At 43.0% G+C, this 576,716-nt stretch overlaps 2 protein-coding genes across 3 annotated transcripts; one reads left to right on the top strand and one right to left on the bottom strand.

The window, feature by feature from the left end:
• The first annotated feature begins 105,564 nt into the window (after positions 1–105,564).
• On the top strand, positions 105,565–260,607 carry FGF14 (fibroblast growth factor 14). 2 transcript variants are annotated; one of them, XM_054973962.1, is made up of 5 exons: positions 105,565–105,757; positions 146,537–146,647; positions 153,100–153,203; positions 251,102–251,300; positions 260,471–260,607. In XM_054973962.1, exons 1-5 carry the CDS (start codon positions 105,565–105,567, stop codon positions 260,605–260,607), a joined length of 744 nt encoding a protein of 247 aa, XP_054829937.1. The 2 variants fall into 2 exon arrangements, with proteins under 2 accessions (XP_054829937.1, XP_054829938.1); XM_054973963.1 differs by lacking the exon at positions 105,565–105,757 and adding an exon at positions 142,076–142,088.
• Positions 260,608–272,009: 11,402 nt separating this feature from the next.
• Positions 272,010–560,995, bottom strand: ITGBL1 (integrin subunit beta like 1). The gene is made up of 11 exons (XM_054973911.1): positions 560,795–560,995; positions 557,987–558,198; positions 414,220–414,366; positions 412,592–412,714; positions 408,681–408,821; positions 403,486–403,626; positions 397,202–397,348; positions 296,883–296,999; positions 289,906–290,052; positions 280,979–281,092; positions 272,010–273,818 (listed from the first exon to the last, which is right to left on the bottom strand). The coding sequence occupies exons 1-11, from the start codon at positions 560,893–560,895 to the stop codon at positions 273,727–273,729; spliced, it is 1,482 nt and encodes a 493-aa protein (XP_054829886.1). The 5' UTR covers positions 560,896–560,995; the 3' UTR covers positions 272,010–273,726.
• Between the last annotated feature and the right edge of the window lie 15,721 nt (positions 560,996–576,716).

The raw sequence follows: 576,716 nt of genomic DNA, 5'->3' as shown, positions 1-576,716 counted from the left end.
TCTGTGTTGTTCTGCTTGTGTCAGTAAAGCTTGAACCTATCCTTTTGTAAACTATGAAGACCAACCTACACAACTTTGACACCAGTGAAGCATGTTTGCTGTGCAGGGTATGAATAAATATAAATGTGAATGACTCTCAGTTACTATAAATGTAACTGTTTAATCTGAACAGGTTTTTAAGCGTCCATATCAACATAATATATTTCAGCAAATGAATGAGTATCACTCCAGTTTCTCTGCTTATGTAGTCCTGGCAGAAGAATATGATCTAAACAGGCAGGGCAAGCTATTACAAGACCCTATAGAAGGAAAATATTGTAGGACGTTACATTCCCTTCCCAGTTTGTTCATTGCTGGAGTGGCATGGGAAGCTTCCAGCTAAGTAACAATAACATTGCAGTAAATGTAAGCAGGGCTTTTTTTCAGCTGGAACGCGGGGAATGGAGTTCTGGAACCTCTTGAAAATGGTCACATGGCTGGTGGCCCCGCCCCCTGATCTCCAGACAGAGGGGCGTTTAGATTGCCCTCTGCGCTGCTGAGCGGTGTAGAGGGCAATCTCAACTCCCCTCTGTCTGGAGATCAGGGGGTGGGGCCACCAGCCATGTGACCATTTTCACCAAGGGCAACCTACTGAGTTCCACCACCTCTTTTTCCACAAAAAAGCCCTGAATGTAAGTAACCAACAGCCCTCTGAAAAATACAGATATAGAGATTCTATCTTAGGTTGGAATTTGGCCGTTTTCACGTCTTACTGGCCGTGCAAAGTCGTGCAAAACTCCCAGAACGACGGCAGCGTCTTGGCGTGATTTCCGGTCATGACTCCAGTTTGTGGCACGAAATCGCACCAGGAAGACACCATTGTTCTGGGAGTTTTGCATGATTTTGTGCGGCCGATAAGACGTGTGAAAACGACCATTGACAATAGCTTCTTTTTCAAAGTATTGGAAGTGTTGCGATAGAAGAATATTTTATTATAGTATGTGCACCAATTTGTTGGACAAATAGGTTATTCAAATTTTGAAAGTCAACAGGACTCCTTATATTACTTGTATCTACAATTTAGGAGTGGAAACCTTTATTTTCTATCACCAACAAGCTGTTGGTGGAGGGACTAGATTAATCCTTCAGATCCTTTAACTTTGTGGTGTTTAGCAGCTTTGTATCACTGCAAAACCAAGTATAAAAACTGATGAGTTTGCCTCAGAGGAAGTGTGTGTGAGCCTGTTCCTCTAAATATATTGTGTTCTCCAAAGGAAAAAACAGTGGGGAGATCACTCAATGCTGTCATATTACACAAATTGTTTAAAGCCAATTTTTATCTTTTTGTTTGTTCAGAAAGATGGATGAGAGAAAGTAGTGAGTTGGGTTCACCTTGTGGTTTTGCACACGGTGCTTACAAAAAACAAGCTTTGCCTCTGGTGACTTCAGTCGACGTCGGTTCAGTTCTCTTCCTTTCTATGAGATACAAAATGCAGAAAGAAGCTTTATCCCAAAACTTATAGCACTCCCAAGTTAAGGATTCTAGAAAATCTCTGTTTCAGATGGTATGGCCGGCATTTGACCCTGTCAGATGCATAATCACAGATGAAAAGATGGCAGGCACTCGACAGGGAAGCGTATAATTCCATTCTGTGACTGCAAAAAGGATGGAATACCAAAATGAAAAGCACCCATACTAATATTCACTAGTGTATGCAGCCTCGATAGAATTGCGTTTGAAATCTCTCTCTGCAGAATAATAAATGAGGTAGTCAGCTCAGCAGCATAGCTCTGCTCAGCAGTTGAAATTTGCATTCACTTGTTATTCCTACTTTCTGCACGTTTCTATACTGTTCTGTTCTCTGTTTGGTGTCTTGAGTGTTAGTATGAATTCTTACAGTCAAATTATTTTAAGGACCCTATGTGGGAATAATCAATATTATCGTCTGTCTCTTTTTGTGTATTTCTAGGCTGCATTCTCATCCTGCAAGATCAGGAAATGGGGTGCGAAATAATGAAAAACAAAGGAAAACATTTTAACATATCACCATTAACACCATTAGCATGAGCCCATTTGTGGGGAGGGCGGGGTATAAATAAAATAAAATAAATAAATTTAATCAGGAAGATATTTGTAGGTCAGACATGCATCTGTGTAAATAAGCCACGCCTGAGAAAAAGTTCTTTGTTCCGCCATTTCTGCTTGTTTTCTAGAAAGAACTTCTGGGTCAGGTTGCAGTACTTGGTGGTGATGGTGACTCACTCAAAAATCTAAGGGATAGTTCACAACAATGGGAAAAGGTCCCAGGCAAGCTGGAAGAGAACAAGGAGATCTGGAATACTGAAAAGAGAGAGCGCTTTTTAGACCAGGATATAAAATATATGCATGCAATCAGAATGATTTCAAGCACATAAATAGCACCAAATACTAGAATGCACCTAATGTAAATATTCCAAATGCCCACAAATACTGTGCAATCCATACTTTCAAGAGAAAATTGGGAATTTGCAAGAGAAAGCAGTGAGCAAAGCAGAGGATTATATTATCTGGGTAAGATTCTGCACGAGGAATTACTACAAGGGGTTTCAACCATCTGGGCAGCTGGTAGTAAGTGGATCTTGGACCTGCACAAAGCAGGAAGATCTGAGTTCTAAGAGTGGTGTTAGGTTCAAGCAGGGATCCTAGCAAATACCCAGTAAAACATCCAGAGATCCATGTTGAAATCTAGGGAAAAACATATTCAGAATAGGCAGCAGAGCACCAGTACCTCAAGATGTGGCCCTTGAGCATTGAGGGATCGTTGCAACTTCAGATACAGGGGATAAGGAAGGACTAATAGAAAATGAAGCATTTGATTTGGGAATGGGATGGGAATTCTGATTATATCAAAAACTGGTGTTCTGATTGGATGGTGGTGTGGTGAATGAAGTTCCATGTCATAAGAAAGCTTCCAAACAAGGAAAGAAGTGAGAGTTGGGGAGGGAGGAGGGATCTGGTGTAGCTGATTGGGATGTCATATGAGATTAGAAAATCATATATCTCTGCTTGCCAATTTGCCATTGTCATTTGCCAGCAACTGGCAGGCAAACAGGTAAAATACCAGGAGATTGCCTGCTACTGGAGGGCACCTGGGATCCCTACAGATGAAGCCATGTTGGTATACTTATCTAGTGTAATGAAGACTGGCTTAGCCAGCAATATTACTATGAACTCTATTATCACCCAGCCATTTGCCAAAAGTCAAAATTCAAGTGTAAACCATACTCTTTAGAACTGTGGCTAAGAGTGAAAATGCCCGAGATATACTAACTTTATACTTTATGTCAATAGACAGCCTTAGGATGTTGGTTAGATGCCAGAATGATAGCAGGATAGACTTATTTTATTTACTTATAAAAATGTATATCCTGCAAGAAATCTCACAGCCAAATGGCTTGTGATGCAGCTTCTATATAAAAGTAAAACAACAATAAATTATCATGAATAACAAAGAGTATCTTGCTGCATCAAAGCACATAAAATGCCATCGATCAATTTAAAATGGCAGAGGGGGGGGGGAAACAACCAATACAGAATTACTTAGGAGCAACAACACAAACAAACACAAAAATCAAGCAAGTCAACCAAAAGGCTGAGGAAACAACATTTTAACTTGGTGCTTAAAATGAAACAGCCTGAATGCCTGATGAGATGAACAGCAGCAGGAATGGAGTTGGATGAGTTCATGCATGTTGGATATGCACTTCCATGCAGTTTCGTACAGGAGAATCCAGTTGCAAATCATTGCTAAAGTGCATTGAAGTTCCATTATCCAACACGTGTGAAAGCAGCTCAGAGTCACGATGCCACTGCAGAGAAGGCTGTGTTCCTAGAGACACCCCTACTTTCAAACCAGGGCAACAAGCAGAACAGGACATCTGCAGACGTGCCTGGATGGTCTGGTTCTTATGGCAGCAAACAAGCCTTTAAATATCCCAACCAGACAATGCAGAGCATTAAAGATGAATAAACAGCACTTTGAATTGTGCCTGGAAGCAAATCGGCTGCCCGTGCAGGTCTTTCATGAATGGTGAATAATGTTCCCATTAGCTTGTGCCAGCCAATCCTCTTGCATGCAGTTTGAACCAGCTGAAGCTTCTGAAAAGTCTTCTAAGGCTGCTGCACATGTTGCAGTAGATCATGTTGCAGTAGTCCAGTCTGGGTATGATCAAACCATGCTCAGATAACGCCTCTCAAGGAAAAGCTGCAGCCAGCGCATTGACTAAAACTGGCCAAAGGCACACCGGAGACCAGAGTCTCCATTTGTAAATACAGACCCACTAGTACTGCTAAGAGGCACATGTGCTGTTTTAGGACGAGCAAAATACCAACCAGAGCATGTCAGCTACTTGATCACTGATTGGCAGGACTGAAGAAGTGCTTTGGACTGGGATTGCATTTCTTGGCTCTATCCAGCCTATTGCCAAACCTTATTTCAGAATCTCTGCTGATTATGATGGAAAGAAGAAATAGAAGAAATGTCATCTGCATATTTATGAAACCCTATTCCAGGTCCCCAGCTGACCTCTTCCAATTGTAAATGTTAAACAACGTGGTGGAAAGATGGTTGCCCTCCAGTACCACCATCTGACACAAACCTGCCAGTTAGGATCATGACTACAAGCAGGGCTCATTTTGAGGGGGAACACGCAGGAACATCGTCCCGGTAGTTCTCCAAAGAGGTCACATGTCAGGTGGCCCTGCCTACCTGATTTTTGGCCATTTTGGACACGTTTTGGCCTGGATTGGGCCCCAAATTGCCAGGATTGGCTGCCTAAAGCAGCCAGGATTGGGCCTCTGATGGGTGATGGATCACTCTCCCACTCAGCAGCTGCCCAATTCTGACCATTTTGGGGCCCTTTTCAGCCATTTTCAGCCCCTTTTTGCCATTTTGGGCCCAATTTCGGCCCTGAATGGCCAGGATTGGGTCCAAAACAGCCAGGATAGGTGAGGTCAGGGGGTGTGGCATATGCAAATCAGTCATGCTAATGACACACTTCCAGTGATGGCAAGGGGCGTGGCATATGCTAATGAGTTATGCTAATGAGTTATGCTAATGAGTTCCTGCAGCTCTTTTTCTACGAAATGACCTCATGCATCTGACAAAGAGAACTGTGATTCTCGAAAGCTTATGCTACAATAAAGTTGGTTAGTTGGACTCTTTTTGATTTTGCTACTACAGACTAACACGGCTAACTCCTCTGCAACTACAAGAGTGTTGTGCTCCTGATTTCCAACTCTTTCAGCGGGTTCAGAAGGATACAATGATGGAAAGTCACCATGAGGACTAGAAAACAGTCAAAAGTCCAGTAGCACCTTTAAGACTAACCAACTTTATTGAGGCATAAGCTTTCGACAACCACAGCTCTCTTCATCCATGCATCTGACGAAGAGAGCAGTGGTTCTCGAAAGCTTATGCCTCAATAGAGTTGGTTACTCTTAAAGGTGCTACTGGACTTTTGACTATTTTGCAACTACAGCCTAACATGGCTAACTCCTCTGGCTCTATGACCATGAGGTCTAGGAGTAACATCTTCCCTGTCTCCCTCCTGGTGAAGACTTGTGTCAAGATGATCAGCAGTTTCCTATCCAAAACTAGGTCAGTAACTGGACTGAAATGGATAAAGATGAGCAGCTGTGTTAGTCTATCTGTAGCAGTTGAAAAGAACAAGAGCCCAGTAGCACCTATAAGACTAACAAAATTTGTGGTAGTGTATGAGCTTTTGTGAGTCACAGCTCAGTTCTTCAGTTACCAGGTATCTGAAGAAGTGAGCTGTGAGATTCATGAAAGTTCATACCCTATCACAAATTTTGTTAGTCTTATAGGTGCTACTGTTGCTCTTTTCTACTGGACTGAAATGGTAATTCTTGATCATTCTGATTGGTTTTGAGAAACAAAAGTATCAAATGTAATTCTGGGGTATAGCAGAACTCTGCTGAATGGTTCTGGGCAAATACTTTTCTAAGTTTCTACAGCAGCATTTTGGACTTCTCATCAATGGCTAATGTTTTGAGTTCTTTTGTTCCACTGGTATAGATGTGCCTTAGAAACCTCATTAGCCCAGAGCAAGTTTTAAACATTAAACTCTTGCTTAAAATGCCTTAAAATAATATTTGTGTAATCTTTAAGGGCTTAGCCAACTCTCCATTTTGCTAATGTACATGTCCTTCAATGGAAATGGCTTTCGCCTAACCCAGGCATGGCTTTGGCTCTTAATATTTAATGTGTCTTCAGTCTTTTATGTAGGTCAAGAGAAGAAATTAAATAATGATGCTGCACCACTTACACTGGCACCCTCCAGGTGCCTGCCGCTTGCCCTGAATCATTCATCAAAGGACAACTGCGCTGTCCAGCCCACATTATGCACTCTGAAAAGGCGCATACGCATCAATGATGGTGCACCCAGGAGAACGCTTAATTGTCCCGACAAGTCTCTTTTTTCACAGATGAACAAAATTGTGCTTGAGACATCTAAAAATACTGTTAAGTGATGCAGCTTTTGGCTTCTTCTGTCTACTGTTTTTCTTTTTGAGTTCTTCTGCCTAGAGGAGACAGCTGTTTGCTATGAAAACAAATCCATCTCCTTTCCCTTTCCTTCCTTGCCTCCTGCTTTGGAGATGCAGTGGGATGCTCACAGTTGGTTGTCAATGTTCATTCACAGTTTTAGCATTTCCTAGTTTTGTCTTCAAGGGGGAGGGGCACATTTTAAAGCCGCTCTCTTTTCATAAACCCCTTTCTTTCACCATTGCCGCTCAGTTCACAGAAGCCTGATTTTCTAGTGCCTTAAATTACCCAAGATAAAATTATGATCTTTTAGAACTAAGGGTATATAGAACATCGCCTAGGAGAAAAAGGAGAGAGAATACAGGTCACTAGTTAATATTGTACATTGTTAATATAAATGCAGCCTGTGGTTGGGACAATGGTGAATAGACAGCAAAATAAAGGAAAAAGAGTCTCCTCAAATCATTCAACAAGATTCTGAAAAGATAAATAGAGATGTGTGGGCATATGTATTGGTGGGCAGAGAGAACTTCAGCTTGGGCCTTTCCCTGTTGCCCCTGTGGCATCCTGACCCTCTTGGAAGCGTTAACGTCCCCCCCCCAAACTGTGTGAGGAGAGAGAGAATGGTCATGGCAAAGAGCCCTGGTATGTGTGTGAATATAGAGCTGACGAGGGCAAGGAGATGGGAACTGGCCAGCCAAAAAGTCCAGCTAGCAGAGACAAGTGATCACCAAGCTATGGCTAGAGCCACAGAGCCAGGGCTGACTAGTATAGGGCGGATTCAGGAACCAGATGATGCCATGAGGTTATCAGCTGACAACTAGATGGGCAGAACGAGGGCTGGTTAGTGTGGGGAGCAGCCCTGGTAAGAGAAAGCCGTGTAAAAGGGGGAGAGAAGAAAAAAGCAAGGATATATGGTTAAAAATGGAATTCCATAATCATATGGAATGAGTTATATCCCCAGAGACATTTGATTAGTGCTGAGTTCATTGTTTTTAGGCACAAAGCTACTCAATCTATATAGTGCTGCACCCTTTTCCCAAAAAGCCCAGGGCATGTACCTGGTTCTTTCACTGTTTGATCTTTATGACAACCCTGACATAGGTGAGATTAAAATAGAGTGGCTTAAGGTCAACCAGTGTGCTTCATGGTCTCCCAGATCATGGTCCCCTTTGCTAATTGTAACACTAAACTAGCCTTACATTTTTATTCACCATTTGATGACTGATTTGATTTTTACTACTTCTCCTGCAATGTTATTCATATAAACATATTCATAATACAATATACAGACCTCAGATACACTCTCAGTGAGACCCTCGTACCTGATGGTGATCAGCCAACTCCTTAATGTTAGATTCCTGTTTGCTGTATGTCACTTTTTAAAGTGGCTGGTAGAGAATCTGGGATTTTATTTGCAGGGCAGTGTGAACAGTAAAAAACTACTGTCTTCTGTAGGCCGTGGTAACCAGGTTCCCACTGGGGTGGGACATCCCCCACCTCTGGCTCGTTTCCCACTGCTGCTCCTGCAGCTAGTAGGAGCAGGGAATCAAAATTTGCTGTTAGGCGTTGGTGTGACATCACTTCCAGGGAAAGCCAAGAAGAGACATCAGTTTGCTCTAGGAATCGCCAGACATTCTATGGTTTTACCTTAGAGTTTCTGGACATTCCTGGAGATGTGTGACATTTCTGCATTTCCCTGACAGTGTTTTCTGACGGTGCCCCCTTGCTTCCCCCAGACTCCCACCAGTTGCTGGTTGGCAGTTAATTGCCAGTAGGCTGGCAGCTCTAGTGTAGCCTATTAGAAGCCATTGCAATTGGGGAGAAATGACTGCTTAAAATCCTGAATGCCCCCCAAATATTCTGAATGCCCCATAAGTTTTGCAGATGACCCAGGGGGCATCATATGGACCTGAAGAATCACTGTCCTTTCCTCTACTCCAGTCTTCAACAGATGAAGATACGCACAAATACATGTGGATCCACCACCACCCCGTACCCAAGTACATATTTCGTTATTCTTTCTCGTTGTTTTACTATATTGTTATGATTTTAGCTTTTGATTGTTTTAAGTTCAGATATTGTTTTAATTCAGTGTAAGCTGTCTTGAAGGCTTTTAGCCGAAAGCTGAGAAAGTAAGGACGCGCTGTGCTTTGTCCCTAATTCCTTGCAATGCACATACAAACCAGTGACAGGCTGGGAGTTTCTTTCATGTTTGTCTCCAGAAAGGTCAGAGCAGCGGAAGAGGGATTTTTGCTGGCTCTTTCACAGAAAACCAGCATAAATGGGAAATGTGGACGTAATCAGATACAGAACGGGGTCTTCTATATCTCATCCATTCCATGTGCCTTTGGCTTTGAGTAACTCCCCAACCAGGCCAATGTAAGACATTGGCCACGAAGAAAATAGTACCAGAGGAGTTAGCCGTGTTAGTCTGTAGTAGCAAAATCAAAAAGAGTCCAGTAGCACCTTTAAGACTAACCAATTTTATTGTAGCATAAGCTTTCGAGAATCACGTTCTCTCCGTCAGATGCATGGAGGGCAGAAGGAAAATAGTACTATCCTTGTTTCCCCCTCTCAACATGAAGGGAGGAAGCAAAATTAGTTTTAGGGAGAGTGAGAGATGCTGACAAAAATGCATTGGAAATGGTAGGCATCCTTGTATGGATTTTAATTTGTGTTAGTGATGGGGAGCTAGAACTCTAGAGGGCTAGCTGGTCTGGGCTGAGGCATACAAGTACAAGGATGTGCCCTTGAATTATATAGCACCAGAGATGGTTCAGTTACAGGACAATCCTAAGAGTTCTTTCCTGGGAGTAAAACCCAGTAGGATTCTGGGTAAGATTCTGCGTAGAAGTGTTTAGGATTTCTCTGTAAGTCTGATTATGCTGTGTGGTGACACATGGTAGATACATAGGGTACATTTTACTTATCGTCAGAGAGTAGTGGTTGGCTTAAAAATGCAATTTGTGTATGTTGCCTTAAATATCTTGAACAACAGAGAAGGGGGTTGTGTGAATTGAAGATTTTTGCAAGCCTGTAATTTTACTGAAAGGACTGTTATTACTTCATAAACTGCAAGAATAAAACTCAAACAGGGCTGTGTATAGAATCCAAAAGGTTAAATTACAGACTCTGCAGTATATTGGCACGGGACTTTCTATTTTTTTTTTAAATGCTGACAGTGGATAAAGCCATCATATGGCTTTAGTTTTGTCTGTGATGAACCTAAATATTGATATATATTTTTTGTTACAGTTTCAGGAGATTAAGGAATTTTCTATGTAATCCTCTATACTGGCTAACCATTTTTTTTAAATTTCTAGTCCAACTTTTTTCTAAAAGAACAGGGAAGGTTACAGTGGCTGAAAAAAATTATTAAACAAAAAGCCACAGCACCAAAATCTGTTAATATAAGTAGCATCAAATTCCTACGCTCTAACTTTCCATATTTAGTAGGACAGTCCCTATTTTCTGATCCTACCACTGTCCATTTTTTTTTACCTATTTAGGATACCTTTTAAAAAATTTGTTAGTGGGAGTTGCTAGTATTTTCATCTCTCAGCGTCCAGCTGCTCCCCCAGGATCTGTAGTTAAATCTCAGAAAGGGGAATGGTTAACTTAAATCATTCCCATAGCTCATGTCCACATAAATACATAAGCATTAAGTTACCTAAGCACTAACGTACAGCTTCCCATTTAACACACTGCAGCTGCTGGGATATATTTTGAACTGTGGGATAACATATTCAAAATAATAGTGTTTTTATATCTTTAACCTTCAGAACAAACAAGACAATGCGGGGCAGGGTATGGCAGAGAAATGGACAAAACATACAGTTGTGTTCCATTTTCTGTAGTGGAAGGAAACAATTGGGGAGTAGGTCAATGATCCTTTGTATGAGAAATTGGGTGTTATGGGTATAAATATTTCATATTTTTATTTGTGAAATACTGGAGGGTATGCCAATCAAATTAAGATTTTTTAAAAAAAGATTTGCTAAATGTGCCATTTTATATCTACTTGGGCATTTTACAAGAAAGCTCCCAAGGAAAGATTTTGGTTCCGGGGAAGGGATCCACTAACGTCCTTACAGATAATTAGACATGATGACCTCTTCCAAATGTGATTGTTGTTAAGCACTCGGTGTGGGATTGCTCTTGAAAAGTTGTCAGAAAATGAAAATTGATTCAGAATTCAACTGGCAGATTACTTACTGGCATGTGTGAACAACTATGATCCTGTACCAATGTTTTGATATAATTGTGCTGGCCCCTAGAGTGCTGGATTTGACTTTTAAAGTCCTAAATGCCCATTCTGAGACCAGGGTATCTCAAGAACCATCTTTTTTTATATGGAACCCGCCCCATACATTTTAATTATCAAAAATTCTGTGTTTTTTCACCAGAGGTGGTTGCCACATGGTTACATGTGAGAAACACTGTGGTGTAGTGGATAGAGTGACTGAGTGGGTGACCCAAGTTCAATTCCTTGCTCTGCTATGGAAGCTCACTGGGTGGCCTTGGACCAGTCACACTCTCACTTTCAGCCTGACCTACCTCACAGGGTTGCTGTGAGGATAAAATTAAGGAGAGGGGAAATATGCAAGGTGCTTTGGGTCCCCATTGGGGAGAAAGGCAGGATATAAATGAAGTAAAATAAATAAAATAAAATAAATTACACAGGGGAAGTGACAGCGGCATGAAGTCTGTGGAATTTTCTCCCCCATGAGGCTTGTCCAGGTTTGCTTTTGGGAAGCTTATCAATACATTCTTGTGTCAGGGGTTTGCTTTTTGATACAGCGAATCCTTGGATTTTTGTAGTGGTATTATTGTGCCACCTTTTCATTTTGGTCCGCTCTGTGCTCTTACTGCTTTGTGCTGGTTCATACATTCGCTGCTCATCATCAGGAACGGAGTAATCAAGTGATGAGGAGTTAAGCAACGAGCAAGCAAGTGCGAAACATCTCATAGTGGTAGCCAGTTTGGGGGCAGGAGAGGAAGTACACTACACCCTGACAAAAAGGCTATTTGGAATCTCCACAAAGAAGTATGTGTGTCTATTTCGTCAAGATGCAACCAACTTACGGCAACCCCAGCAAAGAACTTTCAAGACAAGGGAGAAGCAGAGGTGGTTTCCCATTGCTGTCCTCTACGTGGTCATCCTTGGTGGTCCCTCGTTCATGTACCACTCCTGCCTAGCTTCTGAGATCTGAAAAGGTCAGACTATACCATGTGGCCTTCCCTCCTCACAAAGAAGTATGTCCTCCTAAATAACTAGGCTGCATGGCTGTAGCAAAAACAGTGAGTTTCCCTTCGTCTATTTATTGTACGACATCATCAAAATTATATTTTATGCTTGCTGTTCATTTTGTCAGAACTGCCATAACAAGCAGGAGACCCTGCTGTGGTACTGAATTAATATAACTTCTTAAAAAAATTCACAGAACAATTATCACTTTTATTTGTTGATGTTTTCTAGGGTGGAGACTTGAAAAGTACAGTAGGAAATTTGATAACTGTCAAAACACAAGCCACTTCTAAGAATCAATTATTTTTGTGCTAGATTCATGGTACAATATTTTAGATGTTTTGTTGTTTTTAATCCTTGAAAACATTTTTTTTCTTTTTGGGGCTTCAGACCAAAAAACTGTGTAACCAAAAAAGTTGAAAGAAAAAATGTATACGTTCAAGTGCCAAGATCAATGCCAATCCCCCTAAAAGTACCAAAATCTTTAATAAAATTCCAAGATTTAAAACTGTATGATTAAAACAATATCACTGTGGTTCCCCCATTCATACACACTTTCCACTAGAAATTCTTGAACAATTGTACCCATACACATGGGGATGTCATACATGTATAGACATCTTTAAAATGATCAGGTATTGTTACGTATAGCATTATATACATGTACTTAAATACATTTCGGCTGTGAGACTCTCCTCAGTGGTTTTTATTTGTTTTATAGATCCAGAGGAGTTAGCCATGTTAGTCTGTAGTAGCAAAATAGTAAAGAGTCCAGTAGCACGATGTATTGTCGAAGGCTTTCACGGCTGGAGAACGATGTTTGTTGTGGGTTTTCCGGGCTGTATTGCCGTGGTCTTGGCTGCCAAGACCACGGCAATACAGCCCGGAAAACCCACAACAACCATAGTCCAGTAGCACCTTTAAGACTAACCAACTTTATTGTAGCATAAGCTTTCGAGAGCACAGCTCTCTTCGTCAGATGCATGGAGGGTATGAAGAAACTGGCCAGAGATATATAGGCGGTGAGGGGAGGGGGGAGGGTGCAGGGAGTAAGGGCCATGTAAATGTAAATAAGTTACAAGAAGTCATGAAAGAGGTGGAATGCACAATCCAGGCTGGGTGTGACCTCTCTCCTCCATGGCAGAATCTGAATAGAATGCCTGAAGGCAGTTACTTTTGCTAATGAGAGCAGAACCACAAGTGACAAAAGGCACAGATTGGACACTTGTCTGCTTCCCTCAAGTTTTGATGGGAAATGTAGGCATCCTGGTCTCGTAGCTTGGCTCTCCGACTGCTGTCCAATGGACTTTTCAACTGTCACTTGTCCAACATTCCGCCAAGCTGCCTACATTTCCCATCAAAACTTGAGGGAAGCAGACAAGCGTCCAATCTGTGCCTTTTGTCACTTGTGGTTCTGCTCTGAGATAGCCATTCATAGTCTCTATTCAATCCAAGTTTGACTGAGTCAAACTTACATATGAATTCCAATTCAGCAGCTTCCCTTTGGATTTTGCTTTTGAAATGTTTCTATTGAACTATGGTGATCTTTAAGTCCTTGATGGAATGTCCTGGTAGATTTGTTTTATACACACCATATATTATTGAATGCCTGACCAAGCACTAAATAAACACAAAAAAGATGTGGATATTCATGGAGTGAGTAAGTCCCACTTCCCCATTTTAAATAGAACAGAACTACCAAAGACACATTAGTGTAGATGATAATTTTTCTATGTATTGTCGAAGGCTTTCACGGCCGGAGAACGATGGCTGTTGTGGGTTTTCCGGGCTGTATTGCCGTGGTCTTGGCATTGTAGTTCCTGACGTTTCGCCAGCAGCTGTGGCTGGCATCTTCAGAGGTGTAGCACCAAAAGACAGAGATCTCTCAGATAATTTTTCTGTTGTCCAGATGTCTAAGCTCTCTATAAGCCAGGTCAGGATAAATGATACCAAGACGGCAACAGTACAGAATGTATTGCAACAATTAAAGCACCCAGAGACAGTGTCCTTTTTAAGCTGGTACATTGTGTTGTAAGCACAATTTTATGAGACAGGTTCTGGTGAATTTCTGCAGAATGACATCTTTAAAAGAACAAGCTCAGCTACTAAAAGAGGAATAAAGGAAGGGACAGTTGGTTCTTGGGGAAGCTAAACTACTATTAATTACTAAATAAACGCCAGGATTCCCATGTCTCAATTCACAATCAATATATGCTGTTTCTTCAGGAAACCTCTCAAAAACCCAGCCGCCTCCAGAACTGAATAGTGTACTGCTAACTTTCTCCCTTTTGCAGTTTCAGCTTGCTGTCATTAAGGCTTGGGTATTTTCTATAATCTACACGGGACAGGGCCCTGCAATTCATTCCTTTGAAACAGATTTCATATTAGTTTCTGATCTTGCTCAAGGATGCAATTAAGATCTAACTCAGAAAGTGACACCTTTGATGTGTCATTGAGCACAGCCATTTCTCTTTAAGCACTGTTTCAAGTTTGAAGACTTTTTTTTGAAGTCTGTACTTTTTCTTCCTTCTAGTTGAAAACTGTGATATCCTTCCATATTCCAAACTTGCAGTGAGAGTCTGTCTTCTGATAATACACTAAAGTAGGACAATTAGCATCTCCAAGGTATTTTCGGTGATGAAGCCATAATGTGCTAGTTGGTAAGAAGGGCAGGAATATCAGAAACCAGTCTAAAGGACTTTTTATTTATTTACTTGCAACACTTTAAACCTGCTTTTCTCCAAAAAAGGCCTCAAAGCTGATTACAAAGTCATTTAAAACCATAATAAAACACTGATGGAAATTATAACAAAAGTGATATCTGATTATAAAATACCAGAGTGCCCAAGTTCACATAAATGCCTAGCTGAGTTTGGACAGGATTTGGTGCAGGGGCCTTCTAAGATCTTTGGGAAGTCTGTTCCATCATGTGGGAACCATTGCTGAAAAGGCCATGGGACGAGCCAGCACTCCTCTAACCTACCTGCCAGACAGAACCTGTAACAAACATTGATCCGCAGCTGTCACAGCACTGACTATCAGGAGAGGTAGTTTTGTGGATCTGTGGGTCTGAGGGCATGAAAGGCTTTATAGGTAATAGCTAGTGCCTTAAATTGAACTGATAGGTCACCAACAAAGCATTTTCTAACCAGGTGTAATATATACTCTGTGGTGTGTGCCAATACAATGAGTGATTTGCCACATTTCAAAGTAGAGTGCATTACAATTGTCTGACCTGAAGATTACTGTGGCATGGGTCAGTCTAGCCAAATTAACTGAGTCAAGGTAGGCAGGGTGCCAATGTCTATGCTCGATTGTGATGGAAGAAGGAATTCTTAGCAGTTAAATTAACCTGATTTTTCAATAACAATACTTGATCCAATATAACATTCAGAATCCTCATCAGGTCAGAAAGTTAGTTGAAATTCGCGGAATATGGGGAATACAATACCCTCGAATACCTCCATCCTTTACTCTTACAGCCCTTCACCCCAAAGGATGTAGTCTAAAAGTCAGCTATTTTGAAAAATAATAAATAATAATAATAACATTCGATTTATATACCGCCCTTCAGGACAACTTAATGCCCACTCAGAGCGGTTTACAAAGTGTTATTATTACCCCACAACAATCACCCTGTGAGGTGGGTGGGGCTGAGAGAGCTCCAGAAAGCCGTGACTAGCCCAAGGTCACCCAGCTGGCTTCGTGGAGGAGTGGGGATTCAAACCCGGCTCTCCAGATTAGAGTCCCGTTCTCTTAACCACTACACCAAACAAGTGGTGACAAAGCCATGGTGTGAGGTATCATAGGTATCAACAAATGCATTTTTTTCTGAGCATGCTGATCTATATTAAAATATCAAATGCTGGAGATAAGATTGTTTTTCCTCCAGAGAACTGAAGGTGGTTATTAGTAGCATTGTAAGCCCTAGTATGCATATTCATTCCACTAAAGTGTCTTTTTGAAGGTTTTTGTAGAATCTGCCAAAGATGGTTGCAGCTGTACTGGCATGTGTGAAGATGGTATTGTGGGCAAATAACTCACTTGCACAAGTGAGTGCAAATAACACTTGCTGGGCACTGAATGCGGGATGGCAGGAGGTGTAACACCTGTCCCAAGCACAGCCCTAATGATTCCCTGCCACCTGGAGGGAAACCTGCTATCAATCCCCAAGCCGGGTACATACCCTTCTGCTTCCCCCAAATCCCTTAAGGGAAGCCTGAAAGGGGTTAGGTGCCCAGCTGGTGCAAACTCAATGTCAGTTCCTGGCAGGTAGATCCCTCAGCCCCTCTCCAGTGAACACACATTGGTTCCAGTAGAAAAGCTTTATTTAGGATTTGACAGTTCAGGTCTGCACTCCATCACGGAGCTTGGTAGAAGTGATAAGGCAAGGTAAGCAATTCTATGTTATACTTGGTTTTCCCGTGCTCAAATAACTGTTAAGGTTTTGGCGCGCAGTATACACGGGTCCTGTGAGAACCTTTTTAGTTATGGCTAGACATTCAGTATACAATCATACATTCCCAGCATCTGGGTGAAGTAGCAAGAGCTGGCATCTGGACGCTCCACGGTCAGTGCTAGCTTAGAGGAGCATATTTCTATAAGACAACAGGAGAGGCCCACTCTGGGTCTCAAAAGTAACACTTGTACTAAGGAGAGAATACATCAGGTTAATAATGAGCATTGTGGTTACAACATACAGACAATCACGGCATGACACTCACCCTATTGGATCTGGCCCAGTGCCCTGAAACTGCCAAAAAGTTGTGATAAGCACCCCAGCAGATACTGGCATCCACAGAGTGGGGTAGTGGGTGACTGTATCGTTGCCAACATCACACAGAATGGCGATGAGACCCAGGACACGCTGCGTGGCAGCAATAAGGCTACGCCTCCCCCCGCCCCCCAATACCCAGTGGCCTGACAGGGCACCTAGTGGAGTGCGAGAGGCTGGAAGCCTCCCTGCCCTGCATGACGGTAGCCACAATGTCTCCAAAAAAGCCTTTCACCTCACCTCTCCACCCAGCTGCAACCTGGCCCGCTGGTAAGTCAGGCGAGCCCCTTCAATGGGACAAAGGGGTGTCTCCATTGCAGAAAATCGCTCCACTACTGTAATATTTTCTTATACATTTTCTTACTAATTTTCTTATAAATCTGAATTTCTTCTTTAAAAGAAGAAATTCAGACTTATTTATTCTTAAAAGAAGAAATTTAAATTAATCACTGCTAGAACTGATTTGTAAAAAAAAGTATCAATATTTGAAGAATGGGATTAAATGCCAAATATTTTTGTAGATCCAGAGGAGTTAGTCTGTAGTTGCAAAATAGTCAAAAGTCCAGTAGCACCTTTAAGAATAACCAACTTTATTGAGGCATACGCTTTCGAGAATCACTGCTGTCTTCGTCAGATGTGTGCTGACGAAGAGAGCTGTGATTCTCGAAAGCTTATGCCTCAATAAAGTTGGTTAGTCTACTGGACTTTTTACTATTTTAAATATTTTTGTATAGCAAAACCTCAATATGAAAAACTGTTTTCTATTCTAAAACCTAATTAATACCACAATACAATTACCTACTGGCAGTAGCTCTAACTGAATAGCCTCAGTACAATGTTTATTGAGAAATAAACAGAAGAACCTTCAAGTTTCTTCTGTGAGAATTTCTTAGAGGCCTGTTCTCAACTTTAGGCACGAGTTTCCTTTTAATCTTCCATAGACTGTGAATTTTCTGGCAGCTTCTCTGAGGAAAATCCTTAGCCCATCAAGATGGATGATCTTTCCTCTTTTTTGCTTTCCGTAATGAAGAGCAGCCAATAAGAACAGCCTAATTGTTGGCTATAGGATTAGTTTTTGAGAATGTATTCCAATGTGTTGACTTGGTCCAGTTGCTGTGCAGGAAATATTTTTGTATGCAGTACAAAAGAGGGGGAGTATTTGGCTTGGAGGCCAACGTTGAGCAGCAATGCGGGAGGAGAGTAAGTAGTTACTGGAGACAGGTGCTGAATGGTGAAAGCAGGGCAACCAATTATGGGGCCACAAAAACGGAATCATAACTGCCTGCCTCCGTTACGGAAACGGTGATGCCAGAAATCGCGCAAAAGGAGCCGCCCAGCATTACCTAAGTGGGGCGCTATTTTTAAGATGAGGCGAAATAGCCATGGAGAACCACAAACCATTTCCTGCTCAGTTATTTAAATACAATCTAACTGAGAATGTGAGAGGATGAAAGCAGCATTTCAACCTTCTGTACAAAAGTCTTGAGAACAACAGCTTGGTGTAGTGGTTAAGAGCGCAGGACTCTAATCTGGAGAGCCGGGTTTGATTCCCCACTCCTCCACTTGAAGCCAACTGGGTGACCTTGGGTCAGTCACAGCTTCTAGGAGTTCTCTCAGCCCCACCCACCTCACAGGGTGTTTTGTTGTGGGGATAATAATGACATACTTTGTAAACTGCTCTGAATGGGCATTAAGTTGTCCTGAAGGGCAGTATATAAATTGAATATTATCATTATTATTAAACATCAAAAGAAACCTATAAAGGTGACCATTTCGTTGCAAACCTAAAAACCTCTCTGTCTGTGCCAATTCATGTTACAGTCTATACAGCTTCCATCTGGGCTCTCCACTCTGTTTTGGAGAGATGCGAGTTGCAGTTCTGTTCCTGCATCTGCAGTGCTTGATTCCGATTGTGACTGTGGCAAACAGGGAGATGGGTTTCGGCCAGGGGAGCCAGTCCTCCCTCCCCCAGTGAGTGTGCAGGTATTCTCTGCCCTTGCTCTCAACGTGATGACATCACTTCTGGCTCACGGAAGTGATGTCACTGTGCTACCGGCGACATCCCAGTATCCCCAGTGAGAGCCTCTCCAGGTCAAGCCTCCTGCTGATTGCCAGCCTTGGCAATCAAGAATTCACAAAAAGAAGGCACGCCTGGTTAAGTCAAATGAAACAAACAAGCAGAGAATGTCACTTTAAGAGAGTTGAATTTATAACTTTGAAACATTTTGAGTGATTATTGTATGCCTACCCTGGTGGAGGTTTCCTCTCTGCCTATACTCTATATGCCTACCTATACTCTATCTGTATATTTGTAAATAAAACAAATACTTGGTTGTTGGGGGTTTTCCGGGCTGTATTGCTGTGGTCTTGGCAAGACCACGGCAATACAGCCCGGAAAACCCCCAACAACCATCGTTCTCCGGCCGTGAAAGCCTTCGACAATACATAAAACAAATACTGTTCTTCACAAATTACGACACCAAAGTGATTTGCTCCAAAAGGAACCAGCCCAGCTAAGTAGCCCTTCTTGAGGTGTAGTGAAGTGAGGCACATGTAACACACTTGTAGGACAATTGTTTGGTGAGGTTAAAGCAGATACATTCAGGGGGGGGGGGAAACTGTGCTATTTCTGGGAAGGGTTCAGAAGTTCAGTTAATTCTGTTATTTTTAGCATCGTGGTGTGAACAGTTCTGCTCTTGATGAAGATTAATGATGACTAAACGTTAATGTGTTTCTCCTATACTTAAGAGCAGAATTAAATGCCATATGTTGTTAAACAGCTATTTCTATAGTTAATAAGCACTCTAAGTGTTGCCTTAAGATGCATTTATTAGTACTGACCCATTTGCTTTGTGTTTCTTATTTTATTTCTACATTACTTGGAGAAATTAAAAATAATTTATTATTTTAAAAAGCTGCACATGAATTAAACAAGTCCTCCTCTGCAGGCTTACAGTTTAAAAATCAACAAACCGGTTGTTTTATTTCCTTTCACTCTTTAAGTGGATTATGTTTGTTTCTAAAGGGTGGGGGGGCAGATCTATGAGAAACTCTAATTCCTTTACTTTTCATTTAACATCATGAAAGGACTTTTTGGGTCCCTTGCTATGATCATCCTGATTATGGAAACAAACCAGAACCCAGGCTTGTCTGCAGCTTTAGGTATTACAGTCCTTATTCGAGGTGGTAAGAACTCATAAAATTTTATCCAGGTGATAAGAGCTCACAAAAATGTGTCAAGCTCTCCAGCAACCAGCTTTCTCTTTGGCTGCTCAGCTCCAGATATTCACTCCACCCTATTGGGCTGAACCAACTAGCTCATTGGGGTTATACTATCACTGTGGAAAAGCCTAACAAGATCCTTTGTTGCAACTGCTATACCAGCCCCATGTTTGTGGACAGATCATGGAGGACACAATGTGGCCCAAGAATGAAGAAGGGGCCTTTGAAAGCCAGTATGGAGTAGTTGTTGGACTAGGATTTGGGAGACTCGGGCTAAAATCCCCACTCTCCTGTGAAAGCTTGCTGAGGCGTCCTTTGGCCAGTTACATGTTGTCAGCCTAACCTAATCTCACAGGGTTGTTGTGAGAATAAAATGGAGGGTAGGAGAAAGATGTAAGCCGCTGGGAAGAAAAGGCAGCTACAAATAAAGTAACTAACAGTGCAATCCTAAGAAGAATTGCTCCCGTCTAAGGATTGCAGTTTTAGGATTGCATTGTAATTAACTAAGGCCCTGTTCACGCTGCTTACCTGCTGCCGGAACGTCGTGAAATATCACGCAAAAAACGCAGAAGATAGCGTCTTCTCGCGAGAGTTTTGTGCGATGTTGCACAAAACTTGCGAGAAGATGCTACCTTCCACGTTTTTTGCGCGATATTTCGCAACGTTCCGGCAGCAGGTAAGCAGCGTGAACAGGGCCTAAGTAAAGATCTTTATAGCGAATTTGGCTATGAATTGTGTTTGTCCATCAGCAAAAGATTGCCTTCTGACTTATAGGAAAATGTCAGATGCTCAAGTTGGAAGTCCTCCCTTGTAGGAAGAAGTCTGCTTCTAATTCTACAGCTGAACCATCTTAGTGCATTTGGGCTGTGATAAAACAATTGTCCAGAATACCCTAAATCCAGTCATTCCCTTGATTCAGGCAATGATTCACGAAACACCTGAGGGGCAAGAACTATTTCGTGCAACGTAAGACCTCCAATATGAACGAGAGTTTAGTCCTTGATTCCAATGAAATGAAAATTAAATAGCAAAGTTTGTTTGGATTTGATTTACCTAATTATGCATTCCCTCTTTGAGTTTCAGAGTGGAGGTAAATGTGGGAATTCAATTTAAGCTGACATGAAGACAGAAATCAACAGGGCTCAGAATAAGGAAGTGTATTAGATAGCTGGACTTCATTCTGTGTTATTTATTATACCTGAATTGGCAATAAATCAGCATGGATTTACTAAGAGCACTATCAGAGTATCTTCTTTCTTTTGTTCTGGAAGAGCCTCCTGGCTTATCAAGGGCTAAGCAGATGACTCTTGCTGAGAATAGGCCATGTGGCAATGCCAGTCATGTTATATTAAGTTTTATGACAGATACAAGAGAAAGTCTGTTTGTCAGAGGGAAGTGAGGAAATCTCTTTGCTGCATATCTCTTGTTTATAACAAAGGGTCTCTGAATCTGTTTTATGCAATAAAACAGTAGTAAATCCTTACCATACATGGACGACTGTCCCAGGACTTTGGAACTCCTTGCTTCTCCCAGAGATGCTGATGAATTAATCAGGGTTTTTTTTCAGAGGCAGGGGCCCCCACATGAGGGGAAAGATACACTTTACTGGGGCCTGGAGGCCCAGAGGGGTCCAGCTAGGGTTGCCTGGTCCCCTTACCCTACTGGCCGGGGGCAGGGGGAATCCAGTGCTTACTTTAATGTTGCTCCCGGCAAGTTCCTCATGTGTGTGCAAGGTTGGGGAGCATGTGCTTTGCAGCGGGCTGATTTGGGCCCTAAGTGGGCCTGATTCCACCAATTTGGGGCCAAATCGGCCTGCTGCAAAGTGTGGGAGCACTCTCAGTGCGGCATAATGACATCAGTGACATTGTCGCTGTGGCCTCAAGAGTGCACCTGGGAGACCTATTCCCCATCTTTTCCCCCACTGGCCAGGTAAGTGGGGGTAGGGGTGGGAGTGGGGGATCCCCTGCCCCCACCAGGGGAACAAGATCCCTCAGTTCAGCCCTGGCTGCAATCCCTATTATCATGGGGGGAAATTGAGGATAAACTATAGATGATGCCTTAGGACATTTATAGAAACTTATTTCCTTGTATCTATGTATCTGTTGTCCAGATCTTGTGAAATTTGCTGGAGCCAATCAGAAGCGGTGTTAGAGCAGAAGTCTCAGCAGCATTCGGAACTGCTGGATCTCTTGGGCTAATCACATCAAGAAATAACAGGCCCAGAGTTTCTTGTGCATAGGCAGGAAGGAGACCTGGGGGAAAGGGTAGAGCACCATAAGACAGACGGAACAAGTACTGCTTTCCTTCTGGTAGGATTTGCAGGCTTGAAATTAGAATTACCAGGTCCCTCTCTCCGCCCAGTGGGAGGGTTGGGACCTGGCACTTAATTTGTGCCGGTTCCTTGGACATCCTTGCGCACTCCAAAGCTGGCATGATGTCACTTCTAAATGTAATGTCATCATGCTGGCTGTGTGGTGCCATCACTTCCGTAAGTGATGTCATCATGCTGGCCGTGAGAGCGCTCCTGTGCTTGGCACGGGGCTGATTTGGCCCATTTGGGGTCCAAGTCAGCCCCAAACAAAACGCGGGAAAGGTCCTGCAGCCAGTGCAATGCCACCACAGAAGTGACGCCGCTGCACTGGTTGGGAGCATGCATGCAGGGCGTGCTCCTGAGGTGCTTGCCGGTGGTGGAGAAGCTGTGGGAGATTGCCCTCTCCTGCCAATCACCAGGCAATCGGCAGACAAGAGGGCAAATCCCTGGGAGTTTGCCAGGCACCTGGGAACCCTACCTGAAATACATGTAAGTGTCTAATTCTCACAGTCACAAACACACATGCATCATGCTGCCATGTCTTGTGGTGGTTATAAATACAAATCAGGCAGCCAGAAAAGTAAGGAAGTAAAAGAAAGGTAACAAAGAAGCTACAGGTCACCCATCTATCCTTCAGTTTTTCAAACCAGACAAGGCCTTTTTGATGTCAGGAAACAGTACAATAACTAGGGAAGCAACTGAACAAAATCCAGATGAAAATGATTTCAATATAGAGACTGAGTCTGTGGCAACCAATTTTCACTGAAGTGTGCATAGCCCTATACAGGGCTTTTTTTCTGGGAAAAGAGGTGGTGGAACTCAGTGGTGGAACTCAAGACCACACAATGATGTCACTTTGGGTCAGCTGGAACAAGGGGGGAGTTTTTTAAAGTTTAAATTGCCCTCAGTGAAAATGGTCACATGGCCGGTGGCCCTGCCCCCTGATCTCCAGACAGAGGGGAGTTTAGATTGCCCTCCACGCCGCTCGGCAGCATGGAGGGCAATCTAAACTCACCTCTATCTGGAGATGAGGGGGCGGGGCCACTGGCCATGTGACCATTTTTAAGAGGTGCCGGAACTCCGTTCCACCGCGTTCTTGCTGAAAAAAATCCCTGGCCCTATGGATTCTTTACATGCTGTCAGTGACTGGAAGAAGCTGAAAGAAATTTCAGCAAGTTAGCACTCATCAGAATTGTAGATGTTCTTCAACAGGGCAAGAACAGTTATCCCACCTCGCCATCTTGTCTATTGAGTCTAAACCTGCAAGAGAAATTTAAGGACTAGTTCTTATTTTTGCAATGAGAAAGCCAGAAAAATGAAGTTTTAAGTTAACTGACCTAATCTTTGCAGCAAAGTTGGTCCATTATAATTTTTTTAAGGCATTGATAGGATAACCCCTTTTTAGTGACTAAAAATAGTTAGCAAACTTGTAGCACTCTCAGGCTGTGCGTTATTAAAGAAAAGTTTCAAATGCAGGCATTTTTCAGAAATGTAGAATATGTAAAAGTAATTTCATAACTAAAACAAAAACTTTTTCATAGTTCATGAAACTATTTGTATGGGATGAGGGACTGTGGTGTTGGTATATGTGGGAGGGCATTTTATACTGGTTCGCACTGGTTCCAAAAAATAGTGCTTGAGTCCTGGTCAGATGTGGGGGGAGTGAGATGAAACAGTGCCTGAATTTCTAAGAAATCAAATCTAATAGAGATCTAACCCTGAGTCAAGATTAATTTTATAGGAGGTTCCTCTTCTGTCAAGATTCTTGATCAGTGAGGCTGTTGACTTGTCAGAGGGAGAGAACAGATGATACACCCTCCTGTGCCACTCATTCCTAATCACCTTTATAAGATCCGTGAAATTAATCCATTCATTGTGTACAGATTAGATTATTAGATCATCCCCAAAGCCAACCTACTACTCTACAACCTCCACAGCAGGGTTGCCAGATCCCTCTACCTTTAAACCAGGGGGGACAGACAGAGGAGGGGACTCTGATTGTTCTGTGTTTGGGGCTGATTCCTAAAGAATTGGTCCCGCTGAGAATTCATTGCTTCCCTTTTGAACTGGAAGTGATGTCATTGGAAGCCCTGAGGAGTGTGCACACACCATTTTGCCACATGCTCCAGTTTGCCTCCCCACACCTTTCCCCCTTCCCCCTGCTGCTGGCCCGGTGAAGGGTGGCAGGGGTCAGCAGCTGGGGGTGAGGGATTCTCCATCTCCACCAGGAGGCTAGCAATCCTACACCACAGCAGTTTAGACCTCTTGATGCTAGAACTCAGTCTGGTCATACAAAAACATTCCACCTCATTCCAGGAGGTTGGACTAGGTTACCTTCAAATAATTTTGCTCCTACAATAATGTAAATCTCTATGGGTATCATATAGACAGATGCTTAGGCCTCGCTGACTACATTTTTCACAAGGTTACTGAATGGTTTGGGTACTTTACCAATCTACTTCAATTAATTATGTATTTTAACAATTTACTAAAGTGCTAATGTACCTAAATACAATTTCTTATATACAAAATATCGTCCAATAAATATATAACAATCAATCCATACTCATGTATAATACAAAAATATCCTATACTAGTAAACTCTCGTTAACAATGAACAACCAGAATTTGCAGTCATATATAACAATACACATATACACTATAAATAATCTCACTTGTCAATATAATGCCAAAACGCCACAATTCAAGAGTTTATAGAGTCTATATCCTAGAGTCTATATCCTGGAGAAAATTAGACCACAATTCTCAACCACTCCCTTCCAATCCAATCCATATTAAATGTGCCCAGTGTCGTAGCTCAGGAAAGAGTGTCAGCAGTTCCGCCCGACTAACGGCTAGCTTCATTTGTTTCGCAACGGATGCTTCCTCAGGGGCGACACTGAGGCCCATAAAATGAAAACAAAACTCCAGCATAGATTGGCTGTCCATCCCTATCGAAAGAAGACAGACCGCAGTTGTGAAGATGGTGTGAAGAAAAATGTAAATAGGAATTGCGGTCTGTCTTCTTTCGATGTATCAGCTGGAAACACAACATATACTAAACCGAGATAACAACCTTCTTTACACTGAGATCTTGTATTACCAGCAGTACATTGATGATGTGGTGGCGATTCTATCTAAAAATTCTAGTTTTTTCCTTTTCTTTTTTCGATGTTGCTGTTTTATTATTACAGAAAAATTCTTCTTAGTAAAATTTATTAAATTCTAGTTACAATATCCTTGGTACCTACCTGGTACTTATATGCTTGTCACATTCTTACCTAAGCAGAATTGTTATGGGGTGGAAATACATAAGATTGAGGTCTTAGGCTGGAATTAGACTTTGTGAAGCAAATGAGCTGTGAGAATATGTGTTTACTAAGGTTCCTTTTCACTCAGTCTTTCTAAACTGTTTTGCTGCTGGTTGCTAGTGGATTTTTTGTACCATTTCAGACACAAACTGGTTTGGCTACCGGTTGCTAATGGTTTTTTTAAAAAAACCTTTTCACATGAAGCTGCTTGTGGGTCTTGTTTGCAACATGGGGTTGAGCCAGTTTTTTGAAAAAAAACTCCAGTTGTCAAGTATTCTGTGCGCTTCATTGCAGTCCACTGTTTGAAATGTCTGCAGCTCTTCTGCCAGTGCTGCTTTTTAAATTTCTCCACCCGTTTCCAGTGCATTCATGAACAGATAGTGATTTGCACTCGAGTGCTACAGCAATGAACATTGCTATTGCACGTATAGTATGGTATCACCATCTTTGTGCATTGCTGCTATAGCACTATAGTGCTAAATTTCAAACTGTTAAAAAAAAACCTGCATAGCACTGCTAGAAAAAGTGGCACTGTTTGAAATGGCCACAGCAGTTCACATACAGTTCATAAATGGATGTAAATACTGTTTGAAACTGCCATCCCCACATTGCTTACATGGAATTGAGGCAGCACCGGATAACAATCAGGTTAGATAGGCTGTGTGAAAAGGACCTGAGAGCGGAACTACAAGTGACAAAAGGCACAGGTTGGACACTTGTCAGCTTCCCTCAAGTTTTGATGGGAAATGTAGGCATCCTAGTCTTGCAGCTTGGCTCTCTGACTGCTGTCCAATGGACTTTTCAACTGTCTCTTGTCCAACATTCCGCCAAGCTGCCTACATTTCCCATCAAAACTTGAGGGAAGGTGACAAGTGTCCAACCTGTGCCTTTTATCACTTGTAGTTCCGCTCTGAGTCTCTGCATGTTTGCTTGGAAGCAAGTTCCATGGAACTGGGGTGAGGCTGTAGCTCAGTGGTAGAGCACCTGTTTGGCTTGCGGAAGGCCTAGATTCAATCTTCAGCATCTCCACTGGAAAGGGCCAGGTAGTGGGTGATGTGAAAGACCTAATCTGAGACCCTGGAGAGCCACTGCCAGACTGAGTAGGCAATAACGCACCAAAAGTCTGATTCCGTATAAGGCAGCTTTATGCATGCCCATACTCCAAATACATACTCCTAGGTAAGCATTCATAGAACTGTAGCTTTAAATTTTGGTTCTCTGTTCATTCTGATAATTAGAGTACTTGTACATGTAACCGATTCAGTAACCGTTTTATGACAGAATTAGGTCAGTTATACGATACTGAAATTGACTGGATGAGCTTGATCCTGTGCTTACTCAGAAATAACCCCACTAAGATAAAAGAAGTTGATTCCCAAAAAGTTGATTCCCGGCCTTAATTGTGTCTGCTATTCTTAGATAATTACTAAGCAATCCACAAGCAATTTGCACCATCTGTGATTTTATGGGGTGGGGACAACCCTTCCCCCTCCCTTTTTTGGTAAAGTTCAAGGTTAGCCAACTTCTCCTCATCAATAAAAAGGAGCGATTTGTTCCTGGTTAATTATTTAAAACCACAGGGAAAAGTTGACTTTTGCCTGAGAAATAAAAACCTTGACCTTTGTTTACACCTCTAATGATAAGTGCAGCTGCCATGCTGTGAGAGGTGAGGAGGTGCCACAGGTGCTTTCCTTATAATGGGAAGTAGTGAAGAGGGAATGAAAGGAGAGGCAGCTGGGAACAATTATGCCTTTCTTTCTAAAGAAAGAAGAAAAAGCACCTGGGTTGTGGGCTGCGCTCTGTGGAGAGGTGAACAGATTCAACTTTCAATGCAGCGAGCAATTGAATTGAGACAGTAGGTGAAGGTACCGCTTGCTGGATTACTATTGTTGCAGTGAAGCAGCTGCAGGCATATCAACACTACAAATATGTAGTGATTTCATGGTAGTTTGACTTTTCTGGCTTGCCCCAAAGAATCCTGGGAATTGTGGTCTGGTGAGCGTGCTGACAATGCTGTAAGGGACCCCTGTGGTTTTGCTATCAGTTGCACTTTGCTTTCTGTATGTTAGCCTGATTTCAGTCTCACTCTCTCTCCTCTTATAGGAGAGAGAGGTGTGCACTGACTATGTTGAGAATAACTGGGGGATAGTGTGTGGTGGCCCATCTTTGATCTTGGGCAACTGACAAGCCACTGGCACTGTGGATTCCCTGGTACATTTTAATTTTGAAATGTACTTTTTGAAGATACAACCTTGTGCATTCAAGTAGCAAGCTATTGGTTCTGTTCAAGAAGATTCTGAAAGTTATTTCTCTCTTTGAGAAGAGAGTGTTTAGGGGGCACTGAATGCAAAGAAGAAACTCATCTCTGACATATGTATCTTCTTGCCCTTTGGCAGTCTCCCAGTGCTTTCCCCCATGTAGATGCTATTTACAGTCTCCATCCACTAAGCATGCCATTAAGAGAACATTAGAAAGGGTAAGGCCCAAGAAAATATGTGTTTTGAATCAAAATTTGTAGTATCAGGATGCAAGAATGATACCTTTCTTTAAAAAACACTATGAAAATATGGTGTGGTTGGGTGTACTTACAGGTTGCTCCAGTTGGCCAACTGACACCACTGTTTGGGAATGAGGTGTTGGGCTTTCCAAGGCCATCCATCACAAAGATGCACTTAATAGCAGCATGTTCCTCACAAAGTTGGGCCACGGGCCAGTTTGAGTGAATCACTGTGATGGATTGTGGCCTTTAAGTGTAAATTCAGGACACATACTGTGTTATCCTATGCTAGTCTGCTCAGGAGTACATCTCATTATCTTCAAGGGGCTTACACCCAAGATAGAGTCCATAAGATGGTGGCAGTAGGATCTTAGAGCTTCAACCACTCGGACACCCTTGCAAAAAGTCGAACCGTTTCATGCACCAGATCAGCCCTCCCAGTGTCAGCCATGATGTGATTCAAACAGATCACAGGTGCATCATGTAAGTTGCTTGGCTAGCAAATTTGCTCTAGCTCACTCAAGCAGAAGAGCCAGGCTACATGCTAAAACTCTTTCCAGATACATGTTATCTAGGTACACGTGGTAGATATCTGTGTTGTACTAAGTTGGACTGAATGCTATATTTTTTTAGTCCTTCCTTAGGAGCTCCTTCTACATAGTGTAACCTTCTCATGCATGTGCCAGCATACTAAACATTTCTCTTAGATGCACTACATGGAGAGGGTTGTTTTTTTTAAAAAAAATGGGAACTATTTAGAAACAAGAACCCACCTACAATATGGTGCGCTCCAGAATACTGTGTAGGACAGTTCATATGGATGTTATTTGGAGGGCTTTGGTATCCAGTTTGGAGCCAGTTTGGTGTGGTGGTTAAGAGAGGCAGAACTCTTAATTTGAAGAGCCAGGTTTGATTCCCCACTCCTCCATTTGAAGCCAGCTGGATGACCTTGGGTCAGTCACAGCTCTCTCAGAGCTCTCTCAGCTCCACCCATCTCACAGGGTAATTGTTGTGAGCATAATAATAATACGCACTTTATAAACTGTTCTGAGTGTGGCGTTAAGATGTCCCGAAGGACGGTATATATATATGTTGTTATGTTATTATTATCTTTGGCCATGCAGCATCAGCAGTGCGATATCATTCCCAGCTGGTGCCTTGTTACGTGGGATGTCCCTTCCATGTAAAAATTACTTGCTTAACCTTTCACAAGGGTGGTGTTTGCTGGGCTTTCCCATTTTTGTTGAATGTTGTAAAGGAGAGAAAACTACATGATTACAGAGAGCGAGGAAAGGGTTCCCCAGACAAAAAAAGTAATAAGCACTAAGGCCCTTGCACAGAGTATGTGCCGCACCATTGAGTCTTGAAACATGAGAACGTTTTTCATTTTAAAGACAAGTTTTTGCTTTTACTCCACTGAGTGACCTTAATTAAAGATGAATGCAACCTTCCAATATAATCTGCTTAACAACTCTTTTTAGAAGTAGTTCAGAGTTGTTACACTCTACTGGACTTGAAAGTAATTTTATACTTGCATTTTCTAAATTATAAAGACACTCCGTTCTTAGGAAATGTGACTGTCTGGAACTTACTAGGTTGTTTCTCTGTGTACTCAAAATTTAAGGCTGGCTTGTTCAAAATGGACTAGGGTTTTTCAAAGTTTGAAATGTGTTTTTGGTTGGACTTTCCCCCAAGACTTGTTTCATTGTTTGACTAGATACCTCCCTGCTTTCAGCAAGTATATCTAACCCTTTGCACTGTATTTGATCCATAATTTTCTAATCTTGAGTTTTGTCTGATATATGTTGTGTGGAAACATCTTTCCTTACACTAAATCTCCTTAGTTTGAGTGTCTACTGGGGCAAGAACATGGCTGCTGTGATATTGTGAAGCCTACAGTCCTGGATTTGAAATGATGAAGATTCCAAGGCCAGCTTCTGTCTGTGGAATCAGGTGGTATCGTTTACTTCATTTGTAGCCTGCCTTTCTCACAGACTCAAGGCAGGTTCCGCAGTTAAAACAATGTGAGGAGATCTGTATCATACATACAATCAGCAGTACAATATAATGGGATTATAAAATTAGACAGTGACCACTAAAAATTGTCTATTACATAACAATAAACTATATAATACATTCAAATAGTGAAACAAAACTGGACCACAAAATTAGAGAACAGAACAACAGCAAAATGTATCTGACAATCAAAGCAATGGCATACCATATAGAGATGAGCACGAACCACGGAAAACCGAACCATGCGGTTCGTGGTTCATCAAATTTCACGAACCACGAACTTTCACGAACCTGCCCCTGGTTCGCAAACTGGTTCGTTTGGTTCGTGAAAACATCACATACAGGTCAGAAAATCATCATTTCTGGGTCAGCAAAAGGTCACTTCTGGGCCAGCAGAAGTTCACTTCCAGGTCATCAGAAGGTCTGCAGGAAGTCCATCCCCTGTTGCCTAGGAAACTGATTGATTGGCACCAGGCTGTCTGCAGTGACGAACCAAAAAATGAACCAAATGAACCAGCCTAAAAGTTCATGGTGGTTCGTCAGAAATGAGATCTGATGAACCGTGGTTCACGAACCACAAACCGGCCTGGTTCGTGCTTAATTTTGGTTCGTATTTCGGTTCGTGCCCATCTCTAATGCCATATACCCAAATGCAGGTATTCATCTCTCTCGCTCCTGTTCCTGCTACCTCCATAACCAAGTTACAGCATTTATATCTAAGTATATGTGAAGAATTCTGTTTAAGTTGATTGATTTTTTTTGAAAAAAAATTGTATTATGGTTTAAAGAAATAGGCCCCAATTCAGTTAGAGTCAACCAAGCGCCATTGAAAACTAAACCTCATAGAAATCTATAGAACAAGATTGTTACCACTAACTTACGTTTATTTTATTTAGTTCATTTATACCCTACCTTTATTCTCAGTGGAGACCCAAAGAAGCTTACATTGTTCTCGCCTCTTCTGTTTTATCCTCATAACAACCAGGAGTGTGACTGGCTGAAGGTCACCCAGCAAATTTCCATGGCAGAGTGCGGATTTGATCTTGAGTCTTCTAGATTCTAGTCCAGCATACAAATTACTATACCACACTGGATCTAAGAAAGTATCTGTTTCCTTCAGGAACAACTTGTCCCTACCCACCTATAGAGAGAAAGAACTTACAACGAATTCTCGATCTGATTTTTTCATACTACCCTGAACGGACTTTGTTGGCCGTCTGTTTAATCTTATTTATTATGGATTGTGGATGTTTGTAAAACACTTAGATATTTATTGCGTAGAACTGTATTTATATAGTATTTATATGAAATAGCACTCAGCGCTTTGCACTTATTAATTTATAAAATTCCTTATATTCTATTACCAGTTAGAATTGCTCTTTACATCTTCTCCTGGTTGTGGGTTTCCACTTTCGGTTTTGGTCTGACTGACCAGCAGAGCATCTTTGTCAGTTGTCTAAGAAAGGTATGGCAGAGTGAGTATTCAAACCTGGAGCTGCCCGGATTCTAGTCCGGTTTAAGGGACTGTAATTTACCAGGTGATGTTATTTGCCTCCATGCCATAAAGAGCTTCAGGTACCCTTTTCTATACATTAAGTCTCTATTAAAGGGAAAGGGGATTTTTTTTCTTCAGGCCGGTTGGCAAGTCTAGTTGTAACAATAATGTACCTATTGATTAAAGTAACCTCTTACATTGAATTCACATGTGCCACTTAAGATACATCCCTTCTGCAGTCAGTGTGCAGATGTGAAACAACAAGAAGATAGTTGTAGCTGTTTGTATCAGATTTCTTAAATCCATGGAAAACAATGTAGGAAGGTTGTTTTACAACTGCATCTTGTTCTTTCTGTGCTGCGTGGTTTGAGTCTTTTGCTTCCGCACAAGTATGTCAAGACGTGATATAGAAATGAGTATCAGCTAACTGCTGTTTTGGTTTGATTTGACTATCTTAGCTTTTTTAAATGTAAAATGAGATGAAAAACATCAATGCATAGATCTCTCAATTACAATTACAGTGACAAAGACAATTACAGTGTCATGATGCAGCAATAAGATTCCCTACTTGGACTGAATACAGCTGTATTTATGTGAAACATAGTTCATACCCTGGTTAATATGGTTCCCAGAACGTCTTATCTTATATATTTAGCTACCTTTTGCAAATAGACTGTGTAGTGAATCACACAGTGCTTCATAATGCTTTTAATGAAAAAAAATCATGAATTGATTCACTCTCAGATGCAAAAAAAAAAATCTTAGAAGAATCACTCTACAAAATATTGGAGTTGCCATACTGCCCTCTAGAGTACTGTGTGTATAATACACACAAGCTCTTCACTATCCACTGTTGCTCTCCTTAATATTTTTCTCCAGACCCTTTTGTATCACTAATTTTTCATCGTTCACCAGCTCTGCAAGGAAGAGGCTTGGTTGTACTACAAACTGCTACAATGCAAGTGAAAGCAATATAATAATGCTTTTAGTTTATTAATGTTCTATTAACTTTTATAGGTAAGGAGAACAGATTTACTGTCATCAGGGAACATCGGTTTAGAGAACCTGAGTAAACTGGAATTGATATGTTGCACTGCCCCCACCTCAGAAAATGATTTCTTTATTGCAAAAGCTGCCTGCTGCAGTTCTGGGTTCAAAATTCTTGTGAATGGATTTCACAGACAGAGTTTCAAAATTACTACTGTGGAGCACTTTTAATATTAACTAAACTGTATTTTGGGATTTGTGCTATACTGTATGTAGTTTGCATTACCACAGATATGAATTGAGATCCTGGATACTGAAACATGTTTTGATTTGGAAATTTTTCACTAGGATTACTGTTCTTTGATCTAAGATATTGAGCATTCTAGATTTCTCCTTACTGCTGTTGCTAAATCTGTGAAGAAAAAGGTACCAAGGCGTGCCATTCAGTAACACCAGTTGTACAGGTAACTGAGGGGAAAAAAAGAACACTTTTATTTAGTGCATCTTTATCCCAGCCTCCATACAAGGAATTCTGCATGTTCTCGCTTCTTCATTTTAACTTCACATCCATCCTGTGAGGTAGGTTAGGTTGAAAGGGAGTGACTGACTCCAGCTCACCCAGTGGATCTTTCCTAGAGTCAATACACTAAGCACTTCACTGTACTGGCTCATTCACACTATGCATATGTTTGTAGACTTTCTATTATTATTTCACAAGTAGTGAATTGCATTTCATGTTGGGTGGTGGGTAACATAGAGCAAGGGAAGAGACTTTCCGCCCTTTTTTTGACCTCACTTCTGTGCACTCATTCTGCCTGTCTTTCGTTGCCTTCATGAAGATGATTCACACAGGAGGCCAGTGAGGGAACCTCTGTCTGAGTTGGCACAACACAAACAACAGATCAGAAACCTGTGATAAATCATTGTGGGTGAAGGGGGACAAGGCAGAAGTACAAAATATGCTTCTGCTTTTTCATTGTGATACAGTCATTGTGGGTCCAGCAACATCTTAAGAAAACTGCTCGTAGGCGCACCTGATCTACTCACCTAACACTGCAGTTCCATCACAATCTTGCCAATCTTGTTGCTGTGCCTTTGTAGCATTATAGTTCACTTTTTCCTACAGATGACATTGAATTTCAAAAGCTGTCTGATTAATATACTTATCTCAATTTTGTTTTGTGAGAAATTAACAAACCTGTGAGTCTTTCCATTTTCACACCTGTTTCTACTTGCTCACATTGATTTTTTTCCTGTTACAGTAGCACATTTTCAAACTTTTTAAAACATCAGTTGCCTATCAATGGTGTAAAAGAAACCAAAGAATCGCCAATAAAAATGAGATAAACTGAAACAGTATGGTATTAAAAAGAAACTGAAATTGTCGTATCAATTTAACCCTACTTTATGTCAACAGGAGACTTGTTCTAGGAAAAGAAATGAGAAGAATTGCGCCCCTTGTGAATTAAGAAGAAGAATGGAAGGGAAGGCCCCATACAGCTCCGAGTACGTGTCTGGGCAAGAAGATACACATGTCATCCAATCTACTTGCAGACCACAGCCCTGAGGGCCATATGTCCTTTCATATTTGCATGACTATGCAGGATTCTGTAGCCTGAAGGAATCGTGCACACAGCTGGTTCCTTTAGAATCCTGTGAACAGAACTATTGTGAAAGCAGCTGCAGTTTCCATGTCTAGTCTAGCAGTCGAAACACACGAAATGAAATACCTAGGTTCAACTCGTGTTCTCTTACCTAAAGGTTTGTCAGGAAGTGTAGGCGTCCTGGCAGCTTAAAGTTTAGCATTTACAGAGCAGCAGGGAGAAGTGCAGGTGTCCTTGCAGCTTAAAGTTTAGCATTTACAGAGCAGCAGAGAGGGATGTGCGGGGGTCCTTGCAGCTTAAAGTCTCCCGGTGCAGCCAGGCGTCACTCTGCAGGGCCAGGCCGGGTGAGGGGAAGGGAAAATGCCGTGATGCACCTTGAGAGTGGGAGGAAAGGCGCCCCACGCCTGCACTTCCCTCCTCGCTGCTCTGTAAATGCTAAACTTTAAGCTGCAAGGACGCCTGCACTGTAAGTGCTATACTTTAATCTGCAAGGACGCCTGCACTGTAAATGATAAACTTTAAGCTGCAAGGACGCCTGCACTGTAAATGATAAACTTTAAGATGCAAGGACTCCTACACTTCCCAGCAAACCTTTAGGTAAGAGAACACGAGTAGAATCTATGTATTTTGTCTCGTGTGTTTTGAGCCTAGGAGACAGCTTTATGTAATACTTCACTCAGCAGTGGTTAGCATCTAAAGAGCTACTTAGGGGAGACCAAGGTGTTCCGTGTCTCCCTCCTGTCTTCTGTAAGGTGTGGCAATAGCAACTCTGTGATGCGATGCCATGACATTATGTGTTTTTTTCCAGGCCTCTCAATGTCAGCCAATTATATGGTGCAGGAATTGGAAAACAGAATGTGATGATGTCACAACATGGATGTGTTCCTAAATATTACTGAGCGGGGAGAAGGCACGGGACTTGACGTGGGCATTCCTGCAATATATACTTCTGCCCTCAGTTTGTCTTGTGTCATAGGAAATGTCCATTCCAAAGACAGAAATCCAAAGGATCTTTGTGAATGTACAGCTAGGTGGTTGGTGTTAACAATCACTGGGCAGTACTTTTATGCATGTATACAGATATGTAAATGATTTGGGGCAGTTACTGGAAAATTCATCTTCTGCAAAAACTGTAAGTTAGCAGTGCTATTTGAGAACCGTTTGTATGAGCTCCTTATTTCAATTTGTGATACTGAAAAGATGCTTCTTTTAATCTGTGGAAAGAGATTTAGAAATAATCATCTTCCAAAATGTTAATTTGTGGCTGATCTGATTAGAATACAGTGGTACAAGGTGACAATTATCTAACTCCTGCTGCTATAATGAAAATGTTCATAGAGAGGCCAGTCAGACTTTGTTTTCTTCCCTCACCAGTTGTTTAATTTTGGTGTCCAAAATCATTAGAACAAATTGAGCTCAGCAGGGTGATGATTTCAGAATAAATTTATGATCCCGCACCATGTCTCATTGCATTAGCTGTGGGGTATCTTGTCACAAAGTAATATCCAGTGTCACAGAGCAGGGCGAAATGAAAAAATTTGTCACACTCAGTCATGCTCCAAGTTTCTGGTGGGGGCTCTGGGAAAATGGTGTCGATGTCATACTAACAGCTCACAGATCCCTCAAGTATGTCTAAAAATTATTAGGCAGAGAGATTTGTGTTCAGTTGTTCAGGCATTCAGATACCCAAAGACAAATTAAAGGTAAGCCTTTACCGTGCCATTCTTCTACTCTTCCACTTCAGTGTGTTTCCTAAGCCACTTCATAGGGGCTGCCATCTTTGTTTATATATGGCAGCCATTTTAATGATTACCTATGTATATTAAAACCAGAACATGGTGGGACAGCAGATTTGAGAAACAAATCTAGGAGAACCTTATTAGTGTGAACAGGTTCAGAGTTAGCACTGGGAGCTGTGTATTATTTTAGCCAAAGTGTGTCAGAAGGGTGGCAGTCTTATACGGGCTGTTGCTTACCAGCCTAGGGCAGAGCTTGCCATCTGGAATGCAAGATTTCCCCCTGATAAAATGAGGGCAAGATTGTTTTGCCTGCAGGCCATATTCACAAATTCACACTTGAAAATTGATTATGGAATGTTATGAAGTTCATTTTACACTTACTATTTTTATTTAAAGAGTCTGGCTTTGTTGTGATGCACTGCTGCGAACTGAATATTTGAGAGAACCAAGTTATATTTATTGGTTTCTTACTTAAATTTGTGTATGTCAAATTACATTAGCTGAGGCTGGATTGCATTTTAAAACACCTTGCTCTTTAGACATCCCCTTCTCCTCATCTCTTACTACTCTCTGATCCTTTTTTAAGATCTATTTTTTTATACTCAGTAAATTTTTAAAAAATCAAAACAGCAAAAGTCCCATCCAAATATCCTGCCTTGGATCCTATGGTCCATCAGCACAGATTGTTCATTAGAGGTCTGTAGAAAGGCACATAGTTTTCCTGGGAGGGTTGCATCCCTGGGTTTGCATCCTGTGCTTTTAAACAGGACATCTAACAGAGGAGTTGAGGGAGGGAGTCAAGTGGGAGAAAGGCCGTGCGGGCGCCTGCCGTGGCTCTTCTCCCAGATCCCGGCGACGGGCCCGGGAAAGGCCATGCGGGTACCTGCCATGGCTCTTCCCCCAGAGCCCAGCGAGGGGCCTGGGAAAGGCCGTACAGGTGCCTGCTGTGGCTCCTCCTCCAGCACCTGGTGCCTGCCATGCACTGGGGCTTCTCAGCTGTGCGCTGAGTTGTGACAATTCATGTGCCATAGCGCAGGAGCGCACGTTGGTGGGAACCCTGCTGAGTGCACGGATGAGCAGGTTGTGCCAGGAGGAAGGGTTTAGATAGACACTGGGGAACTTTCTGCGACAAGCTGAACCTATACGAAAGAGGCAGGTTTTACTTGAATCTTGTGCGTTCATCACAAGAGCTAGAAAAAGTACAGAAGAGGGCAATCAAGGTGATTAGAGGGATAGATCACCTTTCCTATGAGGAAAGACTGAAGAATCTGGGACTTTTTCAGTTGAGAAATGAGACAACTACAGGGGACATAACAAGAGGTTTATAAAATTATTTACAGGGAATAGTCCAGGTGAGCCTGATCTCATCAGATCTCAGAATCTAAGTAGAGTCGGCCTTGGTTAGTAACTAGATGGGAGACCTCCAACAAAGACCAGGGTTGTAGAGGCAGACAATGGCAAACCACCTCTGTTAGTCTCTTGCCATGAAAACTCCTCCGGGGTTGCCATAAATCAGATATGATTTGAGGGCTCTCCACCACCACACAGGGTAGACAGAGTGGACAGAGATAACTGTTTTTTCTTCCTCTCCCACAATACTAGAACTCAAGGGCATCCAATAAAGCTGATGGGCAGCAGATTCACAATGGACAAAAGGAAATACTTCTTTACGTAAAGTGAGGAATTCATGGCCACAGGCATAGATGGCTGTAAAAGGGGATTAGACAGATTTGTGGAGGAGAGGTCTATCAATGGCTACTAGCCATGCTGACTAAAAGGAACCTCTATATTCAGAGGCAATGAACCTCTGAATACCAGTGCCAGGAGGCAACCTCAAGGGCAGGCCTTGGCCCTTATGCCCTGTTGTTGGCCATCAAGAGTAAATGATTGAGATCAGATGCAGGACAAAATGAACTGCTGGTCTGATTTGGCAGGATTCTTCATGTTGTTATATTCTTAGTAGCAGTGTGTGTAATGGATAAGCTTTTTTGCAGAGGAGGGCAGGGTGATTATCGCTGATTCTGCTTTCATGCTGCAAACTCCCCGTTTGCTCCTACCCCTATAACACTATTCTGTTCTCGGGGAGGGGCCAATACATGGAAACATGCTTTGGGGGACAGCAGTGAGGGAGGCAGGCAGGGAACTGTGCTTGTGCTGCTTAGGACCCAAGCACTGTCTTTGTACTCTTGTTCCATTTTCTTATTGTATGCCTAACATGAGATAAGGTAGTCATTTGATTAAATTCCTTTGTGACTATCACAATAGCTACAAATTTGCATCTCTTTGGCTACTGCATGCCTCGGATCATTTCCCCCTCTCTGTGTCAGATAGCTTGTTGAGATGCATAAGAGGGGAGGAAGATGGACAAAACTCAGTTCCGGTCCAGTGGCACCTTAAAGACCAACATGATTTCCTGGGAGCTTTTGAGAGTCAAGCTCCCTTTGTCCAGTGGACAAAGCGAGGACTTGATGAAATTCTGCAAACAGGACCCTTTCCCCATAACACGTGAATATCGTTTGAAGCACCTATGGAAGCTAAAGATATAGAAAGTGTTGTGCCAAAGTTGGCTCCCCTGTGCGTTTGCCAATCACCGCACAGAGGCTGGAGTAGGCAGAACGACATGAAAACTTTATTGCAACAAAGGAGAGGAACAGATCTCAAAAGCAAGCCACCATGCTCCTCTGACTGGGGTCAGAATACTCAGTGCTTTTATAATGCTACTACAGCAAGGCACACATGTCTTCTTTGGCTGCTCCGAACTCATGACTTCCCCTTCAGCAATGCATACCACCCCGTGTGCAACCTGTGGATTTTGTCGTGTCTTGTTGCAAAGTCTATTGCCGTCATACACCGTTAGCTAAAGCAAGGCTGTTTGTTACTACATATTACTGTTAGCTATGTTGCAAGGCAAAGCTGGTTGCTATCATATACTGTTAGTTATCGCTACGCAGGGTGACTGCTGCTACACAGTATCGACTAGTGGGTGATGGGCTGTTAGGTCTATCAAAAGGCAGGCAGGTAGTTTCTCCCAGATGAAAACAGATGATTTCTTAGCCTCTGCATTGATTTCACATGGTAGACATGACTATGGAGAACACACACTGTAGCTGCCCAGCCAGTAGTATCATAAAGTCATAAAGATGACTGACAGCAAATAGGTTGGGCAGGCAGGCTCAATATATGAAGAAGTGCATCTTTCCTTACTTGCGGAGTACAAGGTGAGGCTACCCTTCAGGAAGCAGCAGGTACAAAGTATTGTGTGTCTGTGTTCTGCATTCAGTTTCAGTCACAGGCGTGCCTGCTGCGTTTCCTGGCTGCTATTTCTAAGTGATGTCCAAGGACAGCACTGCTGCAGGTGCTGCAGTACTCAGCCTGCACCGAGTACAATAATGGCTCACGCAGACATTAGCCAATTATGTGACTGGCCCACACACGTGTAACACTGCAGGGATCAAACCCTTTCTCCCAGGATCTGCTTGGCAGTGGTTGCCAGAACTTCAGCATGCTGCCCTCTCCATGAAATGTTAGTATAAACAATTTTAAAATACCAGTCTATTTTTTAAAATGCCATGGGAAAGGTAGACATTCCTGTTTCAGAGGTTGTGCATTTATAAGGCAACTGTTACAGAAATTAGATAGATTAAAGGTCACCGCCCTTTCGTTTCTGGAATACCGTTTAGGGAGAATTGCTGGGAGCATTCCCCCATCATGTTTCAGGCCACATGTGATATTTCCATAGAATTACCTATATTTCTAGCTTTATGCACACAGAATAACTATTAGGGTTGCCAGCCACTGGGTGGCAAATTGCAGGAGTCGGAGTACATGGAGGGGCACTTCTGGTGAAAACCTGGAAGTGAGGTCATGCCTCTCTAGATTTATGTTACTTCTGGGTTTCCCCAGGACTAGGGGCGGGGGATCTCCTGCCCTTGGTGAGAAACTTTGCTCATCAGAAAACAAACTGGTAACATGCTGGGGGTGGGCTGTGTGCAAGTGATTCAAATATTTTTCATTAGAAGTAGTTGTCATTTTAAAAAAAGGTGGTGATGCCTGTCCTGTATTCTAGGTTTGCATGCACAAATCCCTTTGATTAGAAACAGGGTCCTATTTAACCTGCATTGATGACATCACTGTTGTAATCTATATATTAAAATATTCCCCACCTTTCCTTTTATTCAAGCCCATGGTAACATACAACAATTTGACCAAAGGCATTTAATTTAAAAAACAACCACAACTGGTTAATATAAACAACTAAAACAGAATCCCAATCATAAAGGTCCCAAACGCGTAAACAAAAAAAGAACTGCCCCAATGTCCTCTAAAAAAGAGAGTTGCCTTATGCTTCTTTCAAAGAACGGGCAGTGTCAGAGTCGTACTCCTTTTTTCCTGATAGACCATTCCACAAGGTGGAACCGACAACAGAAAAAAGAGTAAGAGCCGGCAGTGATAAACCACCTTGAGAGCAGGAACAGCAGGCAGCAGGTGTTCTGAGGAGCACAGTGGGACACACGGGTTCACATAAGGATCCTCTCTTCCTATTTTGACATGTACAAAATAATCACAAATGGATCTTTTGCAATTTAATCTTGAATATGTCTCTTTAGGCCTTTGAAGCATGCAGAGAAAACTTATCATCTGATAAAATCATTCCCTTATGTGTACAGAGAGAGAAAGAGAGAGCCTCACCAGACACACAAAGAATGAGCTTGTCATGAATTCACTGTAGGGATGCCAATCCACTGCCTGGCACCCCTGGGAGGGTGGGGTGGGCGGGAGACAGTCGCACTGGTGTTCCATCGGTATGCAGTGTCACTTCTGGCAAAAAATTGGAAGAGACATTATGACATTGCAGGAGGGGCACTCTAGGATTTATCAAAACTTTAGTGATAAACCATAGAGTTCTTGTCAAATCCTAGAACATCATTCCCAATGTCAGGACATCATTTATTATTTTTCCCTGGAAGTGATGTTGCATAACAGCTCAGTGCAAGCGTACCCACCCCATTTCCCCCTAGCTAGCCTTTGAGGTGCTGGCAGGCAACGTACATTGGGGATTGCCTTGAGGTGTCCTACCATAGTGGGAAACTTGGCACCACTGATGCACTTTAAAAATCAGGCCTGGATTTAGGCCTTAAATGTTGCTGAATCTCATGATAACTTTCTATCAAAAGTCAATTTTGTCATAAAAATCTGGCTAAGGTAATGAACTCTGTAGTTAAATCCAATTTTCCTCTTCTTTTCATTGATTCAGCTGAGAGCTTCTCTGTTTAAATACCATCACCACTTGAATTCAACATTGTTAACAAGAGAGGCTGATTCCTCATTGTCTTGCGGGTTGTACAGGCACTGAAAAGAGTGTTGAGTGGCTGTACATTGACAAATATATCACTGAAATGCTGCCAGTGAAATTTTCTCTAGATGTTAGCTGGATAAAAATGCAACGTGGGTTATAGTGGCAAGCAAATGGACCTTCCACGTTCATAGGCAGAATGCCATCTCTGGAGGCTACAGTGGGAGGTGGGAGGAGACAGCAATCTTGTGAATACTTACCTGGTAGTAAGCACAGCTAAACATAGCTGGACTTACATTGTCGATGTACATAGGATTGTCCTCTGAATTCTGTAAAAACTGTCAGGTGTATGCTGTCTGCCCTTGGTGACTGGTTAGTTTTTTATTTGTCACTTAGTCCTGTCTATAAATGAATGCTGCCCCAACTCCCCCACTCCTGACAGGTGGGGTGGGGGAGTTGTTGGCCTGCGTAAGGAGTTAGTGGGCATTGTGGCACCAGTATGTGTAGGTGCATAACATGAGGGGCAGGCCAGGTGCAGGCTTATTTAAAGCACCAAGACTTTTCCCTCTACCTTTCTGACCAACCTCCATCACTTGTAATATGTGTGGCTTGAATTTTTAAAATATATAATAGACATTTTCATATACAGCTTTTTTATGGAATGCGTGTAGTCACGTCTCAAACTAGCATCTAGTGTCTATAATTTTAAGATGCACCCTTCCCCTGCTAACTCAAAGAAAATAGTTATCGTTCTGAACAGTGGTAGTCAAGGACTCCATCGTTTCCAAAAAAGGTGATTGATTAATAATCTGATTTTGTGCCAGTGAAAAATGAGAATCTGAGGTAGAGAGATGATAATTAAATGGAATACGGCATGCCAAGTTATACCATGAGACCCTTGCCTACAATTAAAAATACATTGCCATCTCTGCTTCTTCTCATCCTATCATATCGTACCTCTGAGGGAAGGTTTCAGACAGGCACGGCATGATACATTTGGCTACAGATGGGATTTATTGTTCTCTGGAGGAGGCAAAAATGATTTTAAACATGAAACAGACGCTGTGCCAAAAAAGTGTGTTGCAATCTTTGTGAAGAGATAATTGACCAACCCCAGGTTTTGGCTTCCCTGTGCAATATCTTGCTTGGCTGATCATGATGAAGGGTAACTTCAGCAGTGCAAAACAGCCTCTTGCTCATACTTACTGCTCTGTAGCTACATCATATGTGAGTATGCGTAGGTGTGTACATCAAGAGGTCCCACTAATGAGGGCTTACCCCTGTGCCATCACTGTTTTGCCATTCATACTCCACTGCTTTCTGGCCCTTAGAGGATTGGTTGGCAGGAGGCAGAGAAAAATGCTTCCCCAATATTAATTAATTAGATTTTAAAAACCAAACATGTACATGCAATCTGTTTTATTTCTGAGATAAAGGCGTACACAGCTATCAATCAGCCTATCTAATTCTCTATCTGGAACAAAGTTATCCTTCCCTTCCTCCTAGAAACTCAAAGCAGTGGTAGATGGTTCTCTGTTCTTCATTTTATCCTCACAACTAAATTATGAGGTAGACTATGCCAAGGGACAATGTTATGTAGTGGTTAGAGTGTTAGATTAGGGTCTGGGAGGCCCTGCTTCAAATCCCTGCTCTGCCATGGAAGCTTGTTGGATGATCCTGGGCCAGTCACACACTCTCAGCCTAACCTACTTCACAGGAATAAAATGGGGGTGAGGAGGATGATAAAAAATTATTTGGGTCTTCATTGAGGAGACAAGCAGGGTAGATGAAGAAAAACAAATAAATGGATGAGTGACGATCTGAACCCAGATCCTAGTCCAACCACAACACTGGCTCTTGTATTAATAACTGGCCGATTCATTTATTTTCTAGAAAGTTTTATACTTTTTAAAAAGTCATAATACTGTCTTGTCACTTTGTGTTTGTGTGTAGGAGGGGAATAAGAATAGCCGTTTTACTAGTTGAGTCCCCAAACAAAAAAAAAAACCTCTAACCCACAATTCTGTGTGAAAGTTTTTCCTAAATCCCCGTTGGTGTCCTCCTCACATCCGTGTATGACATTATTCTGCAATAACCTCTGGTTTGTTTATATATTTAAGAGCCACTGGGACCCCTTTTCCAAGGTGGAAAGCAAGGTAAAAGTTACTTCACCTGTGCCTTGTGAGGCCAAACAATCTTGATTCACCTCTCTTCCATACAGAAACCAGTGATCATTTAAACCAATGGTTTTAAATCTTTCCACAACCATATGAGCCCCTGCCATGTGAGTCCCTTCTTTTTAATTTTTACTTCTGTATAATACTAACCTTGAAGCTGTATTTTTATCCAGACTGTTTCCTCCATCTCTCTCTTAAATGATCGTGGTATCCTAGGTTTTATCTGGGCATGGAGCAGGGGTCACTGGGGATGTTTGTGTGTGTGTTTGTGGGGGGAATAGTTGTGAATTTCCTGCACTGTGCAGGGGGTTGGACTAGATGACCCTTGCGGTGCCTTCTAACCCTATGATTCTATCTTTCTTAGATGGTCACAGTCCATTTGTGAGTCACTAGGTTCAAGAACAAATTCTGTAAACAACCAGACAGTATCCTGTAGTGGATGAAATCAAAATCAGTGACCTATGTATGATCCAGATAACCAACAACCTTATGTCCCTGGAACACTCTGATTTATGTGAGTTAAGCTAAGTTAAAGTTAAGGCACTAAACCAATTTAGAGACATCAGTACTGATGTTTTGTTTTAGTGGCATGAGTTGAATCAGCTGATTTTCAGATCACTTGAACAAACACGAACCCCTGATACTTGATGTGTGCTCTAAATTCAATGTCATGTCAGATCTGAGTTCCAGAAGACTCATTCACTTGCAATGTGGCTTTCCATGTGCAGAATCAGTTTTGATGCCATTAGCCTACCTAAAATAGGGTTCCGGAAAAGATAACTGATACGGACGGCTCCTCCTGGCACTTGCTTCCACCCATATGGAAAGAAGGTGACATTTAGTGCCTGAAAAGCTCTTGTTCCCCTTTGAATCCTTTTGATCAATACAGGGAAGCAATGGATGTGATTCCATGCATGTGCAGTTCAGTTCCTAAATTTGCTAGTTTTATCAGATGTTCTATCCAGGCATAATCCTGTAAATTTGCCCTTACAGTTCATATTTTATAAATCCAATTGGCAATTCAAGGATGTGTGGACGCACCTAAGACATTCTTTTTTTTCCTCTCAGAATTTTGCAGATGCTATATCCAAGCAGACCCTGTCCTGGATGGCTCAGGCTAGTCCAAACTCATCAGATCTTGGAAGCTGAGCAAGGTTGGCTCCAGTTAGTACTTGGAAGGGAGACCCCTGAGAAAGTCCAGAGTTGCCACACAGAGACAGGCAATGGCAAACCACCTATGAATGTCTCTTGCCTTGAAAATCATGTCTCTTTCTCTGACACCAACATGTGACTCCTTTACCTTCTTACTCTGCCCAATCATGTGAAATATCCACCACAAGTCACATTACCTCCTTGATAAGCACTGAGACCCAATTTAAATGTAACATTGAATAGGAGGAATAACATCTCACTTAAATTAGGCTCTCATATAGGGATGCCAGGTCTGCACCTGTGCTCTCTGGAAGCAGTCTGGAGGCAGGCACTGCAAGGGGAAAACACTGCAGATGCTTCGATGTCACTTCCAGATGCACCCCCACAACTGTCTAGGAATCCACTAAACTCTATGGTAAATACAATTGTGGTTTGGCCAGTTCCTAAAGTGTTGCAAGGGTACAGTGACATCATCTCCAGGTCTTTACCCGGAAGAGACATCAGACATCAGCATCTATGTCCCCCCGATTTGCCTTCTGCTGCTCACCTTACCAAAAGTGGGTAACAGTAAGTAGAGCTGCCCTCTGCAGTCACCCGGCTATCCTATTGTCAAGTAATGGTAGCATGTCAGCAACCTGGAGTCTGGTTTTTACACCAGTTTACTGACGTTGCAAATATAGCAGCTTTGCATGTTTAGAGACCCAGTTTAACTGTGATTCTGGGCATGGACAATGTCTCTTAGATATGTACTTTTTTCTTCTCCAGCATACTGTTTAAATCAGATCTTCCATCAGTGTGGGGAAAGTATTATCGAGTAGGTTGGTACAGAAAACAATTGCCTTTGTCATATAAGAGCAATATTTAGTGGCACGCACACTGCTGCAGGTGCATCTGAATTGGTTTAAATTTCAGATCCCTGGTTCCCTATAACTACTCTGTCAATAATTGTCTTATGATATTTACTTAATTGGCATGGACAACTGCATTAACTGGGTTACCATAGTAACAAACACATTTTTACCAAGGATTCTTATAAATGTCCTGAGGAGTAAAAGAACTAAAATGTGGTGTTGCTAGATAACTTCATCCTCTTCATACTCTATCTCATTTCCAACACTCCTCCCCACATGTAATTGTCTGTCCCCTTTTTTAATCCCAAACTTTGATTTACTAGAATCAGGAAGGCTTTAACAGTATATATTATCAAACAATCCAAATATCATTGTGAAGGCTAAAATACATAAAACCAATTTAAATGCTTTAAAGAAAGTAGGGTGCGGTATTTATTGCTTTCTTGTGTGAATTTCAGCATTTTCATTTAAATATTAGTAACAAAATGTTTTTGTTACAGTTATTTTTTTCCCCATGTCTGATCAGAATTACAGCAATTCCCATTTTTAAACAATGTTTCACCTATTAAAAATGCTATGGATCAACACTGATCTGGAAAGCCATAGCCAACTTCAAATACAGACAGCAAAACTCTGAAGATCTTCCAGTCTCCACTAAATCAGCAGCCCAAGAGCACTGTTGGTCAAGGTTGAACAAAATTGGGGACATGGAATTGAACAAATTAGGCCCATGGGACCCAAGAGCTTTAACTGGGATAAGACGAGAGAAGCTGCTTAAGCAGGACTGGGACTCCCTTCAAAAGATGCAGCACAAAAATGCTGTGGTGGTCATACATGGTTGCACATTGCAATGCATTGCCGACAGTCCAGATGAAGGGCCGCTTCCTCAGGATACCATCGGATCAACGCCTCTGTGGCTGCCCTTTGGCTGAAGTTGACTTGCTGCCCCATACCTTCTTTCACTGCCCAAAGCACAAACTAACCATGAGAGAGATTCTTCAAAAAATGGCTACTGAGGCATTCGAACATTCCCGAGTCCCGACTCCTCAAAATTTAGACTATTATTGAGTAGCCTTTGTAAAAGCTGCATTGTACACATGGCAACCTTTTAACTGTTATTTTTAGTTCTTAAATTTCGTTAGAGTGTATGGCCTATGGCCTGTTAAACTGAATACACTGGATTGATAAATTTGCACTTCTGAGCAGCATTATATCTTTTGAAGTTGATTGAAGTCAGTGGGCTTACAAGTGTATAATTCTGTTTAGGATTGCACTCTTAAGTTTCCTCTGTAACAATTCAGTTGAAAAAGCAAATGATATTGTTCAGGGAATTTGCTGAGATAAGGATACCTCTAAGGGTTTACTGGCATTGACCATAATCCACACTTTAAAATATACTTGGTCCATAGTTTCTTTGGCGTCTGCGTATGTGTGTATTTGCCGAGATAGAAATACTTATACCTGTAAAATTGGCACTTGTGAGCTAACCATTATTTTTTAAAATAGCTGTAAAATACTTTCCAATTCCCCCCAAGTACAAATGTTTGCAAAATTAGAGTGCTATTAAGATACAAAATAAAAGAGGATATTTAATTGAAAATGGTACCCAGCCATGAATATTAAATTGTACAAACACTGTAAAATGTTGATTTTATACACTACCAGACAACAAAATATAATGGGATGAAAATGACAAAATACTTCCTATTTTGAAGAAACTTGATTGCCTTTACAGTCACATGCCAGAAAGCCTGGGGCTCGATTCTTAATTTTGCTGAACTAATCAGATAAGTTTAGCTCACAGAATGTCCCTGGTGATACTCATGCTGTTTATAATAAGATGATGACAGTTTCGTTGAACAAGTTCCCTTTAAGTGTCTGTGCATGTTGAAAAACATTCTGTGGAGCAGACTATACAATTTTGCATATAGTATAGTTTTGCCATGAAAATCCCACTGGGGGGGGGGGGGTCGCCATGTCTGCTATGACTTGATGGCACTGTCCACTATCGTGTTATGTATAAAAAACCAAAAAATCCATGTATTCTATGTGATCTTCCTTAGCTTGGATTCACCGGACAAAATGGCTTAGTGTGGACTTTGATATGACTTGAAAAATCTATTAGTAGAATTGCAATATTTCTTTCTGGAGATAATAATGTTCTTGTGATAGACAGAAGTACCTTTCCTGGTTGATAGCACTCAAGCATCCAGTCTTCTTCCATCAGTAGTAGCTTGCAGGATTTCATCTTCCTCTGCAATAGGGAAGGTTGAAGTATAAGACCATGTCATACAGTATTTGAAAAATTGGACCAGCTTGTCATGTCAATATGATCTTTATGCCACCAAATCCCTAAGCCCTGTTAAGAATTCAAGACAAGTCAAAGTGCACTTCATATATCCCACCTGAGGCGGTAAGAAATCTTTTAGATGATTTCTAGAGCAAGTATCAACCTTTGTTGTGTGCTGATAGTTGCAACAACGTGACCACCATTGGAACAAGGAGGGGGAATTGTTGGAGGAGCGTCACGCTGGCTGCATGGCATCTTGGCTGTGGTTTTCATCTCCTTACTCCTTGTGGCTTTGAGGCCTGGGTGTGACCAGACGCTCCTTGAACAGAGAGGAAAAACTGTTGAGGAAACGTCTTACCCAGTGCTTTGGCTCTTCAGCCAGGACTCACAGTTTGTGGAACTATGATAGCCGGTCTAGTGGAGCATGACTTGCTCAGGATGTATTTGGTTTTGTTTGTTTGTGTTGATTATTTGAAATATATTGTGACAGCTGCTTTGGATGCCTTGGGAGAAGAGTGGCATAGAAAGGCCCAAGTAAATAAATGAATAAAACTTAATGACTACTGTCATGATCTGGCTGTGCCAGGAAGGCCTAGCAAGGCCTCAGAAGCCTGTTAGCAATGAGAGTAGGCCTGCCTACGATTCCCAGGAGCCCCTGGGCTGTTTTGGCATCCTTTTTGGCCAATCAGAACACAGGGGGCTGGTGCTATATACGTGTGGGAAGAAAAAGGCCTGTGTTCTTTCTCCCAGGGAGCAGGCCAGAGGAGGTTTCTGCTACGGAGAGAGGCCCTCATCCAGATAGGGTGAGAAGACAGGCCTGGCAGACAGAGGGACAGTGAGTTCAGTCACGCTAGGGCCTTTTGTTTATTTTACTTTCACCCTTCTATTGCTAAGGCACCTTGTTTGCTTGCTTGTTTGTTATTTGATTAACTGACCTCCTTGTAAATAAACTCTTTTGTTTGTTGTTACTCTGCCCGGTCCTCAGACCGTTTTAGTGGCCAAGCTACGGAGATCAGAAGGGTTGGGAGGGTACTCTGGGCCTTCCCAAGGGACCCTAAATCTTAAAGTGGTGGAAGCTTACGGTGGCTCACCCTACCTGAGGCATGACAACTACATGTCAGAGATGCTCACTAAGTAAATAATTCCTTTACTGTGCCACAGAGCCATACCAGGCTCTGTAAAATTTTGCCTCATACAGCTATGAAAGGGCTTAGAGGATGGTCAGAAAACTGCCTGTCCTACAGGTATGAGGACTGCAGGCATGAGCGAAGCTGAGCTTTCCCACCATATCTCCTCCTAAAGCATGCCTTTGGTTACTTTGGAAATTTACATGGGCCATTTTCACACTGTCTATAAATCACGGAGACTCACGGAAGGCTGCTTTCTTGCGCGATTTTTGACGCCATCTGTTTACAAAATGCCACAAACAGTGATTTACGGTGTTTTGTAATCGGATGGTGTTAAAAATCACGGAGGAAGCCAGCAGCCTTCTGTGAGTCTTGTGCGATTTATAGACAGTGTGAAAACGGCCATGTTAATAATGTATATGTTAATTGCAGCAGAAAGTTGATAGCTTTAAAAGATTTACCCTCAATGCATAATTTGGAAGATGACTAAGATTATCACAATACAGATTGGGAAGATACAGTTGTACTGTTTAGAAGAAAATGGTAGCCATATCTTGGTTATGCAACAGTCAAGTCAACAATGATAGTTAAAAAGGATATTCTTACTTTATCTTTAATGTTTTGAATTAATTTCATAATCTTGGATACTTTGGGTTGTTTTTCTTCTTTCTATGGAATTTATTGATTGGAGCTATTATTGTAGAACAGAACTTTCTTTTTTGAGGTGTTCTAGTTTGCAAACATTTTAAACTGATTTTTTTTAAAAAGATGGTAGCTTGGATGGGTAAATGAGCCATTGCAAAACAAATAGCACAAATATCGCCTCTTCTCTCAGTTGTGATGCCTTGATGCAACTAGCACCGATGGCTTGAAAAGTAGAATAGACATATTCAAGGAGAATCAGTTGCGTCTGAACGGAACCTCAAGAGTCAGAGGGAACAAACCTTTGAATGCCAGTGCGAGAAGTGGCATCTGGGGAATGCCTCAGCCTCTGTGTCTGCTTGTTAGTTCTCCAATGCAACGTAGACATTGTGCGGAATAGATTGCTGGACTACGTGGACCACTGGTGTGGTCTAGCATGGCATATCATTATGTTCTCATGCTTTTCAATGAAACCGGCTTATATATTTAGCTATGAATTATAAAGTACGGATTAGTCAAGTATGTGATTCAATGCTGCAGCTATGACACATACACATTCTGATTTGTCCCAGATAGGTGTGATTCAGATCTAGATCCAAGCCATATTTTGGCAATACACAAATAACTCTAGTGCTCACACTTTCCCTTGTCCTTTTACATGGTCTCATTCAATCAGCAGCTTTTACTTCAATACAAATTTTAGTTTGCTGTTGTTTATGAACTGGAAAAGTGTTGATTCTGCTGTCCTTGCTCTCAGGAGGATTGCAGATGGGTTACCACAAACCATGGATTGGATGTAACAGCAATGTGGCACTCTTGGTTATGGCAATAGCCGCTTGGCTGGGGGCCAGGATTTGCCTCCCTAAAGGAGGGGGAGGCAGTGGGGGCTTTCTTAAGCATCCAGGGAATGCTGGAAGGGGGCAGAGACAGAGGTCATATAAGGCCGCTCCACCCCCTAGCGCTCCAGTTGCACAGGAAGCAGTTTATTGAATCTGAGTGAATGGTGGAGGAGGGAACATGTGCATATTTAAATATGAACCCAGCTATAGAGTACAAAATAGATTTGCCCGTCCTCCAAGGAGCTCAGAGTAGCATACATGTTCCCTCCTCTTCCATCTAATTTCTTACTTCACAACAATCTTGTGAAGTAAGTTAGACACACACACACACACACTATTGCCCTAAGATCACCAGTGAGCTTCATTGCAAAGTAAAGATTTAAACTCTTAAACACTTCACCATACTTGCCCACAAGATAAAAGCAACAGGTCCACTATAGTAGAATCACAGGGCTACAAATTAAATGCATGCATTAAAGATATAGATACTACTGATTGTATACAACATGCATAGAGGCTGTAGTCCTCCCTTGCACACTACACTGAAATAAATGTTGCTGGAACAGCAGCAGCGCATGGACAATTTCCCTGTGCTTTTCTTTGCCAAGGTCAACTCTCCTTTGATCTAACCTATGCTTTTCTTTTACCTAATGCTAGAGGGCTGCCTAGCTCTCTGAAGCAGGAAAAAAAAAGGAAACAGCCACTGAAATAATGGTAAAAACTAAGCCATAATCTCTCTTTGATTTATTAACACCCCAGTCAATGGTTCCCTTGGGATGTGAAATACTGTATTCTTCTTAATGTTCTCTGGCAGATGTTTGGTGAGCACACACGGAGGCACTCCAATTTACATTTGTTTTATCACTGAGCCCAATTTATCAAAATGTGTTGCTATTGCAAGTTTGAGGGAGGGGAAATTAACAGCGATAAATGTGTACATGAATATTCATTGCCGAATGAATAAGCTTGGTGTTTACTATGGCAACCTCAGCATTTCTCTGCATCTTTATTTGATGCCTAATGGTATTGTTTTTTGTCTGAATATGTGCATGTCAACAAGTGTACTGTACTTCATGAAAACCTATAGTATTTTTCTTTATCTCTGTATTACACCCAGTGAATAAAAATATAATGCATAATACATCCAAGACCACACAGCATCATAGATAATGTAATGTCTATTAGGGTTGCATCTTCACTCCAGCAGTCTCTTTGCTGTAGCGGTAGCAAAAATGGGAAGATGTGTAGTGACATCTGTGGTGTCATTTCAGGTTGTACGCAGGAGATCTGGAGAAATCTTAAAGTGCTGTGATGACATTTCCAGGTAGAGCCAGAAGTGACATTGTAATGTTCCAGAACATCACTTCCCACTCCCCATTTTTTTCCTCCCACTTAGGCAAAGAGTTGTGGCAGGAGTTGGGGCTGGGAGATGACCCACCATGGTGGGCAGTCTGGTAAGTTTAGTTCCTATAAACTGAATGATAATCTATGCTGTGTGCCTTCTACAGGTTGCCTGGGAGAAAATGGCCTTTCCTCACTCCCCCTCCCCCCCATTAGTAACTTCACAGGAGAGGCTAACGAATGTTGTACAGGCTGAAGCACATACTGGTCTGTACCCTACCACTCCAGTAAGCAGATTTTGCAGCTTCTCCTCCTTCTCCAAAGGAGACTTTGTTTGACAGGTGGTGTTCTGTAACCACTTAAGCTGGAGGAAGCCGCTTTATCCTGGAGGATGTTCCTCCAGCCTATGACAGGACACCATCCAATACCTCCAAACCGTGTCTTAGTATGTGCCAATGATATGGTAACAATTCATTCTGGATCAAAATGGCACCTGCAATGTTCCTCGCACATTTCAGAGTGGGTTCATCTCAGCCGTCTCCCTCTACAGCCACTATATTCCAGTTTCCCCCAGTTCTACATATAGGGTTGCCAGGCCCCCTCGATCTCCCAGCGGGAGATTGAGACCTGGCTCGTGCTCCTGCAAGCGTGATGACGTCACTGCTGGGAAGTGACGTCACCACACAGCCTGTTTGGGCGCGGATCGGGCCTGTTGTGGGCCTCTGTGGAGCACAGAAGCGTTCCTGCGCTCCGCAGGGGCCCACAACGGGCCCAACCTGTGCCCAAACGGGCCTGATCCACACCCATATTGGCACGGATTGGGTCCGTTTCGGCGCGTATTGGGCCCATTTTAGGCCCCTGTGGAGTGCAGCAATGCTCCCTCGCTGCACAGGGGCCTAAAACGGGCCCAATCCGCGCTGAAACCGACCCGATCCGTGCCAAAATGGGTGCGGATCAGGCCCGTTTGGGCGCGGATTGTGGAGGGCAGGAATGCTCCTGCACTCCACGGGCCCTGATCCAGGCCAAAACAGGCCTGATCCTGGCGGTTGCTGTGCGCGGGGGCGTGCAGCACCGCAGGGGGGTGCGCGTGGAAGGTGCGCGCCCCCCTGCTGGCCAGGTAGGGAGGGGCGGGGTGGCAGGGTGGGCGCGGGGGGATCCCCCGCCCCCACTGGGGGTCTGGCAGCCCTATCTACATACCATAAATAAAATAGAATCATCGGAGACAAGACATGGTGAAACTCACAGACATTGTGTTCTAAAGACATTATGGATAATGTAGCCATTGTAGCAGAATCAAGTCATCCCACTGACCTCACATGCCTCTCTGCACTATTGCTACCATGGTCATTTCTAAAGCTTTAACATTGCCCCCCTCCCAATTAAGTAATTGTAGAACAGTTGTACAATATTTACATTCTGGATCTGGAGTGTACTGCATATAACTTTAGTTTTGGTTTTTGGCATCTCTCTATTGTCTGTGTCTCGTATGACATGCAAAGTGTAGTCAAAACAAAAGTGGAAACTGCCTCCCTCCCTATGAGGCCAACAGATGGCGCTGTGTTCAAATAGCAGTGAAGAAAGATTTTTTTTTGTAATTTTTTAGCCTGTCGCTATTTAACCAGCAAGCTGTTTGCAGTTTTGTGTTGGGTGGAGGTTATTAGTTATAAAAGAGAAAACAATGTGCAAACATGAAGTAGATACTTGTTTCCTTTACTTTAACATGTATGAAATCTCTGGAGTCATACAGTACAATGGTGGTTGTTTTAATTGCTGAGTATGTAAAGCAATGATTTATATGTATTGTTGTATATTATTAGTTCTTTTGTTAGTTGTTCATGTGGCAGCCTGTTTAGTGCAACTAAAAAGTAACTCAAACAATGTGTTAGTGTCCACTGAGCCGATGTCATTGTATGCCAGGACAAGTTACATAAGATTCTGATGTAGCCCTTGAACCAAATCCATCCTTATTCACTGTTTGGCCTCCTGTTCATCTGTATTACCCCATCTTTGATGTTTAATCTCTTGAAATGCTACAAACCTATTCTGTACATAGAAACCAATTTTGACTTGAGCAGCAATGTGGAATTGTGGTATATCCGAAGAGAAGATGCTCTGGAGGACAGGATGTTCAGGAGACTGATAATAGGATACAGAAACTTTTTGGTTTGGTTTTGTGCTCCTGGCATTGTAGACTAAAATAAGAGTAAATGAGGAAAACATAGCCATGGAGGCTGTTTGGAATGTGTATAACATGCTAAGAATTTCCGTTTTGTACTGTAATGCAAACCCCATCAAAGTTCTGGATGCTGGGACAACTCTATAATGAAGCTGCCTGAGGTGTTTGCCTCAGATAGCAGACAGTGGTGGCAGCACCCCACCTGCTGCCCGCTGCCCACCTGTCTCCTACTTGGCCACCTCCCCCAGCTGGGAACTGGAGAAGCTCGTCTTCTTTACTTCCTCACTTCCCCCAGACTTCTTTTAAAGCAGCATAGCAAGCCCTGTGTTTCTCACAAGGTTCCATCTTTTGAGAATTTGGTCACTTTCTGGTTGCCTGTCGCTTAGGGTAGCCCAATGGTAGCTGAACTCTCACAAGAGGAAGTAATCTTGTGAAAGGTCAGGCAGCCCTGTAGGGCATGCATAGCTTGGCATGCTGTTTTTAAAGAGAAAGGAGAAAAGCAAATATGTAAAGAGGATTATCCCCTCTGGTTCTTGAGCAGGGACAGTGGCAGCAGCAATAAGGCATAGGGAGCAGAGCGAGGCAGTGGCAGTATAAAAGTCCACTTGTCTACTATTGCTGCAACATCTCTGCTCTGAGCATCACTTCTGTTTCCCAGATGACATAACAATGTGATGTGTAGATTCACAATTTGTGCTCTAAAAATCCTTAGGCAGACCCATAACTGCCTGTGAATGTATCATGCTTTGATTGTTCTTTCTGTAATGGTTCACCTCTCTCTGAAGTGCTTTACTAGACCTGCTTGTTTTATCTGTTAAGAACTGTGCCCCATTTTTCTCCCCTCTTACAAAGCAGTGTTCCATACAGCAAGCCTTCTAACAAAACCTGCAGAGCAGAATTGGCTCCGCACACACTGAATAATGCTCTTTCAATCCACTTTTAACATTTCAGTGTCCGTTTGTGAGTGAAGTTTGCCATTTCACACGGTAAAATCCATTTACAAACAGCATTGAAGGTGGTTTGAAATGCATTATTCTGCGTGTGTGAAAGTGAAACTATACTGCCAGTTCTCTGTCTATTCTCTTGATGCATAGTTGTGTATTTGTGTTCCTATTTCCTTATCTACCAAGTTTATACAAAAATATTTGTGGAAGCTACATTCCAAAAGGAAGAGTACTCCTATTTGAGACTATGATGGACTCCCCCCACTCTGAAGCAGTTTTTTCTGCCAAAATCTAAATTTTCTTGCTTTGGTTAGTAGCCTTAGTGATTTTAAAGTTGTAAAGTTCCTTTTGTCCCACCTTGATAAGTGGTTATATTTTACGCTTTTTAGCTCAGCCCAGAAACTTGATAGGGAGAAAAATAGGAGTCTTCTTCCTCTTTATATGAAATGGCACTAGAGGCTGAATAACTCTAAAAAGAAACAGCAACTTTATTGAACAGGCAGGGAATATGGGCAGTCAGGGAATGAAATTGCTGCGGTAACATTTGTTGGTAGAATTGAATACTTTAAAAGTAACAGGCAAAAGCTTAATTTCTTATTCTTAGCTCTTGATAGTGAGAGTTGTTTGCTTTACTCCTTTGGTTACAATAACAATGTTTCTTTACAGAGTTCCCTTTTTAAATTTAGGTTTCAAGATGTTAGTTCAACACAATTTTCTCTTTAAAACAGACCCGGGGTCTACCTTGGAACCAGAAACCCCTTTCCAGACACTGAGCAGGAATTATCCTTCATAAGGATAAAAAACCTTCAAAGAGCTGTCTGGCAGTGCAGGGGAAATGGTGGCTCATGGAGAAAGTGTACAGAAAAATCCGGTTTGGCTGCTCCATTGGCAATGCTGATTCCTCTGCATTTGAAACAGCAGTGAATGCAAAATGGATCCTTGCCATATGAAAGCAGCCACAAATTCCCAAGGTTATGTCATTTGCAAAATAAAATTTATATTTTGACCTTTGGTTATGGATTTTGAACATAGAACTGAGAGCTAAACTACATGAGAAGCCTGACATATATAGGGTTCCTGTAAGTTTACCTGGGAAGTCTTTTCGGGTCAGCAGCAGCAGAGCTGGAAGGAAGGGAGGGAAAGAGTCAGTAAGGGGAGCCCAAAGCTGATAGGCAGCTAGCAGTGACAGAAGGAGCTGCTGAGACTTCCCTCTCTGTGAGAAGGGACGATAGCAAAGGCGGTGGCAGCCTCAGCACCTCCTGCCGCTGCTAGCTGCCTATCAGCTTTGGGCTTGCCTCACTGACTCTTTCCCTCCCGTCCTTCTGGCCTTGCTGCTGCTTTTGGCCCGACTACACTTCTCAGGTAAACTTGTGGGAACACGACACATGTTGGGTGTCTCATGAAATGGCTGCTCTCCTGTTGGGGCTGCAAGCAACAGTCTTGCAAGTACATTAGCTTAATCACAGTCCTGCCAAGCACAAAGTAGCCATTGCTCAAAGACTGAATTGCTCACAGGTGATCAGAACCAACACAGCACATTTCAAAGCCTTGGTCTCTCAAATAAAGTAAAACCACAGTAAGTGCAGTGTTCAGATCATTTGTACCAAAATGCAAACCCACTGTGGGCTCTTCCTGAGACAGAAGTAGCTCAAAAGCAGTTGATTGGCCCTTCTAATATAGGAGGAGGGAAAAGAAATGCCTTGAGGTTTTGCTAAGCCATTTTCAAGCTGATATAAGAAGCTTGTTCACAAGTTACAGTGAACACATGTACAATATGTGAACAGTGTACACCTGGTTTTTATAATTTGTGCACTGGGTAATTCTCACATTACATGTACAGCTTCATGTGTGATATAATTCCCACATTCATCCAAGCACTGGTCTCTGCGTTCAATTGTAAAGTGAATGTGCTTTGTTTCACCCTTATAAACAGATGTACATACATACATGCAGTGGGAGGCACATGCATGGCATCACTTCTAGGAAGTTACATCATTGCGCAAGGCTGAGGAGCATGCATGCGCACTTTGAAGCAGGCCAATTTAGACCCCAAATGGGCCCCATTTGACCTGTTGGGGGTCCAAATCAGCCCTCTGCGAAGTGCAGGAGTGCTCTCAGGGTGGTGTGATGACATCAGTGATGTTGTCATGCCAGCCCCGTGAGTGCGCCTGACAGGCCCGTTCCCTGCCTTTCCCCCCTCTGGCCAGGTAAGCAGTGGCTGGGGGATGAAAGGTGGGACCAGGGGATCCCCTCCCCCACCAGGGGAATTGGATCTCTATGCAGGTTGTGTATACATTCGCTGTAACATGTGAAACTGGCTAATGTTTAAGGGGGGGAGGGGTAAAAGTCCCTGTTGGATGTTGGGATTTTTGTTTGTCCCAAATGAGAGGAGTGCTTATATACATGGCAGGAGATTGACACAAGGCTATGAAAATAGGAAGAAAGGGTAGAAATCATGACCTAGTGCCTGAAATTTCTGGTAGAGTATAACACTGATTTATAGAACAAACTTCCTGTGCAAAATGGAGCATGGAAAAGCAGTTAACCTCACTCTCCTCCCTTTTGCAGCTGTACTGGGTCATTTTTTAAAAAGGTGGGAACATTCTTATTATTCTCTGCTGCAAAGAAGCAATGGAAAACGTGCTGTATTCCCACGTTAGCCCTCAAAACCTTTTTTCATACGTGGCTCTATTCTTTGATTAGCAGACAAGTGCTAATTTTTAGGGTTTATATATAAGTTGCTTGATTATTAGCCAGACAGAACTGGTCTTCTTTTTCCTGTTCACAGCCTGTCCACTGACTTGCTGTATGGTCTCTGATTTGTGACGAGGAACGTACACAAATGCAATATTGAAAATGGTGGTTGCTTACTGCCATTCTTTCCCCATGTAGGTCAAAAGCCATTAGATCTCTTCCTTGCAACTGTCACTTTCAATCAAATAATTATAATTATTTATACATATAATTATAATTATCGCCTGCTAAATGCTAAAAATCACATGCTCTGTTTTTCAATGACCGAGAGAGGAGAAAAGAGGAAGTGTTGCCACATAGCTAGAGAATCCTCCTTTAAACTAGATTTTTGACCACTCACTTCCTAGTAGGTAGAGCTATAACGCTTGCTGTATGGAATCTTGTTTTCTAGGATGGAAGAAGGAGAAGGACCCCAACAAACACAAACAATGGTATGTAATTTTTCCCATTTTATTAATTTTTCTCTTGATTAATGTTTTAATCCCTCTTTTTTTCTTTAGCCTCATGATGATGTGTTGAATACCTTCACAATTTCATTTTTCCCAACTTCTGTTTTCTGTAACTGATACTGTCTATTTTATGGTAACCATAAAATGATAATTCAGTAAAGCATTTGTGGAAATGTTGAGAATGAAAAGTGTCAGCCAACCAAAAACATGCTGCCTATGGCCTTTGGTTACTATTATGCTGGGATTAATTTAAGACAAAGAACTAAAGGATAGTTTACGTATCCTATTATCAGTGATGTGAGCCATCCAGTCCTTTGACAGAGCTTTAAAGTCTCTTCTGTTGTACTTGTGAAGTTTAGGTGCATATTCATAGAACCTTAGCATAGATTACTTTTAAGTTTTTATATGCCTTGATGTTATTGTGATCCAAGAGAGTTAAAGAGTGGTGGCAATACAGTCTTTTCCCCATGCTTTAAATGTACATTTAAGGATGAGTAGATAATTTTTGCTAACGATTATGACTATGCACTCAGCATCTAGCATTTATTCTGGATCAGTTGATATGTGCTTCAATGGTCTTATACAAGAATGAAGTTATATTCGAGATTAATAAATGAGGAACACCAGGGTTTTATGAACACACCATTAGAAATGTATTCAATATGGTGATCTTCCAGTAATGTCCATGAAAAGTGATGTCTGTTCCAAGAGTCTTTGTCTTATGCAGTCACATAGCTGGCATTTTCATTAAAACACTCTAATGCACCAAGTTATAAAATAAAAAAGGCAGCATATTCCGTGTTACCTTCAAGTGAAGTTCATTGAACTGTGATTTACTTGGCAGAATGTTTGAACTATAAAATGTGTATCTTTGGTAAGACAGTCATTTCCTAGAGTATATGCAGTCTACAGTTTCAAGATTCTGAGAAGAAATAAAGGTACTTGACGCATAAACAGCCCTGTCTTTGGAATCCAGCATGCTCCATGATTTTGAGTTTCATTCCATCCTGTTATGATCGGTTGTGACCAGTACAGTGTTAGCAGAAAAGGTAATGATACTCCCTTGAAAACAGGCTGTGCCTTTTCATGTTCTCTTTTTTTTGTTCCATCCTAAAAATGTAATGTTGAAGAACATTCTGGTTGTGCTTTCCGTGTTTGAAAGGAAAAACCAAGATTGGAACAGATAATCCAATGCATGAAAATTTAAGGTTTGGGCCTGAGATTGGGCTTGGATCCTATGACACTATTCCTTCCACACTGCTCTCCAGCCACTGCAGAAACTGTCCTCCACTGCAGTGCTTTCTTCCTGAGCTGCTAGCACTTCCACTTGTGCAAGATCAATGTTTTTCAGGGAGACCTGCACAAATGGAAATGCTAGTGGCCGAAGACGTGAGTACCATAGCAAAGGACAGCCTCCATGGTGGCAGGAAAGAAAAACAAGGGGAGCATTTCAAATTACTGTTTACTGCGAAATTCACTTTATTATGATGAGCTGGTCACAGTTGATCAGTTTAACTTCCTATGGAGTTGTTGTGAATATCAAATAAAGGTTGATACCTTAGTACACCATTCTTGGAGGAAAGGTGGGGTACAAATTTATTTTATCTAGTTATTTGTGGCAATGATGGATATCTGAAATATAGCATTGCTCCCTCGGTGACTCCATGCTCTTCCACTGAAACGCTTTATCAAAAGCAAAGATAAATGAACATGTAGTGGGCCAGCATCTGAATAAAGTAGATTTATATCTGTACTTCCTTCATAAGGCTTTCAGAAAAACCTGGAATTATTTCTAGCATCGAACTCTTTCTGTCTTTTTTGTATGGTGAATGTTTCCTCCCAAATGTGATCTGAAGTTTAGCATATCCTACAGATCCACTGTGGTGTGTTCCAAACCGGAAAGTATTCGATATCTGTGCTGTGTGCAAGAGAGGAAGGGGCAAGTGAGCTAAGTGTTACCTGGCTTATTCTCATCATGAACAATCTGGATCATGACATGTGAAATCAATCATTTGGAATTCATATTAACCCCTTTCAAAGGATCCATCCACACATCCTGGGAGCTCAGCAATTATGCATATCAGAACAGGCTTCTTCCACTCCAAAAGAGGCATCTTTTACATTCTCAGGGGTGTGTTTTACTTAGTAACTGGTTACAGTGTCAGACTAGGACCTTGGAAAACCAGGTTCGAATCCCCTCTCTGCCATGGAAACTTGCTGGGTGACCTTGGGCCCGTCACACAGTCTCAGCCTAACCTACCTCACAGGGTTGTGGGGATAAAATGGAGGATAGGATAATTATGTAAGCCACTTTGGGCCCCCTGAGGAGAAAGGTAAGATATAAATAGTGTAAATAATAACAGAAATTAAAAACTGATTACTTAAGCCACCATTGACCTTAAGAGGTGTTTCTTGCTGTTCTCGTCATATATGATTCTTTTAGGTGGGTGGGTTTCCCCCTTTTGAATTCTAATGAGATTTCAGTTTGCCCATTTCTTCACCTGCAATTCATACTTCTACCCTTCACTGTGACTGTGCTGCGTGTCTGTACTGTGAAAGTGCATATAGTTCTAATTCTGGCTTGCACGCTCATTTCACAATATTGTCCATCTGTCTATGAACATTTGTGACTACTTCATTTGTAGGTGTCTCGAGAGAAAGATACTTGTCTCCTTCAATGCCACTGAGGGCAGATGTACATGTACGTAGCTGAATCTGAAGACGTTTTGTGCTCCGAGTTGCAACCTCTGTCAGGCTTTGCTGTAGCACTTTCCACTAGACTTCAGAACTTGGACTTTCCCAGACTGGACATTTCCTCTCACTGGCAGGATGATGTATGAAAAGAATCTATCCATTTTTATCCCTCCCTTCCTTCAAGGGACTCAAGGCAACATCTGGGGCTCTCTTTTCCTCCATTTTTATCTTCACAACAACCTTGTGATTTGGGTTCAGCTGAGAAAGAATGGCTGGCTCAGGGGCACCAAGTATGCTTCATGGCTGAGCAGAGATTTGAGCCTGGGTCTCAGCACTCTCACAAGGACACCAAACAGTCATGTTTCAGGGCATCTGCTTCAGTTCACTCTGAATTTTTCCTTCACTCTGTATGGAGATGAGATGTAGGCTCACATTGTGCTTGTAAAGCTTGCACGCACGCACGCACGCACACACAACCCTGATGGCTGATTTAGAAAAGATGGACACTAGCAGAGAAGAATTCACTTTTCACTTCTAAATTAACACTAATGCAATGTTTTGGGGTTTTTAAACATTAAAATTAGATTCACAATGCAAGCAAAAATGCAGTGAACAAATATCTCAAATCTTTGCCTATGAAAAAGAGGAAATGAGTAATGATTGGAATGTGAAGGAAAATGTAGAGTGCAGCAATGGGCCTGAGAGATGTAGTAGGGGGGGATTATGAGGGAGTGGAGGTAAGGGTTGCATTTTGCAGGTGGAGAGGCAGTTGCTACACATGGGAAAACTGTGTCTGACTCATGTTCAAGTGAAAAAACTGAGAAACCAGGTTTTATGGGAAATTGGGCTGCAACTTGTAAAGATTTGTACTGTGCCTGCTGCTCTATTTAGACCCTAAAGCTAAAGCTTTGGAAAATCTTACTGCTTTGAAGAGTTTTTTTTTAATTTCCTTGCTTTAGTTGTAAATTTGTGTGAGGGCACAGTAACCAACTATGCTTGGCTTTTGCCAACTCGCTTGACTTTTGCATAATCGTATTGCTAGATGAAAATTCCTCAGAAAAGTAAATCACTATTGAAAGGAGGAGATTTTTTAAAAAAATATTTAATTTCACAAATATTAGAAGGGCTGGTATATCTTATGTCGCTCATGGGCTGCTAAATTAGTTGAAAAATAATAATCAAGACTTAATGCTTGCAGTTGCACTTCATTGTGACTTTTCTATTGTTCCAGGTTCTGCCTGTCCATCATATTTCTCTCTGGTTATAATTGAGGTGGGACAGCAAGGAGGGATGGTGAATGGCTCTTAATTCAGTGTAATCTATCTTTTTAAAAATGCTAACAACTAGGGTTGCCAAACTGAGTCTATTAATCAGTGAGAGAGCTTGGGATGGGGGCAAGAGGGCATGACTTTGACATTGCTATATCACCTCCAGGTACAACCCAGAAGTGACAAAGGGTAGCTGTAGGAATCACTTGAAACTCTATGGCTTGCTGGAGGGAAACCTCCTCCCCCCACAGCGGGAGGCCTGGCAAGCCTCCCACTGTGGGGTGTGTATGTGTGTGTGGAAATTTTCTATCATAAAAATTTTGCTATTTTTAAACAACTTTGTTTTATTGTCTGTTTTATGATTCGTGAACATTCAAGTAAAAAAGTGGACATCCCGGGAACAGGAAGGAACAATCCCCTTTTTAAAAGGTTAACTGCATGTCTCCCTTTAAAAAAATAACATTGAATTAATTGAACACCTGACCATAGTTGACAATTTGGTAATTTGGATAGTCAAAGATCAGATTCGATGGATTTTACCAAAGGATTATGGCAGTATGTAAAATATTTATCTGCTCTAAAGTCAGATGTTCTGCCACTGAGCTCTGGCCTCATTCTGACCACCTTGAGTGTATGTTGAGTTAAATGGAATTGCTAACATTTTTTCCCCTTAGAAAATAAGGCTGTTTCAACTGTTTGTATTTCACAGTAGCTCTTCTACTGATTCAACAAAACTTCCAATGCCAGATGGTGGTTGGAAACTTGTATACACTAAAATTCATATTCAACGATATGAACTGTGTTGCTATGGCAATGGTGGGGGGAGCTAAATACCTCAATGTATATTATGTTGTAGTTTACTATAAATATAGGCTGCAATCATTAAAAAAAACTGCTCTGTGATCTCACAACATTTCCCAATCCCAACGGGCATGTCCTCCACGCTCTGTCTTCGTCAGAAACTACATCACTGTTTTTCCTTCTGTTCATCTGGATAGCCCAGGGATGATTGCTGGACTTAGATATAGACATAGATTAACGTTGCCATTCAGGTGCTAGAAGAATGACCTTTTAGCAGAGGAAGCCAGCAGCTCCTCAAGATACACAGACTACTTGAGAGAGCTCTCTCTGTTAAGGATGCTACAAATGTCCGTGATTTTTCTGCTCTACGCACAGATTTTCTGTGGCAGATAAATATCCTAGTTAGGCACCATATTTGAGAATATTATAGTCAGATCTGCAGGAGGAAATGGTGACTGGAAGCATAAGCCAATGATTCATAGCTTCAAAATGCTGTTATCTTTTATTTCAAATTGAAAATTATATATACGTAAAACCACATTTCTACATAGTGAGGAGGGATCCAGGGTGGCCTGGGCAAAATCAGTTTCCTTTGCAATCAGACGGAATTTCAGAGGGGTTTTGTTCTCATCATAAATTATCAGAACCATCCTGTGATCTGATTTTTGTTTGTTTGCTTGTTTAATTGTATTATTTGGGAAACTTGTGTTTCAGTATTTTTCTATTATCTGCTTTGGGTCTGTTCAGAGAGAAATAAATAAATTAATTAGGGATGCTCAGTGAACTTTAGTATTGGATAGGAGTATTGATGGGAATCTGTTCCATCTCATTTTTTAAAAAAATTAAGTTGTTCCTTCAATGCTGCAGTAAGCCACTATATTTACTCCTGCTCTCTGTTCATGTTACTTTGTAGTTTGATATCTACAGGCCCATTGTTCCCTTGAGGGGGTAGGGGGGAGCACTGCATGTTTAGGCTGAAAAATGTTGAAATCTGAATCAGGTCCTGTGGTGCTTAGGGAAATAAATTCTCTGCGGTTGCCATCTGGTTGCAGGGAATATAGTTTAGGTTGGAAAAATTCTGACTAGACTTGTGGACAAACATCTCATGTAGTCTGGCCCTTAAAAGGACTGTTCAGTATCAATGTAGGCAGACGTACATAGGAGGCTGCCTGCCTCTACATCAGTAGCTGAACCTGGGTGTGACTGCTCAACTGTAGCTCACTCACCTTGTGTGGTAGTAGCTTATGAAAACCAGCATAAACTCTCTTCTTTACTTTCCTGTCTGGAACAGCATTTTTTTTAAAACTGTATTTGTATGATAGATCATATTAATTCAGGCATATTCCTCCTGAATCCCGTCATTCTGTATTTCATACTCAGGTAGCCATTGCTCTAAGCCAGGATTTGGGTTGGCACTCATATACTGAAGATGATTCATTCTTTAACACATTATTTTCTGATCTTTTAAACAGAGAACCTTAAAGAGAATTCACCTCTTCTGGATGCAGCCATACTGCTGGTTCCATCAGTTACCATTCTGAAAATGCTGAAGTGTTTTAAATAAAGTTACAGTATGTGTTTGATAAAAAGAAATATGTTAAAGAAAAACTATTAATTGAATACAGTTGTTTCATTGCGAGAGAAAAGGAATGAGAACATTTTTAAATAGTTTCTTTGTTGACATGAATACCATCCAGAAAATGTCTATAACATTCAAATGAACATAAGCATTGTGCATGACAGATAGCAACGTATGTGTATATCATGAAATTATACACACACATTGAATCATATTTCATTATAATGTGAAACTTGGTTCCTATCCCAAAACAAATCTCTGAAGGAAGCAATGTAGTTTATGTGCCAATTATAGATTGTTTTACTTTCTAAGCTAAATATTAAAATATTGAATATACTTTCCAGTAAAATAATGTTCCCAAATAAACTAAAACCATGATTAGCAGGGAAATAATTCACCAGAAATAATGGCAAACTACGGTATTGAGCTGTGTGGGTTGTTCTTTAAGTGTATAACATTAAATTTTCAGTATTTGTTTAATTAGCTCTTTCCCTGACTATTCAAACAAATCATATAATGTTTAAGGCATTTAAGGATATAGCACTTTCACTGGCCCTCAAGTTTAAAGTTATCTTATGGTAATGACATTTTTATTCCTTATAACATTATGAATTATTAAGGGATGGTGTTGAAGGTTTGAGCTTCAGCATTGTTATAGCCGCTCCTCTGTATTAATTTTTAACCTGCAAAAATGATTGTGCTGTGTAGTGTCTTGCTGTGAAAAGATCCGTAAGCTCTTAATGCATTCTGCGTAACCTACAATAACAGAAAGAAATGGGTAGTATGCCTTTTCATTGCAACTAAGTATTCAAACCCTCTTCAAGCTGTTAAGGATAAATACTTGCAAGGAAGATAATATGCTGAAATAAAGGCTTCTCTGATTTCAAAAATGAAAGGCTATGGCAATTTCTGCCTATTTTTCCGTTCCTGCTGGAAAACCCCCTCATATCATTCCTTGGGGTCCCCTGTCCCCCAGAAACAGCGCTTTCATGGAGATAAGTGGACTGCAGTGGGTGGGGAGAGGCAGGAACATTCTGTTCTGCCACCAGGAAATTTACAACACACTCCTGAATCTAAGCCAAAATCTATACAACTTCATCAAGTGGGTCCGACTCTGAGCCCAGTTATTACATCCCCACACAGGTTGTAGGAATGAAGTTTTCATTTACAAGACTCCTTAGCCATTTAAAACGGATAACTCCCTATGAGGGTGTGTAAGTGTTAAAAGAAAGAATACATCTGACAAAAACCATCGTCAAAAGTCTTTGGAAGAGGAGGTGGTGATTGCTACCAGTTCTTCCTTCTTATTACAGAGCCTCTTGTGCTGTTCCTTAGTGTTCGCTGATTCCCAAGAACAAAATTTTGGGGAATTAGTGGGCTACAGCAGGTGTGGGGAGTGGGAAAGGCCCAATCAGTGACGTTTACCAATGGCTAGATATATACCAGAGTCTATGATCTGAAATTCATGTTCAGTGGAAATTTTAACTCCCCCATCCCAAAACAGCAAACCTCTGTACTGTCATGAACTCCTTTTTAAAGTTCCCTCAGTTCATGAATGGTTTGTCATGAGATACGAAGAGCTGTTGTCTGATAAATGTATGTCCAATGCTTCTTGGCACATAGAACTAGTACTGCCTTTTAGATCCAAGGCAATATTTCTTAAACACTTGCAGTTGATTAAGCATGGTTGTAAAAGCTTTTATGTTCTCATTGTCAGCCTCAATATTCCCTATTTTAATCCTTGCCTTGTATAAAGTCATTTTTACTTCACAGGTTTATTGTGCTTGTTCTTAAGAAGCTTACTAAAGGTAAATGTACACAGAAACTGTATTAAAATTAAAAACGAGCATAAAAAGCTGTCATTTTAGGAGCAGAACAGCCTGTTATAGGGCTGCCAGACCCCCGGTGGGGGCAGGGGATCCCCCGCCCCCACCCTCCCACCCCCGCCCCTACCAACCTGGTCAGCGGGGGGGCGTGCACCTTCCATGCGAGCCCCCTGCGGTGCTGCACGCCCCCGCACACAGCAGCCACCAGGATCAGGCCTGTTTTGGCCTGGATCGGGCCCCTGTGGAGCGCGGGAGCGTTCCTGCACTCCGTAGAGGCCCACAACGGACCCAATCCATGTCAAAACGGGCCCGATCCACGCCAAAATGGGCGTGGATTGGGCCCGTTTTGGCGTGGATTGGGCCCGTTGTGGGCCCCTGCGGAGCGCAGGAACGCTCCCACGCTCTACAGGGGGCCACAACAGGCCTGATCCACGCCAAAATGGGCCCGATCCGCACCCAGTTTGGCACGGATCGGGCCCATTTTAGCACGGATTGGGCCCGTTGTGGGCCCCTGCAGAGCGCAGGAATGCTCCCGCGCTCCACAGGGACCTAAAACGGGCCCGATCCACACCAAAACGGGCTGCGTGGTGACGTCACAGCACACGCACACACACCCCCCCTCAGGTAAGAGCCAGGTCCAATCACCTGCTGGGAGATCGAGTGGGCCTGGCAACCCTAGTCTGTTATGGGAAAAAACTTGTGGAGACACTACTTATGTTCTTGTGTAGATGGCCTTATTATTGGGTCATGCTCTATAAGCCACAAATGGCTCTTGGTGACAGCTCTTTCCCTAGTTTCCCTTTTTCAAGCAGCACCTTAGGAATCCTGAAACGTCAATGCTGTGGGTCAGGGGAACAAAATGGGAGGAGGCATGGGGGTGGGCTGCAGCGAGGAGGGGGACGCATAAGAAATGACCCCCACCTTTTGATTATGCCAGTGAAACCTTGGTCTGCTTAATTCCTCCACTGGCAAAGAAAGAAGATGGAGATGATTTTTCCCCTTTCAGGGCAATCCATGAAAAATTGCTCAATGTGGATATTGCTCAATATGGAAATCTTAACAAAATTGATTTCAACATCTTCTCTTTCAACACAATCCTTACTGAGGTTTGTTGAAGGAGATGTATCATTTGACAGTCTTCCATAGTTGAATTGCTGTACTGCTGTGAACTGTAAAATAAAATGTGCTTCTCTTGTTTGGATCAGAGCAGCCTAAGATACCATATCCCCGTGGGTATCATTCTGGCAGCAGGGGGCTAGTTAAACATGCTCTGACTGACATGTTGTTTGTTGTTTTTCCAGATCCCAGAGTTGATTCTGAGTATATTCTGTGCAGCTCATTTTAAGGTCAGACTTCAGTGTATGTCATCCTCACAGGGAGTCTGAAAACAGAAGTAACATAAGCTGTTCACATTTCAAGTGGAATAGCTTTTCCTTATTAATTCTGGAAGAAAATAAAATGAAAATCAAGTTAGTGTCTGATGGAGAGGAGAGAATTAAATTAACTCTGGCTGAGAATTGATTTCTTTTTATTCTCCTTTTTCTTTCTCATATATATACACAGGTGCAAACATTCAATTTCCCCCCCAAACAACCTCTTTCTCCTTTGTTGACACGTCTAGGAATTTAAGCCAGCTCTTCAAGTCGGAAGAACAAATTTCATTATCTAGTTTGGCTAAATATATGAATATTTAAAAATGAATATTTAAAAATAGAACTATCCAGATTCCAAGTAATCATGCATCATTTTAATTATGTGGCTAGGAAATTAAATACAATAGTTACTTACTGCCTTTTACTATCTAAGAGGTGATGACCTTGCTTTAAATGTGTAAACATCTGTGATTGTTTTTGAAGAATGAATTATCTTAAAAGTATATAAGTTAGCAGGTTCTGTTGCATTGGATGAAGTAAGTTCTGGTGGTGGTGAAAAGTGCTGTGAGGTCAGTTTTAAAGGCAAGAGACTAACATAGGTGGTGTGCCATTGCCTGCATCTGCATAGCAACCCTGGTCTTTGGAGGTCTCCCATCCAATTACTAACCAAGACCAACCCTGCTTATCTTCTAAGATCTGAGAAGAAGGAGTGAAGTAAGCTCTACTCCACCTATGTTCATGTCACAAATATATACATTTCTCTTTAAGGCGCTGCAGGACTCCATTGCTTTCAGTTCCAAAAAGATTACTTATTGCAAATAATTCAGAATACAGTGAATTAAAAGTGCTTTCTGTCAATACCCTTTATTAATTTTGTTTACTATTTATTGATCATAGGAAAGTCAGGCCATGGAAGGTTTCAGGTAGAGGGATTTTCTCAGCTTTACATCTGAAATCTTTTAAGAAGAGATGTGTGAGATTTAGTTTCATCTGCCCACCCACATAGAAGTCTTCTATACTTAATTAAGGCCACTCCATGGAATATTGAAGGAAGTTTATTGGATTTTAGCTCCAATGGCTGGAGCCTCATGCTAGTGGCTGGACCTAAGCTCAAAACTGACACTAACTCATCTAGAGCAGTAGCTGCTTCTGGACAAGCAAGTTCTGTCGCAGGAGCATGCTGAATAGCTTTCTTCAAGGAATTTGGGTTTCTAGCGGTGAAGAAAAGTTAGTTCAACCCTCCACACAGTTTTAGCTACAGGAATTCAATCAATAATTAAGATGTTTTAAAATCAAAAAGGGGCTGCGATTTACATACAGAAGGTCCCAGGATTGATGCCTTGCATCTCCAGTTAAAAATGTCAGGTAGCAGGGGATGTGAAAGACCTTTGCCTGAGACACTGGAGAGCTGCAACCAGTCCTGACCTTGATAGACTGATGATCTGACTCAGTCTAAGGTGATGCCATGTGTGTTCAAGTTTAGCTTGAGAATCTAGAGTCTGTTCCTATATTTGGGAGCGAGGACAAATTTACAGGGCAAAGGAACGCTCTTCCCTGACCTGCTTCTTCATCCTGTGGGACTGATCTAGTCCAAACTTCAGACTCCAAGGTATGTGAAATAGTAATCTATTTGAGTGGCTAAAGGGTGGTCTGAAGACAGATAGAATCTTGATAACCGCTGTCTGTTTAAATTAACCTATAGACCTCAATTATCTAATGCAGCAGATAATGGACTGTTGATGTATACAGCAAATCTTTTTGCCAATGGCTCATCATTAATACTAACATATTTAAAAGGCTGATTTGCTTTAAACAAAAGGTTTTTATATCTGTACAGTGTTAATTGACGGCTCTGGTATGTTGTTTACCAAAGAACTGATTCTTAAAATCTTGTGTTTCTCCATTTTGACATGTCAGAACTGTGAACCAAAGATGACAGGAAAAGAAATGAAATATACAGGAAAAGACATTATAGCATCCTTTTCATCACTTGCATAAGATAAATGACTGCAGTTGCAATTTGTAAAATTAAATTATGCCCACTGAAAATTTAGCAGCATTCTAACATCAGGTATATTTGAATATTCATAGCATGCTAGGATCAGCAGATTACAACTGCTCTGCATAATCTTTTAATTAGCACTCCCTTTACCTACAGGAAGGTATGTGGAAAAATTATACAACCTAACAGTGCAGTCCTAAACAGAGTTAACCCTTCTAAGTCCATTGACCTCAAAGGATGTAGAAATGTGTAACTCTTACAATTACACTGTTAATGCAATGAAAGGCCCTTTTCACACTTAACCACCATTTATGAGGATTTGCTGTGATCGCAATGGTTTCAGCATAGCACCCCACATTCCACACTGTCTGACGCAGTTTCGATTTGACATCTTGTTTTTCATTTTACTAGCTTTGAAGCCTCAGTGCAGCTTCAGGCTTTCAGGGCTTTGCAATTCATGTCATGCTTTTTTTTAAACTTAGAGCAGGTATACTAACATTGCAATGTTGGAACCCATCCTCCCCATATTTGCTGATTGGGCTGTCCCCTGCCCACTGGAGAGGCAATTGGTGGCAGAGTTCTAGGGAGAAACATGTACTTTTCCTGCTTGTTCCACTCATTTTTTTTAAAAAGCTAAGCCAAGAAAGAGTTAAAATGCTGCTGCTTCATCCCCTCTTAGCAGCTTCTCTGCTTTGTTTCCAAAGGGCTGTGCAAAATGCACAATCAGTACTCCATCCTTGATTACCTTGCAAGTATGAAACTCCTGCAAAAATGGGAAGCAGGACAGATACTGAAATGCTTCAAAGTCCCAGTGCAAAAAAGGACCAAAGTACACAATCCACTTGTAGTTAGTATTGTTCACATACAACATTTCTGATTACCTTATTCACGGTGAGAAAAGTACATTAATTGTTATTAAGCTCCCCAGCAACTGGCCTCTTCCTCAGCTGCTTGGCTATAGATAGTACTCTTCCTCATGGGGGTTACACTGACCCACTTTCCTACTGCAGTCCCACCCACTTTGCCTCCTACAGTATTTATGAGGATCCCCTGAGGGCTAGATTTATTCCTCACTCAGTTAATAAATAGAGCCTCAAATTTCTAGATATCTATGGGGCAAGAGATCCTCATGGCCATCTTGACTAATTTGCAAATTTCTTAAATTATCTCTCGCTTTCAGATTCTTACCCAGAGGGGCTTCTGATCACTGCCTGTCTCTAGTTTAACTGTGTGTGTGTTATATGTCGTCAAGTCGCCTTCAACCTATGGTGACTCTTATGAATGAAAAATATTCCATAGCCCAGGTGAGTCTGATCTTTTCAGATCTTGAAAAGATCAGACTCACCTGGGCTATGGAATATTTTTCATCTTAGAAGCTAAGCAGGATCAGTCTTAGCTAGTAATTGGATGGGAGACCTTCAATAAAGACCAGGGTTGCAGAGACATGCAATGGCAAACCACCTAGTGTAACTACAACATTGTAAATCTTCTTTTCAACCTGTGGTACTCTTTTATGTATGGAAATACCTCATTGCAGCTGTAAATTCATCCTTTAATTCTTTAGCCAAATTTACACTTGATTCTGGAACAGGTGCTCTTGGACTCCTAAATTGTGGGGTTCACAGGTAACAAATGTCAAAACTTTCCTCTCTGTATAATGGCTCCTCCATACAAGGCCAAACTGAAGCAGAAATGGAATTACCACAGAGAAACAAAATGAAAAAAGGAAGCAAAAATGTTTTCGGCAAAATGAAAACAAATTGCAGTAATGCCTACTTGTACACTGTAAATACAGAAACAGCAGCTCCTGACTTCCGGTTTGGGATCCATGGAGGTCTGAAGCAGCTCCAGTTGCGGAGCTGACCGGACTGCCGTTTTAAGCGGCCGGCGGGGTGAAAATAGCCCGCGGCCGACTGCTCTCAGGCGGAGAGCAGGCAAAGAACGCTCAAGACCCTAGGGTGAGTTAGATCTCGGACGAGGGGGGGCTCTGCGCAACGGGTCCCCTCCCGATCCTTGAGGTCCCACCCTGCGACGGGTCGGCTACAATCTCTGTGGCAGTTTTGGGGCCAATTCGGCTGGCATAAGGCCTACATACCCAAGCTTCGATTGGGGGAAGAAGTGGAGAGGAGAAGTTAAAATCAAAACAGCGATTACAACCCGAGAAAAGTGAAGGAGAAGGTAAAGATCACTATCTTCTGATACGGGACAGATTGATAAAAACAGAGAGGAAAAAAAGTAGATTTTTAAACTGCAACAGATTAATGAAAAGGAGGGGAAGATTCGGCAAGAGTTGTATTTGAAAAGAGACTAAGTTTAAAGAAGTTATTAAAGAAATTGGACTATTGTTTTGAATACCTGTGGTTATGGAGCTGTGAGAAAAAGACACCATCGCGAGATCTGCTGTGGGAAGACGGGAGACAGGAAGTGCGTAACAACAATAGAGTGGCTGGAGAGAAGCGGCCCTTGCTGGAGGGCAGGAAGAAGGGAATCGCCATTTTTGAAAGGGGAAGGGTCGCGGCTTCAGCGGAAAAGGAAGTAGGCCATTTTGGATTACAAAATTATAGAGAGACCATAGAGAAAAGACGCCCGACATTTTGGACTCCTTAAAAACTAATTTATGCAAGAAGATTGGGACATTTGAAATAAAAAAGGTACTAAATCTAACGCCAGGGAGTTAAGGAAGAGAGCGGACTCGTGGGAGCGAGCTAAAGCAAGCCCCACGATGTCGAAAAAAGAGTGGCAATCGGCAATAGAAAACCTGGATAAAAAACTTTTAGAGGTGATTAAAGAATTTAAGGACATGAAATTGGAGTTGATCAAAGAGGTTAAACAGACAGTAAAGTCGGAGCTGTCAGAAGTAAAATCGGAGTTGTCAGAAGTGAAGAAGGGTATGGAAACAATACAAAATGAATTACAAGGAACGCAGCAGAGAGTTAAAACAGTAGAAGGAGCGATGGAGAACTTAGCAGACACGCAACAAACAGAGATGAGACTGATGAGGGGAAGGATGGCGGTTGCGGAAAGTAGACACATGGAGAAGCAGCTCAGATTTCGCGGTCTGCCGGAGATAGAAGGAAAGACAGCGCAAGAACAGATGACTGAGGTGTTAGCTGAATACCTGGGGAAGGAGGAGGAGGAAGTTGTGGCTATCCTTGATGTGGCATATCGCGTGAATTCGAGAATTGCAACCCAGAGGAAAGTACCAAGAGATGTGATTGTGCAATTTACAACACGAAACATGAAAGAGAAGATTGTGACTAAACAGTTTCAAGATCCATTGGAGATCGATGGCAAGACAATTATCATAATGAAGGAATTACCCAGATCAGTGTTACTAGATCGGAAAAAATATAAAGCGCTAATCCAGATGTTGAAGGACATGAAAATCAGGTACAGATAGGAGCTTCCAGAAGGTTTGTCCTTTGAATTTGGAGGTGCCAAAAAGCGCATTAGATCTGAGCGGGAGATGGAGCGATTTATAAGGGACAATGAAAAAGACTTACCAACAAGATTATGAGTATGGAGTGTAAAGTATTATCTTGGAACATAAATGGACTAAACTCACCGAATAAGAGGAAAAATATCTTCCACTGGCTATTAAAACAAAAATGTGACATTGTTTGCTTGCAAGAGACTCATATTCGAAAGCAGGATGTAAAATATTTAAAATTGGGAAAATTGGGCAAGGAATTTGTAGCGGCCTCAAGCAAGAAAAAAAGAGGAGTGGTGTTGTATGTAAAAGAGGAGCTACAGCCAAAATTTGTAATGAAAGATGTGGAAGCCAGATTTGTAGCAGTGGAATGTACTTGGAATTTAAAGAGAGTGTTGGTAGTCGGAGTTTATGCACCTAATGGTGCAAAAGAAAGCTTCTTTGAGGATTTGAAGAAGCATTTAGACGATCTTTCATATGACCAGATAATTCTTGCTGGAGACTTCAATGGAGTGACAGACTTGGAATTAGATAAAAAGACAATAACAGCACAAAAGAAAAGAGGATTATTACCAAAGCTCTTTTTTGAGTTGACTCAACAAGAGACTCTCGAAGATGTATGGAGGAGAGAATATCCTAAAAGCAGACAGTTTACTTTTTATTCTGCAAGGCACTCTACATTATCAAGAATTGACATGATCTGGGCCTCAAAAGACTTAGCGTTATGGACTAAGGAGGTAGAAATAATGCCGATGGTAGGCTCAGATCATAACCCAATTATGTGGAAATTAGGGAAAAGGAGAAAAAGGAAAGCATGGAGAATAAATGAGGACTTGCTACAAGAAGGAGAGAACATGGAGATATTGAGAAGAGAGACAAAGTTCTTCATACAATAGAACGTGAATAAAGAAGTACCAACTGACAAAGTTTGGGATGCTTATAAGGCGGTTATAAGGGGCATACTAATGGACTTAAATGGTAGAGCAAGAAAGAAGAAAGAGGAGAAAAGACAAGAGATTGAGGGGAAAATAAAAGCCAAAGAAACACAGCTAAAAAAGAGACCAGGGAAAAAGAAATTATACCAGGAAATTAAAATACTTCAAGAACAGCTAACAGCAATGAGTAATAAAGAATTGGAGTGGAACCTTAAAAGATTGAATCAGAAAGCATTTGAAGGTGCAAATAAACCTGGGAAGTACCTGGCATGGCAATTAAAGAAGAGAAGGGAAAAGAAAATAATAAACAAAATTTGTGAAGACAACAAAACGTATTTGGAACAGACTACCATTAGTAGAGCCTTTTATAAATTCTACGCTAAGTTGTACAATAAGAAAGAAGCAAATAAAGAATCAATAGCGTCATATTTGGAGAAAACAAAACTTCCAGAAATCTCGGAAGTTTGGAGAAATAAATTGAACAGTGAAGTAACGGACGAGGAAATAAGTAAGGCAATACAATCTGCAAATCTAGGAAAGGCGCCAGGGCCAGATGGACTTACGGCTAAATTTTATAAGACAATGGCCAAGGAACTGGCACCATTCCTAAAAGAGGTGATCAATGGAGTTCTAAGGGATCAAAGGATTCCAGACACCTGGAGTGAAGCGAACATATCATTGATCCCAAAAGAGGGCCAAGACTTGACTAACGTGAAAAATTATAGACCTATATCGTTACTTAATAATGACTATAAAATTTTTGCGAAGATATTGGCGGAGAGACTGAAGGGGTGGATCTCGGAGGTTATAGAAGAGGAACAAGCAGGTTTTTTGCCAGACAGACAAATAAGAGACAATTTAAGGACAGTGATTAATGCTATTGAATATTATGATAAGCGTTGTGACAAAGAGGTTGGTTTCTTCTTTGTTGACGCTGAAAAGGCGTTTGACAATTTAAACTGGGACTTTATGTTTGCCACTATGGAAAAGCTACAATTGGGAGAAAGATTCATCAGAGCAATTAAGGAAATCTACAGAGACCAGACTGCAGCAATTGTGGTGAATGATGAAGTGACCAAGAAATTGACTATAAGTAAAGGAACAAGACAGGTTGCCCGTTGTCTCCACTGTTGTTCATTCTAGTATTGGAGATCCTGATGATACAAATACGACAAGATGAAGAAATTCGAGGAATAAAAATAAAGGACTATTCATACAAGGTCAGAGCATTTGCGGATGATATAATGCTAATTGTAGAGGACCCATTGGAGAACATGCCAAAAGTGATAGATAAGATTAAGGAGTTTGGAGACTTGGCAGGTTTCTATATCAATAAAAAGAAGTCAAAGATACTATGCAAAAATATGACTAAGCAGAAACAACAATTGTTAATGGAAATAACGGACTGTGAAGTAACAAGTAAGGTGAAATATTTGGGAATTGAACTGACTGCAAAGAATATAGATTTGTTTAAAAACAATTATGAGAAACTATGGACTCAGATAGAGAGAGACTTGATTAAATGGAACAGGTTGAATCTGTCATGGTTGGGTAGGATTGCAGCAGTTAAGATGAATGTGTTACCAAGAGTAATGTTTTTGCTACAGACAATACCAATCATCAGAGACTCTAAACAATTTGAAAAATGGCAGAGGAAAATATCAGATTTTGTATGGGCAGGCAAGAAGCCTCGAGTGAAAATGAAAGTTTTACAAGACGCAAAAGAAAGAGGCGGAATGCAACTGCCCAACCTGAGACTTTACCACGACGCAATCTGCCTAGTGTGGCTGAAAGAGTGGATGACGCTAAAGAACAAGAAATTACTAGCCCTAGAGGGACATAAAAAATATTTGGATGGCATGCATACCTATGGCATGATAAAGTAAAGGTGAACTCGATGTTCCTGCACCATTATATACGGAGAAGTTTATATACAATCTGGAAGAAGTACAGAATTTATCTACAAGAAGGAACTCCTTTGTGGGTAGTTCCATATGAGGTGATAGATCCGAGAGCTGTCGATAATGAGCAACAATGTTTAACTTATAAAGAAATAACTAGAACTGAAGCATCCAAACTCAGAATGAAGACGCAGGAGGAACTATCACCTTATTATGACTGGTTCCAGTATAGACAGATCAGAGACTTATATAATTCGGACTCTGTAAAGGGAGGTATACGAATAGAGAACTCGGAACTAGAGCAGACCCTTTTTAAAGAGGACAAGAAAAGAATATCTAAGGTATATCAAGTACTGTTGAAATGGTATACTGAGGATGAGATAGTAAAAACACAAATGGTGAAATGGGCTATAAATTTTAATAAAGAAATAACAATGGAGGCATGGGAATACTTGTGGAAGACTACAATGAAGACAACGACATGTACTAGCATTAAAGAGAACATTTACAAAATGATCTATCGTTGGTACATGACACCAAAGAAGATTGCGCTAGGGAATTTGAACACTTCTAATAAATGCTGGAAATGTAGGAAGCATGAGGGCTCCCTCTATCATATGTAGTGGTCGTGTGAGGTAGCTAGGCAGTACTGGGGGGAAATAATAAGAGAAATGAGTGAAATTTTACAATTTCAAATTAATAAGAACCCAGAACTCCTGCTACTAAACTTGGGAATGGAGGGAATTCCAGCCCATCATAGGACGTTGATATTTTATATGACAGCAGCAGCCAGACTTTTGTATGCGCAAAAATGGAAAGTACAAGAAGTGCCAACTATTGAAGATTGGATCTACAAATTGCTGTACATGGCAGAAATGGACAAGATGACAAGAAAACTGAGAAATCTGGACTCAGGGCAGTTTAACACAGACTGGGAGAAGCTGAAACAATATTTGGAGAAGAAATGGGAGGTGGGAGGAGAACTGTGGCAGTTTGAGAACTACTGAAGTATAATAAAATGCAGAGGGGGGTGACTTTACCGGGGGGGAGAAGAGACAAACATGAATTTCTAGGCAGTTAGATTAATAGATTGACATATATTTGGATACATACAGATTAATAAACAGAATATCGATAGAAAATAATTAACCATAAGGGCTAAGGATTGATTAACTAATAATGTTTTCTTTTTGGTAACTGGTATAATGCACCAAACTGAATATGTTTATTTGAAGATATATATGAGTCAAATTGATTGATTATGTGATGATAGTTATATAGAATTATTATTGAAGGGAAATAGAAATATTAAAGTAATTAAATATAACTAAAATAGAAAGATGAAGATAGAATGAGTAACATATAGAACATAAGTCAAATTGTTTGATTTAAATGAATATATGATTTACATGGTTCATGATTTATAGAAATATTTGAAATCGGAATTATGGAAAATGGGATAAATTGTTTATCCAATATGGAAATAATGACTCATAGTTTGGGTATAGAGTATTAAGATATAGCTAAGAATGTATTGCTTAGAATAAATGGGAGTATATATTTGTTAGAGGAATCTAAAAGGAGTAAGGGAAAAGGGACAAAGGGTTGGAAAACTGTTGGAAGTCAACAAAAAAAAGGGGGGGAAGGGAGGGGGTTAGAAATGGAAAATGGGAGAATTGATTGTATAAATAATTGATCCTAACCCAATAAAAAATTTTCTAAAAAAAAAAACAGAAACAGCAGCTCCTCTGCTATAAAGACTAGTGCCACCAGATACCTTCAATTTCACGCCTGAGGGTAATGGTAAATAGCCATTCACTGAGCTGTAGCCTGTCCTTGTGCGAACTCATGTCATCACACACAGCATGGAGAACAAGAGAGAAAGCAGTTCTGCAATATTTTTGGTGGTACTCGCACAACACCATAACTTGGATTTGATTCAAATAATTTGATCTTTTTCTTGATCTTTTTGTTTCCAGTTTGTTTGACCTCTTTTTCCAATATATCTGTGAACAAATACATTCATCATCTTTATTTATCAACATTGTTTAGGGTTAGCGGCTTCCCAGAATTACAGCAGATCTCCATATGAGATCTGGAGAAAACGGCTGCTTTAGAGGGTGGACTCTATGGCATTATGTCCTGCTGAGATCTCTACACTTCGCAAACCCTTCCCTCTCCAGGCTCTATTTCCAAAATCTCCAGGAATTTCCCAACCCAGGAGTTGGCAGCCCTAACATCATTTGAATCTCATTGAGATTCCAAGTGGAAGGGTCAGCTTTCCAGGAACGATTCTCAGTCTGCCTGCTTTGATTTGGCTGTGTGCTCTGGAATTCAGTTCCAGATCTGCCAGAAAATGCAAGACCTCCTTGCTTCCCAATCCTGGATAACCTCATAATAGTGAATTTACTTTGCATCTCCAGAAAATTTTCAAGAGAAGCACTCAATGTACCAAATAAGCCTCTGCACTCTCCCAGGACTATAAGTACAGTGCATAGTAGGTCATGCTGTGGATACAAAAGGCTAAGCCATAAATATACTAAAATCTGATCTCAAATGCTGAATGTGGTTTTGTTAAATATTACTTTGCTTCCCAGGCTGTATAAACTTCAGCCTTTGGAGGATCAGTTAATAGAAAGAAAAGCAGATTCCTGCAAATAAATGTAGATACAGTGTGACTTGGGAACAATGTGGTGCAGTTAGAGATGTGAAAAACAAAAAAGACTAATCCTAATAAAGCAAGCAGGCAAATAAACACACAAAAAATAATACCCTGAAGTACAAAGGAAGGAATATGGCAAGATGTAGTTTAACTATTGAATAATTGATATACTGCATAAAATAATAATTAATGGACAGTTTAATTTGTGTGTTATGTGCCATCAAGTCGTCTCCGATTTATGGCAACCCTATGAATGAAAGACCTTCAAAACGTCCTATCTTTAACAGACTTGCAAACTGGAGTACGTGGCTTCTTTTATTGAGTCAAGCCATCTCGTTTAGGTCTTCCTCTTTTCCTACTATCTTCCACAGTTTAATACAAACAGGAATTTGATTAATAAAACTGTAGAAATGGACAGGGCCAATGGGTGGGTGTTCAGAGGGTTATTTGGCCTTGGTCTTATGCTTCAAAGAAGGCCTTGAATTGAGATACTTCTTAATCTTTTGGCACTTGATAAGTTTCACAACTTTTTTTTAGAGCCAGTTTGGTGTAGAGGTTAAGAGCGCGGGACTGTAATCTGGAGAGCTGGGTTTGATTCCCCACTCCTCCACTTGAAGCCAGCTGGGTGACCTTGGGCTAGTCACGGCTCTCTGGAGCTCTCTCAGCCCCACCCACCTCACAGGGTGTTTTGTTGTGGGGATAATAATGGTACACTTTGTAAACCGCTCTGAGTGGCCATTAAGTTGTCATGAATGGTGGTATATAAATCTAATGTTGTTGTTATTTATGCACATCATGTATTGTCATTTTTAAAAATTATGGTTAGTGGCCTCTCTGGTCCTCTGAGAGGGTTTGGGGATAAATGGAAGGTATAAGTCCTTCTTCTCCAACCTGCATGTCCCGGATCAAAATCAGGGCCCACGTGGCTGATAATGCTCTTTTGAAAGAGTTGGGAAGATCCAGTTATGGGTCTTCCCATGTTTTATCTGTTTTTTCCCTTTTCATTTATTTATTAGCTGCCTCTGCCTCTTCATACAGCTGCTCAAAGTGGCTTGCAACAGATTTTAAAACAGTAAAAAGAGAATCATTTAAAATAAACCACACAACAACACTGAATCATAAAGCCACCATAAAAAGAAAAATAATAGCAAAATAAAATTTAAAAGACTAAAGCAAAAACAGTCAGCATAAAATATATAAAACCAGATGTGTCAAATAAAACAACTACAGATAAGATACAGGGCTGTTAAAGATAGGCGATGAAATGCCAGGAGAAAACAACTACTCTAAAATCCTTGACAAATTGTCTTCAGTTGGAGAGTAAAACGATAATAAAGTAGGTGCCAGATGAACTCCTGAGACAGAACATCCCATAGATGGGTGGCGCTACCACCAATGCCCTCTCACTAGGTGCTACCCACCTCGCCTCCAAAGGTAGCATCGAGCTTGAGTTGAAAGCCTTAACTGGTGGCAAGGTGGTATGAAAGAAGCTGGTTCTTTAGGTGTTCTGGCTCAAAACTGTTTAAAGCTTTGTAACGAAGAATTTAAGGCTTTATAACAAAGCAGAAGCACTTCAGACTATGCTTGGAACCAAATAGGCAGCTATTGGAGATCTTGCTCTGTATTACCAAAACCAAGACTTTTTGCACAAATTGAAGCCTCCCAAGAATCTTCAAAGAATAAATTACAGTAATCCATCATGAATGTGATCAGATCATGGATCACCATGGCCAAATCTCACTTCTCAGGGAAGAACTGCAACTGGCATACGGAATAAAGTTGCCATACAGCATTATGTACCATGCAGGAAATCTGAGCTTACATTCATAGACCTGGATTGAATTGCACCTTCATGCTGCGTATCTGCTCGATCAGGGGCTGCGCAACCCACTTCAGAACAGGCTGGCTCCTTAATCCCTTGTTTGCGGTATCATTAACAACAGTTCCTTTTTTGTCTGGATTGAGTTTACATTTATTGGCCCTCATCCAGCCCATTCTCCAGAGACTTGTTCAGAAATTCAATTGGCCATTCTGATTCAGCTGTTAAGGAGAAATAGAGCTGGGCATCATCAGTTTATCGATGGTACCTTATTTCAAATCCCCCGTTTCTCCCAATGGTTTCATGTTGATGAATAGCATGGAGCACAGGCAACAACCCTGTGGGATCCCATAGCAAACATTCCAGGGTTCCAAGCAGTTGTTCCCCAGCACCCACTTCTAGAATTAATGTGAGCTGGAGTAAAACCACCAGAGGCCCCCCGCCACACCCACACATCTTGGCCAGTCTGTCCAGAGGGATCCCAAGGTTGATAGTACTCAAAACAACTGAGAGATCCTGGGAGATCAACAGGGTTCCTCTTCCCCTGTCAGCTTCCCAATGAAGATCATCAGTCAGAGCAACTGAGGCCACTTTGCACTCAAACAGGTCTGAATTTGGATTAAAATGAGTCTAGATGGGTCAAAACTGTATGAAGTTGTGTAGCTATCAGTGTTTTGACCCTGGGAAGTTTGATGCACAAATGTCACAGTTGGATAGGGACACTGTTGTGGTCAAAAGGATTTCTGGTCCCAGCTCATTCATCTACCTCATGTTCCTCTTTCTTTCTGCAGACAGGCTGCAGTGATGGCTAAGGGCCTCTAGTACTATCAAGTTCTGGCCATGTTCTAAAGGCACAAAATTTGGTGGTGGTGGTGGTGTGTGTGTAAGGGAAATTATTGTACTGTTGCACTGTCATTATTTAATTCAGTACCTTTGGATAAGCATTTCATGGAGTATATTCCACTAACCTTATTTCTCTGGTAGTTCCAAATTATTTGGTTAGCATTCACTTCTATGTTCATATAAAGTGAAGTTGTAACCCAGTGCTTTTCAAATCTCATACCATATAAAGATAACTTTTAAAGACAAAAATCATTTCACTTTTTGGCAGTTTTTTTCCTTAGTGCTTAGAAAGAATTTTGAATTAGCTATTAGAAAATAATTACAGTGGCAGCAAAGGGAAAAGATAAAAGGCTTTGATTTTACAAAGCAACTTTATTATTGTAAATTGCCTGGCTTCCTGCCTTTGTTCCCTCAAGGATTTTCAGGCACAGAAGCCACATTCTTTATCTGGAATCTTCCAGATCCCCAAAGACAGAAGAAGGGAGTCTTTATACACAACAATATTTTTCAATGATGGCTATAAAGAACATTTCTTCACTTCTGCCTTCCACACTGGCTTAAGTCTTTTCTTGATTTGCATAATTAGATTATAAAAAATAAATGAGTTAGGGCTAACTTGTGTGACAAATTGCTTAGCCAGCCTGCCTCCAATGTAAGATTTTTTTGTTAAGCGAAGATTAGGTATTACTTGGGCTATTTTTAGAACAGGGCTTTTGTTTTGTTGCAGTATTTTTTAAATTGTGAATGTCAAACTCTTTTTTTAGTATGGTATTATAAAAATAGTTGACATTAAACAATGTGGCTAATCCTTTCAAAACATGTTGACATGGCTAGCCCCTCAGGAAATCAGGTAAGCTCTTAGACAGCTGAAAAGGTTCAGAAAGGGTGAAAGGACAAAGATGCTAAGTCATGAAGAATGAAACAGTCACAGCATCATCTTTAAATGGTTTAGCAGTTCTCTTTGGGATGAATTAGATGTAACAGGGCAGTCATGTTTTGTATTTTTTGCCATGGATAACAGGAAGGGGGAGGATGTACAATCAAAAATATGTGTGCAAGAGCAGGAAGTTGAGTTCCATCTCTTTTCCCTACCTTACCATATTCTGTTACTTCAGGCACATTTTTGTTTGCTTGGCTTTGAAACCAGAAACACTGGTAGGAGGGTTTGATTCTCTTCAGCTGCATACCCCTGCTCCTCTCCTAATACCAGCTGGGTTAAGGCAGGGGATGGGCATTGCCATCTTTTCCACTCCTAATACCAGCAGGGTTAATGCAGGGAGTGGGCATTGCCACCTGCTCTACTCCTTATACCAGCTGGGTTAAGTTGGGGGTGGGCATTGCTACCTGCTACGCCACTGATACCAGCTGCCATGCTGGGATCTTCTACATCCTTTATTAGCCCAACTTTCAGAGTTTTCTGATGATTTTAAGGTACAGTTTCTTCTTGACAACCCAGATGTGGAAATAACTGAAATAGTAGCAAAGTTTCTCTACAGCGCTATGGCTATACGCCCTGACAAGTAATATTCTATATTGGTTTTGCTACACTGTTTTCCTGTTCCTATCTGTAATTTTAATCTTACTCTGTATGGACTCGTTTCTGGATTTAAAATTTTATATATATACCAATAAAGGCTTGCTTGGCTTGGACTAATACCAGCTGGGTTAAGGCAGGGGAGGGCATTGCCACCTGCTTCACTCCTAATACCAGCTGGGTTAAGGTGGGGGTTGGGCATTGCCACCTGCAATGCTCCGCTCCTAATACCAGCTCCGCTCCTAATACCAGCAATGCTCTGCTCCTAATACCAGCTGGGTTAAGGTGGGGGTGGGCATTGCCATCTGCTCCGCTCCTAATACCAACTGGGTTAAGGTGGGAAGTGGGGAATTGCCACCTCCGCTACTAATACCAGCTGTGTTAAGGTGGGGGTGGGCATTGCCATCTGCTCATCTTCTAACTCCAGTTGGGTTAAGGCAGGAGGAGAGCATTGCCACCTGCTCCGCTCTTAATACCACCTGGGTTATGTTGGGGGTGGGTATTGCCTCCTGCTCCGCTCCTGATCCCAGCTGGGTTAAGGGGGGGCATTGCTACCTGCTCCACTCCTAATACCAGCTGGGTTATGGCAGGGGGTGGGCATTGCCACCTGCTCCACTGCTAATACCAACTAGGTTAAGGCAAGAGGGTAGACATAGCCACTTGCTCCACTCCTAATACCAGCTGGGTTAAGGTGGGAGGTGAGAAATTGCCACCTGCTCTGCTCCTACTACCTGCTGGGTTAAGGTGGGGGTGGGCATTGCCACCTGCTCCTCTCCTTATATCACCTGGGTGAAGGCAGGAACAGGCATTGCCTCTTGCTCCCATCCTGCTCCTGGCCTGGGCTTCCCACCATGGCACGTTTTCTGGAGGGACATGGTACGTTGCTTAGGCTTCCCTCCATCACAGTGCCCTCTGGTGGTGCACCAGGGTATAAAGTGAGTTGTTTGAAACACTCTTACTCTATTATATAGTAAGATGATCTTGGTCCATTGGGCTGTGTATGTGTTAATCCAGAGCTAAAACCAGGAGCAGATTGCCATAATAATGGAGGATCGCTTGCATTAAAATGGTTATCCATAGAGGGCTATTACTAATTGCCCGTTTCATTGAAATAACCAAAGATTAGGAAAGTGGGCGACAGTGACAAAATGTCAGAGCCACGGTCGTTATGGTAAATAACTGAGTGCCAGAGAATGAAATCTGAAGTGCTTTATTACAGAAGACATTTTTATTATTGTAAGGATTTTTTTAAGTTCAGTTATTATATTTTGCAAAAGGATGCATGTGATGACGATGGTGAGAGGAAGATTTGACTTTCGAATGCTCACACCCTGGAAATCTAGTTGGGCTCTAAGGTGCTACTGGACCTGAATCTTGCTGTTTTATGTCAATGCACTTTCCTCTGTAAAGATCTCTTTTGCTTGCCTCTGCTAGCCTCTGTTGATCTCAAATACAAGCAGCCCCATCCTAAGTAGCATTACACTCTTCCAACTGCACTGATTTCAGTGAACTTAGAGGATGTAACTCTGTTTAGGATTGCACTGATGTAGGTCAGACAGATGGGTGCATGGGGGAAATATGTGCCGACTCATTTTCCAAATGTTGTGGCTGAGGAAGAAATGTATCTGCTTGACTTGGTTTGGTATTGTATTACTTGCGCAGTGGTGCTATTGTTAGGCAGTGGAGAAAACTGATATTTAAAACAAGACTCGCTGTAGTTGGAATAGCATTTTGATGTAAGGTTACATTAAGCTGCTTTGCACATAAAAGAAACAGAGAAAAGAGGTGACTGCCCTGTTAGAACAGCACGTATTGAAGTATTCATGAGCTTTCAGGTTGTGCCAGGAATGCTGTGCTTCTTGTAGCAAATGTTGAGTGCCATGATTTTGCATCAACATCCTGAGGGGTGGACAGGCCATTTAACTTAAAGGGAAGTTTCCCAGTGGGCTACAGTCCTAGAGGGCCACTGGTGGCCAGGAGGAAGCATAACCAAGCTCTTCCAACTCTGTCAGAACCTCAGGGGCTAGCCACTGGCAGTTCATCGGCACTGGCAGTTCGTATCAGTTCACCAGTTGCTGCTTCCTCCTGAAAACTAGCAGCAGCATGGGAAAAGATAACTGGTGAACAAGCACCAACTATCATTGCTAATGAGTAATCCAATATCTACCACTCTGTGGCCTGCTGAGCTGTGTGACCTTTGCAGTGGAAGCTTGTAGCACCGCAGGGGCTATTCAGTGTATTCCACAGCTATTTTCACTTCCCAGTTCGCTCCTGATTTTAAGTCAGTATTCCAGTATTAAAACTAAAAAAGATGTTAGTGGAAGAACATTCCAGTAGGTGCAAAGCAGTACATTGCCTATATGTACAGGAATTCTCTAACTGGAGACAGAAGAAATTTAAGAAAAGCCGTTCCAGACTTTCTCTGCCCTTCATTAATGGAATTATGGCTAGACTACTGCTCCAAGGAAACAATCTGGCTTCTGTTGTGCATTATCTAAAATTAATTTCCAGTTTTGCTAAGATAAAGGCTATGTATGTGTGTGCTGTGAAATTGCAATTGACTTATAGTGACCCCAGCAAGGGGCTTTCAAGGCAAAAGATAAAAACTACTTACTTAAAAAAACTTATTTTAATCTCTGCTTCATGAAGTATTCTTGTGCTTTATTAGCATATTTGAGCAAATTCTTATTTCTGTGTCTCTGAAAAAAGAATGCCCATTGCTAGCGTGATGGATCCAACAATCTTCCAAGGAATCTTCCTCCAGCCTAAGGAACCTTCCTCCAATTTAAGTGGCTCTTCTGTTGGAAGAAGCTGGAGGAAGGCTTCTTTGTTGTTTCCAATAAAGGCCTTGTTTGCAGTTGTAGTTAGATTTATTCAGTGTCTTGGGTGGGGGGAGCAAAGCCTCAATTGGCTGTGTTGATGTGGAAAGTCATGCATTAGAATCATTTACTGGTCCCAGATGTTGTTTTTAGAACAGATTCTTACACCACTGTAAGCAGCAAACATAAGAAAATAGCTGAACATTTGGAGACTTTTTTTTTTGGAGTTTTTGAGAGGATAACTTGGGTAACAGTGTCCACTGCTGGCAAGTCAGGTAATTGCACTGCAAATAGTAGAACAAGATTGTTTGGCTATCCTGCTAAGGATAACTAGCTGCTTTCTAAATTAGACATGGTGGATTATGATGTAAATCTTCGAGAATCATCCCAGTTACACTTTTGTCTAATAATAATGCAAGTAAAAAATCAAATTAGTTACCTTGTAGAGGTCCAATAACTCTAGATTTGCTCTGTCTGGTTTAAGATCCCAGGAGGGTTTTTCTTTTTCTTTTTTAAGAGCACAAAATAATTTATTATTGTCCAGGATTATTAGATTTTCTTATATCTAAGCCATAAAGGCCTCACACAGACAGGATCTTTCCTATCCTGTCTAAAGTGCGAAGCGAGTTGGATTTGACATTCAGCTTTTTAACGAGATTTTTGTGTATGCCATTTGAACTTCCCATATAGTAAAATGTCAAAAGACTCCTTTATCAGGCTTAAGAATTCAAGCAAAAATTGTCTTCTGGATCAAGCCAAAAGAACATCTGGTCCAATATTCTGACTCCCATAAAGAGAGTTTCCTCTGGGGAACACAAAAACAGACCATGATGGTGGTGGCTTGGGATCCCCTGCTCCCACCCTTCCCCCCTGCACCCACTTACTTGGCCAGTGGGGGGGGCACGCTCCCCAGGGCACACCCCATGGTGGTGCAGCACATCCCTGGGCAGTGTGGTGCGCTCCCACACATACAGCGGCCCAAATCACACCCCACAGCGCTCTGCAGTAGGCCTGATTCAGCCGAATCATGCCCCTTGGTGAGCACGGGAGTGCCCTTTGACCGGTGGGGCCGCCCTTTGACCTATGTGATGACATCACTTCCTGGAAGTGATGTCATCACGCAAGTTGGGAGTGCGTGCTCACGAAGAAAGAGTCTGGAGATGCAGCAGGGTAAGTGCAAGGCTTCCAATCTCCCGCTGGGAGAGTCAAGGAACCTGGCAACCCTAGTGGCAGCCTATCTCTTTTTCTTCATCCTTAACACAGAATTTCAATGTAGCTGTCGTAGCTAATATGTACTGATTCGTTTGCAATACTTCCTTTTCTTTTTCCTAAGTCTCATGCCAATTAGTTTGGTTGGATGATTCAGAACAGTAGTATTTGAAGGGAGGCAATCTTGCCATTAACAGAGGTTTGGCTCCAGTGGCGATTTCCTTCCATAGAGTGTTGCTCTTAGGGGGGACAGCGGACCTCCAGGAACAGCAGTATATGGTACGAGATGGGGGACTACAACTGGATGAAGAAATTGTCAAAAATACCCTCCTTTCTATCCACCTAGTATCTGAACCGTTTATATACTTCTATTCTGCCCCCATCAGTCTTTCTTCTATAAACAGCCCACGACCTTCTATACTTTTTCCTATTCTTGGCTGTCTAGCAATGGCCACTGAGGACATCTGTTTCTTAAAGCTACAAGTGTGTTGTCTAGCTTTTTGAGGGGTTAGCCCCCCATGTTTGTTTGTTTAATTTCAGATTTTTCTGCTAACCTGGATGGGAAGGTCAGAAGGAAGCAAGAAAAGGGGAAATGCTGTGGGGGCTTTCATGAAGGAAAAGAGGAAATAGTGAGGGAGGGGAAATTAGATGCCCCCCACAAATTCTTTTGGTTCCCCCTCTTGTACATTATATTTAGGACTGCACTAAATCCAATTTTATGTTAGGCTTAACAAAGACATCATTGAATCAGTTGCAAAGGAGCAAATACCATATAGTGCACACCAGGATTCTTTCCTTTTGTTTTCAAGAGGGCAGGTAGCTGAGTGAGTCCGGGTCAGAGGGAAGCCTAGGAAGGTGCAGGGGGCAAGACCACATGGGAGAAAATAATATAGACCTTGCTTCCCATATCATCATGTTTTCCTGCCATCATTCATTCCTTTGATTCAACAGAGCCTCTAGATGTATGCATGCTCTTAATATGTGTGAAATAATGAAGTGGAGTTTAACTTGGCAAACTGGCACCATTCTGTGCATCCTTCCCACATTGCTGAATAAGCCTTGAATGACAGCCAGACCTTAGCTCAGGAATGAAAGCATGAATCCATTTCAGCATTTTTGCGTACTTTTTTTTTCTTTCTAGGGAATAAAACAACAGAAAAATCATTTAAAGGCCATTTCAGACATTAGTTTTCCCTTTCTGCAGAACTCTGTTAGCTCTATATTATAAATCTCTCCTCCTCCCCCCCCCCCCCCGCTCCCCATGCATTCTAGCTAGGAAATTGGATATTTCCCAGGGTGGAGTTGGGGAGTTGAGCAGAGGTGACTGGCTAACACTTTTCCAGGCAGAGTTGATTAACATGCATATCCTTGGCTGTTAAAAAAGGTAACAGTTTTAGTTCTGTGTGACCTGAATTCATGAAACAGCCTAGAATGAATTCAGCTTTATGTTGTGGGATGCCGAAATGTATTCAGTCACAGCCCTCTGAATGCAAACATATGGAGAGTCCAACTTGTGCAGACAGCTTTCTTTTTAATTCTGTTATCCAGAATAATTTTCACATTAAATAACAACTCTATGAAAATAAATGCCCTCCATTATATAGAGAGGGCATTAGATGGAGGCAATTTAGACACCAAAATAAGCAGTGAAATACAAGATTGACAAATGCCTGGTTAGAATGGCCAGCCTGGTAGCTGTGGCTATACCCTCATCGAGAGACAATAGCCAGTCCCACAAGCCATTTGTTACCCAGACACGAACATTAAGGACTATCACTAAGCTAGTGTATGCAAGTGTTGAACACCTACTATCAATATTGTTTAGACAAACAGGTTTATTATACCACGTTTTAGTTTAGTTTTAGAGAATTGTACCTCTCTCCTCCAAGGGATCGTCTATGGAAGAATGTGTTATTTTTCTATTGAAAATTGCCACTCTCAAGTTGCTTTTACTGCAGTTGGAGAAATTTTAATACAGCTGCTCTATAAGGTATGTTGTGTGTGGGAGTGATTGCACACACACTATTGAGAAGATCTGAAGGTAGACCACTGAAGCATTTTTCTGTATTCCCCCGCCCCCAGTGTACAGTACCTCCAGTACAGTGGTTGCAAGGAAAATATTTGACTGTAGCAAGCAGCACTGGAGAAACCGATAGCTGGAGGAAACAGAAATCAAAGACTTTTCAAAGTCAATAAGCCACCAGTGTGATTAGTGTGAAAATTTCAGAAAGATCTGTCAATATAATCCTCTTGTGGCAAGGTCTGTGTTACTGCAGATTAGAAACCATCCATGTCAGTTACATTATCTGCATACTCATGGTTTCTTCTCTCTTTCCCTGTTCCTCTGATCTCCTTGAACTCTAAGGCAGCCAGCCAGGTTATAGAATAATAGCCAAAGATTCAAAATTTTTGAATGCTACTAAATGTCAGGGCTTTTTAAAAAAAATCATTTTTAGTAAAACAGTGCTAGCAACAACATCTTTTCATTAAATTAATTTATTAGTTAATATCCAAATGCACATTCCTAAGGTAAATGTTTTTAATAGTCTGCTGTGAGTTCAGATATGTTAAGGATGGTTTCAACTACTCATATTATGCTACAGCCTAGACATTCTAACATAAGCTACAAGATACACAGCTGCAAGCAGCTTACTTTTCTGTTGTGCGTTTCCTTTGTTTGTGTATTTTGTTTTTTTAAGGTTTGTATCTATGTTGTTATGTGCTTCAAGAGGGTTCTTTCTCTCTGAAGAGCTGTTTTATTTATTTATGTCATTTATAGTCCGCCTTTCTCACTGAGACTCAAGGTGGATTACATAGCGTGAGATTAGTACAATCAGTATCGGGAACATTTCCATACAGTATCAAGGACATTTCTATACAGTGTTAAGGACATTTCCACAACAATGTCATAGGATTTTACAAAGACGTAGCATTAGTAAGGATTCGATACAGAGTTGAAGAATTGCTGAAACAGAACATAATCAATTCTAGGACTGACAGTAGATAAACATGAAGTACAGGTAGTATAAGAGTACATATTTGAGCAACAGATAATATGCAAGGCAACATAGCAGTGAAGTCTATGGTCCATAACTCATTATTGAAGCATTTGAGACCCCTCCCTATAATAATTTCCTCCGATCTGAGTAAAAATCCATTTTGAATACTTTGGTTTTGCATTGTTTGCGGAAAGCCAGGAGAGTGGGGGCTCTCCTGACCTCCTCAGGCAGACCGTTCCATAGGGTGGGGGCCACCACAGAGAAAGCCCATGTGCAGGCTGCTGTTGCTTTCGTCCATGTGAAGCTGCCATGGAGGGGCATAAGGAGTGAGACGATCTCGTAGGTATGCTGGGCCAAGGCCATGAAGAGCTTTGTATGTAATAACCAATACCTTGAACGGAGCAAAGTAACTGATAGGAAGCCAATGGAGTGACTGTAGGATGGGAGTGATGTTCATGCTCCTGCTCACTCCTGCTAACAGTCGAGCTGCAGCATTTTGTTAAAGAGTCATGATGTGTGCTTTTGCCATTGTGGTTAACTGCAGTGAGGGTTTTTTAAAAAAAATTGTGATATGTAATTCTTTCCAGGGGTCGTTTCGTAGAAAAAGAGCTGCAGGAACTCATTAGCATAAACCATTAGCATATGCCACACCCCTTGACACCACCAGAAATGTGTCATTAGCATAACTGATTTGCATATGCCACACACCCCTGACATCACCTATCCTGGCTGTTTTGGACCCAATCCTGGCCATTCAGGGCTGAAATTGGGCCCAAAATGGCAAAAGGGGGCTGAAAATGGCTTAAAAAGGTCCCAAAGTGGTCAGAATTGGGCCGCTGCTGAGCAGGAGAGTGATCCACCACCCATCAGAGGCCCGATTCTGGCTGTTTTGGGACCAATCCTTGCTGTTTTAGGCCCGATCCTGGCCATTTTGGGCCCAATCCAGGCCCAAACAGGCCCAAAATGGCCAAAAATCAGGTGGGCAGGGCCACCTGACATGTGACCTCTTTGGAGAACTACCGGAACTGTGTTCCTGTGTGTTCCCCCTCAAAATGAGCCTTGACTCTTTCTATGAAGTGAGCAAGTTTAATGTAGTACTGCAATTTGTTTGTTATGACGTTTTTCTTTTGTGGAGAGTTAAGTTGCACACATACATGGGGAGCTTTGTCACAACAGTCCATGTTGTAAAATTCATGATGAAGGCATAATTTGCATTGCAGACTTCCTGGGTCATAGCTGATGCCATTTGTCACTGTCTTAAACCAGTTTACCAGAATGTTAAAATAGAATATTCTACAAAGCTTCTGAAATGTTCGAGTATCAACAAGTAAAGAGGAAGAAGGTATGGAGTGGTGATAAATTGGACAAAGTAAGAAACAACTACTCTCTTCCCACCACAAGCAAAAGTGGTAATACGTGCTTTTCCCCAGCAATTGTCCTTTAGGAATCCACAAAAGACAACCAGTGTCAGCCAACATTCTGCTTTGTACTAAGGGAGCAATGACTGAGTTTTCCTCTAAGCACAGCCCATTTAGGACCGGTCCAGTAAATCCATCCCAGAAATCCAATAAACAGCTGGAAAAAATGCTGAAACAAAGCATAAGGTGATTGATATGACAAAGCATCAAGCTGGCACCAAACTCACATCCAAGCATTCAAACACCTTTGCATTCAAGCAGCCTCATATTCACAATTGCACTCACCCAAACGGCTGGCTAGGCCTCTTGGTGCTGATTAGTCAGGAGAGAGCTTCAAGGGCGATCTCTGCCTTAGTTCAGGTAGCTCTAGATTTTATAGTTCATTCTTTCTTTCCACCTTTGCTTTTCTGTCAGGGAATGGCATCGTACGATCACACCAGGATCTAGGGGTCTTCTGCTCTAGATGGACATCCTGGCTTCTATTGACTCCGGCCATGGTTTGTTGGGGTGGTCTTGCCTCAGCATCCTGTGGACTGATGAGGTCTGGAACTTTGTTGACATGTATCTTTGTCTATAGCCGTCATGACTTCCATTTTTTCTCTGAGAGGGAGCTGACAACAGTATTTTTCAGTTACAACAGTGAAGGTCACCTGGGAAACCTTCCAGCTGGTGGTAGAGACGCAGTCCTCTGCCAAGGGCAAGGGATCCCCCACTCCCAGCCTCCACCCCCCACCCTCGCTTACCTGACTGGTGGGGGGGGGAAAACGCCTCCTGGGGCATGCTCCCGGGCAGCACAGCATGCTTCTGCATGTTGCAGCGGCCCGATTTGGGCTGAATTTGGCCCAAATCGGATCTGATTTGGCTGGATTTGGGCCTGATTTAGCTCGAATCAGGTCTGAATCAGCCTGAATTGGGCTGCTATGGAATGCGGGAGTGCTCCTACACTCTGCAGCAGCCTGATTGGCAGCTGCATTGGCCTGGTTTCCGGCTGCATGGGCCCAGATTCAGGCCAAATTGGGCCCAAATCGGCTGGAACCAGGCTGCTGCAGAGCACAGAATCAGTCCTGTGCTCCACAGCAGCCGAATTCAGCCTGCTGGGGAGCACAGAAGGGCTCCCAGGGTGGCCTGTGACCCGTGCGATGACATCATTTCCCAGAAGTGACATCATCACACAAGCTGGGAGCGCATGACAGGGGTAACTCTAAGATGAGTGCCAGGCTTCCGATCTCCGGGGGGGGGGGAGGGGGGGTCAGGGGACCTGGCAACTTTAACTGGTGATCTTGTTATTCCTGTTGTCCCATGTCTTCAGCCCATGCGTATGGTATCATTTATACTCCTCTGCATATTTTGTGTTTACATCAGGACAAGTCAGCTTACAAAGAGTTATATGAAGTTGTTTCTTAAGATGATTATACATTTTTTCTGTCCTATCAACTTCAATAGGAAGCTGACAGGAACAGCCAGCCTGTTGACTTCTGCTTTTACATGCTCTGTGCTTGTTTGGCCTAAAAAAACACTTAACATTTGTTGGCTAAAAGTCATGGAACCTCAGGGCCTAAAATACTGTATTTCACATTGCCTCTATCCCTTTGCAATCTACAAAGCAGGCCAACTACCTGTTGTGGGGAGAGCAGCAAAGCCTTAATCTATGCCTCTGTCCCTTCCTAATCTGTGGATCCATGCCTCCCCACTCATTAGTGCAAACAAATAATTTCCCTTGATGGTCCACTACAAGGCAAGTGCACTATTCATTAACAGGAAGGAATTTCCTAGGCTGTTTTTTAAAAATCTTCCATTCAGTCTGCTCAGTCCTGCCTACCAGCCAGTAAGAAGAAGCAAAGATTTGTTTCTCCATAGCGGGTTCAGTCTCAGATAATGAAATGGCTCATCTGAACAGGATCCATACTTGGAATCCATGGAATCAGAAAGCCCTGCCAAAGCCAATGAAAGAGCAGGCAGACAGAGAAAACATAAGCTGGGCAATTGGAAAGTTCGTCTGGTTGGACAGTGTAACACGTTCCACACTGTTCATCCTGCTGCCTGGACATGTTGAAGGGAGGGTGTGATGGACAGAGCCAGATCCATCCCCTTTCTATCCTGCTTGTCTAGGGAGAAAGCCAGCAATGGACAATCAGGGCCCTTGGAACACTCAGAGGGAAAGGGGAGGGTGAGCAACAGAGGGAAAAAAGAGATTTTACCTGATGTTTGAATCATATACCTTCATTATCATCATCATTATCCAGTTTTTTGCCTGCCCTCTCCACAAACGGTCTCAGGGCGAGTTACATCAGATATAAATACAATATAAAATCACAATAAAACCAGGTAATCATAATTAGAGATGGGCATGAACAGCAATACAAACACCCCCCCCCCACGAACAGCCCAATCTGCTGTTCGAGAACAAGCTATTTGTGAGGCCCCATTCTAAATGAACAGGTGGTCGTTGCAAGCCTCATTCGTTGCTGTTTGTCAAGCCAGACAGTCTGGCACCTGCAATCAATTCCCTTGGCAACGTAGGCAGGGATTGTCTGAACTCTGTCTGAACTCCTGCTGTTGCCATGGAAACCCCAATCTAAGCCCAATTTAGCTTGATAGGCAGGTCTTCCTTCCAAGTGTGGAGCTCCAAATTTGTTACAAGAGAGCAAAGACCATGGGGGAGGGGAGGGGCTCCCAGCTCTGGCTAGTCTTTGCAGACAGTGGAGAGGGAGAGACAGCTGCTGTTGGCATTTTGGTCGAGAGACAGGGACAGTGCATTAGAGCTTGAATTTTCTTTGTGTGTGGTGGGATATGGATCTACTCCTTCAGGTTCCAGGGCTGCTGCCAGACTCTGGGGCCAAGCTATTATTTACTATTGGTACCTTTCCTGCTGCCTGCTCAGGTCAGGTTTCTGGGAGTGGTGCAGTAGGGATCTTGACCAAACTTGGATGATGGCTGGAGGAGAGCCTGCTGGCCCCCACAAGCAGCCAACCACGAACATGTTCATGAACAGGGCCATGTTCGTGGTTGTTTGTGAGTCCCTGTTTGTGGATGGCAATGAACAACGAACATCATGTTCATTTTTTTTCTGTCCGTGCCCATCTCTAATCATAATACACATAAAATGTACAGCTTGCAATCTCCAAGATGGCGGTCCTCATCCTTCATTACCATCCCTGTTAATAGTGAAAAGGAAAGGGAAGGAGGCAATGTTCAAAACTTTATCTCCATATTTTAATCTCTCATGTGAATAAAGTTTGAACATCCACAGTTCCCTTCTCTTCACTGTAAAACAAACCTTTCCCTTCTTTTAAATCTGTGTTCTCCCCCTTGATACCAAGCATGGACACGGTTATAATTCGGTTTTACCAAAGCTGGGAAAAGGGTACCTCAGAAACACCATCACAGTTTATCTCAGGGGTGGCTAGCTTTAAATACTGCCATGCATTGGCAGGCTACTAAATAAACATTTATTTGACCTCTTTCTCAGCTATTCTTGGAGGTGTGACAGGACATGTGGTGTAGGCAATCATCTTCAATCAACCCCCTAAATCAATACATGTTACCATCAAGAAGGCTGTGGTACCATGCTGAGTGGAGGCTTTTCCTGTCAAAAATATATTAGTGCCCACTCTTGCCACCACATTATTCAAGGGGTACTATGAACTTCACCAACCCCTCTGACTTCAGAGCTGGAGGTAAGGGATTAAATGACACCTGGGCCCTCCTTTTCCTCTCTGCTCCTGCTTACCTATCACCCAAGTGGAAAATATAACATGCCCTCTTTGCTTTCCAAGTCTTTTTTGAAACCAAGTGCAGCAACCGGTACATGCCTCAAACTTTTGCAGAATTTATAAAGGGTTGAAGGCCAGAGCACCATCAGGAATCGCTGCCCCTTTGCTGCATGCCAGGGAGCCATCATAGGCTTTGGTGGTGGTACTATCTGTGGAAAAAATCAAGTATTTGAGCATTATGAAAAGAACACTGTGATTACTAAGAGCCAGCATGGTTTCCTCAATAACAAGTCATGCCAGACTAATCTTATCTCCTTTTTTGAAAGAGTTACCACTTGGATGGATCAGAGGAATGCTGTGGACATAGTTTATCTCAATTTTAGTAAGGCTTTTTGATAAGGCTCTGCATTTTTGGTAAAATGTAGTTTGGATGCTATTACTGTTAGGTGGATTTGCATTTCGTTGACAGGTCATACTCAAAGAGTGTTTGTAAATGGTTCATCATCATCTTGGAGAGGAGTGACAAGCAGAGCATCTCAGGGATCTGTCCTGAGGCCTGCGTTGTTCAACATCTTTATAAATGACTAGGATAAGGGAATAGAGGAGATGCTCATTAAATCTGGAGACACTACTAAATTGGGACCTAATGCAATATAAGATAGAATTAAGATTCAGAATGATCCTGACAGGCTGGAAAACTGGGATAAAACTAACAACATGAATTTCAACAGAGATAAATGTAAAGTTCTGCATTTGGGTAGAAAAAAAGTCAAATGCATAATTATAGCTTGGGTGGGACTTGTCCTGACAGTAGTACATGTAAAAAGGATCTAGTGGTCTTAGTAGACCATACATTGAACAGGGATCAGTAGTGTGATGCAGCAGCTAGAAAAACAAATGTGATTTTGGGCTGCAGACATATAGTGTCCAGATCACACAAAGTAATGGTATCACTTACACTCTACTCTTATTAGACCTCATTTGGAGTATTATGTTCAATTTTGGGCACCAGCAAGTTGGAACATGTCCAAAAGAGGATTACAAAGATGGCAAAGGGTCTGGAGACCAAGTCCCAGGAGAAAAGGTTGGAGATGAGTCTCTTTTGCCTGGAGAGGAGACAACTGAGAGCTGATATGATAGCTTTCTTCAAATATTTCAAGGCTGTCACATAGAGGATAGGGCAGTTTCAGTTGCTCCAGAGGGTCAGAGTAGAACCAACAAGGTTAAAATTAAACCAAATGAGTTTTTGGCTGAACATTAGGAAGAGCTTCCTGATGGTTAGAGCAGTTCCTTAGTGGAATAGGTTTCCTTGGGAACTGGTAGGCTCTCCTTCTTTGGAGGTTTTTAAGAAGAGACTAAATGTCCATGGATCACCACCAGTGCTGATTAAGAACATAAGAACATAAGCAAAGCCATGTTGGATCAGGCCAGTGGCCCATCCAGTCCAACATTCTGTCACACACAGTGGCTAGAAATCCAGTGCCATCTAAAGGACTGTCAGTGAGGCCAGGACACCAGAAGCCCTCCCACTGCCTTCCTTCCAGCACCAAGACAACAGAGCACCACCTCCCCACAAAGAGAATACCATCTATCTCCTGTGGCTAATAGCCACTGATGGACCTCTGCTCCATATATTTGTCCAGTCCCCTCTTGAAGCTGGCAATGCTTGTAGCTGCCACCACCTCCTGTGGCAACGAATTCCATGTGTTTATCACCCTTTGTGATTCTACAACGTGGTATGAATTTAGGCTGACTGTTAGAGGGAGGGCAGGACAGGATGAGCTAGCCCAGTACACAGTTCTCATAGACCTTTCCTATGTTCCCAGGGTAATGTCAATCACTACTTTTTCTCCAGGCCAAATTGGCCAAGGATTCCTGGAAGTTCTTGCCTTCCTCTGGGCAGGAAGAGGGGGGAGTAGCTGCATAGTGCAAGCAATTGGACTAGATGACCCTTAGGATCCCTTCCAGTTCTATGATTCTATGATCTGGCAGTATAGCTCACATTTGAAACCATAGCTGGGCAGGCAGAAAATCAAGCACCCGGGCAAGGGAACTGAAACCAAACAGTGAGACACAAGATCAGAAGTCAGATCTGAACATTTCCAGTCATTATTAAATGTGGGAAATTATTGCAGATGGATTGCAAGAAGGGGATCTACACAGACTTGTAGGAGAGTTGATTTGTCTTCCATGCCAGCCTTTCTCACTCTTTAACTTACATTTGCTTTACCTGCCTCCCACCCCCCTGCTCAGGCTCTGGTATTCCCCATCAACTATTCAACTCTCCTGCCCCTGATTTTCCTGTCTGTCCTGCCTGCTCTTTCATCTACCCATGCTTTCCCATGCCTGGCACTAACAGATAGACATGATTTTAATTGAGTGTCCTATCCATAAGCAGAAATTACTTTGGCTGTAAACATAAAAAATTTCATGATCAGATTGCAAGGCCTCCTTCCTCATTTTTGTTTTCAAGTTTTATTTTAGACTTTCTCAAAAAAGTTTGGGGAAGACCCCAACTTTTAAAAAGACAGCATACAGATTAAATGGAAAGTCTTATCTTTGGTATATCTTTGATAGTGTATCAAGTGAAGTTTTTTTAAAAACTAGTAAGCAATGTACATACAGTGCATTGATGATTTCTCATGTGGTGTAGAAGGTCTCCAAAGACATCTACTCATATGTGTACCTGATTTTTCCAAATTTGTATCAAACCTAAGGTATGAATTAATATTTGAGAAAATGTTCATTCTACAAAGCATATGTAGGTTTCACCATCTGTCTATAATGCTTTTGGTATCTCTTCCAAAAATATTATGATCTGTAGCCTACATATATTGATCTGCATCTGTTGATCTTTACTTATTTTGATTACTGTTATTTATTTATACAGAATTCCTTGATATTTCAAAAATATCTAATATTTTAGTGTCCATAAATTAGGATTTTAAGATTGCCATCATGTTCCTTTGCTGCAGTCTCTTTCATGCATTTGCACTGGTAATTTCTGATTAAAAGGAAAAAAATCTTCAGTATATTTAGCCCTTGTCATGGTACACAGGCAAAACACATAATTACACGGTTCAGTCTAAGATGACAACTTTTGATAGTTTAACAATAACTTAGCAGGAGGCTTTCTCCTAGATTTACAGTCGTGTGTATCAGCAGCTAAAAGGAATTTCAAGTGTATTATTGCACAATTCAGGTTTCAGTATTATTCTGACCCACAGAATGCTCAAATGCATATGCTGAGGCATTGCTGATCTTCAGTTTCACAGTTGTAGAGGGGTTTATTTCTGTGAAACTCAAACGTTCTAAAATTATTGATACAGGTTCTCCTGACTCTATATAATACTTTATCAAGAATAAACAATGGTTGCATTCTTCCAAGTTCTATGAGCAGATTTATCAATAGCAGTGCTGCCCTGTTCAGAGTTGCATCCTTCTAAGTGCACTGAAGGCAGTGAGCTTAGAAGGATGTAACTGCTAGTTACTGTCTGAGTCGCAGGAGATACTGTGATGAGTTTGGTCTCTGTTACTATGAATGAACCTATTCCTGAGCAATTAATGCGAGAAAAGGGAATTTTTTAAAAATTGAACTTTCTTTTATGGTTGTAAATCATTCTTCCCTTCCTGTGGAAGGTGACCCTTTTTACATAGTGGGAGGAACAGAAAACAATTTGTAGCAAGATTGAATTTAGACAGGGAATTTGTTAGCAGAAGGAATTAATATTTCTGTAATAAATCAGAAATCTGATCCATAAATCAAACAGGGTTATTTTGGTGATGGACGGGCGGTTAGGGTGGTGGATTTCAGCATCACATAGAGAGAGGGAAGCAGAGTTCCGCTCCAGGGATCTATTGAGAAGGAACCCAGGAAGTAGGAGAGATTGGGGTGTGGGGTGTGTGTGATATCTAGTTTTTCTCACTGGGGTTCTAAATCTGTGCTTAGGTTTTACCTTGGTGGATTGCTCACATAAGACAGAATGTTCCTCTGTTACAAGGGGGGGGGAATCCTCCACACTGCAAACTGTGAGTGACAGAAGAAAGCATTATCACCAAGCCTTTCCTTGATGTTTTGTTTATGAGCCGAACATTTGTTTGAAAGAAGTGCATTCAGTCTCAGGAGCTCATACCTACAGTCTAGCCAGACACAGGTGCGACAGACTGCATGTTTTAAAAAGTCTGGAAGTGCTGCACAAAGAGCTGCAGGACTGTTAAGGGTTAATCTCTCACACAGAGCTTTGAATGACAGGCTACACCAAGGGATCTGATTGGGTAGCATGAGTGAAAAGAGGAAGGCCTTTTTCAGTCCTAGCAGAGAGGAATCCAGTGTGAAGAGTTGGGAGACAGAACCCTAACGGAGAGCAGTTTTAACATTGTCAGGAGACCTGGGGAAAGTTGGCAAGGAGCTTGAGAAGTAGGAGCAGACTCCCAAATGGGCCAAAGAAAGGGGATAGATCTTCTAAGGAGAGGAGATTTTCCCTACCCAGTCAAACAGGGAGGTAGTTCTGGAGAGTGAAGAGATCCCTGGTCGGGTGTGGTTGGAAACTGCCTGAGGAGACCTTCAGATTCAGTTAACGACTGAAGGAAAGGGAAAGGGATCGGAGTACTAGAAAGTGGGTACCAGCATTCCTAACTCCAAAAGAGAAAGAGAATACTGGAAGAAAGTATACTTGAGTGCTTGGGGAGAAACAAGGGAACCAAAGCCTTTAAGTATCTGTGAAGATCAGAAGAACTGATGTCTATGCATGTTCTGATTTTACCTGGTGTGTGCGTGTGCGCGCGCGTGTGTGTGTGCGGAAATACTTCAGAAATTTTCAACCCCTGATTCCATCTGATCTTTCCTCTCTAAAGTAAATAAACAAATTAATTATTTTGAGGATTTTAAAAACACCTCTGGTGCCATTTCTGTTGTTTAAGGACGAGAGAACATCAGGCTTAATCAAAGTAAGAGAATGATGGACGAGCTACTGCTGGAAAGGTACAGAGTAGTCATGGAGGTGAGAAATTGGAACCTGAGGGAAAGAAGAGTTGGAAGACTGAGAGAAAGAGGACTACTAAGAAAGGAGGGAATGTCTCAGATAGGCTTTGGGATATGTGAGACAGGGCAAGAAATGGACCAGGCAGATAACTGGTGAGGTACAGACATTAGATGCCAGGTTGGCAGTGGAGCAGAGATGCCAAGGAGGAAGAGGGGTGTGTTTGTACATGCAACTGAATATTCATCTACATTAACATCCAAAGCTTTGTCAGTAGGTTGCTATTGTAATATTTAATGTGAAATATTACTAATTAGCAATTTGAGTAATGACTGCAATAAATTATCTTGGTTTACTTAGTGAGCATGATTCAGCATAATATATGCTTTAGTTAGCACATAGCCTTGAAACACATTTTAATTGATGGTGAATAGTCTCCTCAAAAGTTAGAACTGCAGATTCAGAAGCTGTGTGTGAAGAACAGCTACTTCCATTTATTTTCAGGACATGGGAATATTTCTGTAAGTCACATTCTTATGTCATTTCTGTATCTGTATTTACTCGTTTAATAGTGTAAATCTGTTGAAGTCAATGGATGTAGAAGGGTGTAACTCTGCTTAACACTTAAAAAGGATTAGTGTACATAATTAATTATGTGAAAATCTAGATACCCTGAAGTCATGCCTGGATTCTATTCATTCTAGCATCTCTTTTAATGGTAGTCACAGCTGATTTGTTTTTAGATACTAGAGTGATTTCTATGTTATCAGAGGATGTGAAGATTCATGCCAATGACAACTAATATTTGTTAGGTTTTCTTTGTTGAATCTAATATCAAAGCTTTCTAGGGTTACTGTTTTATTATTTTTATAGCATTTTGTCCAAAACATGGGAAATTGCTCTACAGTGCCAATATTCATAAAATGAGACATATCAACGATTACATGATTGTACATTTTTGAGATTCTCCTAGTATAATCCCTAAGAATGAACTGGTGGGAAATGACACATTACTGAGAATCTAAAGGAGTGTTTTCCTCTCTGAAGGTTTCTTGTTCCATACAGATTGTCTTTAATCAGAAACAGACAAGCCTTTTAAAGCAGAGTGTTTTCACTTGTCCTAAATCTGTAATCATAGCTAGTTGCTTGTCATATAGGCAATCATTGTCTCCACTTTAGGAAAACCCATCTGCTTTCAAAACCCTTGCTCTGGCTTGAAGTGCATATATTTCATCCCAGATTTAAGACAGCAGATGGCTCTCTTGAGTTTCCCTGCAGCACCCAATGCTGTAAACAACTATCCTGCATTTCCAAATTGCAAGCAGAGAGAGAGTTTGTTTTTGTTCTCCATGGTAAAACAAAAAATCACATCTCCTTGACCATCTTGTGGTGTTCTCTTTCGTTCCTTTCTGCCCTGTGACATCCTTTCTTGCCATTCACTGCATCCCAATCAGATAGGAAGTTAAAACGGATATATACGATCTGAAGTATGGGTTGAGGCTGTATGGAATACAGAATAAATGTGAAAATTCATGTCAGTGGCAACTACATCAATATCGATTGCAAAAAATATTTTTTAACTTTGCTGAACAGAATATGTAACCTGTTTATGTTATTTTACAGCATCATGCAGAACAGAACCCAATCTGTTTATCTGTCACAATGGCTGTTCTAAAGCACATTAGGAATCCTTGGGATTTGCTCTTATTTTCTGACTTGTACATCAAATTTCTCTAATAAAGACAACACTGGTAGATAAATGCTGTTTTTGAAAAGATTGTTTCCCCCCTGAAGTCAATGGGCTTAGAAAGTGTAACTCTGTTCAGGACTGCTTTGTAAATTTGGCTTCGTTGTGCCTGTTGAAATCATTTATATGGCTTTAAAACTTCTATGGATAAAGTGCTTTTCAGCAGTTATCTCAGCATTTATACCCATAGTTCGTTTATTTGATTATTCTTATCTCCACTGACACATTTGTCATTGTTTTACCATTTCTTACCCCATGGGATCTATTGGCTGGGTTGAGCAATATGGGCTGCTGTGTAGAGCTGTTTCTGTTTTTACTGAACTGTATGTATTACTGTAATTTTAATGTGAGTATATTATGTGATGTCATCCACTTTCAGCCCGTTTGTGGGGAAAGCAGGGTATAAATTTAATAAATCAATCAAATCAATCAATTTACTTTAATAGTTGAACAACTGATAGAAATTTATTCAAAGTTATAGAGTCCTTGCCTGAGGTGGGTTTTTTTATGTGGGATAATTAAGTATAAGATGATAGATAATATCTTTATTTTCTTCTGAATAGCATTGTTTAGACTACATTTATCTTTCCTAACGTGAAAAAAAACAGAATTCTTCCTTTGTAGAGTTTTCCATTTCATTTTGGCATCTCATGCTGTGCTTACTGTTTAGACCTTTAGTTCGTACTGTCCAAGGTCCTGGACAGAGAATAGATTTTGCAGAGCAGTGTAAGAGAGAAACTTTCCAGAATAACACTTTTCATAGAAAGCACTCCCTGTGTAAAGCCTACTGGTGCAGAAAACATTAAGCCTTGAAAAGGAATGCACTTTGGTACAGGTTGAAGAAGGTCATTGAATTATTAAAATACAGATTGAACAACTACTGCTTAATGCCTGTCAATTGTATTGTGAATTCTAGCAAATGTGAGGAATTCCTTGTCCTGTGAGAGTATCCAGGATAAACATATGTCCCTGAACTTATTCAGGATTATTCAGAATTTATTCAGGACCATATTTGCCAGCTCTAGCTGAAAAGATGCTTCCCATCTCAGTCTAACTATTTAAAACAAATAGAGAATGGAATCTAAAACATCTTCCATGTAAATGTTATACTTCATGAATTAAAGAACTTAAGAGGATACTGGTTGCTATTTTTAGAACCACAAAAGAGTGAGCTAAACCGTGGAACTTGTTGAAGTTCATATTTAGAAAATTCCAGTGGATGTGCTGTAACTTCAGAAACCAATGTAAGTGCTGCTTTTTAAACTAAAGTGCCAAGACCACGGCAATACAGCACGGAAAACCCACAACTACCATCGTTCTCCGGCCGTGAAAGCCTTCGACAATACATTAAAGTTTAAAAAGTTTGAGAACCAGTTTGGTGTAGTGGTTAAGAGCACAGGACTCTAATCTGGAGAACCAGGTTTGATTCCCCACTCCTCCACTTGAAACCAGCTGGGTGACCTTGGGTAAGTCACAGCTTCCAGGAGCTCTCTCAGCCCCACCCACCTCACAGGGTGTTTTGTTGTGGGGATAATAATAACATACTTTGTAATCCGCTCTGAGTGGGCATGAAGTTGTCCTGAAAAGTGGTATATAAAACGAATGTTATTATTATTATTATCAATAGCTCTCCTGTTCCACCAGTTATCAAATGCTTTGAATAAACTCTCACAATCTAGACACATTGAGCTTTAGCTCTGTGAACATTTCCAGTGGACATTTTCACACATACGGTTTAAATATTTTTTAAAAAACTAAGCAAAGAGTGAGTTTGCATGGCTGATTGGAAAACCTTGGGATCAGCCCAGATAGGAAGTCCAAATAAGGGATTTGAGTCCCACACCTATGGTTTGTGTGTGTGTGTTAAGCAAAACAGAACTGTATTGCACATTTTCAGTGACAATTCAGGCTGCTTTTGTAGGGTATGAGCCACCCCACCATCTTTTTTCAGTAATACACAGGCAGGGTGTAACTAGAGTGTGAGCTAATCATATTTACCACTTGAATACTTGGCAAATTAATCAGACAATGTGGAATCCCCTCACCCAAGCTCAAGAATCACTAGCTAGAGCCCAATTCCAATCAGACAAGGCAATGTAAAACCTGTTTAAGCCACCACCACTCTTACCATTGAATCTACAATCGTATTCCTTACTCTTTGTTTGGTTTTGAAAAGCATGGAGTCTGTCCTGGTTCCCTCCAAAATACTCTATATCTTTTCTTCTTGAGAGCTTGGGGCTTTGTTGTGTCTACCTATGCATGTTGTGTCTCAAATGAAAGTGTGTGTGCTTGCGGTTTTTTTTTTCTTCAACTCCATCTGCACTTACTTGCCAGGCGATAATTTTTACAACACACTTTTTTTTTTAATCTCCTACCGAATCACTCCCCCCCCCCCCCTTGCCCCGGAGTATTTGCTTTTTCCACCCTCATCCCCGTTCCAAAGAGAGACAAGCGAGCCTGCGGAGATCACGCGCCCAGGTTGCCCTATATGGTCTCCGGGGTAGACCCCAGAAGCCACGGGAGGCAGTCTGCCTGGAACCGAGTGCGTCTCTCTCCTCGCTTTCCTTCCCGGTTGGCTCTCCTAGGTCGGGAATTCTCATTCACCGAAAGGCAAGCGGGTCCAGTAGAATGAATACGGAGAGAATGAGAGGGCGAGGCTGCCGCCGAGATGGAGCGGCGGTGCTTCAGCTTGGACGAGTTGCCTTGCTCCGTCTCCAGTTGCTCTGCCGCTGACCCAGGCTAGCCGAGATGGCTTCTGGCCAACTCGTGTGTGGGGGTGCCCGTACCCGGAGCTGTTGTCTTCCTTGGGCTGACTCGGAGGAGTCAGTCTGCTGTCGCCAACTCACACATACACAGTCCATTTTTATCCTAACCCCCCTTTCTCCAGCTCAGAGCAGCCCTCATAGGTCTCCATTTTATCTTAACAATAACCCTGTGAGGTAGCTTAGGCCGAGAAAGAGTATGACTGGTAGCGAGTCACTCAGAAAGCCGGGGGGGGGGCGGGACTTGAACCCAGGTTCTGCTCCCAACAACACACTGGCCAGGAAAGGGAGAGAAATAGGGCTGAAGAGATCAGCAACAACGGCCCCCCAGAGTCCTGCGACTGTAAAATGAGCTGAGCTTTGGGCCGCCGCAAGGAAGTGCCGCCACCTTTAATGCGCGCTAAGTCTCTCTCCGACGCTGTTTGTTCCTCCCCGCCTAGAAGGTGAACTTGGGTGATGCTTCCTCCGCTAAGCCTCCTTAGCGTGGGGGCAAGGAAGATTGGAGCGGGAATGCGAGAGACATTGGGGAGGGGTGGTGGTGGAACAAATAAAACAACCGGTCTGAGGCTTTCCTTTCAGTAGGAGGCTTGTAGTCAGAAAAGGGAGCCCCGGAGCCGACACTTTCTGGGGCAGAGAGACACATTCAGATGACAACTTCTTTCCTCGCTCACATCCATAGTCTCTCACTTTCTGGAACAGCGTTTCCTTCCCTCGCGCCCTCGCCCCCTATGGCGCGCATCACCCTACGCGCTCTCGCGCATAGTTTCTAGCTCCCTCGCGCACTCATTCCCCCTTCCCCAAACACGCACCCCACGTGCACGCCGCACACACAAAAGCCCCCCTGGAAGTCGGGGGGCGGCTCTCTCTCCTCTCAGCGGCAGGCAATTTCCTCCAGCAAATTGCGGCGCTCTTTCTTTTCCTCCCAGCCCACCTCTCTCTTCGCCTTGCCTCCTTCCCTCCCTTTCCCCGTGGATTATTATTATTTTGTCTCTCCTTTCTCCCCCTCCCCAACCCCACCCCAAGGACAAATCCCCTCCCTCACTTGTCTCGGGGAAGGGAGGGTGGCGTGTGTGTGTGTGTGTAGGGGGGTGTCGGCTAGGGTGGGACCGAAGGGCCGTGATTAAGGCTCCCTCTCCGGAGCCGAAGCGCGCGCTCTCCAGATGCGGCTCTCCGAGTCACTTGGCGGCAGCCCTGGCCCCTGACGAGAAGGACGCGGTGGCCGGAGCGGCAGCGGTGGCAACAGCAGCAGCCATGGCATGAGCCGGGGAGGGAGGCGCGGAGGAAGCGCGAAGAGAAACCGCAGCCGCTGGCGGGGCCGCTTGTTGCCGCTGAGCGCACGGCCCGAAGTCGGGGGAGCTCCATGTGGTGACGGCGGAGACTTTTTTTGGCGTGGCCGTTCGGCCATGGGCGCCCGCCTAGGCTGAGCTTCGCCCCGCCGCGCACGTCTCCGCTCGCGCTTGGCAGGAGCGCACGACAGAGCCGGCCATGGCTGCGGCCATCGCCAGCGGTTTGATCCGGCAGAAGCGCCAGGCGCGCGAGCAGCACTGGGACCGGCCCTCGGCCAGCAGGAGGCGCAACAGCCCCAGCAAGAACCGCGGGCTTTGCAATGGCAACCTGGTGGATATCTTCTCCAAGGTTCGCATCTTTGGCCTCAAGAAGAGAAGGTTGCGGCGCCAAGGTGTGTGTGTTTGCCTGGGTTTGGGGTGTCTGTCTCGGGGGGCCTCTGAGAGACAATCTGGAGCCGGCAGACTTGGCCGGTAGGGACGATGATTGACCAAAAATTAATCCAAAGCCCTTGCAAGGGGAGAAATCCTGGCTAGGACTGGTAGGACATTGCGATGCCTGTTTTGCGGGAGGGAAACTGGCACAGCCAGAGTGGGTTGGTTTCTCTGAAATACCAGCTCGCCCCAAATCACTAATGCGAACCTACTCACACAACTGGCAGATTGACTTGCTCATTGCCGCCAAATGCAATGGCCACTGGATTTGAAAGGGAGCTGGACAAATGTATGGGGAGCAGATCCATCAGAGGTAATAACTGAATGGGACCTCCCCATTCAGAAGCAGAATGCCTTTGTTAGATACTGAGGTATCAGACAGCAAGTGAGGGCTGTTGTATAAGGCCACAGATTATTAGCTTCCCTGTAGAATTAAACTATGTTGGAATGGGATGCTGGTCTAGGTGAATCCCTGGTCTTTTTCGCATGCATTCTTATAGTGGGTAGAAGAAGCACCACTGTTTAACCACCCTGTTTTGTTAACAAAGTAGTCTTTTAAATGGTATGTATGTGTATGTATTGGAGGTGGGGGGGGGCAACTAATCACACCACATGAAACTCGGCAGGTTGGGTCAGTTTGTCCTTCTTATGTCCATTTTACAGAAGGGAGACAGTTTGCTCAAGACCATTCACAGTGCTAGTTTCATTTACAAGTATTTTAAAACTTGATACACAATCCCTGAGCACATTCAGGATGAACAGTTATCCTTTAATCCTCCCCCCTTACACTTTCAGCCACACTCACAATTGCTGGTGTTAACAAGCAATTGGGGAAACGGTCAGATTCTTTCCCTCCCATTATTCCAGTGGAATAATGCCTGAGTTCATGATTTGTTTGCATAGAGGTTATTTCAGATTAATCAGTACTGGGTGTGATAGTGTGTGTGTGTGGCATCATTGATGCAACTTCATTTTCATTCAGACCCAAGTGTCTCAGAGTGCAATCCTAAATTGAGTTGCATCTTTCTAAATCCATTGAAGTCACTGGATTTAGAAGGGTGTAACTCTTCTTAGGATGGAACTGTTAACCACTGTTCCCACAGATACTTCAGTTAAACTATGTGGGTTGTGAATGGTCTGTAAGCACAACAGAATCTGTTGCCCTTCAGAACTGCTAACTAGATTCTCCCTTCTCTCCCCTCCAATTCTCTCGAACTAAGGAGCTCCTGATTTAGATACTTTCATCCCTGCTCTCTAGAGCACAGGGTTGTAGATGCTAATAGGCAAGAGCAGCCCTGGGAGAAAAATAAGCTGTAACAGTAGTCTGTGAATCCCTTGACATGCTCTTTGTCATTCACTATTTCGTCTCCCTTTGAATATTGCCATTTTTTAAAAAAAGACTACACAGGAACTCCAATAGATTATCAATGCCGCTTCCAGAGACTCTTCTTATTTGCAGTAATCAGTCGCTGTTGAAAGCCAGTGAAGCACAGGAAGGATAAATTTATGAAGTGTGAAAGATAATTTACGAAGTGCATCAAGCAAAGGAAATAATTTTTGCTAGTGTCGATTATGTAAATGGAGAGAAGTTGTATTTACAACAAAGGAGCCCAGATAATTATCACCAGAGGACAAATTAAGACAAATCGGGCAACTTCCTGGAAGGTTTAATGAAGGCATAATTGAAAGAGTTTCCTGTGAATAAATGGTAAAATTATGTATATAAATATTGTGTTTTGAAGACAGCAGTAACTGTACAAGTGAGCCTCATCTTTTCTGATCCTTTTTGTTGTCTGAGGATTAGAATGGATAACATAATATAGGTAGTTCAGTACTCTGTTCCTTTAAGATTTCACATCTGTACAGGTGGAGAATCCCAGGGGTATGAATGTGAGGGAACCCCGGTTCCCCTTTTCTCTCATCACACCCTGTTTTTGCAATCAGGTTCATTCTGTTTATGTTGCCTTGTAACAGTTATCTTCCTTTCTTCTCGTCCACCCTTTGGAACGCTCTCCCCCATGCTTTCCTTAACACCACCTCTTTGATAGCACCAATTGTGCCCTATTTCTTTCTCTATCCAGACAATCAAGCATTATGTGCTTCCTTCAGTTCGTTTCTTCCGACTGCACTCTATGACCATCAGTAATGCGACTCTTGCCAAGCAAAGCCCTTTTATGTAATAGCAGTCTAAGGATTCTTTACTGTATTTGAACAAGTTAATACACCAGATGTACCATGCATTTGTGCATTTACATTTCTGTTATCCTCCTCCCCCCCCTCCCCTGCTGTATGCATAGTATAATGTATACTCATGGAGAAAAAAATGGTGGTTCTCGCCTGTTCCAGGTGGATTTGATCACAGCAAAACAGACCGTAAAATTAGTGTCATAGCAAAGCTGTACCATCTTTTGCCTCTGAGAATATCCTTCATCTGGTGATATTTTGAATTTTTGTTTAGTGTGGCAGAGAGATCATCATCTGTACTTTAACAGGAACTAGGGTCTCTCCAAAACCTGCATTCCCCCTCTTTCAAAAGAATTAATTCTATCCTTCATACTTGTAAGGTCCTTTTATTAACAAAGTACATCAGGGAGCAATACTGAAATGATTGTTTTGGCCAAGAAAGCTGTGGTCTTCTTTCTAAGATGCAACCTAACGCAAAACTTGCAAAGTTACCGATGACTTATGGAAAAAGATAGCTTTGAGATGTATTGAACTGTTTATGTAAAGTATGAAGATACTTTTTAAATGAAGCAATGTCATAGCTAAATGAATTACCTGACAACATCAACTAGTGACTCTAATAATGGTACTAATGATATTGGTCGCCACAGACTATTAATCTTTTTTTTCTTTTTGGAAGTGCAGACAGTACAGTGATGTTTATGGCTGTTAAATGCTGTGATTGGCTAACAGCAGCCTCAGCGAGGCAATATTAATGACTCCATTTGTTATCCTGATTCCTTTGCCTTATATACAGTTAAGGTACTTTATGGCTCTCAGAACTCTGTTGTTTTTATTTTCAGTGTTATGAGAAAAGGTGTTTTCTGATTTGTTGATTTTAGAGTTCCTTGTGTCATTTTTCTATCAAATATGTAGTTACATAAATTATATATACCTGCCTTTTGAAAGGCCTGTTGGGCTAGCATATCCAATTAAAATGAGAAGAAATTCTACAGTTCAGTAATCCCCTCCCCTAGTGGATTACATTATTGTAAATATGGTCAAACAACCACGAAGTAGTACTAATGTTTCATCTGTTCCAGTTCTTAGACATGTCTGCAATGAAGGATAAAGTATTCCAAGGGTCTGTACAATTTTTAATTCTTACAATTATGTAGTGAAAAATCATATAGATAATTAGCAAATCACTTAAATTAGTGATCTCTTTATACCTTGTTAAAATATAAGTGTTGGTATATGATGAAAGGTAGTTTTCGACCAGTTATTTAAAGACTAAGAAGGTTCCATAAAGAAGGGAGAAGCCATTCAAGCATGCTTAGATTCATTCTCCATTAGGAAAATGTTCTTTTGGTTCTATGTTATCCTTTCATTGTATGGAAAAGATACACATATCTAATCCAGATTAGTGTAAGAGATAATTAAATTATTAATTACAAAATAATATTCAGTGTTCAGTTCTTTCTTTTTGGAACCTCATTTTTAAAATACAAATATTTTAAGTCTATAGAATTCCTTTTTAGAAGAATGCACCTGTTTTCAGGTAAGGGAAGAATATCTGTCAGTTATTAAGTCTAGCTGACTTAGTTCACTGTCAGATATATAAAAACAATATTGTCATTATCTTAATACAGTAAAATGGCATGGGAATCTCCCAGTCCCTTTTTGTGTGTAAATTTATTTAAAACATATGTTTTAAAAAAGGTATAGTGTATGTTACATAAAATACAAAACAGTTTTGGAATCTTGTCTTTGAATATACCTTCTATACCGTATTTAAATAAGTATATGTAGATATAATTTTCAGATTGTAATCTTCATATTTTAATTTTTAATTTGTACGAATACAATAAATACTTGTTTATGGTTGCTTGTGAGTTTTCTCTGGTATCACTAAATTATCATTATAGGCTAGTTGTTCATCCAAGATGGAAGGCTCTGAGAGAAATTTTATTGGTCTACTAGAATCAGGAAGTGTTTATGGAGGGCAATGAAGAGAGCAAACGAATAACTAAAAACTAAAACTTTTTAATATACTGAGCTTTTTGCATGTAGGGATAATCCTGCGAGCAACCCTGATGCCACTAGAAAGAAAACTGAAAACTGAAATTATATTTGTATTTAAGGTGTATTCAACTGAAATTTGCAATTTTATTGTTTTTATTCCATCTTTTCATCAAATCCAGGTGCATTAATAAGAATTGCTGTCATTTATTGATACATATAAAACTTCAATTCTCATTGTACTTCTCTTTAGTGATAGTTAGGATACAGTCTTAAAGTGCATTTACTTCTAAGATAGATGTATTGATATCAGTTAGCTTTACTGCTGAGAAAACATTTTCACAATTGGGGTGTAAAATGATTTTCAATTGTGTTTACATTATTTATTTATATCCTGCTTTTCTCCATAATCGGGACTCCAAGTGGCTTCTCACATTGTTCTCTCCTCCACTTCATCCTCACAAATATAATCTTGTGCAGTACATTAGGCTGGAAGATTGTGATGGGCCCAAGGTGACCCAATAAACTTCCGTGGTAGAGCTATTTAAAAACCGGTTGTCCCAGGTCCTAATCCCAACCCTCTCTATGCCATGTCAGGTCTCAAATGTCCCTCTCTTCGATTTGTTAATTTATATGTGAATGTTCATACATGCTTCTTTTGAAAGTTAGATTATAGTGTAGTAGCTGGAAAAGGGTAAACATCAATTTACATTATCATCTTAAACAGAATTACACCCGTTGTAAGTCCATCAACTACTGGATGGTTTCTCTGCATTGTTTATGTCATGTCAATTTGATCTTCAGAATTGCTTCAGCTCTAATATTGGATTTCTGCTTGTTTTCAGATTTTCATTGTATTGTTTATTGAATGTATTGCTTATTGAATGTCCCAGCCATTGATTGTATTGACTTACACTGCCTTGAGTTTCACTGAGAAAGGCGGACTATAAAATAGCGTAAATAAAAATGGGCTTTGAAAGTGTAACTCTGCTTAAGATGGCACTAGGGTTCCAGGTCCAGGTTGGGATATTGCTGGAGATTTGGGGGGAAGGAGCCTGAAGAGGGTGGGTTTGGGGGAGTTGAGGGGCCTCAGTGGGGTATAATGCCATAGAGTTTGCCCTTCATAGCAGCTGTTTTCTCCAGGGAAACTGATCTCTGTTGCCTGGAGATCAGTTATAATTCCAGGAAATTTCCAGCTCCCACCTGGAGGCTGGCAACCCTAGATGGCACTGTTAATTACTTAAATTTTGGGAAAGATCGAAATAGGATAAAAAATAAGCATGTGACATGCAAGTGCAATAGAAATATTTTAATAAACGAATTAATACATTAAACAAGTTAGAGGACTGATAAAGTTTCACTAGTTGCAGTGTGTAATATTTTCCTAAACTGAGCAATCGAGCTATATTATGATCTTTTTTAATGCAGCGAAAGAATCTTTAAAAATTTCGTGCACTTCTGTGCTGTTTATGTTTCAGATGAAATTTCTAGGCACTGATCCAGAGATTCCTACGTGTAGCAGTAAATTTTATTCACATTGTTGCACATAAGATTTTTTCCCGAGAAAAGATAGCTGGGACTGTTAGTTGAAGGTGTGGGCCATGCCCAGAGAGCCCAACCCTTCCAACCAAGAGCTGATTCTTGTTGCCACCCATTTGAAAATATACACATAATGTAGTCCCATGTGCAGCCCCTATTCGATTCTTTTTTTACTGATCTGAGTGCATGTACTTATGCAAAGTCATTGGTAGTCTAAGATAAACAAACAAGAAGACTTTTGTGAAGCTTCCCTCCCCTGTTAGTTGGAGACAGTTCTTCCTCACCATGGGCCACTAAACAAGTGGGTTATTTACAAACCTGATATTATATATGTAAATTGTATAGTTAACTATACATGTCAATATTGAGCCAGCGTATTTAGCATTTTCCAATTTTATATTCATGTATAATTTTTGTGAAAAGAAGTGGGATTTCTGTAAAAATTGCTTGTAGGGAAGCATGTGTTCTTCAATAATTGCTTTCTGTAGCGTACATTATGTATTTCATGCATTATAATTTTATTTATTTAGCATCCTGCTGGTTGCAATGTGGTTTTGTTTTGCCAGAAACCTTTACATATTGTAAAAAACATGACTATAGTTATATACATTTTTACTAACATTTTATAACATGCTCATGGAGGTGCAGTGGGTTATGTAAAGAGTATGAGTAGTCATACAGAATAACAATACAATCCTAAACAGGTTCTGAAGAAGGGAGCTTTGACTTTTGAAAGCTTACACCCTGAAAATCTTGTTGGTCTCTTAAGGTGCCACTGGACTCAAATGCTACAGACAGATACAGTTACTCTCAGAAGATATCTACTGAAGTCAGTTGGCTTAGAAGAATAGCGTTGTAAGTGCACAAATTTCAGCAGGGCGGGGGAATTCAGTGAGTTGGATCTAGCCATCTTTTCTTGCTCAGTCTTGCCCAATTCTCCCTAACACAGCCTTCATTTCATGTGGTTTATGTTTATCAAGTCCCTAGCATAGCCTTTTGGGTTAGTCAAAGAGGATCTCTCCTCCCTTCTTCACCACCAGAAAAGCTGGTTGGTTCCATCCAACCCAGTGGTTTTCTGATTTTGGTCCAGGGTATCCTGGCATCCCCAAAATATTTTTCAAGGAGTTTTCAATGAGGAGATATGCAATGGTGAACAGGATTCCCTGAAAGACATTTTGCTACTTTATTTTACTAAAGAAATGTTGGGTATGTAAAATCTCTCACACTCTTGGCTGAAGCAAAGCAACAGTGAATCCAATGTGACTCACCAGTCACATGGACACATGAAGTTGCATTATACTAAAGAAGACCATTGGTCCATCAAGGTCATTATTGTCAACTCACACCGACAGTAGCATTCCGGGGTCTCAGAGGGAGGCCTTTCACATCATCGACCACCTGACCCTTTTAACTGGAGATGCAGGGGATTGAATCTGGGACCTTCTGCATGCCAAGCAGATGCTGTACCCGAGCCATGTCCCCTCACATGAACTAAATGTACATTCTAATCATGCTCCAGATGCCACTTTAATATGTTGAGTTCTGCATACTTGTTACTGACAAGCAGAGAGGTTTTTCGCATTTTAATACTATTTTATTCCCCCACTGTCATCTGTATTCTATTTTCCTCATTTTATGACTCTGGAAACTTGTACTTTGCCAAGGCAGCTCTGTCACTGGGTCATTTTATTCAGGTGGAGTTGACTATGAATTCATGCATATGGGCATCTAAGGTCATAGCAGAGATATTAAGAGAATTTGGTTCTCAAAGCAGATAGGAGGGGAGGTATTTGCAATACTTTTTGAATAATAGCCGTGTCATCGATCTGACGGAATAACACGTCTAAATATAGACCTTAGAAAATGAATAAAATTATTGCTTGATTTTCAGATTGAATGTACTAGTACCTCTTTCTACTACCTATGGTGGTTATGCAGCCCATGGTTCTGCATGATTAAGCCCCATCTGAAGTTGACAGGGCTTAAATGCACGCAACTGTGGGCAGCTAATCTCTGTACAGTACTGTAAATACTACACAGGTTCCTATATGTGGGATTAAGGCACACAGACTTAATCCTGCTATAATCAGACACATCAAAGTATTATGCATGGCAGTTGGCTTCTGGGCTAATGGATAAAAGATATGCATTTCCATCTGTCCTGTGAGATTGGTGGGAAGGTCTGGAGTGCTCATGGGGATCACATCAAATGATTTAACGTCTTAATGGATGAATCCTCATCTACATATGTGATTCCAGAACACTCTGGTTCTGAACTTAATGGACTGAGATGACCATATTTTACTGTTTATCCATATATGTTTGTCTGTATGTTTTCTCACTTGTTAATAACAACAACAACAACATTCGATTTATATACCACCCTTCAGGATGACTTAACACCCACTCAGAGCCAAACTACAAGTGACGTCTTACACAGGTTGGACACTAGTCGGCTTCCCTCAAGTTTTGATGGGAAATGTAGGCATCCTGGTCTTGCAGCTGTAATGGAGAGCCAAGTTGTAAAACCAGGGTGCCTACATTTCCCATCAAAACTTGAGGGAAGCTGACAAGTGTCCTACCTGTGTAAGGCGTCACTTGTAGTTTGGCTCTCAGAGTGGTTTACAAAGTATGTTACTATTATCCCCACAACAAAACACCCTGTGAGGTAGGTGAGGCTGAGAGAGCTCCAGAGAGCCGTGACTAGCCCAAGGTCACCCAGCTGGCTTCAAGTGGAGGAGTGAGGAATCAAACCCAGTTCTCCAGATTAGAGTCCTGCGCTCTTAGCCACTACACCAAACTGGCTTAATAGTTCGTAGATGACCTGTGACAGAGAAAACACAATATAAGACAGCTGAAATGCTGGGAATAAAAATCCATTTTAAAGGCTATGATATATTTTTTAGATTTAGTCTTTTTGTCTTGATAATTCAAGATAATTCAAATTCCCACTTTGACTCTTTTGGCTGTAGTCTCTTGTCAGAGGGTTTGTTCTAGTGTTTGGAATCTAGGCACTGAATCCTATGGATTCATTCCACTAATGGTAACACCTTCTTCCAGCACAAGGTCTCTTATTTTGATGGAAGAGACTCTTCCAAGAGTGGAAGAGTCTCTAGTATCAGGACTGCAGCTTGTGCCAGAGAAAGGTCCTACCATTAGTGGAACAAATGCATAGGATATAACCTCTAGATTCTTTCAACTTTATGACATATTTCAGAGGACTTGTTCTTTGAAGAGCTTTTTATTGTTGATGGAATATTTTCTTGTTTTTGTACCAAATTGTTGATGATTAAGACTGATTCCCATACGACTGTTTTTCTCCTATATGCAACCATCCTGAGTCATTTATGGCTCACCCACATGAAAAAACACCAGTGGGCATCAGACTTTACTCAGGTGCAGCTTACAGCAACCAACTATGTTTCTCTTGGCTGCAGTAGCGGCGGGAGGGGGAGAGAACACTGCCACAGTCCCAGCAAAAGCAGCCGACTGCTGTTCGAAGCATTTTTATGTTGCCTCCTTCAGTATGGCAATTCTTCATTTTGATGATAGGGATGAGTTTAGCCAAGAATGGCTTGTGCAGCTACTGTACAGGATAGACCGTTCAGTGTAAACTGCCTATGCATGTATACCCTGTGAAAATATAGGTGTCACTGTTTCTAAATGTTGTGTAACATAAAACTCTTATCACTGACTTCACTTTGAAATTGGTTGGAACAAGCTGGGAGCCTGTGAGGAATGGTAAGATAGATGAACAACTTGGAAATCCTTCACACATGTGCACCCCAAAAATTCCCATCCAGGATTTTATACATTCTCAGGACTTTTCTCTCCATTCTTCTATGTACACTTGAGTGAGTGAGTGATCTATCTGAAGCAGACAAACTGTGCGCGCGCCTGAGAGAGTAAGTTTATGTATATGTGACTGAGCCTATGAAAAGACTTTAAGAACTGAGAACTATCTTTGAAACCATCAATCTTAAGTAATAGTGTTAAATTGATACGCTTCTTATAAAAATAAAAGTTTATTTTGTTTGTTTTTTCATCCCAGAGTATCTGTCATTCCTATATATCCCATTCCTGTCCTCAGGGCCACATAATCCCGTGAAGGAGCCTGATGCTTGATTAAAAGGGAAATTTAAATTAATTATTTTGGAATATAATTCCTGGTGGCAGCAATCTACCCAGAGGGTGTAAGAAGAGGGTTAAAGGCAAAATCTAACTGAAAAATAAAGAGGGCAGGAATTATATTCCAAAATAGTTAATTTAAATTTCCCTTTTAATAACGTGCCCAAGCGTCAGGCTCCTTCGTGGGACTATGTGGCCCTGAGGAAAGGAATGGGATATAGGAATGACAGATACTCTGAGATGGAAAAAAAAACCAAAATAAACTTTTAATTTTACAAGAAGCATATTGGTTTCACACTATGACCCTTCCGTTGGAAACATTCTCAACATTCATACATTCTATGCTTCCTGGGGCATATTGTTACTAGAACTGCTCTATTTGAATGGGGAATTAGCTAGCAGTCTGGAACTAAATTTAGTGCGGCTCTTTTAACCAATATGTACCGGGGTCCCTCTCCAGATGCTCATGCAATAAAGAGGCAGACTAAATAAAGATACAATGTATTTTATTAAGTAATGTGGCGTATGCCTGAACTAGCACACACATACAAGGTTACGCACAAGAGCTAGGAAAACAGAGTAGGAAAATAGAGACGGTTGCATTAGCGGGATAGCCCACTTGAGAGCGATGAAGTTGGGTATACTCACAATCCTGACGCGGAGCAAAGACGTAGCAGCAAGATGAGGTAGTCTAATGCCTGCACTAGATCCGAAATAGAGTGACAGCAAGGAGTCTGGATAGGAATGGCACACGCACCATGTGGCCTGGGAGACCAGCTTAAATACCCCAAAACGTACCCTGGGGCTGGTGCAGTTTCTAGTGGTTCTCACGGGCGAAACAAAGGTTTTAATGGTTCTACAACTACCCTAGATGGGCCACTTTAGGAATCTGATTATATTATTGTGACACCTTGGGAAGAGGGGACAAAGGAGGGAGGGGGAGATCCGGGCGTGTTGAATGGATGTTCCAGCGGACAGGGCTTGTCCCGATGTCATCAGCTCTGGAATGCAGAGGCTGCTTTGAGATGCATTCTCTAAGTGCTTGGGATGGTCAGCACTTAGCTTCTTCTCCGGGGTGGCTATTAAGATATGCAGAGCAGGGTGAGGCTCACTGCTGCGGACGTGATCTGCTCGCTTCTCTGGAATGGCTTCTCTCAGCAGGCTGCTTCTCTGGGTCTTCTGGCTGCCTGGGAACATGGCTGCTGGCTGGGATGGCTGGGGCTTGCTAGCAGGCTGCCCGATAGTGAGGGCAAGCTGGGTGATCAGCCCGTGGGAGTCTCTAGATGGGAACTGGTCAGGCTCGCTGGAGGTTTCCCTGGCTGGCACATGGCTGTTAACAGTGCGGCTTGGGCCCGGTTGAGGCAGGCTTCCATGGAGGCAGGGAAACAGCATGTACAACACAGTCCGATAGCAAGCAGGCAGGAAACTGACACGTGAAGCAGAGTCCAAACAGGCAGGGAAGTCAGGATACTGGCATGGGCAGTGCTGCCCAGAAAGAGAGTCCCTATTGTAGTTTTAGTCCATAGCTTTTAGTCCCTAGCAGAGGCAGGAATAGGCATAGTCCGTGGTGGGTAAACATGCAGGAGATGGACATGTGTGTTAAAGTGCACACGTGCAAGGCAGTCTTTGGTGTAGCAGTGAAACAGCAACGCAGGAAACTCAAACACAGTTCATGGCAGACCTTGATGCAGGAGAGGGGGGCTCCTTGGCAACAATATTCAGTTCTTTTTGTTGTCTCCTTTTCTTGTGGTTAATTTATGAAATCAGAATTTTCTGCAGTCTGAGAAACACTTTAAATATGTAGAAATTTCTGCTTTCTTTCTTGGTGGGCTGCTCTTGCTGATTCTGTAACTGGCAAAAGTCACCCACTTTACTATTAGCAGTAGTGATGATTTCTCATGAGCTCATAGGATTGCTTTATAAGTACCAAATGTTACATCAGAATCCACCTAGCTGACTTTTAAGTGTGCTAAGACTATTTTGAGCTCTGAATTGGCCATTGAGGGTTGGCTCAGTCTGATTATTCTCTTGAAGCAACCTAAAGAGGTTGCATGTCTCCAGTAGTTTTGGTCTAGATCAGTGGTCTTCAACCTGTCCAGACCTTGAATGTAATTTTAATGCCCAGATGGCAACATAGGATTTATTAAGCTTAATCATGTGAGAAGAAGTTATGGGATATCAGGGTCATATGACAGAAGAGGATCAAAATTGAAACCTCACTGGTGGGAAGAGAGGCTTCCCGTTGCAAGCACACGGAGGACATTGGTGGACCAACTGGAGGAACAGATGGTCTGATTGGGGAAAAAGAGAGACAACAAGGGAGTGTTCTTGCTGCGAAGGGTGTATAGGTATGTGTGTGCCTTAACCTGTTTGTGATAAGCAGGAATCCTCTTTTCTGCTGAGTGATCTTGTCTATCCTGCTGTTCCTCTACACATGCATTTAGCACCCTTGCTGTTTATGCATGCACACTAGCAGTAAAAAAATATAATTGTAGGAGATAATAATCCAGCAGGTGAATTCTGTGACCCACCCAAGGTTCTATCCCATGGGCTGAATACTAATGGTTTAGTGTGGCAGAGAGGAGAGAAAAGAAATCAAGGAAAGAGGAAAGAGTCTTTGGAATGAATCTTGAGTTTCAACTAAAGGAAGCGTAGAAGCCAACAGAAAACGATCAGTCAGTATCTGAGAAGGAATGGCTGGACAGAAACTTAGAGAAAGTAATTTGCTTTTGACATAATTGTCAGAAGGCTCATGAAAGGCTGTATTTGCACCTTGTGTTTGCTGGTTTCCTGATGCCCTCGTGTCTTCTTTGGCATTTTTACTCTTCCTTCTTTATGAGTTCATGTCTAGACATCACTGTTCCTTGCATAAAGGTGACACCATCTGTACATATTTTGAGTTCCAGAAGCACTTTATTTGGGATGGTAGAGGAAAACTCTAGCTGAAGTTGCATCTTCTAATTTGCCGTTCTTTATCATACTTCTGAACTTATAAAATACATAGTTATCAAATGCTTTTTCATATATTTTCTACCAGAAATGGAGGGGCATTATCGGTGATCATCTCAAGTTAAATTTTAATGGCTTGAATTCTGTGAACTGTTAGCAGAAGGGCTTCACAGGATGGATTTCTCCCCCTTCTTCTTCTTGTACATCCTAAAAACTGGCTCATAAGAGTTGGGGAACCCTCAGGAACATAATGGGATGATGTTAGGGAGGCTGAAGCACAAAGGGATAGTTGGCAGGAAATAGCCCCTAATCTTGGGTAAGCTCTAGCTCATTTGCAGAAGAAGAGATGATTGTGATCTCATCTGATCTTCCCTCAGACTGCAACCTGTCATTCTTTATCCCATTTTCCTCAATCCACACAAGCAAATTTGGGATGAAGCACAACATAGAGAAGAAAGATGGGGGAGAAATTTGTTCTATGACCTTCTTCCGTTCACTGCTCATGGAATACAAACTAATGAGTTGGATCCAGGCAGCTTTTTCATTCGCTGTTCCTGAATTCTCTTTGTTACTGCAGCCCCCCATCACACGTCACTTTTGTCCATGCATGTCCTATGATCTTTAGCATTACTTCCCTTTTTCAGGAAAACTGACAGGATCCAACTCAATACACTTGCAAGATATGGTGATGAGTTTGGTTAATTTAAAAAAATATATTCTCACCACCCTTTAATTACCCCATAATTTTGTTTATTGGTTTTAAAACACACACAAATTATTCCCTATGTCATTGTTAATTGTGAAGAAATGCAATTTATACATTGCATAATATGCTTCTGCTATAATGACACTTCAGTATAGAATCAGTCTCTTTTCTATGCAGTGCCATGAGAAGAATGACCTGTTCAAACTAAAGTTTGCCATGCTTTAAGTCAAAGGGGCTTAAACTAGTTATGTCTAACTTATTTTCATTGTCTTAGATGGGTAGCCATGTTGGTCTGCAGTGGATGAGAATGGTTTAAGTCTAATAGCCTCTTAAAGACCAACATGATTTTCCAGGTTATAAGTTTTCTACTGAAATCCTAAGCAGACTTCAATGGGCTTAGACTGAAGTAAGTCTGCTTAGGATTTCACTGTAAGAGAGCTAAGCAAGCTCAGCTACTCTCAAAAGTTTATACCTGGGAAACTCTTGTTGGTCTTTAAGGAACTTGAACCTTGTTTTCAATGGGATCTTTTCTTGAGCCTTTTATACAACATATAGACCCTAGTCCAGTAGTGTTTGCGTGCTCTAAAATCTAGCTCAGGGTCTGTACGTTTTGTGAATGGTACAAGAACATGACTGAGAGTTGTTTAACAGTGACCTAGTGCATGTGTAAACCTTATTAATTTTGTTTACTAGTTCCCATCAGGTAGCTGTTGCTTTTTGGGACATCATAATTCAGTTTTCAAGCTTCCACCACCAATTCTTTCATGGCAGAGAGCATCAAAATTATCAGTGTGTCCATTAGTGTGTGGGTACATGGCTTAAATTCCAAACATTCAGTGTTCATTTATTTTAAAAAATAAACTAAGGCTGCTGTGTTGGAAGAAGGGAACATGTATATATGGGACATGTGTGAAGAATATTTCCAGAACTTTGAGGAGCAAAATTGAGATAAAATGGAAATGAAAACTGCCCTCAATCAAGCTATGGAGTAATGTGGTGAAACATTAGGTTTATAGGAAGAGTGAGTTGAATCCTTTATATAGTAATTGCTTGTCTAGGAGCTTAACCAATAGACTTAGAAAAGTGTAACCCTGTTTTCAGGTTGCACTGCAAATAACCAAATTAGATTTGGTCTGAGTCGGGATATGACAGGGTCATAGGGTTGCCAGTCTCCCGGTAGTGGCTGGAGATCTCCCGGAATTACAACTGGTCTCCAGGCCACAGAGACCAGTTCACCTGGAGAAAATGGCTACTTTTGGGGGTGGACTGTATGGAATTATGCCATGCCAAGGTCCTTTCTCTCCTCAAACCCCATTTTTTCCAGGTTTCTCCAGGTTTCACCCCCCAAATCTCCAGGAATTTCTCAACTTGGAGCTGGCAACCCTACAGGGTCATGCTCTTACTTTATTTTCCTTTTTTAAAAAACAAATACTTGTATTAAGAAATTAGCCTTGGGCTGATGTCAAATCATCTCAACTTCAAGGGAGCACCAGAGCAATCAGACCATAGAAGAGGGATTTGTCAAGTGAAAAAGGAGTGACTAGGTACAGAATCATCAACATTTTGTATCGTTTTAAAAAGAAAGCTGTAACAGATATGCATATACCAAGAGGAAATTGGAATATAAATATTTAAATAAATAAAATACAAAGTTTTGTTATCTTTTAATTTATTTGGAAGAACTGTCACCCCTTTTATACCATGTAAAATCACATCCTATCCAGTTGCTGCTGAAAAATGCCATCCCCTGATGACTTGTCTCTTTTTCTTGTACCATGATACATTTACCCTGTGTTAGAGAGTGTCGGCATATTATGCATTTCTGCTCAATCACTGGCTGCCATTGGTGGGGACAAGAAAATCCAGAATATGATGACAAATTATCCTATAAGTTCAGCAGAGAGGGGGATAACATGACATAGGATTGTTGTTTTCAGTGGCAGCCATGGTTTCCCCTAGGGTTGCCAGCTCCAAGTTGGGAAATTCCTGGAGATTTGAAGGGTGAAACCTGGAGAAAGTGGGGTTTGGGGAGAGAAAGGACCTTGGCATGGCATAATTCCATACAGTCCACCCCCCAAAGTAGCAATTTTCTCCAGGTGAACTGATCTCTGTGGCATGGAGACCAGTTGTAATTCCAGGAGATCTCCGGCCACTACCTGGAGGCTGGCAACCCTAGTTTCCCCCCAGCGTTTGCTAAGTGAGCTTGCTTATGTGCTCCTAAGAAAGCAAGGTAGGATAGAAGGGGGAAGCCAGTGGAAAGTATTTTTTTAGTCAAAATTGATGATTAGTGCAGTTTTTCTAAAATGACTAATACTGGTGGGGGGGAAGCTGAAATTCCAATTCATGGCATCCCTTTGACAGTTGAAGCTGCAGTTTCAGATGTGAATGGCTAATGCTTTATTATAACTGTCTTTTCTTTTGACACATACTTACTTTTAATATATAATTTTCCCTCCACCTACCCAACTTTCTTTTAACAACTGCAATTTCTGATCACAGTGCAGAAAATTCTGTATTTTATTAACAAACTCTAGAATTCCCTTTGGAATGTGTAGAACTCAGGGCAGTTCATGAATTTTGCATTTAAATTGTAACAAAGAGCTACAGATGTAATCCTGTACTTTTACTCAACCTAATTTTTTAAAACCCTGACCTGGATGGCAAACCAGTTCTCAGAAGCTAGGATTGCCAGATCAGGGTTGGGAAATTCCTGGAGATTTGGGGGGGGGGGAGGTGGCGCCTAAAGAGGTGGGGTTTGGGAAAGGGAGGGGCCTAAGTGGAGTATAATGCCATAGAGTCCACCCTGCAAAGCAGCCATTTTCTCCAGGAAAACTGATCTCTGTCACCTGGGGATCAATTTTAATTCCAGGAGATCTCCAGCCACCACCTGCAGGCTGACAACCCTAGAAGCTATGTAGGGTCAGCCCTGGTTAGTACATAGATAGGAGACCACCAAGGAAGTCTAGTGTCACTTTGCAGAGGCAGGCAATGGCAAACCACTTCTGTCCATTTCTTGCCTTGAAAACCCTATGGGATTGCTGTAAGTCAGCAGTAACTTGACAGCACTTTAAAAATGGGTTTACTATAAAACTATCTTACTTTAAGATAACAACCCCTAAACTCATTTCAGTGTTTGATTTACTCACACATTGAAGAGACAATTCTGTTGGTCAATTGAGGCAAAAAAAAGCAAAATGAAACAGGAATCTTGTGCCTAAATAATGATATTGTATTCCAGTATAAGCTTTTGTGGGCTAGAGCCCACCTGTTCAGATGCAATGAGTAGATCCTCACTATGCTGCCATTTTATGTAAAGTATGAGAAGAAAAAACAGGGTCAAGGGTCCATGAGATACAGGAAGTACACAGCGATATTTAATTATACCAAGTTAAATAAAGTCAAGAAAACTTCAGAGGTTAAAATAAATTGAAAGAGAGGCCACAAGTCCTGAGAAAATCACTCTTGAGTCTATTGGCTCCCCATTCTTTAATCGTTAATGTTGTTGTCGTCGTCGTCATCACTGTCATTACAACTTTACTAAACACAAAGGCAGGTGGCTGTCTCAAGGAGCTGCAGCCTAAACCTTGGTGATGAAGAGAAGCAAGTATAAATTGGAAGACAGTGAAAAATGCAACACATTTTGATGGGGTTGGTTGTTGAAGAAGAGCTTCCTCCAGAAAGTGAGATTTGAAAAGAGATTTTTAAAGATGAGAGAAAATGCCACATCAGGCAGTTCTTTAGGTCTCAAGTAAACAATAGCAAGATTATATCTGATGGGCGGACTTTTTCTTTATTCCAAAGGGATCTGTGGGGCCCGTGTGGTTGAAATGTCTTACAATTCAAAATTCACATTAATAGAAATGTTCAGGATAGCAATCCTGAAATAACTTTGTGTTCATAGCTTTGTGTTCTTTTGTATGTCATTCTTCTCTTCCATCCCTTCCTTGCATCTCAGTGACAGGCTGTGTGCTATGTAAGATGGAAAGATACCCTGACTGAGCTGCTCACATTTTTTCTCAAGTCACAATCCAAACATGAAAACAAACATTCCTTTCCTTTAACTCTGCTTATAAAAGAAACACCTAGTATTTATCTAATTTTTTTTTAAGAGAAGTGCTTTTCTCCCCATGGCAGAATTTTACGTTTAAAATTAAAACGTAACATTTATGTACCCTTGGCATTATAACATGCCATATGCCTTTGACCTCTATGCCACCCCCATCGGATTTTTTTTGCCTGAAGCATAGCACAATGGATTAATGTAAAGATCTGTAATTTGGCCTCTACCCGTTTCCAAACTATGGTTTCTCTTATCTATTTTGCTGAATCTCCCTCCTGATCTTATAGAGTTATGTCTCAAATTTTGCTTTTAAAAAACTTCTATTGAATTTCTTTCACATTACATAGATATAAATTAGTGACTGAAATGTTCTGTCATCAACTAAATATATCCGCAGAGATAATTCAGACAACTCTTCATGGGTGTAACTGAATGTAACTTTTTAAAGGCATATGGATATGGAGGCTTGCAACTTTGCTCCAGTTATGCACATTTAGGGCTGCTCCACATTCTTTCTATTACAAGGGCTCCTCAGCTGTACCTGTGATCATGTAGGGAACGAATCATTATGTAGTGAAATAGGCTACACAAGGGGAAAAGACACAGCAACTCCTGTGATGACTGATGGAAAAATTATGTTGTCTGTGTCGTCCATTTTATTTATGTAGGATATATTTTTATGCTACCTCTCAACTAGGGTTGCCAGGTTCAGGTTGGGAAATTCCTGGAGATTTGGGGGGGTGGAACCTGGAAAGGGCAGGGTTTGGGGAGGGGAGAGATCTCAGTGAGGTATAATGCCACAGAGTTCACTCTTCAGAGCAGCCATTTTCTCCAGAGGAACTGGTCTCTGTTGCCTGGAGATCAAGTATAATTCTGGGAGATCTCCAGCAATCACCTGGAGGCTGGCATCCCTACTCTCAACAGAAAGGCATGAGTCAAGATCAGAAATATAGTTTAGACAGTCAATGAATGCATCATATAAAATGAATATAGGAAACAATTTAAAGACAACACAACTCAAGAAAACAAGGCAGTCACAATCGGAATGGCGAGGGGGAAGTTTCTCTACCTCTCTCTGAAAAACTCGGGAAAAATTAAAATATCTTAATCTGCTAAAAGGTGAACAGATGTGGGATGAGTTCCATAGACATGGTGCCAAAACAGAAAAGCTCCTGTCTCTGGTGGCAACCCACCATACTTGGTAAAGCCACACAGAGTAGAGGTTACGTTGAGAATCTTAATAACAGAAAAGGTATGTGTAGGAATAGGTGGTCCTTCAGGTAACACAGTCTGAGATCATTTAAGGTTTTATAGATAAGCGTTGGCACTCTGACCTGTGCCTGGAAACAAACTGGAAGCCTGTGCAGTTATTTTGTGAACTGCTGAGTACTCCATTCAGCAGTTTTTACTGTCTTCTTCTAGGCCAACTAAAATTTCCAAACATTTTGTAAAATCACTATTCTGGATATGGTCAGAACATGGATAACCATAGCCAGATCTTGCTTTTCTGACATGGGATGCAGCTGGTTACATGACCCAGATCAAAACTGAATATTCAAACATAGATATGGATCTCATAGCAGCCAGGGAGCCCCCAGCTTAGGGCATGGGATATAGAGGTGTGCACTGGGGAAATATTCGGTTTTCCCGCTTTGGGTTTACCCAAAGCGGGAAAAAGATTCGGAATAACCCCAAACCCCAGAAGCGGGAAGCCATTTCGGATTTGGGTTATCGGAATCACTTCAGTATGCTTCGTAATGATTCGGAGCATACCAAATTGAGCCCCCCTGAGCCCCCCTTCCCCCAACCCCACTTACATTTCCCAAAGGCAGGAACCGGCTTCTCCGCCACCCGCGTCACTTCCTCTACCTCCGCAGTGGCCATCTGGGCAGCAGGGAAGGCCAGAGCAGGCACCTCCACTGCCGCAGCAGCCAGCAGGGAAGGACGCTACCCACAGTGGCCAGCTGGGCAGCAAGGAAGGCCGCAGCTGGCACCTCTGCTGTGGTGGCGGCCAGTAGGGTGGTGGGGAAGGCCGGTGCATCTGCCAGCCGTGCCACCGTTTCCACCTCTGCAGTGGCCAGCTGGGTGGCAGGGAAGGCCAGAGCAGGCACCTCCACCGCCGCTGTGACCAACAGGGTGGCAGGGAAGGCCGTAGCCAGCACCGCCACCACCCGCACCACCGATTCTGCCACTGCCAGGGTGTCTCAGGTAAGTGGGGCAGTGGTGGAAGGGAGCCCTTTAAAAAAGTCCCAAAGCTTCCCAAAGCAATCCGAATCACTTCAGGAAGCTTTGATTCGGTATTTCTGAATTGGGGCCATCATACTGGCTCTGATTCAGAAACCGAATCTTTACGAATTGAGCCTGGTTCAGTTTTTTTTCCCAAACTGGGAACCCGAAGCGCACACCCTTAATGGGGTAGCTACCCCTGTTGCCTGTTGCCTAAGATCATCCTTAGTAATGTAACTTGGTTTTTGATCTTGCTTCAGACTAAATGATTGATTTAGTTTAAACCATTTATATAAACCTGCCTTTCTCTCAGAAAACTAAGACTTAAGGCAGCTAACAGCTATAGGATAAGACATGTGGGGGACCCGCAAGGCATCTTATTCCTCCCCCTATGTTCTCATTCCCATCCCTAGCCACCCCATAACCTCTCCTCTTTTCCTGCTTCCTTCTCTCTTTCCCATCCACCTTTGTTTGCCTCTCTGTCTTGACCTTTCCCCATCCCCTCCAGCAGCCTCTCCCCTACGGCCCACTTGCATGTTGCTGGCTGAGCCCTCCCCTCCCCGCCTTTACTGATAGAAACCAAGCCTGGAATACCTACTAAACTGTTTTGGGTTGCCTAGCAACAGCCACTGAGGACAGCTGGTTAAAGCTACAGATGTTCCTTTTATCGTTTTGGATTTCTTTTTAATTCTCCTCCATTTTTTTTGTTAGATTTCAGATTTTTCTGTGGCATTTTTCTGTGGCATTTTTCAGGTGTTTAAGAAGATCTGTCTTGTCCATTCATGGCTCTAATTTGCAGATTTAAATATCCACAGATCAAGGCCACTTGGCTATTAGTATATAAGATAACAGGATTCTAAAATAAAATGAGAAAATTAAAACAACCAGCAGAAAAACTTGAGAAACAAAGTGTCTACCAGCTGCCTGCAGCTACCTACAACCTCTGTCATTTATAATGAATTACTTGATTTTGTCTCCTAGAATGACAAATATACTTCAAAATGCCGTTGTGATTCTTAGCTCATTTTAGATCAGTGTCCTCCTGGGGTGCTTGCATGTTTAAATAGTTGAATAAAATGGAAAGGCAAACATTCATTTTTTATGATATCATTGACCTGGAGTCTTTATGAGAGGGTATGCTATTTTGTTAAACTGTGGAAGCATGTTGCAGATGACTGCTGATAGCAATTCAGACCTTTGTTGGTATCTATTAGTGCTCTAATTACATATAATTTCTTCCCAGGGGCCATGTATGCACTTGATTAAAATACAATATAAATTGTTCCCTAAGTTTGGTTCTTTAGTTGATGACATAAATGCAGAATTCATGCCTTTCCTTGGTTATGATGTTGACATGGTGAGCTTGTCTGTCACTAACTTTGCTTCTTTTTTTTAACAATAAACTGCAGCGACTGAAGCAAACTAGCAGATAAGGTTTAACACTAGTAATGTGGTTGAGCTGAAAACACCAAAGATTAGCCGAATGGGTCTAATGTTTTTTAGACATTGCAAAATGGCAGGTGTCCAGTTCACACAGAACAAGGAATGTTCTTCCCTATTTTTCAGTGTAAAGTGAATTGTCGAAAATTTAATTTGCTGCATCGTGATTAAGGAAACTTTATCTCATAAGCCTGTGATGAAGTGAAATATCAGAGGGGATTTCAGTACTTTTTTGTTTTCCATATTTTAATATTGCAGATTGCATGTAGATACTTCAGTGGCTCATATTCTAATGGACAAGGCCATCCATAGAGAGTTATGTCTTATTATGAGCTTGACTGGCTTGATATTTTTGATTGAGCTTATCACTGTGGTTTTGCATGACTTAGCACTTGACAAAATAGCTTAACGGTCTTTAATGGCAGGAGACCTCTCTGCAGCCTTTGGAATGTCATGCTCTTCAGACATGTTGGGAGGGACAAGGAAATCCTTGAAGAAGGATAAATTTAGGCAGGCATGGAAAGTATACTTACGTGGATTCAACAAAATGGAATGTATAAATTTAAAGGCAACAGAATAAATTCATGTCTTAATTCGAGATGGGCATGAACTGAAATACGAACCAAAATTAAGCATGAACCAGGCTGGTTCGTGGTTTGCGAACCAGTGGTTTGTCAGATCCCATTTCTGACAAACTGCCATGAACTTTAGGCTGGTTCATTTGGTTCGTTTTTTGGTTCGTCACTGCAGAAAGCCTGGTGCCAATCAATCAGTTTCCTAGGCAACAGGGGATGGACTTCCTGCAGACCTTCTGCTGACTCGGAAGTGACCTTCTGCAGACCTTCTGCAGGTTCGTGAAAGTTCGTGGTTTGTGAAATTTGACGAACCACAAACCACATGGTTCAGGTTTTTCCTGGTCCGTGCCCATCTCTAGTCCTAATGTCTCCACTGGAAAGGCCATGTGTCCCTTTAATACAATACATTTATTTCCCATCTAATGTAGGTTGTAAGCCCTTCCTGCCAGGAACACCCTCACCTCTATATCCTGTAAAATACCTAGCACAATTAAATGCTCAATAGTAGACTTGATAGTAGTAGGACTTAAAAGCAGAATTTACATTGGTGTGTGTGTGTGAGGCTGAGAATAACGTTGAATGAAGAAGTCTTTAAACTATGCAAGTTATTTATTTGAAGTTTAGTAATAACTAGAATGTTACTGCATCTATAGGTAAAACTCTGTACAGCAGCTAACTGTGTGGGAGGAATTCTAAGGAAGGATGGTATGTGTGTTAGAAAATGCGACGAAGGCCAGGCAGTAATTTTTTACACTATGCTGAGTCAGTAGTGTTCAAGTACACATGTCAGCGTGTTACTGTACTGATTGGTTCAGAGATAACTACTAAATCCTGCCCTAGCAGATTTAGCCTACCAATGGACTCTTATCCATACGTGACTGAGAACTCAGTGCTTAAAGTCTGAGCCATAAAGCTTTACTAAACAGAATTCTCTCTTGCCACCACAGTGATGACAGTCGACATAATAATACTTCTGAAAATTAATTTTTAATTTCCTTTCCCTACTTCTCACAATTCAGCATTCACATATAGATCCCCATTTCTACCAAGTACAATTCTTTTTGTAGAGTCCTCAAGCCATGTACAACAACAGCAAGGTGGAATTGATGGTCCCCACTTTTGACATCTGTGCAACGATTTGGCTCATGCATACAAGTTGTATATGTTGGTTCTATGCATGGAAGTTAGGAATGAGGACCCTAGCTGGGTCCCTCTTCCCCTCCATGTGTTTATATATTTATTTATTAAGCTTATTTATGCCTCCTTTTCTCACTAAGACTCAGGGCAGATTACTGAGTACAGAAGGGAAAAAATGTAATCATTCAGTATAGGACATCCAATGAATAATGCATTAGGACTAGGAGTACAAAACTGGATGACAATGTTAGCAGCAATGAAATCATATAATGTAAGATATCCAATGAACAGTGTAACAGGACCAGGAATACAAAATTAAATAGCAATGTGTTCAGCAAACTGCTCAGTGCAAGAAATGCAGAAGGTGGGATTACAAAGGTACAAGACACTGCAGTACCTAGTTCCCATTCTCATATGAAGGTGCCCTTCTGGACCATTCTATCCAGCTACGCTTCTAATTCCATTACAAGAATGCCCTCCTGAACATTTCTGTTTTGCACATTTTGTGGAATGATAATACTGTGAGAGCCATCTGGACCATCTCGCCCAGGCTGTACCACAAGGTGGAGGCCACCACAGAAAATGTGTGTGAGTGATGGGCTTGCCAGGTCCCCCTGGCAACCAGTAGGAGGTGGGGGAGTGGCAGGTACTTACCAGGCTTCCTGAAGCATGCAAGTGTGCCTATATCTAACCCTATAGATATAAGCAAACCACTTGAAGTGGTTTGCCATTGCCTGTCTCTGCAACCCTGGTCTTTGTTGGAGTTCTCCCATCCAATTACTAACCAAGGCTGACCTTGCTTAGCTTCTGAGATCTGACAAGATCAGGTTCTATTGGGCTATCCAGGTCAGGATGTAGAAAACCATAATTAAATCCTAGAATGGGAGAGCAGCCAGGAGTTTGGCTTCTACATACACCTCCCTCTTCAGTTTACATTCTGTCACTTAATTAGCACATCTGTGCATATCAGACCCCCCCCCCACATACTTCATATAATCAGTGGTTTTCAAGGGCATATTCTACATCCACTTGTCTGTCAAGGAAACTCTGTTCGTCTGTTCAGAATCCTCTTCCATGCACTAAAAGAGGCTTCTGGGTCATATTCCAGGACACACATTCTGTTTTACATATGGTATTGGCCAGGAGTCCCCAACGTAGTGCCTGCTGAAACCTTTCCTGGTGCCCACTAGGTGTTTTTAGAAAATGGATAGGGCCACATGGGGCTCTTAGCAGAGCTTCTGATTGGCTGTGCAGATTAAAATAACATGGTAGCAGTAGCTGCTACCAGTGTTTTATTCTCTCTCATTCCTGTATCCAGTATATTTACCCCTCTTTTCCTCTGTGGGCTTCTTCTGTGTGGCTGGCTCCTCCTCCTGTGGAAGCTATTTTGTAGATGGCTTCATGTCCTGTTGAAGCCAGTTTGTTGTTATGCCCATCACCCTGTAGCAGAATTCCAAAGATGCCCAAAGGCTCAAAAAGGTTGGAGACCCCGGGTATAGGTTCAGAATAATGAGCCAGACCAGTATCCTGTATGTGGGGGAGAATGTATTCTAGAACACGTGCAACACGCCCCTGTTATGGTTGTATTTAAGTGCAGGTAGGCTGGAGTTTTCCCTGCAAGTAATTATCTTTTGCCCTTATTGCTTATGCTGAGTGAACAACCCTGACAAATTTCTAAGGAACCATTACCTTTCTCTGGAACACAGTTCAAAAAGCACATTATATAACACTTTATCCTGCTTACCTCCTTAGTGAGTCCTCACCCATATTGCCAGTATGTCTTTCATGCCCATAAACAAACCCATATTCTCTATTCATGCACATATTTATCTAACAATAGCATAGGGTTTGAAGTAGGGTTGCCAGGTTCCCTTACCCTCCTGGTGGGGGTGGAGAGATACCCAGCACTCACCTTGTTCTTTGTCTTCCTGAGCTCTGGAAGCACGGGAGCGCTCCTGGGGAAGCGTGATGACGTCACTTCTGGAGCCCAAATCGGCTCACTGCGGGATGCATGAGCTCTCCTGGGGCAGTGCCCAAGAGGCCTATCCCCCTACATTTTCCCCCTCTGGCTAGGTGAGTGGTGGCAGGGGATGGAAGCAGGGATCTGGTATCCCTAGTACTGTTCTTGTACTTTTCTTAGAATGAAGCAGATTTGAGCAAAAAAAGAAGGAATCCTGATGGATTCTGTAGTTGTTGATGGTTGGAGCTGGGCCATGGGGAGATGAGAGGATCTCTCTGTTCTCTCAACCCTATCACTAAGAGAAATTGTATGCATTTTTAAGAGCTATACCAGCAAGGATGAAGAGCTTTCTCCCTTCTATAGCTTTTCGGCTGTATGTTCTCCCCACCCCTCTTTGAGGGAGTGCTTTTTCTTCTGCTGTTCTCCTGCCTTTAAGGATGAAGATTTTCTCTTTCTTCCCATCTAGGACATCAGATAGTGTTGTATCAGAAATATTCAAATAGTTTTGTTCATAACTTTGGCCTGTGCAGACCTGATACTCTCTTTGTGTTCAGCCCTTTATTTTGAAAAGGTCAACCTATTCGTATTTTATTGTGCATGTTTTTTAAAAGGACACAAACAGCAAAAAGGTTATAAAATCATAGAATTGTCAGTTTTGTTAGGACTTGGCAGTCATCTGATTCATCTCCTTACATTAAAACCGGAATTCTAAATAAGATCTCCAAATCTCTAAGGGATTAGCCTATATTAACGTTGTTAAACGTAGCCTTATCCAATCTTCCATTGAACAGCCTCCAGAAATGGGAGAAATCCTTTTTGGCATTCTTAAGCAGAGTTGCACCCTTTCAAATCCACTGAGTTCAGTGGGTTTAGAAGGATGTAATTCGGTCAAGAATTGCACTGTAATTGATTTAATCAATGCTATTGAAAACAAATTTAATATTTTGAGCGTTTATTTGTGTAACCTATGCTTACAGTGCAACATTGCTTAAAGTTTCCCTTGCCCTAAGATTTCTGGCAAACATTCCAAGTTGATTGTTGAAGGGTAGCCATGTTAGTCTGTTGTATCAAAATAAAACAAAATCTAGTTTTTGTTTCATTTTAAATTGAAACTTAGAAGTTCAATAATCAATATCTTACCGGGGCTTTTAAAATATCGTAAAAGGAAATGTGATTTTTAGCAGAGAAAAGAGAAAATCTTAAATTTCCAATAGCAGCTTTAAATATGTAGGGAGGATAGGAAAGATGCACTGTTAAAGATGAATCAGTTCCTTAAGTGCAGCAATGTATTAATGTTAGTTGGCTTTCAATATCTTTCTGTTGGGGATTCCTCTTGATTCACCTCTCTCTCACTGCAACAAACTCAGTTCTTGTACTAGTTAGCTCAGATAAAGATCCACTCCTACAACAAGCCAAAAAGCTAGTCATCCATGTGAACAGATACAAAACAAATCTGGAATGAAATTTAATTTGGTTGATTTACAATTCCACGCTTCACTGATTGTAAAATAGTGATGTTTGGATGTATCAAAATCTTCTTTAGAATTAATCCAGAGTAGCTGGATTCAGACAGCCTATGGATGCCTAGAAAATTGATCTGGCCTTGGTCCAAACGGATTCTGTTGGATTCTGTTTTATCGAGATGAATTCACTATCCTCTTGGTGAACCATTCAATCCATTGCAGGATTAGACCTTCCCTATTGCCCTTCATCATCACTTTCTCAGTATGGGTGGGTGGTATGACTCAGTTTCCTACAATGAAGCCTACACTGGTGCCTGAAGAATTCAGGTATGCAGGAAACAATGCCAACTAAATTTCCATGATTCTCAGCATTCCTGGAGATAACCGAACATGTGGATATGACAAGAACATCCAGATTCATGCATAGCTGTAGGATTCATAGCAGTGCTACATAGTGTCCCTAGCACTTCCATTATTGTCACCCAACCACTGAGACACAGCAAAAAATGGAGAGGAAGGGAATGGTGGAAGGTCCCCACGGCTCACACATGCAGGCAATAGCAGGGACTTGTTGTGACCCCAGGTTGTGGCTGATGCTAAAGTGATTGCAGGGTATCATAGCCCGGAACCTTCAAATGCATTTGAAAACTGTTTTGCACATGTTGAGGTCTGATCCAAAATTGATCAGTGGAAGATCTCCCCCCCCCCTCTTAAGATCTGCTGACAAAACACCCTGCTATGGATTTTTCTCCAAATTGCCTCCCTTGCACATAAATAGCTTCAACTTGAATATGCAGAATAGGTTTCATATCTATTCTGTTAATCTTTTTATCCTTGGACAGGCCTCTTATGCCTGTGTTCTTGCTAGACTATTAGGTATAGTGTTTTAAAACCACTCAATAACATGACATTTAAGTAAAAACTCTTCGTTTTTTTGGTTTTTTTACATTATTAAATTTACAGAGAATCTGAGTAAAAAAATGGACATGTGGCACATAGGAAAAAATAATTGGCCTTCCTCAATTGGAAATAGATTTGAATGATAAAATCATATAGTCTTTGTTGACAGATCTCTCAAAATCAAAGCTGCTAAGTGAGCAGCTGCCCACAAATTTAACGTTATTTTATTATTTGAGTAAAAACAGTTCCCATTAGTAATATGACCATCGTGGTAAGAGAAGTGTGTCTCTTTTCCCCTTGCATGTGATAGTATGCACCCTGGCTGCAGTCCTATGCTCACTTATTTTGAGAAAGCTCAGTTGAACACAATGAGACTTCTGAGCAAACATACATAGGACTGAGTGGTGCCAGCACATCACTCATCCCTCTTACAATATATAAGTGAAAACACAACACAGCCCTTTTGACTGTGCTTGGCAAGGCTTTATAATTTATTTTTAAATGATTGCTTTTCACATAGTGCTAGCAGCAGGAGATGAAGAAGGGTAGGTGCGCATTGCCAAAATATGCTGTAAGACAGACTGGGAAAGCCTTGCATTTTGGCAGAGTTCACAACTTAAAATCAAATGCTGACCCTATTTGCCATATAATGCCTGTGTGTGACATAAATTGCAAATTCCTGTTTAAATCAGTCTGGAAGAAATTATAATTTCCTGCTTTGTCAGATCGTTGACAGTGCAATTCCCCACCCCACCCCTGCATGCAGGTGCTCCTTCTGCCTGTCAATATAAGCAAATATAAAATTCTGTACAAGTAATGTGAGTGGTTCCTTTCCCTATTTTGTGCAATTGACTTATTAACAAGAAACAGGACCACATACAGTGTACTACGTTTCGTGAATATGCCAGCAGCATTTTAGAGTGATGCTTTTGCATATCTAAATAGAAAGAATATACCACTTCATTTCATATGCTTTTATGCATTCTGGCAAGGAGTAAATGAAGTTAATAACAAGTTAAGGAACCTTGCCACTCTGTATTATCGAAGAAGCTTCCTGTACATAACAATAGAAAATTGGCTAGGGTTCAAAATTTTATACTTAGCATTGCAAATTAAGCTTCTGTCCTTTCCCTACTGAGCTGCTCACTGGTAATCTGGGATACTCTATTTTTCTGTGGAATTTTTCCAGGTGCTTTACAAATTAAAATTCTGAAGGGACTTCTGAAAAGCCATAGCCAAAATGATTTACATTGGCCCATGATACAGGTAGAGTTGCCAGGTGTAAAAACCTTTGGCAATGTTCTGTACAGATTTTCCTACTTGCAAGCAGCCCACACCTGAATCTCAGGGATAAAGCCATGATTTATGGGAAGCTTAGGTCAAGCTGGCATGGAGATGAATGATAGATAAAAATGGTGACTGTCACTGTCATATAGAAAGAGTGAACCAGTTGAATTACTTTTCCTTAGCCAGCTATTGATGCTCTTGCATATGGAGATATTGTTTCTCATTTGACTGTCCTTTCTATTTTCAGACCCTTTGTTAATGAAGATTTGTAACCTACAAAAGTTCACTGATTCATAGATCCTTCTGAGTTTAGTAACCATACTGATGTAGATTGGCTAAGTTCTGTGCATGTTATAAACAGGTTGACAAATGGGTCTGTCGCTCTGTTATGTCTCTGTTCTTTCTAGATATGGCTAAATTAAAATGGATTACATGATTTAATGTTCGTGGAGGGTTTGTTCATGCATGACAGTTTTGGAATTACGGCATTCAATGACTGATGGAGGTGTTCAGCTACTTGTTGATTATGCCCTTGGTGGAAAACTATATGATATTAGATCCTCCAGTGAGCAGCGGGGGTGGGGGGGAATTACCCAGACAGAGGTTGGAACTGTGAAGTTTTCATTTTATAGGCTTAATGCGTACAAGTTATAGCAGCAAGGGAGATGAGCAGCAGAGAGTTATTCATTCTGAAGTGTTTGCACATGGATTGAGAATATGCGTTTTACCATGTAAAATATGGCCTTTAAAAAATTGCTTGGAAATTTAGTTGTCGCCGCAAGACCTCCTGCTTACGCTTAGCTATGTTGTATAAATATAAAATCAAACATTTTCTAAAGGTCCTGTTGGCTTTACATTCCACAATTTCATGTGTTTATTATTGTATTGTCTTGAGTCTATAAGTGGAGGAAGGTTAGTTAAAAATGCAATAGTAGCACAATACACCATTTTTAAATGAAAAAAGAGACAACTGCAAATAACTGATGTGATAACTCAAACCCTTTTTAGAACAGTGGGGTGCTATGAGAACAGCCCTATTTCTGAATGAATAACAAGGCTCCTACAGTGTCAAGACTGGGATAGTTTGTCCCCTAGGCAGTGGGAAGGGGCAATGGAGCAAATGCATCAGACACATTCTCCTCTTCCTTGCAGGCTCTTGCTGCATGCTGGCTTGCTTTGCCCCCTCTCTATACTGAATCAGGTGAAATTAGCTGTTTGCCTTAATGGAGGCAAGAAGGAATTTTTTGGCTTCCTTCAAATTGGCACAAAAGAAGATGTTTCTTCATTCCACATAAGTCTCCAGGGTTTGGGTATTCAAAATTAGTCCTGAAGGTGGGAAGTTGACATGGTATACCATGATCTCATGAGATCATTGAAACTAAGCAGGATCTGTACTTGGATGGGAGACCAACAAGGAAGACTCTGCAGAGGAAGGCAATGGCAAACTACAGCTGCTTCCTATTTGCATTGAAAATAGGGTTCCTAGGTGCCCACCAGTGACAAGCAATCTCCCAGAAATTCCTACCTCTGCACACCAATCGCTAGCAATTGGTGGAAGGATGCAGGCCCCCAGAGTTTGCCCACCATTGGCAGGCAGACTAGGGCCCTTGCATGCCTGCTGATGACATCACTTCCGGAGTGACCAGGAGCAACAGCATCACATCAGGGCCAGAACCGGCACAAAAAATAACAATGACATTGCTTCTGGTCACACCTGAAGTAATGTCATTGGGGCACAACATGGGAGTTGCATGCTTCCACATTGCACATGAGGAGGGAACCAAAAAGTACCTGCACATGAGGAGAGGACCAGTAAATTCCCATGCCCCCCCACCTCCCACTGGTTTGCCAGTGGGTACTCAACAACCTCCTACTTGAAAGCCTCTTGTTGGGATCACTGTAAGTCAGTTACAACTTGACAGCACATCTTTGTAACTAGTTAGGCCATAACTAGGGATGGCAGGAATAGTGGAGGTAGTTACAACATAAGCAGGGATGATTGGCAAGCATTCCAAGAGGACTCTAAGACTGAAAGCAAGCCCATTGGTTTGTGTGGCTGGAGAGGCACTCCCTGGGTGTTGTAACAGCATCCAAGTCCTCAGTTGCTTTAATGGTTTGTAGAAGGTTGAGGCTTCACAACTTTTGGTAGATTCTCTTATGCGGACTAGGATAAAGTAAGACCTCAGTTACAGGCTACCTGTTAGCAGCAGCCCACACAAAAATTTACGATGGTGTTTGATGATACAGATCAGATAAACCCTTAGTTAAACTAGATAAACCCTAGTGTAACCCATACATTGGTTGAATCTTGTGTTTCTTTTGGTATTAATGAAATATTAGCTTCATTCCACGTTTCCGGCAGATCATCTCCTTTTAAAATTGCATTCATCACTTTTTGCAGCAACTCTTTTAAATCTTCTGCCATTACTTTATAAAATTTAGCTGTAAGGCCATCTGGTCCTGGCGCCTTTCCCATCTTTGTAGCTTGTATCGCTTCCACAATTTCTAACGTTGCTATTTCAGCATTTAATTTGTCTCTCAATTTCTTGGGCACCGTTGGTAAAGTCAACTTTTGAAAATAATCCTCTATTGAATTCTTATCAATTAGTTTCTTCTGATACAACTTTGCATAATATTTAAAAAAAGCCCTCTCTATTGAATTTTGATCAAACAGTTCTTTCCCGTCTTCCACGATCTTACTAATTATTTGTTTCTCTCTTTTCTTCTTTAACTGCCACGCTAAATATTTCCCTGGTTTGTTAGCTCCTTCAAATGATTTTTGTTTCAGCCTTTTCAACTCCCATTCCACCTCCTTATTTTCCATTGCTCTTATTTGTTCCTGCAATATTTTAATTTCCTGTTGTATTTTCTTTTTACCCGGTCTTTTCTTTAATTGCTGCTCTTTAAATTTGATTTTTTTCTTGAATTTCTTTCAACCTCGACTCTTTGTTTTTCTTATCTTTGGCATTTAAGTCCATAAGACCTCCCCGAATCACAGCTTTATATGCATCCCATACTTTATAAATTGCCACTCCTTGATCCACATTGTACTGTATAAAGCTTTTAGTCTCTTTCTTAAGAACATCCACATTAACATGACTACTTAACAAATCCTCATTTATTCTCCATCTCCTTTTTTCCCCTCTCGTTCCAGATTTCCAGAACACAGGATTATGGTCTGAGTTAATTTTTGGCAAGATATCCATTTCTTTTGTACATACAGCAAGCTCTTTTGATACCCAAATCATGTCAATTCTTGAAAAAGATTGATGTCTTGCTGAAAAAAAAGTATATTGCTTAGCACTCGGATTCTGTTTCCTCCATACATCCTCTAAACCTTCCTGTCTTGGAAATTCAAAAAAGGATTTTGGGAGCTTACCTCCTTTGTTTCTTATCAAATTTGTTGTTTTATCAACTTGTGGATCTACCACTCCATTAAAATCCCCCGTCACAATAACTTGATCATATGTCATCTGTCCAAGTCAATCCTTAATTTCATCAAAAAATTGTTCTTTTGCCCCGTTTGGCACATATATTCCCACAATCAGGGCTTTTTTGTCATTACAATCAAATTCCACAGCCAAATATCTCCCCTCCTTATCATTAAAAATCCATTTTGGTTGCAATTCTTCTTTAATATATAACACAATCCTTCTTTTCTTTTGCTTACTTGTTGCCACAAATTGCTTCCCTAATTTTTTATTTTGTAAATATTTTACATCCTGTTCTCATATATGGGTTTCTTGTAGACAAATCACATTACATTTTTGTTTGGCCAACCAATGAAATATTGCTTTTCTCTTTGAAGGTGAATTAAGTCCATTTACATTCCATGATATTAATTTGTATTCCATAATTACAGTCTAGTTGATTTTGGTAAGTCCTTTTCAAATTCTGTCAAAAACACATCCATTGCATGTCTTGATTTGATGACTCGCCTCGCTGATTGAAACTCAAAGCTCAACCCTTCTGGAATTTCCCATCTGTATCTTATATTCATTGTTTTTAATTTTTGAGTCAGGTCTCTATTTTTTTCGGCCTTGCAACACCGATCTCGGTAACTCCTTCATAATTCAAACACGCTTCCCTTCAAGTACCAATGGGGATTCATAATGCTTTCTGATAATCTCCTCCCTCATTCTCTTGGTGGTTAACTGGACAATAACATCTCTTGGCAAGTTTTTTTGCTCTGCATACTTGGGATTAACTCTGTAAGTAATGTCTAGGTTGGCAGCCACCTCTTCCTGCTCTTTGCTTAAAAATTCCGCAATTATTTCAGTGACTTGTTTCAATGCAGATCCAGCCATTACCTCTGGAATACCTCGAAAATGAAGCTGTTTTTCCATAGCTCTGCATTCCATTACAACAACTCTATCACTCACTCCCGCTGCCTCTGCTCTTATACTTTCCGTTTTCTCCTCCACCTCTTCCACTTTTTGTTTTGTAGTTTGGAGCTCTGTTCTTATTTCATCAATACTCTTTGCCAGTTCTGCAACCTCTGATTTTATTGCCTCTTTAATCTCTTTAACTAAATTCAATTGCGAGTCTTTCACTTGCTTCTGTAATTCCTGGACCATTTCTTGTGTTTTTTGTATAGTCTCATTTGTTTCCTTATTGCCTTCTGTTATTTTTTTGTCTAAACTTTCAATCGCTGCCTGCCACTCTTTGTCCTTCTTCCCCGCCATTGGACTTGCCTTGGGACCCCACAAATCGGCTCTCTTTCTCAGCTCCGTCTTTTCTATTTTATTTTACTTAATTAATTAAGTCCAATAATATAAATGGGAAAGCGGAAAAATAATTTAATCTTTTGCAAACCTTCAAAATGTTGGGCGTTTTTTCTCAGTGGTACTCTCTATGGTTGCCCTCAACTTTTCCCTTGTCCAAAATGGCATATTCCGCTTCTTCTTTAAAATGTCAGGTACACTTTCTCTATACTGAAGCCTTCTGAAGCCTTCTGCCCTTCCCACACTCAAAATGGTTAACTTCCGCTTCCTCTTCTGGTCTCTTGTTCTGCTTTGTTTTTTTTCCTCTGTTCCTGCCGTCTTCCTGCCCTTCTAGCCACCACTCACTTGTATTACAGGCAATTACAGGCAGTTCACTTCTCATGATGTTTCAGCCTCTTCCCACACTCTCCCTCTCGCGTTGTTATTTCCCAAACCGCAGGTATGCAAAACAAAAGTTCTTTTTGCTCTTTTTAAGCTCTTTAAGTCATTAAAATCACTTTCTTCACTCCCCGCCACTTTTTAATGCCTTTTGCTTTAGGAATTTGTCTCTTTACTTTAAAACGTTTCAGTCTTTGAACAGAAATTAAGTCCGTTAGGGGAGATAGTGATCTTTACTCTCTCTCACTCTCCTAGGGTTGTACTCACTGTCTCTTTGGCTCCCTTCTGGTTAAAATCTGTTTCTGAAGCTTGGGTACGAAGATCCTATGCCATTTAAATGACTCCAAAGGTTGCTGCAGAGATATTAGCCACCCCTCTGGGAGGGGATCTTCAAAGCAGATGGAGAATCCTTGATTCAGAACCCCCCCCCTCTGCCGAGATCACACCCTCTTAGGGCTATCGAGCGTCCTTGCCCAATTTCTACCTGAAATTGGGGGGCTGTGGGTGATCAAAGCACCCCACTAGCCCCAAAACAGCAACCCGGATGGCTCAGCTCCCTGAGTCACTTCAGATCTCCATAATCCCCAGCCGGAAGTTCCCCCCTCTTCTATCCTTTTGAGAGAGACTGGATCTTTTTATTTACAGTGACACAGCGAGTAGTTATCTTATTCTTAATATTAATCTTCAAAACATAGCAAGATAGCCCAAGTAAGAAAGAAAAAAAACCACAGCAAGATAGCCCATGTATCTGGAGATGACTCTCATCAGAATTATTTTTGAAGTATATAGTTTACTTCTCACTCAGTATGTTGTATCCTTTGGTTCTTGGGAAAGAAAAAAAATCCCTTTGACCTTCAGCTGTATTTCATGAGAGACAGAAAGCTGGTGGGCATACGAAGGAAATAAGCATAGTCAGAAAAATGGGAGATTAAAGCTAGACTGGAAGATCTGTCCTCCTGACACCAGAACTCAATAATACTATTGCCCTCAAGTTGCTGTGTATGATGTGGCACATATGCAAGAACCAACTAACTTGTGTACATGCCAATAATGTCATGGACAATGCAAATTGGATGGTTATGTGGAGCTGAATCCAGAAAATAATACCAGTATTTCTCCATTCATATGCATTTCATTTGGGGGCGGGTAAAGCATCCAGGAACCTGCTCTTCTACATCAGACTTGATCTCTGTGTGCAGTCTCCTTTCTCACCCTCTACCCTCCAAATTCACATTAGCAAGCAATCTCTAGTATTATTGTGAGAGTTACAGTTTACTGAGTCAGTTGCTGAGAGAGGTGCAAGATCACAACAATCTTACTGAGGTATAATGCTAGAATAACTTGGGAGGGTGAGAGGATTACAAAGGATTTTGCTTCAAGTTACATATATTCACTGTTGTAACAATCCTGTACAGAATATAATTTAACATTCTCATTGGGGCTGGAGCTTGATGAGAATACGGTATCTTGCTCAGTGCTGTGTTGCAAATGCAACTCTGAGCCACTATAGTCCAGGGACAGATAGACCAGTAAGGCCCCTGGTAAATCCTGCTGGACAAATGGTTTGGGGGGATGCACTCAATTGCTGAGCTTGTCCTCCTGACTCCAAGGTCAAGGTGTGCGAAGTGGATCAGAGCCTTTACTGCTGTGAGCTGAAAGCCCCTGTTCCATGCAAGTCAGATGGCCCTGACCTCCACATACCCGCTCCTTCCCTCCCTCCTTTGTCAGGGGAAGGGGCAGGCCTTCTTCCACCAATCCTTTCCCCCTTCATTGGGGAGGTGGGTCCCATTACAGACCTTATTTTTCCTCCCATGTATGTTTATGCTGTATTCAGTGTGAAATTTTTAGTAAATAAAACTCAAGTCTCCAGCATCTAGAATTGCTAGCTCCACTATAGGGGATTCCTTACCACCAGTTCTTCTTTTCTGCTGCCTCTCTGAGCAGCTGTGAGAGAATTCTTTCAAAAGGCTGTTGGGCTGTCAGTGTGACATCACTTCCAGGGAAAACCCATAAGTGACATCGTGCCTCTGTAAGAATCTTGGAAGCTCTGTGGTAAAACTCTATGGCAAAACTATAGAGTTTTCAGTGATTCCCAGGGAGGGTTCTCTCTGGGAATTGGCAAAACTTTATGGTTTTACTACAGAGTTTTCAGCAATTCCTAGGGAGGCACGATGTCACTTCCAGGTTTTCCTGGGAAATGATATCACAGTATGGTTGATAGCTGCCCCTCCATGGCTGTCGTCACACGGCCATACATTTCGCACCAAACTAGTGACATCTCCCGCCGAATGCCCACCTTATTCCATTCCAGTTGCGAGATCGTCATTCTCCTTCCCAAATGGGTCACTATTCATTTTCTATTCATTTTCTTAATTTCATCTGCTTCCATGTGAATGCCCAGGATCGTCTCTGAACGCTTTGCAATGCCAAAGCGCTCGCTTCCCCGCTCATCCTATGTTTTCAATTGATTTTCCTGCCCCTCACTCCCAGAAGCCCTTTCGCGATTGGCAATCGTGCACCTAATTAATTTTTTTTTAAAAAAATAAGCCATATTGTGCTATTGTGATCTTCTGTAATGCTAGAATAAATGCCCGAAGGCACTTTTCCCATCCTAATTCAAAATGCAAAGTAAACGTATATTCTCTTATTGTATGACCTGCTTTGCCCCCTCTTGTTTCTTGGTTGTTCTAATTTGGAAAAAAAAATTGGCTCGACCAATATTGCCAGTTCATGGGCAGGAAAACTCGTCTGCCTATCACACTCGAGTTTGGGGTTGGACTAGCACAATGTTGCTATTGCGAAATTGCGATATAGCGAAAATATACAGATTTTTTTTTTTAAAAAAAAGGGGGGGGAATTTATTTTTTCCCCATGTCCGGAGACACTTTCGTTTGACGTCAGGGAGCGCTTCTGCTTGAACAACTGGAAGTGCAAGCATACGTGATGTGATGGGTGAATCCGTTCTGATGCCGATAGCAATGAAGATGCTATTTGGTGCAAAACTGACGGAATAAATGGTCGTGGGACGACAGCCCATGTCTCCCACTGATTGCCAGGCCAGGCCAAGCAACCATTCCAGCATCTATGTCCAACAATCTAGCTACACCAAAATCCTACACAATTGTCACATGCAAATATATGCCATGCATCGTTTAGGAAGATTCCAGCACAAACAAGGGGAAAAAACCATTCAAGCTTTAACCAGCAACTTAAATTGACTTCAGCTTGCCAAAATTGTTAATTATAAGATTCGGATTCCTGTGGTGTAGCTTTCTGAGATAAAATTAAAATAATAAATGACAAGGCTGAATTTGTATGCACAGTTTTGGGGGAGTAAACCCTGTTTTCTCATATGGGGCTTGTTTTGCTTCCGGGGTGGCGTGATGACATCACTGGTCATTGTGCAGGGGCCAGGAGTGCTCCCATGTTTCGCAGTGGGCCAATTTGGGCCTTGGGAGCATGCTCAGGAGTTATATTCTCCTGCCTTTGCCTGCCACTGGCCAGGTGAGGGGGGGTGGAGCGTGGGAGCGGGGATCTCCAGTCCCCACTGGGAGACCTGAGATCCCTAAACCCTGATATGTATTAATTACTCACTCAATGTTTAGGAGTGTCTGTAGAGCACAGTGGCCTTTTCGCAAATAACATTCCAAACTACCAGGAAGTTAAAACAGTTAAATCAATGCTCAGTAAAATTAAAATAATGTATGTGTATGTGCCGTCAAGTTACAATCGACCTATGGCAATCCCAGCAAGGGGCTGGCAAGGCAAGTGAAAAGCAGAAGTGATTTGCGAGTGCATTTATTTGCAGAGTCTTCCTTGGTGGTCACCCATGCAAGTACTGACCCTGCTTAGCTTCTGAGATCTGACAAGGTCAGGCTGTTCTGTGCCATCACCCCTCCCAAAATTAAAATAATACCATTATTTATTTAATTAGTTATTTAAATACAGTATTGGGACTAAATGTAATATATGTTTATGATCTTCTATTTCTACCTTCTCTTCATAAATGATTCATACAGCTGTTTAAAAAAATCAGATCGAGGCATTTCTAAAAATACAAGATACACTAAAAATACAAACATTAAACTGGGGGCCAGTTTTCACTCAGTTGGCCCCTAGCATAACCATTACTTCTGCATCACACCAGGATGTCATTCCTGGTGTGATGTGGGCACATGTGGGGAGCATGTGGGAGCTTGTTTTGCCCCTACCACTGCATTCCCTCACTTTTCCTTCCCCCACTGACCAGGCAAGAGGTGGCAGGGGGTGGAGGCAGGGGACAAAGTTCCCTATCCCAAAAGGGGGTTTGGCAAGCCTTTATAGTACTTTTAGTAAAACAGTCTATGTAACATTGGTAGTTGTTAACAAATATGTTTAACAAATTATATTTTTATTAATAATGTGAACGTTGACAGGATTTTTGATTGATCTGTATTTCACAAGATTATGTTAATTAAAGTGGAACATTTAGATAAAGGATCTTTGCCAAGTTTAGAAGTTTTGAAAGCACTGTATTGTGTTTCTGCACAAGAATGCCATCTTGAACTAAACTGTAATTTGATAGTAAAGATCAACCAGTATTCAGGGGTATAGTTACAAAAATAATTAAGATTTTAGGAAGAGGGTAAGAAGGAGAAGGTAGGTGCTGTGTAGATTTGCTATAGCTGAAGGAACAGCATTAGAGTAAGAGTCCTTGAATTGTTGCTCAAGAAGAAAAAAAGGAAAAAGAAAAGGAGAAAGGGTGGTAGGGAGAAACCTTGAGCAGATAAACTGAAACAACCTAATTAAAGATCCAGAGGAGTTAGCCGTGTTAGTCTGTAGTAGCAAAATCAGAAAGAGTCCAGTAGCACCTTTAAGACTAACCAATTTTATTGTAGCATAAGCTTTCGAGAATCAAGTTCTCTTCATCAGATGCATGATACAAACTGGTCAAATACAGAAGAGGAGGGTGGAGATGGGAGAGAAGGGGGCATATATCAGAAGGGGACAGGATGCAATTAGCGGGGAGGCAACCAAAACATTCCTTTGCTAGTAAACGTAAACATCTCCTTTTGGTGTGGAGTCAGTTTGCCGTGTTGGTTTGCAGCAGTAAAAGCATCCCATTCCCATGTAGTATAAGCCTTCGATAACCACAGCTCTCCCTGCCAGATGCATCTGACAAAGAGAACTGTGGTCCCCGAAAGTCCACACCAGGCGTCACTGGGCTCCCCCAGACCACGCCGCTTAAAGAGGTTTATAAAGTCTCAGATTTGCCTTTCATGTGGAAGAGCATTTCTATCTTGGTGCTGTTTGGCATTTCCCAACATTTTGGTCCCTTTCTTTTCCAACAGCCCCATTCTTTCATTACTGAATTTGTAAGCAGTGGGATAGATTCTGCCCCGTCCTACCACTCCACTGAGCAAAGTCTAGTAAGAAGCCTTCCTCCGACATAATGTTACCCAATGAGGAGGTCTCTGCAAGTTGGAGGAATTAGCGTGCTGCAAGGAGAGGCAGTGAGAGGCAGGTAAGTTAGCGAGATCTCCACCTATGTGTACGAGGGTCCCTTCTTCTAGATAACTCTTTAATAAACAGACAATGTTCAACCAAAAGGGCTTTTTTATTTATAAAATAATAAAGGTCAATAGCATAAAATACACATAGCAAACACACACACACTGCACTCACATACAGAGCTAACTAGAAAAATAGTGAGGAAAGTGTGAATAGAAGTTCAAGGGTTGGGTGATATTTACCAATTCCAAGAGAGCTTGGAGAGCGAAGGTTTCGTGGAGAAGCAGCATGAATGGTCAGTATCTCATGAATGGGGGAAGAGTGGGGAGAGATTCCAGAACACATAGTGAACACATGGCAGGACAGTCAGATGTACTGCAAAACATGCTCTGAGGCAAGACTGAGAGTCTCTGCCCTAAAACAAAAGCTTGATGTTTGTCTCCAGAGGTTAGACAATAGGACTGGGAAGGCTTGATTGTGCCTTCCTGAGAGGAATTAAGGTGTAAAAAGATGATTGATGACTCCTGATGGCTGGATGTGTAAGGCTTATCAGTCTCTGAGTGACTCAGATAAGGAGATGAGATCAGGAAAGATTGGGAGAGTGAATGATGAAATTAACTCGAGCTTCTGGAGACCCTTTTGTTCTACAGTTCTGCCCATCTCTGGGGGTGTGGGCTAAAAGCTGGTTTCACCTGGCATCTCACATGCTAGTAATTTTTCCATCGCCTGGCTGGGATCTGGCTTCCATTTTTCTGCCTGGCTTAGGCAGTATTTCTGTGTTTTAAGATACATACGGATAGAGGCTTATGATATAGCCACATTCATAAGTACCTTCAAATCGTGAGAGCAGGTCTGACCACTGACAGTAAATGGCCCTGCCGTTGGAGGAAAGAGGCATTTATGTTGTAAGAAGGTTTCTTAGGCTGGGGTAAGGCTCAAGTTTTGCTTAGAGAAGTAGTAGGATCCATCCCAGTGTGTACCCTGGTGACAATCATCATCATAGGACCAAATGCAAAATGATTAACTATGTAACCCCTCACAATCTTACCAATAAACATTTCCATTTTTATAAATAGGTATCAGTTTCTCTTTCTGTGAGGAAAACATGGTGGTTGTACCTTAAGTGGCTAATATTTGTCAATATGGGATGAGCAAAATATATAAGCACCAACATTTTGAGCACTAAATACACATTTGCACGAAAGTAGGCTAAGCATATAATTGACTGATCCTGCTCCCTCTAACAAATGTTTCAGAAAAGTCGGATATTGAAGGTTTATTGGTTAAAGACCATGTGGGCCTGATTCACTTATCTTTTTTGTATTGGGGCAATGTTAGAAGGTTGGTCACTGGCAATCTCTTCTGAGCTCGACATTGGCTTATTTTGTTGCTCTTTCTCATCTTGTGGAAATGACATAAACTAGAATAATAATGATAACTCATTTAGAAATTTGTTTACTCTCTGTCCCTATTTGGAGACAGACGTTAAGGGTAGCTATTATGCTGCCATGATCATTTCCTTCTCAAACAAGAGATGGAGTTATCTCATGAAATGGCCTTGAGGCTAGTGACAAAATATGTTTGTCTTTCAGATCCCCAGCTCAAGGGTATAGTGACCAGGTTATATTGCAGGCAAGGCTACTACTTGCAAATGCACCCCGATGGAAGTCTCGATGGAACCAAGGATGACAGCAGCAATTCTAGTAAGTGATTGCTCTAGGAAACTGTCTTCACCTCACAAATACATTATGGATTTAACAATTCCAAGCTGTACATGCAAACATAATCTCTAATAGCTTTTGCTGATTTCTGATGTATCTTTTAGTTAAAGGGGGGGGGTTATAAAGTAAAACACCAGTATATATTTTAAAGAGCTAACTCACATTTATGGAAAAGATGAAGAATCTGATTTTGTGAAAGTAATAGAATGACTCAAGGGAAGTCTTATTTTGGGTAGAACTGATTTCCAAATGCATCCAGAATAATTGGTGATTTTTCAAATAACTTCTGGATTCAGCAGATCCTAGCTATATCAGGTGAAAGAGAGCTCTGCTAAACTCTTGTTAAGCATAGCCGCATAGCCGCTTTTAATTTTTATGGTAATTAGAAATGCTTATAAAAACATTGCAGTGTTACAAAGGTCTAGTTTTAATATATGTTATGTCTACTGCTGAATATAATCAGCCAGATTTTGGAAATAGATTTATAGATAGGATTGCCAGCCAGGCAGTACCTGGTAGTGCCTGGCAATCGGTAGGAGTGTTGTGGAAGGGCAGTGTTGCTGGACAGGTGTTTTTTTAAAAATGCAGCCAAACATACTTACTGGAAGTTCTTACCAGAAGTGACAAAGGGTAGCTCTAGGAGTTGTCGGGAATGCTATGGTAAAACTGTAGAGTTTCCTGTGATTCCTTTGTCACTTCTGGTAAGTACATTTTTTTAAAAGTCTTCTGCTGCCTTTCCAAGCCACTGTGGGCAATGGGGCCTGCGACACAGGATCTCTTCACTAGGGGCTTGGCACCCCAATTTGTGTATTTGTACCTGTGGAACTGGCAGCACGATACTGATACTGATTCACTGAAATTTTCTGCTTTCCTGGAGAATTTGGGAATGGGGAGATGCTTGTCCTTGGAAGAGCTTTGCAGTCCTATAGCTTAGATCATACTCAAGGAAGGTACCTGGCCTACAGTAACAGAGAGCTGTTCTGTCACTGAGCAAGAACTGAGCTAGCCACTTTTAATAGCCATGAGCACCCTTTCTATAACTTTTATTGCCTTCAAATCCCTATTTTTGGGCTTTCCAGAGGCATTTGGCTGGTCACTTTTTAAAAAAAGAGTATTCTAGAACATTGTTCTCATCTAGCAAGGCTCTTCTATTGTTGTATGGGTGGAGCTTGATAGGTTATCATAAGCGGGCAAACACCCAGTGGTTCTGTGCTTTCCCTACTCCCACTCCAAGCAGCAGTGGGAGAAAAAGGGGGAAAGGGAGTTCTGGCCTAGTCACTAGAACATCATTTTCAGGTAGCATAGAGTTTCTGGAAATTCCGAGAGTTACCATTGTCACTTATGGGTTGTACCTGGAAGTGACAATAGTAACTCTAGGAATCACCAGACACTCTATGGTAAAACTATAGATTTTTTTTTTACCATAGAGTTGTGGAGATTCCTAGAGCTACTAATTGTCATTTTCAAGTTGTACCTAGATAAGATGTGTCTGCCCTCCACCATGTTGTTGGTCATTGATGATAGTCAGATCCCTGATTTCAAAAGCCAGAGGGCTTCTCTGAGGCTAATTCTGTTGCCTTGGTTTCAGTACACTATAAATTCCACATACCTGATGCTGAGGAGATTTCCACATCCATGAGCTTTAGGCAAGTCTCAAGAACGAATCCTCCATTTGAAGTTTTGCACCTCCAGTGAAAAGCCTTTAGCCTGACAACAGGTTTTTGTCTTTAAGACCCTTGATATGTTGATGATGGTGCAAAAAGCAGAAGAATGATGAATAAATTCAAATGAATCCTGTGCCCCAAACATTTTCAGTGTGTGCATGTATTGTTTTGCAAAATTCCAGGGTCTTCTCAAGTTCTGCTTTTAATTCTTCTTGAGAAATCCTTCCTTTATTTTAACCATCTGCTCTAATTTTGATATCCACCTCAAAATTAGCTCTTGATGGAGCCAAACAATGCCCCCCCCCAATTCTCTGTGCCAGATATTTGCATTATTTTTGATGCTATACAGTGCACCTTTTTCACCTTCACTCTCTCTCACTCTCATTTGACCATAGTGCTGATTAATCCAATTGACTGTGTCAAGCCATGTGATTTAATTTATAAGCATTGTGACATTGTCACAGCATCATGAAGAAAATCAAGTGGGTTACCACAGCTGATCAGATTAAATGGTAGTAAGGGTGGACAGAGAAGAATGAAAATGGTGCAAACACACTGAAACAGTATGAAGAGGATCTGTAGCAGATGTCAAAAAGGCCTGAAAATAGGAGGCACTCTGAAATACTAATGAAAATGAAGCAGAAATGAGGCAAGTAGTTTCTGATGAGTCTAGATGGCTGGATTCTAGAATCCACAAAGGTTAACAGTACATGCAGGTCTTTGCCACCTTCCCCCTTCTCCATCAGCTCTCTTTAAAAACCGGAGGGAATTGATAAAAAAAGAAGAGGGAAGCTCGTCTTATTTCACCTCATTGCAGTCCCAAGCCTTATGACCTATGTAATTTTGGTCACAAGGCTTGGCTGATCCCCACCATCAAAAAGGAACTACTGGGGAAGGGAGGACAGAGCCACATCTGCAAGTACATTCTGGTTGTGGTTCATAGGATCCAATCCAGAATGCTTCAAAATGTAGGATGTCTTTAAAATAAGGCGTGTTGGGAAACAGTAGTTCCTACACTTTTTATAGTTCCTGCAGTTTTTCCCTCTTGTGTTCCCTGAAAGAGTTGCTACCATATTAAGAGAAATACCATATTTTTCTATAAAGAGATGACCTGCTGTAATTACTAGAGATGGGCATGAACCTAAATACGACCCAAAAAATCCCACGAACCAGGTTGGTTCGGGGTTCGCGAATGAGGGTTCGTGGAAGCTCCTTTCCATGCTGGTTCATTGGATCGTATTTACAGGGGCTGTTTAAATGGCCATTTTCCCGGGAAATGGCCATTTAAACTGCCCCTTTAAGGGCCTTGCTATGGCAGGTCCCTTTAAACTATCAGCTGGCAGGCGGCAGGGGGGATGCCCATGGCAGGGCCCTTTAAACTGGCCAAACCCCAGCCCCCTACCCCCCCCCAGCCCCACACTTACATTATCCTGCAGTGCAGTGTCCTTCCTCTCCTCCCAGGAGTGGCAGGAAGGCAGTTTTCGGCCTCTTCTGCCATCCTGGGGGCCTGCAGGGCGACGGAAGAGGCTGAAAACGACCTTCTTGCCCTTCAAATGGCTGCTGCTGCAGCCATTTGAGGGGCAGGGAAGCCGAAAATGGCCTTCTTACCCCTCAAATAGCCACCATGGCAGCCATTTGAGGGACAGGGAGGCTGTTTTTGGCTTCCCTGCCCCTCAAAAGGCCACCACAGCATCCATTTGAAGGGCAGGAAGGCCGTTTTCAGCCTCTTCTGTCTCCCTGCAGGCCCCCAGGGTGGCGGAAGAGGCCGAAAAAGGCTTTCCTGCCCCTCCTGGGAGGAGAGGAAGGACTGCGCAGCAGGATAAGGTAAGTGTGGGGCTGGGACTGGGGTAGAGGGGCTGGGGTTTGGGCAGTTTAAAGGGCCCTGCCACCGCAGGTCCCTTTAAACTATCAGCTGGCAGGAGGGAATCCCCCTACTGCCTGCCAGCTGATAGTTTAAAGGGACCTGCCGCTTGCAAGGCAGGAAAGGGCCCTTTAAACTGTTAAATGCCCCTTCCCGTGCTGCTATTAAGGCCAGAAAGGGGCATTTAAACCCCACGAACCACGAACTGGTTCATAACTGGTCCAGTTCCATGGTTCTTTTTTGTTGTTGTTGTGTTCCGTGCCCATGTCTAGTAATTAATGAGGTATAAATTCTGCATCTGCCTTCCGAACCATTCTGTCCCAAGCAAATGGGTCAGAGCTGTACAACTGAGCCTCATTTACCACAAAATATAATAAATATAATTCACTACAGCTTCTTCTTGCTTCAAGGTTGCTCTAGCATCAAAAGCTTGAAGCTGGTTGGTCTCTCCTTATGAGAAGTTGGGGAGCCCCACTCATGTTCCATCAAAGCCCTTTGGATGGTGCTCTGTGTTGCAAGGAATATTTCCCCAATTCCAGACAAGAATTGTTAATGCTTCCCATTTCGTTCTCTGGAATAATTGCCTGCCTGTATTTGCCTTGTGCTCGCTCAGTCTGGGATGTGAATACACATGAAGAAGAACAATCCATTAGCTTGGCAAATGGATAGACTAAAGGTAAAAAGTGTACTCAGAGTCACCTTTTCAGGGTTTGATGCTTTCTTCCCTTTTGTGTCGCCACTACTAAGATACAGCAGGGCTTTGTGGCCTGGCAATCTGAAGTGAGTGAGAGAGGGTACATTCTTGCCTCCACATGCACAAGTAAGCAGATGCATGGGCCTCTTGTCACATAGTGACACAGATGAGTCGCTAAAAGTTCATAAGCATGTTGGAGTCACATACCAAGCCTGAGTAGTGTAATATTTTACTATGCTTTTGAGGACTGCATTAGAGACAGTGTTTGCTAGTGGTGCTTATGTGATAGTTCTCTGAATGTATTTAGTTCTTCTCAAGGAAATGCAGCCTGTTAATACAGGTCCTGATACAGATGTAAGGCTGACTAATCCAAAAGTGAAAGCCAAGTAATTCTACGAGTAATATTAAGATCAGCCAAAATAATATGTTAATGTTCTTTCAGTTAAGCTTAATAAAACATATATTTTTAAATATATATATATATATATATATATTTTGCTATAGACCAACACAGCTGTCTACTTTTTAAGGTTTATTAATGTTTAACAATTTATTTTGTTGAGGTTCGACAGTCAGCTTCTTTGTATATCAGTGTCATAAATCTAATTTCATAGTGTCAAACAAAAAAACAAAACTGTCAAACAAACAAACTGTCAAACAAACAAACAAACAAGAAACCAAAACAACCTCCCCCCCACTCCCCCACCCCACCCCCACTTACCTAACCGGCAGGGGCACGCGCACCTTCCCTGCTGGTTCCCCCATGATGCTGCGTGCTCCTGTGTGCAGCAGCCACTGGGATCGGTCCCATTTTGGCCCGGATCGGGGCTGCTGTGGAGCACGGGAGTGCTCCTGTGCTCCACAGCGCCTGAAACCGGGCCTGATCCGTGGCAAAACGGGCTCGTTTTCAGGCACTGTGGAGTGCAGTGCAGGAGCGCTCCTGCCCTCTGCAGCGCCTCAAAAATGGGCCCATTTCAGCATGGATCGGGCCCGTTTTGAGCCCCCACAGACTGTGGACGTGCTCCTAGGGGCTGCACGGTGACGTCACTTCTGAAGTGACGTCATTGTGCCTGTGGGGGCCTGTGCACTTTGCGTGCACGCACCCCCCTCCCCCAAGGTAAGTGCCAGGCCCCTATGCCCCTCCTGGAGGTTGAGGGGGCTGGCACCCCTACACTCCCCTACAAAGGTATACCTTTTCTTACTGTCTTCTTGCTTCCCCCGCCCAAGAGTTAATGATAACCCCTAATTTTCTCCCGATTCTTTCCTGTGACTGTTACTGTCATAGGTCTGTTCGCTATTTCTCTTTGTCATATATCATGAGTTCTGTTTATCATGATAAGCAACAATGAGGAAATTGTATACATTTCATTTTGGTCTGAATGTTGATATATGTTGTGGTTGTGATTTCAAATCTAATTTTCTATGGCTGCCTTCTTCAGATGAGCAGTAGTATATTGCATTAACTGCATAATCTCTAGGCATGGTATTAATTACACATGGTATTAATTGTAAATGCCCAAGGTGGCAGCTACGCTCCATGGTTGTCTTCATGCAATGAACTGATAATAATTACGAGGTCCACAAGCATATCAGAGTTTTTTTCCACTTCACCACAAGCCTATGAGGAAAGCAACTGGGATTGTAGTGGCATGGGGAAACTCACCTTCACAGAGGTCTGATGCATTAGATAAATGCCCTATGAATTCAGCTGCCTTGGAGAGCAATTAAAGCAGCTACTTTGATGCTCTGGTGGAGTAAAGATGGATGCTCCACTTGAGTTTCTATGAATCCTTATTGTTGTAGGTTTAGGAAGGTTTGATGAACAATATTCATTAGGAAAGGGTTTAATTTTGCTAACGTGCCTTATTATGATCGTATATTTTCACTTTTGCTAAAACAGTCCTTGTATTTTGCTGAAAAGGGAAGGGGGTTGCCAGGGTAGAACCAGCCCCCCCCCCACTTTCTGAGGTAATAGAAACTGCTTCTACTACTGCTGCTGTTACAGTTTTTAATTTGGTGGTTGAACTTCACTGCATTCAGTCTACAGTCCTAAAAATATATCCACTATATATTTAAATCTCTGTATTGGTTATATTTTTTAGCAAATAGATTACATGTAAATACTATAAGTTATATTTGTATGTCATCAAAAACGTTTGAATACCAGTGATCTTTTTCTTTGCTTACTTGTGACAGACCTTCTTTATTTTTACAGCATTGTTCAACCTTATACCAGTTGGACTTCGAGTTGTTGCCATCCAGGGTGTAAAAACAGGATTGTATATAGCCCTAAATGGAGAAGGGTTCCTTTATACATCAGTAAGTAATGTGCCACAACTGTTGGCTAAAACTCTTCCATAATAGGTGGATCAAATTCATTTAAAATTATATAAAGATTAGAGGCTGAAGAATCATAGTTTTAGCTATCTGTTGATTGAACAAATTCTAAATACTGTACCTATTGGATTTAATAGGTGCAGCTTTCCTATATAGGTTTTGAAGCTGTTGCTATGAAACCAATCCAGGCTTCAAGCAGGCCCCCTTTCCATGTTATGTTCATAGCTTGGGAACTGCTGCAGTTCAGCTCTTTTCTACATTATGACAGTAAAGTCATAAGCTGAATGGAAGGAGACGATGCTGTAATTCTTTTTGCACCCATATTGCTCTTGCTAGAAATGGGGACACTGTAGATGTAGGAAGTGGTCACAGCATGAGATACTTCCTTGTGGCCTGTGTTCTCCTTGCCCTGTTGGGGCATGGAAATGAAACTGTGCTTCAGTGGCTCCTATCCTATCAACACGATGTGAAAAGCAGCTACTTAGACTGGTGCAACCTTGAATTGGACTGCAATACTAATCACCTCCATGAAACGATTTGCTAATAATTAGTGAAAAAGTTTCAAGGAAATTGACTGAGTAAGAATGTAAGGTATTGAGATTATAGACAGGTAGTCTCAGAATCAAGCATTGCTGATATCCTGTTTCTATGTGCAGAGCTATATTATAAGTTCTCTCAATCAGATAATTTGCAAGTTATTCAAAACACTGAAGTAATTAGAGAGGTAGATAACTAAGAATGTTGTTTAGATAGAGTTAATATGGGCTCCAAAACGAATATAAAGTAAATTCAGATAATGATGTATTTGATGGGTAATGCTGAGTGTACATTATTCCACATTATTTTAACTATATAATAACATAATGGTTTTCCCTGTGGATGTCATTATCATGATTAAAGGCAAAAAGACCTTTAAAAATGGGCAAGATCATCCACTCAAACAGATGCACATTGAAGTCTTATTGATTTGAATAGGAAAGATTTAATTGCCCATGTAACTCTTTCCACTAGAATTAATGAAAATTGAAAATGCTGGCTCATTAGTAATTTTTAGGGAAAGAAATCACTAAAACCACTAAATATGAAGTTTGCGGAATATATTATTATGGTTAAGAAATAAATTGAAAAAATAAATTAAAAGGAGATCTGGTTTGGACCACATAAGAATGCTGGCAGATTAAAAAATAAGAATGTTTGTGTCTGTTTGTTATATGAATCTGTGTGTTATTCCTGTGAATATTTTTGTATCATTATGCTGAATCTTATTTTTTTGAGATGGACAGTGGTTATACAGTTATGGAAAATATTCAGAAGCCTGTTAATGTCTTAAAAAGCAGAAGAAGTAATAAGACAGAAAAAAGTGTTTCTGGCAGTTATCTTCTGGGCTGTGATCCAGGCAATGATGAGCACATTTGATTCCCATTTATTTCGGTGGAAGGGACTTGAATATGTACTTAACTCTCCCACTGAAATGAAAAGTGCTTAACGTTATATCAACAATAGTCTAGTCAAAGTAAAGCTCTTGTAGGACTGGAGTCTTCTGCTGGATGGGCCATACATAATGTACATGACACTTTTTTGTGTGTCCTTATCTAGCTGGGGTTATATGCACAGACTATTTCTTGCTGCATGTATCCCTAGTTGGATGTCTTTAAGAATATTCTGTTAGAAGTGCTTGATATTTCATTATGATGCATTTACACATGTCTTTCCCAAAAGACACCTTGGCTTTACCAATTTATTAATTTATTCCGTTTGAAGAAATGTTAGTCATATTATCAAGCTCTCGGTACCTTGAAGGAAGGGGAAAAATCTTCTGTTTGTTTTAAATAGATGGCAGCGCTTTGAAAGTTAATTAGAAGGAAATGTTCTAATAACTGAAATGTCATCAAGATAAAAATGTGTATCACACAGCACCTCTCTCTCATACGTTGAAGCGTGGCATATGGAAGGTCTACATTCTTTAGAAAAAACATTGGAAATACTGTGTCATAGAATTTTTGCACTGTAAATGTGTACAGCTTCTCAAGGCTGAAGAAGACCTGGGCCATCGTCACACGGGCATCTCTTCCGTTAAATTTACAGCATATAGCGTCCTACCTGTTATCGGCACAGTAACGTTTCTTTGGGTCACCTAATGGCTCTTTGCGCCACCAGCTGTCCACACCGAAGCACTCTGTTCTGTTCTCTCTAACCATGCAGAAGCAGCTCCTCCCCCCCTTTTTTTTTATTCTGGCGTTTAATTCCTATATAACGGAATAACAGCATATAAACATTCCATTAGAGCAAAACATTATGACCCTTTTGTTTTTCCAACTTTGAAATTATATAAATAGCCCTTTGCCCGCAGAAAACTCCCTGTCTGACGTGATCCCCATCGCTGAAGACTCTGCCATGGCGATTGAGTCATTTTTACTTCAGCAGAAAGTTTGCATTGTGTTATGTCGTTATGGCGTTATAAGGACATAATAAAATTTAAAAAAGGGGGAGTCGCAGGAAGAAATGGATTCTGGGATTGAAGGGAGTGCATAGGACGTTGCGAGGCGAAATACATCGATGTGAGGCATTCACACTGAGGCACAAAATAGCGTGACTATCAAGCACAAAGCAGAAGAGAGAAAATCGCTACAGTGTTGGAATAAGGTGGGTGTTTGCCGAGAAATAGCGCCATTTTAGCGCTAAATAAAAGCCCGTGTGACGACGGCCCTGATCTGTTGCTGTAACTATTGGTTTTTCTATTTCTTTATATTGTGTATACATGTTTGTAGGAATGTGTATGTATGCCTGTAAGCAGTTTGGAGGCAATATAAAGGGTAGAAGAGGTAGCAGTATGTACTATCTCAGCTTTCTACCATTTGCAAAACAAGAAATTTCAAATATTTTTTGTCCCTGGAGTGGAGACCCTCCCGGGGTGGGTGGGGGTTGGAAGAGAGGGAAAGGACAACATAGACACACTGGGGTGGGCAGAATAAGGCTGCAATGTTACTGATTACAGGTTCCTTAGATCTTGGCACATCATGGCTGGGGACAATAAGCTCAGTTGACAGCCCAACTGCTGACAGCACCTCCAGTGGGCACACTTGATGGTTAGTCCTTCTGAAATCATTGCAAGTGCTGATACCATGAGGTCATATTGAAATATACAATTTGAGTGTGTGTGCGTGCTTTGTATTTAAAAGCTGTTAGTGTGCTCCTTAGTCCTCCTCCTTAGGGAGAGTGGTTCAGTCTGTCATACTACTAACTTAAGGAAAAATGCATATTGTTATGAGAAAGAACGGTGTGGCATAGTTAACAGTCATAAAAATAAGACACCATAGCAGATCCTGCAGGTGACACTTGTCAAAGCCTACTTTTCAAGTTGCTTTTTGTTTTTCTTTATAAGAGGCTGGCCATTCAACAAAGGACCAAAAAGTTATGTATAGGTTTGGGGGTGGGGTTTAATATGTAGAAAGTATAGCTGAATTGGCAGCTGAAATGCATTCCTTCCCTACTATAGTATATACTGAAATGTTCCTACCTAATCTTATGTGTCCATAGTGATCCAATACTTCAAGTGAGTCATATAACAGGCACTAGAGAATCCACAACGGTCATTGAAAGTCTGTCCTTGATCTGAAAGGATGTGAAGCATACCAAAGACATGGAACCTAGAAATAATGGGCTTCAAGAATAAGTTGAACAAATGGGAACATTTGTTGTTTTTCTTTTTAGTGCCTGTACTTGCTTTTATCTGTCTGCAGTTCAAAAAGGAAATTTACTGGGCTGGATCTATCAATCACTGTTTCTACACAGGTCCTGTTTGTTTCAGGGTGGTGAGATTTGAAAGAGCACCTGAGACGGAATCAGCTTCAGATGCTGAGATTTCCAGTCACTGAGCTATGATTGACATGTTTCCTCCCCCACCCCCCATGTGGCTAGCCTGAAATGGCAGTTGGGGATGGGATGTTGGGGAAGCTGTCAGTTGGAGTTGGAGAGTAAACAAGAGAGTGGAAGGGAGTTGGAGCCTGGCTTTAGACCAGAGAGGGTCAGCCAGAGAATCCTCTGTGAGAGGAAATAATGTTTGTGAAACACTTTTAGTCTAAGGACTAAAGTGGGGAAAACCAGCACTAACTCCTACTTAGACTCAAGAGATCTGGGAGTGATAGAGGGTCAAGGAAGTGGGTAGAGAGGAGTCTCCCCTTCAGTGCCAGGAACAAGGTTATAGCTCATAACTATAATGCCTGCCCAGTATCTAGGAAGGGTTTGTCTCAGTGGAGCACCCTAAGGTCTGGAGAGGAGGGAAAGCCGTGCTGTGTTTGTGTTTGAGTATATAAAGTGTAACATCTGTGAAGCAGTGTCAACCTCTGAACGAAGCCAGCAACCTAGTGTTATTCCAAGTGTTTTGTGCCTCACACCAGTCAAGTTCCTGTACAAAAACCTTTCTGTTCATCTTCGTTCTTCTGTGCCTCCACACATGGGGACTGCGCAGGCGCAGGCCAGCCGCCGGAGAATTTTCTAGAGCTTCCATGGCTCCGAAGGGGCCGTTTGTCGCGCGCCTCAGCGACCGTTTTCCCGCCCAAACGGTCACGTGATCCTCCAGCGACCAACGGCCCCTTCCCTCAGTTCTCTTCTTGCCGCCGCTTGGAGAGAACGTGTGAGCTTCGCTCTGTGCTTGTGCTTCGTGCTTTTCTGACTGATTAATCTTGGCTTTTGGACTTCGGCCTTCGGATCTCGACTATTCTATCGGATCTCCCTCTGGACTTTGACGAAACACTCGGTAATTTGACTCGGACTGTTTTTTGACCCTTCTTTCGCGTGCCCCTGAAGATGGCCTCAACGGCTCTCTTCAAGCATTGCCTCCAATGCCACACCAAGATGGCCAAAACCAATGGCCATGAACTGTGCCTGTTTTGTTTGGGGGAGACCCATAACGTGTCGGCCTGCAAGATCTGCCAGGGCTTCACCAACAAGGCCCGGCAGGATCGGAGGGCCCGACTGAATTCATCTCTGTGGCAGTCGGTCATGTCCGAGGGGACCCCGTTACCTAAGGCCGGCCCTAACCCCTCTGCCGAAAGGTGCTCAAGAGCTGGCTCTGTGGCCTCCGCGAGGTCGGGGTCGAAATTGCGTCCCCCGAGTACCTCGGCGTCGAGAGCGGCCTCCCCAGCGCAGGGACCGGTGCGGCCGCCCCGTAGCGCATCTTCCACCAGGTCGGATCCGAGACCGACATCGGAACCGAGGATCCTGGTACCGAGTCCTCGGTCGGAACCGACGACCGGGTCGATCCCTGTTAAGTCTAAGAGATCGAAACCGAGGTCCCCTTCGAAGGCGAGGAGCGCGTCGGTTCCGAGGTCTTCTTCGGAACCGGCAAAGAAGAAGAAGAAGACCAAACATCATCGGTCGCCGCATCCCGCTCCCCAGGAGGAGGTCATCGTGCTTCCTCACACGCCTTCCCCTCATCTGGGTTCCCCCGAACCAGAGGAACTCTCCGTGCCGGTGCCGGATCCGATGGCCTTCGAGACGGTGCCCGCAGAGTTCTCGTCGGGGCCGGAGCCGAGCCCGCGTCGTCGGAGCCGACCATCTCCTGCCCTTCGGTCGCCGAGATTGGAACCGAGCCCGTCTCCTCGTCGGGTCCGTCCATCTCCTGCCCGTCCATCTCCACCTGCTGCCGGTCGTGAGCGACGTCGGTCCGGGGACAGTGTCCGGTCTGTCCGGTCCGCTGCGTCCCGACATCGTCAAGCCTCCTTCCTTCCCTCGCCATACCATTGCCAGTGGGAAGGGGCACCTGCCGGTTTATCTGTGTCTGAACCGAGGCCTTCGACGTCGGAACCGAGGCCTTCGACGTCGAAGCAAGCGTGGTTTCCCCCTCCGACCCAGGGTGAGGAATCCCAGCTCGGTTCCAAGGAGGGCGATGTGGAGAGCCTCGGCGACTACCAATCGGAGTCCTGGTCCGAGCCATCGCCGGCTGACGATCTGGTACCATCTGCGGGCTCCCCATTCGAGGACCTCCGCATCTACTCCGACCAGATGGCAAGGATGGCTCAGGCCCTCGAGATGGACATCTCTTCGGCAGTCCCCCAGACCAAGGACAAGCTCCTCAAGCGGATCTACGGGGATAATCCGGCGTCTATTGGCTTCCCCATGCTCGAGGGTATTGAGGAGATCGTGGAGAAGGTGTGGAAGGTGCCCTGTGACCAGCCTCCAACATCTAAGAGGATTGAGCAGCTTTACAAGATCAAGCAGGGCACCTGGCCGGCATTGGTGAAGCACCCTCCACCTTCCTCCTTGGTCACGGAGGAATTCAACCCCCGACGGTCGGGTCACTCCTCGGTGCCTGCTGATAAAGAGGGCAAGAAGCTGGATGCCATGGGCAGGCGCCAGTACATTGTCGCTTCGCTGGGTCTGAGGATCGCCAACTACCAGACCATCATGGCTGGTTACCAGCTCTACCTCTGGGAGAAGTTGGCATCCTACACTCGAGACCTCCCACCTGAGCAGAAGGCTGTCGTGTCCCTGTTGCAGACAGAGGCTGTCCGGCTGTCTAAACAGCAAATGAATGCTGGGAGCCACGCTGCCGACACTGCTGCTCGGGGAATGGCTTCGGCGGTGGTCCTCAGGCGCCACTCCTGGTTGCGGTCTACGGCCCTGTCCCAGGAGGTGCGTTCCAGGGTGGAGAGCATGCCCTTTGAAGGGGACTCGCTGTTCTCCAAATCGACCGACGAGACCCTGAAAAAGAAAAAAGAGGACAGGCAGACGGCGCGGTCCTTGGGGCTGGCTCCTGCGGACAAGCCCTCCTCCAGGCCATGGTACGCTCCCCGGTCCGGCCCTTACCACTACCAGGGCAGATACCAACAGCAGCAGCCGGGCTACCAACAGTATCCTGCCTACCAGCAGCAGCCTTACCCTCCCGCACAACAGCAGAGGAGGCGTCGGCCCTTCAAGCCTCGTCCGGCACAGCAACCGGCCCAGCAGAGAGATCAGCAGGGCGCTGGGAGGCAGTACTGACGGGTCACGCCAGCCGTATCCCCGAACTTTTCGGACAGACTGAGTCCACTCCTCTCTGAGTGGGAGTCAATAACATCTGACTCATGGGTCTTAACAATTGTTGAACTGGGATACGGGCTGGAGTTCGTTGAGCTGCCTAGATGCAGTTCACCCCTGACGGCTGTCAATAACACTATGGCCGAGCTGGATGCGGAGATCGTGTCGCTCTTGGCCAAGGGTGCTGTGGAGGAATTGCCCTATGAGGACTCTGTAAAGGGTTTCTTCTCTAGGTTCTTCCTGGTCCCTAAGAAGGATGGGGGCTTACGTCCCATTTTAGATCTGAGGGACCTTAATGCCTTCCTCAAGGTGACCAAATTCAAAATGGTTACGTTGGCGGCTGTGATCGCCTTGCTGAAACAGGGGGATTGGTTTGCGGTTCTTGACTTAAAGGACGCATATTTTCACGTGGGGATACGGGAGGAGCACAGGAAATACCTGAGCTTCGTTTACCGGCAAAGGGTTTTCCGGTATAAGGTGCTCCCCTTTGGCCTGTCCACTGCCCCACGAGTGTTCACGAAATGTGTGGCCCCTGTGGGAAGAAGGCTGTACCATCTTTCCGTACCTCGATGACTGGCTCATCGTGGCTGACTCAGAGTCTAGGCTGGTGCAGGACATTGACTTGGTACTTAGCACTTGCCAACGCCTGGGGCTCCTGGTGAACTTTGAGAAATCCAAACTGGTGCCCAGCTGCAAAGTGTCCTACATTGGTGCACTTTTAGACTCTGTGGAGGGTAAGGCTCTGCTCCCTTTGGAGAGGGCTCGTTCCCTAAGGGGTCTAGTGTCCATGTTTAAAAGGAACCGATTCCAGTCTGTGCGCACTATCCAGTGCTTACTAGGGCATATGGCAGCGGCCACCTCTGTGGTGCCTTTTGCTAGGCTGCGTATGCGCCCGCTCCAGAACTGGTTTGTGCGGAGGTACGATGCTCTGCTGCACCCTCCGTCCCTCAAATTCTCTGTCCCAAGGGTCATCCTCTCCTCCTTGGACTGGTGGCTGTCTGATGTCAACTTGTTTAGAGGGACCCCCTTTGGGTATCAGCACCATGACGTCACGGTTACCACTGATGCCTCTCTGTTGGGATGGGGGGCTTACTGTGGTGATGTGTCTGTGCAGGATGTCTGGTCTGAGAGGGAAAAGACCCTCCATATCAATGTGCTTGAACTAAGGGCCATTCGTTTCGCACTTGTATCTCTTACAGCACTGCTGAGAAATCGTCAGGTGTTGGTGCAGACGGACAACACGACTGCCATGTACTACGTGAATCAGCAGGGGGGCACAGTGTCCATGGCCCTGTGCCGGGAAGCCACGCTCACTTGGCAGTGGGCTATCAGGAACGGTGTGTCGCTCCGTGCTATACACGTGGCTGGGTCAGACAATGCCCGGGCAGATGCCCTCAGCAGGGTCCCTTTGCTGGACCACGAGTGGGAACTGAACGTAGAGTGCATTGGGCCGATCTTTCAGATGTGGGGTCATCCAGTGATAGACGTGTTCGCCACTGCGGCAACCACCAAGGCCCACACGTTCTGTTCCAGGGCAGGGAGCGACCCCCTCTCTATTGGGGATGCCTTCCAGTTTACGTGGATGCAGGGCTTGCACTACATGTTTCCTCCGTTCCCCTTGATCCCCAGGGTCCTGTGCAAGATAGAGGAAGACAGGACGGACTGCATCCTGGTGGCCCCCTTTTGGCCACGTCAGGTTTGGTTCCCAAAGCTCCTACAGATCTCCCAACAGACATATGTGAGTCTGCCCCCTCGGCAAGACCTTCTCCTGAACGGGAGCCTAGTCCACCACGATCCCGGGAAGCTGCACCTGACGGCTTGGCGGATCGTTCCTCCCCTGTAGGATTTACTGACGAGGTACAAAGGGTCCTCCTGAACGCTCGTCGGCCATCCACTAGGCGCGCTTATGCGGCCAAGTGGCGCAGGTTTGAGCTTTGGGCACTTGCCAGAGGAGTGGTGCCCGAAAGCAGTCCCTTGGGGGTTGTGTTCGAGTATTTGTGCCACTTGCGTGGCCTGGGCTTGAAGGTTTCCTCCCTCAAGGTCCACCTGGCAGCGATATCAGCTGCTCACGCCCGAATTGAGGGTGCTACGGTGTTTTCTCACCCACAATCCCGCCAGTTCCTTAAAGGCATGTATAATCTTTACCCGCCTGTGTCGGCACCAGTGCCTCAGTGGTCGCTGTCCTTGGTACTCTCACGTCTCATGTTGCCTCCATTTGAGCCTATGGCTACCTGCCCCTTGGATATGCTATCCTACAAGGTAGCATTCTTGGTGGCCGTGACGTCGGCCAGACGGGTCAGTGAGCTGTCTGCACTGCGGTCTGACCCTCCCTTTCTTGTGTTTCATCCCAACAAGGTGGTCCTGCGTCCCTGCCTCGGGTTCCTGCCCAAGGTGGTGTCCGCCTTCCACCTCTCGCAGGATATCTCACTGCCTGCATTCTTTCCTCAACCTTCCTCTAAGGGGGAAAAGGCCCATCATTCCCTAGACTTGAAGAGGGCCCTAGCCTATTACCTGGATAGGACGAAGGGATTCCGCTCCTGTCCTTACCTGTTTGTATGTTTTGGGGCCAAGGACAAGGGTAACAGGGCTTCCTCACAGACCCTGTCTAGGTGGATTGTGACGGCCATTAGCAAGGCCTATTCCCTGGCAGGGGTGGCTTGCCCGCTTCATGTTAGAGCCCACTCCACGTGGTCCCAAGCATCCTCTTCGGCACTCCTCAGGGGGGTGCCCCTGCTTAACATTTGTAAAGCAGCCACATGGTCCTCTGCAGACACCTTTGTCAGGCATTACGCCGTTGATGTCAATGCGGAGCAGGATGTATCTGTGGCCAAGGCTGTCTTACACTCCCTTTTTTCCTGAGGGGGTTTTGGGATGACTTTCTTGGCGTACCTGCTGGGTACCCTTGAGTGAAAGAGTGTATATATGTACCTTGGGGTGTATATATGTAAATATTGAGTATTTATGTGTCCTTACACAGTTTTTTACATAGATGTATATATGCATATCTATTTGTTGTTGTTCTTGTTTGTTCAATAAAATTGTGTTGGACTTCACCCCCGCCTTCCTTATTGTGTGAAGCTTGGTACACTCCCATGTGTGGAGGCACAGAAGAACGAAGATGAAAACAGGTTAACATACCTGTAACTTATGTTCATCGAGTTCTTCTGTGCTGACACACAACCCTCCCTCCTACCCCGCTGTGAACTCCAATGCACGTTAATGTGATGGCTGTAACGGAAATTGGTGTTTTTAAGGTGTTATGGCTGAAGTGTGTTGGTCAAGCGGCAGCAAGGGAGAACTGAGGGAAGGGGCCGTTGGTCACTGGAGGATCACGTGACCGTTTGGGCGGGAAAACGGTCGCTGAGGCGCGCGACAAACGGCCCCTTCGGAGCCATGGAAGCTCTAGAAAATTCTCCAGCGGCTGGCCTGCGCCTGCGCAGTCCCCATGTGTGTCAGCACAGAAGAACTCGATGAACATAAGTTACAGGTATGTTAACCCTGTTTTTCTTCAGTTCAAACGCCTGCCTGCCTGCCTTTTGACTTTAACCTACTGTAAATAAACCTTCTGTTACCTTTTGAACCTCCCCAAGCCTTGTGTGCCAGTTTCTGCTGAAGGGAAGCGCAAACCCCTGATCTGTTCCCTACTAAGACTTGGCTGAGTAACCATTTTTTAATAATCCTTAAGGGTGGGACAAGAAAGAAAGTTGAAGCTTAACATCCACAATGCTATCGGAGGCTTCCCAGCCCAGTATACAGCTTCATAGGCTTAAAAAGGAGACGTTTTACCTCAGGGTAGGGGAATGTCAGCCTAAGCCTGAGTTGCACGTGGGTTTGTGGCAGCACCAAATCCATAGAACTAAGAAACTGTGACATATTGCTTTCTGAGAAGAAAAAATTTAATTACTCTGAATACATGAATATAGTTAATAGTCTTGTCCGTAAGGTTTCTACATCTTTGGCAGAGCCTTGAATTTACTTTTATTTTATTTGCACTTTTTATTTATATATGATTTTCATTTATTGTTGAAAGTGACTTAACAAAGATTAAGGTTAGTGAGTTGTATCATTACATGGTAGAATTGTATATCATCTTGGAAGTCTTTGGGTGGAACAGTGGCTTGCAAATACAGTGACTGCATAAATCAATGAATGAATGAAAAAACTATAAAACTAGTTCCAAGGAACTTTTCTTTTTAGATTTGTCAGTACCGTGCTATGTGACAAATTCAAAGATACTTTCAGGTCAGTATCCATGTTGGTGTTTAGTAAAAAAGCAAGATCCGGGTCCAGTAGCACCTTAAAGGGAGGGAAGATGGCATAATGTAGTCTGATCTTGTCAGATCTCAGAAGCTAAGCGGGGTCAGTACTTGGATGGGAGACCACCCAGGAAGACTCTGCAGAAGAAAGTAATGGCAAACCACCTCTGCTTCGTGCTTGCCTTGAAAGCCCTAGCAGGGTTTGCCACGAGTCAGTTGTGACTAGGGGTGTGCGATTTGGGAATCAGATTCAGGAAAAATACCTGAATGTGGCCGGAATTGTAAAGATTTGTCTTTCCGAATTGGGGAAATACTGAAGTTTTGCTCCGTAAATACCAAAGCAAAGCTTTCTGAAGTGATTCTGATTGCTTCGGAAAGCTTCGGGGGCAGTCGGCAGCACTGTGCTGGCTGTTTGCATTTGCAAACAACCAGCAAAGTTCTGCTGCTTTCAAGCTTCCTGCACTTTTTTACCAGAGGGGAGGGCTAGAAGGAGTGAGTGACTCATTCCTTCTGCCCCCTCCCATCTCATAAAAAAAGGCAGGAAGTGTGAAAGCAGAAGTTTTCATGCTGTTTGCCTAGTTGCTTGCGTACAGCAAGAAAAGTGCTTTCAGAGATTTCCGCCTATTTTCCTGAATGGGAGGGGTAAGGAGGGATGACTAAGAGGACAAGGGGGAGGAGGGGGGAGATCAGAGAAGGGAGGGGTGAGTTAGGAGTGTCCAATCCTGCAGCAGCATTCTCCTTCCAGCCAATGGGATTCTCTGGAAGGAGAGTGTCTTTCTTGAAATGCTGCAGAGTTTTAAATTGGAGGCTTGCCTTAAGCAAGCTGCCATTTTTCCTTGGCTTAGAGAGAGACATGAGAGACTACCTGGATTCTCTGTCTCTGTGGTGGCCGGGGATTTGACTGGCCTTCTGATGGACTCGTCCAGACTGGTAGGAGAGTCAGTCACTGATTCACTGGGTTTTCTCTTTGGGGGGAAAACCCAGACTCACTGGGTTTTTTCTTTCCCCATAGGGAATAATGGACATTAGAGGAGGATAGGGGCACCTTTTTGCCACTAAATGCCACCCCAAGCCATCTAGAAAGACCCCTTTTCCCATAGGGAATAATGGAGAGTGGAGGCAGATGGAGGTACCTTCTTTGGGGGGCCATAATGTGGCCCTCCGAAATCCAATTGTTCTGAAACTTGGGGGGCCATTAGAGGAGAGTTAGGAGAATGTCTCCAGCAAGTTTGGTATGTTTCAGAAAGAAAATGCCCTCCTGGCCCCTGGAAAGCCGGGAGCATGGTCCCCATTGAAAATAATGGCCAAATCTTTCCTAATCATACCCAAAGCAGCCCAAATTGTGATATATGAAGTGGCTAGCCGCTTCAGAAATTGCTTTATTGCAAATCTTTTTCCTGCTTCGGAAATACTGAAGCGGGAAACCCAAATATTACTGGCTTTGCACAACCCTAGTTGTGAATTGACAGCACTTTACACACACACAGCACCTTAAAAACCAACTAGATTTCTAGGGTATGAGCTTTCAAGATTCAGAGCTCCCTTCATCAGAAGCTCATACCCTGGAAATCAAGTTCAAAGATGACTCTCGTTATGTTTTAAAAAAAATTTCATTGATATCAGGTATTCAAAGAAAAAGGTTTTTAAAAACCCACTGGGATGCTACAAACCCATTGCCTGTGCCTAAAGATCTCTTTGAATATGAACCTATGTACAAAAATACACAGAATGTCGACTTCCGGTTTGGGATTCATGGAAGTCTAACGCAGCTCCATTCGCGGAGCTGACCGGACTGCCGTTTTAACCGGCCGGAGGGGTGAAAATAGCCCGCGGCCGACTGCTCTCAGGCGGGGAGCAGGCAAAGAACACTCAAGACCCTAGGGTGAGCTAGATCTCGGACGAGGGGGGGCTCTACCCAACGAGTCTCCCCCCGATCCTTGAGGTCCCACCTTGCGACGGGTCGGCTATAATCTCTGCGGCAGTTTTGGGGCCAATTCGGCTGGCATAAGACCTACATACCCAAGCTTCGATTGGGGAAGGAAGTTGAGAGGAGAACTTAAGATCGAAACAGCGATTACAACCCGAGAAAAGTGAAGAGAAGGTAAAGATCGCTATCTTTTGAAACGGGACAGATTGATAAGAACAGAGAGGAAAGGAAGTAGATTTTTAAACTGCAACAGACTAGCGAAAAGGAGGTGAAGACTCGGCAGGAGTTGTATTTTAAAAGAGACTAAGTTTAAAGAAGTTATTACAGAAATCGGACTATTGTTTTGAATACCTGTGGTTTTGGAGCTGTGGGAAAAAGACACCATCGCGAGACCTGCTGTGGGAAGACGGGAGACAGGAAGTGCGTAACAACAATAGAGTGGCTGGAGAGAAGCGGCCCTTGCCGAAGGACAGGAAGTAGGGAATCGCCATTTTTGAAAGGGGAAGGGTCGCGGCTTCAGCGGAAGAGGAAGTAGGCCATTTTGGATTACAGCAACATAGAGAAACCATAGAGAAAAGACGCCCGACATTTTGGACATTTTAAAATTCTAATTTTGGCAAAGACTGGGACATTTGAAAAAAGGAAAACGTTTAATTATACGCCACGGAGTTAAGGAAGAGAGCAGATTCGTGGGAGCGAGCTAAAGCAAGCCCCACGATGTCAAAAAAAGAGTGGCAATCGGCAATAGAAAATCTGGACAAAAATCTGGACAAAAAACTTGTAGACATGATTAAAGAACTTAAGGACACGAAATTGGAGCTTATTAAAGAGGTTAAAGAGGTTACACAGACAGTAAAGTCGGAGCTGTCAGAACTGAAAAAAGGTATGGAAACGATTAGTAGTGAATTACAAGGAACGCAGCAGAGAGTTAAAACAGTAGAAGACGCGATGGAGAATTTAATAGACACGCAACAAACAGAGATGAGATTGGTGAAGGGGAGGATGTCAGTTGCAGAAACTAAACACATGGAGAAGCAGCTTCGTTTTCGTGGTCTGCCAGAAGTGGAAGGGAAGTCAGCGCAAGAACAGATGACTGAGGTGTTGGCTGAATACCTGGGGAAGGAGGAGGAGGAAGTTGTGGCTATCCTAGATGTGGCGTACCGTGTGAACTCGAGAATTGCAACCCAGAGGAAATTACCAAGGGATGTGATTGTGCAGTTTACAACCAGAAACATGAAAGAGAGGATTGTGACAAAACAGTTTCAAGATCCATTGGAGATTGATGGCAAGACGATTATTATAATGAAGGAATTGCCCAGATCAGTGTTATTGGACCGGAAAAAATATAAAGTGCTAATTCAGACTTTGAAGGACATGAATATCAGGTACAGATGGGAGTTACCGGAAGGAGTGTCCTTTGAGTTTGGAGGGGCAAAAAAACGCATTAGATCTGAGCGAGAGATGGAGCGATTTATTAAGGACAATGAAAAAGACTTACCAACAAAACTATGAATATGGAGTGTAAAGTATTATCTTGGAATGTAAATGGACTAAACTCACCGAATAAGAGGAAAAATATTTTTCATTGGCTACTAAAACAAAAATGTGATATTGTTTGTTTGCAAGAGACCCATATTAGAAAACAGGATGTAAAATATTTAAAATCTGGAAAATTGGGCAAAGAATTTGTAGCGGCCTCTAACAAGAAAAAAAGAGGAGTGGTGTTGTATATAAAAGAGGAGCTGCAGCCAAAATTTGTTATGAGAGATGTAGAAGCTAGATTTGTAGCAGTGGAATGCAATTGGAATTTAAAGAGAGTGTTGGTAGTCGGACTTTATGCACCTAACGGTGCAAAGGAAAGCTTCTTTGAGGATTTAAGGAAGCATTTAGACGATCTTGTATATGATCAGATAATTCTTGCTGGAGACTTCAATGGAGTGACAGACTTGGAACTAGACAAAAAGACTACAACAGCACAAAAGAAAAGAGGACTATTGCCAAAGCTCTTTTTTGAGTTGATTCAACAAGAGACTCTCGAAGATGTATGGAGGAGAGAATACCCTAAAACTAGACAGTTTACTTTTTATTCTGCAAGGCATTTTACACTATCAAGAATCGACATGATCTGGGCCTCAAAAGACTTAGCGTTATGGACTAAGGAGGTAGAAATAATGCCGATGGTAGGCTCAGATCACAACCCAATTATGTGGAAATTTGGAAAAAGGAGAAAAAGGAAAGCCTGGAGAATAAATGAGGACTTGTTACAGGAAAGAGAGAATATGGAAATACTGAGAAGAGAGACAAAGTTTTTCATACAGTACAACGTGAATAAAGAAGTACCAACCAATAAAGTTTGGGATGCGTACAAGGCGGTTGTAAGGGGCATACTAATGGACTTAAATGGTAGAGCAAGAAAAAAGAAAGAGGAGAAAAGACAAGAGATTGAGGAGAAAATAAAAGCCAAAGAAGTACAGTTAAAAAAGAGACCAGGGAAAAAGAAAATATACCAGGAAATCAAAATTCTTCAAGAACAGCTAACAGCAATGAGTAATAAAGAATTGGAGTGGAACCTTAAAAGACTGAATCAAAAAGTGTTTGAGGGTGCTAATAAACCTGGGAAATATTTGGCATGGCAACTGAAGAAGAAAAGGGAAAAGAAAATAATAAATAAAATCTGTGAAGAAGATAAAACGTACTTGGAGCAGACTACCATTAGTAGAGCCTTTTATAAATTCTATGCTAAGCTGTATAATAAAAAAGAAGTAAACAAAGAATCAATAGCATCATATCTGGAGAAAACCAAACTTCCAGAAATCTCGGAAGCTTGGAGAAATAAGTTGAACAGTGAAGTAACTGATGAGGAAATAAGCAAGGCAATACAATCCGCAAATCTAGGAAAGGCGCCAGGGCCAGATGGACTTACGGCTAAATTTTATAAGACAATGGCCAATGAACTGGCACCATTCCTAAAAGAGGTGATGAATGGAGTTTTTAGGGATCAAAGGATTCCAGATACTTGGAGTGAAGCGAATATATCACTGATCCCAAAAGAGGGCCAAGACCTGACCAACGTGAAAAATTACAGACCTATATCACTACTTAACAATGACTATAAAATTTTTGCGAAGATATTGGCGGAGAGATTGAAGGGGTGGCTCTCGGAAGTCATAGAAGAGGAACAAGCAGGCTTTTTGCCAGACAGACAAATAAGAGACAATTTAAGGACAGTGATCAATGCTATTGAATACTATGACAAGCGTTGTGACAAAGAGGTTGGTTTCTTCTTTGTAGACGCTGAAAAAGCGTTTGACAATTTAAACTGGGACTTTATGTTTGCCACTATGGAAAAGCTACAACTGGGAGAAAGATTTGTCAGAGCAATCAAGGAAATTTATAGAGACCAGACTGCAGCAATTGTAGTGAATGATGAACTGACCAAGAAATTGATGATTAGTAAAGGAACAAGACAAGGTTGCCCGTTATCTCCATTGTTGTTCATTTTAGTATTGGAGATTCTGATGATACAAATCCGACAAGATGAGGAAATACGAGGAATAAAAATAAAGGACTATTCATATAAGGTCAGAGCATTTGCAGATGACATAATGTTAATTGTAGAAGACCCACTGGAGAACATGCCAAAAGTGATAGACAAGATCAAGGAGTTTGGAGACTTGGCAGGTTTCTTTATTAACAAAAAGAAGTCAAAGATATTATGCAAAAACATGACTAAGCAGAAACAACAATTGTTAATGGAAACAACGGATTGTGAAGTAACTAGTAAGGTGAAATACTTGGGAGTTGAGCTGACTGCAAAAAATATAGATTTGTTCAAGAATAATTATGAAAAACTATGGACTCAGATAGAGAGAGACTTGATCAAATGGAATAGATTGAACTTGTCATGGTTGGGCAGGATTGCAGCAGTTAAGATGAATGTGTTATCAAGAGTAATGTTTTTGCTACAGACAATACCAATCATCAGAGACTCTAAACAATTTGAAAAATGGCAGAGGAAAATATCAGATTTTGTTTGGGCAGGCAAGAAGCCTCGAGTGAAAGTAAAAGTTTTACAAGATGCAAAGGAAAGAGGCGGAATGCAACTGCCCAACCTGAGACTTTATCATGATGCAATCTGCCTAGTTTGGTTAAAAGAGTGGATGACATTAAAGAATAAGAAACTATTAGCCCTAGAGGGATATAAAAAATTTTTTGGATGGCACGCATACCTATGGCATGACAAAGTAAAGGTCAACTCGATGTTCCTGCATCATTTTGTAAGGAGAAGTTTATATACAATCTGGAAGAAGTATAGAATTTACTTACAAGAAGGAACCCCCCTGTGGGTGGTTCCATATGAGGTGATAGATCCGAGAGCTGTTGATAATGAACAACAATGTTTAACGTACAAAGAAATAACTAAAATTGAAGTATCTAAACTTAGAATAAAGACGCAAGAGGAACTATCACCTAACTATGATTGGTTCCAGTATAGACAGATTAGAGACTTATATAACTCGGACTCTGCAAAGGGGGGCATACGAACAGAGAACTCGGAACTAGAGCAGACCCTTCTTAAAGAAGACAAGAAAAGAATATCCAAGGTATACCAAGGACTGTTGAAATGGTATACTGAGGATGAGATAGTTAAAACACAGATGGTGAAATGGGCTATAAATTTTAATAAAGAAATAACAATGGAGGCATGGGAATACTTGTGGAAAACTACAATGAAGACAACGACATGTACTAATATTAAAGAGAACATTTACAAAATGATCTATCGTTGGTACATGACACCAAAGAAGATTGCGCTAGGGAATTTGAACACTTCTAATAAATGCTGGAAATGTAAGAAGCATGAGGGCTCCCTCTATCATATGTGGTGGTCATGTGAGGTAGCCAGGCAGTACTGGGGTGAAATAATAAGAGAAATGAGTGAAATTTTACAATTTCAAATAAATAAGAACCCAGAACTCCTGCTACTAAACTTGGGAATGGAGGGAATTCCAGCCCATCATAGGACGTTAATATTTTATATGACAGCAGCAGCTAGACTTTTGTATGCGCAGAAATGGAAAGTACAAGAAGTGCCAACTATTGAAGATTGGATCTACAAATTGCTGTATATGGCAGAGATGGACAAGATGACAAGAAAACTGAGAGATCTGGACTCAGGGCAGTTTAACACAGACTGGGAGAAGCTGAAACAATATCTGGAGAAGAAATGGGAGGTGGGAGGAAAACTGTGGCAGTTTGAGAACTACTGAAGTATAATAAAAGTATAAAAAAGAGGGGTGACTTTACCGGGGGAGGAAGAGAAATGTGAATTCATAAGCAGTTAGATTAATAGATTGATATATATATAGAGATATGTATAGGTTAACTGATAGAACATTGATAGAGAATAATTAATGATAAGGTTTAAACATGAGGATTGAGTAACTAACAATATTTTCTTTCTTTGATAAGATTTATATGCACCAAACTGAATGTACAGAAGAGTCAAATTGATTGATTATGTGATGAGCTATATAGAATTACCATAAAAAGATGAAATGAGTAATATATAGAGAACAAATCAAATTGTTTGATTTGTTTGATTTAAATGTGGGAAATTTTTATGGTTTATGATATATAGGTTTATGATATATAGAAATATTTAAAATTGGAAAATGGGATAAATTGTTTATCTAAAGACGTACAGTTTGGGTGTATAATAAGAAAAGTAGTTAAAGATGTACTGCTTAATATAATGGAGAATGTATATCTGTTTTAGACAGAGGAATTTAATAGAAGTAAGGGAAAAGGGACAAAGGGTGGGAAAGCTGTTGGAAGTCAACAAAAGGGGGGGAAAGGGAGGGGGTTAGAAATGAAAAATTTGGGGAAAATTGAATGTAATGTAAAAATAAAAATATTCTAACCCAATAAAAAATTTTTCAAAAAAAAAAATACACAGAATGTCAAATATTTAAAAATCAATTTTAATCAATAAATTCATACAAATGTAAATATTACATTTCACCAATAAAGTCTGAATACTATATTTGAAGAGCCATTCTTGTTCTAGTGAAATGAAAACTATTTTTTCCCTAAAATATTGGTAGATCTGCATTAAATAACTACGTTTGCTGTAAAACAGTTAATGTAAAAAAGAAGAAAAATTCAAAAATAATTTTATTGTCAGTCATGTATCTTAGAACTGAAGGATGGATGAGCTGGTGTGGCGGGGGGCAAATCTCTTTGTCTATTTAGGATAATGTATATCATGCAATTATTCCTAGCAGCAGTTGCAGAAACAGCTAATCTGTAAAATGCAGGCGTAATTTGGATTCTGCACACTGGCTGGGCCACTTGACTCTTTGGAGATACGTGACAGATATAGGACTAGAAGTGTTGACATAGTTTGAGAGCAGCAATTTTCACATCATTTTCAACTAAGACCAGAAGTGAAAAGGCTTTAATTCCAGTGGTCAATCTTATCCTCCAAAATTGTTGCACCAAAAAACTTTAGGTGCACATTATCTGTGCATAACCAGTCTATAACTGACATTATTTGAATTTAGCCTAGCAAGTACATATTCTTCTGCTTGCCTGTAATATTTCAGCATTTTGTTGTAGTTTTATTAGTTTATCTAGAAAAAATCTCACCTTTTGTGATGCCATACATTTGTGTTTCAAATATTAGATAAAGGAAAGGGTTTTTTAGTGCAGTACTGTGTATTACCCTGTACCTGTTAAGGAGCAAGAGCATGAACTCACTTGCCTTAGGCAAACCATCATATCTTAAACACACGCACACGCGCACACACACACCATCATCTAGATTAGCTCAGAAATGAGGGGATTTTGCCCTTCCTATTCAGCAACACATCTATGCACGAGGAGGAAAAAAAGGTGAGTGTCAGGTCCCCTCTCCCACTGGAAGGGTAAAGGGACCTAGCTACCCTACCCCACCTAGAGGTTGGCAACCCTAGTGTCACTCTAAATCTGAGATATGCATTTGCATGTGTGATGCAAAATATGTATGTTGCCCTTTTAAATCAAAATGGCAGTAGCATGTATTGAGATGATCATCATTTCAGATGGGTAGCCGTGTTGGTCTGTAATAGAAGCGAGGATTTAGTTTTCAATTTGTCCTCAAGACCACTCACGCAGATTGAAAAGGGCGTATTAAACAAAGGACTTGGGTTTGTCCCTACACCCTTTTATAACCCTTTTGATACAAGATTAGATGTATACAAGCTCGTTAGGCTCATAAAACTGAAGAAGTTTTTTGGCCATGCTCCCAATACGGTCCCTGAAACATATATTAGGCATAAATCCACTTTCTGTCCTTCTGTTTCTGACCCCTCCATTGATTGTTTTGAGAGGGTGGTATTAAGGGACATTGAAAATTTAGAGAAGGAGACAAGATTTCGTAGGTATAATTTGGACAGGGAGGAATGGGCGGCTCTTAATTCATTGAAAACGGATCCAAACATCATTATTAAATCAGCCGATAAGGGCGGGGGTGTAGTTATACAGGATACCATCCACTATATCCAGGAGGCGAACAGACAGCTTTCGATCCCCTCAGACTATAGGAAAATTAAAGGGAACCCACTGCCACAGATTCAAAGAGTCATAAAAATTGTTCTAGATGAGGCCTTAATGATGAATGAAATAGATCAGAAAACCTATGAGGGTTTGCAGAACAGGAATCCCTGCACTCCTGTGTTTTATATGCTCCCGAAGATACATAAAGAGGGCAGACCACCGCCGGGACGCCCAATCATTTCGGGCAGCAATTCCGTACTGGAACCACTTTCCATTTTTTTGGACCACTTTTTACAGCCACTTGTGGTCCAGACTGAGGCATATTTACGGGATACGATGCACTTTATTTCTTCGGTGGAGCAATTGGAGCTCCCCAGCACCGCTTTTTTGATGACACTGGACGTGGTCTCATTATATACCTCAATCCCCCACGACGGGGCGAGGGCTGTGGTAGAAACATCTTTACTAACTAGATCTAATCAAAGCCCCTCTACTCCATTTCTTCTTAACATCTTAGATATTATATTAGAGCGGAATTATTTCAAGTTTGATGGGGTTTTCTATTATCAAACTAAAGGGGTGGCGATGGGGTGTGCTGCCGCTCCCAGCATCGCCAACCTCTTTATGGCCCAACTGGAGAGAGATTACATTTTGAACAGGGACAACAACCCTCTTAAGGACTATATTGTATATTATTGTCATTATATTGATGACATCATGGCCATTATTAAGACTCGGGAGATTGGAGAGCAGTTTGGCAGATGGGTAAATACCATCAGCCCTGATATCAAGTTTACCTGGCAGGGTAGCAGCGCATGCATTAACTACTTGGACGTTAGTGTCTATAAAATTAACGATAGGAAACTTGGCGTGTGGCCCTTTAAGAAAGGCACAGATAGGTGCTCATACCTCCATTTTTCCTCCTTCCACCCGCAACGCTTGAAATACAATATCCCAGTGGGCCAGTTCCTGAGGCCGAAGCGAAATTCCTCCAATACAGGGGACTTTAGGACCAGCTGCACCCAATTAGAACGGGCATTTTCTAGCAGGGGTTACCCATTGCCAGCGATCAGCTCGGCAAAAAATCGAGCTATGGGCACGCCACGGGAACAATTACTTGTTCCAAAATCCCGCGTAGGCAATAACCGTTTAAAGTGGGCTCTTAATTACACAACTTTGGCTACCCCAATTTCCCGCATTATTCGGAAGCATTGGCATTTAATAGATAATATCCCTGGGTGTGAAGTCAGTCCAGCTATCGGCCTCCGTAGAACTAAATCTCTCAAGGATATACTAACACGGTCTGAATTTGAACGTTACGATCCTTCTCAGAATCATGGTGGAACGGCTCCCAAGGGACATTTTAGATGCGGGGATTGTAATGTCTGCCCATACATGGTTAAATTTGAGGAAATAATTAGGGATAGACAGGAATATTGCCGCGGCTTTACCACATGCAGGTCTTCATACGTGGTTTATGTCACCCAATGCAGCTGCCCACTGTTACGTGGGCAGCACTACGCGTCCGCTCAAAATCAGAGTCCAGGAGCATGTGTCCAGGATAAGGAACCAAGTCAGGGAGGCACCTCTGGTCTTGCATTATTTGAATTATCATCATAGCTTGGGGGACCTTAGGGTTACAGTGGCCGACATGATTAAAGAACCATTCACTGAAGATAGTCCTAGGAGACTATTGCAATTGGAAACGAGGTGGATTTTCAAATTGCGGAGCCTGGCCCCGGGCGGGCTTAATAATGAAATTGATTATTCCTGCTTTTTGGGGTAACATTGAAATTTGCCGGTATTGTTACCACTTTCCCCAGTAATCCTTCCACTTCTCCTTGCACATTAGTATAAGCCCAACTAGGTAACCAGTTCAGATACATAGATATGATGGGTTTACTTGTTAGCTGTGTGTAAGTTTTACTATCTGTAAGTTTTTACTATCTGATGGCTGTATGATTGTTGTAAGTTTTGTGGTTCCTGATGACAGGACCTATTAATCAATTCATTTGTTAATTATGTATTTAGGAGGTTCCCTCTTCCTGTATGTTTCATGTCCATGCTATTGTTCATTGCTGTGATGTATTGAAGTATTGAAGTTGGGATGAACATATGTACTGTCACATTGGTGTATCTATTCATATGGTGACCAGTAAGTATGTATTGTGATAAATTGTTGTTGAATGTTTTAAGGAAATTTCACAATTTTAAGAAGAGATTATATTTTTGTTACAGTCCAGAATTAACTGTGCCCAGGAAGAAGTATCATCTATACGAAACGGGAATTGTATAAGATGCTCGCATAATCCTGTCGGCACGTTTGGATTTTACTACAATTTGGACTGGGGTCATCTCTTATCCCATATTGTGACTCTATGTTCAGCCCCTGTGTGGGTTTTCATGTTATTCCCTTTTTGGACATCATTATTCCATGATTAATTGGACACGAGAAACATAAGTTCTTATTGTATTTATTATATTTATTGTTCTGTATCTTTGCACTTTGCACATTGGCACTTTTGCACTATAAAATGAAAATGAATTGTTAGTAACTGTTTATTCCCGGAATCGTTGTTTGTTTGCGCTCTTACTATCCGGGTGTTTCCCTTGTGTTGTTCATCATTTCCTTCTTGTAGCTGTAAAGGTGTTCTGGGAAAGCACATGGTCTCACAAGATGGCAGTTCTGTTATGGTAGCCAGAATTCTAAAAGGATGAGGTATTAGTTACAAGAAGAGGCACAAGAAGTAACATCCTTTGCTATGCATACTGAAATAATGGTAATCTAATCTCATGCTTCAGAAGTAAGCTGATTGCCAAAGGCGTTGAGAGGGAATGCTTTCCCTGTTAAATAGCATTTCATATTTCAAAAGGTACATTATAGATTTTGTTTTTCTCCCTTTGAAGCCCTGAGCAAGAATCTGTACATACCTTGATGGATCAGTGGCTTGATCTGGTCTGGCAAATTTTTGAATCCTACTCTTCCCCTTTGGTATTTCATGCAACCTGTATTGAACTTTTGGCCTTTTTTGGACCAGTTACATAAGCACACCCAAGCACGCTTCACAAATGTAATTTGTTCTCTATTGCTTTGTGGTTTCCATTGAATATACATCTAACATTTAGGTGTATATTCAACCGAAACATTTGGATAGCTTTCTGTGTGGCAGTCCTTATGAAAAAAATTGAATTTTGGTGGGTCTATGGAAATATTAGACAACAGGCATCACTGTTTAATTTTAAGCTTCTTGTGTGCATTTATAAAGATTTTTTTAAAAATACAAAACATCCTTTTGTTATCTTGGAAGACACCAGCTGCAATCCTAAGGGCACTTTCCTGGCAGTAAACTCTATTGAATAATATGGAGCTTACTTCTGCATAGACCTGTTTAGGATTACTTCCTCAGGGTGTTATTACATAAACAGGAAAGAGCTGGTTTAGCACATTACCCACATGGAAAAGATGGGAGTGAGAAGAGAAGTGAAAGAAAGTTGTGGTTCCTTTTCAAACTTTACACCTGCAGTACAAAAAGAGGAAGTTTTGGGGAGGTGTTCATGCTGCTTCTATTTCTAGAACTTGTACGTCTTCTCCATGCAAAGTTACTTTTTCAAAAATTAGCATCAGGAAAGTGAAGCTTAGATCTTCTCTCATCCATATTCCACTAATGTCAAGCTGCTCTGAAAAGAGCTTCCCATTCTCATATCATCACAATTTTTTTTAAAGGTGGGTTTCTGAATAGTGTCAGCTTTCTTCCTAAATCAATTAATATATACACAAATGTCCCATTTTTAACCACTTACAGTGTTCTAAGCAGAATTTACATCCTTCTTAGACTTTTAATTTAGAAGGATGCTCATTCCACATAAGATTGCACTATTTCATTTGTCATGTTGGTCTGCAAACAAACAGTAAGATCCAGGTACAATAGCACCTTAAGGACCAGTTAGCTTTCTATGGTATGAGCTTTCTAGAGTCAAAGCATTGTAATTGTTTTACTTAATTTATAAATAATTTTCAGATTACGCATCAACTCTTCAATCTGTGTGGCCTTCCCACCCCTGGAATTCTGAGAACAAAGCCTATGGTTTTGTAAGGATCTAATTAACTGTAGACAGTTTACTGAGAATACACAAATCCATCTGATATAATAGGAAATGTCAGTAGCTGTGGTGATCAAGTGTTTATCAGCCAGTTCTCCAAAGCTGTCTATCAGGTTTCCCCAGATCCCCATCCACTATGTGGTATCCAGCTGCTTGTGATTCAGTCGTTGATGACCAGCTGGAAAAGACTGAAGCCATATTTTCTAGGTCATTGCTGAGAAGCAGGCTTCATCCTTCTTGCTGGTGCTCAAGCTGTGTTGATTTCCTATAATCTGCTCTCCATGTTCCTGCTTAGCCAGCCACTTTGGGCCTAATCGTGCACATGTTGCTCTCTGAAGTTCATTCTGTTCACATCCTGATATCTCACATGCAATACTTACTCAAGCAATCAGAGTGAATGTTTAGGAGTCTCTTCTTAAAAATCAAACTTTAGGATTGCACTATGACTGTAAAACTCCAGCACCTAAATAGAGTTACACCTTTCCCGGTCCTTTGAAAGCAATGGGTACAGAAGGGTGTGACACTGTTTAGGCTTGCAGGATTGTGTATGATTCTAGGAGCAATTACCAATCCAGGGAAGGAGGTGATAACTACTGTAAACACATCAGATGAAATAAGTAACAGCCTTGTTACAAATATACAATATTGGCAAGTTATATACAATGATGCAATATTATCTTTGGATGAAGTTCTAAAGCTGTTTGCAAATAATTCCATTTACATGATAAATATCTACCCTATCAAAACAATGTTACTCAAAGTATTTTCAAGAAATATGTAGTGATTCATTATCGTCAATAATTATATACAACATGGGGGCATTTTCATAATAAACAGACATTAATAAACAAAATAGAAAATCTTCCTCAAAGTGCTTAGTATTTTTGTGTGAATGACAATAATACTACAGGCAAGTGGATGCAATCTAGAAAATAAGAAAAATAACACAGTCACTTCGACTAATCAGCTTTGCGTAACAGCTTTTCTGCCAGTTGTGACTAGTCAAAGACACAACTGCAGTGTTTAAAGGAAATATCTTTATCCAAGGGCCAAAGCAGATCATGTGATGGAGCCATCATTCATGTGTTCTCTGCTCATGCCATTCACTTACAAAGCGTTGAGATTTTTCTTGAATAGCAAAAAAGTGCACTACTCCTTGAAATTAAACCTTACCCACTCCAGTGTCACTTCTCTCAGTCTGTGGCTGTGCCACCATTTATCTATTCCTCGCTCACTTCCCGTAACAAAATAGAAAGAAGTGGCCATAGCAACACACTGAAGTATATAAAACTCAGGATCAGGTTTCTTATGTATATTTTTTAAATGACTTGTCTGGTTCTTGGTAGAACAGTAACCGAGTTAGAACCAGCAAGTATAGTCTTTATATATCAGAGGGATAAATATTAGAAAGAAAGGTTAAAATTCAAGCTGGGGGTGGGGGTGGGGAGTTATTAATAGAGGTAAGCAGGCATGGTGGGAAAAATTAGCCCAAATTCAATGAGAGGTAGAAAGAAAATTGCATGTTCCCGAGAAGCGCCTGCAGCACTTACGTTGTCACAACCAGAACTTTAGAACAGGATGGACAGCCTATCTAAAGAAGGCCAGCTAACACTAAAGAGCCATGTCATGTTGAAATGTCAGCCTAGAAAGTGTTGTGGATCCAACTCCTATCCTCCCACACCATTGAACAAAGTGTGAAGCCTTCCTCCAATTTAGGTGACTTTTCTTCCAATTTAGGCTGGAGTAAGGTTACTTGGCAGATGATTAGATTCACGCCAGTAACAGCTAGATTGGACTGAGAGACCAACTACTACCAGTTACACAGAAGCCAGCTGCTACTGCGTTATCAAGAGACAGCAGAGAAGACGGGCAAAATGGTATTTAGGAAAGAGGGATCCTAAAGGTCAGAGATCTTCAGGTAATCCTGTGATTAGCTGAAACAAAACAAATTATTAAAATATTTATTTTATATTCCACTCTCCTCGCAAGCAGGCTCAGAGCAAATGAGAAAATAGAAAGACATAAAATAATAAAAACCGGCAGCATAAAATATAAAAGCAAACAACAATACAATACTAAAAACAGCAATGCACGTATTGCACCACTCGTTCAGCCCAAACAAGCCCGTGGGATAGGGTGACTGGTTACAAATGGATAGAGAGTCTGGGGGGTACACACAAACACCCATAGCAGGAGGCTGGTTTGAACAGTTTGGACGGCTTGCCTGCCTCAATCACCATATGCCTTACAGAACATCTCTGTCTTGCATGCCCAGTGGAAAGATAGCAAATCCAAATGAGCCTGGGTTGCTGCAGACAGAGAGGGTTTTTTTTAATTGGCAAATGGGGCACAAAAGGCTTTTTTTTCTAGAGAGCAGAAAATACACAGTCTTCTCTTTATTAGAACAACATGACAGAAATATTTTGAGTCAAGCCTTTGGTTAGCTTCATTTCAGTAGATGTTAATTCAGAAAATATGCTAAGATATGCTGAAGGCAACAGAAGGCTAAGTGAATTCAAGAAAAAATCATAAATATGATAATCATCTTTTCATGATCTATTATTTTGCTGCACTGGGCCTCAGAAGCTTATTTTGGTCTCTTAAATCCGAAAGGTCCTGCACTTTTAACTAGATTACAAAGTTAAGAAGAATACAGAACTAGGGTGGCCAATACCCCAGTGGAGGCAAGTGATCCCCCTCCTCCCCTGCCACCACTCACCTAGCCGGGGGGGGGGGAGGCATGGGAATGGGCCTCCTGGGTGCTGCTCCTTGCATGGTGCAACACCATCATTCCCAGGCCCAGTTGAGGGCGCAAATCAGCCCACAGTGAATCCCAGGAGCACTCCCAGGGCCTGTGCGATGATGTCACTCCCAGAAGTGATGTCACTGTGCTGAGAGCATGTGTGCAGTTTGCATGCACGTGAGGACACCCTACAGATAAGTGCTGGGTCCCCCCTCCCCCTGGGAATGTAAGGGGACCTGGCAGCCCTATAGAGAACTGATGTGTGGCTTGATATGTTTTTCAGATAACCTGTGCTTGCACAATAAGAATGATAGATTTACAGTGCAATTCTAAACAGGTTTACTCAGAATCCTCCTGGTCTATTCAATGGGGTTTATTCCCAGAAAAGAGTTCTTAGTGTTGCACTGTTGATTACCTGTATGAGCCAATATCAGCCCCATGAAATTTCCGTGTTGCATCTTAAATAGAACAGGGAAAATGAAACTTTAGTAAACAATAGGATGCTTTTAATTTTTTCATTAGGATGGCTGGTTTGCAACTGAGAAAGCTCTCTGGGGCAAATCCACACGCCCTTGGTGCATCCCAGCGTTGCGCTAAATGCTCACTAAACACCCGGAAGTATAGCATCTTTCTAGCGCGATTTCAGAAATCACGCTAGAAAGACGCTATACTTCTGGGTGTTTAGCGAGCATTTAGTGCAATGCCGGGACGTGCCAAGGGCGTGTGGATTTGCCCCTGGTCTCTTTAACAGCCAAGCAGCTACTCCTTCTATCTCAAACCTCTCCTGGTTCTCTTACCAATGTTCCCCTCCTGCCTGCTGCTTGGCAAGTTGTGTTGTTCCAGTAGATACAAGTGATGGGTAATTGCGGTGGGGCTGTTAAAAAAAAAAGGTTGCAAACCATAATGGGAAAGTAAACAAGCACAGGTTTTCAGCAAACCCAAACCTGTGTTATGCTCCTCCTTTGCAGGTGCAGATGTCTTGAAGAGGAAAAAAGCACTTTCCAGGTTGTGCCCTGACACACCTATTTGTCATGGAATTGTTTCCTTTTGTAAGCCTGTCCTAATAAGTGGATATTTGTTTTCAATTAAAAGAGGGTGGGAGAGTTTAATGTCACTTATGCAAAACAAATGCAATTGGCACACACAAAAAATATAATCCATTGTGAGGTCTGTTTGTTTTCATCTGGACCTTTTTGGCTGGAATCTAATTTTAATGTGACCGAAGTCCCTTAAGCTAGTTATGTGCTGTCACATCAAGATTCAGGCAGCTGGCCAAAATCAGGGCTCTGAGAAAAAAAAAGAGAACCGAGAGGGGTGGGGGGTGGGGCTTGCTTCAGAAAAGATTGAAAGCGATGACCAGATTGTAAATTTGTTTACACTTTGTCCTTCATGGTGGCATTAAATAACAGGCCATATTATTTCTACACATTTGCCTTGTGGGAAACACTATAGGCCACATGGGAGCCTAAACTTTATTTGCTAAAGTGTGTATGGTCTGGTCCTGCTGAGGTCCCTCCCCTCTCCAACCCAGCCCTCTCCATGCTCCACCTCCCAAATCCTCAGGAATTTTCCAAACTGGATCTGGCAGCCCTAGCTTTTAGACGTTTCTGCTTCCATGTGGAACTTGCCTTTGGGAAGACCTTTGCAGTAGGAGTCTTGATGTATAGATAGACATTTTGGACCCACCTCATTAATTTTCCTCACAGCAACTTTGTAAGGTTATTATAATCCTCATATTACTGACTGGAAGAGGGGAAAGCAAGCTGAACGCAAGAGATGGTGTCTTTTGTAACACACACACAATACACCCCCCGCCACCCTGAGTGAGTTCATTGCTGAGCTGATTCGGACATCAAGTTAAAATCGCTAACGGTTATTATCTGTGAAGGCAGCAGTTCTATCATCTGTGTAGATACTTTCTCTAGAAAACCTTCACACTTCAAAAAATAGGGAAACACACATTACTGTGCCTACATAAGCAAGGAAGCACACAGTATTCTAAATGAAGCGGAGTTAAGGCAATATTTCTCCATTTATTATTTTTTTAAACGGACAAGTAAAGTTTTAACATTGGTTGTTGGGGGTTTTCCGGGCTGTCTTGCCGTGGTCTTGGCATTGTAGTTCCTGACGTTTCGCCAGCAGCTGTGGCTGGCATCTTCAGAGGTGTAGCACCAAAAGACAGAGATCTCTCAGTGTCACAGTGTGGAAAAGATGTAGGTCATTTGTATCTACTCAGGAGGGGTGAGGTTGAGCTGAGTCATTCTGTAAGAGTTTCCCAGGGTGTGGAATGCTAATGGCGGGAGGCTTCACTGTATCCTGAGGCGGTTCTTTTGCATATGGATTGGTGCTTGATGTGCTAATCTTCTCTGCAGGGCTATTGTCGGGTGTGGAGTGTTTTGTTGGCCTGGTGTTTTTCAGAACTGGAGCCCATGCTCTGTTCATTCTTAAGGTTTCTTCTTTCCTGTTGAAGTTTTGCTTATGCTTGTGAATTTCAATGGCTTCCCTGTGCAGTCTGACAAAGTAGTTGGAAGTGTTGTCCAGTATTTTGGTGTCCTGGAATAAGATACTGTGCCCTGTTTGAGTTAGGCTATGTTCAGCCACTGCTGATTTTTCAGGCTGTCCAAGTCTGCAGTGTCTTTCATGTTCTTTTATTCTTGTCTGGATGCTACGCTTTGTGGTCCCGATGTAAACTTGTCCACAGCTGCAGGGTATACGGTATACTCCTGCAGAGGTGAGGGGATCTCTGCTGTCTTTTGCTGATCGTAGCATCTGTTGTATTTTTCGGGTGGGTCTGAATACTGCTTGAAGGTTATGCTTTTTCATAAGCTTTCCCATCTGATCAGTAATTCCTTTGATATATGGCAAAAACACTTTTCCTGTGGGAGACTGTTTTTCTTTGGTTGTTTGATTCATCCTGGGTTTGATTGCTCTTCGGATTTCATTTCTGGAGTAGCCATTTGCCTGAAGTGCGTGGTTTAGATGATTAATTTCCTCATTGAGAAAGCGCGGCTCACATATCCGTCTTGCACGATCCACTAATGTTTTCATTATGCCTCTTTTCTGTCGGGGGTGGTGATTGGAGTTTTTGTGTAAGTACCGATCAGTGTGAGTTGGTTTCCTGTAGACCTTGTGACCTAACTGAAAGTTTGCTTTGCGGATGACCAAGGTATCCAGGAATGAGAGTTTTCCCTCACTTTCTTTCTCCATTGTGAATTGTATGTTCAGGTGGATGTTGTTGAGATGATTCAAAAACTCCATCAATTCTTCCTCCCCATGGCTCCAAATGATGAATGTATCATCCACAAACCGGAACCATACACTGGGTTTGTGGGGTGCTGATTCTAGAGCTGTTTTTTCAAAATGTTCCATGTAGAAGTTTGCTATAACTGGGCTGAGTGGGCTCCCCATGGCCACCCCATCCATCTGTTCATAGAATTCGTTGTCCCATTGGAAGTAACTGGTTGTCAGACAATGATGGAATAAGGCTGTTACATCCTCTGGGAAAATCTGATTAATCAGTGCAATAGTGTCTTTTACTGGAACCTTGGTAAACAGGGATACAACATCAAAACTGACAAGTATGTCTTGTGGATTGAGTTTCAGAGAACTGATTTTGTTGATGAAATCTGCTGAATCTTTGATGTAAGACGAGGTTTTCCCGATGTGGTCCTGCAGGAGATCTGCCAGATGTCTAGCTAATTCATATGTCGGTGAACCAATGGCACTCACAATGGGTCGGAGTGGGACTGAATCTTTATGTATTTTGGGGAGTCCATATAGTCTAGGTGGCTGTGCTTCTGTCTTGCATAGTTTGCTGTGCGTGTCGGGATGTAGTGAGGAATTCTTGATCAGCGCATTTGTTAGCCTGGTGATTTTGCAAGTGGGATCTCGTTTTAGTTTTTTGTAGGTGGAGGGGTCCAGGAGTTCCTTAATCTTCTTTTTGTATTCCTCCGTTTTCATGATCACTGTAGCATTGCCTTTATCAGCTGGTAGAATGATGATGTCTGGATCTGCATTGAGGGTCTTGATGGCATTTCTCTCCTTGCGTGTTATATTGCTGGTGGGAAGCTTTGCCTTTCGTAGAATCCTGGCTGTCTCTCCTCTTATTTCCTCAGCTTCCTCTTCAGGTAGATGACGGATGGCAGCTTCTACATTTGCAATGATGTCTTCCACAGGAATTCTGGTGGGGGTGACTGCAAAGTTTCCTCCCTTTGCCAAGATGGAGGTTTCTTCTGGTGAGAGTTGACGGTCTGTCAGATTGATGACAATGCGTGCATTGTCGAGCATTGGGCTTGTCTGTCTTTTTTCCTGTAGTTTGTTAAACTTCTGCTTCTGTGTTTACCAACCACACATCCAGACAGAAGCAGAAGTTTAACAAACTACAGGAAAAAAGACAGACAAGCCCAATGCTCGACAATGCACGCATTGTCATCAATCTGACAGACCGTCCAACTCTCACCAGAAGAAACCTCCATCTTGGCAAAGGGAGGAAACTTTGCAGTCACCCCCACCAGAATTCCTGTGGAAGACATCATTGCAAATGTAGAAGCTGCCATCCGTCATCTACCTGAAGAGGAAGCTGAGGAAATAAGAGGAGAGACAGCCAGGATTCTACGAAAGGCAAAGCTTCCCACCAGCAATATAACACGCAAGGAGAGAAATGCCATCAAGACCCTCAATGCAGATCCAGACATCATCATTCTACCAGCTGATAAAGGCAATGCTACAGTGATCATGAAAACGGAGGAATACAAAAAGAAGATTAAGGAACTCCTGGACCCCTCCACCTACAAAAAACTAAAACGAGATCCCACTTGCAAAATCACCAGGCTAACAAATGCGCTGATCAAGAATTCCTCACTACATCCCGACACGCACAGCAAACTATGCAAGACAGAAGCACAGCCACCTAGACTATATGGACTCCCCAAAATACATAAAGATTCAGTCCCACTCCGACCCATTGTGAGTGCCATTGGTTCACCGACATATGAATTAGCTAGACATCTGGCAGATCTCCTGCAGGACCACATCGGGAAAACCTCGTCTTACATCAAAGATTCAGCAGATTTCATCAACAAAATCAGTTCTCTGAAACTCAATCCACAAGACATACTTGTCAGTTTTGATGTTGTATCCCTGTTTACCAAGGTTCCAGTAAAAGACACTATTGCACTGATTAATCAGATTTTCCCAGAGGATGTAACAGCCTTATTCCATCATTGTCTGACAACCAGTTACTTCCAATGGGACAACGAATTCTATGAACAGATGGATGGGGTGGCCATGGGGAGCCCACTCAGCCCAGTTATAGCAAACTTCTACATGGAACATTTTGAAAAAACAGCTCTAGAATCAGCACCCCACAAACCCAGTGTATGGTTCCGGTTTGTGGATGATACATTCATCATTTGGAGCCATGGGGAGGAAGAATTGATGGAGTTTTTGAATCATCTCAACAACATCCACCTTAACATACAATTCACAATGGAGAAAGAAAGTGAGGGAAAACTCTCATTCCTGGATACCTTGGTCATCCGCAAAGCAAACTTTCAGTTAGGTCACAAGGTCTACAGGAAACCAACTCACACTGATCGGTACTTACACAAAAACTCCAATCACCACCCCCGACAGAAAAGAGGCATAATGAAAACATTAGTGGATCGTGCAAGACGGATATGTGAGCCGTGCTTTCTCAATGAGGAAATTAATCATCTAAACCACGCACTTCAGGCAAATGGCTACTCCAGAAATGAAATCCGAAGAGCAATCAAACCCAGGATGAATCAAACAACCAAAGAAAAACAGTCTCCCACAGGAAAAGTGTTTTTGCCATATATCAAAGGAATTACTGATCAGATGGGAAAGCTTATGAAAAAGCATAACCTTCAAGCAGTATTCAGACCCACCCGAAAAATACAACAGATGCTACGATCAGCAAAAGACAGCAGAGATCCCCTCACCTCTGCAGGAGTATACCGTATACCCTGCAGCTGTGGACAAGTTTACATCGGGACCACAAAGCGTAGCATCCAGACAAGAATAAAAGAACATGAAAGACACTGCAGACTTGGACAGCCTGAAAAATCAGCAGTGGCTGAACATAGCCTAACTCAAACAGGGCACAGTATCTTATTCCAGGACACCAAAATACTGGACAACACTTCCAACTACTTTGTCAGACTGCACAGGGAAGCCATTGAAATTCACAAGCATAAGCAAAACTTCAACAGGAAAGAAGAAACCTTAAGAATGAACAGAGCATGGGCTCCAGTTCTGAAAAACACCAGGCCAACAAAACACTCCACACCCGACAATAGCCCTGCAGAGAAGATTAGCACATCAAGCACCAATCCATATGCAAAAGAACCGCCTCAGGATACAGTGAAGCCTCCCGCCATTAGCATTCCACACCCTGGGAAACTCTTACAGAATGACTCAGCTCAACCTCACCCCTCCTGAGTAGATACAAATGACCTACATCTTTTCCACACTGTGACACTGAGAGATCTCTGTCTTTTGGTGCTACACCTCTGAAGATGCCAGCCACAGCTGCTGGCGAAACGTCAGGAACTACAATGCCAAGACCACGGCAAGACAGCCCGGAAAACCCCCAACAACCATCGTTCTCCGGCCGTGAAAGCCTTCGACAATACAAAGTTTTAACATTTTTTAAAAAAACTTTGAGGCTAAGCTATTGATTTCAAGGGAATTCATTTCCTAGTTTATTTAGGAAGATTACAGTCAAACAGCCCAACTGAACTCCTAGTTCAGTTGTGCAGAACACTGTTGCAGCTAAAATCTAATCCTACACTTTATTTGCTAGTCTTTATATTTTTAAGATCGTCACATAGGGTTACCAACCTCCAGGTGGTGGTTGAAGATCTGGAATACAACAGATCTGTCATGGTCAAAGAGATCAGTTCCCGTGGAGAAAATGGCTGCTCTGGAGGGTGAACCCCATAGCATTATACCCTGTTGAGGTCTCTTTCTTCCTCCAACCGCCACCCCCCAAATCTCCAGGAATTTTCCAACTTGGAACTGACAACCGTAGGATCTTCAGCTCTTGTGACCACAGGGACTCAGACAGGTGACTCCCTTACCATCCATTCCCATCTTTGAGCTAACTTTGCCATTAGAGCTGTACAACTCTAATGGCTGTACAGCCTTTGGCTGGTATAAGGATTATGTTTGCAGGAAAAGGAAGAGGGTCCTGGGATTAGGTTTTAGCATCCAATCCAACAAGCTGCTGTGCTGTCACATCCTTTGCTAGCATTGCCTTCTTGTGTGTAGACACTCATAATGAGCCAATTCTAAATGACAATAGCTAGAGATAGGAGCGAGTTCTCACAGCTTGGAGCTGTAGTAATTTCCAAGTGTTATTCTGCTTCTGTCCCCTATTAACCCTCTTTATATGGTTTGTAATCAATGTGCACTAGATCTATCTTTGCTTTTCCTTCTCTGCTCTGCACTTTCAGAGTACATTGTTGATATGAATGGTACTGCTGCTCAAAATAGGTAGATTACTACAGGTGTCAAAATGAAGCACTTTGTGCAACACCAGCTTTGGTTTCGCAAGCAACACTGATTCCAGGTGCAGTAGAATCCTCCCATGGTCACCTCTACCCCATGCATTCCTTTAATCAAAAATCTAGTAGCAGTTGTAGTCTAGACTGGTACTAATTAGTAAATTAAACTCTAGCAATGGGAAAACAATAATTTCAAGTAAATTAATATATAATCTCACCTGGAAACACTGCTGAGAACCAAAGTTACTAGAAATTCAAATAACCATATAATTCAGTTCTTTATGTAACATATATTATTTGGATTACCAAATATATCTAGATATCTGCTATATGCAGAAGAATTTGCAAACCAGTTCCTCATTAGGGCTAAAACACAGACACTGGGGAGTTAACCCCTCCCCCACTCAAATAATAGAATCAGCTAGGGTGTCATGGCCCAGTCTGGGCTCAGTGATAGCGAGGACTCCTCAGGAGAAGAGGAGCTCTGTGTAGCCAGCCCTGACTCAGCAGAGGCCAATCAGAGTTCACAGCCAGCAGCTGAGACGGAACCACCAGTATTCCCAAGCCCTAAACCCACAGGAGAAGCCCAGCCAGGGACTTCCAACACCACAGGAGAAGCCCAGCCAGGGACTTCCAACACCACAGGAGAAGCCCAGCTGGGGGCTACCACTCCTCCTGGTTCATCCACGTCCAGAGAGCGCCGCAGGCAAAGGCAGAGATTGGAGCTACAGGAAAGACGGCGCAGCGCTCGCTCGCTGAGCTGATGCCAGCTGCTGGAGAGTGATGATGAGTAACATCAGGGTGAAGCCCCAGCAGCTGGCTGCAAACCACGCCTGGCTATAAAAGTCAGCCTGGAGGAAGCACCAGGCATGGAAGCAAAGTGTTACAGTACCTGCAACCACTCCTTGTACCTCGCTCATGCTTGCCTCTAGACCTGACACCATTGGTAACTGACCTCGGACTGTACTTGACCTAGCTTTTGGATTCTGGACTCACTTCCTGGTGCTTACCTCAGGCTCTGACTACTGACTGGACTTGGCTTTTGACTCTTGAACTCACTCTGGGCTTTGTGTTGGTGCTTGGACTTGGACCACCCTGCTTGGGCTGGCCCAGCCCATGACATAGGGTTTCCAGGTCCCCCAGGGCTCAATGCAGGGGTCGTGGGGGGTTATGACAGAAGCACTTACTTTGCTTCTACATTGCCCTAAGAATGATGTCATTTCCAGTGCGACGCAGAAGAGGCGGCTCACACTCAAGGCTGACTTGATAAAAAGTGGCCCTCATGTGGGGACGATCAAATCAGCTCCTGGCGCCACTCCATGCTTCTGCATCACACAGAGATTGACATCAATCCCAACACAATGCAGAAGCATTCCGGAATGCACGGGAGTGTGTTTTGGGGGTTTCTTGGCTTGTTTCTCTCTTTACTTTCCCCCCCAGCCAGGTGAGAGAGGGGGCAGAGGCTGGGAGCAGGGTATGCCCTGCCACCACCAGGGGGTTGATAACCTTAGAAGCAGCACCTGCAGCTTTAACAAATGCCCTCAGTGGCACAAAAATATTACCAGCTGAAGCCTTGGTTTCCCTCAGTAAAAGGCAGGAAGACAGGGCAGGGCTCTTTCAAGAAGGTCTTTGGCCTTTGAGAGAGGACTCAAATGGGCCAGGCTCAGCAGTAACCACTGGCAACTTGCTACCAGCTGACTTGTATGATTCACTCAGGCCCAGCTGCTTGCAACTATTCAACAACAACCACCTCACAAAAGCCAGTATAGTGTAGTAGAGTTTCAGAGTAGGAACCAGGAAACTCAGATTCTAATCACTACTTTGCTGTGAAAGCTAACTGGGAGACCTTGGGTCCCAGGTTACCATTTTCGTGTTGGTGGCACTCACTTGGGCAGTGGAAGAAAAAGTTGCAGTGAAATGGGGGGGGGGGGTGATTGCAAGCATCCTGATGTGCTGATGTCACTTCCTGTGCAACAAGAAGTGACATCAGGGTGTCACCAGCAGAGCTGTTGCAGCTGGTAAACTCTATGACTAAACCATAGTTTTAGCCAGATGCTAAAGCATTGCCAGGGACAGGTTGATGTCACTTTCAGTCAAACAGGGTTCCTCCTGCTGGTGCTAGCCTTGTTCTGTCAACCTTACTTGAGGCAGTTACACATTCTGAGCCTAACTAACCTCACAGGGTTGTTGTGAGGATAAAATGGAGGAGAGGAGAAACTGCTTTGGGTCACCATTATGGAGAAAGACAGCATAAATGAAGTAAATGAATAATAAATATAGGTAAAGAAACAGGAATGAGAGAATGGGAATGAGGAAGCAGGGAAAGGTGAGAATATGGGGGTTGCCAGGAGGACAAAAAGAGGAAATAGTGCAGCGAAGGGGATACAGGAAAAATGAGATGCCTCCTGAAAGTATCTGTGTGTTTCCCACTGTGGAACTGGTAGGGTTGCCAGGTCCCTATATCTGCCCAGTGAGGGGAGGGGGGACCTGGTACTTACCTTGTGCTTCATGGATGTTGCTTTTTGCACTCTCGAGGCTTGACAATGATGTCACTTCCAGGAAGTGATATCTTCATGCTGGATACAGGTGTGCTCTCGCACTTTGCAGGGGGCAAGTTCAGCTCATTTGGAGTGAAAATTTGCCCCAGCAAAGTGTGGGAGTACACCCATGACTGGCACGACAACATCACTTCAGGAAGTGACGTTGTTGCACCCTACCAGGAACGTGCCCGGTATGTGTTTTCCTAGTTTCCCTGCCAATTGCAGGCAATCTCTGGGAGGGGAGGCTTGCCACCTCTTGCTGATTGCCAGTGATTGACAGGCAAAGGGGCAAATCCCCAGGAGATTGCCTACCGCGAGTGGGCAACTGGGAAGCCTAGCAACCTGGCCTAGGCCTGTGGCAAAGATCATTTAACTGGGCCACAGTTTTCCTGGGTAGAGGCTGCCTGGAGAGGGAAGGAGAGAAAGCTGGAGACGGGGGTCCTGTTAAAGGTAGATTGACTGGTGGATGGGAAGCAGGAAAATGGTAGAGGCTATTGGGGCTTTCAGGGAAAGGAAAGAGGCAATAGTAGGGAAGGGGAACAAAGATGCCCCACAAGTCCTTGCTGGTCACCTGAGTATAATAATATGAATCTTGATCTTAAGGAAAGGGTGGAGTAAAAATGCTGGTAATCATTTTGAATAATAAAGGTGATTTGGCCTAATTTTATTCTATTGCTACTATAGTTCGCCCCTTTCCCCTTAGGTAATTAGAAAAATAGATTTCCCATAAAGCACACACTTTCTCACACAGGTGCTTCATTAGTTTTCCAGGAAGTTCTTTTAGTTGGCAGGAAAATATGGAAACATTAAATAAAGAGGTTTTTTTTTTTTAAAGTATCTTTTTCTTTAAATGTAAGTATCTCAATTCAGGGCAGTGAAGAAACTTTCAAACAATCAAAGAGGATTAGTTTTCATGGTTGAAAGGGTTCTTGTTAATAAAAAGGGCACACCATTGCTCAATCTTTCTCTTGATGAATTGGGATTAGCAGTTCTCTTTTGTCTTCTTTTGCCTGAGGTAAACCATCATATTGTCACATTTGGGGCTGAATCCAAATGGCTCCGTATTAATCATCCACATCTTTTAATATTGAAATAATAATGTATTATCAGTTTGAAAGATGAGGCATTGGATAAATATGACGCTTAAACAAAAGGCTACATCCTGACTCTCAGCCTCCAGACCCTGAAACCAGGGACAGCACCTTTCACACCAGGGACAGCAGCTGAGACGATGCTGTTTCAAATCGGGGACATAATGAGCAACATTAGAAATTTGACTTCATGTACTGGATTTTTAAAAATGGCCGCAGCAGCAAATTAGGTGCTCTAGTCCACCATTGGAGTTTAACCAGGATCTTTACACTTATGGACAAAAACTGGATACATAGTTTATGAAACATAGGAGACCACTGCTCCCGTCCCCTAATCTGTAGACTCTAGGTTATGTATTTCATTGCTGAGTGGTGTTTGGCATACGTTCTGAGGCTTTATAACATGAGCTCCTGTTCATGCTGCAGCCTGAGGAATATACACAACAGATAAATGATGTGCATTCATTTCTCATCCTGCTCAGCAATGGAGCATTGTAGGGTTGCCTGACGATTGGTGGAGGGGTTGGGGATGGGGATGCGGATGTGGGGGCTGTGGCACAATAATGATGATATCACTTCTGAGAAAAACCTAGAAATGATGGTGGTAGCTCTAGAAATTGCAGTAAACTCTATGATTTTACCATAGTGTCCTAGAGGTCGTACTGTTGCTTCTGAGTTTTCCTCAGAAGTGACATCATCATGCTTCAGCTGCCGGCCGTTTCCACACGCCGAAATATTTTGCTAATTTTGCACTATGATTCCATTAGCTGTGATCCCACTATCATGATGCATTGTCTTGACTTGTTCCACTTCATTGTGCTTCCAAAAGATCACATTCCACAGAAAAAGCGCAATAGTAGGCAGTAGATTTGCTCGAGTCACAGTTGAGGAAAGCACAGGCACCAAGATTTGCACTATTGTGCTCTCATTCTAAATTAAACAAAAACAAAAACAAAAGGGGGTGTTCATTCATTTGCAAAGTGCATCTTTAACAGTACACATTAAACGGGGTGTGTGCAGGGCATTTGAAAGCAGCTGCATGGCTGGCCACTCTTTCCAGCCATAGGATGGGGAGGAGGGCGTTCCTCCTCCCCCCTCCCATGGCTGGGAAGAGCAGCACGGGGCGTTTGACAACAGTGATGTAGCTAGTTAATGATTTGAAACTTGTAAAAGGCACTTCTAGCCACATCTGCCACCTGCTTATCCAGCAGTAGGCCCAGATCCAGGAGCACTCCCAATAGACATGGGCACGAACAGAAAAAAAACCCGAACTTGGTGTTTGTTGTTCATTGCCATCCATGAACAATGAACATTGACGAACATGACCTGTTCACGAACATGTTCGTTGTTTGTGGGGGCCAGCAGGTTCTCCTCCAGCCATCAAGATCCCGACCACACTACTCCCAGAAACCCTACCTGAGCAGGCAGCAGGAAACGTACCAATAATAAATAATAGCTTGGCCCCAGAGCCTGGCAGCAGCCCTGGAACCTGAAGGGGTAGATCCCTACTGCACCACTCCCAGAAACCTTACCTAAGCAGGCAGCAGGAAAAGTACCAGTGATAAATAATAGCTTGGCCCAGAGCTTGGCAGCAGCCCTGGAACTTGAAGAGGAAGAGCCCTGTCCCACCACACACAAAGAAAATTCAAGCTCCGATGCACTCTCCCTGTCTCTCTCTCAAAATGCCAACAGAAACTGTCTCTCCCTCACTGTCTGCAAAAGCAGAGCTGGGAGCCCCCCTCCCCCCTGGTCTTTGCTCCCTTGTAACAAATTTGGAGCTCCACACTTGAAAGGAAGACCTGCCTATCAAGCTAAATTGGGCTTAGATTGGGGTTTCCAGGGCAATAGCAGGAGTTCAGACAGAGTTCAGGCAGTCCCTGCCTACCTTGCCAAGGGAATTGATTGCAGGTGCCAGACTGTCTGGCTTGACGAACAGCAACGAACGAGGCTTGCAACGACCACTTGTTCATTTAGAATGGGGCCTCATGAACAGCTTGTTCGCGAACAGCTGATTGGGCTGTTCGTGACTTTTTTTAGTTCGTATTGCTGTTCATGCCCATCTCTACTCCCAACTACAGACCTGTTCCTTCAAAGAGAATACATGCTCATTCAGAGCAGGTCACACCTTGAATCTGTGTTCTGGTCTCCTGCTCACCAATAATATTTCTTGTCTTATCGGGATTAAATTTCATTTTGTTAGCCCACATCCACTCCAAAATTGCCACCAAGCACTGATTCAGGGTTTCTACAGCATCCCTGAGGTCCATGGGAAATGTGAAATGTAGCTGAGTGACTTCAGCATATTGGTGGCAGCCCAGCCCAAATCTCCAGATGTCCTCACCCAATTGTTTCATGTAGATGCCAAAAAGCATGGGGACATGCCAGAGAATTGTGGGACCCCAGAGGCTAGAGGGTAAAACAGGAATTCCCCAGCACCACCTTCTGGAATCACAGCAAAACAGTACCTCTCAGTCTCCACCCCAAAAGAAGGATACCATGGCTGATGACATTGAAAGCTGCTGAGAGATTCAGGAGAATCATCAAATTGTACTCCCTCTGTCCATCTCCTGGCTGCCTTCATCCATCAGGGCAGCCAAGGCTGTTTCAGGCCCATAACCAGGCCTTAAACTAGTTCAGTTAATGGCCACTTTATGTCCAACTGCCTGCTAATGTTAACTACTGTAAGAATATGTTCTTGAAACTGAATTTGCTAGGAGCTTTCAATTTGATGCATGTTTGAGGAGACAGATGAGGAGTAAGATGACCTTCCATATCAAATATGAAGTCTTTGAATAGTGTTAGTCATACTTTTGAATCCAAACAAATCGCTGGACCTCTTCCAACACTTCATGTCCATAATTTCTCTAGTCATTATGTCACTGTTTATTAGGATGACAGATTGGTATTTTCTCACAACCAACCCATGCACAGTGCCCACATCTAAAAATTACTATCCCATTTACAGCAACATGGGTTCAGTGCAAGATTATCATTGCTGAAATCCTTAGCTTTATCCTATTGTTAAAAGTGCTCAAGATGGACTCCCAGTAAGCAGTCAGCAATGTGAGATTCAGGAAATCAAAAGGCCATTGAGGATGTACAGAGGTCATTGGATTTTGTTACAGAAATAAAGCATGGTATACATTTTCTTAATAAATAAAATAATGACACATGGTACACTGGCTGGGAATTTATCTATGGTTCTTCCCCTCAGCAAGCAATATCAATGCAGCAGTAGTGTTATTCTAGACTTGGAGTTGATCCATGATACACAAATGCTCCTGCCTGACCACTTCAAAACTAAATAGGATATCTATAGATGACACGCACATTGGCAGAATTTTTTGTTTTGAAGTGGAACGTGAAGTCTGATTGGCCTCTAAGCCTCTTCAGATGGAATAACCAAAGCACAAGTTAAATCATCAGTAATGGGAGCATCTTCAATTTATTTGTTAGATTTCTACCTTGTTTTCCACCACATGTTCCCTCAAGGAGGCTTTACAGCATTTTAAGGTCATCTGGACAATTACTGCAATAGCATTCAGATTCCAGCAACTGCTATCAATTCATCAAAGATTTTATGTTGAAGCTCTTCTAGAAGGCCAGCCTCAGATTTTGGAGGGCCTGGGGTAAGATTCCCTGCTGTGGTTCCCAACCTTGCAAAGCATGCTGCCTCCATGTACATGGACATATATACATGCATATGCAGCCTACATGAGGAGGGAGCAGAGTGTGATACTTCTACCTCCTACCTGTGTCTCTGGGGCTGATGGATAATCAGATATAGTCAGATATGTACACTGCAGGAAATCTCATTTATAAGGCAACATCACAGTGGCCTCTCATTTCGTAAGAGACAGCAAAGCATGGCTCTCTGCTGCCTTCAGGTACCTTTCATAGAAGTCCTTGTAACTTCACTCTTTGGGTGGACCTCTCATCATGGTGGAAGTGGAAGGACCAAGCAGTTGTAATTCTGGGCCCTCTGCCAAACCATGAACTTTAGTCATGTTCAGTCATGTTAATCCTTGATGCCAAATCTGCCTTTCCGTGACCATACTTTTTCCCTTTTGCCTTTACCAACCCTTGAGCAGGAGTTCCGTCCTCATGCACCTGCTAGGGCACTGACTATTTGTCAGGCTATGGATGACAGGCTATGGCAGATAGATCCCTGTACCATTGCAACAAGAAATCCAGGCTCTTGGTTAAATGGCTTTATTCAGAAATCAGATCCTTTCCACAGATATGTCCATAGAATTACTCAGAAGTTAGGTAAGCATCTAAGCAGTAAGAGCAGGTTGATAGGAATAGTAACCTGTGGGAAAATCCTTCCTCTTAACACACAGGTATGCTCCTTCCCCCTCCCAACAGTAAACAGGACTTTTGGCGCGAACTCGTCCTGATGTCTCACAAATATGTCTCACATATTTGTACTATCAAGTCGAGACACTGAGAAAGCAAGAGATCAAAGTTAAAAGCAAGATCAAAGCAAGATCAAAGCAGTGCATGGGAGTGAGCAGTATACAATGTCAGAAGCACTGAAAGTTTCTACGGTCCATTAGATAAGGCACCTGCAGCTTCAATAAGCCTGTGAAAGGAAACAGTTATGGCACTGGCAATATAACATCAAGTTATAGCATGAAATATTGGTTCAGAAACAACAGGTCAGCAAACAAGTCAGCATTGAGTAGTGGCATGGATGGGGCACAGACATGACAATTATGCAATTGAATGGGACGAACTACAGTGGGAATCAACTCACCATATGTATGAACTGTACAGATTCAAGTCCTTTCATCAAGTGCACGTACCCTGAAGGATTCAATTCCTTTCATCAAGTGCACAGGTACCCTGTGTCACTGGGGCTGATGGATAGTCAAATATGTATAGTGCAGGAAGTTTCAGCCAGAAAGATAGACTGTAATCTGCCAGGTTTGGGAAGTCATGTGATAATGGAGGACCAATACAATGCAACTTTATGACCTTTAAAAGGCCTGAGAGCCTAACACTCTCCCATTGAACTCATTCAGCAGTTTCATGTAGATGTCAAATAGCATGGGGACATGATGGAGACTTGTGGCACCCCAGAGGCTAGAGGGTCAAGCAACAGTCACCCAGCACCACCTTCTCAAATTACCGGAACCACTGCAAAACAGTACCTCCCAGTCCCTCCCAACTCCAAAAGCTGATGCAGAAGGATACCATGATTGATAGTTCTGAAAGCCTCTGAGAGGTTCAGCAGAATCATCAGAGCTGCATTCCATCTGTTCATCTCTTGGCACAGGTCACCCAGCAGGGAGAATCACTTGTCCCCTTCTCTTGGCATCTTATATAAGGGGTGAACACTTTTTTTTTGCTTCATTTGGCATTCCCTCAGTGATCCCTCCTTCGTGCCCAATGCTTTCATTGTTTTAAATGTTTTAATTATTGTTTTCATACCTTTGTATGTTTTAGCTCTGCTTTTAATTGTTTGAATGATATATTTTTGTTGGTTTTAATGGTTTTAATATGATTTTATTATGTATGTTTTAATTTCTTAGCTGCCTTGGTGGCCCTTATGAGGGCAGAAATTTTGTTGAATTAAATGAAGAAATGGGGAATTGCAAGGACTTGCGGGGGAGAATCTCATTTTCCCCTCCCCCACCATGTCCTCTTTTCCTTCCCCCAATAGCCTCTCCCCCTTTTCCTGCTTCCTTCTCTCCTTCCCACTCCTCTTTGTCTGTCCCCCTGCTTCACCTCCCTCACCCCGGCAGCCTTTCCCCTATGGCCCAGTTGCATGGTGCTGGCTGAGCTGGGCCCTGTTGCATGCTTGTGAACCTGCTAGGACTTGCAGAGGTTACTTCACTTTTCCCTCTATCCCCTTCCCCACTCTATTTCCTCTTTCCCTCCTCCTGGCAACCTCCATATGTTCACCTTTCCCTACATCCTCCTTTCCTTCAAACCCACTAAACAACTTAACTTTTATCTGCCTCCCCCCATCTTCACTTATATTTCTTAATTTACTTCATTTATATACTACCTTTCTCCCCAGTGGGGACCCAAAGTAGCTTACATCATTTTCCTTACCTTCATACTATTCCCACAACAACCCTTAAGGCTGAGAGTGTGTGACTAAATCAAAGTCACCCAGTGATCTAACAAAACAGAGATAGAAGTCTAACAGTAAATAAGAGGGGCAATTCGAATCTGGGTCTCCCACATCCTGCTCTGAAACTCTAACCACTACACTACACTGGCTGGGTGGGTGGGTGGGGGCTGCGGTTCAACAGTAGCAAACAGTCAGGCCTAGGTGAGTCATGCAAGTAGGGTTGCCAGGTCCCTTGGAGCCCAAATCGGGCGGCAGGGGATGCACGCATTGGGAGTACTCACCTCTCTTACATGCACTCCAGAGCAATCATATCTATGATATTTATCCCATCTGTTTGATCCCTAAGGCACCTTCTTGTTTACAGCTTTATGATTCTGTACAATGGTATTTTGAATTTTAGTCCCCAAATACCCAAGTGTTAACCATGGACAGTCCAGCTATTGACACAAACTAGGCAACTGACTGGGGTGCCATATTTCCAGGGGCACACCTCAGGTGTGTACATTTCTTGGGTGAGAGATGCTGCCTTCGCTTCTATGTTTAAACACTTTTTCAATATCTGATTGTTCAGGAACTGGAAATTCTAATCTAGGTAGTGATAGTGTTCAGACCTCAAGGCATAGTACTTAGCCCTGTAACACAACTGCGTGCTATTCAACTGACTGGAATTTTTTAAAAAAATAAAAACAATACCTTGGTGATTCTTGATCATTTGTTGTGCTATTCTTGTGTGTGCTCAGTGTATGATAAGGTACAAAAATTATAACAAAATATTAATTCACCTAAGAAAGCAAAAAAACTGCGCTGGCTGTAGTCCTGACTTAAGCTTACAAGACTTCCTCTTATTAATTAACCTCTCTTTTTAGGTCATCACATTCAAGTAATTGCTCCCAAAGTAGCTGCTTAACTCCAGCTTTATTTGTACATTGCTTTCCCCCCTTCCTGTAATTAATTCCATGGGCCCATGGTTCTACTTCCTTAGTACTAGTAGAACTTCCTAATGCTTTCATTCCAACTAGGTTAAAGAAACCATTCTGTGAGCATGAACCAGTTAATGCAAGGGCTGCATGGATTTGTACTCCACATTTATTTCTTATTTATTTCTAAAATTTAAAGTTTCCCCCAAATCCACTCAATTCACAAGTGTGATTTTAAAAATCAGGGGTTATTCAATGATGAGGTGGTTGTTTGGCTAGTCGTCTGTAACTCCTCACTTTGAAACTAAGTAGGAAAAGACCCATGATTTAAGTCATCTTTGCGTGCTTAAAGACAATATTTCTGTCTCCCCATCTTCTCTTTTTTACGTTCTCCAGAATTTTTTCCCCCAGACGATAGACAGTGCTCTGGGCATTTGTCTTAGGAGTCATTTCCAATTAATAAGGAGAGCAAACAGAATTGGCAGAAGGAAAGCCTTGAAGTCTATATGACAGTTCAGAAGCAGAATAACAGCCTTCTTAGTGTTGCTCTCAGTGCATTCTAGAGCTTTTGGGTAAAAAAACAAGTTAAGGAATACACTCTCTTGCAGTTGACTGAACACCAGATGCCAATGTTTAAAGGCAAGGTCATGCACAATTTAAAAAAAAAAATCTTCTCAGTGAACTGAACTGTACCAAACTAGATTATAAAATAATGCAATCACAGTTAACAAAAAGAGATTAATATACATAAACTCATTTCTGAACATCATTCTGGTGATTATTCTCTTCCATATGGTTATGAATGTGTCATTATTTAGTTCCAGACTGTTTTCTCCCTTTGGCACTATTGAGTTGCTGGGAGGAAAAAAACCAGTATCCAGAGAGAGTGAAACAGAGAGAAGATGAAGCTTTGCCCTCTGTTGGTACTCCTTTTTATTTAGCCCTCAAGCCACAGACTTTGTGGTGAAGATAATTATGGGATAAAAAAATTGCTAGTGTGATCATACAGTTCTGCTATAAATAAATTAAGCCTTGATTCTCCTCTGAAAACCTGAGGTATTCATTCCATCCTGTTCCTAGTACATTTTATAAAAACATTTGGCTGCCAAATTAATAACAACAGACAGAAAATATTGCACACCAGAGAAGCACCTGTATATTTATAATTATGTAATCTTGACAGAAACGATAATTCATCCAGATTGCTGTGATTGCTGTACCTAACTGGACATGCGCTTATGGGACATGCGCTTTATTCAATAGATTCAAAATAAATCAGATCCCTTGCTGAATATTTATTTATTTAATTTCATTTGTACCCACATTTCTTACCAATGGGGACCCAAAGTGGCTCACTTTCTTCTCCCCTCCTCCATTTTATCCTCACAACAACACTATGAGGTAGGTTAGGCTGAGAATGTGTGACTGGTTCTAGGTCACTCAGCAAGCTTTCATGGTGAAGTGGGGATTTGAACCTGGGTCTCCCGTGTCCTAGTCTAACCTGGACATGATGTCAGTTCATCAACCAGCATCATAGAGGTTCCAGAACATTCACTGACATTCTGACATCACATTGTGGGTTCCACCACATCATTTCCACCCTCCATTGTTTCTCCAGCTGGCCAGAATGCAAGGGCAGGTGAGAGGAAAATGCTCATTTGAACTCAGCATGTCAGTATAAACCAAAGGAAAGTGCCTGGGAGGTATGATTGTGCTGTACATGTTGAATATATATTTGAATGTACAATCACTGAGCTAGCAAAATAACACTGGGATACAATAAAACAATATAACACGAGAATAGACTTTGTCAGGAATCAGTATTGTAAATAGAGCTGTCGCACAAGTGACAAAATGCATAGAGGCTCAATCTGTCTGCAGGCAGTTCAGATTACAAACTCTACCATCCCATTCCGTTCTCCTATCTGACAAAGAATATCTGAAAGCATTTCAAACTCAATAGTAACATGTCTATAGCCATAAGTATTTTCTCATCAGATTGGCAAAAAGCCCTAATAGCAAACCCAAGTCTTTCAGAAGTTGCTTCACTAAGGAAGTTTGCAACAGTTATCAAACAAATGTAGCATTTAAAATTCTACTGACAAAACCATGACCAGCTGCATTATTCATTTATTTATTTACTTAATTTATACCCCACCTTTCCCTTAATGACAACCAAAAGCAGCTTACATCATTATCCTGTCTTTCTTTTTATCTTCACAGCTAGATTTGCCAGCACTGCCTTGGCAAACAGTGGGGCATTTTAATGGCTGGGGAGGGTGGTGTTGGTGAACATGATGTCACCTCTTGGTGATGCTCTAGTAATTTTCCATAATCTCTATGGTAAATACTATGTAGGCCATTTTCTGGCCATTCTCACCCCCACACTATTCTGTTTCTCAAGGGCAGAGGATTGAGGCTGTGAGCAGGCAAATGGCAAACCTACCCCTTTGAGGTAGGTTTGGTTAAGAGTGTGTGACTGGCCCATACTTCCATGACAGAGTGGGTATTTGAACATACAGGTCTATCAGATGTTTATATCCTAACGCAGTGGTTGTGTGTTTGCATATGTTATACATGTCATAGTGTAACCAAGCAATAAGGTGCAGGTGACCATGTTTATACTATTAGATCTAGATCATTAGGAAGAAGAAAATCAAGGCTATTGATGTTATTATGCACCATGACTTGATGTAAAGTTCAATTTTTATTACATTCTCCTGTCCTTGTGCTTGTTTCCTTAATCTGTGTTTCTGTGTTTTAAAAAGCTAATTTGTTTCCTGCCAGTGTCAGAAAGGCTTTTCCTTGCACATTAATTGGAACAGAAGCTGTATTTCATTGAAGTCTTGATAATACATCAAAGCAGGGGGTGGAGGGGATCACTAAGATGGGGGTGGAGCTGATTCTTCTTCCTCGTGCACACACTCCACCTACATACACACCCCAGTGGCCCCGATGAAGTTGAAAGTCAGAAGCAGTGAGGTCCCAATGAAGCCAAAATATGTCCCAAATAGAGCATTTTTGCTATGTTTGGAACTGATTTGACCTTGCTGGGACCCTGTAGCTTCCAGTTTTCAACCAGAAGTGCATCATCAGGCCATTGCAGCATGTGCCATTTTTCCACACACTCTGGTGGCTCCTAACCTGCCTCCCCATTCTTCCCCCCCCCCAGCCAGGTGAGCAGGCCCTGGGGGCAAAAGGCAGGGGCAACGGATCTCTGTTCCCACTCAGGGGGGCTGGCATCCCTATGATACATAAATAAATACAGTAACTTCTAATGCATCACTACTTTCATGTTTAATTTCTTTTAATTATCAAATTGTTGCAAACCTTAATTTTATTACAGTTATTGCTCCTGTTTTCTTTGTCCTGTTAATCATTCATTCCTGTGGGATTCAATGGGAAACATGTTTCCACCTGTACCCTCCCCCATCAGATTCTCAAGGATCATAAACCCCATCATCTTGCCTGCCACAGTTCAGAGAGGCGAGAAAAGTAACCTTCTCTCTCTGTGGTCATTTGATTTCATCTTTGTTCTCTAGACTTGTTGACTTCAGGAGCTGGGCTGAGAAAAGAATGCTGAAATCAATAAACCAAGTGCAGTAATGTAAAGTCTGGGTTAATAAAAAGGGTTAACATTCTTTACCCGGGTGCTTGTACTCCATTTTTGTATTAAAAGTGACACCTCATTCCCAGTTTGTTTATCCGTAAACAGGCAGGTAAATGCATAACATATTCAATGAGGATAAGCCGTTTTATTCTGAACCAAACCAATACCATAGTCCCAATGGAAATCCTTACAGAGTCTGTTTATTACCCCACATTCTCTGGAGGCTCAGGGCAGCATACTTGCCCCCTCCCTTTGCCTTTGCAAAAGCCCTCTGAGGTATGTTAGGATGTGTGAGATAGTGACTGGCTCAAGGAAACCCAGAGTTTCATGGCAGATCAGAGGTTTTCAGTCCAGATCCTACACAATTCCCTTTCCTGGTTAGTCACCATCAAGATAACAGTCTGGTTACCCTTGTGTTTAACAATCATATTAGATATATTAAATGTACTTTAAACATTTAAGTGATTCAATTAGAATTCTGATTAATTAATTTGTGGGTCACATTTCTGTTTACAAATATTACACTAATTGTACAAAATATTTAAGTGAATTGTAAATCATTCCCTTTCACCTGCGGCTGAAGTCTTTTTTGTTTCATTTGGTGTTCCCTCAATAATCCCTCCTCCCTACCCTGTGTATTTAATTGATATTTATCTCTCTCTCTCAATCTGTGTATGTGTGCATAGTTATATTTTTAATTAATTTTATTCTGTGTTTTTATAGAGCTTTGGTTTTAGATGTTAGCCACCTTGTTCATGGTGACCCTGATTGGGTTGAAAGGCTTGATATAAAGCTTCCCTATCAATAAATAAATATTGTACAGAACAATGAACTCAGTTCACGTATGAAACGATGTACGTTCACAAGATAATCCTACGTAGTCTACCAACCAACCCACAAATATAGATTATTTCAGTTTTTAAATATATATTTTAAGAAATTTCCTTTTCTTCACATTATTGTTGTTGTTGTTGTTGCAAAATGTGTTTGCAAATTTATCAATTCTTTTGCAGCAGCCAGTATGACAGGGAAGATGCAGTTCTGTTTTACTGAAGAGTATATTTTATCAAAAAACATCCCTCTTTTTTTATTAGTGCTGAAGAGGTACCTCTGGAGGTATTACAGAGCAAAGTGTCGGAAACATATTTTTGTGTGAGTTGTTTTTTTAAAAATCTGTGTATAATTTTCAGAGCTTCAAAGGTGGTTATCCTACTCAAGCTTGAAAAGACCAGTTCATGGCAAACAATAATACCAAGAAATCACTTTTAAAAATCTACTGCTTTTTTATGTAATCCACTAAGATTTTAAAATCAGAAACCGTCTTTGGGTTTTCAGCTACAAACACTAAAGTTCAGTAAGCTCAGTACACAGGGTGGCAATCCTAAGTACATGTACCAGGAAGTGAGTCTTATTAAAACCATGGGAATGACTTCTGAGGATTGCACTGTGAAGCACTTATGAACAAATACCAGGAAACAGACAGTTGAAAACAGAGAGAAATGTAGTATTCTCTATAAGAACCCTTTATGGGAAGGGGCTGTGGTTCAGTGGAAGAGCATCTGCTTAGCATGCAGAAGGTCCCAGGTTTAATTCAGTTAAAAGGACCGGGCAAAAGGTGATGTGAAAGACCCTGGAGAGCTGCTGCAGTCTGCATTGACAATACAGACCCTGATGGTCCAAGAGTCTGATTCAGTATAAAGCATCTACATGTGAGTTTATGTGTGCTTCTACACTTGCAGTCTTTACTATTTAAACAATCTCCAATTCTGTCTCCAATTTTCAGGATAATAGCAAGCAATCTAAGTATTGTCGAAGGCTTTCATGGCCGGAGAACGATGGTTGTTGTGGGTTTTCCGGGCTGTATTGCCGTGGTCTTGGCATTGTAGTTCCTGACGTTTCGCCAGCAGCTGTGGCTGGCATCTTCAGAGGTGTAGCACCAAAAGACAGAGATCTCTCAGTGTCACAGTGACACTGAGAGATCTGTGAGACTGTGACACTGAGAGATCTGTCTTTTGGTGCTACACCTCTGAAGATGCCAGCCACAGCTGCTGGTGAAACGTCAGGAACTACAATGCCAAGACCATGGCAATACAGCCCGGAAAACCCACAACAACCAAGCAATCTAAGATTAGATCATTCAGTGGGCTGAACATAGTCCATGTAATTTTATTAGAATTATGCTTTTTGTCCAAGGAACTTAGACTAAATGGGATTTCCATGTTCAGCTTCAGACCTGCTGACCTTCAGAGATGGAAGTACATTAGGTTCTCTCAAACAAAACCTGTAGCCATATAATTCATCCAGTCACTAGGTTTACATGGATTGTTAGTAAGAGATCAGCATTTTGACCTTATAGTCATTCAGTGTTGTAAACTGGGAGCATGCATGGCAAAAGCAGTTGATATGTTCTGCAAAAACTTATTCCTTCTACTCCTTCATGCATTTTTGTCTTTATTTTTCCAGTATGCTGTTTCCCTTCTTTTTTAACAAAAAAGAGTATCTTCAGTGCATGATCCCAGCCAGTCAGGAGAACATATAATGAAGACGTTGGTGTCAAAGTGCTATGTAGTGAATCAGATTTCACCATTTGATGACATCAGTAAGGGGAAAACTAAGTTCTCTTATATTGCTATATCTCTGAACTGGGGCAGGGGGATTATACCTGCAAGCAACCAGCCTGATGATTACTGTGCTGCAATAGCACTTTGCAGCAGCGCGTTACTTTGAAATGAATATGTGTTTGCCTCAGAGTTATAGATAACTGGATCAGGGTGAAGGAGTTTTGGCCCAGTTGTCTCATCTAAAGGGTTGTCTTCCTTCTCTCCCCACCCCACCCCGACATGTACCCTTTTGCAGAATGCTGTAAAATCATAGCATAGGGTTACATATCACTGGGCTATATCATCAAAAATGTACTTCTCTATATAGGCTCAAAATAAAGTATAAGTAATAAACATTTTAAATAAATAAATTTTAAATGAAATAATAAACATTGAAATTCCAAAGGAAATTGCAGAACAGAGAGAAAGCTTAATTCACTGGGCATATAATCTACAACAGTAGTTGCCAGCCTCTGGAGGTTCTGAAAGCCCCGCCTGCTGTATCATGGACCCCACAAAGCCACCATTTTTGCTGCTCTTTGAAAGGATCTGTTGCTTGTGCACATAAGCAGAGCTCTTTGTACACACTCTTAAGAGGAGCAAAAGGATAGTGAAGCAAAGTCACTTGGGGGTGGCGAAGATGCCTCTTCAGCACAGACAGCTACAGAAGCTTTCCCTTGCTTTCTGTCTTCCCCAGCCCAACTGTCTCAAAATACTAGAACTTGAGACCATCCGGTGAAGTAGATGGACAGAAGTACTTCTTGACATAATGAGCGGTTTAAATGTGGTATTCGCTGCCAGAGGATGTAGTGATGGCCACAGGCATAGATGGCTTTAAAAGGGGATTAGACAGATTCATGAAGGATAGGACTATCCGCAGCTACTAGCTGTGGTGAGTGACTAAAGGGAACCTCCACATTCAGAGGCAGTAAACCTCTGAATACCCATGGCCAGGAGGCAACTTCTGGGGAGAGCCTCTGTGCCTGGTTGCTGGTCCTCCAGAGTAACAGTGGCCACTGTGTAAGATGGGATGATGGACTAGATGGACCTCTTGTCTGATCCAGCAGGGCTGTTCTCTTACATTCTTAACTGTTCCTGCCCATCATCCTCCAATCTCTGAGCATGCTTTCAGTGTGGAGTTCCCATCCCCACTGGTAACACCATAACTCTGGCTCCTCCTCCCCCTGTAACTCTGATATCACATGGCTTCCTATCATGCGGTTGCAACCCAGTAGGTTGTGTGCCACCTCCTGCATGATAAATGTGGGTCTCAGATCTGGAATGGAGAACTTGTTTATTTTATTTGAAATTTACCCAACTTAGGGTCCCCAAGTCAGTGAACAATAAAAACACATTTAAAGATTTAAAACATATAAATATAACAATATTTAAAACAAACCATGAAGACATAAGCACATGAATGGGAAGAAGGATAAATAAGAATCAATGAGAAAATGTCAGACAAAACCAAAAAAAAAAGGTTTTCATCTGCTAGTGGAAGACAATGATAGAAAGGGACAGGCAAATCTTCCTGGAGAGGGAATCCCATAATTTTGGTGCCACAACCCAGAATGCCCTTTCTTGTGTTGCTACCTATCCTCAGGTGGCAGGAACACTCGAAGTAGGGCCTCCGAAGATGACGATAGTGGTTGGGTACATTTGTATGGGAGTAGGCTCTCCTCACTTATAAGACATGTAAGATATACATCAGGTCTTCTTACTTAAGTAAGATATGATTTTTTTAAAAAAAGATCTGGAAATAGGATTTTTATGACTCATCCAAAACTTTAAAAAAATCCTACCAAGTATGTAAGCCACAAATGAACTGCATTATGAAGATGCTGATTTGGTTTTTGGTCAGTAGCTCATATCACTCATTCTGACACTATAAAGATTTCCTGCTAAAAATACAGAAAAGGACTGAGGTGGAATGTTGGGTAGAATATATCACTCTTATTCTACTTTGCAATGAATAGAAGAAACAAATACAGCAATGTATATTCAACTCAGTCATACCACAAATGTATTTCCTCTGTATAACATGGGCAATTTTATTTCCAGATTGCCAACACAATATAACAGTAAATAGGATGGGGGGGGATGATTTAATCCACAAATTCAGGTTACAGAAGTGGCAGCATAAGAGTTATTACGGAACTAATCTAAAAATCAATGTTAGTTCTGTGTACATATGAAAATCGCTGTGCTGCAAATAGCACTTTGTATAAGGAAAAGCTCTTTTGAGCTAGAATCTTCATGATAGTAATCATTATTAAGCAAGCTTAGGAAATGTTGACTGTGCCCAGGAATTTTGTCCTTTTTTCCTGTACTTTAACTGGAGATGTATTAAATTGTTTGAAATGGTTGCTGGAATTGCTCAGTTTCAGATGGGTAGTTGTATTGGTCTGCAGTAGAAGAGCAAGATTCAAGTCTGGTAACACCTTAAAGACCATCAAGATTTCCACAGCATAAGCTTTTGAGAGTGTTGAATAAGAGCAATGAGGTGTAGGGAGTGTGAAAACCCATCATCATTACTTGATGTGTGCACGCTCATTTCAAGCAGCTGAAGGCAGAATTGGGTGCGTTAACTCACCAAGCAGAATCTGCAAACTAGATGTCAAAATGATTTCCTCATCTCCTCCTAGTTGTTTTATCTGGTCAATACATCTGTTTCCTATGGAGCAACTCAAATCCCATGCTGTTGATTCTATTTTCTTACTCTGTGTAATCCACCTTGAGTCCTGGTGAGAAAGGCAGTTCATGTAGAATTGAAAGTGTGCGGTAATGCCTAATTAAACCTCACAAACTATGTGTAGAGAAGGGGAAGGCACCACAATGTTCAGCAGTGGTCAGGTATGGAGCTTTCCTCTCTGCATGGTGCTTTGACCATGGTCAAATCCACATTCACCCATTACCCGCATGTGTATCGGATATCTTCCGTTTGCCTCCAATCCGTGATTTTTTCCTCTTCGTTCACATTCCTGCTTCCAATCCATCTTTCTCGCGCATCCCTCCGGGCACACGGCCGCTCGAAAACCGCTTTTTGGGGCGGGACCTTTTTTCCCACCCATTTTTTTCATTTTTTTGAGCACACTTTTCCGTTATTTTGATTTTGCCTTATAAAGAAACATCATTGAAGATAATGATGTCTCTCTTTCCTCCACTGACAGCACTGATGGCTCTCTCCCGTTTCTTTTTTGGAAATTTGGAAGCATGTGGGAAGCTTTCGTGGGCATTTCCTATGCAGGACAGTTCAGTGCCTGAATTTTACTGAAGTTTCACTTCCTTGGAGTGTCACTATTTTGATACGTCGTAATTTCGATATTACAGTAATATAAAATTAAAAAAATAAAAAACAGTTAAAAAGGAAGTTTCGCGAGTCCGTTCTGAGGATGGAGTCACCGCAAAATGATTTTTCAAACTACCAGATTTGATTCAGAAACAGCATAATCAATAAATCCAATGCTACGAAGTCAAAAACAGTCTTTTGCAGACTACAGAGCACTTGCAAGTTGAATCAGCCAATAGGAACTCTCGGAACGGCCGGAGAGACAGGAAGGGGGGTGTTTTTTTAAAAAAACCACATAAATTGCGCATTGGCCCATTCACGACCACCGTGAAACTCCCGTTGAAAACCTGAGACCACTTATTCGGGAGAAATGCGAATGAAATGCGTCTGTTTAATGAGGTAATGTGACTGGTGTCAGGGCTTGCCGCAGCTGCTGCTGGGTGTGGCACTGGGCGGTCTGCTCCTGACATCACAGGGGGGCCAGGGACTCTGCAGGACCCTGCTCTGTGGAAGGAGGGGCGGTATACCTCACCCAGACTCCCTCTCAGTCCACTCGCTGGCCTGCTCAACCTGGCCTGCTTACCCTCTGTGTCCTCCTTCATCTCCTCCTTCCAGAACTCTCCTCCAAGCCTCCACCCTTGCATCCTACTGCTCTCCCTCCACATCATCACTCCTCACTCAAACCCACCACCTCAGAGCTCTTCCTAGCCACCTTATATAGGGCTTCCTTTCCCCGCCCCGCCCTCCTTCTAGGCTTGTGCCTTCTCCTGACTTGGCCCTGCTGTGCCTTCCCTCAGGTGTTTCCCTCCTACCACTAATCCCTTCTTGGCTTCCTTGCCTTGCTGGCAGGGTGGGGTTGAATGCGAGCCATCCCCAGCTGAGGTCTCCTTGGCCTTGCTCACGAGGAGCTGCCCCAGCCGGCTTCCATGCTGCTGAGCCTGCCTGGCCTTGCTTGCGAGGAGCTGTCCTGGCCAGCTTCTGTGCTGCCTGTTCATTGATGCCGGGCGGGGCTACCCATCTCCTCCCCCAGAATGCCTGTGGCAGCTCCACCTGGAGGGGCTTGGCTCCTAGCACCTCCTGAGCCAGGCTGCTGTCCTCTAGCCAGGGTGTGGCTCTGGGCTGTGGTGGCTGCTTCTCCTCCTTGGAAGGTAAGGGCTCTGTTTGGGCTGTTGCTGTGTCCCTATTCCCCTTGCCTTGGCCCTTTTCCTCTAGCTTTCTTAGCCCCCTCTCTTCCCCATGGGGGGTGGGACTAGCTGGCTTCTCCCTGCTCCCTCCAGCCTTCTGAGGCTTTGGCCTTTTGCCCCTTCCCCCTGGAGTAGGCAGGTTCTGGCTCTGTTTGCCAGACAGAGCGGTTGAACTGCTGTCTCCCGGCTGCCCCCTGCCGTTGTCTGTCAGCAAGTCCGGGGGCTGGGCTGCTGACCCCGGACAACTGGCACTCGGGATTGCGTGGGGAATGCGGGGAACATGCGACTTAGAATGAGTAATGTGGATTTGACCCATCCCTTAGACCTAGTAGGAGCAGATTTAAAGCTAAAATCCTACACACAAATAATTGGAAGTATTGAACACAGTATTGAACATAGAAGAACTTACTTCTAAGTAAACATGCATAGGATTGTGCTGCAAATATATGCAAATTTGCAAGTATGAGCAGTTGATCATTGAAGAATTCAGCTTCTTGTGGCCTAGAATGTGAGTACCTTTGTTGCCAAATTCTGACTTCAGTCACAAATTATCCACAGCATTGGATACAATCAATCGTCTATGAAAGATGAAAATGAATACAGGGTGATCAACTGCGATATGAAATAGGTTTAACAATTACTAGTTATCACTTCAAGCTTAACATTTGCACTATCTTCTTTGCCTGAGCCTATCAAAATGGGCCCCTATAAAATAATAAAAGACAAGAAGACAAAATGATCTCTCTTTTTAAAAAATAGTTGAAAATGTTTCTGGTGTGCTTTTACAACTCCTAGAGCTACAAAATGGTAATGTTGAAGCTGTAAGTGTGTGAAAGTGCTCTAGGAAAGTGTACTACATTTTAGAGCTCTCTAAAGAATGTCAGACCAATCTTGTCCTCTTGCCTTTGTTTCCTCAGTAAAACTGCAGGGAATTGGTGTTGCAGAGCCTTTTAACACAGCATTTGACTGAGGAAGCCATCATAAGCAATCCTGTGATAAGACAACTGTATAGTGACTCATAAAAAACACTGGCTTGTCCTTAGGGCAGCCAAGAAATGGTGAGGGGGAGAGTAAGTGTAAACAAAATCCCAGGGTTTCTGGACGAGGGTTTTGTATAGCAACATTCCTAAGTTCTTTTTATCATTTATCTGCACTTTAAATTAACCACTTTTGCAAGCAGTTTATAAACTATATAGATTATTCTCACTGGAATTATTTGCATAGAATCCATATTGACAAAGAAATTCATAAGGAGGTTTTTATATACCATTTATATCCAAGAATCTCTTTATTGTACTCCATCGTAACCAAGAGTTAGGTAGGGCTACGCAAATGAGAATGGGGCTATACAAATAGCCAGAATTAGCCGGTAGTCCAGTGAGGGCAGCTTGTTTGGAAGACTGTTGAATTATTTGAAAAGCAGAAGAGAGGAGGCTTATTCTAGGTATGGTATTATGGTCTTACCTTGCATTCCTCCTGTTGGCTCTGGTATTAATAAGAACTTTCTGTTCTACAAACCAGTGACCATCCGATTTACAATGAGGTGCATCTGCCATATTTACTGCTGTGAAGAATTTTACCCTGCCCTTGTTTGTAGTGTGTGGTGTTTTGAGTGTGGATATTCTTTTTTTTTAATAAAATTTTTATTGGATGGGTTCACATACATTTCAAAAACATTTTCCAACAATATACCCCTTTTCTTAATATATGTTATCCCACCACCCTCCCCTTTTCCCTTGTTGACTCCCAACAGCACTCTGACACCTTTTCCCCTAATAACTAACTCTAGTCTAAATTGCTTTTCCCCTATTGTTTAAGGCAAATTTTTATCTTATATTTCTAAATCTCTCAGTAGTTATCAAGAGACCACAACTGATCTTTCACGTCCCATTTCTTTTCTAAATATTTTTTAAGTTTACCCCAATCTTCCACAAATTCCCTTGGATTTCGTTCTTTCAATTTCCTTGTTAATTTGTCCATTTCCGCCATGTGCAACAATTGATGAATCCAATCTTGAATTTCTGGTAGCTCCTCCTGTCTCCAGTGTTGAGCATACAGTAGTCTTGCAGCCACCGTCATGTAATAAACCAGGACTCTATCCTTAACATTAACATTTTCCATATTTAACCCCAATAATAACAGTTCTGGGCTTTTTGCTATATTGCTTTTCAAAATTGATGACATTTCAGCAAAAATCTTAGACCAAAATAGCTTAGGTTTTTCACAAGTCCACCACATATGATACATTGAACCTTCATGTTTTTTACATTTCCAGCGTTTGTTTGACATTTGATTGTTAGCATTTGCTAGTTTTTTTGGTGTTAAATACCATCTGTACATCATCTTATAGCCGTTCTCTTTTAGACTAGTAGCTGTCGATATTTTCATTGTGTTTCTCCAAAGATATTCCCAAGTGTCCATTGTAATTTCTCTATTAAAATTCATTGCCCATTTTACCATTTGAACTTTAACTGTTTCATCCTCCGTGTACCATTTCAACAAAAGTTTATATATCTTAGAGATAATTTTTAGGCCATCACCTAACAGAAGTTCTTCTAGGTCCCCATGCTCCTGTCTAAAACCTTTCTTTTATCAGTTTCAAATAGATCTTTAATTTGCCTAAATTGTAACCATCCATATTGAAATGGTAACTCTATATTGCCTTTAATCCTAGGTTCGTTTTTGTCCCACTTCAACAGTTCTTTGTAGGTTATCCATTCTTCTCCTTTGTATTCCAGACTTGGGTTCACAACTTCAGCTGGTACTATCCACAATGGTCTTTCTTCACTTAAAAATAGCTTATATTTTTGCCGTACCACAAAGAGATTCTTTCTAACATAATGATGAAGAAACAGAGTCCATTTTGTATTTATCATACCACAAATATGCATGCCATCCAAACAGCTTATTGTGTCCCTCTAGAGCCAATAATTTATGATTAGACAATTTTAGCCATTCTCTCAGCCAAGTTAGGCATATTGCCTCATGATATATTCTCAAATTTGGTAATTGCAAGCCCCCCCTTTCTTTGGCATCACATAACACCTTCATTTTTATTCTTGGTTCCTTCCCTTCCCACACAAATTCTGCAATTTTTCTCTGCCATTTATCAAACTGCTTTTTGTCTTTTACGATTGGAATCGTTTGTAATAAAAACATCACTCTAGGTAATACATTCATTTTAATTACTGAAATGTGACCTAACAGAGACAGATTTAGCTTATTCCATTTAATCATATCTTTTTCTATCTGAGCCCATAGTTTTTCGTAGTTGTTCTTAAACAAATCTATGTTCTTAACTGTTAACTCAATTCCTAAGTATTTCGTTTTCTGAACCACTTTGCAATTTGTTATTCTCGTCAAGTCCTGTTGTTTCTCCTTTCTCATGTTTTTACAAAGCAATTTGGACATAGCTTTATTTATAAAAAATCCTGCCAAGTCTCCAAACTCCTTAATTTTGTCCAATAATATTGGTAATCTCTGAGTTGGTTCTTCTACTAAAAACATCACGTCATCCGCAAAAGCTCTAAACTTATATGAGAAACCTTTGATCTTTATTCCTTTAATGTCTTCATCCTCTCTTATTTGCCTCAATAGGACTTCCAATACCATCACAAATAATAAGGGCGAAAGTGGGCATCCTTGTCCCGTACCTTTTCTTACCTCGAATCTTGCTGTTACGTTATATAAACATAGTGTCGCTCTTTGGTTCTTGTAAATAGCCTTCACTGCCTCTATGAAGTCTTTCCCCAAGTCCATCTTTTCCATTGTTACAAACATAAAGTCCCAATTTAAGTTGTCAAAGGCTTTTTCTGCATCCGCAAAGAAAAAGCCTATCTCCTTATCAGGGTGCTTGTCATAATATTCCACGGCATTTAACACCACTCTCAAATTGTCTCTGATTTGTCTATTTGGTAAAAGTCCGGCTTGCTGTTCTCCAGTCCAATCCATTAGTAGTTTCTTGAGCCTTTCTGCTAATATCTTGGCGAAAATTTTATAGTCATTATTTAATAAAGATATTGGCCTATAGTTCTTTACATCCGTTAAATCTTGTGACTCCTTTGGTATCAATGAAATAGTGGCTTCGTTCCAAGTGTCTGGAAAGCCTTCTCTTTGAGTGTGGATATTCTTGTTCCCTCTCAGGTTCCACTTTCTTGGGGAAAAAAATCAGAATTCCTGCGTATATACCATGCAGGATCAAACTTGCACAGACTTCCTTGGCATCAAGAACAGGAGGTGTGGACCATCATATAAAATATCAGTAAAACAAAATGAGAAAATAAACTATTCATAATCCACTGTCAGTCCCTGGACATCAGTTGAGCAGGGTCAACAGTATGAATGGCAGCAGAGTTATTTGTTACTGTTGCCACAACAGAAGTACAATATGGCATAACTCATGTTCTATAATGTCATGAATGGTAACATATTAGGATGGGCTTGCCCTATTTAGGCTGCCCGTTTTGCAGCTGTACTATGCTTGTGCAAGCAACTGTGTGTCCTTTGCTTTCAGAGCAACTTTATCTATCCATAGATTGTAGACCTCAGAGTCAAGATTTCAGGCATGAATGCTGCCATTTCATTTGGCAAAGTACAACGTCTCCCTCTATCCTAAGGAGCCTTGCTCCAACTCAAGTGGTTCTTCCATCGGAGGAAGAACCACTTAGATTGGAGGAAGATTCCGTAGATGTCTGCATTTATTGAAGCAGATAAAAAATTTCATGTTGTGTTCATGGTTTACGATTGTTTAAAAAATATGTGCACTTTTAGCATTTATAGTCTTGCTTCATAAGCAAAATTGTTTTGTTTCTCTTCTGTGCTTCTTGTAATGCAACATTTTTGTTGGTATAATGTGCTATGCCAAGCTTCAGGAGCACTAGGTTTACTGAAATATTGCTCCTGCTGTTTTTCTGACATACTGTCCCATGGGGAAAATGAGCAACTCAGACAGTCATGTCCCTTGATAGCTTTGTATCAGTGCAATTAATTCTCATCTTAAATCCCTTCACATACTGTCAACATAGAAATAGTGAAGGGGAAACCACATCAGGCACGCCAAAGGGTTAGAGAGAGCTCAGATAGCATTTTTCAGTTATCATTTTGTTAAATTGAAACCAGCACCTCTATTTTTTTACTTTAATAATAACCCACAAACAAAAAATCTGGACCGAAATATACCCTGCAATCAACCGCCATTCATATTCATGATGGGATCCTAAACAATATAGCAGTACATTATGAATCCTGAATGAGGAAAAAACACAATTCTTACTGCATCTGAAAGATTACATGAATAAATCTAGCAAAGGATCAGTGATGAGGAAGTTATCTGTATTTTTTTCTTATATGTAAGACTTCCAGCCATTTAGTTCAAGATAATTAAAATATGTGTTACCTTTAACCAGTGCTTCTTTGGGGACACCAGGTAAATAACCCACTATACTTAGTATCCCTTCCCTCCCATGCCTCCAAAGAAATAACACAAGTGAGCCTTAGCTTTCTTTGGCAAACACCATGTGTAGTTTGGTAATCCTGTCTACCAAGCTGCCATGGGAATCTCATCTCAGTCTCTCTTGATGAATTTTTGATTATGTAAATATTTCTTCCTGAGGGATATTTGAGCACGTGGTACCATTAAGAGAACCAATATGACGTACCATCTCTGGATTGGGCAATTCCTGGAGATTTGGGGGTGAAGTCTTGAGATAGTGGGGTTTGAGGAAGGGAGGAGCCTTAGCAGGATATAATGTCATAAAATCCATCCTCTAAAGCAGCATTTTCTCCAGGGGAACTGATCTCTGTTGGCTGGCGATCAGTTGTAATTTCAGGAGATCTCCAGCTGCCACCTGGAGGCTGGCAATCCCTGAGTATAGGATACCTGCTTAAAGTCCCACACAGCTATAACTGGGTGCCCCTGCTCTTTCTCAACCTAATCTATAACACATGGTTGTTATGAGAATAAAATGGATGAGGGGTGAACAATGGACACCACCCTTAGCTCTATGGAAGAATTACGGAATAAAAAAAGAAAAGCATAACTCTTTCTTAGTAGTGCTATGTATCATGTTCCTGGTTCTGATGGTCAAGTTTCAAAGAATACAACAGGACCACTCTCAAGGCTCACCGTATGCATATAAAATATGCTTGAGGGTGTCTGGTATTTATAGGAAAATTTAGAACGACTTCTACTCCATAGTTTCTCTTTCAGTGAAGAGATTACAACCGCCTGTATTCAGTGTAGAGTTCTTCAGTGCAGGCAGGGTAATCTATTCTCTAGAGCAGGGGTCCCCAACCCTTTTGAGTCTGCAGGCACATTTGGAATTCTGACTCAGTGTGCTAGGTACGGTCACAAAATGGCTGCCAGAAAATGGCTTCTGCAGGAGGTGGAACCAGCCATAAAATGGCTGCTGCAGGAGGTGGAGCCAGCCATAAAATGGCTGCTACAGCTTTCCTTTAGTCACATAGTGAAGATCATTGTGTTGTGGAGGCAGCTTCTGCCATAGCAGTATTTTTAAAAATCTGCACAGCCAATCACATCTCTAATAGCCAATCAAAAGCCATACCTGGCAAAAGTACCACTTTCTAAAAACACTTGGTGGGCACCATGAAAGGTATTTGTGGGCACAGTTGCACCTTCTCAAGAGCTAGAGCTATTAATGTGGGGCCTGATTTATATTTGTATATTTGTTTTTTATGCTACACGATGGAATCCAAATCTGCTTTGCTTTTTAGGGTTCCTTTAAATAATAAGAGTGAAATGACAAGACAGAGAATGAAGGACAATTTCATATTACTGCAAAATAGCAGTAAGAAGGTTATTTTCAAGACAGATGAATGATGTTAAGGAAATTTTTTTGTTCTGCAAAATAACTGAATAACTGTGAAAACCCAACAGTGGTTTGCATTGCTGACATTTTGATTTAAACCTATTTTCAACAATTACATGTTATAGCTCTTTGGACTGAGTGTGTAACTCATGTTTAATTATATTATTATTCACCACATATGACTTAATAGTAATATGGCCAGGGCTTTTTTTCCAGGAAAAGAGGTGGCGGAACTCAGCGGGTTGCCCTTGGAGAAAATGGTCACATGGCTGGTGGCCCCGCTCCCTGATCTCCAGACAGAGGGGAGTTGAGATTGCCCTCCCGGAGGGCAATCTCAACTCCCCTCTGTCTGGAGATCAGGGGGCGGGGCCACCAGCCATGTGACCATTTTCAAGAGGTTCCGGAACTCCGTTCCCCCACGTTCCCCCTGAAAAAAAGCCCTGCATATGGCCATTTCTTGAACAGAACAACATCACATTAGTTCCTGCTTGAGAAAAGCTTTGTGCAGGGTATATTTGTGAAGGCATACTGTGTTATATGTTGAAATGTTTACTGATTATGATTTCTTGATGATGATGATGATGATTACATCAAACCATCAATTTACACATATGAAGAATGCAAGGATAAAAAATAACATGTGGGAGGCTTGCCCCAAGGAACTTACTAAGTTATCGTTTACATCAATTTTTTTTGCCTTTATCTTCCAGCTGTTTTTTGTAAACCAGTCATTCCTAGTGAAGCATAAAGACCTCTCAGATTATGTCTGTTGTTTCCCGAGTGCAATATATTTTGTTTTGAATTTCATAATAAAAGGATTTTAGAATAAACGGAGGTCTTGTAGAGAGGCCCCCCCCCATTCCTTTCTCATAATATCTGGTTAAAATTCATTTATGGGAGGGGGGTGACTTTTTTTTTTTAGTAAATATGCAATTGATTATTTGGTTCTCTCCCCCATGTTTTCAGTTGTTCCTTGCATTATCTTTATCTGCATCATTATATGAACTTTACAAGCAATGGTCTGCCTGTTGAACAATTTGTTCTTTCCCCTTCTAATATTACTGCAAGGCGGCCCTTTCTCTATTGAGTGAGCTTCACGTAAACCCTGCAGAGTGAGATAGTAGTTCAAGGAAGCATCACATCAATGTCCCATAGAGACGTTGATGTGAATTTTCTGCCCTTTAGTCTTTCAAGCTCCATATAAACTAAATTTTGAGAGATACAATCACAGATAGATGTGAGAGAACACCAAGAATTCTGAATGAACATTTCTGAATGGAAACATCAAAAGAAAAGATGAAATCCTGTTTTCCATACATTCAGTCTTGAAATATTTAAATAAATTGGTATAATTTAACGCTTGTAAATTGTTTCAGTAATTCTGTTTGAGGATGTAAAGAAGTTCCAATAACTGACAGCCTTGATCTCCTTTTGATTGTACTGGTGAATAACATAACTGATTGAATTAAAAATATCATTCTTGTTTAATTTTTATCTTATATTTCATGAACATGCCATTTATATTCTATGAAGAAAATGTGTTCTGATCCTTAAGATTTGCTCTGGTGTGATTTATTGGAAAATATATCCTTTTAATGTCAACATTAGGCAGGCGAAGCAGGGGGTTGCTTAACAAATCATTCATACAAAACAGGAAAATAAAGGCCAGCACTTTCAGACTAGATCTACTGTGAGAAGCTTACTTATATGCAACCCTCAATAATAATATGGCTTTAGTGCATTGCTAAATCCATTTGAAGACAATATGGTTGTCCTTCCGGTGGTTTTTGAACTTCACTAATGAGGTTTTCTTTTTTAAACCAGATTTTAAAACCAGACTTTTAATATGTTGTTTTGAATGTAATGTCCATTTCAACATATTCTTGGGTATTCTAAAATAATATCTTTACATCTGTCATAAATGTCTTCTGTTCTATGGATTCACTTGGTTCTCTGTTGCTCTAATTGTATGACTATATCTAAATTGAGGATTCTTTCTAACTATGGCTCTAGCTTCTTTTTGTACACAACCTTAATGACATATTTATTTCCTTTAAATATCTTCCTTTCCCACTGAGTTCCACTCATTCTTGTTATAATTCACACAGACAAAACTGGTACCGAATTGTGGGCAAATAGATTGGTCTCTTTGGGATTGTGACAGATTGGTCTGTAAGTGGTCCATTGGAGGATTAATTTAGATGATATTTCACTTACAGAAGTATAATTGTATGACCCAAGTGCCTTTGGTCATAAAAACATTCCTCTGAGAAACTGCAGTATGATTCAGTACAATGCCCCCTAAGAAAATATATGATGTTTAGATATTCCTAAAAATACCATAAAAATAATGGCATATATAAGGCCTCTCTCTTTTCTTAGTGAATTCAAGTCATTAATAAGGAAATGTGTCCATCCTTTTCTGGTTTAGTTGTAGTGGTTTTTATGGCATTTGTAAGAACATCACCTCGTTACTGTTTTTTTGGATGATGCACAATTAATAGGGTGAAAAACTATTGTCTTCAAGCTTAGTTTGGGGTTTCTTGGCAAGGTCCGCGTAGCCAGTGTTGTAAACAGGCTGCTGGTCTGCATGAACCGTTGGACTGATCCAGCAGAGTTCTTTTCATGATCTTATGTTTGAATTTCCTGTGATCCAAAGGATATTTACAGTGCAATTCTAAACAGAGTTGCACCCTTCTAAGCCCATTGATTTAACTGGGCTTGGAAGGGTTTTCTCTGTTCAGGAATGCAGTTAATTGGGTGGTTCCCCAGCAGTGTTCTTAACAGCTCTGCTTCCAAAATTAGTGTGGAGTAACAGTGACATCCAGTGGCTGGCTATTTTAAACAATGTAAAATTACTCTATTAGCAATGATAGCCCAAGTGTCCATTCTGAAAAGGATCTGTTAATTTTAGACAAGATCTTCGTTTGCCATATTTCCCCCAAAGCAGTTATTGAGCTGTAGGAAATATAAAGAAATGTCATTTTCTGTATGACTTTATTTTATGAATATGCTCATTGTTTTTAAACCCAAGTAAGACATTACTGTATAAGCTAGGTGTAACCTTTTTTTTAAAAAAGCTGATCTGGCTGAAGTCCATTCCATGCTCAGGGAAAGGAAACTCTGAAAAAAATATATTTCAAAGCCGTAATTAGCAAACATAAAATTAGAACCATATACACAATACATAAATTCATTCTTCCTTGTTGTCTTGTTATTAATATTTGGAACCACTAACATATAAAAAGCAAACTTCATTTTTTTTTAATGTCAAGAGAGGCATCTCCAGCTATTGTAGTAGAAAACACTGTTCTTAGTGTTGAGATTGTTCTTCAAGCTCTATAAAGTCCAGAGAATCTGAGCCTTATTTTATGAGTGAGCAGTAAAGGTATACCATCCATTAACCCACACTTCCAAACCTGAAATCAAAATCTTGACATTACCAGTTTTTAAAATCCTCAGATAAACTATGATGCAGGGTTCCTGTCTTGGTTCTCTTGTAAAGTCTGGAACCTGTTGGATTCAGTATTACTTTCTTGCAAGCTAATGGGAAATTCTGCAGAAGAGTCTGCCAGCGTGTAGTCCCTGCACCCTTCCTCAGAGACTGTGAATAGATGCAGCTCTTCATCTTCAGATTTCACATGCAGGGAAGAGGATGTATTAAAGCAACCTGAGAAAAGAGGCAAAACTGAAACTATGCATAAATTCTGATTGAGTCCTGAGAGGGTATAGGAGGACTTAGAATGACAGATGACCATGCTATCTGTTCCTCCCCAGTGTTTTCTGTATACAAATGTTAACTAGTGAAGATGTGCCCATGCAGAAACAGTTATTATATGAGAACCGTAACATTTGTATATTTGCTCATAATGTTTTATATTACTTTACCCTCTTTGAACAGTTGCATTTTTTCTCTTTTTCTCAAGTTATTGCTTTTCTAGCCTTTGGTATAACTTGCCCTAACATTTAATTTACTTCATGAAGTAAATCCTTCCTTTGGAAATGGTTGTCTTTCTATGCCTTTCTATCTTTCCATTGCCTTATTTTTATATTTCTTGAGAAGTGATAAAGATAGACAATGATTTTGATTTTAGGTATGGTTTGGATAGTTTTGCCTGCCATTAGTCATCTCTGTGACTTCATGTGTCATTTTAACCTTAAAGACAATCATTTTTCTCATAGGGCTGCCATTCTGAAGAACTATAGTATGAGCGATGCATACTGAACTGCTTCCCTAGAAATAACCAGGGTTCCTCATCTGAATGGATTGTTTTATACTTTTGTTAGTGTGTTGGCCATCTGATATTACATTGGCTGCACCTGTTTTGTGTTGTTTTTCTTTTAGTTAAGGTTCCAGCTAGGCCCCAAGCTGAGGCTCCTTGTTGGTATATCCTTATAACAGAGACATAATTTCCTTAAGATGATAGGAGTCTTTAGCTTCATGCTGAGAGACTTTAGCTTCATATTAGGACTGTCATGTACAACCATGAAGTGTCATGGTTTAGTGTATAATTCATTCATGTGCCGTGTATTGGGAAATTTGTGCTGATATGTATCTGATACGACAAAAAGCTTAACCAAGCTGCTGCCATAATGAGGCCATAACTAGAGATGGGCACGAACAGCAATACAAACAAAAAAAAGCCACAAACACCCAATCTGCTGTTCGCGAACAAGCTGTTCATGAGGCCCCATTCTAAACAAACAGGTGGTCCTTGAAAGCCTCATTTGCTGCTGTTCATCAAGCCAGACAGTCTGGCACCTGCAATCAGTTCCCTTGGCAACTCAGGCAGGGATTGTCTGAACTCTGTCTGAACTCCTGCTGTTGCCCTGGAAACCTAATCTAAACCCAATTTAGCTAGATAGGCAGGTCTTCCTTTCAAGTGTGGAGCTCCAAATTTGTTACAACAAAGGAGCAAAGAGCAGGAGGGAGGGGGGCTCCCAGCTCTGATTTTGCAGACAGTGGAGAGATAGTTGCTGTTGGCATTTTGACAGAGAGAGTGCATTAGAGCTTGAATTTTCTTTGTGTGTAGTGGGATAGGGATTTACCTCTTCAAGTTCCAGGGCTGCTGCCAGGCTCTGGGCCAAGCTATTATTTATTATTGGTACCTTTCCTGCTGCCTGCTCAGGTCAGGTTTCTGGGAGTGGTGCGGTAGGGATCTTGACTTGGATGATGGCTGGAGGAGAGTCTGCTGGCCCCCACAAACAGCCAACCATGAACATGTTCATGAACAGGGCCATGTTCGTGGTTGTTCGTGAGTCCCTGTTCGTGGATGGCAATAAACAATGAACATGTTCATTTTTTTTCTGTTCATGCCCATCTCTAGCCATAACTCCTTCTGATTCTTCTAAATGGTTGTACTCAACATGTGTTATTATTTGCCGTATCCGACCAGGATGAGCAATCTGTTCATTTATACACTGTGTTCATCATTATCCATCTTTATCTTTATTGTTTTAAAGCTTCTTAAAACAAGGCTTTGCTCAGAAATTATGATTAAGAACTAACCTTACTTGGAGGCTTACAATCTAAACATGTTCATGGATAATTTTTTTCCCAGTGTTCCAAGTAGGAAATATTAATCAGGAAGCAAATAAATCCTGCCCAGTTTTTACCTCATAATGGTTTAAAATTCTGAGAGGATACATCCATAAACCTTCTATTTGTCTTTCAGTGCTAATCACAGGCTGCTTGGCTTCTTTACTCATAGCTATAAACACACTTTCTCATTTATTTATTTTCTAATAATAACATTCGATTTATATACCGCCCTTCAGGACAACTTAATGCCCACTCAGAGCGGTTTACAAAGTGTTATTATTACCCCACAACAATCACCCTGTGAGGTGGGTGGGGCTAAGAGAGCTCAAGAGAACTGTGACTCGCCCAAGGTCACCCAGCTGGCTTTGTGGAGGAGTGGCGAATCAAACCCGGCTCTCCAGATTAGAGTCCCGTGCTCTTAACCACTACACCAAACTGGCTTAATAGTTCGTAGATGACCTGTGACAGAGAAAACACAATATAAGACAGCTGAAATGCTGGGAATAAAAATCCATTTTAAAGGCTATGATATATTTTTTAGATTTAGTCTTTTTGTCTTGATAATTCAAGATAATTCAAATTCCCACTTTGACTCTTTTGGCTGTAGTCTCTTGTCAGAGGGTTTGTTCTAGTGTTTGGAATCTAGGCACTGAATCCTATGGATTCATTCCACTAATGGTAACACCTTCTTCCAGCACAAGGTCTCTTATTTTGATGGAAGAGACTCTTCCAAGAGTGGAAGAGTCTCTAGTATCAGGACTGCAGCTTGTGCCAGAGAAAGGTCCTACCATTAGTGGAACAAATGCATAGGATATAACCTCTAGATTCTTTCAACTTTATGACAGAGGAGTTAGCCGTGTTAGTCTGTAATAGCAAAATCAAAAAGAGTCCAGTAGCACCTTTAAGACTAACCAATTTTATTGTAGCATAAGCTTTTGAGAATCAAGTTCTCTTCATCAGATGCATGGTACAGAAACTGGTCAAATATAGAAGAGGAGGGGGGAGGAGAGGAGGAGAGAGAAGATGCAATGTTTTGGTTGCACCCTCCCTCTCCCCCCCTAACTGCATCTTCTCTCTCCTCCTCTCCTCCCCCCTCCTCTTCTATATTTGACCAGTTTCTGTACCATGCATCTGATGAAGAGAACTTGATTCTTGAAAGCTTATGCTACAATAAAATTGGTTAGTCTTAAAGGTGCTACTGGACTCTTTTTGATTTTAACAAGTTTTAAACATTCTCTCCCATATGAAAGCTGGCAAGGATAGAATATACAGTACAGCATTTAATTGCAGAGCGTTAGAAATTTCTCAGAGATCTGAGAAACATGCAAACAAAACGTTTGACTGAAATCATCTTTGTAAGGTCATATATGGTGTGTACTCTGATGACTAATTTCACTTTTAATATTGGATTTTTTCAATAATTTGACATTATAGAATTTTATCCCTTTAATTTTGCAAACATCAATACATTTCTAGTTATTGGGAATTTTCCCTCCCACATTTTGAGGACTGTTTCAAATGGTTGACATGGAAACCATTACACCCCTCCATTTTGCTGCATATTTTTCGAAACTTCCATTCTTTGCATTCACTCAATTGTTGGACTGTTTGGAGGCAAAGTGTTTCATGTTCCTGTGTTCTGTCACAGGTGAACTTGGTCTGCCCCTTCTGGTGGTCTGCTGTTGTACCGTAAGCATCATGTTGAAAGTTTGAGGCAGATTGAAGATTTTGTAACTCACTAAAAATGTATGTTTCTATCAAGTGGGGAATCATCATAGGAATTTCAATCACCCCATAAATCACTGAAGCTCAAAAAAACCCCAGCGAATGTTTCTTATATTCTTCCAACTTAGTGCAGATAATTAAAAATTACTGAGTTAGATAAGCTTCTGTGGAGACATACCTGAAAGCATACTTTTAATTTATTTTCCAGAACAAAAGTAGAAAATAGATGCTGGCTCAGTCGCTTTAGTACCTTACCATTGATGGAGACATCTGGTTGATGACATTGCTCACTCTAAAGACTACTTGGAGGTTTCTTTAAAAAAACACAACCTATAGCCACTGTATGCACAGAGCCACTAAAATACTTCACAACCTATGAAGCATAGCAGCTATATGCACACAGCTGCTAAATTCAAGACATAATTTATTATTTGACACATTCTCATTAAAGTATTATTTAATGTTCAATTTTCCCAGTCAAGTAAATGGTTTTTCAGTTTCCCAACTTCCTTTATCCACAATGAGCTATTATCTTTGTTATCCAAATATTCACCTTAGGTAATAAACCATTCCATAACTTTTGTAGCTGCTATCAAAGGTACGTGTCCAGGTATTTTTTAAAATGGAAATGTGGTCCCTTGTTGAAAAGGATTCAACTTCTGAATTTTACATATGTAAGTATAATCAATTGCCACATTTCATTAGGACTAGAAAGGAATTTTTCTTCCATCAGATTGATTAATGGTATTCACTAGTTTGGAATTTATTTGCATTCCTCTATAGACTAGAACTTGGCTCACTTATTTAAGTCATTTGGAGTAGAGATGGGAATGAACAGCAATACAAACAAAAAAAAAGCCACGAACAGCCCAATCTGCTGTTCACAAACAAGCTGTTCATGAGGCCTCATTCTAAATGAACAGGTGGTCGTTGCAAGCCTCGTTCGTTGTTGTTCATCAAGCAAGACAGTCTGGCACCTGCAATCAATTCCCTTGGCAATTTAGGCAGGGATTATCTGAACTCTGTCTGAACTCCTTCTGTTGCCCTGGAAACCCCAATCTAAGCCCAATTTAGCTTGATAGGCAGGTCTTCCTTTCAAGTATGGAGCTCCAAATTTGTTACAAGGGAGCAAAGAGCAGGGGGGAGGGGGGCTCCCAGCTCTGGCTTAGTTTGCAGACAGTGGAGAGGGAGAGAGTTGCATTGGAGCTTGAATTTTCTTTGTATGTGGTGGGATAGAGATCTACCCCTTCAAGTTCCAGGGCTGCTGCCAGGCTCTGGGCCAAGCTGTTATTTATTATTGGTACCTTTCCTGCTGCCTGCTCAGGTCAGGTTTCTGGGAGTGGTGCAGTAGAGATCTTAACTTGGATGGAGGAGAGCCTGCTGGCCCCCATGGACAGCCAACCACGAACATGTTTGTGAACAGGGCCATGTTCATGGTTGTTCGTGAGTCCCTGTTCGTGGATGGCAATGGACAATGAACATCATGTTTGGTTTTTTTTCTGTTCATGCCCGTCTCTGATTTGGAGCTCTTTCAGGTACATTTCACTTCCTATAGGAAGGTAACAAATTTAGACATGGATTGCATAATATTGATGAAAGGGTGGAATGGATGGAGTTTGATGCGATGCCTTTTTCTTTCCATTCAGCTCGGTTATCTGCTCATAGATTACACACAAGGTTGGCAATTATTCAGAGATCTCACTAGTGAACTTCCCCTGTTTAGTGCCTAGGATAGCCTTGCAGACATGAAAAAATTGAAATGTAAGCTCTGCAAAAGCCCTCATCTTATCTTCAACTTAAACTATCCTTCTTTTCAACCTTAATATTAACATTATGGAGCAATAGGAGGATGTGCTTATTGTTAACTGTTCCTAATATATACATTTATAGAGAAAATAGCATATAGTCCACTGCAGTTGTTAAAGTCTAACATTTTTATCTTGGCATCAGAATTAGCAGAACAGAGTCGACTTTGCAGACTACTTTGACTACTCCTCTAGAATTAAAGAGCAGATTTTCTGCAAAATTTATTATGTTACATTAAAATTAAAATTCTGCATGCAGTGCTGTGGGATTTTCTTTTTCTTTCATCCCGGGAGAAGCATCAGCTTTCCATTCCTTTCTTTATTTTAACCTTGAGATATTATCTTTAGTGGCAGTTCTGATTCAGAATCCCCATCTACCTTAACAGATAATATTAGAGTAACTGAAGGGGGATTGGAATTCAAGCTGTTTACTCACTTATCTGTCAAAAACTTTTCCTTTGAGGGAATCATTTCAATTAGCTTTATTCAAACCATGATGACAGCACAGACTGGCCTTGAGCTTTTATACATGAGTGTCAGTTAAATTCAAATGTCAAACATGTTGCTGTTTTTTAATTGCATCCCATCCATGTACTCTAGTTTAGTTGCTTGAAAAGATGTAGAAAATGTGGCCTTCAAGATTGCAAATCTTCTTTGAAATCCCAGTTCTGGAAAGTCAGATGTAGAAACATTTGATAATTCAAGAAGATAGTTTTTTAAAAAGAGCATTTATATGAAGCATATAAAGTAAGGGACATACATTTCTTTGCTTTAAAGCTATATACAAATACAAATGTTCTCTCGTGTATATAATGATGGCGGGGAATATATGCTGGAGATAAGAGCTGAGAACCATAGAGAACCATCCAAAGAACCATACAACTAGTGTTACATGCTAAATAGGATCTGAACTTATATTTTGGGAACAGCAGTTACCCCATTTCTCATGAACACCCTTTTGAGACTTTCAAAGTAAATTCTGAGATACTGGGAGAATTCAATTTGAAGAAAAATAGGAAAAATGTTTGAGACACCAAAAATGTTTCACCCACACCTCAAATTGTTCTTTGCATCCTGACCAGAATGTTATAAATGTGAAAGTGGTATGTGAGAGTGCAAAGTGATTGAAAAATCATTGGGAGGTTTTGACAGAAGGTTTTTAGTTTGATGCTTAGATCCAGCAGTGTGCAAGTGGAAACAAATGGACGGCAGAGTTCTGCTTGGTGAACTTTTGTGCAACACCTAGTGCTTTCCTCCCTATATTTTATAGACACTGGGAATGGATTGTTCAAGATCTTGTGCAAACAGAAACACAAGTAAGAATACAAAAAGGTTTGACTTTGTCTAAGCAGCTACAGCAGACTTTTTGTCACATTTTCATGTTTGCAAGAGCTCTGGTACAAGAATTTTTTCACTGGCTCCAACCCTATATTCTTATTGTTATTTTTTCCTGTTTCGCCTGATACGCATATTCAGTCTTTATATATGATTTTTACTACATCGTTTCTACTCAGTTAACAACAAAGGCCACAGTCCTAGCAATTTTAACCATTATTCCATTGAATTCATTAGAAGAAGCTGAGCATACACTAAACTATCTCCAGTTGAAACACTGGAATTTAACAGCACTTAACTTTAGCTGGATTGTGCCAGACATTAAAAGAATTACAGAAATATGCAATTAGTGACTTAGCATCTTTGAGATGGACTGGCTTAAAAATATCTTCATAAATGAAGGCATAATGCAGAGCTCAATCTAAGTATTCACTAGAATTTAAGAACAAGGACATATGTATTTGTATAGACACAGAGTTGGATCCAGACTAAATATTTCACTTATACAAGGCACTTCTGTCAATCAACCGAAACTTTCCTGCCTACCCCCTCTGATACAGCCTACTATTCTCCCCAGAATCCTCCTCCTGGGAGATAGGGGACATGAGAGGCAGATTAGAGGTCTGCAATCAGAGGGGGGAATTGATGGAAATTACTCCGCCCCTTCCATTAGCAGAAAATTTAGATTCAACCCACTAGGGTTGCTGCTAACTCCGTTTGGGAAATTCCTGGAGGTTTAGATGTGGAGCCTAGGGAAGACAGGGGTGGGGGGAACCACAGTGGGGTATAATACCATAGAGTCCACTCTCCAAAGTAGCCATTTTTTCCAGGGGAACTGATCTCTGTGATCTGGTGATGAGTTATAATTCCAAGGGTTCTCCAGGCCCCACCTAGAAGTTGGCAACACTATAACCCACAGATCCAGAGCTGTCCTGCAGTAATGATTCATCAGGATTTCCACCTGCTACACACACACACACACACACTGTCAGGTTGCTGCTTTCCTTCTCCCCCCCACAGGACCTGTACCATCTGTCTCCTTCCCCGCATTATGAATATTTGCTGATGAAGTGCAGGCACACAATTAGGAATGCAATTTTCTCTTTTTAAATGGGCATAAGAATATATATAATCTTGCACATTTTTCAGTCAACACCTTCCTGGTTTGCAAGCCAATTATTCAGACTTCCGGAATAATATTTATTTCAAGCTGACATTTAGAGAAAAACAGTTCAGGGGGGAAAGGGGGGGGGATTTCAGAAGCCTTTTCTCAGCCTTACAATGGTTATTTGTTTAGTAACATTGTTGCTTGCTTGCCTGCTGCTCTGTTATTGCTCAATTCACTGCATTTACCCTGAAATATAATTGTCGTAAGGATTGATGAAAATGTAGGTGATAAGTGTTATATCCTAGGATACTGGGGAGTACTGCAGCCACATCACAGCAGGCAAATGTGAGTCGTTATGGCAATTTGCTGTACAGAGTGCTATTCTCTGATCAGCCTGCATATGCTGTAGAATAGGCATGCAGGAAAGGCAGCCCTTCGGAACGAGTAGTACATCCCCCACCCCACAGTCATTCCTGTATACAGTAGAACAATTTGAGCACACATGAACCCATGAAGCTGCTTTATACTGAATCAGACCATTGGTCCATCAAGATCAGTATTGTCCACTCAGATTGGCAGTGGCTCTCCAGGGTCTCAGGGCTTTCACACCACCTACCATCTAATCCTTTTAGCTGGTGATATCAGGGATTGACCCTGGGACCTGCTGCGTGCCAAGCTGATAGACGACTGCTGAGCCACAGCATCTTCAGTGCTGAAAATGCAGTCCAAAACTCATTTGCTGTTTGAGATTCTAGCATAACACTGGCAGCTCATTCTTAAGCTCATGAGGGTCCACACCACCAACATGCAGATAATAGATTTTCTAAACAAATAATTCCAGATCTAGTTCCATATTGGCTCAGGAATAACCATATGTATGTTATTTCCCCCATTTTTAAAAACAGTTTAAATGTCCTGTCCCATTTAATTCCAAAAGGATAGCCGTGTTAACTGTGTTACAATAGGGAGCAATCCTAAGCAGGTCTATTCAGAAGTCATATTATTCAATGGAACTCACTCCCAGGAAAGCGTCTTTAGGATCGTAGCATTAGTCTGCGACGTGCCGCTAGATTCCTGTTTATTCTTAATGTCCTGTTTAGATAATATATGATACATTTTTGTAATTAACCCTTTTCACTGCTATTAATGGTTATTAGTAAATACCAGATCCTTCTTTGCAGTATATGTCGGTGGCCTGTTACCACTTAATTTTGATATACCCATTTAATACTAATTAGATCAACAATTTATTGTGATTTAAGCTTGCAATAATCTACTCTGGTTAGTTAATGATATGTTTGCAAACCCTCTCAAATTTGTATCGTTCAATTCTACTATTTCTAAATTGCTAGTTGGTCAGTTTCAGAAATGACAACACACCAAGTTAGAGATCCTTATATCTAATGGTCAGGAATAACTGTTATACAGATCCCAAAGGCCACGAAATGGGGCATGCCAAGGATAGGAAAAAAGATTCTGTAAACCCAGAGGAAACCCCAACATTGCACAAAAATGCTAATTGTTTAAAAAATAAAATTGTGTGCCACCCCCCAAGATGGAAGTTTTGTTTGTACATGCACAGACATAGCAAAAAGAGAGAGTGAGAGTTCATACGGCATATTAGGTTGCCATAGCAGACTAATCCTTTTTATTCAGCAGCAAGTCCCATGTTATTCAATGGGGCTCACTACCAGGAAACGTCTTTAGGACTGCAGCGTTAGTCTTCGTGGCGGGGACTCAATCATCAACCAAAAGGGAGACTGCAATGAAGAAATCCGAAGAAGATTGAGACTTGGAAGAGCAGCTGTGAGAGAACTAGAAAAGATCCTTAAAGATAAAGATGTCTATCAGGAGAGCAAGATAATCCAAACTATGGTACTCTCCATTACTATGTAGTGATGTGAAAGTTGGACGGTAAAGAAAGCTCACAGGAAGAAAATTGATTCAGTTGCAATGTCGTGCTGGAGGAGAATTTAGCAGATACCATGGATGGCCAAAAAATCAAAGAAGTGGGTACTAAATCAAATCAAGCCTGAATTCTCCCTAGAAGCTAAATTAACCAAACTGAGACTATCATACTTTGGTCAATGTATTCTCGAAGGCTTTCACGGCTTGTGAAGTTCAATGGCTTCCCTGTGCACAAGCACAAGCATAAGCAAAACTTCAACAGGAAAGAAGAAACCTTAAGAATGAACAGAGCATGGTTTCCAGTTCTGAAAAACACCAGGCTAACAAAACACTCTATACTCGACAATAGCCCTGCAGAGAAGATTAGCACATCAAGCACCAATCCATATGCAAAAGAACCTCCTCAGGATACAGTGAAGCCTCCCACCATTAGCATTCCACACCCTGGGAAACTCTTACAGGATGACTCAGCTCAACCCCACCCCTCCTGAGTAGATACAAATGACCTGCCAACATCTTTTCCACACTGTGACACTGAGAGATCTCTGTCTTTTGGTGCTACACCTCTGAAGATGCCAGCCACAGCTGCTGGCGAAACGTCAGGAACTACAATGCCAAGACCACGGCAATACAGCCCGGAAAACCCACAACAACCATACTTTGGTCACATTATGAGAAGGTAAGATTCTCTGGAAAAGTCAATAATGCTAGGAAAAGTGGAAGGCAGTAAGAAAAGAGGAAGACCCCAAATGAGATGCCTTGACTCAATAAAAGAAGCCATGCCCTCCAGTTTGTGGGATCTGGGCAGGTCTGTTAATGATAGGATGGTTTGGAGGTCTTTCTTTTATAGGGTCACCATAGGTCGGAGGTGACTTGACAGCACATAACACACACAGCAGACCAAAACGCCTTGCAAAGATGTGGTGGGAAAGCTACAGGCAGCTCAGGTGTGCCTCTCGCACCTGCCTGTTTTTCCCTCCCCCCATGATGCAGGAGGGTAGGTGGAGGGGTGAGCAGAGGGAGAAACAAGTGGGAGGGAACAGCAGGTAGACGGGGAAAGAGAGAAGATCGATCAGAGAGAGGGAAGGCAGACCAAGTGGATGAATGAGTGAACAGATAGAGGGGTGGAGAAAGCTGGAGCAAGGAGGAAGTGAGGGGGTCAGCAGTGAATGAGATTTCCCTCCCCCAAGGTTCATAGGGTTGGCAATCCTAAATGCAAAAGAAAATACAGTTGCCAATCTCCAGGTGATAGCTGGAGATCTCCTGGAATTGCAATTGATTTCCAGGCTGCATAGATCAGTCCCCATGGAGTAAATTTCTGCTTTGGAGGGTGAACTCTATGGAATTATACCCTGCTGAGACCCCTCCCCTCCCTGAACCCTGCCTTCTTGAGATTCCACTCCCCAAATCTCCAGGAATTTCCCAACTTGAAGCTAGCAACCCTAAAAAAAAATTGGCCTCCAGCTGATTCTAAGTGGGCCACCTTAAGTTGGGGGACAGCCAGTTGGTAGCCTGAAGAAATAGTTGACGCACGGGGCCTCATTCATTCATTCATTCCTTTTCTTGTCCTCTTTTCTGTGATGAAACAGTCCTTTAGATATACGAGTCCTAGGACATTAAGGGCATAATGGAATTTCTGAGGGACAACATCTCCCAATACCCCTGACTCTGAGCTAGCAAGTTGCCTTTTATTAAGGGGAGAAAAGAAAGGGGAAAGAAAGGGAGGGAAAAGTGAAACAAGAGATCTAAGTGAGAGCTACACTCTGGAACCAGCCCATGAGTGCTGGAAGGATACTGATGGGGATAGAAGAAGCTAGAGGAAACTAATTCTTGGAATCTTACTATCAGACTGAAGCTCAAGGTAATGGCTTTGTTTATTGACTATGAAAGGAGTAGGATTGCCAAGTCCAGCTTGTGCAATTTCTGGTGATTTGGAGGCAGTGCATGAGGAGGATGGAGTCGGAGCAATGCGGTAACTCAATGGGCATGTGATGCCTCTGAAGCAACTATTTCTTCCAGAGGAGCTGATCTTTGTAGCCCAAAGATCAGTTGTAATTCTGGGAGACCTCCAGGCCCCAACTTGACCTTGGTAACCCTAGTTCAAAGAGCCCTGGGAAGAAGGGCCTGCAACCAGTGCATTCCAACTTCTTACCAGCAAGCACAAAAGGCCTAGTTAAAATCTAATTCCTAGTAACTCATTTATTCCCTGCCCTTTCTCAGTTGAAACTTCCCTGTTTGCTTACATCATTAAAGTTCTTGTTACTATTAACTACATTTATCTACAGTTTAGGGTTATCAGTCCCCCAGTGGGAGCAGGGGATCCCCCACTCCCAGCCTCTGCCCCTTGCCATAACTTATCTGGCTGGCAGATCCTGCACACTCTGGAGCTCTTCCTTGTTATGCAGGGTATGATGTCATTCCCAGGGCGACAAGGAAGAGCTCCAGAGTGTATGCACATGTGACGCATGCATGCATGAGGTAAGTTCCCCTCTACATGCCCCATACTCCCCCCCCCATCCCCCAGATTGGGTTCTACTACAGTTGCTGGAACCCACCAAAGTTGATAAAGCTGCAAGCCCTGATGTGCTTTCAGCACTTGCCTCAAAGCTTATCACCAGAGGCACGCTACTAATTTGTACTGATATTACAAGGGCTTTAAAGTTCATAACCAGCACCTTGGATTGGACTCAGAAACAAATTGACAGCCAATCTAGCTATTTTAAGGTGGGCAAGATTTGTTCTCAATGGCTAGAAACTAACAATAATCAGGCTTCCATATTCTGAACCAGCTGCAGTTTTTGTTTTCAAGGGCAGCCCAACACAGAGATCATTAGAATAATCTAACTAGGATGTTACAAGAGCATGGATCAGCATGGCCTCAGCAATTGAGTCTAAGAAAGAAGACAGCTGACAAATCACATGCAGCTGATGGAAGATACTCTTGGCTAATATGTCAACATGATTTTCAGACAGCAAGATTGGATCCACAAGGGGATGGAAAACCTAAAATATAAAAGACCACACCTCTTAACCTAATATTGTTGAACCTGTGAGCAGTTTTTAGAATTTGAGAATGGGAAGTGGGCACCACCACAAAATGTCTGCCACCGTGGCCAGTCCCCAAACGGCTGCCATTTGGTACTGAGGTCAATCATAAAATGTTGAGAGGCTATAAGCCAAGCGTCCTTCTATGATGGAAGCAGCTGTTCTTAAATGAGTGTACCACACAGTCCCAAAGATGATGCCTCCTTGGCTCCTCTAAGGCACCTCCTGCTCCAGTGAGACAGAGGAAAGCCACAATCAGCTTTTCACTTTGAGGAAATGTGGATTGAGAAGAAGCGAATGAGAGCTAAGAAATCCATCAACAGGTACTATTGTGCCCATGGGTGCCATGCTGGAAATCACTGAAAGAAGGTCACTCCTTCAAGAATTTGTGTGGCAAAATGATTGAGAGCAAGTGCCTAGTTCAGACCTGAGCTTGGGCATGAATAGAAACTGCTATCTCTCTGCTGCAGTTCTCCCCCTCCCCTGATCAAATATTGGATAAGAGTGCTGTGTCATACTTGGTCTAAGAATGACTGAGATAATGTATGTTCTGAGCCTTTAGAATAATTATTATATAAGTACTATGAATTATGATTGCTGTATAAATTGCTAGTCAAATATAAACAGATTTCATTACCACTACCTTCTGTTCTGCAGGTAGCTTGAGTACCTATCAGACATCTGCTACTACTTAGGCATGTAGCTTTGAGCACAACAGAAATGATGGCTTTTAAAAAGAGGAATCCTATATATGTATTTCAACTATTTTAATGGACAAAAGGAATTGTCTCTTTTCCTAAGTATCTTGGTCTTGGTTCCTTTTTTGTACCAGATTGGAGGGTTCCAAAACCCATCTCTTGAAAAGTTAACAGCCAGGGACTGGTGGTTCGATATTTGTCTGACAGTTGACACTACCTTGAAAGATGCTCCCTGCAGCTGTGGTAGCAAGCCTGCAATAATGTAGGTCACTCTGGAAAGAAACTGTTCCTCAGGGTGTCTGAGAGAAAAATGACAGGGAGGGGGAAAGAAAACTGGCTGCAGCAGATGTGCTCTAAGGAAATCTGACATTTGCAATTAACTGTAGTAGAATTAAAATGGCACCATTTGGGAACTCCCAACTGGTATGCCGTACTGATTTTGAAACAAAGACCTACAACAGAGAGAGACTACTTACAGTCCTGGATTTTTGTGTGTAGTTAATCACCCATTGTAAAATAACTTTGAGTTAGGCCCACTCTCCTGATATTTATAAAACGCTTTATTGATCTTTTATGATGCAATCCTAATAAGAGTTACACCCTTCTAAGTCTATTGATTTCAAAGTACTTAGAAAGGTATAATTCTGCTTTTTATTGCACTGTTAGTTGTGATTTCTTCATCCATGTGGTTAGCATTTGGATTAAAAAAACACCTTTAGAGCTGCATATTTCACTCCCATAATTCTTTATTAATGTCCCTGGGAATCAATCTACCAGGATGTAACATGGAGAAGCAAATATATTGTTTCTTGTGTTATTTACAAAACAAATACTAAATTAATTTTACAATTATGTTAAAATTTGTTGGTCATGCTCACCATCTTCCCAGTCTCACACAGAAAAGGATATTTAACCTCATTGACCTTATAACAGTTTGCTGTACATTTGAGTGAAATAACCCACAAGGGTTTTTTAATTTTGAATAGAGGGGGAAATTAATCCAGGATATATTTTTAGTTCTAAAGATGAATAGAAAGCTGGTATAGCATAATAGCTAGTGATGTAAACAGCGAGGCCAGAAATCCTTGTTTCCACAGCATCAAGTCTCATCTGCTCCATGGGGATTATAATACAGGTCTAACTTGTAAATTTGTTGTAGGATTACTGAGGCAATGTATGGTGAAATCATTTTAAACACTTGAGATATGCTGCATAAATGCAAAGTGATATTCTTGCCTTATCTACCATAGTGATTTAAAATACTTTTTACATTTCCAATTTAGGGACATTTTTTAAATAATGGAAAAATTGTGTACAAGTTGGATCTAGGTTTGCTCATATACTTATCTTTACACAATTAGGAAAATAAGACAATGCATTATTTCTATTTATTTTCAATACAAGTTAATAAATAGAAATAGTGTATTGTTTTATTTTTCTACTTGTCTAAAGATAAGTATATGAGCAAACCTAGATCCAGTAGGCAGTACAATATAGCAGTAGTTTTTGGAAATTAGGAAACTTGTCAGATCAATATTGATGATGGTGAAACCTATACACCTATATCTGTATTGATATATTTGAGTCATCATTCACTTTATTTTAGGAAATCTTTTATTACACCCATATCAACCATTTTGTTCTTCAAAAATTTCCATATGTCGTGGGTTCAGGTAAAAAAACGAAGGGGTGACTGAGTTTGTGCTAACTTCCCCAACTGTTTATTTGAGTGCTCTGCTGTGCCATAGATAAGTTTTATACCTCCTTTTCCCCCATTTGGTGCTGAGCTGTAATTTTACCTCTGGCCTACAATTTGTTAGAACATTCAGATGAATAGCAGCAATACCCCCAAATAGAACTCTGTTAACAGCTTCAGTACCACAGTTCTGTGTTTGTTCATTGGTGGTGTTCTTTTACCCATTTCTCACATGTTGCCGGTGCTCTGGGAGTTAATGCAGCTCAGTTCCTTCCCCTCTCATTGAAGTAACACAAAAAGCTCCAAGCTATGTGAGAGGAGCCCATACTACAGCACAGCCCATGCCAGCATTGTCCTGTATTCAGGGGAGGAAGGACATGCCATGCATCCTGGGGATTCTTGCATAACTTTGGTGGTGTGGGAAGGAGCTGTACTGTAAGAGATCTCATGGCACTGTGTAATGAGAGAAGCTGGCCTTAGTGGGTGTATCACAAATACAGCTATTTCTGACAGTAGATGAAGTCTTTATACTCGTTAGGACATGTAAGGCAATATGAGGTACTTTAGTATGGGGTAGGTAGCCCCGTGGCGCAGAGTGGTAAGCTGCAGTACTGCAGTCCAAGCTCAGCTCACGACCGGAGTTGGATCCTGGCGGAAGCCAGGTTCAGGTACCCAGCTCAAGGTTGACTCAGCCTTCCATCCTTCTGAGGTTGGTAAAATGAGTACCCAGTTTCCTGGGGGTAAAGTGTAGATGACTGGGGAAGGCAATGGCAAACCACCCCGTAAAAAGTCTGCCAAGAAAACGTTGTGATGCAACGTCCCCCATGGGTCAGTAATGACTCGGTGCTTGCACAGGGGACTACCTTTACCTTACCTAGTATGGGGTATTTTTTTATTTTAAAAGATGTTTCTTTGTGTCTGTTTTATCTAGCTTAATTTTGTGTGATTGGTTAAGTCAAATTCATACTGCTTTGTCCTGGATAGAGTAGCACAACACCTTTCCTGTTTTACTTTAAAAGGTCAAAGAAGGAAAGACAATGGGGATAGTAACTGGGTGGGAAAGATCAAGTACACAGAGGTAAAGCCCACATTGCACTATACCCACTGTGTTACTTGTGGTACTGTGCAGATGAGGTAAGGCAATGTTAGCTGGAAAGTGTAGTTTAAAGCATAGTTTCGCTTTAAGATGTCTTGTGTAAGGAGACTTTTAGTTTTCAATCCTAGCTTTTAAAAAAAAAAATCAAATTCCAGAGTGGGAAGCACCAATATTGTGTAGGCACTTCACATGAAGCTGCCTTATACTGAATCAGACCCTTGGTCCATCACAGTCAGCCTTGCCTACTCAGACTGGCAGTGGCTCTCCAGGGTCTCTCAGGCTGTTGTCTTTTTTTTACCCACCACCTGATCTTTTTAGCTGGAGGTGCCAGCAATTGAACCTGGGACCTTCTGCATAGCAAGCAGATGCTCTTCCACTGAGCCCCAGCCCCTCTCCGCATTCAGTGCCGATTGGTACCAATTTTAATACTGAATAAATTGCCAATATGGAATCCATACTGAAAATCATCAGTACGGTACACCTTGTTTGTAGACTTAAGTGGAAAACAAAGTAAGCAGAAACTATGTTGCCTTCAGTCTTCTGCTTTTCAAATTAAAGTAAACAGTCTCAGCGTGCTGGATAGAATGTGACAGCAGATAGCTAAAAACACCATTGCATCAGGCACTTTTCAGCCAAAGGTGGCATCAAAACACCACTGTCTTCCAGTCACTCCTTGCGTAAGAGTGAAGGTCTCCTGGTACCAGCACCATATGTGAATTGGGGTGATTGTACCTTAATTGTCACGATGCAATTAAATGTGTGTGAGAAGAGGATCATGGGAGGATTTTTTTCCATTTCGGCTCAAAATTATGTATAACATACTCCCCTGATACCAATTATAAAAAAGAAAGTCTAGAATTTAATTAGCATTTGATGATGCCACTCAGAATTTATTCAAATTATAAGCTCATCACATGAATAATCTTTTATCATCTGATTAGATGGAGCAATTCATATGTCTAATGATACCTGCTAATCAATCAGGAGCGGGGGGGGGGGGGGAAGCTTCAAAACTAAATCTGTAAGTGAGTAATTTGGCTCTGAGAAGCATCAGCTTCAGCTTAGTCAAAATCCACAGCGAATTCATCGTTTGTATTTGGTATGTTTGTGATGCACACTAACACTCCATGCACAAAGGTATTTCACTGTGTCCAGCCTCTTGGTGACGTAAAGGACTTAATTATGGCTTCCTTATAGCTCAGCATGCCCTGACCTGGATAGCTCAGGTGAGTCTGATCTCATCAGATTTCAGAAGCCAAGCAGGGTCTGCCTTGGTTAGTAATTGGATGGGAGACCTCCAACGAAGACCAGGGTTGCACAGCCAGGCAGTGGCAAGCCACCTCTGATCATTTCTTGCCATTAAAACCCCACCAGGTGTTGACATAAGTCAACTCTGACTTGAGGGCACCACACACACACACACATAGCACAGCATGGTCTGTAAATGTAATCACATAAACTCGTTAACAGCCAATGCTGTAGACCTGATGCAGAAGCCCCTTTGGCTGCATTGTTCATGCATAGGAAAAAGCAGCTAGATCCTATACCTTGGAATACGTAGTGCTGTAAGGAGCTGCAGGCTGGTTATGGCTGTGGCTAGATGACACCAGCAAAATACCCATTGCTCAGTGAAGTTGTTCACTTGTATAGTGTGGATGACTACAGGGCCGGATTGAGGGGGGCAGGGGGGTAGTCTGCCCCCGGCGCTGCCAAAGAGGGGGCGCTGGGCGCAGCTGCCGGGAGTGCACCAGCAGCAGCGCGGGCAGCTGAGCATCCACCTGCACCATTCACCTGCCCCACAGGACAGGGAGCGCACGGCAACCCGGCCGCCCCCTCAGTGGGGCAGGTGAGTGGCACAGGCAGCCTCCCAGCTGCCAGCAACAAAGTGATGTCATCATGCAGTGCCGAGAGCGGCCAGACTTGGGTTGTCCCGGGCGCTGGGAACCCTAGATCCGGCCCTGGATGACTGGAGTTCATTCCCCTTGAATAAGTCCAGATTGGTTCATTGGAGGAACCAAAATCAGAACTCTACTCATACACCCTAACTTATTTTCAAGTATCTCAGATTCAAGTTAATTTAATCTGTCTGCTGTTTAATAGGATGGAAGGTGACATGGTGTAGCCCAATCCAATCAGTTTTTGGAAGCTAAGCAGGTTTAGTACTTGGATCAGAGACCACCAAGGAAGACTCTGCAGATGAAGGCAATGGCAAACCACCTCTGCTCCTCACTTGCCTTAAAACCTTCTTGCTGGGTTCACCATAAGTCGTTTGTGACTTGATGGCACATACTTTTGTACATATAGCACATTTCATACTCTCTGAAAACTGTGACTTCTTGATGATTTCGAATACAGTTGTGGCCTTTATGATCTCAACCTGTTATTTTAACATTTGTGTTTGACTGTCCTTTCAAGTTCACATCCACCTGCTGATTCAGCTTATGTCCCCCTCACCAGTTGTGAACAAAGAACTCATTTTTATCAAGCCATTTGACTATTTGTAATGGGTTACTTTCCACATGTTCAAACAGTACAGTGCAATCAGCAGCATTTCCCTCATGCATGATGGGAGCCCTAATTTCTCTCCCCAAAGACCAGCTCCACAGCCAGCTGTTTAAATAAAGCATGAGTAAACCAGTCAGTTATTTTTTAAAAATAACAGTTTTTGTTTATAGAATCTTATCCTATGGTGTTTGTCTAGCTGAGCTCCATGTTATCAGTGTTATCTCCTTTGTGTGAGTTTTTGCACAGCCTTATGGAAGTCATAGCCAGTTTGGTGTAGTGATTAAGAGCGCAGGACTCTAATCTGGAGAACCGGGTTTGATTCCCCTCTCCTCTCCTCCACCCAGCCAGCTGGGTGACCTTGGGTCAGTCACAGTTTCTAGGAGCTCTCTCAGCCCCACCCACCTCACAGGGTGTTTTGTTGTGGGAATAATAATAACATACTTTGTAAACCGCTCTGAGTGGGTGTTAAGTTGTCCTGAAGGGTGGTATATAAATAGAATGTTATTATTATGTTATTATTATAGGCTCCCCGCCTTATGTCATTTAATTCCTTGACCATGACCCTGAGGGGGAATCAATTTCACAAACTGTATAAATACAAAAGCAGCCAGAAGGAAGAAGGAAATGAAATTCCACCACAATACTTACTGCACAGCCATAAAGCTCTTCAGCGGCCAGTCGAGTCAGATGGCTGTGAGGTGAGGAGACCTGAGGAGTGGGTCATGAGTGATGATAAGTCTCCAGATCCAGATGACATACACCCAAGGGATCTTGAGGAACTCAAATGTGAAATTGTTCATCAACTAACCCATATATGTAACTTGTTGCTAAAATCAGCCTCCATGTTAGATGCCACACTGATCTTTAAGAAGGGGGCCAGAGGGGATCCAGGGAATTATAGGCCTGTTAGCTTAACATGTGTTCCAGGTTAATTATTGGAAACTTTTATTTAAAATACAATTCTTAAATACATTGAGCAAGAAAGCTTGCTGAAGGGAAATCAGTGTGGCTTCTGTGAAGGGAAGTTCTGCCTCAGCAAATTTTTAGAGTTCTTTGTGAACATTAATAAGCATGGGGATAAATGTAACCTTGTAGACATTATATACTTGGAGTTCCAAAAGGCTTTTCACAAGGTACCTCACCAAAAAATCCTGAGTAAACCAAGCAGTCCTGATGTAAGAGGATGGGTGCTTTTATGGATTAAAAATTAGTTAAATGATAGGAAAAAGAGAGTAGGAATAAATGGACAGTTCTCACAAGGGATGTAAGCAGTGGGATCCTGTATGAATCAGAATTGGGATCAGTGCAATTTGATTTGTTTATAAATGATTTAAAAATAGGGGTGCGTAGTGTAGTGGCCAAGTTTACAGATGATACCAAATTATTCAGGATGGTGAAACTAAGGCAGATTGTGAAGAGCGACAGGAGGATCCCTCTAAATTGAATAACTGGGCAACAGTGGGACAAATGAAGTTCAGTATTGGTAAGTGTGAGGTGATGCACACAGGACAAAAAAAACCCTCTCCATACTTTAAATATATGTTGATGGGGTCTAAACTGGTTGAGACTGAGACTGATAGAGATATTGAGACTGTAGGAGAAAGTATAATGAAAATGTTGACTGAGTGTATGACAGTGGTAAAAAAAAAAAGACAAATTCCATGCTGAGGACAATTAGGAATGGAACTGAAAACAGAACATATAATGTTCCTGTGTAGATCTATAGTGTAGTCTCATTTGGAATACTGTGTACAGTTCTGGTCAATGTATCTCAAAAAGGATATTGTACCGCTGGAAAAAGTATAGAAAAGGGCAACAAAGGTGATTAAGGGATTGGAGCAGCTTTCCTATGATGAAAGGTTCAAGACCCTGGGAATTCTCAGTCTAGAAAAGGGCATCTTAAGGGGGATATGACAGTTTTATAAAATTATGCAGATGGAGAAAGTGAAAAGAGAGTGCTTTTTCTTCCTCTCCATAATTCTAGAACTTGGGGTTAACCCAATGAAGTTGATAAGCAGTAGGTTTAGGACAGGAACAACAAATACTTCTTTACTCATGGAATAATTAAATTGTGGGCATAGTGATGACTACACGCATAGATGGCTTTAAAAGAGAGCCAAGCAGAATCATGGAGGATAGATCCATCAATGGCTACTAGTCATGGTGACTCATGGGAACATCTACATTCAAAAGCAGCCAACCTCTAAACACCAGCACTAGTAGGCAGCATCAGGGGAAGGCCTTGGCTGCTATACTCTATTTATTTGCTCTCCAGGGCAGTTGGCTGGCTGCTGCATAGAACAGGATGTTGGACTTGATGGACCGCTAGTCTGAACCAGCAGAGTTGTTGGTGTAGTGGTTAAGAAGAGTGTGGGACTGTAATCTGGAGAGCCAGGTGTGATTCCCCACTCCTCCGCTTGAAGCCAGCTGGGTGACCTTGGGCTAGTCACAGCTTCTAGGATCTCTCTTAGTCCCACTCACCTTACAGGGTGATTTTTGTTGTGGGGATAATAATAAAATACTTTGTAAACCTCTCTGAGTGAGCATTAAGTTGTCCTGAAGGGCGGTATATAAATCGAATGTTATTATTAATAATTAGTATTATACTGTTATGTGATCTTGTGCAATCACAACTGTTGAGCATGGGATGTTTGCCTGCAGAACATGTTCTCCACAAAGTCTGCAACCTCTCTAAGACATTAGTGACTTGTGCTGTGAATCAAGCCTAGAAGAAAGCTTCACATCAGGCTGGCTTTATGGATTTGTAATGCCAATAGCAACTGACAGAGATAATATTGTGGATGAAGTAGCAAAACCTGGCCTGCAATCCAGCTTGAAAATTTGGAGTTTCAGTATGTGTCTTGGGTTATCCATGCTTTGAGCTGGGTATGTTAGGACAGTGATTTTCTCGGCAATGGTGGCAAGAAACCTGAAGAGAAAAAAGTATCCCATAGAACGTTACCATAGATGTTTGGATCTACTGCTGTGGAGTTCCCACTGTGCTGATTTTGCACTTTTTTGAATTAAAAGTAATTGATGTAAGGATAAGCATACTTGAGCTTTAGGTGGTAGGTGTCCATAGATAGGCCTGCCAACCTCCAGTGGGTCCTGGAGTTCTCCTGGAATTTCAGTTGATCTCCTGGCTACAAACATCAGTTCTTCTAGAGAAAATGGCAGCTTTGGAGGGTGGCATGTATCCATATGCCCTGAGGGCATCACATACCCTCTGAGCTCCCTCTCGTCCCCAAGCCCCACACTTTCCTGTCTCTACCCTAAAATCTCCATAAATTTCTCAAGCTAGAGTTGACAACTCTACCAGCATGCCAATTTGTCACTGTGCTGGGCATCCACAGAAGTAATATGCTTGGAAGGGCCTCAGATTTATTAGGAAATTTCTCATTTCCAAAATGGGAGTCCAAGTAATTTGTGTGACAAGAGTGTGTCATCACACACGCAAAAAGTACACCCTTGAATACAATATGTAGCCAAAATATGATTAAATAGTTTTGTATGTCTGCTTCAAAGAGTAGTTGATTGGTTACATTTTGAAATGGGCATGTATAATTTCTGTGTTAAAAAAAGCTGATCTTTGTCTTTCTGTGTATATTTGTACTACATTTGTATAGATACGCACATAGATATTCTCAAAGTACAAGAAGCCAGCAGAACTTTACTCCATTGAATGTAATTCACAAGTATTTCTGAAGAAAGCATCCTTTCAAAAACTGTCTAACTACTAGGCTAATAGAGTGATGTAGAGAAAAACATTAACAATTATACATAGCTGTGTGATTGTTCACCAAGCTGTAAAGGTTGAAGTCTTCTAGAAAGGCCATTATCTCTTTCATTTATTGAACCAGCTGCTGTCTCTGGCACATATATCATTAGCAGGTAATTTGTTCCTGTAGTGTAGATGTTCTGTGAATGAAGAAGTCTGTGGGCGTAACATTTCAAGCAGGGGAAAAGATGGAAGACATATCGCTATCATTTTGTTAAGCAGAAATTGCACAATGCTCAAGTCCATTCTTGAGTGCATGTTCAGACTTCTGGGTGTTTGTCAGTGTTTTAGCCTGGTTCACTGGCATTTAAAATCTCTAATTTTTTTTAAACCTCCCCCATTTCCTGCAGCTTATATAAATATATGCAGTGGCCAGGGGGTGAAGAGGGCACTTCATTTTCCTCCTGTTTTTTTTCATAATATAGCTTATCAGAAGGATCAGTGAGAGCTTGAGTAAAATAAGAGGGCTTTTCTTTCCTTATTCTAAGTTCTGCCAAGAACCTGGTGCTAAGTTCACTTTGGTAGAAGTCACTTAGGGTGGAAGTAATATTTGGTGGCAAATAAAGTATTTCCAGAAACAACAGTACGTTAATACCTTTTTATTAGGTCTGACCAAAAGTATCATCAAATAGAGGTGGAATCCTTCATGTTTCCCAGAACTAAGTACAAAAAGAAATGAGGGGCAGGGGAAGGGGGAGAAAAGTTGTTTCAAGGTATGTTGGAAGACCCCCAAAGCTTCAGTTTGTAGCTTTCTTAAAATATGGAGCAGGACGTGTGCAGACTCAGGTGCTGGGTGCCAGGTGCCCCAGAACCTTGGGATGAGGAAGCAAAAATAGAGTCTCTGAGAATATAAAAACCATCAGTTAACCAGGAACTTGTGTGCTGTGGATAGTTTTGGGGCGGGGTGGTGGTGGTGGTGGTCCGATGAACTGGAGATTTTTATATTTTCAAATGGAGAGATTCCATTAAGGTTTCTTTATCTTAGGAGTTCTTCTGGGACATAATGAAATCTGATTTGGACCAGGGGAACACCACCTCCTTGTCTCCCTTTTAAGAAATCTGCAAATTGCAGGCTTCAGGGCTTTTCTATCATGCCCTGGAGCATCTTTTTTATTCTCTGCCTCACCTTTTTGTAAGCATTGCCACCCTCCAGGCAGGGCCTGGAGGTTGCCAGGTCGCCACCTTTTTGGACATCCATTTGGGCCCAAATTGGCCTCCTACCAAGCACAGGAGCGCTCCTGGGGCAGCCCAATAATGTCGCTCCTCAGAGTGATGTCATCGAGCTGCCCTGGGAGCATGCTCAGGAGGCCTTTTCCCCTGCCTTCCCCCCCCACAGGCCAGGTGAGTGGTGGCGAGGGTAGGAGCTGGGGGATCCCCCGCCCCCACCGGGGAACTTCAGATCCCTACCTGGAGTTCTCCCAGAATTCCAATTGATCTCCAGTCTATAGAGAGCAATTCACCTGCAGAAAATGGCAGCTTCAGAGGGCGAATTTGTTGTAATGTCCAGAGTGGTTTTCAGTAGTGTGCACTGCCCCTAAAAATCTATTAATTTTGGATCTGGATTTCAGGGAAGACATGCTTCTTATTATCATGAACTTTTGGGACTCTGCTTGTGGTTTTGGAATTTTATTTCAGACTTTGGGATGGGGTAAAAATTGAGACTATTTTAGCTATTGCCTCCCCCCTTTCATACACATACACACACACACATCCAGATACAGCAGGAACAGGGAGGGAAGAAGGGAGGAGTGTTTGGTGGTGTCTTCATCTTTTTATCTTGGGAGTGTTTTTGGTTATCCCAGGACTGACTCATAACTGCTAATGTTACATGAGTTCCCCCCCCCAAAAAAAAATTTGGGTATATTCCAGTGCCCATCCTCCAATTCTCAAACTCATTGGTTTCAATAGAATTATACTTCCCAATTATTATATGTTGTATTCTAAATAGAGATGGGCACGAACAGCAACTCGAACAAAAAAAAGCCACGAACAACCCAATCTGCTGTTCGCAAACAAGCTGTTCGTGAGGCCCCATTCTAAACAAACGGGTGGTCGTTGCAAGCCTCGTTCGTTGCTGTTCATTGCTGTTCGTCAAGCCAGACAGTCTGGCACCTGCAATCAATTCCCTTGGCAACTTAGGCAGGGATTGTTTGAACTCTGTCTGAATTCCTGCTGTTGCCCTGGAAACCTCAATCTAAACCCAATTTAGCTTGATAGGCAGGTCTTCCTTTCAAGTATGGAGCTCCAAATTTGTTACAAGGGAGCAAAAAGCAAGGGGGAGGGGGGCTCCCAGCTCTGGCTTAGTTTGCAGACTGTGGAGAGGGAGAGAGTTGCTGTTAGCATTTTGATAGAGAGAGTGCATTGGAGCTTGAATTTTCTTTGTGTGTGGTAGGATAGGGATCTACCCCTTCAAGTTCCAGGGCTGCTGCCAGGCTCTGGGCCAAGCTATTATTTATTATTGGTACCTTTCCTGCTGCCTGTTCAGGTAAGTTTTTTGGGAGTGGTGCGGTAGGGATCTACCCCTTCAAGCTCCAGGGCTGCTGCCAGGCTTTGGGGCCAAGCTATTATTTATTATTGGTACCTTTCCTGGTGCCTGCTCAGGTCAGGTTTCTGGGAGTGGTGCAGTAGGGATCTTGACTTGGATGATGGCTGGAGGAGAGCCTGCTGGCCCCCATGAACAGCCAACCATGAACATGTTCGTGAACAGGGCCATGTTCGTGGTTGTTCATGAGTCCCTGTTCGTGGATGACAACGAACATCATGTTCGTGGGTTTTTTTCTGTTCGTGCCCATCTCTAATTGTAAACTAAGCCAATTTGCAGCATACTAAATTAAAATGCAGTCCAATTCACAAACTAGTTGTTAAAATTAAACTTATTTTCTACCATTTACTCTACTGCTAACAAAAACTTGGTCCCGTGCCCGGTTAAGCTAAATTGCTAGGCTATAAGCTGGTTTAGCCTAGTAGATCTGAATGGGATAAAATCGGCTTATGTCAAAGTCCTTCATTTTAACTGAGTTGTATATTAGACTGTAAATCGGATTACATCCAAACATTCTGATTTAACTAAACTGTAGTCAGTTTATGAAGATCAGTGCTTTTGGTGTATGTAAACTGTATTTGTATCAAGTGATTTGTCTTAGTAATAGAGACAATGTTAATTTGTCTGACACGTCTTCACTGAGTAAAGTTTATCAGTTTCCTGGGTATATTCTGTGGTTTTTCACACAGAGGCCTATTGATTTTATTTTCTGTTGTAACCGAAGAAAAGAGATGTCTGGCTATGATCAAATTCAGGTTAATTTATCCATTGAAGTAACTGGATTTCATATTAATAAAACAAATAATAATCCATAATATTGTACAGTGTAATACTTTCATAAATTGATATTATATACTATGTACTATCTCAGATGTGATTGCTATTTTAAAATTTGACTCATTCTTTTTAATCAGCTCAGAAATATCTGTTATCTGGTTAATCGGGTTGCTTGAAATATTACAGATTTCCGCAAACCACCTCTGTTAGGCTCTTGCCATGAAAACCCCCACCAGAGGTCACCATAAGTCAACTCTGACTTGAGTGTACTCTCGACCACTAAACAGAAATTATGTTAGTGAAGGAAATTATGGCCAACTTTTGCACATTGTCATGTGTGACAATCAGACATATGTGCATGATGGAGAATTTTTTTGTTGGTAGCTGTGATACCTGGTCTATGCTGAATATCTGTGCAAGGTCAACCAAGTTGCAATAAACAAGTTCTGTGTGTTTAAGAGAATTTTAGATTTAAAAAAAAATTCTCACTGCACAGTGAATGGCTTTGAAAAATGAAGGGAATTTAGAAGACAATTTGTGGTATAATATGCAGGGGTAAAGGCAAGGAGTCAGAAATTCCAGTAGGCAAGTGTCTAGTCTATGAGGGAGCCTGAGCTGTCTGTCTTAGCAACTACCATGGAAAATGGGTTGGCACCATTGGAATGAACTGAGTGATTTGACACACTTTTATAATGATAGTGGCAGCACTTAGAACGTCCCTTAATTGCAGTCTGTGGATACTTGGCTATGGACAATCCATCTTAAAAGACATTTTCCCAAACGTCAGTACGTTACAACAACATGCAACTTCACAACCATAAGATATTCTTTATTCCGATATTCTTGCAGAATAATGTCTGTTGATCGTAATAAGTTTTTGTTTAGTAGAAATCTAAATTGAGAGTTTAGTGAACTTTTATGTGAAAGGTAAGCAGACTGGGCAGAAGAGAAAAACCTCCTCCGCCCATGGAGGCCTTCTGAGATCGTTTGGGCTCTCTTTTATTTTTTAACAACTATTCCTCAAAACTGCTGTGGGGCTACAGGGCACCCAAGTTGGGTAACCCAGACCCAACTCTTTGAAAACCTTTTCATCTAGGTTGACCCTTACTCATTTCCCGACCTCATCCTGGCAGCTGTACCCTGACCAGATCTTGTCACAATGGCATGAGCAGCATGCCAGGCCATTCATTAGGGACATGGGAGCCTGTGTGCACTTCCAGTTTTCATCTATTACATTTTTAGGACTCCACGTGGCTTAAAGAGAAAACCACAAACTGCAAAATATTGATTTCAATAACAACAAAAAAATGTCTATCACACACAGAGGGAACAATTAGGCTCTATTAAGGTTTTTTTTTAAGTACATGACAACCAGAAATCCTCAGTTTGAGCTAGAATTGTGGGTCCAGAAGGGAGTTCAATATATGAGTTTCTCGGTCTGCATCATTTTTTTCAGTTGACTTTGTAAACATCTAGTTTTTTCACGTGTCATCTTGTTGGCTTTAATATTTTTCACTTTAATAAAAAGTACATAAGTCAATTAATGATTCTAAGGAGATTCCGTGGGATAGTAGAAGCAGGGGGAGGATCAATATCGTTTGAAGACTCTGACTAGTTTAAGGGAGAGCACAGATGAGACCAAAATATCATGGAAGTGTCCAGATTCATTTACTCATTTGAAGTTCAAATTTCTCCTAACTTCACTAAAAACTGTGCCATTTGCATAATTCTTCCCCTCCTACATATGCACCTCACAGCTCTGGATATGCAGAAGGGGATCTCCGTAGTATAAAGCTCACCCATAAAAGCAGTACTATTGGACCTCTCTCTGAGAGGCCCTGATAGAAAGAGATTGGTTAGCTCACCTAATTTGACTTCTTCTCCTGCTCTTTTCTATCAAAGCATCTGTCTATCTGCTAGGTAACACAGGTTCACGCCCAGAAATCCTGGTGTAAAAATCCTGCATCTAGAAGCCGGACTGGATTCTTCTCAACCTGTGTATATGGAGCTGTGGCATTCTGTTCACTATACAAAGAGAGGAAGAATCATTCAGTACAAAAACAAAGAGCTAATTATGAAATCTGTTGTAGCTTGAACAAGCACGAACAACACAAACTTTTCATTTTGTTTTTACTAAGACACCCCTGAATTAAATTATTATTGGACTGGTTCATTTATGTATGTGTGTTCATGCCATGATCCACCTAAAATTAAGAACACTGAAGCCTCATTGATTTCAGATGCAGAGTTAGGCATAAGCTTAAATAGTTTCCATTGAAATCAGTAAAATTTAAACTGCTTAACTTTGGTTGGACATATCCATATTGTTAAATATGCATGTTAAATGAAAAATTACAGTTCAATGGACTGTATCAGCATACTGAAAATGACTAATAAGGTTTAAAAATATAAAAAATGACCCCAGAGACTTAGTGGTTCATCAGTTCTAATTCGCTTATTTTCATGAACTTCTTTAAACTATATTGTGACTCATGGTTTTTTGCAAATAATAATAACAACAACAACAACATTTGATTTATATACCGCCCTTCAGGACAACTTAATGCCCACTCAGAGCTGTTTACAAAGTATGTCACAACAAAACACCCTGTGAGGTGGGTGGAGCTGAGAGAGCTCCAGAGAGCCGTGACTAGCCCAAGGTTACCCAGCTGGCTTCAAGTGGAGGAGTGGGGAATCAAACCCGGCTCTCCAGATTAGAGTCCTGCGCTCTTAACCACTACACCAAATAAGTAGACAAATAAATTAAATAGATGTTATCTTTCCTTTCCCCTTACCTGACTGTGAAATATATGCCATGACTTTGTAACTTGCTTTAACAAAATGTTCCATGAGCCAGGAGCAGTGAAACATTTACTTCAGTGCTTGCGCTACACCATGTCACTCAAGTGCACTTCAGTGCAGCAACCCGCTTAATTTGCCTTTGCAGTATCTAAAATGTGTAGCATTATATGTTCTTATATTAATTAAGTAGGCCCATACCCAAGTGAACAGTGGTGGCATGTAACTATATTCCCTCCAAAGAAGATGAGTATTCTTCAAAGGATGTGGCAAGGAAGAGACATCAGGATACAACACTGAGACTTTATCTGTAAGAAAAGGAGGACTAATGCTGTCTCTTACTCTGGTTTCAGAAGAGGACAAACCAAGGAGTTAGTAAAATAGAGAGGTCTGGGATCTGTTTACACTTCACTCTTTACTGCCCTGGCACTGTCCTTTGATGTGTAGAATGCTGTTCTTAGGGTCTTCTTCTTCATGACCCCTCATCTTCCTTTCTTGGTTATACTTTCCATCTTTCCTTTCCTTCTTGCACCATGGATGCAAGACCTCCAATCTTGCCATCCATCAGCTTCCTTAGACTAGAAAGCTAGATAGGGATCTATCTCTCACCTTTCCTATCATGTATGTTCACACAATAAAGAACTCTTTATTTTTTTTCTAAAGCTTAACCAGGGTTCTGAGTGTAAGTTTGTTTCTCTCTCCCATGCACACCCAGCAATGCAAGCTTCTACACCCCCCACTTCTCTGCCTACTCTGCTAACATTATCCAATACAGAACACAATCCAGCATTCTTTGATACTCCCTAAAATAACTGTTGAAAGAAATGGCTGCAAAACCATAATGACAAACTGCCATCTTGAAAATCAACATTATTAGCACATCTTTCTTGGCCAACTTCCCATTTATGTTTGTTTTGGAGAAAGCAGCAGTTCTCAGTGAGAGACGCCAGAGAATGTACTTATCTAGAGTGGAATTAACATCTTCAGCTTTTTCAGTATCTTTAAAGGGTTTTAACATGAATTGTAGGTTATTTTTAATGATCCCAGATTCTCTTATTACTAGTCAAAGGGCAGCCAACCATTTGTAACAATAATTATTTAATTGAATTAGATTGCTGTCTTAAAATACAGTTAATTGTATGTTGAGGATACGAAGAGAGATTTTAACTTTTGATGCTTGTGGCGGTGCCATTACAGAAGGTTCTACTTTGCACCAAGTGCATTTCTTCTAATAGGTAGTTGCTGAACAGCCAGATGCAATTGACCAAGACAGGGAACTGAAGTTGTAAAGTATTCCTTTTAGCTGCAGGAATTGCTCAACCAAGTTGGCAGTAACCTTTTAAAAGTTTTGTTGTTGTTGCTGCTGCTTCTGCTGCTGCTGCTGCTGCTGTTGTTGTTGTTGTTACCTATACAATCCTGTATGCATGTCTCTATTTATCTAGATAGTTTCAGGTGGGTAGCCAGCCATGTTGATCTGAACAAGATTTGAGTCTGGTCGTACCTTAGTTGATCTCTAAGGTACACTGGACTTGAATCTTACTCTTCTATTTATCTATGCATCTATGTATCTATCTATTTGTATGCAGCTTTATACGCTTCTGTGTAGCACTTTAAATCTCTAAAGTGCAAATAGCTTTCAGTGATCAATTACATGGAAGGTCATCTTTATTCCTTTGTAGCCTTCAAGAATGAGACAAGTACACAGATGACAAAAGACCAATGCCGTTTCTGTTCCAGTATTTTTGACTATGTGGTTCAAACCTTTATCTGTTATAAATCTACCTTAAAACAGCTGTGGTTAACGTCCTACAACATTGGCTGTTGTGGATTTTCCGGGCTGTACAACATTCATTAAAGAGTTTTCTCCTCCATGTTTTGCATTTTAAAACTATGGTTTGGATCCTGTGAATGAGTTCCAAGCATGCTGGATAGTCTCTAGCATACTTCCTCTTCCATGAAACAATTATTGTTAATAGGCCCTCACTCAAATGGAAGTTTTAGCAGAAGAGGAAGCACACTCTGGAGTGCACAGAACTAGGATCCAAGGTTGAGTCTTTCCCTTATTTTACAGATGTGCCAAATACATAAGAGTCAGACAAAGTCAAGGATGCCCAATAACAAAACTGGAAATTTGAACTGAGCTTTTTTTTTTTAAATTTCTCAGGCTTAAATGCTATATGGGTTCCAAACCAAACATAACAATAACCCACCCTTCCAAAGTCTTCTTGGGATTATCTTCTTCTGATATCTTCTCTTTCTTTCGTAGGAACTTTTTACACCAGAATGCAAATTTAAGGAGTCTGTTTTTGAAAACTATTATGTAATCTACTCGTCGATGCTCTACAGGCAACAAGAGTCAGGGAGGGCCTGGTTCCTGGGGCTTAATAAAGAAGGGCAAGTCATGAAAGGGAACAGAGTGAAGAAGACAAAACCAGCAGCTCATTTTCTACCGAAGCCATTGGAAGGTAAGAGATTTCTGTGGCAGAGCCATAGAGACCAAGAGCCTAAACTGAACTTTATATTGGGAGATCCCAATATTGATTGGGGAGGGGCTGTGGTTCAGGGGTAGAACATCTGCTTAGCATGCAGAAGGTCCCAGGTTCAATCCCCAGCATATCCATTTTAATAAGATTAGGCAGTAGGTGATGTGAAAGACCTCCTCCTGAGACCCCAGAGAGCTGCTGCCAGTCAGAGTAGACAAGACTGACCTTAGTAGACCAGTAAGGCAGCTTCATGTGTTATGTGTTATTTCCCTTTTAATTTTTTTTATTGTGGATAAGTTAAAAGATAGGGCACAAGAGAGAAAGTAAAACATAACAAAAAGACAACTACAAAGAGCCAAGAATGGCCTTCACAACAGTCTACAGAGCAAAAACTGTAGAGAAACATTATAGGCATATTAGTTTTTCACCTACAATACTTACTCCTTTATTATCAATCAGCTTGTGGTCTCATTAGTTTTTTTTTCTGTGTGTTATTTCCCAGCTTCTTGGTTTTTTTTTTTTAAACTATGGGATTAGGATATGCTAACTTGATTGGGAAAGCGATGCAGCCACTCCTGGCATTTAACCCTTTCTCATATGCTGATGTCCCATTCTAAATTGCTATCCCTCTAGCTGCTAGTTGCTTCATAGGATGGCATGTGGATTACAGCAGATGACCTTACTTTTTAAAATGACTTACGACTGCTAAACATGAAGTCTAGGCATTCCACTTGAGAAAGCAAACGGTCAGTCAAAGTTAAATCAAGAACTTATTGACAGAGCTGCTGAGGTTTAGTGCTCATTAATCTCAAACTGTCTGTGTATACAAAATCCAGTTCAGAATCCAGCACAGCAAAATCCCAGGCCTGATAGTTTTTTAAATAAAATATCCAGGAGGCGATCTCACTATGTGAAATCCAAATGTCAGTTTCCCTAAGAGTAATTGAATTCTGTCCTTCAGTTTCAATATTTAGGCTCATTATACTATTGTTACCTGGCTTTTCCTGAAAGTTTTTGTATAACCTATCCCATAAATAGTTGGTTTGTCAGGGCTGGATTTATCATATTCTTTTTGTTAAAATGCAGTATAAATGTTTGCAGTATCATCAAAACCATGTTATTGGATATGGATCATATTTGCCTCATATAAGGTTCTGCTGATGCCAACATAAATTTGTACAAAAGCACAGTGGGCAAAAGAGTTGTGGCAAAGAATGTAAGGGGCCCAGGAGGAGATGTAACTCAGCACAAGTTAGATTTCAACAGCAAGCTCTTGGCTTCACCTTCTGAAAGCTCCTTGGGTGTTACTCTTAATCCACATCAAACATTTAAGCCGGTTTGACACTAGTCATGGTTTCCTCTTTGGGAATTATCGTCTTGGAAAGTGCTGAGTGTTTTTGTTTGCAGACCTCCAACCCCTTCACATAACTTCAGTTTCCAATGTTCTTTCTTTGGGAGTTGTGTGATCTTTAACTTAAAAATGGTTTGAGCTGAACTGCATCTTCCATAGAGATGTGCCTTTAGACTATGATAGACTGGCCTACCAGCTACTGTGGAGGATTTAGCTGCTCAAGAAATAAACTGATACCTCATGCTGGGTACAGTCCAGATACATTAAAAGTAGACATTGAGCAGTTTGATTTCAGTGAGGCTGCATGTTATTATCTTGTCATATCTTTGTCTGGATTATTCTTCATGCCTTTTCTTAAAAATAGGATTGCCTATCCTCTTTCAATATTTCTTTTCCATTCATTGTTATCAGTGTTTCTCAGAATTTCAGTACAGACAGATACAGAAAGCGAGAAATCCACAAGGACCTGCAAGGGGCATCTCATTTTACCTCCCTCACTGCTTCCTTTTTCCCTTTCCTGAAAGCCCCCATAGCCTCTCCCTTTTCCCTGCTTCCTGCTTTCCTTCCCTCCCACCAGCCAACCTACCTTTTTCTCCCCCTTCCATCTTCAGCTTTCCCTCCTTCCTTCTGCTAGCTGAGCTGAGTTGCACAGTGGGGAATCTGTAAGGACTTGCAGGGAGCACCTTACTTTCACCATATCCCCTCCCCTCACTATTTCTCTCCATCTTGCAGCCCCATTTCCTCAATTTTTCCTGTTTCCTTTTCTCCTTCCCACCCAACCATCAACCTACCTTTGATCTGCTCTCCTAGTCTTCAGCTATATTTATTATTTATTTACTTCATTTATACTCCACTTTTCTCCCCAGTGGTTTCCCAGCTTACATCATTTGCCTCTTTTCCATTTTATCCTCACAACAACCCTGTGAGTTAGGTAAGGCTGAGAGACAGTGACTGGCCCAAGGTCACCTAGCAAGCTTCCATGACGGAGTGGTGATTCAAACCTGGATTTGAAAAGCTAATCACTATACCACACTGACTTTTGTGGGGTGGCTGCTGTTGAACAGTAGCAACCAACCAGGCCTAGGTGAATTATGCAAGTCAATTGAGATGGTGGGCCGAGCTCCGATGAGTTTTCTCTCAAAGGCCAAAATAGCTCCGGAAAGGACCTTGTCCCCCCCCCCCCTTTTATTAATACAAACCAAGGCTTGAAAGCTGGTGATACTGTTGAAGGTGCCTAGCTACTGCTGCTCCTTTTATCATGTTGGCGGGTTTTTACTACCTCCCCCCCTTTTTTTTAAGATATCAGATTTTTCTGCAAACTTGGGCTTTTCTTAGGTTTGTAGAAAGATATGACTTGTCTGCCTAGAGGAGGCCATGTTGATAATTGGATATATGTATGTATTGATAAAATATAAATATAAGGCATCAAGAAAGCAGGCAATTTCCAAAGAAAAGGTGGAGAGGGATGTTCTAATGGGATGGTATTGGTATTAGTTCTCAGGGGCTTCAAGTTAAAATTATATTAAAGTATACTAAGTATTCTACCTAAATTTATATAGGAAATATGGACAGCAATTCCCTAGGATGGTCAAAGTGTGACCACCTCTCCATAAACAAAAAGCCTGTCTTTTCAAAGATGACCCTGTTTGTTGGCAGATTGTTCATTTGAATCCTTTTACTAATTAGACTTGAGGCTTGGAGGCAAATTTAGACCTAGCCAATGGGGAAGTTAGCTTTTAAGATGGTCTCCTAGTGTGATTGGACCAGGAGAAGTGTGATCTCCTATCAAGATGTTCTTGCTCAGTGTGTGCTGTTTAACTTTGGTATAGGTTAGAATAGTCTTATAACTATGCTTGAAAAAACATACCTTATTAGTCTTTAATGTGTCATAAGACTCCTGTTTATTTTTCCTACAAGAAATTAGTGCAGCTACTCCCCTGGATATAATCTGGTTATCACTTGGCAGGATATGAATTAGCTATGAGAAACAATGAATTTGTGACAAGTTCCTGAGAGTGCCTTGTCAGTTTTCTGACCTCAGATCTATCTGCTGTCAGGGCATTTAGGGATCAGTTTTGTAGACAGCTAGTGTATCAGGATGTACTTAAAAAAGCCAGTCTGCAGTTGTTTCTGGTTGCCATTTGCTTCTTAAACAAATAGCTAGATAAACAGTCCATATAAGGAACTGAATATACGCTTTGGTATACCTTAAAACATATACCTATATTACCAGCAGACTGTCCCTTTTAAGGTGCTTAGTCTTTTTCCAAATGCATTTCTCCATCACGCTGGCTTAATCAATTTTTCCATTCATTATGGTTTTAATTTTATATGCTCCAAAATTTCCATTAAAAGTAGGTGAATTTTAGTACTCATAGACAGAAATAATACTAAAGATATATTTTTTTAAAAAATAACTGGACATGTTGAATTCAGTTCAGCAGGTTGGACCAAGTCACCTTTTTTGCTCAAGCTTCCTTGTTCTTCTCCTTATTATGGTTTCCATCCCATATGCCTTTTGTCCATGCAGGTCTCATGAACCCCGGTATAGTCCTTTTGGATGGTTAAAAGAGATCCTTCCACCTACTTTCAACAGCAGAAAAGCTGGCTGGATCCAACCATTGCATGTGATTGAATGTAATCGGCATTTAAATGAATAGCATTTTACATAGTTACCGTCTCCTGGACGGTGTCTATTTTATTGTGATTTTTTTTTTTTTAAAAAAAAGGGAATCCTGTCCAGTCTCATTCTGTTTTTTACGTTATAGAACATTCGCAAGAATTACTTGTAGACATGGACTTCTGTGGTTTACTAATAAAAAATAAATGGTAATTGAGATGCTTTTATTTGTTGTCAGCCTTTAGCAGGAGTAAAACAAATTAAGGGCAGGCATTAAGGCATCCTTAATTGAGTTTCATCAGCATCCCATTATCAGTTTGGGTCCTGACACTGACAATAAAAGGTATCATCCTTGTCCCATTTGGTAGAACAACATTCCTAGGGAGAAAATAGTGACTGATTTCTGATTTTAAAATGTGAAGAAGTGACTATAAATAAAACAGGAGCCAGAGAGCTGCTGTGGCATTTTTGAGTGCTGTATTGATGAAATCAAAAGAACCTTGATTCTTTAGGTCGGTGCTTCAGTCTAGGACCAGATGAAGGGATCTCAAAACTAGGCTTGATTCCAGAATAAGTGAAGACACTTAACATTCATTGCTTGCACTGCTACTCCAATGGAACCAGGGAAAAGAGGACTGTCACTTTGAAACAGGGAAGGTTCATTGCTCAGTGGTCTCAGATTCATTCTCTTGGCATCTCCTGGTGGAGGACCCCACATACCAGGGCAAACAAAGACCTCTTTGCAAGACTTTGAACAGATATTTCCGATATAAATAGCCTAGAAAGACATATCAGGCAGCTGCGGCGGAGTGTGATGGCTGGGCAAGTATCGCATTTCTTCATCCACTCCAGTGTCCTTGCAATAGTGACCAAGACATGAGTGTGCTGTAACAGGTAGTTGGCATCTTACTTCTTCCTGACATAGTTCCTGGCCTCGTATACTTGGAGGTCCTCTCCCCTCCCACTTCTACTCTTTGGCTTGCCTCATCCCCTCTTCACTCTTTTTCTCTGGTTCTTCTTGATGGTGGAAAGTGCCATCAGGTCATAACTGGCTTATGGTGACCCTTGGAGTTTTCAAGGCAAGAGATTAATAGAGTTGATTTGTCATTGCCTGCCTTTACATAGTGGCCCTTGTCTTCCTTGGAGGTATCCCATCTGGTTACTAACCAAGGCCTGATGAGCTTGGAATTACCTGGGTTATCCAAGTCAGGCCCTGGTTCTTTGCTTTGGCTTTCCCCCCTCTAATCTTTCTCCCTGTCTTCTACTGTCACTCATCTCCTCAGCTAGGCCAGCTGTCCCCCACCCTTTCAGGCCAAGCTGAGGCTACACCCCCCTTGGCCAGTTGCCAAGGATACATGGCTGATATCTCAGTCCCTGACCCATCCAACATATTTCCCTGATGATCCTGGGGAACAATCCTGGCAGGTGTTATGCCCCCCCCCCATACAACATTACTAAATTCCAGCCTTACTGCCCTTGTTACAGGCCCAGCCTTCTCAGCCAGGCAGGCAACAGCACGGACCCATTGCCTCCTTCCTAGACCAATTCTAGCACTCAGGCAGAGCTGCTGAGAAAGGGAGACCAAAGGGACAAAATTCCGTGGGCTCATCAGCTCTTGAGGGCCCTGAAGCTAGAATCAGCTCGCATTCAGCAAATGCACTTTTTAAAACTTCTTGTGCAGTTCTGCTCTCAGCTACTAGGGGCAGAGAAGAGCAATGAGACTTCCTGTTTAGTGGTCTTTGCTGCCATTTTTTGCAGGAATCGATTTTTTTAGAAAGCTCTCCACGTACTGTGAAGTGCAAGGAGGCTGAAGGGAAATGGTGTGCTGCTAAGCCCATCATACAACCTGTTATGTTTTCATTCCTCTCTACCCATTTTTAATTATTCTGTGTTTGTCCCCCCCACCTGCTGCCAGTCCCTTTCTTTCGCATCTCTTCCGAGTTTTAAAAAAACATACTTAACAATAAAACAGAAAATTTTTGTTCAAATTATGAACTGAAAAAAAGGATGGGTGGTCAAGTTAATATTTCCCAAGAAACACACTCCTGGCCAGGTGCAACAATGTAACCTCCTGAAGTGAAATCATTGCACTGGCCATGGGAGTGCTCCCATGATTTGCGCAGGGGCAATTTCGACCCCAAACAGACTGATTCTTAATTAACCAGCCCTGTGCAAAGTTCAGGAGCACTCCCACAGACAGCGCAATGACAACACTTCCAAAAGTGACATCATTGTATGCCGACCAGGAGCTTCCACAAAGGAGAAGACGCCTAATATGTACTGCCCCCCATCCCATGAGTTGCCAGGGAGACCTGACAACCCTGGCCGTTTCCACATGGCTCCCTGCTGCTCGTAACAACCAGGAATATCGTGAAAAAAATGCGGAAGATCGCCTTTTCTCGCACGAGATTTGTGTGATGTCGCGCAAATCTCGTACGAGAAAATGTGATCTTCCGCAGTTTTTTCACGATATTCCGGGTTGTTATGAGCAGCAGTGGGCCGTGTGGAAACGGCCCCTAAGTATACTCTTGAATGCCAGTTTTGGGGGACAACTGTTTGGGGTGGCTATTACCTTTATTCCTGTCTGATGAGAAGCATCTGGATGCCCAGTGTGGGAAATAGGACACTGGACTGGAGAAACCTCTGGGGTGATTCTGCAGGACTCTTATTCTTATGAAAGGAACATGTAGTTATCCTATCCTCATTTTTACAGTGGAGGTTAAAAATATTCTTCAGTGAATACCACTGCTTCCTCTGCATCTTTAAGTATGTTACTGAATTATTCAAGCATGTGGGGAGAAAGAAGGCTGCAGTTTTTAGTACTGAGGAAACGCATTCTGTGCATGCCCAAAAGTATTTTTCTTCCACAACTCAGTAAATGCTGGGAACAAGATCTCCTAGTAAGATCTTGGCACAAATGGAAATTAGAAAAAACAAAATTTTTAAAAAGTTAAATTTTAAAAAGCTCATATTCAAGGGAAACAGCCCCATTGTGAGTAATCCCCATTGAATAAAATGGAATTTATTAGGATACCTACATAAGAGTGTTCCCAAAAGATCTAGTCAGTTCTATACTCTATGATCTAGGGGTGTACAACAACAAAAATATTCGGGGGGAAAAGTCAGAAATAGACAATTTCCAAAATGGCAAGCTGCTTTGGAAATTGCTTATTGACCAGCTTTGGTATACTCCATAAAGATTCGGAGCACACTGAAAAGGCATTTAAACTTCCAGCCCTGCTGCTTATTTGACACAATAGGAGGGGTGGAGGGGGTTCCCTCCTCCCCCTCCCATCAGGTCAAATAAATGGGGGGAGGGAGTTTAAACCTACCCCCCTGCTTGGTCCGCTGTGGGAGGGGCCAGGGAATCTCCTAGCCCCTTCCACAAGGGCAAAGGGAAGTGGTGGGACTAGGCTTAACCTTGCAACCCTGCCACCGGGCACTCCATTAGCCCTCTGCAGAAGGGGCCAGGGAATCCCCTGGCCCCTTCCGCAGTGGACGAAGGGAACTGGTGGAGCTGTGGGCTGAAGCCTGCTGCCCTACTGCCAAGCACTCCATTCGCCCGCCGCAGAAGGGGCCAAGGAATTCCTTGGCTCGTTTCGCAGTGGGTGAATGGAACAGCAGGGCTTCTTCACCAGAACGCATCAGGTGAATGACAGTGGCAATGCAAGGCATTCAGTTTCAAACTGAATGCCTTATTTCTTCACCCAATGTGAGTGCACCGAGGAAACTGAACGCCAGTCTTCACCCAATGCGGGCCATCTGAAGCCAGGAAGGGCCCTTTCCTGCTGCTGGCCAGAGGCAGAAAAAGGGCTCTTTAAACTTCAGCTGGCCTGCAAAGGAATCCCCCTGCCAGCCTGCTGAAGCCAGCCACAGGGTTTGAAAGCATCTCAGAACTTCCCAAAGTGACCCGAATCACTTCAGAAAGCTTTGATTTGGCTTTTCTGAATTGGGGCCAGCATGCTGGGCCTGAATCGGAAATCCCTGATCTTTACAAATCGGGTCCAATTCTAGTATTTTTCCTTAATCAGAAGCCCGAATTGCACACCCCTACTTTGATCTACTAAGGATCTGTACTTTCACTCTGATCAGGAACATAGAATGGGCACCTGTTGAAATTATTTCCAGGGCAATTTTAATTGTCCAATTTGCCCCTGCTTCCCTTTTTCTTTTTTCCCTCTTTAAAGAGGCAACAGCAGGAGAGGAGGGGGGTTGGAATGGGAAAAGAGCAATGGAGCTTGTTGGATTTCAGCATCTGGGGACTAGAATCACTTTCTAAAGTCAGTGCAGGTACAGGAAGATCAACCTTTTGGCTCACCTGCCTCCTGTCCCTGGACAATAACTTGGATGGCTTTTCACATCTTCCCCCCCCCCCCCGCCCCAAGTAAACATCCTTAGTTCTTGTAAGTTTACTTTTCTATTTTAGGTTAGCATAAATATTTTTGAAGCATTTTTGCAGTTTAGTACTTCTTGAGAGAGGCTGATGGCTCACATAATTCAATGGGGCTTTTCCCAGGCCAGTTGTGTCTCACTTAAGCTAATTGACAGTGTGTTTCAGTGTTCTGGCTGGGGAGTCTTCTTGCTTCTGCTTACTCCTGTTGTTTGTTGAGATACTTGTTTGGCACCATATCCCATTGCAATGGGCACAGTGTAAATTCTAAGTTAAGTAAAATCTATTCTTTAATAATCCTCTCCTTTCCCCATTAATGTTATCTATCTAATGAACATTTATAGTTATATTCACAGTAACTGAAAGCCAAGTGATTCCTTTTGTTACTGTAGTTGGTTTGGATAAGGATCTTAAAGGTGGGGGAGGTCCAGGTGGAATTTTTGTCCAGAGGCCAATGGTGGCTCTCGGCAGCCCTGCAGCCAGGAAGCAGCCAGTTGGGCCTCACACAGAGAGAACTAGCATTGTGCCCCACTGTAGTTAGTGCAGATGAAATGGGTTAGATTGATTTGTACTTGCCCCGCCCCCTGTCTTTTTAAAAGGGCTTGGCAACCTCTACTTGCATGTTATTTTGTTTGGGCTTTAACTGTAATAAATGCTTTTAATCTACTATTGAAAGCCACCTTGAACCACAAAGAAAGGCAGGCTAAAAATGTTTTCATAAATCAATAGCATTTTTACTTACCTTCTCTTTTCTCTTTCTTATACAATTCTTCACCCCTCTTCCTATTTAGTTGCCATGTATCGAGAACCATCTTTGCATGATGTTGGAGAAACAGTGCCAAAGGCTGGGGTGACTCCAAGTAAAAGCACAAGTGCATCGGCAATAATGAATGGAGGCAAACCAGTTAACAAGAGTAAGACGACATAGCCGGATCCGCATGGATATTGTGACTTATTGAGCTCTCAGAGTACGGCTGAGCACTTTATCCTTGCAAGACTGTCTCACTCTGGCATCTGCGGATCAGCTGGAAACAAGCGAACGCTCGTTCTCTGCTCGCTCCAAACTAGGTTGTTGCAAGCAGATGAATCTCAACCCGTAAGTCCTCCCGCAGCAAAGAAGATGCCTGGATAAACCAGCTGAATTCAGACCATGGAATGCCGTGCCAGATATGGAATGCCTTTTTAATATCTTTTCTGTGACTGTGACACCTCATGTGAATGACATACTTCACAAGTACACTTGATATCCTGCCTGCTGACAGTTACCCATAATCCCCCGTTTCGAGTCCAGGAAACCCATGTGTTTTAAGTTCAATTTTGTAGCACACAAAATAATATCAAGTAATTTCTAGATAGATGCTGTAAACCTGTGCTATTATGGATTTTCTCTTCTTCCCCCTTTTTTACCAGGCTGCTCGCTCCGCTGTCTGTGTGACTCCTTTGCAGGGATTGTGTTTCTCTCAGATTTAAATGTTGCTGGTGGCTTAGTTTTGAAAAGCAATCAGGGAATTGGGAGCCTTCAAAACGCTATTAGGAATTATATCTGTCATTGTCTCAGAGTTACAAATGGGGATTCAGTGTGACTTTAGTGCACTCCTGAGGTTGGCATTACTGTGGAGGGAAAACATCAAACAAGGCCAAGTCAACAATCTCTTGAGGCCAATGTTTGACATTCCCTGGTAGTTTCTTTGTGTGTGTGTGTTTTATACATATCACAGGCTTACTGGTAATGGTAACATTTGCCTTGCCCAGCCAGCAAGACCCACACGTTTTTGAGAAAGTGGGTCCAAAGAACTCTGTAGGCCTTGTAGGCCTGAATTAAGGCTCATTTTTCATCTACTAGTCCTCATTATTTGAAAGTCAAACCAATTATTAAGATGAATGAGAACTGCGCTACCTAAATCTATTCCCCTCTAACCCCGCCCCCACCACCAAAAGAATCCTTTTCCTGTTTCTAATGAATGGAGTGTAATCCCATCCTTATTTTTTTTTGGCTGTAAACCAGTCTCTAACTTAGCATAGCATGGGCAAGGAAATTGTTGTGTTCTTTTTTGCAGCACCAATGCAAAGGGTAGTTACAAAATATACTTTAATATTTTCAGTGTTTAAAAAAAAAGAGGGACTTTTTAAACAGAACATACTTAAAGAATTCCTTTGTGTTTATTTTTTGAAAAACTCAGCATGCAGAGTTCAATGCTCTATGTATTATTTCACCAATACCCCAATACCATATCTTCCTCAGCCAGCTTCTTAGGATAATATATGCCCACTAAATTGCTAGGTTTACGGTGCCTTGCCTTGATCTTAGTATTGTTTTCATTGTACTATTACATGAACCTAGGAAATTCTAACATGATCAAACGGCCAAGATTTTTTATTGTTCATTTGGGGGTTTTCTCCCTTTAAAAATAAGATACTGTTAATATTTCCTGGTTATCAGTTTAAAATGATGCAGCCAATTTAGAATTCCAAGGATAATGGTCACAAGAAGACTTAGCAAAATGCTGTAAGATGTTGACTAAACCAGTATTGAGTTTGAAAGTATATATAAGTAGACTTTACACACACAAAAAATAGAAAGCTTGATATGGACCAAAATGTTCCTCAGTTCTGGAAAAACATGTATGAGACTGCTAGGGGTTCATGTTTAATGGTAACTTATTTCTCGTTCCATTTTGAGATGGTATTCCTGAAAGGTTGTCAGAGTTCCATCCTGCTTCATTGGGTACAGGATGTCCATTGATTAAACTCTTGATGCATAACACAATGTTCATAATGTGTCCAAGTAGGTTATGTATTAGAAATATACAAAATTGTTATTTGACTATTTTTTGTTTTGTTTCCATTTAAGACAAGAGACTGTTTAAAGTTATTCTTTTTAGCCAGATGAGCGAAGCACATTAAAAGACGTTCAGTTTCTGAGCACTCAAAAAAGACCAGAGAGAGAGAGAGAGAAAGAGAGAGAGAGAGAGAGAGAGAGAGAACTATAGAGGTGTGTATTAAAGCAAAGAAAACAATCTGCACAAAAAATAAAACCTGGCCGTCATTTCACCCAGTGGTTTCTAAGGAAGATATTTCTGTGAAGAATCCTCTTTCATTTTGTTGGGATTCTTCCTCACCACAGTGAAAAAGAGGACAACTTCTAGTGCTCTCCCATGTTCAAGAAGCAGCAGGTGATCTGGCATATTCAATGAGGCAATCTTCATGCAGAATAAACTGTGCAGTGATACTGAAACTGAAGGTCTTTGGTCAAGTCTTTCAATGTTCCTTGTTTTGCTCTCAATTGTGAATTGTTTTCTGTTTCACCTGTAACACCCCAATTCATACAGCCTGCTTACATAATTTCAAATGACATTTCTGTACTGTGCAACTGGAAACAGTAATTCTGGACAGCTCTGAAATGGGAAAGCAAAATAAAGAGATCTGAAGTGTATCTTTTTCAAAATTTTGAAACCAATTTCATACTGTTGTTTTGGAGAGGGAAAGGAGCCACCTTGGGGTTTATAGGCTTGCTTTCAGGACCAAGGAGGGAGCGGTGGAGAGTGGCTGTCATCAACTCACGCAGCAACTTTTGTACGGCCAGCAAAGAAAATGTTTATAGCTCTTCTGCCTCTAATCCAGACCAGCACGTGCTGCAGCATAAGCCCTCTGGGGGCCCCCTCTAGCAAGGCACGTGACTTTAAGGCAAGTATTTTGTGGCGACGATTACTCCTTATTTTTCTGTACATGGAGAAGTCTTAAGGCACCATTGGGCTCTGTAAATGGGGATTCATTACCTTCATTACACGTGCACTTAATTTCCAACAATCAAACTCACACCCTTGGGTTTTTATTGCTGTACCAACTGGTTGATATATTAAGGCTGACTTTATTTTTGTAAATGATTGGTACTGTACTGTAAATAGAATATACATCCCTTTTCGTCATCCGCATCAATTGCCTACATGGGTATTTCCTTCTCTGACTGGTAGGATCCTGAACCAGTTTCTTTGATAATTTGTTACAGCATAAGTGGAGAGGGTTCCTTGTGTTTTGGTTACTCCTTTAAGTTTGTCCCTTGTCTCATACATTGCATGGGAAGAGGATGGTAATGATGAACTGCATGTAGTAGGCTATATGTATCAGACCTGATGGTATGTACTACTAAACTGACATACATATAAGCGACAAGTTTGTCTGCATTGTACAGTTTGTGTTTATTACCATTTTGTTGTATACACAGATGCAATGGATTTAATAAAATATTTATATGAAGGCATACTGGAAAAAATATATTTAAAAAAAGAGATTGTGCAAAATAACATTGCATTGGCTGCAGTATAAGAAAAACACCATGTAAATAGTTTGGCAAAACTCAATTTTCTCTCCCCTTGACCATGCCAAAGAAAATCTTAGCTCCTCAATATATTACCTCTCTTGCTGTTTTCCAGGACAAGATGTCACCAATTTGTTCCCTCTCAAATTATTTTTGCTGTCTGGTAAAATCTGTCTGTTACTTACTAAAGAACTGTACAGTAAACCTGATGGAATCAGTTTGTATTTACGGATTGTATGTGTTGTAATTCCACATAGACCTCATGTTTGAGTCTTCACCATCTTCCTCCATAGCTTGCATGTTCTGTTCTCTGTGTTCTGTTGGATGTAGCTTAATTTTCAAGTAGTTGCAGTATGGGCCAAGGAAAACAGTTTTGTCAATTTAGTACAAATATGCTTGTGACAAAGGGTGATCATTTAATTAAATGTTAACTTAAGTGGGGAATCAGATATTCACCCTGATGATGTAGAGATCTATGTGAATTTATGGAGTCCTTATAAATCTTGAGTTCCATGTTCATATCAAAAGGAATCTCCTTCCACTGAGAAAACTGGGGAAGCTAGATTAAGCAGCTCCATGCATTCTTTAGTACTTACTTCACTGGGTGATGAATTGCCATGGAGTAAGACTGCATCGAAGTCCTTTGAACAATTAAAATTCACTTTTACTTTGGCTACAGTTTATTAGGTGGTATCTTGTCAAAGGCACGAAAAACACATCCCTCACTAACAATACTGAGTTACTATTTTTGTTCTTTCTAGAAAACATCCCATAGATACACAGGTGTTCTCATAAGTCCACCAACACTAATGTTGTCAATAGAGACCTCATAAGGACATAATTCATGAAAGGTTGCACATCACTTTATGCGTCCTCATTTCCTGTTCTTACAGATGTTTTCAGATAAACAAATAGTTGGTATTAAATTATTTTTCTCTCATCCGTATGACCCATTAGAACTACAGTATCCTGTCACAAACTCTCAATTCACAAAAGTAAATGATTTCTTGTAATAGATTTTGGTCGGGGAAAACACCTTCCCCCTCCTTTTCATGCATATAAGACAAAAATTTCATTACCTAATCGGTTGCCTAGTGAGACTGTAAATGAATATTATTATTTTTTTAAACAGAAGTTAATATACTTGTGATGGTTCTCAAAATATATTTAAGGAGGTAGTATATCCCGGGATGCTTAATTCCAATGTTTAGAGCCAATCAAAGCATTCAGAAAAAAAGCACACAGTTTGGTCTTTCAGGAGACTGGTGGGAGATTGCCAGTGGAATCCTAAACCAAGTTACACCCTTTTAAGTCAATGGATTTAGAGTTCTACTTAGGATTTCACTGTAAATGTAGGGATGGACAATTACCATCAATTCTGGCCCAAACTAATGTGGACCTAAACAGGCTATTTTGCTACTGTATGGCCAGAAATAATCCAGGATGTTCTCATTATTTCTTGATCTAGAACCCCTTTGGGAACCTGGATATTGACAAGTTACTACAGCAGCCTGCTCAGGCCTTCCAAAGAAATACCTGAACAGGAAGAAGTTCTGCACCCTTTGAGGATCATGTCTCCGAGATGGAGCACAAAAATCCCTTTTAACATGATTTTGGCAGCATTTCTTAATGCCTATTTGAGAATGCTGCTCTCTATTTTTTTTAAAAAGGCATGTAACATGCAAGGTTACAACATCGGGAAAACAGGCTGGCTAGCTATCTCTGTGGCATGCTATCTCTCCCACTTCAGGGAATTTTGTGATGAAAGAGCATTCCAATTTGCAGTCTCCCACCTATTCTTTCAAGAGGCAGTCTCAGGAGGACTGTACCGCTATCACCATGGCTCTAATACCCATATTTTGAAATGGTTAGGTTATTCCCAGATAAAGGTAAATGTTGCATTTTAGATGTCAAGGAAGCAACTCTGCCAGAATGAAGAGGTCAGTACATTAACAATCAAGCAATGTGCTGTATGCATGATACCTCAAAATATACGGCCATGGTTCAGTGTTCAGTCTAGTTCCCAGAAGACTGCGTGAAGATGGCATCCATTTGGGTCCCTCCTTGAAAAAGGGTTTCACCATCCATCTGCCACCATCCAATAGGCTACCAAATGAAGCTGGGATGGGAAACCATTTCTACCCTTTCTATGCTTACTGTGCTTGTTCTTGATCTGGCAAATGAAGTGAACAACAACAAAAGTAGCATGCTCAAAGACTTTACAAGCACTTTTCACACCTCTCTGTAGGTCCACTCTCATTTGTTTGTTCAAAGAATGTTCTCTGTTCTTCTCACTTGTCTGATTAAGAGGAAGCTCATCATACTATATTATATATGAAACTGCAAATGGTCTATCAAAAATTCCCCTTTATGGATGACCCACCTAATGTGATTTCCTACTTTTGACGGATGGTTTTTTGGGGCGGTGCGAACGTGAAGAGCAAGGTTTGGGCATTGGTACAGCTGCATCTCATGTTCCTTTGGGGTCAGAATAAATGTGCCATTATGATAGTAGACAGTAGGTTTGGAGTAGAGATGGGCACAAACAGCAATGCAAACTAAAAACCACGAACAGCCCAATCTGCTGTTCGTGAACAAGCTGTTTGTGAGGCCCCATTCTAAACAAACAGGTGGTCGTTGCAAGCCTCGTTCGTTGCTGTTCGTCAAGCCAGACAGTCTGGCACCTGCAATCAATTCCCTTGGCAACCTAGGCAGGGATTTTCTGAACTCTGTCTGAACTCCTGCTGTTGCCCTAGAAATTCCAATTTAAGCCCAATTTAGCTTGATAGGCAGGTCTTCCTTCCAAGTGTGGACTGGAGCTCCAAATTTGTCACAAGAGGAAAAGACCGGGGGGGGAGGGGGGCTTCCAGCTCTGACTTTCAGGGAGAGACAGCTGCTGTTGGAGAGACAGGGAGAGTGCATTGGAGCTTGAATTTTCTTTGTGTGTGGTGGGATAGGGATCTACCCCTTCAGGTTTCAGGGCTGCTGCCAGGCTCTGGGGCCAAGCTATTATTTATTATTGGTACATTTCCTGCTACCTGCTCAGGTATGGTTTCTGGGAGTGGTGCAGTAGGGATCTTGATGGCTGGAGGAGAGCCTGCTGGCCCCCACGAACAACGAACATGTTTGTGACAGGATCATTTTCATCGGTGTTTGTTGTTCATGGATGACAATGAACAATGAACACTATGTTCATTTTTTTTCTTGTTCATGCCTATGTCTAGTTTGGAGTAAGAGGAGGTGAGGTAACAATACCTGGAACTGGGTGATAAAATGTCAGTGTCATACATGGGGTTTTACGGAACACTGCTTTTCATACAACTTTCAAATGGCTGAGAGATACCTGTGGTGAGAGATCCCTTTATGATGATATAAAGAGACTCAGCTACTTATAGGGTTGCACTGCTAGATATCAAACTAGTAAACACAATACACAAGCAGCTTAACCAAATGTCTAAGGCTCCTTTCAATCAAAAAGCTTTGCACACGGTGAGGCTGAGTGGCATTTATAGTTCCTACCCAAAGTCTTCATAATCAAGCTTCACTATCACTATTAGCAAGAGGAATTCATTCTGTAGTACAGCCTTTCCATAACTTAAGAGCATGCAGGGAGATGTCAGAGGGCCAAACTAGAAGTGATGACCTCCACATTTCCTCCACAGGGATGTTGCCACAATTTTAAAGTGGTTTTTAAATTCTGCATGGGTCCAATCCTGATCAGTCCCACCCTCACCTGCACTTTTTCAAGTTCTGAAATAGCCATAGGGATGTTTGTGGCTGTTTTGGCACCTGATAAGGTATGGGGTGGGTGGAACAAGACTGCCTCAGCCTGCCATAATATGGGCCCAGTCAGGATTGGGCCCTCATGGCTTTTTAAAAATCATTTTAAAACGAGGGCTACATACCCATGGTGGCCAGAAGGATGCCATTATATCTTGTTTGGCTCTGAATACCAGTGAATGTACGCAACACAAGAATGCACGTAGCCAGCACTGACTCTTGCCTTCCTAGAATAGTCCTTTCTACCCATGGAAACAGATTATTTCTGCTCTCAACTTCCAAAGGTTAAGCATATTAATCTGCAATACCAAGACCATTAAAAAAAAGAAAAACTAAAATGAATAATGTTCTAGCTCCTTAAGAGCTGGTTGTGTTCTGTTCACTGGCACCTATAAACAAAATTCAGGAATTGTACTGAGACAGCAGTGTGTTCATGAGCCAAGGTACCGAAATGAGCATTCGAGGAAACGGCATTTCCCCTGCCCCCTTCCCAGTCAATGTCAGTTATCTGAGGAAATCAATGGCCTGGGGGGCGGGGCGGGACTCATAATAAATGAAAGGGCCGTTGGCACCGTTTACATAAAGACCGAAAAGTAAGCCTCCAATGCTGCTTTTTCACCAATGGTGGCTATGTGATCCGAATGGAGGTAAAAGCTTTATCTCACTGGATTCATGGAAATGTTCCCCTCTCTACCATAAATGTAGGGGACAATCAAAGGAGGTCTTATGAGAGCTTTTGTGCGTCTATGCACAAATTCCGGATTCTTGTTTGTTATTTACAAGCCCACGGCTTTTCACAGCTTCTTCATCTCTCTCTCTCTCACACACACACACACACATACAATTATGATATAAACTCAGAGGCTGCAATCCCATGGCTCAGATGCATGCTTGGAAGTGCATACATGAGCTTCTCCAATCTATGTAAGCAGGGAGATGACCTGGTCTATGCAATATCCTTCCACGTATATGCAGGGACAAGAATGAGTGGCCACAGCCAATGTTGAGGCTTACACTGTGGGAGACGGTCTTTATAAGATACGTTATCAGTGAGGAATTATTTATTTGGAGGCTCAGTTACAATGTGGACATGGCAACTTCCCATAGGACCATCCATGCCATGCAATTTCTGTCATTCAAATGTAACCAATGTGGCTTAGATCTGACCATAGGGAAAGAGCAGCCATGCTCTCCTTGTAACCTATGGAACAGGTTGTAAACATTCCGCTCTGTACTCTTCTTTTATGTAACTGAAAGCCAACGTATGTTTAAACAACCCATCACAAAGGGTTCACATGTGTCTAGGATATGAAGATTTGTTGTGATAGTCTCAAGTCAACTATCATTATATTAAAGTATTGTTTCATCATAACAATAATTCTGATACTACTGTGTCAACATATAACCTGTAATACTTGGACTTGGCGTATGACAGCTTTAGGGAATAACTGTCTGATTATGCATGTGCATAATTCCTGTCAATAAATTATGCACAGATATTTAGAGGTCACAGTGCCCGTGTGTGTACAGGAACAGATTAGAGATGTCATGCTTTTATGGATTTTTTAAAAACATCACATCACAGGAAAAGTTAACTATATTGTGCTAGAGGAGAATGGACTTTTTGAGTGAGGAAATACTGACCTCCTATAGCTGTTTGCACTTGAAATATTTGGCATTATTTACAGTAGTATTTTCCTATTTGTGCTCTTTCTACAAAGAGAAACCAAGTTTCTAGTGTAATAATGGAAATATCTTTTGCAATTTATCTTTCCTTATTTCTGGAGTTACCGCTCAGTGCAACTGCTGAATATTGATACTGAAGTTGCAACAGAATAATATATTACAGTTTTATATTTAAATACAATGTTTTCCCAGACATTGAAGCAATGTGCTTTACCACCATTTTCACAAATGTATGCATTTTTCAAAAGGAAATGTATGTAAAATTTTTTGAGGAAATAAAGGGCTGCCAAATCATGTATTTAAAAAAAGTGATTCTGTGTAAATAAAGCAGGGAACTCCCCAACAGCTGTGCAGGGTTTTTTTTCCATTGTGCACTCAACACTCAACAGGATTTCACCACTGAAAAGATAATAAACATTTTGTTCTAACACTGAACTGTTTGTATTTGTTTTAACACAGTTTCAGTCGGCTGCACTGCATGTGTTTTATTAAAATGACTTTGATTGCACACACTTATACTATCCAGATGAACTGACCTCCGGCTTTTTGGTTGACCTTGTTTCTAATTTTAAAAAATGATAAGCTATGATGGATGATCGCATAACCTGAACTAAAATTATTTATGTCCTGGGTCTCTAAAAGTACCTTCAAAGACATCCACATGCTTTCCCACAACCTTTGCATCTAAGAGCCACAGCTGAGCATTCCTAGCATAACATGACCAGGTTATTATCCATATGTCAGAGAATGGTTGAATAGTGAACTGTATACATCAGGCCTACAGAACTTGTGACCTGCCAAGCTAAACACAGTCCACCAGCCATTTATGGCAGTAGACTAGGCTCTTTCTGGATAAACTTGGCTCTGTGCTTGGAACTGCTTCACCAGCAAAGTTGTTAAACACCTGGCAGACCACAATACACGGCTGGTGGGCTGTGTTTGGATTGGGTGTTGTTCAAGCCTACTATTATGCAGTTCAGAGCTGGGTTGCATGGATCAGCGGAGCTAGGAGTTACCCACCTCTGCATAAACTTGGCTGCTAATATACTCATATGCTTATGATTGCCTTTTCACATCAAGCAGTCATATGACAGCTGTGGGTTGTGAGATTTTGGTACAGGTGCTCAATGGTACAAGGCTTATGGAAGAAATCAAATCACCATTTCAGTCTGCAGTTAACTTACCTACCATTGATAGATATCCTCTAACTTATCTTTCTGGCAGAATGGGGGAGACTACCATAGTTTTTAAAGGACAAAGAGCAGCTCTGTCTATGGCCCTCATAATATTGAATGGCTTAGTAGCCTGGTAACTCTAGATTCCAAGATACTACTGACCACTTCTTGTTGATTTGGGAATTCTGAAAGTTGCAAGAAATTATCAGGCTTCTGAGAAGATTTGAGGTTTATAGGCCTGAAGGCAAATGAGGTGTTATAAACACATACAAACAAGACTTTTCTTCATGAAATGCCAGGAGCTGTGGATTATTGTAAATGGCTGTGGTAGTAATTCACCCAACAGTTTGATGGTAGATATAACTTACTGTATTGTTATGTGAGAAACATGCTGAATAAACCCACCCGACATAATCAATTGTATGGTACTTCTCACAGATAATACACAAAAGCTCTTTTCATCAGAGGTATGGTCAGGTATTTCTGGGCTGAAGCTAGGTTGACAGCCAATATTTTCATGTGGTTTCCCAAGAGAATTTTGAACAGGTATCTGGCATAATTTGTGATAAGTACCAATGCAAAATTCTGAATGCATGAATGATATTGTTACAGAATGTACAATTTAAATGGGCAAATAATCAGTTGCATAATATAATTGACAATGTTCCACCAGGGTATTAGCAGGCAAATATCTAGACAGATCGGTGTCAAATAGTTTGTTACTTCACTTTGCCTCGACACCTGTGCTCTTTCTACCATTTCACCGTGAAGACTTCCACCTTTTTAGAAGGCTCCCTGCTTGTGGTACACAGTGGATTGATTGCATAGACTGATCAGTAGGAGGTTGATGAGGTCTGACAGGAAGCTGGACTGGACAGCCTTTCAATCTTTTTCCGCTTTTTACTTCTCTTTGTCCATGAAAGTTGCTTTGAAATCACCTTTAATGGTAAATATCTTCATATGGCAGCTCTTTGGTGCACAGATCAAGCACCAATGGACATCTGTGTTTATTAATTTGTTTAGAAAATGTTGATGCCACTTCTCCAGAGACCGGCTCATTACTAAGAACCACGATAACTCAATGTCCTCTAACCATAGTGACTCAAGGGAATTTCCATATTCAGCGGCAGCAGGGCTTTTTTCCTGGGAAAAGAGGTGGTGGAACTCAGTGGGTTGCCCTCAGAGAAAATGGTCACATGGCTGGTGGCCCCGCCCCTGATCTCCAGACAGAGGGGAGTTTAGATTGCCCTCTGCGCTGCTTGGCGGCGCGGAAGGCAATCTAAACTCCCCTCTATCTGGAGATCAGGGGGTGGAGCCACCAGCCATGTGACCATTTTCAAGAGGTTCCGGAACTCCGTTCCCCCGTGTTCCCCCTAAAAAAAAGCCCTGAACGGCAGCATCAATGGAAGGCCTTGTCTTCTGTGTCCCAGTTGTTGCTTGTCCAGTGTGTCCAGTGTGTGAAACAGGATGCTGGACTAGGTGAACCATTGGTCTGATCCAGCAGGCCTCTTCTTGTATTTTTATGCTTAAAATGAATTTCTGACAGCCAAGGGAAGCTGGTCATTGACACAGGCACACCCCTATCTTATAAAAAACGTCATAATTTTTAATAACCCCAAGCAATGTAACATAAAATAGTGAGAAAGCTTTGAGGTTCTCAAGAAGGGAGAGGAACAAAAGATGTTTCAGGCTCTGATCTTGAGGCCTGAGCAGGTATGCAGCTGCGAAATGGTGCTTCTGCCTGAATTCCACACAGGAGTCTCACCAGATGAGCCTGAAACATCATCATGGCCTGAAGCATCTTCTCTCCCACCCCACTCCCTTTTAACTTCCACACTACTCTGTGTTGTTTTGGTTGGTCCTGACAGGATGCATTACACAGCTCTTGTGTTTGGATTTTGCTTCTTGAAACTCAATCCCTATTTTGTGTAAGGTGGCACCGAATTTTCCATGATTTTAATACTCCGCTTAAAAGCAGAATATTTTATCATGCCCAACAGAATGGGGAAATAAAACGCACACCTCACCAATCTTGTTTCATGGTATTGGCGCTCTTCCCTTTCCCGCTGCTGCTTGTCAAGAGCATGCCCTCTCTTCCTTTGCCCATGTGCAGCCCATCTTGCCATGTGGTCCAGACAGACCCTAATAATCCATGTGATATTTATGAACATTCTTTATGTTATGATGACAGACATAGCCTCATGATATCCTTGGAAAATCACACAAATCATCACAAAAGATAGGATAAAGAGCAAGGAGGGCAAATCAGTGTAAAGAAGAAAGATGAAGACGCACAGCATTGAAACCCCATGAACATGTTTGCAACACGTGCCAAAAATCGCTAACCGAACACAGAACAAGATACAGTTAAATAATTTTAGTTCTGAACAACTCCCATGGAAGGAAACAACCACTTTGTGCAGCAAGGGACTCCTTTGCACGTCCTCCTCTCCACTCCCATGGTCACCTGGAGGAGCATAGCTCAACAATGCAATCCTGAACAGAGATACCCTCTTCTAATTCCATTGACATCAATGGGTTTAAGAAGGGTGTAACTAACTTAGAATTGCACTGTGAGTCACGATGGGTGCAGAAACAATTTACTGGAGGTGGGGTGTCTATGTATACTGATTATGGTCAAATAGGTTACACGCTTTGTATTCCTCACTGAATCTGAAATCTTTTATACACTGCTGAAGTAGCTTACTCTTTTCATATAAATGCAGTCTTTGCTATACAATGAAGCTGAAATTCAATAACCAACTACATTATACAATGCATCTTTTCTGTGCAATTTCCAGCAAAGATTATGTATGGCATTTTTATATTATATACTTTATTCTGAGTGATATTGGACGGTTTCCATCTTGCTCTCATTGAATGCGTTGAGAACAGAATCAGAACATCGGATAGATGTTTGGAATTAAAAAAGAAAAACTCTGATGCATTGCTTATTTCCAGTGGTGGATTTTGTATGGTTTCATTAAATTTTGTCTTTCAGTTTAGTATTCTAGCAGCCCGACTAGTAATTAAAAAAAAAACAGCTCCACCAAACCAGAAATCCTTTGATCTTCCATCGTCCATGATATTATTAGGGGTACTCTGTCCCAAGCCAGATTTCACACGCGTTTCCTGTCCAACCTTCCCAGCATTCACAGTTCCCACAGCTACATATACCATTTCCTGGAGGGGGAAAGTAAGATATAATTATTCATAATTGAAAGGTACGGCATTAAAAAAGTGTGGCTCTGTGAAAAGTAACAAACCATAATGAAATAGCCTTTATTGTCCATGTCTATTTTCTCTTTCTAGACTTAACTTGCTTTATTTTTCAATAAGAAGTCATCCAAAACCTACACTTTCCAACACTTAGCTAATTTTGTGTTTAAGCTTTGTTATCAAGAAAAATGTTTATTTTTATTTTTTTAATCGTATTTGTATTCTGCCCTCCCCGTGAGCAGGCTCAGGGCAGATAACAGCATTAAGAACATTTAAAACATTCCATATAAATGATTTAAAAATTAAGCTGTCCACACTTAGATTCTCTATGTTGCTTCAGTGTTCAATTGGGATGGAAAGCAGGCCCTTGATCCTATTATTTGGGCTGTTGCAGCTATATCCTTCTAGAAAGCGTCCCTCAGGCAAGCCAGCATAACATGGCTATGTTAGAGTAGGATCTAGATATGAGCAATTCAGTTTATCCAATCCAAAAATATATTCAAAATACCTTATTGGGGTTTTGGGGGGTATATTTGAGAATCCTGATCAATATTGGATAAACTAGTATTGCTGGTCCTGACTCCTAATTAATCCTCAAAATGTTCAGAAATAATTGGGACTGGCATTTTAAAGGTTGCAGGACTTTCCCCCCCTTCAGTTTGGTGTAGTGGTTAAGAGCATGGGACTCTGATCTGGAGAGAGAGGTTTGATTCCCCACTCCTCCACTTGAAGCCAGCTGGGTGACCTTGGGCTAGTCACGGCTCTCTGGAGCTCTCTCAGCCCCACCCACCTCACAGGGTGTTTGTTGTTGTGGGGATAATCATGACATACTTTGTAAACCGCTCTGAGTGGGCATTAAGTTGTCCTGAAGGGCGGTATATAAATCGAATGTTGTTGTTGTTGTTGTTACTTTTTGCAGCTTAGCCCAGGCAAAAGGGGGGAGGGGGGAAGGAGGCAATTCTTACAGGCGAATAGAATCACACAATAGGGAGAGCTCAACTGTCTGTTCAATTGTGACAATACTCTCATGTGGTGTATGGGAGAATCCGTCATGATTGGATAAACAGTTGAGCTCTCCCAAATGTGAGATAAATATTATAAATATCTGATGTCAGTTAATCAATATGATATGCAGAGATTCGGGAATGAATGGAATAAAGAGTTGGATAATCCAGTTTTGCCAAAGCAAGGGAATAAGGCCTTAAATGCTTTACCTTTTACTTCTATGGATCTTAAACTGCAACTTATTCAGCAAAAAATTATGATGAGGGTACACTGGGCACAACAGCACCTTTTAAATAAAGGAGTAAGTACAGTGTTTAATTGGTGACAATGTAGTTTACAGGATGCGTCTCCTAAGCATATATTTTGAGCATGTCCAGTTAACTGATCTTTTTGGGAGGAAGTTATTACTCTTATTAATTTTGTATTAGAATACCCATTGATTTTTTGAGGATGTTTATGTACTTTTAAACTACTTTTAAACTACTTGTATTTTTAAACTACTTGAGGATGGTTATGTACTTTGAAACTATTTGTACTTTTAAACTACTTTTAAACTACTTGCCCTAACTGATGGTTAATGAAAATGGACCCTCCATGTCCTTACTGTAGCTAAAACACTTATATTAAAACATTGGAGAGACAAATTTCTACCACCCATACTTCAATAGATGGAAGACCTTTAAAATGTATCTGTATTTGAACATATGGCACATAGACAACAACAGCTGATGGAGAAGCTTATGTGTAGATTTCTCACTATCCTTATATATTCATTTCTATTGTGTATGAAGCTTTTCATCTCAAAATAAAAATTTTAAAATTTAATTAAAATGAAAAAGCTTCCACAGCAGAGTTGAGATTCTGCTTCAGGTCTTCCACATCCTAGACCGATTTGCTGAGCATTATGCCATGCTGCCTCTCATGCTGGCTTGTTTGTAGAGCCTTTTAAATGTTTGCCACATGCTTAGAGAGATCCTAATATTCAAGGACACTTCCTCAGCAGAACTAGAGATTCAGACGGCAGCCATGAATCAGCCCAGTATGGGCCAGTTCAGACAATCTGATCCAAGCCACATGTACTGCCCTCCTAGCCAGAGATATAGCAGAACGTAATTTCCAGCGCTAGCACATTATGCACATCTTCCCACTCAATGAACTACTCTGTATAGCAGTTTCCAAGACTAGCCTACAGATGCTGTTTTTGCCAGTGCTAATATATATTTGAGATAATAGTGTTTCACATGTACACAGTATTTTTAATATGAGGCTCCCCAAGGAATAAAGGCAGCACATCACAAATCAGTTACTCCGCAGTTATCCCTCTATGTAAAATTCCACTGCAAACCCTCAAACTATCTTTACTGCTTCAAAATATTTGTTTGGAATCTGTGGCAAGACCGAGACATTAGAGAATGAGGTGGTAGACTGAGGTAGCAGAATTCTGGATCGTGCCAGTACATAACGCAAGTGGCAGGACATACAGAATGCTTCTTTGAGTGGGGGTGGGGGTGTAAGGGAGGAGAACAAAGGAAGCAGTTCAGCTGCAGAAGGGAGGCAAAGTGAAATTAGAGCCCTCGAGGTAACCAAACGTAGGGTTGCCTGGTGTCTGGTTTTGAACCAGGCAGTCTGGATTTCACGGTAATTCTCCCAGTGATGTCAGTGAGAGAGTTAAGCATACGCTATTTCTCCTTCAGGAAAACAAGGATTTAAAAATGCTTAGCTTTGGCTGAATTGCACCTTTTATTATGCCCTTTTTATGCTGTATAAAATATAATTTGCTAGATCTATGTAACCTTTTGCTGATTATCTTTTCTAATTATCTTATTGATTTCAATGGGCTGACCCTGTAGTAACTGCAAAGGATTGCACTGTATATTATGTTAAATATAATCATGATGTTAGAAATGTCCTTTTTTAATTTTAGAAATGCTTAGCTTCAAAGCTACAATACATTGTTATGCTTCAAGGTGCCACAGGACTCTCGGGACTTGTTCTCACGGGTGTAGTAAACCTGGGTTTGGACTGTACCACTTACAGATTCAAAACAGAATGCTCTTTTATAGTCAAAAAGAAACGACAACTAGAGAGAGCCAGTGTGGAATAATAACATAACAACAACAACAACATATGATTTATATACCACCCTTCAAGACAACTTAATGGCAGGTGCTCAGGATCAGGCTCACCTGTCATACTCCTGCAGCTAAGGCTGATGCTGTTGGGGGCTGGGAAACCGAGACTAGGAAGGGGTTCTTGATTCCTGCTGTAATCCCTCCCTAACTTGGGAACCTGGTCTATGAATCACACAGCCTGGTTTCCTGCTTGCGGAGTCCAAAGACTATTAGAAGGGGGGAGTAGCCACGGGGAACTTTCGTCTGTTTTCGACTTGCCTGTAGCTGTCAGTCCTAGCAAGGATGGCGTGAGAGCATGAAACTGGCATCTTATCAATAAAGAACTTTAACTCCTGAAGTGAAGCCTTTTGAGAGTTGCCTGGCATCCTCACACTTAACACTCACTCAGAATGGTTTACAAAGTGTGTTATTATTATCCTTACAACAATCACCCTGTGAGGTAGGTGGGACTGAGAGAGCTCTAAGAGAGCTGTGACGGACCCACGGTCACCAGCTGGTTTCCAATGGAGGAGTTGGGAATCAAACCCGGTTCTCCAGATTAGAGTCCTGCCACTCTTAACCATTGTAGTGGTTAGTGTGGCAGACTAGATCTGGGAGACCCAGGTTCCTACCTCACAGGGTTGTTGTGAAGAAAAAATGGAGGAATACAGAATGATATAAGGTGCTTTGGGTCCAAAATGGGGAGAAAAGTGGAGAATAAACAAAACATAGCAAAATAAAATAAAGCTTTCTGCACATAGAAAATTAGATGCTAGGGAGAAGAGCTCCAGCTTAGTCTCTTCACCGGCACGTGAGTTTTCTATGCAAGCTATGTGCAAAAATCTCTGCACAGATTGTTGGTGCTCTGCTGTGCCCCCCTCCAATGATTGAATAAAGCTGGGAGGAGGACAAGCTGACAGAGTTTAAGAGAAACGGACTTGAACCAGCAGCTGTGGCAAAACATGCGCAACACTTAAATAAATATTTATATTTTATTACTTGTTCCCCGGAGACCATAATATGATCAGGAACTCAGTGTTTTTGCTTTTCAGAAGCTATAAAATAGCAGTATAAAGGAAATTGAACCTATTGTTTGCTTTGTCTGTTGAATTTCTAACTGCTGCACAGCCATTTTAAAGCCAGAAATCTCTGTATGTATTAAATGAAGGAAAAATGTGGTGCTTAGTATGTCAGACTAGGAATGGATAGGTCTTAGTTAGAGTTGCAAACTGCCTAGAGAAAAATGTTTTGTTGTCCCTTTAATAATAGAGGCTTAATAGGATCTTATTTACTACCATTTCTATACATAAGCCTCATTAAAGGGATGGAATATTTTTTGCTGAAACCGTAACGGAACCCTAAACAAAGGACAGGAACAGAAAATGATTGCTAGTACTAACCTACTCAGGAGTAAAGTCTTTCTTAGGAGTAGCCTAAGAAGTGGTAGAAATGCAGAGGCAGGAGAAACTGGGAGAGGAGGAGGGATTGGTTTATTGGCACAAAAGCAGGAATAGGGAGCCTGGACCCTCTTGAGCGCTAAGGCATTCCTGGCAAAAGGGAAGATAGCGCTCTAGGACAGTTCATGCAGCACACCTAATCCTCTGAAGGAGGTATTTCCTCCAGGGGAGCTGAGATACTGTAATCTGGGTTATTATTCTGGGAGAACTGGACTACGCTTTTGCAAACTGCAAATTGTGGGAGATTGTACCACCGTATTTTAAAAAATCCTACATGAAGAACACTAGCAAAGATTTTCTAAGGAGAGTCCTTCGAAGTCTGTTGAAGTCACTGTTAATGTCAGGGAACAGGATTCTCTTGTATTCTCCCTGTCTTACTATTTTTCTGCATATGAGGAATTCTTTTGTGCAGCAACTATTTAAAGGGCCCCTACCTTAGCTCACAACACAGTTTTACAACCTCACCTGTTGAAAAGAGCACCTATAAGACTAACAAAATTTGTGGTAGGGTATGAGCTTTCATGAGTCACAGCTCATTTCTTCACTTCTGTGACTCATGAAGCTCATACCCCACCACAAATTTTGGGCGGTGCTACTGCTCTTTTCTACTGCTACAGACAGACTAACATGGTTACTCATCTTGATCAACCTCATCTGTTGTTTGTGAAAAACAAGGTCTTAGATTTGGTGAGATAGCGGGGAGTACATCTAGCTGGACTAGAGATCTAGAAGATGGAAGGTCAGCCACAGGGCAGGTCACTGTTTTTCCCCTTCCTAAAACAGGAGTCAGAGTGAGCTCTCTAGGTGGGTTATTTTAGAGATATGAATAGTACAGCACAATATAAATATAAGCGTGGAAACATTTCGCGGGGGAGGAGGGGCGCAAACAGAGGCTGCATATGTCAAGCTGGATTTTCCGAAGCAAAGGTGACCTCCATCTAGCTGATCACTCCCCAAATTCATTTCTCCAGTTTCAAGGTCAAGACCTGAATTAGCAAGAGAGTACTTCAAATCATATATCTCCCTGCCAGATAACAAGATCTATTGTGTCACTGTACAGTCTTCTCCTATCAGATTGCTTGATAGCGACTATTTTCTATTTGGCATTCGCTGTCTGTATTTCTTGGCAGAAGACAGATGGGCAGATCTTTAATTGCCCACCGTCATGTCACAAGGAGAGCTGTCAGGTGTCTTGACATCCCCGTGGAAAGTAAGCAGACAGCAGGCCAGTTTGCTAAATGTATGGCCGTTGTCTAAAGTGGGCTGGTGCCATAATGCATTCACCCCGTCCTGTTGCTCTACCGCTGGGGTCTGTGTTCTGCAATTGCTGGATATATCCTCCTGAGAAGTTGCAAGATCTTTCTATAAAGCAACAAAGCAACTTTCTTTCTCAGCACTATAGTTATGCCAACCCTGATTTGTTACAGTCATGCAATAGATGTTTTTTTCAGGCATAGAAGTAAAACTTTTTTTGCTGGAGAAGATAATCATATTGTTAATTAACTGGAACGCTGTTGTCAGTCAGTGTATAATGAGTTAGATTGACCAGTGGTCAGAATAAGGCTGCTTCACAGGCAACTTTTTGTTGTTCTTGTTGTTTTTTAAAAAGTCCCTTCAGGGCTGGAGAGAAAATACAACTTTTAAACTACGAAGGAAAAGAGAAACAGGAAAATCAAGTGGCAGAGAAAAGATGGAGGGTTTAACCTTGCTAATGTTTATTCTTTGGGTTCTGATAGCTTGAGGGAATTGTACAACTCTAAAGAATATATTCCATCTATGTATCTCTATCTCTGTCTCTGTATATACGGAGTGCCGTACAACTGCTGGATGTCCTCTATACTCTCTCTCACCCATGCCCCTCCCCACACAAACCACCAGCATATGATCTCGTCTCCATATGTTTTTTTAAACATTGAGAATGGTTTCTTAAATGTATTGATTATATATCTATCTACAGGGTAGGTGGAAAATGTGGAGTTAGTACATTTTATCTTCACAGCAGCCTTCTGACGTGAGTTAGTTTGTGACTAATCCAAGGTCAGTGAGCTTCATGGCTGACCAGGGCTGATTTTAAGTCACGTCTCCTAAGACTGCACTTTGTCCACAATATCTCACTGGCTTTGGGTAGGCTTTGAGATATTTTTACTTCCTGTTGGTCAGCAAAACAGGCAAACTTGGTCCGGTACTTCAAAACAAATTTGTTTGTTATTTTAGCGGACTATACATCCCTTCCCCTATGTACCCCATTTCCTTTTAGAAGGCTTGCTGGATGGGTTTTGCTCACTTTCAGGGTATGAATTTTGACTACACTTGAAAATCAGGAAGGAATTTTCATCCTGTAGTTCTGGAACTATTTGCTCTGCAAGCACACTTCTGGGGTGTTCCACCTCTTTCCTTTGTAGCACGGTATTTCTAAAATGCACATGTGGGTTGGTGGGAGGCCTTGAGGTTGCTGTACTCTTTTGGACACAAAGTGTGGGGGGGTTGGACTAAATGACTTTTTGCTCTCTCTCTGCTTCTGAAGTAGTTAGTGTGAAAAATTGTACTACACCTGTGCAAATGAGGCCATCGTGTTTGTCACAGTCTCTGTCATCACATTCGCAGAACTCCCCAGTAATATACCATTCCTGTGGTGAACAGACGCACTTTCCACAGTGACAAGAACCTGAAAGCGGTAAGCACAGCGATTATTACAAGCATTTACAGAACATGGGAGTTTTTCAGTCAGGCACGGAACATCTCAGGCGCACACAATCAGTGCCTATTAATAAGCGATTGTCTACAAGGATATAATCAAGATAAAAGCCTATTGAAAAGAAGGATGTTATAGAGGTGTGCTTTAACTTGAAGTGTTCTCCATGAGGCCCTGTAGTGATCCCCCCCCCGCTCCATTTTGATTTAATCAGGAATTATTTTGAAGGAGAGATTTTCCCTTTGTCCCAGAGCTCTAAAATCAAGGCTACTCTTCCCAGCAGAACTACAGTGTTTTTGGCTCAGGTAAGGGGGAGAGAGAGGACATAATCCCTGTGAAATCACTAAAATTCTGTCAGGGATAAAAATATCTGAATAAATTCCCACAGTTAGCATCTTATTATCCTCAGCCTGTGAAGAAGTAGAGCACCACTCAAACACCTCACTTTTTTTTCTTTTCTAACCCATTTTTAAAAGAAGTAACCATCTGATCTGAGTGTCATAAAATGGAACTCCTCAGTCCGTGAGGGGTAGCTAACTCCATCACACAGAAGCGGGGCACGATTCAATCAGATGTGAGTACTTTTGAGTTCCATTGGTTTCCATGAGAATATGTTAAGCACAGTAATTTTGAAAGAGTTTTAACTTTTGGCTGGATTATATGTCTGGTTTGAGTAGCTTGATTTCATTCGATAATGATATACCGTTTCAGCAGTCCTCACTAAGTAACTGATGAAATATGGTGTACCGAACATTTTTATTGGCTTCCAGTTCAATGAAGTCTCACCTTTCAGTACTAAACCAATTAAATAAAAAGTTTACTATAGTATTGCAATGTGACCTAATATTTAGATAAATAAGAGTGTTCACCAGTTCCTTGATTCCTTGCATGACAGTCAGTGGATTATGTTGGTTGGTAGTTTTTACAGTCATAACCTTGAGTATAGCAGCCTGCCAGAAATTATACTGAAGTAGTAGCTACCAGATGTTTAAAAATTTGTTTAAAAACATAGTGTACATAGTGTACATGGAGGTTGCAGAGTGACCTGGATAGCCCAGGCAAGCCTGATCTTGTCAGATCTCAGGAGCTAAGCAGGGTTGGCCATGGTTAGTTATTGGATAGGAGACCTCCAATGAAGACCAGGGTTGCAGATGCAGGCAATGGCAAACCACCTCTGTTAGTCTCTTGCCATGAAAATCCCTCCAGGGAGTTTTTCATGGTAAGTCAGCTATGACTTGACAGCACTCTCCACCCCACTAAGGGGTTGCAGAGGCAGGCAGTGACAAACCACCTCTGTTAGTCTCTTACCATGAAAATCCCACCAGGGGGGCGGCATACGTCAACTATGACTTGAAGGCAGGATTTCATTTTTCAAGGGTTCAATAAGATGCAGGCTGAGAACACCCCCAGAACAGTATCAAAAACTAAAATTGCCAGTGGGAGGCTGATCATAGGGTTCAAGTATTCTTTTGTGTAAAGAGTATGCAGATTAGGGCTAGCTTAGTTAAAATTAGTGGTCCACTGTCATGTTTTAAAACAACATCAGGAGACGGGGTGGGGGGAATCCAACCATCCTCCAAGTAGCCTTCCTCCAGCCTAAGGAGGATCACTGCGACTTCAGTAGCTGTCTTCCAATAGAAGAATCACCTAAGTTGGAAGAAGGCTTCAAACTTGAGCCAAAAAGAAAAATGGGATGCAAATATTTAAAAACAAACAAACAAACAAACATTGCTTCAAGGAATAGTAGGATAGGGGTAGGATCCACCTCATTATTTCTTTCTCAGCATATATATTAGATCATCTTTGTCTGGTTACTAAGACTTACGTGGAACTTCTGCATTACAAAGGGAGTTCAGATGTAACCATCCAAGTGACCTTGAGTCCTTAAGCAGGCAGTTGCACTTGTGTCCTACTTATTCATGTTCTGCCATCAATGCAGAACTGGGGGGCGGAGGGGAGGAGAGCTTTGAATTTGCTGCTGTTGCCCTAATTTTGACTGCTGTCTGAACTTCCTGTGTGTTTGTGAGAGTTTGATGGGGGAAGCGGCTTTTCTGCAATTTGTTTTATTACCCTATACTTTCAATACCCATGATTTCTGAAACTGCTGTGGGTCAAAAATATCCTGCCAGAGACATTCAACCTTGATCTGCTTGGTCCAGGGCAGGCTAGCCCACCCTCACCAGATTTTGGAAGCTGAGCAGCAACCCCGGGATAGTACTTGGATGGGAGATGTTCTGACCTCAGCTTTCTGGATTTGTGGGCCTCCTCATGAGCCAGGGCTTACCCTGAAGATGTCCAGTGAGCAGGACCTGGAACCACTCAAAGTTGTCACCTTGTGGTTGAACCAGCAAGACGCACTGCTTAGCCAAGGGTTTAGGTATCCAGCAAGAGGCCCCACCTATCCAGCAAGAGGCCCCACCTATTCCTGGCCTTTACCTGACCAGGGCTTGATTGAGCCCTGATTCTGCAAAGCACTCTATGCACTTAGGCAGTGACCTGGTTCCGTAGTTGGAACACAGGCTGCCCGCCTGGAGCTTCTTTGTTGCTGCATTGCCTTTTCACGGCCCTCCATCTATGTAGCTCCCATCAGGTGGGGAGAGAACTTGGGGACTGCCTCCCCTGGATTCTGGCATGTTGGCAGCATTGCCTGGAGGTGAGCCTTCAGGGGTAAGTCTTCCAACTGAGGGCCCTGGGTCTGGAGGAGTCCAGTGGTGTTAGGTGTTTCCTGGGCCTCCTAGTGATCCCTCAGCATAGATTCTGGCTCCTCCTAGTCATCTTCTGAAAAATCTGCTCCAAAGTCCAGCTCAGGCGGGTTCATGACACCGCCTCTGTTCATCTCTTGCCTTGAAAACCCTGTGGAGTCACCTTAAGGCAGCTGCAACCTGACGGTACCTTACACCCACACAGAGTCATTCAAAATGCAGTGATCATGTGCATAGCTCTCCATTCTGGGGTACTTGTCCATGTAAGCGGTATAGTATGCTTCCCTTTGGCCATTCCACTCACAATGTAGGAACTATAGCCATGCAGATCCTTTGGCTAACTTTACTTCCCTGCCCTTCTTCATCACCCTCCTCCTTCTCTGATGCTTGGAATTCCTATCTGACTTTAACTAACCAATCAGCTTTCATCAGCAGGCTCTCATACTGCTCACTGCATAGCATGTTTGCAGGGCATGGAGCAATGGGAGAAGAGGAAGAAGATTCAGAGTGAACTTGTATTAGTAAATAGCTGCCTTTCCAAGATTCCTAGGTCTCCAAGATGAGTAGGGTCCAGGGGATTTTGTCCCCTAGAAGCTGCCTTTTGGTAGCCCAGACTGCGCAAGCCACAAGATCTCTGAACTGGATTTATATTGTATAACAAAAGTACTATTCTGTGGCTGCATTACACAGTCTTGCAAAAAGTTAGAACAGATTTGGGGAGCTGGCAGAAAGGAATCCAACTACTAGCGCAATGGGTGCCACAGTATTCTTTAGGCTAGTTTAGCCAGTGGCAGAAATAAGGAACAGAACAGGTGCAAAGAGTTTTCATCTACAAGTTACCAACAGTAAAAATGGATATTTATACTAGTTGTGATTGTTCAGAGATCTGTATCCAGGGCTTTTTTTCAGCGGGAACACGGTGGAATGGAGTTCCGGAACCTCTTGAAAATGGTCACATGGCTCAGCGGCACGTAGGGCAATCTAAACTCCCCTCTGTCTGGAGATCAGGGGGCGGGGCCACCAGCCATGTGACCATTTTCTCCGAGGGCAACCCACTGAGTTCCACCACCTCTTTTCCCAGAAAAAAGCCCTGTCTGTATTCATGTTTAAATATCCATGATAGGTTTAAGTATATGGCACATATTATACAAAGAGAAATATATTCTTATCAAATAGAGATACTTAATGTATATCCAAAACTGTCTACATTCAAATCATGTTATAGCATTTCTTGTGGTAGGTTTTGGCTAAAACAATGCAGGACTTGTCTAATTCCTCTGATTCAACACTTTGCCCTAGATAGGAATTTCCTTGCTTTCTATATTTACTAACTCAGTTGAATACCTAATGACTAAGAACAGACTTATAAAGATGAGCCAATTAAAATGGCACTCATTAAAATAATCTAATGAATTCCATATAACAGGTTGGATCCAAATAGCTTTTCAAAAGGTGAAAATAGGTGTAAAGGTCTTATCTGACCAACCAAAAAGCTATGTAGGGGTCATGGGAACTACATGGACAAAAGCCATTTGAGACAAGGGTAGTTATAGGGAGGGAATTTGTTTTTCAACTAATAAGATTCCTTTTATTCTCTTTTTTCCCTTTTAAGAGCGAGATTTCTCTTTCATTTCATTTTCATTTCTCTTTGAAGAGAAATCAAAGTGCCCTTTGTAACGTCAGTTTTTGTAGTTGTTTTATGTTATACACTGCAGGGTGGTCCTATATCAGGAAGATAAGAAGGCTTGGGGAGACATTGCCTGCCTCTGAGCATGTACAGAGTAACATTCTAGAATTTTGCGGAACCTCCCTTCCTTCCCCTTCTCTCTTCAAACTGCTCATTGAACAGAAAGGAATTGATTGGAAAATGACTCCAAACAAAAAAGAAAAGGATTATTGGATTTCAGGGAGAAACTGGGTAAAGATGAATTTAGAGAATTTCTTTTAACTCTGTTTGAGATGAAAGCTCTAGTAAGGAGGAGAATTCAGTGAGACTGAGCAAAAATCCTACCCTACAAATTAAAATTTTACAAACAGAAAACCAGCAAGGTGTCATGTATGCCTAGCTGCATACCTGTCATTAATGTGTTTTGTGTTTGCTACAGTTAATGTGTTTGGTTTGCTACAGCTGTATTCTATATTGTTCATCTGAGAGTGTATAAACTGCTAACATAAATTGTACTCTGCTGAAGGTATTTACTTTCATTTTACAGTAAGTGTCCTTGAATGCATGCTGCAGGCAGCGCAAAGTGTATCTTTTCTCAGAGATTGGAATGATTTCATTCTGTCCTATGTCTAGCCTAAACTAATCAGTTCCCATGTAACTCTTGGGGGTTTTCGCACCAGAATGTCAACGGACCCAAAGGGCAGAAAGTTTCCCTATAATTAGAAGTGCCCATTTTGAATAGTCACTTCTGCCAATTGCTACCTTTGTGTGAACACCTTGAACTGTATGGATCTCTAATAAAAGTTACTTCAACCTGAGTGCTTGCTGTGAGGGGCTTGGGGATCTAACTGCCAAGGACTGACACAAGGTTTTTTTCAGGGCTGGTCAAAAGCAAGGATATCAATTTATGTTTGACCTTGGAAGCAGATCAGGGTCAGCCCTTGTTAGTACTTGGATGGCAGACCACCCAGGAAGTCCTGGCCCCGACACAGAGGCAAGCAATGGTAAACCACCTCTGTTTGTCTCTTGCCTTGAAAACCCTATGGGGTCACTATAAGTCAGCTGCTACTTGACGGCACTTTACACACACACACATAGCGAAGCTTAACAATTGTATACCTGTGGAGGACATATAGTCTTTAAACAAACCTAACGGAACAACTTTTGAGTCTTATCAAAAAATTCTCTCTTTCTGGCAGTATATAGTCCAACATATTAATCAAGGCAGTATTTTATTTCATTTTTTCGTTCCTGGTCAAGCTTCTCTTTTTTCCTAAAGTCATCCCAGTTAATCAGGATAGTTTTAGTTGGGTAGCCATGTTGGTTTTCAGTAGAACAGCAGGATTTCAGTCCAGTGGCCTCTAAGGTGTCTCTGGATTCAAATCCTGCTGTCCTAGTTAATCAGGGATCACATATGGAAGGACTTATCACCATCCTACATTTTGCTAAAAAGGTGATACCATTGAAAGAAAACAAAGCCTCCTGAGTGCATATAAATAGTTCTTTGGATTCTGACCCTTAACTTTTGGACATCTTCTTGTACTCTGAAGTTCTTCCCATGGTGAAGGCAGATCATGAGCATAGAAGGGACAGTCTATTTAATGACCTCCTTGTGCTTCTAAGGGGCTGCATTCCTGCTTTCTTGCAAAAGTAGATTAACTTCAGTAACTCCACACTACACCTGATATTGTTTTATATTCGCCATTGACATCTGGCTATTCCTGTCCACGTGAACACTATGGAGCATTATGGATAGAAAGTATCCGATGTCATATCTCCCCCTCTCATTTTTTGGAGCAGGTAATGCACACATAGTTATGAAACTACACACCTACCAATCTAAATAACCTGCAAAATGTGCCACAAATATTAGGCCAGGTGTGCCCTGCAATCCCAAACATGTGTTCAACCCAGAATGGTGCAGCAACAACCTTGAATTTATAAAAGAAAAGATGAAAAGCACCCACTTTCAAATGGCCAGGGTAGAGGAAGGCCAGGTAATGTTGGTAGCATAAGAGTCATGCAGGTACTACTGGAACAGAAGGCAAGGCAGGACAATCAGAAATTGGTGAGGAAATGATGAGAATATAATAACATAATAATAACATTCGATTTATATACCGCCCTTCAGGACAACTTAATGCCCACTCAGAGCGGTTTACAAAGTATGTCATTATTATCCCCACAACAATCACCCTGTGAGGTGGGTGGGGCTGAGAGAGCTCCAGAGAACTGTGACTTGCCCAAGGTCACCCAGCTGGCTTCAAGTGGAGGAGTGGGGAATCAAACCCAGCTCTCCAGATTAGCGTCCCGCGCTCTTAACCACTACACCAAACTGGCCACAAGAATATGTGGCCAATTAGCAAATGTGACAGACAAGGATGCATATTATCTTCTTACCTGTTCAACCTCTATGCAGAGTATATCATAAGGAAAGCTGTGATTAAATCTAAAAAAAGGTGGAGTGTAAATTGGTGGAAGGAACATTACCAATTTGAGATACGCAGATGACACCACATCACTGGCAGAAAATAGTGAAGACTTGAAACAACGACTGATGAAGGTTAAAGGAGAAAGTGCCAAAGCAGGATTACATCTGAACATCAAGAAGACAAAAGTAATGACTACTGAGGAACTACACAATTTTAAAGTTGACAATGAGGAAATTGAAATTGTTCAAGATTTTCTATTCCTTTGCTCAATCATCAACCAAAAGGGAGACTGCAATAAAGAAATCAGAAGAAGACTGAGACTTGGAGGAGCAGTTGTGAGGGAGCTAGATAAGATCCTTAAAGATAAAGATGTCTATCTGGGGATCAAGATAATCCGAACTATGGTACTCCCCATTACTATGTATGCACGTGAAAGTTGGATGGTGAAGAAGGCTGACAGGAAGAAAATGGATTCATTTGAAATGTGGTGCTGGAGGAGAGTTCTGCAGATACCATGGACAGCTAAGACAAATAAGTGGGTACTAGATCAAATCCAGCCTGAATTCTCCCTAGAAGCTAAAATGACAAAACTAAGGCTATCGTACTTTGGTCACATTATGAGAAGACAAGACTCTCTGGAAAAGTCAATAATGCTAGGAAAAGTGGAAGGCAGTAGGAAAAGAGGAAGACCTAAAACGAGATGGCTTGACTCAATAAAAGAAGCCACGTCCTCCAGTTTGCAGGATCTGAGCAAGTCTGTTAATGATAGGACGCTTTGGAGGTCTTTCATTCACAGGGTCACCATAGGTCAGAGGCGACTTGATGGCACATAACACACAGTGGCGCTTGATACTTAATAGATTGCAATGCATGAAAACGGGGGGAAAGGTGGGATCAGGATGAGGAGCACAACAGCTTGGACAAAGCGTCATCTGAATTGTGAGTGTCATCTGAACACTAAGTGAACCATATATTACGATAATGTGGACAAACTTAGAAACAGATTATGTAAAATAATTCCCATGGACTCCAGGGTGGGGGAAAGAATTGACAGGGCAAGTTGGTTATTGTTTATCATCCATATGAAAAGATAATTTACAAAATTAGGAAAATAAAATGCTAAATTCTGGATCACTGTGGGATTTTTTCAAACAATCACATCACACCTGACTTTAAAAGATTTTTACGTACTCTTCCTCAACGACAATATTTTTATACTAGACTTCTCCATTTCAGCAGATTCGTCCCCAGGTCCCTGCACTGTTGCTTACTTCATTGAAGGTTGAAAGAATAAGACAGACACAATGTATACCGGAAACATAATTCTAATATAACAAAGTGTAAACCTATGAAAGAGAGGATCTTGACAGGTTCTGATGGTTATGGGGAATGGAATGGACAGTGTAAAAGAAAGATTTCCCACTTAGGTCAAGTGCTGTATTTCCTCCTTCAGTCTAGCAAACATACCCATGCCTGCTGCTAATGGCAATCCAAATACAATGCCAAAATGTAGCCCCTAATGCACAATGGCACCATATAGATATACACCCACAAGTACACCTCCAAATGGAATCCCATGCTGTTGGTAAACACTGCCTGAAAGCAACTCAATACAGAGAACCTTCTAACAAGAATATGCCATATTGCAAAGACATTTTGAACAGCTGTCAAACTGCAAGAGCTTTTATTTGAAAGTGCTGCAATTTGTAACCCACAGTTGTGCTTTTTCATCCCTCTGAACATGCTCCAGTATGGCTCTGCTCAGAGAGTTGGTGTCGCTTAGTGGTTAAATAGCTGGGATGTGATGTACCACTTTGCTGGTTTGAATCTCACTATTGCCATGAATTACCAGGTGCCTTTGGAAAGCTACTCCTCTGGTGGGGATAACAACACTGACTTTGTTCACCATTCTGAGTGGGTATTAGTCTGTCCAGAAAAACAATATACAAATGAACTGGTATTCTTCTTCTTATTTCCTACACTTACCTTTTCCAGAGCACATTGTGTCATCTGCTGATTCACAAAAACTTCTGCTCTCATTTTCTGTCATGTTGCACTTTCTTGGATGTTGACACAACTTCCCGAACCATCCGTCCTTACAAATACACCTACCACAGGAACAGATCCCGTGACCTGGAATGAAAGTGGTTGAGATGGGAAGATGAACAAATGGTGCATTTTAAGACTGTTTTTCCTGTCCCTGAGAGCTTATTGTGACTTACAAAATTTTCCCTGAAGACAAGAGGATAACGCAGGTTTGGCTGAGAAAGAATGGCTAGACCAAGATACTGTTTCAGAAAAAATTCCAGCAGTGCTTCAGTATCTTGAAGAGCTGACCAGCCTAAAGGACTAGCTGATTAAAGCTTGGATCCTGTCTAGAATTTCCTCAGGTGCAAGGGGGGAGGTCAACAAATTTTACTTCCACAGCAGCCCAAAATGCACCCATCTCAAATACTGCTATCTAGAGATGGGCACGAACAGCAATATGAACCAAAAAAAAAGCCACAAACAGCCCAATCTGCTGTTCGCGAACAAGCTGTTCATGAGGCCCCATTTTAAACAAACAGGTGGTCGTTCGTTGCTGTTCATCACGCCAGACAATCTGTCACCTGCAATCAATTCCCTTGGCAACTTAGGCAGGGATTGTCTGAACTCTGTCTGAACTCCTGCTGTTGCCCTGGAAACCCTAATCTAAGCCCAATTCAGCTCGATAGGCAGGTCTTCCTTTCAAGTGTGGAGCTCCAAATTTGTTACAAGGGAGCAAAAAGCAGGGGGGAGGGGGGTTCCCAGCTCTGGCTTAGTTTGCAGACAGTGGAGAGGGAGGGAGTTGCTGTTGGCATTTTGATAGAGTGCATTGGCGTTTGAATTTTCTTCGTGTGTGGTGGGATAGGGATCTACCCCTTCAAGTTCCAGGGCTGCTGTCAGGATCTGGGCCAAGCTATTATTTATTATTGGTACTTTTCCTGCTCCCTGCTCAGGTAAGGTTTCTGGGAGTGGTGCAGTAGGGATCTTGACTTGGATGATGGCTGGAGGAGAGCCTGCTGGCCCCCACGAACAGCCAACCACGAACATGTTCGTGAACAGGGCCATGTTCGTGGTTGTTCATGAGTTCCTGTTCGTGGATGGCAACGAACAACAAACATTTTCAATTTCTCTACTGATATCTGGGGATGGAGGGCCCCCAGGAATATCTTGACAGGAAATCAAGTTTCCCATGGGAAGGGGAAATTAGCGAAATCCCCTTGTATACCTGCAGAAATTCTGGGTAGGCTCCAAATCTAATATTTTCCTTTTATGAAAATAAAGTGATGTGGCAAGTTATACCTGCTAAATTTCTACCAGAGAAGCCTTGTCAGAAAAAATAGTTAGCAGCCCTAGTCCAAGGCACTTACATGAACTTCATGCAGGGCTTTGAACAGGGATTTGGCCTGGGTCTGATTTCCGCTTGGCATACAGTTTGCAAGTGTCATTCATAAATTGAGGGAATATGTGTAGGTATTGAAGGGTTGCCATATTCTGACTAGGAAAAAGCTCCTGTCCTTATAGGAACTCTGAAGTAGGGCACTCTGATGGGAGAAGGATGCATCTGTTAAATGTCTTTTTTGCCAAAGCTCTTACAGTAGACCTGTTTCAGGCGGTTACGATTTAATACATTGAGCATTGGAGTACCTGCAGAAAACCAGCATCCTGAATGAAGTGTGAATCAGTCCTTCAGCTCTTTATTCATAATCCCCCTCCCCAACATCTCTTTGCTAATTTCTATTTTTATCAGTAAAAGTCTTTGAGTTGCTCTTAGTTATGTACACAAAAGCCTTGAGAACAACTTCTGGATTCAAGTCACGTTACGATGTTCAGACCATTTATTGATTGTTCTTCATTTTAGATCATAATTGCTGTACAAAGTTAAGCACTCAATAACAATGACATATTGTGTATTTTATGGTGGATAAACTGCTAGTCCTTCTGCACTCCCAGCTACAAATATTGGGTTGGATCCAGCCACCCTTTCAACCCAATTCTCCTTACTACACCCCCAGCACATGATATGCATAGTTTTTGGGGGGGGTCAAAGCAGACCCCTCCTTTCTTTTTTACCCAGTGGAAAAGCTACTTGGATTCGACCAGTTAACTTACATCTGTCTGTCTGTCATCAGACCTGCTGGTAAAACAATCAGGGCCGGATATAGGGTTGCCAGCGTCCAGGGCAACCCTAGTCCAACCCCACGCGCACTCTCTGGTGCTGCGTGATGACATCACTTCTGTGACGTCATCATGCAGGGTAGAGCATGTCGCCCGCGCAGTGTGCCAGTGGAGGCAGCGTGCGGGGCTGGGAAGCCGCCTGCGCCATTCGGCTCCCCACAGGACAGGGGACAGGCGGCCATCCCCTGTCCTGCAGGGCAGGCGGATGGCGCATGCAGCCTCGCAGCCCCCCACTGCCTTTTGCCTGCCCCACAGGACAGGGGGTGCACGGCAAGCCGGCCGCCCCCTGTTCTGCGGGGCATGCGAACGGCAGCACGGGGGGCTGGGAGGCTGCCCGCGCTGCCTCCCACGCACTTCCAGCAGCTGGCAGCTGCTCCCGGCACCCCCTCCCTGGCGATGCCAGGGGCAGACTACCCCCCTGCCCCCCCTTGATCTGGCCCTGAAAACAATTAAGACTAATTATTAAATTAGGTTCCAACTTATAGTTTGGTGCAGGTGCTATTGTACAACAGACTGGGGTGGGGGAAGTTTCATTCAGAATATCAAAGTACTAGATGCAGCAAAATCTTTAAAAATAATGTTACAAGGACTCAACCTTGCTAAAAAAGGGAGTTACTGTAGAAAGCTGGAAGACCCCTTGTTATCTTACACTTTATAGCCAGATATTATTTACTCTGGACATTCCACACAAACTCTTCTGTTAATTACCACAAGGGTGGAACTAAATGTTGCGTTTGGTCCTTTGATTATTTTTCCTGGCTATTTTTTAATACAAACACTAGGACTGAATTTTAACCAGCACAGAGACCAGTAGGGCTATTTAACTCTTTCTTCTTGGGCTGTTTTTCGTGCTAAAATCACCATCCTGTAGCTGTGTTTCCCTTACACTGGGCAAAATTAATTGGAAACCATAATTCTTAGCCTTTTCATTCTCTCCCTGCTATCATGGCCAATCTTGGCAACCCAAGCACTAGTTTTGATAGACCTGCTAACATTTGGGACAGATCAAATGTCTATTTGAGTAACAATTGTGAAACAACCTTTGGATTCAGAAAGTGCAATTAAAATTCCACACCCCTGATGGATTGACTTGGTGGCCCTGCACTCCCTCTCTCCCAGCCACAATCCTCCACACCAGAATGGGAATTACAGTGACCCTTTTTGCAGAGCAGTTATAAAGGTGACAAGATCAGATGGGGAAAGCACATTGATTACTGAAAAGTGCCATTTCAACTATGAATAATAATCTGTATTCTTTTCTATAATTGCCAACGTTCTCGTCCTAGAATATTTTCTGATTTTCTTTCCATATACCCCTCTTTAATTTTTTTAAAGCCTAAATAATTTTTAAAACCCTAATGATTCTCAGCTAGTCAAAGAGGACTGCTGTGCTGAAGTATCTGAATTAGGCTCTATTGGAATCAATGGACAATCTTTTAAGGGAATGTGTTTAGGACGATGTGATCAGAATGGAACAGACCATGTAGAACTTCAGCTCCTCATACTTACCAGAGCAGAAGGTTAGAGCCGGGTGACAGGTTTTGCTGAGAAAGCTCTTTCCTCTCTTCTTCAAATGACAGCTACATTTTTAAGTCACTATAACTATGCAAGATCACGGCCACTTAGGCCTTCATCTATCACAGTCTTCTCCTTATATCTACTTAGCCCTATAGTCTGAAAAGCAAGCTATTAATCAATCTGTGCTAGTTAGGAAAGGCAGGTGACAATTCTTATTCAAATCATCTATGTTGCCTCCCACCCCCCTCCTCCATTTTATTAGGCATCTAACCTGAAGACAAAATCCTTGATTTTGTCCACACTTCCTCTTGCTACAACACATTCTGCTTTTCTAAAGGGTTTAGCCATTCATTTGGGAACTTCTGCATAAATGAGTTTTCCAAAGCAATATATAAAGCACATTTCAAACAAATATTTTATTCTATTAAGATATATTTGGCTGATAATCAATTGCACATAGTTTGCTTAGTGATCAGAAATTCTAGCGTGCAGAGTAATGCTACAAGAAACTTGTATCTCTGGACATCTCCGCTTGTATAAATCAATACAATGTCGAAGGGGTAGCCATGTTGGAGCAAAATTACACAGGAGTCAAATAGCACCTTAGAGACCAACAACACTGATTCCAATAGAGTCAGAGCCCACTTTTTCAGATGCATGAATACAGAAGGCTTTCACGGCCGGAGAACGATAGTTGTTGTGGGTTTTCCGGGCTGTATTGCCGTGGTCTTGGCCTTGTAGTTCCTGACGTTTCGCCAGCAGCTGTGGCTGGCATCTTCAGAGGTGTAGCACCAAAAGACAGTGAGACTGAGAGATCTCTGTCTTTTGGTGCTACACCTCTGAAGATGCCAGCCACAGCTGCTGGCGAAACGTCAGGAACTACAAGGCCAAGACCACGGCAATACAGCCCGGAAAACCCACAACAACCATGAATACAGAGTTTGTAGTGCAGTCCTCCACAGAGCTACAGTCAATGAACTTAGAAAGGTGTTACTCTGCTTAGAACTGCACTGTTGACCACACGTGTGCACTGCACGCAGAGTCCGATGAACGGAGTATCAGCTTGTGCATTCAAATGCCAATTGTAATGGATTTTTAAAATGGATCTGCCTGTTCAGGACACTTATCTGCAACACTGAATTTTTGCATCAGGAGCAAAAAAAAATTAGATATTCAGGACATCTCTTGATAAGACTGGCAGAAACCAAGCTTCTCAACTTTATCTTGGGCAACTGTGCATTCACATGTCATACAATTAGGCCTTGCTAGCTTCCTAAAAAGTAAGCATCCAGTTCTGGTAAATGTTCCCATTGGTCCATTGCAATCTTGCATATAGAAGAGGGGAAAGCTCTGTTTTTATTAGCTCAGTTTTTGAGTGAGAGGAAATCAATTTAGTTACATTGAGCCAAGCTACAAGTGACGTCTTACACAGGTTGGACACTAGTCGGCTTCCCTCAAGTTCTGATGGGAAATGTAGGCATCCTGGTCTTGCAGCTGTAATGGAGAGCCAAGCTGTAAAACCAGGGCACCTACATTTCCCATCAAAACTTGAGGGAAGCCGACTAGTGTCCAACCTGTGTAAGACGTCACTTGCAGTTTGGCTCACAGTCTTCTACTCCGTTGTCGTTTATGGGCGTATGCTGAGACCTCTTTGAAAAGGCTCCTTTCCTCTTCATGGACAAGTGTTAGGGTTCATTGAGGCAGGGGGTATCCCTGATTATATATGTAGCCATGGAGATGGGGTGAGAGAATAGATACATTAGGTGAATTAGAAACTCCCTTTACTTTGCTTCTTTCTGATTTCATTTCCTTTTTGAATGATGTGTGAAATTTCAAAATCTGGAATTAACACAGCAGCAGGGTGGCAAAGAACTTTCAAAACTGAAGAGACCTACTTGAAGTTGTGGAGGTTAGTCTTGAGATTGCACAGTTCTCAGTGTAAGGAATTCCTATTTCATCGAATGTCACTGTCTTGTTTGGAACTTAATACAACATTTTTATGGAAGGGTCTATTTAAAATAATGTAAGAGAGCCCTTTATATATAAAAAAATGATATTAACATCCATCATAATAGGAGTTTCTTATTGTATATTGAGATTAACAGCTCTTTATTATGATAAACATCTTTATTGAAAACTGGAAGCAGACAGACTGAAGCCACAGGCTCAACAGTAACCAATTTATACATAACATTCCTCACATGGAGAACACCGGTCTCAAGGCTAACCTCCACAAGTTCAAATAGTGTGCTTCAGTTTTGAAACCAAACTGCCATCCCAGTGTTGTGTTATTCCTCAGCTTTGTAATTTCAAATACCCCTCAAGCACGGATTGATTCGAGGGTCCAGCCACGGAATATTCACCTTCAGTCCTGCAACCTATTTCCAGAACCAATACGTTGTTTTAGAAAACAGGATGTAATTATAAAATGCAGGGCATCTTTGAGCATGTGTAGAAAGTACTTCTCCCTCTCTGAATATTAATAATAACAACAACATTCGATTTATATACTGCCCTTCAGGACAACTTTAATGCCCACTCAGAGCTGTTTATAAAGTATGCCATTATTCCCATCCCATTTTTTGCACACCAGCAAGGTACGCAAGGTGGTAGATGCAAGACTTGAGCCTTGGTGCAACATTAGATGTTCAGAAATGTGGGAGAAAGAGGAAGTGAAGTGCAAGCATCTCTCACATTTCCTCATTTCTTATTTCCCCATAGTGGCTGAAGTGGAACTTGTGCATCTTCCCCCATTCCATTGCGAGACACAGAAGCATCTAATATGGGATGGTTTTGCACAACTTATTGAACAGGAGAAGTATGAAAGATTTCCATTTCATATGTTAAAGGGAGAAATCTAGGGATCAGAAAATGCACGGCACTTCCGCTTCTTGGCTTCACCCTTTCCTGATTCTCCAGACATCCAAAGAGGCATCAAGAAGACACTAGATCATTGAATACAGTCTTGTTTCCCAGCCGCAATAAATGCCAACAGCTCCTAGAGTCTATCCTTCCTATACATCCCAAACCATCAATGGGTAAAGTAGCTGAGGTGGCAATCTTATACTGTGGGTTGTTTTTCGTTGCATGATAACTTATTTTCTTCCTACCATTCACTGTACATGTATATTTGATACCTGTTGGAGAGTAGGAATGTGTGAACTTGATAGCTTTATTTAGGAATATTGCCTTCTAAACTAAATGGAAAGCATGACTTGTGCTTGGCACCATTAAGGGTAACGTACCGCTACAGACATGGCCATGTATGTCTTCACACTGTCGGTTGTCACACTCACAGATTTTACCATATATTCTGGAATCTCCTGGTGGGAAACAAGTGCATTGGCCACATTCACATTTCCCTGAAAGAATAATTGATTGTTAGAGTCACGTGCAATTATCAAGGTCAAATCATCCATTAACACTATAGAGATAAAAATAGTAAAGAAAAATACATACAAGTGAAATGGTTTATATGATCCTGCCACTCTATTCAACAAAGTTTGAAGCTTTCCTCCAGCCTAAGAAGCCATCGACAATTTAAGTAGCACTTCTGCAGGCAGAAAATCCACTTGAGCTGGGGAGGGTCTCCTAAGTTCTAAATTTTGCTGAGCAGAATGGCTGACTGCAGGCCAATATTTTTGGAAGGTGAAATTCTAGGAAAGTGGCAGCATTAGGGATCCTTTGTATATCACCACAGTGATACAAAGTAATGGCCACTCTCCTCACTCTTAAGCAGTTCAGACGGCATCACGACAAGATCAAGCAGTTCGCCAAAAGGTGCCGGAAATACTTTCAGAGTACTTAAACAAGCCAGCTGGTTAGTTCAGGTTTCTTTGTTTTATAAACATTATTCACATCTACCTTTTATGTTCTATGTCCTGATCATTGTTTTTCTTCATGATTTCAAACATTTTGTGAGGGCAATCAAAACCTGAAAAATAGTAGGTCTGTATAATATCTCCTTCAAAACCAGAACCAGGTATCTCTGTTATTTTACAAACCTGGATCTGCTACTGACAGCCAGTCATCATCATCATCATCCAGAGGAGTTAGCCGTGTTAATCTCTAGTTGCAAAATCGTAAAGAGTCCAGTAGCACCTTTAAGACTAACCATCTGACAAAGAGAGCTGTGGTTCTCAAAAGCTTATGCTACAAATAAGTTGGTTAGTCTTAAAGGTTCTACTGGATTCTTTACTGTCACCACTATCATCACTGAGCTTACATACCACTCTTCTAGACATATTAGTGCCCCACTCAGAGCAGTAAACAAAGTCAGTGTTGTTATTAATTGTACCCTTGAAATTTCTCAGGTGCCCAGCTGAAATTGTAAGGAGTGCAGATGCTCTAAAGCAACAAATTAAATTTTTTTGGGCGGGGGGGGGGGGAATGAAGTATGTCCAACTCTGTTGATCAAAACCAAACGTGCTTGCTGTTATTTGTATGTGTGTGGATTACATTTCTATGCCAACTTTCCACATAATTCAGGGTCCCCAAGGCAGTGAACATTAAAGCATTTCACACATTAAAAACATTGAAAATAAAAAAATAATATACATTATTTAAAACAATTAAATGAAACATATAAATACACAAACAGGAGGAGGGCTAATAAGAGTTAAAGAGGGAAGGCAAAACAAAAAAAAGTCTTTATCTGCTGGCAGAAGACAATGGCCATTTCCACACTCGGAACGCCGTGGAACGTTGCAAACAAAACCCGGAAGACAGTGTTTTCTTGCACGAGTTTTGCACGACATCGTGCATTGAGAAGTCATCATTGAGAAGTAGGTTGGAAAAGGGTGGGTGTGAGTGGGGCAAAGAAACTGAAATAAACATTATGTATGAGGGGAAAATTGACTCAAAATCAGCTTCCAGGAAAATACAGGGATAAAAGGGGTCTCAAAAGAACCGGGGGGGGGACAGAGGGAAATTAAAAAAAAAACTGAAGTGAAAACTAAGGGCAAAAGATCATAGCCATGGAGCTGGACATGTTATCTGTACAATGCAGAGACTAAAATATTCCTTATTGAACCCAAAGAAAAGCTGGACCTAATATTTTCAATGCTTTCTTTCGCTAGGTCAGAAGAATAAGTGCACTCCAATGTTCCTGGTAACATTCTTCATCTTTTTTTAAAAATCCGTGCCCCACTACCCCTTTCCTGACAACAGATACTTTGACAGGTAGACAAAAAAATCCCAGTCACACCGCACAGAGCTAAATCTCAGGTCACTACATCAAAGCTATTGGAGTATTGGTCCACAAGAAATCCAACAAACAACAAAATAGGGACAGCAAATTCTCAGGACCCAGTGTGAGATAATTTCAGCTGCTGTACTCTTTTATCAAGTGTGTCTGCTATGGAAATAACAGCAAGCCCACACTCCATGTCCTTCTCCTCTTGCCTGGCATTGTGATAACTATACTTTCAATGCAATTGTGATCATTTGAGTAATTAGAGGCTCACATAAAGCTGAAAAGGGATCAACACTTCACCAACGCACTCTTCCCTTGGCTAGGATAATAGGTTTACCATAGCAACCTAGTTGTAGAGGGGCCAAAAAAAACTAACACCAGAAAGATCCTAAATTGTCTCCAAAGGTGCAAGGCACAGAGAAACAATTATTTCAGGGTGATGATTGTTTACACCTTTGGCAAGGAAAGCATTACACATTACAATGGGAGAAATTCAATGTGACTTCTGGCACTTGGTAGGAAGAGGCTTGACATCAAGAGGTTACTTTTCACAAGATCCAAACACGACTACATGCATAGAATTAAGCTTTGAAATTTGGATGTTCTACTTCTGTTTTTCTGCCAATGTCATTTCCAGTCTTTATGATTTTTTCTTGCCCTGTCTCATTTTTTATAAAGCAGCATTTGGGATTGCAATATGCAGAGCAGTTCTTTCTGCTTGGTCAGTATACCGAAGAATGCAGGCGGTTCAGCAAAAATCCAGTTTCTTTGCGGCTCTCAGTTCATGGAGTCCTCTCACATTAGTAAGTTGTAGGGTGGGAGGGTTACTTGACACCTTGCTTGATATGTGCTTGCCATTTTGCAGACTGGAGATGTCAGGTGAGTTCTAGACCACTATGCTTGTCATCATGCCTTGAGGAAAGGCCGTAGCTTGGAAGCAGCGCACCAGCTTTGCCGGCAGAAGATCCCAAGTTCCGTCCTGAGTAGCTCCAGCTAAACAGATCTCAGGTAGCATCTGTTGGAAAGACCCTTCTTTACTCAAGACTCAGAACAGCCAGTTTGATAGTATTGGATTAGTTGGACCAATGGCCTAATTCCATGTAAGGCAGCTTCAGTATTTATTTTTAAATATATATATTTATTCAATACAATAAAAATGTAGCATGTCCTTAAGTTGTCTCGCACAACTGTTCATGCTGGACCCTGATGCTTTGGGGGGAGGGTTCCTGCTTTGGGGATTGGTATAGTAGGGGGTGGATCTCCCTAAGTGTGAGTGGGTCCATGATATCTTTTCATGGGAGCTTAGATATGAAAATAAAAAGTATTCTACTCATCCCCACCTACACATTCATGCACTGAAAACACACACAGTCATCTTGTTATAAGGCTCAGCTCCCTATGAAATTCATTAACCTGTGAACCACCTTATGGCAAATTTGTTAATCTCTCAGTGTTTTGTTATCAGAAGGGAAAGAATACCATTTAATAAAGAGCAAGTCAGTTTCAACCCTTCTTATTAACAGTTTCATATGTGCAGAAGGCACAATAAGGTTCCTCTCAGTATTTCATAGTTGTCTTGTTGAGGATAAACAAAACCTGTGCAGTAGTAAGAGAAAGGCTTAAAGAACTAGACTAGGAAATGTGAGTAGCTGATGCTAGGTGAGTCTGCTCACCTGTCTACCTAGGCTTTGTGCCTTAGTTTCCCTTTGTTTATCATGAATCTTTAACCTATCTTCTAGTTCCTGCTTATTGGAGGCTGTTCTCCTTAGCCCGTTTTAATGAGCCCTTTAATGAGCTCTTAGCTGAGCTAACAGAAAGATTAAGGGGAGCCCCCCCACCCCCCATGAGCAGAGCTTGTGTCCATGTGGTGCCCATGTTGTAGAATCTATTATGCATTTTTTTTGTTTTCCTGTAAGTGATATGCTTAAAAAAAAGTGACTATGCTACTTCTGATTATTGCTACCATTCCAGTGGGGGGGGGGGGGGGGGTTGACCAGAGGATGACAGAAACAGTGGCTAATAGAGATGGGCATTAACCAAATTACAAACCAAAATTTGTCATGAACCGGGCTAGCTCATGGTTCACGAACTGGCAGTTTGTGGGAGCTCATTTCTCATGAACCGTGACAAATTTTAGCCTGGTTAATTTGGTTCATATTTCAGTTTGTCACTGCAGACAGCCTGGTGCTGATCAATAAGTTTCCTAGGCAACAGGGGGAATGGGCTCTCTACAGACCTTCTGCTGACCTGGAAGTAACGTTTTCACAAACCGAACAAACCAGTTCACGAACCGGGGCAAGTTCGTGAAAGTTCATGGTTCGTGAAACGTGACAAACTGCCACGAACCGCCATTTTCCCAGTTTGTGCCCATCTCTAGTGGCTAAATATATCTCATGGGCCCTAAAACATAGTGATCAATTCTGAAATCTCCTTGATCAACAAGATTCTGCAGGCTCCAATTGAACTCTTATAGTAGGCTTAATTGTTATCTCAGCTATTGCAAAATTTCCAATTTGAAACTTATACTGTGTGAGCCTTCTAACTTGAATTGTGTTTATATATGCATGTTTACATTGGTGCCAACCTAAGCCAGTCCAACACGCTGCTGTGTTTTATGGACTATCTTACTGTTAATGAACAAATGTGAATTTTTTAAAAAGCTGTCCTGTAGTAATCCCTTTTGCTTCTCTGCTTTACCTCATTCTGCTAGGATGTTCTCACAGGAAGCTTTTATACCTTAAAAACTACCTTCAAGATTGGAAATTCATCCTTCTCATTTTGCCTAATCACACACTTTGCCTTAATGTTAATGAACCAGTTTTATTTTCCCATTTCGTCAGCAATTCATGAATTGAACTTTCTTCCTCACTTATCACACTCCAGTGACCCTTAACTATCTCATTGACAAAAGCAACTATATGAAAAAGAAATCTGTGGAATTGCAGGTTCATTTCCTCCTTTCCATATTTCAGTGGCCCATTGCAGCTAAGATCTATAACTGGAAATTGAAGTACAACAAGCAGCCTATTGGAAAGGCACAGGTAGCCTTTACCATAGCCATCTTTGAAACCTTAATGCATAGACTAAATTTATAACCTTTGGAACTAAGGGCCAAGCTAGACATGACAGCTGACATGGGTTTCTACGCATGTCTGCTGATGCCATTTTTAATTGAGGTGCACAGCAAGGCAGCCCTAGGAGTATGGGCTCACTGCCCAACCAACATGTCTGTAGGTGTGGTGAAGCCAAGTAAAAGCAGGAAGAAGACACTGGTGGTGGGGCCATGCGGCCAGCTCACCCATAGTATGGCCTTACCTTGGTGTGCTAGGGGGGAAGAGAGAGATTGCACCTCAGCCCACCGCCTCAGCCCACCACCTGGCTGCTCCACTGGCTGTTTGCCCAGCTGCCCCTTCCCCCATGCTCCAGACATTGGCGCGGCTGTGGCAGCGTGCCTGGGGGTACAGGCAGTCGTGCACTGCTGCTACCTTCTTACTGCTCCTGCCTCCTTTCACAAGAGCAAGATGATGACCCAGTTGGTGAGGCCGTATGACTCTGCCACTGTTGTCTTCCTCCTGCTCTCACCTGGCTTCCCCACACCTCTGAGTGAGCTGGCTGGCCAGTGAGCCCACGCACTAGGACTGCCTTACTGCACAGGTGTCATGGATGGGGTCTGGCCGTTCTGTGTTAAAAAAACTACAAAAGAATTAAAAATGGCATCAGTGGACACAGGTATAAACCTGTGCCAGCTGTCTTGATGTGTAGTTTGGCCTTAAGTAAGTTGACCAGGTCTCTTTCATTGTAGCCTGCAAGACAGTGGTAACAAGACCCATATTGCTGGTTTTAGGAGCCAACAGCTTTCAAGGCTCAATGTTTGGCTGAGACATGCATTTGAAAAGATTGTGCTCACAGAAACCTCTCCCCAGAAAACTTGAGATCTGCCCCTTTTTTTTAAAAAAAACATGTCTGAACATCATTGCCATGGGGCACCCAAAACAGCCCGCCCAGAAACTCTTACAGAGGGTTGTGATGAAAATCAAAGGTGTAATAATTGTTCCCAGTGACAATAAGTCACAGTTTTGTTTATCATGAAATATAATGTACCTATTTCTCAATCAAGATGCACTTCTATTTCTAAAGTTCACAGAAATTAGATCCCAAACTGTGACCATTAGAACAAATGTACAAAGCATTTTTTAAAAAAACCCCACAAAGCATGCTAATATTTCCAAGTAGAATTCCATTGCTACAGAAAAACTCTTGCGCTCTCCAGATAGGCAGTGCTATTATTTCTGTGCACAGATGTTTCAACTTGATTATGGACTAGGTAAAAAGTCAGTCAAGACTCTGGCATTTAGGCCCACTTATTATATGCACCACACAATACAATCATGCTGTAATCAACTATTGTCCAGTAGCCTTTTTTAAAAAAAAGATGCAGAAATGTGCTAATGTTGAATGTGCTAATGTTGAATATTATCTTATACCAACTGCCAGGACCATTAATTACAAGTATTTGAACCAATTTCCAGATGCCTACAGAGGATAATGGAAACTTCTTGTTACATGGTTAGCCTGATTTAAGTACAGTGTGACAAAATGATGGTATATAATTCATAGGAATTGCTGCCCCTTTTTATTGCCTGCAAAATGCCAAAGTGAAAGAGAACAATAAAAAGTGTTTCTGCAGAAACACCATAATTTCCTTTACCTTTCCATAAAGCACCCATTTTCTCCCCTAATTTGATTCTCAATTCATACTTTCTCAACTGCAGCAAAGAATGGGAAATTTGGTTTTACATAAAGCACTTGGGGTCAAATTACAGCATTAGTGTATTGATCTAGACCACATATCCAAGCGTGTTTCCACAGTAACAGAGTGCCTTGCAATTTTGAACATATCCTTACATTGCCCCAATTCTTACAAATCAGTAACTAAAACAAAGGCTATTCATTGAACAGAAGCGGAGGCAAGGAAGAGTGAAGCTCTCTGCCTGCTTACCTGCTTGTCAGCTGGGTGGCAAACCACAGGTCTGGCCAGTAGCCACCAATCCCGTTAGCCAAGTCAAGCCAAGCAGCTGCAGCTGAAGCAAGAGCAATTGGGTTGAAGACTAGTGGCTGAGGCAGGTAAAGGCCTCACCGGAAAGGTCTGGCAATTTACAAGCCATTGGCAAACTCAGTGTGTGTGTGTGTGTGGGGGGGGGGGGGTATTTTTCCGATTAAGTGGTCTTCACTGTTGATTACATGTAATGTTCTTTTTTTTAAAAAAAGGTGATATGGGGAAAAAACTGATTATGTTGTCGTTTCTGAGAGGATCCAAGAATCTGACAAAAGTAACTCTCACTTTCTGTTTCTCCTCAGTTATACCTGGGCAGAGTGATAGAAATCTCAAGCTGAAGGAGCTCTCTTAACAAGTTATTCAAATACAGTTATAAGTTTGTTCAAAGACTGAGAGTGTTTTTTAATTAATTGAAAGAACACACTTTGAAACAGTTGCTTGAAAATAGCTAAGCCCTTTCTGATTCAAGCTGGGAGAATGATTTTAATTAGATATATGGATTTACATATTCATTCTTTTATTTCATTTATATTCCACCTTTCTTTCCAGTGGGGACCCAAAGTGGCTTACATTCTTCTTTTCTCCTCCATTTCATCCTCAAAATAACCTTGTGAGGTAGGTTAGGTGGTGAGTGTGTGACTGGCTCAAGGTTACCCAGCAAACTTCCATGGCAGAGTGGGAATTCGAATCTGAATCTCTCAGATTCTAGTCCAAGACTCTATACTACACAGGTGACATATAGATACAGATATACAGTGCCTCTGATAAATATATGGTGCCCTGTTCTGCTTGTCCCCTTCAAATTGACTTGGTATTTCTTTCTTGGAATCTATCTGAATTGTGACTGTGTGGCATACACTTTACCTTTACTGTCTGGCGGAGATCCGTAATCTTTGCCAGATTTGTTTATGCCCTGAGATATGGCTTGTGCAGACTAATCTGTGAGGAACTGGCAAGTAGGTGGTCTGTCTTACATCAGGGTTTTAGTTTTGATGTCTTTTTGCTCCTTCCCTAGCTCAGCCCACTTGGATGTAGTGACCCAGCTTACAGTCTTATCCTCATGCTGTAACACACGGCAGGAGTAAAATTTGCTTCCATGGAGACAAGTCCCCAAATCGTTTATGAGCTTTTATTCTGACGTGCTCCCACTGTGTGAGAGTGGGAGTTCAACCGGTGTAAGTCAGTAGGGGGGGAAATCCTGGGAAAAAATCATCGCTTACTACATAGAAGTGGGAGGGAGGGGGCAAAGTATTCTTAGAAGGGTGGGCTACATGGAAACAACATCCTGAGATCTATAAGCCTGTCTGTCTGTTGATAGGAAAAGATTAAAATTGGAAATGTTCAGAATGTGCTGAAAAATATACCTCAGGTAAACAGTAGAATAAATGTGTTGATTTAGGAATAAGTGTAGATATAAACACAGTACTCATAAGGATAAAAAGTATAACAGGAATAATTTACGGCTTACCAAACTAAACACAGACCATCAGCCATGTATAATGGTCTGTTTCTGGTTCACCAAATGTCCTATGAGCCACAAGCTTGGAACTGCAAGCATGTATGTTCATGTGCTCGAGCATATAAAACACATTGTAGACACAGCACAGGGATCTTGGCAGAGTTCATTTCATAGAAAAAGAGCTGCCGGAACTCATTAGCATAAATCATTAGCATATGCAATGCCCCTTGATCAGGCCAAAATGGCTGGCTGCTGCCAGACGGGGGAGTGTTCCCCCACCTGGCAGTGGGCTGATCAGGGCCATTTTGCCCCAATCCAGGCCGAAACGGGCCCAAAATGGCTCAAAAAGGCCATTTTGGGCACATTTTGGCCTGGATTGGGCCCAAAAAGGCCCAGATCAGGTTGGTGCCGGGCAGGGGAGGGGTCCCCCGCCTGGCACCAACCCAATCCTGGTGGTTTTGGCCCTGACCCTGGCCAAAATGGGCCCCAAATGGCCAAAAATGGCCATTTGGGGCCCGTTTGGGCCCGGATCAAGGACAAAACAGCCTAGACCACATCAGTGCCGGGCAGGGTTCCCCCTGCCCGGCATCAACCCAATCCTGGCTGTTCCCCCTGGCTGTTCCCCCCTGCCCGGCATCAACCCAATCCTGGCTGTTCTGGCCCTGATCCCAGCGGAAATAGGTCCCAAATGGCCGAAAATAGCCATATTGGGCCCATTTGGGCCTGGATCAGGGACAAAATGGCACTGACCCAATCCTGGCCGTTTCAGCCCCAAACCCAGTGGAAATGGCCCCGGATTGGGGCCTAAATGGCCAGGACCAGGCTTCCCCCACCCAGCACCGACCTGATCTGGGCCATTTCGGCCCTGATCCAGGCCAAAACAGGCCCAAAATGGCCCCAATCGAGGCCTTTTTTTTTTTTTAATAAAATTTTTATTGGAATTAGAATCATTTGATTTCACATTACAATCAATTCCCGTTTCTCAATTTCTAACCCCCTCCCTTTCCCCCCTTTTTTGTAGACTTCCAACAGTTTTCCAACCCTTTATCCCTTTTCCCTTACTCATTTTAAATTCATCTATCTAACAAACATATACTTTCCCTTTAATGTAAGCAATAATTCTTTAACTATTTTTAACCCTCTGTACCCTATCTTTAAGTCCCTTCTTCCGTATTAGACAAACAATTTGTCCCTTTTTCCATAATTTCATAATTTCCTGGTTTCAAATATTTCTATAAACCATATACCATATAAACCATATAATCCATGCATTCATATAAGTCAACCAATTTAACTTATATTCTGTATATTACTTTTTCTACATATCTTGTCTTCATTCTACTTTAGTTATATTTAATTATATTATTAATTTCCTCTTTCTTTAATTATACATCTATATAACTATCGTCAAAAGTTATCAATCAATTTGATCCATATGTTTCTTCAGGTAGACTTATTCAGTTTAACATGTTACACGTTTATACCAGAAACGATATTAATTAGTCGGTCCTTATAGTTGGTTATTTTCTATCCATATTCTATATATTTTTCTATATATAACAATCTAACAAGATAACTGCTTAGACATTTTCATTTCTCTCTCTACCCTCCGGTAAAGTCACCCCCCTCTACATTTTGTCATGTTTCAATAGTTCTCAAACTGCCACAGTTCTCCTCCCACCTCCCATTTCTTCAACACATATTGCTTCAGCTTCTCCCAGTCTGTGTTGAACTGTCCTGGGTCCAGATTTCTCAATTTTCTTGTCATTTTGTCCATTTCGGCCATATACAGCAATTTGTAAGTCCAGTCCTCAATAGTTGGCACTTCTTGTACTTTCCATTTTTGCGCATACAAAAGTCTGGCCGCTGCTGTCATGTAAAATAGCAATGTTCTATATTGGGCTGGAATGTTCTCCATTCCCAAGTTCAGTAGCAGGAGTTCTGGGTTCTTATTGATTTGAAATTGTAGAATCTCACTTATTACTTTTATTATTTCTCCCCAGTACTGCCTAGCTACCTCACACGTCCACCACATATGGTACAGAGAGCCCTCATGTTTTTTACATTTCCAGCATTTATTAGAAGTGTTCAAATTCCCTAGCGCAATCTTCTTTGGTGTCATGTACCAACGATAGATCATTTTGTAAATGTTCTCTTTAATATTAGTACACGTTGTAGTCTTCATTGTGTTTTTCCACAAGTGTTCCCATGCCTCCATTGTTATTTCTTTGTTAAAATTTATGGCCCACTTCACCATTTGTACTTTAACTATTTCATCTTCAGTATACCATTTCAACAGTACTTGGTATACCTTGGAAATTTCCTTCTTATCCTCTTTTAAAAGTGTCTGCTCTAGTTCCGAATTCTCTGTTCTTATGCCTCCCTTTGCACAGTCCGAGTTGTAGAGATCTCTGATCTGCCTATACTGAAACCAGTCATAGTTGGGTGATAACTCGTCCTGTGTCTTTATTTTAAGTTTGGAAGATTCTATTCGGGTTATCTCCTTATATGTTAAACACTGTTGCTCAGTATCGACAGCTCTCGGATCTATTACTTCATATGGAACCACCCACATGGGGGTTCCTTCTTGTAGAAAGTCTCTGTACTTCTTCCAAGTTGCAAATAGGCTTTTCCGTATGTAATGATGTAAGAACATAGAGTTCACTTTCACTTTATCGTACCATAGGTATGCATGCCATCCGAATATTTTTTTATATCCCTCTAGGGCCAATAATTTCTTATTCTTCAGCGTCATCCAGTCTTTCAGCCACACTAGGCAGATTGCATCATAGTAAAGTCTTAGATTGGGCAGTTGCATTCCGCCTCTTTCCTTTGCATCTTGTAAAACTTTCATTTTCACTCGAGGCTTCTTGCCTGCCCAAACAAAGTCTGATATTTTCCTCTGCCATTTTTCAAACTGCTTAGAGTCCCGGATAATTGGTATTGTCTGTAACAAAAACATTACTCTTGGTAACACATTCATCTTAACTGCTGCAATCCTTCCCAACCATGACAAATTCAATCTATTCCATTTGATCAAATCTTGCTCAATCTGAGTCCATAATTTTTCGTAGTTATTTTTGAATAGATCTATATTCTTTGCAGTCAGTTCAACTCCCAAATATTTCACCTTAGTTGTTACTTCACAGTCCGTTATTTCCATTAACAGTTGTTGTTTGTGCTTAGTCATATTTTTGCATAGTATCTTTGACTTCTTTTTGTTAATATAAAACCCTGCCAAATCTCCAAACTCCTTAATCTTCTCTATCACTTTTGGCATATTCTCCATTGGGTCTTCCACAATTAACATTATATCGTCCGCAAATGCTCTAACCTTATAAGAAAAGTCTTTTATTTTTATTCCGCGGATTTCTTCATCTTGTCGTATTTGTATCATCAGTATCTCCAATACCAAAATGAATAACAGCGGAGACAACGGGCAACCTTGTCTTGTTCCTTTACTTATAGTCAATTTCTTAGTAGTCTCATCATTCACCACAATTGCTGCATTCTGGTCTCTGTAGATTTCTTTAACTGCTCTTATGAATCTTTCTCCCATTTGTAGCTTTTCCATAGTGGCAAACATAAAGTCCCAGTTCAAATTGTCAAACGCTTTTTCAGCATCAACAAAGAAGAAACCAACCTCTTTGTCACAACGCTTATCATAATACTCAATAGCATTGATCACTGTCCTTAAATTGTCTCTGATTTGTCTACCAGGTAAAAAACCTGCTTGTTCCTCCTCAATAACTTCCGAAAGCCATCCCTTCACTCTCTCTGCCAGTATCTTCGCAAAGATTTTATAATCATTATTAAGTAAGGATATGGGTCTGTAATTTTTCACATTAGTCAAATCTTGGCCCTCTTTGGGGATCAATGAAATGTTAGCTTCATTCCAGGTATCTGGAATCCGTTGATCCTTTAATACTCCATTGATCACTTCTTTTAGGAATGGTACCAGTTCGTTGGCCATTGTCTTATAAAATTTGGCTGTAAGTCCATCTGACCCTGGCGCCTTTCCCAAATTTGTTGATTGTATTGCCATTTTTATTTCCTCATCCGTTACTTCGTTGTTCAATCTGTCTCTCCACGCTTCCGAGATTACTGGGAGCTTCATTTTCTCCAAATATGTCGCTATTGATTCTTTATTCGCCTCTTTCTTATTATACAATTTAGCATAAAATTTATAGAAGGCTCTACTAATGGATGTCTGTTCCAAATACGTTTTGTTATCTTCACATATTTTATTTATTATTTTCTTTTCCTTTCTCTTTTTCAATTGCCATGCCAAATATTTCCCAGGTTTGTTTGCACCTTCAAACCCTTTTTGATTCAGTCTTTTAAGATTCCACTCCAATTCTTTATTATTCATTGCTGTCAGCTGTTCTTGTAGTATTTTAATGTCCTGATAAATTTTCTTTTTCCCTGGTCTCTTCTTTAACTGTATTTCTTTGGCTTTTATTTTCTCCATAATCTCCTGTCTCTTCTCCTCTTTCTTTTTTCTGGCTCTTCCATTTAAGTCCATTAGTATGCCCCTAATTACCGCCTTGTAAGTGTCCCAAACCTTGTTGGTTGGTACTTCTTTATTCATGTTATATTGTATGAAGAACTTTGTCTCTCTTCTCAGCATCTCCATATTCTCTCCCTCTTGAAGTAAGTCCTCGTTTATTCTCCATCCTTTCCTTTTGCTCCTTCTCCCCAATTTCCACATAATTGGATTATGATCCGAGCCTACCATCGGCATTATTTCCACTTCCTTAGTCCATAACGCTAAGTCTTTTGAGGCCCAGATCATATCAATTCTCGATAGTGTAAAGTGTCTTGCGGAGTAGAACGTAAATTGTCTGCTTTTCGGGTTTTGTCTTCTCCATACATCTTCTAAGGTTTCCTGTTGTATCAATTCAAAAAACAACTTTGGTAGCAGTCCTCTCTTCTTTTGTGCAGTTGATGATTTTTTGTCTAAATCCAAATTTGTCACTCCATTGAAGTCTCCAGCAAGTATTATCTGGTCATATGAAAGTTCATCTAGTTGCTTCCTTAAATCCTCAAAGAAGCTTTCTTTTGCTCCATTAGGTGCATAAATTCTAACTACCAGCACTCTCTTTGAATTCCATACGCATTCCACTGCTATAAATCTGGCTTCCACATCTTTCATTACAAACTTTGGCTGCAGCTCCTCTTTAATATAAAGCACTACTCCTCTTTTTTTCTTATTAGAGGCCGCTGCAAAATCATTGCCCAATTTTTTTGATTTTAAATACTTTACATCTTGTTTTTGAATATGGGTCTCTTGCAAACTTACAATATCACATTTTTGTTTTAATAGCCAGTGAAAAATGCTTTTTCTCTTATTCGGTGAATTAAGTCCATTTACATTCCAAGATAAAACTTTACACTCCATAATCATAATCTTGTTGCTGGTAAGTCCTTTTCATTGTCTCTTATAAATCGCTCCATCTCTCGTTCAGATCTGATGCGTTTTTTGGCCCCTCCAAATTCAAAGGACACTCCTTCTGGTAATTCCCATCTGTACCTGATTTTCATGTCCTTCAAAATCTGAATTAGCGCCTTATATTTTTTCCAGTCCAATAACACTGATCTGGGTAATTCCTTCATAATGATAATCGTCTTGCCGTCAATCTCCAATGGATCTTGAAACTGTTTAGTCACAATCTTCTCTTTCATATTTCGGGTCGTGAATTGCACAATCACATCTCTTGGTAATTTCCTCTGGGTCGCAATTCTTGAATTTACACGATATACCACGTCCAGGATAGCCACAACTTCCTCCTCCTCCTTCCCCAGGTATTCAGCTAACACCTCAGTCATCTGTTCTTGCGCTGTCTTTCCTTCCACTTCCGGCAAGCCGCGAAATCTTAGCTGCTTCTCCATGTGTTTACTTTCCGCAACCGCCATTCTCCCCCTCATCAGCCTCATCTCTGTTTGTTGCGTGTCAGCTAGATTCTCCACCGCGCCTTCTACTACTTTAACTCTCTGCTGTGTTCCTTGCAGTTCATTTTGCATTGTTTCCATACCTTTCTTTACTTCTGACAGCTCACTTTTCACCGTCTGTTTAACTTCTTTGATCAGCTCCGGTTTCATGTCCTTAAGTTCTTTAATCACTTCTAAGAGTTTTTTGTCTAGGTTCTCTATTGCCGATTGCCACTCTTTTTTCGACATCGTGGGGCTTGCCTTAGCTCGCTCCCACGAGTCCGCCCTCTTCCTTAACTCCGTGGCGCAAAATTTAGTGTCTTTTTAATTTTTAATTTAAATGTCCCTGTCTTTTTGCAAAGAAAAAACTTTTAGAAAATCCAAAATGTCGGGCGTCTTTTCTCTATGGTTCTTCTATGGTTTTTGTAATCCAAAATGGCTTACTTCCTCTTCCGCTGAAGCCGCGGCTTTTCCCCTTTCAAAGATGGCGATTCCCTTCTTCCTGCCCTCCGGCAGGGGCCGCTTCTCTCCAGCAACTCTATTGTTATTACGTACTTCCTGTCTCCCGACTTCCCGCAGTAGCTCTCGCGATGGTAAAACTTTCTCACAGCTCCATAACCGCAAGTATTCAAAACAATAGTCCAAATTCTTTAATAACTTCTTTAAACTTAGTCTTTTTTCTATTTCGACTCTTGCCGAGTCTTCTCCTCCTTATAGTTAGTCTGTTGCAGTTTTAAAATCTACTTTTAATCTTCTTTACTTTTAACAATCTGTCCCGTATCAGAAGATAGTGATCTTTACCTTCCCATTCACTTTCCGTGGGTTGTAATCACTGTTTCAATCTTCGTTTCTCCTCTACTCCTCTTTCCCCTGTTGAAGCTTGGGTACGTAGGTCTTATGCCAACTGCATTGGCCCCGAAACTGCCGCAGAGATCATAGCCGACCTGTCACAGGGTGGGACCTCAAGGGTTGTGAGGGGGCCCGTCGCGTAGAGCCCCCCCTCGCCCGAGATCAACGCGCCCTGAGGTCTTGAGCGTTCTTTGCCTGCTCTCCGCCTGAGAGCAGTCGTCCGCGGGCTATTTTGCCCCCGCCGGCCGCTTAAAACGGCAGTCCGGTCAGCTCCGCAGTTGGAGCTGCGTCAGACCTCCATGAATCCCAAACCGGAAGCCCAATTCTCTTCCCAATCGAGGCCTTAATGGCCCAAAATGTCCAAAAAGGTGAACAGGGCCACCTGACTGTTGGGGGAACTGCCAAAATGGCGTTCCGGAGCATTCTCCCTGGAAATGAGCCCTGGATCTTGGGATGGATTCAGTGTGGTGAACGCAAATTGTGCAGGCCTATTCTAGGCTATGGCCTAATCGTCATGATATAGCTTACCATGTTCCAAGTAGGTGACATGATCTGGTTTAAGTACTTGTCACAGGTGTTTTAAATCTCAAATTTGCATAGCGTGATGTGTGTATATACGTACCCATGTGCTGTCAAGTTGCAACCGACTTATGGTGATCCCAGCAAGGGGATGTGAAGGCAAGTGAGAAGCAGAGGTGGTTTACCATTGCTTTCCTCTGCAGAGTCTTCCTTGGTGGTCCCTCATCTAAGTACCAGCCCTTCTTAGCTTCCAAGATTAGATGAGATCAGTCTATATCATGCTGTCTCCACTCCTACAACATGACGTAAAGAACTTTAAAACAAAATTCCATCATGATGTGTTTCCCCTCTTCCCCTCTGAGAGCCAATTTGGTGTAGTGGTTAAGAGCACAGGACTCTAATCTGGAGAGCCGGGTTTGATTCCTCACTCCTCCACTTGAAGCCAGCTGGGTGTCCTTGGGCTAGTCACAGTTCTCTGGAGCTCTTTCAGCCCCACCCACTTTACAGGGTGTTTGTTGTGGAGATAATAATAACATACTTTGTAAACCACTCTGAGTGGGCATTAAGTTGTCCCGAAGGGCGGTATATAAATCGAATGTTGTTGTTGTTGTTGTTGTTGTTTTCCTCTCTCAGAGCTCTGAAGGAGTCTTACCCCCTACAACCGTTGCTCATTTTCTAAAGGAAACTCTAGAACAAAAGTATGTTACAAGGGAAACAATGAATGTGTGGGAGGAGCTGTGGCTCAGGGGTAGAACATCTGTTCAGTATGCAGTAAGGTCCAGGTTCAATTACTGGCATCTCTGGTTAAAATGATCAGGTAGGAGGAGATGGGAGAGACATCAGTCTGAGACCTTGGAGAGTTGTCGGCAGTCTGTATAGACTGTACTGACCTCAATGGACCAATGGTCTGATTCAATATAAGGCAGCTTTACAGGCACAGAGACAGCTAGATAGTGTCCATTCTTTCAGATGGTTTGGAATCAGTAGCTGAAAGATACTAAAAGCCTGGTTCCCTTGGAACGTAATGAAAGCATTTAATATTCCGCCAATTTAAAAAAGATCACACGAAATCATCACAGAATTCTTGAGATGGATTCCTGAGGTGGCAAGCTATCAATTCAGCACACCAAATGCTCCTGGTAACCCTACTGAAGGATCAAATATATCACATGAAAACGGAAAATCTCCCTGTGGTCATCTGATCATCTAGACCAAACTAGTTCACATGACCAATACAGGTCAAGTGACTCTAAGCCAAAAGAAACATTTAAAATTTGAGAGGAATTTGGAGAGTCCTGCGGAAGGGAAACATCTGTAGAAATGTTGACAGGAGAATGGTGTTAAGGTGAACCCGGTGAGGGTTCACACATCTCTGAAACAGATTTTTCTCTTTCTACTTTAAAAGCAAGAACATCAAGCAAAACTTTGCCCACTCTGGACAATTTGAGAGTAATAATTTTCTGTTACATCCTTATGACTCTTCCCAGACAGCCTCTTACAAATTGCAACAACTTAGGGCTTTCCACTCTGGTAGATGCCTCTTTACAAGGGCTTTGTCGCCAATGCTTTGATGGTGCTGAACGTTTATGGCTCTAAATAGCTTTCCTCCAGCATGCTTGAGATGGACACTCGCTCTGTTTTTCTCTATTATATCACTAAGCAAAGATGGATGACACAGCCAACACCAGCTGCTCCCAGAAGGAAATTTGCAGCTGCATGGAAAATCTGATTTCTCTCTCGGGGTTGGGGAAAAAATTCCTTCTGCACTGAAGTGTAGTCATTTCTCATCAGTGAAGAACATCAGGGTTTGAAATTTGGTTTGCTACAGCTTGAATGTAGAGAATCTCCCGTGTGGTAATGATGTCTCCACAATTATTTTAAATAAAGGATATATTAATCAAGTATTACTTCACAAATTTATTTATACAGAATAAGGGATATAATGAACAATTTATATATTCTTTTGTTTCTCTTAACACAACCAAGTACTACACCATATATTGCAACCTCCCTCGACCTCAGTTATACAGGCATCCTATGCGTTCTAAAAACAATTCATTAAAGTGTCCCGTGCTCAAAGTGCTATCATTATTGTTATTAAAGTGCAATTGCTTTATGGCATCCTATGACACTATTTCTCATATAGAACTCAATTCGCCTTGCATACAGGTACAATACAGGTACAGTACAACGGTAATTCCAGACACTGTGAATGTCACAGATCTCAAGAAGACCTATAATCATAGGTACACGTAGTTGGTTCTGTGACTGCGTTCTCTAACGGACGGTCCAGATCCTCATAAGGTCCGTTTCCAAGCTTCTTTTTCAAAGAGCACAGATGCTGGAAAATACACATAACAATATAGTGCATCCTCAATATTTAAAACATACAATAATGTATTCATACTTCAATATACTCACTCAAAGGTTCATCATAGTTATCCTTCCATATCCCTCTCCGATTTGTCAATTACTTCCATTTGTGTCCTATTGACTAGCAGCCGTGTTATCTACAAAGAGCCATCCACGCCCTAATCACACAGTATCCGTCCTTAAAGTAACATTGTTATTATCCCAGAAAGCAGGTGTAATCGTTGGCTATATTTAAGCCATTCGGCATGAGAGTGTTAAGTTTGTATATCCAGAATGTCTCCTTTTGACGCAACTCCCTATTTGCTGCTATGTGTTCTTTCTTCCGAGTTTTAAATAAAACGGTGAACAACATTTCCCTTTCGCTATGCTTTTTATCTAGATAATGTTGGACCAAGGGAGCCTCTACTACATTATTCTTAATCCTAGACTGATGTTCACTAAGTCTCGTTCTAATGGAACGTGCAGTACTTCCTACATATAATAATCCACATGGGCATCTCAGGGCATATACCACTCCTTCCGTGCCACAGTTAACAAATTCATGTGTGGTTTCAATTCCTAGTTGGTTCAAGTCGTCCGTGGTCATTATTAGGGAGCATTGTTTACATCTACCACATCTGTACAGACCTCTTGGTAGTCCTGTATCCCTTGGGTCGTTATCATAATTCAAGTCTGAATGTATGATCTCATCTTTGATGTTCCGTGTCCGTCTAAAGGCTACTAAAGGGGGGATCCCGCAGCCTGGGATGTCATTGACAAGCGGCCAATATTTCAAGATTGCCCTTCTAATAGCATTGGCTTTATTGCTATAATCAAAGACCCCCACAATACGTTCCCCTGTTGTTCGTTCCTTTGGTGTAATTAAATCTTTCCTGGCCGTTTCATCAGCACGTCGTCTGGCTTTAAATAAAACCCTATCAGGGTATCCCCGTTGTTTAAGGTGTTCCTGTAAGATGTTACTTTGGGCAATATAATCAGACTCCCTTGTGGAATTTCTTTTGAGTCGCAAAAACTGACCAAACGGTAAATTGGCCCTTAGGTGTCCTGGATGAAACGATCCATAATGAAGTAGTGAATTCTTATCTGTTTTCTTCTTAAAGGGTTTTACTGCCAAAGTTCCATCCTCCTTCTTGTATACTGTCACGTCCAGAGAGTCCACGGACTCCCTACTAGTATTCCAAGTGAACTTGATGTTGGGGTGTATACCATTCATCCAATCCCCCAAATTCTGAATATCAACATTCTCATTGATCACTAGGAAAAGGTCGTCTATAAAACGGACAAATATAATAATGTCCTTCCAAAATGGATTAATTACAGGGTTGCAAAAAAAATCTTTTTCCAGCCATCCCATAAAGAGATTTGCTATACAAGGTGCTGCAGAGCATCCCATCGCGACTCCTCGAAGCTGGACATAAAAATTGTCCTCCACTCTGAAATAATTATTTTCTAATATTATTTCTAACAATGATATCAGAAAAAAGTGGGTGGATATAGAGACTCCCTCTGATCTAAGGTATTCATTACCACTAGGCGTGCCTCTTCATGTGGGATGTTAGTATACAATGAAGCAACATCAAGTGTTGCCAGTATTGCCCCTGCTGGTAATTTATAACCTTCAAACTTCCTCACAAAATCCCCTGTATCTAGCAAAAAGGTAGGTAATTTTCTTACGAAGCCCTGCAAAAAGAAGTCCAAATATCTAGATAACGGTTCCAAGACCGAATTACTTCCCGATATTATTGGGCGTCCTGGGGGGGGGGAAGCCCTCCTTATGAATCTTTGGTAATATATACATAACTGGAGTTCTGGGAGACGAATTAATTAAGCCCTTGTGTTCCAATTCCGAGATATATCCCAGGGCTAATGCTTCATCTACTGTCACCTTTATCAATAGACTGATCTTCTTTACAGGATCATTTGGGATAGGTTTATAATCCATTTCATTATTTAGCTGTCTATTTATTTCCTTCATGTAGTCCTTTTTATCCATCACCACGATTGCACCCCCTTTATCAGCCTCTTTTATTATAATAGATCCATCAGATCTCAAATTCCTTAGAGCCATCCTCTCCTCCCTCCGTAAGTTGTTATGGGTACTACCCTCACGGGCTTCTATGCTGCCAATTTCTTTCAATATCATTTTTTCAAAAGTCTGTACATAAGGATTAATGACGATGGGATTAAAGGAGGAGCGTATGTGTATGATGGTTTCCTTTCTTGCAAGCGCAGTGCCGCCGAAAAAAACTCTCAGTTTGATTTGTCTCACCAACTTGAAGACGTCTATCCTGGTTTGAAAATCATTGTACCTGGGGGTCGGCACGAAACCTAGTCCTTTATTCAAAGCCGCTTTTTCTATATCTGACAGGGTTCTATTCGAGAGATTGACCACTAGGTCAGTCTCCCCTGTTGGTGTCAGGTCCGCCTCCCCCTGTTGTGCCGGCCCCCTCGTAAAAAACGACCCCTGTCTTCATAGTTGCGTGTCCTATTCCCCGGGCGCACCGACATAGATCTCGTAGACACCCCTTCTTCCAATGAAGTGTCAGTCTCTTCTCCCTCTGTAGTTTCCATGTCAGAAGAATGAGTAAGGGGATTGGACCAGGAGACTTTCTTCCTCTTGGTATTATCTTCATTCCACCAGCTATATACACGTCCCGTGGCATAGTCTCTGTTGTCCCTTTGGTACTTTCGCACCTTGATTTCCTTCATTTTATTCTCAAAGTCTTTTACTTGTTTCTCAATGTCCTTAATTTTATTTTTAAATTGTTCCTCCTCAAAGCTGTTCTTAAGTTTAGTCTCCAGGACCTCAATATCTTTTCCAAGATTCTTCACCTCTGTCTGTGCTGTCTCAACCACTAATAACATTAAATCCATGGAACACTTGTTCAATACTGCAGCCCATCTATTCTTGAATTCCTCCTGATCCCTAAACAAACCAGGAGGTTTGTGTATGCGAAGACCCCTAGGTATCCTATTAATTTTACAATATTCAATCAAGGAGCCCGCATGTAACTGATAACGTAGCTGTTTCTTCTTTAAGAACTGTAAGTTGTTCCAATCACTCTCCCCACCACTAACACTGCTCTCAAAGGAAAAGGGCGTGGATGACATTTCAGAGATAATACGTGTCTTATCTTCCTCAGTGTACATTAACAAACCTTCATAATTAGACATGGCTCCAGTTACAGTATGGGGGATTGGATGAATGGTATACACCCCAACATCAAGTTCACTTGGAATACTAGTAGGGAGTCCGTGGACTATCTGGACGTGACAGTATACAAGAAGGAGGATGGAACTTTGGCAGTAAAACCCTTTAAGAAGAAAACAGATAAGAATTCACTACTTCATTATGGATCGTTTCATCCAGGACACCTAAGGGCCAATTTACCGTTTGGTCAGTTTTTGCGACTCAAAAGAAATTCCACCAAGGAGTCTGATTATATTGCCCAAAGTAACATCTTACAGGAACACCTTAAACAACAGGGATACCCTGATAGGGTTTTATTTAAAGCCAGACGACGTGCTGATGAAACGGCCAGGAAAGATTTAATTACACCAAAGGAACGAACAACAGGGGAACGTATTGTGGGGGTCTTTGATTATAGCAATAAAGCCAATGCTATTAGAAGGGCAATCTTGAAATATTGGCCGCTTGTCAATGACATCCCAGGCTGCGGGATCCCCCCTTTAGTAGCCTTTAGACGGACACGGAACATCAAAGATGAGATCATACATTCAGACTTGAATTATGATAACGACCCAAGGGATACAGGACTACCAAGAGGTCTGTACAGATGTGGTAGATGTAAACAATGCTCCCTAATAATGACCACGGACGACTTGAACCAACTAGGAATTGAAACCACACATGAATTTGTTAACTGTGGCACGGAAGGAGTGGTATATGCCCTGAGATGCCCATGTGGATTATTATATGTAGGAAGTACTGCACGTTCCATTAGAACGAGACTTAGTGAACATCAGTCTAGGATTAAGAATAATGTAGTAGAGGCTCCCTTGGTCCAACATTATCTAGATAAAAAGCATAGCGAAAGGGAAATGTTGTTCACCGTTTTATTTAAAACTCGGAAGAAAGAACACATAGCAGCAAATAGGGAGTTGCGTCAAAAGGAGACATTCTGGATATACAAACTTAACACTCTCATGCCGAATGGCTTAAATATAGCCAACGATTACACCTGCTTTCTGGGATAATAACAATGTTACTTTAAGGACGGATACTGTGTGATTAGGGCGTGGATGGCTCTTTGTAGATAACACGGCTGCTAGTCAATAGGACACAAATGGAAGTAATTGACAAATCGGAGAGGGATATGGAAGGATAACTATGATGAACCTTTGAGTGAGTATATTGAAGTATGAATACATTATTGTATGTTTTAAATATTGAGGATGCACTATATTGTTATGTGTATTTTCCAGCATCTGTGCTCTTTGAAAAAGAAGCTTGGAAACGGACCTTATGAGGATCTGGACCGTCCGTTAGAGAACGCAGTCACAGAACCAACTACGTGTACCTATGATTATAGGTCTTCTTGAGATCTGTGACATTCACAGTGTCTGGAATTACCGTTGTACTGTACCTGTATTGTACCTGTATGCAAGGCGAATTGAGTTCTATATGAGAAATAGTGTCATAGGATGCCATAAAGCAATTGCACTTTAATAACAATAATGATAGCACTTTGAGCACGGGACACTTTAATGAATTGTTTTTAGAACGCATAGGATGCCTGTATAACTGAGGTCGAGGGAGGTTGCAATATATGGTGTAGTACTTGGTTGTGTTAAGAGAAACAAAAGAATATATAAATTGTTCATTATATCCCTTATTCTGTATAAATAAATTTGTGAAGTAATACTTGATTAATATATCCTTTATTTAAAATAATTGTGGAGACATCATTACCACACGGGAGATTCTCTGTTTTGACATTATATTACCGCGTTGCTCTAATTTCATTGGATACAGCTTGAATGTAGCCAGACCTTACCGGACAAAGGAGAACGAGTTATATAAATTGCACTTGAAAATGGGTGTGTTTGATATTATACACTAACAATGACCTCCTCCTCACCTTCCATGGCTAAGGAAAGGAGGAAGTTGCTGGGAAGAGGGAATGTGGTGATGGGTTGAGCCTCACAGCTACAGAGGCTTTCGGCCTGTGCCATCCAATGTCTCACAGGACCTTAATGTTCACCCTGGGATTTTGCAGGACTTTGGCAAAAAGCACCAGTGAACTCTCATTTTCACCTAAAGCTAGACAGTCTAATGGAACAACCAGGCAGCCACTCATCTTCTCATCTTCCTACCTACTCGAGTAGAGAGCATACTCTTTATGGAGGCTTGGGATTATTTGTAATGTTAGGAATAATGGGGAGAGTAACGCTTGGCTTGTTTTTCCTGGGGTGTTTTTTCTTCTGAGTGGGATTTTATTGGTTGAATCTGGCTGTTGAGGTCCCAGCACTAAGGACACTGACAACTAACTGGGGTTAGAAAGGCCACAACATTATTGGTTCACAGTTTATGGAACACTGGCATAGCATGGGGCATGGATCCAAGCATCAGCTGGAAATGGCAATGTCTGGTGTACAAGGAAGGAAGAAGGGAAGAAGAGCCTTCCATACAGGGGGCAACAAGGATCACTTAGGACAGTGAGGGCAGCGTCTCTCTTGTTTCCTGGGGGTCATTTCCTTGTCTTGTCTCCTATTGGGCTAAACAGGGTAATATCTTGCTTCTTCTCTCTCCTGGCACATCTCTTCTCTAAGATGTAGTCAAATAGTGAGGACCTATTTCTATCTCTCCCCTTTACTCTCAAGAATGTAGTTCCTAAATAAACTTTTAAACTTCTTTAATCAGCACAGCGTGACTCCACTGCACTTTATTTACCTACTCTGCCTAACAGCATCAGCTGACCCACCTGCCAGCCCATGACCACCCCACCCCACCCCCTCAGCCCTCCTGCTGAGAAGGGAACCATGGGATGACAATGGGATATCACATAGATGCACACCTCTGTGTGGACCTCCTACCATCTGAGAGTGGGGTTGCCTTGACAACCTCCAAGCTGAGCATGCACCTGCCATGACTCATTCCCAAGATCCCTTAAGGGGATCCTCTCATGGGGAAACTGGGATTGCAGACCCCATTTCCTCCCCAAAAATATGCTCTATAGATGACTGCTGTTCTAACAAAAAGGATGGTGGTGGAAGGGAGATTCTGTATATTGCACAAGCCACTGTGGTCACATGCTGAGTTCAGAAAAACACGATGCAACCCCACTCCCCGTGGAGTTCCAGAGCAGTGTCAGAAGTAGAGCCAAGGGTTTGCTCTCATTGCAACCCTCCTGCCACCCCACCAAGACATTGGTTTTATTTTCCCCACAGGAATGAATGTCAACCATTCACTTATGGAAGTAAGCTATGTTGGGTTTTCTGTCACTTCTGAGAAAATCCCAGGTTTTCCTTCTCTCGACAATATCTCATATCTAACCCCATTTACTTTATGCCGCAGAACTGAAGAAAACTACAGAAAATTAAGCCAACCTCTCCCTTCATCTGCATAACTCCACCCCAAGAGTCATTCTTTGGTATTCTGGAATCTTAAGCATCTGTCCTTAATCATGTCAATCAATGAAACTTCTGCGTAAACATATTTAAGCTTTTTACTGACAATAATCAAACAAATAAGAAAGCTTTGAACCTCTGTGGTAGTAGGTGGGGGGGAAATTAAGGAGATTATGAATGAAATCAAATTGTTATGCAGTCTTCATTATAGCGGGTTGTGACTAGCACTCTGCCACAGTTTATAGCTTAATTGCATCAATGGCATATGGTAACTGTGACACACTGGTAGGGAAGAACAACCTTTCTGTCAAATAATCAGCTGAGCACAGCTTCCTAAATCCACAAACCAAGCGTTAGAATCAGATAGGCTCCTGTAGAATCTTCTTTTCAATGTTTCTCTACCCTTCCTCTGATTTTTTTAAAAAAAAACTGGCGTAAATCCACTGCTTTTGAACGGTGCTGTTGGTTTGCTTTTTAGGCTGTTAGTTTGTTGACATCTGCTATCGCCCCCATCAAGATGGCAAGCGTGTTCCATCTGCGTGCTCTCAATAACATCCATTTTAGAGGTGACAATCTTTGCAGGCTGCAACTGTTCCAGGATGTTGCCCATGCAGGGATTTCTCTGGAGCTCCACAAAAAGAACCTCAGAAAACTTGTTGTTCTGCATTATAAACCTTCTTTCTGATTTCATCGTCCTATCACTTGCGTTTTGGAATAATGGCTTTATAAATTGACTCAGTATGAAACGTGACTATATTAACTACTAATAGAATGTACACTTTTCATAGCCTTTGAGTGGGGGGCAGAGAGAAAAAGGTAAGGGAACATACTGCTTTTCCTTGTTCCTTGATGTAGCATTACTAAAATAGTAACGGAGAGGGAGAGTCCCAAAAATGTACAGTCGGAATTCAGAAATGTTCAAGCCATGCCCCTGATGCTGAGCATTATGGGGTTCCCAAACATACAATGCAGCAAAAGAGCTCATGAAGAGCTCCCCACCCTCATCACAGCACAGGTACACCTTGAACAGTTGGAGAACTTGTAGACATGGGAAAGTCATTTTGTTGAGGAAGTGTGCAACATAACACACTGATGAATGAAAGCAGAGAGAATATAGAACAGGGAAGAAAAGTTAGCAACAAGAAAAGATAGGTGTCCTTTCTGACTAAAAGGTATCGACATCAGGCTCGCAACATCTGTAGCTCCATAACCACTAATCACTCACCTTACCTCAAAGATTGGGCACCTGGAGCCAGGTCTCCAATGAACAGTAGATAAATATGGGAACAGACATTGGATATCTGCATGTGGGGAGAATGAATGGGGAGGTAGACTAGAACCAGTGTTAAAGGGGTGGAGGTTAAAGAAGCAATGTCAGAACAAGAGGGAGGAAGTCGGGGCAGGTGGAGGGGATGGGATATTCTCTCCCCCAGAAATCCTTGCAACTCCTCATTCCAGAGCTTAATCAAGTTTTTCCAAGATGGATCATCACAGCTAGCTTACCAATCACAGCTGGCTAATGGTGCTTTGAAACAATGGATGGCATTTGAATCTTCAGGGTTGGATCTGTCACTTCCTCTAAACTTCAGATAAAGTCATTTAAAGGAACGTCACACTGTATCCCAAATTCTCAGCCAGCTGTATCACTAAGCAACAGCACCTTGTTATTAATCCAGATTGAGCTTCAGTTTGCTGGCCGGTATCTCTGTACTAAAGCTGTTTATTATATTTCTTCCTTTCCTTTCCTTCCAGTAAGCTTTTATTTTCACTCTATAAGCCTATCTTGTTCCTATTGTCTTTCCTCTTAAACTAGTTTGTTACTGAGCATTTTTAGTCCCTACATGCTTTCTGTCTGTGACTTTCAATAACAGAAACCAATATGTTTAAAAAGTCCATTAAAAAACACCTATAAATTAAAGTGATGGTACACTAACACTTCAACTAATAAAATGTTCTGTAGAAATATGAAATGCATGTTATTCGAACTCCAAAGCATTAAGTGCTCTTGTTTCATCCTGTCAACTGTCAATAAATGTCTTGCTTGATTTCCCAAGCACATTTGAATACCTACATTTAACATTTAGAGAGGAGACCCAATCAAGTTAAATAGTGTGATCCAGGGGCAATGACTGGGTGTTTAAAAAGAACAGGTAGTTGCATGTGACAGACAAGGGGGGAAATCTGTTGCCTTTGAGTCATCTGCTGTTTAATTCACTTGATTGCCTTACCATATACAGGACTGAGTGCTTCCTTGTTTTTTTGCACCCGCTTCCATGTAATGAGTCATAGCATTAATTCCACAGAGAGATATGTAATTTGCAGATTAATTTACTAGAAAATGTCAAATGCTTTGTGGAAGTTTAATCACCAAAATGTTAACCTTGTTCATTTCCTATTTTAACTTGTTGTTCATTAGCAGAACATTTCTCCCCCACCCAAAGGGTTGTAACACAAGTATATCCATTGAAAGCTTTAAACCAAAATGCACTCTGTTCTTTGAGTAATGGCCAAAATGATAAACTGCATAATTGTGAAACAACAATATGCAGTGATTTGCCTGCACAGCAACCATGAATATTACTTGGAGATTATGGACTGCCAAGTACAGAATCCATGGTAACCAATGATGTCACGCTGTGCATCTGACTTGTTGATTAATGATACCATCCCATGATTTTCTCCCAGAATTAAATGCATTGCTTACTACCCAGGTTGAAGTACTTCTAAGTAAAATTCAACCTTTTTTAGACTATGGAATCACATGATCACTTACTGGATTGTCCTCATCCTTGACCATCGGGTGGAGCAGGAAAAAACACACACTTAGAAAGTCGTTTGCTTCCCACCATGTGGAAATTAAGTTTTGTCTCCATGGATTTCAGTAACCAATAACATCACAGTTTCAGTCTCATGCCATAAAATTGATCTCCATACCCATTTCAGACATCAGAAGTAAAAAATGGCAACAAAAACCTTGAACTATCTTTTTAACACTTCTGCTAAGCCCAATCGTAGATATCTGGAAATATTTCCAATTCCAATACTGCCCCATTCATTCTGGACAGTATCTGATCTTAGACTGGACGAAGAGCCACTTAAAGTGAAGGAAGGCTTCAATCTGCGCTTATGAAAATGGTAGGAGTAGATGTATTCATAGTTTTTCTGTATAAAGTTCTATGCACTATTAAGGTAAAGGCCCTGTGTAAGCACCAAGTCATTACTGACCCATGGAGGACGTCACATCACATTTTCTTGGCAGACTTTTTACAGGGTGGTTTGCCATTGACCTCCCCAGTCATCTACACTTTACCCCCAGGAAACTGGGTACTCATTTTTAGACATGGGCACGAATCAAAATACAAATCAAATTTTGTGATGAATCAGGCTGATTCGTGTTTCACGAAACACATTTCGTGCCGTCGCGGTTTTCATGAAATTCACAACTTTTGGAGCTGATTCGCTCGATTCATGAATGATTCATGATGCCAGATAGGCTAGCGCCAATCCATTGATTTCCTAGGCAACATAGGCCTGGAATGTCTGCAGACCTTTTGTTGCCATTGGAAACTTCAGTCTTAGCCCATATATCCTTGATAGGCAACTCTCCCTGCCAACTGGAGAGCTTCCATTCTGCCCTATACAGCAACGAGCAGGGGTGTTAATCCCTAAGACAAATGAGGAGATGAGACTTCTGTAGCCATGGAAACACCAATCTCCAAACCTCCAAACCCTGCTAGGCAGGTCTATCTGCTAACCAGAGACCTCTTGTTCTGCTCTATGTGAGCATTTCTTATATAAGGCACAGCCCTCTGCCAAATGCTTTTCAGTTCCAGTAGGCAGAGGGAGAGGGAGGACCTGTTGCTGGGATTCGGAGTGAGAGAGTGGAGATGGGAGCTTTTGGATGGTTTTGCTGCTGCTTTAAAAGAGACTGAAAAGCCTCTTTCTTATTTTCAGCTCTTGGTCTTGCTGGGAAGGTTGTTGGGTGAGGGTGCCTTCCTTCCTCCACTCCACCCAACCCCAGTCTCAGGGCATTGCCTGGCTCTGGGGCCTAGCTTGACTGAGGCCTATCTTTTTTTCTTTAATTTTCTTTGCTTATATTCTTATTTAGAACATTTGTTCTTGCTGTCTTGTTGGGTGAGGTTGGGTGGAGGAGAGCCTGCTGAAGTCTCCCTGCGAGTTTGGCATCTCTGGGTATGAAGGGGGGCATTGAAATGCCTTGGGTTCTGACGAATCACGAAACTAATGAATTGTTTTGCGAAATGGGACAATTTCATGAACATTTGTGATTCGTGGTTCATGGAATGTGACGAAACATGAAACGCTTGTTTCATTTTTTCTCCATTTTGTGCCCATCTCTACTCATTTTACTGACCTTGGAAGGATGGAAGGCTGAGTCAACCCTGAGCTGGTTACCTGAACAAGGATTGAACTCAGGTCATGAGCAGAGCTTGGGCTTGCAGTGCTGCAGCTTACCACTCTGTTCCACGGGGCTCTTATGCATTATTAACTGTTCTTTTTTCTATTTCCTAAATAAAAAAAATTAAAATCCAAGAAAGAGAGAAAGAAAGAGAGAGAGAAAGAAAATAGTAGGATTCAGGTGTGTGGTAGGTTTTCAAGTGTGTGTTTTCCTTAACCAGTTAACTGCCCTTAATACATTGATGAGATGTGGAAATTTTTTCCCCTTCATTTATCTGGTTCAGCCTATTTTGTTAGATTTTTTAAAAACTATAAAGGCATTAAAACATGACCTCTAAGCCTGCTGTATATGCTATTTTCAAACATACTAGCTTTTGTATACTGTTGTCTATAATATTGTAATTAAGTCAAATACAATATTTTGCTCATATTCTTACTGCCTCATCGGAACTGGAGTTTTTCTTCTTCACATTTGTCAAAATCTTGTTTTAAAACAGGTTTCACTAACAAAAGAAAATCATTCGGGTTGCATGGCTTGTTTGATACTGTACCAGCGTGATCCCAGTGTACCTTACTAGAAAGGCAAACTGTTTTGATCTGGATCAATTCTTTCATGCACGTTCTCATGCTGCCTCATGGGAGTTGTAGGGGTTTTTTTTCCAGAGGGAAACCTAATATTCAGTAGGTAACTGTGACTCTTGTTCTGTGTGTTGGCAAAAGGCTCCCCAGAGTGGCTGCCTTTATACGCTCTTGATCCTGTGGTATACAGTAGTACTTATACAGGCAAGCCATTAAAAACTTTGAGACCATCTGATGTGGGGCATGACTTGGAAATAAACAAGAGCTTTTACACAGTGCATTCAAACAACGATTGCAATGATGTCAGCATATCCTTAGTGATAAGTCCAGATTGTTCTGCCCGCCCTAATACTTTCCATCCCAAGCTAATAGTATGAATCCCACACTTACACAGGCAGTTGGCAGAAGATATTTATTATTTTCATAGTTTTTGTGGAGTCACTGTTGCAGCTTATTCAAGTTTTAGAGAACTAACCCAGATATGGTATTTGGCTTCGTGATGTCTTAAAAATGTTTCTAATATGAGGCAATTATTTAATCTGTCTTGGATGGTAACTAGGGTTGCCAGGTCCCTGGGGAGCCAAACCAGGGGATGGGGGGTGCAGGGGGAGTTGTGGGGGGGCACTTACTCAGGAGCACCCCCGCCTTGCATCAGGAATGGCGTCATTCCGGGTGTGATGCAAAAGTAATAGGTTGTACCAGGGGTCGATTCAGTAAAAATTGGCTCCAAAAACTAAATTGGGAGCCGATTTTTACTCAAGGTCCCCAGTGTGACCCATTACCTCTGCATCACGCCAGGAATGATGTTATTCCTGGCATGACACAGGGCACATGGGGGTGCTCCAGAGCACATGGAAGCCCACTTTGCCCCCCCCACACACACACTGCATTTCCCCCTGCTAGTCAGGTGAGAGGTGGCAAGGAGTGGAGGCCACTGGGGTAATGGCAAGCCTAGTGGTAACTGTCACTGGGAAATCAACACGGCAGCCATAAAGAGCCAACAGTTTCACATTTATTGAAAGCATTTATTGGATGTATTGACTTACTCTGTGTAATCTACCTTGAGCTCCATTGAGAAAGATGGACTATAAATAACAAATAAAATTTTAAAAAGGCTCTCAAACAGAACACCTGGGAATGGCAATTTTGTGACCAGAGAGTAATGAACTAGGTCAGAATGATTTTGTGAAGTCTGTAAGTATCTGAAGTAGAGATGTGCCCTAAAAAAAATTGGTGTTATTCAAATTCTGGTATCTGGAATACCATATAAATTTGGTATTCCCATTATTCAGATAAGAAAGCATCAGTATAGTATTCAGATTCAGGTTTTATTCAGAATTCTGAATATATTTACTTCCATGCTATAGGCCCCTGAACAAGATGCCAGGCAGAACCAAGGGCCAATGTAAGCCAAACCAAACCAACATCAAACCAGAGAATCCTAGCATCCCAGCTTGCAAGCCAATAATGTCACGGCAGCATCCAGGCCTGGCAATGACATATGGCAAGCAAGCAACACACACACACAAACACACACAAACACACACACACACACACACAATAATGTAGCCCTCCTCCATCTTCTCCTGTTGTCTGGGAAACATGGGAAGCCTGCAAAGGGAGGGGGCAAGCTGCTGTGATCTTTAAAATGAGATTATATAGAGAGATTAGGAGGGAATGTCAATAACCAATTTATCCAAATATACTCAGATAAGATGGATACATCAGGATACACCCAAATAATATCAAATAGGCAGGTCCGGTGCTAGGGTTTCTGGTGCCTGAGGCCAGGTTGGGGGGGCAGCTTCGGGACTGCTCCTGGCTCCGCATGCATGCGCGCAGAGCACACGCGTGCACCCAAACTGTGGGACGGCAGGCGGCAGGTGGCTGGGCAGGAGGGCTGGGAGGCTGCCAGCCCAGCCAGGCACGGCAGGTGGCTGAGGAGGCGCGTGTGCATCCTCCCAGCCCTCCCGCTCCGTTGCTCCATGCGCCACCCCAGACACCTGCCACGCCTGGCCCACGGCTGATGCTCCCAGCCGGGGGCATGTGTTAGTGGCAGCAGCAGTGCGGGAGAGCTGGGAGGCTGCAGTAGCTGCGGGCCAGGCATGGCAGGCAGCCAGAGCAGCACGTGGGCAGCTTCCCATCCCTCCCGGTCAGCTGCCCACGGCCTGCTGCTGCCCCCAGCCCCGGCACCCCCTCTGGCGCCTCAGCACTGGAGGCAGTCACCAGACTTGCCTCAATGGAGGTGCCGGCCCTGCCAATAGGTATTTTTCAGGTATAGATTCATCTCAGGAATACTGAATCACGCAGCCTTAAACCGAAGTAAACAGTTATATTTCTGTTAGAGAAAGGAATTTTATTTACTGAGGTTCTTTTCTAGTTTCTGTCCTCATCACTCAAACATTCCTTAATTTTCCTTTAACTCGCAGATTGCTTAAGAAGATCTTAAATTATCCCATAAGGTAATCGTTGCAGCCTAAAACCTTAGTTACCAGCAAATACCTACTGTTATTTTCCTTGGGTTGTTTAAATTAAAAAATCTTAGTCTGTCTGAAGAGTTTTGTCAGATGCTTTGCTCCTGGATTGACTAAAAACTCTGTTTCTGATGGAACATGGAAGAGTGGCGTCATCATCAAGAGCAGTGGCTGATTAATGCTGACAGCAATACTCCCAATGCCCACGAACTTTACAAAGAAGACTGCCAACCATAACTGCCATTATCCATCTTGGGTTAGATATGCCCTATATTTGACAACTCAGACAAACTTTTCAGCTAGTCTCACATTCCCTTATGAAACAGTCAGTATTTATTTATTATTATTTAAGAAACTTACATCCTTCTTTTTACAAGCAAAAAAAGGCTAAATGGGCCAACAATCAACAAAATCCATGATAGTAAGAGTAAAGAGTAAATCATTTGTGTATTAGCAAACATTTTCCCCCAGATGTATTACTGCCATCAAAAGTTATATTTTCCCCAGTTTAAATGTCACCACACACTGTTCAGTTATGCTATAGAGGACACTCTCCCTCTTTGCTCAGATGCTAGCCTGTACTACCTTTGCAACTAATTTTGATGCAAACCTATCATTGCATATTTAAGGTTAGTCTGTAAGTTTGTAAACTCTTTCTTTGCCTCTATGCATGCAAACTTCCATGTACATATTACCAGCCTGCCTGTACCACCACCATCTCGTCACAAATTCCCCCCACTGGTGCCTGAGGTTTCTCCCTAATACCCTCTTATTTCTGGTGAAACTAACACTATTGTGCAGGAGCATCAGCACACATGTGCAATAGCTAAGATAAGCAGATGCAGTCTTGCGCAAAACAATACTGTTAGCAAAAGATGGGGTTTTGCCTGATTTTTTTTCCTCACTGCAGCCCTCGAGCAACCAGTGGGAAGTTCTGTGGCAGGGATTAGGGGGGAGATGACTTTATCTGCAGTGTCACATTACTTCTGGTTAAAAAAATGAAATTGACATAGGAAGATCTAGGAATTGCCAGAAACTTCATCGTTTTACAAGAGTTTCCAGCAATTCCTAGAACTACCCTATGTTACTTCTCTTTTTTACTCTAAGTGATGTGATGCTGCACTTAACACTGCTCACTACCGCTCACAGTGGCAGTGGGAACAGGAACAAGGGTCAGAGACCCCTGCCTTTACCAGGGGAATAGGACCCCTACTAAGAACACTGTCCTTAGTAGGTCAGAGGGAGGTCAGAAAATATCTCTATTCATGAGTGCCCGAGTTGTAACCATGCTTCATTGAATCTAGCCCTTTGAAAATATTGTTGTTTCACTCTTTTCAAACATGGACAAGTATTAGAAACATGTTTACACACTTGCATGATCCATAAGATGTTTTATTGTTCCCAATACCATCAAGTAAGCCCTGACCTGGATAGCCCAGGTGAGCCTGATCTGGTCAGACCTCAGAAGCTATGCAGGGTCAGCCTTGGTTGGTAATTGGATGGGAGACCTCCAACAAAGACCAGGGTTGCAGAAGCAGGCAATGGCAAACCACCTCTGTTAGTCTCTTGCCATGAAAACCCCACCAGGGGTTGCCATAAGTCAACTATGACCTGGGGGCACTCTCCACCACCACCACCAAGTAAAACCAGGTGGTAAACATATGTCCAGTGCTAGTCTAAGTAGAATTAAACCTTTCTAAGCCCATTGGCTTCAACAGATTTAGAAGGGTGTAACTACTTTGGATTGCACAGCTGTTCTTTGAGGCAAAGAAGAATGATATCACTTGTCCACAATCCATCTTATTTTGCTCAGTTCATTTTACTATCAAGTCAGTTTTTATGCTTCAGTGTGTAATGTTGGTTGAATTTAAAAATGTATTGTTGGTATGTTTGCAAAATACACATGGTCTTATGGATGGGAAGAACTGGTGAATATCATTAGGTTAAAATGTACATGTATAAACTCCTTTATTATTGGCATGTGAAATGAAACAATTCAGTACCCAGAATGATTCTCTTCTTCTTCTTCTTAAAAAAAAGCATACTGCATCCCTCTCCTCCCCAAATACTTATTCATTGTTTACCCACTTACACTTCACCAGTCCATTAAAATTTCACTATGGATGCATTTCTGGGAGCTGTTGGAATAGTAAATAAGAAAAAAAATGACTGTTCACCAAAGAGAACACACTGATCTTGGCAGTTGCTGTACTAGCACCATGGCTTGCAAGCAACTGAATATTCTGGAACATTCAGTGCATTAAAAACATCTGACCGGGGGGGGGGGCAGGGAGCAAAACAAAACAAGGGTTCTGTGTTAAATTTTCCACAGCACAAATATCTCAGATCTCAGAGTTAGTAATAATTCAGTTATTGCTGTTAACTCAATGTAGTTTTAGGTAAACAGAATAAAGAATAAATACCAGCAGAGTTTTCTTTCCTGGACAAGGCACTGCCAAGTCTTCTATGTGTAAAATATTTAGAGCGTGATTCTTTTATATAAAGCCATATAAGAATGCCAAAAGAATCGGTTTTTCCAAGTCCTTTCACTGTTTGAGCTTTCGAACGTGTAGGATGTTTGTACCTAGGACTATTGCCTTCCATTAGACCTTTTACACTCACTGATCCCAGTGGATTTAGAACGGGGTAACTATTTAGGATCGCACTGTCGATACACTGATCTCTATTATTATGATTTGCACAAGGAAATGTACCTGGACATCCTATCCTGTTGATGCATAATGGGGTCCTGGGCATTTAAACAGTCAGAGCTTGTTGACAATGTGGTCCTAACAGGAGACTCCATCAAGCTTCTAGCCCAGGAGAAGCTCAACCACCTAGGACTAGGCTTGGAAGCAGCAGCTGCCAAGATTGTTGGTGGTGGCAGACCCATGATGATACAACCCTGTGTAGGACAAGCGCTTGGCTTGTATTCCCTGCTTCTGCCAGCAAGCCAGACTGCTGCTTAGGAATATGCAGCTCCTCATCAGATCATGTCCCAACTAAGTTCTTTCAGGATAAAGCCTCAGAAACACCAAGAGATGATCAGGCTGCTTCCGTCTAGGACTAGCTTCAGTGAAGAGTTTTGCTGGTTCAACTGCATTTCACTGACCAGCTCATGATTTTCTAGTGTTTGTTGCTCTTCTGAACCAGCTTGCCCAATTTAGATCCCATTATTGGCTGAATCCACACTCACTCACCATCCGCTTATCTTGCGCAGCCGTGGCAATCGGGTTCATTCCGCTACCATGCTGTGCATCATCACATTCACCCTTCCAGTGCGTCTTCATGGCGCAATCATTTCTCCACATGCCACTGAGTAAAGCATTACAGTGGGCGGTTCCATCCTCCGGCATCAGAATTGACGGAGCACGTCACTCCCCCCCCTTTTTTTAAAAAAGGTCAATTTTCTGGTATACCGATATTCCGACTTTTAAGAAATGGCAATGTACCCTCCCCCTCATCTTTCATTGGCTCATTTTTTGCTCATCACAGACCACTTTCTAACAATTGGCTGGTTGGTATGGCGGGCAAATTTGAAATTAGATTGTCACATTAAAGTCATTTTCCGGAAATTCTGCTGCTCAGAGTGGTTTTCTGCTTTTAGTAGTTAACAACATGGATGCTCAGAGTGTGATATTTGTGATGATGGCTCAGATTGTGGTTGGCATGCTTCGCAGCACAGCCACACGACACCACGAGATGATGCATTCTGTCTTTCACACATGGGCCCTTTTCACACTGCTTACCTGCTCCCGGAACGTTGTGAAATATTGTCCAAAAAACGCGGAAGATAGCATCTTCTCGCGAGAGTTTTGCATGACATTGCAAGAAGATGCTATCTTCCACATTTTTTGTGCGATATTTCGCAATATTCCAGGAGCAGGTAAGTAGTGTGAAAAGGGCCATGGTAGAATCTCCCACCTGAGTCCTAAGCTTTCAGGAATATATTTGTTTTCCGCTGTTTACTGGAGATGATCGTTGTGGGAAATACAGGATTGCTTGGCTTGGCTCCTCGCGCTCTTAAAAATGGCGGGACACAGTAGGGAAACGGTCCCCGTGTGACATGCGCATGCTCCGGTGACCATTTCTTTTCCCGCACAAACCGCTGCTCACTACAGTTGGTTTACCGGTATACCGACCTTTCTCCACTGTGCAAAAAAAAAAGAGCGGGGAGAAAATGGATTTCCACCACTATCACATGGTTTGGAAGGAAGGCACAATTGTGGCACGGTGATGGTGGGGAACACGCGGAATGGGAAAGCGTGTGAGTATCTGCATGAACAGCGCACCACTTGTGAAAAAGGCGCGGAAACAAAAAGGAAGTGTGGATTCAGCAATTGTCTTATGGGACAGTCCTGTTGCCAGGCTGTAGTTAGCTGGTTGCCCAGGTATTCCCGAGGTGCCTCTCTCCAGCCAGCAATGAACAGAACAGGGACCAAAGAGGCTTGAAGTTTTAGCTTTTCCAGTGCAAGTCCTGCTTTGAATTCAGACCATGGAGGAGGGACTGCCCTACCTCTAAAGCTCCTTAACACTGCCCTGTATGTATTACATTTTAATCCCACTAGTGTTCTTCCAAGGAGCTCAGAGCGGCATACCTAGTTCTCCCCTTCTTCATTTTATCTTCACACCATCTCTGAAATAAGTTAGGCTGAGAGAAAATTCGTCGGTCACGGCTGAGCAAGGATCTGATCTCAGGTCTCCCTGTTCCCAGCCCTACAGTCTAACCACTACACCACACTGCTTCACACACTGGGTTTTGCTTTTGTTCAAGGCGGCATAAAGGTGGAGTAGATGAAGTGGGGCTTTTAAACTACTTTAGCCGTTGTAACTGTAGAACTGCCTGGTGAAATTTATCCTAAATTACCTCATGCAGACAATCCTAGGCCCTGCACCCATCCAGGAATGGCTGTGATCAAGGCAAGCAATTCGAGGAATCCCACCCCTTGCGCATAAAGAAGCTGCACAAGAGGCACAAAACTGTGTGTCTGACTATGCAGCAGGAAGGTTGTGCATTGACATGTAAGATGAATCTTATACAGATGGGTAGGGTAAGATTCCCCTCATAACAACCTGGAAGTTTAAGAGGGAAACAGTTTTGAACGCCTGCTCACATCACAAGAACTAGCTGGCAAAAGAGACAGTCACTTGCTGTAGTTTGTAGCTTACAATCATCAGGGAACATTTCAATGGTAATATGGAAAAGATTACCTCAGAGCACAAATGATGTACAAAGAAAGTACAAGCAGTCTTTAAAAGACAAAGGCACTCCCGCCCTAGGGAGAAAACGACAGCCACTTAACCAAGGACCAAGCATCTATCTCACTGCCAGAGTGGGCAAGATCAATTCTCTTTGCCTTGTACAATACCAGTTTGAGTTTCAAAAGTTACAAAGAGGGGGAAAAGGTCACCAACCAAATGAGCAACAAGGCTGACAGAGCAGTAAGAATAGAGAGATTGGCCATCCTCCCCAGAAGAGCGAGTAATTTGAGCACAGACCGATCACATTGACAGAATTTAATATTTTTTCCTGAAGCCTTCATTACTGGAACTGCTACAGAAACAAATGGCCCTTTCATCTATCTTGCCTCCCAAGAGCACAACAATAAATCCATCACCAATTATAACTGTTATTTTCAACGTTTTGTTTATAGCTAAAAAGAAGCAAACATATTTTTCCCCCTATGCACTTTCCTCTGTTGGATAAATGACACACCTGAACAAAACCAGAGAATATATTTAATACAATGCAATTCAACTGGTTAGAAAGCTTCTTTTATACTATATCATTGGGGGTGGGGTAGGGACTGGGATGTGTGCCAGATTCGGCAGCACATAAACATTATTTCAAGAACAGGAGGGCAAACAAGAAATACCAATGAAGGGAATTAATGCAAAAATCAACCGCAATGCATATTTTATTGTAATTGCAGAAGCTATATTATGTGGTTGCCCAATCTGGTATGCTTTGCACAGAATTCCAGATCTAACATTATTAACTTCACATTATTATATATTACTTCAGGGAAGTTCAAAGCATTTCTCATACATTAGTTCAAATATTCTTAACAACTTTGTCAAGTAGATCAGCTCAGCATCAGCCCTGAGATTGCAGATGTGGACGGTGGCGAGGCGAGGGACTGAGGACTTCCCGTAAGTTGTGGTGGGATTTGAATCAGGGACTTTTTAGCACACAGGCCCCAGCTCATACACTACAGAAGCTCACAAGACACAAACTATTTTTCTAAGTATACTTGGGGGGAGGGGAGAGTTTTTAGCTTTCTTTTTTATATATTGTTTTTCTTTGTTATAGATAGTCTATTTTATAATAGTGTATATTAAATGTATTGTGACCTTCCCTGTATGAAGATAGAAGGGTAGAAAATATTTTTAATAAACAACAACATGGTGACGTTCTGGCTGTGCACCTCCCTTGCTGCATGAAGTGCTCCTTTTCCACACTTCAAAGAAAGAGAAGTCACTAAGGAAGTTAGTCGCACACTAGGAAGGACTAAGTGACTGAGCTGTTTTCCTAGGGAAATTATGATAATTGTTTTAGAGATTTCTAAGTGATGCATAAACATATGATGATGATGATGCTTTTTGCTTTTAGTGTAGGATGGCACATATTTTCTGCAGCCCAGACTAGCCTGTTTCAGCATCATCGGGAACATTCAGAATGACAAATGGATATTAATCACAGATGCACATCCAAATATAATGACAAAAGTTATTAGCCATTACTTTTGAGCATCTCTTAGGGGAAAGTCTCCAAGTAGTCATAATGAGGAAAGGACATCAATCACAAAAACATACCCTAGGAGGTAATTTCTGTTGAAATTGAAATTGCCAGATTTCTATGGCTAGAAGAAGGAATATCAGCATGGAATACTGTCTCCAGGAACTGGGCCGTTTCCACACTACTCACCTTCTTCCGGAATGGGGTGCAACGTCACGAAAAAAACGTGGAAGATAGTGTCTTCTCACACGAGTTTTGCGTGACATTGTGCAAAACTTGTGCGAGAAGACGCTATCTTCCACTTTTTTTTCGTGAAGTTGCGCCCCGTTCCAGAAGAAGGTGAGTAGTGTGGAAACGGCCCTGGTCTTGTGGACAACATTTTGGTGATGACATTTCTCTTTCATCTGCTGAGATTGTTTGGGAGCCAGGATAATGGTGATATAGTTTCTCCACGCCTTTGCGATTCTCTATGAAACATGGACGTGAAATTGGCAAGGCTCAGATCTAAAATTTCTGGAGGCAATGTAAGAAAACAAAGCTGTTGGAAGAGCCGTGGGAAGAAATGGTCTCTGGAGAATGCATGGATCACCTGAAGAAGAATCTGGAGAATTTTTTAAAGTATGAATTGGCAATAGGAATGCCCTGTTTGCATTCCTGGTTTTATTGTGTCTAGGAATACAATTTTTTTCAGACAAAAATCTTAGCTTACTGGAATGATTGACTACATTTGATGATGTACAGACTACATGACTCTTTGAAACTTTGCATCATGTTTAGTTCTTTGAAAAACTTCATATACTACATTTAATCTCTAGGTAAAGGTAAAGGTAGTCCCCTGTGCAAGCACCAAGTCTTTACTGACCCATGGGGGGGGGACGACGTTGCATCACGATGTTTTCTTTGCAAGCTTTTTATGGGGTGGTTTGCCATTGCCTTCCCCTGTCATCTACACTTTACCCCCAGGAAACTGGATATTCATTTTACTGACCTCAGAAGGATGGAAGGCTGAGTCAACCTTGAGCCGGCTACCTGAACCTGGCTTCTGCCAGGATCAAACTCAGGTCGTGAGGAGAGCTTGGGCTGCAGTACTGCAGCTTACCATTCTGCGCCACGGGGCTCTTACATTTAATCTCTACATTTAATTATAAAAGCGTAATGTGGTGCCACAATCAAGGAAATAACCCATTATTATGAACTGCCTCATTTGGTCATGATGAGTCTTATCTTTTCTTTTTAGGGAAAAAAATATTTTCTTTTGTAGGCACCTCCTTTCTCAGAATAGTGGCCATTTGTCTATTTGATACAGTAATTAATGAATGGTGAACGCTTGCATACACAATCCATCTTCCTCATGAACATGTGAAGGAGGAAAGATTATAAGTTGTCGAGCATTTCCAGAGCCTCTGCCCAAGACAGAATGATAGATCTCTATGCTATATTTTAAACACAGCTGACTAGATAAAAATAGTGTTTAACTTTTAACAAGCGTTATGATCTATGGTAATTTATTGAACCCTTCAATCAGCTGAGGGAACAAAAGACTTGGGAATGGGTGAAATGAATCATTTGTGTGTGGATATGTGTTGTGTTGTGTATACTGACATTCCCAAAGATTAGATGATCAAAAGGCTAAATAAAACGGCACAAACATACAATAGAAATCAAGCAAGCTGACAACTTTAGAAGCAGCAACTCAGTTGCTTAAAATAACCATGGCATCCACTCTGTGGTTCTTGCAACTGTAAGTATAGGAGAGATATTTGAGGAAACATCAGTGAACTATTGGAAAGCAATGAAGTTACATGTATTGGAATGTCAATCCTATTCCACTTCAGAAACTCAAGGTAAATTCCAACATACTTTAAACAAATAAGAAAACAGCCCATAGAATCAAAATGAGAATATTCATGATAGCCTACTCCCTACACAGATTACTATTTTACCCTTAGCTCCAAGAGATAATTCACATTTCTGTACTTCAAGAAGATACTGAGCATCTTGCTTTAGTTACCTAGGGCAGATTTGGAGCTAAGCTGCACAATAATCAGGATATCATAACAAAAAGTTAATTGAAGTTCAGTGTTAGTAAGTGTACGGTGATTCATACTGGTACAAAAAAATCTTAATTTTAAAAACATAGTGATGGGTTCTTGTTGGGATTTTTGCAAGTATCCCACGTTCAGTCATGAAAGAGTTAAATTGTTATTCTGTTTGTTTAGTCAGGTAGCTAGTTAGCATAGGACCACTTAGGCCTTGAGAAAAAGTTCCCACTGTAGAAAGGGGAGTGTTTAGTCTTAATGAAGGAATCTAGGATTGTCTATTGGATGAGCCAGTTTTATTGGGGGCAATTAGCTAGCAACATATACTAAGGTTTTATTGCTCTTTGGCTGATTCTGCACACGATGGATAATGCACTTTCAATGCACTTTAGCTATTGTTTGGAAGTGGATTTTTTGTTTCACACTCGAAAAATTCAGTTCCAAATGATCTCTAAAGAGGATTGGAAGTGCATTATCCAATGTGTGCGGAATCAGCCAGTCTGAGAGCGGAACTACAAGTGACAAAAGGCACAGGTTGGACACTTCTCAGCTTCCCTCAAGTTTTGATGGGAAATGTAGGCAGCTTTGCGGAATGTTGGACAAGTGACAGTTGAAAAGTCCATTGGACAGCAGTCAGAGAGCCAAGCTGCAAGACCAGGATGCCTACATTTCCCATCAAAACTTGAGCGAAGCTGACAAGGGTTCAACCTGTGCCTTTTGTAGTTCCACTCAAGTCTTTGCTCAGTGTCTATGTTTCTCTCTCTAAGCTCCTAGTCTAGCCATCAGGATGTAGTTATTTAGCTATTCTTTTATTTTCTTACCAAATGTACCCTTTTCCCCTGTTATGTAGTAAAGTATTTTTATAGAGCTAAAACCACAGAAGTCTGTCTACTTATTTCCAATGCGCTAAAGCCAAACTCTGCTACCTTACTTATCCTTTTTTTATTCTACACCCGCCAACAGTTCTGAAGTGGCTGAGACCAAAATGTAAAGAGATCTAGGGGTGACAGTTATATATGCAATGCTGTGCCCACATTTGGAACACTACATACAATTCTGAAATAGGGCATTGCAGAGCTGGAAAAAAATATAGAGGAGGGCAACGAAGATGATTAAGGGGTTTGAGCACCTTTCCTATGTGAAAAGCCTGAAGAGCCTGGGAGTTTTTAGTTTAGAAAACAGATGGCCAATGAGTTCAGTCTTATGAGCTCATGCAGTTCTAAAGTTATGCAAATAATGTCCCAGTGGGGCTGTTTCAGTTCAGGAGAAATGTGGAGGCAGGAGCTCTCTCTTCCCACAATACCGCTCTCCTGTCCTGAGCCAAACCAGCTCTTGCAGGTTTTAAAAGTGATGCTCCCTGCAGCTGCTGTGTGACAGGTAAAAAACGTATTGTGGTGTTTGGTCCAAAGGGGAGACATGATAGAGTTAATATATGTGAAACCAAGATCCAGCTTACAAATGGCCATTCATATCCTGGTTTGAACCAACAGATCCTAATTGCATTATTTTCACTGTTTCCCCCCTCAAGAGCTGGCTGGTCTCCTGGCTGCCACAGTGGCAAAGGTGGCACCACGATTAAGTCAAGAAGTCAGTGATGGTATGTCAAGCAAAACTGTAGTTAAGACTATCTGTGGTTACTAAATCAGCTTCAAACCATAGTTTCAGATCCTGGGTTGATATCTTAACAAACCACAGCTGCTTTTGTTCAATCATACTAACCATGGTTAGTTTAGTTAACCATGGTTTTGCATTATGTCTGAATTGAGCCATACTTCACTCTTTATTCATGCTGTAGATGGGGAACTACATTTTGAACACTCAATTTTTTTAAAAAAAAATCTCAACACACACAGAAAACTAAAAACTAGCACATTCTCCCCATTCTTTCTAGACTGGGACTCATCCTTCCTTTATTTCTTAATATTTTGCTCTGATCATCTTCTGCTGAATTTCTTCAAACTTAATGAAGCAGAAACCAAAGAGCAAAGAGAAAATGTTTCTCCCTGTTTCCCTGAGGCCACAGATACCACAAACATAAAGTTCCATAGGTGGCCACTTTAATGATACTAAGAGCAGAACCACAAGTGACAAAAGGCACAGATTGGACACTTGTCAGCTTCCCTCAAGTTTTGATGGGAAATGTAGGCATCCTGGTCTCGCAGCTTTGTTCTCTGACTGCGGTCCAATGGACTTTTCAACTGTCACTTGTCCAACATTCCGCCAAGCTGCCTACATTTCCCATCAAAACTTGAGGGAAGCTGACAAGTGTCCAATCTGTGCCTTTTGTCACTTGTGGTTCTGTTCTGAGTTTCCAGAATCTTGGGGAAACACACCCATGTGTTGAAACTGAAGAGCAAAAGCCGTTTGTTATAACTCCTTCAAAACTAGCTCTCTGTGTGCCAAAACACTAACCACCCCCCCCCCCCGCAAAAATTTGGCATATAGATAGATGCCTTTGAAAAGGCTTCTGATTTAATTTGTTTGTTTGTTTCTGTGTTACAGAAGAATGCAAAGGCCTGATCTGTGCCCTGCCTCTCCGCTATATTTTCTGAAGTTCCATTTTTTTCAGCCGACTTTCCATATTGGACCTTGTCCAGAACACAAGTGTGACAAACCAGATAAGGCAGGCTGTGGCTTCCTTGACCCACACACTCTGGTTGTGTTTAGCAATAGCACTGCCTTCTGCCATCTGTAGCTGCGTGCTTAATGATTTACATTAAATTGCAGTTCCTCTAAATCCTGAATTGGCAGTCCTCCCTAACAGAGAGATTATTGGATCCTGCCTCAACACTGATTTTTTGCATCTTGTCTGATCAGATGTACCAATTGCGGGACAAAGCTGTACCTGTGTACCTCCATCCGCTACCATCACCCCATCTGTCCTGCCTGTCTGCCAGCAGATATGACTGGGTAAAGCCTCTCCACCATCTCTATAGCATGCAATGAACACAGCCTTAGTTATCAGAGTAGCATATACATAAGAGTAGCATATATAAAATCATTGTTTGGATTGGATCCAACTGTACATCTCCATGAAATTCTGCAGGTAATAATAGCAAGTGACTGCAGCACCATGCTTAGTAGGCCACAGTAAGAAACATGGTTGAACAAATAATATGACCATTAATCCATGTACATTTCCCAATACTTTTTAACAGGATTGCACTCATAGACTTCAACATTATGTGGCTATCCAATTCTAACATCACCTTGCTGTGCTTATGAGTGACTTTCATTTATTACTCCAAGAAGATAACAATGGTATTTCAGACTTACAAACAACCCTATGCATTCTGCATAGCATTAGGGAGACATTTCATCAATTGCTGATTTTTGTATTATCAGAGGAGCGCTTCTATATTTTGCTGCTTCTTCCCAGAAGGCCAAGAGTGAAATTAGCACCAGCACCATTGCAAATCTATATACCTGCTCCGTGTTTCTCACAAGGATACTGGCAAGACAAAGCCTTAAGATCATGGCCTAAAACAAAGCCATTATTTTCTCCCCTATTTATAAACATCCATCCTGATGAAGAGTTCTGGAGAACTCAGAATCTTGTCTACTTTTTGTGTGATTTTGGTTAGTCCTAATGAAAAGTATTACATGGCTTCTGTTTTTGGATTTTGCTTTAGACTTGCAACATCTTTCTACCCTGTGAAATAAGAGTAGGCTAGGAGAGGATGATTTGCCCAAGGCCACCCTGTAGCTAAGAGTCTCTCTACATGAGACATCTTACATGGGGACACTCAAGTGTAGGAAGATGCAATGTTAGCCGGGAAGCGTAGTTTTAAAAGATAGAGCCTATGGAGAGCGCTCTTTAGAGGGTTTGTTAATTTCACCTGTCAATTTTTGTCAATTTCACCTCCTCTTCAGGGAGGCAAAGATAAAATTACCAAACCCTCTGGGGAGTGATCTCCGTGACACTGTCTTTTTAAGTAAAGATTTAAACCTAGGCTTCCCTAGGTTAGCCATTGCATTACTACAATCCAATATCAAACAAAAAACCTTGGTCCACAAGAGTTGATTGCTGGTTTTACATTTTTAAATTTTTAATGTATGAATTTTTAATTTTTTAGGTTTTCATATATTCCATACAAAGTGCAAAGTGCTAAAGTGTCAATGTAGAGGCACAAGTGACGAATGTACAAGTGACGAATGACACTTGAACGGCAAGTGTATTTCTCCCTGTTCACTTGCGTTCCACTCAATCCACTTGCTGTTCAAGTGTCATTCGTCACTTGTAGCTTGGCCCTTCAATCTCTAAGTAAATATTACATATAAATATCCAATAAATATCCAATAATTATCCAAAATATACAATTATATATAAATACAGTCAAGAGTCCAACCAGTAAAGTTCTAACACATAGGTAATAATTCAAGTCCTCCAGAGATATATTTTATAATATACTACTATTCACTTGTTCTCTTATACGGTCGTTGATATCCGTGTGGAGTTTCTTCAAAGGACAACGTGGTCTAATGGTTACAGTTGAAGGCCAAACATAGGCCAAAGAGCCTGATGAGTTCTGCAAGCCTGTTGTCCCATTTCAGAAAATTCTTTATCAGAGGCTCATAAATATACATAAATCACTTCAACACCAAGATATTTATCTCCAGGTAAGGATCTATCCAATGGACCATTGCCGGCAATATCCTTTGAAGAAACTCCACACAGATATCAACGACCCTATAAGAGAACAAGTGAATAGTATTATATTATAAATTACATCTCTGGAGGACTTGAATTATTACCTACATGGTAGAACTTTACTAGTTGGACTCTTGACTGTATTTATATATAATTGTATATTTTGGATAATTATTGGATATTTATATGTAATATTTATTTAGAGATTGTACATTGACACTTTAGCACTTTGCATGGAACATATGAAAACCTAAAAATTTAAAAAATCATAAATTTAAAAATTTAAAACCAGCAATCAACTCTCCTGGACCTTTGAGGTTTTTTGTTTGATACTGGATTGTTTCCAGCTTGGAGGAGCCCTTTTGTTTTTCTTGATTGCACTACTACACGCAAAAGAAAAATAACTCCCAACAGTGATTAGCTGAGACAATACATAAATCATATAGCAAAGCAGTACTGTATATTCCTCATACTGAAGCTGCTGGTGCGACTTCCATTTGTCCTGAATAAGAGAAAGATGGCACAACCAGCACTTTTATTCACTGCCATTGATGGCAAATGGTTAGTAGTTCCTTATCTGTTACAAGCAACTCTTCTGTTAACCATTCATATTAAAAACAGAGTGAAGATTTACCCCAAAAGAAGATGACTCTGAATTAGAGATGGGCATGAACCGGAAAAAAAACGAACCATGTGGTTTGTGGTTCGTCGCATTTCATGTACCATGAACTTTCATGAACCTGTCCCAGTTCACGACCCAGCTCATTTGGTTCATAAAAACCTCACATCCAGGTCAGCAAATGATCACTTCCGGGTCAGCAGAAGGTCTGCAGGAAGTCCATTCCCTGTTGCCTAGGAAACTGATTTATCGGCGCCAGGCTGTCTGCAGTGATGAACCCAAAAAAGCCAAACCAAATGAACCAGCCTAAAGTTCAAGGCAGTTCGTCAGAAAGGGGCTCTGACAAACCACTGGTTTGCGCACCATGAACCGGCCTGGTTCGTCACGAACTTTGGTTCGTATTTCAGTTTGTGCCCATCTCTGCTCTGAATGTAATATGATCCCTCTTTGAAAAAAGGTTATCCACAAAATGTTTCTTACTACCTTGCATAATTATAACTTGTAAACAAATTTAAGCTGATCCCCTATTTTTCTTGATGGTTTTCCTGGGAAAAATCCTCATTTGGGTATGGTACTAGACAACAATCAGAAATTCCTATTTTATTTCATATTTAGGCATTCGGAATCGGAACCACCTTTATATTCCCCACCTCCTGTTCAGTGCTCAAAAGCATGAAGGGAATGTTAAATGTTTCACCATCCTGTTGTCATAAATTTTCAGCTCATCTGGCCCCAGTTCATGATGTCTCTGAAGATGGGCAATGAGAAAGATCTGATTAATTTCTGGAAGCATTCATTTATTACAATGTGAAGCAAGATGGGAGAAATGACTGAAGCTATTATCTGCATAATTATCCAATGATGTATTTCACAGCTAAATAAGCTGTCTTGCTTGACAACAACAAAAAGGTAAAATTTGACTGCTTTCTTTGGTTGGAGTTAAAATATTAAAAAAATGCAGTGATGACAGTAAAACTTTTAACTTCAGAGTTAAGACATGTTTCCTGAGCCAGAAATCTGCATACACTCAGTTGTAAATACAGCTGTCTTCTGCTTGGTAGTTTCCCCATTCATTTTTGTGGAAGAGGTTTGATCCACACACACTAAAGGGAATGAGTGAACAGAAAGCAAGCCCTTCCGCTCAATGGACTGCATAGGCTTTTATTGGTGTGTCTACAAAATTGTCCAAGATGGTGGAAGATGAAAAGCCTTGTTTATTCAGGTATCAAAATCCCAATCAAAACCCAAATGTTTGAAATAACCTACTTATTAGCTCTTTGGAAATAGGGTGTTTTTAATTTTGTCACTAGAAACTCCACCTCATAACACCGGCCAGGCTGCCAATCACATCACAAACTGAGGTACAAATGGGACGAACCATAGAAGATCTGTCTTAAAGCAGCTGAAGATGGAAGTGGGGGGAGAGATCAGCTGGGAGAGAGGCATATTTCCAATGGCAACAAAGAATGTATTCCGCTCTACAGAATGTGAGTTGTGCTGTCCAATGTGGTTATAAAATCTTTTCCTGTTTGTCTTTTACGTTGTTTGAAGAACTGGGTGTAGGAGGCTTCACAAGTTATTTCAGTACAGGGGGACATCGCATGCTGTGCTTTCATTCTAGACCTCCATGCATTTATCTGAAGGACTTGTGATTCTGTTTTCCTTGCCAAATGCCCCTCTCCAGCAGTCCCCTGATTCCAAGTCTCTCTCTCTCTCTGTAGGCTCTAAGGATGTGTTGGGATTTTGGTGTTGTATTTAATAATAATAATAATAATTAATAATAATAATAATAATAATAGATTTATATACTGCCCTTCAGGACAAGTTAATGGCCACTCAGAGTGGTTTACAAGGTGTGTTATTATTTTCCTCATGACAATCACCCTGTGAAGTGGGTGGTGCTGAGAGAGCTCTGAAAGAACTATGACTGACCCAAGGTCACCCAGCTGGCTTCAAGCAGAGGAGTGGAGAATCAAACCAGGTTCTCCAGATTAAAGTCCTGCCATTCTTAACCACTACACCAAACTGGCTACTTGCTGGAAGTATCTTGATGGTTATCTGACAAAGTGAGTTTTGACTCATGGAAGTTTATACCCTGGAAAAATGTGTTCATCTTTAAGGGGCTACTAGACCCAGATTTTGTTGGAAGAGAAGGACTGTGTAGTCTCTTTGCATCAAGCACACCAGTACTTCTGAAGAGCCAATAGAGCTAGTAAGCTGGAGAGATCAGATTCAGGGACCTCCTTCTGGCTGCTTTCTTCTCTTCCAATCTTTGTGCTCTCTCTTGTTGGAACAGGAGGATTCAGCACTTTCCTTTCCCTCAGGTTTCAAAGGGGGACAAACCAAAGAGTTAGAAAGATAGAGATGTCACGGTACTCTGTTTACTGCTCTATCTTTTGATCTGTAGATTGCTATTCTTAGGATTTCCTCCTCTTGATTTCTTTCCTCTCACTTCTTCTCTTCCTGGCATTGTTCCAGGCAACACCTCTCTCCTTCTCCTCCCTCCATCCTGGAAGCATGGATGCAGGACTTGTCCTGGCATCCATGTCTATCCTTAGACTAGATAGGTAATTAGGATCTGTCTCTCCTCCTTTCCTATCAGAGTATGGAGTTCCTACAATATAGAACCCTTATTTCTTTTCTAAATATAAAGCAAATGTATGATTTGTTATTTTCTATCCTGCACACCAGCCAGTAGAACCAGCTCACAACCACCTATAATCACGCTTCCTATGCCAAATTATAGACTCTGCTAATGGCCCAAACATGGAATCCTTTAATTAGGTTTCTGAGACCTACATATGATTTCTCTCTCTCTCTCTCTCTCTCTCTCTCTCTCTCTCACACACACACACACACACACACACACACACACACACCTACCAACCTCCGTGAGGGCACAATGTGCTTTCAGACTCTCTATCCATCCTGTAGTTAGACATAGCTTGCCCTTCACTATCACTGTATGAATTCCTTTAACAATAAAAAACATCCATTCCTTTCTTAAAGCAACAAGCGTCATGCAGACTTTATTCTAATAGCAGACTCCTCTTCCTGCTCCTGCACACCCTGCCCCTGCTAACTGCACTGATCTGCCCAGTCATCTGGGGTGATGGAGATGCTCTTGGAGCCAAGAGGTTTTCCCCAGGCTAATACGCTTCAGCATCAATGTTGAGGTCCCCCATTATGTACATCACAACGATGGGACTGTCCCTCCCAATACCTGGTTCTATAAGTGTGTGATTAATTCGGTATTTTTGATTGGCTGAGAAGAGGGCTATCCGTGTGTGGAGGAATTTAACTTCATTGTCATGGTAGGTGGTTTTGTGGGAAGCCTCTGGAATCAGGTCAAATTAATATTTCCTATTTCTTTCCTTTTTATATGCATTCTCATTTTTGGCAATGGTTTATTTCTTCTCTTTTCATTTTTATTTTGATATATTCATGTATATTGTTTATGCATACTGTGTAGGTTTTATATGCAATCCATATGGTATTTAGACATACAATGTGCATTATTGATACATATACATACATAATGCTGAATTATTGTTGCACAAATATCACTGGAAAAAAGTATACATTTATGTGTGTGTGTGGGGGGGTGGATTTTGGCATGAGGAAACATAAATGGCATAACAAGAAAAGTGCGCCTTTGTTTGCAAAGAAACAAAACAGAAACAAAGATATTTGATTCGGTTTTGTTTTCCCAGCCATGTCGGACGCTCCTCTCCGCAGGTCCGGGGGGAACCGTCTGAGCAGCCTGGCCGGGCGGTTGACCAGCGAGGGTTAACCCCCAGGACTCCCAGTGAGGGAGCCTGGATCCGGGGCGCCGCAGGAAGAACCCCATGGAAGTAATGCAGGGGGTAAATTGCCCGCTTGCTCCAACGGAGGCCAGCAGACTTGCGCAGCATCTCGTGTGCTGCCGGGCCATGGAGAACGGCAATAAGCAGATTTAAGGTGAAGACCTGTAAGTAAGCAAATCCCTTCTGATTTTTAAGCGTATGAGAAGGATCGGTGGGAGTTGAAGCTAAAAAGGCACAGACTTCTTCCCCTGCACCGAGTTTCAGAACTTACTTGGCGCCCCCCCCAAGATGGCGACGAGAAAGCAGAGCCCAGCAATGAGTAAATCGGTGATGGCGACGTTACAGGGGAAGGGGGGAACTTTGGAAGAGATGGTGAGACGAGCAGTCTTCGATGCTGTGCAGCCCTTTGTAGCAAAACTGAATGAAATGGGGCAAAAGGTTGATTCAGTGGAGAGCGAAGTGAAAGCCATTAAAGAAACAGCGACCGGAGCAGAGCAGTCTGCGCACGAGAACGCAGTACTCATGAAAGCAACAAGTAAGGAAGTGAAGCTTTTGGAGAATCAAGTAATAGGATTACAAGTGGACCGTGCCCAAACGGTATTGCGTCTTCAAAATGTAAAAGAGCAAAGTGAAAATTTAAAAGATTTGGTGTCTGGACTTTTGGCGCCATTCGCAAAGGCAACTAAAGAAGAGTTAAAAAGTGATATTTTGGAAGTCCGGCGGACATCTTCAAAGTATGCAATGAAGCGGCAGCTGCCTCACGAGATTATTATTGACTTTTCATCTAAGAAGACTCGGGACACCATCTTAGACAATTCGTATAATGTGGACTTGGATTATTTGGGCAATAAGGTTAAAATATTGAAGGATGTTCCATTTTTGGCTCGTAAAAGAAGATTCAAGTATAAAGGACTTGCGGCTTTCTTGAGGAAATGTGATATAAAATATAAATGGCTGTTTCCAGAAGGCGTCTGGTTCAGATATAAGGATCAAACTTACAAGATCACATCGGACGCGCAGCTGACAGACTTTTTGTTCAACCATCAGGAGTTTCAGCGAGAAGAAAGTTCGAAGTCTGAAGGGGAAAGTGGGGGGGAGGAAAGAGCGGGCGCGGCTGCTCCAGCTACGCAGAGAGAATTGAGACCGAGACGCAAGGGGGGGGGAAGAAGTCCTGATCCTGAATATAATCTGTATTATATAAAACCTACCAATCTGATAGCATATTAGAAAGTTAACTTTTAAGAAAATTGCAGCATGAAGGGAATACAAGACATGTAGTGTAGTGTTTGTTGTTTGTATGTTGATTTTCCCTTTTCCCAGTCCTCCCTTCCCTTTTTTTCCCCTCCCCTTTATACTTTTGTAGTCTTTTGTAGTTTTTTATGTTAGATATTAAAAAATAATTTAAAAAGTTCAAAAAAAAGAAACAAAGATATTTGAATCAAACCAGCAAGCTTAAAAAAAACAGATACGATCCCTACTCTGGAAAGGGGAAATGGTTCAGGGTGTGTAGACGCAATTACTCCTAAGCATGTTTTCTCCCTTATGGGAACCTATTTAACTTTCTCATTCCTTTGTGGAGTTTGGAATGGTGACATGACAGTGGTGATGAGAAAATTCATGTTGAAACTGATCCAACATGGACTAGAGACCATCTTAAAGCGATGATGGTTGTAAACAAAACAAAACCCTTTCCCATCACATGACACCTACATAGAGCCATCTAGCATTGCTGCCCTGACTCTGAATGGTAAGAAACTCATTATATACTGGCCCCAGGGAAAGCTGGGTAATCTTTCAATATGTTTGACCAGTTTGCAAAGCACTTTGTAAATAAAGTCAGTCACGTTCATGCCAGCTTCTATTCCACTTTAATTACAGCTGTAAGATGGGATGCTCTGGAGATTTCTGTTTGTCCTGATCATATGGATCCCTTTCAGTTTGTAGAATCCTTGCACAACTCTGTGACCCACCCCTTGCAAGCTTAATCCTTGCCTACCATGACTAATTAAATCTGCCAGAGACAGACAATAAATGCCTAGTCACAAGAGAGATCTATCCTTATGGTTCTGAAAAAGGTAGCTGTTAGGACTGTAATGAAACTGTCTTCTCCCAGTCTGTTTCTTGTTTCTTTAAAAGTTCAGTTCAGGCTTGGGGTTTGATAGAAGCCGGTATAGTCATCCAGACTTGGTAGTTTTAGAGCTGGGACTGCACTACATAGGTGCAATGAGATCATAGCTTAAAGGTCTTGCATCTAAAGGATCTTTGGGTAGGAATACATGCACTGTCCTTGATCGGCTAATTGGGATCTAGCCAGTTGCAACAGTTTTGGATAAATCAAGGGGCCTTCAATCTAGCTTGCACTCTGACCCCCTCTTGATTTTGTGTGGTTGCTAGGGATGTGCGTTTCGGCATTCAGAATGCCGAAAGAATGCCGAAACAAAAGTGTTTCGGCTTCTTTCGGGGAATGCCGAAACGTTTCGGGGAATGCCGAAACGTTTCGGGTAGCCGAAAGAAAAAAGCCGAAACGTTTCGGGATTCTTTCGGCTTTCTTTCGGCTTTTCAATGGGAAAATGCCTCCGTCTTCCTGGACGTCTGGGGGAGGCATTTTCCCACCGAATAAGCCCAAAATTGGTGGGGACCTTCCTCTAACCCTTCTCTAACAACCACCCAAGTTTCAGACAGATTGGACTTTGGGGGGCCATGTTATGGCCCCCCAAAGCAGGTCCCCCCATCCTCCCATAAGAAAGCGAAGGAGCAGCATATTGTTAGCATGCTGCTGCTCATCTTTCTTCATTATTTCCTATGGGGGAAAAATGAAGAGGCAGGCTTCCTTTGCCAGGGGTGGCATTTTGCATGCAAAATGCCCCCTTACCCTCAGAGGCCCTTCTCCCACCCCTCCTCCCACCCCCCACCAAGGCTCAGCCTGCTCCCACTTGGGGGGGCCATTTCATGGCCTCCCCAAGTAGGTGCTCTAATCTCTACCACTGACAGCTGGGGGAGGCTTGTGTTGCCAGGGGTGGCATTTTGCATGCAAAATGCCCCCCAGCCCTCTGGGGCCCTTCTCCCACCCTTCCTCCCACCCCCCACCAAGGCTCAGACTGCTCCCACTTGGGGGGGGGCATTTCATGGCCTCCCCAAGTAGGTCCCCTCAGCTCCTAAAGTCCACCCCTTACAGCCCCACACAAACCCAATTCCCCCCCAGCTGCCACACACAGACCCAAATCCCCACATTAGCCCCTCACAGACCCAAATCCACCCCCACCTGCCTTACACCCATAACCCCAGGAACAGGCTGGCAAAGGCCAGCCCTCTCCCTTTGTTCCCTATGCTGGGAACTTCTAAACTCTCTTTCCCTGGGCAATTCACAGCCCAGGGGTGCCACAATGGTGGGCACACTTCTGAGTGCCAGCTGGTCCCTGTGAAAGAGCACCTGAACCACAGACACCCTCCCTCAAATTCCCCCGCCACCTACAGAGATGGCTGGCCAGCCAGCCCCATTGTTCCCTATGATGGGAACCAACTGCACAACAAAGAATAAAACAAGAACAACACAAAATAAAGTTTTAAATTTTTTTTCTCCCTTCCAAAGTACAAGTAGGCAAAGCATTATGACACATTACACCAGCAGTCCCCCACACAGAAAAATAACACAACTCACTTAACATCAGAGAATCACAAAGCACGATTCCTGTCAAAAACACTTTATTTCTTGAACAGCTTTAGGCTACACAGCAGGGGGGAACACCAAAGGGCATGGCAGCACTATCTTACACAAAAATAACACAACTCACTTAACATCAGAGAATCACAAAAGCACAATTCCTGTCAAAAACACTTTATTTCTTGAACAGCTTTAGGCTACACAGCAGGGGGGGGAACACCAAAGGGCATGGAAGCAGTATCTTACACAAAAATAACACAACTCACTTCACATTAAAGAATCACCCCAAAAAATTGCTGTCAAAAGCACTTTATTTCTGTAACTGCTTTAGGTTACACAGTAGGAAGGCACCACAGAGCAGGAAAGCAGTGTACTACACAAAAATAACACAACTCACTTCACATCAGAGAATCACACAAACACAATTGCTGTCAAAAACGGTGAAGTGGGTTGTATTATTTTTTGTAGTACATTGCTATCATGCCCTGTTGTGCCCTCCTACTGTGTAACCTAAAGCTGTTCAAGAAATAAAGTGCTTTTGACAGCAATTTTTTGGGGTGATTCTTTAATGTGAAGTGAGTTGTGTTATTTTTGTGTAAGATACTGCTTCCATGCCCTTTGGTGTTCCCCCCCTGCTGTGTAGCCTAAAGCTGTTCAAGAAATAAAGTGTTTTTGACAGGAATTGTGCTTTTGTGATTCTCTGATGTTAAGTGAGTTGTGTTATTTTTGTGTAAGATAGTGCTGCCATGCCCTTTGGTGTTCCCCCCTGCTGTGTAACCTAAAGCTGTTCAAGAAATAAAGTGTTTTTGACAGGAATCGTGCTTTGTGATTCTCTGATGTTAAGTGAGTTGTGTTATTTTTCTGTGTGGGGGACTGCTGGTGTAATGTGTCATAATGCTTTGCCTACTTGTACTTTGGAAGGGAGAAAAAAAATTTAAAACTTTATTTTGTGTTGTTCTTGTTTTATTCTTTGTTGTGCAGTTGGTTCCCATCATAGGGAACAATGGGGCTGGCTGGCCAGCCATCTCTGTAGGTGGCGGGGGAATTTGAGGGAGGGTGTCTGTGGTTCAGGTGCTCTTTCACAGGGACCAGCTGGCACTCAGAAGTGTGCCCACCATTGTGGCACCCCTGGGCTGTGCAGAATTGCCCAGGGAAAGAGAGTTTAGAAGTTCCCAGCATAGGGAACAAAGGGAGAGGGCTGGCCTTTGCCAGCCTGTTCCTGGGGTTATGGGTGTGGGGCAGGTGGGGGTGGATTTGGGTCTGTGAGGGGCTAATGTGGGGATTTGGGTCTGTGTGTGGCAGCTGGGGGGGAATTGGGTTTGTGTGGGGCTGTAAGGGGCGGACTTTAGGGGCTGAGGGGACCTACTTGGGGAGGCCATGAAATGCCCCCCCAAGTGGGAGCAGTCTGAGCCTTGGTGGGGGGTGGGAGGAGGGGTGGGAGAAGGGCCCCAGAGGGTTGGGGGGCATTTTGCATGCAAAATGCCACCCCTGGCAACACAAGCCTCCCCCAGCTGTCAGTGGTAGAGATTAGAGCACCTACTTGGGGAGGCCATGAAATGGCCCCCCCAAGTGGGAGCAGGCTGAGCCTTGGTGGGGGGTGGGAGGAGGGGTGGGAGAAGGGCCTCTGAGGGTAAGGGGGCATTTTGCATGCAAAATGCCACCCCTGGCAAAGGAAGCCTGCCTCTTCATTTTTCCCCATAGGAAATAATGAAGAAAGATGAGCAGCAGCATGCTAACAATATGCTGCTCCTTCGCTTTCTTATGGGAGGATGGGGGGACCTGCTTTGGGGGGCCATAACATGGCCCCCCAAAGTCCAATCTGTCTGAAACTTGGGTGGTTGTTAGAGAAGGGTTAGAGGAAGGTCCCCACCAATTTTGGGCTTATTCGGTGGGAAAATGCCTCCTCCAGGCATCCTGGAAGACGGAGGCATTTTCCCATAGAAAAAAGCCGAAAGAATGCCGAAATAATGCCGAAAGAATCCCGAAAGTCGAAAGCCGAAAGAGATTCTTGTTTCGGCTTTCGGCTTTAACGATAGAGAATCTTCTTTCGGCTTTCTACTTTCGGCTATAGCCGAAAATTTTTGGCTTGCACACCCCTAGTGGTTGCTGAAGGATTTTCTGCTACCTGCTTTTGTGCTCTGGACCTGCCCACCAGGATTGGTGCCAGGCCAGGATTGTTGTCTCTGGATGTTGAAATTTTGGAATCCTGTTTGGACTCTTTTTGTTTACTCTGAAAGGGAACCTCTGGCTGGAAGACTGTTTAAATATGCCAAGATACATTTGTGTGTGTTGTTGTTTTTCTCTTCTGTCTGTACACTTCTATGACTGTCTGCACATTTCTATGTCTGTACTCCTTTGCACTTGTGTGTTCTTTGGGAGTTTGAAGTTAATCCAGTACTTTGTCCCATTTGGCTCCAGTTACCTGAATAATTGTTTTTGAACTCAGTCTGCAGGAGTCCTACCTTGCAGAGCTGACTTCTTAGTTAAAACATGGTAGGGCTTGGAACTTGCCTCTCCATTCCACAGCAGAGAGGCAGGTGGCAGTGAACCATTACCCTGGAACCGAGGACTCACTCCCAGTTTTGGGTATTTTACTCTGCACCTCCTACTCAGGGTGGCTTGTACATTCAACCATCCTTGACAAGGACAGCATTTTTAAAAAAAATTCACCCCAAACCCTAGGTATTTGAATAACTAATGACCAGTCTCAAACTTACATTTTCAGAACAAGAAGGGTAGCAGCGTTAGTCTGTCTATAACAGAACAAGTTGATTAAACATGTGGTTGCAAATCAACTACAAGTGTTTTGTGATGAGACAGATTATCCAGTCCTTTTTCAATCTGGCCTCCCATTTTTATGGGATGGAAATCATCTGGGTTACTCTGGTTGGTGACTTACCCTGGACCATGGACCGGCAGAGTATTAGGGCTCTTGAGTGTTTTATTCCACTGATTATGGTATTCTTCTGGACCAATAGAATAGAAGGGTGTGTGTGTGATATTTTGCATTGCTTTCTGTATTTGCAGTGGAGAAGTCTCTGAAGGCATCACTGGGACATTATTGTTTTGCTTCAGGTAGTTGGTATATGGACTTCTGCTCATGCTATTGAGCATCTACATGAAAATATTGGTGGTCATCCAAAGATTTGGAATCTGGAACCATCAATGTGCATGGCACTCAACTCTATCCCTCTTTTCTGATAAAAGGAAGGTGGTAGAAGTCTGGAACTGATGTCAGGCAAGGACTGGAATTAATATGACATTACTCAAGGCAAGACACAATAGGTACTATTTGTGAGTAAGAGTGTATTACTCTGACATAAAAGATACAGATTCTGGATGGGCTATTGCCCATCCAGAATCAGCCCTAATGCAAAGGGCTATTGGGAAGGTTTGCTACTGAGGAGTTCTGATCCTGAATAAAGAGGTTGCACAGGTGATCAAAAATTTAGGTGGGTTCACTGCCAGCCACTGCCATTTCTAGAGATAATGGGTTTGGCCACTGTTACATTTGTCTTGGTCAGGCTATGGTCATTTGCTGTATGTGTGGCTTTTATAGATTATCCAGAAACCATAACTGGTGCAGAATTCAGCGATGAGGGTCCTGTTACTCATATAACTGATTTATATCGCTAATGCTTTTCTTGTGTGATATGAATTTTTATGCTGTCCATGTTGCTTTTAGTAGTTTTGTACTTGTTTTTCTTTTTCTTTTAACTTCTTACCGTGTCATTTTATTTTTGCCACAACGTGCATCATTTTGCACTTATATTGAATTCCGTCTTATATTGAATTTTGCCCATTCACCCAATTTGCAAAGGACCTTCAGACAGAGCTCCTCATAAGCCATTTATGTTTTCATCATCCACAGACTTTGCTAATTTGCTTCCTCAATCCTTGCCTTCTGATCTGCAGCTAAGGTCCCCTTGTCCCGCTTTGAAGCTGTTTCTGCCCTGTCTGTCTGTAACTGGAATTCTAATGTTTCTTTTCAGACATCAAATAAATGTTTGCAAAATGCATGTGGAATATTTCATCCCTTTCATCCCATTTTTTTGCAATGCCCACCTCCCCCCACCTTTCAAAACACTTTTGCGCTGTATCAAAATAGTGTTTTAAGCAATTAACTGATTGGTCAATTTCTATCTTGTTACCTTGCCTCTCCATCATTATCTTCTACTACCAACAAAGCCCGTTGTGGGAAAATATACAACAGGCTCTAGAAAAGGGAGGGCGGGCAGGCAGGCATTCACTCCTCCTTCGTCACTGATTCTAGCTGGTGAAGGAGGGGGTGGGTGGGCATTGTCATCTGCTCTATGCCTGATCTGCCTGATCTTGGCCATTTGAAGGGGTGGTGGGCTTTGCTACCTGCTCTATGCCTGATACATGCCAGATACAGGCATTGCCTCCTGTGCCTGACTACGGCTGGGTGAAGGGGGGCAGGCATTGCTGCCTGCTCTGAGCCTGATCCCACCTGGGTGAAGGGGGGTTGGCATTGCCACCTACTCCATGCTGGGTGACGGGAGGAACAGGCACTGCCTCCTGCTCCGCGCCTGATCCTGAAAGGTGAAGGTGGGCGGCGAGCTTAACTATCTGTTCACTGTCCATCTTCTGTGCGGTGTTGCCAAGTAGGCCCCCTCCCCTGCTTTGAAGCCTGCTATGAACTGTGCTAAAGTTTCCTGCGTTGCTGTTTTACTGTGCACCAAAGATTGCTTTGCACGTGTGTGTGTTCTGATACACGTGTCAGTTTCCTGCCTGCGTGTCAATTACCCTGCTGCAATAGACTGTGTAGTTTACTGACTCCATGTTTGGTTAACTGCACAAAGGACTCTCTTCCTGGGCAAGCCCTTCCCTGGCCTGTATCTGGAATTCCCAGTGTGTGTTTGGACTGTGTTCCCCATGCCTGCTTTGCCATCTGCCACGGACCGTGCCTGTTCCCTGCTTTGGACTGTGTTTTAAAGTGTTGTTCCCGCTGCCTCCATGGAAGCCTGCCTCATATGGGCCCAAGCCGCTGCTAGCAGCCGGGCGCCTGCCGGGGAAACCTCCAGCGAGCCTGGCTAGGCGCTCCCTGGTCAGTTCCCGTCTGGAGCCTCCCGCGGGTAGGTCGCCGAGCTTGCCCTCGCTACCGGGCAGCCTGCTATCCAGCCCCAGCTATGCCCAGCCGGCATCCATGTTCTCAGGCACCCAGAAGACCCAGAGGAAGAGACTGCTTTGAGAAGCCATTTCGGCGAAGCGGACACACCACGTCCGCAGCGAGAGCCCCTCGCCCCGCTCTGCATATCTTAGGAGCCGCCCCGGAGAAGGAACTAAGTGCCGACCATTCCAAGCACTTAAAGAATGCATCTCAAAGAAACCTCCGCATTCCAAGGCTGATGACATCAGGACAAGCCCTGTCCACTGGAACATCCTTTCAGCCCACTTGGATTTCCCCCTCCCTCTTTTGTCCCCTCTTCCTGAGGTGTCACTTATCACAATCTGATTACCAAAGTGGCCCATCCAAGCCATTCAGTAGCCCATTAGACCCTTTGTTTTAATCTGTGAGAACCACCAAGTACAGCACCAGCCCCAGGGTACGTTTGGGGGTATTTAAGCTGGTCTCCCAGACCACTCGGTGCCTCGGCCATTCCCTATCCAGACCTCCTTGCTGTCCGTCTGTGGTTCCAGTGCTGGCATTGGGCCACCCTCGCTGCCGTGTCTCTGCTTCGCTCCAGGATTGTGAGTATTTCCCTTATCATCATTGGGAACCCGCTAATGCGAATGTCTCTGTATTTCCTACGCTATATTTCTTAGACCTTGTATGTTCTTTGTATGATTGTGCAAGCTAGGCTTACGCTACACTCAATACACGTGTTTGGACCTTACTCCTTGTCTGCCTCTTTTTCACTAGAGTGTCTGGGATCGGGACCTCCGTAAACATAGGTTATGATCCTCGCTTAATATTAATAGTTACAGACTGCTGCAGCTAATTCCCCATTATAATAAAGAGCAGTTCTGGTAACAGTTTACTGGTGGAGAATATGCAGGCATAACCCGGTTCGTGTGAATACACGTGAGTCGACACGCGTGTCTTCAGCGAACTGACTTAGAGGAAAATTTTCCAGACCTCAGTGTAAAGAGCGCAATTTAGCTCAGGGAATTAAAAGTGTGAATGTGTGTGGCTCTAGCGAGCATTTCTATCTTGTGGGTTGGCTTTTCCCCCATTTCCTCCTTCAGCCAGCTTTGGACTACTTGCCTTTTGTGGTGCACCGCGAGGCCCTCCAGCCGTTATAACCGGTGTACTGTGGGTGAGGACCTCTGAACTGGTGAAGTTCCTGGCCACCTTCCGGGCCGCCTAAACGCGTCTATGTGGGTGGGATCCCAGAAGTAGGCTCTATAGATTTATATATACTTCCTGAAGCAGCACATATAAAATTCTTTTCCGCCCTCCCCCGTCTCTCCTAAGTCCGTCCAAACCCCGTTCCTGCCAGCACTTAGGCTTCAATCCCCGCTCCGGAGGAAACGTGAAGGGATCGATAGTCCGTTTGGTTGTTCAGTCAGTTTAGCTTTGGGAATCTGAAGCCAGGTTCCTGAAGCCCCGCGGCAGCCGGCCGCACCGTGCTTAAGAGTTTTAAGTTAGACTCTTGGGCGCCTTTCCGCTTGCGAGTTTTAAGTCAGACTCGTGGGCGCACCTTGCTTGGGAGTCAGTGGGACTCTTGGGCACACTTTTGCTTGGGAGTTGTTAGAACTCTTGAGCGCACCTCGCTTGGGAGTACAGTAAGCTTTACTCCTGGGCACTTTTGCTTGGGGACTTGCAGAGGCAGTCCTTGAGCGCATTTAGTCTTTTGGTCTTGGCTTGGAGACAGTTTAATTGTTTGTCTCTGAGCACGAGGCCTGGGGACTTTTTGAGCACAGTTCTTGGGCAGAGAGCTTGAGAGCATTTTGGCTTCTGAGCAGAGGCTTGGAAGCACTTCAGTTTCTAAGCAGAGGCTTGGGAGACCCCTTAATTGCAGTTTCTGAGCAGAGGCTTGGGAACACTTTCTGGTTTTCTGAGCGCAGAGGCTGAGCTTTGGTTTTCCGAGTATAGGCTTGGGAGACCCCTGAGCTTTGGCTTCTAAGCAGAGGCTTGGAAGCACTGAGAATTTTGGTTCTTGGGCTGAGAGAGCTTGAGAGCACCCTCTGAGCCAGTAAACTTTTCCTGGTCCCGTGGCTTGTAGGCAAGCTTGAAACGGGAATAGGAATTCTTCCTTCTCCCCCGGTGGAGAAGAGCCGAGTGTAGGACCCTTAAAAATCCCCTTGTGAACCTAAAAGTAGAACCTTAAAACCCCCTGGTAAAAACCCTTGAGGACCTGAGGGAAGGATAAACCTCCCAAAAGGGACATAGAGAGGAAGCAGTTGTTAAAACCCTTGAGCAGCTTTAATCGCCCCACCCCTGGTTGTCGCTGATCCACTCTTTAACCTCCCCCGAAATCAGCCTTAAACTAAAAAGAAAAAAAAATGTACCGGGCAAACCCCACCGTGCCCCGCCTGGAGAAGTGGCTAGTTAAGAAGGGAGATTGCCCTTGGGAAGCTGGTTCCTTCAAGGGACCCGACCCACTCCAGATAGTTAGAAGTGCCTTCCAAGATTTTTGTGAGAAAGAGAAACCCAAGTCGAGCAAGAAGGACAGATACGGAGCTTGGGCACTTTTTACTGCCTTACAGGACAGCGTGTCCCTGATAAATAAATTACATATAGCGCAGGAAGATAGTGAGCAGGAAATAGAGAAGCTCAGATTAGCCCAAGACAAAGAAAGGAAGGAGCTAGAGGAAAAAGCAAAGCGAGAACAGGACGCCCTGCACCTAGAAATCCAGAGTCTCAGGGCCAAACTAGTCGAACAGGAGAGAGACCATGAGGAAAAAGCAGTTGAGTGGCGCGCTGAACGCGTCAATTTCATATTGGAAAAACAAGGATTAACTACCGCCCTCCAGGACGCCCAGCACAAGGCTGAGGCGGCCACCGCTCGTGCCGACATGGCTGAGCATGCAGTAATCGAGGGACAGGAAAGAATCGCTAAGCTAACCCATGCCGCCCAGTTCATGGCAGAGCACAATCACTCCAAGGTAACCTCCGCTGATCATTCCGCTTGTAAGAGGGAGCTAGAGGCCCTAAAACAGCACCTGGGGATGCAGCAGGCCGTAATCTCCGCCGTGCATCCCGCAGCCCTCTTGGCCCTCCTCGAAGGTAGTACCGACAGTTGGTCACCTCCTTCGCCCCAGCCCGAGGAAGCTCCACAGCCCCTCCATCCGATAGCTACCAAGGAAATTGTATCCATGGACGAGGACGGTAGGAAGACAGACCGGGTCGTTAAAGAAACCCGCAATTGGAGGCCCGATGAGCTCCAAGCCATAGCAGATCGCATGGGACCCCTAAACCGAGACACCGCCATCCAGTGGTTCACCCATGTGACCACCTCTCAGCCTTCTGCTAGCGGTTCCGATGTAGCCCAACTGGCTCGCCAATGCGCCGCCCCTGAGATAGTTTCGGCCCTCAATGCCTATATCTCTAACCGAAGGTTAGCCACCCGCAGTCAGTACGGAGCAATTAAAGAAATTTGTGCATTCCTGTGGCCCACCAAGAGTTTGAAAGCCCTGTATATCGCAGAGTCTCAAAAACCTGGAGAGGACCCAGAGGCATATTTAGCTAGAAAGCAGCTTCTTGCAGAGCTAGCAGATGAAGTAGATCTGGATGCAAGCGATGTACCCGACTTTGACGAATTAGAATTCAGGAGAGCAGTCTTAGATGGACTCAATAGTACCACCCGCCTGGCACTAGCAGGAGTGGAGCCCGGGAGCATCTCATGGGGAGACCTGGAAGCTCGCATCAGAAGCATTGCTGGCCTGTTGCGAGAAACCAGCGCCATCCGCCATGTGAAGCCCCCGGCCTCTCGTAGGAAGGAGAGCGAGCCGATAAGTGCAGTCACCTATGCCAATCATGGCCCCCACTCTCAGTACCGACCACAGGGACGCAGCCCGTATCCGGAGGCAAGGGGAGGAATCCTGAGGGGAAGGAGCGGTAGCTTTAACCGGGGAAGGGGACCGAGGGACTACCGTCCGGGAGTTTCCTTTGCGCCTACCCCGAGTTACAGTTCCTCCTCCCAGCAAGGACCCCACGAGCCCCGACTACAGGATGCACCCATAGCCCCTTCTCACTCGCGAGCATCACACCCGTACCACCATCAGGTCTACCCGCCTCCAGATCAGTCTAATGCTTGGGGAGCATCGCAGGGCGACCACGAGGGCTACCGGGACCGCGGCAGCACGCCCCAGTCCAGGGACTCCCTCCGTTGGGAACTTTGGATGCGCCTCAAGAACATTGGAGCGAACATGGAGCTCTTCGACGGAAAGCCCACGTCCGTTCTAATGAAGGCGATCATGGAGTGGGAAGACCAGCAGCAGCCCCCAGTACCTCCGTCGGCGCCCCCTTTGCCGCCAGACCCTCCCTTCTCGAGTCCCCCGATAGCTGCGGTTCGAGAACACCCGAGCCCTAACAACCCCTTTAGAGGAAGCGCCGCTTCCACCGATCAGGGTGCAGGATCAGAATAGGGTTGCCCCGAGTCCCAGTCTCCCTCCGTGGGCATAGTTGCCAAACTAAAGCCGGACACATGGGGGAGACCGACAGTGAAGGCAGGGATCGGGACTCCCGGGGAAAAGAAGAAGCCTGCCACCCTCCTCATAGATACCGGAGCCTCACTTAATATACTCCGGCCCACCTTAGTCACAAAGGGAACTCAGACCCCCACAACCATGCAGCTCGCCGGTTTTGGAGGCGGCATGCAGGAATCCCCGGTCTGGCAGGATATCCCTCTCTCCGTTGGGAACCTGGCCACCCGGATTTCGGCATGCGCAAACCGGGGAGAAGACGATGGACTTTTGGGCATGCCATTTTTCCGTGCCGAGGGACTGACCATTGACTTAGCGAACGGGCTCCTGTGGCGCATCCCGGGAGGCCCAGACTTTGTTAATGCAGTCCATCGATGCGCAGCCCTCAAGGCCCCCCTTCCTCTCGCCCCCATCACAGGAGACCCCTGGGTTCAGGACTTTCCCGAAGTGTGGGTGACAGACAAGGCCGAGTGTGGGATAGTGAAGGGCGCCTGCGTCCTGATTGAAGGAAAGGACCCCCCTCCCCAAAGACAGTACAAGTACCCAGCAGAAGCTGAGGCAGGGATAGCCAAGACCATAGAAGGACTCCTTGAGTGGGACGTCATACTCCCGATGCAGTCCATCTGCAACGCCCCATTGTGGCCAGTTTTGAAAGCAGATGGAGTGACCTGGAGAATGACGGTCGACTTCCGTGCCCTGAATGCCACCACCCCTCCAGTTGCCCCGGTTGTGGCCAAGTATAATGAGATCCTAACGGCCATTGCCGCTGGGTCCCGGTTCTACTCGGTCATAGACCTGGCCAATGCTTTCCACTCTATCAGGTTGCATGAGTCTTGCTGGTACAAGTTCGCGTTCACTTTCCGCGGCCAGCAATACGCATTCAAGCGGACACCCCAGGGATTCCACTCCAGCCCCAGCATTTGTCATGCCCATGTAGTTCAGATGTGGGAACGCCTCCAACCCTCCTCGAGGCCCCACGTACTGAGCTACGTGGATGACATTTTAGTCCACGCCCCCACGGAAGAATTAGCCCGCCAAATCACCAGGGAAGTCCTGGAACTCCTCCGCGAGACTGGGTTCAAGGCTAGCAGGGAAAAGGCCCAATTGGTTCAGACCAGCGTCAAGTACCTGGGTCTGACCCTGGGACCCGAGGGTCGCACCCCGGACGCCCAGCGAATGGAGGTCATTTCCAAGCTGCCTGCACCCACCGATGTCCCCTCCCTCAGAGCCCTTCTAGGAACTTTTAACTTTTCCCGAGACTTCATCGAGTCCTTTGCAGACAAAGCTCGCCCCCTTTATGCTCTCCTCAAGAAGAACACTCCCTGGGAGTGGGGACCGGAGCAACAGACAGCCTTAGCCGAGCTAAAGCGCAGTCTGGCCGCAGCCCCGGCCCTAGCCCATCCAGATGTTACCCAGCCCTTCTTTATCCAGTTAGCAGTATCAGACAAGAGCATAGGAGCCACGCTCACCCAGCAGCAAGCAGGAACCGCTAGAGTAGTAGCCTATGCCTCTCGCAACCTAACCGCAGTAGAAACTAAGTTTAGCCCATGCGAGAAGACATGCCTTGCTCTGGTTTGGAGTCTGACCCATTGGGAATTTATCATAGGAGGTTCACGTACAATAGTTCAAACCACTCACACGCCCCTCAAATATATCCTGTCGGGAAAGATACAAGACGGACAAGTTTCAAACGCCCGCATAGCCCAGTGGACCCTGGCCCTGGTCAACCGCGGAGTAGAATTCAAAAAGGAGACCACTGAGCCACCAGCCCCCTATGGCCTATTGGTAACCGGGACCGAGCACGAGTGCCCCCTGGACCCGCCACCACAGGTTGTCTGGCCAGTCACTTGGGGAGTCCCGCTAGAGGAAGCCCGACAGAACGGCTTCACATGCTGGTTCTGTGACGGCTCCTCCTTTCACGTTGGAGGCTCCCCTCGGACAGGCTACGGCGCCGTACGAGTGAGCGACGCCCATACTCTCAAAGGTCCAGCCCGCCCCCATTCCAGCCAAGCGGCTGAGGTGCAAGCGCTTCTGGCGGTGCTTGAGTTTGAGCCCCCAGAAAGCCCACTTGCCATTTACACAGACTCGGATTGGACGGCCAAAGCCGCCACGGTCTGGCTCCCGGTGTGGCAGAATCAGGGGTGGAGAGCTAGCGATGGGAAGCCCGTAGCCCACCTACAGCTATGGCAGCAGGTAGCAGCACTCCTCCAGTCCCGCTCAGGCCCAACGCAGGTGACCCATGTCAAGGGACACCAGAAGACAAATTCAGAGACCGCTTATTGGAATGACCAGGCAGACCTTGCAGCCAAGGCAGCCGCCACTGAAAGTGCTCCCCCACCGGAACCAGCCACCGATTGTCCCCTCCGCCCTGTCACCACTCGGGCACAAGCCCGCAACCAAGCTCAGGGAACCGCAGGAACACTAGACCTAGCACGACTGCAGCGATCTGACCCAGAAATAACTGACCTCCTAGCCGCAGGAAGGGATCAGACAGGGAGACTCATGATCAGAGAAGAGGAAGGCATAGTTTGGGCAGTAGATACAGCCGGCGAACGCCATTGGGTAGTGCCATTGGAAGTTAGGGCTGACTTAATTCAGTTTGTCCACGAGCAGGGACACCGAGGCAAGGATCTGACTCTGGAAAGGGTAAAAGAGGTTGGTTGGTGGCCTGGCATGCGCACCGAAGTAGCGCAATGGGTAGACAACTGTCTGTCCTGCGCTATGGTCAATGCAGACCCCACCGGACCTAGAGCTCCCCTCCAGCATCAGAGAATTGATGGACCCTGGGCTCGCATACAGATTGACTTTATCGGCCCCCTTCCCCCCACTGCTCGCGGCAATCGCTACTGCCTCACTGTCATAGACCCCTTTAGCAAATGGGTCGAAGCATTTCCGTGCAAGCGCAACAATGCAGCCACCACAGCCAAACTACTGTTCAACAATGTCTTTTCAAGATGGGGCATTGTGCGAGTCATGGACTCCGATTTAGGCTCACACTTTATCGGAGAAGTTACACAGGAGCTTTGTAAAGCACTAGGCATCCAGCAACGGTTCCACATAGCCGGCCACCCTCAAGCTTCAGGCGCCATAGAAAGAACCAACCGGACCCTCAAGGAGGCTCTCCGCAAGATGGTTCGCTCCTCCGGGAGAGACTGGGATGAAAAACTCCCCATAATCCTAATGGCCATTAGAGGCACTACCGCAGTTCACGGGCTCACACCCCATATGGTAATGACAGGGCGAAGAATGCAGCTCCCGGAAGCCTTCTGGCTAGATACGCAGCTCCCTTCCGATATGCAGCCTGTAGTGATTAATGATGCTTGGGTCCAAGACCTGCTCTCATCCATACACGCCGTCCACATGCAAGTGGCCCAGAAGTTGGGCACAGCTCAGAAGGATATGGACCGCAAATTGGGATGGGTCAGGAACCCCAGGCAGTGGGAGGAAGGACAGCTCGTTCTGTACAGGAAGTTTTCGCAAAAGGCGCACTCACTAGCAGCCAAGTGGCAAGGCCCAGTCCCTATCACAAAAAGAGTCTCCCCAGCGGTCTATCAGGTAGCCATCCAGAGAAGGACAGGAGGAACGTGGCTAAAATACTTTCATGCCTCTCAATTAAAAGAATGGAAAGGGAAGCCGCTGCAAACCGCCCCTCCTGTGTATGACCCTGGGGGAACCTCCACCAGTCCAGCCCCCCTCTGCCCAGTGATTCGCCAGATATCCCTCCACCCTGGGCCAGAGATACCGTGTGTCCCCTTATACCAGACCTTTGTAGCTTTAGAATAAAAGAAATAGTAGAATATGTAGATGTAAGTGTGAGTGTTAAGAGTTTTTCCAATTCTATTCTTTAACTTCATTAGGCGGGCCCCACAGTTGGGACCCTTGGAGAAGACACGGCAATCAAAGCCAAATAGGACCACCACCGAAAGTGATTCTTAATTGGATTGTAAGCCGCATGTTCGGAAAAAAATTGCACAGGCAAAAGAGATTTGCTGTGTGTGAAAGTGTTTGGAGAGGCTTTAGCCCAGAGGTGACTGTATTCTTTCGAACATGGTGGAACCACCAAATAAGGTGATCCCTGTATTCGAAAATATATCACCCGCCGTGCTGGTGAAGATCCCGCATCTACGTAGATTCGGGGTCTCACCTGCCAGACCCACGCTTTCGCATGATGGTCGGCTTTGGCTTTGAGGGCCGTGCCTCCCCTGGAAAAGGTCCCCCAGATAGCCCAACATCCCTCTTTTATTAATGCTCATATTCGTCATGGTGAGTTGCTATACGGCGCCACCAGGTAGTACGCTTTAGTGCAAAGGTAAAAGACCCGCCAGTATTTTGTAAATATGTGCCCTCTGGAATATGTTATTGAGGTGCGTTCGCCACGCACAAGGGGCAGCGTACCTCATTTACATAGCCAGAATCCCCCGCGCCAAGATGACCCCCGATTCACCCAGACTCAGTGGCGCCGACAGATCTCGGCCGCCTCCGCCGCTTTTCGATAAACGCCGCCGAGCGCCCTCGGCTCCACTTCGGCCCTTTCCGCCAGCAGCCGCCCGCCCCACGTAATCTTTTCCCTTGCCCGTACCGTACAAGGGAAAAGAAGGGGGGGAGACATATTGAAGTTTTAATGAAGCCCTGCCAGGCCTTCCAAGTGAGAGCAACCCGAAAGTACCCCACACCCGTATGCCTCTAGCTCCGTGTATTTTTCTTTTTGCTCAGTGCATTTTTCTTTTGCTCAGTGTATTTTTCCTTTTTGCCCGGTGTACCTTTTTTTAAACCAGAAAATGGGGCCTCCCGAGGGAGTCCCCCCCAAAAATTGGTTGTCCTGCAAACATATGACGAAGGCCTATTTTTGAAAAATTAAAACGAGGGCCCCCGTCTGCAGCAACCCTTATAGTTGTTGGAAACCGCTCTCTAGTTTTTTCCATTTTAAAACGGCAAGGCCAGGCCGAGCCGGACCGACAGCTCTCAGCCCGCAAAATAAAAATAGCCCGCCACCGAGCAAGGGGCACATGAAGGCCACATAGTCCAGGCACCCAGGGACCCCTGGGGCGAGTTTGCATAATCCCGCCTAACGCACAGCCGACCCTTGCCCAACGCAAAGACGTTTCCCCTCTGAAATATACACGCTTTAGAAAGAAACCTTCGCACAGGAGCTCCCCAGAGCAACAAGCTGGAAGGCTCGCTTAGTGCTCCGGGACTTCTCGTTCGAGCCCCAATCAGTAAGAGTGCTGGCAGAAAAACACCCTTCTTTTTCCCTGCTTTACTTCATTCATTTTGCTGCAAGAAACTCAGGGAGCCTGTACTTATATCCGCAGGTCTCCCCAGGATATTTTCACCACAAAAGGAAAAAGGAAGGCCAGGAGATGAGGCACCTGGCTACTCTGTGTTTGCTCGTGTTGGCAGGCACCCTAATAGAGGGACGCCCGTCCAAATTAATGCCCTACCCCCACTGGAGATGTATCAATACCCTGGCAGGAAACGAAATGATGGTCTGCAAGGTTGTGCAGCAGAGCAATATGACCACCCCCACGGATCGCACTAACTTCCGCAGTTGTGAAGAGCAGTGGATCCGACCCCCAGAGCTTGTTATTTTATGTGTGGTAGTAAAAACTCTGTCTCAAGAACTAGTATGTTACTCGCCTACTGACACAGTGTCACCACTTGCTCCGATTCCTTGTATGTTTCTTCCCCGTATCAGGCCAGCCCCCACCGCAGTCCCGGTGGTAGACAAATATACCACCCCTGCCAATTTCGAAACCTCGCCATTTGTCACTGAGGCTCTCGGACCATACTGTGAAGTTATTTTAGTGTCGGCCGCAGTATGGAAGGCAGGAGACCCCTTCAGAATGACCATCCTACTAGGCACCACTGCCACTGAATCTGCATCAGTCACTATCACGCCCCCTTCCGGCACAGTTCTCTCCTTTGCTATAAAACGCTGGGAGAACCTGACCTGGATTGTAAAAGAGGAAGATCTAGCCAAACACGGCCCACCCGATTGGATACTGGTTCAACAGACGCCCGAATGCCAAACCAAGCCCCTAGTAGAGAAATTTCACCGGCTTGGGCTGCTCTTTGTAAATTTGACTCATGAACCAGGCAATTATTCCTTGCTGATCCGGACCCAGGAGACCCACACCATCCAAATTGACCCTTTGATTGCTAGCAATAAGCAATTAAGCCAAGGCGGCACGCATATAGTGGGCTCCCATGTTTTGAAAACTGACATTCGAGAGAGAGTTCTAGTCCGCCCGCAAATGTCTTTAAAAGAGATCCGCATAGACTTAGCTGAGCTAAATGTAACCCAGAGGCTGCCACAGTGCGCTCCCTATCTGGAGGCCGGTAGCAAGGGTTGGAATGCATGGCTACAACTGTGGATCGATCCCTCTCCTTCTCTCTCGCGTGCCAGACGAAGCATTGCCGACTGGACTGCTCCTGCAGCCGGAGGCTTAGCAATCATGGATTCGGTCAATATTGAGACTCTCGCTAATAAGTTTGCCCATGTCACGACTAGCATCTCTGACTTAGGTAAACCGGTGGTGCAGTCCCTAAATTCCATTTCGAATGGGCAACACGAGATCAGCTCCATTTTAGTTAACTGGGAGAGTCAAATTGAAAGAGATTTTTCTCTGCTGCTCAAAGGGACACAGTCTTTGGAACGCAACATGTCAATAGCCATGGCATGTATGCAAGCCCAACAATTAAACCAGGCTGTGGCCATGGGGCTAATTCGGCAAGCCACGGACGGGCATTTGCCCCTGGAAATTAAAAGATTGATTATGCCCAAATTGTCACCCATAGAACTGGAGCTTGAATCCTGGTGGTCTCTCGTAAATTCCTCATTCTCACCGACCACCCAGGAGCTTAAATTATTTTTATTAACGGCCAGTGCGCACGAGTCATTCCATGTGTATCCAGTCGTGCCTCTGGGACTCCAAGTCAGCGACACCGAAGTCCTCTACGCCCGCCACCCCGACCATTGGGCCCGCTTCACCCCGACCGGATGGCAGCTCGTCAGCCTCCAAGGGTGCCAGCATCGAGACCAGACCGGCTTCATTTGCCAGGACCAAGCCTTTGCACCTCATCACCCCTGTGTAGCCCCGCAAGTCGACGCCCTCAACGAGTGCTCTTTCGAGGTCGTCCGGGAGAACAGCTCCGCTGTGGTCTACCTTGGGAGAGGATGTGCCTGCGTGCGAACGGCCTGCGACTTTGTGATCCTGAACTTGTTCCAGCTCAAACCCGTGATCCCGGGAGTCAACCGCTGCTTCTGTAACCTGTCTTCGGTGGCAGCCTGCGACTTCACCTACACGGTACCGGTCTGGACCCAAGAAGAGATCCTGGTGGCACCCTCCATCTATCGACATGTGAAGCCCATCTCCCTCGGCATCGGTCTGGAGCTAATCCACGAACTCCTGGCCCACCCGCAGCTCCACCGCACCCTCCAGAGCATCCAGAGGGACGGGGACACCACTGCTTTGGTTGTGTCCCACAACGGAAAGGAGATTTTGGATCTGGTCCAGCGGATTAAGACCACCGGCGAGCATTCGTGGTGGGAGACCCTCTTTGGTTGGAGCCCCACTGCCACTGGAATTTACAATTTGGCTCTGCACCCGATCGTTGTGATTTTGGCCTTCCAAGTTTTACTATGTGCCTCATTACTTTATTTGGGCTGTTGGAGCCGCCGACAGCTCCAGCAACTCCAACTATCCTACCGTCTGGACCATTACAACCCCGACCTCCTCTTGCCCTAAAGGTTACTCTTGGCGCCCTCCTTTAACCCTTGTTTGTTTGATTGCTTATGTTGTCATGAACTATGACTATGTTTTATTATGTGTATGAATCCTGCACCGGCCCCATGGACGCTCTGCTGCCGGACGCTGCTCCGAGGCCCTCTTGTGGACTAGGGGGGGACATATTACTCTGCCTCCCAGCCCACGGCCCTTCTCCAAACGACCGCCAGCAACGCCACCGCCATGAGGACTAGAACTGTGTGCCTGAAGCCCTTCTCGCCGCCTGCCAACCCTGCTCTGCGGATTGACGCAGACAGCAAGGGGGGGTGGAAGTGTGTTTTGGAACACATGGACTAAGTTTGCTTGTTTCTGTAAATATGCAACCCAGTCCAGCAGCTGTACTGCGGACTGAGCCGTCTGTGATCTTTGTTGCTCTATTGTTTTATGAATTTCTTTCCACTGCTTTTATGAATGTTAACTCCCATGAATTTAGCCCCGAACTAGTCCCTCCCTCTATCTACTGCAAGTGCGCCCATGAACTTTATCCCGATGAATTTGATTTTAACCTTAGGAATTGCCTTTTTAACCTGACTCCCTCCGCCGAGGTAATTCTAGCATATCTATTATTTTATGAATTTGGTTTTAACCGGGACCCCTTCTGAACGGTCCCTTTTAAAGGTTATTTTATTTCTGATTTTAAGCTCGATGAATTTGGTTTTAATCTGACTATATGAGTTGGTCTTTTAATTGCAGAGTTTATTTTTCTGCCCCCATGAGCCCTTCCGCCGCCTACCCCTCATGAATTGTTTCCACGCACTTGCTTTTATTCTTGCTGCTTTTAACTTCATGAACTGTTGCTTTTAATCACATATATGTATTTATGATTTTAACCATTTATGAATTAGCCTACCTTCAATGAATTATGCCCTGCTTGCACATTTCACTTTACCCTGTATGAATTGCTTTTAATTGTCCCTGCTTTTAATCCTATGTATCTATTTATGATTTTAACTATCCATGAATTGATCCATGTATATGAATTGCTCCTGGTTTTTAATGCTTTTAACCCGTCATGAATTCCGTATGAATTACCTTCATCCATGAATTGATCAATGTACCCAAATATGAATTGTTGTTGTTTATATGCATGAATTGATCATTGCTGCCTATTACTATGAATTACTATTGCTATGAATTATTACTATTTATTCTGACGATTGCACTTAGCACACCCCCTGGTGTGAACCCAGAGACCTGCAGCCCATTGGCTGATCTAAATTGCACTTATTCGGTTAGGTGGTTCTCCAAACTAAATTTTTGAGTGACGCCTCCTCCCCCTTCCCTTCCCACTCCTTCTTCGCTCGAAGCTCGACCACCGGACATTGCCGACCACCTCGCCTTTGAAGTCAAGTTCGGAGACCCGCGCGCCTGACGTCCCGGGGTCTCCGAGGGGGGGAATTGTTGCCAAGTAGGCCCCCTCCCCTGCTTTGAAGCCTGCTATGAACTGTGCTAAAGTTTCCTGCGTTGCTGTTTTACTGTGCACCAAAGATTGCTTTGCACGTGTGTGTGTTCTGATACACGTGTCAGTTTCCTGCCTGCGTGTCAATTATCCTGCTGCAATAGACTGTGTAGTTTACTGACTCCATGTTTGGTTAACTGCACAAAGGACTCTCTTCCTGGGCAAGCCCTGCCCTGGCCTGTATCTGGAATTCCCAGTGTGTGTTTGGACTGTGTTCCCCGTGCCTGCTTTGCCATCTGCCACGGACCGTGCCTGTTCCCTGCTTTGGACTGTGTTTTAAAGTGTTGTTCCCGCTGCCTCCATGGAAGCCTGCCTCATATGGGCCCAAGCCGCTGCTAGCAGCCGGGCGCCTGCCGGGGAAACCTCCAGCGAGCCTGGCTAGGCGCTCCCTGGTCAGTTCCCGTCTGGAGCCTCCCGCGGGTAGGTCGCCGAGCTTGCCCTCGCTACCGGGCAGCCTGCTATCCAGCCCCAGCTATGCCCAGCCGGCATCCATGTTCTCAGGCACCCAGAAGACCCAGAGGAAGAGACTGCTTTGAGAAGCCATTTCGGCGAAGCGGACACACCACGTCCGCAGCGAGAGCCCCTCGCCCCGCTCTGCATATCTTAGGAGCCGCCCCGGAGAAGGAACTAAGTGCCGACCATCCCAAGCACTTAAAGAATGCATCTCAAAGAAACCTCCGCATTCCAAGGCTGATGACATCAGGACAAGCCCTGTCCGCTGGAACATCCTTTCAGCCCACTTGGATTTCCCCCTCCCTCTTTTGTCCCCTCTTCCTGAGGTGTCACTTATCACAATCTGATTACCAAAGTGGCCCATCCAAGCCATTCAGTAGCCCATTAGACCCTTTGTTTTAATCTGTGAGAACCACCAAGTACAGCACCAGCCCCAGGGTACGTTTTGGGGTATTTAAGCTGGTCTCCCAGACCACTCGGTGCCTCGGCCATTCCCTATCCAGACCTCCTTGCTGTCCGTCTGTGGTTCCAGTGCTGGCATTGGGCCACCCTCGCTGCCGTGTCTCTGCTTCGCTCCAGGATTGTATTTCCCTTATCATCATTGGGAACCCGCTAATGCGAACGTCTCTGTATTTCCTACGCTATATTTCTTAGACCTTGTATGTTCTTTGTATGATTGTGCAAGCTAGGCTTACGCTACACTCAATACACGTGTTTGGACCTTACTCCTTGTCTGCCTCTTTTTCACTAGAGTGTCTGGGATCGGGATCTCCGTAAACATAGGTTATGATCCTCGCTTAATATTAATAGTTACAGACTGCTGCAGCTAATTCCCCATTATAATAAAGAGCAGTTCTGGTAACAGCGGCCCCACATGGGACTGCGCCTGTGCAGGCCTGCCAACCAGATTTTTCTTTTCTAGCCAACGTCCACTAGGGGGCGCCCATATGCACCAATGCGCCTGCGCGGCTTTTCCCGCCCGAGCGACATTGGGCGACGTCGCCCCCTTCCCCTCAGTTTCCTCTTTGCCGCCGACCGGTGAAGATCTAGCTGTCCGCTGTGAGAAGAAATGCCATTTTGTGAGAGAGATCGTTCATTTTTTGTCAAGTATGTCTGAGAAGTCGCTGTTTAAGCACTGTTCGACCTGTTTGACAAAAATGACGAGACCGGATGGCCATTTCGTTTGCCTTGAGTGCTTGGGTGAAGGACACATCGTTGAGAGATGTGAGCATTGTCAACGGTTCACGCCTAAGGCCAGGGCTGAGAGGGCGAACAGGTTGAATGCCCTGCTTTGGAGGAGGGCTATGCGGGTGTCGGGAGCCCGATACCCCTGGGGGGCCACCGCCAGTTAGTGGGACGGCCGAAACCCTTTCGGTGGTCGGACAATCCGTTCGTAGCTGCGCTTCCACCTCTCGCTCCCGCTCGCCAGATCGGGAGCAAATGATCAGAATGGCCCGTTCTTTGGACATTGAGATTTTGGCTGTAGATCCGAAACCAAAGGATAAGATTCTGCAGTATGTCCAGTCTGGGAATCCTCCAACCATTGCATTCCCATTCACTGAAGGTTTGGTGGAAATCATTACCACAATCTGTGACAAACCAGCCTCCGTTTACCCGACATCTCGTAAACTAGAAGCTCTGTATAAGACAAGAGATGACGTCTGTACGTATCTCTTTGCACATCCACCGCCTTCTTCCCTCATTACTGAGGAGATGCAGACCCGTCAACGCCAAGGGTGCTATGCTGTACCCATCGACAAAGAGAGCAGAAAGCTGGATTCGTTGGGTAAGAAATTATACTTGTCTGCTGCCCTGACGCTCAAAATCTCTAACTACTCGGCCATCATGGGTGCCTATCAAATTTTCCGATGGAATCACATGGCGGTCTTCATGGAAAAGCTTCCGGCAGACCAGAATGTGTTGGCGAAGGTAGTGCTTGATGAGGCCCTACGACTGTCACGACAACAGATAAATGCTGGCCGCGACACGGTTGACACATCTGCAAGGGCATTGGCATCTTCAATCGTGCTTCACAGACACGCGTGGCTCCGCACGACTGCATTACCTGTGGACACACGAAACAAAGTGGAGAATCTACCCTTTGAGGGTCAATCTCTGTTTTCATCGAAAACGGATGAATACCTGTCGCAGAAACGTAAAGATCGGCTAACAGCCCATTCCTACAGTATTCTCCCAACTAGGCCATTCACCGAGAATCGATTCCATTATCGTTCTTCGCAGGGCTATCGTGGTCAGCAGCAGAGATATCAACCATATCCACGTTATGGGTCCTACAGGCAATTCCAGCCGCCTGCGAGCTCTTTTCAGCGCCGGAGGCCTAACTACCGCCCACGTCGCGGTCAACAAGCCCATGATGCCAAAGAGTCAGCAACTCAACCTAAACAGTTCTGACTAGAATTTGAACAATCTGTCGTGTTTGGAAACAGATTGGCTCAGTTTGCCTCAGCATGGGCAGAGATTACCTCTGATAGTTGGGTTCTTAACGTTGTTACAGTTGGCTATAAAATTCAGTTTGATGTTTACCCAGTGTTGTCTCTTCCTGACCACGCAGTACAATCCTCTTCTGATAAGTTGCAGACTGAGGTTGTAGCACTTCTGGAGAAGGGAGCTGTACAGGAGGTACTCCCTCAGGACCCCCTCTTGGGTTTTTATTCTAGGATGTTCCTTGTAGATAAAAAGGATGGATGTGTACGACCCATTTTAGACCTGAGAGAATTGAATAAATTCGTTCTCGTTAAACGGTTCAGGATGCTTACCTTGAATACAGTCCTCCAGTTAATGCCTGAGGACATGTGGTTCGCCATCCTGGATCTCAGGGACGCATACTTCCATATTGCCATCCATCCTAGTCATAAGAAATACCTTAGGTTCCTTTGCAACAATAAGGCCTACCATTATCAGGTACTCCCTTTTGGATTATCAACAGCCCCCCGGGTTTTTTCTAAATGTATGGCTGTTGTAGTGGCATACTTGAAGGAACAAGGCTGTACCATCTATCCCTATCTTGATGATTGGCTTTTGGCAGTGCCCTCTGCTGACGCACTCCTGGTCCAAATTAATAAGGTGAAGCTTACTTGCTCCCGGTTAGGACTTTTGGTTAACCTCAAAAAATCTAACCTTACCCCGTCCAGGAGAATACTGTTTATCGGTATGGAACTGGATGGCAATGTAAATAGGGGTTTTCTGCCCAGGGAACGTGCACTAAAGATTGGCAGGATGGTGAATCTCTTTTCGAGATGTAGGTTCCAGTCAGTAACGGCTATCCAGAGACTGCTTGGCCTTATGGCCTCTTCTACGGCAGTTACCCCTATGGCCCGGTTGCACATGCGACCTCTCCAGCTGTGGTTCCTATCTGTTCATGATTTTGAACACGAATCTCAGAACAAGCGGTACTCCATCCCTAGAGGGATTCTCCATGCCTTACGATGGTGGCTTAATGAGACTAATCTCCTTGGGGGTATTGCATTTGGGTCCATCCAAACCGAGATCACAATCTCGACTGAAGCCTCCACGATAGGATGGGGAGCCCAGTGTGGAGCCCTTACGGCACATGGGGTTTGGTCAGAGCAGGAAAGTGAAGATCACATTAACCTGCTAGAATTGAGAGCGGTCCGTTATGCCCTTATCGCATTTGCAGACACGCTGCAGCAGAAGTCCGTTCAGGTACTCACGGACAATTGCACCACGATGTTCTACCTGAACAAGCAAGGAGGCACTACCTCCAAGGCCCTCTGTGACGAGGCCGTTCGGATTTGGGAATGGGCCATGGACAGAGGCATGTTCATTCATGCGGTCCATATTCCTGGCACCACCAACGTCATCGTGGACAAACTGAGTCGTATGCGGTCCGACAGTTACGAATGGACCATAGCAGACAGCTACCTGAACGCCATCTTTTTGGACTGGGGAAGCGTTTTGGAGCCTGGGCTAATGACAAAGGAGTGAATGTTTGGGATTGCCATCTATCATCTGTGTTTGAGTTCCTCCTGTCTCTAAAGGACGGGGGACTCTCTAATTCCTCTATTAAAGTTTATTTGGCGGCCATTTCAGCCTTCCACCCTAAGATAGATGGGAAAACAGTTTTCTCCCACAGCTTGTCGAAATCTTTTTTAAAGGGGTTGTATAACACGTTTCCACAAGTCAAGGAAATTGTTCCTCAATGGTCGCTGCAAGTAGTATTGGCGGGGCATATGAAATCGCCCTTCGAACCGCTGGCTACTTGTGAATTAAAATGGTTGTTCTGTAAAGTGGCTTTCTTGGTCGCCATTACATCTGCCCACAGAGTTAGCGAGTTGGCGGCCCTTAGGTGGGATCCTCCCTTTTTGAAGGTCCATCAGAATAAAGTAGTTCTGAGACCTGATCTTCGTTTTAGACCCAAAGTCTCCACTCAATTTCATACCTCACAAGACATTGTCCTGCCTGTCTTTTTTCCTGACCCTTCTAATAACTCTGAAAGGGCCTTGCATTCCTTGGATGTGAGAAGGGCCATTTTATTTTACCTTCAACGTACCTCACAGTTTAGATGTGCCAAACAACTATTCGTGTGCTATTATGGGCCCAGGAAGGGAAAAGCTGCTACAGCTCAATCAATTTCTCGCTGGGTTACTCAAACTGTTAGGGCTTGCTACTCGCATGCTAAGTTACCTTGCCCTTTGGAAGTAAAAGCTCATTCCACTAGGGCGCAAGCTGCCTCTATGGCCTTCCTTAGGGGAGTGCCCTTGCAAGATATCTGCAGGGCTGCAACGTGGTCGTCTTCCGACACGTTTGCTAAACATTATGCTCTAGTTGTGTGGGAAAGGAAAGAGGCTGCTGTTGGTCAAGCAGTACTTCAGTCTCTTTTTCAATGAGAACACATGCCCGCCTCCTGGGTAAGTGGCTTGTGAGTCTCCCATGTGGGGCTGCACAGAAGACGGACAGTGAAAACAGAGTTGCGCTTACTGTAACTACTGTTCATTGACGTCTTCTGTGCAGACACACAACCCTCCCTCCTACCCCGCTGTGTTCTTCCAGGTAATGTGAAGGCATGCGGCGGCAAAGGAGAAACTGAGGGGAAGGGGGCGACGTCGCCCAATGTTGCTCGGGCGGGAAAAGCCGCGCAGGCGCATTGGTGCATACAGGCGCCCCCTAGTGGACGTTGGCTAGAAAAGAAAAATCCGGTCGGCAGGCCTGCGCAGGCGCAGTCCCATGTGTGTCTGCACAGAAGACGTCAATGAACAGTAGTTACGGTAAGCGCAACTCTGTTTTCTGCTCCTGATCCCAGCTGGGTGAAGGGAGTGCAGGGCATTGCCACCTGCTCCACTCCTGATCCAAAATGGGTGATGGCGGGGGGTGGGCATTGCCACCTGTCCCGCCACTAATACCAGCTGTGTTAAGGTGAGGGGGGGGCATTGCCACCTGCTCCACTCCTAATACCTGCTGGGTTAAGGCAGTGGGTGGGCAAAGCCACTTGCTCTGCTTCTGATCCCAGCTGAGTGAAGAGGGGTAGGTATTGCCAAGTGCTCCGTTCCTAATACCAGCTGGGTTAAGGTTGGGGGTGGCATTGCCACCTGCTTTGCTCCTAATAACGACAGAAGCTCGACAAGAATCGGGGAGACAACCCGGTTAGTGAGATCAGACAACAAAGCCTTGCCGGGAATATAGCAATATATATCTCTATTTATATTAAAGTGCATTAAAGTGCAAATAGCAAGTGTAATATGAACAGTGTACAAAAAGCAATAAATATATCAATTACAATCCAAATCCGTCAATGTCCATATATATATTCCACAATGGGAGATCCAAGGAAGGGGAGGTGGAGTTCAAGTTGGAAACTGAATATCCAGAGAGATTCATAAATAATTTTTAAAATTCATAATCCATGCACGATGAAACCATTATTGCCGACAGGCAGATGTGTGCACCGATGTTCCAAATAAGTAATGGACCGGGAGTTATTACTTTCCAGAAGATATAAGCCCATGAAGAAGTGTCTTTTTGCCACGAAACGGGATTTGGAACATCGTTGCACACATCTGCCCGTCGGCAATAATGGTTTCATCGTGCATGGATTATGAATTTTAAAAATTATTTATGAATCTCTCTGGATATTCAGTTTCCAACTTGAACTCCACCTCCACTTCCTTGGATCTCCCATTGTGGAATATATATATGGACATTGATGGATTTGGATTGTAATTGATATATTTATTGCTTTTTGTACACTGTTCATATTACACTTGCTATTTGCACTTTAATGCACTTTAATATAAATAGAGATATATATTGCTATATTCCCGGCAATGCTTTGTTGTCCGTTTGCTCCTAATTCCAGCTGGGTTAAGGCAGGGGTGGGCATTGCCATCCGTTCTGCTCCCAATACCAGCTGGATTAAGGCAGGTGGAGGGCATTGCCACCTACTCCACTCCTAATACCAGCTGGATTAATGTGTGTGTGGGGTGGACATTTCCACTTGCTCCACTCCTTATACCAACTGGGTTAAGGTGGGGTGGGGATAGGCACTGCCACCTGCTCTGCCACTATTACCAGCTGGGTTAAGGCAGGGGGCAGGCATTGCCACCTGCTTTGCTCCTGATCCCAGCTGGCTGAAGGGGGTGGGCATTGCCACCTGCTCCACTCCTAATACCTGCTGGGTTAAGGCGGGGAGAGGGGATTGCCACCTGCTCTGCTCCTGATCCTAACTTGTTCAAAGGGGGTGGGTGGGCATTGCCACCTGCTCCACTGCTGATACCAGCTGGGTTAGTCATTGCCACCTGCTCCACTCCTAATACCAGCTGGGTTAAGGCGTGTGTGTGTGAGAGAGCATTGCCACCTCCTCCGCTCCTAATACCAGCTGTGTTAAGATGGGCGTGGGCATTGCCACCTGCTCCCATCCTGCTCCCAGCCTGGGCTTCCCACCATGGCACATTTTCCGAAGGGACATAGTGCCTTGCCTAGGCTTCCCTCCATGTCAGTGCCCTCTGGTGGTGCACCAGGGTATAAAGTGAGTTGTCTGCAATACGCTTACTCAGTTATATAGTAAGATTGAATGAACAATTGACTTCTCCCCGGTAACAGATTGGTTGCCATCTTCTGCCCCCCTCCCCCAACCCAGCCACTCCCATGCTGACACGGGGATTTATTCCTGAGGCCTGCTAGCAGCTGGCCACTGCTGGACAATGCCAGTGTACCAGCACCATAATAGTGCTGTTAGCAGTTAGATCCTCTCTCATACTAAAAAGGTAGTTTATGGATATGGAATATCATAAACTCCTTGTCAGCAGTCCCAGACACTGCCTTGTCCCAGGCAGAGTGGATGCCAGCCAGCCTGGAGACTGGAAAGTTACCAAGCCCTGAGTCATAGGGGAATGACTTACTGAACAGCCCCCACGCCCCGGAGAGCAGCAGAGACAACGATGCTTCCTCCCTGCCTAATCTCATCAACACCTTTCCTCTCCCACTTGCCTAATCAGGCTATTCAGCACATCTAATACCCTTCATTTTTGATACTTGTCAGGTCATCAAGCTAAATTTTAACCTACAGTCCACTTCAAAATAGTCATATCATACCATTCTCAGTTTATTGTCCTACCTTGGGACAAGCCATTAAGATACTATTTTTGGAAGCAAAGGCATCAGTTCTGCTCCAGTGCACGTTTCGCCCTGTCACTGGGCTATCACGCACTCCCACTCTGCTGGGCTCTTTCTTTCAGTGAAATGCTGGTCATTTTGCTGCTCCTCTGCGGACCTTCCCCTTCCCTCTGAGGCTGGCAAATATCACCCTTTACCCAAAACTGCTTTCCTATTTCTTCACTGTTTTCCTAGCTAGCTCTGTGTGTATGCTGTGTGTGTTTTCTGTGGGTTTGCCTTTTTATTGCTCCATTAATAAAAGAAACTTTTCCTTTAGAATATCTGTCTGTTTATTTGAGAGTTCTCTAAGGAACAATCCTGGTATATATTTGTGGACACTTCTCTGTTACCCCCTTTCATTGAATCTCCTTGAATGCTAAGTCCCCCCCCCAACTCACAAGGAGACCTCCTCGTTTGGGTAACAGTGCCAGGGACTTGAGCCAGAGTAACCCAGGCTTACATAGATTTGAGAACAAAATACACTAGCGTTAGGGCTAGTCAAGTCCCTGAACATTTTCAGCCCCTCTCTCCCACTTAGGATTGCTCTGTGCATTAAATGGTTTAACACTCAGCCGGTAATAATTGGGCCTTTATTGAGGGGTGAATTTATCAACCAAATACTCTGGAGGCAGCCCTCACAGAGGTTTAAATATTAAGTTGATACATACACAGGTATATTACTATATTGTGTTATTTGAAAAAAAGGCAAGTGTCATCTGGTGGGGAGAAAGGCAATGGCAACGTTTGAAAGCACTGCATGCTTTTTAGAGGATAGGTAAAGCAATCTTCGTACAATGGTTACGTGAAAGGGGCCTAAAGGACAGTCTTATTTCAGAGGGCAGGGAAGTACGGATCCGCTGATTTTCTGACGATTGTGCTGTCTCGTATGCAGTGTTGTTTTTGGTTCATTAGTATGATTTATTTGGAACTATATTTTAATGTACTTTGCATATTATGTATATAGCAGAAAGATAATGTTAATAATACAGTCACATATATTACTATCAGGGAACTCACCAGTATCCCAAAGGAGGGAGACCCCAAATTAGGAGTCAGCCATATTGGCCTAGAGAAACCCGCCTTACACTCCTATCTAAACCATTATTTCCTCTATGACTAATTTTATTCCATATAAAATTGTATCTAGAGCATGCATGCATCCAACATCTGGCTAATAGATTTGCTAGCTAAGATATTAAATTACTTGCTGTGATGAACAGCAAGATTTATTGCCCTCAAAGATCAATATTCATTTTAAAAGAGAAACACACAATTTATTTAAAAAAAAATCTAAGTGGCTAAAATGAAAAATCGTCATGCCTTGCAAAATACTTTTGTTTATATTGTAAAGGATATATTTCATAAATAGTAAACGAGGCTATTCAAAGATGTTTTCTGTAGATGAGAAAAAAAAACAGGAATGCAGTGTGTATGCCAAGCAACTCAAGCATATCAATCAAGTGTCTTAAATCAGAATCAAAGACACGTTCCATTTTAAGATTTTAGACACCCGTTTAAACACTTTTTTTAATGTATCAGTTCCTAACATCAATTTTCATACCAAGCTGTCATGGAGAAAATGTGTGAAATCTGCAAAATTTACCACTTGGCACTATATTTCGTTCTCCAGAATTGTGGACTACAGGCCCACGATACCTTTAAAATGCTCCAATAGTCCATATTTCTTTAACTGTGGATCAAGGTCCAAATATAAGCCTGACTGTGCAACCCCACAGAGCAGCGGCATAACATGGTTTGGAGTGCTTGGGGCAATTCCTGGGCTCCACACATGTGTGCACGCATGCTCCCAGGACTGTGCAATGAAGTCACTGGAAGTGATGTCATTGTGCAGGGCGTGGTAGTGCTCCCACGATTCGGGCCACTCACCTCCCCACCCCCGTCAGGCAGCCCTCCACATCAGCTGCCCATGCCACTGCCTGCTCGGCATGCTCCTCAGCTGCAGGACAGCCAGCTCAGCGCCCAGCAAGCCAGCTGCCCCATCGGCGCAGCAGGCAGCCAGGGCACTGTGGGTGGCTTCCCGCAAGCTGACCTTGGCATGGCACTTCACAGCACACCCCCCAAAAATTATGTGCCCAGGTGACCACCTCTCTTGCCCCCCCATACTATGCCACTGCCACACATAATTACTAAGCCAACTGAAGTAATTCTGCACAGGACTCTAACCCATGTGCTTATACGACCACCAATCCACGACCAAAACCTCCATTTGGAAGCAACTTGTCGATGCCACGGACTGAAACAATTGCACACAAAGAACATTAGAGAAAAACTGCCAAAGTGCAAGACAAATGTTATGTTTTACACTTGAACCTATCTGGGTCCATAATCTATGAAAATAAATAACCATTTCTAGGAAACCTTAAATTGCACTAAAATCATAATTATATGTTACTTTTAAACTCTCACAAGAAAACAAATCAAGTTCTAATGATAGTACTTACATGGAAACTTTCTTTTGTCTTTACTGACTTCGTGCAATTTCCTTTTTGCTTCTTTGCCTTCTCCAGCTTGACGTTCTGGAGGAAGTTTCTGTTTTTATTAACCATACACAGAATTCACATTGCTACCCATTTATTATTTTTCTCCTCATCTTTTGCAACTGCCACACAGAGCATTGCAAGAAATATCATGGCACTGTTGATGGCCATATATAGTTCAATTCAGCTGTCTCTTCAGGAAGAAGAGAGGAGCTCTATTTTTGGCAGTGATATTACCATATGATCACCAGTCCAAATTAGTCACCTGTCACTAATAACTATAAGCTGGTATAAGGGATTCAATCTATCATGGCCAGAAGAATACCAATGACCCACATTATTATTCACTGTAAATATCAACTACATGATAATCAATGACATTTCATATTAGAAATGGTAATGAATCAACAGCAGAGGTCGTAGAAAGACAGAAGCAAATTTCTCAGCATCTGTGGCAGGCAATAATAAAATCAAGCCAATGCTAAATTTGGTAAGCAATTTCAAACACAAGAGCATACTCAAAGACATCTTACAAGGATTGCTTTGTTCACATCAACCAAGCACAACCATTCATATGTGTCTTTCCATCCCTCTTTATTTTGGGTACCAGACCAAAGAAAGTTGAAATCAGGGCTGTCATTCATTTGGTTTTTTTAAAAGTTGAAAAAACATGAATCACATGAGTTCTAATCAATTGATTAATGAATCGCTTGCTTCTGTTTGTACAGATTTGTATATGAGTAAATACAATCATTCAGAAGAAAAATTGATATAAAGTAGAGGCAGCAGCCTGATGTTGCAGTCAACACCGTCTTCTGAGTGAGACTGACTTGGGAATCCTCTTCTAAGATGGCAGCTATCAGCCACAATTTTTGTACACCATTGTACTAAAAATAGTCTTTTTTATCATTAAAAATGATGTCTGATTAATCGGATATTTTGCGGTTAATTATTTAAAGGCCTTTTGTTGAAACACAATTGAACCCATATTCGTGAGGTTCTATAACTGTCCAATAACTGTCCCATATCATTCCATATACCTGCATTTGTCAAAAGTACACTTTCTTTTAGCAGAAAGGTAAGCTCTGATCTGGATAGCCTGGGAGAACCTGATCTTGTCAGATCTCAGAAGCTAAACAGGGTTGGCCTTGCTTAATAATTGGATGGGAGACCTCCAATGAAGACAAGCATTAAGCCTGGCAATGGCGAACCACCTCTGATAGTCTCTTGTCATGAAAACCCCACCAGGGGTTGCTATAAGTCAACTATGACTGGAGGGTAGGATTTCATTTTTCTAACACATGAAGCTGCCTTATACTGAATCAGACCATTGGCCTATCTAGTTCAGCAGGGCTTTTTTTCTGGGAAAAGAGGTGGTGGAATTCAGTGGGTTGCCCTCAGAGAAAATGGTCACATGGCTGGTGGCCCCGCCCCTGATCTCCAGACAGAGGGGAGTTTAGATTGGCCTCTGTGCCGCTCGGCAGCGCGGACGGCAATCTAAACTCTCCTCTGTCTGGAGATCAGGCGGTGGGGCCACCAGCCACGTGACCATTTTCAAGAGGTTCCGGAACTCTGTTCCACTGCGTTCCAGCTGAAAAAAAGCCCTGAAGTTCAGTATTGTCTACACTGACTGGAAGCAGCTTTCCAGAGTCTCAGGTTCAGCTTTTTTCATATAATCTACTACTTGATCCTTTCAACAGGAGATTCCGGGTATTGAACCTGAGATCTGCTGCATACAAAGCATATGCTCTACCACAGAGCTACAGCTCCTTTTCCTTTCAAGTTATCCTGGGAACTACTGAAAATATATCAGATGTTTAATGTGATCTTAAGATACCCTTCGGCAGCAAAAATATTAATTTCACATTCTCTAGTGAGAAATTAACAAATGATTAACAATACTCATACGTAGTTTTATTTTCTTAAGAAATAACTTGGGAATAAGTTTGATCTTTTTACCAATAGATACTACTATACCAAACAGGGTTATCTTCGCAATAATTTAGGAAAACTGGAATTTCTCTTAATGACTTTTTCTTTTTCTTTGCAATGGCTCAAATAGTGGGCTTTGGCGTTAAGACAATGAAGAACTGGTAAAGCTTTTGCAAAATATAGCTTAGACATAGAAGAAGTAGTGCCATACCTAATAAGCTCCAACATCTTAATCAAGCTTAAAGATGCTCCCAAAACGTCTCCAGGTAAAATTACGGAATGACTTGCTATAAAGAAAGCACTATCCTAAGAGAGGAACATTGGCGGAACATCGAAAAATATAGACATATTTCCAAAGTACTGACACATAACTGAGCAAGTGATGGACTATCCTTCTTCAAATCTTGACTTAAATTACAGAGTCTCTATTGAACGAAGAATGGTTTTGAGAACTGTAATGGACAAGAGGTTGTCTTGCCTTTGAAAGGTAAAATGGCTGCTCTGCTATTGGATCCCTGAGCCTATGGGAGTGCTGCCTCAACATCCACTCACCTTTCAGAGGGAGGCTGAAATGTTGGAGGGAAATGCAGTAGCAGTTCGGTTCAGAGCTGCCTCTGTGAGAGCACAGACTGTTGTGTGTATAGCTCTGCTTGGTATTGTGGTTGGCTTAAATCTACCTCTGTGAGAGGACAGGGTTGAGAGGACAGACTTTGGTGATGAGCTGTCCTCGTACCCTTTAGTCTACCTCTTGGGAAAGAGAAGACTGGTGTAGGTAAAATCCTGTGGGTGTGAAAGAATCCCACCTGGTGGCTAGGCAGTAAATGTTTGTTTGTAATCATGTTTCAGGGTCAGGCAGCTGGGGGACCACAGCCACCTACAGCCAGGAAGACTGCAGCCTGCAAGGAGCCAAGAGATACTTCTGGAAAGGAAAGGGTGTCCAAGGAATATTAAGAAGCTGCCTCTAGGAAGGCAGACCACACCTCAGGTGGAGCACCTTTGGGCTGATGACCCTGGGCTTAAGCAAATTTAGCAGAGAATCAGCAGCTGGGAAAGGGTGGGCCATCAAGCAGCTTGTAGGTTAGATGGCTCATTGGGGCAAGCTTTAAAAGCAGCAGCCAGGTACTCTTGCAGGTAGCCGATGGAGGGAATCCTGGTTCATGTGGCAGGAAGGGGGCTGTCAACCACTTCCTTGTCTTGCCTGTATTATATTTGGAATAAGCACCTGTTATTGAATGGACTACTGAGTCCAGTGCATTTTGGAGGGCATGGGACCCAGGGAACCTTGACCTCTGCCTAGCATGCTACAGGCTCCAGTGCTCCAGGCTGCCAGGGAGTTGCCTAGCCCTTCCACAAACCACAAGCATTTGAAGCCAAAACTTGCTCAAGTTTAACTGCCTCAGCCAGGTTTCTCCTTTAAATGTTGGGAGACCTGGGCAGCTGATCTGTTCTTTAAAAACAACCTGTAAATAAATGAATATTCTTTGTTATTCTTATAAAACACCTGCTTCAGCAATCTTTGTGTTCTTCTTACTTGCCACAGACCTTCTCTCACAGGCAACAAACCCAAAGCCATTACACTCACTAAAACTTCTCACCAGGCCTGGATCGATGTGGGGTAGGGGGGGTAGTCTGCTCCCGGTGCCACCAGAGAGGGTGACAGGCGCAGCTGCCAGCCACCGGGAGCGTGCCGGCAGCAGCGCAGGCAGCTGAGCAGCCGCCTGCGCCATTTGCCTGCCCCGCGGACAGTGAGCGTGCGGCAAGCTGGCCGCCCCCTCAGCGGGGCAGGCGAGTGGCACGGAGGACTGAGCAGCCGCCCACACCATTTGCCTGCCCCACAGGAGAGGGAGCATGTAGCAAGCCGGCTGCCCCCTCAGTGGGGCAGGCGAATGGCATGGACGGCCTCCCAGCCACCTGTGCTGCTGCCGCTCTGCTGGTGGCATGCTCCACCCCCACATGATGATGTCATGGAAGTGATGTCATCACACAGTGCCGGGAGCACACGTGCACAGTGCACGCGTGGGGGGGGGGAGGGTGGACTTGTGTTGCCCTGGGCGCCAGCAACCCTAGATCCAGCCCTTCTTCTCGCAAATAAGGGGAATGTTTGCATCTCAGAACAAACCTAGTTCCACAAAATTATAGGAGGCTGTGTAGGTTCCTTCAGTTGGAAGAAAAGGTTGGTCACAAGGACCATTAAAAAATAAGAAGAGGATAAACTAGCTGCCTGGTCATATGAAAGTAAGTGTGGTAAAAAGGAAGTAGGGCAAAACAGTTCAAATTTTCAGCACTGAGTGCTTGCTGTGATAGTAGAGTGTCCAACTAGGATCTGGGAGACAGCGCCGGATTTAGATGAAGAGAGGCCCTAGGCTACTCCACTTGTGAGGCCCCTCCCACTCCCCCACCCTCATGACCAGAAGAAAATGGAAGAGTGTTATAAACAAAATTGAGTGAAGCCAAGGATGATGACGGGTATTTAAAAATCTGCAATTCACAATTTCTCCTCTAAAGGACATAAGATGTTATTATTAAATACCATAGTGATTGTAAAAAAAATGCATAAATGTTAAAATTAACACTGAAAAACTTTTGCAATAACTGAACTTTGTAAACCTTTTGTGGAATAAGCATTAATTTTTAGGAAAATGAAGTTGTAATGTTATTCTTAAAAAAAAACTGCTTGAGTTTACAATTTATATTGCCTGGGAAGTGTAAATAATATGATCATGATTACGTGACAGTGTGGCAGTTTTAGAATCAACTTTATGTTGTCACTAAACAGTCAGTTTTAAAATACATATTAAGACGTAAACTACAACCATCAAATACAGTAAGACTAAAAATGTTTTTTTCTAGCCTTCCTCATAGCAAAAATCATCCAAAATTTCATCAAAATTTGTTTGTCTAAGTTTGTCACTTTCAATGTACAGAATGCTCAGTGCGGACAACCTCTCTTGAGACGTCGTGGCAATTCATTTTTAATTCGTTTGAGTCTTGAAAAACTCCTCTCTCCCAAACAGTTAGTGACCATAAAGCTAAGAAACAGCCGCAAGATTGCTTCCACATTAGGAAAGGCCATCTGAATTTTTTCCTTGTATATAATTTGATAAAGGTCTGTATGAGACAGAGAGTGCTCTTCTGTAAGCCTATGGCTTTGTCTCACCTACAGGTGAAAGTGCAAAAGTTCATCAGTAAGTTTCAGGTCAGTATCTTCTGGGTATGCTTCCATCAACAGTTCAACACCTTGCTGAATTTCTTGCTTAGATGCTGTCAGATTAGCAAGAAAGGAAAACAATTGTGCAACATCACTGTACACAGTACTTCTTCTCTTTAAATTGGCTTCAAGTGCATCTAATATAGGAATAAAGGATTTTATCCTAAACTTATCTCTTGAAGAAAGTGCATCTAAGGCATCAGGTGCACTTCTGTCATTTCTTTGCCATTCCCTAACTCTTTGTCTCCTTGTTTTGTAGTTAACATTTGGCAAGGTGGCTTTTGCTTGTTTCTCAAGCTCATCAAAATTTGTCTAATTTTCCTTAAAAAATCCAGAAGTGAATTGTACAAACTTGCACAAGAACTCGATAACAGGTCTGATTTCTGAAGGGCTTTGCTGACCTTGTGAAAATTGACCTAGCACACGGGTCCAAAAATGCAGCACAAACACAAATTCCAGTTCTTCCATTTTCTGTAAAAGATTGTTAGCTTGAAGCCTGGTCTCCCCCTTCCCATTAACGTCAGAATACAAATGACTGATGGCATCAGTGATAGCACTGTAACTTTCCAAAACAGCTTCTGTGGCTTTTGCGTGTGCGTCCCACCTAGTGTCTGACAAATATTTTGGCACTTTAGACTGAGGTGGCAAAACTGATTTTAGAACTGCCCATCTCTTTGTGGAGGATGAAAAGAAGGTATAAATTTCATTGATAATGCCAAAACAGTTTACTGCATCAAGGCAGCAATCCACAGCTGAACGGCCCACCAGATTTAAAGAGTGACCTGCGCATGGAATAAATCTTGCAAATTGGTTTTTTTGGATGATTTTTTTGCTGCATACCGTTGTACTTACCAGCGATGTTGGCAGCGTTGTCATAAGACTGCCCTCGGTATTTTCTAAAGTCAATTTCAAGCTCAGTAGTGAAATAGTTGAACAATAAATCAGCCATGCTTTCTCCTGAGTGGTCTTTTAGCTCAAGGAAAGTTAAAAATCTCTCAGTTGGCAAACCATCTTCAGGTGATACATATCTGATAATTAAAGTTAACTAATCAGTATGTGAAATGTCAGGAGTGGAATCTACTGAAAAGCTGAAATATCCAGCCTCTCTGACATCAGCCAGAATTGCATCCTTAACTTTTTTTTGCCATGAGTTGAATAATTTCCTCACATATAGTTTTTGACAAATAAGAGGGATTGCCTGATCCAGAATGTCCATACCGATTGATATGAGCAAGTAAAAATGGATCAAATTTTGCCACTAGTTCTAAAAGACCAAGATAATTCATTCTGCTCTGCTCCTTTACTTTCATTTGTGACGGGGGTGGGGGAGAGAAAATGAGTGAGTGCAAGGCGAGTGGGGCTGGGCTTCAAAGGAACAGTAAGCTGCTTGGATTCATTCTGCTCTGCTCCTTTCATTTGTGACGGGGGGGGGGAGAGAAAATGAGTGAATGAGTGCAAGGCGAGTGGTGCTGAGCTCCAAAGGAACGCAAGCTGCTTGGAATTCATGCTGTTTTATTTTCATTTGTGACTTGTAAGAGAGAGTGAGTGCATGGGTGCAAGCAGGGCTGGCTCTCCAGAGGAGGGTAAGCTGCTTTGAGTTGATTCTGCTTTAAGGAAATACCTGGAGATTTTTGCAGAAAGGGGCCTGAGGGGAGGATGTTGCCTTCTGATACACTTCCAGTGATGTCAGGGGGTGTGGCATATGCTAATGAGTTATGCTAATGAGCTCCTGCAGTTCTTTTTCTAGGAAATTACCCCTGGCACAAGGTATAGATGGTTGCTGCTGAAGGTTTACAGAATTCAGTTTGGCACCTGCACATTTTGGGGCTTTCCCCCTCCCAGGACCCTTTTTAAGGCACTGGTGGTGGGCAAAGCAAGGGATACTCTGTGGTCAGAGCACCAGACTGGGGTTTTAAACAAAGAACAAAGATTTTATTGACTATTTACAAGTAACAGGATTTTAAATACAAAAAGGCACTTTAAATCAAACACAGAAAGGAAAACACCACCGGGCACAAATAAAATAGGACAAAACGCAGTTCCTCTGTCCCTGAACTGATCCCTATATTTATTTTCCCTCGGGATGAGGTTCAGTTACCAACCTGCAGCCTGGCCTCCTGCCTTCTACAAGTAGTGCTGGATCCCTCCGAGGATCCCTTCCCACTGCTGCCTTCCCTGATCCCCAATGCCTCTCTCTGCCTGTGGACAATCTGCAGCAAGAACTTCCTGGCCTCTCTGAGGGTTGCAGGACGACTCCCCCCTCTCAGGCTGGCTGGAGCATTTATATCTTCTGACCCCACCCCCTGGCTTTCCCACGCTTTTTGGCCATAGAGGCACCTGGGATTTGTAGGCCTACCCTGGAGTTTTGCCCAACTTCCCAGGGTGGGTGGCCATTTTAACTTAACTAAACAACCTAAATTAAAGCAAACACAAGATGGAGTCTATTCTGTCACATCCAACAAGCCAACCCTATAGCACAACATCATTTTCCATTCTAAACATTTTCAAAAGTTTATAAACTTCCAAAATTGCCAAAAGGATTCAAAATAATTTTCTCCAAGACACATGCATTTAGGAGGCTTGAGAATGATGCAAAAACATAGGTTAATAATTAACTATAATTTCTTATCTAATAATTCCAGCAGCAGCAAACACCAGGCTTCCATCCAATAATCAATACGAGCCATTTAAAAGAGCCAACTGCCAAAAAATGTTATATAAAATAAATATGTAAAACTTTGATTAGATTCTGCAATGGCTTTAGAACAATTTATCTACTATTAATGTATGAAGCAGTACTGTTTGGATTTATTGGCATGACAATTGACACCATCAATATTTCTTTTCATATCCAGGAAGTTCTGAGAAAGGGGTTGCAAGTGCGTGCTGCAGGCAGGGCTCTGTGAAGTGTGAAAGATAGACTTCCCTGCCTGGGAGGGGTGAGGCCAGTGCCAGTCACATGTGCTTGCCTTGCTCTGTTCAAGCCAAGGAGGAGGGAAGGAATGGAAGGGACTTGGGAGAGCTTGCTTGCCTGGTCTATCTGGCCCAGCCTGCCCCCCACTCGCACTCTCCCACTGATTAAAGTGCAACATGTACCACTACTGACCTGACCCTTGAGCTGGGGATGGCTGTGCAGCTGGTTGTTGACTCTGGGCTGCTGGCTCTGGAGTCCTGGAGTCTGTACTCTGAATAGTGGGACCAGGGACCTAGAAGGGGCAGGGCTTGTCAGTCCAACCCCTGTACAGTCTCATCAGGGCTGGCCTTAAGGCAGTTGGAGCAATTTGGCCAAATTGGGCCCTGCAGGACGCTCCTAAAGGCACCCCTGCACCAGGGCAATCTAGATGGATTTTATTTATATTTCTAAGATTCTGCAGACTTTGGCTGTGAACTGCCCCTCCCCCAAACATTTTCAAATTGGGCCCCAGAGTTTCAAATTGGGCCCCACTTGCTGGCCCTGAGTCTCATAGTTGCCGGCCCCTGCCCTCGCATGAAGTCTTAGGTTTTCAATTTTGGGAGAGGGGAGACTGCCTGCTGGGGGGGGCAGGGCTGTGGAGGCCCCCTAGATTTAGAGGCCCTAGGCTTCAGCCTACTTAGCCTATACATAAATCTGGCACTGCTGGGACAGCAGGTTCAGGTCCCCACTCTGCCATGGAAGGTTGCTAGGTCACCTTTATACCTTCTCAGCCTAACCTATCTCTTGTGAGGATAAAATGGAGGAGAGGAGCCACTTTAGGTGTGAGAAAGGCGGGATATAATTGAAGTAAATAAATGAAATAAACATGAATTTTACAAGGATAACCAGCTCAAAATCACCGAACAAAAAGTTATAGTGAAATCCTGAGTAAATTTACACACTACTAATCAAACCAATTTCATTGATTTAGGATTGAACTTTTTAAAGCTACTGTTTAGCTCAGTCTTCACTCTATGCGTCATGTAAAATTTTAAATATCTATTGTGTATGTTGATATCATTTATTGCTACTATCAATCACTTCATTTTTAATATTTTGTGTTTGTATTTGTGAATAACTTTATGACCATATTAATTCCTAATAAAGGTTTGCTATGGTATTTTATCTATCTATCTATCTATCTATCTATCTATCTATCTATCTATCTATCTATCTATCTATCTATCTATCTATCTATCTATCTATCTATCTATCTATCTATCTATCTATCTATCTATCTATCTATCTATCTATCTATCTATCTATCTATCTATCTATCTATCTATCTATAGTCCGCCTTTCTCACTGAGACTCAAGGTGGATTACACAGTATGAGATTTATCAGGTTTTAAAAAACACCCACACAACCTGCCATGGCTCATGCTTTCTAATAATATTGGCTGCCAGGGCACAGGTGATGCCAGTTCGATGTAGTGGATAAGAGCGCGGGATTCTAATCTGGAGAACCCAGTTTGATTCCCCACTCCTCCACTTGAAGCCAGCTGGGTGACCTTGGGTAGGTCACAGCTTCTAGGAGCTCTCTCAGCCCCACCCACCTCACAGGGTGATTATTGTTGTGGGGATAATAATGACATACGTTGTAAACTGCTCTGAGTGGGTGTTAAGTTGTCCTGAAGGGCGGTATAGAAATCAAATGTTTTACTATTACTATTAACTGGGAAGTTAATGTGTTACTGGCTCTGACCATATAATCACTATTGTTCAGACATTACTGGCAGTGTTAAGAAGAGTAGCCAATAGCCATATCACCATAGTTTCACTATGATGCACAAAATATCTATACCAAGGCTAGGCTCCCTGTGCAATCTCTATATGGTACGAAATAATAACACAATTATCTCACTGCGCACACATATTAAAGCGTCTACAGAGTTTTGGGGAGCTCTGTCAGCATCATGCTCTTTCAGATTCTAGTAGCACCATTCATCCATCAAAACCACTTATGTACTTCAGGGCTCTGTTCTACTCAATACCCCAGTCAAACATAAAAGAATCCCTAACAAAGGATTCAGAAGGAGTGTAGCACACATTCATGTCCCATCCTTTGATTAGGTAGTAACAATTATGATAATAACAGCAATTTCAAGATGAGAAAATATTCCCAAACTGTTAAGCCTGTTGCTAAGTGTGGGATTTGCAATATCCACTTAAGCAAAAATTTGCTGTGATTTTAAAAAACTGATTGCATTATTTCAAGGGAATGTATCTTGTACTGTTACACTAAAGTACTTTGTGTCTTATTCCTCAGGACCGTACAAAAATATTTGTTCATATTGCTGCACTATTCCTCCTCCCAACATTCCCATTTTCATAATTTCAAGAAATATCTACCTTTCTCCCCAAAACTGATTTTTTTTCCTGCAGTATTTTAAAAATAGTTGTAATTCGGTAATTCCTAAGCTGTGTATCAACAAAAGAGGTTGTAGTGTGGCTTTAAAATTTTAGCTTTGATCTATTCTGATCAAAGCAAAAAGGTTCTGTGTGTCCTTGGTCCCTTCCTCTGCTGATACATGAGAAGTGACATCATCCTGAAGGAGGGACTAAGGACGAACCAGGCTACCTGATCCTACCTATTTTACATCTGACAGGTGTACGGGAATTATAGAAGTGCAGAAAGCACAGTCCTCATCCTTGAGATGGGTCCAAAAGTGCAATAAAATAGAACAGTGGGAGGCAATGTTACTTACATACAGAAGTGCTGCTCACACACACATGGTGGGTTGGCTCACAGCCTGTTTGCCAATAATAAACGGGGAGAAATGTTCCTAAGATGCAAATTATATGGTTCACTTAGTATGAACCATACAATGCAGGGTAAACGCGGGTTTGCAGCCACGGTAGAAGGAACGGAAGTTTGTGCCTTTCCCGAGCATCGGGGGATCGCTGGGTGGGCGGAGTGCAAGGTATATAAACCTGCTCTGCCCCCCCCTTCAGTGTGCAGTTGCTGCATGAGGAGAGGCTGGTGGGCTGTATGGCAGCCAGTTGCGAGGGCAGACTGCTCCATGGCTCCCCCTGTACAAGTAAGGCCCTCCTGCTGTACAGCAAGGTGCTGCAGGCTTGGAGGGGGGATCCATTTGCCTGGCCACTGGGTATAGCCATGCATTTGGATGGTTCACCCCTGGGGCAGTGGGGGCTCACCCAGACAGGTCAAGGTGGAAGTCTGGAGTGAACCCAGGGCTTGACCTGTACCGCTATTTAGCTAGATCCCTTGCCGCAGTGACAGGTTACGTTGTAAACTTTTAATCAATAAAGTGGCCCACTTTTATTCCCAAGTTTTGTGTCTGCTTTTTATTTCGACTGGGGCGGGGGAGGCAAATGGATAACCATCAAAAGACCTCCTGCTTTCTTAGAGATGGAGTAATATACACTGTAATTGAATTATTTGGTTTTTTAACATTTGCTAAGCTATAGCAATGAAGAAGGCTGATATATGACAACATTAATGATACAAGAACACAGATGCTATGCTATTGTCAAGTAGAATTCCTGTGACAAACGGTATGTTTTTATATATTGTTGAAGGCTTTCATGGCCAGAGAACGATGGTTGTTGTGGATTTTCTGGGCTGTATAGCCGTAGTCTTAGCATTGTAGTTCCTGACGTTTCGCCAGCAGCTGTGACTGGCATCTTCAGAGGTGTAGCACCAAAAGACAGAGATCTCTCAGTGTCACAGCATGGAGAAGATGTTGCCAGGTAATTTATATCTACTCAGGAAGGTGGGTTTGGGCTGAGTCATCCTGTAAGAGTTTCCCAGGTATGTTTTTAATTTAGCATTAGGAAACTTTGAAACAGTATTTAATACAACTTCCATTTGTCAATTTCTGTTTTATAGAACTTTATATCTCTGGGAAAGTATTGCTCTCCAAACGTATCACATAAAAATCAAAACAAAAATACCTTCACTTATCTTTCTCATCATGACATGACACCAAGAATTCACTGATTCTTGATTCAGGGAACACTGATCTGTATCCTATACTAACAGTGCAGTGTAGGATCCTAGTCCTAGTGTAGGATCCTAATCCTGTTTAGGAATGCACAGTTGGAAGCCTACTCGCCTTCTTGGAAGTCAAGATTCAGCCACAGATATCATATTGCAGGTAAAAAATGGAAAGAATAACTTGCAACAGTAAGCACTGAGTATATTGTCTGCGACTCAAGCAAGCTGTTGAGAAAGAAAATAAAAATGATGAAAACCAGCTGCTAAATTTATAGTTCCTGTAGGAGACAGGTAGCTGGAGGCAAGGCATATATAAGCAAATGTCAAAATGGCTGAAGCTGATCTAAATTTGGCGAACACTGTAACCTTTGCTTGACTCAGTTATTGTAGATGACATTAGTTGAAAGGCCCATCCAAATGAGATGACATGGAAGGTCAGATGAAATAGTTCAAGAGTAGCTTTAGCATTTTCCCCACTTGAGGAAAGATTTCATAACTTCAGTTATCAGTGTTGACAACGAGTCATACCCATGTTTCTCTCCATTCCCATATGAGAAAACTTATAATTTCATAAATCAGAATAACCTGTTTCCTTCTTAACTTCCAAAAATCTTTCTTTAGTATATTCTGTTTTCCCATATAATGCACAGAAGACTGACTATCAAAATTGAAGGCTGTATCAAACTAGTATATTTTAATCTGAACAATGGGGAAAGTAATAACCTGAACACAACCACATTTCAATCAAAATATTACTCATGCATAAAAAAAGAACAAAAAAACTTCAGAGGAATTTCATCACCAACTTCAGTTTCCTGAACTCAAACAGAAGGGCTTTAAAAACCCACCAGAACTATTAAACAGAGAACCTGAGAACAACTGAGTATTCATATTCCAGGGGTCAAACCAGATGAAATACTGGAAGATTGTCAAAAGAATCGTGTGTGTGTGTGTGTGTGTGTGTGTGTGTGTGTGAGAGAGAGAGAGAGAGAGAGAGAGAGAGAGAGAGAGAGAGAGAGAGAGAGAGAGAGGGATTTGGATTGGTGCAGCAGTCTGTGTGTCAGGAGGAGAGATAACCTTTTCCCCCTGTAATTTTTTCTTGACATCAAACAATCCTGAAGATGTTAGTGCACTGTTGGCAAAAATATACAGGCAATATAAAAGACAATATTTATGATGTTTAAAAAATCATTTATTTATGTGCCAGGAGCCAGTTTCTTGACTAAAAATTGTAGGATATAAGTATCTAAAACAAACAATTTACCAAGAAAAATGTGCTTGAGAACCTTTCACAAGGATCAACCCCACCTGCTTTTTCACTTAGTCTCACCCAACTCTATTCCTCTTTACATCCCCCATCCCATATGGATTATGTCCATACCATCACCATGATTCCCACTATAGCCTTTTTGACTAGTGAAAGAGGATTCCTCCCTGTTTTTCACCAGAAGAAAAGCTGACTGGATCCCACCCAAAGATTTTCAATCACTTTGTCTGGTTTGGCCCTCAGATACAATTTCTTATTTCAAGTCACATTTCAGGATTACCTTCTAAGAATCAACATTCTCTAGAAATTAATTATTTCTCCTTATTATTACAAAATGCAGAGCTCGGCACTTATTGTCTCTTATTTTGGAAATTATGATTAAGTAAATGGAAGTACTGAATCTCTCTAATCTTACATTAGTTTATATCATTCAATGGCCTCTTGAGCTCAGGGAAAGTTATGTCAGAGAAAGTGCAAAGTGCTGGGATTAAATCTGTGACAGGAAGTCTCATTTAAATAGTGATGGGAATTCTACAGAGAATGTTCAGAGTGCCTTTCTCTCTGTCTTCTCCCTGAGAGACACCCTGGGTCTTTATGTTAAGATGGTTAGAGTTGCATAACACGAGAGAGGGGGGGGGTAAATATAATAAATAAATAGTTTCAACACATCAGGGATTTTGAGTTCACCACAGAAATCAAAGCTATGGCACTTTTTATTTTATTTCTATTAATATTGTATTGAAGATCCACACCTACTGAGGACCAACCATACTTCAGCAATAGAGGGCAGCGAGGTCTGTGGGCCTCCACAGACAACCTGTGAGAACCAGTGTAATGGCCTGAACTGTGGATTATTAATCAAGGTTGTGTTCTACAGAATTAGTACTAATATGGTTGTAAATAACATATAGACATCATGGATGTGATGAAGCCGAGTAACCACTGTGTTCTTCCTTGCCGGAGGACCACAGACATGGCGGCGCCCAGCTTCACATCACCAGTCAGCTGTGGTGCAATGAGATCCTCAGTGGCTCCCAGCTTCAACCTGTGCCAGCCCAATAGAGGTGCATCTAACAAGGAAGAACAGAGGCATGGTGCCCGTGCTTCTCCTCACTCGCCACAGTGACACAGGAAAAAGCCAGCTGTTGCTGGGTCTTCCTCACTGGCAGTACCATGCCTAGCTGGCAGAATGAAGCTGGGTGCCACTGTGCCTCTCCTCACCTCCCCCCTGCCACTGGCTTGCTACATCTCCATGTAGGACAAAGAAACAAAAATATGTAAAGAGGAAAGGGATGAATACAAGACAAAGGCTTTCTTCCCCCCACCCTGCCTCCCCTGCAAGCTTCAGTCTCTAATTGGGGCTTCCTTAAGTCCAGTACTCCTGAGTTCCTCACCTGTCCATTAACGCCCTCCCCTCTTCCCCTGCTTACAAGTTCATTTCCTAGTTTTTGCTGCATTTGTAAGTGCAGGGCATTTGCAACTTGGGTGTTTGTAACTCGAAGACTTAAGAGTGTTAGACTGTGGTCCATGGTATATATCCTACCTTAGGCTCGAGGAAGTTCCTCATGGTTTGAAGCTGTCTTCCAGCCTATGTGGCTCTTCTATTGGAGGAAAAACTCCAAATTCATTTGGAGGATGATTCTTACTTGGCTGTGCGAGCTTTGGGAGGGTGTGATGGCTAGAGCCTGGTTGTCACTACTTTTGTTTTAACTGCACAGCCACTGATTTTATTTGTGGGGTACTCCTGTTAAAGGGGGAAGGAGAAGGAGGGAAAGCTGAGGGGGAGACACTCTGGCCTCTACTTTCCTTCTGTTTAAAGCCCAGCCCAGACGCCACAAGGCCCATATAAAGGGGTACACATGCTTTTATTAACTGGATGGTGGCTTGTAGCTTTCTGTTCCCTGTATTCTCTGATTTGTGATCCTAATAATGTAGTGCTTGATAGTGAGGTGACCACAAATCCCTTTCCCATAGCTATTTTGACTGGCCATATAGCACACAGATGGAACAGAACAACAGATTTATTTACAGAAAATAAATTATAGAAACACAGATTTTCTGTGGAATAAATAGTAAGAATAAAGGTACAACTAGCTCACACTTCACTCCCTAGAAGTTATGCTTTTACCCCACTGGGAGTTAACTGGTTGGACTTGAGCCTAGGTTAACAACACAACTGCTGAGGGAAAAAATTAATGCATTACCCCCAGACATGTCTCCTCAGCATATACGGCACCTTTGTAGCCTCTTTACCACAGCTGACAGTCTGACAGGCTTCTAATCAAGTACAAGGCTGCCATTTTAAACTTTCAGAGAACCTGGCCTCAGTACCAGAAATACCAGAAAAGATAGATTTTGGATGGGCCTTTTACAGTGTGCTTATTTACTTCTTTAAACAAGTTTCCTGCCCTATCCTGACCCCAAAATCCTGACTAAAAAGCCCAAAAGAAAAAACCTAACTCAGCTTATGCTCTTATCCAGAGCTGTCTCAAGGAAAACGTGTCAATGCTCCCCTTTTTAAGCTGAGGTGGTTCATCCCCCACCCCCATCTAGGGAAGTTCTAGGGTCCCTAACTAGCTGACCAGTCTGTGGGGCCTGCTTAACAACAACAACAATAGTGTGCTTATATACCACCCTTCTGGTCAGATTAGTGTCCACTCAGAGCGGTGAACAAAGTTAGTATTATTATTAACTCCACAATACAGCTGGGGAGCTGGGGCTGAGAGGAATGGCAGTAGTGGGAATTGAACAAGCAGAGTGCCGATTTGCAGTCCAACCACTTAACCACTATGCTACAATATGCTTGAGAGCAGAGCCCCAGGATTGGTTCAGACTCCTGGAGATAGGTGGAACTTTGGGGATGATTAGGTCTTCAAATGTTTCTCAGCAGAGTGTTAGTATTCGTTCCCATGGATTTAAACACTGACAGTGATACATTGTAATATATTTTAATTGACTGATACACGGGTTAAAAAATTATAGAATGCCACCCAGCAAGTCATGACTAAACCCCTCTGATATCTATAGTACTTGTCACAATTCCATTGCTTTTAATGAGACTTAGTCACAACTTTTGCAAGATTGAGCCCAAGAACCAAGTCTTTAATTCATTGACAGTCATAATAATGACATATGTGGTAATCTGAATGGGGTAGGTGGAGCCGCCAGCCAGCCAGCTGGCTGCTCTTGTACTTGAGCAGTCGCCATTTCAAGAGTTTGTTGATGAGTGTCTGCTGCTGTGTTCTGTACCTGAGCAAGGAAGAGGCTGCCAGCCACGTAAGGTCAAAAAAAAAAACCCCAAATGACCAGCATCATTTAACCAAGACTTCATTCAGGCCAATGTGATTCAAGCACCATGTACCACCCTTATAAAATACAAAAAGGAAAAATCAACTATGTATTTCTCAATAAAAAACTGCAGTGGGAAATTAAGTTGTCTTGCCAGATTGTACGATGATGTGAAGAATGGCTTCAGTCATCATGAGTTACAGGCAGTTTTGGAGGGAGGATCTTTGGGATATCTGGTTTGCCGATTCAGCCACCCCTTAACATCGAGTCGCACAGGGACTGTGATGATCTCTGCAACCCCTTGTAAGAACCCAGGGAAATAGCAGTCTAAATGGCAAATTGCTCAGGATTGCTTGGCAAATGTGTACCACCCCCTCCCCCCGGGCACCAATTCCTGTGTTTCCAGCATAATGCTAATTAAGTAATGAGCAGTGTTGAAAGCTACTCTTTGAACAATCTAAAACAAGATATTTGAACATACACTCAGTGCATGTTGCCTCCAATCCAAGTAGCAGTTCAACTAAAAGTGATCATCCTGAAAAATGGAAGAATACTACCTACCTCTTCCAGAGCAAGGTAAATGCGAGCTTCCTTGACATTTTTTTGCACTCTCTTCTGCTGATATGGGACAAGAACGGGGATGTTCACACTTCTTCCCTACCCATCCTTCTTTACAGTCACATCTTCCACAATTACATTGTCCATGACCTTGACAACAAAACAAAAATACATATTTCAATTCCCTTTCACTTGCTCTCTAGCCCTTGACACAGGCTGACTGATGCAGCTTTCAGAATTGCTCCCACACTGTTCACGATAATGTCCCCATCTTCCACCCATTTGCCTGATAAGATGACAATATGGCTGCGCAGCAACACCTGTCCCACATGGCTTTTGATTTTCTGCTAGCATTGCACATACCCTTGCAACCCAGGAGTGGTACAAAAGCAAACATACACCATTCTGGGTAGAATCCAAAGGTAGACTTATACAGATACCTTGAAGAATAATGTGTTTGACTAAACACACAAAATCTTGAGGGCAGAAATGTAGTGTTTTCTCTTTTTGTGGCACATGCAGTAGTGCAACGATAATATAGCATTTGTACTGTCTAACTTAGCTCTAGTTCTCACTAAGGAGATAAACCTGTAATTGTGTGGTATTGCTTTAGAAAGCAAGTTGAGGGCTCACATAATTGAGCAATGCTCCTTTTGCTGACATTTTAACAAGTGAAAGATTCTAAGAATCTTGATTCAGGTCTATTCAGTGGGGCTAACTCCCAGGAAAGCCTTCTTAGGATTGCATTTTGTCTTGTTTAACTGAATCTCTGTGTTTGGACATTGGCCTATGGGATGGATAATTCTGGTTGACCATAAGATTTAATGCTAGGTTTAAAAAGTTCTAATGAGATTGGGATTGGAAAATCGTTTTTGTTTTGTTGGGGTTTTTTTTAACAGAGAAATGAATGTAACATTAATTGTTGCTTGTGGTGTACAAATACTTCTCTGTGGTGTTTCAGAATTCCCACAGAAAGCCTGTTATATGAGAGACAATAGCAAGAAAAAAAGATAGGCTAGTATTACAAGGATGGTACAGATGTGCCAGCGAACAATTGGCTTTACTGCCTTGGTTAATTATGAGAAGGTAGACTGTGATAGGCTATAGCATAAGGACTTCTTTCAAGACATTTGCCTAGCTTAGCAACAGACAAAAACATTGATGTGTCAACTACAAATGAGTGCCATGCTTCATTTACCTTGCTCATCCCTTCTTCTCTTCTTTTTCTTCCATTTTAATTTCTTCTCTTTCTCCATCTATCTTTTTCTTCCCTATCTTTTGTTTCTAAATATGCTGACTGCAATATCAGCTTAATAACAATGCCATCCTAAGCATTTGTAAGTCCATAGAGGTCATCGGATCTAGAAGGGTCTAACTCTACTTAGGATATAAGTTGTTGAAAGACTAGGCCATGTCTCAAATATACTGTAACACTGACTACATTTATATAAACAAATATACAGTAACATTGATTTTACAGCTCTGAAGATAAAAGAAATCTTTTTTTTTAAAGTGTCTTTGCCATATCGTATTTAACTCTTTAAAAGTTAAAACCCATTGTTCCCATCTAGGGGGGCAGGATAGGAAAATGAACCCCTGGACTTATAATCTTTCCAAAATCCAAGCTCTTGTTCAAGTTTATTGCTTCTAGAGATCTATCAAATGTTGGGACATGCTTGCTGCTCAGGAATTAGGCTGGGTGCTTTCCCTCAGAGATTTCCCTCAAAGAAAATACTATTTAAATGAGACTTCCAGGCAGAGATTTAATCCCAGAAATCAAAAACAGAGTTTACAATGCAGGTAAAGGAATGAGGAAATAATGGGAAGAGTTACACACGGAGAAAATACTATAATAGGAGAGAACCAATAACTAGGCCATCCCTGTATCTTAGCAACAATCTCCAACCTCCTCACTCAGTGTTATTACCAAAGTAGTACTAACACCATCTAGGGATGCTGGAACACCCACTGGTCTGGTTCTTCTTGTTCACCGGTTGCAAACAGATACCTGGTTTTTCAGTGATCAGTTAAACAGTTTGGTCCCCCTTCTGAACTTTCAAAACCTGTCCCCCAGCTGTCACTTCCTCCAGCTACCATTAGTCTTCTTTGCCTTTTCTCATTTTACACAAATTTATACATGCAGCAGCAGTCACAATGTGGTGACACAATGCACAGTACAACTTTAAATTTTCTTCCTTTTTTTAAAAGAAGCCCCTTCCTGTAACTAGAACACTAGCACATTGAAGAGAAGGGTTGTAGTCTGGTCTTCACCCAGCTGTGGTAATTTTCAATTTATAGAAATTATTTAACATAAATAGATACTCAAAAACGTAACTCCCCCATATGCAGTCAGAAGTGGAACAATCCATTCTGCCACAATTTTGCAACAACCTCAGGAATTAAAGGGTTTACATCAGTGGGAAGCAACTAGAGCTGATTCTGCACATGTTGGATAATGCACTTTCAATACACTTTCTCTATTGTTTGAGGTAGATTTTTTGTTCCGCACACAAAAAAATCCCTTCCAAATGATCTATACAGAGGCTTGGAAGTGCATTATCCAACGTGTGCAGAATCACTCTAGGATACACATACAATGTTCATACAGACAATTGTAATGTGGCATGATAACATATGTAACTAGAATAATGTCTTTCAGAGACTCCCTGGTTTGGAAAGCATGTGACATGGACTTCTTTTCTGCTGAGAAATTCATTAGGAGTCAGCCACTCTGTTATACACTAACTAGATACTACAGTTTTGCAGGAGAAAACCACTCACCAAGATGAAATGAAATCTCCAGAGAAACAAAAATCTCTGAAGAAAGCTCTCTCTCTCTCCCTCTCCCGCCCTCTCTCTCTCTCTGTGGAGTAAAGACTTAGCAGCAGGACTTCCAGCCCCTATTGAATGAAGTCTTTAAAATAACTGGAGGCACTCCATGTAGTTTCAGACAAGCACTTTATCTGTAAGCAGGCTTTTTTATGATTCCCAGTTGGTTAATCCAGAGACACAGGCTTTCCCCTATCTGCACTTCTGTCAATTAGGCAGAAGAAACATGTTGAGAAGCTTCTTTAAGGAGTAAGTTTTGTAAAACCACCAGCTCTAGGATTCTGGTATTGTGACTTAGGCTCAATAAACCCTGTGGTATTTTGGCTGATAGTCTAAAAAGCCTAAGACAGAAAAAAATGTACATATTCATGTTGTTAAGGGGGAAACAATCATGTACAGCAAATGACAACAGTATGGCTGATCTATCTGGCAGAAGGAGAAAGTAACAATATTTATATTGTGTTTTTTGAGAGTTCAAGACAATCCAGAAATCATTACAAACCTTAAGTTAATATAACTAGGCTCATTGGTGGGGGAAGGGAGTTAAGGCTGAGGGAAAATTAGAGGCTTGCCTTGCCTAAGTAATAACTGCGCTTATATACTACTCTTCTAGATAGATTAGTGCCTCACCCAGAGCAGTGAACAAGTTAGTGTTATTATTATCCCCACCATACATCTGGGGAGCTGGGGCTGAGAGGAGTGGCTTACTCAAAGACACCTACTGAGCTCATGGCAGTAGTGAGATTTGAACCAGTAGAGTGCTGATTCACAGCCAAACCACTTAACCAGTGTGCTACAGCAGCTCTGTAGTTCATGGATGAAATAAGAGAGGCAGTTCTAGTTCCTACTTTAGGTCACAACTAGAAGATACAGTGTCCTTGGGGAAAACCTTGGAAAGCACAATGCTGCTTGGGGCCACAGTATGGAAGACCCATGCACCCCGCACTGTTTTTCAAGAGCCTAATTTGTTCTTTTGAAAAATGGCACGGGGGGGGGGGGAATAAGAGTCCCTCCTCCTCCCAAGTCACAGTTTCGAGCAGGATTGGGCCTCCGCAGCATTTTTAAAGCAAGAGAATTCCTGCTGTAAAATGGCTAGGGCAGCCCCAAGTTGTCCCTGAGGAAGCTACATCATCTAGCTATGCCTTTAGGCAGGGCTGCATAGCAGCTCTCTTCAAGTGAGCATATTCAGTGTGCTTTGCAAACCTAAACAGAGTTAGGCCCTTCTACATCCATTAAAGCCAAGGTTGTTGGCAAGGTGTAACTCTGCTTAGGATTGCACTGTTAGTTACACGGAACAACTTTCACAAGGGAAACACATCACTGTTGGTCTATATGATGCTTCATGTGTATATTAGGAGGGTTCTTTCTGGAGAGACGGACACAGAAAAGTGTTATAATTAAAACTAAAGGATCATGTTTCAATTTGAGGACAATAAAAATGACGGTAGTTTTCTAGTCAGTGAAAGCAAGACCTAAGCCATTTTGAGCCACTGAGGCTGGTTAAGGCACGCCATTTTTATGCTGGAAGATACAGTTTGGGGTTGTGTCTTTGTCTCAGTCCCCTTGAGGCAGCTGTGGCCATTCTAAACCAATTTCTCTTAGCCACTGTCAAGTGGCTGAAGCTGAACAACTTCAAGTTGAATCCTGACAAAATGGAGGTGATGCTGGTTGGCATAGAGGGTATTATACTCCCTGATGTTGATGGGGTCCACTTGACTCTGTCTAATTCATTGAGGAGTTACATTCAATCTGGCATTGATATTAAAGAAACAGGTCATCTTAGCTGCTAAGAAAACTTTATTTCATGTTCACTTGGCTCAGAATCTGCCTCCCCATCTTGACTAAATCAACTCGGCTGCGCTGATCCATGCGGCAATAACCTTTCGGCTTGACATTTGTAACATGCTTTAGATGGGGATGCCTTCGAAGCTTAGTTTGGGAACTTCAGGTGGTGCAGAAAACCATGGCTTGCGATGACCACAGCACACATATTAGACTTATTTTTAATGTGTTTCATTGGTTGTCTGTTAGTTTCCCAATTAAATCACCAGTACCTTATATTGAACTTGGAAATTAAGAGACAGCTCCTTCACGGCCTGGGATGCATGTAGGACCTCTTCTCCTATTATGTTCCATTATGACCACTCCATGGAAAAAGACCTATTAAAGACTTCTTCCTGTAGGCCAGCAAGGATGGCGTGTACTGTGTGCTTATGGCGGAGCTTTTTCAGTAATGGCCTCTATGTGGTGGAATGGCCTTCATGAGAATATCGGAGGCTTTGCACGGCTGAGCTATTTCAGTGGGTTTTTCTATGGATTTTAATCTATTGATGTCCTGGGTGGATGGGTTTGGTCAGCTTTTTTTTCCTGGAGTGATAGAAAGTGACAGTGCTATTATGACTTTTATTAACACTGTAATCTACCTTGAGTCTCTGCTTGGAAAAGGGTAGATTAAAAATGTTATAAATAAATAAATAAATTTCTAAACTTTCTCAGCATGTATTACAAAGTTGCAGCCAAACCTCTATATTTCAGTCTGTTCTCAACTTGATATGTGGGTTTTGGCTTTATCATAGCACGCTTGCTTAGCAAGGTAAGGCTGCAATCCTATACGCATTACACACTAATCTGAAAGTAAGTTCTGTTGACATCAATAGGATCCAATTTTGATTAAATATGCATAGATCCAAAAGTTCTTATGGCCCTTGTTGGTCCTACAAATGTATTTATTTAACACATTTATTTAGATATATTTATATTTCACTTTTCTCTCCAATGGGAACCCAAAGCAGTTTACAACATTGTTCTCCTCTCCTTAATTTTATCTCCACAACAACATTGTGATGTGGGTTAGGCAGAGACAGAGTGACTGGCCTAAGGTTACCTAGTGAGTTTCAGTGACAGAATGAGGATTCACACTCCAGTCTCCCAGATCATAGCCCAGCACTCTAACTGGTAGATCATGTTGGCTCAGTTAATTTTGACAAAAATGTAGAAGCCAGCAAGCTTTCCCACTCATCCTTAACCAATTGTCCTCTTTACTACATCCATCATTCCATATGGCTTTTGTCCAAGCAGGACACATGTTCCCCAGCGTATTCTTTTGGGGTAATCAAAGGGGATCCCTCCTGTTTGTTTCACCAGCAGACAAAATGGTTGGAGCCAACCCAAAGGGTGACTGAAAGTCTGACCACATGGGGGGAATCCAATTTTAAATAAAGAAATACGTCCCACTTTAATCATACTTCTTTCTCTTTGGTTTTATATATAATAACAATTATCAGATGAATGTGATCCTCCACTGTGAAACCCTTACCACTAGATGGTGTCAAATTGTGGAGCCTAGCACTTCATTCTGTGCAGCAAACAACATATCCAGCCTCAGATCAATGTCTGGAAACTTCAGTAATTCATGATCCCTCATTGCTATGCAATTTACCTTCACTAATTTCCTTTACCTGAACAGAAATCATCTGAGTATCTGTCATAGAGTGCCTTGCAGTTTCGTTCATCGCACTCACAAGTGTCTCCATGAATATCTCCCCAGTCTCCAGTTGGGTCAACGTCATGACACGTACACTCACCGCATACACAGGTACCTAAAGAAGGGAGAATTGGTATGGGGGGGGGGATCACAAAAGGTTAAAATAAGGTCTACTGAGATGAATTAAGAGAACACTGATAATTTTGGTGGCACATGGTTTTTTAATGTATGCTTATTAATAGAGATGGGCATGAACCACAAAAAAACTGAACCATGAGGTTCGTAGTTTGTGGGCTTTCACGAACCAGAAGCCACGAACTGGCAGGAACTGGGGCAAGTTCATGAACCAGTTCGTGGTTCGTGGGGTTTAAATGCCCCTTTCTGGCTGCTTAGCAGTGGCAGGGAAAGGGGCATTTGACAGTTTAAAGGGCCCTTTCCTGCCTTGCAAGGGGTAGGTCCCTTTAAACTATCAGCTGGCAGGCAGGGGGGGGGAATCTTGCAAGCGGCAGGAAAAGTTTATATGGCTATTTCCCTGCGGAAATGGCCATTTAAACTGCCCCTTTAATATGAACCAAACGAACCAGTAGACCAGTTCATGGAAGTTCACGGAAACGAGCTTCCACGAACCACTGGTTTGCAAACCATGAACCGGGCTGGTTCATGGGTTTTTTTGGTTCATATCTGGGTTCGTGCCCACTTCTACTTATTAACCGTCATGGTATATAGCCAATTCAGTTTGCATCAGAACTATGTGTATGTAACATTATCCTCTACAGGTGAGAAGAAAATGCAAATGGTACCGTCAACACAATGCTGTAGTGGCAATGGTAGGTTGTGTATGTGTGTGAACCTTGCTGATTCCTTCAATAACACTGGGCAGTGACAAGAAGTGGATGCTCCCTTTTTTCCTTGGGATCTTTGATTCCCCTCTCCTTAAGTAGCATCATTTATCTAATAGATATGGGTAGGTCCCTGTATGGATCAAAAGCTGCACATGAGGGATGCAAGGTCACACAGGGCTCAGGCATATGTTTACGCAACCCTAGTGTAAAAATTCTGATTTGCAGAACAATTCAGAAAGTTGGTTGTTGTGGATTTTCCGGGCTGTATATCCGTGGTCTTGGCACTGTAGTTCCTGACGTTTCACCAGCATCTGTGACTGGCATCTACAGAGCTGTAGCACCAAAAGACAGAGATCTCTCAGAGATCTATACAGCCTGGAAAATCCACAACAACTATCGTTCTCTGGCCGTGAAAGCCTTCGACAATAACTCAGAAAGTTAATTTTTTTTCATCAAGGGGAGAGGGGCTCAAAACCACTCAAACAGTAAAAATGATAACTACACAAATGTGAATGTAACTGGTGGAAGGGCAAAAACCTTCAGGTAGTCTTTGAGGGTACTGTGGAAATCTGAAATTTTTCCCAGTAAAGAAAAGTGGTGAAAGTGGAGGGCTGGTGGGTGTCAGAGGAACAAGAGAATTTGGAGGGAGGGTGGAGACCTGATAGGGGCAGGAAGAGCAGGTGGGCCAAAGAAAGGAAAGACTGGACAACTAGTTGGCTCTAACAGGAAATGGTGCTAGCATAACTCAGGCTTACACAAACACAAATGTAAGATAAATGGGCATACGGGATAATTGGCAACCTGAGCACTCCCTCCCCCACTTAAGATTGCACTGTAAAAGAGTCATTTGCAGTTTTACTGTAACTTTGAGATAAGCATATGCTATTGACAGGATCAACCAGGATGATCCTGACAGTATCATTTATCAGTTGACAAAAAAGAACCATAACTAAAAATCATGTTACTAAATAAATGCTAAATAAAAGACACAGCTGACCATTAAAACCCTTGGAGAAGGAAAAGGTTGTAATCAGGCACTAAAAAGATAACAAAGTAGGTGCCTCTCAGATCTGTCTGGGAAGACAGATCCATAATTCCTATCCTGGGTTGAGAGGAGGGGCTAGCAGGTAAGGGGAATCTCCATTCTGTTGCCTTCATCCAGTATTGCCTAATTTCCTTGTTGCTGGAATCTCAGAGTGCTCCTTTGATGTTCACCAAATGCATGGAAGGGAAGTCTGATTGGTTCTCTGAGGTCTTCTATGGACCAATGTGAATCAAGATTCAAATGTCAGGCAATTCAAAGAGAATTCTATGGAAGTCAATAATAAAAGCAATGCTAATTCCTTCTGTTTCTAAAAGAATAACTATCACGGTCTGGAGCTGCAGCTGGGCTTCCTTCTCAGCTTCACTGGTCCAGTGCAGCCTTTTCTACATGTAGTTCCATGACTGGAAGTTCAGACATATTGTTTAGCCCTAAAAATTATCAGGAGACCACTGACGTTTATTGCATCAAAGGTGATGAAGAACTGCAAGATTAACTCTTCCACTGCATGCTATTTCTGGATCAAAAACAGCCAGCCTAAAGTGACCAAAAGACCAAACAGGTACCTCTCTTGTTTTTCCCCCTGAAGGAAATTAAACCAGCCCAGCAGCCATTTTTGACTAAATAAATGGTGTGCAGGAATGGGGAGGAGTTTAAAAAAGTCTCTTCTCTTGTATCACGTCCCCCAATCCATTTTCATTTGCAATCACAGCAGTTTTTAAGGTCAAATCCCACATCTGGCGTTCCAGTTTTGAAACTCTGCCATCACTTGTTCCATCAAAAGTTGAGGGGTTGTTTGAAACATCAATTGATAAAGTACAACAAAGTATAGTTGGAAATGGAAATGGGGAGATATCCCGTAAATTACACAGAAATGAACATCTACGTAGAACATCTTTAGATCATAGCCACAATTATTAGAAGTAAAATTAATTTCACAGAATTCCTACCTGAAAGTAGTTACTTGGTGAAATCTATTGGTAGTAATGAAGATTCGTGTAAACTGATAAAAATAGTTAATAAATTTTTTCCGTATAAAAAAAATTCCTGTGATTTAGTCTAAATTTCCCATTGATATCACTTGTTATCGCATAAGTAAAACATGTCATTTGATGCAACATTTATTAATTGTTTCCAGGACTATAAGAACCATAAAAATGGTTACACTAAAAATAAATAAGCTTGTATTATTTCTATATTTCAGCCAGGATTTCAATTAAGATGAGAGTTTTCTAAATGCTCTCAGGATAATTAGATGCTCCTAATCTGGCAGAGCTTTGTCAGTAGAGATGTACTGAGGAGGTGAGTATCTATGGGACTTTCATTTTTACTTCACTATGTTCTGGGCAGGGCTTTTTTTCTGGGAAAAGAGGTGGTGGAACTCAGTGGGTTGCCCTTGGAGAAAATGATCACATGGCTGGTGGCCCCACCCCCTGATTTCCAGACAGAGGGGAGTTGAGATTGCCCTTGGAGGACAATCTAAACTCTCCTCTGTCTGGAGATCAGGGGGCGGGGCCACCAGCCATGTGACCATTTTCAAGCGGTTCCGGAACTCCATTCCACTGCGTTCCTGCTGAAAAAATGCCCTGGTTCTGGGCCATATCCAAAAGAATAACTCTTGATATTCTGAATATCACAGCAGATGAATGTAAACCAGTTTATTAAGCCCTGTTTTTCCAAAACAGTATCAAGCAGGAATTAATGATATCAAATTAAAATGTTTAATTACTGCCAAAGAACAACAGCATACATAGAAAGTGGACTCTGGTTACTATTTTTTTTTCAGCAGAAGGAGATTTGGGCTAGCCACCTCTTAACAGAAGGCAGTGAGGCTCGGACATCACGGCAGCCACATATTCATGCATTCACAAAATTTGCAGACTGTGCACTGTGGCAAAAACAGAAAAGCCCCCCAAGGCATCCTTGCTTGCTAAAGCAAAATCTTAAAATTTGATGAAATTTGAATCTGCCTTGAATCTCATCGGGAAAGGCAGATGAGTAAATGAAATCTGTATGAAATACATTTTCAAGCAGCATCGTATTACCATCTCTGCAGCAATAAATAAATAAATGAGTCCAGCAATAAGTAAATGTTTTCTTGAACGAAAGGGTATCTGCACTTGACGGCAGTGCCAACTGAGACTCTGGCAGCGGCATTGGGGAGTGGACCCTCCTTGAGGAACTCTAACCCCTTATTTCTCTGATTGGATGTCATTGTTATAACATCTCCATTTTCTGTGGACAGAAACCACCTTAAAGTGAAAGATTTGGGTACTGTAGCACCTTAAAGACCAACTCGATTTCCAGGTTATGAGTTAGAGCTCCTCCTGACTCACAAAAGCTCATACCCTGGAAATCCAGTTGGTCTTTAAGGTGCCTGTTATGACCTTTACTTTCTTTGGGGTAGATTTTGCCTTTAATCTTTCCCTTACACCCTCTGGGTAGTTTGCTGCCACCAGGAATATTATATTCCAAGATATTTTATTTAAATGTTCCCTTTGGTAACGTTCCTAAGCGTCTGGCTCCTTCGTGGTTCTATGTGGCCCTGAGGATAGGAATGGGGTATAGCAATGACAGCCACTCTGGGATATAACAAAACAAAATAAAACTTTTATTTAGTCAAGAAGCGTATCGGTTTCCTAAACGTAGTTCTCGGTTCTTAAAGTTACTTCCTATAAACTCATTTGTGTACTTTTGAGTTTATATATTTATATATTTAATCTGTTTTAAAATGTTGTGTGTATAATGCTTTTTATCATCTGAAATGTTTTAATGTTTGAAATGGTTCACTGTTTGCCACCATGATGAATCTGAAAAGGGTAGAAAATTGGCATAGAAATGCTTTAAATAAAATAAATTAAATACATAAATCTGGTGCTGATTTTTGTAGCCAAAAAGTGGGATATAAACTTCTAAATAAATTACATTATTAAGGTGACTCCCATTTTGAAGAATTGTGATCCTGGGTAATACATTTTTGCACATGTGCACACGCACATGCGCCCACACACCAGACTCTCCTCATACCATAGATCATAAGTTGCTTTGTTCAAGGCTTTTAGTTATGGTGCCCTTTTTAAAAGAGGTAAAAGGAGTTTGTTCAATAACGTGTAATATAATGTGCCCCTAATGCTTGGTAAATTACATATGCCATAAACTCACTGCATGCATCTGGTAATGGAGTTTTAAAAGTGAGACCCGAAATTATAAACCCATTAGAAAGTTATTGAAGATTAATTTTTTAAAATGAACTTTATCTCTCTCTATATAATGTGAATGACACACCTCTATTGCTGCAGATTTTTCCATCTGGAGATGTGCATCTCTTCTTGATCTCCCATGGGGTGATGTCACACTGGAGTTCACATTTATCGCCATGCCAACCAGCCTCACAGTAACAGTTTCCACAGTAACACTTTCCATGGCCTTAGCCCAAAACAAAAATTTTTACAGTCAGGAAGGATTTTCTTTATTCAAATATACATTTTTCTGTTCAATTTTTTTTAAAAAAGATTTTCAATATGGATGCATAAAACTTGTACCCACCATGAATCTTTCAATTAGTGGAGTAGTTTTGTTCTCTGTACCACAATAACCTCTACCATCATTAGAATAATTTCATTATTTTCTAGCTTTTTGGTGGGCCTGTTTTATTTCAGCAATAAATGAATCTGTGCACAATGAAGTCGTTAGGAAAACCAGCTAATATTCTTCTGAAACTTGCAAAAAATGCTAACATCTAATTGCCACCACAGACTCAAACTGGGGATAAAAGTTTAACATGCCATATGGGCATTTTACAGCGTTTTGACATACAATCATAAAAACTAAACAGCTGAACATAAATAAGATGTTAAAATTTTAGAGCAGAATCTTTGGTTAATTCAGACACAGTCAAGATCATTAAAGTATAAATCAATGAGAAAATCTATCTTCTTTGCATAAACATTGGTTGTGCCAACTACTAAGGGCTTCCCTACTATTGCCAGGTATCCTCAAATATTGAGGTAGCTTTCACACATTACTAGAAAGTGCATGATTGTAATCACTCACTTCCTGGATGTTTCTAGGAGATAAATTATTACAATACTCTAAGTTCAACAAAGTTTGGACTCAGTCATAGATGAAAAGATATGCTGTATATTTTATTATCTAGAACCATAGAATCAAGGATTGGGAAAGGCTTTAACTACTCGCTACTCAGTGGAGCAACATTTCTTGAAATAAATTACACATTTAGAAATTGTGACAAAAGTTTCACACACAGTGAACGTCAAGCAAATTTGGAGGGAATTTACTCAGGTAGTATACCCATAGGAATGTTATGGAAAGTTAAAAACAGTTTTCCAAGGCTGTAGTCAAATATTTCAGTGGGGTTTTTTGTTGTTGCCGTTGTCATTGCACATCTTCTCTACACTTAGAACTAGGTTTAGTTCTAATACTTTAGTTCAAATACTTTCATATTGGAGATATGAAAGTATTTGAAATGCTGGACTGGTTTTGCTCTATGTGTGTCATATACTCTCTTACAATGCATAACTGAGCAATCCACAGACAAGGGTCTCTCTAACAAAACAAAATGGCCTTGATGAGAACTGAACATACTCCAGATGGGATGAAATGTTGGGAACAGCTAAGATGTAGCTGAACGAAAAATGAAATAATAGCATTTTGGTGGGGAAGATTTTGGAAGGAGGGATTTTCTATGATGATAAACAGGCAGCAGAACTCCTTGTCAAAATTAGTTTCCAAACAGAGTTCCAAAGTATACAGATCTGCTACCCAACAGATTTTTTAAAAGAATATAGTTTAATTGTTAGCTATTGTACAGCCAAGTTTTGTGTAATGGTTAGTCTGACTAGGATCTGAGAATCCCAGGTTCAAACCCTCCAAACCCTGCAACTGAAGCTTGCTAGGCAACCTCGGGCTAGTCTCCGTTTCAACCTCACCTATTGCACAGGGTTGTTGTGTGGTTACCAGCCCCTGATGGGGGCTGGGGATCCCCTGCTCCCAGCCTCTTCCTCCACAACCTCTCACTCAGTTGGAAACTTTGGAGCATGAATGTGTCACACTGGGAATTACATCATTCCCAGCATGATGTGAGAGAGTTCCAGAATGCACAGGGTAAAGCCCCACCAACATGTCCCCCCATGACTTTCCATTCCCTGCCATCAGCCATGGCTGATCTGGCAGCCTTAGGTGGTTATTCTGAGGATAAAACTCAGTAGGGGAGAACAATGTTCTCTATAATACAGTTATCTCCACAGAAAGGCAAAGTCTACTTGCAAGTTAGAAATTTTCTGGCAAAATAATAATAAATTGAATAATAATTATAATATTTGCCACTTGGGCTGCATATTTTAGCTGGCTTGAATACAAGACTCCCCTCCCCCCCAGAAGAATTGGAAAGCTAGAGCTAGGCCTATATGACAATTCTCAAGGAGCAGAGAATTGAAGGCTAGAAACAGAAAGACCTGAGACAGTCAGGGTTGGCACACCCATTGAGGCCACGTAGGCAGTGGCCTCAGGGTGCAGGGTGCTGGAGGGGGCACCGGAGGAGGCGCGGGGGGCAGGAGCGCACGCCATGGAGCTGCAGCCTCCTAGCCCTCCTGCCCCGTGCTGCCACTGCTGCCAGCACAAGCCCCCAGCCAGGCGCAGCAACCGCGGGCAGGTGTCTGTGGCGGCGCAGAGCAACTGAGCGGGAGAGCTTGGAGGCCACCCGTGCACCATCCCAGCTGCCCACCGCAGTGATCGGGCCAGTGGCGCCCGCACACCCATGATGATGTTGCACGTGATGTCATCATGCAAGCCAGTGCGTGTGTGCGTGCACGCGTATGTGGGTGCCTGGCCTTCCGGCTGGCTGCAAACACCAAAAACCCTGGCGCTGCTGCTGAAGACAGTGTTTCAGGAGTGAAATTTTCCAACTTGTAGGATTGACTTTCTATGATGACAGGATGAAATCCATCAAAATTCTATGATGGTGCTGAATCCATAAAACCTTACCAAACCCAAGATTCAGAAATGACCAATTTTTAGCTGTCTCCTACCAGCTATAAAGCACCCTGCCATGAGCTGCAAAGACCTCATGCATATACATGATTAAGAATCTGCTAGACACCCATTTATATAGAGGGAATTAGTCCAGCTAACAGAAGAGTCAGTTGAACTTCAGCTGTTTTCTGATAACTGGTTTGCAGATATGAACCCTTTCTCAACAATGGCATAAATAACAGGGAAGGAATGTTTATACTGCCATGATATCATCTGGAAAATACCAAAATGCTAATTTTCCCTGTAGTAATCTCCTAATTGCTCCAGAATATTCATGCCCTGAAGTAACACCACGTTTCCTGTGTACTTGTTTTCTGTTAATTTGGTTTTTACTAACAGAAAATATCTTACACGCGTATACCTTCCTATAATTCTTCTCATTTTCTATAGCCAGCAGCACTACTATCACAAGGTGGCACAAAATCTCCAAAGAGCTTTTTGTCCCCCACCTCCTCTGAACAACACAGAAGATTACTTCTGTAAGAGATGATATTATAGTCTATTGTAACATTTACTGTATGCATCACCTCTCTTTTTTACGGCAATGTCCTTCATCCTTTCTTCCTTATATGTCATGCCTTGGACAGTTTTTGTTGTCTTACACAGTTTTTGTGTGTTTGCAGTGTTTTCCTGTAATAAGCTGGCTACGACTTGATGGCTCTTTCCACCACCTAGTCCTACTGCATTGTTTACTGGAGATCATTGCTGTCTGATTGAACTGCTCTTCATATTTTGTAACCCATCTTTCTTGTGTCTCAGTGAGAAAGGCGGGCTACAAATAAAGTTGTTATTAATAATTGTTGTTCTTATTCTTGATGATGATGACGGCGGTGGTGGTGAATACATTCCCACTTGACCATAGTTAGCTAGTTATGATGAAATTCATCTGAAAGCAAAGCAGACTTACAGTGCAAGCCTAAGCATAGTTACAACCTTCTAAGCCCATTCACTTCAATAGATGTAGAAGGGTTTAACTCTGTATAGGACTGCATAGCCAGTCACAGCTCATCTACTCCACTGAGTTTAATGGAATCAAATCATGACTCATGTCAATGGGAAATGGGCTCTTATTATTCATACAACTTCTTGCCATTTTCCAGAGTATGATTATTTGACTTTATGATAACTCTTATAAATATACTTACCTGTACACATCTCTCCCGTTTCTTCATCTATGCATTCCCTGTCGTCACATTCACAATATTTACCATGGATTAACCCATTTCCTTCTAAGTTGTCACATCTACACCTGCCACAATGGCAATTTCCTATAGAAATCAGAAAGAAAAAAATGGTAAAAAAGGGACATATATATCTAAGTGTAGGAAAGGCCATCAAGCACTATCTATTCTAAGCCCTTAAGAGAAGGCATGGTTTTATAGCCTAATGTATCTGCCAGATGTTCATTTGTTATTATTTGTTTCATTTTTATAACACTATTGAGATATACCTTTCCCAACGGCTCTGAGATTTCTCACCTCCTTCAGGTATGTATAGGGAACTCCTTGCTACTCACAAAGTTAGAATATTGTGCAGAATCTGATCAGGAGCCCTGCAAACTTAAAAGTCTCTATATCCCATAATAATAAAAACAACAACAACAACAACAACAACAACAACATTCGATTTATATACCGCCCTTCAGGACAACTTAATGCCCACTCAGAGCAGTTTACAAAGTATGTTATTATTATCCCCACAAGAAAACACTCTGTGAGGTGGGTGGGGCTGAGAGAGCTCCAGAGAGCTGTGACTAGCCCAAGGTCACCCAGCTGGCTTCAAGTGGAAGAGAGGGGAATCAAACCCGGCTCTCCAGATTAGAGTCCCATGCTCTTAACCACTACACCAAACTGGCTCTCAGTGCCACAGTGATTTTACTGGAGATGCACCAAAAGATTTCGGGAGAAGCCCACGTGCTGGACTTTTGCATCCCCATTTCTGGCATTTCAGTGAGACTTCAAAATGAGCTTCCAGTTTGGTATCTGGTTTTACAAAGAACATAGATATAGTACAAAACATAGGTTCCAGCAACCTCGATTTTTTTTAAAAAATTGCCAACACCCACTTCCCTTTCAGTCTTAAACAAATCTTCCATCAAACTCACACTGCATCCTGGATATATGAGTGGGTGTGTAACCCCTGTGAGGTAACTGGTTTAGCCCAGTAGGGTAGAGTCAGTAGCTAGAGCCAGGCTGCTGAGGAGGAGGCTGGTGGCTGGGGAGCTTAATAATAACTTATATGCTCTTATCACCTTGAATAAGGTAATCAAATGTTGTATGTGATCAATATGACTTAAAGTGGTGTATGTGTTTTGTGTTTAGTTGGTGTTACAGCGACTGTATAATTTTTGCAGGGCTATAATTCTCCAACAAGAGGACAGAAGCCTGGGCTACAGTTGCTTCGAATTAGCTTGGTGGAATGAGATAAGTTGAACTGCTTTACCTTTTCAAAGACATTGTTGGTTTAAAGTTTCTGTATGGTTGCACTTATGAGTTTAGTTAAAAAAAATAGTTGTATTAATTGTTAAAAGTTTTTTTAAAAAATTCTTTCTTAAACTTCTGTGAAATTTTGCTTTCTGAGCAAACTTAAGAAGCAAACCCATACAAAGAGAAGTTACAGGTGCCATCCTGATTACCAGTGCTGAGTTTTCCAGTTCCTCAATTCTTGCAAATAATCCGACTCAAATCTCCTTTTTGTTCTTGATTAATCTCCCACCTGAAGGGATGAGTCTGCTACTTACGATGCGATCGGCCCATCAAAATAAAAATCTCACCTGCATTTGAGCAGATGATATCTTGAGAGTTCTTGCACATTTCATTACTTTTCTTCCGTGTAAGATTGCAGGTCACTGGGTACTGGCAGGCGTCACCATACCAGCCTTCCTCGCATTTGCACTTTCCACAGTCACACCTCCCGTGGCCTAGATTAGGAAGTGAAGAATGTCAGGCTTTATCCATGTTTTCAAATCCACATGTGTTCACACCAAACCAGAATATTTTTTTTATTTTTAAACCATCAATAAATTGTTCTTAATTAAGTTTTGGGTTTATAAAAAATTCTTTATTGGAAACAGAGACAAATGTTCAGTTTATTATGCGGTCTTTACATGGCTTTCAACAAAGGAGTTGTCTGGAAACAACCGCACGGGAATTAAAATATGGGTGTATAAGGAGAACCTGACAGCTTCTTCAGCCTGATTGGAATTATGGCTTTCATTTAGAAACAAAAAAGTAAGTTTTAATGTCTTCTTACTTGAGGAAGGAGCAACATGAAAGAATATGTGAGGTTTCAGCTTCTGGCTGCTGGTGACACCCAGTGCAGCTGTTTTTCAGCCTCCTAGTTCATTGTCATTTCCTATAGCTTTGAATCTCTGAAGCACTTCATTCTTCTGACACCTCATAATTTATTCTTTCTTTTAGTGATTAACCTGTTTTAGATTTGATTCAGCTACAGGCTGTTAGCTTCATTTTGGATAGTCTGCAGGGCTCATTTTGAGGGGGAACGCACAGGAACGCAGTTCCAGCAGTTCCCCAAAGAGGTCACATGTCAAGTGGCCCCGACCACCTGACTCTTAGCTATTTTGGGCCTGTTTTGGCCTGGATTGGAGCTGAAACAGCCTGGATCGGGCCTCTGGCAGGTGGTGGATCACTCTCCCACTCAGTAGTGGCCTGATCCTGACCATTTTGTGCCCCTTTTCAGCCATTTTCAGCCCCTTTTTGCCATTTTGGGCCCAATTTTGGCCCTGAATAGCCAGGATTGGGTCCAAAACAGCCAGAATAGGTGATGTTAGGTGGTGTGGCATATGCAAATACTGACACACTTCCGGTGATGGCAAGAGGCATGGCATATGCTAATGAGTTATGCTAATGAGTTCCTCCAGCTCTTTTTCTACGAAATGAACCCTGATAGTCTGTGGCATCAGGTAAATTGTTGTTCCTTTCTTCACACAGTACCCAACATGAACAGGTGAGAAATGGTGGCCAGAAACCATTTTCTAGACTCGGGATATGGCTTTGGAAATGGAACTACATTTCCTCGATCTGTTTAACTCAAGCATTAACCATATCCCTAAGGGGATGAGAACTTTCTAGAACTTCTTTTCTAGAACTTTCTAGAATTTCTTTTATGTTTCGTTCTCCAAGTTTTCTTATAAATAAATATATTTTTGTGTTGCCCATATCATCTGTTACCCTGATTTGTTTATGGATTTGAAATTTTTATTCCAACTCATGCATTTAAAGGCTTTGCTATGCACTACTGGGGACTGAATGATTTGGTTTTATATGAGGCATTCCCAAATGCCTATGGGGATGAAAAGAAGGTCCATTAGATGTTCTAGCAGTCAATAATTTAAAAACAGCTTTATGCCTCTAGTTTCCTGGGAGCTTCATTTTCCTGCAGATCTTCAGAAATGTACAACATTGGTTGCTGTGTTGCAGTTCCTCCACCCCATAATACTCATTAACATTGTGGAAAGTGCATATTTTATTTCTCCTAACTTCCCAAGATTTCACTCAACCTCTACATTTAAGAAAAAATTAATTCTGTAGGAGAAACTATTTTTCTTTTCAAAACAAGCACAAGCACATACATAGCAACATCAAAAAGATGAACACAGGTGGAAAGAGTGGCCTACAGAGTATTTTTCATAAAAGGATAACCTTCCATTTTTTTTAACTTCAGTCGTGGTCAATAGTCTGGTCTTTACTGGTTCATGAAGATAAGCATTCTTTCCAGTGTTAAATAAAAATCCCTTGCTTATCTCTTTTCTTAATACTTTCAACAATATTGCAACTTAGCCTTCTTCTATTCCAGTCTCCCTAGCGAATTAGTAGCTCGATCTCTCTTGATAAAAGGAAGATGAGCCAATGAAAGCATGAAAGCCATTCTCCACCCCCCTCCAGTTCTTTAAACAGCAACTTAGCTGCCTAGGTTTCATAATCTTCTTTACCTGGTGGTCAGGCAGCCTTAATCCCTCACAGTCAATGGAGATAAGCGTTAATCAAAATTCAGTATTACACAAAAGCCCTAAACATTTCTATCTTTTAAAATAGAAGAACCTGTAAACATTTTCTCCCAGCATAGTTGTTCAGTCTGGCTAATTGCTTGATTTTATTCAAAAGGGTCACTGTGAAATAACGAATTTTTTTCCCCAGCAGGGGAATGCGGGTATACAACTATTAGCCATTACTTTCTTAGCTGTTCAGTGGGTCCTTTAGTACAGGCTTATTAGCAGGCAGGATTGGATCACATTAGGACTTAAAAAAAAATAAACATGCATAAAATTGCCTAATATTGAGTTAGTCCATTGAAGAAATTTTACACGGCTATGAAAGATGAAGGAGTTCATTCTTCCGTTTCATCATTTCTTTCATCTTTAAAAAATTATTTATTTATTTATTTGTCATTTATAGTCTGCCTTTCTCACTGAGACTCAAGGTGGATTACACAGTATGACGTTAGTACAATCAGTATCAAGTACATTTTAATACAGTATCAAGGACATTTCATAAACAATACCAGAGATGCAAGTTTAAAAGACATAGTTTTAGCAAGAATCCAATACAGAGTAGAAAAAATACTGAAGCAGAACATAATCAATTCTACGACGGACATTAGACAACATGGAGCATTGGTGGTACATAGGTGGTACACTATATTGTAAAGCAATATAGTGATGAAGTCTATGGTCCCTAACTCATTAGCAAAGCATCTGAGACCCCATTCCTACAATACAGCCCCCCCCCCATTTGAGTAAAAAGCCTTTTTTAATAATTCGGTTTTGCATCGTTTAAGAAAAGCCAAGAGAGTGGGGGCTCTTCTGACTTCCTCAGGCAGGTCATTCCACAGGATAGGGGCCAACACAGAGAAAGCCCACGTACGGGCTGCTGCTGACTTCACCTGTGTGCAGCCTGGCACCTGCAGGAGAGCCTGTTCAGATGAGCAAAGCTGCCGTGGAGGAACATAGGGAGGGAGGCGGTCCAGTAGGTATGCTGGATCAAAGCCGTGAAGATATTTGTATGTAATAACTTATACCTTGAACTGAGCATGGTAACGGATTAGTAGTCAACGGAGCCAATGGAGCAACTGTAGGATGGGAGTGATGTTCATGCTCCTGCTCACTCTTGATAACAGTTGAGCTGCAGCATTTTGCATCAATTGGAGCCTCCTAGTTAACTTAGATGTGAGACCTATGTATAGAGCATTACAATAGTCAAGCCTTGATGTTACCATAGCATGAATCCAAGTGGCCAGGTCAGCCGTGTCAAGATAAGAAGCCATCTTCCAGGCTAGAGTGAGGTTGTAGTAAGCATTTTTTGCCACTGCCTTAACTTGTTTTTCTAGTAATAATACTGGGTCCAGTATAACCCCTAGGCTCTTAACTGAGTCTGAAAGGATTCTTCAAGATCTCTACAAGCATCACTTCGGTCTTGTCTGGGTTCAATTTCAATTTGTTGTTTTTCAACCATTTCACCACAGCTGTCAGGCAGCGATCTAAGATTTCTACTGCATCCTGTGGGGACCTGGATAGCGAGATATAGAGTTGGGTGTCATCTGCATATTGCTGACACCCAACTCCATAGCTGCAAATGAGTTCTCCTAAAGGTTTTACGTAGAGGTTGAATAACATGGGAGATAAGATTGTGCCCTGCAGAACCCCGCAAGACAGTTCCCATTCCGGAGATAGTTGATCTCCAACGACCACCCTTTGAGTCCACTCCAAGAGAAACGATTTAAACCAGTCCAGGGCACATCCTTTGATGTCCACTTCTGTTTCTAAATGCCTCAACAGGATGGCATGGTCTACTGTGTCAAAGGCTGCAGATAAATCCAATAGAACCAATAAGGAGGCATGGCCTTTGTCTATATTCAGATAGAGATCATCCACTAATGCTACTAGTGCTGTCTCTGTCCCATGCCCTGGTCTGAAACCTGACTGGAAAGGGCCCAGAGTTATCCAAGGAGGTCTGGAGTTGGTCAGCTACTGCTCTCTCACTCACTTTGCCCAGAAAAGGCAGATTAGAGACTGGGCGATAATTGGCCACATCATTTTTGTCTAGGGATGTTTTTTTAAGTAGCAGATGGATAGCCACATGTTTGAGCTGCCGGGGAAAGCTGCCCTGAGTTAGTGATTGATTTACAATAGACCTCAGTGGTTCACTTATGTGGTCCTTACTTGATATTAACAGCCAGGATGGGCAAGGATCGAGTGCACAAGTAGTGGTTTTCATAGACATCAAGATCCTGTTAAGATCTGTCATTGTGGTTGGTTCAAAGCAATCCAAATGTAAGCTGGATGATGCATTTATCATTTCTTTAAAAAACAGACAATGAAGGAACTCATTGAAGACACGTATAGAATAAGAGGAGCTGACATAATTAGTTGGATCAATCAAGGGCCAACTATATTTATTTTATTGGCGAGATAAGGAACTGCAGCAGCCAAGGGCAAATTCACCCATACTTAATCACAGTGCAGGTAACTGATAGGATGCAGAGCACTCAGGCCTCCTCTGTCTGCACATTCCTCTTCTTCAGGAAAGGCTAACTTGGCTCCAACCCCTAACCAGTCAAGGTTCATACTGCCCAGGGTCCTCCTTGCCATGTATTTATTGGTGCTTGAGGAAAGGCATGCTATTTCCATTCTACCTAGCTGCAATATCTTTGGGCCAAGAATAATGATACCCCCAAGGGGTTCTTGTCCCAGTTCCAGGTAGATAACGTTGGAGTAACCAATAAAGTACAAGACCAATCTGGGTCCACGATGGTCCGCTAGACAGAAGCCGACTGGGTCTGATGGAAACGTGATATAGAGGAGTGATCCTGTAGATTTAATGTCAGCCCTTGAAAAAGCGTTGATATGCAAAACAGATATGGCCAATAATCTGTAGGGTGTGGAGGTTGGTGTGAAGAAATAACATCGAACGCAGCATGATCTTTTGAAGATTGGTCTTGCACTTTATTGGTTACTCCAAGATTATCTACCTCAGTATTCACAGCACTTACATCTTGTATGGACTAAATGGACTGTGTTTCATAAAAATTCCCTAGGAATCATTCCATCAGCTTTGTACATCAGTGTTATATATCGGCTGGAACAATTGCAATATCTATTTGTATTGGAAAGTATTTATAGTATATGATTGTATATGTTTACTTCTTTAATGCACTTTCAGCACTATTGCACTTTCTTAATATAAAATTTGTAAAAATTATATTGCTTGTTTGGTTAAGAGACTCATTACCAGGAGTTTATAGTATTGTAGTAACCTGAGTCTGGAGGTGACAAAACTACCCAAGCCTTTGGTGTTTGAACAGATGAACAGGACAGTCATGAATGGGACCCCCCTAGTTATGAAATCGAGTCCACCCCAGTGGGAATGGGGGGACATTGGGAGAAAAGGACTTTTGTGGTCAGTCCAGCCACCAAGTTCCCTCTGGTGTTGGGAGTAAGATGGTTATGGGACCATGACCCCTACGCGAGGAGGAAAGCTGGTGAGCTGTGCTTCCCTCCTGAAGCTTGCCAAAGACATGTACAGGACGCCAAGTGAGGCCAAGACTCTCCCCCCTCCCAGAGACTGTGTGTTTAACTATGGAAGAGAGGGAAGGCATTCCCCCAAAGTACCAGGACCTAAGTCAGGTGTTTGAAGAGGAGAGGTAGATGAACTACCCCCTCACAGAGCTATGGATTGTGCGATCGAGTTGATCTCAGGAACTAAGTTGCCGAAGGGGAAAGTTTACTCAATGAGTTCATTGATAAAAACCTGGCACGTGGTTTCATATGGCCAGCTAGCTCCCGCCATGCTGCCCCATTGTTGTTCAGGAAGAAAAAGGATGGGGGTTTGCGATTGTGCACAGATTATAGAGGAATCAATGCAGTCTTGATGTCGAACGCCTATTCCATCCTGTTGATCAGAGACTTGTTAGGGCTAGCGGCTCAAGGGACGAGTGGAAGACCGCTTTTAATACCCATTTGGGGCAATTTGAATATCGAGTCATGCCTTTATGGTTGCAAGGGGCCCTTGGGGTGTTCATGAATTTAATTAATGAAGTCCTCCACAAGTATCTATATAAGGGAATGATCGTTTACCTTGATGACGAGATGGTCTATTCAGAGGATTATGAATACCATGTGAAATTGGTGTGGGAGGTGCTAAAAACCCTGTACCAACACAAACTGTATGTAAAACTGTCCAAGTGTGAGTTTCATAAAGAGGAGATGGATTTCCTGGAGTACCGAGTATCAGGGAGAAGCTTCGGAATGGATCTGATCAAAGTGGAAGCTGCGCTCGTATGAGAAGCCCCTAAAACGCAGCGGCAGCTACAGTCGTTCCTGGGGTTTGTTAACGTCTACTGACCCTTCATAAAAATTTTTTCCCCCAAGTTGCCTTGCCGCTTACAGACTTACTAAAAACCAAGGGGAAGGTAGCTGGGAAAGTGAAACCAAGCACCAAACTAGCCTGGTCCAAGGAGTGCCAAACAGCCTTTGAGGACCTAAAAACGCACTTCACCTCTGAACCTGTACTACGCCATCCTGATGAGAGCCACCCATTCGTGATACAGGTGGATGCAAGCAATGTCACTATGAGAGGAGTCCTCCTGCAGGAGGGGTAGAATGGGAAAATGCACCCCTATGCTTATGTGTCCAATTTTTTTTCAGAGGCAGAGAGGAATTGGGCAGTATGGGACAAGGAAGCGGCAGCGGTCAAACTGGCCCTAAGTACATGGAGGCACTGGCTGGAGGGGGCTAAGGTGCCATTTGAGGTATGGACTGATGAAAGAAATCTGGAGGCATTGCAAGAGTCTCGCAGACTGGGAGCTAAGCAGCTGCGATGGGCAGAGTTTTTCTCATGATTCAACTTTGTACTAATAACATAATAATAATAATATTCAATTTATATACTGCCCTTCAGGACAACTTAATGCCCACTCAGAGCAGTTTACAAAGCATGTTATCATTATCCCCACAACAAAACACTCTGTGAGGTGGGTGAGGCTGAGAGAGCTCCAGAGAACTGTGACTAGCCCAAGGTCACCCAGCTGGCTTCAAGTGGAGGAGTGGGGAATCAAAGCTGGCTCTCCAGATTAGAGTCCCGTGCTCATAACCACTACACAAAACTGGCTCTAAAAAATTTCCCTGGAAATCAAATGTTCTGGCAGATGTGCTGTCCCACCTTCCCCAACACAACAGCCAGAGGGAGGAAGTGGTGGGCACAATGTTTTCCCCTGCCAAGTTGGGAGGGGGCATGATTACCAGAAACCAGGCGGCAAAGGCGAACCGCCTTCCCCCCTCATTCCCCTTGGAATGGGATGAGAAAATTAAGGCAGAACTAGAAACGGAGGGAGGGGAAAATCGTCCTGAGGACTTAGAAAAGGGAGAAAATGATTGTTGGTATAAGAACAACAAAATGTATATCCCACCGGGACTACGGGGAGAGATATTGAAACACTGTCATGATGCCAAGTTGACTAGGCATTTGGGTTATTTGAAAACACTGCACTTAACACAACGGCAGTTTTGGTGGCCAGGAATGCGGAGGGATGTATCGCAATGTCAATCAATCACAATATGTATTTACGTGTCAGACCTGTTTAATGGGCAAAAGGGGGGGGACCCCCAGGACTACTACAACCTCTGGAAACCCCACCCCGACCTCGGTCTGTAGTATCCATGGACTTTATCACTGAACTTCCACTGAGCAAAGGGAAAACAGTGATTTGGGTGGTCGTGGATTTGTTTTCTAAACAAGTCCATTTCATTCCGTGCTCTAAGTTGCCGACAGCCAAAAAGTTGGCCATATTGTTCATGTAGCATGTAGTATGACTCTATTCATTTCCTGACAAAGTAATATCAGATCGGGGCCCACAATTTGTTGCCAAGTTTTGGCGGGAGCTGATGGAAGTAACAAGCATGACTCAAGTGTTCAGTTCAGCGTACCATCCTGAGACCGACGAGCTCCCTTTTGAGGACTGCTAGCAAACCTTGCCCCCTTGCCTTCGTCCTTTGCAGGGGACGGAATTGAGGAGCAATTTCCATTTCACCACATCCTCCTTTCTTTCACCTTTCTCTTTAAAAAACCCAAAAACCTAAACAAAGAGAAATGTGATCCACCTTAGGTCAGGGCTAAATCCACGGTGACTGACCAGTTGTAAACCAATGCCACTGGTTATATTATCTTGGATCCTACAGACCATGTAGAGACTGGAGTTCAAATAAGGGCACTTTGTTGCTCCACTGAATTTGGGACGTCCTAAAAGCAAACCACGTGTTTTTTCATGCAGCATACGCCTCTTTCCAGCTCTTCAATAGCTGACCTTATAACCTATTGTATTGATGTCATAGTTATAGTATCAGACTCACTACCTTGGTAGCTACTAAAACCCCAATCCAACATAATTTAGATCTATTTAAGTCTCATTTAAAAGAATGGGGCTTAAGTTAGTCATGATGACTAACTTGTCCCACTATACTTCAATGGAACATAAGCACAACTACCTTTCTCTGAACTGGATCTATAGTTGCAGCCCTATGTTGTAGCCCTTTAAAAATGCAACGGAATACATTCCTCATTTAGACCCTTTCTTAAAAATAATTATTATTATTACATTTGATTTATATACCACCTTTCAGAACAACTTAATGCCACACTCAGAGCAGTTTACAAAGTATGTTGTTATTATCCTCACAACAATCACCCTATGAGGTGGGTGGGGCTGAGAGTGTTCTAAGAATGCTGTGACTGATCCAAGATTACCCAACTGGCTTTAAGCAGAGGAATGGGGAATCAAACCCAGTTCTCCAGATTAGAGTCCTGCCACTCGTAAACACTACATCAAACTGACTTCCCTGGCCCAGTACTTTTCGAAGCAAAAAGGCCTGCTCTGGTGCTTTAGAAGCAGCTTGGCATGTAAAAATTAAACAGGTGATGTTTTTGCCAGGACAAAGTTTTAACAACTGAACGTGTGAGCCAACTACTGCTTAAAACTCAAAGCAGTATCTGACAATGTTACATCCTCTCCTATGAAGATAAGATCTTACGACTTCTTATTTCTATAATTTAATTCTCCCTACAGTGCAAAAAAAAGGGCCACTAAATTATAACAAATACTTGTAGAAACAGACATGTTTAATGAATTATAAAATTAATTATAAACATATTTTATTTGTATTAAGATCCACTGGGTTTTCAGAAGACAAGTGAAACTTTTCAAAATATGGGATTCCTTTTAAAACATCATAGAAACGGGGAAAATCTGCAGCTGGTATGGTAATTAAATTGGGCTCATTAGGTTTTTTTAACAGCTACAGAATGATTCAAGAAGAGCTTATCAGAATCTGAAAAGTGCTACATGGAATAGTTTAGAAATCATTTATGATTGATCCTCACTTGAATGACAGAGGATTTAGAAGTCAGGAAAGAAAATGAGAGAATGAGAGTATTCTCTAATTGTTGTCCAGCTAGAAAGAGAGGATAAAGCATCATCATCTAATTCAGTGAATTTCAATATAATCCTCTGAACCTGCTGATGCCAGCACAAAAGGAGAATACTTGTGCATTGTATGTGCAGACAAGCACACACATATGCAAGACGCATTATGTCCAAGACCTTCACAGAGATTAGCAAACAGTTTCTGAGCCGCTGGCAAATTCCCATTCCTCGTTACCAGGGTTAACAACTTGCCACTCCAGAAAGTCAGGGAAAATCAATGAAAATAATAGATTATTCTGATGGTGGCAAAGTAGGCTATAGAAAACAAACCAGAGAAGGAAGCATGAATTGTCACAGAGACTCAGTGATGATGCCAACCTCCATTTGGACAAAGTCTGAACCTCATCTTCTCAAGAGCTCTCATCAGCTAGAACAGGGGTGGCCAAATTTGCTTAATGTAAGAGCCACATAGAATAAACGTCAGATGTTTGAGAGCCACAAGACATGATGCCTTGAAGTGACTTCAGATGAGGAGGTGGGTTTGGGGGAGAGTCCTGTAAGTGACATCACAGGAAGGGGTGTCAGGTCCAGTATGTATCTAAACTGTACTGACTCCATTTTCTAATGCTTCTAGTGTTTAAGTGCTTTCTCCCCAGGTGCACCAGTTCCCAGGCAGCATTCCCACCAGAGGAGATTGTTGTGTCTAACACCGTTCCACCAAGCATTGGCCTTGAAGGAGAGCAGCTTCCCAGGACTGAAAGATGTTGTTTTGAGAACTGTGGGGGGAGGCTGTTCCAGATGGGTATTGTTACTCTGTATCCTATGCTTGCTCTTCATTGGTAACAATGATCATGTACCATCCTGAGTCTCCTATTCAGGACAGTGGACTATAATGGACCTTTTCTGCAATAAAACTTCCTTTGCCAGACACTGGACTTATTCTTGCTTCTAAAGGGAACCTTGCAGAGAGTGCCTTATCTAGCCACAGTCTGACATTTTGTTACCAATCATGCCTGAGTCGGGCCCAGCGGAATCCAAGGTAGTCCCGGACAGGGATCCTTTGTTTGATCCGTATGCGTCCCCCGACAGTCAAACAGTGCAACCCCAAGAATCGCAGGTGCCAGCCGGGGCTGGTGCTTCGACGCCTACACCGCCTCTCATCGACCTCAGCAGTGAGGGGACAAGGCCGAGGGCTACAGCTCTTCCCTTGCTCTCGCTTCCCACCCCGTCGGAGTGGGGAGCCCGACCCCGAGAAACACGGGAGCGCCGGGCCGGAGGGCTACATCCAAGAGTTTCGATGGACGGGCGCCGAAGCCTAGAGACGGTCCCTGAGCTGGACAGCAGCCAACCGTGGCTGTTTTGGAACCGGACGACCGAACGGACGGACGGGAACACATCTCACCGCGGCGCCCTGAGTTGGGATTATTCGGAACTTGCCCTGTGGAAAGAGCCAACGGAAGTTCCTGAGCAAAGTTGGGTGCAAATACAAAGCCGTACCCATGCTGTAGACTCCGGCATCTCGGCCGTGACGGGCCTAGCCAAAGGAATTCTAGCAGCGAGATCGCGAGTCGATCAAGGCGATCCTCCGCCCTGGGGGCCGTTTTCCCCGGTGAGTACAACTGAGGGAGGTTCCGTGATGGGGCAACCGGGTCCTAGCCGAATGCAACAGTTGGAAGCTAGGCTGATCGATATGGAGGAAAGTTTGGCTCATGCCATTCACCTAATCTCGTCAATGGGGGCAGGAGAGAGAATCTCGCCTGAAGAAATGGCGATACAAATTGCCACCCTTCAAAGTGTCATGTCCTATCCAGTGGAGGTCGACCCGCAGCAGCCGCTACCTTCGGGAGAGGAGGAATCCTACCCTGAAGAACCGGGAGAATCGCCCGCGGAACACCCTGGACTAAACGAAACTCCGCCGAGCGGGGATACTCCAGCTGAGGTGCCCGGAGGGACTCCAACGGAACCCCCTAAATTGGACGGGGATCCGTCTCCCGAAGAGACTCCAGCGGAGGAGCCAAGAGAAGGAGAGGGACCAACCCGTCCAACCGAGACGACAGTAATACACCCTCCCGCTTCTCCAACAACAGTTCGGCCGGGTCAGACGGAAGAACTCCCGGCCCCTTCTGAGGAGGAATTACCGCAACGACCGCTAGAAGTGGTTCCTATTCAGCAAACCCCGGGGGAAGATCTACCGGCGCCACAAGACCAGCCTGTGCGTCCCAGAGACACGACACCAAGAGGGGCAAGCCCGCGCGGCCCACCACCCATTAAGCCTTCGCCGCTGCGGCCCCTTCCGCTTCAACCACAACTAACCCCGCCGCTGCAGCCGATACGTTTGCCACTGGAGCAGCCCGTAAGACCACCTCCGAACCAACCGATGGGGCCTACACCACTACGACCCCACCAACCCACCCCTCAGCGGCCGATCATTACTCCGCCGCACCGACCACCTCCACCTCAACCGCTACGGCCAGCACCTCCTGCATTGCCACCAGCCAGACCGAGATTGCAGCCGCCTGCCCGACCCAGACTGCAGCCACCAGCCCAGCCGAGAGCACCACCACCAGCCCAGCCGAGAGCACCACCGCCAGCCCAGCCGAGGCCGCTACCCCCGGCTCAACCGGTGATGCCGCCGCCAGCGCAACCAGCACCGCTAGCACAACCGGGTCCCCCCATACCTCAAGTGCCATTGATGCTTCCGGCGGACTTCTACCCAGCACCGGCTCCGAGGCAAGACCTCCCAATGGGTTGGGTGAAACTGGAAGCCACTTTTGATGGGGATCCCACCAAACTGGGCTTTTTTCTAGTGCAAGTCGTGCAATTCTTCAACCGGTGGGGACACCTCTTCGGCAGCGAGGCCAGCCAAATTGAACATCTCGGCTCCCGCTTACAAGGGAAAGCAGCGGACTGGTACGTAGGACTATATAATATCGGGGCCCCAGAACTCGATACTCTCCAAGGGTTGGTAGATGCTATTCGAGCACAATATGAAGACCCCTTAGAGGAAACCAGGGCCCGAACAGAATTGCAGGCCATTAAACAGGGCAGCATGTCAGCGAGAGACTATATCACGAAATTCCGACAATTGGCTGCCAAATGCCCTAGGTGTGAGGAGTCCACCAAAATCATCCTGTTCAAGCAAGGACTAAACCCGAGACTTTTGGACAGAGCCCTCATGCAGGACAATCCCCCTACCTTGTTAGGTTGGATCCAACTTGCATGCGAAGTTGAGAATCGCATTTTGGAAGTCCGTTTGGTTGAACAACAACAACAAACGGGACAAAGAAGACCCTTAACTTTGCAGAAGGGAGGACGGGGAGCTGGGTACGCCACCCGTGGAGCGAGAGATGCTAGATGGCAACAAGGGCTGTGTTTGCAATGCGGACAAGCCGGTCACTTTGCAGCACAGTGCCCCTACCGGCCTGTGCAAAGACCTCCGCTTCAACTAAGGCGCCCAACCCTTGCTCCATTTCCTACTCTCCAACGCCCGATTCCCGCACCTCGAGCGAACAGAGGCCGCGGCGCTTCCCAAAGGCCCGCCTCAGAGAGGGGACTAGAAGCGGAAGAAGTTATGGAATACGACCCCGCTTCCCCAAACGCAGAAGTCAATCCAGAGAGCCCCCAGTCGGGAAACGAGATGGATCTGTCGTAAAAGGGCCCAAACGACAGATCCGCCCCAAGCCCGTTCCTGCACCGAACCGGCCACCTGGGTCCATTTTATTCATGCCCGTGACTCTGATCAACCCAGAGAGAAAAATGCACATTCGAGTGCAAGCTCTAATCGACTCGGGCTGCTCAAGAGACATCATAGCCCCTGCTCTAGTTAATGGACTGGTTTTACCAACTCGGGATTTACAAAATCCAGTAATCTTTGAACAAATGGATGGTACCAACATGAATCCTGTTACAACTGAAACCATCCCGGTGATCACAGGCATGGGACAACATTGGGAGAAGAGGTCCTTTGTCATCAGCTCTACTGCCAAGTACCCGTTAATCCTAGGCAGCAAATGGCTATGTGATCACAACCCCTACATAGACTGGGCACAGGGATGCATTACCTTCAGTCACGCCAACTGTGAAAATCACCGTTGGAATCAAAACTGGGGCGAAGACCCTACTCAGAAAGAAAAGGCCCTCCTTACCCAAGAAGAAGTCAACCAAATACCCGAACCTTACTGGCCTTTTCTAAACGCTTTCTCGGAGGAGGAAGCGGACACTCTACCCCCGCATCGACGAACGGACTGTGCGGTGGAAATCTTACCAGGAGCCTCGCTACCCAAAGGACGACTCTACCCCATGAGTCTCCATGAACGCGAAGAGCTCCGGAAATTCATCGACACCAACCTTCAACGTGGGTTCATCCGCCCAGCCTCTAGCCCCCACGCCGCTCCGGTCCTCTTCGTAAAAAAGAAGGATGGGGGACTCAGACTCTGCACAGATTTCCGGGGACTGAACGCAGTGTCCACCAACAACGCCTATCCTCTACCGCTCATCCGAGACCTTCTCAACGTCGTGGCCCAAGGTAAGATCTTTACGAAATTAGATCTAAAAGATGCCTACTTCCACGTTCGTATCAAGGCAGGGGATGAGTGGAAAACCGCGTTTAATACGCCCCTCGGACAATATGAATACTTAGTTATGCCTTTTGGATTGACGGGAGCCCCGTCTGTATTCATGTCCATGATAAACGAAGTTCTACACGAATTTCTGTACAAAGGGGTGGTGGTGTACCTTGATGATGTTTTAATTTATTCGGACACCGAGGAAGAACATGTTCAAATGGTACAAAAGGTCCTAGCCACCTTGATGAGGAATAAACTGCCCATCAAATTGTCCAAATGTGAATTCCATAAAACAGAACTCACTTACCTTGGGTATTGTATCTCCCAAGAGGGTCTGAAAATGGATCCAGCCAAAATACAGGCGATACAAGATTGGCAAACGCCCACCACCCGCAAAGAACTGCAATCCTTCCTGGGTTTTGCCAACTTTTATAGAGACTTCATAGCAAATTTCGCCCAAATCACGCTCCCCTTAACAGAACTGCTGAAAACCAAAGATAAAGGGGACCAAGCTAAGAAGCCCTCTTCCAAATTACAATGGACCCCCGATTGCCAAACGGCTTTCGACTGCCTAAAAGAGCAATTTGTAACAGAACCCATCCTCTCCCACCCCAACGAACAATCCCCCTTCATAGTACAGGTCGACGCCAGCGATACGGCGATAGGGGGGGTTTTGCTACAGAAGGGGGAGGATGGAAAATTGCGTCCTTGTGCGTTCTTGTCTAGAAAATTTTCTGCGGCGGAAAGGAATTGGAATGTGTGGGAGAAGGAGGCCTTTGCAGTAAAAGCAGCCCTTACTAACTGGAGACATTGGCTGGAGGGGGCGCGATACCCTTTTGAGGTCTGGACAGATCATAAAAATTTGGAGGCCCTCCGGAGCCCACGCAGACTGAATGCCAAGCAATTGCGGTGGGCGGAATTCTTTTCGAAATTCAACTTCACTCTAAATTATCTCCCGGGCAAAACTAACTTTTTGGCGGACGCCCTATCGCGCATGCCCCAACATAGGAGCAAACGGGCGGAGACGGTCGACACGGTCTTCTCGCCTAAGCAACTTGGGGGCGTGGTGACTACTCGCAGCCGCGCCAAGCAGCCCCTCCCAGCCAACCAGGAATGGAAATCGAAACTTAAAGCTGAAATAGAGAAGGAGGGGGATAGAGCTCCGCGGAGCAAACTGACCCAATCCCCACAAGGGGATTGGTTGGCCGGGGGCAAGTTGTATGTCCCAGACAGCCTCAGACTGGAAATTTTGCAGCGCTGTCATGATGCTCCCACTGCTGGACATTATGGGTATCTAAAAACTTTGCATCTCGTCCAAAGACAATTCTGGTGGCCGGGCATGCGCAAAGACATTTCCCAATACGTTAGTTCCTGTCCTGTTTGCCTCAGCGCCAAAACCAGGAAAGGGAAGCCTCCGGGTCTCCTGCAACCATTGGAAACGCCAAACAGACCCTGGGACGTAATATCCATGGATTTTATTACTGATCTACCTATCTCAAAAGGACATAATTGTATTTTAGTGGTAGTAGATCTGTTCTCCAAACAAGCACATTTTATACCCTGTACTGCTATACCCTCCGCGCGAAAGCTAGCGGATCTGTTTTTAAAACACATCGTGAAATTGCATTCTTTTCCGTCCAAGGTGATTTCGGATCGCGGCGGACAGTTCGTTGCCAACTTCTGGCGGGAGCTTTTGAAAATGTTGAATATTGAACAAGGCATCAGTTCAAGCCACCACCCACAAACCGACGGACAATCCGAAAAGACTAACCAAATTTTAGAACAATTCCTTCGTTGCTACATTAATTTTCAACAAGATAATTGGGTGGACCTTCTCCCCCTAGCCGAATTCTCCTATAACAACAGTGTACACGCTTCAACGGGAGAGGCTCCATTCAAAATTGTGTACGGGACTCACTTCGATCCCTTCCCGTTAGACGCACCCCCTCTCCATTCCTCTAAACTGCCAGATGTATCTTCATGGTGGGGGGAGGCGGCGCAGCAGTGGACTCTTATTAAGAAACACCTTGAAAAAGCCAAACTGGATTACAAAAAATACGCAGATCGCCACCGTGTGGCCGAATGGGAATTACAACCTGGAGATCATGTGTATATTTCCACAAAAAACCTAAAGCTAGCTCAAACCAGCCGCAAACTCGCTCTAAAATTCCTGGGACCTTTTCCTGTGCGCAAAATAATAAATAAAGTAACTGTTGCTGTAACTTTGCCTAAAATCCTGCGCCATGTGCATGATACGTTCCACGTCAGCCTTCTAAAGAGAGCTCCCACCGACAACAAATGGCACATCAAAGCTCCACCCATTCCAACTTTGATTGACGACCAAATACACTATGAGGTACAACAAATCTTGGACTCTAAGCTCAAGCGAAACCAGCTTTTTTACCTCATTCGCTGGAAGGACTTTGATTCTGGTTACGATGAATGGGTGAACTCTGCACATGTTCATGCTCCTAGATTAACCAAAGCTTTTCATACTCGCTATCCATATAAGCCAGGGGGGGATCTATTTTAAGGGGGGCAGAATGTCAGGTCCAGTATGTATCTAAACTGTACTGACTCCATTTTCTAATGCTTCTAGTGTTTAAGTGCTTTCTCCCCAGGTGCACCAGTTCCCAGGCAGCATTCCCACCAGAGGAGATTGTTGTGTCTAACACCGTTCCACCAAGCATTGGCCTTGAAGGAGAGCAGCTTCCCAGGACTGAAAGATGTTGTTTTGAGAACTGTGGGGGGAGGCTGTTCCAGATGGGTATTGTTACTCTGTATCCTATGCTTGCTCTTCATTGGTAACAATGATCATGTACCATCCTGAGTCTCCTATTCAGGACAGTGGACTATAATGGACCTTTTCTGCAATAAAACTTCCTTTGCCAGACACTGGACTTATTCTTGCTTCTAAAGGGAACCTTGCAGAGAGTGCCTTATCTAGCCACAGTCTGACAGGGGTGGGGTTTTGATGCAGTATGCTGGAAGTGACATCATTGGAAGGGTGTAGTGGAAGGGATGGAGCCATCACCTGACCTTTGACTTGGAAGTGAAATATGAAAGACATGGAAAGAAAGAAGGAAAGGAGGAAAGGGAGGGAAAGACATGGAAAGAAAGGAGGAAAGTGAGGAAAGCGAGTGAGGGAAATAAAGTAGACTAAAATAAAATGTATGGCCACAGCGATACTCAGAGACCTCCGGGAGCCACACAATATGTCTAGAAGATCCACATGTGGCTCCCGAGCCACAGTTTGACCACCCCTGAGCTAGAAGCTCAAGAGAACAATAGGATTTTCAAAGATCTTTGTTGTATTTTAGAACAAAAGAGGGTAGCCCATTCTGGGATGTACAATATTTGCATTATTTTTTATTCTATGCAAGTAATAAACAGTGACCATATAAAATTTTGGAGTACAGATTACGTTTTTATGTGCCACCTATAAAAACCTTGGCTACCTATACCTTTCAGTGAGGAAGACACACCCACATTGTTTCCCTCTATCCTTGAACAGTATTTTGCTGCTTCTTGAGTCATTCACAACACCAGATATATCTGCCTAAGCAGATCCTACAGGCTTTTCATCAGCTTTTGATTTCTTTGTGCTCACTTAGAGAGGTTAGGAGTGGACAGCCTTACAGCCTGGGAAACACTGTTTTCTGTGGCAACACCATTTCTATGGAATGAGATGCCAATCAATACTATAGTTTCTTCCCTGAAAAACAGTAAGAAACAAAAGGCAGAGTTACTTAGGAGGGCCTTTGGCTGAATGTGTTTTTTTTCTTATTGGCTCTCAGTTGCTTTATGACATTGGTTTTGATATATTTATTGAACCGTAATGCCTCCCAAAATGGTGGTATTTATAGTGCTTTTCTTTGTCGGAGGCAGGGATGCTGCCAGCTCTGGGAGTTGGCTCTACAACATAATAGGCCCAGCTGGAAGTAAATATAGCTAGCCTACTCATGGGTTGATTCCGCACACGTTGGATAATGTACTTCCAATCCTCTTTATAGATCATTTGGAACAGATTCTTTTGTGTGCGGAACAAAAAATCCACCTCAAACGATTGATAAAGTGCATTGAAAGTGCATTATCCAACGTGTGTGGAATCAGCCATGATGCAGCACCAAAGCGGATGGAATGGCCACTTCCCACCAACTGGGTAAGGAACAGGGCCTTAGTAGCTGACGGAGAAGGCATGTTCTTCGTCCTCTACCACCTCAGCAGCCTAATGCCATTCCTGGCACAATGTGGAAAAGGGTCACACCAGGGGGCCAGCTCCTGGCACTACCCATTGCTTCCACATTGTGCTGGGAATTACATCATTCCCAGTGCAACACAGCAGCATTCTGGAGTGCACACGTGCTGTGTGTGCAAAGTAAGACCCCACCAGTGTGCCCCCCTCAATGACCCCCATCCCCCACTTTTACCCTGGGGAACCTGGCAACCCTACAAAACTGTGGCTACATCCCCATTAGAACAGTGCTAAAATTGCCTCCCCATACTACTGTTTCACACAGCACTTTGTTTCCAGGAACATATCCACAGTGTTATAGGAGATAAGGCACTGAGGGGAGTGGTGAGCTGTCAATTTTTGCACCTTAAGTGCTAATATGAACTACGGTGGGACTGTCCCTCCACTCTGTTTCAGAAAATCATGCCTGATTCTCTGAAACTTCTTAGACTACTTAAACATCTTTCAGGGTGTTGTGTTGCATGATGATTTGATTTAAACCATTTGAAAATCTGAGCTAGTAAATGCAGGTAAGCAGAAACCAGGTTCAATGGTATGCCTTTCCTGGTTTTTTTAAAAGTTGATTTGAGATAGCTCGGTTGGGAAGGGCTATTTTCAGTCTACTGCCATTAGGAGTATACAAGTAGATGGACCAATGGTTTGATTCATTAGGACAGTTTCATATAAGTGATCAAGTCTGAAAAGATTCCTGCATGCCTAATGATCCCACTCAAGGAAGCCATATGAGGCAAAATGGCTTCATTTAAAAAGTGGAATGTTTACTCAAATTAGGTGGCTGGAGCACAGGTTCTGGCAAAACAACTGTAAGGCAAGATTAAGGCAAGCAAAAAGAAAATTTGAGGGCAAGATTTTGAAAACATTAAGAGGAAGGGCCTTTGAATGACGAAGGAGCGAAAGTATTGCTTGAGGAAGCTGGCAGGGAAGCTGAATGCAATTTTTGCATCTGGATTCATTGTGGAAAATGTGGGGTACATATATAACCCCTGGAGTCCCGAGGATCAAGTTCAATGTCTAGAGATAGGTTTACCAATTCAAAATATAAATCTAATTTATTTAAATATAACAGAACACAACTATGAAAACATTCCCAAAGTTATCAATACTGGATCAGTAACCAGTGACCCCAGAGCAGAGACCTACTCACAATTAGACATGGGCACAAACCAAAAAAATTTAACGAATCCACAGTTCGTGGTTTGGTGCCGATGACGATCCCAAAGTCGCAAACCGCAACGGACATTTCCCGTTGCAGAACTGGTTCGCAGTTCGCTGTGCTCAGAATGGCCCCCGTTGCACTTAGAGAGCCCATATTCACAGGGAGTGTGTAGCCGGCTCTCCTCCAGCCAGCACCCAAGTTTGGTCAAGATTGCAATAGGGATCTTGGAGTTATGCCCTCTCCAATCCGAGGTCCCCAGGAAACTCCCACAAAAATCCAAGCTCAATTATACTCTCTCTGTCTCTCCCCAAAGGCTAGCAAGTAGCAAGCAACAGCTCTCACATTCCACTGTTCACTGAAAGTGAAAGCCAGCCTAGGAGCGCAGTGCTTTTTATAAGCTGAGGTCCCATAGAGCAACGCAGGAGGTCTGTGTTTGGCCGTCAGAGCTGCCTATCAGGGTTTGCAGGGATGAGATTGGAGTGCCTGTGGCTACAGAACACCCCCTCCACCAAGTGTCTTCTTCCAACTTGTAACCACTTTGCAGCTCCATGGTTGGAAGGAAGACCTGCCGATCAAGGTAAGCTGGGCTTCTATTCGGGTTCGCAGGGCGACAGAAGGAGCACAGACAGAGTTCAGGCATTCCCCCAGCTTTGTTTGCAGGGGAATTGATTGATGGTGCCTGACTGTCTGGCTTCCCAAACCGCGGCCAAACGCACTGAACCAGGCTTCTTCCGAATGCTGGTTCATTTGCTGTGGACAATCATGAACTGCCAGATCATGATTGTGGGATCGCCAATTTCGTGGGTTTTTGAAGTTTGTAATGCAGTTCATGCACATGTCTATTCACAATCCTTTGGTAAAGTGCTCAGACAGTTCTGTGGACTTGGCCAGAGGCTATGCCTGGAACAGTCCCAAATATCCAGAAGGCCTTGCCACAGCAGGACTCTTTTTGTGAAGATGCTGTCTGAATCCTGGACCCTCCTTGTTGCCCTAGGAGCAGTTTCCCTTTTCTCCTAGCAAGCTGACGTGGAGCAGCTGTGTACTAGGATGCTGGTCTCAATCAGTCAACAAGTTCAGCTGCAAGCAATTCATGCTCTTTGTTCTTCCTTGATTCTTCAGCTCTTCCCAGCTACTGCTGGTCTCCCAGGGAGAAGGGTTCAGCTCTTCCAGCTAGCAGTTTCAGCTCTATGTTCTTAGAGCCGGTTTGGAAACAAGCTTTGCCTTCCAAAGAGCAGCAGCTGCAGCTATCCTCTCTACCCTCTCCCTCTAGACTTTCCTGCTAGCTTAGTCCTGTATTATACCACCTCCCCTAGTCATGGTGACCTCTTTTTTTATACACATGCCCCATGAGTCTTTGCTAAACATGCAAATTAATACAACCCTAGGTACAGCTCAGTTATCTGCTAGTCTGATCTATCTATGCATCTGCAGTCTATTAATCAGACCTAGGCCCTAGGCCCCAAACCCTTTTTCCAGTACAGGCTTACACATATCCACGGTGGAGAACCACTGTTTTGGGGAAGGCTGTCTGAAGGCCTAAATCAAATTGAGGTGATAAGAGATGTACTAGGACTACTGAGCAAATTACTAACCACTACATCTCTGAATGCAGATGGTATACGCCCAAGGATTCTAAAGGAACTCAAATGTGAGATTGTTGATCTACACAAGATATGTCATATATTGCTAAAACTGACATCTGTACTGGAGGACTGGAAAGTAGCAAATGTTACACGGATTATTAAAAAGGGATCCAGAGGGGATCTAGGAAATAACAGGCCAGCTAGCCTAACATCTGCTCCAGGTAGCAGAAACTGCTTTTAGTTAGAACAAGCAGGGGACCTGCAAGGACTTGCGGAGGGCATTTCATTTCCTCTGCTCCGTTATTTCCTCTTTCCCCTTCCTGGCAGTCCCCATAATGTCTCCACTTTTCCTGCTTCCTTTTCTCCTTCCACCCCCAGTCAATCAACCTTTATCTGCCCCCCCCCCCCCCGCCCTGTATTCAGCTTTCTCTCCTTCCCTCTCCTTGGCAGTCTCTGCCCAGGAAAACTCTAGCCAAGTGGTATGGTGCCAGCTGAGTCAGGCTCAGATGCATGGCAAGAACCTGCAAGGACTTGTAGGGGGTACCTCACTTGTATCCTGTATCCCCTCCTCACACTATTTCTTATTTCTCTCCTCCTGACAGCCCCTAAATTAGGAACAAAAAAAATCCTAATTTTAAATATATATTGAAGAAGTCTGAACTGGCAGAGAATCAGCATGAAAGAGATCTTGGGGTTGTAGTGGATAGCTCAATGAAAATTCAGAGAGAATGTGTAGCGATAGTGAAAAAGGCAGACTCCATGCTGCAGATTTTTAGGGAAGCAATTGAAAATAAAATGTTCAATATTGTAATGCCCTTGTATACAGATATGGTGCTGCCTCATTTGGAATACTGTGTACAGTTCTGGTCATTGTATCTCAAAAAGTATATTGTGATACTGGTAGGAAAGTGCAGAAGTAGGCAACCAAGAGTTGGAAAATGTTGACAGAGAGAACTTTTTCCTCCATACTACTAGAAGTCAGGGGCATCTAATGAAATTGACAGGCAATAGATTCAGAATAAACAAAAGAATGCATTTCTTTACTCAATAAGTCATTAAATTGTTGAATTCTCTAGCAATGGACAAAGTGATGGCCATGAGCACAGATGGTTTTAAAAGGGGATTAGACAGATTCACGGAGTCCTTATACTAGTCATAGTGATTAAAGCGAACCTCCACAGTCAGAAGCAGTAGTGCTAGGAAGCTACACCAGGGGAAGGTCTTTGCCTTTATGCCCTGTTTGTTGGTAACAGGTTGGCCACTGTGTGAAACAGGATGCTGGACTAGATGGGCCACGAGTCTGATCCAGCAGGGCTCTTCTCATGTTCTTATTTATACCTAATACCATGGAACAAGGGACTCTGGACCCTGTAGTCTTTTGATTCCTTCCAGCTTCATGACTGATTGTTTTCAAAGAACTGAAGGGAAAGAAGAATCTTCCCATTAACACCATCAACATATTATTACTATGGTGACCCCTGGTCCTAACCTCTTTTTTTGAAAGCAAATACCTTTGATTTAAGTGGAACATAGTTCTAAGCACATGTGAACAGGATCAGGATGTTAATATAGAAAATTAACGTATATTAATTTGTACTGATGATAGAAAAGCTAGTCAGTATTCATTCTTTTTAAACAATAATAATAGGTAAAGGAAGACTAGCTGTAGCATAGTATTCCCAATTAACACACTATTTCTCAAGAAAAAGACAGCTAGTTCTAAATTTAAAACAGAAAAAATGTTGCCCTCTGGAGGATAATGATGATATAAGAAAGATTATACAAGATTGGTTGAAACTAAAAGCAAATCTTCGTAGACTAAAACCAGGTATAATTTGGTTCTATGATTTGAGCATTATACAGTACAAACAAAGGGCAAATTCCACCATCTACCTGAAAACATAATGATACACCGAATGTGAAAGAAAGTAATCATTTTAGATGTATGATTCATACACAAATCTATATATAAACTAGGGATTTGTGTCAGTTAAATTTCCCCCCCTTTTAAGAATTAGCAACTGATACTTGTTGCCATCTCTTTCAATTATTCATAGAATCAAAACTGGAAGGAATCTGAATGCCAGCTTCATCTAGACAAACCAATTTGGATATAACACGTCCATAGGTTAAATTTTGGGTGATGAGTTATAAAATCGCTTGTTCCTCTTCTAGACTTGATGACAATTCTATTCAGGCTGAAGCACTTAAGGTCACATTCAAAAAGAATATGGCTGCATTTGGAAAGATGTCTGTCAGCCATATGGAACGAACAATGAAAAAAGTATCTGTAAGAGAATGGCCAGTGGAAAAATATATAGGCTAGTGGAAAACTATCCTGTTGCCCTAATTTCTCCATCTGACCAGTATACTTGTTGAAGCTGTTAATATGTTGACCTCCATTGTAAGGAAAGCCCTCTGTGCTGTTAGCCACAGCTTAGAAGCTTGTATTAGCTCTATAGCTTAGAAGCTTGTATGAGATCTATCAGAAATATGTGTGGCCTCTTTAAGGCTTTGAATGATGGGAATTGTAGTTTACACTGCCACCAACAAGACGAGGGATATTTGAAGCCTTAATGACCTTGTTCCTGTTTTTAGTGTAATGTTTTACAACCTCTCTTCCTCCCTTTGTCTGTACTGAGTATCTCCCACGAGGAAAGGGGGGAAATGACTGCGTTTACCGCGATCATCTTGAATAAACTACTGCTATAAGACACAAGAAGCATCCGTCTCTTGGCTGAACTGTGAGTTAGTTCTGGGTCAGTGGGAATGGAATCCCTTGGGTCAGCGGTAGCTAAAGAGGAGTGGTAACCTGGAACTCCAGGACAGTAAACGCAATCAAAGCTTCTCTCCCTTCTCCTAACGAGGAGAAGTGCAAAGGGATGGAATTTTAGAATTCTCCACCCACCGCAGATTAAGTCAGCATGTTCTCTGCTCTGGCATCAGAAAGCATCACGAGAAGCTCCCAAAAGTAAAAGGGGACGGAAACTAATATATCCCCCAGGGACCGGGAGGGAAAATGTGCGTCGGCGTTGCATGCTACCTTCATCCACATCGTTTTGCTTCACTGCCAGTAAAAGGGACGGAGGAATCCGTTCCCAGCAGAAAGTAACTGCTAATGATTGCCTTGTAAAGTTTGTCTGTGATGCAAATTGCTCCATTTACTAACCGCTCAGCACAACTCAAGAGCCACTGCCGGGCTGCAAGCCCTTTCCCCCTCACCCAGCGGCGTAAAAGTGCCAAGGATTGAAGTCTTTAGAGATATCTCCTAGCAGCACAGATCCCTCCGAAGCCTAGAGCCAGACAGGAAAATTGTGCAGCTTACAGATACCTAAAGGATAACCAATCTAATACTTGTTGCTGAAGAAGAAAGGGAGAGGAAGCTGGCTTAAAGCAGGAGACTGAAGGGTTAAAGAGCGCACAGCGACATCTAGTGGTCAGTTCATGTTACTACAGTGAATTTCCACCCAGAGCAGCAGACAAGCCGAAGCTAGACAGGCAGCTGCAGCACCGTCACAGCACCACTAGTGGATCCAAGGCGACATTGCAATGGGAAATTCTTCTGAGAATCCATCAGATAATGTCCCTAACCCCAACCAAATGGCGCAAGATGAGCAAGAAGCAGAGCCTGCTCTTGGTTCACGAAACAGAGCCTTGACAGCTAAAATGCGTGAACACTTGTGTGCAATGAAGGCAGAAAGATATAAGAAGGCAGAGACGGAATGGATCAAGCTAAAGAAAGAGCTGGATAGCCTAACAGACGTCTGTGAGCCAGAGGACCTGTCCTCTACCCGGGCACGTCTGCTGTATCGTATAGCCAAATGGGCTTCTAACAATGAATTCATTGTTAGCACCTTGAAGAGGTTGGACACGGAAGAAGCACGGGAAGAGCAGCTACACTTTGAGGCCAAGGTTGATGAACGAGAGCGACTTGTGAACTCCTGCATTGATGACCTGGAATTGCGCATCAAGGCAGAACATTTGAAGCTCCTAGATGCAACCGATGAGGATCCCCAAGAGACAGCAGCTCCGGAGCGGAATCTGCCTCCTCAGACCAGTCTTCCAAGCCCCACCACATCTTCAAAGCCCAAGGAGGACCCTAGCTGCAAATCACCTAGGGCCCCATCCTCTACATCCTCTTCTTCCTGTCACAGCCGCTTATCGCGAAAGTCAACTGAGGCAGCCAGAATGCAGGCTGAAATGGCTGTCATGGAGATGGAGCTTGAATTCACCAAGAAGCAGCAGGCTCTTAAGACACAGCTGGCTACACTTGAGAAGGAGATCGAATTGAACAAGATGCGGGTCCGAGCTAAACTCCTGAATGGTGGTCCACTGGAAGCAGAGTCCAGTCTCGCTGCGCTGGAGGTGGAAGATGCGTCCCATCGAGTCCTGTCCTACGTGAACGACCACGCGCACCCACGCGAATGCAGGCCGCTCAACCCCACTGCTCCAGTTTTCTTCCCACGCAGACTGATGGCAGCGCGTCAGCCTATGCCCAGATCGCCTCTGTCCTTCACTCCTGTCCCTAGGAACCGAGATCCAGCGCGACATCCGCCTCTGTCCTTCACTCCTGTCCCTAGGAACCGAGATCCAGTGCAACATCAGGAACCTAAGGTTAGTGAGGTGCCTCGGAGAACCAAAAGGGACCTCATGGACCGTGGTGTGCAGAAGTTCTCGGATTGCCCAGAGGACTACATGATCTGGAGGGCATCTTTCCAGGCAGCAATCAGGGACATGATGCTTCAGGCCGATGAAGAAATCACCCTCCTGACCGCATGGCTGGGACCTGAATCTGCTGCACAGGCAAGTCGCATTTACAACGCATACATCGAAGACCCCTGGACAGCCCTTGACTTGATCTGGGAACGCCTTGATGAGCGCTATGGAACATCTTGGCAAATCGAAACCTCATTCCTGTTGAAACTGAAGAAGTTTCCCAAGATACCCGCCTCTAACCCTCGTAAGTTATGGGACCTGGCTGATCTCCTTGTGGAGCTAAGGAATGCCATGCGCAACCCAGCTTTACCAGGGCTGGCAACTCTTTTTTTTTTTTTTTAGTTTCAAAAAATTTTTATTGAAAGTGTAACAAGTAACAAGATCAACAGTAAATGCGTAGAAAAAAGATGACATCATACTTAACAATGTTCAGATACAACAATACATAAACATCAAAACACTAACAGTTGGCAATAGTCAAGTGTGCAAATATTATACATAATCAACAGGAGTCTAATACAGTGTTAAGCAAGCTAATTATAACAGCATCGGGAGAATCATGTACAGGCACATCCATTATGTCGCAGAGTAAATCCATATTTCAAATTTCGGGGTTTATAATCGCGTAGTGAGGTAGCTTAGAGATCAGCCATTCATTCTGAGATAAAAATTCCAGGAAAGGGTACCATTGTGCGTAAAATTGTGTAGGTTTGGAGGGGTTATGCAATGCTCGAATTCTGTCTGTTATCTTTTCCATCATAAGGTGGTCCCACACCACTCTATACCATATGTCAAGAGTGGGAGGGAATCGCGATTTCCACCTGAGTGCAATTGCAGTCTTTGCAGCTGCTAGGAGAGTTCTGACCAATGCCTTCCGCAGATGGGGAATATCTAGATCTCCCCAAAGATCCAAGAAGACAAGTCCCGGGCTTGGGGGTATCACATAAGTCGTGATACGGGAAATTTCCTGGAGAACCGCCTTCCAGAAAGCAGCAACACTTTTACACTCCCACCAGCAGTGCAGGAACGTACCCTGCTCCCCGCATTTTTTCCAGCAGAGTGGAGATCTGCTGGGATATATTTTCGCCAGCTTTTGGGGAGTAAGGTACCACCTGTGGATAATCTTATAGGTTTGGAGGCGCACATTGGTGACAGGGGAGTTAAGCAATGCAGAGTGCCAAACATGCTCTCTATCCTCTCGTGTGAGTTCTATCCCACAGTCCTGTTGCCATTTATTGAGCAGCGCTTCAGTGTTTAGGGGTTTGGTATCAAGCAGGGTGAGATATAGTCTTGACAGGAGACCTTTACGGTTAAATGAGTGGGAGTCCAGAAGTGTTTCAAATTTAGTTGGTGGTTTAGTCATTACGCTTTTTATATTCAATTCGTGCAGAAGATATCGCAGTTGCAGGTAGAAAAACCAGGGGACTTCCCTGCCCAGGTTGTTGTTCAAGTCTACTCTGCTTATAATACCATCCTTGGTGGCTATGTCCAACAACCTCAAGTCCCGCAGGTCATCCCAGGAGCGCAGTGCGGTTATATTATGCTGGCGAGGCATGCCCTTATGTGATGTGAGCACTGAAAAGCGGGATATGGCCGGGAGAAGGGAACGCTTATGTCTGTCCCAAAGCTTCAGCAGTGCAGCAAGGAACATATTTTGATATATGGAGGGAGGACGCAAACTTGGGGTAGACCAGAAAGTCTCTCGCAACGTTTTTGGCTGGGAAAAGGTGCCCACTATGTTTATCCAATCAGAGTGTCCAGAGGGGAGTAATATCTGGAGGATGTCTGTCAATCTGGCTGCATCAGAATAGAGCCCTATATTTGGGTAGTTAAAGCCCCCTGCTGTTTTAGGGGCGCACAAAACTTTGAAGGCAATCCTAGGGCGCTTATCCTGCCACAAGAATCGGTTTAATGCCGTCTGCCATTGGCTCAGAATTTTGCTAGGGATTTCAATCGGAATTGTTCTATACAAAAATGTCAATTTTGGGAGGACGAAGGATTTTATCAAATGGTATCTTTCATACCATGCCAGGTTTTGCTTGTTCCATTTGAGCAGGAGGTGTTTGATTTCTTTCATCTTTTGGACGTGGTTTACCTGGAGTAGCTGGGCTGGGTTGGGAGGGATATTTATGCCCAGATATCGGAGGTGTGATTTGGCCCACTGGTATTTAAATTGCCGTTTTATGTCGTTACACGTCTCCTCTGGGAGATTCACTGATAGGATGGTGGATTTGGCTTGGTTTATCCTCAACCCCGATATACACCCAAAGTGAGCAAGAACAATTGCCAGAGCCTGTAGGGAAACAAGTGGGCACGTAAGAAACAGCAAGATGTCATCAGCGAATAAGCATATTTTGTAAGTACGTTTGTCTATTTCAATGCCTCGAATCCCTTCATTGGCTCTTATCTCCTCTGCTAAGGGCTCTATCACGAGGGCGAAAAGGATGGGGGAAAGGGGACACCCTTGGCGCGTGCCTCTGTGTAGAGTGAAGGGATCGGACACTAAGTCATTAAGTTTGATTCTTGCCTTGGGGCCTGCGTATATCGCTTTAATTGTTTGTAGGAAGTTGGGGCCGAATTTCATGTGGGAAAGGAGCATCTGCAGGTACGGGACCTCCAGGGTGTCGAAAGCTTTTTCGACATCCAAGGAGAGGAGTGTGGTTTGTAATTTGCTGTGTCTACTGAATGTTAAAATGTTCAGCGCCTTATAAATGTTGTCAGAGATGTCCCTATTGGGGATAAAGCCTATCTGATCTGTACAAATATAATTTCCAATGAAAGAATTGAAGCGTCGTGCATATATTGAGGTAAAGATTTTATAATCGACATTCAGCAAAGAAATCGGTCTATACGAACCGGGGTTAGAGGGGTCTTTGCCTTCCTTGGGGATCATGGTGATGACTGCCTCAGCCCAGGTTCCAGGTAGGGTCCCCAATTTATGCACCTCATTACAGGCCGATAACAGGGGCGGGATTAATACCAAAGCAAACTTTTTATAGAATTCGGCCGGATAGCCATCCGGCCCAGATGCCTTATTGCTCTTTAAATTCTTAATGGATTCCAGCAGTTCTGCGGCGGTGATTGGGGTATCCATTAATTGGCTATGTTCCGCTGCCAGTTTTTTAATGTTCTTATGGGTTGATAGATAGTTCCTAATTGACATTTTATCTGGCCTGGAGGAAGTATATAAATTTGTGTAAAATTTTGTAAATACATTCAATATTTCGGGAGATTTAGTGAACGTTTGTCCCTTGTCGTTTTTTATGAGTCTGACGTGCCTATTTATTCTCTTCTCCTTGACCTTCCAGGACAGATAACGTAGGGTCCTAGGAGAGTGGTTCCAGTACTTTTGTTTTAAATATAAGATGTTCTTTTGAATTTGGGACGTTTCAAGTGACTCCAGAGCTTTGCGCTCATGGAGCAGCTGTTTATAGGTTTTTTTGCTGCCTCTATCCTTGTGTAAGCGTTCCAATTGGTGGATTTTATCCATTATGAGTTGTTTTTGGAGTTTTTTCTTCTTATTTAGAGAGGCAGAGAGAGCGATCAGTTGTCCCCTTAGTACCGCCTTAAGAGCGTCCCACACCGTTTGGGAGGATGTCGTGCCTGTTTGGTTATCTTTGAGATATTGGGTGATATCTCGTTCAATTTGTAGGACATTGTTCTCATTAAGTATGAGGTTTTTCTGGAACGTCCAATGCCTCTCCCTTTCGTAGGGCCTATCTAGGGATAATTTGCACGTTACCCAAGCATGATCCGAATAGCTTATGTCTCCTATGCTGGAGAGTAGTACTCTGTCTCTCAAATCTGGGGACACCAGGATATAGTCGATCCTGGTGTATACGTCATGGCGTGGGGAGTAGTATGTGTAATCTTTGGCCAGTTTGTTCATCTCCCTCCATATGTCCACTAAGTGGAACCGAGTAAATAGCGTGAGCATCTGTGTGTCACGATTAGGGTTCTTAGGCTTTCTTGGCACTCGAGGTGCATTGTTGCGGTGAAATGAGGATTTATCTAGGTCATAGTGTGCTACATAATTGAAGTCCCCTCCCACAATTACTGATCCCTCCTGGAATGCCTCTAATTTTCGGAGGATTTCTTCCGTGAACTCCAGTTGCTGCGTGTTGGGCGCATAGACAGATGCCAGTGTAAGCAATTGTCCATTAAAGTGCCCCTTTATGAATAAGAACCTGCCTCTAGGGTCCCGTAGGGTGGCTTTGTGTTCAAATTGGACCCTGTTTGCTAGTAAGATTGCCACCCCGCGGGATTTGGAGGAGCCTTTTGCGTGGAATTGCAATTTTATCCATGGGGCCTTAAGCTCCGCCTCATAGGATGCATGGAGGTGTGTTTCTTGGATCAGGGCTACATCTACATTCAGTTTCGCCAGGCTGGTCAGAACTCTCCTTCTCTTCACCAGGTTGTTTAAACCCCTCACATTTTGCGAGACAATATGGACATGTGGTTGTGAGGCCATTATAGAATGGGTAAAAGTAGAGTATCAGAATTGGCCTTTGCAGTGAAATGTACTGGTATTGCAGAACCAAAAGTGCAAGTATAGAGACCGCTAGCAGGCGTGTAAGGGCTCTTGCCTCAGTAGTTTATAATAGATATGAATGAGATGGCTGAAATGATCTAAGCACCAAAGAAAGGGTCAATACGCAAATGCAATAAGATTCAGGTAAATAAATCACTGTCTGGTGTTAATTAATTAAGCAATCAAATTTCATAACTTTGAGGGCAATCATGCAACAAATTCATTGGAAAGGAACGAGAAATCGTATCTCAAAACACAAATGCAATGAAATGTATAGCAAGCGTAAGTTAATCTATTATGTTGGTAATTTTCAATAAATAATTAATCGACTTCCGCCCTTACCCTTTCAAAATATGGTGGGAAGCAAGCAGACTGTCGGTGGACAAAACTGACAGTTGTGATAAGCTTGTAGTCTGCTATGCTACCTCCCCTCTCCGATTATGGATGGATCAAACAGCAATTAATTCCAGGTATATGATAATCAAGTTACAATCAAGTAAGTACCAATTAATTAAAATTTCTTATTATTACCGTATATAGGAGTAGACCAAATTAATAGATGTACCTCTTAACCTTAAATCACTAAGTTGCTTGTGGTTTGCTATGTTACCTTCTCTCTCTGATTATGGATGGATCAAACTGCAATTAATTCCAAGTGTACAATTTGCTAATCAATCAAGAATCAATTAATTAAGATGTCTGTTTGTTACCTTATGGAGGAGTAGATTGAGTTGATGGATGCACCTCCTAGCACTAAATCACTAATTTGCCTAACTACCTTAACAAAGTTATATACAATAAGCACGCAGCACTTTAATATTGTTTTTGGTAAAAGCTTGAAAGTGTAGATATATTCAATTAACTCACTATTTATACTCCTTTAAACCAACTGTCCCCAGACTTGTAATAAATGATTAATTAATTCTTGCCCTTACCTCTGCAAAATGCAGTAAGGAGCAAGCAGATAGTCAGTGGGTAAAACTGCAAGTTGTGACTGGTGTATAGATTGCTTCGCTACCTCCCCCCCTTTACTAACGTCGGATCAAGCTGCAATGAGTTCCAAGTATCTGATATGCCAATCAAGAAGGTATTAATTAATTAAGATTTCTCTTTACTACTTTATGTAGAAGTGGATCAACCCAAGGGGCGCACCTCTTAATATTAAATCACTAACTTGCCTTAACTACCGTACTAAACTATATACAACGAGCACTCAGCGTCTTGTTACTTATTTTCCAGGAAGAACTTGAAGAGTGTATTTATATAATTATCACAAGATCTAATATTTCTCTAAAGCAACCGTCTCCAATAGAGAAATAGAAACTAAGGTGCTACACAGTCCTCAGCAGCCTCGCGAGAAATCTCTGCAACGAGGTTGCTGTAAATAAACAGAACGGAGGACTGTTTGTGTAAGGGGCTAATAAAGAAGCAATCCCTTCAATCCCACCCCAACCACCCCTACCCACGAGTAAATTAAGTAAGATTGGGACGTTCCAACACAACATATTCTGGTCATAAGTCCTACCAGTCAGAGCTTCAAGTGTCCCGGACCGGTATTTTATTATTTTTCTGAGGAGACATGGGCAGCGGTCGTTTTCTTTTCTGAGAGCTGGCCTCCGTCTCCATGGCGACCTCTATGCCTAGCTCGCGTAGAAACCGGAGGCCTTCCTCGGGAGTAGAGATCAGGTGCTGTATGCCCTTCAACGAGACTCTCAATGCAGAATACCGGGTCCAGCTGTATTCTATTTGGGCATTTCTGAGTTCCTCAGTTATCTGTCGGAGTTGTCGTCGTCGCTCCAAAATCTCGGCCGGTAGGTCTGTATAGACGCTGATTCGCGCTCCATTGTAGGAGAGGAATTTTCGCGCCCTCGCCACCTCAAGCGTTTTTTTCCTCAGCCTCCAGTCGGCAAAGACGGCCACCACATCTCTAGGTCCCCGCCTCTTATCTGGATTTCTGGGGCCCACTCGATAAGCTTTGAATATAGTCAATGCATGGGTTTCCTCCAGCTTTAGCTCCGTCATCAGCCAGCCCGCCAAAAAAACGGCCAGGTCTGCATCCACGGCCACATTTTCCTCTATCCCCCTAAACTTCAAATTAGCACCCCGCAGCTGAATCTCCATGTCCAGGATCTTATAGTGGACACGATCTTGTTCTGATTGTAGGGAGTGGACGTCCTCCCTTAAAGCCGCAGTCTGGGTAAGAGCCTGATCCGATTTAGCGACCACAGAGTCCATCACTATCTTAAGGTCAGTTAATTGTTGTGATAGTGGTTCCATTAAATGGGAGATTTTGTTAGAAAAGCTCGATTCGATGTCTAGCAGTAGGGCTTTTAGTGCTGGGTCATAGGAAACCATCTGAGTTTTTCGCGCCTCAGCATTCACCATCGCGGCCGCCATGTTTGCACTCGTTCCCTCTATCTCCCCCTCCGTACCTTCTGCTTGCGAAGCTGGGAAATAGCTCTGCAAATTTTTCGCCGCCTTAGAGTTGGGCTTCTTTGCAGTAAGATCTTGCTTACCCTTCATACTAAGTTGTGTAGAACGTTTTTGATGTGCTTATCGGGGTTTAGGGGTGGAATTGAACCGGAGCTCTGGCTTTAGGCGTCCATTCCTCTCGGTGCCGACGCCACGCCCCCCAGGGCTGGCAACTCTTGATCAGCATTTAACACAGAGGGAAATCACGGAAAAGTTACCAGCTCCACTACAAGACATATGGGGCGACGAAGTTTATGCCTATAAGGCTGAAAATGAAGGGCAGTATCCTCCTTTCTCACTCCTGGTGGACTTTGTTTGCTGGCTGGCTAGGTCACGTAATGATCCACAGTGCGGATATGCCGTGCGCACTTCTGAATCCCGCATCGAGAAGGCACCTCTACGAGACAACAAGCCTAAGGCAGCGGTCTCCGTGCTGAAGACGGGAGTCTCAAGCGCTGCAGCAAAATCCTACCCTGGGAAGAAAGTAGCTCACCAGTCACATGCTCAGGAAAAACCTGCACAGCAGTACTATTGTCCACTTCACAAGTACAAACACCCGGCGAATAGATGTAAGTCTTTCAGAGAGATGCCTCTGGTGGCACGGACGGCCCTGTTAAAACAGCACAAAGTGTGCCCCAAGTGTTGCAAGACTCGGGATCACACAGCTACAGATTGCAAGGCCAGCGTCAAGTGTTATGTATGCAGTAGTGACGCGCACCCGACTGCCATGCATCCAGATCCTGACCTGGAAGCGGCGCCCACATCTACAGCCACAAGCCAAGAGGACACATCGGGCCAAGACAAGGTCGTCGCAGCCCACTGTACTCAAGTTTGCGGCAATGGGAAAAGCGACCGCTCCTACCATCACATATGTCTCGCCAAGGTCTACCCTGCTGGTCACCCGGAATTGGCCCAGAAGATGTACGTAGTCTTAGATGGTCAAAGCAACCGGTCCTTAGCCAGCCCGGAGTTCTTTGAGCTCTTCAATTTACAGGGAGACGAAACTCCATATATCCTCAGGACGTGCGCTGGGGTCCAGCGCACGGCGGGGAGGACAGCTATCGGGTTTCAGATCGAACCACTCAATGGCGGCAACCAGTTCTCCCTACCAACATTGTTAGAATGTGATGCCCTACCCGGCGATCGCGACCAGATACCGACACCAGAGGTGGCAATCCATCATCCCCATCTACGACCGATTGCAGATCAAATTCCTGCCCTAGATCCAGATGCACAAATCATGCTTCTGCTCGGAATAGATGTCTCTGATCTTTTGGCCTGCCATGAGCTGCTCATGGGACCCCCTGGCACTCCACACGCCCAGAGGTATGATCTGGGGTGGGTCATCATAGGGAATATCTGTATTGATCGTCTGCAGATGCCAAGCCAGGTGAGTGTCTTTGCCACAACTGTCCTAGATAATGGGAGAGCCTCACACTTGAAACCATGTCCAGAACACTTCACGCTGACTGAACAGGACTATGACTTAGGAGCTACAGTGTTCCAGACAACCAAAGAGGACAACATGCTCGCCCCATCTAGAGAAGACAAGCAATTCCTGCAGTTAATGGAAAGGGAACTTCAGCAAGACGACTCCGGGAGTTGGATCGCCCCACTTCCTTTCCGCACGCCTAGACAGCAACTACCCAACAACCATGAACAAGCCTTATCTCGACTCAATACCTTGCGCAGAACCCTGGCAAGAAAGCCCGAGATGAAAGTCCATTTCGTGGAATTCATGGACAAGATGCTGCAGAATAACCATGCAGAAATTGCACCTCCACTACGAGAGGGAGAAGAATGTTGGTACCTGCCATTCTTTGGGGTGTACCATCCCCAAAAGCCTGGCCAGATCAGAGTGGTCTTCGATTCCAGTGCCCAATACCGGGGCTTCTCGTTGAACAAGGCCCTCCTAACTGGACCAGACCTGACCAACAGCCTACTTGGCGTACTCATCCGCTTCAGGAAAGAAGCCGTAGCTGTCATGGCAGACATCCAGCAGATGTTCTACTCCTTCCTTGTCAGAGAGGACCACCGCAATTACCTACGATTCTTATGGTTTAGTGACGAGCAACACAGCCAGACCGTCACAGAATATCGCATGAGAGTCCACGTGTTTGGCAACGGACCATCCCCAGCAATTGCTAACTATGGGTTGCATCAAACTGCACGCATAGGAGAAGGGAGGTATGGCCCGGACGCAAGGCGATTTGTGGAACGGGACTTCTACGTGGATGATGGGCTGAAGTCCTTGCCCACTCCAGAGGAAGCTGTGGACCTGCTAAAGAGAACGCAACAAATGCTGGCTGCAGCTAACCTAAGGCTGCACAAAATTGCATCCAACAGCACGAAGGTGTTAGAGGCATTTGCTCCGGAAGACCACGCCAAGGGGTTACAGGATCTGGACTTGGGTGGTGATGCTCCCCTCCTCCAACGCAGCCTTGGACTGAGTTGGGACCTGAAGAAGGACACCTTTGCCTTCCGAGCACCAGCCCAAGAGAAGCAGTTCACACGACGAGGAGTCCTGTCGGCAGTAAACAGCCTATTCGATCCCTTGGGGTTTGCTGCACCAGTGACCATCCAAGGGAAGCATCTCTTACGTACTCTCTCCCTAGGTACCAAAGACTGGGATGAGCCTCTTCCCCCTGACCAAAGGAAGGAATGGGAGGCCTGGAGAGACTCGCTCAGCTGCCTGCAAGCCATCCACATACCACGCACCTACGTGTCAGTATCACCTGTCGCCGCCTCACGCAGAGAGCTGCACGTCTTCTCAGATGCGTCAACGAAGGCTATCGCAGCCGTAGCATATCTACAGGTTGTCGGTGGGGAGAACCACGTCCACGTGGGTTTTGTTCTGGGAAAGGCCAAGCTAGCCCCTCAACAGGGACACACCATTCCACGCTTGGAACTATGCGGTGCTGTGCTGGCTGTAGAGCTTGCAGAAACAATAGAGAGAGAACTGGACCTTACGTTTGATAATACTACCTTTTACACGGACAGCAAAGTAGTGCTCGGATACATACACAATCAAAGCCGTCGGTTCTATGTGTATGTTAGCAACCGAGTAGAACGCATCCGGCAATTTTCACGCCCTGACCAGTGGCGACATGTCCCTACGGATCAGAATCCGGCAGATCATGCAACGCGGTCTATTCCTGCCTCTCAGCTGGCTGGGTCCTCCTGGCTAAAGGGACCTGACTTCCTCCTGCATCCAGACAACTTGTTATGGCACGAGGAGGAACACTATGAGCTCTTAGACCCAGACCACGACAAGGAGGTACGGCCTCAAGTCACTTGCATGAAAGTGGAAATACAGACCAGCTGCTACCTGGAAGCACGGCGATTCGAACGCTTCTCCAAATGGACGCCACTTGTACTAGGGGTGGCACGCCTCATACACTTCACTCGTCGCTGGAACAAAGATCCAACCCTACCAGAAGCGCAACGCAGGGCAGAAATCCTGATCCTCCAGAGTGTACAACACGAGTTCTACTTGGAAGAACTTGACAGTACCAAAAAGGAATTACCTATACCCAAGAACAGCACGCTACTCAAGCTGAACCCCTACCTTGATGATGATGGTCTGCTTTGGGTAGGAGGACGCCTCAGGGCGGCTGATGTGGCCCCCACAGTAGCGAATCCAATCATCCTTCCAGCTCGACATCATGTGACTGTCCTCTTGGTGCGACACCACCACGAGCGGGTACATCACCAAGGACGCCACTTCACAGAGGGAGCCATCAGAGCAGCAGGTCTATGGATCGTAGGAGCAAAGAGATGTATTGCCACAGTCCTACAGGCCTGTGTACAATGTCGGAAACTCAAGGGTCCCCATCAACAACAGAAGATGGCTGACCTGCCACCAGAACGACTCAGTACCGAGCCCCCTTTCACCAATGTTGGACTTGACGTGTTTGGACCCTGGAATGTGGTGACGCGCAAAACCAGGGGAGGACAGGCCAACAGCAAATGATGGGCAGTGCTTTTCACATGTCTGAGTATCCGAGCTGTGCATATTGAAGTGATCGAGTCCATGGATACCTCCAGCTTCATAAATGCCCTCAGAAGATTCCTTGCCATGCGGGGACCTGTCAAGCTATTGAGGTCTGACCGTGGAACGAACTTTGTTGGCGCCTGCAAGGAGCTGGGAATCAATGGAAGCACAGATCTTGATCCAACCCTCAGCAGCTACCTGAGTGATCAGAATTGTAAATGGATCTTCAATCCTCCCCATGCCTCTCACATGGGAGGAGTGTGGGAACGCATGATTGGCATTGCGCGCAGAATATTAGACTCTATGCTAGCAGGAAAACCTTCTCTCACTCATGAGACCTTAACCACCCTCCTGGCAGAGGTGTCTGCTATCATCAATGCCAGACCTTTAGTTCCAGTATCCTCTGATCCTGAGAACCCTACCATCTTAACACCAGCCACCTTGCTGACACAGAAGACAGGCAACTGGCCTGCACCTCAGGGAGACTTCATCTCTAAAGATATGTTCAAGCAGCAATGGAGGCAAGTTCAACTCCTCGCTAACACCTTTTGGAAGCGATGGAAGCAAGGGTACCTCCCCACTCTACAATGCCGACGCAAGTGGGAGAAGTCCGAGCCCAACTTACGAGAAGGTGACGTCGTCCACCTGAAAGACAAGGACGCCCCCAGAAACTCATGGCCCATGGGACTCATAGACCGAGTTCTGCCCAGTGCGGATGGGTTAGTCCGCAAGGTTGACATCCGTGTCGCTAGACATGACGGCCCGAAGATTTTCACCAGACCAGTCACCGAGGTGGTCCTGCTTGTACGGAAGACTGATCTTGAAGACTGAATCTCAAGCTTTGCATGTCACTGTTTTGCTTATCTTAGCCTGTAGAGTAGCATGCCTTATATACTCAGTTACGTATGTAGTGCATGTAGTATATGCTTAGTATTCTACTAGCCTTGCATGTTGGGGTGGAATCCACAGGATCCCAGGCGGGGAGTGTGCTGTTAGCCACAGCTTAGAAGCTTGTATTAGCTCTATAGCTTAGAAGCTTGTATGAGATCTATCAGAAATATGTGTGGCCTCTTTAAGGCTTTGAATGATGGGAATTGTAGTTTACACTGCCACCAACAAGACAAGGGATATTTGAAGCCTTAATGACCTTGTTCCTGTTTTTAGTGTAATGTTTTACAACCTCTCTTCCTCCCTTTGTCTGTGCTGAGCATCTCCCACGAGGAAAGGGGGGAAATGACTGCGTTTACCGCGATCATCTTGAATAAACTACTGCTATAAGACACAAGAAGCATCCGTCTCTTGGCTGAACTGTGAGTTAGTTCTGGGTCAGTGGGAATGGAATCCCTTGGGTCAGCGGTAGCTAAAGAGGAGTGGTAACCTGGAACTCCAGGACACCCTCCTTGAGATACAAGTTGCCTGTGGACATCACAGGAAGTTAGGATTTGCCATCATACGTATGAACGAACACAGCTTGTTTGTCATGCCTGCATGCTCCTCTAGCTCTTCCCCCCTCTCACCTCCCCTTATATGAGGAGCACGTGAGGAACTGGTGTTTGTTTTTAAAACTAAAACCCAGAAGCTTGGATTGTACTTCTCACACGAGGGAAGGACCAAAGACAGCACATGGCCCTGACAACAAACTGTTGTCATATACATTGCAGCAAATCCAAATTTAATTACAGCTTGGTGACATATAAAACTCATGGAAACTGTGACAGTTCCCTCCTAAGCAGGTCTACTCAGAATCCAACCAGGCCCATCAATGGGACTTACTCCCAAAAAAGAGTTCTTCGGCTTGCCCTATGAATTTACATTTGAAATTCCCCTTTGTTCTTCACTGCACCCTGTTTCAATATCATCTCTTTCCCTCAGTTAGAAAATGAATAATATAATCTTTTTAAAAATCTTATTTGACATGAAAAGTTGATATAGCAGTGTGTTAAGATTTCAACAGCTGAAGGTAAAATAATACAACTGGTTTCTCTTGAAAATGTAGCACTCTTTTAAGAGCTGGGTTCCCCACATTTCCCATGAATTTTAGTTCTCAAGTTAATGGAATTCTGAAAAAGGAAAAAAAATGGCAACACTATTGTTAACTTGAGCTGAGGGCCTATAAGTATACCCTTTTACTATTGGCTGAGATGATGGCTCCATCACCCTGTTCTCCAGCTAGGTTATCAGCTATTGGTCTGCCTGTGGACAAGAAAAATCTGCAACAGGGAGTTAATGGACTATCCCATGATTAAATTTGCTGGGCAGACAGGATAATAAAAGAAGATCCCTCCATTGAAGTCAGTGACCCAGTACATTGGAGCGCAGAGCAAACCTGAACTATTGGTACTATTGACATTATATCTAGTCCAAAGGTTACATTTGCATAATCAGTGTTAACAGCTAGTATGAAAAGAATCTGTTCATTTCAATACTGAAACATAGTACTGTTCAGGGCTTTTTTTCAGTGGGAACGTGTTAGAACAGAGTTCCGGCACCTTTTAAAAATGGTTACATGGCTGGTGGCCCCGCCCCCTGATCTCCAGACAGAGGGGAGTTTAGATTGCCCTCCGCGCAGCGGCGCGAAGGGCAATCTAAACTCCCCTCTGTCTGGAGATCAGGGGGCGGGGCCACCAGCCATGTGACCATTTTCACCGAGGGCAATTTAAACTTTAAACCTCCCCCCCTCCTTGTTCCAGCTGACCCAAAGTGACATCATTGTGCGGTCTTAATTTCCACCACTGAGTTCTACCACCTCTTTTCCCAGAAAAAAAGCCCTGGTACTGTTGCTCATCTGGCCTCTTCTCTAAGGCCTGGGCCATGTGCCTCCATTGTCCTCTGTTAAAAAGGGGATTGCTGCCACATCAATCAATATGTCCTTGTATTCTAAAAGACTATGGTGTTTAGCTCACTAAGAATCCGCAGTGCAAAAAAGAAAGGTGTGGAGCAACAGGAGAGATGGAAACATAGCCTGACAGCCCACCAGTGTGTGCTATTGACTAATAATTGGTTTGGAAAACTGGGATACTGGAAGGCTTCCCTCTGTCGGAGACCTGTTCTGTTTATGGCATTCTGTAAGCACCATGTATAAGTATGGTGCTCTACCAAGAAGAGCTATCCTTAAAAGAGTGTGAGATTCTCATAAAAGGCAGGATAAGCAAGTTGCAGTGTGTGTACAGTACAGGAAGCACAATGCTGTTAATTTGCATGAATTGGCAGTCCACCCATCCAACACCAGTCTCCAAAGACTGGCTGCCAGTTTTCCAAGAATTCCTGAAGGAATTGTACTTTTAGCTGCTGTCCTTTCTACTCATCGTCCTATTTCTTGGCTGAACAATCTGTTCAAAGTCTAGAGAAAGAGGATTACAAGCTATAAGGCTTAAACAAGCCTTATGAAAGAGAAATGGAACAATTTCCACTAATTTTCTACACACCCTCACGCAACATCTGCTTTTAATTGAGTGCTATAACCTACATTTTTGACAGTCCCTTTTCAAGACAGTACAAGCACATCTGTCTGTACGAAGCATGTAAAACAAGATGTCATTAGGTAATGTTATGTTACCAGAAATTATACTTGGACAAACAGATGCCCAACGCACCCTTCTAGGACCTTGGCAAACAAACATTAGGTACTGTTTAGCTTTGAATACAACAGTAAGTAATATATACTATTGCCACCAACTAACAATTCTATCTTGCTGAGCAGCACTGATCCAGTAACAAGACAAAAATTAATAAATCTCCTCTAGATATGTAGCTAAACCAAAGGCATCCCCACATTATCTCTCGGATTGGTTCATGATCAACCTGTGATTCAAATAGCAAAATACAAATTCAGATTTGGGAACAATTCTGTGATTTCATTCCGCTATTGGTGGAGCTTTTCAGCAGAGCCAAGGGGCCTTGTGCCAGGATCAGCAGGTTGCTTTCAATAAAGTTTTGCCGCTAGCGGGATGGAATTGTTTGATTCAGCTCAAAGTCTTAAATTCCAGGAATTTAATTCAATTTGTAATTCCAAAGAAGTGACTAATTCACCCCTTAAATTGTGACATTAGTAGTGCGCTCTCTAATCCCATTGATTTCAATCCATTTAGAAGAGAGAAACACTGCTGAAGAACACACTGCAAATGTGTCATCTAATCTGAGGAGGAGTAAGACTGCAACTTGCCCTGACCTGGATAGACCAGGCAAGCTCAGAGCCAAGCTACAAGTGACGCCTGACACAGGTTGGACACTTGTCAGCTTCCCTCAAGTTTTGATGGGAAATGTAGGCATCCTGGTCTTGCAGCTGTAATGGAGAGCCAAGCTGTAAAACCAGGATGCCTACATTTCCCATCAAAACTTGAGGGAAGCTGACAAGTGTCCAACCTGTGTAAAGCGTCACTTGTAGCTTGGCTCTCAGTCTCAGCAGATCTCAGAAGCTAAGCAGGGTCAGCCTTGGTTAGTAATTGGATGGGAGACCTCCAATGAAGATGAAGGTTGCAGAGGCAAGCAATAACAAACTAGCTCTGTTAGTCTCTTACCATGATTTGATGGCACTCTCCGCCAAGTCTATGGCTCAGTAGTAAATGTGTTGTAATTAGAGGTGGGCACGGACTGGAAAACCAACCAAAATTTTGCACAGATTGGGCTGGTTCAGCGTTTATGAGCTGGTGGGTCATGGGATGCACCTTTTTTAACAGATATGATGAACTTTGGCTGGTCCATCGGTCTGTTGGTCCATGAAACCAGACATCCTGGTGCCAAGCAATCAATTCCCTAGGCAAAGTAGGAGTCGCCTGCAGACCTTCTGCTGCCCTTTAAACAAACCAATCTTAGCCCTGAAAACCCTCTGGCTGCCAACTAGAGAGCTCCCATTATTCTCTATGTGAGCATTTACTATATAAGACACAGTGTGGAGCCGCGCCTGCAGAGTGTGTCATGAGAGGGAGGCTTTAGACTTGTACTTGTGGTGTTGGGATAGGGCTCTGCCCCGACCCAGTCTCAGGGCTGCAGTCAGGCTCTGGGGGTCTGTAACTCAGACCTCCAAAATGCAATCTTGGCCAAACTTGGACGGTGGCTGGAGGAGAGCTTGCTGAAGACTCGCTGCAAGTTTGGCATCTGTGAGTGTGAAGGGGCGGTCCCAGGGCCCCCAGAAGTGATAGACCACAGACCGATGAACCAGTCCGTGAACCGGGACAGGTCCGTGAGTGGTCCGTGGTCCATGAAAATAGACGGACCATGGACCAATGGTCCGTGGATTTTTCCCAGTCCATGCCCACCTTTAGTTGTAATTATAATAACACAGAATCAGACCCAAATTTCCCTAATGTTGGGCATTCTCTGAAGATGAGTTATAGTCTTCAGGATTTATGTAATCTTGCTAGTCTATTTCCAGATTAAATATTTCAATTATGACCTAGTGCTCCTAACACAAAGAACCTTTAGCTTTCTCCTGAAACTCATTTGGATTTGCTTGTGGAAAAAACAAGCTTAAACACAAAACAAGTTCACTGAGGAAGGACATGATTTTGTCACTTTAAAGATGGAATGATTAATGCTAAATATTAGCCTTTATATTAAAGGGCCATTTCTGGGGTAGCGCTTGTAATTAGATTCCAGTGGAAGGCTGCACACATCTTTGGCCTTACATGTTTAAGTTTAAAGTTCTGATCAACTTATTTTTTCCATTTTTGTACTTAAAAATATCCCAAAGATTACTTTATTGATCTCAGATACCCCTTGGCATTTCCTTGCCCCTAACTATGGTGTAGAAGTAGGATTTATGTTCACAAGGGGTATACAAAGAAATTAAAAGTCCTAAGTATACTACTAGCCTTGTGTCTTCCTTGGAAATATTTTTATGAGTGAAGAAAATGGTGTTTTGCTGAATGATTGAGGGATAATGAATTCCGATTAGAGGTTAAAATAATTGGAGCACAGTCCCTTACACAGAGCTGATTAAACCTATCTGAAAGGGGGGGGGAATGGAAGAATCTAAATCTGAGAAGGTAACCTGAGAAGTTAACCTGTCTGACAAAATACATGCTCGCTTTTGAAGAGAGAGAATAAAAAACGATGAGTAAAATGTCACAAGCAATGTCACCTTCAGAGAACAACAGGATCGCAGAAGAGAACACACTGTTGAGTTACTACGAGAGGATTTTCCATCCTGCTATTTGAAGCGAAGAGAATATAACGAAGATGAACATATAAAGATACTTCAAAATTTTAAAGAGGAAATTATAGAGCTTGTTTTATTTATTCAATTACATCATTTATGCCCCATCTTTCTCCCTAATGAGAACTGAAAGTGGCTTACATCATTCTCCTCTCCTTCAAGTGTTGCACTCACCTACTTCCTTGCACTTCCCAGGAATTACAATTTAAACAGTTTTTTTCCTATATTGCTACACTCCATTCTGCCACAGAAGAGATGCAGCCACGGAGAGTTGAGTAGAAGCAGAAGGAGAAACTATTATTAGGATATAGTACCTGACCATTTCAGAGGAACAGCTGAGGGAAATGCAAATTGAACTATGCAATAACAATAAGAATATTTTTGCAATTGTTACAAGTGTTTGTTTCATTAGGTTGTCACGATTATTGTTCTCTATTGCTATCTCTTCTTGTGATTCTCTGCAATTGGTTACATTGTTGAGGGAAATTCAATGGCAAATGGAAGATATACTACAGAGACTAAAACTTACATTATTGCAAGGCTGGCCAGGCCATGTTCTAAAAGAAAACACCATTCTTCCAGATCCAAGATGGGCTTTGTGTACAGAATGGAATAATCTTCAAAGGATAAAGGGCAGTAATACTGGAAGTTCGTAGGACAGAAATCATTCTCAAAGTACACTCATCCTGGGAGGTGCCTCCTACACTGGGGCTGCTGTCCCACTTCCCACCACACTGTCGTGTCACCCAGGCTTGCCCAGGCCTCAGACTGGAAAAGTCTAAGGGAGGGTTCCTGCACCCAGATGCCCCATTTTGGCTTGCTTTCCAGGAGTTCCTCTCAGTGCTCTGGCCTGGCATTTCTGTCCCAGCCCCGGCCTTCTTCTGGACGCCTCTATTCATCTGTTTCTCCCAATTTCCTGTCTCAACATCACACCCTTGGCCTCAATCCCAGGGCCTAAGCAGCCAACTGGGCCAGGAGTTGCAGCACCACCTGGCTCCAGGCATACCTCCATCCCTGTAAGCCCTTCCCAGGGCTATCACCAGCCAATGGCTGAGTGATCTCCTTGGTTGTTCTTGATCTGAGGCTCCTCCCTCTGGTCAGTCTTGCTTGGGCATCTAGGGCTTTTCCTGTCTTGCTGGGAGTCCTGCTGTAGCAGCTGTAGCTGTGTCAGACCAAAGCTTGACGTCGTGCAGTTGTCAGAGAGCCAGCTGGTGATGTCACCAGCCAGCGCATTTTCTCTTGAAGTCAGGGAAGACTGCCAGGCAATCTACTGTTGTCAGCTGACTTCTCTGACTTCCTGTGGGCACCCATCTCCTTCATCAATGTCTCCAGCACCTATAAGGGGTGAATGTGGCTCTCCTTGTTTGCCCCATTGAGTTGCTGCTATGTGAGGCTTGGAGGGGGCTGGCTGTGGAGCGATACCCAGACACATCCCATCTGGGAACTGAAGTATTTCTGTAATGGGCTAAGGAAGCCATTTATTGGCCAGGATGAATGAGCAATTAAAGACTTCCATGGAGAAATGCGATGTGTATAGGTCATGGGAAGATCATCAACCTAAGGAAGCATTAGCACAGCATGACATTACAGAGAGACCCTGGGCTAAAGTAGAATCGGATTTGTTCAGCTGGGCAGACAAGGAATACCTGATTATCACAGATTACTTTTCAATTCTGAAGAAGTGGACTGACTACTTACAGTACTGAGAAGGAACTGAAGACACCTCAGGAGAACAACAGAGGCAGTTAGTGAAGGCATGGGCTGTGATAAGAGACATACCAGCACCCAGTCAGGAGATCAGTGGGAGGCAACTGGATACTTGTGGACAGGGCTTTTTTTCAGCTGGAATGCGGTGGAACCGAGTTCCAGAACCTCTTGAAAATGGTCACATGGCTGGTGGCCCCGCCCCCCAATCTCCAGACAGAGGGGAGTTGAGATTGCCCTCCGCGCCACTGCACAGAGGGCAATCTCATCTCCCCTCTGTCTGGAGATCCGGGGCGGGGCCACCAGCCATGTGACCATTTTCTCCGAGGGCAACCCACTGAGTTCCACAACCTCTTTCCCCAGAAAAAAAGCCCTGCTTGTGGACAGTGCTAGAGAAATACTAGATAACAGTCCAGCGGAGAGGCAAGGAGAACAAGAGATTGCACAAAAGACTTGCCTTGAGAAAGGAGGATAGTTGACAGAGGTCACACCAGAACATAAATACACTCACAGCGGACATGTTATTAAGAGACCAGTACACCTCAAACATTATGTTTAATTTACTTACCCTTTTGTTCTTTTGAAAGAAAAGGGATGTGGCAACACAGAAAGAACGGATTAAGTGATAGTTACTGAGGGGAGCCTGGAAGTAGTCAAGTGTAACTCCCCCTTTCTGTATCTCCTCAGTTGGCACCTGAGAGAAGGCTGACACTAAGAGAGCTCTGTAAACAATTACTAAAGTTTGATCAAAGACTGAGCGTGTTTAATATAATGAAAGAGTTAAATGCACTTTGAAACATTGAGATTTAAACCTCTATGTTCCAGATCCTAGTCCTACACTCTGCCTACTACACTGCACTGGCTCTTTTGTTTAAGAAAATCTTTAGCCTTGCTTTAGCTGAAGTTGCTATACTATGATCTTTCAGAAGTCTATTTAAGAGGGCTTGACTTCTTTTCAGCAAGCAATTAATAAAACAAAGACTGCTAGATATAAGTGTTCAGATAGATGCCGCATTGCTAAGTACTTTGAGAATAGTTCCCCTTTACAAGCAATTTGCACCACCTCCTTTAACTCTTCCATCCTACTTTACCAATTTATTTAATCCGGAGCATAGGAAAGCATTTACCAGAGCACGGTTGAGCACCTTACAACGGGCAATGGTAAAAGGCCAGTATAATGTGATCCCATACAAAGAACACGTCTGAACTTGTGGTCTGAATTCTGTTGGGGAATTAGGCCATGTGGTCTTTTATTGCCCAAGATTTGCATTAGAATACAATGGATATCTTGGGAATATTTTATTACAATATCCTGGGAGAGTGGATAATGATAGACTAATTATATTATTTGCCGATAAAAGTCAATGGAGAACAATGCAAACAGCAAACTTTGCTGTTTGCATCGTTATGAGTGATAAAGGCCTTACCAAAACCATCCACTGTTATTAGGATTGCCAGGTCCAGGTTAGGAAATTTCTGGAGATTTGGGGGGTGGAGCTTGGCAAGAGCAGGGTGTGGGAAGGGCCTCAGAATGGTATAATGCCATAGAGTCCACCCTCCAAAGCAGCCATTTTCTCCAGGGGGACTGATATATATATTGTTGACTATCTGGCTGATTTGCTTGAATTGATGCTAGTTTTAACTTAAATTTCTGTTGTGATCTTAATGATTGTTTATAAAATTATAAGGTATATTAGAGTTTATTGTTATTGTGATTGTTGCATTATAACTTTGATGTTGTTGGAGCTAATTGCTAAGGCTATGAGCTAACACAATTGTCACAGGCTGGGCCAGCCCAAGCAGGGTGGTTCAAGTCCAAACCTTAAGGCCAAAGTCAAAGGGGAGTTCCAAGAGCAAAAGCCAAGTCAAACCGGTGGTCAGAGCACGAGATAAAGCCAGGAGTGAGTCCAGAGTCCAAAAGCAAGGTCAGGCACAGTCCAAGGTCAGTCACCAATAATATCAGGTCCAAAAGCAGGCACGGGCAAGGTTCACAAAACACAGAGTAGTTGCAGGCAGTAGACACATTGCTTCCACACCCAGCAGTTCCTCCAGACTGGCTCTTATAGCCAGGCGTGGTTTTCAGCCAGCTGCTGGGGCTCTATCCTGCCACTACTCATTGTCACTCTCCAGCAGCTGGCGTTGGCTCAAGAGGTGAGCACTGCGGCGTCTCTCTTGCAGTTCCAGTCTCTGGCGCTGCCTGCGGCGTTCCTTGGGCGTGGGTGAACCTGGGGGGGGTGAAGGCTCTTGGCTGCGCTGCACCTGTAGAAGTCCCTGGCTGAGCTTCCTCTGTAGTATTGGAGCTAGAGGGTGCTGGTGCCTCAGCTGCTGGCTGTAAGCTCTGATCAGCCAGCAGCTGTTGCTCCTGATTGCTGGCTTCTGCTGAATCAGGGCTAGGGTGGGCTACACAGGGCTCCTCTTCTCCTGAGGAGTCCTGGCTGGCTACACGAGGCTCCTCTCCTCCAGAGGAGACCTCACTTTCAGACTGGGCCACGACAACATTAAAGGTTTATATGATGATGATGATATGATCACTGGGCTACATGTTACAAGACCAACATGGAGCTCTCAAACCTACCACAGGGCATCTTCAAAGGAGAATGTATGGGCCAAAAGGAATGATTAACCCTTCTTCAGCCCATTGATTCTCTCCGGAAAACAAAGGAAAAATCCCTTTAAAAAGCACTCTACAACTTAAAATAAATCACTTAAAATAAAATAATAAATAAATATTAAACACACACACATATAAATACCCCTCATCTCACAGCAAACAAGTACATCAAGAGATACTGTTATGGTTTCTTGGTTAAGAAGAATAAACACACCCTTAAACAAATTATACTTAAACACAAATCAAACAAAAAACCTCAGCAAAGCTGCAAATAACTAATTTTGTTTTAAATACATAAACCACACAGTGTTCTGAAATAAAAAAAAATGTAGAAAAACCACAGAAAAGGATTCCACTAGCCATGAATTCTGTATTGTGGGAAATACCTTCCTTATTCACCATATTGGGAAGCCTTCAACCAACCATGGAGTCAAGCCTTACCCCTTCATAAAGGCCCAAACATTTACCATATATTTTATTTATTTATTTATTTATTAGGCTTCTAGCCCACCATCCCCTAAAGTGGGCTCAGAGCGAGTTACATGAATCAATACTAGAGATGGGCATGATCTGCATTACGATCGGAAAAAACCCACGATAATGGCAATCGCGCGATTGTGACTCAGCAGATCGTGATCAGCTACGCCCAACGATCCAGCAATTGGGAGGGGCCTGGATCGGGGCGTCCGTGCTTGGATCGGGGATGCAGACACTCTGACGCCAGTAATCTATTGCCCTGGCAATGGAGCCAGGGGAATGCCAGAGCTGTGTTTCCCCTCCTTCTGTCAACCCGAATGGAAGCCCAGCTTTCCTTGATCAGCAGGGATTCCTTCCATGGAGCAGCAATGCACTCACCAGTTGGGAGAAGACAGCCAGGGGAGAGAGGGGGAAGGGGGTGTTCTGTAGCTATGGGCACTCCACACCTTTTTTGCTTTTTAAAAAAACAGGGCTTTGTAGGAGGAATGGCTGTTTTTCTGTCTGTCACTCTCTGTTTTTAACCTGCTTTTAAAACATTGTATTTTGTGGGAAAACCTCATTCACAGCTCTGTGTGTGTGTTTAAAAGGGAGTGGGTAAAAGCTGGATCCAGATTATTTTAAACGGATCCTCATGAATTCATATGATTTTTATATTGAAACAAAACAAAAAGGCTGTCATATTATAGATCATGTCCTAGTCTACAGACAGCAACAAAACAATCATGCATCCACTAATCCATGGTGCTGCCACAGCACAAAAACATGCTAAAAAAGCACGGATCCGCATGGTTCCTCTTGATTTTTAAGTGGGGCCACCCAAAATCCACCACACAATCACAGACCATGTCTGTTGCCACAAATGGGACCAAAAAATTCAGCCACCCACTACTTCGTGGAACTGCCACAGCGCAAAAATACGGTTCAAAAACACGGATCCGCATGGATCCTCTAGGTTTTAACAAGGGACCACCCAGAATCCACCATACAATCCCAGATCATGTCCATATCCACAAACAGGACCAAAAAAATCATTCATCCACCGCTTTGTGGCAGCGCCACGGCGCAAAAACATGGTTTAAAAGCACGGATCCTCATGGATCCTCTTGATTTTTACATGGGGCAACCCAAAATCCAGTATACTGTCCCAGATCATGTCCAATGCCACAAACAGGACCAAAAGATCTAAAATATGACAGCCTTTTTGTTTTGTTTCAATGTAAAAATTATATGAATTCATGAGGATCCGTGTCTCAGATTCATGTTTTTTCACCATGGCAGCTCCAAATATTTTTGGATCTGTGTTTTTTATATTTCAGTCTGTGGACCTGGCTGTGATATGTGATTTGATGTTTCATTTGTGTTTTTCCTATTTAAAAAACCATAGGATCTGCGAGGATCCGTGTGGTTCCTGGTTTTACTTTCTTCCTGTTTAAAATATGCTTTTGGAAGACTGGCTGCTTGATTTAAAACTGGGTGGGGAGGAATGGAGGATTCTATCCCTGCTATTTTATAAAAAGCTGGCTGAAACATGTTGATGGGGTGTCTCTCTCTATTTGGAGAGGCAGGGACGGGTTAAAAACTCCCCCCCTCTGCTCTAAGTGTGTGTGTGTGTGTGTGTGTGTGTGTGTGTGTGTGTGTGTGTGTGTGTGTGTGTGAAAACGTCCCCTCCCTGAGGGGAGGCGGCTCATCGCCGGGTTAAAAACTTTCCCCCCCTCTGCTCTAAGTGTGTGTGTGGGGGGGGTGCCCCTCCGCTTTGGCCTCCCTGATCCCCGATCCCGGATCAGAAACGGGACTTGTTTGGGGTGGATCGGTGATCTGGGGTCGTAGCCCACGCGGATCCATGATCAGGTTGATCAGTATTTTTTTTTTGGATTGTGCCCACCTCTAATCAATACATTTTAGAATCACAATAAAAATGACATAATAATTTCCATAAAATACAGTTCCCAAGTTAGTGACTTAATACAACCCGCCCTCACCAATAGTGCGCCGGGTGGGGGGCAGGGGGGAAGGAGAGGAAACAGTCGTTGCTATCCATACTATGACCAATGTGAGGGTCTGGGATGACTATACAGCATGACTACATGTATAATGAAATGTGTAAGTACACCATGTTTGTGTAACCATACAGTGATGAAGCAACAACATGGTATTGTGCTCAACTCCATTAATCCTCACTCAATACTATTTTGCCAATCGTATGAAGAATTTTGCTAAAGAGCAGTAGAATGTATTAAAAAGAAGTTGTCCGTAACCATCCTATATTGTTTCCTGCCTCAGTACAGAGATTACAGGGGCTTTTTTCCTGAAATGATAACTTCTCTGAATTGTTTGCCAGATCCCAGAAAATGTCAGTACTCTGGAGTCAGATTAATAAGAACAAGAAAGGGAGAGAGATCTTTATTGGCAATTTATTGAAGACGATGCCATTTCTCTTGCAGAGGATATGAGAATGACCCTTGATTTCACTGTTTTCCAAACACAGCCTAACATATCTCATAAGAAGTAATTTTTAAAAAATCTTCACAAAGAAGAAAGGATGCAATTTTTCTTCTTCTTTTGCCATATTAAATGCTGTCTAGGAACATCAGTAGCATCCTAATATCCATGTTTGAGAACATACTCCAAAAAGATGCATCCTATTCCTAATTCTATAAGAGAACACTTATTGGGACCCCTTCCCCGTGATTCTCTCCTATATTATGGGTAAATATATGTTGGAATAGGTGACTCAGCATGCCTTGGACATTGGGGGGGGGGCGTTGCATGTCTCTCTTGCATGTCTGTACTCTAGCAAGCAGCAACTCTCTTGTCTAAGGTGGGAATGCCTCCTCCTGACTCCTCCTCCTTGCCTCGACGCCTTTTGGGAAATCTCTCTCTTCCCTCGTGGCTTTCCAAGGAGAAGAATGTAAAATCCTCAACACTCCACACGGAGCTCTTTTGTCTACCGACCCACACTTCCAGCACACTCGATGCCTACTTGTCAGGCCGTAGTTTTAGAATAGGAATGTCACTCTTTAGATTAGGATCTTTCCCCTTCTACTACAAGATATTGCTATGGAAGGAATCTACTTCAATAAAACTGTAAGTTGTATCTTTCTATGATTTTGTCTGAAGACTAATTAATGCATATTATAAGGGTTTAAACGCTTCTGCCTAAATAACTCTGCTATGTTACTCTCCTAAACCAAACCAAATATATATTTCCTATAATATATACAAAGGAAAACACAGCTTCTGTCTTTATGATTATTTGGAACAGTGGTTCCCAACCTTACTGTGAACCCAGGAAAAAAATCGTGTTTAAGGGATACCAGTTCAGGGAATTACAATAAAACAAGGCTGCTGGATTTTGTTCCACCAACTCCAAAAAAGGACTAGTGTTGCAAGTTTTGCCCATCTCCAGGGCCGGCCCGCCCATTGAGTCTGGTCCGGCAGCCACCTCAGGGCGCTAAGGCGCCAGAGGGGCGGTGGCCCAGGGGCAGGGGCACGTGCCACGGAGCTGCTGCCACCACCGCTGCCAGCCAGGAGCATGTGCTGGCGGCAGCAGCGGGGGCAGCGAGCGGGCAGCCTCCTGTTCAGTTGCTCTGTGGGCCAGGCGCAGCTGGCGACCAGGGAGGCTGGCTGCGCCTGGTCCGCAGAGCAACTGAACGGGAGGGCTGGAAGGCCCCCCCCATGCACACACCCAGCTCTGTGTGATGATGTCATCACGCAATCCGGTGTGTGCACGCACGTGCACACACATGCACAGAGGCAGCCCTTAAGCTGCCTCAGGTGCCAGAGACACTGGAGCCGGCCCTGCCCATCTCAAGACTTGGTTAAAAGATAAGATTACCTTCAGTATAACTGATTGCATCTTGAAGGAAAACTTATAGAAAAGCCTGTGCTCACCCTTGAACAAACTGTGGATATTTGCAGAAGAAATGGTCTTACCAATGCTGAGGTTTGAGCAATGCCTGCAGAAGAAAAATTGCATGCAATTCAGCAAAAGCAAAACACAGAAAAGGCAAAGTCCAGGAAAATTCTGACTGTAAGCAAGATCTCCAGAGATTGGTTGCCTTGGAGCAATTCTAATCTGGAGTTTGATTCCCCACTCCTCCACTTGAAGCTAGCTGGGTGACCCTGGTCAGTCACAGCTCTCTTGGAGCTCTCTCAGCCCCACCTACCTCACAGGGTGATTGTTGTGGGGATAATAATAACATACTTTGTAAACCGCTCTGAATGGGTCTTAAGTTGTCCTGAAGGGTGGTATATAAATTGAATGTTATTATTATTACCTCACAGCCACTCCCTCACACTGACCATTCTGTCAAGCTACCAAATATAACTTCTTATAGTGCAGGTCAAACACAGAGAGAACTAAGACCTTGTTGAGGTGGCTGTTAAATCATTTGTGGTAGCCGGGTAACCTAATCCTCTCTGATCAGACTTGGACAAGCTTGCACCATGTGAGCCATACATGGCAGACAACATGCATTCATCTTGGTGAATCACCCGTTCTGAAAGCCTGGTGTCGAGAGAACCCGGTTCTTCATTGTCAAAGAACCTTGGAGAAATACACGTTCCCCAGTTCGAGAATATATCAAGATGGCACAAAAGACCTACAGCCTGGGAAGGGAGCAGCTGCTACCACTTTAACCTCCTGCATTCCTGCTGCTCGAATTTCATCTGCAGAACTGCACTTGATCCATATGCGTGTGTCTGTGGCTGATTCCGCACACGTTGGATAATGCACTTTCAATGCACGTTATCAATCATTTGAGATGGATTTTTTGTTCCGCACACAAAAAAATCTGTTCCAAATGATCTATAAAGCAGATTGGAAGTGCATTATCCAACGTGTGCAGAATCACTCTCAGTGTGTGCGCGCGTGCTGAATGCATGCCGTCACTCATATATGGTAAGCCACCAGTGGCTCCATAAATTTCCTTTTGTTGCTGCCTGCCTAGAAGTGCCAAAGCCTGGAGGAGGGGTTCTCAAACATCTGGCAAGTTACAATACACAGTTGGTAGGCTGTGTTGAGCCAGGAGGGTCACACTGTGCAGGCCTGTTTAATTCTGATCAGAGAGGGTTAGGTTAACCAGCTGCCACGTGGAATGTTACAGAATTTTATGACAACTCTGCTCCTTTCTCTAGCTTGGGGCAGGGGATGGCAGCTTTGGAGGGTGGCCCTTGCGGCACCACATCCCTGCTGAGCTCCCTTCCTACCCCAAACTCCACCCTTCCCAGGTTCTGCCCCCAATTCTTCAGGAACTTCCAAACCTAGAGTTGGCAACCCAAGCTTTCTACCTGCAATATTCAGTACTATCTTGAGGGAGATGGCCAAGAGCTGCTGATCAAAGGGAAGCTGTGGTTGATGCCCCTCAGTGCTTTGTATTCCTCCCAAAGCTGCCGATTGGTGAGATTTGTTGAGCCCTCCTCCCGTCAAACTGTATCATTGTTGTTTTTAGCTGATAGTAACCTTTATGTGTTTGAATTTTGGACTGTAGTTTTAAAGGCTGTAAGCCATGCCGAGTCCTCTAATACAAAAGAGGCATATAAACATATTAAATAAATGAATAAAAGTAACTCATAGTCTTCAAGAGTCTGTTATGGAGATTGGGGAAGGTCTGTATAAATCTCCCATCAGTTCTCCCACCTTTTTTGGAGGGGGGGACTAGAAGAGGATACAGACTACCCCAAACTTCCCAGGTGTGAGGCATGCCTTTATATTCATGCTGAAAGAAGAGGAAAAATCCTTCTGTATAGACAATATCCATTGTCTTCTTGACTTGTGTGATGGTGCAAATCTTCAGGCTTATAAACCCACCTCTCTGCCAAAAACTGCACCTGCATGGGTATATTCCCACTGAATATGAGATAGCAAGGATAGTGTATAGAAAGATAGACATGGTGGGGGTGGTTGGAAATTGCCAACATGGCAGAGCAGGTGCTGATATAAATATTGCATGCTTAGGAAAAAAGGAAGGAGAAAAACAGGCTCAGTACAAAATGGTGAAAATAGCTAGCAGGTGGGGGCAGGTCTTACTCTAAGGGAATGTGTAGATTGTCGTTTGATAAAACAAAGAGCAATCAGCACACGGATTATATGCTTTTGAAATATGGGGGGTTATGTTGCACTGCAAACTGAAATTAAATCTATTTTTATTTCTCTAAGGTTGGTGGGGGGGAAAGACATGCAAAAAGGTCAGACAAGGAGAATATAATGGATGAAAAGAACAGATTGTTTTCTTTTCTCTCCCTCCAAAACCGTGTGTTTCAGAATTACAGTCTAAAGGACGGTATGTAGGTGTGGGTGGTATAATTGAGTTAATCAGTTCCTTCGTGTTGTTATTCTACTTGGTGAGCATTTTAGCAAAAAGGTAATAGATACTTTTTGAATGGGAATGAAGCAAGGAAAGCTGAATAACTCTGGCCAGAGTCCAGCCAAAATGAAGGGCTCTAAGTATCATTGATTTTAAGAGGAAAGAGCTAAGCATAAGCTTAACTCTCCCATTAAAATCAATATAATTTAAATGTGATTCACTCTGGCTGGAAGATTCCTGTTCTTTGTAACTAAGGTACAAAGATATCGGCTTTGCATATCTGAATGTATGGGAGCAAAGTTGTAAGTTACAGATTATGTTTTCATATGACCTTTGCTGTCTGGAAAAGCAAAAGAAGATGATAGGCCATAGGAAGGTTTTGATCTACTGTTCAGAAATAAGACATTACAGGAAATCCCCAAGTTGGGCCACAGCACAGAAGCTCAAGTAACAACATCAACAAATCTGGAGGAGTTCCGTGAGGATCTTGCAGCTAGGGAAAAGCAAAAGAGCAAAAAGAGAAAGCTACAGGATTGTGATGCTATTCCAGCAAAATGCTGCGCACATATTATTTCCCACTTAACCCTCACATAGGTACATCAGAGTCCTTTCTGAATCTTCTCCTTTAGGGGAATGGGGAGAACTTAGACATAGTTTCTGAAATGTGTTTTCACAAAATCATGACCAACATGGTTGAGCTTCCCTTTTTAAAAAAAAAAATTGTTGTAACTGTACAAAATACAAACATACAATAAACAGCAGAGGTCGTAAAATATTGAATACAAACAACAATGAAACATTGTATAGCTCATTGAATTACAAGAGATTATAACTGGTTAGTTACAGATTACATAGAAGATGTACTGAACGGTATCCATCATAAACAACCTTAACACGGTAATACAATATTTATCTAGAGCGTGAGGATACTTATATATTTGCATACATATGAAAGAATTTTAAACCTGGTAGGGTACTATTATTTTCAAGGTGTTCAAAAAATGGAAACATTTCTCCATAAAGTTTGTAGTTCTTGGGAAGTGCTCTGCCTGATACACTTTGTCATATAATTTCTCTGAAATAAAGTGATCCCAAATTTTTGCGTACCAGTTGTCAATTGAGGGAACGGATTTCGATTTCCGGAGTGCAGCTATCACACTCTTTGCAGCCAATGTGGCTATAAGGTCTTTTCTTATCATGGGTATGTGACCTTGATATTTGTCCCATTGATCTAGTAGGAGGATCTCTGGTATCAGTGGGATGTTGTAACCCATAATTGGAAGCTGAGAGCCAAGCTACAAGTGACGCCTTACACAGGCTGGGCACTTGGCAGCTTCCCTCAAGTTTTGATGGGAAATGTAGGTGTCCTGGTTTTACAGCTTGGCTCTCCATTACAGCTGCAAGACTAGGATGCCTACATTTCCCATCAAAACTTGAGGGAAGCTGACAAGTGTCCAACCTGTGTCAGGCGTCACTTGTAGTTTGACTCTCAGCTTCACTAGATCACCCACAAGGCAAACATTGGGAAGAAATCAGATCCCCTCTAGCACCTGCCTGTGAACACCCACCACTCCCAAATACAGAAGCACAAGTTTAGCTCAATATGAAGAAAATCACAGCTACTGCTGAATTGAAGTCTCAGAGCCATCCCTTTGTAAAAGGTTTTGCGTACCACAGCAGCTTCATTCATTTGAATTGAGCCTTCTGCAGGTGCAACTTTGCACATGGGCAAAATCAACCACTGTCCGAACATGTGCCTTCTCTGTGGTGGCTTCCACCCTATGGAATGGCCTACCTGAAAAGGTCAGGAAAGCTCCCACTGCCCTGGCTTTCCCCAAACAATGCAAAACTGAATTATTTTTTACTTTTTACTAAGATAAGAGGGCTGTACTGTAGGGAAGTGGTCCCAAAAATATGCGTAAGTAAACGGACAGGTACTATAGACTTTTCTTCTATATATTGTCTGTTGCTGTAAGTATGATCCTACCGGATAGTTTATATGTTGTTTAATATGTCAGTTTTAGAATTGCTTATGGCCTGTTTAGCCTTTTTTCAACTCTGCTTGAGTTTCCTGCTAGTTTTAAAGCTTTGCAAATTTGCATTTATATACCCAATTACACTGTTTATTGAAATGTCTTTGAAACTCGCTGTACAGACTGACACTATGTAATCCACCTTGAGACTCCGTGAGAAAGGCAGACTATAAAAAACATAAAATATTATAAATTCAGCAAAACATTCTGTACAGGATCCTGAAGAAGAGAGTTTATTCTCCTCCCTCCTTTTTTTCCATCCACCCTAACGAAAGAATTCCATGGAACTCAAAAACTTGGGCTATTTTAGTTTATCTCGGGGATTTGCTATGAACCACACTCTTTAAAAAAAAATCTGTTGGAATATACCATACCAGGGTAGCTGGCTGTTCTTGGGGAGGAGCTGTGGTTCAGGGGAAGAGACTCTGCTTGGCATATAGAAGATCCCAAGTTCAATTCCTGGCCAAATCCCAAGTTCAATCCAGTAAGAAAAGGACCAGGAAGTAGTTGATGTGAAAGACCTTGGAGAGCCACTGTCAGTCTGAGTAGCCAGTGCTGACCCTGATGGACCAATGGACTGATTCAGTGCAAGGCAGCTTTATATCTCTTCCTGTGTGGATCACTGGTCTGATAAAGGGGCCTGTTTTCCTGTGGACTTCTACATTTATGATATTCAATTGCACTAAAGATCTAGAGTTCCCTAGACTAGTGTAAGCGCAGTACTCTTCCTCTTCTGCTAGTACTTTTATTTACACAAAACTGTGTAATCTTGTGCAAGATCATTGAAAACCGTGGATCTTGTGCAAACAGAAGGAGTAGAGGAAGAGAAAATGAACTGTGCTGCCCAGTGGAGCAACGGCAATATGCAAAAGAAAGACGGTCATAAGATTGAAGCCATTGTGTTCTACATGGCTGTTAACAGACACAATGTTTTTCTACTTCTGCAAAATAACAAAGCTTATTTCTCTCACTGAAGCTCTGATTGTTACCAAAAATGTTTGAACTACTCTACGTGGTTGAGATCTAGTGCACTTTTGCCCTGGGGCAAAGCTTAAAGCAGGAATATGTTTATAACAAAGGGTTTGAGACATCAGAATTCTCCCTAGTAGTTTAGTTTAACAATTTATATGCAGTGCAATAAATAGATGATGAAGAATAAAGTTCTTTAAAAACCTCACTTTGAACTCTAATTAATATGATTACTTTCTTTTAATCATCTCCATGGGTGTCTGATGGAAAAGAACGCAACTTCTAAGAAAAGGTGTTGAATGTTCAGATCGCTCTTGTGCCTTTGGACATCTCAAGCAAAGCTATCTTGGCGCTTTCTCAGTATTAATCATATACTTCCTATAGGTTTTCAGATTAAAAGTTTTACAATTTGGATAAATCGAGTTCATGCAATGTTCTTCACAGTTATTGAGGCAGTAAAAGCAAAAGGTGTCGGTGCACTAAAAACAAAATTTATTTCACATGATTTTTTTTATAAAGTTATAATAATGTAGTTTCTAACTGTGCAATCCTAAGCAGAGTTATACCCATCTAAGTTCATTGCAGTCAATGCACTTATAACTCTTATGATTGCACTGTAGAAGATTGAGCGAGTCTTTTCTGTATATGGGATAAAAACTAGAGACTGGAAGTAAAGTAGTCTGGAAATTCACACTTTGTTCACACACTACTGGGCCCTTGACACTCCACCTAGGTTCAGGGCCAATGGGCGGGGGGAGGGGCAAGAGCCCATTTGGCTTGAGCCTCAGGGGGCCTCAAATTTAGACACGTATTGATTTTTTTGGACATCTGATAAGTTTTTTAATGCACATTGTTGTGTTCTTTTGGCTAGGATCATCACCAACTGGAAGTGGCCCAGGCCTTTGTGGACCTCTAAGAGGGATAGGGTTACTGGGTCCCCTTAGACTCCTGGTGGGAAGGTGAGTACCCAGCACCTTCTCTGTGTAGCTCGCATGCATGCGTTCCCGCACCTGCACAGTGGTGTCACTTCCAGGCGATATCATCACTCAGGCACAGGAACATGCACATGCTTCACAGTGGGCCAGTTCGGGCCTCAAATGGGCCCATCCACTTGGGGCCCAAATTGGCTGACTGTGAAGCACGGGAGCGCTCTCAGGGCAGCTCAGTGATGTCACTCCCAGGAAGTGATGTCATTGCACCGCCCCGGGAATGCTCTTGGGAGGCCAGTTCCCAAACCTTTTCCCCTGCCAGCCAGGTGAATGGTGGCAGGGGAGCAGAAAGTGAAAGTGGGGGAGAGTGAAAGTGGGGGACTAATAACCCTAGAGAGGGGCCTGCCTATTAGGATCAGATTGTTATAAATGTAACATGGTGCAAAGCCACATACACAGATGGGAAAGAAGCCTTGCCAGCTGCCTAAGCAAGTGGTCATCATCGTTTCATACCCAGGACCCATCTTTAACCCCCAGCGATAGCACAGGTTCCACTGAGCTGCAAGCACATGGCAGGAAGTCACTTGTAAAGTTACCATTTATTCAATGGGTCCTACAACTGCCTGTTGCTCACCCTTGCTCCAGTGAGTATTGGGGGGAGAAATGCAGGACTGGAACAGCATCCTGCATCATTATGACATTATTTCAGGCCATGGAACTGTAATGGATGTCACCATATCATAGGAATCTCTAGGATTTACCCCAAACCATAGAGTTTGAAATGAATCCTATAGCGTCCCATAGCATGATGACATCACTTCTGGTTACTTGGCCAGAAATGATGTCACTACAGTATGGGACACTGTTCCAGTGAATCACCACCTAATCTCCTCTGTGATCACAGAGGCATCACGAGCATCACAGTTATGTGACAGGACCTACAGTCTTTGAACCTGCTCCTATGCTCCACTCTTGAATGATCTTGCCTTGCTGTCCTGTTGCTCCTTGTAGTGTGTGTGCAGAAAAGCAGTACATGTTATCTCCTTGCTTGTTATGTAAGTACAGGAATTCCATCCAAAAAGGAACAAAAAATAGCAGTTTTACAGTAGCTTGAGCGAGGCTCCATGACTCATGGGCTGAAGACCAATTGGCCTGCACCCAAACTACAACTATCAGGTGACAGTGCAAAAAGGTACATCTACAAAACAGTATGAGCCTATTTAGAACTCAAAGAAAAAGGGATTTTTTTTTTTTAGCACTGATGAATACCACTCATACTTGGTGACACAATTATGGACTGAATCCACATGTCCCGGCATAGTGCTAAAGTGTCGGAACAACAGCGTCTTCCTGGCATGATTTCTGACGTCATCGCGTCATGCCAGGAAGACACTATCGTTCCGACACTTTAGCGCTATGCCGGGACGTGTGGATTCAGCCATGGTTTGAGCCATGGGGACATTACTCATCCGTAACATCTTGAGGCTTCTTTGCTCTTGCTTGAATTCACCTCTTACTCTATACAGCAATAAGATTCCAGATCCCCTCATGCTTCCATGGTATGTTATGGCTACCAGTGGCCATTTATAAAAATAAAGGAGAGCACTTTTAGAAAAGTCATTCACTTTGTAAAGACAAACATACATTGAAGTACACCATCAAGCAACTAACAAACAAACAAATTTGCACTGAAAATGAAAGGTGCTACATCCCAGGGAGAAATGTAGTGAAGAAAAAAAAGAAAGAAACCCCTTTCTTAGCCTAACCTTCCTCACTGGAATACATATGAACACACCTTAAACTGCCTTATACAAATCAGACCATTGGTCCACGAAAGTCAGTATCGTCCACTCAGTCTGGCACTGGCTATCTAGAGTGTCATGCAGATGTCTTTCGCATCACCTACTACCACATCCTTTAAACTGGAGATGCTGGGGATGGAACCTGGGACCTTCTGCATGCCAAGCGGGGGTTCTACCACTGAGCCACCAATGTTGTTGTGAGGATAAAATGGAGAATGTTGTTATAAGCTGTTTTGAATTGCCATGGGGGGAGAAGAACAGGATATAAATATCTAAATAAATTGAAAAGATGGTTTTTATTAAAGGGCGCTGTGCAACAGAGGAAAGAATGCTCTATTGTGAATAGCAAACATAGCATGAAACATTTGCACATCCTGCCAGACATTAAAGTTCTCTGGTTCACACACACACACACCAAGTCAGCACACAAAACAGCAACACTCGTAGTGCTCTGATGTTCATTCCATCAGTGATTCAGCTGAGAAGACCACAAAAGATCAGCATTTCTGGTTTGCACTTCAAAATAAAATGTTTATTATTTTATTTTAAAAAGTCATCTTTGCCAGTGATTACACCCTTGGGCCATTTTTAGCAATGCCCTTTTGAGGACTGAAGACCTGATTGAGGGAAATATATCTTCCAATAATGTTAGAACACATTTTGTGCTGGCACATTATTAAAGATCCACATTAAAATGCTAATATCTCATTTGCAAACTGAGATGTGCTGCAAATTCTGAACAAAAAAAAATATATCCCTTTTGTAGTTAAATGTAAATGCACCTCCAGGAAAGTTGCCAAGCGCCCAGCTGCAGAGGCACGAAGCTCGCTTGCTAATATTGCTCTCCTGTTCCATGCACTGCAATCCTGTGTGTGCATACTTTGAAGCAATTTCCACTGTGTTCTATGGAGCTTTCTCCTAATTAAGCATCACAGGATCAGGCAGCTTTCTGTGCACGCTTAACTTGGCATCTGCCCCGCTGATCTGATTGAGACTTAGAGCACAGTCCTACTGAGGTCGATTCAGGAGGGCTTACTTCTAGGAAAGTGTTCTTAGGATTATACTGTTACTTCCAAATAAATGAGCTTATGCTCTGATTCCTTATTCCTTACCAATGGTTCCACTTTATGCAACATGTGCCCCTGTAAACCATGATATCAGCTCACATTCTGTTCGCTCCAAAGTGATTTTTACAGTGTGCCCCAGGTTCCTCGTTGGAGCATACAGCTCAGGACATGAACTGTCTAGACACAAAGATAAGGTAAAAATACATTGGGTTACCTTGCAATAATACATCAGGGCCCTGATTGTTAAGCATACACTTGTTCTTTGGCTGTTGTATTATAAGCCACCACTGCTTGAGGCATTATGACTCTTACGGCAATACTGAGGATTAGACTGCCAGAAAATGGTTGCTGGAAAAAAAGAAGGAGGATGCAACTAGATGAAAAGTGGAAGAGCCATAATCAGATCTTGGAGTGTGTCTTGAAGGTTAAAAGCAGAAATTGGGGTGGGGGGGGGCTCCTCTTTGGATTGGGTCTGAAAGAGGGAGGGTTAAACCCTGCTTCTCATTTTCCCAGTGACTCTTCCTGCCTTGGGAAGGGCTTTACTGGTATTTAATTTCAGTTTTCTCCAAGCAAGCCCATGCTCGTGCATAATAGATGGGTGGGACGCAAATTAAGTTGGAAAGGGCTGGAGGAAACATGTGGAAGTTATACCCTGCTCTTCTCCCCAATGGGGACCAAAAGCTGCTTAAAACATTTGTCCTTTCCTTCATTTTTATCCTCACAACCCTGTGAGGTTGGTTAGGCTGAGAATGTGTGATTGGCCAAGGTCACCCAGCAATCTTCCTAATGCAGGGTTCATGTGTATGAATACCATTTAGTGACCCTTGCAATTTGTGGTTAGACCCTAAAAGCTCAACCTGTATCTTAATAAGGAGCACTCAGACCTAAGATTTCAATCTGACACTCTGAAGTTCTGAGACTGAGCCCTAAACCTCAAATCTCAGAGACAAAGCCCAAGTCTTGGCAAGGGGGAGTGAACCACCTTAAATCAACTCAAATTTTCAGAAACCTAAGTGGACCTGATATGTTTAAAGGTCACTTGAAGAATCGTTTTAAATTGGACTGGATTTTAAGCTGCGGGTGTTCAGACCCAGTATTCTATGGATGGCCACTGACTGCTGTTCTATTCACAACACTACCCAGTATAATCTTATTTAACTAAATAATGTACACTGCAAAATAAAACCACAAATCATTAGTGGCCGTAATAATGTTTCATCCAATGTTATGGGAGGCCTCTAAACAGCTGAAGGAATAACAATCAAGGAGAAATGGAAATGTGTAATCCCAAATTCACTCTCAAAAGGAGACTCACATAGTATACAGAAAGAAGAATGGCTCCTGTGTGTGCACTGGTAACATGTAGTGTCTGTGAATTACAGATTAAAGGCCACAGACTGGCACCTCAGGGCCAAGCTACACATGACGAATGACACTTGAACGGCAAGTGTATTTCTCCCTGTTCACTTGCCCTCCACTCAATCCACTTGCCGTTCAAGTGTCATTCGTCACTTGTAGCTTGGCCCTGAGGCAATACTTTCCAGGAGAGACCCTTCACACAATCAGTTGAGGGCTAATAAATGTTGTGAAATCAAGAAATATGCATGTACATTAATCCCTTTCCCCACCCCAACCACAGCTGGAGGAGAAACAACGACACCTATATCCACTAATGAGGTGTGCTGGGTGAAGATAATATGGAGGGCCCCAAAATTAATGTCTCTGGCCCACTAACTTCCACATCCCTCAAAAAGCACGTCCACATGGGAGATGGCAACACCAGAGTCTACTGTGGCATTAGAGAATATAAGGGGAGGGAAGCAAGAGAGGACAAGCAGGGCTCTAATTACTAAAGGGTGGGGGTCTTCAGTTACTGCTGCCTGTAAATCACTCCTTCCAATGAACAAATTCATCCCTTAGTACCAGGAAGATGGGTGTGTGTGGTTCATGTGGGAAGGGGAAAGCATTCTGAACCTGAACATTGGCATTAAGGTTGCCAGACTGAGAGCTGGGGGTGGAAACATGGTAAGGAGGGTTATTGCAAGTGTGATAACATCACTTCTGAGGAAAACCTGGAAGTGATGGGGGCTCTAGAAATGGATAGAAATGCTATGATCTTGCTAAGAGCTACCGCTGTCACTTCTGGATTTGGGGGACAAAGATGGGGGGCCTTCAGGAACCTCAGCAAGCTTTTGATGACCTGATTGGGAGCACGAAAGGGGTTTATCTAAGTGGATTTGTTGGTGGATGGCATCATTTGTGCAAGCCCAATTTGGATGTGAGAATCCATATATATATATAAAGACAAGTGTCCTGACTGACTCATCAACGCCCAGCCCAAACCCCTGGACCTAGAAACGTGAAATTTGGGGAGAACATTCCTTTCGTGATGTAGAGACTCACTAAGAAGGGATTTTAAGAAATTTGCCCCCTAAGGGGATAAAAGGGGGTCAAATATGTTTTCCCAAAGGGATACAGCATCCCTGTGTGGCTGGCAAGCTGCTGCCTGCTTGTGCCCCTGCCCACTGCTAGCTCAGCTACTCTTCCCTGATTGGGCGAGCCTTTCAAGGTCATTTGCACATGTGGGCTGAATGGGGCTCACAACATGCCACACCTCATCCCCTCAACACGCTTCACTTTATTCAAACACCTTTGTGAAGCTCAGGTACTATGCTATTATACAACAAAACAAACTTAAAAAGAAAGTTACATACCCATAAGTATTAAAACTGGATTTAAAGTAGTTAAATACCATAGCGAAGCACAGGTATCAAGCTAGTGTGTGTGTATATGTGTGTGTGTGTGTGTGTATACGCAGACACACACTAGCAACAAAGCCCGTTGTGTTTACCAATACAACGGGCTCTAGTGGAGCCTTCTGAGGGCATGTGCTACCCCAGCAGTGTTCCTGCACTCCGCAGTGGGCCCTTTTCAGCCCCAAATGGGCCAAAATTGGGGCACTGTGGCACGCAGGAGCACTCCAGGGCCTGTTGCACCACACTGGCAACGTTCCTGCGCTCTGCACCAGCCCTATTCAGCCTCAAGCAGGCAGAATTCAGGCCAGTGCAGAGTGCAGCAGCACTCCAGGGCCCATTGCACCACCCCAGCAGCATTCCTGCACTCTGCGCCGGCCTGATTTGGCCTCAAATGGGTGGAAATGGGGCTGGTGCAGAGCACAGGAGCAGTCTAGGGCCCATTGCGCCACCTCGGCAGCATTCCTGTGCTCTACACTGGCCCAACTCGGCCTCAAGCAGGTGGAAATTGGGCTGCTGTGGAGTGCAGCAGCACTCCACAGCCCGTCGCAACACCCTGGCCTGCTTGGGGCATGGCGGGCCTCCCCTGTGCCTCAGTGGCTGTGGTGGCACAACCCTCCAGAGCCCCCAAGGAGGTTGCTGCAGCTACAGAGAAGGCTGGTGCGGGAGTGTGGCTCTCCTTGCCAGTGAGTCTGGCAGTAGCGCAGGGCCACACCAGGCCTTCCCACAGTCACTGCAGAGCCTTGGGAGGTGCACGCTGGCCCTCCCCACCCCTCCTAAGCAAGCCATATTGGCGATGACTTTTTATCCTTGTGCAGGCCGGAGTATGCCCATGCAGGGATAAAAAGTGAGTTGTCACCAATACGGCTTGCCTTTTATATTGTAGGAGATCACTCGTAACTATTCCTGAATGCTTATGAGAAAGCACTAGAGACTTAATTGCTTTGTTTATCCATATACTAGTGGAACATTTTGACAAGGCAGGAGATCCGCTCCCCCACATCAGAGACACTGTACCCCGAGGAAGCTTCACCTTCAGCCACTTCTCTGTTTCTTCTCAACCCTTGCTTCTTTGTACATACACAACGCCCCTCCCTCCTTCAGCTGGAGAGATGGACCTCAAGCATGGTCTGACGCAAGCACACAGGTTCATCAGGAGCAAGTAAGCATCTTCTAAGAAGCAGCTCTCCTTGGGGAAACATCCACAGACATTAAATACAAGCCCTGGCACCCATCTGGTATTACTGGGGGAAACTGCATTCATGGTAATCAGGTAACAACGCACAGTGAAACTTTGAATACGAAGACCTTAACTTCAAGATATTCCACAAATTACCACTTGTGAAATCAATGTGTAGCACAGTAGAATCTCTGAAGGTTGGCTATACAAAGCTTCAGATACTGACAGCAGTGTCTCTTCCTCCAAATAGCTGTATCTATTTAGAGAAACAATGGCAAAGAGTTTTTGGTTGACTCTTGTGAAGCTATTCAGAAAAATGAAAAGTGCATGTTGGTCCATAGACAAAAATCCAAAAGCAGCAATTACAAAGAAATGAGCACGCTTCTGCCCTCTCCTGTTCTTCTTTTGTTCCGTTCCTTTCTTCTCTTTCTTACCTAGTGTACAGCCTGAAGTTAATCACCAGCTTTGTTAATATAAACACTAACATGTTTTCCTATCCATCTGTTCTCTGCATTACTAGGGTCCATGACTGGTCCACATTACTGCAGACTTTTATATTTTTAAAGGAAGATGAGTCCTTGGTGCAGCGTTGTCCAAATAAATCGAGTATGCAACATCTCCTATTCTCCATTTTCTGTTACAGTCTACAGGTTTGGGGGCATCTCCACCATGGTCTGAAACATCTTTTTCTCTCCCCTCCTCCTGCTCTGTTTCATCCAGCCCGAAAAGTTCCGAGGAACTTGAAAGATTATTCAGAAAAAGATGAAACCTCACCTTATTGCACAATTACCAGTAGCTGATAGCATCCATTGTTCTGTACTTTTTATGATGCCTCTGATTTTGATCACATCCTATTCACATTGTGATGATCCCACCAATTTTCTTCTGCTGATGACTCCTGCCTCCACTTGGAGAAAAGGCCCCAAAGTGGAGAGCCCCTGTGTGATGACATGCTCAGATGACCTGTCTGTCATGTTATTATTATGAAACATATGTCTGTGTATGAATCATCTCTGGAAGATCCACTCGCCAATCAGTCACTCTGCTCCTGGAATAGATGATCACACATAGACGTGGAGGTTCACAGTCTTACTTTAGCAAGCAGCCCACTGTATGTCTGCTGGGTGTAATTGCCTTTATTTCTTTTACACATCATAGAATTAAAGTTGCCAGGAAGCCTGGAGAAAAATGTCCCATCCCTTAAGAGAAACGAACAGCCCTATCCAAAGCAGAGTTACACCCTTCTATGTCCAATGAAATAAACCACATGATAAATAAGAGCCCATTAAGCCTCTGTTAAAGAGACAGGGTGTTTTTCCACTGGCCTGTTTGTAACCTAACATGGAACCATCTCAAAGTTATCCTGGGAAGTCTGATGTGGTAGAAGTACTGGAATGTGGCATTGAGTTTTAGCAGACCTGGGTTCAAATTCCAACAAAATGATTTGCAGGACAATCCTACGCAGAGCTGCTCCAGTGTAAGCTCCAGGTATCAATGGACAAGGATGCAGCATGGGATTCCAGTATACCCTCACACATATTGCTCCAGTGAGAGTCAGTTTGGTGTAGTGGCTAAGAGTGACAGGACTCTAATCTGGAGAAACCGGTTTGATTCTTCACTCCTCCACGTGAAGCCAGCTGGGTGTCCTTGGGTCAGTCATAACTCTTTCAGGGCTCTCTCAACCCCACCTACCTCACAGGGTGATTGTCGTGAGGATAATAATAGCACACTTTGTAAACTGCTCTGAGTGGGCATTAAGTGGTCCTGAAGGGCAGTTTATAAATGTTGTGCTATAATGTGTTATAAATGTTGTTGTTATTGCAGTGCAAAGCTAAGAATGTATGCTCAGAAGTAAATCCCATTGAGTTTGTGTGGGCGTACTCCCTAGCAAATGTGTTGAGGATTGCAGCTCCAATCTTGAAAACTTTATAAATACCAGATCTCTCACTGGGTGCTGGAAATGGATAGAACCCCTGCTCAGCTCCAGACAAAGCTGTTGACCCATAAGGAAGAAGGAAACTAAACAAATGTTTTGCAATGTCACAAGACGTAGAGATCAGTTATGTACAACCTCATGCAGCAAACTTGATAGCATTCGTTTGATCACCTCTAATGGTTTGATTGGAGGAGACATTTCATTGTCCTTTCATTGGTGTTAGATCTGAAAATGAAATCCTGTTTGAAATCTGCATTGTTATCACAGCAGCTTCCTTTTGAGCTGTAATTGGCAGAAAGCTCTTTTCTCCCTCCTTCCCCCTAAGAAATCTTTAGATTCCATTAATGTAATAATATCATATTACAATCTGTTTCCATCTCAGAGAAATAGCAACAGTTATTACAGTGTTATGAGGGCGGAAACTAGCATTTAAGCAGGAAAAAAGGTTAATTACCAGTTGAATAATAGTGAAAATGGCATGTTCAAATTGATGCTAAAATTATTTATAAAGTGCAAACCTGCACTGCCTTCCAAAGTACTTTCAATGTCAACAGAGTCTGTTGTGATGGTTCTGCATTGTGTGTATATGTGCATGTGAGTGAGAGACAAATTTCCTTACATTTTTCCATGGGGGTCATTATTACAGCATGATCTTTATGGTTTTCCCCATGTCTCCTGTATCCCTTTCAGACAGACAGTTCGTGAGCGGAATCCTGCACCTGTCAGTTAATACTAAGAACCACTGGTATGAATAATAAGATAATATTAATACTGATGATGATGACGACTGCAATGATGATGATGACGACGACGACGACGATGGTAATAAGACTAGGAGAATGAATACCTGGGTTCAAATCCCTGGGCAGACATGAAGTTCCCTTTAGGGGTGACCTTGGGCTAGTCATCATCTCTTAAACTAACCTACCTCACAAAGTTCTTGTCAGGATAAGTAGGGGAAGGGAAATGTATTTAGTACATTTTTACCTGCTCTTCCCGCAAGGAGCTCAGGACATTACACATAGTTCTCTCTTGTTCTCCATTTTAACCTCACAACAGCTCTATGAAGTAGGTTCAGCTGAGAAAGAATGACCAGCCCAAGGTAACACTGAGTTTTATTCCGAGTGGGGATTTCGGCCTGGGTTTCCCAGGTCCTAGCCCACCACTCTGATTCATGACACCACACAGGCACTGAGATGCTTCCAACAGTCCATACAGGTCGAATCTACATTCACCCATTACCCGCATGTTTATCGGATATCTTCCGTTTGCCTCCAATCCGTGATTTTTTCCTCTTCGTTCACATCCCTGCTTCCAATCCGCCTTTCTCGCGCGTTCCTCCGGTCACACGGCCGCTCGAAAACTGCTTTTTTGGGCGGGACCTTTTTTCCCCACCCATTTTTTAAAAAAATTTTTGAGCTCACTTTTCCGTTATTTCGATCTTGTGTTATAAAGAAACATCATTGAAGATAATGATGCCTTTCTTTCCCCCACTGACAGCACTGATGGCTCTTCCGTTTCTTTTTTGGAAATTTTGAAGCATGCGGGAAGCTTTTGTGGGCATTTCCTATGCAGGACAGTTCAGTGCTCGAATTTTACTGAAGTTTCACAAAGCCAAGCTTTGGGCGGGTTCAGGCCGGTCAGTCGCTTTGGATGAAGAGGCTGGTTTGAAAGGTGGTTTGAAAGGTGCAGTTTGAAAGGCTGGTTTGAAAGGTGCGGGTTGCATGTCTGTGCGAGTGGAGCGTGCCGAGACGCCACCCAGCCGTCCGCTCCCCCTTCCCCCCTCTCCAAGACTGGAGCAGCAGCGCCTGCGGGGTCAAGCCGGCTTGGTGGCCAGAGGGCCGTTTACCCCAAGGGGGGAAGGCTGCGCCCCCTCCCCTCCCGCGGACCGCCGCGCTGATGGGCGACCTCGCAGGGGCAGGCGCCCCGCGAGCTGGGCCTCTGCGTGGCGAGCGCCTGAGCCGGAGCGCCCACAGTGGAGAGGGCGCCTCGCAGCGCAGCGCATCCTCACCCCCCGGCAGCGCAGCACTGGCTCACTGCAGAGAGAGGCTTGGAGGGACGCGGCTGTCTCCTCGGCCGGCATCCCCGGCCCGCCGCCGCCCGCTTCTCTCGGCAGCAGTTTTTAAAATCCCTGTTCGTCTTCAGCCCCCCTCCGCGGATGTGCCAGCCCACGGGCCAAGCCACCTTTGCTGTCCCGGCAGCCCCCGCAAGCCCTGCCGTTCGGCTCAGCCGGGGATGCCTCGGCCAGTCCCTTCTCCGCTCTGAGCCGGGAGCCTCCAGCTGCGCCCGGACTTCGACTCGGTCTGCCGGGCACCTTCTTGACCCCGGCGGGAGAGGAGGCGAGCGATGAGCCCGCCGGCTTCCCAGCGCCTCCAGCCCCGCCGCTGGGGCGGCCCTCGGCAGCGACTTTTCTTTATTTTGAATGATTGATTCACTGTAATTTCGATATTACAGTAATATAAAATAAAAAAATAAAAAACAGTTAAAAAGGAAGTTTTGCGAGTCCGTTCTGAGGATGGATTCACCCCAAAATGATTTTTCAAACTACCAGATTTGATTCAGAAACAGCATAATCAATAAATCCAATGCTATGAAGTCAAAAAGAGTCTTTTGCAGACTACGGAGCACTTGCAAGTTGAATCAGCCAATAGGAACTCTCGGAACGGCCGGAGAGACAGGAAGTGGGTGGTTTTTAAAAAAACCGTGTAAATTGCGCATTGGCCCGTTCACGGCCACCGTGAAACTCCCGTTGAAAAACTGTGACCACATATTCGGGAGAAATTCGAATGAAATGCGTCTGTTTAATGAGGTAATGTGACCGGCACTCGGGATTGCGGGGAGAATGCGGGGAAAACGCGGAAAAAAAGAAGTAATGTGGATTTGGCCACAGTCTGAGGAGTGGGACTTGCATGCTTCCCCCTCCAAATGTGTTCCTGGGAATCAGTGGATCTTTATGGAACAGCAGAGGGCGAGTCAGCAGGGGCAGAGGGAATCAGTAGGAGACTTAAGCCCTATTAAGCCTTTTGAACTGCAGGATTGGATCCATGCCAGTGCCCTGAGCTCCACTGAAGGAGGACGGGATAAAAATTAGATCAGCACAAAAAGTCCATGCAACTGTGAAGGTAGTGGCTGCTTCATCAAGGAAAAGTGACACAACTGATAACCTGGAAGTCAAACTTTTAATGTCAGTGGCTGCTTTGAGGACCCTATCTTGGGTGGAAAGGAGGCATATAAATGTTTAAATAAATAAAATAAAAACTAGAAGATGACATCAAGGTGACAGATATCAAGAAGAAGATACTGGTTGCTAGGAATGGTTGGTGACAGCTCCTGTGTGTTGCTGAATCTCTGTACGGGTGTCCCCAGTCCGAATCCTGCACTTTTATCACTACACCACTGGCTCTCAATGGGGATCTGATGTGAGGCAATGGATTTCCTGCCCTGTAGAAGTGCTCTTTTTTTGCCTCCACTTCTGCTCTGCTTGTATATGTGCAAGTGAAGCAAATATTTCCAAACGAAAAGTCCTAAGATCTTTCATCTTAAAGGGTCATGCTGCCCCTGACATTACTCACCAAGGGAAGCAGAGAGCATGTAGCAATAGACAACCACTGGGAGACATTCAGTCATGTGATTCGGCCCTGCTTTGTCCATAAGGTGCACATTTACGCAAGGCGCACTGATCCCCCCTCCACCTACCTGTGGAATAAGCCCAGCTACATGTCTAAATCTGGCACTGCATCAAGTGGACATACCTATCAGCAGTTTAAACATAGGTGGGCTGACCTCAGGAGGGCTGTCCATTTTTTAAAAAGCATCTCCTGATCTTGCCCATTCATACTCAGTGGCCACTTGCTGCTGCATGCTCGTTTCATGTATGCTGACCGGGTCCTAAAGTCCTTTGGACTCTTGCATAAGATGGTGAGACACCTGCTGCTATATCTTGCATTGGTTGACTTTTGACCTCATTTTTATTTGTGTCCTTATTTATTTCATTTATACCCTGCTTTTCTCACCAATGGTAACTCACAGCTGCTTACATCATTCTCCTTGCTTTCATTTTATCCTCAGAACAACCCTTGTAGGTTGCATTGTAAGAGAATGATTGGCTCAAGGTCACCCAATGAGCTTCAGTGGCAGAGCAGGGATTCAAACCTGGGTCTCTAAATGACTGTAGCCACCACACGATGCTTGTTGACTTTTTTGCCTCAATTTTTTCTTTAAAAAAACCTCTGCATAGCCACCATATATACTTAGGCGACTGCTTCATGCAGCCAATGAAGAAGGCTCTGGTCCACAGCCACTGCTCCCACAATACATGTTAGCCCTTAAGAGGCCACAAGACTCTTTGTTACTATTGTCGCAACAGACTAATGTGGCTTCATCCTGTCGGATTTGTTGCACGAATGTTTATTGCTGTAAATATTCACTGATCTCTATTTTTTAAAAACGGAAACCAGGTTGCAACATGGTCCTATGCATGAGGAGGGGGAGGACCTGGGATGTCACAGTGTAAACCAATTGGTGCCGCTCACCAGCAGCTTCTGCTGCCAAGTGGTGGGACTGGTTTCCATGGAGCTTGATCCCGAAGACAAATAGGCAGATCTGTATAAAACACAGTGAGTGTGCTTCAGCAGACCTCTCAGCCACTCAAATTAATCTACTCCACAATTCTAATGGAAATAGTTCACTCTTTTGGATGACACTTCAACACAATTACTGTCAACAAATGATTGTTAAACACTGAGAGGTGTCCTGGGCTTAATTTTTGTCAAGATGGAGTCTTCAGGATCTATTAATACACTCCAACACATGGTAGAGGCAGGAAATGGCTCATCTGTGTGGCTTCTCATATGCCTGATGCAGTGAGGTACCAAAAGCCCAACTGCAGGATTAATTCAGGCTATGGTGGCACATATATGTAAGTTATCCAGCTTGGGTTAAAACAACTGGAAGGCTAGCCTCTTCCATGGTTGCCAAATATTCTCTCTCAGCTTATCTCACTCAGTTGTTGTCAGAATAAAATGTGGGAGGTGAGAACAAAGTATGAGATCTTGAGTTCCTTGGAGGAAGGGTAGGGTAAGAGCCAGCATGGTGTAACAACAACAACAACAACAACATTCAATTTATATACCACTCTTCAGGACACCTTAACGCCCACTCAGAGTGGTTTACAAAGTATGTCATTATTATCCCCACATCAAACACCCTGTGAGGTGGGTGGGGCTGAGAGAGCTCCGAGAAGCTGTGACTTACCCAAGGTCACCCAGCTGGTTTCAAGTGGAGGAGTGGGGAATCAAACCTGGCTCTCCAGATTAGAGTCCTGCTACTCTTAACCACTACACCAAACTGGCTCTCAGTGTAGTGGTTAAAGTATCAGATTAGGGTCCAGGAGACCCAGGTTTGAATCCCCACTCCACTATGGAAGTTTTGTGGGTGACTTTGGGCCAGTCCCACTGTCAGGCTCTGCCAGTTAGATCCCAGTTACTTCACTGCAGACACTTCAAGAGTCCAGTAAACATCTCTTTATTAGAGATCCATCACTCAGTGCACTCAGACAGCAGCATTGGCAGAAGTGATGTAAAGGGGAAAAGCAATGTTAGTTATAGGGCAGGATTCCCACCTTGGGATAGGGACCATTAGAATTTAGGCGCGCAGGGCCTAGAATGCTGGAGGGGGTAGGGAAAGGGAAGACAAGGATGAGCTCATTTCATGTCTCAGGGAGATACGGCTCCGGCCAGCATTCCAAGGACACTTTCCCATGCCAGTCGAGAAAGCGAAAGCAGCCACCTGTGAGATAAGCTACTCTTGGCTACATAGTCGGACAGTTACCCAGATAGTTCTTTACACATTCTCAGAGGCACAGAGTACAGAGACTAATAGACATATATGGCAGATAAGGAGGGCGCATCTGACACCCACACTATCAGCCTAACCTACCTCACTGGGTTGTTAAGAGGATAAACTGGAGGAGAGAGGAACAATGTAAGCTTGTTTGGGTGTATGAATAAACACATAATAAATAAACACGTAATAGATGAATAAAATATTGTTTGGCACAGGGCTGTAATATTCTATTGTTCTGCCTTCCATCTCAACAGGCTAAGAAGCAGATTTTTGATGCTGATCATATAACATAAGAACATAAGAGTTCCCATGCTCAGTCAGACCAAGAGTTCATCCAGTCCCCCATCCTTTTTCCAGCACTAGTCAGTTTGATGTCACAGAGAAGCCCACAAGCACGACCCACAGATAACAGCCCTCACCAGCGATCTGCTCCCAGGGGTCCTATTCAGCTATCATGGCTAATAGTCAGCAATAGACTTGTCCTCCATATGCTCCTTTTTAAATCCATCTAAGCCATATCATGTGGCAGAGAGTTCTACAAGTCCACTACCACCAAAGTGCAAAAAGTAGAAAGGAAACAAAAATATTGCATGAGCGTCTCCTGATCTTTTTCACCCGCTGTTTAGTACTGGAATCAACTGCTGACAGATATTGTTCGACAGTTGGTTTCATCTGGTAATAATTTTCTTGGATGAACTGGGAGGGCAAAGCTCTTGCTGAGTGTACCAGATTATGCTTATTGGAAGCCCTCTGAATACAATGGGACAGTACTCAGATAATGAGATGGGGAGAAGGAATAGAAATAGCATCTGGGTGTGCGGTAGTCCCACAAAAGTCTGTATAACAGTGAAAGCTGTTTCACTTCCCGAGTATGTACAGTGGATACTGAAATCATTAGCAAAAAATAACATCAAATGCTACAAAGACTTTTTTGTACTAACTTTTTCAAGAACTATGCTGCACTTTAAGTGTCAAGGATTTCTTATGCAGGAGACATACTGAACACCGTAATCCTTTTACAGCTAGCCTGAAATTATCATTTAATTTTAGCAAAGGAGTAGACAAAAAAACATGAACCTGTGCCATTCTGTTCTTTTCATTATGCTCTATTTTGCTGTCGATTGTATGAATTTGCCAAGAACATTCATTTGTATTGAGGTGCAAAATGGGGCAAACACATTAAGAAATGAAAAGGAATTAGTTTCAAGAAGTAAATTTCATCACACTTTTTATATAACTTTCATTTAGAGGCAAAAACAGGAGGAGAATGAAAGTTCCATTTGTTTGTTTGGCTAAGATTGGGGGATTTTTTAAAAACTCTGTCTTGTGCTGCTGTAAGGCATATATTCTCACATGTTTAAAATGTTCTTCAATAATTGCTTTAATGCATTAGGCACAAATAGCTTTTGATTCGACAGCAGGTAAGCAGGATTACTTTGATCTTTCCCCACATCTGAAAATGTCAGCTTTTGCTCTCACATCGTCTTTATGTTGACATTTCAATAACGTTCCAAAGTTTAATTTGGAGACCTTGCGGAAAGAAGAAAACCAGAAGCAGTCTTTCAGGCTATCATCCAAGACAGATCACGGTGCCTTTGTAGAGCCGAAATCAGAGACAGCAGCTGACTGCAATAGGCATGCGGACAATACTATAAAAAAAAATTCACACCTATCAACCCCCAGGCCCGAGGCAAGAAAAAACATACATGCTACTCCTTCAACAAAAGAGGATGTTTCCTCCATGATTCTAACCAATGTTGCTGACTTTCATTTACACAGCACTTTAGTAGTAAACCTCAGTTTTCTTCTTTGTATTATAATATAATGGAACAAACAGTGGGCGACTGGCAAGTCTTTAGCTGACTCAGAGCCAATCTACAAGTGACATTTTTCACGTGAAGGACGCTTGATCATTTTCGCAAGTTTTTCTGGGAACTGAAGTCTCTCTCCCCCGCCCCTTTTCCTTCTGTTCCTTCCCCTCTCTGTTAGAATCGCTGTCTGAAGAGCCAGAGAAAGCCTGCGGCAGCAGCAGCTTTTGCAAATCGTCTTGCTCCCAGGGAGCTGCTCTGGAGAAAGCTGACATGTTGGTGAAGCTGAGCAGGATGCCCAGGGAAGGGAGAAAGTTGCAGCTGCCCACCCCCAAAGATCGTTGAGAGCAGGCTTGTGACTGGAGGAACGATTTGCAAAAGTTGCTGTTGCCGCAGGCTTTCTCTGGCTCTTCAGGCAGTGATTCTAACAGAGAGGGGAAAGAACAGAAGGAAAAGGGGCGGGGAAGAGGGACTTCAGTTCCCAGAAAAACTTGCGAAAACGATCAAGTGTCCTTCACGTGAAAAATGTCACTTGTAGCTTGGCTCTCAGGAACACAAAATATTGCTGTTTTGTCCACCTCCTTCCCCTCCTTCTCTAGGCTCCTCCTTCACATCACTGGGCCAGACTAGGTCAATGTTGCCTTTCATTTATTAATCCCACCACTCCACTAAGCAATGTTTGAAGCCTTTCTCCAGCTTAAGAAGTCTTCTTTCATCTCCAGCAGCTCTTCCACCAATGATACTGGGCCAATATCCTGTCTTAGATTAACTGGAAACTCTGTTCAGAGATAACCGGGCAGAGAGGTGTCAGAGGTAACAACAATGGTGATGCAAAACAGAGGGAGTGAAGCTGTCAATGAGGGATGAAGACAAAAATGCTACACGGACAGCCAAATTATTCGTTACTTTTCACATGAGTTTGATAACTCCTGTGTAAACAGTGCAGACGGGCCTGGTTCTGATTGGAGCCATGTTGTGGGCAGGGGGGCTCCTGCCTCTTCCCTTGCGCTGTTTTAGCCATCCAAAGTAATCAGGGGCTGTGGGAACAAGTGCTATTCTCTGTGTCGGGAGACTGTAAGTGTAAGCATTCAGTGCATAGGCAGCTTCCCAACTGAGCAAATAATGCCCTTGATGCCCCATGGGTTGTTTTGGATCCTGAAAATGGGGGGGAGGCAGGGTCCCCTCTTCCTCCCACACCACGGTTCTGATCAGAATCACGCCTGTCAGTACTTTTTACACAGGATTTGTCACCAGGACTTGTAGCTGAAATATAGCTGCAAGTACGCAAGGCAGACTTGTACAAATAGTAATGTCTAATTCAGCCCTGAGAAAGCAGAGACGACTAGATACATCACTTCTCATTGGTTCCTCAATATGGCCCATGGACAGGCATCCTCTAAAACAATTGTGGGAACTGGGTCTGCAACCTCAAAACTGAGTTATTTCGATCAAAATGTCCGCTCTCTGCTGCTAGTGGGAACCCCTGGTTTTGAAGAAAAATAAATAAATAAATAAATAAATAAAATAAATAAAATAAATAAAATAAATAAAATAAATAAAATAAAAATAAAATCGTTTATCCCAGGATCTCACATGATCTCAGCTATGTCATATTGCACAGGGGCGATCCAAAATGGCTGCTGAGATTACATGAAGTTGTGTGATATTCTGGTGATCATTTGCTGCACCATGAAACAGAAAAAAGGCCAGTGTGCGAGTGGAATGGGTGAGCATGAAGACAAAGGGCAATGAGTGGAAAGCAAAGAGAGCTGGTATGGAAGGAATATTGAACACAAGAGAGCCAGTTTGGTGTAGGGATTAAGAGCTGCAGAAGTCTAATCTGGAGAACTGGGTTTGATTTGCCACTCCTCCACTTGAAGCCAACTGGGTGATCTTGGGTCAGTCACAGCTTTTCGGAGCTCTCTCAGCCCCAACCACCTCACAGAGTGATTGTCAGGATAATAATGGTATACTTTGTAAACCACTCTGAACGGGTGTTAAATTGCCCTGAAGAGTGGTATATAAATTGAATGTTATTATTGTTATTATTATAAATGGGGGCTAGAGGGAGCGAGAAATTCCCCATCCAAAACAAATCTTGTAGATCTTTCTCCTGTAGTTGCTGTGAACCACAGAATAGCTTACACAAAAATATTTCGTACAAGGCAAATAGAAGGTCCATATGGCTCACAACCTCATAATAATGGATTATACATACGGAAATCATTCTGAGTTGTGCCCCTTTCCTAACTATACTGATACTCCACTCACTTTTATAATGTGTAAATCTACATACCAGTACCCTCTCATAAATTGCAGTGTTACAAACATATCCACAATGCTCTACTGGTGATACAGAATAAAATAATAACTGTGCTTATATACCGCTCTTCTAAACAGATGAGTGCCCCACTCAGAGCAGTGAACAAAGTCAGTGTTATTATCATCCCCACAATACAGCTGGGGAGCTAAGGCTGAGAGGAATGGCTTACCCAAGGACACCTGCTAAACTCATAGCTAGAGATAGGCATGAACAGAAAAAAAACCCAAACATGATGTTCGTTGTTCATTGCCATCCATGAACAGGGACTCACAAACAACCACAAACATGGCCCTGTTCATGAACATGTTCATGGTTGGCTGTTCGTGGGGGCCAGCAGGCTCTCCTCCAGCCATCATCCAAGTCAAGATCCCTACCGCACCACTCCCAGAAACCTTACCTGAGCAGGCAGCAGGAAAGGTAACAATAATAAATAATAGCTTGGCTCAGAGCCTGGCAGCAGCCCTGGAACTTGAAGGGGTAGATACCTATCCTACCACACACAAAGAAAATTCAAGCTCCAATGCTCTATCAAAATGCCAACAGCAATTGTCTCTTCACTGTCTGCAAACTCAGCCAGAGATGGAAGCCTGCCTCCCCCCTGCTCTTTGCTCCCTTGTAACAAATTTGGAGCTCCACACTTGAAAGGAAGACCTGCCTATCAAGCTAAATTGGGCTTAGATTGGGGTTTCCAGGGCAACAGAAAGAGTTCAAGCAGAGTTCAGGCAGTCCCTGCCTAAGTTGCCAAGGGAACTGATTGCAGGTGCCAGACTGTCTGGCTTGACAAACAGCAACGAATGAGGCTTGCAACGACCACCTGTTCATTTAGAATGGGGCCTCACAAACAGCTTGTTTGCAAACAGCATATTGGGCTGTTCGTGGCTTTTTTTTGTTCTTATTGCTGTTCATGCCCCTCTCTACTCATAGCTATAGTGGGTGTCGAACCAACAGAATGCTGATTAAATTGGCACTGTAGGCTTGGTCAACAGCCACGCTAACCAGACATTGCTTAGTGATGCCACATAAAACTGTTTTTTCAGGGCTGAAAATTTCATTTTAAGCGTTTATGTAGCATGCGATCATTGTTCATTGTTGACTGACTTCAAGGGTTTATAAGTCAATGAAGCTTTCTAATGATCGATTTCGTCTGACCAGAAGTAAAATAACTGGGCCATTAAAGGGAAGGGCTATTTAATTATTCTGTGTTGGGAGATATCTCAAAAGATATAGACCAAACATGCACAGTCAAGTGAATGATAAAATAGTTAATAGATATTAAAGTGATATGATGGATTGTAATGCAGAAGAACAGTAACACAAGGGCCAGAATAATGCCACACAGCGCTCTCATCAGTCCCAGACTCATTGGGAGCCCTTGCAAATAATATACTTTTGTTTAATAGACAGTGAATGTGGATGTTGACAGATTGTTTGAAAATAGATAGTAGATAATGATTCATCCAGCCTAAAATAACAATGTGGCCAAAGAAAGATGGGAGTGGGGGAAGAAAGAAAAAAAAAACTTGACATAGATGTGGAGGAATATACAGAAAGAGAGAGAGACTACCTACCTTTTTTTTAAAGGAAGTTAATTATATACATTTTCTATCACTTAGCTCAACAAATTACGGGTTTTAAAATATAAGAGGAAAATGGCCTGTGTCAGACATACAATTACAATTGACATTTATGAGCCTTCTGTTGATGGCAACCATTTTCTTAGAGAAGTGAAAACTTTTTTAAAATGTTCATGTTGCTTCCCAATAGTCCAATTAAAGCAGTTTCTCTGATGGCAACAGGGTCTCTTCACAGCAACAGGACTGCTTGTGTAGCTTTATGAGAAGGACGTTACGATCCTAACCCAAGTGCTGCGGAAGGAAGTTCTGTTGGGGTCAGCTCAGCTTTACTGATGTCTAAGTAAATATTTGTAAAATCAGGGTGACAAATGCAGGGTGACTTGTCTACTAATTCTGCAGATAATGAAGAAGAGGGCCACACCAAGTACAGAGCAGAGAATCCCAAAAAAGTGGTACAGTGGGAAAAGGAGTTATTTTGTTCCAGTATACTGCCCCGACATGTTTCACTGATGCTTCATCAGGGTAGGTCTGTATAATATTATATAGTTCTTTACTGATTCTGCAGTCCAAGTCCAATTGTGCTGTTCCTTTTATGTCTTGTATTGTGTGATTATAGAGAATTTCTATTCTGTAATCCACCTTGAGTCAAAACAAGGAAGATGGGCTATAAATAAATCAAATAAAGTTCCTAATTCACTTTTGCACATGAGGTCTAAAATTTGGGCACCTTGATCCTAAAGATACACATATCTGCAATGGGTTCCTCAGCTGTCTATGCCCCAATTATTATGGTGGCATTATATGTAAAAAGGGGGGAGGGGACAATTTCATCTCTCCATGCCTCACAGCAGTTGCAATTCCATCCCTGCAACCAAAATTAGCTGTTTTGATTTATATCAAAGGAGTTAGTGAGATGATCCTGTGATCTGGAAACACTTATCAGGCAGTAGCTTCTACTTTGCTCTAAAGAGCTTAGTACTCTAACCTTGTTTGTTCAACATATATACTTCAGAGAGCATAAAGTCTGAAATGGAGGGCATCAACTCCCTACTAGGGAGCCCCGTGGCACAGAGTGGTAAGCTGCAGTACTGCAGCCCAAGCTCTGCTCATGACCTGAGTTTGATCCTGGTGGAAACCGGGTTCAGGTAGCCGGCTCAAGGTTGACTCAGCCTTCCATCCTTCCAAGGTCGGTGAAATGAATACCCAGTTTCCTGGGGGTAAAGTGTAGATGACTGGGGAAGGCAATGGCAAACCACCCCGTAAAAAGTCTGCCAAGAAAATGTCGTGATGCGACGTTCCCCCGTGGGTCAGTAATGACTCAGTGCTTGCACAGTGCTTGCACCTTTACTTTTGCACCTTTACTTTTTAAAGTGAGAAGATAGCTAATATGCCCTTGACAGGGATCGTAGTTAGGTTATTCTCACGAATACACACAACAAAAAGTTATTGCTCCACCTATCAATCAGTTTGGTGTAGCAGTTAAGAGCGGCAGGATTCTATTCTGGAGAACCAGGTTTGATTCTCACTCCTCCACCTGAAGCCAGCTAGGTGACTTTGGGTCAGGCCCAGCCCTCTCAGAGCTCTCAGCCCCACCACCTCACAGGGTGATTGTCGTGAGGATAATAATAACACACTTTGTAAACCACTCTGACTGGGTGTTAAGTTGTCCTAAAGGTATATAAATTGAATGTTGTTGTCGTTAGGTGTTATGGAATGTTTTTACATGTCGTAGAAAGCTGCATCTGACCATATTCCTAGAAGAAGCAATTAACACTGCACAATACCATTGATCCTGGTGTTATCATGATCAATGATCTCAGTCTTACTTCACAAAGATCAAAATGGCCAAATTGGAAGCCATGACCAAATGCATCAGGAGAATAAGAAATGTGTATGAAACTTTGCTATTTCTTTCATCACTATATACCGAAAAGTGCTTTTGCACAAGGTCAATGAGGCACCTCCGTCTTACATTACCCTTGGAAAGTGTATAGTTCATGTTTCTTCAAAGCCTATGTAGGATTCATTCACAAAGCATCCCTCCTTCTCCTTTTTTTCATTGTCTTTTATGCTTTCTCCCAAAGAGAGCACTTGAGAGAAGCCATCAGAATGCCATGCTCCTTCGTAGGAGGTTGATGCCCTCCATTTCAGATTTTATGCTCTCTGGAGTATATATGCTGAACAAACAAGGTTAGAGTACTAAGCTCTTTAGAGCAAAGTAGAAGCTATTTTCTGATAAGTGTTTCCAGATCATAGGAGTTCCCAAAACTCTCCTCCTGGGAATCTTTTCACAATTAATTTCATTTAACAAAAAGCTCAGAACTACGTTAGAATACCCTAGCAGCCGTTGCAGAAAGGACAATTTATATGCTGTGAAATCTACAATGCTGTGAATTGTAGAAATCACTGTTTCTATGTTGTGCGTACATAGATTCCAATCCACACAAATGAAGCCCTGATGCCAAAATTGTTGGCATTCCACATGCTCTCAAAGTGGTTACATGAGATCAAGATGCAGTGGAACTAGCATTTGATTCTCATGCTCTGTTCGTTTAGGATGTAGTCATGCTCACAGTTAAGTCCCACTAAAATCGATGAGACTCCCTATGGGCAGATGAGGAGTTAGAGATCAGTGGTAGGGCGCACATGCTTTGCATGTAGGAGCTCGCTCCCAGATTCAGTCCCTGCTTCTACCAGTTAAGGAATGCCTAGTAGTACTCTGATGATGTTGTGCTAGATAGGTAGAACTGTTCTTGGCTGGTATTCACATCTCCATCCTCTGCATGTATGAAGTAAATTGGGAAGCAAATCAATGGGATTTACTTTATAGTAAATGTGCACAGAATTGTGGCCCTTAGAAATCACACATGCATTTTGAAGCACTTCAATGCTTTATTAGGAATTCTTCTCTCTTTCAGTTAATGTGTATTATGACCGTATACAAGGATTTCCCGCCCCCTGCTTTTAGATCATCTACCTCCTTCAGCTTGGGTGGGAAAACGTGCACCCCTACTTGCTTATCCTGGCTTGCTCTGATGCAAATCTATTGTGATGTGGACAGTGGAAGTCTTGTGATGTATATCCCCCCATTAACCTGCCCACCAGTCCTATTTTCTTCAATATCCCCCCCCCTCTCCCTGGACTCTGGTGAAACAAACAAAGCTAGGGGAAAATTAAATCAGTTTTATGCAATGTGCCTCTCCAGTGAAACTGACATGGTTAGAGGGAAATCTTAGCAATTTTACCATGTACCTCCAAAACTGATGAGGCATTGCTAAAACTGAGGATTTCCCATCCACGCTCTTTTTGTCAGTTTCAGCAAAGTGCAGGGCATCAGGGAAACTGATAAGGTTTTTTTCAACCTTCTCAGTTTCACAAGATGGAGAAGAAAATAACTGTGCAGCAGATGCTCACAGTCTTGGGGAAAACAGGACGAATTAGGTAAGCGAGCATTATGTTTTTAAGAGAGAATACATCTGTTCATAGGCAACTCCAAATGTATTATAAATCAACCCCAATACAAGTGCATTTAAAACTGTATTTCTGTGTTTCATACATGCAAAGCATCAGCAGGAAAGAAGTTCAAAAGCCATTTAAGTGGCATGAGCTGCTTTAATGGACACTTCCTAAGTACACATTCTATGGTTTGTTACCCATGTTACTTCCCCCTTAAGGTATTATTTTATTTCTATAAACAAGTTTAGAAGTTAGAGAAATGGCTCCAATTAGTCTAAACCCAGGGAGCAAAAGGTCATGGAACATGAGCGGTTGACAAAGTTGTTCCAGTATTATCTATCGACTGCAAAGGCATACCTTATCACTCAGTCTGGCCAGGTGCAGAAAGAAGGTCTGGAGCTTGATCTGAGGGAACTTCTGTTTTTTTGCAGGCTGGAGATCAAACTAGATTTGCAGGGTTTTAAAGAGTTGGGTCCAGATTCCCCAGACCCAACTCGGGTTCCCTACAGCCACACAGCATTTATGGGTAATGGCTGTTAAAAAATAAAAGAGAGCCCAGACGGCCTCAGAACTCCACAGCAGAGGAAGGAAAAGCTCCTCCCTCCCCTCTCAAGTCCAAATAGCACAGGGGGAGGGTATTTCCCTGTTTTTACTATTCCATGTACGCAAAATACTCCACATGGAGCAGCGAAAACCAGTAGTTACAAAGGTTGCTATGTTCATAGCACTTGTGTTTCAATGTTATAAGTGGTGGTAAGCATATTTCGTGTTTATAATAAGTTGATATATTGGAAAATGTTCTAATTGGTTATTTTTCTTGAATCAATTTCATAATGGCCTGACAAGCCACAAGGGACTCTGTCATTCCTTAACTCGAACTATCCCTAATTCTCCATTTGAAAAAAATGAGGAGAGGTTTTTTTTTAAATCAGGATTCTGCTGGGTTACATAAGTGCTATTGAACTGAAGCTGAGTAAACACGTACAGAATCATGCTGCATGAATTTTAGATTGTATTCTAGGATTCCCATAAATGCCATGGAATAACTTGGCTAAATATGATGCTTTTGCAAACCAACCATGGAAACCCTAACTGGCTAGAAACATTTTAGAAAAGAAGCGATGATTCTCAAAATTCTGCTCATGCCTTCAATAGAAAGCTTTGGAAGTCTTTGTAATCTTATAGATTTTGTAATTTTATACATAAGAAAGTTATACTTCCAACCTGGGTAGGAAGCGACAGAGTAAACTGATGCAATAACTAAATGGGTATCTTTTGCTAAAGGATCTTTTAATATGCATTTCCACTGGATATCTCCCTTTAAAATAGCCAAACATACACAATAGTATTACACAACGGTGATATATATAAAGCATCTATACAGCCAATCAAATCTCCAATGGCCAATCAGAAACAATGCTGAGCAAAGGCCCCACCTAGCCCTGCCCACTTTCTAAAAGTAATTGATGGGCAACTGGCTCAGTAGGTGACGTTGGGCAGGGGTAGTCTTAGTGATTTTGGTGCTCAGAGACAGCCCTTACCTTGTGTGAAGTCAGATAGCTGAGCCCCTGACAGGATGGGTGCAAGTAAAACTTTCATAAGCCAGCTACCCAAGCTCCAGCTGAGGTGGATGTAAGCAGCGGTGGTGGGAGCCCACTCTTAATCTTTTCTATCATGGGGTGATGCTCTTAGCAGTCCCCCCCCCCGGTGGGGCCCAGAGCAGTTGACTTTGTTGCCCATTGGCTAAGGTCACCCCTGATCTTTGGCCAGTTACTGCCTCTCAGCCTAACCTATCTCCACAAGGTTGTTCTGAGAATAAATTGGAGGAGGGGATAACTATGTGTTTAAGAGAGCCATATGAGTCAGGCATAGGAGGCCAGTATGAAGCCCAGAACATAAAATAGTCCATACATGCTACCAAACAGACATAACAACAAGAACATCAACAGTGCACTTATATACTGTTCTAGACAGATTAGTGCCCCACTCAGAGCAATGAACAAAGTTACTATTATCCCCACAATATAGCTGGGGAGCTAGGGCTGAGAGGAGTGGCTTGCTCAAGGCCACATGCTGAGCTCATGGCAGTAGTGGGATTTGATCCAGCAGAGTGCTGACTCACAACCCAACCACTTAACCACTATGCCACAGCAGCTCTCACTATGCCCCACTCTGCTACAAGAGACAAAGCGTGTGTCTCCCCTTTTACTGATTATGAGAGGCTAAAGATATTTAAACAATTAGAAGTAGCCAGAGTGTAGAATTTGGAAAGCTATAAGTCCAGAGGACAGTTTACCACTGAAGTCCACCTTGTCTCTCTTTTCTCCTGCTCCCATTCCATCCTCGTTGCCAAATATGGTAATTTCCTCAAACTGTATAAATTGTCCATTTTAAGGAACAATCTATTAAATTTTTTGTTGCCATTGTGGTTCCCAAGGTTAACTGATCATTATAACAGCCCGTGATGAGGCACAGATGAAGCCCTGGAAAAGCTTTCTTCTGAACATAATTCAAAATAAATAAATGCATAAATTCACCGAAGTCAAAGTACAATAACAAGGCGATGGCATTCAGGGAGACAAAGCTCCCTGCCAGCATCGCCACACTATGTGAGAGACCAGGAGGTCGATCCAAGGCTGGCAACACATTTGTCGGCAGTCTTTGCCAGGGAGCCAGATGCTCTAGTTATACAAACGCACCCAGAGGTTGACATGCAAATTTAGCGATGGCTATTTAAAGTAGAAAATTAGAGCCAAAACACACGTTAAGAAATACCTAGGTTCAGCACGTGTTCTCTTACCTCAAGGTTTACTGGGATCTGTAGGCGTCCTGGAAGCTTAAAGTTTAGCATTTACAGAGCAGCAAAAAGGGAAAGAGAAATACAGGCGCCTGTATTTTAAGCTTTAAGCTTCCAGGACGCCTTTAAGCTTCCAGGACGCTTGCAGATCCTTTAAGCTTCCAGGACTTTAGATTCGGTTTCGTTTTCTCAGCCATGCCGGACGCTCCTCTCGGCTGGTCTGGGAGGAAACGACCGGGCACCCTGACCGGGCGGCTGACCCGCAAGGATTAGCCCCCAGGACTCCCAGGGAGGGAGCCAGGGTCCGGGACGCGGCGGGAAGAACTCCCCGAAATCAATGCGGGGGGGGAATTGCCCGTTTGTCCCTATGGAGGCCGGCAGATGTGCGCGGCGCCTCGAGTGCCGCCGGGCAACGAGAAACGGCAAGTAAAAGAAACAGGCGGAAGCCTGTAAACAAGCGAATCCCTTCTGTTCTACAAGCGTTTGTGAAGGAGAGGTTGATCTGAAGAAGACTCGCTCTTCCCCTTCGTTGAGTTCCAGAATTTTGTTGGCGCCCCCCCCCAAATGGCAGCAAAGAGGCAAAGTCCCGCTCTCGGTAAGTCAATCTCGGCTACCTTGCAGAAGGGGGAGTCGCTCGAAGAGTTGGTACGCAGGGCGGTGGTGGAAGCTATAAAACCCTTTGTTGACAAGCTGAACGAAACTGATCAAAGGGTGGGCTTAATTGAAAGCGAGGTGAAAACCATTAAGGCAGCAGCGGGGGGGGGCAGAAAAGTCTGCTCTGGAAAGTGCGTCACTTGTGAAGGCTACAAAAAAGGACCTGAAGTTGGTGGAGAACCAGCTGATCGGGCTACAGGTGGAACGAACGCAGACAATTTTGCGTCTCCAAAACGTGAAAGAGGAGGAAAATGAGGATCTGTGGGATTTGGTCTCGGAATTACTGGCGACACCCGCGAGGACGACTAAAGAAGAGGTTAAAAGCGCCATTTTGGAGGTCCGTCGGGCTTCTTCAAAATATGCAACAAAGCGACAGTTGCCTCGTGAGATCATTATTGACTTTTCATCTAAAAAGATTCGGGACACCATCCTATATAACTCATACAATGCGGATTTGGACTTTATGGGTTTGAAAGTCAAGATTTTGAAGGACGTTCCATTTCTAGTCCGGAAACGGCGTTTTAAATATAAAAAGTTTGTAGCACTTCTGAGGGACCATGGAATAAAGTACAAATGGTTATTCCCGGAAGGAATATGGTTCAGATATAAAGATCAGGCCTATAAGATATTATCAGAAGATCAACTAAAGGATTTTGAGAATAAAAACCCAGAACTCTGCTGCACCAAGAACGAAGAAAAGGAGGAGCCGGAGGGGGGGGGAGGAGGAGAGCATCGCAACAGCAGTTGCACAGAGAGAATTGCGTCCGGGACCTAGAAGGGGGAGGAAAGTTTAACCAGAATTTGAAATGTTTATTCTCTGTATGATTAACCACTCCATCATTATTTTATGGAGCTATTTTTGTATTGACAGTATGAAGGGAAACATTGAAGTGTAGTGTTTAGTGTTTGTAGTTCATTCCCCCCCTTTTCTTTTTCCACCCCCCCCTTTGTCCCTTCCCTCTCCCCTTTCCTTGTGATAGTTTTGTGTAGTGTTTTGTAGCTATGAAAAATAAAAAAAAATAATAAAAAAAAAAGCTTCCAGGACTTTAAACTTCCAGGACCCCTACAGATCTTTAAGCTTCCAGGACGCCTACTTTAAGCTTCCAGGACTCCTACAGATCCCGGCAAACCTTGAGGTAAGAGAACACGTGCTGAACCTAGGTTTTTCTTAACTTGTGTTTTGGCTCTTAGGTGGCTAAATTCTAATTTAGGAAAAGTCATCTCTGGCCCACAACGCTGTCGGTTTGAATAAGGGTTTTTTTTTAAATGAAATGCCTATTATATCTTATAATTTTTGCAAAAATGGAAAGAAAGCTTAGCTTTGTTTGAGTGCTCTGGAGGATGTGTTGCAGGTCAGCGTAACATGGGGCTTGATTTTCAAAGCAGTTGTGGTATAGATGGCTCCTTTTAGTCAGCAGAAGCCCCCAGAAGTCTTTCTGGATTGCCTTCCTCTGCTACCTAGAAGACACCCCAGAGATTTTTCAGATGGGACTTGAGAGAGAAAGTGGATGTTTCCCTAGACCTGGGTGGCCTGCTCAAAGGAGGGGACAGTTTAGATTAAACTCCAATTAATGGGCTTGGCAACAGCCATAATGAAAGGTGAGTCAGGTTTTGGTGATAGTTGTGTTTAGTATACTGAAGTCTGAGATTTCATCGAGTATCTACATTCGATGCAATCTCAGGCTAGCCCAGTCTTGTCAGATCTCAGAAGCCAAGTAGAGTCAGCCATGGTTAGTAGCTGTATGGCAGACATCCAAGGAAGCTCATGGTCAGAGGCAGGCAATCGCAAACTCCTTCCATATATGTCTTACCTTGAAAACCCCATAGAGTCGCCGTACGTCAGCTGCAACTTGATGTCACTTTCTACCACCCATTTCTTAATTCTGCATCTTAATTCTGTGCTACCTTTTCCTCTAGAATTCCATATGCATTCTAAACAAAACAAGTCCTAATTTGTCAATAGATCTGCATTCTAAGGAAGGGAAAATTCACTTCAAACACAGCAACACAGCCGTGTTATTCTCTACCACCATACAAGGTCTGTCTTATTACCAGCTTTACTCAAATAGCACAGAACAAAACTTTCAATGTCAATAAAGTAAAGAATAGCTTATGAAAGTAATACACGAAGCACATGAAAGCAAACCAAGCTATCTGGTAGATATTTTCAGAGCTTCAGTTCAGTGTGAGCAGGGGTTATGAACTCATTAGCATAACTTATTAGCATATGCCATGCCCTTGACATCACTGGAAATGTGTCATTAGCATAGCTGATATGCATATGCCACACCCCTGACATCACCTATCCTGGCTGTTTTGGACCCAATCCTGGCCATTCAGGACTGAAATTGGGCCCAAAATGGCAAAAAGGGGCTGAAAATGGCTGGAAAGGGGCCGAAAATGGTCAGGATTGGGCTGCTGCTAAACAGGAGACTGATCCACCACCTGTCAGAAGCCCAATCCGGGCCGTTTTGGCCCCAATCCAGGATGAAACTGGCCCAAAATGGCCGAGAGTCAGGTGGGCAGGGCCACCTGACATGTGACCTCTTTGGGGAACTCCTGGAACTGCGTTCCTGCGTGTTCCCCCTCGAAATGAGCCCTGAGTGTGAGCAGATTTGACTTCCATCAAACCTGTTTTTCCCACTGGATGGAGCCAGATTGACTTCTTGTAGGGATAATAATAACATACTTTATAAACTGCTCTGAGTGGGCATTAAGTTGTCTTGAAGGCCAGTATATAAATCGAATGTTGTTGTTAAATCATTCTTTGGATTTGAAAACTCCAGTTCTTGCCATGGGTTTCCCAATAGTTGCAGTGAAATTCAATATAACTATTAGTATTAAAACTGACTCCTGTTTAGTACCAGTTGTGTAAAAATGGCATTAAAATGATGCAAAAGAAAAAAAACAAATAATAAAAAATGATCATTAAAAAGTCTCGGAAAAGCAACATTTGAAAACAAAAAGAAACTAAAAAGCCCTTGTTTGCACATTCCTACTTCCCATTAATATCTAGAATGCTGAGGTTTTACTTTTTTTTACTAGAATAGTGATGATCTGAATTAGTAAAATTAACATCTGCAGTAGTCAGTGATGGATTCTTTTAATAATGTTTATCACTTTCTGCAGTAATAGTTTTCTTTTTTTAAAAATAGCCTTGGGAGCAAATTTGTTTATTTTGTATGAGTTATATAAAACAGTAAGAAGAAATGGTTCTTACAAATATGAGTTTGCTAATGACTGGCCACTAGGGTTACTACTATCCCCCCACTGGGGGCAGGAGGTCCCCTGCCCCCAGCCCTGCCCCCACTTTTATTCATCTAGCTGATGGAAGGGAGGCACCTGGGGTGTATGTAGGCACAGGAAGCATGCATGTGCTTCCTCGTCACACTGAAAAAGACATGCCCCTCACCCCCTGTTTGGCCCTGGGGAACATGGCACCCCTACTCGCCACCTGGATCCATGTCATGGTAACATACTAGATTACTGTAATACACTCTACATAGGTCTTCCCTCAAAGTCAACACAGAGACTCCAGTTGGTGGAGAATGCCACAGCTCGATTATTATCAGGAGCTAGGTGGAGAATGCATAAGGAGCCCCGTGGTGCAGAGTGGTAAGCTTCATTACTGCAGCCCAAGCTCTGCTCACGACCTGAGCGGAAGCCAGGTTCAGATAGCCAGTTAAAGGTTGACTCAGCCTTCCATCCTTCCAAGGTCAATAAAATGAGTACCCAGTTTCCTGGGGGTAAAGCGTAGATGACTGGGGAAGGCAATGGCAAACCACACCATAATAAAAGTCTGCCAAGAAAACGTCCGGATGCAACGTCTCCCCATGGGTCAGTAATGACTCGGTGCTTGCACGGCAGTCTATCTTTACCTAGACCCTCATTCTGCGGATACTCCATTGGCTGCCTATCAGTTACCTGGCTCAGTTCAAGGTACTGGCTATCACATACAAAGCTCTTCATGGCCCTTGTCTTTCTTATCCGCAGGAATGCCTTTCTCCACCATGGCAGCTGTGCTCATCTGAACAGAGCCTTCTGTACAAATGGGCAAAATCAACAACTGTCCATACACATGCTTTCTCTATTGTGGTACCCACCTTATAGAATAGGCCTGCCCAATAGGTTCCCACTCTCCTGGCTTTCTGCAAACTATATGAACTGAATTATTCCATTTTAGTTGGGTTGCTGTGGATTTTTCAGGAGAGCTTTTTTACATAGTTAGGAGGGCTATACTATAAAGAAATAGTTCAGAGAGATGCTTGGTAAAGGGACAGGGGCAGTGAACTACATTACTGGTACTCTATGTTGCTCTGAGTATGCTCCTACTGGATAGCTTCTGCATTGTATACTATATCATGTTAAATTGCTTATGCATTGTTTCAGCATTGTTCTAGCTTTTTATCGGATTGCAGCTTGTTTTCACATTTCTGAAATTCATTCTTTATTGCATAGTTTATTGAATCTCCCAGCTGTTGATCGTACTGACTGACACTGTGTAATTTGCTTTGAGTCGCAGTGAGAACAGATTACAAATAGCATAAAAAAATAAAGCCCAAAGGCAGAAAAATGTAACAGTGATAAAGCAGCCATATTGGTTATTTGTAGCAAAACCAACAGGGAGTCCATAGGGCTGGTTTACATTCATGGAGGCCTTCATATATGCATGGCTCATAGGTTCCGCATCCACCGCCAAGCTCATGAATCTATCCAAGCATCACTCATGCCTAGAAAGTGGAACACCCATATGGGGACTATATGCACAGCTACTATGATTTGTCCAACAAAGAGAGCTCCTTTACAAGGATGCTTGAACACCTGATGGTGTTTGCCCACTGGAAACAGTGATTTGATTTTTCATCAGACAGTTAATATTTATGTATTTAAACAGTACAATGCAGTGCAGTTTGCAGGGTTTTACACATGTGCATTCCCAGCCCAATAGGAGTCCTACTTCCCCTCTTCCCCCACAGACCTGTTTTCACTGTATACCATTCAGTAGTAATGCATAAAGAGTGATTAAGTAAATTATTCAATGCATATTCACACTGTATTTTTGTTAAGTTTTACCGTTTGGTTTTCATGGAAGCTGGTGTTTTCAAAGTTATTTTGCGCATGAGCATTTTTGTTCAGCCTTATGAGAGGCATAATTCCCCCCTCGTAATTTAATTACCTGACCTGATCATCCACGACCTTGAATCATCCCACTTCCAGCACAGATCCAAAAGCCCCCACAGTGCAAGGAAATGAAACTCCACCACCACAAGGAAACAAAACTCCACCACCCCAGTTACTGTGTAGCAGCGGAGCTATTTGACAGCCGTTCAAGGTGAACGACAAACAAGCAAACAGATTGGACGTTTGGCTCATGGTAATTGCAACTGTTGAACACTGTATCTAACGGGCTTGCTGCAAAGTTCTCAGCATGCCTTCTCCTTTACAGGCTGTTTTGATCACATACATTGCAGTGGATACACTTAAAATCCTGGCATGAAGCGTTAAGTTCTCAAAAGTAGTGCCCTGTTACTACCCAAAGTTTGAATCCTCCAACTTGACTGGCTTTTTTAGTAGAGGAAGACTTTTTAGGCTAGAGGAAGGCTGCTTAGGCTAGAGGCAATTCCTCCAGCCTATGATACGATACTGCTTAGTGTTTCAGAATGTATGAGGTCTGGCTGTGAGGTCAGTCAAAACACCTGCACACTCCCAAGATATCCATGAGTAGGTGAAGTGTGACTGAGGCCTTAATCCTTCAGATAACACATGATTTTTTTGTTGTTCTTGTAATCATTACTACACAGATTTCTTAGAACAGAACAATACTTTTGTCCCTTAAGAACAAATATTATTCCTCTGGGCCCAGTTCAAAGTGGTAATGCTTCAGTGATACTATCTTATGCATTCATACCCTGTTTCATTTCTGAAATAACATCAACAGACTATCTCAAAGTATCAGGCTTGCATCCTGGACTGAGCCCTCCTAGATTGCCAGGCTCAGTAAAATATCCTTGTTCCCCATCTCCTCCATGCCCAGGAGAAATCTCAAAATTCTCTTGAGAAGGGTGTGCAACTGAAGAGAATATTAAAGAGAACAGAAAAGAAGAAAGATGCAATTCAAGCATAAGGTTAAAATAATTTTTGAAATTTAAAAGTACAGACATATAAAATCCATCCATTTACATCTCAGTGGCTAGCACAGTAGCTTTAATTCTGTGTTCCAGTTCTTCATGCAGGCATAGCATAAGGTTCATAAATGGTTACATAACAACAAAGCTATGCATCTGGCCAGGATCCAGACTGTCCAGCCCCACAAGACCCACACAGAGTATATTGTAGTAATATAATCAGGGGATGCTTAGCATGTGGATGGCTGTGGCTAGATCTTACTTGTTGAGGAAGTAGTGTTGCTGGCAGGCCATCAAGTTAAGTTCTGCCTCTCCCAACAATAACCAACCAATGACAGCTAACAGAATGCTGGGACTGGTGGCAGTTGAGATTCGTTGGAACAGTTAGATAGGCGAAAAGGTTTTAAGGTGGGTAAAGAGAAGCAGCAGAGAACGTTGACTGCTGACACCTGTTTTATCATATTATATTGTAACCATACACTGTTATGAGAGTTTGACATTATAAATTTGCATCTTATCAACAATGTATCCACATGTTTGAATCACTCCTCTGTTGTTCTTGTAAATAAAAGTTGTTTGTTTTCTTTGTTTAAACCCAGGTGACTGGATTAGTGTCTCAGGAAAAGAAAAACACACATATACCAACCTTTCTAATCATGGTCAATATATCTAATTAATGAAATCGTGGCAGCGTATAAGGGAAAGAAATACTGAGTTCCCTGACTGCAATAGCCCTGCGCATTTAGCTGGGTAAGAGGTAGTGAACAGAGGGAACTAGTTGCTTGTCTGGTTAAGAGCAGAACCACAAGTGACAAAAGGCACAGATTGGACACTTGTCAGCTTCCCTCAAGTTTTGATGGGAAATGTAGGCATCCTGGTCTTGCAGCTTGGCTCTCTGACTGCTGTCCAATGGACTTTTCAACTGTCACTTGTCCAACATTCCGCCAAGCTGCCTACATTTCCCATCAGAACTTGAGGGAAGCTGACAAGTGTCCAATCTGTGCCTTTTGTCACTTGTGGTTCTGCTCTTAGTTCCTTGGATAAGGAGAGAGAGGACCTGGGTGCATTTGGGTCAGGGGTCTCTGTCTAATAATTACCTGATAATAACCTGAAGTTCAAAGTCGGTGGCAGTGTGACCAGTGGCCACACCATCCCATAGTGAGGAAAGAAGCTGTGCCCTACAGTGAAGATTTGCCTCTTCATCTATAAGTAGTTGTTCCCTCAAGCCATGAGCTTGCTGTTTTAAAGAATGTGCTACCCCATCTCACCTATCAATGGGTCCAGGCACTAGTCCAGAACATCAATTGCCTCACCTGATATAAATGGAAAGAAGACTGCTGCTAACACACAACCTCAGAGGAGCTTTCCCAGCCTTTTCATAGAGATATTGTACAGCACAGAGTATATAACAGAAGTCTGAGGAACACCATAGCATGAGCACCATGGCACCAAACGAACTGTCTGCAGATTAAGCTTCTGGAAGCAGGTGGCCAAGCAGGAACAGAACCAGCCAAAGCCATGCCCCCATCTCACATCTCAGCCAACCACTCCAGAAAAAAATACTATTGTTGCCAGTCTATGGAAAGCAGGATACTCTGATTTCGTCTCCCACCCCTTGCAGCAAGAAATCCAAGGTCTCTTGAGTCAAAGGTTCTTTATTGAGAGATTATATATTCAGAAAGTACAAGTGTCCATAGGTTATCCAAAGGCTAAAGCAAGCTTCTGGCTGTACATAGATCTCTTGTTGAGAATGACGTATTAGGGGCTTGCTACAGTATATCAAACCCTCTAAACTATCCCCCACCCTCGGTGTCTACCCAGCTGGTCCAGAAGGTGGGAAAGTGAAAGGAGCTGTCCCAAGGCTGCTGTGGTGAGCCATCTCAGATAAGGCTGTCTGGGGAACCAAGCTGCTCCTGCTAACACACACACAGGAAATATTACTGGAAAAGTACAGCAAGCAAAAACAATATGGAAGGACTGTGGGCAGCAGACCTGACAATTGTTGAAGTATCAAAAGTTGCTGGAGGACCCAGGAGAAATGTCAGAGATGCACCACCTCATTGTGTACCTGGAATAGGTCGCAATGGGAAATTGCAGTTTCTCTCCCAAAACCAGACCAGAAACCCAACTGAAATGAAGTGGAAGATTCAAATTCACTACAAGTCAAGCATCAAATGCTTTGCCATCACCGTTTGTATGGATATTACTTGATTATATCACCTCTAATTTGGGAGGGGGGTGGATCTCAGGCCTCATTGGGATTGAAAATCCTGATTATTTAAGACACATGCAGAAGAAAATAAATGGACACAACTGTAAAAATGCAGCGGCAGGGCAGATGTGTGGAAGAACTCTGGCCAAACTGATTCCAACACTTGTGGGTCAACTGCCAAGAAAATCAGGAGTAAGTTAAGCAGGTGGGAAAGCCCTGGGTTGAAAAAGCAGGCTAGATCCAGCACTATATAGCTGATTATTTTCCTTTCCTTTCCCTCTCTCTTCATCCCTTCATCTTCACAGCAACTATCTTTGGTTTCTGGTTCACTGACAATTTGCCACAAGATTAATGGGTGTATTTAGAACAAAAAGCTGGCATTCATTCCCAGTGACTCCAGGCACCCTCTCTGCCTGCTTGCCTGCCTGGAGTTTATTACCTGATTCCAACTCCCCCTCCCCCCACCCCACAATCTGAACGGAACAACCTTAGAATATCTCTGCAAGTTCAGTACTTAGCTTCCATTGCTGACTTCGGTACTTATTTGCATTGTGATAATAATGCTAATTTATCATTGCCACAGATCCACCTGAAAACACGATTCCGCAAACTGTTCCCAAATTTTAATGTGTTCGATTTAATTTATAACAAAACTAAGAACAGCCACAGTAATAACAGTGTTTCTTGCCTCAAACATTTTGTATGAAGCCTTGATTGCCTTGTGGTGCTACAAGCTTTGCTACAAGAAAATGAAGGTATTCAGTCCACAGAATTTGTTAATTTACTCTCCCCCCCACCCATATCTTAGTAGCCCAAAGAACCGTAAGTAATTTTATTATAAATGTACAGGCCACATGCAAATTTAGTGGAAGGAAGAAATGATTTGGAAAACTACTCAAAATCAATGATGATGATGATGATGATGATGATGATGATGATGATGATGATGATGATGATGATGATGATGATGATGATGATGATGATGATATGGTATGTAGTATAAACGACTTACATTATGTGAATTTCAAAACAGAAAAAACAACAACCCACATTTCTGCTGCCACAGGTAACTAGCTAAACAAAGTGACTGACATTTGTTCTCTTAATCAATAAGATTGACACTGCTAAAGCCCTGATGCTTAACATTTGCCCTGGTGTATTTAGCAGTAATACAGAACAATATTACCTTAGAGAGAAGGGTGAGAATAAATTTCACAAATTTCATGTCTCCATTGTGACCTGAGCCTTTATTTTTGCACTAGGTCCTATTTAGAATTTTTTTAATGCCACCTCTTCAGGGACCTGCTCAAGGCAGCTCACAAAGTAAATAAAATAATTAAAACAACAGAATAAGAATAATCAGTAATAAGAAAACCATAAAACACGGTTTAAGAAGATGTATCTCATTCTGAATTTTTCACATAACAATTTATGCATTTCCAATGTTTGTGTATCATTTTAAAATAAATAGCATAAATATTTTTAAAATATAAATTGCATAAAAACACTGTAAAGGGTACAATGGAAGTATCATTGACAGCCATGAAAATGAGGAAAGCTGAATAATAATCACAACAATAATAATAAAAAAACCATTCAATTTATATACTGCACTTCAGGACAACTTAAGGCCCACTCAGAGCAGTTTACAAACTGCGTTATTATTATGTGAGAAATATGACAATATGCTGAAATAAAAAGACTGGCTCCGGTTTATCCATACTTGAAGATGTGTGGAAAAAAACCCTAAGGTAAAATTCCTCTTGAAATTTCTACATACATTTAACCTAAACTGAACCCTTCAAGTTACCTTTTTATTTTACTTCTATCCAAATGAAATTAGTTGCTACCTCTTTATGGCTGAAGTTCTGTACCCACAGTAACATTAGGGGGGGTAGTTAAGTTACTGGTTGAGTTTTTCCTAGCATAAGAATGTTGTGATGGGGAAAGTTGCCTCTCACAGAATTGTTAATCTCAAAGAGTTTCTGCCAAGAGAACCACACTAGATGCGTGGACTGTGACTGCTGGGCTGCCAATGGGACCTGCCACTGTTTGAAGCTTTTACCTTACTTACCTGAAATCCCCAAAGTATGCTTCAGAATTTGTTTTATTTCTAATTTGATAGCACCAAGTGTAGCGAGTGATTCAGTATATCTTTGTTATGTGTAATCTTACAGATTTTGATGTTTTAAAGCCAAAGAAGGCAAGGAGATTGAAATTAAATAATTTCATTGCTTTAAACAGCTGTTATGGATGTTTGTAAGCCACCATCCTGAAGGTGGTAAAAGAGTGGATACTTTACAATCAGTAATGAAATAAATAGGAAATGCTTGTTCAGCTGCGGAACAATTTTGGAACCACAATAGGGTTACCACTTATCTGTTTGTTGTGGGAGTATTCTCACCAATAGAGCGGTGGGGAGGAAATAGGGGGGACAATGTTGATCAATATTGCAACTTCACTTCTGGTTTTATCAGGAAGTGACATCACAATGCTCTAGGAAGTTTCCATCACTCTATGGCTTTTAAATAGTTTGAGGGATTCCTAGAGTGTCATTACAAACCTGGAAGTGACATCATGATGCTGATTGATGCTTCCCTTCTCCATGCCTCACCCCCAAAGCTCCCAGGGATTAAGGGCAAAGGCTTGGCAACCCTAGACCATTATTACTCTCTGCACAGAAGAGGTATAAGCAAAGCATTATCTATATCCAGCATTATTACCCCTAGCTCAGTGTCAGAATGGTCTTAAATCATGGCAGACGAAAAAATAAACTACATAGAAATTCAATCAGACTTTATTATTTTACAGAACTAGGAGTACTATGTGGACAAGTAAGCTATTTTGTGTAAAATCCCTTAGCTACATGCCGGAATGAATGTTGTTAAATAATGTCTTTATATTTGCATTGGGAAAGCCATTTCTTTCCAATTAATCATGAAAGCACCACATTCCTTAATCTTTTGGATTTTTCAGTTCTCAGAACATTTGATCATCCCCAACATCTAAAATACCTTTCTCTAGGCTATCACAAGGAAATGAGAAATGTTCTCAAAGCCACATCCCAACTGGCCACAATACAATACACCCATAAACAGCCAGCACTGAGCCATCGGCATTAAACAACCAGGCAACTGAGGGCCAAACTACAAGTGACGAATGACACTTCAACAGTAAGTGTATTCCTCCCTGTTCACTTGCCCTCCACTTGCTCTCCACTCGATCCACTTGCCATTCAAGTGTCATTTGTCACTTGTAGCTTGGCCTTGATACATCAAGTCCTGAGGGCTCCATCCATCCCATCACTACATATGAGTTGTAGGACAGGGTTGGTTCCATCTCATTCCAAAAGCACAGGTGAAATTGAGGAATGAGCACATATAATTGAGAAAAGCCGCTCTCCCCCATTAAGCCTATTTATACATGCTCATAAATCAGTTCCTCCATTTGACCCAACCTGACCCAAATGCTCCAAAGATCAACCCATTGATGTTTCTAAGAGATGGGCAGATTTCCTCCATTGTGATCCTTTATTTTTTGGAAGAACTCTTTGCATGGTCTTCTATTCTTCTTTAATTTGTTGAGAATTTGTAGAACTTATTTCAAAATTGGAGCCTATGCAGTTTGCTGCAGCTTTCATTTGGGACGTGAAAAGATATTTTCATTTGGATTTGGCTAATTTTGTTCAGTAAACATGTTGCTCAGATTCTTTAATGTCATCTTGCCATGTGTTTGAGATCATTAATTCAGTGAAAAATTCAATCTGTTTCAATGAGAAACATTCTCACATGTAATTTCCTCTGCACCACTGGGATGGAATACTCAGGAACTATTATTATTATTTATTTATGTCATTTATACCCTGTCTTTATCCCCAATAGATAATGTTCTCCTCTCCTCTATTTTATCCTCACAACAACCCTGTGAGGTAGAATAGGCTTAGAGAGAGTGACTAGCCCAAGGTCATCCAGTGAGCTTCCATATTGAAGTGGGGATTCAAACCTGGGTCTCTCAGATCTTAGTTCAACACTTTAACCACTATACAACACTGTCTCTCCAATGTATTTACCATCATCTAAAAGAATATCCCTTGCAAATTGTAGTAAGATAAGTTAAAGGATCCCTGTTACAGAAGCAATCAAAGTCATAACACATTCCTGAATTTGCCTTTTTCTCACCTCCAGTTGGGTTGAAATGATCAGCAATTGTAGTTCTCTACTAACAGATCCTCTTTGCTAAATGGCAGAGAAAATATCCCCATTTTACAGGCCATTAAAATTCTCCCTTGCAGAGCAGATAAACATAGGAGCAGGAATGAGGGTCCCCCCCGCTCCTTTCTTTCCCGCTGCCTATTTTTAAATAGAAGCCGTGAGGGGTACAAAATGTTGCACACGCACAAGAACCCTATGTTAGCTTTATTCATTTCAGTATTTTTCTTTCAGCTTCTGCCTAATTTAAGTGACTTTTCGCTATCCATCAAGGATTCATGAAACACTTCCTTGGAAAAAATTAAATGCTTTATACAGTTAGACAAGACAAGGAAAAGCACAGATTCGATCTCTTGTTCCCCGAACGTTCCGTTTTTGTAACCAAAATATCCCCACTCCCATTTTACACATGAACAGATAGATGCATTGATAATCAGGTACCCCAACAATTGTCATCAGATGAGATTTTTTTTTATTTATATGGAAAATGTATATGCCCCCCCCCCGAGATTTGCTTGCAGCAGAAACTCGTGAAGTAAAAACAATTGCATTTATGATAACAACAACAACATAAAAATCACCAATATTTTTTAAAAGCCATAAAACAAGCCAGGGCATAGAAAAAGCACATAACAAAATTCAGCAGCCAAAACTTATATTCACAAAACAGGTCTCAGGCTTGAAGCAGACCATGAAAACAGCTTTAAAAGATGGAATTCCTTAGTCCAAACATAGGTAAACAACCTTGTTTGGGACAATGGCTGTTTTCACACTGCTTACCGGCCATGGAACATTGCGCTGAGGTCCCGGAATGACAGCGTCTTCCTGGCGCAATTTCATGCAAGAACAGTTCTCGTGCGAAATCGCACCAGGAAGACGCTGTCGTTCCGGGACCTCAGCGCAATGTTCCATGGCCGGTAAGCAGTGTGAAAAAGGCCAAGGTAAGCATCAGTTGAGTCTCTGGTTGGAGGGCTTTCCATAGGTGAAGTGCCACCACTGAAAAAGCCCTGTCTCTTGTTGCCACCTGCCTCACTTCTTCAGGCAAGGGCACAGAGAGCAGGGCTTAGGAAGAGGATCTTAACTAGCCAGATGTGTATCTGATCCTTGACTCATCTTCTCCTGCCCCTTCCCTCCCTCCCTCCCCTGTTACTGTTAGAGAGAAGGAGCCCAATTGCCTTCACTCTGCAAACACAGAAGAAAGGCTTTTTGGCTTCTCCTCCCAAATTGCATAGCGGCCCTTCCTGCTTTGGAGAGAACACAACAATGGAACCAGTGTATTTAATACATAAAACACATTACACAGTAAAACGCATAATTCTAAAATAGCAATTCATAAAACGAATACTACATTCCTCATATACAATACCATTAAAAAAGTTGCTAAACTACAGGTACCATAAATTGATAAAGTGCTGGTGCTACAAACTGCTAGAAAAATTCCTTGTATGCAACAGTCCAACAACAAGTGGAGAGTTCCAGTGAAATAAAATCAATCTCTTGTTGTATATTGTTTCTTGTTATTATTTCATATTGGCTGTAAAAAATGCAAAGGTAGTCCTCCGATGGGTTATCCAGATCCTAATGTGCCCAGTTTCCTACAATCTTTGTCAAGGAGTACACAATAACAATTTATCAATTTATGGTACCTGTAGTTTAGCAACTTTTTAAATGGTATTGTATATGTAGAGTGTAGTATTTGTTTTATGAATTGCTATTTTAGAATTATGTGTTTTACTGTGTAATGTGTTTTATGTATTAAATACACTGGTTCCATTGTTGTCAAACGCGTCATGTGGTTTTTTGCTGTTATACCTTTGTGACACCACTTGATACTCTCTCCTTGCTGCTATTGGAGAGAACACAAGCAAAGTTTTCGTTGATGACCTTCTCTCTCCTTCCCCAGCCTGCTTTTTGCCACACCGACATTGGCTGCAAGCAAGGCATTCACACATTCCTACCATCAGGCTGGTACTAAATAACTGGGACAGCTCAGCAAACCAACACCCTCCCCAAGCCAATGAGCAAGCAGTAAAATGAAGAAAAACACTCTGCACAGAAACACAAAACAGGGGCAACAGAGTTTGGTGCAACCACAGGCTAAGTGTTCTGGTTGGTCAATGTACCCACCAGGCATCTATCTGCTAAGTCATTCTTCCCTTTGCTGACCCTCTCCTACCTCTTATACAATGCAATCCTAAGAACACTTTCTTGGCAGAAAGTCTCATTGCATTGAATTCTGAGTAGACATACTTAGGACTGCTGCCACAGCTGCAGGCAAACAAACATAAAGATAGCATGAGGAAATGGAGCTGGAAGCTGAGTGCCGCTGCAACCATCATAACAGTATCAGAAAAACAGCCTGAACTGACCTAATGGTTTGGGATTCAAAAAGGCAGAGGAAATTTCATTTGGATTAGTTACTTTTCCAAGGTCAATTAACAGGGCATTTTTTAAAATTAGTTATTATGTGAACTCATTCCTCTAGCTTTTAGCTCCTTCAGTTAATTTACATTCCCTCCCACTATTACTGATGTGAACAGGCATGCTGATAAAACATTGCATAAAGCAATCCTAAAGGGATTATATGCATGATTGAATCAAGATGCTTCTTGTACAATGTTTTACTGATGTGTGCATGTGCTCCCACACATTGGTAGAATATCACACACAAAAAAGCAACTTGATACAATTATGCATACAATCACGTCAAGATTGCTTTTTTTAACAATGCTTTTATCAGTACACATGTGTATATCAGTACTGTAGAAGAGGGGGAAAGGAAGAAACTGAAGGAAAGAAATTCCAGCAAACCACACAAGCACTATGCTCAATTTAAAAATTTCTGAAATTAAAAAAAAAAAAGGAATCACTGGAGATTTCCTCATGCATCATTTCCACATCACAAAGAAAAGATAATTTGGAGCTATGAGATCAGGACAGAAATTCAGATAAGGAGAATTTCAGAAGTATTCCTATTTTTAACCCTGAAGGAAATCATGGGAGATCCACTTAGGGATCTTCCATGTAATGTATATGTTGACCCTGAGATCAGGAAATACTAATGATTGAAACGTTTGTCTAGACGAGACGTCTTACATGAGGATGCTCACGTGAAGAGAGACACAATGTTAGCTGGGAAATGTAGGAGTTTAAAAGATGGAGCTGAAGGCTTCAGCAGTTTTATCTCTCTACAAAGAGCCAGAGCTCCTTGGAGGGTTTGTTTATTTCTTCTTTGCCTTTCTGACTGGGAGGCGAAATTAATATAGCCTTCAGGGAAGAGAAGGGGAAATTGACAAACCTGGCTGTTTGTAGAGAGGTGAAACTGATGAAGACTCCGTCTTTTAAACTCCTACATTTCTTGGCTAACATTGCATCTCCCTTCACTTGAGCATGTTCATGTAAGAGGCCTTGTCTAGAGAGACTTCTTCATGCAAAGCACATCCCCACTACTGAACCAAAACCTTAGAGCCAAACTACAAGTGACGTCTTACACAGATTGGACACTAGTCGGCTTCCCTCAAGTTTTGATGGGAAATGTAGGCATCCTGGTCTTGCAGCTGTAATGGAGAGCCAAGCTGTAAAACCAGGGCGCCTACATTTCCCATCAAAACTTGAGGGAAGCCGACTAGTGTCCAACCTGTGTAAGACGTCACTTGTAGTTTGGCTCTTATAGTGCTATGTCACTTGATACCCCCTTTGCATGACTGGGGATCTGTGTACCCAGAGGCACCCGTTGTAATGCAAACATTGTGCACTTAAGCTATCTAACAGTGCAATCCTAAGCCGAGTTACACTCTTCTATGTTCACAGAAGTCAAAGGACTGAAGGCCAAGCTACACATGATGAATGACACTTGAACAGCAAGTGTATTTCTCCCTGTTCACTTGCCCTCCACTCAATCCACTTGCCGTTCAAGTGTCATTCGTCATGTGTAGCTTGGCCCTGAGAAGGGCGTAACTCTGCTTAGGACTAAACTGTGAGTCACACTTTTCTAGACCCAGAACAAGGACTTCAAGTCTGCACGTTTCTTTACAACATTAAAGCTGAGACTCACACAATGATAAAGTGCACAACAACTAGCAAATACGTACTTGTCTAGTATGATCATGGCAATGTGGAATGTACAATATCCTGCCTTTTGGTGTTCTTCACTGTTCATAAATGCCAATTGACAGAGAAAAGTAGAAATCGAATGACTACTGATGAAACAAATGTGTAGAGTAGGTAAATTTTATCTGCATGTACCAGCATAGTACCACCCAGTTTTGTTTATATAGTTGTTGCTGAGTGCATAATGCAGTAGCTGATTTCAAGATTTTGTTCCTTCTTTCACCAATATTCCATATAAGCTCAATTTATGAAAGTGTTTTGTATTGTTCCTTATCATGCCTACATACCATTTCATGTTAATCGGAGCTCAAATAGCATTTTGCCATCTATTAGCCCATCTATTTAACTCCTCTAAATCCTCCTAGTGCCTCTTAATGCTAATGCGTGTTCTCTTTTTGTTTGCTGTTAGGTCTAGAGCTAAATTTTTCATTCTCTTTGTCAAGGCAATTAACAAAAATGTCAGGATGGAAGTAAGCAGTAATTTTTCTGGTGCTTTGCATGAACCGTACATTTTCAGTTCAAGAGTTTACTGAAGACTTGTTTGTTGTGGTTGTGTTGTTTCTTAGACTAAATGCCATAAAATGAACCTTTCTTTCTGCTGTACAACTCTTTTATTGTATAGCTGGGTTCCAATGCAAAACCATTATGAACTGTACTGTGAGAATAGCAACAATTTCCAACAATCCAAAAATCAGTCTTAAAGATATAATCAGGCTGTGGCTCAGTGGTAGAGCCTCTGTTCGGCATGCAGAGGGTCCCAGGTTCTATCCCTGGCATCTCCAGCTAAAAAAGGTAGGTGATATGAAAGATGTCTACCAGAAATCCTGAAGAGCTGCTGGAAGTTTGAGCAGATAGTACTGACTTTGATGGTCCAAGAGTCTTATTCAGGATAAAGCAGATGCATGTGTTTATAAGCAAAGCCAAGATGGATCATACCAAAAGATGACCTTGGGTTAGTCATGGTCACCAAAAAAATTGGCAGGATCCAACCCATTCTTTCTCAATCTAATCTCTCTCTTGAGGTCAATATGAGCATCAAATGGTGGAGGGAAGACCCATGCACGACACTCTGAGTTCCTTGAAGGACAGGTGGATAGAAATGTAATAAATAGTCACAATGAGGAATAAGGATCGACTGAATTTTTCCCAACTGCAACAAGAATAGCTCTGTTCATCACCTCTAGAGAGAATTTCAGTCTTAGGCATTCCTAATAATGGTATCCAAATAAATGGATGGAGAGAACCTCAACTGCCAATTTCTGTTAATGCTTGAAAGAAAAATGCCCATTTATTTTTCTCTGTCTTAGATTATCTGAGAAAGCAAACACAAATGCTCGGGAGGCTTTCTAACAATGCATTATTTTTCATTCTCACTTTCCAACTGAGATGTGTTCTTTAGAAATGGGGGGCCCAGACTTACTTGTGCCCCCCCCGTTGCCGCCGGCGGGCGGGGGAGCGGGAACCGCGTCGGCCGCCATGCTCGCTGGCTCGCCCGGCATGCCCCGGGCGAGCCAGCGACCAATCGGTTCAAACCCCGGGCCAGCCAATCGCGGCGGCCCGGGGCCGAGCCGACGGTGGGCGGGGCCGGCCGCACGGCCCGGGCGGCGGTTCCCTCCAAGGTCCGGCAGCCGGGTATTTAACCGGCTGCTGGACACGCCCCCGCCCACTTCGGCGGCGGCAGCCAGAAAGGGGCCACCGCCAGAGGGCCCAGAACTCAGGCAGTGGGGAGGGCAAGGGGCCTGGGGACGGCTGGGGAGGCCAGCCCCAGTGCTCTTTTAGATATCTCCCGGGCACTGGAGCGCCTGACTGAGCGGGTGGAGCACCTGGGTAACACTGGGACGGGGACAGCTCAGCCCGCCGCCGAGCTGGGCATGGCCTCTCAGCGTAAACCGCGGGAGAAGGCAAAGAGGGGGCGCGGGGGCACTCCGCGGCAGCAAGCCCGTTCCCCCTCCAGCTCGGAGAGCAGCAGCAGTGAGGAACGCCGGAGGCCTTCCAAGCGTAGCAGGACATCTCGCCGAAAAGGGAGACGCCGCCATCACCGGGAGGAGACAGACAGCGACTGGACATCAGGTGAGACCTCCTCCGCAGAGGAAGGGGCAGAAGCGGAGGATTATTGGGAGGTGGCAGCCAGAGTCCCAGGCCTCCCAGGCTGGGCCCAGCGGAGGAGGGACAGGCCGCGGCCAGGGGAGGGGGATCCCAGGGAGGTTTGGGGGTCCGAGGAAGCCCCCCCATGGGTGGCCCATTTCACGGACGACGAGGACCCCCCGGGGATTCACTTGGCCCGCAGGGTCAGGGAGCGCATACTGGACGGCTACTATGTAGACGTCCTTTCCCTGCTCCGCCCAGAGGCGGAAGACGGGAGGAGCGCTCCTCCGTCCAAGAGGGATAAGCGGGGGGGCAAGAAGGAGGTGGCGGAACGGTCTTTCGCCAACTGGCTTGAAGGATTCACGGTCTATATGGGGGTCATCCAGGCCGCGTACCCCGAGCGGGGATGGCACCTGACCAACCACCTGGGAAATGTCCTGAGGGCTCGGGCCTTGGCGGGGGAAGCCGCTGCTATGGATTATGATGAGGCCTTCCGGAAGAGGGCCTCCCACAACCCCAGGGCCCGGTGGGACCTCATCAGCCAGAAGCTTTGGCTGTGGCTGGTAGGCCCCCACATGAAGGGAAAGAGTGACTCCCTGCGGGCAGGCCGGTGGCAGCCTCGCAGGGACAGGGCACGGGGCGTGTGCTGGGAATATAATCAGGGGAAGTGCCAGCGCTCGAAATGCCGCTTCGAGCACAATTGTGACGCCTGTGGGGGGGCCCACTCGCGCCCGTCCTGCCCCCGGGGGGGGAACCCTTCACACCCCTTTCGCGGGGGCCGGTCCTCCAACAATTCCCGCAAGGACGGGGGATCGGCCTCATCCACCGCTCAGCCCGCCAGCAGTAATTAGTTCCCCCTTCGAGGGGTTGGGGCTGGCCCGTACCCCGGTCCAGCTCCGGGCCCTGCTCCCCCTGCTGGCGCGCTACCCTAACAGAGAGGCCGCCAAGTTTTTGCGGGAGGGGTTCGCCGTGGGCTTCCGCATCCCCTACACGGGCCCGCGGGTGGCTTCCTCATCGGGGAATCTTAAATCCGCCAGGGAGCTCCCCGAGGTGGTCACAGCCAAAATCGCTAAGGAGATAGCAGCTGGGCGGGTGGCAGGCCCCTTCTCTAGCCCCCCCTTACCCAACCTGAGGGTGTCCCCCCTGGGGGTCGTCCCCAAAAAAGCCCCTGGGGAGTTCCGGCTCATACACCATCTGTCATATCCCAAGGGATCCTCGGTCAACGAGGCCATTCCCCCTGAATTGTGCGCGGTCAGGTATGCATCGTTCGACCATGCAGTGCGCCTGGTCAGGGCATGCGGACAGGGGGCTCTCATGGCTAAGTGCGATGTTCAGTCGGCTTTCCGTTTGCTGCCAGTACACCCGGGGGATCATTGCCTGCTGGGTTTTAAGTTTCAGGATCACTGGTATGTGGACAAGGCCATGCCCATGGGGTGCTCCATCGCCTGCGCGGCCTTTGAGACCTTTAGCACATTCCTAGAATGGGTGGCTAAGGACCGCATGGGGTCTCCGTTTGTTACTCATTACTTGGATGACTTCCTCATCATGGCCCCACCCAACAGTTCGTGCTGCGCTGCCCGGCTCAGCACCTTCCAGGCCCTGGCCGCCGAGCTGGGGGTCCCCCTGGCCCGGGAAAAGACCGAGGGCCCGGCCTCGCGGCTCACCTATTTAGGGATCGAGCTGGACTCGGTGGCCGGGCTGTCCCGGCTCCCCGAGGACAAGCTTGTGCGCCTTCGGGACCTGATTGCCAGCATCCTGCCCCGCTCCAAGTGCACCCTTAGGGAGCTGCAGTCTGTTATCGGCCATCTTAACTTCGCCTGCAGGGTGGTCTCCCCGGGGCGGGCCTTCTGCGCCCGCCTGGCGCATGCGTGCCGGGGGGTCACCTCCCCTCACCATCGGATACGGATCACGGCAGGCCTCAGGGCCGATTTGCGGGTCTGGCTCGACTTCCTGGGCAAATTCAATGGGATCTCTCTCTGGCAGGACCCGCTGGACTTGGGGACAGACCTGCAAGTCCACTCCGACGCCGCCGGCAGCCAGGGGTTTGGGGTCTACTTCAGGGGCCGCTGGTGCGCCCAGCGCTGGCCGGCCACGTGGGCAGGGTCCGGAATACTCCGGGACCTGACCTTCCTGGAACTGTTTCCCATCCTGGTTGCCGTGGCCATGTGGGGGGAGCTCCTGCGGGACAGGCGGGTCACATTCTGGTGTGACAATATGGCGGCAGTGAAGGTTATCCGCCGCCAGTCTTCTCGCTCTGAGCGGGTTATGCGATTGGTCCGCCGTTTTGTATTATACTGTCTGGATTTTAACATCGCCTTCTCTGCCCAACACATAGCAGGGGTAAACAACGACCTGGCAGACGCATTATCTCGCTTCCAGATGGAGAGATTCTTCTCGCTGGCACCGGAGGCTCGTCGCGAGCCCGACCCATTCCCGGAGGAGCTGTGGCTGCTTGGAGGGAGTCCATAATGCAGGGGGTCCTGGGCTCGGTGGCGCCTTCCACCCTCCGAGCCTACACCGCAGCGGCATCCAGATTTCAATCCTTTTCCGAGGGCTGCGGGGGTGGGGCGGCGGGGCCCGTGACCCAAGATATGGTTCTGCAGTATTTGGCCCACCTCCGCGACCTGGGCCTATCCACCAGGACCATGCGGAGGGACCTGGCAGCTATCGCCTTCTTCTGTAAGGCGGCGGGTCACCCGGACCCTTGCGGCGGCTTCTTGGTGCGCAGAGCGGTGGAGGGTTGGGCGCGCCTGGCCCCCCTCCTCCTGACCGCAGGCGGCCCATTACCTTAGCCACGCTGAAGGGGATCCTCCGCGTGGTGCCAGACCTCTGTTGGTCCCCCTTCGAGGCCCAGCTGTTCCGCGCGGCCTTTTTATTAGCATTCTTCGGGGCATTCAGGGTGGGCGAGCTGGTCGCGGGCTCCCGGTCGGGAGACAGTGCCCGGGCGCTGCGGGCCAGTGACATTGATTGGACCCCCCGCCGGGTATCCATTACTCTCCGCCAGTCCAAGACGGACCAGCGGGGGAGGGGGCACACCGTCACCCTGCGGCCCTCTAGCAACCGGGCCCTGTGCCCAGTCCGGGCAGTGAGAGACTACCTGGGTCTGCGGCCTGACCTCCGCGGGCCTTTCCTCATACACAGGGATCACTCCCCTCTCACCCGCTACCAGTTTGCGGCGGTCTTGCGCTCCTGCTTACGGGCCCTGGGGTTCCCTCCCCAGGATTTCGGAACTCATTCGTTCCGCATTGGCGCCGCCACGGAGGCGCATGAGCGGGGTCTGCCCACCGCGGCCATAAAGGCCATTGGGCGTTGGTGGTCCAGGGCGTTCCAGACTTACATTCGCCCCTCGGGGGAAGCCGGTCATTAATGTACAGTCTTATGTTTTCCGTGACAGGGCGAAGGAGGACAGTGTGGATCTGTGGGCACAGCATCGTGCACTGGGCTGGCAAGTACGCGGAGGCATCTGGCTGGGGTCGGCACGTGGGGCTGGAGGAACACCTCAACCTTCGCTGGCTCGGCGTGCGAGGAATGCTCTGGGAGGCCCTGGTCCCCATGCTGCAACGGCAGGCACGCCAGTCTGGCCCGCCGGACGCGTTGGTCATTCAGCTGGGCGAGAACGACCTGGGCAAGCGGGAGGGCCCGGAACTCAAGCGAGCCATGTGTGCCGACCTGGGATTCCTGCAGGGTCTCTTACCACGGACTGCTATCCTGTGGTCAGACTTACTCCAGAGGTGTTGTTGGCGGGGGGCCCGCTCCCCCGGGAAGATGGAGACTGTCAGGCAGAAGCTGGCACATGCCATGGGCCAGCACGTGGCGGCGGTCGGAGGCTCCTTTATCGCGCACTGGGACATCTCACATCGCGTGGCCCCCCTGTTTTGTCTGGACGGGGTTCATCTTTCCAGCTGGGGCAATGACATCCGGTTGCAGGACCTGCGTGACGGCTTGCTGGAGTGGCTTCAGCGGTAGGAGTGTTGGCGGGAGCCACTCGTGGCTCTGGTGGCGGTTGGGCATTGGATCGGATCCCATTTGTTGGGGAGCCAGGCCCTCGGGCGCAGGCTCCCCAGGCAGGGGATTCCCATAAGGAATCTTGGGAGGGAGTATGAAGGCACGCCCAGCTCGGGGGCTGCCGGGGCATCCTCCCTCCCAGGTGGCAGGGGGATCACCAAGGGTGTACACCAGGTGACCTCCCCCCTTCTCAATGCCACTCCTCTGGTCCCCTCCCTCAGCGGGCGCCTGAGGGGGGCGGGGGGTCATCGGCTGGCAGGCGGGTCAGCCGATGCAGTCCGGTGGATCCGATCCACATGCCGCGCCAATACTCCTGTCTCTTTGTTATGTTAATAAAGTTGTGGCCATTTTTTACCCAGCCATGTGTATGTGTGTGCTGTTATTTTGCCACGCGAACCTTCCCGCTCCTCTGTCTCGGCCATAGGCGGTAAATGGGGGGCCCAGACTTACCTGTGCCCCCCCGTTGCCGCCGGCGGGCGGGGGAGCGGGAACCGCGTCGGCCGCCATGCTCGCTGGCTCGCCCGGCATGCCCCGGGCGAGCCAGCGACCAATCGGTTCAAACACCGGGCCAGCCAATCGCGGCGGCCCGGGGCCGAGCCGACGGTGGGCGGGGCCGGCCGCACGGCCCGGGCGGCGGTTCCCTCCAAGGTCCGGCAGCCGGGTATTTAACCGGCTGCTGGACACGCCCCCGCCCACTTCGGCGGCGGCGAGCGTGCTCCCACCCTCCGCTCCCTGTTTCTTGTGTTACCTGTCACAACTTCGGGCGGTTGGGCATTGGATCGGATCCCATTTGTTGGGGAGCCAGGCCTTCGGGCGCAGGCTCCCCAGGCAGGGGATTCCCATAAGGAATCTTGGGAGGGAGTATGAAGGCACGCCCAGCTCGGGGGCTGCCGGGGCATCCTCCCTCCCAGGTGGCAGGGGGATCACCAAGGGTGTACACCAGGTGACCTCCCCCCTTCTCAATGCCACTCCTCTGGTCCCCTCCCTCAGCGGGCGCCTGAGGGGGGCGGGGGGTCATCGGCTGGCAGGCGGGTCAGCCGATGCAGTCCGGTGGATCCGATCCACATGCCGCGCCAATACTCCGCTTTCTTAGCTATTTATGACAATCCTGCGCAGAACTGGCAAAACAGGCCCCACGTCATCTCTGCTAAACAAAAGCAAAGGTTTTAAGCTTGGTGATGACTTCATCCTATTTTTTACTACTAACCTTTTAGCATGTTATTTTTAGATGCTACATGCATAATTCTCAAAAAGTACCCTGTCAGTTTGAGTGGTACTCCACAGGATAATTTCTTCAAAAATGCTTTTGTACTGTGCTTTAAATATAAAGGGCTGGGGGTGGGGGCAGGAAGGATGACAAATGCATGTGTACTGATTTCTGCTAAGAAGGTGCCGTATCCAAAGCAAATAATTCTCTATTAAGTAAAATTATGGTTAGTTCCTCTGTTACTGATTGGCTGAACTGTCACCCAGCTCTTCTTCTCAATCCCATTATTTGCAAAATCAACCCCTAGTTCCTTCCTCTAATGTTCTCTGGACCAGAATTTTCTGCTGCTTCCTAACTATGGGTAGGTAGATACATGTAGCTTCCCTGGCATGATACATCTAGATGGGTCTAAACAATCTGCTTGGCTCAGAAGGAAACTACATGAGACGCCCAACACGTGTTCTTCACATGTTGGTTTCCTGCAAGTTTCCATGGGAAACAATCTAAATGTGGCTATGGAGTTTAAATGCCTTAGCAAGTGAAGAGCATGCTGGCAGTGGCCAGAGGGAGACAAATGGACTATGCTCCAGCCCACAGTCCTAGGGAGGCAGCGGAGAATGCATGATGTTTGCTTGGTCCCCAAGCAGGAGCCGCAAACTAGTGGCTGCGGCTGCCGCAAGTGTTCCTGGCTGCAGTGGGAGGAGAAGGGGGTATTGGGAACCACCACCACATGGCAAGGCGGGCATATGGGGGCTGGCTGCTGGTTTCCTGGGCTGCCCTCCTCAATATGGTCCTCAACTTCAATGGCACCAGCAGAGTGGTGGGAGGGATTTTCTCCTTCTCTAACATCAAGCAGCCATTCTTTCTGACATCACTTCCCATGGAAACTTGTGGGAAACCAACACGTAAAGAATACTTGTGGGGCATCTCATGTAGTTTCCCTCTAAGCATGCACAAGCCCTTCTGAGAAAGCCATGCATACTTGGAGCCCACCCACAGGAGTTTGTGGTGCTCTTAATATGTGCATGCTGCATTATTAACATGAAATAGCTCATGCTATGCATGACTGTAATGTCTGAAAGGGCCTCAGGTTTGTGCAGCATAAAAAGTCTTGCTGATTCAGCAACTCCTCCTCTCCTTTCAGAAGCAACCAAATTTCCTAGCCTTCACACCACAAATATGCAGATAGTTTTTCACAGAGGGCATTTTATTTCTTTAACCTTTGTTTCTTCTGACCTTGGTGTACAGATAGAATCTGTCTCTCTGCTCCTGATCCAGGCACTAGAATCATACTTGCCAATTCTGTGTGTTTTCTCAGTTCATCTAAAAATGCTGACTTAAAGTATCTGTCAATGTTTGCCTTTTTGTTTTTCCACTGTACAAATACGCTATATACAAATAAATGAGATTTGTATTGTTCTTCCTCACAAACAATAAAAGAAGGGTACTTATGCTTTTACACAACGCCTATTGGTTTCCATTGAGCATTTGCCCCTGGGTGCAGGACTGTAGCCATAATTTCTTTCCTATATCAAGAAATGCAACAATTGGTATGCTGTCCAATCTATCATTTCTTCTATCATAACAGCACTTGTGAAGCCAATACATAGTTCCTTTAGTTATTTAAGGTCACCTCAGACTCATCAAATACCATCAGAAGATCAAAGAAGCTTCATAACTTAAAGTGCTTTTAAATGCCCTGTTCCAGAAAGAGACTGGGGGCACGGACATGGAGAATGACCATCAACAATGACATGATGTTTCTTCTGGGAAAATGTGGACACGATGTCATATTTCTCTGGGAATTATCAGAAACTTTATCATAAGACTATATAGCAATTCCTACAGAGGTGTGATATCACTTCAAGGGTTTTCCCAGAAGTGATGTCACAATGTCAGCCACTGTGTTTTTATTTTTTTAAAGCATTTTTCTCCTGCCAGCTTCTGGAGTGCCAGCAGGCATATGGCAACCCAAATCAGGCACTGTATGTGCAAGAACTGAGGATGATCCACAATTCATGTGTGATTGGTGCATTATATCTGACAATCCATGTAGTCTGTGACATGATAGGCTCTAACAGCCTTCTGATTGACCCGGCTGATTGGCGTAAACTTTTTGGTTTAAGGTCCGAGAAAGCTGTGTTCTTCTTTTCATCTCCTAAAGCAAAAAAAGTACCTTACTTTTTGATCTCTGCTTCCTATTCTTGTCCTTGCCTGAGATCCCTGGACACACTCCAGTTTGGCCACTTTACCATGACAACATATCGTCTTTGAGAAGAGATGAAGGATTAGCCCCATTGGGCCTGACCCAAATCCTAGTCATGGTTCTGCACTTCGGTGTATTCCCACCTGACATCCTCTCCTTTTTGACAAGGAGAAAATCTGCACTGAGATTTTCAGAAGGCATACAGCAGAAGAAGAGGGTGAGTTCAGTGAAATCCTTTTTCTTTCTTAAGTAATCCTCTTCCCCTTTCAGTTATACTGGGGGCAGAAATACTACTGTGAAATCACACAATTTTGAATTTTTCTGCTCACCTTTTAAATCATAAAAACACAGCATGCAGGAATGCAAAAAAAGAGTGAGATTCAGATTTAGTTCTTTTATAATTCTAAAAACATATTTTTGTTCTTTAATATCAGGATGCAAATTATATTATGAAATAAGTGTAAGAACTTGGTTGGCCAAGCACACATTCCCAAAGCTGAAGGCCACTTAAGATTTTGAAGGAAGGAGCAGCAATTTCTGCTGATGTCCCATGCCTAATACAACACCCACTATGCTGCACGTACTGCTCCTGAGACCCCAGGAACAAAAGTGGAAGAGGAGCAATCAGTGGGCTGCGGGATGGAAGGGGGTTATTTATGACTAGGTCTCGTTCAGGTTGGCTCTGGATAGGAACATTCCTAGCACAGGAGGCTCATTCATGTAATGACGGGCCATTGTAATTTTGTCGTGACATCTGAACCCAACAGTTTTCTCCAGGCCAATCAGTGAGATTCAAAGCTCAACAGTATCTGCACCTAGGTCTCCCCCATCCAGTGCAATATTCTACCCACTATACCACACTGGCTGAATTCTAGTCATATTGCAAACAAGTTTGTTTTCACAGTATGCCTTTAAAGATGCAATTCTATTGTCCTTAATGTGTATTTATTTCTTTGTCAGAGACTACAAGATGTATGTTCTTCTTCCATTCATTCTTCTGTATTTTTGTTCCTTCCTCTTTCCTGTCATAGAGAAGCCTGCCTCCAGGCACTTCGGAGACAACTTGCTACCGAAACAAGCCTTTATTCAAACAATTACCGTGAATGCCTTTTTTCTTCTAAGCATCATATTACTATTCTCCAAACCTTGGGGTGCCTCCTTCATTATTCAAAAGGTGAAAAATGTTTTCTAAAATTCCATGGCAACCATGATTATTTTATTCCAAAGTGGCCTCAAAATCCATTTCTAATATGTATTCTATTTTGTTTACCAATGTCTTATTAAACAAAGCAAGTTGTAGCAAGTGTATTCCTCTCTGCATAGCAGGATCACAATTGTTATTTCATTCCTCAGGGACATAAAATACAAGTTAGGATAAAGAATGCAGTACTTAGCTGCTAGAAAAACTACTTTATGAAGTTATAAACTACTAATGCCTTATTTGCCCCAAGCCTAATTAGATGGTAGCATACATCCTGCCATGCAGTTCCTTCAACACAAGACTATTTCCATTTGCAGGAGAGCAGATGGTGATTTCTCTCAGTGCTCCCCCACAAACACTACAAACCTCCATGTGTCCCCTATGCTATTCCTGAGTATCTACTGTTCTTCCAAAACAAAATTTGACAGGCTCAGTGGTTGGAACAAGAGGTTGGAGCAAGATAGGAAAGCCCCACTGAGCAATGCCCATCACATACTAAGGCTGTTTCCACATGTCCTTAAAAGGACAGCCCCCTCACCAAACACTGGTGGCCTTTCTCCTTCACCTCACACATCTCCAATTTCAAAATGGTAGCAGGCTGTTTGGCTTCCATTTTTTCAGCACCTTTTCGGGGACCAGAAAAGTGCAGGAAATTGCGTTCTTAGAAAAGGCGCCGAAAAAACAGAAGCCAAACAGCCTGCTCCCATTTTGAAATCAGAGATGTGTGGAGTGAAGGAGAAAAGCCGCCATTGTTCGGTGAGTGGGCCATCCCCTTAAGGATGTGTGGAAACAGCCTAAATTTCCACAGCAATTCTCTAGACGTGGCTAATCAGAAACCTAAGGTATAAAATAAAACTAAAAAATAAAAATAGTTACAATAATTATTGAACAAAATATATCCTTAAAATATAGCCAAGGATCAGGCCCGCTCATCACCCTGTGAAAACATTGATATTGATGATGACAACAACAACAAATCATTCTAGAAGAATAGTGAGAATCTTCTGAGTTACAACATACTGAGGATATGAATAAGTATCTTGTTCATATATTTGAAATCTGAATATTTTACATAATCATCTCATTCATAATTAGAATAAATTTAGAACAGCATTTGTTTTTACAACCTGTTCTCTAGTTTTGCTTAACACCTGCTCAAGTAGTTTTCCACACATTTGTCATCTAACAGATATTTTAGTCCTTTGAAATGTGATTTTTACAGTGGTAGGGAAGTGACTTTATCCCAAGCTGGTGTCAGAAGACAGGTTTTTCTCATAGCATGTGAACTCCAACATCAAGGCCAGTCAGTGTTTATCATACCAGCTGACATTGTCAGGGCATGTTGGAATGAGTCTAATGTGTAAAAAGCTATCACAATTGTGCCAGAATCTTAAGTATATGGATTGAGGGGAAAGACTGGGCCAAACAGAAAACATTGTTTGGGTAGAATTATGGCTAAAATTAAATGGGCCGTGAGGAAATGCTGACTGCTAAACCAAAGGTTCTTAACCTTTCATTCTCTACTACCCACCAACTATGTAGCATTATCAGGCCTTTTTTTCTGCTGGAACGTGCGGGAACAGCATTCTGGCAGCTCTGCAAAATAGTCACGTGTTCGAGTGGCCCTGACCAGCTTGCGAGCTGCAGGAAAGGAGCTCTTTCACCCCCACTTTTCAGCTGGTTGAGGGAAGTCCCAAACTGGTTTTAAGCTTCAGCTGAGAGGAGGGGATTTCCCCGTTGAAGCCAAAAGGCTTTAAACTTCAGCTGAGAGGAGGGGGATTCCTCTCCTCCCAGCTGAAGCCTTCCTTCCTTCCTCCCTCCCTCCCCTCCTTCCTTTCTCTTTCCTTCTTTCCATGTCTTTCCAGGTCTTTCTTTCTTTCTCTCTCTTCCTTCTTTACATGTTTTTCTTTCTTTCCTTCTTTCCCTTCCTTTCTTCCTTCCTTCCTCCTTTTCTTTCCTTCTTTCCATGCTTTTCCTTTCTTTCTTTCTTTCTTTCTTTCTTTCTTTCTTTCTTTCAGAAGTGATGTTATGATACAGTCCTAGGAGCACACATGTGCTTTGTGCATGCGCATGTAGTGACAGGGGCACCACCTCCTGCTGGGAGTTGCCCTGGGTAAGAGTTCTCCCACCTCTTTCCCCAGAAAAAAAAAGCCCTGAATCAACTGTCCCCAAGACACAAGTAAAAAAATTAGGTCCAAAAACAGCACTCTGGATAGTGTTAAACTCAAAATGAAGCCAGGAGTGCTCCCAGAATAACTAATGATCTCCTGAACACAGGTGTCAGTTCTCTGGGAGGCAATGGTAGCTTTGAAGACAGGACCTTATGGCATCCCAACCTGGCTTGTGATATTTAAAGTAGGCTTTCCAGGTTTCCTGCTAGGCTTCCCGCCAGCAAGCCCTGTTGCCCCCCACCACTCCAAGCAGTGGCAGGCAAAAAATAAAATTTTAAAAGTTCCATCGCTGACTTCACTACATTATTTCCAGGTTGTACTCCGAAGTGATGTAGCAATGTTGGTGATGCAACTGACATCTCATACACATCTCCTTATTTCTGCCCTCAACCCTGCTGCCAGTTGCCAGGCTCATTTTGGCAACCCTAATTCAAAGAAATCTAGGTTCCTTTCAAAAATTGGTCTCATTCCTAATCCTAATCCAGCCTGCTAGGAGACAGATTTTAAAATTCTATACAAGCTGCACTCCCAGGCATTCAGTAGTATTAGGGCAATATTTAATAATAATCACCTCTTTTCATCATTACTTAAAGACTGTAAAGGTTTTAAAATTCATACAGAACAGAAATGATCATGGCTGCTAAAAGGCCACATTAATAATCCTTACTCCCTCCTCCTCCTCCCCAGCCGCAGATCAAAGGCCACAGTCTTGAATCATTAATTTAGTGCCTTAAGGTGTATCATCAGCTGTGTAATCCTATGCAGAGTTACTCCAGTCTAAACCCATTGATTAGATAGGAGTAATGCTGCGTAAGATTGCACTGTAAAACCACTTCTCAAAAAAATCGACAAGACATTTTAGGAAGTGAGGGGGATTTTGCTTCATTGGGAGATAAAGGTCAGGAAAAGACATTTCCCTGACTGTTACTTAGTGTTATCAAAAGGTTTTTGACCTTGACCTTTGTAGGTTTCAAAATCTTATTTGTAGATGATGGGATTTTCATTTAAAATCTTTATTTTTTTTAAATTGGGTCTAGAAAAAATGTTCTTAGATCCACAAGTAGCAGCAAAGACAAATAATTAACAGCAGATCCTCCCCCACTCATTACAATAAAAATTTTCCCTGCTAGGCCTTCTGGGATAGTCTAATATATGCTGATAAAGAGCACAATAATCAGATAAGCAAATCCTGTTTACATTTGCCTTTCAAATAAGAATTTAAGGACTTGTTATCAAGAAAGAAAGCATTTCATATCCCAGTGGTTCCCAGTCTTTTCTGACCACAAATCCAAATCTACTTTGTATGGTTGGTGACCTATCCAGGGCTGGCTCAAGAAATTAAGAAGGAGCTGGGGGTGGTGGTTGTGCTCAGTTGAGAAGATGTGGGAAGAGGGCAGATGTCAGCAAAGAAGTGGGTGGCAAGTGACTCCATGCATTATATATCCCACAGCAGGTAGAGTGCAGTAAAGCACTGCAGGGGACTAAGGAAGAGGCTGGGTTGCTGAAGAAGCAGCACCAAGACACAGCCTGCAATCATACAGATCTCTTTCTCTCCTCTTCTGCTTTTCCATGCACCAAAGAGCTCCCACCTACTCCCCAGCCTTCCCTTCTTCTTCCAGCTACTACTGTAAAGTTACTAATTGCCAGAAAGCTTTTCTCCCCATATTATTGTTGCAAAGGGGCAGAGTAAGGCAAGAATGTGAGAAACTAGAAAGGAAGGAGAGAAGAGAAAGGGAAGGGTGCAAAGGGCAGGAGCTGCCATTAGAGCTGGCTGGCTTGAGAACCACTTTCAGAAGCTTTGTGATTGTTGGATAAATTTAGTTGTTGTGGAGTAGAGAATTTGCACAGCAGATAAAGAATCACAGACACATGTGTGTTCAGCTTCTGAAATAAGTGTTTACTACATATAGGGTAAAATAATAAAGGTTACATTGGAGATAAAATAAAGAAGAGCTAACTTAGTTCCTACATCCTGGAGATAACGGTCTAACTCACTGGAGAGCAATGGCGTCCTGAGTAAAGGAAAGAATGTTAATTGCCCCCCAATAAACCTGGTCAGCCAATAATCAGTCCTAGATCTGTTCATTAAGCATGCAACTCCCCTTTACCCTGGCGGGAAGAACAACTCGACATCTAACTGGCCTTATGCTAACTAGCTGTCTCTAACTAAACACAAAGAGATGAACTCTTTCATGACTGAAGAGAATGACACTTGTAAAATCCCAACAGTGATCCACTTTTGAGTCCCGACCTACAGGTTGGGAAATGTGAGAAGGGGAGATATATTTAAATATCCCAGACAGTCCTCATGATGGGGCAATATCCCTTCACTCTAACTAGGTGCAGGATATACCACCGTATAGCAGAGCCAACAGAAGAATCCAGTGAGAAGTAAAATCATCTAAGAAGATAATGTTTAACTTCATTTAATAACTATTTGCATTAAAACAAACAACAAACTGTGAGAGAAACATATTCATAGCTTATACACAGGAGAGAGAGGCAGTTACAGCAACAGACATCTTAACTGACACGGAAGGAATGTTCATTCAAAGCAGGGAGGGGCCAGTTCAAGAGCAACAGATAGACACTATGCAATGTATCCAGCCCCCTTTCCCTCTGCAAGAACTCCTTACTCTTACTCTGACTTCCGGCTTGGGATCCATGGAGGTCTAAAGCAGCTCTAAGAGCAGAGCTGACCGGGCTGCCGTTTCAGCGGCCGGCGGGGGCCAAAAAGCCCACGGCCACCTATTCTCAGGCGGAGAATAGGCATAGAACGCTCAAGCACCTCAGGGCGCGTTGATCTCGGGCGAGGGGGGGTCCTGCGCAACGGACTCTCTCCCGACTCTTGAGGTCCCACCCTACGACAGGTCGGCTTAAATCTCTGCGGCAGTCCTGGGGCCAGTGTGGCTGGCATAAGACCTACATGCCCAACTTCAACAGGGGGAAAGAAGGTGGAAGAGATCTTGAGATTGAAGCAGTGATTACAACCCAGAAAGACGTTTGAAAAGGTAAAGATCACTCTTTCCATTCAAATTATGCTACAGTGATTTATTTCAACAGGAAACACGGTCATATCTCATGTTCTTGAGTTAAAACAAACATACACCTGTGTAGATTATGACTAGTATTTTACATTGCCACTTCACACATTACATTTTTGAAAAGTACTTACCTAAGATGTTTTAAGAAGACTTTTAATAAAAGAATGTGTGAATGTGACAAGCATGCGTTTGCAAAGGTGCATATCATATAGGCAGACTCATCCAGGTTCAGGGATGGTCCTGTGGGGGGAGAGTCTCCTTATAGTGGGGAAGGGTTGCCAACCCCCCCCCCCCCGGTGGAGGCTGAAGTTTTCCTGGAATTATAATTGACCTCCAGACAAAAGAGATCAGTCTCCCTGGAACAAATGACAGCTTTAGACAAATGTAAGTCCCTTCCCAGGTACTAATCCCAAATCTTCAGGAATTTCTCAAGCCAGATGTGATAGACTCAGCTTCAGATGCTGAGATTTCCAGTCAGTGAGCTATGATTGACAAGTTTCCTCCCCCCCCCCCGCCCCAAAATGTGGCTAGCCTGAAATGGCAGTTGGGGATGGGATGTTGGGGAAGCTGTCAGTTGGAGTTGGAGAGTAAACAAGAGAGTGGAAGGGAGTTGGAGCCTGGCTGTAGACCAGAGAGGGTCAGCCAGAGAATCCTCTGTGAGAGGAAATAATGTTTGTGAAACACTCTTAGTCCTAGGACTAAAGTGGGGGAAATCAGCACTAACTCCTACTTAGACTCAAGAGATCTGAGAATGATAGAGGGCCAAGAAAGTGGGTAGAGAGGAGTCTCCCCAGTGCCAGGAACAGGGTTATAGCTCATAACTATAACGCCTGCCCAGTATCTAGGAAGGGTTTGTCTCAGTGGAGCACCCTTAAGGTCTGGAAAGGAGGGAAAGTCATGCTGTGTTTGTGTTTGAGTATATAAAGTGTAACATCTGTGAAGCAGTGTCAACCTCTGAAAGAAGCTAGCAACCAAGTGTTTTGTGCCTCACACCAGTGAAGTTGCTGTATAAAAACCTTTCTGTTATGTCAGTTCAAATATCTGCCTACCTGCCTTTTGATTTTAACCTTCTGTAAATAAACCTTCAGTTGCCTTTTGAACCTCCCCAAGCCTTGTGTGCCAGTTTTTGCTAAAAGGAAGTGCCAACCCCTGATCTGTCCGCTACTAAGACTTGGCTGGGTAACCATTTTTAATATTTCCTAAGGGTGGGACAAGAAGGAAAGTTGAAGCTTAACATCAACCACGCTACCAGAGGCTTCCCAACCCAGTATACAGCTTCACAGGCTTAAAGAGGAGAAGTTTTACCTCAGTGTAGGGGAAGGTCAGCCTAAGCCTGAGTTGGACATGGGTTTGTGGCACCAGAGCTTTCAAGTTTACCTCCTTCAGGTCTGCCACTGCGTAATATACGAGTTTGCCTTCAAAGAATCCAGAGTTGACATTGTCTCCACAGATTGCAAAGCACTTCACACCAATGCAAACTTCTTTCATTTGATACAAGAGACGGAAAGCATAAGCAAGACTTACAGTCCTGAGCTTTTATTAGAGAGGTACATTTGGATTTTAATGAATGAAAACCTGCACAGGAAAAAAAACAAACCACTTTCAGTTGTTGTTATAATTCTTGAAGCTAATCAAAATTGGAAAAAAGTAGCAATAATATTCAGACACCCTTGGATCTGGCCATTATTTCTGGCCCTTGGCTGCAGTGCCAGTTCACCACTCAAACAACCCAAGCAGCTTGTACCTGTTCTGACCTCCCTGGCCCCTGCCAGTGCCAGTTGGGCCCAACACAGGCAGCACAGCCAGTGAGGATGGCATGGAGGGAGGAGCTCCTCCAGTCGTTTCTAGGATTCTAACCCTCTCTGAGTGGTTGGGGGTCTGCATTAATCTCCTGGCAACAGTAGCAAAGCAACCTAGGAGATTTTAAAAATATATATAATGAGGAACTGTGCTGTTCTAAAGGCTGACAGAGAGTAGAAGAGAAGGTGGCTTCTTCTCTGAAGCCTTCTCTGTATGGCTGCATGATCTTGGTGCCTTGTGGAATCCTGTGAGATATATGAACATAAGCTGAGAGCAAGCAAGCTTCACAGCTTGCCTGGAAAAAGGAGGAGGAGCTGCAACAACATCTTTTCATTGACTGTTTCCATATATGGTTGGAAGGGTGCATCTTTGACATGCCACTCTGTGATTGGTGGATGTGTGTCAGGGGCACTACTGGATTTGTGTGCAGTTGCTATGTTCTCCGCTCTTTGATCTGGGTCTATTTTGGAATTACTTTTCTCTGGTGAGAGAGAGAGAGTACAAGATAGCATGGACCCACAAACTCATGAAGCTGCGTTTTACTGAATCAGACCACCAGTGGCTCTCTGGAGTCTCTGGGAGAGGTTTCCCACATCACTTTTTAAATGGAAGTGCCGGGGATTGAACCTTGGACCTTCTGCATTCCAAGCAGATACTGTATCAATGAGCCACAGCCTATCAATGCATTGGCATCTGGGACTTAGAACTAAGCTATTAATAATGAATTGTTATTGAATTATTTAATGAATAGCATTTAAAACAACAAACAAGACACATACACCCCAAAATGCACACACCTTCCCACCACCAATTTTTAAGAACTTACACAAAGTACAGAGTGAACTACATTTTTAACTCTTTCTTCCTTTCAAAAACCAGTTGCCAGTTAATAGCAGCAATTAGTTACACACCTGTTTTCTAACCCCTTCACAGTGTTAGTGGCTGGATGAGATTTTGAGTCTTTCTATCAGTGTACAGTTGCTTCCCCCTCACCCACCGCTGCACTGGAATCTCTATGATATTTTTTGTAAGGTTATATTGCAGATGTCCCTTCATTGCAGGGTAATGGACATATGACCTTATTTCTCTCAGCATGTTTTACTGGACTGCAGGACGCGGGTATCGGCAAGAATTGCTGAGAGCCTTTCTCACAGTAGGGCAATAATGAATTCCTCCTCCATTAACCATAGTATAAGACTCAGGCACTCGGACACGCCACTGGGACTCAAATGACTACATAGTACATGGGAAGAGCTGATATTACTTTTAGGTTCAACACACTTCAATCTTCTCCTGCTAAGGCATTTAAACTCCATATCCACATTGAGATTGTATCCAATGGCTTAATATTGGAACTCGCATAACATTTTCTTCTCTCAGGAACATTACAGACTGCATCAAATTTTCAGGCATTTCTCTGAGATTTGGGACTGACTTGTATTGTGTGATTCTTTTTTTATCCACAACAGAATCCCATTAAGATTCCTACATATGCTTTACACTATGTGTTTAATTATGGATCTGTTCCCCAAAAGCTAAAATAAATGCTGTCTATTGAAAAACATCTTGAGTGTCTGTGAATGGATTGCGATGGACTTTGTCAACAGTTTGGAGCAGATATTGCATCCCTGATCTATGGGTAGGAAAACAGGACTTTTAGATATATTATGTCTTTATTTTAAATTTATTTTACATCATTTATAACCAGGGCTGCTAATCAGCAGCTCACAACCAGTGGGAGCACAAGGGGAGGGGAAATGGGGGGGGCACTGTCAGGTGACAGTATGCCATCAGTTACCGAGGAAACCTGGAAGTAATATCATGTCTCTCTAGGAATCGCCAGAAACTCTATGGTAAAACCCCAGCTTTCCCCCAGAAGTGATGTCATGCAGTTGCCTGACAGTGATTTTTTTAGATTGTTGCAGCTGGGGGGGGGGAGAAATGGGAGGGGGTCAGGAAAACTGAGAAGCCTGTTTATAACCCACCTTTCTCACCATGGGGCCTCAAAATGGTTTACATCATTCTCCTTTCCTCCACTTTATCTTCACATTAACTCAGGGAGTTAGGTTAGGCTGACCATATGTAACGTGCCCAAGATCATCTGGCAATCTTCCATGGCAGAGTAGAGATTTGAATCTTGGTCTCCTAGATCAAAGTCCAACACTCTAACCACTACTTAACACTTGTCCCGAGACACTGTTTCAATATTTAAAAACTATATGGCTTCATTCTAACCATTAGTCTACGTAATATGTTTTTAATGACTAACAGAGCTCCCAAAATATAAAGTCCCTAAAGACATAGATATTTGAACCGAGGATCCAATACGTTCTGGCAAGCATTTGTGGTACAGCATAGCATGGCCTGCAGATGACAAGTTGACAGGTTGCAAGCAACCCCTGCTGCCCAAAACCACACTGTCAGCTAGTAGAAGAATTATAAAGAAAGAAATAGCCTAGCCTCTCTAGGAATTGCAAGAAACTCTTATGTTTTTACCATAGAGTAACCCTATGGTTTTTCCATAGCATTTCCAGCAATTCTTAGAGGGGCATGATGCCACTTGTGAGTTTTCCCAGGAAGTGCTGTAATGCCATCACCCACCACAGTATTCCCATATGTCCCTGCTCTCCCCCAGAGTCCTGCCAGTAACCACTGGCTGACAACTCTACCCCCAGGCCACGTTTAGCTTACATTTGGTTAGGGTTGCCACATTCGAACTGGTCCTTCTAGCTGTCCTTTAAATATCAGCTTGATCCACAAGCAATTTTCAGGTTGATGTTATTCATCTTCATCACATGAAAAGCTTCAAGTGCCTTCTCTTAAAGATACAGGACATTTTTTCCTATTCAGTTGACAACCTTATTTAAGATCTTCATCACAGTGTGGATCATGTTGTTAACGCTGTTAGAGCCCCAGGGACATCCACAGAACCTGACAGGCCTTTCTGTATATGCTCAGGTATGCAGTCACTTATAATTGTTCTACTAACCTCCCAAAAATACTAGACCCATATGCACCACAGGTGGATGGCATATATTACACGCAATAGAAAACTACACATAATGGCTGCCTTTCTAAAATATACACAGCTGTATTTCATTCCCATAGTTACTGGACTAGGAAGAATATGGTTAAAAACTCCATCATGTGGTAACTCTTTTTAGTTCAACAGTCACCCCTCAGCAACTACTATGGGTTGAGAACTTGAGAGCTGACAAAAGTTACTAGCCCACAAACATTTTACAAGCCACTCTGCATATGCTATTCAAAAAGTTCCCTGGTTCATTTCTTGGATACCGTTCTTACATATCAGAAGTGGCCTTAACAAGGCTGACCAATTCTAAATCCTGTAATAACAAATGTCATTGTATTGTCGAAGGCTTTCACGGCCGGAGAACGATGGCTGTTGTGGGTTTTCCGGGCTGTATTGCCGTGGTCTTGGCATTGTAGTTCCTGACGTTTCGCCAGCAGCTGTGGCTGGCATCTTCAGAGGTGTAGCACCAAAAGACAGAGATCTCTCAGTGTCACAGTGTGGAAAAGCACAAGAAAGCACATCTACTCTGTTCTTTAACCTTTCTCCTACGCTGCAGGGACACGAGAACCATTCCATCTTTTCTCACAACTAAAAGAATCTTCAAAACCACACAGGCGAACCGCATTTATGACCGTCTAGAACAGGCCCTCTTACGTGAAAGAATCCACACTACCCGCAGAGAACTTGCTGCCACAGACAAGGAGCTATTTTGCTTGCATATCAACACCAGCCATAAAATGAGAAGTCAGGATTGGGACAAGGTCGATAATCTCACCTACAGGAAGATGGAACAAGTTTTTACCAACCACACATCCAGACAGAAGCAGAAGTTTAACAAACTACAGGAAAAAAGACAGACAAGCCCAATGCTCGACAATGCACGCATTGTCATCAATCTGACAGACGGTCAACTCTCACCAGAACAAACCTCCATCTTGGCAAAGGGAGGGAACTTTGCAGTCACCCCCACCAGAATTCCTGTGGAAGACATCATTGCAAATGTAGAAGCTGCCATTCGTCATCTACCTGAAGAGGAAGCTGAGGAAATAAGAGGAGAGACAGCCAGGATTCTACGAAAGGCAAAGCTTCTCACCAGCAATATAACACGCAAGGAGAGAAATGCCATCGGATTCGGTTTCGTTTTCGCAGCCATGTCGGACGCTCCTCTCGGCAGGTCCGAGAGGAAGCTGCCGAGCCACCTGGCCAGCGGCTGATCTGCAAAGGTTAGCCCCCAGACTCTCAGGCAGGGAGTCTGAGTCCGGGACGCGGCGGGAAGAGCCCTCTGACAGATCGAGGCAGGGGGTAAATCGCCCGTTTGTCCCTATGGAGGCCGGCAGACGAGCGCGGCACCTAGTGTGCTGCCGGGCTATGGAAAACGGCAAGGAGCAGGATTAGGCGAAAGCCTGCAAGTAAGCGAATCCCTTCTGTTACTACAAGCGTATGTGAGGAGTGGTGGGGTCTGAAGGTTAGAAGACTCGGATTTTTCCCCCCTCATAGAGTCTCGGAAGATTGGCGGTTCCCCCCCCCCTAAAATGGCAGCGAAAAAGCAGAGTCCTTCTCTTGGCAAGTCAGTTACGGCGGCCTTGCAGAGGGGCGAGACGCTTGAGGAACTGGTTAAAAGAGCGGTTATGGAAGCCATAAAACCCTTTGTTGACAAGCTGAATGAAACAGATCAAAGGGTGGGCTTAATTGAAAGCGATGTGAAAGCCATTAAAGAAGCAGCGGGGGGGGCAGAGAAGTCTGCCCGGGAAAGTGCGTCACTTACGAGAGCAACGAACAGGGAATTAAAGTTGGTGGAAAACCAGCTGATCGGACTGCAAGTGGAGCGAACACAAACCATTTTGCGTCTCCAGAATGTTAAAGAGGAGGAAAAAGAGGATTTATGGGATCTCGCCTCGGAACTTTTAGCGACACCCGCGAGGGCAACTAAAGAAGAAGTGAAAAGCGCCATTTTGGGAGTCCGTCGGGCATCTTCAAAATATGCAACGAAGCGGCAGCTGCCTCGCGAGATTGTTATCGAGTTTTCATCTAGGAGGGTCCGGGACAGTATCCTATATAATTCATACAATGCGGAATTGGACTTTCTGGGAAATAAAGTCAAGATATTGAAGGACGTTCCATTTTTAGTGCGGAAGAAAAGATTTAAGTACAAGATGTTGGCAGCTCTTTTGAGGGAATGGGACATAAAGTACAAATGGCTACTCCTGGAAGGAATCGGGTTTAGTTATAAAGATAAAGCTTACAAGATTAATTCGGAAGATCAGCTAAGGGATTTTGTGGATAAAAATCCAGAATTTGGACCAGACACCAAGCAAAAAGAAGAGGATTCGAAGCCTGAAGGGAGGGGGGAGGCAATGAGCGCTCCGGCGGTAGCTGCGCAGAGGGAATTGCGCCCGAGGCCCAGGGGAGGGGAAAAGATTTAATTTGAACTGTAATTTGTAATTTGTATGATCAACCACTCCGTCACTATCTTATTAAGCTATTTTTTTTACTATGGCAGTATGAAGGGAAAGCATTGAAATGTAGTGTTTAGTGTTTGTAGGTTACCTTCCCCTTTTTTCCACCCCCCCTTCCCTTTCTCTTTTTTCTCCCTTCCTTCCCATCCCTTGTGCTATTGTAGTCTTTCGTAGTTACTGTTTTGTAGGTTATGTATGTATGTAGTAGTTTTGTATGTTAGATATTGAAAAATAAAAAATATTATAAAAAAAAGGAGAGAAATGCCATCAAGACCCTCAATGCAGATCCAGACATCATCATTCTACCAGCTGATAAAGGAAATGCTACAGTGATCATGAAAACAGAGGAATACAAAAAGAAGATTAAGGAACTCCTGGACCCCTCCACCTACAAAAAACTAAAACGAGATCCCACTTGCAAAATCACCAGGCTAACAAATGCGCTGATCAAGAATTCCTCACTACATCCTGACACACACAGAAAACTATGCAAGACTGAAACACAGCCACCTAGACTATATGGACTCCCCAAAATACATAAGGATTCAGTCCCACTCCGACCCATTGTGAGTGCCATTGGCTCACCGACATATGAATTAGCTAGACATCTGGCCGATCTCCTGCAGGACCACATCGGGAAAACCTCGTCTTACATCAAAGATTCAGCAGATTTCATCAACAAAATCAGTTCTCTGAAACTCAATCCACAAGACATACTTGTCAGTTTTGATGTTGTATCCCTGTTTACCAAGGTTCCAGTAAAAGACACTATTGCACTTATTAATCAGATTTTCCCAGAGGATGTAACAGCCTTATTTCACCATTGTCTGACAACCAGTTACTTCCAATGGGACAACGAATTCTATGAACAGATGGATGGGGTGGCCATGGGGAGCCCACTCAGCCCAGTTATAGCAAACTTCTACATGGAACATTTTGAAAAAACAGCTCTAGAATCAGCACCCCACAAACCTAGTGTATGGTTCCGGTTTGTGGATGATACATTTATCATTTGGAGCCATGGGGAGGAAGAATTGATGGGGTTTTTGAATCATCTCAACAACATCCACCTGAACATATAATTCACAATGGAGAAAGAAATCAAGGGAAAACTCCCATTCCTGGATACCTTGGTCATCCGCAAAGCAAACTTTCAGTTAGGTCACAGGGTCTACAGGAAACCAACTCACACTGATTGGTACTTACACAAAAACTCCAATCACCACCCCCGACAGAAAAGAGGCATAATGAAAACATTAGTGGATCGTGCAAGACAGATATGTGAGCCGCACTTTCTCAATGAGGAAATTAATCATCTAAACCACGCACTTCAGGCAAATGGCTACTCCAGAAATGAAATCCGAAGAGCAATCAAACCCAGGATGAGTCAAACAACCAAGGAAAAACAGTCTCCTACAGGAAAAGTGTTTTTGCCATATATCAAAGGAATTACTGATCAGATGGGAAAGCTTATGAAAAAGCATAACCTTCAAGCAGTATTCAGACCCACCCGAAAAATACAACAGATGCTACGATCAGCAAAAGACAGTACAGACCTCACCTCTGCAGGAGTATACCGTATGCCCTGCAGCTGTGGACAAGTTTACATCGGGACCACAAAGTGTAGCATCCAGACAAGAATAAAAGAACATGAAAGACACTGCAGACTTGGACAACCTGAAAAATCAGCAGTGGCTGAACATAGCCTAACTCAAACAGGGCACAGTATCTTATTCCAGGACACCAAAATACTGGACAACACTTCCAACTACTTTGTCAGACTGCACAGGGAAGCCATTGAAATTCATAAGCATAAGCAAAACTTCAACAGGAAAGAAGAAACCTTAAGAATGAACAGAGCATGGTTTCCAGTTCTGAAAAACACCATGCTAACCTCCTCAGGATACAGTGAAGCCTCCCGCCATTAGCATTCCACACCCTGGGAAACTCTTACAGGATGACTCAGCTCAACCCCACCCCTCCTGAGTAGATACAAATGACCTACATCTTTTCCACACTGTGACACTGAGAGATCTCTGTCTTTTGGTGCTACACCTCTGAAGATGCCAGCCACAGCTGCTGGCGAAACGTCAGGAACTACAATGCCAAGACCACGGCAATACAGCCCGGAAAACCCACAACAGCCAACAAATGTCATTCTTCCAGTTATTTCACTTTCTACAGTCCAAAAACATTTGAGAATGTCAAAATCTCCAAACTTCCAAACCCTGAGCTCTTCCATTAGAAATGAGTATTTGATCCACTAGTGTGGGAGAGCAAACGGCAGCCTTTGCTGATGTTGGCTGTGGGTGCCATGAAATACTGAAAATGGAGTGCCTTAAACAGGCCAGCCTAATGAGATGTACAGCCAGGGGAAGACCTTGACTTTGACATCCAGCTGCCAACTTGCATTATGAATTTGTGACATAAACTAAAACCACTACTGGAAGCTCTGCTTAATTATATGCCAGATGCTTCAGTAGCTACTATCCAGGAGTTATCTGAGTGGAGAGTTAGAGAGGAAAAGATCTCTGACCCCCGCCTGTCACAGTGTATCTGAGTTGTTGGTATGATTTAGCAAGAAGCATAGATGGAAGTACTCACTTAATGTTATTCCATAGAATCAAACATGAAGCGACAGCTGACTAGAAAACCACTCCCCACTTTATGATCCTTTTCATTGTCAGACTTCAAAGGCATCACAACTCATTTTTCACATACATTACCCAGTGTCTCAAGGAACAGCTATAGTAGGTTTGTCCACTAGCCCTCATTAAAAGGAGACCAACGTGATGTAGTAGTTAGAATGCCACACTAACACTTTTCTATCCCACAATGTAATGGTAATATTTCAGAGCTACCATTTGTGAGGGCCAATTGCATGAACCCTAAACATGAACTTACAGGACTGAAGTTAACGTGTTTGTGTTACAAAATCTGCTAACCATCGTGGTTGTAGGTCATTAAATATTCCTGAGGTGCTGTGGGATGAATTCACAGGTAGCTCGCATGGGAACAAAGCAACATTGGATGTTGGCCTATATCACCTTCCATTCAACAGGGCAGCATTAATTATATGCTTAACTCTCCCACTGAAATCCAGAGGACTGAAATGTGCCTCATATTGACTGGAGCATTTAATGCTGTCCAGATCATTTTCAAATCGTTTTTCACTGTGTTTAAGAATTCTGTTAAGTGTTATTACTATCACCCCAATTACTTTATTGACATATTTCACCTGAGCACTTCCATTCATGAGCAGGCTATAAACCAAAATTCATTGTTTCAATATGTTTTCTTATAGATGAGCATGAACCAGGAAAATGGTGGTTCGTTATAGTTCATGGTTCGTCTCATTTCACGAACCACGAACCACAAACTGGCATGAAATTGCCCTGTTCGCAAACCAGTTCATTTGGTTATGAAAATGTCACTTATGGGGCAGCAGAAGGTCTGCAGAAAGCCCACCTCCCCTCCCGTTGCCTAGGAAACTGATTGATTGGCGTGCCAGGCTGTCTGCAGTGATGAACTAAAAAACAAACCAAACAAACCAGGCTAAAAATCACAGCAGTTTGTCGCAGGTCATCAGAAATGCCCTCTGACAAACCGCCAGTTTGCGAACCGAAAAATGGACCAGTTTGTAACAAACTTTGTCTTGTATTATGGTTTGTGCCCATCTCTAGTTTTGTGTCTTTTTAATCAACAGAATGCTAGTGTTTTGCTACTATTTTATCTGTTCATTTTGTTTTCTAACTTGCTTATCTCAAAAGTTCAGGCCAAAACAAAGTTTATAATCTATACATGAGAATTAGTTTCATTGAATTCAAACAAACGTCAACAACTTTTCCTGACCTAACCCAGAATCATATGGGCCAGATCGAACAGGTAAAATCTTACAACCATTTTAAAAGGGTTGAATTCTAGCAATCTGGCAGTGGTGGGAGATTCATAATTGCCATCCTGATATTAAATACATTCTGGGGGAAAGATGTGCACTGTGTACAAATCAAGTGTGAAAAATGGGCATGCACGTTAACTGATATGAACTGTTCAGGTGTAATTTTCTTGAAAGTTCATCATAACAGGGTGTCAGTAAGGGGATTGCCTGAAAATGTTCTTAAATACTATAACTTAATGGCAGAGGAAATTGTTTCTTTTGCAGCCTGCAATAATGGGGGGGACACTTATCAAAGTCTTATGCATAATTCATGTTAAAAACAAACCAAAAGAAAATTGTGCATACATTAATTTTGTTGCACACACATTTACTGACAATGGCAGTGTCCCAATACATTCAAAGGTTCAGTGCTAAACAAGAAAAAAATGTGCGCTCAAACACACCCGTTCATCATCACAAGCCTGCAATAAAATACAGCAAAGTGAAATGTATCTTAGACTCTCAGTGAGCTGAGATGCAGAAGCATTTTGCAAGACAATAAAGCTGACTAATGTTAGGGAATTTTGAGGTAGCCCCCTTATTTCCAACTAAAACTCATTGATGTGGACTGCTCAAAGCTTATGAGAAAATCCTTCTACACCCTATGTTTTGTATTTCTTTTCCTGCAATTGTTTTTATAACATCATAAAGGCCATAAAAAGGGTACAGTGAGTTTACTCCCACTATACACCGAAGGTTAAAAAAAAGTTTATATTCAGAAATATTCAGCTCTGGCCTTGGCTATCCCGTTATGTTTTGAAATGAATAGTGCCATCCAGGAATGTTAACTGTTGGCTGTCCATCCACACTGTTCAGAAGATCATGTACTTCAACGTGATTGTTTGTAAGAACTGGCTGTTTGTTTACAGAACTGTATAGAATCTTATGAACTGTAAACAATATTTTCTATGTTGACTGAAAGGTATAAAATACAGGTGCTGATGCTTTTCTGTATGCATTTGGTTACCAAATTGACTGCATCAAGACTTACTGCTAAATAAACCTTTTTACTTCTATGATCACCAAGTTTAAATGCCTTGAGTTATTTCTTAGACTAGTAGTGAAGTGGGGAAATCTACCATTTGCTAAGGGTGTTGGTTCATCTCTCCCATTAAAATAGTTAATAAAAATCTGATAGATTGTGAAGGCAATGAGAGAATTTCAGGTAAATGAAAGATAACATTTAAAATGTACTGGTGACTGAAATAATTTAGAAGTGTTTATAAAGTTGGTTGTTGTGGGTTTTCCAGGCTGTATTGCCATGGTCTTGGCATTGTAGTTGCTGACGTTTCGCCAGCAGCTGTGGCTGGCATCTTCAGAGGTGTAGCACCAAAAGACAGAGATCTCTCAGTGTCATAGTGTGGAAAAGATGTTGTAGATTTGTATCGACTCAGGAGGGGTGGGGTTGAGCTGAGTCATCCTGTAAGAGTTTCCCAGGGTGTGGAATGCTAATGGCGGGAGGCTTCACTGTATCCTGAGGAGGTTCTTTTGCATATGGATTGGTGCTTGATGTGCTAATCTTCTCTGCAGGGCTATTGTCGAGTATTCATTGAACAGAGCATGGTTTCCAGTTCTGAAAAACACCAGGCTAACAAAACACTCTATACTCGACAATAGCCCTGCAGAGAAGATTAGCACATCAAGCACCAATCCATATGCAAAAGAACCTCCTCAGGATACAGTGAAGCCTCCCGCCATTAGCATTCCACACCCTGGGAAACTCTTACAGGATGACTCAGCTCAACCCCACCCCTCCTGAGTAGATACAAATGACCTACATCTTTTCCACACTGTGACACTGAGAGATCTCTGTCTTTTGGTGCTACTCCTCTGAAGATGCCAGCCACAGCTGCTGGCGAAACGTCAGGAACTACAATGCCAAGACCACGGCAATACAGCCCGGAAAACCCACAACAGCCATCGTTCTCCGGCCGTGAAAGCCTTCGACAATACAGTGTTTATAAACTTCATAGACAGACAGCAAGTTGTATACCAGTTAGAATTTTCTAAAAATTTATGCTGGGATTGCTGTTAAAGTACGGCATTCTCCATTTCCTCCTGCTGTGCAAGGAATTTACAGCAGCTTACATAGATTTTCCATGGAGGCTTCCATCCAAGGACTACCTTGGCTTCATCATGCCCCTTTGGATCATTCTTTTCATTTATCTCAGCCAATAAGACCATGATAAAGCATTTGTGTACAATACTTACACTACAAACAAGCTCTATGAACTATGCACAGATAACAAAATACTAGAACTTGGGAGTATTTTATGAAATTGATTTGCAATAGGTTGAAGACAGGCCAAAAGTAATAGTACTTCAAATAAGGGTAGTTGATTTGTGGAACTCACTGTTACAAGATGTGGTGATGGTCATTGGCTTTAATAGATCTCTAAGGTGAGTTGGACAGATTTACAGAGGAAAGTTCTATCAATATATCTCATTGTCAACATGGACCGATCTGTGGATACTTAAATCCAGAGATTGGAACCATGAGCAGACAAGACAGATCTTTTTAACAAACCTTAGGAAAGTCCTAGATTTGCAGAACAACCTGAAATCTTAAAAAAATATATATGGAAGGTTAAAACCCCTAAAAGGCAGTGTTTTTACTTTTAAAGAATGCCTTATATGATTTCAGTAGCCATCCTTGGGGTTGCTAGGCAACCATAACAATATTGCCCACCTTCAGATCTTGGTTTCTGTCAGTAAAAGGCAGAGGTGAAGGCTCTTTCCAGGGCTATTTTGGCCTCCTAGTCCATCCTTACTCCCCTCGTTCTTTCCTTGAAGGGCAGACTCATTTGGAACAGGCCCTACAGAAATCACCAATTTGCTACCATACAATTAGCATGAATCATCCAGATGCAACAGCAGCTTCTGAACAATGTAATGCCACACAATTCACCTGGACTCAGAAGCAGCCTCCATGCAACTTGACCAAGGCTGGCAGTAACACTAAACAGCTCACCCGAGTGACTTGCTACCACACAGCTTTGGCAATTTGGCCAGACTTTTCCCAGGAAGGCTATCAGGGCTCGGAAGGAGAGAAAGCTCAAAGAGATGCTTCTCTAAAGAGATAGGAAGGGACCATAGACTTCACTACTACGTACTCTCTATTATTTTATGTATTACCTGTTGCTTTAAGAATGTGCCAATATGTACTATCTGCTGCTTTAAGTATGATCCTACTAGGTAGTCCTATGTTGTTTAATATGTCAGTCTTAGAATTGCTTGTACTCTGTTTCAGCATTTCTTCTATTGTGTATTAGATTTTTGCAAATTAGAGTATCAAACTAGTATTGGCAAGACCCAGCTTGGAACCCGCACTCTGGATTGGTTATGGAAAAAAAAATGGTCTGCCATCCCCTAAGAAGCTAAAGGCAGAGTCAATACCTTTCCCCAACCTCTGCTTTCCCAACACAGCCCTGCAAAGTAGGTTGGTAGGTGACAGAACAACTGGCCGAAGTTCAAAGACAGCATCAGTAAGAGTGGGGATTTGAGCATGGATATCCCCAAATGTAGAACCACTTACCACCAAACTTCGTCTGACCACTAATTTAGTTGTATGTGTGACAGGCTGAAATCCAAATGGTGCCGCTTTTCCTGACCTGAATGTAGACTGGGTGATATCCTCCAGGCTGGAGCAATTTACATGTAACCTAGTGGTTCACATGTCTATAGACCAGAATTTAACTGTCTGTAGACCACTATTTAGCTATCTCGCCATGGGTGACTACTAATTTAGTTGAATGTGTGAGGCTGAAATCCAACTGGTGCAGGTTTTCCTGACCTGAATGTGCTTGGGTCCACTATAGAGCACTTTTCATATAGCCTGGTGATCTGCATGTCTGTAGACCAGAATTTAGCTATCTGTCTGGGATTCCATCATTAGGTAAATTACAGTGCAATCCTAAATAGAGTTATACCCTTTTAAGCTCATTGACTTCAATGGTTTTAGAAGGGTGTAATACTACTTTTGAACTGTTACTTTAGGAAAATAACATTTATGTATCTCTTACCTTTTTTTACCTTTGCTCCATTGCTGTAGATATATACTTCTTTTAATTACTGCAACCCGCCCCCCCCTCCCACTGCAACACACACTTTTATGGAACCATCCTAAACAAGTCTACTCCGCGCTAAAACCATTTTATTCAGAAGGACTTACTCCTAGGAAACTGTTCTTAGGATTGCAGCCAAAGTTATGTAACATCTTATTTTCAAATCAATCACGCTGGATTTGTGATTTTTCTTCTTCCCACATAAAAGCCTCCCTGGGTTCACGCTAACCATGGAATTAAGGACATGTGAGGATATATTATTTAAAATAAAGGATAGATTCTTTTGTTGGAATAAAGGATGGAAACTTGTGTTGGGAATTGATCTGGATGGCTACATCTGCATATCAAAGTGCTTTTACAATAAAAAACAGTTTTCACAATTACTTCACAGAATTAGATAATCTTTTGACAAACAAAGTGAACTGTTTCCTTGTGTCGACCACATGCTGCATTTGAAAACACATATTCTTGAGAGGAGAAAAAACAAAAGTGGAAATTAAAAGCATGCTGGGATACATTCAGAACCTCTGGAAGACTCTCCTATGACAAGAATCGAAGCTTCTCTGACGACAGACAGTTATGACTGCTCTTCCCCCAATATGAGTTTATAGGAAACACTCAACACAATATTCTGTCTTGTGTAAGGAGGCCCTCAGTCTGTTTAAGCCTTGAGCTGGGAGGGGATTCTTGCTGTGTCATCTGGTTCAGAAGGCTCCAATTCTTATGTTTCAGACCCAGCCTCCATGTCTGGGTATCAACTGGTACCCAGGGGAGAGGTGAGCCAGCTTTAGAGGGGTGGGGGGAACAGTGAGGCAGGGTCCCCTCTTGTAGATGTCAAAAATGAAAAGATAAGTAAATATTTGCTGACCAGGAGATCTTCTTTCATCTTAACTGAGACCAGCTTTCTGTTATACTCTTCTTTATCCCTGAATCCATTAGCATCACTGAATTACTTACCTAGTAGACTTTGAAAAATGCATCAAAATGTGGCATTTAATGGACTAGGAAGTATTGCTTCTTCGCTTTCCTCAGGCACAACTTCTGCAATCTGTTTTGTTATCAACACATCTGTAGAGTGTGCATTACAAGCAACTCTTTTGAAATATGCTCATTTAATCTCCCCAGGATCATCATTAATCTCAAAGTAAAGATTAAGGAAAAGGTCTTCATTAAACTGAAGAGCACAACAGGAACAAAATGAGAATTTCCCCATGTACTGTAATAAAAATGGGGTAAAAAAGACTCCTGTTTATCCTCAGACAACATTAATATCATGCCTGAAGTGCCTTGACATAACAGATCGCAGATTCCAAGGCCTGATATAAACAAAGACTAATACATTTTATTTTGCACCAGCATGGATGCCAAATTATCTGTATCCATCCCATAATAATTCCTGAACCAGTTCTTTATTAGTACTTCTGCTAATAAGCAGCTGAAACAATTTCTAACCTGCCATAGTGAAAGGAGGCCACCACGAGCCCTGCATTTTTGCTTGATGGGTTTGCACACAGGGTTGCCAGTTTCCAGGTGGTAGCTGGAGATCTCCTGAAATTACAACTGATCTCCGGGCCACAGAAGCAGTTCCCCTGGAGAAAATGTTTGCTTTGGAAGGTGGACACTACGGCATTATTCCTTGCTGACATCTCTGCCCTTCCCAGACCCCACTCTCTCTAGGCTCTATCACCAAAATCTCCAGGAATTCCCTATAGCCAGCAACCCAATTTCACGCTGATGCCCCATTTTGTTACAGAGCCAAGCAGGCAACAAAATCAACATTTTTACTGAACTCTTAATGAGACATGAGTATTCTGATGGACTGCGTTTGGCTCAGTGCCAGATCACAAGTTGTTCAGGCCAGAAACTTTAAAAAAGGATTATTTTTTTTGTATTGGAACAATTGCACACAAAGTAGGAAATGGAATATGTGAAAGATGAATAAGTGTTAATTAAAAATGAATCAAAATAAGAGAGGAATATCAAATGGTTTCAGAGGAACTAGCTGAAGTTACATTAGCACTTGCGTTTGGCAAATGAATAATGCAGCCCTCATGAATATTCGTGCATTGGTACGAGGATGCAACATACAAGAAGGTTGATCTAAGCTTTTGTAAATGGAGCACGTTTGCACAAGTGATCTTTAGTTCTCTTTCTCCCAGTAACCTCTTGCGCCTCCTGAAAAGCAACTACTGCAGGTTAGGAAACCTTAAAGATGTGGTCATGTGACAAACGGTGCAACAAGAAGAGAGGAATAAGCTGACATTGCAGGAGTAGATCAAGTTCCACGAACCAAGAACTGTCTCATCTTTTGGATATTAACACTGGCAAAAATGTCATGTAAAAGACTAAAGTGTTAGACAATACAACTGTCCTACCCCCTTCAAAAGCATTTCAGTAATTGGATATCCAATTTCTGCAGGGCCTCATGGACTCCTGGTACATTACTCACACACTTCTCCTGGAAGTCTATATAATGGCAAGTTGGCAACAATGGCTTACTTTTATTTATCATAACTTCTGCATCAGCATCCCTACCAACATTTCACAGGTGAAACCAGAGACACCCCAAGCATCACTGCCTGAACCTTCCTATGTGTGTAAAGTGCCTTCAAATCACAGCTTACTTATGGTGACCCTCTAGGGCAGTGATGGTGAACCTTTTTGAGCCTGAGTGCCCAAACTGCAACACAAAACCAACTTATTTATTTCAAAGTGCCAACACTGCAATTAAACCTGAATACTGAGGTTTTAGTTAAGAAAAAACAACTCATACAGTTGTCTGAATGTTAAATAGTGGGTTCAGACACAAGGTAATTCAACAGCTCTTTATTCAGCAGGAACACAACACACTCTGACTGACTGAACAGAAGCCCTCAATACATATACAGCAGCTCTACCCCCAGAATAACTGATAGCCAATGAGAATACATACTTTACAATACCATCCTTTGCATAAACTATATACGTTTGAAGTAGGCAGGCCACTGATTGGTCTTTATTATAGAGGACCGATTGGCTGCTGCCTTGAAAAAGTAACCTGTGATATTGCAGGGATTAAGGACCAATGAGAATGCAGGCATTGGGAGCCTTGACTGAACCTTAAGCTCAACACAGTATAGTACATTGCAATCAATACAGTAAATACTTTAAAGGCCTTGCTCGGCCCAGTACACAACACCGAACTAATTAACCTCTCTTTCTCTCTCTCCCTCTCTCTCTCAGGAGACACGAATGAAAGTAAAGCAAGTTAAATCAAAGCAGTTTTCCCTTCTTCACACCAGCAGCCCTGCTTGCAAGCTCTCTCTCTCTCTCTCTCACTCACAAGCCATGACTGAAAGTAAAGCAAGTTAAATCAAAGCAGTTTGCCCTTCTTTACACCAGCAGCCCTGCTTGCAAGCTCTCTCGCTCTCTCTCTCTCTCTCTCTCTCACACACACACACACTCACTCATGAGCCATGACTGAAAGTAAAGCAAGTTAAATCAAAGCAGCTTACTCTTCTTTAGAAAGCCAGCCCCGGCAGCCCGGTGGCTGCCTCCGCTTCCTGCTGCTAAAGAGACGGGCAGCAGGGAGGCAGCCTTGAGGAAAAGGAATCATGTGGGCAAGGCCCAAACCCATGTGATCTCTGCTCAGAGCTACTGGAACGCTGTTGCAGGTGGGGCTGAGAGAGCTCCTAGAAGCTGTGACTGACCCAAGGTCACCCAGCTGGCTTCAAGCGGATGAGTGGGGATCAAAATAACGATTGCATTATTAGATGTCAGTTTTCATCATGAGGCTAGATTCTCCAGTGTCTTGCAAAATCAAGTTTTTCCCCTCATTCACTTTAGTTGGGGGTCTAAGTAACACCAATACTGTTTAAACAGCAAGATACGAGTCCACTAGCACCTTAAAGACCAAGAAGACTTCCAGGGTCTAAGCTTTCAAGAGTCAAAGCTCCTGCAGGAAAGCTTATACACTGGAATCTTGTTGGTCTTTAAAGTGCTACTAGACTTAAAACTTTCTTTTCTACTGCAGACCAACATGGCTACCCACCTAAACCTGTTTAAATAAAAAGTCAAGTAAGGTGCATGGGAGAAGCTTGAAACAAGCAGAATATCTGACCTCTTTAGAGTAGGAGAAGACACTGAATATGAAATTGCAAAGGCTAGTGAGATAATAATTTAAACCATTTGATCCAAGTTCTTTCTTTCCTCCTAAAATTCCAACAATATATTCAGTGACCATGAAATTAAAAAAATCAATAGTAATAAAAATTCAGAACCTTTGGGTGTCAGATAAAATATTCATATTGCAGCTTTTGGTTGAATACAGAAAATGCATTACTACTAGGACTAAAATTGCCACAGCACAGCAAGACAAAATAAATAAATTTTAAAAAAACATCAGAGGGGTGTAGTCGATACTGTTTGTGTGACTAGGATCTAGGAAACAAGAGTTCAGTGCTCGGAGCTTTTCTTTTCCTTTCCCAATGAATCATTTGGCCTTAAAATTCTCAACTTTGGGATGACTTATAAATGTTGGTTTAATACTGTCACATCACAACATTAAGGCAACCTATAGGGGTTCAAATCCCTGCTTGGTCATGAAACTTGTACTGGGGATATTTGTTAGTTAATGCAGCAAAACTGCCCTGTCAGTAAAGTGCAGAATCACACGTGATAAAACACTCTTCGAGGCAGTATTTTGCAACAGATAACACTTTTATTGAAGCTGTTTTACATTCACTTGCATTTTAGTAGTAGCAGAAGAAAAAGAGAAACCTAATCGAAGTAACATTATTCTCTATTACCAGGGCCGGATTGAGGGGGGCAGGGGGGTAGTCTGCCCCCGGCGCCACCAGGGAGCGGGCGCTGGGAGCAGCTGCCAGCAGCCAGAGGGCACAGGCAGCAGCGCAGACAGCCTCGCAACCCCCCGCACTGCCTTTCGCCTGCCCCTCAGGACAGGGGGCGGACGGCTTGCTGCGCACCCCCTGTCCTGCATGGCCGGCAAAAGGCAGTGCGGGTCGCTGCGGGGCTGCCCGTGCCATTCGCCTGCCCCGCAGGACAGGGGGCGGGCGGCCACCCCCTGTCCTGCGGGGCAGCGAATGGCGCGGGTGGCCGCGCTGCCTTTTGCCTGCCCTGCAGGGCAGGGGGTACGCGGCAAGCCGGCTGCCCCCTGTCCTGTGGGGCAGGTGAAAGCAGTGTGGGGGGCTGCCAGGCCGCCCGCACCATTCACCTGTGAGGAGGCGAACAGATCGGGCGGCTTCCCAGCCCTGCACGCTTCCTCCACCGTTCCGCCCTGCGCGATGACATCACTGAAGTGACGTCATCACGCAGTGCGGGGAGCGCATGCGTGTGCACGAGGTGGTCAGCCTAGGGTTGCCCCGGGCGCAGGCAACCCTAGATCCGGCACTGTCTTTTACAAGTGGCTGACTAATCTGCCTGCATGTGAGTGGGAGAGTATGGGTAAGCTTCTGGAATGCTTGCACAGGTGAGATCTGCAGAAAAGCCTTTCTTCTTGAAAGACCCTGAGAAGAGAGAGAACAAAAGTTCAGAAAGAGGAAGAGGAGTCAGAGAAAAGCTTCTAGCTCAGACAAAGAGAGCCTTTACACATATATACTCCAGTTCTCAAGAAAAGGGAAAAATAGGGACCGCAGTATCCAGGCATGCTCTATTAGCCTCTATTTCAACATCTTGCTTGGGCTACCTTGTATCAGTCACTATGACTCACTTTAACTTATCTCACAAGAGTGTTGCAAGGATAAATTGAAGATGGGAGAAACATGTATATTACTTTGAGCTCTTTGGGGGAAGCTCAGAATGAAAAACATGCAGATAGAATTATTGGCCCAGTTGCCTTGGTAATGTAAATACATTCCCTCCCACTCACCAGCACCCATTCAGATCAGACGGAGGATGATACAACTTAATTGCCTTCTGAGACATCATACTGTAGCCAAATCAGATTACCTGTGAGGTCCTGCCATGTTATTCCATGTGCAATATGAGCCTCTATCTGAACCCTCCTCAAATGGCTCCTGCCAAAGCAAGAATAGCCCCCAAAGCTGCAGCAAAGAATCAAATCATTGGCTGGGAATGGTTGTGAAAAATTGGTAAGATGAAAGGTTATTTTCCCATGCTCCCGAAAGTAGCATTTTCCGCTGTGTCTTAGAGGTAGAACACATATTTTGCACACAGAAGCTTCCAGGTGTAGAGACTCTCCTCAACTTGAAATCATGGAGAGTTATTGGCAGTCAGATACACACAAGCTAACTGGACCATTGGTACAAATTTATTATTTACTTCATTTATACCCCATCAGTATCCTCAAATGGGGTCCCAAAGTGGCTTCCATTACTCTCCTTTACTTCATTTTATCCACACAATAACCCTGTGAGGGAGGTTAGGCTGAGTGTATGTGACTGGCCCAGGGTCATCCAACAAGCTTCCAGGTAGAGTGGGAATTCAAAGCTGGATCCGCCAGATCCTAGACCAACACTCACCCACTACACTATAGTAGTGGTGTAGGCTTATAGACTGGCGACTACTTAAGTTTCCCATCGTGCTGAAACACCAGAGCAGTGTTTTGTTAATAACTCTTCATTTATTTTCACAGTATTAAAAATGGTAAATTGCTCTTCCCTTCCCTCCTGCTGCGTTTCTTGTTCACATTATTAATTATTAAAACAACAGTCCTGCAATGTCCAGGGCAGTAAGTATGAACATTTTTCTTATATTCACATTGTAGGGCTTTTCATGTTATTGCTGGACATTATTCTTAACTACATTGTTGCTAAAATAAGCTGCTATTTTTTTCCTGTATGAAATCTGCCAAGCCTTCTTCTGGAATGCATTTGTTACTAATGGCACTCTCTGTAACACTCACATTGACCTAATTGTGGGGTCTGGCCTGAAAAATGGACACGTTACATGGAATTGAGAAAATGTTGAAATGAGCCGCCACGGTGATATTCCCTGTATTTAAACAGAGGAAGAAATGGTGTTTTCCTCTACTTCCATGCTACTGAGCCCTTTAAAACATCTCAATTTGGGTAATCTGAGCAATTAAAACAAATATCCAAAAATATTGCCCTGCCTTGCTATATTCATACTTGAAAACAGTTTCTATTCATATCGAGTCAAATTCCCAAAGGCAGGAGTCCCTCTAAGGGGTAGACGCCATATGCTATCTTGTGTTAGCATTACAGCTTTCTCTATGATGCACCAAGGAGGGGCTTAAAGAACATTACATTATACCTGCTAGCAAGCTGTCTTTAACAAAGGCATCTAGGGTGTACCTGTGTGGAAATGACAGCAGATGGATCTTGGTACTCTGTTGTAGCTTAGCTAACCTGTGCTCATCTCTCATAGTCTGCACAACAGACCCAAAGGAACATTGAATGGCAAAGTCGATATAGGGCCTCAGACTGTTAGGCTCAGATCCTATAATGTGTTCCATATGCACTAGATAGTTTTTGCCATGGAGCAACCTTCCTTTTCTGCTAAAAATTCCATTCATATATGATCAATTATCAGTGAATGTGTGCATTTCAAGTAATCATCCCCTTGGAGGTGGGGAGTGCCAAGTCATAGCTGACTTACAGCCACCCTAGGTGGAGTTTTCATGGCAAAAGACTAACAGAGGTGGTTTGCCATTGCCTGCCTCTCCATAGCAACCCTGGTCTTCCTTGGAAATCTCCCATCCAATTGCTAACCAAGGCCAACCCTGCTCAGCTTCCAAGATCTGACAAGATCAGGCTCACTTGGGCTATCCAGGTCAGGGCAATCATTCCCTTACTCACCAAACAATGTGTTATTACCTCATGTAGCCAAGAAATAAGCAAGAGCAGACCATAGAAAGAAAAAGTACTGTGCAACACAATATGGTGTTGCTAATTACAACATACTTTATTGTGGAGTGTCATGATGACCTGATTTATATACACTGAAATGGAAACACGTGATGAGCTCCACAGGTAAAGAAGACCACTAAGATATTCCTGCAGCACAAAATCTGAGTCTTTGTTTATGGACCTCCACCAAAGGTTGCCAACCTACAAATGGTGCCTGGAGTTCTCCTGAAATTACAGCTCATCCCCAGGGATTAGTTCCTCTGAAGAAAATGGCAGCTTGGAATGGTGGATTCTATGGCATCTCATCCCTGCTAAACTCCCTCCCCGTTCCAAACTCCACTCTCCCAAGGCTCTGCCCCCAAATCTCCACAAATTTCCCAACTTGGCATTGGCAATCCTACCTTCACCAGTCCCAAGGCTGCTCTAAAGCCCATTCTCATGGGCCTAGAATTGGCAACAAACCCAGGGGGTAATATTGCCTGTTCCTACCCCTAAGAGCAGTTTAGTATGCAGAAATGATATTATCACCCGCCAATGTAAGCATGCTACAGCACTGTCACAGGGACCAGGTCAAAATCTGACAACCCTTGGAGACTCCCCAAAACTGGGAACAACCTCATAGCCCTGCTGCATATATCTCAGCTCACCGCTCTATTGCATTTCAGCATCCCTACAGCCACAAGCCATGAGCAGCACAGAATCAAAACAAACTTTCCAGAACATCTAGAGTGTACATTTTTTGACAAGCACATCACCCATCATATCTACAACTGACAGGACTCAGGAGTCTAGCATAACTTCCACCTATTTATTTATTTATTTATTTAGAAAACTAGCAACAAAGCCAGTTGTGGGGAAAATACAATGGGCTCTAGAAAGGGGAGGGCGGGCAGGCAGGCATTTCCTTCTCCTCCATCACTGATCCTGGCTGGATGAAAGCGGGGGTGGGGTGAGCATGGCCACCTCCTCAGCACCTGATCCCGGCTGAGTGAAGGGCAGTGGGCATTGCCTCCTGCTCCTCACCTGATCATGGCCAGGTGAAGGGAGGTGGGCATTGCCACCTACTCTGCTCCTGATCCTGGCTGGGTGAAGGAGGGGCATTGCCACCTGCTCCACACCTGATTCTGGAATGTTGAATGGAAGGATGAATTGCCTCCTCCTCCATGCGTGATCCCAGCTGGGTAAAGGTAGGGAGGGCAATCATTTCCACTTACTCCTCTCCTGATCCCAGCTGTGGGAAGGTGGAGGGTGGGCATTGCCACCTGCTTTGCTCCTCATCCCGTTTGGGTGAAGATCTGTGGATTTTATGATATGAACTGTTGTTTTTATGAACTGTTGTTTAATATTTGTATTGTATTTTATAACTGTTGTACCTTGCCCTGAGCCTGCTTGCGGGAAGGGCAGGTTAGAAATGTAGATGATGATGATGATGATGATGATGATGATGATGATGATGATGATGATGATGATGATGATGATAAAAAAGACAGGGGTCGGGCATTGCCACCTGCTCTGCTCCTGATCCCAGCTGGGTGAAGGTGGGGGCAGGCATTGCCACCTGCTCTGCTCCTGATCCCAGCTGGGTGAAGGTGAGGGGCAGGCCTTGCCTCCTGCTTCGCTCCTGATCCCAGCCTGGACTTCCCACCATGAAGCGCTCTCTGGAGGGATGGCTGCCTCATCTCAGCTTCCCTCCACAGCAGCACCCTCTGGAGGTGAACCAGGGTAGGAAGTGAGTTGTCTTGAATACGCTTAGCCTTTTATATAGTAGGATGTGTATGGTACCTCAGAACAATAAAATGAAACCAAGCATGCCATAAAAACAAATCATAACAGTCAAACATAATAAAACAATCCAAGTGAATGGATGGTGAAGATAATGATCAAGTAAGCCAATAAAAACACCACTAAAAGCAAACAAAGACATGAAAACATATAAAACATCAGTACGGTCTAAAACGATACCAGCAAAAAAGCGCTTAAGCTAAACGTAGATGACAAAACAGCTAAAAAAGATGGTCCCATTTAGTTAAGGTCTGAGTAAACAGAAATGTTTGGGCTTGGTGCCTAAAGGAAATTAAGGTAGCATCAGGCCAACCTCAAGGGGAAGGACATTCCGAAGACAAGGTGCCGCTACTGCAAAGACCCTGTCTCTGGCTGCCATTTATTTTGCCTCTGTATGCAGAGACCCAGAGAACAGAGCTTGAGAGTAGAATCTCAACCGGCAGGGGATAAGGTGGCCTTTCCTTTATTCATAGTTATTATAACATCGTTATAGATGCAGAAAAAGACAGATCTTTACACCCTTCTAAGCCCACTGAAGTCAATCCTAAATGCAATCCTAAGAAGAGCTGCATCCTTCTAAGTCCATTGCAGTCAAGGGGGGTTAGAGGAATGCAACACTGCTTAGGGTTGCATTTAGGATTGACTTCAGCAGGCTTAGAAGGGTGCAAGTTTGTTTAGGATCACACCGTTCTGTGCAATATTGCTGGTTTTTCACTTCTCACTCCAGTCAACTGTGTCCTAGTACCCTTGACCCCACCTCTTCCAGTGGCTCAGCTGAGATTCCTCTGCTTTGATGTTGACCTTGCCACCGTCACTTAGCATTCTCAGAAGTTCCACAGAACTCTCCCCAAACAAAAAGCACAACAGGTCAAGCATCCATTTCTCTGACCCTTTCATTTGCCCATCATTTGCCAATGCCCACCCATGCAATGCAATGGATCTAGACACAGCCGAAAGAATCATTGTAGGTTGGCACTTGCTTACCTGCACAAGTCTCTCCATCGTAAGTTTCACACACCCACTCATGGCATTCACACAGTGGCCCATAGTATTTCCCCGGCTCTGTTACTTGGCAGATGCAAACCCCACAGTCGCAATGGCCTCTGCCGCTGCACAGTTTTCCACCTGGGAATCGACACCTGCGCTCGGACTCAGCCTGGGACAATCGGCAAGAGGAGGCACTTCCCAAACCACTCCTGCAGACAACAACAACAAAAATAAGTAATTGCAAACCACCAAGGCAACCTGTTGGTGGGGGACAAGGACATCCTATGAAAATGTCTGCAAAATCCACACAGTAGCCCTGGATGTGGAACTAAACTCAGCATGTCTTTGGAAACAACTAGTTTTTGCACTATGAAAACTGCCCACATTGCTTTAGAAAATCCTTAAGCCCCCCCCCCCACACACACACACACAGGTACTGAACTGCTACACTGGAACCTGAGTTGACCCAAGTCCCAGTTCAGCTGTGGTCTCATGTTCAAGCCAGTCCACAATGCCAAATTCCTCCATGCCAATTTTGAATTCAACCACGTCTAGAAAACCTAGTGTGAATAAGAGCCAAACTACAAGTGACGCCTGACACAGGTTGGACACTTGTCAGCTTACCTCAAGTTTTGATGGGAAATGTAGGCGTCCTGGTTTTGCAGCTCAGCTCTCCATTACAGCTGCAAGACCAGGATGCCTACATTTCCCATCAAAACTTGAGGGAAGCTGACAAGTGTCCAACCTGAGTCATTCGTCACTTGTAGCTTGGCTCTTAGACTGCAGGCACACATGGGGAGTCAGCTGCCATCTCTGTGATCCCGGCTGGGGTGTGAGGGAAGCAGTCACAATAACAACGAATGGCTTCTGGCTTCCTGTGAGTACAATGAGGGTCATACTAACCTTTCTCTGTACAAGATTGCTTAGAAGAATTTGGCAGTGTGACCTGGCCCCTAGACACACCACTGCCTCTCAGTCACACATGTGCTACACTTGAATGACCCTCGCTCGGCCTCAGCTGCAAACTGGAAGCACAATTTTCTTCCTTGCAGGGACACTGTGAAGGTTTCTAAAAGGAGCTGTAAACATGGTTACACTAAGCCATCAGCACAGGGCAACTGGTACATTTAAATAAAGAAATGAACTTTAAATTTTTCAAAAATGAACTTTTGAAACCTTGCAAATACTTTTTTATAAGTAGCCAGGCTAGCTAGCTGTATCATCTATAGTTTTGGCAATGTTCTGGAAGGGTCGTTTCAGCCTTGCTTTGTCATTTCAGAGCTGCCCTCTTCACAATGTACTGGGACATGATAAGGAAATGTAGTTATTTAGATATGTATACCCTGCTTTTCTCCCCAATGTGGAACCCAAGGCAGCTTACAACATTTTCCTTCCCTCCTCCATTTATCCCCATTACAGCAATCCTCTGAGGTATGTTAGGCTGAGAGAAAGTGAATTGGCCAGTATCACCAAGCAAGCTTTCGTATTACAGCAGAGATTCAAACCTGTACAGTCTTGCTTCAGACATAAACAGTACAGGTATAAACAGGGCTTTTTTCTGGGGAAAGAGGTGGTGGAACTCAGTGGGTTGCCCTCCAAGAAAATGGTCACATGGCTGGTGGCCCCGCCCCCTGATCTCCAGACAGAGGGGAGTTTCTAAGGCACCTCCAGCGGCGCGTAGTGCAATCTAAACTCCCCTCTCTCTGGAGATCAGGGGGCGGGGCCACCAGCCATGTGACCATTTTCAAGAGGTTCCGGAACTCTGTTCCACTGAGTTCCTGCTGAAAAAAAGCCCTGGGTATAAATATATTTATTTACCTCATTTATACCCCACTTTTCTCACAAAGAGGCTTACATCTTTCTCTTCTCCTCCATTTTATCCTCATGACAGCTCTGTAAGGTAGGTTGGGCTGAGAGTACATAACTGGCCCATTTTAGGTCACTGAGCAAGCTTTTATGGCAGAGGAGGGATTCAAACCTGGGTCTCCCAGATCTGAGTCCAACACTCTAACCACTACACCATACCAGAATAGTCGCATCATTTTAAATATGGACTCATTACTTCTCCCCTTCCCTCCCCATCTGCCCAGTTATATCATCTGAAATTATTATACTTGTGAAGGGACCCAACAGGTAGTGGAATACAGATTTCTTTTAAAGGTATGAAGTGAAAAATCTTTTTGAGGCAATACACACAGCGTACTTCAGGAGGGAAAAAATGCTGGTAAGATGCAAATGCCAGGTTATGAAAATCTCAGCATTTTTGACACACATTGGTCTCTTTATCTGGATTCATACCTATAATGGGATGTGTGAGCTTTTCTGTCTCCCATTTCCTGGCTTTCATCATTGCTGTTAGAATCGGAAAAAAATCGGTCCAGGGGGGCTAAATTTATACTTCTGCAAAGTTGCCTGTGCTGAAATGACGATTGGGGCAAAATGGGTGTTCAGTAAATTAACTCCTTTAAATAAGAGAATGCCAGAAAAATGAAGTCAACTGTTTCCAACAAGAACCTGCTTGCCTCCATCACGCTTGTGCTCAAAATCCACAGCATGGTTTGCTTCACCCTTCAGAACTGGGACAGTTTGTATATCCTGCCCATCTGTGGTTCACTGTCACAAATGCAAATTCCATTGGCAGTTTTCCCCCTGCACCGGAATGTAATTTTGCTTACTGGCTTCATTTTACAGAGGCAAGCAGCAGGTGGAGGGGGGGAATCTCTTAATCTTAACACCTCTTTCCTTACTTGCTGCAACTTGTTGCCAGTTTCTAAAAGCTAAGAGTGGAAACAAAACAATGCTTACCGCAGGGACAAGGAGAAACTTTGTGGAACTGCAGGCAGCAGAATAATCAGGGAAGGCATCAACAGAAGCAGACCCAAGCTGAGAAGCCCCTGTATATACATGGTTAGATCCCACGTCAGCAGCCGGTCAATGAGCAGTTCTCCCAGAGAGTCCAAAATTCAGACAGACCCTGTAGGTTTGCAGAGTTCCGAGCTGGCCAAAACCGGCTCTTTCCCCTGTGCTCCACCAAGTGCCTTTGATTAGCTGCCTGGAAGCTGGATTTGGGCAGCATCCTGGAAGGAAAGGCCGGTGCCAAACCCCAAAGTTTACAGTCTAGGCAGGAAAGTAATTAGAAACAGTTGTACGGCCAGATGGTTTATTTTGACATAATAAAGTATCCTGTTCACAGTTTTGAGCAGTCCGTCTCATTCTCAAAATGCAGGCACCATAAATATTTGAAGAAAGTACACTTGAGTGAACTTTGATTAATGAAGGCTTTGAGATAATGGTGGTCAAAGTGGGTAATGATGTATATTTGTCAGGCTTGGCAGAAAATATGAGCACCACTTTCCAGCTGTATTTGAAAGTAATGCTAGAGTTCAGGTGAATGCTTCACATTCTTCAGGCTGGTTAGAAAGAAACGGGTCTGTTTTTTCACTCCTCAGTTTAGAAATGCAATATGCTCAAGCTGAACAGTTGGCTTTCGGAGCTGTCAAGCAGACAGCAACTCCAGGACCAAAATATTATGCATGCACCTGATGCGTGTGAATAAGGAAGGGGAATCACAATAAATGGTAGAAACCCCCAGTTACTAAGTACTTTAGGCTCAGGGTTTGCAGTCGGTCCTGCTTCCTTGTCTGACGTGCATGTTTGCAAAGATGTCTTCTGCAACAATCACACTTTACATTTTTTATGTGTACATTGAAAACATCTTAGTTACGCGCAAGGCTGCCAAAACCAATCATGGACCCCGGATATAGATTCCCTGTGGGACCAGCCTCACATTCAGAAGAACATTCATACAATATTTTATTAGAACGGACATGCGGTGACTATCCCTCAGCCTCTTTGCCTGACTTCATGGGCCTCTGGAATTTTGTACCCATCATCCCACCTTTTAGGCAGTCTGGGTTGCGCATCTAAAAATGTAATGTGGGGAGCAATGTAAAATGCAGAGTGACTGGTCCAAGGACAGCAAACCTTTTCTTTAATAAGAGCTACTTCTGAGTAATGAAAAATATCCTGAGCTATTTCTCCCTCTCCAACATATTACCAAATATTCTTCCATCCTAGAACATGGACTGGGAAGAGCTCAAGAAACGAAGCTAAGCAGCACAGAGAAAAATCTTAAGAAAAGCCTGGAACTGAACTTTCCTGAGTCTTCTAGGGGATTCCTGGGCTACTCTGTTGTAGCTGGTGAGCTATTGGTAGCTAGGGGTGCCAACCTCCAGCTGCAGCCTGGAGAATTCTCAGAATTACAACTGCTTTCCGGTCTACAGAGATCCGCTCCCCTTGTGAAAATGGCTGCTTAGGATGCTATTATACCCAACTGATTTCCTTCCCCTTCCCAAACCTCTCCCCACTTTTAGGCTTGACCCCCTAATCTCCAGGAATTAGCCAACCCAGAGCTGGCAACCCCTGGACCCCTGGGTTGATCATTGGCATGGGAGTGAATAAGCAACATTTAGATCAGACTAGGCCCAATAATTTCTCTCTGCTCAGTACTTTCTTGTCACATAACATCCCCCATCACAACGCATCCATAATCTCATAAGAGGAAAGGGGGTAAATGCCTATTTTTTCCCCTTAAATGACCTAAATAGACCATATCATAATAACAGGCTTGTGAAGGAGGCTGGGACACTCTGAACCTTCTAGGCTCTGGTAAAGTGTACCCTTTCCCCCTCCCATTGCTGGGACATCAACCAGGTCAACTGCTGCAGTCAGAGTTTAAGACCTCAATTTCCTGTGTGACCGAGCCTGCCTATGCGAACTCTTCCCCATAACACTGCCCCAGATACCAAAATTAATGCCATCAAAATTGATCGACCCTAGGGTTGCTGTGCCTCAACGTTTGGAAAGCTTTAAGTACAAATATTTAAACTGCACAGCCATCCAAGTGTCCAGCACAGATAATGTATGACGGGTGAGAAAACATTACAAATATTAGCCTTACATCCATGACTCAGAGAGATGTAAAATTTCCAGTACATTTAAAAATAACTTTAACTTGGTGAACTTTGTTAAATAGCTTTTATTCCCAGGATTTGTTCATTTATTTTTTTAATACAGATTCTTGCCAATGTCCTTTTTAGTAATGATGCAAAAGGGTAAACAGCTTTGCTTTGCTTTGCTTTGCTTTAGCTCTGTTACTAGGTCAAGAAAATATTGGTACATTTTTTTTTCTGGGCTGAAACTGTGGACTCAAAATGTCCATAGAATCTATTAGTCTGCATGTTGTTTTATCTGTTATCCCAGAGAAAAATCCTGCACCTCAAATGTGCTTTAACACTTGTGTCTGCCTGTTTTTTCCTCTGCCTGTTCTAAACAGAGACATACTATTTACATGAAAAGAAGTCTAGTTTTGTTTGGACAGGGGTGTTTTTTTTTGCCATGAGTGCCATCAAGAAAAAATAGGGTGCCTCCTTAATTCCACATAAAATTTACAGTTATTTACAGTAACAAAAAAGTATTTTCTGTATAAAGTTTTTAGAAGTACTGTCTTACATTTAGAGATGACTCCTGGGTAAATACGTTACATCGGACCCCTTCCTCTCAACTGAGAGGGTCACATCCTCCAAGCTCAGATGAGTATTTGATAGCTCAATTAGGATATCACAAGTTGGCCAACTTTGGGTTGGGAAATTCCTGGAGATTTGGGGGTAGAGCCTGGGAAGGGAAGTTTGGGGAGGGACATCAACGGAATATAGTGCCATAGAATCCACACTCCAAAGCAACCACTTTTTCCAGAGTGGTCTGAAGATCAGTAGGAGATCTTCGGGCCACATCTTAAAGTTGGTAACCTTTGGGAACCATCTGAGAACTCAGAACTTAGGACACATTGAAGAACTTAGAGTGCAATTGTAAACAAAGTTGCCCCATTCTGAAATCAAGGATGGAACTCTGGTTTAGGATTGCAGGATTTGAGTCCAGTGGCACCTTTGAGACCAACAAGATTTTCAGGACATAAGCCTTTGAGAGTCAGCACTCTCTTCTTTAGACACCAAGGATTGCCTCAATGTATATTCTTTGGTAACAAGTCCTGGCTCCCACCAGTTCTGTTACTTCAAGCTAAGCTGAAGCAAGTAGACATTAATAGGCATTAAAACCGCAGACAAGTTTAGTGGATAGAAAAATATTTGGGAATCCTTTGGTTTTCTGGTCAACTTATCAATTTCCACCATATATAACAGTTTTTGTATCCATTCTTCAACTTCTGGTATCTCCTCTTGCTTCCAGTATTGTGCGTATAGTAGTCTAGCTGCTACAATCATATACCATAGTAATATTCTATCCGCTACATTTACATTTTCCATATTAAGTCCTAACAAAAATATTTTGGGATTTTTTGGCAAGTTACTCTTCATAATTTTCAGCATTTCTATGTACATTTTAGACCAAAATTGTTTCGCCTTATCACAAGTCCACCACATGTTCAAATGAATTTTTAAGGGATTGGGAAAAACTCAAAGAATATTTGGAAAATAAATGGGATGTAAAAGATCAATTGTGGTCTATAGATAACTATTGATGTGTGTAAGATAATGGGGCAAGTTATATGTATGAACTTTACCTTTGAAAATAAGGAGAAATAATAGAAGGAGTATTTCAGAATTAAAAGGGTTTTAGTGCTGTTGGGAGTCAAGGGAGAGGGAGGGAGGGAGGGTGAGGAATGTATACATTAATTGGTAATTGTAAAGTAATTGTTATAGAGAGAAAAAACGAAATTGACTTTATATGTAATAATTATGTTGACCTACCCAATTATTTTTTTTTAAAGAAAAATATTTGGGAATCAGCTGGTAGAATACATTTACTTAACAAAACCACCTTAAAATTAATGCAGTTGTATGAGGAAAAAGCACCTGCACACACTGAATTTATCCCAAAAAATAGGAGAGACTGCCCTAAAATTCTTGTTTGTGCTTTGTTTACTGCGATTCTACATTCAGGATACACTACATGGAGATAGACAGGGTTTCAGAAAGACTTCCTCCTCAGTAAATGTTTCTTCTGTTTGCACTGTATGCTGAATTTAATGATTTAATGATCCAAAGAAACTGTTACAGATCTAAGGCAAAATTGGACCATAGTTGAGTGCTCTTCAGCCTAACATGTTAATAACAAATACTTATGCAGCCTAATCTGGGGAACTCCGGATGCAAATGAATGCATAACATCACCTGCTTAGAGTCATAACCCACTTTGAGGTGTTTTTTTTTTAAGATTCAGATTTTAAAAATAGCTTGTCAAGGGCAAGACATTCCGTAGCAGAATAGATTCTATGTCATGTAAACAAGGACTCTGCCTCACTCTCAAAATTGCTGTTCCTCCCCCACGGCCACCAAACCAGAGTCATCTCAGCTGAGTTCTTTGCACAAACTCCTTTTGACTGGTGTGGAATTAAGATTTTGTTGTGGACTCTCACTTCTTAGTTGTCACTTCTCATAAGGAGATGGTATTGCCCACAGCACAGTTCTGCCTGGCGACATGTTCCTAAGAACAGAATATAGAAATAAGAGAAGGATGAACCACACTGGGAGATGTTTCTATGTTTAAACCTACTTGTCAGTAAATATATTTTTCTACAGATAGTTTTGGAGGCATTAAAAGGCCTTTTGTGACCTAGGGCCCGCAAACTTGAAGGAGCGTCTTTCCCTATATGTCCTTGCTTTATTCTAGTGCCAACATTATCTATGGCTAGGGTTGTCAACTTCCAAGTGGGACTTGGAGATTTGCCGGTATTATAACTGATTTCCAGATGACAGAGATGAATTCTCCTGGAGAAAATGGCTGCTTTGGAGGCCGGATTCTATGGCATTATATTCTGCAGAGGTCCATCCCACCCTACCCAGGATCCACCACCAAATCTCCAGGAATTTTCCAACCAAGAGTTGGCAATCCTATCTAAGACACCTTCTACAATGGTCTGAGTTCAGTTTTTTGCATGGCTGCCCCATGGCTGCAGAATAACATCCTGGAAGAGGTCAATGGGACTTCTACCCTCCAGGCTTTCCAGGAAGGATGTAAAACAACAATTCCAGGGAGCTTGTGGGGGGTGCTGTTTGAGTCTGGGTAAAATATCATGCTAGCTGGCCACAGGCTGCTTTAGCCTGTGTATTAATGTAGCTTTAATGTATTTTATCTTGTGTTGATACACGTTTTTATCTTTATGGTTGTTATGCAGTTTTATTGTTTTATATTGTAGTTACTTGACTTGGGTCCTGAGTTGATCAGGAGAAAGGCCAGCTGGCATAAAATGGTGTGGGGCGATACCAGTTTACTACAGACAGAACATCCCTTCTGAGGATAGCGGGCAAGAATCTTAACTGACTGCCACCACTCTGGTGCTAGGGCTTTATTGGGGACGGTTCAGAGCACCCTCTCTGTCTCTCCAGGCCACTCCCTTTTTCGTCGGGGTGCCCTGATATATGGTTGAATGCAAGGCATGAAGAAACCACTAGGGGAGATGCCGGAAACCGTTAGAGGAGATGCCAGATGTTGCTTGTTCAACATCAGATTCCTGATGTTGCTTGTTCAAAGTTGGTAGGTGCATCATGGTCAGAAACTTTGAAACAGCCTTTGCAGAAGGTACATGGTCTGTAGATTAAAGAGATGAATAAAACTTTCTGAATTGGTCATTAATTGGTTTTGGAGTGACTTGGACCTGTCCTTATTTATCTTTAATTGCTGCAATATACTTGTAGATACATATCTGCTTTATTCTAAAATCTGGTAATTTGCCAGTTTTTTCTCCTGACTCCCAATTATATTTGTTTGATGCAGGCCAACATAAATTCAGCTTGCAATGAAAGCAATTTGTTAATTTCCTATTGAGTTTCATCGTGTTGTTGCAGCTCTTAGAAGTAGAAGAAGAATTAAAATTGATTCTGTCATCTTGAAGTTTAGTTCATAGTTTATTCAGCTCTTCAACACATTGACATTTTTTGCGAGAGGTGTAAGCAATGGTAAAAACCCCTTTAGTATGCTTTAAGTGTCCCACAAAATGGGCCAGGTGACCTCACACATAACATTGGTATTTTGGAAGCTTCATTATTATGAAGCGCCATTCCCTTTTTAAAGGCCTTGTTGAGGAGCAGGGATGCGTTTAATCTCCATAAAGATTTCTTTTCAGCATCTCCAGACTAAACAGTCTTAAAGTATGCCAAGGGTGGAGGCTAGAGATGGGCACGATCCAAAAAAAATTAATGATCAAGCTGATCGTGGATCGGTGCCAGCGACGATCCCGATTTAACAACCCGCACCGAGCTTCTCCGGTTCCCGATCCGTGGGGATCGTGGATCATGGAGGCAAAAGCAGAGGGGCACCTCGCTGTTCCCAGCGATACAGGAATGGTGGGTGATGCCGGCGGCATCTGTGTTTGTGTTGGCCATCTGTGTTTGGCCGTCAGAGCTGCCTATCAGGGTTTGCAGGGATGAGATTGGAGTGCCCATGGCTACAGAACACCCCCTTCCCCCTCCCTCCACTGGGTGTCTTCTCCCAACTGGGTGTCTTCTCCCAACTGGTGGTGTCTTCTCCCAACTGCTGCTCCGTGGGTGGAAGGAAGCCCTGCTGATCAAGGAAAGCTGGGCTTCCATTCGGGTTTCCAGGGCGACAGAAGGAGGGCAAACAGAGCTCAGGCATTCCCCTGGCTCCGTTGCTAGGGGAATAGATTGCTGGTGCCTGAGTGTCTGGATCCCCTAACGGAGCCCGATCACCCCGATCCAGGCCCCTCCTGATCACTGGATCATTGGCCGTGGACGATAACGATCTGCCGGGTCACGATTGCGCGATTGCCATTATCGTGAGTTTTTTTCGATCGTAATGCGGATTGTGCCCATCTCTAGTGGAGGCACACGATGCTGGTGAATTAGAATCAGTCCAGCAGAAATGAGGGCTGGACAGTAGTGGATTGGGCCTGTACGAGCCTGGAGCTTACTGACATGCTGTGTATAGTTAGGAGACTCCGCCCCTTCTACTTTCTAAAATCTGTCTTGATATGCAAACATATGTTCAGAACTCACTGCCAATGCTTGCTGACATTAAACAAAATTGACAAGTATGCCATAAGATTTTGTCCAGTTTTATCACCTAAACGGGGGTTTTATCAGCTGTGTTCACTGGAGTCCGTTGATGTATGTGGTGCTACACAACTGTATAGAGTATGATGGGATTGTGGGCTTTATACTTGCTGTCTCTAAACTTGTCCTATGCCGACAGCTAATTCCAGCTTGAAGCCAATGTTGATAAAATGTCACTTGTGAACCCACCCTTATTTTATGCAGCCTCATATAAATAAATGTGCATAAAAGCTGTATCACAAAAAGAGGATCGCTTTAGCACAAGATAAACTGAACATTTGTGTTGAGCACCCATTCTGCTGGGAGAGAGGGCCACGTGCAGAACTAGATATTGTCAGCAAATACATAATCCTTGAGCCACATTTGCTGGGATAATGGAGGAACATTTGCAGAAATCAGTAGACGCAAGGAAGGGATGCTGGAGCCCCTCCGTACTTGCTAATTGTTTCCTGCAAATGTATTCACCCTGGCTATTGTCATGTTTTCTTCCAGTCTGGGAATCCTTCTAGGAGAAAAGAAAGCTACATCCAAGAAAGACCATGCATAGAAATTGTGCACAAGGGAAGGAGAAAATACTGCCTTCCCGCCACATGATTCTTCCTTACCTTCCACCTCTATGTATGCCATGTAAGAGCCAGTTCTGGCCTGAACTGTTTTTGTGTTATATATTGCTTGACTAGAACAAAGGCTCCTGAGGCCTACAAGGCTATTGGTGTTTGGGTGCCTGCACGGACAATCCGAACTGTTGCTTTGTAGTCCAATCGCTGTGCTCAAAAGTGGATACTTGTATATAGTTCATGCAAACAAAGGATTGTTGCATAAGTGGGTGTGGTTTCCACAAGTATAAATTGGTTACTGTTGAGCACGAGTCTTCAGTCTGTCTGCTTCCAGTCTCCAAAAGATGTTTATTATAATAAAAAGCTGTTAATCTCAATATACAATATTTTGGCTGCTGCTATTTCTGTTCTCCCAGGTGCCTGGGTTCACTTAAGCCCTGTAGTAATCCCATTAGTGTTCCTTCATGTTCTAGGGCAGCGTACCTCAACCTTTCCAAACTCAAAATCCATTTTTAATAGCCACACAAAAACATGGAACCCACCAAGTTGCAAACATATGACAGGGAGCAGAACCACAAGTGACAAAAGGCACAGATTGGACACTTGTCTGCTTCCCTCAAGTTTTGATGGGAAATGTAGGCAGCTTGGCGGAATGTTGGACAAGTGACAGTTGAAAAGTCCATTGGACAGCAGTCAGAGAGTGAAGCTGAGAGACCAGGATGCCTACATTTCCCATCAAAACTTGAGGGAAGCAGACAAGTGTCCAATCTGTGCCTTTTGTCACTTGTGGTTCTGCTCAGGAAGTCATGTGTCATCCTAGTCACATGACAGAAAGAGGAGGAGTTAGGGTTTTGATAGGACCTCAAAAGCAGAGCAAGAGGGCGGGTGAGCGAATCAGGAGTCAAGTCTCTGAACCTGCTTAAAAGGGAAACCTCTCTGCCACTGAGTGACCTAACCTTATTGTCCTGCTGCTCCTTTCAACATGCTCACAAAGAGAGCCAGTAAGTGTGGTCTCTTCTATCCCTATGCAATAGCAGAAAAAAATGTGCTTTTCAATAGGTTTGCAATCCATCAGATGAGACTCTATGACCCATCTGAGATTCCTGACCCATGAGTTGGAAATTATTGTACTAGGGGCCAAATTACAAGCAACATGCAAACACATGAACTTAAACATGGCTATAGGAACTTCCAGCTGTGCCCCTCAGATAAGATATGTTGTCTTCCTTATGTCAGAACATCTGCAGACAGAAACTGGGCACTTTACAGCTGTTGATCTGAGACGGTAAAAGGCATTATCATCTCCGTGCCCCGGGTGAAAGATTGTTCCTTTAGAAAGGGTTGCGAGACTTTCCCTTCTGTTTGAAATTGAGTATGTCAGGCTTATTGATTCTGAGGCTGTGGCTTAAGCTAATCTGAGCTAATTAATTGGAATTTTTAAAAAATGGTTGTGGCTGCAGATAATGTGCAACAGCATCAGGGCTTCCACATGGAAGGTTCCTCCCCAATTTCCCTGCCCCAGTCCCCCAGAAATGGCAACCTCCCCCCCCCCTCCCCTGTGCCACCAGGGCTTTTGCAATAAAAAAAAAATCAGCACTAGAGTACCATATCGATATACTGTTGAATGAGAGGCATTGCAGGTTCTCCGCACCCCCAACTTTCATTGAAAAACAAATCTAGCTCCTTCTCTTATGGAACAATAAGAAAAATTGTATTTTTTTCATAAGGGACGGGGCTAGAGGGTTCCTTTTTAAATGAAAGCTGATTCACTGTCCACCAAGGGATGGAATTTAAAGAGACATACTGGCCAAATGTCCGCTCCATCAGAGAATGCAAGAGTAATCATTATTGTTATTCATTCCCCCAGGGGCCAACATCTTTAATTTATAGATCCAGAACGTTTTCTTTCTATGGATGTCCATTCTAATTGCCTCCAAGTTCTTTGCTTTAGTGGTATACAAAACTGTACTGGTCTGCAGGCTCCCAGTACTGGGGCTGGGACACAGACTGGGCTCTAACACCCAGTCCAAGGCTGAGACTCCAGGGGCTAGGCAAGGCATGGTCGTTCAGTCCAAGGTCAGGGTTCCAGCAGGCAGGCGAGGCAGGGTCAGGCAGTCTAAGGTCAGGGTTCCAATCAATCAGGCTAGGCAGGGTCAGGCAGTCCAAGGTCAAGGGTCCAGTAGTCAGGCTTTCCAGCAAGGTAAACCAGCGTGAATGGCTTCACAACAATTGTACACATTGCATCCACACTCAGCAGCCTCCCTTGACTGGTTTTATAGCCCCAGGGCTGCAGCCAAATGCTTGGGCAAGGATCCTGCACCTACTCTTTCTCATCATCAGGAGCCAGCTGGCGCCAGCTCAGGATACGTGCATTTTGCCTCCTTGCTTGCAGTTCCCTTCTCAGCTTCCGTCTACGGCACTCTAAGGGTGGAGGTTAAACTGGAGGGCTGGGGACAGCTAACTGAGCTTCACCTGCTGGATTGGAGCTAGAGGGTGTTGGCTCTGCCCCAGCTGTTGGTTGTGTCTGCTGATCAGCACCCTGCTGGTCAGCTTCTGTTAGCTCCCCTTCTCCTGAGGAGTCCTTAGTTTGTGGTAGTTCCAGGCTGGCTGCACGGGGCTCCTCTTCCCCTGAGGAGTCTTCACTATCACTGAGCCCTGGCTGACTCATGACAAAAACAGTTTATTTGAAGTCGTTCTCATTGTGCCCACTGCTTTCTCTGATGGGACGGACGTTTGGCCAGTATGTCTCTTTAAATTCCGTCCCTTGGTGGACAGTTGTAACTTGTGATTCTTATAAAACGGGGGTTTCCTGTTTTCACATTACACACAACCTTTGGAGGATCGGGATTGATGCTTGAGTTTGTTTTGTCAAAGCAGTATGTGAGTAGCCTTTTGTATTGAAAGTCAGCTCTCGTGTTTGTTATCGTATATATTATATTCGTCTTTTGAAAATTTGTAGGAAATGAGTTGGAAGCACGTCAGTACTCCTATTTTGCCTTGCCATCTTTGACAAAGACCTGAAACGGGACTCTGAATAAGAACCGGTCCGCCCGTTAGATGGCTCTGCCTTGTCTGAATTCATCATATTCCTTCCAAGCACCCTCAAGCTGGACTCCTTTGGACTGAATGGACTTGATATATCTATAAATGATGCCAACTTATTTGTGTAAATAAGTACTTAGTGAGTTCTTCTCGCTTTGGCACATAACACTTTAAGAGGATATTGCAATAATACTATTATGTTGGCACTGGATATTGTCCATAGGAATTTTGTATTTCTATATGCAACTATACTAGCACTTTATACAGCCTTGGGTGTTATTTATGCGTGTCTAACTGTAAGAAGAAACTTATTAAGGATTGTATGAAGTATGAGTAAATGAGATATTACATTTGATGCTTACTGATAAATGCTTTATTTAGTTTCCACAACTATTTGCTTGCAATTACACACAAACAGAGACAACAAGGTAGGTGCTGCCCCCCCCCCAGGGGGTAGGGGAACCGGGCAACCCTAGTTCTGCCGGGCCTGTGAGATGTTCTGCCAGGCGTATGGTGGTTGAGACAGGCCTGTGCCCCTCAGTTTTGTTCTGCCATTTGATGCTTGGCCAACCTGTTCCACCTGCCCTAATTAATCAGAGTTGGGATTGTGCAATATGTGTGCTTCTTTTAAGATGCATTAACCTGTTGTATTTTATTTGCTACCTTTGTTTTATCCTTACATATTTGAAATGTTGTACTCCATTCCGAGGCCACTTGTGGGCATAGGTGTAAACTATGGGGGGGGGCTGAGGGGCTTAAATAGTATATGATGGCTTCAATGGGTTAAATGTCTAAAAGATTTTTGATCCTACAAAGGGAACACAAAGCTTACAAACTATCAACCAAGCTTGTGTCTCTTTTACATTGTGGGCAACTGAAGCAGTTTACATTAAATAAAAGAAAGGACCAGAGAGCATGTGAGATTTTGACAGCCATAAATCCAGAGAGCATTTACCTCAGAAGTCTCTCCCCTCTCTTCATTTCCTCCCATCTTCTCCAAAATGTGCTTAATTATACGGAAATATTACAATTGGAAGATGCTTGTAGGATCAAAAATCTGAATATTGGAGACTATACTTTCTTTTCTGACAGACACCAAACACATTCAATATCCAGCACATTGATATGTGCTGGATATAAAAAACATGAGTTATTTATATTGTTTGTTATATTATGTTTACTCTTTTTCTTTTGACATCATTATAATTGTGCTATTGTTTTTATTTTCTTTTTTCTGTTCTGCTTATATAAAAATAAATTTTATATAAAAAAGAATTTATACACTGCCTTAAAATACCTTTGACTATGACACACTAATTAGCTTAGTCCTTAACCCTGGCTGGCTCCACCCATTTTCAATGTAGCAACAGTCAGATTGCAAGACCTCTGTTGGATATAAGTGCAATATAAGTGCATGGCTACAATTTACATCCAGGGAATGTTAGAAGATTCCACTTCTAATGCTGTCCCATTCCTCAGGTTTCAGAGGGGGAGAAACCAGAGAGTTAGAAAGATAGACAGGTCAGAGCATGTGTTTACTGTTTATTTCTTTACTGCCCTTTGATGTGTAGATTACTACTCAGGAGTAGAGATGGGCACAAACCGAAATACGACCCAAAAAAAGCTGGTTTGGGGTTCGCGAACCAGGATTCATGGAAGCTCCTTTCCATGGAACTTCCATGAACTGTATGCTGGTTTGTTGGGTCGTATTTACAGGGGCAGTTTAAACTGCCATTTCCCCAGTTAAATGTCCATTTAAACTGCTCCTTTAAGGGCCCTGCTGCAGCAGGTCCCCCCCCCCCCCGCCACCTGCCAGCTGATAAAGTTTAAACTGCCCAAATTCCAGCGGCCTTCCTGCCCTTCAAGAGGCTGAAAATGGCCTCCCTGCCCCTCAAATGGCTGCTGCAGCAGCAGCCCTTTGAGAGGTAGGGAAGCCGAAAATGGCCTCCCTGCCCCTCAAATGGCTGCTGTGGCATTTGAGGGCCATTTGAGGTGCAGGAAGGCTATTTTCAGCCTCCTCCGTCGCCCTGCAGGCCCCCAGAGAGGTGGAGGGGGCCGAAAACGGCCTTCCTGCCCCTCCTGGGAGGAGAGGAAGGATGCTGCACTGCAGGATAAGGTAAGTGTGGGGCTGGGCTGGGGCTGGGGGGGGTAGGGGGGCTGGGGTTTGGACAGTTTAAAGGGCAGGTCCCTTTAAACTATCAGCTGGTAGGCTGCAGAGGGGGGATCCCCCCTGCCAGCTGATAGTTTAAAGGGACCTGCAGCTTGCAAGGCAGGAAAGGGCCCTTTAAACTGTTAAACGCCCCTTTCCCTGCCGCTGTTAAGGCCAGAAAGGGGCATTTAAACCCCACGAACCACGAACTGGTTTGTAACTGGTCCAGTTCCATGGTTCGTGGTTCATGAAACCCACGAATCACGAACCTGCTGGTTCGTTGTTTTTTGTTCCATGTCCATGTCTACTCACGAGGACTTCCTCCTCAGAACAGATCTGTAGGTAGGAAGCTCTCTTCACTTTCCTATCAAAGTATAGAGTTTCTATAATAAAGAACTCTGACTTCTTTTTTAAAACTAACATTTTTCTAAAACTGCTTCCCTTTTAAAACTTATACACTCACACCAGCCAGCATGCTCCAGCCACCCATCATCATGTTTTCTCTGCAGTCTATGCTACTCTGTTAAGAACCAGTTTCTATTCCTTTTAACAGGGAAAAAAGTGAGCATCTATTTTACTTTCCAGTAACGTTATCATTACATTGTATTTCGGAAGTGGAACACTGGGAAAGGGTAGGCCTTATGTTTCCTTGTTGAAATTGCTTTGTTTGCGGCTTTTTTTTTGCTGGGTGTGGGAGAACAGTTAGTTTTCTTCATGGTAATGTATGGGGGGTGGGCTGCTTCAGCCACTCCTAAACTCCTCTTTCAATTTCCATTCCATGTTTAAATGGAGAGGTGGTATCTATTGCAGAAAAGGACAATTCCTAAAAATGAGTGCTGTCTCTCTAAAGCAATGAGAAGCCCTATCTGCATGAACAAGATTGGAAGAGGGGGGTGGGGGTGCAGATCAGAGGCCTTTTAAAAATTTCCTTTTGCCCTGTGTCCAGGCTGTGATTTGGTTAATAATGTCTTTTAAGGTGGAGTTTAAGCAGTGTGCTAAGAAAGCAAGGTATATAAAGTCCTAGGTAGTATAACTGTGAGTTTTCTTTGGGGTCATGACTAGCACTGTTCTGAATTGCCTCAAAATGTGCTTGTACTCACTTATAGGATATGAGTTTGGGAGTTTGCTACTACTTTGCACTCTGTACACTGCTCAGAAATCGAGTGCACGGCAACTGTTTTGTATTCTGCCCTGGTTCAGACTTCAACCATGCATTTACCAAACGAAGGCATCTGCAATGCTATAATTTAGTAAATTTCAGTACTAAGTCACCCTTATGAATAAGGCAGAATCAAGACTCCTGTAAATGAACGTCCAGGAAAACTTAAAAAATGTTCCCTTACAGGCTTTTCTGGGTTGCTTTTCTTAGTGTCAAATTTATGACCATTAGTTTGTCCTATACACATGGTATATATAATTATAGATCATAAAATGACTATCCTAAAAGTGAATTTCAAAAACAGGATACAGCAGGAGATCGCTGAGATACCACTATAACCACTGACGAACTCCCACATTTTCCTAGGTTTGGCCCAGCTCAGGGGCATTGTTAGGGGGGGCACCTGGGTCCCCCTAAATTTGTGCGGAGCCCCTCCTTAAATCTCCCATGGCCCCACCTCCATAGATGGTGGCAATGGAAGCCCTTCCCAGTGATATCATTGGCTCCTCCCTGTGATGTCACTGGTATAGCAATACCTCTGGCCCGGCCCCAGCCCTCCCTGGGAAATTGGAAAGTCTACACCCCTGCTTGTGGGGACAGCAGACTATAAATCCAATAAACAAAATAAATAAATAAGAAGCATTTCATTCTACTGGTGAAGGCACCAAATCCACACTAACTCAGGGGTAAGACAATGCACCCCTAATGAGTCATCCAATTACTGTTGCTAATATATGGAGCCATGTTGGATCAAGCTAAAGATTGATCTAGTCTGGAATCCTGTTTCCAGCTAACTCCTTCTTGAAAGTCACAAGCAGGGCATGAAGGCAACAGAATTAAACAGAAGTCCAGTGGCACCTTAAAGACGAACAGAACTTATTCTAGTGCGGCGTCCTTAATGCTAGGCATCAGAATAAGGAGGCAGCACAGTTTTAAACAGGAGCACAGTTTAATCAGCCACATTCTTTCTCTGTGTAGAGCTGCAGTAACATCAACTTCCTCTTTCTGCTCTTGCCCATATTAAGTCCTGGAGTGGTCTGAAACATCGCATCCAGCACGAGCTGTCATGAGTTAGTGCTCACTTCATCAGAAGATGGAGATTGCATAGGAAAGAATTTTCCTCCAGGCAAGATAGCCCAGGGATCCTGGCCATAGAGCCGGGGTCACCGGAGCTGGGAGAGGTAGCTGTGAATTTCCTGCATTGTGCAGGGGGTTGGATTCGATGACCCTTGGGATCGCCTCCAGCTCTGTTTCTATGTCTGACCTTTGCTCCGAAAAATCTTCTGGTCAGGAGCAGGGCAATAATAATGGAAAGTATTTACTTTGGAGGAAAGGCCACGGCACAGTGTCAGATCATCTGCTTTGCATGTAAAAGATGCCAGGTTCAATCCTCATCATCTCCATTTAAAAGGATAAGGTACTGGTGATGTGAAAGACTTCAACCCGAGCCCCTAGAGAACCCCTTCCAGTCAGAGTAGACTGTAATGACCTTGGTAGACCTAAGCAGAGTTAATATCCTTCTAAGCCGACTGAAGTCAATAGTTTCAGAATGGTATAACTCTGCTTTGGATGGCACTGCAAGGGTCTAATTCAGTATAAGGCAGTTTCATGTGATTATATGGTATGTAGTTACCATACCCTAGATATGTCTAGGGTTTGGTGGTGATGCAGTGTGGTAAGCTGCAGTACTGCAGCCCAAGCTCTGTTCATCATGACCTGAGTTTGATCCTGGTGG

The sequence above is a fragment of the Eublepharis macularius genome, chromosome 3 (genome assembly GCF_028583425.1).
Source record: "Eublepharis macularius isolate TG4126 chromosome 3, MPM_Emac_v1.0, whole genome shotgun sequence".
NCBI lineage: Eukaryota > Metazoa > Chordata > Lepidosauria > Squamata > Eublepharidae > Eublepharis > Eublepharis macularius.
This window is presented reverse-complemented; position numbering and strand designations above follow the sequence as displayed.

What these genes read in the sequence shown, in the direction of transcription:
- FGF14 (XM_054973962.1), top strand. Translation starts at nt 105,565, where the DNA reads ATGGCTGCGGCCATCGCCAGCGGTTTGATCCGGCAGAAGCGCCAGGCG. An exon ending in GGATGACAGCAGCAATTCTA is followed by an intron (nt 146,648 to 153,099) that starts GTAAGTGATTGC and finishes TTATTTTTACAG; the next exon opens with CATTGTTCAACCTTATACCA. An exon ending in AAGGGTTCCTTTATACATCA is followed by an intron (nt 153,204 to 251,101) that starts GTAAGTAATGTG and finishes TTTCTTTCGTAG; the next exon opens with GAACTTTTTACACCAGAATG.
- ITGBL1 (XM_054973911.1), bottom strand. Translation starts at nt 560,895, where the DNA reads ATGTATATACAGGGGCTTCTCAGCTTGGGTCTGCTTCTGTTGATGCCT. An exon ending in AGTTTCTCCTTGTCCCTGCG is followed by an intron (nt 558,199 to 560,794) that starts GTAAGCATTGTT and finishes TGTTGTCTGCAG; the next exon opens with GAGTGGTTTGGGAAGTGCCT. An exon ending in TTTACCTTGCTCTGGAAGAG is followed by an intron (nt 297,000 to 397,201) that starts GTAGGTAGTATT and finishes TTATTCTTTCAG; the next exon opens with GGAAATGTGAATGTGGCCAA.